This window comes from Pelodiscus sinensis, chromosome 6, assembly GCF_049634645.1.
Source record: "Pelodiscus sinensis isolate JC-2024 chromosome 6, ASM4963464v1, whole genome shotgun sequence".
NCBI lineage: Eukaryota > Metazoa > Chordata > Testudines > Trionychidae > Pelodiscus > Pelodiscus sinensis.
In genome coordinates this window covers 110,894,012-111,470,727 of record NC_134716.1, presented here as the reverse complement: position 1 = coordinate 111,470,727, position 576,716 = coordinate 110,894,012, and the positions used below count along the sequence as shown (strand labels likewise).

The 576,716-nt window shown below is 40.8% G+C and overlaps 2 protein-coding genes across 9 annotated transcripts; one reads left to right on the top strand and one right to left on the bottom strand.

Moving 5' to 3' along the window:
• Nucleotides 1–101,281: 101,281 nt before the first annotated feature.
• Nucleotides 101,282–135,307, bottom strand: TXNL1 (thioredoxin like 1). 4 transcript variants are annotated; one of them, XR_012904973.1, is made up of 9 exons: nucleotides 135,090–135,307; nucleotides 131,770–131,866; nucleotides 128,806–128,979; nucleotides 123,091–123,213; nucleotides 121,789–121,858; nucleotides 121,055–121,227; nucleotides 111,390–111,494; nucleotides 110,447–110,637; nucleotides 103,464–105,921 (listed from the first exon to the last, which is right to left on the bottom strand). XR_012904973.1 is itself a non-coding variant. In XM_006116575.4 (8 exons), the coding sequence occupies exons 1-8, from the start codon at nucleotides 135,278–135,280 to the stop codon at nucleotides 103,403–103,405; spliced, it is 963 nt and encodes a 320-aa protein (XP_006116637.1). In that variant the 5' UTR covers nucleotides 135,281–135,305; the 3' UTR covers nucleotides 101,282–103,402. The 4 variants fall into 4 exon arrangements, 3 of the variants coding, with proteins under 3 accessions (XP_006116637.1, XP_075788746.1, XP_014425701.2); XM_006116575.4 differs by lacking the exons at nucleotides 103,464–105,921; nucleotides 110,447–110,637 and adding an exon at nucleotides 101,282–103,432 and having other exon boundaries at nucleotides 135,090–135,305; XM_014570215.3 differs by lacking the exon at nucleotides 110,447–110,637 and having other exon boundaries at nucleotides 103,467–105,921; nucleotides 135,090–135,306.
• Nucleotides 135,308–159,484: 24,177 nt separating this feature from the next.
• WDR7 (WD repeat domain 7) lies at nucleotides 159,485–511,615 on the top strand. 5 transcript variants are annotated; one of them, XM_014570212.3, is made up of 29 exons: nucleotides 159,532–159,648; nucleotides 180,120–180,222; nucleotides 181,376–181,547; nucleotides 183,375–183,481; nucleotides 196,298–196,376; nucleotides 196,951–197,125; nucleotides 197,983–198,059; nucleotides 204,048–204,167; nucleotides 204,727–204,872; nucleotides 208,103–208,205; nucleotides 210,627–210,768; nucleotides 214,194–214,442; nucleotides 216,995–217,215; nucleotides 224,745–224,940; nucleotides 230,087–230,301; nucleotides 251,320–252,089; nucleotides 252,584–252,672; nucleotides 259,399–259,488; nucleotides 262,904–263,022; nucleotides 267,312–267,435; nucleotides 301,785–301,898; nucleotides 370,646–370,867; nucleotides 404,098–404,284; nucleotides 423,250–423,367; nucleotides 429,634–429,783; nucleotides 431,549–431,631; nucleotides 444,656–444,755; nucleotides 503,158–503,262; nucleotides 509,630–511,615. In XM_014570212.3, exons 3-29 carry the CDS (start codon nucleotides 181,389–181,391, stop codon nucleotides 509,831–509,833), a joined length of 4,464 nt encoding a protein of 1,487 aa, XP_014425698.2. In that variant the 5' UTR covers nucleotides 159,532–159,648; nucleotides 180,120–180,222; nucleotides 181,376–181,388; the 3' UTR covers nucleotides 509,834–511,615. The 5 variants fall into 5 exon arrangements, with proteins under 5 accessions (XP_006116633.2, XP_075788744.1, XP_075788745.1 ...); XM_006116571.3 differs by lacking the exon at nucleotides 180,120–180,222 and having other exon boundaries at nucleotides 159,485–159,648; XM_075932629.1 differs by lacking the exons at nucleotides 180,120–180,222; nucleotides 259,399–259,488 and having other exon boundaries at nucleotides 159,514–159,648.
• Nucleotides 511,616–576,716: the final 65,101 nt, after the last annotated feature.

The following is a 576,716-nucleotide window of genomic DNA, read 5'->3' as shown; positions in this document are numbered from 1 at the left end:
GTATATATTTGCATATCAAATATCCTGCAGAATTTGCATATCTTCTTCTGATCTCACTTTCAAAAGTGGAACTTTTGAAAGTGAAAGTAGTCTGGATGCGTTTTTTTCAGAAAAAAACCTGCTTTTTCTTTAAAAATTAGATTTACGAGGTATTTTTGAAAAAGGGGGCTTTTCCCAAAAAAACCATGTCCAGACTACTTTCATTTTTGAAAGCGGAATTTGCATATCCTCTTTCAAAAATAGAGCCTAGTTTAGACATACCCTTAGAGACTAGCAGTCCTTCAAAGCTGCCACTGTCTATCTTCCAGGGTTCAAATTAGCGGATCTAGTTAAGACACACTAATTTGAACTGAGAGGCACGCTGATCGATGCTGTTATTCCTGCTTCCACGAGGAGTAAGGGAAGTTGAAAGGAGAGTATGGACAACACCCAAAGTCAAGTTAAAGTTCTTCGACTTCAGCTACGCTGAAGTTGTTCATCTTAATTTGACCTTCTCTGGTAGTGTAGACATATCATAAGGTGCTACAGGACTACTTGTTTTTAAATTTACAGACTAACACAGCTACCCCTCTTAGACTTTTATGCCAAAGATATTTACCTCTGAAACAGTTACCCTCTATATTATTACTATCAGGTCCTTGTATGTCCCACATCACTGCAGTATGGAGTGCCAAAGAATGACCAAAGAAGTGGGAGAGGGCATTAAATCCCAAACACACCGTGAATGATGACTGGCAAGGTAACAGTGATACATGCCAGCCCAAACTCACACATCGTAGTCACCACTGAAGGTTAGTCCATTATGAAGAGCAGAAGACACCAGAACAATGCTCAGGCGAGCACTGTGTTTTTGTCTTTCTGTTTCTTAGTACATCCGGGGGCAGTTCCACCATTCAGCATCATAATAGGCAGAAGGAACAAGAAGTAGCTATGTGATGAGTAACCCACTGAGATTCAGAGACCGTAATTATTGACAGATGTCCATTAAGAGTCAGAATAACCCTTTCATCTGTCCAAGTGCCCAACTCGTCCCCCTCCTTTAAGTTTCTTTTAGTCTGCATTATTAATTCATTGGCTTTCTTAGATGTGAGCCTTGTCTTTTTGGTCGATGTTATGTTTTATTTGCATTTGGATTTTTAAAATAGAGGATGATAATTATTACTCTCAGCAGACACTGGCCTCTGCCATGTGACGGGACGTAACCTTTTGTATCTTTGTCTCAGATCATGTGACCGAAGCTGGGCAATAAAGATCAGACTCCTATGGGATGCACTGTAATTACACGTGGCAGATGTTTAGAACTATCTGATCTGATCCTGCAGGTCTCGAGGAAAAGAGTATGATGGTGGTTTACAAGATTGTGATGGGAAAAAAGCACAACATAATGCTCCAACTGTTTGGGTTAGCAGTACGCTAATATTAATATAAATCATAACATTTAAAAAGTGTAACAAAATAACCAAATGTTTTTTTCAAACCTTACCTCAGTCATGACATAAGTATTTCAAGATGTTCACCAAAGTATTACAAATCACAGTGCGGGCTATCAATCTGTCAGTGAACAGCACACGCTTTGGTATTTTCAAGTGATATTTGAAATCCTAACCCCATAAGAAAATTAACTCAGGCAAAAACATCCTGTTTTCCACAGAGAGCATTCAGCTTCCCTAGTAGTGGGAAAATGCTGTTAGAATCGACTGCTGTAATTGTACTCCTCATTCCTTAGCAAAGCATGTAATGCAAAGCTTCAAGAACTAAGCCCTTCTGTTTTACGCTGCACATTGATTTGGAAGCAAATATTTTTCCAACAACATCACCAGATTGAAAGCATTTTGAGACTCTGAACCCTTCTCACAACATTGTTTAGGAAAAAACACCTGACTGAATAATAGTAGATCTGTCAGTGACAAAAGCCATCACTGACCATTTAGTTTGGACACGTTAACACACTGTGTCAAATAGTTCTGAAAGCATATATCCTTACAGACATCAGCCAAGCGTAGCACCTATTCCTTCAACACTAAGCTGTTTCCTATGAAGCATTACCTGAACCAATAAAAGTACATAATGGGCGAGATTCTGCTCTCATTTACACCAGTGTAAAAACAAAATAATCACTGAACTCAATGGAATGGTTCTGGATAGATGGTTTTACAACTAAAACCAGAATTTAGCCTCAAATGCTCTTTGCGTATCACATTCTTCTCCACTCTATTACACCAGTTTCATGCCCATGTAATTACACAGAAGACAATGGAGTTAAGCCAGTGTGAAAGAGTGGCGAATCACACCCAAATTCCAATGGAAATAACTTCTTTAGCATTTACTGAACTTGGTTATTCTTTGCCTTCTCAGCTGAGAAATATGTTGTTCCTCAAACTGGAATCTATTTAGTGTTCCATAGTAGAACCTTCTTTGTTGGTATGTAAGCCTTTAATACCCTCCAAAGCTTCGTTACTCTGTACTTTCTTGCTACTCTGTTTTGGGATGAATGATGGAAAAATGTATTTGCCACAAGGTGGCATTGTTTTGTTTTTTCTCTCTAATAAAAAGCCTTCAGTTACTGAGCGTAGTATTAGACTAAAATATAACAAAATGTAATCATGTATCTTTCACCATTAAAAATGTCCCGAAATTAAAATCATTACTTATATTAGATTTCTTCTCATGTTATAATTTTATTATAATTTTTATTAAATGAACAGAGTATTAAAAATATATACATAAATTCAGATACAAAGCAGTTACACTATATAAAAATTAAAATATAGACATCAGATGCATAATTCCTATTCTAATTATGTTGTGCTGCCCTGTAGATGTGGAGCCTGCTTCAGATTCACATCTCTAAATAGCCCGTTCTTCTTCGTATATACACAACTTGGCTCAGGTAGCTCATGACCAGGATTCATAACCAAATTTGAGACTGGTTGGACCATTAGTTTCGCCAGCCCAAGCCAAGTACTGATGGGGAGTGCAACGTGAACAGAGAGCCATGTCCATATTGTACCACAACGTGAAATAAACTAGGAGCCCAACCTTGGGCCATTGTCTTCACTTTGCGAAAGACTGATGCTGCCGTGATGATCTTCCAGAGTTTGATTTAAGTCTACTTAAGACTTGTTAAATCAAACTCAAAGGTGCCCTACCAGCTGCCGGTACTCCTGCATGTACAAAGAGTAAAGGAAGCTGATGGGAGCATTTGCTCCCATTGGCCTCCCACCATGGGGATGTCAGGGAAACATGAAACAAGGTATGTCAACTAAGAATGTAAGCAACTAGTCGAATAGCTATAAGCAAATGCTTATTGGGTAGTCGAGTAGGAACTCGACTATCGCTTCTCCCCCATCCCTTGATGCCTCTACCAGAAAGAAGCAGCAAGGTGCGGGGCGAGCAGGAGCCGGTGCTGGGGGGAGCTGGCTTAAAAGCCAGTTCCCCCCAGCACCATCCCTGCAAGGGGCAGGGAAGGCAGATGGCAGCAGGGAATCAGAGCAAGAGGGGATCAAAACAGTCCCGATCACACCAGTCCTGAGTGCTGCTCCTCTCCCTTTGAAATGTACAAGAGCCGCGGGGAGCTCTTGTACATTTCAAAGGGAGAGGTGCAGTGTAATAGCAAGCGCCCCCCCCCCCCCACCTTATTGGCTAATTGAGCAGTCAATGGAAATTCCATTGACAACTTGATTAGCTGATTAATTTAAATTTAATAGCCGTACTGCCAACTCCAGCTACATAATTAATGGAGCTGTAATTGTGTATCTTGTTTCAACATCCCTTTTTAGTGTAGACCTGGCCTTGGAAATCCTACCCACTGAAATCAATGGGCTTATCTGTGTTTATGAATGTTAGAGAAGAAACGGGCCTTAATATGGCTCAGAGAAACTAAACTATCACTTTAATACATAAAAACTCTGTAAGCACAAAAATAATTGCATCTTACATTAGTTATAGTAATTTTTATGTAATATTTTAAAAATTAAATTCTAAAAGGAATGTGCATTTTTCCTGTTCGTAATGCCAGATGTTAGAGCAGATGGGATAAAAGGACCACTTTACTGTCGATGCACGTTTACCTCGGACCCCCAACACAATGTTCCAAGTGGCAATGATCTAGTACCAGTTACACTTCTTTATTTTAGTATGTTAATTTACATGCTTATTACTACTTTCCCTAAATTCTTATTTAGTAATGTTAACTTTTAAACAATGAATATTATCAGACAAGTGATGACTATTATTATACCTGCCCCGATTACTATTTACAGAATTTTTAATTAAATTAAGTTTTTTATACTACAAACTTTGAGTCAGCAAGTTACAAAGATTACGAAGAATGTGACCCTGAAAGTATTTTTTTACAGACCAAGTGCGAAGACAAAACAAAGAAAACATAGTTCAGTGCAACTATTTTCCTAGTCTGCCATGACAAAGGGGAAAAACATGCTCAAACAACAATGCCTTTTTTATAGTTTGTTGAAAGGATTTAAAAAGCAGACAAAATCATTCAATCACAATTTAATTTTGGGCTTATTAAAACTCATGCCACAGATTAGCAGGCAAAATTCCTCACTGATTTCAGTGGTGATTTCTACTTCAAAACTGATGGAATTATATTGCCCATTATTATTGTATTCCAACAAAAGGACAAGATCTTGAAAAGTTCAGAGCTTCTCCAGAGAAGGGCTGAAATTCCTCAGTTCACAATGAATTCAACTCTTGACAGTGTAACATACCATACGGCTGCTTTTTAATTCCTTTTCTCTGTAGTTTGGAGCCAGATCCTGCAGACCTTTTTTCATGTGCACAATCCTTAATCATGCAGGAAGATTCACTGAAGTTTCCTAAAGAAGATACTTTTCACAACAAACACAAGTCTATTCACAGGACTGCAGACTGGGAATTTGCTGCTTTATTTAACTGTATCTATCACCATGGGAGGGGGAATCTCCTACAAATTAAACAGGATTAAAAAAAACTTAAGTGGCATAAAAACTGGCTAACAGAGATCTCAAAATATCATTATAAAAGACGGTGTGAGTGGATGTGTTGCCAGTGGGCTCCCACAGGGATCAGTTGGCCCTGTGCTATTTAATGTTTTTATCAGGAATGTGGTAGAAAACATAAAATCCTCACTGAAGTTTGCAGATGACACAAGCATTGGGGGAGGGGTAAATAATGAAGAAGAGAGATCACTGATACAGAGTGATCTAGTTTGCATGCTAACCTAGGCACTAGCAAACAATATGCATTTTAATATGTTTAAATGTAAATGTGTATTCTAAGAGCAAAGAATGTAGATCAGACTTACACAGTGGGGAACTCTGTCCTGGAAAGCAGTGACTGTGAAAAGAGTTGGGGTTGTGGGGAATAATCATATAAACATTGTCTTCCTGTGGCAAAAAGGGCTAATGCAATCCTTGGATACATAAACAAAGGAATCTTGAGTAAGAGTAGAGAGGTTCTTTTGTATCAGTATTTGGTACTGGTAAAACAGGTGCCGTGTCCATTTCTAGTGTCTGCAGTTCAAGAAAGATGTTTGATAAACTGGAGAGAAGAGAAGAACAATAAGAATGATTATTGCCAAATAGTGATAGACACAGGGAGCTCGTTCTATTTAGCTTAAGAGAGAGAAAGTTAAGGAGTGGCTATAAGTAGCTTCCTGGGAACAATATTTGCTAGTTGGCACATTAGTCTAGCCAAAAAAGGTATAACAGGATCTAGTGGCTGGAGGTTGAAACTAGACAAAGTCAGACTGGAAATAAGACATACGTGTTTGACAGTGAGGGTAATTAATTTACCAAGGGTCATGGGGGATTTGCCATCACAGGCAATTTTTAAATTAAGATTGGATGTTTTACAGAAATATGTGTTCTAGGAATTATTTTGGCAGAGTTCTATGCCATGTCTTATAAAGGTCAGAGAGATGATCACAGTGGCCCTTTCTGGCCTTGGATTCTATGGGTCTATGAACAGGAAATAAGGGATGGGTGGAGCATAGCTTCAACCTATAATAGTCTGAGTAACTCAGTTAACCCATTGACAATCACTTTGCTATAAATGGCAAGATTGGGCCCAATATTTGACTTTACTAACTAGTTTTTTAACTGGCCCTTGTGTTCTGTGTTTCAAACTCTCTGTAGGTCCCAGGGACCCAGCCTGCAGGAGCAAATTAATAAAAATGGCTTTATTTATGGGTTGTTAGGAACATTTTTTGTTTGTGGGCCCAATGGAGTCCACAACCTTCGCAGACGGAAAAGGAATTACTGTTGGATTTATAAGCTTTGCTGGGATTCCTTAAAGGACTTAGAACTATTTCCTTAATTAGTGGACTCCATTTGGAGCTTGTAAATCCTGCATGAACTCTTGGGGAGCATTACAGTGCATTAATGCTACACAACTATAGCTCGGGATTTATCAGGGGAATAGGAATGTGTGGCATTGGAACAGGGAGTGATTATGCTTTTATTGCAGGCTTTGTCTCTTTGGGTAGTTGTAGCTTGTAAAGCATCTGCTGCTGATAAGATTTAAATCAGCTGATTGAGGATGTTTTACTCATGTCATATGTGTCCAGAGTAATAAATGAGCACATTTTAATAGATAGCAATTTTCATCAGGACATCTCAAAGTGCCTCATGATCTTTGAAGTATTTATCTTCACAACACCCTGTCAAGTAGGACAGTTCTATTAGCCCTATTTTACAGATAGGGAACTGAGACAAGAAAGGCTGAATGACTTGCCCTTGGTCACATAGGAAATCTGTGGAAGAGCAGGGAATAGAACATGGAGCACCTAAGGCCTCAGCTAATGTCCTACTCATCCTTCCATTTATTTTTTAAAAATTTAGAAGAAATAAATTGTGTCTTTCCAAATTAGTAATCTAATCAAAGTATTACAGAATAATTATTCTTTATTTTTTCAAAAATAAAGAAAACTCGAAGGAAACAGCTCAAGATATAGTGAGGTTGTAAATATATATCAGGAATTAAAGGGTGAGGAGAGATCCTGAAAGACTATTGAGGTTATTAAAAACATAGAAAATTTCCCAAGTGTCCAATTACAACAAAACTTTTAACAAATTAGAATATCTGGAAATGCACAGCAAGCTACAGTAACTTTGTCCCTACCATGTCTGGCCTACAGCCTGTCCTCTTGCCACACTTGAATTCTGCTCCAAAGAGCAGCAATGGGCTTGGGATACAGGGAAAGAGCATGCTTCATAATCCTTACCTACACTGAGATGTGAGGACTTAGGCTCCCTTCCACACATTGGCCCTTTGAGACTGGAATGAAACATATGACAGATGGGGTTTTTTTTAAAGCAATTATCAAAAGGGAAGATTTTGGAACATTTCCTTTGAAATAAAATTTTGTATAGCTTTTCAAGCAGCTGAAAGAATTTTCAGAACATCTGATGAGAGCTTTTAGAGCTTCATTTCCTCCTCTCACTAGCCAAGTCATCCATTTGCAGATTGTCTGTGGCACATCTAGTCCTCTTTGTTTTACTGCTATGGTATTTTCCATGGGGGAAGAGGAAAAGCAGATATCAGGAGAACAGAGATTTGAGCCACAGACTCCTTAGCCATTTGAATGGTATGTTTGTGAAATACTCAGGGTACGGCTACATGGATGCTTTTTTTTTTTTTTAATCTACGCAAAATGCGCTCCACATTTTGTGTAGTTTTTTTAATCCTTTTGTCGGAAGAGGCTTTTCCAACATTTGGCCTGTTTAGACTGGGCCAAATGTTGGTAAAAAAAAACTTTTTTGAAAGTCCCTTTATTCCTTGTAGAACGAGGAATACAGGGGCTTCCAAAAGAGTGTGTTTGCTCTTCTGGAAAAAAAACAGAAGAGCAAATGCGTCCCGGGACACAGAAGAGTTTTGTAAGCTAGCCGTACCCTCAGTGGCTTAAGGAAGATGGAAGAATTATATTCTGGACCTCTTCATGCCCAGGAGAATGAAGTCATATATTTCTGTCCCCTCTTCCCATCATTTCCTCTGCCTCTCTCATTGCTCCAAAACCAACAAAAGGATTAATCAATAAACTGCTTGGTCCATGAGTGCTCTGTGCATTACAAAGAGTAACAGATTCACAGATGTTAATACTAGAAGGCACCATTAAGATGGTCCAGTTTGACCTCCTGCGTATCACAGCCCAAAAGAACTTCACCCAGTAATTTCTGCATCAAGTCTATAACTTATTTTTGAACTATAATGTATCTTCTAGAAAGATATCCTGTCTTAATTTAAAGTCTTCAAGAGGAGTATCCCTACAGAAATTGTTTCAATGATTAATTCCCCTCACTGTTGCCCTCACATTTCTAGTATAAATTTGTCTGGCTTCAGCTTTCAGCCATTAGATCTTTTACAGTCCCTTTCCCCAAAGATTCTTGTTTGCATTATACTTCTGTAAAGCCCAATTCTGCCACCCTTCCATTGTCTAGCACTTCATCATGTGTGATTTCACACTGAGTTCAATAGGACTGCTTGTGTAAGTGCTATTAGATGTAAATAAAAGTGGCAGCTCAGTCCCTTAAGTGGCACAATGCTCAGAGCTTGATGATCCCTATGAGGACTGAAGAGTTTTTTAAATCACTATTTGAGAGATTTTAAGGACTAAGACATTGAGAGACTATGCAAATGTCGGTATCATCTGCTGCAACAATATAAACTCTCTTCATTTTCAGTATCTAATCAATCAAACAACCTGAAGTCTGGTGAGTGGCTGAAAATGTTCCAAGCTGCAGGAGGGATCTGGCCATTGTAATGATCTGTTCTAGAAGGATGTGTCAAATAGTATCTCCTATAATACATTTTTTCACTTGGTTCCACCACAATAAAACTTTCAACATTAAGATGCACCCTGCCCATCCACCCTGGTCTCAAATGAGATCCGTAGGTATCAATGCATCTTTTAGATATTGCTAGGTTCATAATATAAGGAATGTCAAGATAAAAAATAACCAGAATTCAATAGAAACAATTAACTAAATTCAATTATGAATCTATGTGAATCTAAACAACTATTTAGGGGGGGGAAACCTAGCAGGAGCCTAACTTGGTGTCATATTCATCTTCTTCCAACAGTTTGTGGCCGTTTTCTTACACTGCACCATCTCCCTCCCACTAGACTTTCTTCTGAAAGCCCTACATAATCCATAATGCCAGGAGCAGCTGGTGCAACCCATCTAGTCGGAGTATCTAAACTGGGATTAACACTTCAAGCACCAGCAAATAGCTGGAAAATGAATCCTGTGTATCAAGAAAGAGCAATACAGGCTCTTTGCATTTTTTAATTGTAGCCACTGAATCTCTCTGTTGAGTATCTAGTAGAAACTTTTGATATGACAATGTGTGACCTTTCCTTGTAAATACAATAAGTCTTGGAAAAAGGGATAACAAGGCCTTGAATGAGATTAAAGGAGTACACTTCGTCTGATGTGAATGTTGCTGGAAAGAAATATTTTAATCTTCCACCGAAGGGGAGATTCGAGGTCTTTAAATCTCTTAAGCCTTGTTAGTTAAGGTTGATTCTCAAACTTCCCTCCAGCCTTATAGTTCCATCCTACGGAAGAGAGGGAAAGGCCTGTCAGACAGGGTGATATTGGTGATGGCTCAACTCTAGAAAATGGCTGATCAGGTGCTTCCTAAAAAGTGTAAGATGCCTCGCAGTAGAAAGTAAGTGAAAAGATTTTGACTCTTTCATCTTCTACCAGTTCCTTTCTCTTGGGCTATGTTTAGACTAAATTCTTCTGTCGAAAGAGGAATGTAAATGAAGCAAATCGAAAGTGCAAATGAAGCACGGATTTAAATATCCTGCACTTCATTTGCATATTCACATCCGAGCGCTTTTTCAAAAAAAGGTTTTTTGAAAGTAAAAGTGCTGTCTATATGGGGTTCTTTCGAAAAAAAAACCCTTTTTCAAAAGAACCTGTACTCCTGAAAAAATGAGGAGTACGGGTTCTTTCGAAAAAGGGTTTTTTCCCCGAAAGAACCCTGTCCTGACTGTGCTTTCACTTTTTGAAAAAGCACTCGGATGGAAATATGCAAATGAAGCACGGGATATTTAAATTCATGCTTCATTTGCACTTTTGATTTGCTTCATTTACATTCCTCTTTCGACAGAGGAATATAGTTTAGACATGCCCTCGAATATCTATTTTCAGACTCTGAAAGATGAGGTTGTTTCAAGATACACTTAGCATAATTCTCTGCCATGTGAGAACACCTTTAATGTTAGACATATCAGAATACAGCAGCTCCCCAACTCATGAACAAGTTGTGTTCCAAAAGTTTGTTTGTAAGTCAGTTGTTTGGAGTTTGGAAAGCATTTTCACATAGAAACAATGCTATAAATAGTAGTTAGGTTCCCAAGCTAGCCCACAAAAGCCCCACGCATCATATAGCTGAAATTCTGTCTATTTGCAATGAAAACTATTAGACATAGGTTTTTATTAACCTTGAATGCTGGCGCTTGAGGAAAGGCAGGTATAATTAAAGGAGAATGAGGAGGTAGGTGGAGATTCTGCAGGGGACTTGTAGGCATCCCCAGGCACCACCCCCAGTTCCTCATGGGCTCTGTGCCAAATCCTGCAGCCAGGCCCATTCCTTCCTTGTCTCCCCCGTCCCCCGACATGGGCTGTACCCATTCCCCACTAAGAGGCAGTGAGCGTCGCAAGCATGGGCCAGAGGACTCTGTAGGAACAGGGGGTGGCAGCACAACCAGTGGCTGGAGAGAAGCAGCAGTTTTCCCTGTCCATCCACTAGTTGCACAACCATCCCCTGGTCCCCCATAGCCCTCGGCCAGCACTTGTGCAGCTCACCACCACCTGCGCCTCTTGCCTTCAGATAAGCTTTGTATGTGTGGGGATATTCATTGGTCAGATGTTTGAAACTCTGGGAGTGCCTGTACACATCAGTCTACATTAAAATAAACATGCTTCCTGCTGAAATAGCCATTCAGGCTGCAACAAGTTTCCATCACTATCTAGGTCCTGGTAATATTCAGCAAAAGAGGGTTTTTTCTCACTAGGGATCCAATCCAGCCACCACTGAAGGCTCTGGGAGGCCCTAGTTACAAAGACATAGTACCTGCCTGGAAGAGTTTACAGCGTAAAAAAAAAAACAATAAATAAGCTGAGCCTGGGGAAAATGGATACTTATATAGGCCAAGTCATTGTGGTGTTGACTGATCAGACTGTATTTGTTCCAAGGGTTTTTCTTTTTGTAGTAAGCCAAAGTCTAGCCAAGTTATAGTGGGACAGGCTTTATGTGGGCCAAAGCGAGCATGGAGATCATGGATTAATTGAATTTCCAGTTATTGTCTAAACAGTGGAAGGGCTTTTCCAGGTAACACAAAACTGTGAGGGGAAAAAAGATTTTAAAATACCAACTAATGGATTTAAAATGGTACAGAAATAATAGGTGAATCTGAGAATGCCATAAGTTCTCACATTTTTCCCCCAAAATAGCACATAAAAATCCATAAAGCTAGAGGAGGAAGAGGCTGATACGTAATAAAGACACTATACTCAGATACATGATGGAAGACCCTAACTAGCACCATCGGCCCAGATCTTCAGATTTGCCATGTTGCTCATGCTGATTCATAATTGAAAATAACAAGAGGATTTCTTTTCTTGCAGTCATAGCATGTGCAATTACAATGCATCTCCAATCAAGAGCAAAATAATCATGGTGAAATTCTGCCCAGTTACACCCATCCTACCTCATTCATTTAGCTCTCTAGCTAGTCCAGCTGAAGTGACTTAGAAAACATTCACATTGGGGAAGTGTATGAGATTATGGGAAGTAAGGGCACCCACAGGAGAATTCCCTCAGCCAATGATACAAACTACTGTGAGGATATTGGGGAAGCAGGTGAAAAAGAGCAAATATTTTCAAGGAATAACTGAGGAAATACAATGTAAAAGAAAGAAAGATTAAGAAGAACTTTGAAAACAGAGCTATTTTTTTTTCTTTCAAAGTCTCTTGCTTAACGAGAAAGATTTTAAAAGAAATCTTGGATCACTTTGCAGAAAATAGTATCCACTGACTTTTGTAGTTACCTCTACACCAGGTGCTTCAAATTTAGCAGTCAAATACTCGAGTGCCCAAAACAATTGGACACTTACAAAATTTGAGGAATTTAGGGCCTGTTCTGATTGCAAGCCAATGTAAACAAGTAGTAGTCCTCAGTTGAACTAAGAGAGATACATATGGCTGTAAACCTGGGCAGATTTTGGCTTTAATGTGATAATTTGGAGGTTTATCATTTGTGGGTGAGTGTATTTATAATTTTAAAGTAACAGGATATTGCAATGCAGAACAAAAAAACCTGCTAAAACATTATTGTGAACCACTACTCTGTATTTTGTGTTCTGTGTATTACATAAAAGTCTTAGCAAACTTAACTCTTGTACATGATGAAAGTCCTGGAACAATCAATCTTTCTTGAGAGAAAGCATGACCTCCATGTGCCTGTTCAAGTCTACAACTCCTTTTTCCATTATCACTGAAGTAGGCAAATCTGTGGTTTCCTAGAGCTGAGATGAGCTAAAATAAATATGATTTAATCAAGGACATTCAGTCATGAAAGATAAGTATGAGGGGGGTCCTGTTTGGAAATACAGTAAATCATTATTGAGTTCACTGTAGAACTACAGGGGACCAGATCACACAGAGAAGTGAATCACTCCGAAGGCATGAGGTTCTCATTCAAAGTTTTCATGCCTGTCATCTTTATTCTGTTTCTTGCTGCAGTGAAGACTTGAATCACTGTCTTCATCTATTTCAATCATGGATTAGCTGATTAGACCCCCAAGGAAAATGAAAAACATGTTGGGCTAGCTAAGTGTGAGTATTGCTTCCTTAATCAATGCACTTAAGATCTGTATGTTTAATAGGTCACTTTTTTTTTTTAAACAAAGGTAGGTAACATAGGAACAAGTTTCTGCCAACTTGCTCTAGTAGAGGTAAACTTTTTGCTCAAATGGAAAAAAAAAATCACAGTCCTGGTTCTAATTCCACTTTTGGCATCTCCCTACATATTCAAGTATAAACTGGCACATTATGAGGTGGGGAGTAGCCACGCTGGTCCATACTATACATAGAAAATATCTAGTCTGGCACCCAGACTCATTACATTGGTGCATTAGACCTCCTGGGATTTGAATCTTTTGTCACACCCATATCACGTCAGACACTTAATTGCTGGCGTTGCATTGCATGTTGACAGCTCTATATTTTGTTGCTGTTGTTACACATGCATATGAAAATGTGCATCACCTGCACCAACAGTGAAGCCTCTAACTCAGCAGGAATACTTTCCTTGGCAGTTTAAATGACTGTAGGGCATCCTTTCATTTCCTTCTCTGCATGCAGACTTCTGCTGCAAAACCTGCATGTACAAATTAGGAGTGCATCTGAGTGTACATTTTAGGTGTGCTATGGAAAACAGGTTTGGGGTGTTTTTTAGAAATTGTGCTTTTAAGGTCAACATTTTTTAATTTGGGTGCCTAGAGTTAGGCATGCAAATTCGTATTTAGGAATCTAAAAGAGAAGAACACCTACCCTTTCCACTGATGTCAGTGGGTCCTGTAAGCACTCAGAACCTCTTAATTCATTCAGGTGCCTAAATATGGATTTCAATGCTTGACTCTGGGCACCCCAATTTGAAAACTATGGCCCTGTACTTCCTACCACCTTCTAACAGTATAGGAAAAGATGAGTGTCAATGTTATTTTCACATCCTGGCCTCCAGGGTGAAGTTTAAAAGATGTGTGTGCACCATGAAAAAGCTGTCCTAGCACAGTCAAAAGTCTAAGGGGCAGATCCTCAGCTGCTGTAAATTAAAAGCTTTATTGAAGTATCCCACTGGCTTCAGCGGAACTATGACAATTTCCACGCCACTATGATAATTTACACCAGCTGAATATCTATCCCGGGCCAGGCTTTCAATAGGATTTTAATACATTACAAACTCTTAAGAGGCAGCAATTGTTATTCATCAAGAAATCTCACTCCAGTTCCCGTTTCTCACTCAGCCTAACGTCAGTGGGGGACGTGCTTGATTTTTATCTCTTCTTTTATAATGTTCATTGACTTCTTTATAATGTTCAATGACTTAACCACCTGCATTCTGCTACAAAGACCTTTTACATCTGCTCTTGAAAGGGAATCCTCTGAACTGTCATTCATGTTAAAATTCGACACTCTCCGAGAAGGAATGAACAAACACTCAAACTATCTTACCCATTACCAAGATAGCTTCCCCAATTATCACCTCTAATACCATTAGCTCACAAACATCCCACTCTCCCCATCTCTAATATCATCAATTCACAGACACTTACCTTCCTTCCTCCCCCCCCCCCCCCCACATCCCCCTCCTGTTCTGAAATGTGATTTGTCCTTTTCATATGTGTTCATTTTTTTAATTGTATCCTTTGGTATATATGGTTGTGACTATTTTCTTCCACTATTTGATCTGAGGAAGTGGGTCTGGCCCACGAAAGCTCATCATCTAATAAACCATCTTGTTAATCTTTAAAGTGCTACATTGTCCTGCATTTTGCATTGACTTCTTGGTATCTTTGCCATCCAGTCAAATATCACTGATTTGTTGACATCAGAGAGATTTCTGTTTTCTGGCAATTTGTACAAATATAGCCCAGTTGTCGTCTGTGTGCAGAATAGTCATAATCTCCCTAATGGCCACAGCATTATAAACAACAGTAACAAACAAGCCTGCCAACAGGGGGAAAAGGGGATAATAACCCCAGGGCCTGCTGATTCAAATGGACCCAGGGCTCCTGGCCATGGCTGCTGTTACCACGGTAGCAGCCAGAGCCTCAAGCCCTTTCAATCGTGTCTGGAGTGCTGCGCCGCATGCTCCGGGGAGTACTGAGATCTGAAGGAGGGCACCCTACACTCCAGGCAGCACTCAGGGCTGGCTGCTCAGGCCCTGCCTCTTTTGCCTGAGACCCTGCCCCTTCTGGGAGTGCAAAGCCAAGCCCCCACCACCTTGCTCAAGGGACCGTGGATGCTATTGGCACCCCGGCTATCAAGAAGTTTGAGTCTGTAAGCATTTCCTGGGAGTGTGGCATTTATTCCCATGCAGCACTTTTCATCAGTTGATCTCAAAATGCTTTTCAAAGAAGGTCTTCATTGTCATCATTACATCATCTGCTTTGCAACATCCAACATGACCACAGCTGATGGCATCACACCAAGCACCCTGTAATGCAGTTCCCAGAGCTAGCTGAATTGTGTGAATCCACAAATCTGTGAGGCAGTCCCACCAGGCAGGTTCAGGGACCTGGGTGCCTGCAATGGCACTTGGATAGGGAATTTGAGAGCACAGTGTGTAGGGTGTGGTTTTGGTCATTTACAGATGGGGAAACCAAGACAGAAAGAGACAAAGTGATTTTCCTGAGCTCACTCTGCCAGCCAATGGCAGAGCTATAAAGAGAATCCAGGTTTCCTAAATCTCTGCCTCCTATTCTTTTCCTCTCAGATTTTTTAGGATTTTAGTTATGTGCTATTTATATGGCAGACAAAATCTAACTGTTTTCTAAATAAGGTGTGTTTTAAAATACTGATCACTATATTCACAGGCTAGACTACAAGAACTCTGAAAAAGCTACTGGCCTTACCAGAAAAAAAAAATGCATCTTTGAAAAACTGAAGGTGAAACCCACTTGTGTGCAGAGATCCTGTGGAAAACCCTCTTCACCTCTTAAGATCCAGCTAAAGGATTTAATACTTCAGAAAACAGCATAATGTTCTGTGACTGATTAAAGTAGGTGAACAATAGGGCCAGATTGCATGGATTTGGCTTCTGACTTTAGCACAGCACAAGCACAACTGCTAGATGGAATGAAGGAGATGAGGTCGCTAACTTCTTACTATCCTGCTGTGTTCCTGTTAATATAGCTGCAGCTTGCACTTATTCATATACATGTTTTGAAACATAGTCCCACTAAAGTCGGTGAGAGTTTATCCATGGATGTCAGTAGGGCCAGGATTTCATCCATGGTATCTTCCAAGTTTTTCATATGATTTGTTATGCATATTTGCTTGTTTTTATGTTCATTTTTAATCCCACAGCTAGTAGTACCTTATGGGGCTCTTTCCAATGGTCTCATGTTTTTGCTTCTTAATATGCTACATGAGATGTAAAACTTCTTCCTTCTTAACCTGGTACTCTAAGGCTACGTCTGCACTGCAGGCTTTTTGTGCAAGAACAATTGTTCTTACACAAAAACTTGCAGAACGTCTACACTGCAGTGTGTTCTTGCGCAAGTAAATTTACAGTACAGTGTCGGAAAACAGGGCTTCTTCCAGAAGACTTATTCCTCTCCCCACGAGGAAGAAGACCTCTTGTGCAAGAGCTCTTCCACAAGAAGGCAGTACACACAGGTAACATGAATTTCTTGTGCAAGAAACCCCTATGGCTAAAATGGCCAGTAGAGCTTTCTTGCACAAGAGAGCATCCACACTGCCATTGACGCTCTTGCGCAAAAGCACATGGCAGTGTGGACACGCTCTTGTGGAAGACCTTTTGCACAAGAACTTGTCCACAAAACGGTTCTTACGCAAGAAGCCTGCAGTGTAAATGTAGCCTAAGGGTGCATCTACACAGCAGGGCTTAACTCGAAATAAGCTCTGCAAATTGAGTTGCATCAATTGTGTAGCTTATTTTAAAATAGCTTATTTCAAAATTAAGATCATCTACAAAGCACTTATTTCAAAGTAGAGAACTCTTCCTCCGACTTCCCTTATTCCTCATACAATGAGGGTTACAGGAGTCGGAGTAAGAAGTCCTCCAGCTTGACAGTATTTCAGCATTATTTCAAAATAACACTAATTATGTGTAGACGTACCCTAAGGAAACTTGGATTTACAGTGGCAGCTTTTGTCTCTTACATCTTCCTCATGGTACGATGGCAATATTTATACAGTCATGGTGTCACATCAAGAAGGCTGTGATGACACTGTTAAACAGGCTGTTCCAGCTCACTTATGAAGCTATGATTGTTAAATCAGTTTCCCCGCAGCCAAATCCAGATAAACAAACACTGGCAAAGAAATGACAAGAGAGGAGGGGAAAAGAATAAAAGACGCACCTGATGATTCAATGTGAGTGGATGGCTGTAATATTAAGTCAGGCTGAGGATGGTTCTCTCTCATGGTGAGACAAGATCACCCTTGTCCACAGCTGTCAGGTCAGGTTGAAGGCCAGAGAGCTAGAGACAGGGTCCATTTGACAAATGAAGTTCCTCTGCTATACCAGCAAAAGTACTAGTCCTGGTAGTATCAGACAAGCAGGCAATCACCACCAAGGCTGCTAGCTAGGCTGTCAAAGCCCAACAGATACCATAGGCTGAGGATCAATTGGCATGACACACATCAGACTTGCAACTTACGATGGAAAATAAGAAAAGTAAATGGAAAGATTTTGGGGGTTACATCTTTCCCCCATCCATAGTTTGCCACTAGTCACACAGTAACCATGGAAAGTTGCAGAAACTTCTTCCCCACAAACCCTCAGAAACATCAGGACTTGATTTGCAATGAAAATTGTTGTTTTTTAACAGACCTGAAAAACCTAATCTCTAATGTGTCTGTGTAACTTTTAGTGGCCAGGCCTACCCTAGGCAATAAATTTCAATTAAGAAATGCAACTCAAGCTACGTTACTTACATAGCTGGAGTCAAAATATCTTAAATTACATTTGGTGCCAATCGCACGGCGAGAGTTTGAGGGAAGCACACTCTCCCTTTGATTTCCCTTACTCCTCGTAGGCACAGGACAACCGGCATCAATGGGAGTACCCTCTCCGTTCGAAGTAGCGAGTCTTCACTAGACCCACTAATTCAAACCCTGGCAGAACGACTGTGGCTGCTTCAATCTTATCTGTAGTGTAGAGATAGTCAGTAGAAGTCCTGGGCTCCAAATCAAGTGTAAGGATATCACACACTTCAAGATAAATCTGAGAGCTCAGTGAATGAATTACTGGGTGAAATTTTATGGCCCATGGTAGGTCAGATTAGATGGTCAAAATCTCAGCATCCATGAGAAAAGATGATCAGGCTTACCCATGATTCCAAGGAAATTAGGAAATTATCCAGAAGGCCTAACATTAAGTTTCTCACCCAAAAATTATGTTGTTGGTAAGTAGGTTCCATTGTTATGACAGATTGCACTTCTCTGATATAGTCCAATCTTTTTATTAACCACTTTAGTACAGCAGAATTGCCATGCTCAATAATGACTAAATACACTGCAGTCTGTTCAGAGTATGATTCTGAAGAAGCGGATATACAGATTTTCTGAAATGCTGAACACACTAAGGTCCAAATTGAGCCTTTGTGTAAGCTGTAGCATTCTACCTTAATTTAATTTCTATGGGTGGGACCTCCCTGGTCTGACACCCTCAGGACCTGAGCAATCCCAAACCATGGAGTTTGCTAAACCAGGGAAGATCCAGGCTTCCCTCCCAGCCCTGCTCCCCACCACTGGCTCCACAACCCCGAGCCCTGCTGGGACTGCACTCCCACCCAGAACCAGGGCTGTGCTCCTCAAGGGGGCTTGCTTTTGTTCTCCCAGGTGCCAGCCCCACTGCCTCTGGCCTGGCCAGGGCTGCATTTCCTGCCCACCACCAGCAAGGGCTGCACTCCAGGGTGCTGGCCCTAGTGCCTTTGGCCCAGGTGGGGCTGCGCTCCTGTCTAGGGATGTGTTTCCCGCTGCCAGCCCCAGTCAGGGTTCTGCTCCCCACTTTGCTGGCCCCATAGCCAGCCCAGCCCCTGAACCTGGCAACTGGGGCTCTCTGGTCCAGCAACATCCATGATCTTACTGGTCCATGGATGTTGCCAGATCAGAGAGTTCTAGATTTTAGAGGTTTAACCTGTAGTAGAGAGTGATTACAGAGGGGCTGGTAGCACTGCCTATTATTACAGTTGCCTGGTATTTTCCACTATAAGACCTTGTTTAATGTGGTGAAATGGTTCATGTGGCCACAGACCTGGTGACACCTGGAGGGTGGGCCAACCCCAACACCCCAGCTGTGTTGTTTCTATGAAGGAAAGAAGCTCAGAATAGAAAGTGGCTGCAAGGCAAGAAGGGAAGCTCTCTGTAGTGTCTCTCTGGCTAGTAGAGAGCAAAGATGCTTCAGGAGGGAGTTTACACCCTGTCCTTAATGCAAGACATTCGCAGTGGTGAAGGAGATTCTTAAAGTGGGCCTGAAAGAAGGCAGGGTGAAGGTGGTGTGGGGTAAATGGGAGCTGAGATGAGGCAGGAGCACTCCTGCAGTGGGTAAACTTGAATACAGCCTGTTTTCAGTTGATTATAACTTTACCAAACATCAACCCTCTGAGCTGAAATCCTATTTGCCATGTGTATGAGACACTCTGATTTTTTTTTTCAGGAACTTTTCGGCAAAAACCAGTTCAGTTCTTTCCAAGAACAAGGATAGTGAAAAATGCAATGTTTTGCCTGTGTTAGAAAGTTCTGGCAGTTTTTTCTTTGAGAATCATTACAGTTCCCATGCTTCGATTCAGGGAATTGAACTTTGGCAAGGGGGTTTGCTCTTGTGCCAGGGATGTGTTTCTTCCATCCCAGTGAAAATCCACCCACATTTGGGCAAGTTATACATCTCTGAACAGCTGCAATTTGCACATGCTTAGTAGAGACCTGCTAGACCTTCATAGATAGCTAAATGCCACAGATTCCATCCACACTGAGCACAGGACACAGCTCACAGCTCCTGGGCAAAGCTGGACTTACCCTGCAGTGGTAGCTTTGGACTGCTGCAAATGAAGTGAGTACTGGGCACCCAAATTGAGAGCAGGGAGCTTGTCTTTCAGTGATCCACCTGTGGGGCCCCAGTGGAGGAGGAAGTGGCCAGATTTGAAGCAGGTACAAAAGCCGGACATGTGTGAGAGAGGTGTAGGGCAAATAGATTAAGCCAAGAAATCTGGTATTTGAGCCTGGCAAGGAAGAATGGGCCTGGCTGGGAGAGAGCACTGAGGGTATGTCTAGATTACATGCCTCTGCTGACATAGGCATGTAAAATAGGCTACCTGACGTAGTCAATGAAGCGGGGATTTAAATATCACCAGCTTCATTAAAATAAAAATGGCCGCCGCACTGTGCCGGCTCAGCTGATCGTCAGCACCGCGCACGAGACAAGATGTGGATCAGTCAACAAAGGAAGCCTTTGTCGACTGCTCCTGTAAACCTTGTTTCATGAGGCATAAGGGAGCGGTCGACAAAGGCTTCCCCTGTCGACCGATCAGCGTCTTGACTCGCACACTGTGCCGACAATCAGCACAGCGCGGCGGCCATTTTTATTTTAATGAAGCTGGGGATATTTAAATCCCCACTTTATTGACTATGTCGGGTAGCCTATTTTACATGACTCTGTTGGCAGAGGCATGTAATCTAGACGTACCCTGAGAGCCAGAGGTGCAGAGGGAAAGAAGGCAGATCTGATGAGGATCCAAGGCATATGGGAAGAAATATGTCTGGCTGGTCAAAGAGACAGGGACAAGAGTTGTGTGGGAAACACTTAGATTGGACATGGAGTGCTGAGGTAGGAGACTGGGAGTGGGAAGAAGTGGGGACGAGGAACATGGGGAGGGAGAAAGAAGAAAGAAGAGTATCTTTTAGAAAAGTTTGCAAGTACAATGAAGAGGCATATTTTCAGTGAAATCTGCCAAGAATCACTCTTCAACTCACTAAACTGCAGAACTAATGGATCGTACGATTCTGCATGAATCTTAGCACCAAAAGTGTTGGGAACATGTATTAAATATAATTCCATGTGCCCATTTGTCTCGTTAAATCATCCAAATTTCCAATAACACTGTTCTGGCCGCGAGTCCTCTTACCAGTGTAGACACGCCCTTTGAGTCCATTGTACAAAGAGAAGAGATGACAGTGAGGTGAGTTATTTCAAAATAACTCCCCTTATTTTGAAATAACAAGGCAAGCATCTACATGACCAAGCCTGCTATTTCGAAATAACAGGCTTGTTATTTTGAAATAATAACTCCTGCTTGTGAAGAAGAATATGCTTATTTTGAAATAGTTATTTTGGGAGTTATTATTTTGAAATAACTTATTTTGAAATAACCTAGTAGTGTAGACATAGCAAAAACTTTATAAACATGGCATTATTATCCTAAAGAAACCATCATGTTCTACTAACTGAGTTTTGTGAATTCATTGTTCGCATGTATATAAGCAGGCTCATGTAAACTTGAATGTTTTAATCACTGGAGATTTTTAGAAGGCCAGTTTTTGAAAGCATAATGAAGCAATAGAAATTGTCTTTCTTTTAATCTTTGAGCATGAAATCTCACCTTAAATACTGTGTTATGCAAGCCTCTTATTTGCAGGATGATCGGCTGTGCTAAAAAGTAAAACAGTCTTATAGAGAAATTTCATTGGGTTGAGCCAACAGCAATGATTCAGGATAAGTGAATCTAAGGAGATGAAGCATATTTAATGTAATTACACATCCACTTCTTGTGATGCACAACCATGTGAAGCATTACTAATCCCCAAACAGATACCTGCAGGGAGAACTATCAAGAACAGCTGTTTGGACAACAAGAAATGAACCACATGAACTCTCAGTTCTGCAGGCATTAGACTGAGTGACTCAGAGTCAGATTGTGTCCACTTAGTCCAAGATTTATAAGGAATTAAACAGTGTCCTGTAAGAAAGTACATTCGTTTCTTACATAAATCACATTGCAAAATCATTTATTACTGTAATAACCTTCAGCATTTCCATTACTGGATAGGACTTCTTCTAAAATGAATAATGACATCCCTAACTCACTACATGAAACTTTCAGTCAGACTCATTTTGGCTTCCTATTTCAAGTGGCAGGAAGGCAAAGGATAAGCCTTCATGTCTTAACACTAGTATCTATTGTGAACTAATGCATTTCATACATTTATTATGCATTTGTGAGTTAGTAAATGAAAGAAAGAGAATAATGGAAACAGTACCTTTCCACTTGGCGTGCTCAAGAAATCTACATTACTGTTTGCTGAAAACGGTTAAACTAGCAACAGAATTGTTTACATGCAACATCTTTAATTACAAGAGCTTATCAGCTCTTTACCATCATATTACAGTACTTTAATAACCTATATTTTATTTATACCTTGTTTCTAAGTTTATTATGCTTATTATAGGATGTGTTTTTAATTTTATGTTTTACAAAACAATTTGAATAATTGAAATTACTTTTGTGAATTTTTTAAAGCTTGCAATAAGATGAGTGAATTATAAGAAGCCATTTCTTAAGCATGCTAACAGGTGCAAAAAAGATTGACAGACCCGTTGGAGTAAATATTCTTGCCATAGATTTTTCTAAGGTTTTTTAATGGAATTTCTTGAACCTAAAGAAATGACATGAGTCATTTGGCCAAGGAATATGGTAATGTATACATCTGTACATAGCTCAGAAACACTATCTTGTTTCCAAAGGCTTAGAGCCACGGCTTTATGGATAGCCACTTTGCACTAGTCCACATGTGCAAAACATACGCAAAGCAGCTGTAAACCTAACAGAACCAGGCAGCAGAGGATTCACTATGGTGGGATTATAGTCAGATGCCATGCTGATGGGTGGTTGAATTTGTACACAATTCTCAGATAGGATTGTCATAGCTTTCTTATGTCTCCTTTGTGGTAACTAAGAGCATGCTTCTTTACTGTACTTGTTCAGCATTGGAGAAGGACACAACCAGAAAGGATTTTTAAATTGTTTCCATTCAAGGGAGAAGTAGGATGCAAGTGGAATTTGATAATCTGTTGGTTTTATGAGCATTCAGCAGTTTCTTGAAGGGAAAAATATGGCACATATGAAACCCACTACACAATTTAACATATTATGTTCCACTGATCATTAAATATATTTTTATCAGGTATATGTAGGTTATATATGACACTGAATATGTGAATTAGCTATTCAAGTTCTCTTCTTCCTGATGCTGAGGAAAAGATGGAATTTCTGTTTACTAACCTTAACTAATGTGAGAAAGTGCTCTCAACTCCTTAGTCCGCTGCAGTTCATTAGTTTTCTTGTGCTCAGATGCCAGTATAGTTTACTCCTGATCTCCAGGAGCTTAAGTTCCTGGGCTTCAGACTGAAGAGATGACTGCAGAGCAATCTGGAAGCAAATCTTCTGCCATCCAAGTAATGTCACTTGTCCTAAGCCATAGATACAAGGAGAAGCAATATAGATGGGTGGTTTCAGGCAGTCCACTATCTAATTCAATGATAGGCAACCAAAACTGGTTAAGTGGGCCAAATGAGTAATCCTCCTTTTTTTTAAGTGGGCCGCATGATTGAAATCCAGTGGTGGGCAACCTGCTGCCCACAGCCCATGCTTCCTACTCCTCCCCTCCTGCCCTGCCTCCCAGCACTTTTGAAGCACCAGAACAGCTGATTTGCAGCATTCAAGCTCTGGGAGGGGAGGGAAGGGAAAGGATGGGGACAGAGTGCGAATGAGCAGATTCATGGTGCTCGGAAAGTCCTGAAAGAAGATGGGATAGGAAGTGCAGGGCTCCAGTGCATGAGAAGTTTGTGGTGAAGGATACAGACATGGGGTACATGGGATTCAGGTTACCCACCACTGGCCTAATTACTCAAAGTTGTCTGTAGATAAGATTGTAAACTGATGTGTTCAACCTGTGTTCGGCTGCAATCAACTTGGTGAAGTTCAATTATGATAAATGCAAATTGACATACTTAAAAAGGAAAATCCAACGCAGAGCTACAAAATAGGAATTAATTGGTAGGGTGGCAGTACAGAAGAAAAGAATCTAAAGGTCTAAAGGATCAAAAACTGAACATGATTCAACAATGTGATGCAGCTGAGAAAAAGGCTATCATTCTGGGGTGTACTAACAGGAGTAAAACACGAGAGGCAATTGTCTCACTTTATACCTGGTGTTGGTGAGGCCTAAGCTGGAGTATTTTGTCCAATTCCAGGCACCACACCTTAAGAAAAATGTGGATAAATTGGAGAGAGTCCAGCAAAGAGCAATAAAAATGATAAAAGGTCTAGAAAACTTGACTTACAGGAAAAGGTTAAAAAAAAGTGGGGATATTTATTCTTGAGAAAAGAAGACTGAGGGGGGACTGGATAACAGCGCTCAAATAAATACGTGTGATGGGTATACCTGACTTTTGCATTCTCAACAGGAAGCCCCACAGTCCTACCACAATCCACCTCAGAAAAGGTTCCATGAAATTGATCCTTCAGGCCTGCCTAGAGATGTGTCATGGAAGCAGTAAACAGAGCCCAGCAAGCATAGATAAAAAGAGCTGCAAGATCCTAGTAGGTCAGTTCCTGGCTGGGACCAGAGTGATGAAAAATAGTGTCAAAGGAACTCAAGGGATAACCAGAGTTTGTTTCTGGCTTCATTTGCTTAACAGATTTGCAGGGAAAGAGGACCTACAAATCTTAACCCTGAGGTAAGGATAAAATTAAAAGGGGCTTGATAGGAAAAGGCCAAAGAAGAAGCAGCAATACACTGAAATGGAGCAAGGCATAACTACTGTTTACAGGGTCCTTGGGTCGGAACTCAGAAGAGTATGTGGAATCAGGTTCCTCTATCAAGCAAGGTCAGAAAGTGTAAATGCTAAGAAGGGGACAGCCTTATTTTGGAGCTCAAAGGACTGAAGTGAAAGGGCCCAGAGCTGAAGAGCCTCGTGAGGGCAAATAGACTATTATTGTGATCTTTAATACCTCAGAAGGGGTTCATTCAGACTTTGACACTCAGCTGGAGGGCTAAACCATGAAAGATGCAGGTGACAGCCTGAAGGGAGCATCAGGGGCAGTGTTCCCTGTAAGCTATGCACGTGTGCAGCTTCTCAGGAGAAATTTAAATGCCATCTAGAGGATTAGTAGAGCACCCATGGCTAGGTTGAGTGTTTCTATTGGTGGTGCACATCATACGTGCCTCAGTGCACATAAACATTTACTCCACACGGAGTAAATTTTCCATGTGGATGGAAAAGATTAGAAAGAACATTGACCGGGGTGAGAAGGATTGCAGTACCACACCCAGCCACCAGGAGATGTTCAAAAGATAAGTGTTCCCCATTATACAATGTTATAAAGAAAATAGTGATCAATTGTTCTCCAGGTCCACTGATGGCAAGACAGAAAGTAATGAGCTTCACCTGCCACAAGGGAGACATAGGTTAGATATTAAGAACACAAATGCTAATTCTAAAGGTAGCTAAACTCTGGCATAGTCTTCTAACAGAGGTTGTGAAATCGCTATCATTGGAGGGTTTTAAGAGAAGGTTGGAGAAACATCCCTGATTAGGGATAGTCAAAGTTTTACTTGGTCCTGCCTCAATGAATTTGATGGCTGGACTTGATCACTTCCTGAGTCCCCTTGTAATCCTACGTTTCTGTGATGCTAGGATCTTTGAGGCTGCAGAAGTCATTAGTTCTCAGTGATTTGTCTTTCCCTGATATCAGGTCTATATCATTTCTGGATTCAGAAGTCCATGTTTTCTGGATTTTTTGAAGCCCAACTGTGGTAACGGCCCTCATCTTTACCAGTTGCTTAAGGTGGTATCATGATGCTGTTAATAGCAGGCTTTATCAATGATACAAGAAACTGTCTTTTAGCATTGAGATGTTTGCTAGTAACTTCTAGTAGCAAACCACTTGTTTATTAAAGACCTCAGTGAAATGACAAAGAAGTTAACTGAGAAGGTAGATGCATTTTGGCTTCCATGAATATATTCCTGTCCGAGTTTCAAACTGGACTTAAGATTGCATACATTACATTTATGAATGGTTTCCTGCTGATTTTAGAATGTGGTCTGCTAGGCATTTTGGTTATGCCAGACTTTTCAGCAGCTTTAGATACATTCAACCACTTCTACCTATTCAACCACTTGTACCTATTCTGGTGACTAAGGGATATTGCTTGTGTGTTTGGAGCTATCCTTCTGTGGTGCAACAGAAGTTAGTGAATGGTGACTGATAAATTGTTTGTCAACAAAGGGAAGACTTGGAATGTGGAAACATCTCAAGGATCTTTTCTGTCTCCCAAATATACAAAAAGCCTCTTGGAGAGATCATTTCTAAACCAACAGTAGAGTATAATAGGGACACTGATAATACACAGCTGCTTATCTCTTGCCTCATGGGCCCTGTAATTTGAGCCTATGCCCTGGAAACCAAGGGATTTTTGATGATGTTTCTGGCTGGATACACTGGATGTACTTTTTATTTACAGCTGACAAAATAGAAGTCTTGCTGCTAAGGAGATGTTCTCAGTAAAAGTAGGTTTGCTCTTTCTTCACGTCCCTCGTTATTAAAGGTTTTTTTAATTGAGTTTATAAACTAAGCTAAAGTAAGTCTTACAACAATGTCCGTTCCATAGAAAACTATGTGTCAAATATGACACATATCTCATTTCTTCCGAGAAGCACACATCCTTGCAACCATGAGGATTCTCTCTTTGTAGCACTTTCGTCAGGATTTCTCCACTGCTTTCTCACACACCTTTTCACAATGAATGTCATCTTGCCTTTGTTGTGGTAAACCTTAAAAGGTTTAACTCATCTCCTGAAATCCTTGTCTGTCCATCTCTCCATTAAAAGTTCTTAAAACTTTTACTCCCATGTGTGTTTTTATTGGAATTAACTGTCTCTGTGCTCATGAATTCTCATTTCCTTCTGTTCCATTTTCCACTCTCACCATTATTCATCACATTTACTCTCTGCTTCAAATTCAGAAGATGGTTTTTAATTATGATTTCACTGTATTTTATTTGGTTTTCATTATGATCTTTGGGACCCAGTGAGTTCTATATTTGGTGCCCATCTTTAAGAAAGTCCTGCTCTCAAATATTTAACCGAAGGTCTTTCAGCTTTATCTTTTTGGTTGAGTGCAGTTCCCTTGGAGGGTTATAAATGTACAAGTAACTTCTATGGAAACCAGACATTACCCATTGCAGGTTTTAAAGAGCAGAGTAAGCCCTTTGACTATATCCAGTAATGAATAGGGATCTGGAGAGATGTATAGAGCCACGGTGTGATGAGCTCTTAGTAGCATGCCCAGCTCAAGAGGTGAGTATCTATTCAGCAAAAGCTACAGCTTTATGTGGGATTATGGTCTTTTCTAGGCAGATTGACTTACTGCAGGCCAGCTTGGAGTTGACAAAAGAATGAAGCACAGAAGTCAAGTCCAGATCTGTTCACTGGGAGAGACATGGGCACAAAGCCTTAGCTATCTGAATGTGGAAGAAGGCATTTGCCATTCTTATATTGATCTGGGATAGTATATAATATTTGACATAAAAGTGTAAGAGTTATTATCAAACTTCTGAGATCCACGGTGAGAATATTTGAGATGCATGCTGCCAGATGCATATTCATAGGATTTAGTTTAGTTCCAGGATTCAGTAAAAGCTAGAGATTTGGACCATGGAACCATTGTATTGGATAAAGACGGCCAAACTATTTCAGATAAATAAACCCCAAAACTAAATTTGACACTTCTTACATTAAAAATATCAATTTTCTAGTCCAGGCTAGTGTCAGATATGGAGACTTTCAGATGCAAAAGATACAATTATAACAAGGAGTCCGGTAGCACTTTAAACACAGCTATCTCTCTGAAACAGATTATGCATTTGTAAAGACTCTAATACTGCCCAGATGTCGGAGCAATTTTGCAGACTCTAGAGACAGATTTGCACAGCTTGTCCCTTAAAAGCTGAGGATCTATCCCCAGAAGTATGGATAAGGATCAGATCCTTTTAGTTGCTTATCTCAACTCAATCAGATCATTTATCCCTTTGAGGTTTACTGGTCAGTTCTCAACATTTTTATAAAGAAGAGTCTATGAAATGCTTTCTGTGAACATAGGTGTTTTCTTCTGCCAGGATGTCATTTGTTTTTCATATGCCATTGGCCCATCCTACATGCTCCCATATTTTCTCCTCTCCCCAAATATGGAATGCATGCCATTGTTAAACTACCTATTGTTGGCTGCTTTATGAATAAAATTTGCACTGATCATCCCCAATGAGGAAAGTAAGTGACAGCACAATTTGGTTTATTATCTTTCTTTCAAATGATACAGTCCGTCAAAAATTGACATGATAAAGCTACACTAGGTTATTAACAAATATAAAGAAAGATTGTTCATCGGTGCATAAAAAATCCCTGACTATAACCCTATTTTGATGAAGAAATGTATAAAATTCTGTTTATTCCAGTCTACTGTACCCACATTAAAAATCTATTACAGTACTTAAACATGACCCTCTGTAATGAGACCACAAAAAACAATTATTACACCGCATATATTGAAAAATGCTTGGTGCCCCTCACTTATATGTTAATCCTTTGCTTCCTGATAGACTGGGATGCTTTCAAAATGAGCAGAAAAGAATGAGTCTTCCTAAAAGAAAACATATTGACAAAAGCTAAACAGGTTGCTGCTATAGTAGATACTTTAAACACATTTCTTTAGTTAAGAACCATCTCCAGTCCCTTTGAGTTTGATAATGCTTAGTCCCTCCAGCTAATGTGATATACCAGGAATATGTTAAATTCTATTTGCAGGTTAGGTTTGTGGGTTTTTTTTTTTCAATATTCAAGTTTTTTACAAAATAGCACAAACTCTTTTTTTTAGATGTGCTGTAGTCAACACTTTAAAAATGTTGGTAAAATATACAAAAACGCTCCCACATCAATTACCCTCAAATTTATAGTTCTCTTCACATCAAGAGCCAAATTCTGCCTTCAATGGTAATTAGGTAATGCTTTCATACTCTGTCCCCTCTAATGAACAGAAGGTGTGATCCTCAGCTGATGTAAAGTGACATACAGGACAGCTGGGACAACTTCTATAGTGGTGGTGCTGAGAGCCATTGGACCAAATTGTAAACCTATATGTGGGGGAAACCACTTCATGACAGAAGCTGCAGCAGTACCTGCAGCACCCCTAGTTCCAGAACCTATGCTGATGTACCTATGTTGATATATATGATACTCAGAGCTAATTCATTATGTTTAGCATTATTTTTTAGCTAAAACTATTGTCTACTTGAGAATTTGTTTTTCAAAAATTTTAGTTGTGATACACTGGGAGGGAAAGGATGATTTCAAATATTGAACCAGCAAGTGGTCTGTGATTGAGATATGGAAGTGGAACTAAGGAGATCTAAGCACATATTAGATCTCTGCCACAGACTTCTTATGTGTCCTGGGGCAAATCACTTGACATTTTTGTGCATCACATCCTCATTTGTAAATTGTAATAAAATAATGCATCCTTGGTCTGTTTTATCAGGGTTGGGACCATTACTTACTACAGGTATGAAAAATGCCTAGCACAACAAAAGCCTTTGAGTCAATTGGGGCCATTCGGTGCTACAGTAATATGCATTTCCTTAGCAATGCATAAGAAAGAACATGTTCGCTGTGTGACAATCATCTGGGGTCTGAGTGCTGCACATAGATCCAGTTGTGCCTTCCTTTTATTTTTAATCGTGAGGAGTAGCATTATGAGTCTGGAGCTGATGAGGTAACTAAAAACCTTGCAGCAGCAAGAGGTAGCTGATGAATGACACCTACATGTTCACTTTACAAAATAAAAACAAACATAACTCAGACTAAACATTTCAGCTCAAATAATAATTCCCATTAAAATCTACACTTCTCCTTTATAATGTGCAGTGTATTAAAAAGGCATTTATAGTATGGAAAGTTAATTGGTTTAGGCATCAAATGAAAAAAGCAACACTTCCATAAAACAGAGGGAGTGCAAATGCTCCAGATTTAATGAACTTCCTCTCAAGGAGACTAATGTGTAATATTTTTCCATATGAGTTTGCATTAGAGATGTGCTGAGATGGGAATAGTCATTACCTGCTACCATTGGAGCCTTGCACAAAAATATTGGCTTCTCCTGAGTAACTTGACATGATTATCTACAATTTGGGGAAGGTACCGTGTGATCAGGGCCTATAACAAGAATTGTGACATGTTGGTGTACAGAATGAATATCAAACCAATCCTGGAAACTCCTTGTGCTGCTGCCTCCAACTAGCTTCTGCGTCTGTTTGGCTTCATATATCACTGAAAAGATGTTTCTGTGGTTATTTCTCTTTAATTCTCGATAATGTGTATTGACTTCATTGGAATCAAAAGTCTTTTTTCCCCCCTTCCTCTGATGCTTGTCAAATGTAGCTATAGCAGAGAGGTGAATGTTCATAATAAACTAACCAGTGGGCTGTGCTGTACATACAAGCCAAATTTTTGTAAGGAGACCACTCAGGGCAATAAAGTAAGTTTACTCACAGGATTAAAGGCTAGGAATTTGCTGCTTTATATAACTGCTGACCACAACAGAAAAGCATGGGAGGTGTGGGGCATGACTCCACCTCCTAATACTGGCAGTAACCCAGCTAACTCTATAATGACCACTTTACTACAAAAATTGTAACAAAAAATTTGTATTGTCTCGAAGATCATCAGCTGCAATAGAGGATCTGGCAGCTTGTGTAGGAAATAAGCTCAGAACTGGGGAAGAAGTGAGCAAATGCCTCCACTCATTTCACCTGGTTTTGTGTCAGTATCTCCAAAGTATACCCTATTTCTGTTCTCTTCATACATGTCCCTCCTAATATAAGTGCTCTGGACATGCCTGCTGAGTCTGTGGACACCTGGAATGAAGAGGACCCAGTCTACTTCCAGGGAGAAAAAACAAGGATGTGATGAAGTAGAGGAAGGGGAGATAATTGGTTTAGAGTGGTGGGTTTGGTCGGATACATGATGCCGGATGAATGGGTAGGAGTGTAGAAATTGTCTGAATCTGAATAGGCCAAAACTAGTTTGTTATTCTGGTAATACAGAATCAAAGGTGTCTGGTGTTTTGCAAACACAAATGGCCAGATCCTTATCTGATGTAAGCTGGTGTAGCTTCATTTCAGTACAGTTATGTCTGTTTACAACTGTTGAGTATCTGACTCAAGGTACAGTATTTAGTTTTGCCAGGTGGCAGAGTCTGGGCTCTAGGAAGTCTGTGGTTGAGGTGCCTCAGTATCTTTGTGAATCCACATTTCCTCCAGGCCTGCCTTCAATACCATGATCTAGAATGGGAACTGTTATATAGTTATGCCCACTCTATAATTCCCAAGGATGCCTTTATAAACTACAAAAGCACCAGCTAAGTAGACTACCTGACACCAGATAATGAGAATGGGAAGACAAAAGAGTCAAGACCAGCTCACCCTGGACCTCCAACAGTCCTCAATGCCAGAACAGCTCTGGGAAACATTTGGCCTAGTTTGGGAATTCCAGGGTTCCAAACTTCCTCAAGAGCCAGACCATTGCAGACCACATGATAAGAGGGAAGTTGAAAAGGACACAAATGACTCCTTTACCCGTCCCCTCTTAGGAGCTCCCATATACTCAGTGGGTGCATCTGGCCTTATGTTTCACTTTGAAGTGTGAGTCCTTGTTTGGGGTCCAGTTTATGTCAAAGGAAGCGTGGAATATAAATTTAGCACGCAGTTGTCAATATTATTAGGGACCATGTCTACAGATCATTTGTTTCTATCTTTCAGAAACAAAAGCTGTGGTAAGCCAGTTTACACGATGCTGTGGTGACCTTTGCACAGCATCACTGCAATGTCCAATAAATGATATGTTTACAGCTGTATTCTGTTATTAGGCAAAGTATTTGTTCAGAGGTGATGATATCTGTAAGTGTTGGCAGAATCTTGCAGCATTGTTCATCTTTTCATATCACAATCCAGAACGGCTTTTCACTTGTGTCACTGTCTCTCTCACTAGAGGCGTTGTCTAATAGATGATCACACTGCTCTCTGGGTAGCCATCTTAGATACTCTTCTTTTTCAATATGGCTGTGTCTAGACTGGCCAGTTTTTCCGGAAAATCAGCCACTTTTCCGGAAAAACTTGCCAGCTGTCTACACTGGCCGCTTGAATTTCCGCAAAAGCACTGACGATCTCATGTAAGATTGTCAGTGTTCTTGCGGAAATACTATGCTGCTCCCATTCAGGCAAAAGTCCTTTTGCACAAAACTTTTGTGCAAGAGGGCCAGTGTAGACAGCCTGGATTTGTTTTCCGCAAAAAAGCCCCAATCGCGAAAATGGCGATCAGGGCTTTTTTGCGGAAAAGCGCGTCTAGATTGGCACGGATGCTTTTCCTCAAAAAGTGCTTTTGCGGAAAAGTGTCTGTGCCAATCTAGACGCTCTGTTCAAAAATGCTTTTAACGGAAAACTTTTCCGTTAAAAGCATTTCTGGAAAATCATGCCAGTCTAGACGTAGCCAATATGTGTATGTGTGGGGTGGAGAGAGGGGGGGATTTATGGGTGTACCAGGCCATTGCAGTAGTTTAGATTGTCATTTCCAGGGGCCCTGCTGTGAGCTGATCAAATGATTTATATGCCTAACAGCTCTTTTCAAGTTGGTGAATTTTTTATTTTCATTTTTAGAGGCTCAAATTTCAACAAACAGAATTTGTTCACCCTTTGCATGCAAATGGAATAGTTTAAAAGTTAAAAGACAAATAGAGAGAATCCTGCTTTAGACATTCATTGCATACTAAAAACATTATAACAAAGCAAGTTTGCACATTTTTGTGAGCCATTTCAATTAATATTCATTTGCAGATGCATTTTGAAACAACAACCCTGAATGACATCTCTAGTGAGTTTCTCGCACTCTGGTGCAATAGAAAATATTTTCAAAAAGAAAAATCTCATTTATTTTCTTTGGCTATAGCCCACAAATGAAAGTCAACATGGCCTAGTGGTTAGAACCCAGGACATGAGGGTTCTAATCCTGAAATTGCCAGTGACTTGCTATATAATCTTTGCAATAGTCACTTAACTGCTCTGATCTTCTTTTTGCCTACATGTAAAAATAGAGGTTATATGTTGCCACTTCTGAGATACCATAAGGTTTTAATTGATTAATATGATCCCATTAACTGATCTTTAATCAGCTTAAAGAGGCATATACATAGTATTGTTGGCAATCAGTACGATCAGCAGTAATAATTTAAAATAGTAAAACCTGTCCTGAAGCTACCAGCAGAGCATGGGCCTTAGCAGCGAGATGTGTAATGGAATTCTGATGCCAAAAAGATGGCCATGTGATATGATTGTAGTGGGTTTGCTATTACTTTTGCTGTTAATGCTTCTGATAGCATGATCCTAGCAATTGTTGAGAGAAAGGCTCATCCTGGCCATAATTCAGCAAGGGGCACAAGCACATGCTTAGCCATATACACATGCTTAAATCCCCGACTTCAATGGGAATAAACACATTTTTATGTTCACTGCTAATTCAAAACATCTGTTCTTAGAAAACTAAGAAACAAGAGTAGATGTGATGGCCAACTTTCTGGTTGCAATAGAGCCATCATCCTAAGGTACTTCCTCTAAAGAACAGCCATACTGGGTCAGACCAAAGGTCTAGCTAGCCTTAAATCTTGTCTGCTGACAGTGGCCAATTCCATATGCCCCAAAGAGCACAAACAGAACATGAAATCAAGTGATCCCTCTCCTGTTGCCCATTCCCAGCTTCTGACAAACAGAGGCTAGGGACACCATTCCTGAACATTTGGCCAATACCCATTGAGGTACTTCTTCTCCATGAATTTATCTAACTTTTTTTTTTAAACCCGTTAAAGGGCCTTGCTACAGGATGTTGTGAAGGTCAGGAGTTCCACAGGTTGGCTGTGCATTGTGTGAAGAAATAATTTTTTGCTTGTTCTAAGCCAGCTACCACTTAATTTCATTTGATGACTCCTAGTTCTTGTGTTATGGGAACAAGTAACTTTTTCTTATTTATTTTCTCCACGCCTGTCATGATTTTAGAGACCTCTATTATATCTCCCCTTACTCTCCTCTTTTCTAAACTGAAAAGTCCAACTCTTCTTAATCTCTCCTCATATGGCAGCTGTTCCAAATCCCTAATCATGTTTGCCCCATTTTTCTGAACTCTCCTGCCCCCCACTCATGACAAGAGCCAGAAATAGAGCCACTCCAGCCTCACAACATCAGTACAGTCATAGCACTGACAGGCAGAACCAAACCACGAGAGCTTAGTGCATGAGCTACTACAGCTTGAGCTATAAAGCCAGCTAGCTCTTAATTAAGGCTGTAGAGCAAACTCTCTTCCTCCCTCCCATCCCCCCTACTATAGAGACTAGTGCACCACACTCAGTAGGTGTGTGGGCTACACAGTGAGTTTGCTCCCATGGGAGTTCCCACTAGGAATCCCACATCTTGTGAGCTAACATTGTCTCCACTTAATGCAATAAAGCCTCTTCCACCTTTCCTGGGCTCAGTCCTCCATGGACTTTCACTCATCTCCCAGACTCTGAAGAGCCCTTCTCATTATATCATACAGCACTGCTTCCCAGAGCTTTCTCCTTGCAGGTCTAGCCCCTCCTAAGCTATTGACCCTCAGGGATTCTTCCCTGGACTTTCTCATGTCCCAGGCCTGCTTTAGTAGTCCTCTTCCCTCCTGTTTCCCTCTCCCTACAGTCATGGTCCTAAGGTGCAAGTTTCTTCCTGAACCCTATGTAGGGTCTCTCTCAGAACAAAATCCCAATCACCTCTCATCTAGATTTCCTTTCTCTATTACCCTGCAGCCCTTCTTTTATAGGAATCATCTAGCCTGGCTCCCCCCAGCTGGGTCTAATCCTTACTTACCTGTCTCCTCTCCAGGTTTCAGTAATGGGCTAATTGGTCTTTCCAGCCCCTTTTTACATTGTCACTGCCAGTAAGAAGGATACTCCTCATAACAGCATTAGTAAATAGTCATTCATATAAAGGTTTCCTTTTCTTGCTCAACATTTTGGCTATCCATGTGCATTACATGTACAAGAAGAGTTTAGAAAGTTTATGTGATACTTACTAATCTCAGGATTAGACATACAAAGTATTCTGTGTTGCTATGTCTTCTCCTTGGTCAAACCCCCTTTTTGCAATTGAAATACATTAAAAGTGTATTGAACAGTTAAACTTTGGTTTTTGCAACATAAAGAATCTATTAATTAACAGAACTAGAGTGATTCTGTTCATAAAGAAAGTAAGTATGAAGGGACAGTATTTCAAAGATCAAGAACTAGCAAACATCATGTGAGCTATATTCATGCCACAAGTGGAATCCAAATATAGCAGCTAATCTTCAGATCTCCAACAGAGATGTAAGTGACTAGTATCAGAGGCATGAAGCAGCGGAGCTGGAGCCTGTCCTGGGGGGAGCCATCTTAAAAGCCAGTTTCCTCCACGGGGGGAAGGCAGGGACAGACACACGGGGGAAACCGCATGAGCAGGGACCAAAGCAGTCCCCGCTCTCCCTAGGTCCCAACTCTTGTGCCCCCCCCCCTTTGAAATGCACAAGAGCCACCCACGGCTCTTATACATTTCAGAGGAAGAGGCGCAGCAAGGAACCTGCATGAGTGGGAACCGAAGCAGTCCCTGTTCACCCAGGGTCCCAACTGCTGTGCCTCTCCCAAGAGTAAATTTCAAAGGCAGAGGCACAGCAGGATAGTGGACGCCCCTCTTATCAACTCATTGAGTAGTCGATGGAAATTCCATCAACTACTCGATTAGCTGATAAATTGAAATTTAATATCCCTAATCTCCAAGTAGTTACCATAGAACAACCTTTTCTAAAGAGAATTAGAGAAGACGATGACCACACTACGTAGCAATGGCTCATACATACCAGTGCTCCCTGTAAGGTATTCAGATGCTACCTAGCTGATTAGCAGAGTGCCTTCTACCCCCATAGCTGGCAGCATGTATCTCTACTATGGGTGGACATCTGCACATGCCTCGGTGCACATAATAAATTTATTCCTAATGTGGATGAAAAAATTAGAGGGAATATTGGAACTTACATTCATCTTTTCTAATTAAGATTCTCATCTATCTCGTGTGGGCCATTTTATGTTTCCTGAAGTAAATTTAAACATCTTTCCTCATCTCTAAAGTTGAAATTTTTTAATGTCAAGAGCCATCTGTACAACTTTTAACATGTATGTCACTGTGCTTATTACAGTTTGAATTTAGCTAACACAGATTTATGTAAAGATATTTTCTTGGAAGTAGTAACAGACTCCACTTGAATATGCATGTTTCAATAGGTAAATTCTTTTCTGTTTTTGCGCTTGCAGTTTGCTTTTTACATTTTGAAAAAATCAGGAAGTTCTGATTTTTTTAAAGGTACACTTTCAGACACACAGCACTTTCCTGAGAGGTGTACAATAATCCAGGTATGAATCTTTGCCATGAGAATTATTTCTAATTGTGTTTCATAACAAAACCAAAAAGGAAAGCACTTTTCTGAGGTCTTATGCTTTTTCCATTGTAGACATTTCTGTAGAGAACTTTCAGCCTGATTCTCTGTTCGCCTACACTTAGCCAGGATTGACTGCACTAAAATCAATGGACTAACCCCCAGTGTAAAAATTATGTATGGGAGGGGAGAATCAGGCCTAGCTATCTTGTGGACTATCAACCTTCTTGGTTGCAAACAAAGAGAACATTTCCTGTCATTCACTACAACAGAACATCCCTGAGGCTATCACCTCAGTTTTTTATCATATGTCTAACTCTGTAATTGGTGCAAGTAACTACAGCATTTGTAGACATTTCCAGGCAACTTTGAAGTTGGCTACAGTAAGTACCAAAATCAGTGAAACAGCATGAACTTCAGAATGGGCTAGATGCCTTTGTGATTACCCTGGCTCTCATGGGGTTTGTATGGGCTGAATTGACATCCATGCAGCTACAACGTCACTGCTCATGGTAGATTAGAGCTAGTTCAAGGGAATCTACATTGTCCGTTGTGGTGTAGCTATACCCTAAAATTGACAAATAATACTGGGTAACTATTTTAGCTGCCTTGTAATGACATGTATCAGCTGGAAACAAAGAGGGTCCAAACCCACATGACTAGCCAACTCTCCATGGACCACCACTATGTACTGTATAGACCATCAATAGTTCATAGGGCAATGTTTTAGTAACCTTTGTGTTACATGACAAGGCCCACTAAAGACAGTTTTGTAATCCCGGTGCTTTGAAAGATAATTGACTTACCATCCACTTTATCCTGTACTTTTTCTCTCTACCATTCAAGATCGTTGTGAAGTAACGGCTGAGGTGCAAACCACCAGAGTAAGGAAAAAAGAAGGGAGCTTTCATGGTCAAGTCAGACCTAGCTGAAGATGCAAAACTTAGAACCAGAGTCTGAAAGGTCAAGAACATACATCAAACTTGCCTTCTGGAAGTTTTAACATATGCCAGTGGATTTTTATGCAGATAGTAACCTAAGGCAAAAATGACCTTGGCAACTGAGACCCAGAGCATTACCCTTGACCCATCTTCTACTGATTTACAGCAGCAACACTAGCAGAAAATATGAGGGCATTGGTATTTTTCAAGCAGCAAAAATGCATCGAGATCTGGCCTGTACTTAAGCATATCTTCAATTCCATATCTTATAGTGTACAGAAGAGGGAATAAAGATGTAAGTGACGAGAGACACTCTCATTATGCCAATAAGCATATTTATAAATTATGCCAATTTACTAGTATAATAAACATTGAATATTTAGATCTGATAATTAACATATACTATCAAGATATAATGCCTATAAGAACCATCAGTCTACAAAGTCACAACTAATTATTTCTGATATCTAAGGCAAAAAAAGAGGTTCAGTTAAGTTGCCTTATGAATAGAGACGAGTCCCATCCACAAAAACCAGGCAATAATGTCTTGCATGTCTATAATCTGAAGACTCAATCTAGCTCCTTATAATAATTAAGGGCCAGATTCTATCTTCCTTAGGCTATAGCTACACTGCAGGCTTATTGCATAAGAAGCTTTTTGCGGAAGAGATCTTCTGCAAAAATGTATTGCGTAAGAGCACGTCCAGACTGTAAGACTGTGTCTAGACTGGCAAGTTTTTCCGCAAAATCATCTGATTTTGCAGAAAAACTTGCCAGCTGTCTACACTGGCCGTTTGAATTTCCAGAAAAGCACTAACGATCTCATGTCATTTTTTTTTCCCGAAAGACTTTTGCCCAAAAGGGCCAGTGTAAACAGCACAGTAGTGTTTTCCGCAAAAAAGCCCTGATCGCAAAAATGGCGATCGGGGTTTTTTTGCGGAAAACCGCATCTAGATTGGCCATGGACGCTTTTCCGCAAAAAGTGCTTTTGCGGAAAAGCATCCTGCCAATCTAGATGTGCTTTTCTGAAAATGCTTTTAATGGAAAACTTTTCCGTTAAAAGCATTTTCGGAAATTCATGCCAGTCTAGACGTAGCCTAAAAGTGCACTGAAAAAGCGGTGCTCTTTTGCGAAAGAGAGTGTCTGGACAGCATGGATGCTCTCTCACAAAAAAGACCACCTGGAACCACTTCAGGTAGGGCTTGAGGTTACCAGTTGCTTCCAAGGGCTGGTGCCAGAGCCCTGCAGAGACACGTGTTTAAAGGGACCCCACTGGACAGCTGTTTCTCTGCTGCTGCTGTGGGCTTGCCTACCTCTTTGAGGGACAGCAAAGCTAGAGCAGTGCCTGCTGTGGTTGCCCTGTGATTTTTTTGGATGCCACAGCTTTTCCACTAGTGCCATGGAGCTAGAGCTGCCCCTGGACATGCCATGGCCCCACATGGCCATGCTGCAGTTTGTGCATGCCATCCTGCTCCTGTAGGAGCTTGACCCCGAGCTCAATCTGGAGTCCCTCTCCTCGGGTGCAGCTGCTACACTCTGACAACCTCATCCCACTGTGAAGAGGCGGTTCTAGAGGCCAGCCACCAGTTCTGACTGGTGGGACTGGCTGGTCATGGAGCAGTGGGATGACCAGCAGTGGCTCCAAAACTTCTGCATGTGGAAGGCCACCTTTTGGAGCTATGCGCCTGGCTTGCCCCTGCCCTCCAGAGATGTGACACCCACCTGCAGCCCGCCATCCTCCTGGAGAAGCAAGTTGCCATTGCCTTCTGGAAGTTGGCCACCCCAGACAGTTACCGGTTGGTGGACAACTGGTTTGGCGTGGGGAAATCCACTGTCGGGGCCCTCCTCATGCAGATAAGGCCCTCTGGGGCTGCAATTCCTGCATGGGACGGGGGAGAATCCTAGCTGTGGGGGATGGAGTGGCAATGGGGGGAAGCCCTGTCCCCAGGAGGTTGTGCTGTTCCACCCTCACACAGCTCTGCTGCTGGGGAGGGCAGCCTCATAGGGGTGGCTTCTGGGGTGTTTGGGGGGACAGGGGTTTGGAGGGAGGCGAGCACCTCCCAAAGGCTCAAGCACCCCCTATCTCTTATTCTCTGTGTATTTTCGGTGTTTCTTTGTGTCCTTCTCCAGATGGTGAGGGCTGGATTTGCTGCCCTTTGGTTCCCCAACTCCGGGGGAGCCATAGACGGGACCCACATCCCAATCCAAGCCCCAGAATATCAAGTGGCCCACTTCATAAATTGAAAGGGCTACTATTCCATGGTGCTGCAAGCCCTGGTCACCCCCAAGGATACTTCATGGGCATTTTTGTGCCCACATCTTTAGAAACTACAGCCTGTACCGCAAGCTGGAAGCAGACACATTTTTCCCCCACCGGGACTTTGCGGTTGGGGATGTGCAGATGTGGGGATGTGGTATACTCCCCTCATGCCATGGCTGATAAAGCCGTACACCGGATACCTGGACCCCAGCAGGGAACAATTTAATGCCCGCCTGAACTGGGCCAAGATCCAGGTCGAGTGTGCCTTCAGCCGCCTCAAGGTGAGCTTCCGGTGCCTGCTGACTTTCCTCGATGTGGGGAAGCACAACATTCCTGAGGTGGTCGCAGCATGTTGTGTCCTCCACAACGTTGTGAAGAGGCGGATGGGGAATGGGCATAGCAGGGTGGGGACAGAAGGGAAGGAGGGAGCCAGGAGTAGCGGCATGAGGCAGGTGTGCCGCCATGCTGGCCATAATATTGCACATGCGGTCACACCACTGGAGGAACTAGCCCCAGGCATGTTCCCGCCACTCGAGATTGGCGTGGATCTTGTGCACCAATGTCCACTTCATCCTCTCCAGGACAGTGATGTGCTGCTGCATCAACTTCTCCTGGACCCTGGCGCACTTTAGTGTCCCCCGGGCTGTGGCAGGCAGCTGTGGTGAACTGGCTGGCCCTTCACTCCCGGCTGGTCCAGCTGTGGAGAACACACAAGAGGGAGAGGCAGCCAATCATCCCTAAAGATACTGTCCCTGAGGCCGTGCCCTCCTCTGTGAGCAGCGACCAACAGTCTGTGGCCCAGAGGACTGGGCTGCTCGCTCCCCCCGCTGCCCAGAGACAAGCAGCCAAGGGAAGTGTCTGGCCACAGTGGGATCTCCTCAGGGGTGGCAGAGGAGCTGGGAGCAGCCGGGGCCACCCTGGGAGACCGCACACACAGGGGCGGCTCACAGCGCTGTTGATGGGCATGGCTGCTGTCTTGCATGTGCAAACTCGTCTGCTTCCAGTCAGCACACCTTCTCTCCATGCCCCCGCCGTGGCAAGACACGTGTGGCCAGCAGGATCCCAGGCGTGCTCAGGGGCTGCCTTCTGCATCCATGTGCTGCACAGTAACAATGCATGAGGTGGCATGTGCACGGACAGAAGTACAATGTGCAGCCCAAGCAGCCAGAACGACACTCCAGTGCTCCCACGTCCCCCACCCTCTGTGTGAGTGACAAAGAGACCACTCACATGAGGATCCTTCCCAGGTGTCCGAAGAGGCCTGGGAGACGTCCAGGCTGACAGACACTGGCTCCAGGGACAGGGTCACGGTGCCTGTGTCCTCCTTCTTCTCCGCGGCCGGCTGGCCCTCACCCTCTTGCTCCGCCTCCAGGTGGGTGATGACAGGGTTCGGCAGCCCAGCGTCCATGAGGGTGGATGCGGGGGACATTTTACCATCTCCCAGGATGGCATGCAGCTGCCTGTAGTAGGGGCAGGTGTGGGGTCCTGCCCCTGAGTGCTCAGTGGCACGGACATATCCCTGACGGAGTTCTTTGATCTTACTCTGGACCTGTTCCAAGGCCCAGAGTGAGTGTCTGCGCTCCACCAGGGACTGCACCATTCGGTCATAAATGTCACTGTTCTGCCACTTGGCCCAGGAATCCTGGAGAGTCTCCTCCTGGCCCCACAGCTCCAGGAGGGACTATATCTCCAGGCCAGACCAGAAGGGTGCCTGCCTCTTGCTCCCCCTGGGTGGATCTTGGGACCCCTGGATCTGCTCCCTGTGTGGGCCAGAGGAGTCTTAGGGGGCTTGTGGCTGTGACATGGGTTAGCCGGCCTGAATCAGGGAGAGCTACGTGGTGAGGTGCTGCTCTCTGGGCTGGCTTCCTGCCGCATGGCTTGTCCAGGGGGCCTGTAGCAGTAAGAGGGGCCAGGAGACAGGAACTATAAAACTGTGATGAGTTTTATGGAGTGTCTTCCAGAGCACGTGTGCTTTTTCCTGGAAGCTATTTCTTGCACAAAAAATATTTCCTTCCTGTCCACACACGCCTTTTTGTGAAAGAGCTGTTTTGCGAAAAGGCTTCTTCCTCATAGAATGAGGAAGACCAATTGCGCAAAAACTCCTCTGTTCTTTCGATTTACTGTCAATTTACTGTCGAAAAAACGTGCTTGCAGTGTTCTTTTAAAGATACCATCTTGAGGGGACTATTATCAACTCTCAGAAGAACAGAGAAAGCAGGGAAATCATACAAGCTTTTCCTTAGACTGACTTAACGAAATGCAAACAATCAAAAACATACAGTAAGAATAGCAACATATATGTAAGTGATGGCAGAGACAGCTTTTTAAAAGAAAAAAATTTCATCTGACAATAAATAAGAGGTCCAGAATCTCCTTCTAGCTATTACTATGCAACTCCAGTGAATTCAGTGTGCTTGCAAGAGTAAAGGGAGAGTAGAATTTGGCCAGTGGCTTTAACAGATAAGCCACAAGTCTGCACAGTGCTATATGAGAAAAAAGTAATTACATTATATTTGTGATTGTAATAAACATAATGCAATATCACCAGAAAATTACAGCTTTTCCAATATTTATCAGTTTAATAAAATCTGTTGCACATAAATTGATTTTAAATTTAATTTCTTTCTTTCATATGTAAAATATGGTTAAATGATCAGCACAACAGTGGTCCGTTTTCATGCTATTTAAAATAGATGTCATAGCAATCTATTTGTAGCTATTTCTATAGCTGTAGGTTGTAGGCTTTTCTAGTTGTGAGGTTTTTATGTAGTACTCTATTTCCATTAAGGATTCCTGAGAGGCCCATAAACTGCTGAAGAAAAAGATCCCTGAGATGTTGAACATCCCCCGAAACCTGTCTTGTGCCCTCCCCTAGGGATTGTTCACACAATGCCCCAAATAAAGTCACAAATTCTCAATGGGTGTCATTGGGGAGATTTGCCTGACTAAGGATTGTAGTTAAAAATCTCAGGTGAGTAGTGGTGGTGGGACAGCTCCCATTACAGACCACTAGTAAAGAGGATAGGGTCATGGACACACACAGCAGTGCCACACACAGCACAGGCTCATACCCGCACTCTCAGGGCAGCATCTAGTCCTGGGGAAGCACAGTGAGGCGGAGGAGAACAATAGGGCAGGGATAGAAGCCCTCTCCCAGTGGCAGGCTGTTACTGCCAGACCCGGCGTGTGCATGGCATAGAGGGGAGGCAACGGGGTGGTTTGGCCTCCCCTCCCACCCATAGTCTCCTGGGTTGGCCAGCACCTTCTCATGCTTGCTTGTCACTGGGACATGGAGGTAGCAAGGCTCCCCTGGGACATCTGTGCCCTTGCAGGACAGTGCCTGCTGTCTAGGCCATGGATGCCCTTGATGAAAGCACATAGCCATCATCTGAATGGAGAGCTTTCCGTGTCAGCTCACACATGTGGGCTAGGCTTCAGGCACCGTCTCCTGGGATGACTGCTCTTCTCTCTAATCTTCACAGCTGGACCAGCTGCAAGTGAGGCACATCCACCGTCTCTTGAGCCAGCCTCACGACCCTGCGAGAGCCGCCGTGGCTGCAGACAACCCCAGGAACACCTGCAGTAGGAACTTGTTGCCTGCATGTCCTGCAGTGGTCTCTGGAGTGGCCATGGATGCCGACCTGGAGGAGTGCCGTGCTCACAGGGCACTGCACTGCAACATCTGGCTGGAACTGTCCCAGGAGACCTGGAGCATGTGTGAGGCATACACCACCGCCACCGACTGCCTGGTGGCTGCCATTGAGCCATCCAGTAGCCAACTGCCCCACTCCTGCTCCCACTCCTGCTCCTGCCCTTCTGGCCTCTCCCCTTCATTCTCCTCCCATGGCTGCTGAGGGCCCGGCACACAGGGCGGTGGGGCCCCCTGAAGCAGGAGCCAGTCCAAGCCTCATCCCAGACCCTCTCCTCCTCCCCTTCTACCTCCTTTCTCCTCCCTCCCAGGCATCATGTGCATTCCCTCACCACCTGATGTTGATGCTGGTGAATCAGCCTCAGTGGTTCACAAGGGCCTGCAGCATAACTGAAAAGTATCCCTTCTGGTTGATGTAATTGGAGGCTCGGTGTTTGGAGGTCTGGATGGGGTTGTGAGTGCTTTCAATGGCCCCCCTTCAGTTGGGCAAGTACATGGTGGCAAAGCTGCATGAGCACGGCTTCAACGGTCAGTCGCCCCACACTGAACTAGTTCCCAATGGAGCGGTATCTGTCTGGTACGGTGAGCTTCCCAAGTGCAATGGAGACCCATTTTTGAAGGGGGATGACACATGTGGGTGTCCCATCGCCTGAGGGCAGGGGCAAGCCATTCACAGGGATACAGGAAGGTGTCTTAAAGAGAAGCTAGATAATTTCATGGAGGTTAGGTCCATAAAAGGCTATTAGCCAGGGGATAAAATGGTGTCCTTGCCTCTGTTTGTCAGAGGCTGGGGAAGGATGGCAGGAGACAAATCGCTTGATCATTGTCTTCGGTCCACCCTCTCTGGGGCACCCAGTGCTGGCCACTGTCGGCAAACAGGATACTGGGCTAGATGGACCTTTGGTCTGACCCAGTACGGCCGTTCTTATGTTCTTATGTTCTTATGTTATGTATGTGAAAGTTCTGGAACTGCTGTTTGTCATCCCACCACTGCCTGATGATCCAATCCCACCAGTCAGGTCTGGTGCCCCATCGCCAGAAGCAGCGGTGCGCGGTATGCAGGGTTGTGCTGCATGAGCAGCACATAGAAAGAGCTGAAGAGATGCTCCGCAGTGAGCCTTGGGTCCTGTCCCTGCAGTGCCACATGGGCAGTGAGCAGTAACTGCAAAAAGAGATCTAAAAGCTAGTAAGTGCTTTGCAGCAGGTCTGGCTCCATGGCAGAAGTGCTGTGGTGTCTGCAAGGGCAACCAGAGCATGCAGTGAGATGAGTTTGCTGTCGATGAAGAGGTAAGCAAAGGTGAAGAGTCTGAGACACAGCCTTCGAGGGTAGTTCCTTTAAGCACGAACCTCAGATAGTCTCAGGCAGCAGCTCCAGGATGTGACTGCTGCCTGATGCCCAGCCTGACGTTCTTCCAAGGGGCTTTACATGCGATTCAGCCTCCAATCAGCTATAGTATAGATCTGCTCTATTTTGTGGGCATTTGTAGTGTGGACACGCTATTTCAGGGGTGGCCTACCCACGGCTCTTCAAAGAAAAAATTGCAGCTCCCGCACCCTGAAAGATGCAGCGTGTTTATGTCTGCACGGGATGCTAGTACAGACTTCAAAATGGCCTCCTTCAAAATGGCAGTGGCCAGGGCTTTTTTTTTTTTTTTTCTCAACAACTTTTCTTCTTCTGCTCTTTGCGTTGTATCCACCACTATTTTGGCTCTTCATCTCTCATGGGTTTTGCGCTATTTTGAAGTAGCTGTTTTGGGAGTTTTTATTCCAAAATTGCTTATTTCAAAATAAGCACATAGTGTAGACGTACTCTTAGAGAATACCCAAAATATATAGAATCATGAGCTTTCATGAGCAAATTTATATGATGATGCAGGCTTTGCCCACAAAAGCTCATGATTCTATTTATTTTGGGTAGTCTCTAAGGTGTCACAGGACTACTCGTCGTTTTTAAAGGCTGCAGTGTTGGACCTTTACATTGTAATGTTGATCCCTTGTGAAACTGTTCTCGTTAGAAACTGCACAAAATCAGTGGGGGTACATCTACACTGCATCCCTAGTTTGGACTAGGGATGCAAATGGAGACGACCGAAGTAGTTAATGAAGTGGGGATTTAAATATCCCGCGCTTCATTAACATGATCTCGCCGGTGCGCTAGTTCGAATCACAGCTGATTCGAACCAGGAAGTGCGTGCCGGGATGCGTTAGTTCCGACTAAAGCCCTTAGTCCGAACTAATGTTATTAATCAAAAAATATTTAAATCCCCGCTTCATTAACTACTTCGGTCGTCTCCATTTGCATCCCTAGTCCGAACTAGGGATGCAGTGTAGATGTACCCTGGGAGGGGATGGCACTTATAAAATATCTCTGAGTATTTTTATAGGTGTGATGTAGGGAAGATGCTTAATCTACCCTCTGAGTTGGCTTCACATCAGTAAAAATCTGGATACTTCCCCTACCTCACTAGGGCAATGAGAAGATAAAATCCATGGTTCTGAGGCACTTAGATACTATAATGTGAAGGAACACATAAGTATCTAGATACATTTTTGTATCACTTTAAAGACAGATAGTGTGTGTGCTCTACATGGGAGACTTTACTTTCATTCTTTCTTGTTTTGCTGAGTCTCTTAAACTAAAGTAATGCTCATTCATACTGAAAAAAGTATGATTGCTCTCTCTATTCAGAGACACACAATTTTTACTAATAGAAGATTCCTTCGGCTTAATATTTCTGTAACCTCCTCTGGCATCATACACTGGTAATCTTTCTCCTCCTACTTCACGCTTTTGATAAGCCTTCTGGTCCCACAGCAGATGCATTGAGAATCTTCTCCTTCTAAGTATCCTGCATATGTTTCATTAAAAGTGTTTGTTTCTTTGATCAGCTTGAAGTTCTAATGTGGAAAAAAAAATTTTTTTTTGGACTTCACTTGGCAGCACATGGTCCCGAAATGAATAGCAGCACTTCAGCACATGCAGACATGAAGGGTCCTAATGTCAATCATTTACTCATTGCCAAATTATGTGCCTGTCCTTCCAACGATGCCTTACAATTTGCACTGGCACCCAAAGATAGAAAACAGCCTTTTTATTTGTTACATTGTGGAACTGAACATGAAAGAACATGGTGGGAGGTGCCAAATGGGAACAGCAGAAAATGGAATATATTTCACTTCATGTTGCTTAGCAATAGGTAACACAGGAATGCTGACATTTTCCGGGGGGGAGGGGGGGCATGATCCATTCCACACTCACAGTAGCAAGTGGAAATATTTTGAGAGACAAAATGGAACCACAGAAATTATGGCATTAATGGCTACAAAGAAAGGCAGTAGCTTGGTGGGAATCACTGTGGCTACTAAGAACTGAAGCTATTTAAGTGTTCACTAGGGGAAAGAGATGAGACCATTTAGTAGAACTGGGTAAAAAATAGATGATTTGCCATGGAGATCTTAAAAACGATACCATGCAAAGAAGAACTGCCCAAAGCTGTTACATATTTTAGAGTTCTGGGGCATGTCTACACTGCAACACTATTTCGAAATAACTAGCGCTATTCCTAAATAACTTAGTCAGCATCTACACAGCAGGCAGTTATTTCAAAATAGTGTCAAAACACTGTCAAACTGGAGGATTTATTAGTCCAACTCCTGTAAATCTCGTTGTATGAGGAATAAGGGAAGTCGGAAGAAGAATGCTCTATTTCAAAATAAGTGCTGTATGGATGCTTCCTATTTCAATAAGATATGCAATTGACGTAGCTCAATTTGCGTAGCTTATTTTGAGTTAAGCCCTGCAGTGTAAATGATGAGCACTGTGGGTTTGTTGAGTACCTGTACTGCTGAGTTGCGGCACTATGTGAATTAGGGTACAGGCTAAAGATGATCATCACTCTGTTTTCTCCACATTTCACCTGTTGCCCTTTCACCAACTTTATAAAGAGAGAGGAAGTGGTCAATCACTCTTCTATGATGACTTCTAGCATCCCATTATTTTTCAGAGCCACATATGGCAAAGATGGTGTACATTACTGACAGATACTGATGCTGCTGCCAATGAAACTAAGACACGTCTGCACACTTGCCCATAGTGAGGTGGAATTTTCCACCTTTGAACCTGACCAAAGCTGTCTGCTTCTGCCTTTGCTCTTTCAAGAATCACCAGGATAGGCCTAGTCAGATGGGCAGAAAGGGTTTACATTTTGTTTAACCTTGGAATAAGCCCGATTGTCAACCACCAGGACAGCTCCCCCAGTGCAAACCTCTAGCATAGACATGGAAAGCCACATGCTGTACTGGTGGGGCTTTTGATGCTATGGAGCCTACTCCCTGAATCCCCAACATAGACAAAGCCATAATGTCTGCCTCCATGAAACTAAAAATTAGCTATTGAAGCAAAACGAAACAAGGTCCAGCAGCGGATTTGATGAAACCACCTCTGTCAGCCGATGGTCAGGGCAGTGTGTGTGTGTATGTTTTTGAGAAAAGGTTTAACGTCCGTGTCTTTACTGCTAGGACCGGGGTCCCGTCGCAGAGGGTGGCCAGCAGGCCAACAGACGCCCCGTTATATAGGAAGAGCTTATTACACCTTAGATTTTAGCTGCTAGAACACAAAGTTCCTTCGCAGCGGGCAGCCTAGGAAAGGCTGAAAAGGTGCCCCAACGGATCTTGTCACCTGGGAGTGACACAGATCCAAACGCCCAAGCTCTCCCTATGTCTGTCCCTTTATGACCGGCTGAAGTTCTTTTAAATTGTGCTTTGTTCTATTACAGCAACTGAAGGAGTCAGGTTAAAGCTTAAACAGTTACAGGTTTATTAAAGAAGCTTATAAATCATATGGTTACAATGGCTATTGCTCTATTTCTTAAATGCTAGCAAATATATATATATAGGTCTTAAAAATGATTACAGGAAAAAGGTAAAGATAGAAAATAGAAATAATGGTACCAAGTGACAGCTTAATCTTTAAAGAGCTTTAACACTATGTATATATATATATACTTAAGCAAAGGACCACATCCAAGTACAATTTTTACCCCTTTCTGTGCCTCTCGACTCCAGCGTGTCAGGCCAGGGCCGGTCTCTCAATTCCTAGGAAAGACGAATACGAGGTGGGCGTCCCCTCTGGAGATCCTCGGGAGATCAAACACCTAACCCGACCAGCAGATAGATGGTAGATTGACACTCAGAGAAAATGCGCTGCTGGACCCATCTGTATACCCCTGGGGGCCCGTATCCTCTTTCTTATCTAAGAGGCCAAATTCTACTGGTCTGTTTTGTGGCACCAGTTCAAGTTTTGTGGCACAAGCAAGTTTCAAGTTAATTTACACTTGCAAGAGAGATAACTAAATTGTGAGTACTAGACATTTTTTTACTGGGTGAGAGATTCCTCCCCCCGTGGACCGCTGTGTGTTCGTATCAATATGGGTTAAGTCAAGAACACTCCTTGGCAGCCTCTTGGTCAGCAATTGGCGTATCTCTGTTTACAGCCATTCATGGTCACAGCAGCCTGGGCCTTCTGCTCTATGTGCCCTGTATGCTCCAGGCAAGCAAAAATGGATGTTACAAGGGGGGTTCCTGTCTGGCTACAACCTCACAGTAAATATCCCCAGGTTTCAGGCTGGGCAGAAACTTAGTGTTAGGACTTCTAGAAGGGACAACTTATTATTTACTCTATGATTTATTTACTCTGCAGTTACTGCTCTGCCTTCTCATCTACAGTGGCACTTCCTCTGACACAGAACACTCAGTAGGGTTGGGGAGAAGGTATCCTCTGTGCAAACCCTTCTCTCCTCCCATGCCTTCATTTTTCCATCATCACAAATGTCGATACACTCTTGTGAGAGTCATGGCATGCAGCCATTTTCCAAGATAACTCTGGCAAACCCTCTGTTGATGGAGGAAATTCCCCATCAAAGGCATAATTGGAATACATCCCTATGAGTTCTGCCTTGGGTCTCTTACCATGGCGACATTGATGCTTTTTTACCTTGGGAGACCATAAAAGAAATAATGAAAAAAAGGACAAGTGGCCCATGATTAGAGTATAGGCATAGGATGCAAGATACTTTGGTGCACGTCCCTGCTCTGCCACTGACATCCTGTGTGTGTATGTTTTGGTCAGGCCTAGCTGTGTCTCATTTGCCCATCTTCAAAATGGCAATGATAATACTTCCATATGTCAGAAGAGTGCTATAAGAATAAACACATTAAGAATAGCAAGGTGCTCATATGCTGTAATAACGGAGGACATATGAATACCTAAGCTAGTAGAATCATCACCTTTCTGCCTGCTGTAATTGTTGTCAGTTTAATGACACTCCTTTCAGGTGGCCTGTGTACAAGTTAGTTCCCAGGTTGGTTAAGCTAATAATAAATTCTTAAGCTGTGAAATCCTTATTTTGATTATTAAAAAAGAGAGGGTAGGTGGTAAATACTTTTTTCTAACTTACTCACAAAGAATGACCTACTGCAGACTCTCACTCAGAGGAAAAGAGAGGAGCAAAATGGTTTTTGTTGACCTTCCTACACAGAGGAAGACAAGCTCATCCAATGAGGTAGCAGGAAAACACCATGTGTCAAATGCACTATGAAAAGTTGCTCCAGAATTTCTGAGGACCATGCAGAAAGTTCAGCTAAATTTTCACTCGTGCAGAAGGTTTCATGAAATCCAAACTTAGGCAGGAACAAATGCTAAGTATTTGACCTTCACTATGGAAACTTTGCACAACTCTAGTCAATATCCTGCCAGAATGAATGTTACAGAACACATATTTGTACTGACTCACCCTTAACACTGCTGACGTTCATAAAATACCTACACTTGTACAATTTTTCCTGTTGGAAAAAGTATAATGTTACAGTTCATACAAAGATGTGGTAGTAATACACTGTGGCTATGTCTACACTTGCAGCGTCTTGCACCACAAATATGAAAATGAGGCTAAGAGTGGAATATCGCCAAGCCTCATTTGCATACCTAATGAGCTGCCATATTTGCAGAAGAGGCTCTTGCACCAAAAAGAGCTGTCTACACTGCCCCTTCTTATGAAAAAAACCCTCTTGAGCAATGCTGTTATTCCTGAAAAAAATCGGCGTAACGGCATTGCGCATGAGGGTTTTTCTTGTGCAAGAAGGGGCGGTGCAGACAGCTCCTTCTGGCACAAGAGCCTCTTCTGCAAAAATGGCAGCTCATTAGGTATGCAAATGAGGCGTGGCAATATTCCACATTTTGCCTCATTTGCATATTTCTGGTGCAAGAAGCCGCGAGTGTAGACATAGCCTGTAAGTCCTAGCACATATGGTACTCTTAACTTTCACTAAGCAAAGTAAAAGTATCCTGAATGATCTAACTTTGCATCCTTTTTATAAAAAGAGATTTGTAGCTTATTTCCATTGACTTTCCCCTTTGCATGAACAACTTCAGGCTTTATTTTAAAAGCCTTGGCTATTGCAGTTGTAGTGCTTGGAGGTAATTGAAGATTCTGGCTTCCCACATGCCTTAAAAGTACTTTTCTTTTTTCTGCCTTGTATTTATTCTGAAACCAACTATGCAAACAAATTAATAATTTCTTACTGTACAGATTAATTTTGCATGGGGGACTCAATGTTGCTACGTATGGAAAAGGAGACAAAGTATTTTGCATATTTTTCCTTTTGTTGACCCCTTGAGTGCCATATCTCTCTGGCATTGAACAGCCTGCTTTTTTAAAGTGAGGTTAGCATTACAATGGCAAGTCTTTTGACTTGAGAAGATGGTGTGCAACTCACTGAAGAGCAAATGTAGATAGCTCAAGGCACCAGACACACAGACAAAAGATCAATGGCTGTGGTGAAGCAGGCAAGAACATCTTCACCATCCTACATCCACTTCTGCATGGATTGTATCAGAGTTACTGGTTGAGGGTGTGGGACTGTTTCATAGCACTCTCATGGTTAGTCCCCAAGCTGTGTGGCTCCTCCCAAGTAGAAGGGAGCTTCTGTACTTAGCTCCAGAGGTCCCAGATTTAAATCTACCTGGTGGTGGTTACAGTTGCTCAATTATGCAACCAAACTTTCCTTAACTGGGAGTAGGAGGGAGACAATGAAGAGTTTATTTCCTATGCTGCATCAGTTGCAAACACATGTTCTACTTGCTTACATGCTATGAGCAGTTTCAGCTGGATATGGCTTTCCTCTTCACTTTCTGTCCTAAATTGTTGAGTAAACTTCTGTTTCATTCTCTGTTCCTTCCCAAAAGTGGCTGCCTTTCTTTGGAGAGTGAGATGATCCTGTAAACATATAAGCCAAATCCTGAAGGCATCTGTGAAGCTCAGCTCTACACTTGAAAAGGTTTGCTAGTATCATAATCCTAGTGTAACTATACCAGGAACCCTTCCAAGTATAGCTATAGCTCACCTCCGCCCCCCCCCCCCCCAAAAAAAGAGTGCTTTGGCTGGTTGGTTTTATAGATCATCTCAAAGAGCTAAGAAAACCACACTGACAAATCAAGGTTTTTGCTGGTATAAATATATCTGCACTATCGCTTTTGCTGGTATGGGAATGTCATTTTAAAAAACCATACCCTAGCCAACATTACTATGTAGGCAAAAGTTTCTAGTATGAGTATGGCCTCTTTTAGCAAATATTAATCCCTATGTGAAAAAGTGTTTTACAATTACAAATTATTATTATTTGTTTTTATTACAATGGCACTTATTCAGGGATCAGGATTCCATTGTGCCAGGCACTGCACAAACATAGTAAGGAGACAGTTTGTAGTTGTGGTTAATGGTCAGATGCAACATTTGGCTGAAACAAACAAATGGGTTGTGGGGTAAAAGTGGAAAGAATAGAACGCAAGGTAATACAAGCATATTTATGGTAGCTTATCTTGTCAATTGCCTGTTTATTATCACAGGGCAATAGGTATCAAGGCCATAGTGAGTTTTAAGGTGGGATTTGGAGGTGAATAAGATAGTAACTTTAAAATTGTTTCAGCGAGGAAAAACAAATAAGTAGAAAAAGAATGTTAGGCAATCTCAGCACAACTGAGTATACTTAAATGCTGAGATTCAGCAACATGCTTTTAAAAATACCACTTTAAAAATGTTTGCTGTCCTGGGCCATTATACAACAAGTGATGAAGCAGCTGTTAATTTAGTTGTGGCATACCTAGCATCAGTGTGGACAAGGCTGCAGGATTTGTTTGAAGGTTTGACTGAATTACACTAGCCATAGCATTCAAAGGTATTTGTCTGAACTGACAGGGAGCAAGGCTCGTCTGTTGACAGAATAATTCTGTTGTGGTGCTGCTGTTTCATTATGGCAGGTGCAGCTTGTTAGACACTAGGGAGATAGGAATGGGAAGAAGGCGGCGGCAAAGGAAATTCCATATGGAAACTCTGGGAGGGAAAGTCAAGCTGAAGGAAGAAGGTTAGTCTGAGATTAAAATTGTTTTATTGTAGGGCTTTCATTTCAATGGGGAAAGGACTTCAACCCCTGTAGGCAGTTTTGTAAATCTCTGCTGAAATGCCTAATCTACTGCTCATTAAAATTAGTGAAAGGAGACTCCCTGTTGACTTCAAAGGCATTTCATGTGGTCTGGGTGCTCTGCTCTGCTGAGGATGGGATGGGAATTTAGCTCATTACTACTGAAGAGCTTCCCATGATGGCAAGGCTGTCTTTGCCATATTTAGAATCAATCAGATCTCACCTTCACTTCCAGATAGCTACAGAATGACTAAAAGGAGCCTCTGTCCTTAACAGTTCATCTTAATGGCTTTCTGACAGGAAAGAACAGATGCTACAAGGTGATCATGCTCTCATGGAAGTTGCTGATCAATTTGGGCTTGATGGAGGTAGCTACCGATTTCCATACAGTAAACTCAGGACATGCCATAAACGGTGATCTCCTATCTATCCACTCTTCACACTAGACTTTTTGTGATACTCAGCAGTCCAGCTGAATGCAAGACTGGTTTGTCAACAATGAAGTTCTGTTTAGACTGACCTTTCAAGCAGATATGTGATCAATACATAGTTGCCGCAGTGCTGTAAGTCCAGAGTAATGGCCCTCCATTTGGATATACTGAAGCACGTTAAGTCATGGCTCAGGCACTCAATGTGATTCTGTAACATGTGCTTTTTGCTTTGAATTGGCCTTCTCCCCTTACTGAGTCTATTTGGCTTCAGTCTCTGCTCAAGCTGCTCACTCACTTTCTTAATGGCTTACACAAAGACAATAAAACTCTCTGGCATATCCACAGGAAGCTAGACCTTTGTCACTTGATTTCCCCTGAAAAGCCCCCTGTCTTTCAAGTATTTAATGGATTTGATAATTATATTTATTATGCATTCAGCATCAATGTCTAGACTACATTGTAAAAAGAGCTTGGAATGATAACATTTGCCTTCAGTCATATTTTGTACTGACTGACAAGGAAGAGTCTGCACTTTGAGTCTCTTTGAGGCACAGAAGGAAATATTATATAGATTTGCATGGCTTTCTTACTATAATTATTAACTATGGTAGTGCCAGCTAGCCCTAACTGTGATGAGTGCTCATTGTACAAGGCTCTCTACTACGCTCCTGGCTCTCTCGCATGTGGGATTTGTCCCATAAGCACTATTGCAGTAGGAAATAGAACAGTGGAAATAATTAATGTTTTAGATCACTGACTTTATAAAAAATGTTGGGGGTTTCAAGGAACTGTTTCAATTCAGTCCAAAATTAATATTTTGTTTGTTTTTCAAGCTTTTTAAACCATTAAATAAAAGTGAAGTCAACTTGAAATACAAATTACAATGCTTCATTTTGAAAAATCCTGAAAGAAAACATTTGAGGATGTTTTAGAATTTTTCTTTTAGGAGTTGTTTATTTTTTCAACTGAAGCAATTCTGCATATTCAACATGAATCCATGAACAATTTCAGATGGCCCAAATCTATACTTTTTAGCCAACAAAATTTCAGACAAACATTTCATCCAGATCAAGAAACAATGAAGCCCATCCACCATAGGGTCTGTGGGGCTATCACAAATCTCACCACTTTCCTTTGTACGTGCAAGTCACACTTCTTCAACCTTGCCTTCAGAGCAGTGTGTATACTTACAAATAAATAAACCAAAAAAAGCCCCAGAAACAACTATCAAAATAAAATACACCACTGCACCCACAAATCTTCACTTGGGGAGAGGATGGGAAACGAAACAAACCATATATGAGAGATGTTGGTCATGAATTACTGTTATATTACTATTACAGAAGGGCTGTGTCCAGACTCCATGCCTCCGTCGACGGAGGCATGTAGATTAGCCAGCTCGGAAGAGGGAAATGAAGCCGCGATTAAAATAATCGCGGCTTCATTTAAATTTAAATGGCTGCCCCGATCTGCCGATCAGCTGTTTGTCGGCAGATCGGGAGAGTCTGGACGCGATGCCCCGACAAAGAAGCCTTTCTTCATCGACACAGGTAAACCTGGTTTCACGAGGCTTACCTGTGTCGATGAAGAAAGGCTTCTTTGTCGGGGCATCGCGTCCAGACTCTCCCGATCTGCCGACAAACAGCTGATCGGCAGATCGGGGCAGCCATTTAAATGTAAATGAAGCCGCGATTATTTTAATCGCGGCTTCATTTCCCTCTTCCGAGCTGGCTAATCTACATGCCTCCGTCGACGGAGGCATGGAGTCTGGACACAGCCAAGGTGATCAGATACCATTGTGATAAGATTGGTATAGGAACCAAAGAAATATAGACAAGAGCCACCCAGAATTGCTTCTCTAATCTATTTAGGTATTGAGATGACTCCTATTATTATAGCATAGGAGAGTCATCAGGCAGATTCAATTCTGGTTTTAACACTGGAGTTTCACTCGTCTGTATATAATGTAAAGGTTTTTAATATAAACTCTTACTTGGCTTTGTGTCTGAATTAGTAGGTTGGCCTGTGTGATATTTGTAGCAGACGAGGCTGACTTGGTAAAGAATGTATCCAATGTATTTATAGCTATGTTGGTCAAATGATAACAGGCAAGGTGGGTGAGGTAGTATCTTTTATTGGACTAACTTATATTTGTGAAACAAAACTTCTCTTCAGCATCAACAGAAGTTGGCCCAATAAAAGTTTTGGAAGTTGTCCTCATCTACCTTGTCTGGCAAAAAATGAGGTATTCAACACTTTCAGCACAGGGAGCAACAAACTCCTTACAGGCCCATTAGAAATCATAAAACAATGTCCAACATAAAACAAATTGTGTTAGTGTTTACCTGTGGGATAATAATCACATTGGGAATCAGTTGGGTGGCTTTCCCTCATTAGATATTCATGCCTAACATAAGAAAAAAGTTAAGAAACCACAAAATAAGAGCTATTGGCTAGGACGATAAAAGGTATCAAATATACTGTTTTCACTGCAAATTAAACCTGTTGATAAAAGAACTTGTAGATATAATGTCCCTTGATGGAATAATGTTACAATACAGTAATTCTTCATTTAACACGTGCCCGCTTAACATGTTTTCGTGATAGCACAATTTTTTGGGGGGAATGTTTTTTGAATTACATGATTTCCCCCAACTGGCCTGTTGCCGGTAGCTGCGTGGGGCTTCCCCTACCTCCCTGCAAAGCGGGGGAGAGTTCGCCGCTCGCCGCGCCGTTCCCCGGCGACCCCCCCCTCACCGGATGCAGTGCAGGTCCTGGCAGACCCGTCACAGGGGCATACTCCCAACCCAATCCCCCCTCAACTCTCCTCCTCTTCCCTTCCCCAGAACCAAACACCTCCCCTCCCTGCTGTAACCCAGTCCCCTTTCTCCCCCAACCTTATGTCCCGGTCCCGGTCCCAACAGACACTACCGCTTGAAACGCAATCCCCACCTTTTCCATTATTTTCAATGGGAAAATTGACCCTGCATAACACATTTTAACTTAACACGATCATTTTCTGAAACATATCTATAGTGTTAAATGAGGAATTACTGTAGTGAATAAATATATACCTCATGACCACAAAATCTTTAAGCTATAGATTCATTAAAATCTGTTCAAAAGCACATGTCCCTTTTAAGTTACCTTTAGGCAACCCAGAAATTATTCTCATGTAAATTAGCATGACAGCCAGTCAACATTTTTCAATAGAAAAATTGTTTTTAACAAAAATTGTCCCTTTTTTCGTAATTACCTTTTCCGGGAAAATATGTTTTCTTTCAAAATTGTCTTTCTTTTAATTAAAATAAATATTTGGAAGTTTGTTCAAAAACTAATAATATTTTTATTCTCACTGAAAACCCAGAACATTTCCATGAAAATGTTCTACAAGAAAAGAAAAATGTTATTTTTTTAATTTACAGAAAATTCCATTTTATGACTAATTCCAACAAATATATTTAAAAATAATGCATAAAACAGTCCTTTTAATTTACAGAAAATTCCATTTTATGACTAATTCCAACAAATATATTTCAAAATAATGCATAAAACAGTCCTTTTACTTTCACTACCATACTAAATACCAGTTCAATATATGCTTTACTTTAGGCATATGCATAATCCCATTTTGAAGACAATGGAAACACACACATGAAAGTGCTTTGCTGCACTGTGACCTTTCGTTATCTGCTATATATTTGAGAGATCTTGTCTGTCTATCTGTCTGTCCATTTGTTTGTTCAAAAACAGTAAGAGCTACGACCAACAAAGTTGGTACACAGCTTTCTTTTATCAGAGCTTAAAGCAAGGTAAGGGTTTGTTTATGCCAGGAAAATGGGATGTACCTGGAACGGGATTGTTTCTCATAAAACTATACAGTAAAGAGACAGAATCACCAGGCAGGTGAAAGGGGCTGGCTAGGGGTATGCCCCCTCCCTCATCAGGACTACCCCAGCCCTGAGCCTCCCACCCCCAGGCTCTCTTTGGAAAGGGTGTGGGGGGAAAGTTCCCCCTCCCCAATTCATACAGGGACACATAAAGCCATACAGCACAGAAACAGAATTGCCAGGCACGGTCCCTGTCCAGGGCTGTCTCATCCCTGAAACTCTCCCCTCCCTCTCCCGCCCCATCCGCGGCACCCTTTAGAGAAAGTGGGAAGCTGAAGCTTCCCCCTCCCAGATCCATATGAGAGCATTGCTGGCTGTTCTCTTTTTTCAGGGAGCAAAGGGATATTGCACAATTTGCTTCATTCCTCCCTCTGGCTGGGGAACACAGGGGGCACACAAGCTTGGACAAGTCCCAGCCAGTGGACATGCACTCCTGCCCCAGCTGTGCCCACTAGAGCGGGAGCTGCAGCAGCCATCAAGAGGTGCTTCTCACCTGTCCCAAACTACTGTGGTGAGTGAGAACTGGGGTTGTCCTCTCTCCCCAGGACAGCCTGCATATTGAACCCTCATCCCCAGCTCCCACCCCAGAGCAATAATTCAAATGAAGCAGGCACATTTTCATTTAATTTCCAAAAGACAAAATTAATTGAGTTAAGGACTCAGGCAATGCTGAGTAAATCTTCTAGCATATTAATACATTTTAAATTGACTCAGCTTTTTCTCTGTCTCCTGTGTGTACAACTTCTCTATCAGCAGTGACAAATGTCTCCATTCTTTGGCTAATACCATTTCTTCTCTAGGTAGTGTGTGTTAATGCTAAGCTGGTAACATATCAAAGATGCCCCACAATGGCAAAGAATAGTGAGTAGAAAAGCATACACTGAAGTATCACAATGTATTTTGTCACATGATCCCAGGCTCTGTTGTCATTAAAAGTCGCCTTGCCCCCCAACAGTTCAGTAGTTTCACATGAAATTTTTCTAATGTCTTTAATAAAAAATGATATTTTCCTAGCCATCGCAGAAGATGTTTTCTCCGGCAGGTACATTGTTGAACATGTTGCATTCACAACATGACATAAAGTCTAAAAATCGCAAAGACACTAATTACTGGAGGAAAATTACACCAAAAGACCAATTTCCTCATGATTAAAATGACAGCCTGATGTTGTGCTTCCTGGCCTGATTGGGCAGTCCACCTATGAAACATTATATTATGTACTATGGCATGGCAGGAAAAGGCACTTTGGTACAGTAAGCAACACTGAGAAAACAGGATGAGCTAACCGCTAAATCCGGTATAATTCTAAGTCTTATTTCTACTATTTATGAATGTGGTGTTGAGAGTGCATTGGCTTCCTTTCACGTGGATTAAGAAAAGCTAACAGTATCATGATCAACTAGAGCATTAGTGAACTACAGGTATATTATCACCAAAATGTGCATTTATATCACTGTATTGATACAGAGTTAGAGGGAAACAGATCAAACATGATACGGCTGAGCTCCATTTTGTAAACAGCAGAAAAGTTCTCCAGTTGCCGCCTCCCTTTTACCTTGTAGCATGAGTTTATGCTGCTGTATATTTCTATACTGTTTCTTGGCTGTTATTCCCTTTTGTCACAGTTTCTATTTATTTCAGTACTGGCCAACCAAATTGGACTTCTTCCTAATTCTCTTTTCCACTTCTTCCTTTTAAGCCTCATAATACCGAATTTCCTCCAAAACATTCTTGAAAATTTTCACCCTCCCTCCTGATATTCCCAGCCAGGAAACAACCATCTCTGTTTTCTCCCAGTTTTTCTCCAGCCCTCTCTGCTACTCCTCCACATTGTTCCTCTTGTCTTCTTTCCCTTCATCTCTTCTTCCATATTTTAAAATATTAAGATTTCTAATTATTATTATTATTCAGGAATGGTCAGCTCCAAAATGGTGATTCATCACATTCCCAGTGCTAGTGCAGTGAGCATGTCCCAGATATAACCTTAGTGTCAACCATAACTGCATATTTGGTATGCAGGAATCCCAATGGATCATACTGAAAATAGCTCTGTAAATAGTTTGTCTCACTGAGACCATGACTACACTACAGATAAGATCAAAGCAGCCACGGTCAATCTTCATGGGTTCTAATTAGTGGATCTAGTGAAGGCATATTAATTCGAACTGAGAGGGCACTCTGGTTGATGGTGGTAGTCTTGTTTCTATGAGGAGTAAGGGAAGTCAAAGGGTGAGTGTGTTCCCTTGGACTTCCCACAATATGGATGGCTCCAAAATTCGAGTTAAGATATTTTGACTTAAACTACGCAATTTACATAGCTGAAGTTGTGTATCTTAATTCAACCTTACCCTATGGTATAGACCAGGATGTGTTCTATATTCCCAAGGATAGAATAACCATGTAAGTAAAACTTCCACTACTAGAGTCTGTTCCATGATCAAGACAGCTATAGAGACACCATGTTGAAGAGCTGACAGGAGGAAATGAGAAAAGAAAAGAAAAGAAAAGAAAAGAAAAGAAAAGAAAAGAAAAGAAAAGAAAAGAAAAGAAAAGAAAAGAAAAGAAAAGAAAAGAAAAGAAAAGAGGTATATATAAAACAATACATGGTACAAAAATGTAATTTGAATACTTCTACTTATCCTTTCTCATAGTACTGTTAGGGGACATCCAATGGGCCTGATAGGCAATTAATTTAAAATTGACAAAAGGAAATACTTTTTCACACCACTCACAATTAACCTGTAGAACTCATCGCCTTCATTGCCACTGAATATCTCTTGAAACAACAAGCTCAATGTTATTTCAATGAGCACTATTACAAAAGGTAGTATAGAAATATACAGCAGTATAAACTTATGCTTCAAGATAAAAGCAAACCAATAATTACCTGGCTTTTCAATGGCATAATTCCACCGAGTCCATTTAATTTACTCCTAATTTAAAACAGTGTAAGAGAGACCAGATGGAGATCCAGTGCATATTCCTCTAAAACTAATAAATATACTACTACTTAATGCATTTGTTTCCGCTGTTTGAGGCCACATTGTGAAATGGCAAGTACAAAATGTAGATTTTTACTATTAAGCAGCTATCGTTCATAAATCATGTCTATAACTAGAAAATAATGCTACAAGGCTGTGGGTCTCAACATATATTTCATATTGATCCAAATCCCTTGTTAATATGGAAAAAGCTTTCAGGAACTCCTTCTAGTCCAGCCATAAAGGGAGGAATATCGGTCCCACAGGGGTTGTAGTCACCAACATGAGAATGCATGCAGTATTGTGTAAAACTACTGCTACAACTTTTATCTACTACAAATAAGATGATGTTTGCCACAGGTTTGCATTACAACAAAGACAAAATATATAGGACAGTATAAACAACGAGTATGACAGGTGACTAGAGCTGGGTGGATAATTCACAAAGAATAATTTACTTGACAAACTTTACATCTTATTTTCTGTTCATTAATTGTCCTTGAACGGCTTATGATTTTCTGAAATCATTATTCAAAATTATGCACCCAATAATTTTTGAAAATCATTCTTAGTACCTCATTTGTCAGCCGACCATTATAAGTAGTTGATATGCAAAGTAAGAGTTATATTGTTTAGTTTTGATTAGTAACATAAGGGATGTGGTGTATATCTGTTCCCTGACTGGAAAACCATAGTAAATCTTAGAGTGTATCTACACAGGGGTTTAATCTGAAGCTTTTTTATGAAAAGAAGGTAATGTGCAGTACATTGGTTGCACCAATTACATGCACATAGAATGCCTGTTTTATTTTCATTCTGCATCATGTGACCACATTGTGGCTGTTTGCTGCAAACTGGGGATATAGCATTTTCTGGGAGTGTCCCAGGATTCTTTGCTTTACTGCTGAGAAGCCCACATCCTGGGATTGCTTTCAGTGGGAAGTATGGGAAGCCAAGTAGGTTTTTTTTTAATCTTCTATTTCTATTGCCGCTGCCCTATACTTCCTTTCTGAGATGTCAGCCAACACAGACACAACAATGCCTCATGTCATTATGGTGATAAGTGTGAATATGCATATCCTGCTTGAGCTGTATTACAACACTCAGCACTGGATAAGTTTTGCATTGGACTCCACCTGCTGAACCATCAAGCAGATGATGTGAAAGCAGGAGAATATATTGCGGCAGGAGCAGCAGCTCCTCAAGCAGCAGAATGTTCTACACAGGTGGCAAAAGAACAAGGTAGAAATGCAGGAGTATGCCAAGGTATTCTCAGCATAAGAACATAGTCTTCAGTGCTTTTTCTGTGCCCAGCAAACAGGCTTCGATTGATAGGAAAGGATCATTCTGCAGTCCAGGAGTGACCAGCAGTAAGATGGAGAGGGGTCCTTTTTGTCAGATCTGTGCAGAACTGACCCCAACATAGCCCCACACTCACAGAGAAATGAGTCCCCACTACCATCTGGAAACATAGTGCCCCAGAATGTTATCAGTGAGTAGCCAACCAATTCAGCATGGAGAGCTCAAGTGTTGAGGCCATTGACCTGCAGGACTGCTAAGCCATTGATGAGGTCCTGGCTAACTAGGTCATGGTGCTAAGTAATGCTCAGGAGTTTACGGAAGGCTTTGCACATATGGGGAGACAATTGATAGAATCCATGTTCCTATCTTTTGTTGCCCCACACCCTCATCAGGGCACAGAATTTATAAACTCTCCAAGGACAGTTGAGCACCATGGCAAGTTTCAGAGGTAAATTATATAATCTTTCAATACCATTTAAATTAATGGAGCAAGGATTGTTTGCTCCTAGGAGCACCATGGACAACGATGGTGTGGAGACTGATGCAGTTATTCTGGGTGACCCAGTTTATCCCCCAGTGCCCTGCCTAATGAAGCCACACACATCCTGTTTGGACAGGAGAAAAACAATTTCAACTATTGCCTGCATAGTTGCAGAATGCACAGTTAGCTGTTTGAAAGGCAGATGGAGATGTTTATGGAATAGGTTAGAAGTAGCAGAAAATACATGTTCCAACCATTATTACTGCATGTTGGGTTTTGCCTTGAATTCATAAGAAGAAGGAGGAAAGCCTTCCCAGTGGGTGGGAGGCTGAGGTGCAGAGATGTGCTTTCAGGATTGAACAGCCAAAAAGATGTCCTCACTGAAAACACAAGTACCCATGGGAATATTATCAGGGATGCCTACTGTTCAAATGGGCTACGTCTACACTGGCATGATTTTCCGGAAATGCTTTTAATGGAAAAGTTTTCTGTTAAAAGCATTTTCGGAAAAGAGTGTCTAGATTGGCAGGACGCTTTTCCGCAAAAGCACTTTTTGCGGAAAAGCGTCCATGGCCAATCTAGACACGCTTTTCTGCAAAAAAGCCCCGATCGCCATTTTTGCGATCGGGGCTTTTTTGCGGAAAACAAATCTCTGCTGTCTACACTGGCCCTTTTGCGCAAAAGCCTTTCGGAAAAAGACTTTTGCCCGAACGGGAGCAGCATAGTATTTCTGCAAAAGCACTGACAATCTTACATGAGATTGTCAGTCCTTTTGCAGAAATTCAAGTGGCCAGTGTAGACAGCTGGCAAGTTTTTCTGCAAAAGCAGATGATTTTGCGGAAAAACTTGCCAGTCTAGACACAGCCATGTTGTGTCACATGCCTGCTCATGTAAGCGGTGGATGTCATATACCTAGACTTTAGTAAGGCATTTGATACGGTCTTGCATGATATTCTTATTGATAAACTAGGCAAATATAACTTAGATAGGGCCATGATAAGGTGGGTGCATAATTGGCTGGATAACCGTAGTCAGAGAGTTGTTGTTAACGGTGCTAAATCCTGCTGAAAAGGGTTAACAAGTGGAGTTCCGCAAGGGTCTGTTTTGGGACCCGTACTGTTCAATATCTTCATCAATGATGTAGATATTGGGATAGAGAGTACGCTTATTAAGTTTGCAGATGATACCAAACTGGGTGGGGTTGCAACTTCTTTGGAGGATAGGGACATAATTGAAAATGACCTTAGCAAGTTAGAGAAATGGTCACAGGTAAACAGGATGAAGTTTAATAAAGAGAAATGCAAAGTGCTCCACTTAGGAAGGAACAATCAGTTCCATACATACAAGATGGGAAGCAACTGTCTAGGAAGGAGCATGGCGGAAAGGGATCTAGGGGTCATAATAGACCACAAGTTAAATATGAGTCAACAGTGTGATGCTGTTGCAAAAAAAGCAAATATGATTCTAGGTTGTATCAACAGGTGTGTTGTAAGCAAAAGTCGTGAAGTCATTCTGCCGCTCTACTCTGCACTAGTTAGGCCTCAGCTGGAGTACTGTGTCCAGTTCTGGGTGCCACATTTCAAGAAAGATGTGGAGAAATTGGAAAGGGTACAGAGAAGAGCGACAAGAATGATTAAAGGTCTAGAGAACATGACTTATGAAGCCAGGCTTCATGAACTGGGTTTGTTTAGTTTGGAAAAAAGGGGGGACATGATAACGGTTTTCAAATATCTAAAAGGGTGTCACAAGGAAGAAGGAGAAAATTTGTTCCTCTTGGTTTCTGAGGACAGGACAAAGAGTAATGGGCTTAAAGTGCAGCAAGGGAGGTTTAGATTGGACATTAGGAAAAAATTCCTAACTGTCAGGGTGGTCAAATATTGGAATAAATTGCCAAGGGAGGTGGTGGAATCTCCCTCTCTGGAGATATTTAAGAACAGGTTAGATAGACATCTGTCAGGGAAGGTGTAGATGGAGCTTGGTCCTGCCTTGAGGGCGGGGGGCTGGACTCGATGACCTCTCGAGGTCCCTTCCAGTCCTATGATTCTATGATTCTATGTCTTCTATGTTAGCCCATGGTGAGGTGGGGGAGCGGTGTGTTGGGATGTAAATAGTGTGAGCATTGGGACATTGTGAGTGGGTGGTTGAAGCTTAATGTTCCCTCTGTGCTTTTGCCAAAACCCTATGAATTATTTCAGCTTTATTTAAAGAATTTTCTGTGTTAAATGCAATAATGACTCATATTAGATGTACTGTAAACTGTGTTATTATGAAACAATAATGAAAACAAATAATAAAGTTTTAATGAAACCAATGGAAAAATAATGTATTTCCATTTGGAAATACATTTCACAATCCAAGCCTCTTAAGGAACCAACTCTATACAATCCGTGTGTTACTGCAACAGTGGAGACAAAGCCCCAAGTGCATTGTGAAGAACATTTCAAATACAACCATTTGGAGAAGAATGGTGTAAAGTTAAAGACAAATATATGTCCTGCCACTGGCCCTTCTTGTCTGCATGATTTTTGGGAGTGAATGGTTTGGCTCAAAATTCTCTGGGGAACTGCAGACCTAAAGGAAGCTGGACTCCCAAATGCAAGTGTTCTCTGTGGAACTGAGAGATGAATGGCAGCCACTGGGAGCACTGCTGAAGGGATGCAGATGTTAAGAATTACTGCTGGTCCCAGTAATCAGCAATGTCCAGAGTCTGAAGGACATGGCTGGGTCCCAAATTACAGGACTGCAGGGCCTGCTGCCTAGCAGGAGGATGTTTTGCAGGAGACCATTCTGGCTCCTCTGCATCTCTGCATCTGTCTTTTTCCATGCTTGCTTTTGTAATGGTGATGCTGTTCTTGGCGACTGTAATGCTTTTGCTGGCCACTACGACACTGACCTTGCCTACTGCCAGAATCTCCTGGTAGAGCAGCATTTCTCTCCCCCTGGCTCCTCATGTGCACCTCTCAGCCAGCCTGGTTCTCCTCTGTGACTCTGACATGAACTCTACAAACATTCTGTCCAGAGGCTCTCTTCTCCTCCTCTTTGGGACGGTCAGCTTGTTAGCAGTACACAGAGGCCCATTGTTAGATGGATTGCCTGTTGCAGGGGCTGTGGTTATGGAAATAAGGCAGTGGGGCCTCTTCCAACTCTCCTCTTCTATGGTTCTATGTCTGCGAGGCTGGAGTGGCTGCTCAGGCACCTCGCTGCATGGGGAAGGAGAGGAACGAGGTGCCCCACCCCACTGGGGGGGGGGCGGCAGCACAGTGACGCTCTGTTGGGAGGCAATGGAAACAGTGGGAAGTGGTATTTGGGAGCAACAGGGGCATGAAGCCAGGTAAGCACCCCCCCTTCATGCCCAAACCCATGTACTCCAATCCCCCTCACTCACTTCCCTCCCCCCATGACACCCCACATGCTCAGCTTGCTTCTATCCCCTCCCTCGCTCCTGCACCCCCTTTCTGGCCTGTTCCTGCACCCCACCTCCTACCAGATCCTGCACTCCCATCCCTATCCCACTCACTGACAGACCTGTCCCATACACTGAAGCCCTCATTTTTCTCCCCACCTCAGAGCCTTAAGGGGTCCACAAAATCCACTAACTCCAGAACCCCAGAAAAGTAAATCTGGTCTACGGGAAGCCCTGAACCTCAGTCCTCCCTGTCACTTTCCCTCGCCCCAGGGGGCTAGAGTGCCAGAGGAGCGAGGTGTCTCAGATGGAGGCCACATCAGTGAGGGGTGGGGGTTTTGAGAGGAGTTTTTTTTTTTTTATTTTTGCTTCTCACTTGTGTTGTCCCCAGCTGATTTTTCTGTGGGTCAGTGGCCTCCGACCTAAAAAAGGTTTCCCACCCCCGCCATAAATACAGGAAATATTGAAACCTTCTAATTAATGTTTTAATTTCATTTTAAATAAAGTTAATAAACTAACATGAGAAAGTTAAAACACTAAATATGTTCAATAATTTAAATTAAACTGTTCTCCCCAGCTGCAGCACTAGCAAAATGGCTCAAGCATAATTATGTAATTTATGGTGAGTTGCCATTAGCAACTGGTGGTCTGAAGGCCAAAAAGCTTGAGAACCACTGGAATAAGGGGAGGAAAGCAGCATTGTTGCAGCAAAAGGCAACACAGAAACTGTGCAGTCAGTGAGGTTCTCCACTACCTGAACTGCAAGCTGACATCACAAAGAGCTGGGTAAGGTGATGGAACCTTAAAACATGACAAGCAGGGAGTGGTGGCAGAGACAGCGGCAGTGAAACAGCAGCGAAACAGCAGCATCAGTGAGACAGGGGCAAGCTGTTAGCCAGCTGAAGAGGTGGCAGGGAATCGCCAGGGAATCACCCCCCCCCCCCCCCCCCGAATGTATCTCTGCACTCTGGGGCTATGTCTACACTGAACAGTTGTTTTGGAATAAGTTATTCCGGAATAGTTATTCTGAAACAGCTTATTTTGAAATAGCCTCACAATTAATCCGAGGCAGGCTTTCCTAATGTAGACATGCTATCTCAATGTAGAGCCCCAGGAGGAAAACTTAGAATGGCCCAGGTGAGGGGCTATTTCGAAATAGCAGAAGTGGAGCATCTACACAGCCCCTATTTCGAAATAACTATTACAGAATAGGCATTATTCTTCATGAAATGAGGTTTACAGAAGTTGGAATAAGCCATCCATTATTTCAAAATTATTTTGAAATAACAGAATTACTGTGTAATGCTCGCATAGTTATTTTGGAATAACAGCTGTTATTCTGAAATAATTTTGCTGTGTAGACACACTCTGGATGTTCAGTAACCAAGGACCACCAACTGTGAGTGGGAGGGAGAGAAGAGTGATGGGTTACAGGAACATTTGTTCATTAGACTTCCCCACCTCAAGGTAGGAGATACTGCCCAACGCACTGTAAGGTCGGCTTTGTTTATGGTTGCGTGCTTTTGAAAGTGCTTGTGTTGTTTGCTCAAATTAATGAAGGGTTCCTTTTCCCTTTTAATAAAAGCTCAGCTATGGATTAAAACAATGTGACAGAGATGTATTTGGCCTACAATGGAACAATTTAAGGCAATGTGATTTAGACTTTGCTGATGACATCGCTCTTGTCAATGAAGATGTCAACAGACTGCAAAAATGCACAAACCAAGTCAAAGAAATAATGGAGAAGATAGGTCTGAATTTCAATGCAAAGGAATGTAAAGTCATGTTAGCAGGGACTACAGGGACAGAAATCAAAACTGAAGAAGAGAAACTGTTGCTCTTTACCTGACACTGGTCGGTGTCCTGTTTGTGACCCCTTGCAGATTTCTGCTTTGTAGTGTCCTCAAAAAGTTCCTTTTTGCTGTAGCTTGCCACAAGAGCTTCCAGAACTAATGCTTCTCTGCAAATGAAGATGAGATGCAGAACCTTGGAGCATGTGGGTTTATTCACTGAAGTCAATAAGACTGCTGTATTTTAGCTTCTATGATGAGGTAACTGGCTCTGTGGACGTGGGAAAGTCAGTGGATGTGATATACCTTGACTTTAGCAAGGCTTTTGATATGGTCTCCCACAATATTCTTGCCAGCAAGTTAAGGGAATGTGGATTGGATAAATGAACAGTAAGATGAATAGAAAGATGGCTAGAAGGCCAGGCCCAGCGGGTAGTGATCAATGGCTCGATGTCAGGATGGCAGTCGGTTTCTAGCGGAGTGCCCCAAGGTTCAGCTCTAGGACCGGTTTTGTTCAATATCTTTATTAATGACCTGGATGAGGGGACGGATTGCACCCTCAGCAAGTTTGCGGATGACACTAAGCTAGGGGAAGAGGTAGATATGCATGAGGGCAGAGATAGGTTTCAGAGTGACTTAGACAAATTGGAGGACTGGGCCATAAGAAATCTGATCAGGTTCAACAAGGACAAGTGCAGAGAACTGCACTTGGGACAGAAGAATCCCAAGCATTGTTACAGGCTGGAGACCAACCAGCTAAGTAGTAGTTCTGCAGAAAAGGACCTGGGGGTTACAGTGGATGAGAAGCTGGATATGAGTCAACAGTGTGCCCTTGTAGCCAAGAATGCTAATGGCATATTAGGTTGCATTAAGAGGAGCATTGCCAGGTATATTAGGTTGCATTAAGAGGAGCATTGTCATTATTCCCCTTTATTTGGCTCTGATGAGGCCACATCTGGAGTATGTGTCCAGTTCTGGGCCCCCCACTACAAAAAGGATGTGGACACATTGGAGAGAATCCAGCGGAGGGCAACCAAAATGATTAAGGAGTTGGAGCATATGACCTATGAGGAGAGGCTGAGGGAGTTGGGTCTGTTTAGCCTGCAGAAGCAAAGAGGGGGGGGGGGGGATTTGATAGCAGCCTTCAGCTTCCTGAAGGGAGGTTCCAAAGAGGATGGAGAGAGGCTGTTCTCAGTAGTGACAGATGGCAGAACAAAGAGCAATGGTCTCAAGTTGAGGTGGGAGAGGTCCAGGTTGGATATTAGGAAAAACTATTTCACTAGGAGGGTAGTGAAGCACTGGAATGGGTTACCTAGGGAAGTAGTGGAGTCTCCATCCCTAGAGGTGTTTAAGTCTCGGCTTGAAAAAGCCCTGGACAGGTTTATTTAGTTGGGACTGGTCCTGCCTAGAGCAGGGGGCTGGACTTGATGACCTTCTGAGGTTTCTTCCAGCTCTATGGTTCTATGATTCTATGATTCTAAGGTAAGTATATGCAGATATAAATCCATGGTCAGGATTCTAAAACAAAATTTAATATTCCTGGTCTTTCTAATGTAAGAAAAAAAATAGGTAGAACAAAACTGTTTTAGAAGCTTTTAGTCTAAGTGTTTGCAGGATTAGAACCTAAAATGATATAAGAAGCTAAGATTACTTCAACCTTCACAGAAATGCAGCCATGTCTGAGGTGAAATGCAGAAATGATTTAACAGTGCACAAGTTTCATAAAATCTTTAATGACCATAAAGTGATCTCTGTAATACAGTTATATTTATACAAAATAATTAACTGTTTAACCAGAATGAATAATACAAATGGAGATAGGAACAGCTCCTCAGTTGATATAAATTCATGTTGCTCCCAGTTAGTGCAGCTACATACATGTACACTTGATGAGGATCTGTCCAATAGATTTTGGTTTGAATCCTCATGGAGTCTCTCTGATTTGCCCTGTATATTCACTGTTCTTTAAAGACATTTTCACTACTCTATTTTATATATTAGTGAGTGTTTGATTTAGAAAAAAGATATTGAAAGGAACAGTGGACACGGAAAAAACATATGAAAAAGCTCAATTAGAAAGACCAGTTATAGATTTAATATACTTTTCCAAAGTATACTTCATAGGTTTTGTACTCATCATTCTGGCCATGTTAATTTTTTAAACCTCAGGTAGTGAACACACCTAAGGAATTTTAACAACAAACTTGGATTGTAAAGTATTACTGGTCTCTTTGTAATTGGGACTGACAAGCCCCAGAAATCTCTCTGCATTGGGACTCCCATGATAACTTTATTCTTTCCCTTTTGACTGCCAAATGAAGTGGAGTTCCTGGAGTTTTGACACCTTCTAAAGACATTCCAATGGATTCTAACACACCTAGGCAGATGGTGTGAAAGGGACACAGGGAAAGAAATTGCAGATCTCTGCCAGATTTTCATGTATTCTAGGTAACTGTGTTGTTTGAGGGAAGAAAAAGGAGCTGATATCATTGTTACAGCTTGCATGCTGTGCCAAACCCCCAGGATCCTGCCAAAGATAATAAGTCTTTAAGATGTCTATTAAAAACTCCACCTATTGTGTGATGCAAAAGAACTAGACCTATGTAGGATTATATAACAGTTATTTAATGTCAAATATTCTGTTTTGACTTTTTGGAACTATGCATAGTCTCATGAAATTGTGACTTCTTTCCATTGTGGAGTATGTTAGATGTCTCCACTCTTTATATCCCCTGAGGCTAGAGCTGGCCTCTTCCACTGCTGAAGATGAGAGCCAGGAGGACTGGCAAAGAAAATGAACATCCATAAAGTGATTAGCTACATTTTTTAAGACTGAAGTGAATTTGGGACACATGTGTGCAAAGTATCTCTAGTTGATCCAAAACATTTACATGCATTCTCACACACACATAAGACAAGTTAGGGAAAAAAACAGTTCAAACACATAAATAATGAGTGATATCTATTAAAGGAGCCACATTAATGAAAGCTTAGATGCTTAAGCTGGGCCAAATGCAGTAATGTTGCATTGTCCAGGGATTAGGTCTGTTGTATAGTATTCTAGCTATGCACAGATGTCAGTATAACTACTATTCTGTACTCAGAAGTGCAGTCTCATTCACCTATACAACTGCATATTTAGATATAGCAAGCCCTAGAAGTTGCAAGAGGTGCGGGATGCTGACAGTGGAAGTGGCTGCCTGCCGCTCCACGTGATCTAGGATCCACTACTCAGCTATTCACCTTTCTCTGCTGTCACCGGGGCAGGGCAAATTCATTGATAAGAATGGTGTATAACGCATTGCCTATGAATCAGGGAGACCAGCCTCTGAGTCATCCCTCATGTAGGTAGCCCTGAGATACTGCCAGTCCTGGGCAACCTTTATGACCAAGGGTGACAACTATCATGGCCTCAAGAAGTGTGGCATTGGACACATTGTGTTAGTTCACTGGAGGAATACTCTAGCACAACTTTGCATGCCCTGTATCTGTGGCTGATCTATGTACCCATAGTGCTTGCACTCTTTGTACATTGCTGTCATTTACAGAGTAGATTTGTGCCCTTTAGATGATGGAACAGTCAGACACCCTGCCATGCAACATTTGTGGACGAACTCTATGCTCCCAGTGGAAGGTGCACTTATGATGGGATGCCACATACAATGATCCTTCTTAACTCATGATTTAAGCCAAGCATTAGATCTGCATTCGGGCTAGTACTAATGATCAGTGCCTAGAATACCCCTTTTTCTGCACCTGTGCAGTCGGAGGATTTTTTTCAATAAAAGGAGCATGGACATAGTTCTGTACCCTTATGCTCAATGTAGAATAGCATTTACTCCACTCAGTTCCAGAGTTAATGCTAGATCCATAGCAGATCCCTAGCAGAAGAGGTACTTGGGACAGGCTGGGGTAACACACATAGTCCTCTGGCTGCTCCTACACATAAGAGCCAGATGGAGGGACATGCTACTGCTTTTGGGAAGCACATGGAGCAGGGCAAGCCCCAGACACCACATCCCAGCAGGAGCTCAAAGACTGAATTAAAGCAGCTGATGGGCCAGATGCAGCCCATGGGCCATAGTTTGCCCACCCTTGTCCTTCATTGTAACTGATAAGTCATGGTGCACTGTTCCTGTGAAAACAGAGGATCTGGAAATGAAGTTCCTATTTGGTCAGAAGCTGGGCACTCGAGAGAGACACCTGGAAATCTCGGCGGTTGAGCATACCAATTGCTTACCTACAGAGGGAGAGCATAGCCTGAGAGAGAGTGCTGTGTTTCTTGTGGCTGGTGGAGTCAATGACAGATGTGACTTCCTCATAGTAAAAACAGGTGATAGTGAGGTTCCTCACAATCCTGGGTATCCCAGGAAATGTAATAGGCATGTTTGGCCTTGTACTGATTGTAATATTAGTGTTTCTTTTCTGTCTTGGCATAGTGGTCATTTCCAGCACTCCAGAAATCAATAGAAGCCTTCTTATTGATTTCAATTGGCACTGGATTGGGCTCCAGGGCTACGTCTAGACTGGCATGATTTTCCGGAAATGCTTTTAACGGAAAAGTTTTCCGTTAAAAGCATTTTCGGAAAAGCACGTCTAGATTGGCATGATGCTTTTCCGCAAAAGCACTTTTTCTGGAAAAGCGTCCGTGGCCCATCTAGACGCGGTTTTCCACAAAAAAGCCCCGATCGCCATTTTCGCGTTCGGAGCTATTTTGCGGAAAACAGTACTGTGCTGTTTACACTGGCCCTTTTGCGCAAAAGTCTTTCAGAAAAAGACTTTTGCCCAAACGGGATCAGCATAGTATTTCCGGAAAAGCACTGACGATCTTACATGAGATCGTCAGTGCTTTTGCGGAAATTCAAGCGGCCAGTGTAGACAGCTGGCAAGTTTTTCTGCAAAAGCAGATGATTTTGCGGAAAAACTTGCCAGTCTAGACACAGCTCAGGTTATATATGAGCTAATAGTGCCTAGGGGAAGCTTATATAGGACAGTACATGTTCACACTTTCAAGTCCTTCAACAACATGAGAAGGATTGATTGTGTCTTAATATTGCCTGATATATAACAGGACAAGACCAGTGTTGTTATAAGTTAGAACTCACTGCTCAAATATATGGGATCTCTTTAGGGCATACATTCTCCCATGTATTTGTTGATATAATGATGTTGAATAATGCAGTTCAGCACAAGGCACCACTAAAGTGACAAAGACAAATAGATAATAAACTAAACCCACAATTTTTATCTGCTGGTGTTCAATGGTGCATTAGGAGTAATGACACAGTCTACTTACCGTTACAACCAGGCTCTACCCTAAGATAAAATGGTCTAAAAATTAGGAGCTTTAGAACTCAAAATAAATTTTTACTGGCATCTTGCAGAATTATTGTATCCCTCTCTCCTTATATGTTGCATGTCTTTGTAAACTGAATTCATCAGTGCAGCAATCATGTCTTTGAGCAGTACTTTGGGTATTGTAATTGCTACCAGAATAGCAAATAGATTGTTAGTACTATGCTATTTATTATTAATAATAATGTATTTGGACGCAACAGTAGTGGGTACATTTGGAATACCTGGATTATGTTAGGTCATATTAAATAACAGGGAAACTTTCATCTGTGGCACTAGTTCAAATCTGAAAACCAGAAAAATTCTGACAAAATAAAAACATTTTCTTTTTATATCTACATTTTTTGTGGGGAGAAAATAATTTTCCATCTAGCTCTTGTGGTGAAAAGTCAAGAAACCAAAAGATAGTAGACAAACAATTGACATTAAAAAGAAAATTTAGGGGGAAAATCCTTTTAAAATGAAAAAAAAATAACAAATCAATGAAGTGAAATAAAAAACTGAAAAAAACCCACCTGTACTGAAGACAGCTTTGCAAGCTTCCTGACTCAGTGCTTCACTAATAGGGTGATGAGTATGGTATACATACATACAGTCATGCAGGGAAACAAAACTCTTTTAAAATGAACTCCAGGATGAATCCATAGTATGATCTAACTCCACTTAGCACCTTTGTTCCCCTTTCAATTCTGGGATCAGCTGTTTGCCAGTTTATCCCAATGCAACACAGAGCAGCCTCAAGGTTGATCCAAATTATGCTTACTGGTAACAACTTCTGAAGGGCTGTTGTACCAAGCAGAAATTGCTGAAATTTAGCAGTGCTCTGTCCATGATTACTTAGGTCAGGAAAGAATGTAGCAAATATTCCCCCATGTCAAGGGCATCCCCAATTAGCCAGTTAAACCAGTTTCCTGGAGGGGCACAAATTAGATGGAATACAGAACAACATGAGGCATGTGGTCTATTTAACTACTCGCATTACAAAATATTTTAAAATAATAACTGAGCAAAAGTGATAGAGGCCACTTCTCCACTTACTGGATGATCAATGCTCCAGCAATCAATCTTACAGAGTTTGATTTTCTGGGTCTAGCAAATACCACTAAATTGAATGCTGAGGGTGCCCTGTCAACCATGATACTCCTCGCTATGGTGAGGAGTAAGAGAAATCTACGGGAAAGTTTCTCCCATTGACCTCCCGTTGTGGGGCCACCCCAGAAAATTGATGCCAGGTACGTCAACTCCAGCTACACAATTCACATAGCTGGATTTACGTTTCTTACATCAATTTTATCTGTCAGTGTAGACCTGGCCAAAGTCTTTCATAAGTGGAACTATAATCATTTCATTATTCTTAGATTAACAGCTATGAGATGCTTATTGGATTATCATCGCAACAAAAGTGCTCAGTGCATACAAAATACAGCTATTGCCTACAGAAACTTGTAGTCTAGAAGCTAAGCAGCAGGGAACATCTACATTGAACCTGGGAGAGAGCTTCCCATCTCAAGGAGAGAGACATGCACTAACTGTGCTGGAGCTAACACACTAAATATAGTAGTGCAGCCAGGGGCAGCTTGGGCTACAGTTCTGGCTAGCTGTCTGAATACAAATCCACCCAGATCCTTTTGGATACATCCTTGGTCAAGTAGCACAAGCTACTTCCCACGCTACTCCCTGGCTACTTGTATTTTCAGAGCATCTGCTCAGTCAGAGCAAGATTGGATATCTGTTTTCCCAAGCTAGGAAGCACGTTTCCAGGTGCAGTGCATATGAACCCACAGTGGGAGAGTCAGGGCAGGTCTACACTACAGGGACAAGTCAACCTAAGCTATGCAATATGTGTTATGTTAGTAATGCAACCCAGACCTTTGTAGCGTCAATCTACTTACTACGGGGGTCTACACTGCACTTGAACAACAGAAGAAACTCTCATGTTGATTCCCTCTACTCATCTCATTCTGGTGGAGTACCAGAGTCAATAGGAGAGTAATTGATAATCAATTTAGTCAGTCTTGACTAGACCAGCTAAATGGACCCCAGGGTGGATCTATTGCTATAAGCATTGATCTACCCCATAGTGAATAAATGATCATATAGCGGAGAACTACCATTTTGTTTTGTTTTAATTTTCTGTTTATACCTTATAGCTAGTAGTATCTCCCTTCCTGTGGAATCATCCATAGAAATTCACTTTTTTTTTTTTTGGAGTGAGGAAAAATTTTATCTATCTATTTTGGCTCCTATATCATGCCCCTCACCATGACTCCTACACACAGTAATGCACCCTGTTCCCTAGAACTTTTTGACTTATGGATCTTAAACTTCCCAAATGGCATGGGCTCTGAATAGTAGATGAATATTTACAGCATGAAATAGCAAGAATTTAAACATGTTGAGAAGGAACAAATTAATATTCCATTAAAGTTTGCTTTAGAAAAAAGTCATTTTTCCAGGGAATGGCACACTTATGATCTCTGTTTTCTCATCTGAGAATGCAGAGTGGAGAAACAGTGGGCTTGGTGAGTAAAATACATGTTACAAAGGTTAGAAGAAAATCACCAAGCAATTTTTATTGTCTGTTTTTCATCAAGATACTGAAAGTTGAAAATTTCACCCAGTGTTAATAATACAGTATTAGTTACACATGACTGCTTTATTGGCGATAAACCAACATGACTCCTGCTCATTCAGTCCTAAATTTCTCTAGCGGCCAGCTATTCAAGAAAACAAAAGCCTTCATAATTTGTAATATAGGTCAGCGCTTAGCTATGGGAGTTTTAACACACACCAAGTGTTATTTTGAACACTGAACATTTGAGAAGCATGCCACAGGAACATTGCCTATTATAATGAAAAACACTGGAAAATTCACATAATATGTACAAAAAAAATTCTTTTTTTTAAACTGCTTGAAAAATAGGCAACTTTCTAGTATTGGGATGATATCTCAACATGATTGTGGGGCAGATCCTCTGACAGTCTAAGCTGATATTACTCCATTGTATCTGGACAATACATTTTGTTACAACTCTGGGTTCCTAGGTTAAAATGTCATCCTTAAAAAATCTCCAGAAAATAAAAAAGACTCCTGCATAATAATGTACGTCTCCTGTGAAGCAGAATGGAAGTCGAAGGCAAGCAGAAATCTATCATTTTGCAGGATCAGCCATCTAGCTTTTCTTGTAAAATTTTCCAAGGCAACACCTTGGATTGCAAACCCAGTCTGTGAAAAAAGTTTTATTTCATTGTTATTACATCAATGCAAACTGAAAGCACTGAGCACCTTTCATTACTGGACTTTAGGTATTTCCCAGATTCTCCATTTGGCTACACTAGTTTTATGCCAGTGTAACAAAGCAAAAAACAGGCTCAAATTTAATTACAATGTGAATTAATAGCATTCCACTCCTTGCAGAAATGAGTATTAAATTAAAGGTCTACTCTCTTTAATATATACAGACATCTTATTTTTATTAGAACCAATGAATTGAGTGACTACTGTGCAATGGAGGGAAAAGAGACTCTAAAAGGGATTACAAAAATCTCCACATTAGCTTAATGCTGCAATAGCACTCAAAAGTCAGGAAATACCAACGTTTTTTCCTGTGACAGCAGTGGGAGTTGAAGTATTGTGTAATGTTCCCTAATCTTCTGACTTGAACTGAGTCTCATCCAGCACAGTTGGGTTCAGCTGTGAAAGCCAGGAGCTTCTACATGTTTGGATGTTCTTTCCTTGACTTACACTCTTGATGCATACAAATTTAAATACCTTTATTGATTTGATTTATTTATTGGGCATGTGTGTGTTATAGGTGTATATTCAATTAAACAATCTATAACAAACAACATATGAAGAACAAAGCATTTGAAAATTAAGCTTTCCCCAGTCATTCATGTCCAGACTATACTCTCCCAGTGTCAGTTTATTTTGAAGACATGGATTCATGGGCCATATGCTCTGTTAGTATAAATCAGCATGGTGCAATTGAAAGCAATAGAGCTGTGCGGGATTTACACAAGCTGAGATTCTGATACCATGTGTCTTTTTCTTTATTTATTTGTTTCCATGTCAGATTTCAAAGTAAAACAAATAAAGCTGAGAGGCAGAAAACTTGATAGTATCTACAATAAACTAAGGACACCAGTTTTATTATATCTTTGTCACAGAACACATGGCACAATAGAATGTTTGACCTAGATTAGAGACCCGTGCTTTCAGAAATGCCATTTCTAAAAATTATCTACTAAACTAGTGAATATGGATCCAACAAAGCAGCCCTTTTATGAGACATCCCACTGAAGTAAATGATCCTTTCTAAGGGAATGTCAACACAGCAAAGCTATTTCGGAATAATGGCCATTATTCCGAAATAACTATACGAGCGTCTACACAGCCATTCCATTATTTCAAAATAATTTTGAAATAACAGGCAGCTTATTATGAAATCTGTAAACCTCATTCTGTGAGGAATAACTCCTATTCTAAAATAGCTATTTCAAAATAAGGCGTGTGTAGATGCTCCACTGCTGCTATTTCAAAATAGCTCTTCACCAGGTCCATTCTAAGTTACTCCTTCACAGTTCCTCCTGGGGCTCTAAATCGAGATAACTTGTCTACATTAGGGAAACCTGCCACAGACTAATTTTGAGACTTCCCTGCAGTGTAGATGTGCTATTTCGAAATAAGCTATTTTGGAATAACTATTCCAGAATAGCTTAATTTGAAATTGATGTGCAGTGTAGACATAGCCTAAATGACCCCATATTGGAATGAGTAGGACATCTTTCAGAACTGTTAAAAAAAAAAAGGATAAAGTGATATGCCCCAGACTCGGCAATAGCTCAGAGGTTTGTGCATTCATCTGTGATAGGGGAGCCCCAGATTCAAGTCCCTACTTTGAATGAGGTAAAGCAGATACTTCACAGATTATAAAGCCATAAGGAACTGCTGTGATCATCTTGCCTGGCTGCCTGTTTAACACATGATATAGGACATCCTGTTTGAACTAGAGCATCTTTTAGAAAGATATCCAACCTTGATTTAAATGGAGACCTGGGTCTCCCACATCCCAGATGCGTGCCCTAACCAGGGGCCAACTGGCTACCAGAAAATCCATCTTGGAGCTGGAAAAACTTTCCCAACAAAAGTTGTGTCAAAACTATTAACATTGCTGCAAGAAGTTTCAGGATCAAATCATTGGTGTTTTGCACCAAAACTACTTTTTATCCAAAAAAAAAAAAAAAAATCCCTACCAGAGTTAATCATGTTCTTTCTTACTAGCTGTTAGTTTGACTTTTCTGGAAAACAATTACACATTTTTTTAGGATTGCTAGCTCTCTATTCTTTACAACAATTGTGCTGTTGGGTTGTATAGTTTTACCTTTTTTAAAACACTGCTTTCAAGATCTGTATGTTAGTTCTAAGGAAACTATCCATTTCCACATGCAACATATCAGTAAGTGACATGTTGGCAGAATTTCGATCTGTAGTAAACTCCAGTAAGAACACTGAGAAGTGACCCATAATGTCAACAGCTGGAATTGCGATAGATCCTTATTAAGTCCCCAGTCCAACAAAGCACTTAAGCAGGTGTGTAGTACTTTTGAAGTTAATGGGACTACTCACATGCTTAAAATTAAGCCCATGCTTAAGTGCTTTGTTGGATCATGGCCTAATGTAATAACAGTAATCACTGTCTATAATAATTAAAGTCCTTAGGACTTTTGGAAGGCTCTTTAATCCTCTTATGTTGGGATTTTACCCATCCACATAACTTTAAATACACGTTTTTAAAGTTTTGTTTTCTGATCTATATTTTTCAGAATATTTTCTCAATAAAATAAAAAACAGAGTTTGTCCATGACTCTTTGTAGCACACAGCTGAACCATCAAGTAAAGGTGGTGAAGTTATTTTGTCCAGCTATAACAAGACACACCACTTTCCAGCAGTTTTAGAGTGTGTCTACACTTCACCTATGCAAATTGCATATCTTATTTTGATTTTATTTTGAAATTTAACACCATCTCCATAGCACCAAAGTTTGAAATAACCTGCTATTCAGACATGTCCCTTACACTTCGTGGAATGAGGTTTATAGGGACATCGAAATAGTGAGCCTGCTATATTTTGAAACTAACTGACTTGCTATGAAGACTCAGGATAGCTATTTCGGAATACTCTGGTATCCCTAGAAATAGTGCTGCAGTGTAGACGTAACCAAGTACCTTCCAGCTGTTGCACTCCTCCCCTCTGTTTTTTTCGCCCTCTGCAGCAGCCAGTCTCAGCTCTCTATTCAGTTCACTGCATAGGTTCCCCTTCCAGGGGTTACCCAAACTCCTTATACATGAACAATCTTGGCCAGTGTTCTTAGACACAGCTATGAAGGTACCACTTCCTTAGCAGCTGGTAAGAGAACCTAGGCCTGCACACTACTCCAGGTTCCATTCCAAGGACCATCAATCTGGCAACTGTGTGTTGCTTCTTTCCTGGATTCTTTCCTACAGCTTATGAATCACTTTCCCCCACATGTACCAGCCCAAACCCCTTCCACGTAGCATGTTACTATAGATTATTGAACCTTGAAAACTCAAAAAAACCTCCCTACACCTAGGGAGTTATTACATACTACTTCCCTGCAGCCTCCTTCTTTTGCCAGCTTCCTGGCTTTATAAACCGAGCCAAGCTCCTCCCTCAGCTGGACTTCATCAACCAATTAAGCCTTAGCATGCCCTGACTTTCCTACAGGTGCAGACTGTAGGTTAATTGACCTAATTTACCTTGTGATGGAAAGGAGGAGTACTGGCCAGCACTCAGTGACTAAAGGGTTAAACTCAGGTAGCTAAGGGTATTGGCAGGGGGCCAGAAGAACCAATGGGTTACAGTGCTGAAATCTGAATTGTATATAGATACCTTGCCTGCTCTCTTGGGTTATGTCTATACAGTACCCGTTTTGCACAAGAAATATGCAAATGAGGCTAAGCGTGGAATATCAAAGAGCTTCATTTGCATAATTAATGAGCACCCGCTTTTTGCGCAAGAGGCTTTTGCACAAAAAGGAGCCTTATACACAGCTACTTTTTGCGCAAAGACCCCCTCTTGCACAAGAGCTGTTCTTCTGCATTTTTTCTGGAAGAATGGCTCTTGTGCAAGAGGGGGTTTTTGCACACAAAGGAGTGGTGTAGATGGCTCCTTTCTGCGCAAAAGTCTCTTGAGCAAAAAACAGGGGTGCTGCATGGGGAGCATGGGGCCCAAACGGCTGCTTGTGACGCTTGCTCCCCCGCAGCGGTCCAGCTGAGCAGCGCAGAAGTCAACTGAGCACCATGGTGGGAGGCGAGGAGGGGCAGGGTGGTGATGTGCGGTGTGACAGCGGCTCCAGGCCCTGCCCCCTGGCCGTGAATGTCACTGCCCCACCCCCCTTTGCCTCCCGCCGTGGCGCTTGGCTGACTTCTGCGCCACTCAGCTGGGCCACCATGTGGGAGCAAGTGATGCAAGCGAATCTTTGGGCTCCGCAGTCTCCGCAGTGAGAGGCAGGAGAGGGAAGAGAAGAGAAAGAGAGAGTGAGAGGAAGGAGCAGGAGGAGAAGAGAAAGAGAGACAGAGAGAGAGGCACGAAAGCGGAGGAGAGCTGGCAGGGGGGGGAGGCAGTAGGAGGAGGAGAGAGCAAGAGAGCGAGAGAGATGGAGCGAGAGACCGGAGGCTCAGGAGAGAAGACCGACATGGAGGAGAGACCTGAAAATCCCGTCTTATGATGGGCTAATTGGCTAGTTAGAAATAAAAGTCTAAATCATGAAATATTTTAGAGGAAAGAAATTCTCAATTATTTCAGTTTGGAAATATCCAGAGGACCTTATCAAAACATTTCTTATCTATAACTAAAAGTCTAAATGAAACAAGAAAGTCAAAGCAAAATTAAACAAGAGTTCATCAAATGAAAGAAAATGAGAAAGTCAAAATTCGATTTTAAATTGTTTCAAAACACTTAATTTGAAAGCTTTGTCAAAATCAAAAAATTCCTGTGAAGCATTAATAGGAGCTGTTGGGTGCTCAATACTTCAAAAAAAATCAAACCACTTAGGTTCCTGAATATGGATCGAGGAGCCCAATTTTAAGCTCTTTGTTTGAAAATGTTGGCTAATACGTTCAGGGTATTTCTTAAACAAATTGATCTTGTTCCAGCACCTACATCACATTGGAAGTAGAACCATTCTAAAATTTATCATAATACAATTTATTGTATATGATTGATACTGTGAGTACTGATTGTACATCAAAAGTAGGACATCTGAAATCACATCTTTATTTCATTCCAAAGAAATAAAGGATTGTTGCAGCCTGACATGTTTATAACATCATGTGGAGGACTCAATTATGTACCAAACAATTGCCTATTGTTCAATCTATAGCTGCTAGGACTTATAGAATAAGATAATGTCATATTAAATTAATGCAAGGATTGCTAATACAGCTGTTCTTTATATCAAAAGGACCACTAAGATGTTGCCTCATCAAAAGCCCACTAAAGACAATAGAAAAACTCCCATTGATTTCAGTAGGCTTTGACCTACAGGTCAAAAATGACTTAGTTTTTCTCAAATTCTAATTGTTATGGAGATTAGGGTTTTAGTTTGCTATTTGAGATTAAAGGATTAGCAGGAAGGGTAAGGAATGTTGTGTTATTTAATAACCAAGACATGTGGGAGAGGTGAGTTACAGTTTCAAAAACTCCCCCTGGGGCAAATGAAACTACCTTCCTCAGTGAACAAATGTGTATAGCCCATCAGAAGCTACTTTTCTCTGTAGACATGCTGGTCTCAGAAATGAAGTATCTGAGATGAAACAACAAAGAATCCTGTGGCACCTTAGAGACTAACAGATATATAACCAACTTCTTTCTTATATATACCCCTGCTTTCTGTAACTTCTGTTCCAAGTCATCTGATGAAGTAGTTTTTCCCACAAAAGTTTATGCCCTAATAAATCTGTTAGGATATGTCTACACATCAAAGTTACTTTGAAATAACAGCCGTTATTTCAAATTTACTTTAATAGTGTCTATACAGACAAACCATTATTTCAAAATAAAATCGAAATAGCGGAGCGCTTATTTCGAATTTGGTAAACCTCATTCTACGAGAAATAATGCCAAATTCGAAATAACTAATTTGAAATAAGTGCTGTGTAGATGCTTATTTTGAAATAGGGGGCCTCCAGCTTTTCCCAGTTTCCCCGGTGGCCACTCTGGGCCAAACCAGGAAATCTCCTCTCCTTTCCTCCAGCCCCGGAGCCCTTAAAGGGATAGACTCTGGCCACAGTGCATGTGCCAGAGTCAGGCCTGCCAGCAGTCACTGCCCCTGACCCAGTGGCTGCACAATGAGCCGGGCAGCCAGAGCCAGCCAACGGTCCCCTACCCAGTCCCCAAGCTCCCAAGAGCCAGCCAGGGGCCAGAGACAGCGGGCACCCTGCTGTACTAGTCCAGAGTTCATGAACCTCATTGAGGTTTGGGGGGAGGCCTCCAATGTCCATGATCTCCACACTAGATGGAGGAACGCCACTGTGTACGGCCGCATAGCTTCAACCATGGCCACCAAAGGCCACATGTGCACCCGAGAGCAGGTGCACATGAAAATTAAAGAGCTGCAACAGGCGTACACCAGGGCCACTTGGGGCAGCTCCTCAACAGGGGCAGACACCTGCCCCTATTTTGACAACCTGGACCGCACCATGGGGAAGGAGGAGCCACAGGAGCCGCCATGGAGGGTGCCATGCCGACAGAGCTGTCCCAGCAGCGGAGCAACCAGGGTCATCTGGGGAGGCCACACCAGGTGAGTGCCATCACTGTCCCCTGCCGTGCCACCCCTGGGCAAGTGGCTTCAGCTGCAAAAAACAACTGTTTTTCCAAAAAAATTCACTCATGTCCACACTGCAATCGCGTTCTTTCAAAAAAAATCGAAAGAACAGAGGGGTTTTTCCAACATTTGTAATCTCTTTCTATGAGGAAGAAGCCTTTTTCTGAAACAGCTCTTTCAGAATAAGGCGTGTGTAGATGGGGAAGAGGGAGTTCTTTCAAAAGAAGAGGAAAGAGGAAAAAGCACAAGTGCCCTGGGTGGCCACTCTGTCCATCGTAATCACAGCTTAAATGCGAGATAGCATCAATTCAGTGTGGATGCTATCTTTCAAAAAAGCAGATTGCTTTTTCGATGCACCTTGGCAGTATGGATGCTCTCTTTCAGAAGAAGTTTTTTCTGAAGATCTCTTCTGGAAAAGCATATTCCGAAAGAAGCCTGCTGTCTAGATATAGCCTGAGACTCTCTGAGATGGGTCATAAGGTTTTCAAAAGGCAGCTATTCAAAACCATTGTATCCTCAATCAGAGCCTTATTATCAAAAGCAGTAAGTCCACAATTTTATTGTATGACAGTAACACGGGAGGAGAAAATTAATTTGAAGAATGATGGGTTTGTCCCTAGATAAGGGAGTTGACCTAAAATGAGGGGTGGGGAAAAAGAGCTCTCTGATATGATGCTCTCTGGATGGTGTGGGATTAGAAGTACTGAAGCCTTGTCTACACTAGCACTTTTGTTGGCAAAACGTTTGTCAGTCATGGATGTGAAAAAAACCTCTAAGCAACATACGTTTAACTGACAAAAGCACCAGTGTGGACAAGGCTATGGTGGTGACAGATGCTCTTCCACTGACATAACTCCCAGCACTCATTGGGGGTCAGTTTAATTATGTCAGCCAAGAGCTCTCTCCCATTGACACAAAGTAGCTACGCAGTGGTGCATATGCAGTGATAGAGCTACACCGCTGTAAGGTCCATAGTGTAGATTGCCTGACACTGGCATCAGCACCACAGATTGCTTTTTTGGAGGAGATAAACATTGTGTCACCTTTTTGTAAAGAAAGTGGAGATTTCCTTACCTAGGTAACCAATGCAAAGTGTCTATGTAGGCATGCTGGGCATAAGAAATCTGCTGTTGTGTTGAGGAAAGGTCACCCAGTCTGCTGTCAAGGAGAAAACACTAGTGCTCAATTTGGAAAGAAAGAGGTGCTGGGGCTCAAGCAATTAGGTTCCAGGGCTCAAGCAATTTTTTTACATTTATAATTGACGTAGCAAGCTCTGAGGTGCTGTGGGCTATGAACTGCCAAACATCAAACTTAGACATGCCAGGGCTTAAACCTGGCAAGCCCTGGTAAAAATTAAGCCTTGAAAAAAAACCACTCTGAAATCTTGAAAGAGAGCAGGAAGCAAAGGAACATCAAATCTGGTTACTGTTAAATGGCCCTGTTGTTTATTTTTCTTTCGCTGCATTTTAGTTGCCTCACATCAAAATTCTGGATATTGGAAACAGGCTTGTAGCTCACAGCCTGAGAATATTAACTGACAACCTCATGTTTGTTCAGAGGACATGGGGCCTCTCCACTTGTTTTCTTCTAAACCAGTCTTAGACCAGAAGTAAACAGAGCGAAGAGTATACTGGGGAGATTTAGAAAAGGCATTTTGTGGTATTATGGGCTCAGTTTTCAAATGTGGATGTTTTGACTTAGTGCCCAAATGCTGCTAAAACAGGTTCTGAGATGCTCAATTAAGTAATCATTGCACAGATGTACTACCCAGTTCAGTGACCCAGGTTTGAAAACTGGACTCCCTGACTCAGTTTTTCCTCATTCTTTTCTCTTGTCACCTATCCCATCAATGCTTTGAAATCACCTAAAGCAGGGGTGGGAAATCTTTTTAGGGTCAGGGGGCGCTGACCCCCAGGCAAGTCAGTGTTGTGTGCTCCAGCTTCACGGTGGAATAGTGGGAGGTCTGAAGTACCAGCATAGGCTCCCCAATGCTGGGGGGAGATCCTTGAGCCTCAGGAGATAGATCCAGGAAAGTCGGGGGCCACAGGTTCCCCAGCCTTGACCTAAAGTGTGTGAGGGCTCAAACTGATTTTAAGAGATGGTCACAAAAATGACTAGTGTTGCTATTCTGGACGTTAGTTTCACTAATTTAACAAATCTTGAGGGAAATTAATGCATGCAGATGCTATCATTTATCATAATTATTTACAAAGCCCTAATCTTGTACTTAATAGAATTCTTCTTATTCATTTGCATGTCAAGCTCTGCACAATATGTTAGCACATGTAAATGTTTCAGGTAGGAAACAGTCAAATGAAAGAGCATCCCATTTAGTTACATTACATGAAAGCATACAACTAAATGATCATCAATGTTATAAGTGCTTGTACACAAATGGAAGAAGCCTAAACTCTAAGATGGTGAACTTGAATGCCTGGTATTAAATGCGAATACTGATATAATAGGCATCATTGGTTGAATGATGAAAATCAATAGGACTTGATAATACCAGAGTTCAGGCAGTCCCCGGGTTACGTATGTAGCGCCCCCTCTCCACCTGGTTACCTTCTTTTAAAGCAAATCTCCTTTCAGGTTTGGATGGATAGGTCTGGGTTCTTCTGGATCCCGCCACCCACTCAATTTTATTCTTTCTGATTGATGTACTTGGCGGTGCCTCCACCCCCCTCACTCCTTCCTAGCAGGGTCACCAGGGCAGCTTGGGAGGAAAATTCTAGCCCAGGATAATCCCCACGTATTTGTAAGATAGTTGGAGACTCCCAGAAAATAACACAAACACATACACTATAATAAACACAATTATATTAAACAGGAGACAATTATAACAGAACAGGGTAACACTATTTTTAGGGTCACCGGTGCCCAGCAACTGTGAGGTTAGTGTCCCGTTGGTACGCGTACTTTGTTGGGGCCCTTGATGACTGTTGACCACACAATCCTTCTCTGCAGTGGTTTAGCAGTGGGGCTGACTAGGTCCAGTACAGCCCAAAGGACTCACAAATGGGAGAAGATGGTAAATCCCTCCACAGTTTAATATGCTGCAGGTAATAAAATCCCCAAACAAATTCCCTGCCTGACTAACTAAAAATTGGTGCACTCACACACTCCATGAATGAGCCTCAGGTTGAGAGATGACTCAGTCTCTGCAAAGGGGCTGCTCTCTTCTCACAGGGGTCCTCTTCAAGCAGGAACCAGGCTGCTTCGGTCCCAGAATTTCCCCTCACCGCAAAGGGGTGCAGGGCTCAAGATGCAGACCACACAACTGCACCAAAATTCAAAACTATAGCCTCCCAGCCCAGCCTCCAGACCCACACAGCAGGCAGCAGCCCTGAACTTGCTGCTAGAGCCGAGCTGACCATGCAGTGACTCTCTCACCCAGGGAGCTGGAGAGCCAACTCAGCCTGGCTGGGGAAGCCTCCCAGCAAACTCCACAACAGGGAATCAACAGTGGAGACATACACCCCGCTGAAGGATCCTGCCTTCAGGTCCCTAGAGGCTAGTTCCCAGGGGGAACCCTGCATGCAGGCCTGGGGCTTACTAGCTCCCACACACTCAGTCCTCCCCTTTTCCTGGCTGGCTCCAGACTCCCCTCAACAATGGTCTCTCCTTCCCCCTGGGAGGGGCATCTCACTCCCCCTGAGTTGCCGGGCAGACTCTGGCCCTGGTAGGGAGGGGGAGCCAAGGCAAACAGAGTGCCTCTCCCTGAGCTGCCAGCGGACAAAGCCCCGGGAATCCAAGCAATCTCCTTGGGGGTTACACGTACAACATAGGGACTGTAGGTTTGTTCTTAAGTTGAATCTGTATGTAAGTCGGAACTGGCGTCAGCCATTGCTGAAACTGATCAGTTTCAACCGCGGCTGAATCTGGATGCCAGTTCTGACTTACATACAGATTCAACTTAAGAACCCCAGGCATCCCCAAGTCAGCTGCTGCTGAAACTGATCAGCGGCTTATTCCAGGAAGCCTGGGGCAGAGCAACTCTGCCTGGGGCTTCCTGTAGTCAGCCGCTGGTCAGTTTCAGCAGCGGCTGACTTGGGGACACCTGGGGCAGAGCAGCTGGGGTGCTGCTGGGTTGCTCCAGTAGCGCGGCTCCTTGGTGCTACTGGAGCAACCCAGCAGCACCCCAGCTGCTCTGCCCCAGGCGGTAGCTGCACTTCCCCCCCCCTCCCCACAGCAGACCAGGGGGACAGGAGCAAAGCCTTGGAGCATGCCCGCAGCGGGACAGCCCAGGCACGCCCGGGCTGTCCCACTACGGGCGTGCTCCAAGGCTTTGCTCCTGTCCCCCTGGTCTGTTGGGAGGGTCCAGCAAAGCCGCTGGACCCCCCCAGCAGACCAGGGACACCAGAGCAAAGCCGCCACCTGGACGGCTTTGCTCGTTTGCCCGGGAGCAAAGCCGCCCAGGCGGCGGCTTTGCTCGGGTGTCCCTGGTCTGCTGGGGGGGTCCAGTGGCTTTGCTGGACCCCCCCAGCAGACCAGGGGGACAGGAGCAAAGCCGCCCAGGCGGCGGGAGTCCCGCTGCCTGGGCGGCTTTGCTCCGGGGCAAACGAGCAAAGCTGCCCAGGCAGAGGGACTCCCGCCGCCTGGGCGGATTTGCTCGGGTGTCCCTGGTGTGCTGGGGGGGTCCAGCGGCTTTGCTGGACCCCCCCCCCCCCAGCAGACCAGGGAGACCGGGAGAAGCTTTTCTCACCCCGGAGGACACGGGTGGCGACCCGCCGCCCGTGAGCTCCGGGGCAAGAAAAGCCCCGTTCATAAGTGCGGATCCGACATAAGTCAGATTCGCGTAAGTCAGGGACTGCCTGTACAAAATCCATAAGAATGACAAAGTAGGTTTTGTTGGTAGGGGAGTGGCATTATATGTGAAAAGTCAAATATAGTAAAAATCTTAAATGAATCAAACTGTACCAAACAATGTCTATGGACAGAAATTCCATGCATGAATAATAAAAGTGTAGTAATAGGAATACAACTGAGCTGACTATGAAACATTTATGGAGATTAGAGAAGCAGTCGGGTTTGTGAAGTGTTTCTTTTTGTTTTAATGGGGAGTCCTTTGTATGAAGAAATTCCACACAGGGGGAAGAGGCACTGTAGAAATAAAATATAGTTTAGAGATAAATCATCTCAAAAGGGAGGCAAGACTTGTGAGAGAGAACTTTATTCTGTCTTATAAGTTTGGCGACTAAGGAGCTAGGGGGTGCTGCAGCACACCCAGGGTTCTGGCTGCCGTCCCACATGCTAAGGGAGTTCACACCTCTCAAAGCTATTTGTTTTAGGATCTTTCAAGATACAGGAAGATATGAATGCATCCTTTACATTTGTTTAACATTTGTATGATTTTCTCTGCAACTATAATGGCTAGAGATTTACTTTTCTTTCTCTCTCAATTTACACTCAGACCCTGGAGTACGTCTAGATAGCATAGCTATTTTGGGATATCAGAGGTATCCTGAAATGGTGACCTTGCATCTTTGAAATGTGCCCGTTATTTCAAAATATTTTTCAAAATAACAGGGGCACTATTCTGGCATCCCTGTGAATCTTGTTCCATGAGGGTTATGGGATGTCTCAAAATAGCATGTTATTTTGAAATTTGGCACTGTGTAGATGCGCCAAATTTCAAAATAAGCTATTCCAAAATATATAGTTGAAATAAGATATGCAATTTGCATGGCGCAAATTACATATCTTATTTTGAGTTCAGGGTGAGAGCAAATGGCAGTCTCCAAAAAGCAATAGAACACCAACTTAGTGTAAATCAGCCCAGCTCAAGACTTGTGAAGATTAGACTATGGCTAACCTTTATGTGTTCTGTACCATCACAGTGAGGCTGCCTCCAATTCTTCTCTGGCAGATGTCCAAATTGCCTGATTCTGAAGCCTTTCCATGTGTGAATAATCCCATTAAAATCAACAGATTTACATGGTAAGAAATGGAGTCAGTATTTGAACAATGGGGACCAATCCAACACTTTGTATAATCCTGCATTACTAATTTGGCTCATGATGCTACATGTTAATTCATTCATATTTTAGAGAGAAACAGAACACTTCTCCATTTGGTGCAAATGTTTGCTGACCCTAATAAGGATGGCTAAACCTCACTGTTTGTATGGTTTATTACTTATCCACATACTAGACATTGCAGAAGTGGCTAGTGTTGCCTCAAATTGGCTGCAATTTTCATTTGAACATCATCTAGACAGTGGTGGTGGGAATGTAATTCTTATCCTCAACAGCCTTCATCTGTGGAGTTTTGCAAATGCTGAATCCTGTACCTTCTCCTGTTCTAAATATGAGATCCAGAAGAAGATTAAGAAGTGCTATAGGTGCAAGTGTTACCAATATGAATCATAGAAGGTTATGGTTAGAAGAGACTTCAGGAGGTTATCCAATCCAATCCCAACCTTTCCACTCTCCCATCTCCTCTCTCTTTCCCCCATCCCCGCTTTCCCACTCAACGCAGGATCAACCCCAACTAAATCATTACAGCCAGGGCTTTGTCAAGCCTTGCCTTAAAAATCTCAAAGGATGGAGATTCCACAGCTCCCTAGGTAACCCATTCCAGTGCTTCACCACCCTCCTAATGAAATAGTTTTTCCTAATATCCAACCTAGAGCTCCCTCACTGCAACCTGAGACCATTGCTTCTTGTTCTGTCCTCTGCCTCCACTGAGAATAGTCTAGGTCAGTGCTTTGTTTGTGATGGTACACAATGGTACGGTGCACCATCACCTTTCTTTGGGAGCACTCGCCACTTTTCTCTAGCACAGCCCTCAGCTGACCCTGGGAGCAGCCGCACCATGCTGGACGGAAGCCTGCTCAAGACAAGCGGCAATTAAAGAGGCCAAGACCCTTTTTTTTTCCCAACAAGTTTTCCTCATCTCCCCCCCCCCCCTTTTTTTGCTCGAATTTTTGTTGTTGTTGCTTGACAAAACCATTGGTAACTCTAGTACCGGCACTTTTTTTTTTTTTTTAACAAAAAAAGCACTGGCCTACCTCTTTGGAACTTCCCACTTCAGGTAGATGAAGGCTGCTCTCAAATTCACCCTCATTCTTCTTTTTCAGACAAAATAAAACCAGTTCCCTCAGCCTCACCTCATAAATCATGTGTCTCAACCCCCTAATCATTTGCATTGCTTTTTGCTGGACTCTTTCCAATTTGTCCTCATCCTTTCTGTATGGAGGGCCCAAAACTGGGCACAATACTCCAGATGTGGCCTCACCAGTGCCAAATAGAGGAGAATAATCACTTCCCTTGATCTGCTGGCAATGCTCCAACTAATGTAGCCCAATATACCATTAGTCTTTTTGGCAACAAGGGCACACTCTTGGCTTAAATCCAGCTTCTTGTCCACTGTAATTGCCAGGTCCTTTTCTGCAGAACTGCTGCTTAGCTAGTTTGTCTCCAGCCTGTAGCATGGGATTCTTCTGTCCTAAGTACAAGACTCTGCAGTTGTCCTTACTGAAACTCACCAGATGAAGACAACACCTGAACACACACCTCCTTCACAGCTGGTGCAGAAAGCTGCAATAGATGTCAGTGTCTATGATAAACAAGAACCTAGAACATAAGATAGAGCTCAGTCCAGGGAATATGGAAACAAAGCTAGTAGCAATAGGATAACAAAGGAGTGAGGTAAGATTCTACAGAAGGTGGATGAGAGTATGTAGGATAGTAAAAGGTGAATGAGAGTATATAGAATTCTTTGGTTTTGTAGGACTGATAAAAGTTATCTCTGTCTTCATCTCTGTACCACTTTCCATGGAGATCTTCACACCCAGCAGCAATAAAAGATTCAGATGAAGAAGAATGGGAAGTGGAAAAGAGAGAGAGAGAGAGAGAGAGAGAGAGAGAGAGAGAGAGAAAGAGAGACTGATGTACATGAAACAAAACAAAAGACAAAATAGGTTGCCTGAACCACAAGAACATAGCCTATAGTCATGTTTATTATCATATGAAAACTAGACTTAGTACCCAGATATTATGGCAATTGCCACCCTTAGATTATATTGAGCCCTTACCAGGGAAGGTATTATGCTGAATGCTAAGATTATTTCACTTACCATCAAATTATAACTAGCTAACACTCCAATTGGTTACAAGCCCAAAAGGACATACAGCATATGCACTGCTCTTCTCTGAGTGGGCCTGACTTATGTTAAATTTTATATGTTTTTTAAAAGACATATAAATATAATTTTGATTCACGCTAAACTGTAAAGGATGCTGTTATCTCCTGAAATCCTTGATGATATTTATAGCATTGTTCTATTAAAAACCGTGTTTGGTTATATGGCTCATTTAAGTTTCAAAATGTAAGATGCCAAAGACAAAATATTATTTTTGGATCAATTATATCGCAGAGGTTGTCAGCTTCTGGGTTGGAACCCCAAAGTAGGGCTGGCTTAGATTTGCTTGGGCTCAGAACTGAAGGCCAAGCCCTATTAGTCAGAGCTAAAGCTAAAGCCCAAAGGCTTAAACTCTGGGCAGTAGGATTCACACAGTCTAGCCCTATTTGTAAAATGTGTCTGAATCGGTAGGTCAGATTTGAACATCCTGAACTTTGGGAAAATGTGCATAAGAATTCACAACTGAATCTGACCTTTGTGATTTATTATGCTTATCTCTACTCAGAATAGGTTATTTTGTTTATTTAAAGACGTTGTTAGTTAAACCTTAAAAAAACAGGATTCAGTTGAACAATGTGATGTGATTACTGAGACAGTGGGAAGAGACAGGACTTTATGGCCCCTCCAGTAAAGGAGGCATTAGGCCAAATTCTAACTGTTGAGAAGGATCCAATGCTACAGCCACTACAGTATGTCATGTAGGATAACTACATTGAATAGCGATCAATATGGCTCTCTTAGCTCAATGTTAAAAGTGGTCACAGAATATAATCACTGTTTTGATCTGTGATCTTGCTGGGGAAAAAAAACACAAAAGGCAATATTTTCTTTTTATACATAAAAACAGCCAAAGATCTTCCTCAAAACATCACAAAAAACAAAAGAAGGAAAAGGGGTTCTTCTCTGAGAAGAGACAGTACATGGAAATTTTAATAATTAATTATCATTTTTTCAAAAAGTCATGAACTAGTGAAAAAGTTATAAGAAGAATCATTCCAAGCCTTTAACCATAGTGTTTTCTACCAAATGAATATAGTAATCAAGTATGTCAGCAGCAATTTTAGTCTATGCACCATGGATAAAAATAATGTCAAGGTGCCAGGGGTTTTTAATATGCTCTCTAAAAGACAGTCTCATGATAGGAAAGTGGTAGAACTAATAAACCTGACATGTTTCACTCTGCACAGAGTTTGCAAAAATTATTTTGGTTTCAAGCCATGTGTATTTCAGCATTAGAATTTCACTTTGGGTTTATAGGTGGAACTGATACGTCCTGACTTCTCTTCAAACTCAAAACAAAACTCTGCCAACAATATGATTAGCCTACTTTTATGATGAAACCATTAAAGACTTCAAATGATACAGAATTATAATCCTTTTTTATGACCGATAGTGGATCATTGATATATTTCTTCCACAAAATATGTTAATCAATTAATTAAAGGATTAATTTTAATTGTAATTTTAAAATGTGATGGATCCAGTTTAAATTTTAAATAATTATTTTTATAATTTACAACTGGTTATGATTTTTGTGTGTCCAACAATGGTTTATTGTAACCATACAGCATGTTTGGTATCAACTATTGGTTCATTTCCTGTTTATGGTCTGAAGATTTTATAAATTGTCTATCCTTCATGGATCCTAACACCCACACAGAGTGCCATTAGTTGCAGTGAAATGCCATCTAGGCATAAGTTATCCCATAGCTTTATTTTACCATTGAGTCACAGCTTTTGTTGAGTCACAGCTACAACAATATTGAGCTCTTTTAGGCTATTTATTAAGCAAACTAATTTATAATGCAGTTTTGCAGGATATATTTTCATTGTTACTGATTCTGTCTTCTTTCCTGTGTTTTCTGCACTAGCCCATAAAATCCTTCCAAATGGAAAACAAGCAATAGCACACATCCTATGCTGTGAAAATGTGAAAGATTCAAAACAGATGATAACATTTTACAGGTATAAAAAGAAGACAATCCTATTGGCATGGCTTCTTGTATGCCATTCATTTCACTTGCAATAGCAGCTAGAACTCTATGTACACCTACAAGGATTTTGATTTTGTCTCTGTATTGTTTTCAATTAGAGGCTTTTTTGCATGTGATGCACCAAGGGAAAAACAACACTTACAGTTAGTACTAAGGTATTTCAGGAGACAAATATGATTAATGGGATAATCTTGTAGATTACAATAGTTAGAGGCATTTCCTGCCATTTCCCACTCTCCAAGGACTGGTTCTACTCACATCCAATACAAGCAGCTGCAGATTCCTCAATACCATTATTATCCAATGTAGGACTATGTTCTGCATGTTAAAATTCCTATAACATGCATCTTCTATAATTGTCTATTGTTTTGTCTCAGTTTTACAAGTTAAATCTTCAAATTCTGTGACTGTTTTGTTGAGAGAGGATTTTGTAAAATTGCAGTGGAGTTTAAAACAGTATATGTTTGTATTTATACAAAGAAATTGTATATAGATGTGTACATATACATGTGTTCTCACTGTTAATGTACATTGTGGAGCTAATATTTGTAAATTAGTCAGGTCCTACACAGAGATCCAACACGTCAAACTCTATTTAACAAGGTTGTCTTTAATTTAAAAATCAGCAAGAAGCTTTACCATATGGATAATATAAGGGTAATGTTCACTGAGATCTTGATGTGATTTCTACCAAAGCAGATGGGTTTAAACATTCGAAATAGGGAAGACTTTGTGTGCTCTGTAGCAAACTTGACCTAAATTCTATGGCAAGGTGCTGCAGAATTGAGAATTTGTGGCCAGTGTCCTCATATATTTTAAAAAATGATGAAATAAATATTAGTTGACTACTTTCAAACTGAATTATATTTGTTTTATACTTCCCCTTTAATGTTCAGTGTCTTGCAGAAGTTTGCATTTTCAATACATAACTGTAAGATGGATATTTGTAGAAGTTGGAGATTTTGGCAAATGAGTAGGCTCCTGGCACCTGGTGGGACATAGGAGGGAGTTTGCAGATTGTGATATAAATGTATTAGCTGGATGTTTCTGCTAAACTGATCTGCAGTGGAAATTGGCATGATAATTGTCATCATTCGTTTTCACAGTCAACACCCCGTTGAGATGACTGGGGCAATTCACTCCTCTTAGAGATTGTCTCAGGCACTCCTACAGACTCAACCAGATATCACTGTATCTCTTCAGTTCATATTTTAAAGGATTCCTATAAAGCCATTAGGTGGCTAGAGAGATTGTAATGAAAACTTGGATTCTAGAATACATTTCAACACAGAGGAGGACTTCTGTGGCAAATTCCACTACCATAGGACCCTGAGAATACATGTTTTAAATGAACAAAATTTACTTGTAGATGTCTTTTAGGCTTCACTTAACCTGTTACATTGATTTGGTTTGATGGCAGGAGCATTTTTTTAAAATGGAGGCCATAAGTTCATATGCAAAAATTGTTATACAAATGGCGATTTGGGTGCCAAACTAACCTCTTGTATAGTCACTCAGCTTGCATGTATTGTCAGCAGAGGTACTTTTCAGGATGCACTGTCTACACATAGACCTGAATATCTCCCATTTGAAATTTTGGGTCTGCAGTTCTCAACTCAGTTTCAGTAAATGCACTGAATCATATTTAGCACTTAATTTGTGTCTGACTTGCCAGAGCTGAGCCCTGGCACCTCTAGGCTTGGCAGTTCATAGCCTCGACACCTCTGCGCTTGCCGTGTCAGTTATGAAAGTAAAGAAAAAAAACTGTGAGAGCCTAGACACCTAATTATTTGAGGCCTGGCACCTCTTTCATTACAAATTAAGCACTGATCATATTAAATATGACTACTGCTCATTTGTAAGTGGTGTGATTTACATAAGGTTTGTGATTAATTCTACCAACATTTCCTTTACATACAATAGAAAAAACAAGCCATGCTTTGTCCACTGGATATCATCCATGATCTTATGATTTGTATTCTGAAATCCCTGCTTTTACTTTTCTCACCAGCTATCCTCTCATTGTCAGACTTTTCTTTCTAAGAAAAAGCTTGAATATTTTTTCCCCCTTCCCCACTTCCTGCATAGTTAAATCTAACCTGAAATGGCTCTTCAACTTTTAGTCTCTCTGCTTTATCATTGTTCACTTCTTTCTTTCCCTAGAACATGCTTCTCAAATAACTGCCCCAAATTACTGAAGTCTATGGTCTCTTTTTGTTTAGTTTCATTACTCGCCAATGAACCGTGAATGACAAACATCTTTATAATAAACACCTTTTCTTCATAATAAACACTCTCAGTCCTCCATCGTTACTCCCCTCCCTTAAGCCTCTTATTTTCTGCATTCAACTTTAGATATCCCACACATTAGAAACCCAAATCCATATCCCCTTCTCTCACTTTGTCAACAAACACATCCTCAGAAATACTGGGATTCCTGTCAAGTTGAATCCAGTTAACGTTTTCTGTCCCATCCTATCCATGGACTTGTTTAGATCTCCAGCTTCTATCAAATGAACTCCACCCTTTGTAAGATCCTCCCTTCTGTCAGGGACCCTTAAATCCCCATATCTTCAGTTTATGACTCCAAGACTCCCTCCCCTGACTCTACAAAAGCAATCAAACCATGCTCTACATAATCATAACCTACTATTTCCATATGCTCATTCTCCTGAAAATTTGGCCACAACGCCCCTGTCCAACGTTACTGTAATTTAAATACCTTATTTGTGTATAGTCTGTGGTGAAGCAATCAGATATTACTACTTGTATGGAAATGAGATTTAAAAAAAAATTGAAATAGAAAACTTGCTCAAACTATCACACAGAAAAATAAAGGGAAAATCACACAGAAAAATAAAGGGAAAATTTCCAAACAGCTAAAGAAAATTTTGACTATACAAAGTACCCATGTAGAATTGCAGTGAATGTATTTTAAATGTTCTGCTAGTGACATCTAGTGGAGAAAGTAGGCAACAATATTTATTATAAAACAACAAATAGTCTAGCAACACCTTAGACACTAGCAAAACACGTAGATGGTATCATGAGCTTTGGTGGGCACAACCCATTTCTTCAGATGAATGGTGTTATTAATGGTCAAATTTTTAAATAAATAGCAGATGGGGTGGAGAGAAGGAAAAAGAAGAGGGAAAAAATGGAAAAGAATAGTCAGTGTCCATGCTACAGCAAGGAGATAGAGAAGGTATTAAGTGTTCTTAAGCGCCCATTGTTTGTTTTTTTATGTCATTAGAATACGGAAGGTAGCAAGCCATCCACACAACAAAAGACATTGAATGGATGGCTCCCTACATTCCACATCCTAATGACATAAAAAACAAAACAATGGGTACTTAAGAACACTTAGTACCGTCTCTGTCAGCTTCATGTAGCCTGGCTATTAATAACTGACTATTCTTTTCCCTCCCCCTTTTTTTCCTTCTCCCCCCACATCTGCTATTTATTTAGAAACTGGACCTTTAATAACGCCATTCATCTGAAGTGGGTTGTGCCCATGAAAGCTCTCTCCATCTACATCTAAGGTGTTACGAGAATATTTGTTGTTTTATAATAAATATTGTCTTTAAGGTGTTGCTAGACTATTCGTTGTTTAAGTTTTTCCAGTTACAGACTAACAAATATTATTTATTATATTTCAGCACTGCATGGGAACTGCAAAACCAGGGCTTTATTTTGCTAGCTGCAGTAGGCCAAATAATAGGTCTTGCCTTGAAATTCTTATAATTTGGGTGCATTTTATAATTATTTATGTTAGTCACTAGAGCAATGGTTCTTAACCCCAATGCAGCCTGCACCCCTTTGGTTCTCAAAATATGTTCTCACACCCCTTATTAAAAATCGGTGAAGTAGGTCAGTTTTAAACCTAAGATATAATATAAAAATCTGGCATATCTCGCACCCCCAGAAAGGACATCTCACATCCCCAAGGGGTGCGTGCACCCCTGGTTAAGAACCACTGCACTAGGGCATGAGCTAAAATTCAGTGCCATATGGACTATTGCCAAATCAGGGTACAAATTATTTATCAAGGTCTCAAATATGAAATTGGATTAAAAATAATGTGATTACAAAACCAAACCATCTCTATTTTGAGCAAATCTGCAGATGGGGGAAGGAAGGAGGGGGCAGTTGCCCTAAGGCTCCACAATTCAAAAGGGCCTACGTTCACAGGAGCTGCAGTGGACACAGCCCTGGGTCCTTTAAATTGCACTTAGAGCACATACTCAGCCCAGCTCTCAGAGTTGGCTGCCCTCAGCCCCACCCTCTTTGCTGAGGCCTGCCTCTTCTTAGAGTACAGAGCCAGCCTCCCTCACCCCCATCTTGCCCAGGAGACCGGCAAGTCTGTCGGCAGTACCTGTTATTTACCTATGGGCTACATCTAGACTACATCCCTTTTTTGTAAAAGGGATGTAAATTAGACGTATCGCAATCCTTATCGGGATCTTTCAGAAAAGGCTTTATTTTCCACAAGATTTAAATCCCCGCTTCATTAGCAATTGCGATACATCTAATTTACATCCCTTTTACAAAAAAGGGATGTAGTCTAGACATAGCCTTGGAGTTTGACTTTTGGGTACACTTGAATCACATTTTCAAGATTTTCTCTGGAATCATAAGAGCCAAGAACAGTTTTTTAAATGAAAGCTGGAATTCTTGCATATTGACATAATTACATGGGCTTTAACACAAATTCACTGAGCATTTCAAGACTCATTATAATCAATGTTGGCAACATGATTTACCAGAAAAAGCTGATTTTCTAAAGCACCAAAAGGTGATTTAATTTGTCTCTATTTCTATTATTTTGATCCATTTCTAGTTTGTAATACATGTTTGTTTGTTCACTTTAAGATTACCCTTTTCTTTAATAGTAAAATATGCTGCAATGTTCACAGATTGGAAGTTCTGCTTTGAACCTAAATTTATGATCAAAGGATGGAGATATGGGAGTCTGCTTCAGTATGGAACCATCATTGCTCTTTGGTAATATTACTTTGGTAATATTAGCTTTGCCTTAATTCTCTTGAAACTATGTTGTGTTAAAAACAAACCCTGTATTTGCACACAAGGCAAATATTTAGGACTTGATCCAACAAAGAAATCTATAGCTAAGGGATTTTTATGGCTATGCAAACCTCATTAACTTCAAGGATCTGAACTCTTGAGTATTCTGATTATCATCTTAGCACCTAGAACAAGCCAGGAGAGATCTCTCTCTCAATCAAGCTGTGGTTCAAACGACAATCTTGGGGGCACTGTAGATTTCTAACATTAGTATTTTTATGTGGAAATTTATACACTTATTTAATTTTCCATTTATTTTCTTGGAAACTCCTCCCACCAAGGACCTACTCACATTCCATACCTACTCTGCCCGAGGCCCAAACTCATCCCTGTGATTTTCCCATTCCCCCAAAACCTCTCCACCCATGCCTCTTTGCCTCTCTCACCGAGATCCCCCTAACACATGCTTCTCCACTCCCACTGTTGGGGACAATTCTCAGGGAGAAGAGATGAAGCAAGGGCTGAACATCAGTGGGAAGAAGAGCAGAGCAGATGGGTAAAGAGCACAAGCAGGAAAGGGCTTTGGGGCAGAGCACAGGTGGGACTACAGTCTCGATACTCTTTCAGAGGCAGGGTTCCAAAGCCAGCAGGCTGGTTTGCATCCCATTTGGGGAGGCTTAGCCTCCCCTGGCCTTTCATAACCACCACCCATGTGAAGGAGACTTTGAACTAGGTTCAAAAGGAGCAGGTGACAAAAGTCCAGGGGTAAGCATTAAAAAAGGAGCCATTAATTAAGAGCTAGATAATGGGGCAAACATGGAAAATAAATAGGAGCTAAGAGGCAAATAAGTAGAAGGATCTTCTCAACATCTTCAGTGTCTACATACAAATAAAAGCAGTATGCAAACAGGAAGAAGTGGTAGTATTAGGACATAAGGTAAATTGGCATCAGACTTCATGGGGCAAATTTCATGATGAAACCCTATGCAGATACAATTGTCTATCCAGGGTACAGATATTCACAGACATCACTATCCACTGGTCTAAAGGGCTCCTGGCGACCAAGAGATGCTCTGGCCAAAGAGACGAGTGCAGTGCCATACCTCCCAGGAGCCAGTGCCATGTGCCAGCAGCTCCCTCACAGCCTTGTGGTTACATTGCTGCCAGTAAGATTGTTCCACACTGGACAGGAGAGGTGGTTCAAGGCAGGGCTAGCAGCAGTGCAGCCTGCATTCCCTGGAGATGCTGCAAGTAGCAGCACCAAACTCCTCCCCTTTGGCCAGTGTTTTGTGGGAGTAGAGCCCTGCTGATCAACAGATACTGATGTCTATCTACACAAATCTGCATCTAGGGGTAGACAATTGTACCCACACCAGGCTTTGCTCATGACTGGAATGTTAGGATATAGGACTTCAGCTTGTTCTGGAACAAGAAAGGTGGTGCTGCATTATAGATCCAGAGAATGGAGAACTGTTCTGAAGTCCAGAAAGTAGTGAGAAACAGGTCAGTTGAAAATTTCCGGGTGAAAATTTACAGAGGAAAAATATGGGTGACCAAGTCAGGCAGAAAAGGTGGTGAAGGCATTTCTAGAAGAGAGAAGAACAGCCAAAACAATACCTGCTAGTAACAGAGGATTTTAATCATGTGGACATCTGTAATTTTACTACAAAGTAATGTAGTAAAACTCAACATTTCTAAGCTCTTGGTATGTATTTGGGATAACTGTTTCAGAAAGCAGAAGATGGAACCAGGGGAACAGCCACTTTAGAGGCGATTCTGATCAACACGGAAGAATTGTCTGTGAATCTGAAGGCATATGGCAATTCCATTGAACATAATGAAAGGGCAGAATTTATTATTCTAAGCAAAAAAGGAATGAGAGTAGCAGAATAAAGATAATAAACTTCAAAAAAGATGTTAACAAAAAACTGGTAAATAAGGTCCCATTGGAAAAAAACATCTAAGAAAAGAATTCAGGAGAGCTGGCAGTTTTAAAGGAGACCGTATTAGAAGGCACAACAGCAAACTATCCCAATGTGAAGAACAGATAGGAAGAATGAGAGGCCAACATGGCTCCATCAGCAGATCTTTGACCTGAAAATCAAAAAGGAATACTATCAAAAGTAGAAACAGGTCAAAATAAGGAAGAATACAGAAGAATAGCACAAACGAAGGGACCAAAAAAAAATCAGAAAGGATATAGCTAAACTATATTCCTCTTCCGAAAGGAATGTAAATAAGCTGGATTGAAAATGCAAATGAAGCGCAGATTTACAAATCTTGTACTTCATTTGCATAATCGCCTGAGTGCGCTTTTTCGAAAAAGAAACCACAGTCTAGATGGGGTTCTTTTGAAAAAAAAAAAAGCCCCTGCTTTTCAAAAGAATCCACCTCATTTTTCAGGAGTACATACAACCCCACAGTCTAGATGGGGTTCTTTTGAGAAAGGTTTTCCCCCGTTTAGACTGGTTTCTTTTTTGAAAAACCCTTTTTCAAAAAAAGCACTCGTGATTATGCAAATGAAGCATTTGATTTGTAAATCCACACTTCATTTGTACTTTTGATTGGGCTCATTTATATTCCTCTTGGAAAAGGAATATCGTTTAGATGTGCCCAAAGACTAAGGCACAATAAGGGGCAAGGGACATAAAAGGCAGTAAAAGTTTCTTTAAATACAGTAGGAACAAGAAAAAAAAGCTTAAGTTCTTCTTCCAGGGAGAGTTGGCAACTGATGACAACAAGGCTAGTTAATATCTTTTATGCATCAGTCTTCATTTAAAAAGTTAATGGTGACCAGATACTTAACACAATTTTATTACCAAGGTGGAAGGGAACTCCCTGCCCAATTTTGGGTTGTGAACAGGTTAAAGAATATTTAGGTAATATTTCTACCACCCAAAGGGGTCGCAGAAGTTTATCACTGTGGACATTTTAAAAGGTTAGAGAAACACCTGTCAGGGATGGTCTCTAGATTATATGTTGCCCTGCCATGAGTGCAAGGGACTGGACTAGATGAAGTCCTATGATTCTATAAGGGTAGAGATGTTCAATTGAACAGGGCCTGATGAAATTCATCCTAAAATATTTAAACTATATAAAGTAATATAAAAAGGAATATTTGAACTATTAGCAATTAACTTAGTACTGAAGGACAAATGAAGTCCCAGAGGACTGGAAAAAAGCAAGCATTATACCTATCCTTAAATAAGGGAACAAAGAATGCTGGGAATTATAAATTGATTAGCCTGATTTAATATCTGAATTAATAATGGAACTAAGCAATTTTTAAGCACTTAGAGGATAATGATAGGAATACCATCATGGATTGGTCAAGAAAAAAAATCATGAACTCCCCTAATTTCTACCTTTGACAGCATTACTGGACTAGTGAAGTGCAAAGCAGAGAGAAAGCAGTAGGTATGCTGTAACTTGATTTGAGTAGTGCTTTTAATAGTCCTGTGCATCACTTTCATAAGCAAACTGGGGAAATCCACTCTGAAAATACTATAAGGTGGGGACACAGCTGTTTTAAAGACTGTACTTAAGGAATGGCTATCAATGGTTTGCTGTTGAATTGGGATGACATAGCTTGGGGGCGAGCACTTGAACTAATGTTTTCATTAATGATTTTAATGAAAGTGATTAGTCCTGTGGCACCTGAGAAACGAACAAAAATATATATAGTATTATGAGCTTGTGTGTGCAAAATCCACTACAGAAGAGAAGTGAGTTTTACCCACATTTGTGTCTAAGGTGTCACAAGACTACTCATTTTTGAAGGTACAGACTAACAGTTACCCATCAGACTTTTGAGCATGCACTGGAAAAGAGAATGAGGAGTATACTTATAAAAATTGCAAACACCTCCCATTATGGGATGTAAGCACTTGAACACAATTATAATTCAAAATAATTTTGACAAATTAGAGAACTGGTTTGAAGTCAGCAGCATGAAAAAAAATCAATGAAGGGCAATTTAATACAATTAAGAAAAGAATACAAATACACATTCAGGAATAATTGACTAGCTATAATACTAAAAGAAGCATGGGGCTGTACAGGATTACAAATTAAATGGTCAACAGTGTGATGCAGCTTAAAGACAGTGAATATTAGTGACTGTTGCTTAAGGTAGCCAACATTAGACTCCACTTAGTGGGCATGGCATTTGGATGATTCCAAAACACACATAACCACATGCTAGATGGAAAACTAATTCTAGTTTATTTAGAATAGTCAAACATGGATCAAATGTGAGGAAGCAGCTTTCCATATTAAGAAATCAATTACTCAAAGCAATAACCAAAATAAATGACTTTTCTACTATATAGCCTTATACGCATGTTTGTTTCAACAATTAGGTTTATTTTAGGACCTCTTTCTCTAGAAGGGAAATTATCAGAACTTCAGCTTTATATGTTTGATATGCATGATTTTAATAACTCTTTCCATCAACTGAACATATTACAATTACCTCTAAATATTTTAGATCTATTTACATTGTATATTATGGAAAGTACGCACCATGCAACCAATGAAGTCACAGAAGAGGCAAATATAAATTTGACCTTTTACAAAGATGAGAATAACTAGATTATCAAATTCTTTCAGGTTTCAATAGTATGAGGTAAGTAATAGTTAAGATGAGGCACTTTAACAATAACCCAAAAGGTAATTAGTGTACAAAAATTATAAACAGTTATTCATATTGCCCTTGCTTATATTGAAAAGTAATTTTAAATTCTATATACAGTATCTCAGATGCCTCATTCCATTTAAGCAAAACACTTAATTACAAAGAAATCAAGGCATTAATGCCTTTAAATACGTACAATACAGATGTCTGAGTAAAGACGGGTATGTAGCAATACAGTAAAAAAAGTGCCTCAAATGTGGTTTGTGCACAATCTCAAACTTCCAAATAAAATGTGTATGCAGAGAAAGTCAGCTTGGTAAAAATGTGTAAATCTGCCAAACCAAAAAGGAACAATCCCTATTGTGTTCAAGAAAAGAATGCCAATTAGGATAGGATTTAATTCTTATTGGGATTTATTTTAATTAGAAATGTAACAAATTTAATTTTACAAATAAACTAATTATGCCAATTAAAAACCACTTAGTAAAACTTTATAGGAATTTATTAAAATTATTTGGTGCACTTTTCCAGGGAATTTTTGCAAAAAAGGTTTTAAACAATCAATTGCAGATGCCCATACTTTAAGGAATTCAGATTAAGATGCAAGAATGGTATCTGTAACAAGCACTTCTATATCAAGATTCAGAGAAAAAAATATAATGCCAATTAAGTTCAGCAACAACAAAGGGATCCGGTAAACTTACATGTATCAATAGTGCCTGGCCATCTCCTATTCTGTATACCCAATGGGAGGCTGGCTGGCTAACAAGTTCACAATTTTCCAGTAAAACTGGAGATATTTTGAAAGACTAGCAAGAATTTTGATGCTTAATGTGCAGTGAAGTATCATATCCTACTTTTAGTTTCAAACTGATGCATAACTTGTGACAAAAAAAAGTTAATAAGCAATGAAATATGCTTCTTCATCCTATATTTTTGGAAGGGGAAAGGAATACTTTTAGAAAAAAAATATACCCTTTGAGAAGTATCCATATTGTGTCAATGTTGACCACCAATTAGCACCAACTTAAAACAAAGTAGCTCTCAATTTTATTTTTAAAATGAACTTTGAGAAAACCAAATATGTTTTACTTAAATTTGACATTTTAAACTAAACAAACAAATGGCTACATTAAGTCTGTTTTTAAAGATAAGCCAGTCCAGTTTTGAAATTTAAATGCAACTATAGAAGAGTCTTTGTTATTACAATGACAAAATTAAACTTGGCAAAAGTAATGGATTTTATTTACAAATACATGTACCAAGATTACAACAGAAACACTCGAGTGAAACTTCATCTCTCAACAAAAGCAATGATTTATTGGTAATGGCATTAAATGAAACAATTTGACAGTCTCTGGCTATAGTCAAGCAATTATCCAGGAGCTGTAGATAAAGTGAAGATTCCAACTGATTGCAATAAGGCGATCCAGTGTCTCTTCCATCTTAGTGGCTCTCTCCTTTCTTGCCTACCACCTGATAAAGAAAAATAGAAAATAATCACTAATGAAAGTTAAGTTGGAAAACAAACTCCACAAACATTTTTATAAGCTCTAAACAAAATGTGATATTCCTCCCATGGTATTCATGGATTTTTCAGCACACATTCTAGTGCTGTAAACTGATGGAGCTATAAATTCCTGCAACGATTAAACATTGTGTGAGGAAATCCCCAATTTTTAGTATTTTTAATCCAGATAGTAAAAATCTCATTTGTTTGAGCAAGTTAGGAAAAAGCAAACAATCTACATATTTTTATTATTCACAAAACCAAGTTAGATATCAAGAATCAGATCTGAACACAAAGTTTAGTGGTAAGACTACCCCAAACCCAACCTTCTAGGCAGGAGATCAACTAGGTTTACATTAAGGATAGGTCTTTGTCAAGAAATGTTGCTTTAGAATTCAATTCAACACTGAAAAGTAAACAGAAGTGGCATAGCAGCATTCTACATTTATTGTCAATGACTGATGTCAAGTGTGCACATGGTCAGTGAAAATAATTCCTAACTGCAAGCTCTGCAAACAGTATGGAATCAGATTCAAGTTTAGTTCTTCCCTTTCTATACATCACCAGCAGTAAAGATTTAGAGGGCAGATTTGCCTTCTACAGACATCTCAATAGCTTTGAGGCTGCACACACAAGTAAAAAGAACTGGAGTTTAAACCATTCTTTGCTACACAGAAAGAAAGAATCCAGTTCACTTAGCTAAGATAAGTACACACAAGATAGGCAGCAGATTGGTGTGTAGTCACCTTTCAGACTAGAACTATATATTTGAATTTGACAACCCAGAAGTAACTGGTTACAAACTAAACAAATGAAGGGGGGGAAAATCATCCTCTGCTTTTATCTGCTTACCCTTCTAAATTTAGCACAATAGTACTGATAATGCTGAAGTCTTATTAAAATAGAGATTTTTACTTTTCAAAGCTGCTTGCTGTGGGAAAATGTGTTTACGGGATAGTATGGTTACCTTTGCTGTACACCTTGTTTCCCAAAGACACAGCATTTTCTCACAAAGGTTTATAGAACTCTGTACTTTAGTACTGGCTGAAAGATGAAGGTTGGTGAACCTGGTTGGAACAGTGATTATGTTCTGCTGTGACATGGGAGATCTGGGTTACTTTCCCTGTATTTCCTCCTTCGCAGGGTCTCCAACAGCTGAAAGGAAATGCCTTCCACCATTCAGCTGCAATTGTTTTCACACCAAAAATACCCCAATGGTGATTGAATTCCCTTGTAAAGAGATTTGGAATCTACTGGTCATTTCCTTCAAAGAACTGATGGCCAGGAGGATGCTCATTGAGCTGAAGAGCCTAATGCATAGGGCCAAGAGAATTCTAGTTGGACAGAAATGTTGAAGTGTCCAGAAAAAAAAATCATTCACTTGTTAAAGTATGATTAATCAAGTTAAAAAATATTAAACTTAAGCAAAATATGTATTTTGTGCATCTCAAACCCCAAGCACAGTGCCCAGATTTGGATTAAACTTAAAAACACTAATATCAAAGATTAAGATGTTAGCAGATGTGTATCATTCGAGAAATAGATCTATACCATTCAGAGGTGGGAATTGTCAACTTGCCCATGTGTATTACCTGCAAAAATTAAGCACCAGAATGGATAGTGTGTCATCACCGGCCAAAAAGATTTCCCATCTGTACCCCAAATAAAGGATGATTGTAAGAACAATATCTTAGATTTCTTGTAAAAATTATCTCCCTCTTGTCATTTACAGGTCACTTGCTATGACAGCTGTTTGTTAGCTATTGTACCTTAACTATGATTAGGTACTGCAATTCTGACAATTTTACAAATCTTTCAAATTAGATTTTTTTATTATGTATATAACTGCTTGACCTGATTGGCCCAACAATGGCAAGGAAATGAATTTGTGATTTGCTGAACATATTACCACCAAAAAATTGGCCAACTAGATCGGAAGTTTGGAACTGTAACTATAGATGAAAAAAACCTGAAATTGTCTTCATAACAGATTACACCTTAAAAGCAAAGTAGACTGTTATTCACCATACATTTTATATAACAAATTAAAAAACTTGACCAAGTCCCAAATTGCATCTCAAATTGTTTTACAGAATTAAAGATGGACTATAAAAGTCTCAGAAAACAAGGTCTAAAGCATTATGTAACAAATCTATTATCTAGTTTTAATGTTAACAAGCATAAAAATTAAGAAAGCAAAGTTGTGAGAGAATCTCTTAAGATGGGATAAAAGAAGATGAGTCAATGAAGCAGAGAGGTACAGGAAAGCTGTTCCAGAGCACAGGATCTGCAGAGAAGGCTCTTGCCCCACTGGTGAGATTGTGGAAAGGGTGAGACAGATGGTAGATGAGCAGAGGGAACAGGGAAGGGTGTAGTGCGAGACTAGGTCAATCTTAATATTCATTTTTAAACATTTTCTTCTGCATTTTTAGTTCTTTGGGGCTGGGAAGTTAAGCTGAAAAAACAAAAACAAAATGTTAGAATAAAAAAACCACAACAACAGCCTGGTGTGCAGTTAAAGAAAAAATGAAAAGCTATGATTATTTTGGGACTTTGGAACCTATGTTTCACATGCACCTAAGTCCTCATTCCAAAAAGGAACAGTTACTTATAAGGGTTCCAGAAAGCGGATATTAATGGGTAATGAATATAAAGTGAAATCTATTTTAAAAGCCTTCTCGCATGAAAGAAAGTAAGATCCTCCTTCTCTTCACATAATTGGCCTGCAAGTTCACCACAACATTCAATAGCAAGATACCGACAACTTCTAAGTTAAATGGGAAATAAAATAAATCCATTTTGACCAATCTTACTTGGCTGGCCTGACTAGCAGGGTAACACCTAGAAAAGTCTCTGGAAGAAAACATTTTAAAAGTAATCTGCCACAATAATTGTCATTTGTATTACAGATATGGTAGTTTTAAGTAATAAATAGTTTAAGGGAAGATCTAGATGTTAACATATCTATGATGTCCTTCCCCCTCCATCTTATTAAATTCATAAAGATGGCAAATAACGCAAGGATTTCAAGATGTATTCTGACTATGCATTGACCTTCCAGGAAAATAGAAGATTAAATTATTTTATTTACACTCTGCTGCTGCTCATGATGTCACAAAGCAGGGCAATAGTCTCTTTTCTTCCCTGCCACTAGGGGTACGTCTAGACTACATGCCTCCGGCGACAGAGGCGTGTAGATTAGGGTACCGGACATAGTAAAATGAAGCGGCGATTTAAATAATCGCCGCTTCATTTACATTTACATGGCTGCCGCGCTGAGCCGACAAACAGCTGATCAGCTGTTTGTCGGCTCAGCGCGATAGTCTGGACGCTCCCCTGCCGACATCAAAGGTATTTGTCGACCACCCAGGTATGCCTGAGTGAGGCATACCTGGGTGGTCGACAAATACCTTTGATGTCGGCAGGGGAGCGTCCAGACTATCGCGCTGAGCCGACAAACAGCTGATCAGCTGTTTGTCGGCTCAGCGCGGCAGCCATGTAAATGTAAATGAAGCGGCGATTATTTAAATCGCCGCTTCATTTTACTATGTCCGGTACCCTAATCTACACGCCTCTGTCGCCGGAGGCATGTAGTCTAGACATACCTTAAGATTCAGTTTGCCACAATCTACTGAAGTTCTATAAACATTTAACAGTTCCTACTTCTCATCAGCTAAAGTCAAGTTTGAGGACAGGGAGGTTTATTCTACATCATATTATTAAAAGCTGTGTTTATTCTACATCATATTATTCATTGACCTAACATTAATAGCTGGATCCCTGTGTCACAGTTAGCTTCTGAGATTAAAAATGAAAGATCAATCAGCAGCTGCCCTGCCTGAGTCTGGCTATGCTGGAGCACACCAACAGTGCTCTGACAGGACCCCAAGCCTTGTGAGTGGCATGGTAGGGCTCTGGTTACCCCAGTAGCATTAGAGCACCCAGAGAGGGACCCTGGCTGCTACAACGCTGCTGGGCGGGCATCCTGGAACCTGACTCTGGCTGCCATTTGCCAGACTGATAACAGTATATTTTAATTGTTTAACTGGTTAATTATTTTAATGTTTATTAACATCCCTAGTACTTTAAATGCAAACAAGATGTTCCCTCCCTGATAAACTATAGTATAAACACAATAAGTTATACAAAGTGTTAAGACAGTACAAACTGGTAAAAAGTAAAGCATCTACTGTGAGCACTCATTTTACGAAGCTGTTATAATTATACATTAGAATTAAAAGAGCACAATGGAGCATAATATGAGCCCTAATTGAAATTAGCAAGAGAAATTAAAATAGTGCATTCTCAGTTCTACAGGTAACTGTGCATATGAAAAGAAAATGGATTTTGAAGTTTTCCAGATAAATTCTTAGCCGCCGCCGCCCCCCCCCCCCCCCACACTTTAATACAATGTCCAAAGATATGTTAAAGTAATACAGCTAGAACACAAGAATGGCCATACCGGGTCAAACTAAAGGTTCATCTTAGCCCAGTATCTGGTCTTCCAACAGTGGCCAATGCCAGATGCCCCAAAGGGAACAAACAGAACAGGAAATAATAAAGCTATAACTACTCCTCTCACATTCTCAGCCTCTGAGGCTAGGGACACCATTACTATCCATCTTGGCCAATAAGCATTGATGGACCTATGCTCCACAAATTTATCTAGTTCTTTTTGAACACTGTTAAAGTCCTGGTCTTCACAACATCCTTTGGATAAATTGCAAAAAACCTGGAAATGTAAAAATTAAAATTGTGGGAACTGTACCTTCTCCAGACTACACATCCCACATGTTACCATAAACTATTAAATTACATATTCAATGATTAAACACACAAAGAAGAAATATTACTGATGCATATACACATTTAATTTGATGAATAAATTTTGTCCTAGAAGTATTGGGCCAAATTCATATTTGGTTAAATCAGTCCTTAATTTATCCCTTCACATTTTGCATTTCCTGACTGGTTTTAACAGTGCAAACTTTAATGTTAAATACTTTATCTAGTTTTATATTGTCTAAACCAGTGATGCCCAACGCGGTGCCCGCGAGCGCCATGGCACCCGCCGGGGCATTTGTGTGCGCCCACCGACAACCTGGGCCGGCGCCGCCCGGGGCGCACGGGAAGCGCTGGCCCCAGGCGTGCGACATGCACGGGCACCGGGCGCGCGGCGCTCAGGCGGCCCCAGCCCCGGCCCTAGGGCACATGCCGGCGCCGGGTGCAAGGGCATCCCAGTCCCCTGGCATGCTCCCGGACCCGCTGCCCCGCCCCTACTCGCTCGGCGCGAGTGGCTCTGCCCCCGGGCACCTCTAAAGGTTGGGGACCACTGGTCTAAACGGAAGTCAGGGATGCACAAGTACATTCCCTCATACTTAGAAATATGTATTCTTTTACTGCAGCACTTATGTGTACACTTCAGGGAGCATGCATTCAGTTGGACTTCTGGGAAACTCTTGTGTTGCTCTGGTAAATAACAGCTGTCTACCAAGTAGCAGCTTTAGAATCTGCTTTCCACAGAGGCAAGGACTGACATTTGGAGTCACTCAACCAAACCAGAACACAAAGCAAGAGATGCCTGAAGAACTGTAGCAGTTCTACGTGCTTGCACAGCTTTATGAAGACGTAGTCAAAACTGAATATGAGAGAGCCAGTGAGTGGATTAAAAAAAAAAATGGAAAGGTGACAGATGGCCCTAGAGGAGAGTCCAGACAGAGGCAGCAATTTGGTACAACTTTTGCTGTATCACAAACCACACAGCTTAAAAATCAGTGGGTTTTTTCCCCCCCAAAACTTAGCAAACATACACCTCATTGAGCACTACTTATACAAGCCTGAAATCCAGTTCATTAGTGAATAAAAGTGTGCCTGCATTTTTAAAATGCAAAAACACACATTCTCATTTTCGACTCAAATTAAAATTTTCTTCAAATAGTGAGAAAGATCTCCTGGAATGGAGACCAAGAAATCAGTTTGAAAGTGAATTACAGATTATGAAACAGAAAAAAATTATAAAAGAAACTCTTATCAAATTATTCTAGAACTCTGTAAAACGAATTCAACACAAATAGTGAAAGTCATTTAAAAAAAACAGAACAGATGTCTTTTGGCCATTCATTGCAATTGGTTGGTAAGACTTGTCTACATTTTTCTTCTGGTTTTTGAGCCAAATGAAGACTCTGTATTAAATGGTTCTAAATCAGTAATCCAATCAATTTTTAACATTTAAGGCATGCTTTTCAATCACTCTAAAATTTAAGAACTGAACCAAATGTTAAACATGCCAGTTCTGAAGGATCACATTCAAACTCCTGGTCATAAATTTATCTGTAAATCCTTTGAATACTAAATGTTATCAATAGGGATGTGAAAAAGTAACTGAAACCATGGGCTCCTCAATTAACCTTCACAGTGCTGGCTTCTTGTGCTCACTGGCTCTTGGGGAGCCGCCTGTTCCCACCTCCCCTGCACTGCTGCCTCTGAAGGCTTAAAAAGCTGGCACCCCACGTGCACTGGCTCCCAGGGAGCCAACTACCGCCCTGCATGTAAGCGTGTAACAGCTGAAATTTTCAATCGTTACATGCATTTTAACATTTAGAACAAGCAGCAATGGGCTTAAACTGCAGCAAGGGAGGTTTAGGTTGGAGATTAGGAAAAAGTTCCTAACTGTCAGGGTAGTCAAACACTGGAATAAATTACCCAGGGAGGTTATGGAATCCCCATCTCTGAAGATATTTAAGAGTAGGTTAGATAAATGTTTATCAGGGATGGTCTAGACCGTATTTGGTCCTGCCATGAGGGCAGGGGACTGGACTCGATGACCTCTCGGGGTCCCTTCCAGTCCTAGTATTCTATGATTCTATCCCTAGTTATCAAGGCTTCCTGATAACTTCATGGCAATGGTAAACGTATGTTTCTTTACATCAATAGTATTTGCAAAAAGTCAGTTATTTAAATAGTGTGGTAATACTAGTTACCTGCACTAGTATAGGACAGATCAGATATTGAATTGATTGGCTTGCACATTTAAGTGGCCAGTTTCCGATGAAGTTAAGATTTTGAATAATAAAACCATTCCCAGAACAGGCAAAAGCTATGCTGACAGATGTTTTCCAGCTGAAATAGCATAGTCCACACCAGCACTTATGTCAATATAACTGATGTTACTCTGAGGAGAGAAGGGAGAATTCACATTCTTGAGCAACACAAGTTTTGCTGATAAAAGCAGACTGTAGACAGAGTTTGCTACTCAAATATTCCATTTCCTTTAGTTAAGACCATCTTAACTTAATACCCCATCTAGAATGGTCCAAAAAGCAGCTCTCAAGGAATAGCCAGATAAACCTTTATTAAGAATAAACCATTCTTAAATAATAATGGAACAATTAAAGTTAGATTATAATTATGTTATGAAATTGTATGAAGATAGACACTGTTATTGAAGCAGCACTCTTATAAATCATTTACAAATCTCTCTAATCCACTCAATATTGCCTCCTGAACAAAATCTTCAGGAACAGATTTATTATGGTTTATGTATGCTTTCTATTTTCCAATATATGTAACAACTTTTCTACAAATTGCCCACCTCTAGGGCATAGAAACGTTCGGACAAATAATGACCCCTTCAAGATTTCAGTTGCAGTGTTCATGATGTATCAACTTTAAACCCTTAGCTGTTATTTTACATATCCAAAATGCCTTTCACTTTGAAAGATCCTTAGGTAAATAACACGTTCCAGACAAAGTTGTAACAAAGCCAAGATCTCAAAGTTTCAAAGGCACATATGTTTCACTGAGAGGAAGAGGTATCAACTCAAAATGAACAATTATAGAAAGAATTCAGTTAGCTGAGATGCAACTACCAATGTTTAATAACGCAATTAAACATTCATGTGTGTGTTCAGGAATCCAACTTACTCGCTTGAAGTCATTCATGTTTGTTGCTTGGACTGGAGTTCCAATAAACGTAAAATAAGTAATTCTTGTTGTCTCTTCATCACCATGATTGGACTGGACAAATAACTAAAAAGTAAGATAGTTTGTATGTATTCATTCCGACTAATAAACATGGTATAGTTACACAATTCTTTCCTTAAGTATAGGTAGTACACATGTCATGTTTCCCAAAATATAAAGTGGAACCAGGCAATCCAACGACTTCAGAAATATGCATTTTTTGTGGAAGATACTAGAAAAATATGGCCAACCATTCTTTAATTTTATCTGCTCACCTCTAAAATGAGGACTGTGGTCTCTCTTAAAACCACCACCACTACCACTCAAGAAAGAAGTAACTAAATTTCCCCAACTTATTTTACTATGTTTTCAGCAGAATTCAACAGGAGCTCAATAGCGAGAACATATACAGCTCTGTAAATGCTGTCTTATATGGACTTCATACTTTTTTTTTTTTTTTAAGAGACTAGAGAATATCAATTTATAAAATCTGCACAGTCAAAATAGGTTTTCTACTTTGGTTTTAATCTGGCATTATCACAAATGCCAACATATACTATAAAATGGACACATGAAAGAAACAAAACAATTGCCACAAGAAAGGGAAATAGATAGGGAACGGAGCCAGCAGACAATGGTGGAACCCAGGGAAGATATTTTGTGGGTCTCCTGCACACTTAGATGAAAGTAGAAACAAGGTCCCTTTCTCTTTCCTTACCCAAGAGGCGGCACAAGAATAAAGATCAGAAGGATTCTGGGCTCTGTGCCTCATGCTGCCATTTAAAAAAAAAAATCTTCTAATCACAAGTTTCAAGGGGTAGCCATGTTTGTTGTTTAAGTTTATTCAGTTACAGACTAATAGTCTTTTAGCACCTTAGAGACGAACAAAAAATGTAGATGCTATCTTAACCTACCTTGGCACAACCATGAAAGTTCATGACACCATTTACATTTTTTATTAGCCTCAAAGGTGCTGCAAGACTATTTGTTTAACTTCTTCCAATCAGTGAGTTGAAATGTTTTCATATAAGGGCTGGATAGCATTAAGAGATGGAATGTACATAGCAGAAGCACCGGAGCAGGAGGGGGGTGGGAGGGAGGGGAGTTCTTTCCCAGGAGAAAGTGGGAAGAAGTTCTATTGTAACTTTTTAAAAATTGCTTGTCTTTTTTGCAAGCATCTTAGAGAATAGACTGTTCGGTAGTAGAGTACCTGGCTGAGGCCTTTAGGTCTTTCTACAATCAAATATTACACACAAAAAAAACTACTAATGGAGAAGATGACGTGGTCAACCTTAGCGCCCAATCTTTGAAATTCTTGGGTATATGCATACCATTATGAAAGCAAGTAGTTCCATAGAAGCCAACTGAACAGTTCACATACTTAAAGTGAAGCATGTGCAGGACAGAGGATTATATTTTCATTTATCATTTCAGCTACCTGAATCCAATTTTGATCAACATTTCTCTTATAAGTTTTCACGTAACCGTTGAAACCAACACTTGAGAGAACCATTGGATCAGGCACATTTTTGGTGCTAAGACCTCTATCACTAAGCACATCTTACCTGTAGCATGCCCCCCATTCTGAAGCCCACCAAAAGTTTGTAATTTAGTTATATGACATTGTTCAGTCAACAATTAAATGTATATTCCAGTTAACAGGATGTAGTTCATATTTAATAAGATAAGTTTAAAAATACACAAGATTCCCAATAGTCTCATGAGCTTCCGTAGGACAACTGGGAATTAACAAGCAGCAGATTGGTCAACTCCAAGATGTTCTACTGTAACTACCTGATATGATTCAGACTGGCTATTGTGGCTTTGTTGGTAGGTATTACATTCCAGCTAGTTGATAGAGAACATCAGAGACAAACTTCTGCAGAAATAAGTGGTGGTTTGAAGAGCAGACAACTCCACAATCACAAGAACAACTCTGGCTAAAAACTCAAACTTGGTCCATGGCTAAGTGAAGACGGCAATTTGAGGAGGGAAAATGCAATGCATAATAAATGGAAAAAAAGGGAAACAAAATACAACTTAGCAAAATTAAGTGCAGAAAATTGATAAGGAAAGGCAAAGCCATAAAAAGCACAAAAAAATTCATAGCCTGGCAAAAGTAAGGATAATAAAGAGCCATCTCCCCATACCTCCTGGATAAGGTGAATTTCCAGCTCCACTGATGCTAATTTTTTAAAAATTCTGAAATACCAGAGAAAACCCAGAAGACTGAAAAATTGCTAGCGTGTCAATCAAAAGGCAAGCAGAAGGACCTCGATAACTATAAGCAGTTACACAGCACCCCAAGGAAAAATAAAGGAACAGTTGCTATGGGCAGGGCTCGACAAATAATGCAATCTGGTGAGTAGACTGCAACCCGGAAGAGCCAAGTTCGAGCGATCTGCGCATGCGCAGATTGCTGGACAGCACGGCTGGCAAGCAGGGCTCGCCGCAGTTCGGCAAGCCCTGACTATGCGATTCATTAAATACAAAATAGCAATATAATTAATGCCACACAATTTTATGAAAAATATCAGTAATTCAAACAAAACTAATTTCATTTTTTTGTTTATATTTGGTTGAAAGGCAGCTGCATAGATAAGAACATAAGAACTGCCATACTGGGTCAGAGCAAAGGTCCATCTAGCCTAGTATCCCGTCTGCCAACAGTGGCCACAATACCAGATGCCCCAGAGGGAGGGAACACAACAGGTAATCCTCACACGATCCCTCCCATCACCCACCTCTAGAGAAACAGAGGCTGCGGACACCATTCCTACCCATCCTGGCTAATATCCATTTATGGACCTACCCTCCATGAATCTATCTAGCTCCTTTTTTAACCCTGTTAAAGTTCTAGCCTTCACTACATACTCTGGCAAGGAGTTCCAGAGACTGACTGTGCACTGAGTGAAGAAACACTTCCTTTTGTTGTTTTAAACCTGCTGCCTATTAATTTCAATTGGTGACTCCTAGTTCTTTTATTGTGGGAATAAGTAACTTTTCCTTATTCACTTTTTCCACACGTGTCACAACTTTATAGATCTCTATCATATTCCCCCCCCCCCCCCCTTAGTCTCCTCTTTTCTAAGCTGAAAAGTCCATGTCTTTTTAATCTCTCTTCATATGGGACCAATTCCAAATCCCTAATCATCACTTTCTGAACCTTTTCCAATGCCAATATATCCTTTTTGTAATGAGGCAACCGAACCTGTACACTGTTCAAGATGTGGGCATACCATGGTTTATATAGATTTTTTTCTTATTCTCTACCTCTTTTTTAATGATTCCTATTACAGATGTAATACACTTAGATTTTTATCAAGTAGCATCTGATTTAATCAGAATGTTGTGTGGTATTAGAAGACAAATCAGCACTATACAGTATAAAAGCCAGACTATATGGATTAAAAACTGACAAATGACATCAGTAGTTATTAATGAGGGTGTTTCTACTGGTTTTCCAGAAAGAGCTGTTTTAGGCCCAATTATATTCAACATTTTTATCAAAGATCTAGAAATAAATATGGTGTATTGGTGATAAAGCTTGGGAATGGCACAAAGTTCTGCAGAGTAGTCAAGACAAACAAGGCAGTCATACAGAGCCATCTGGTTTTGGCAAGCCAGGCCCATTTACAGTGAGGTTAGATATCTAGAAAATTGTATGGCTCTATCCTGGAAAATTATGAATGGTTAGGAGTCGAGTCACAAGTGGACAAGCACTCAACATTAGGGATGTAAAATCCTATTTAATTAGTTAAACATCAAGTTACCTGGTTAACTGCCGGGTTGAAGCAGCCCATCTGCAGTGGTCAATGATTTAGAGATTTCTCGATTAAAGTGTATAAGAATCTTCATGGGAATACAATGTTGGCTACTAACAGGCTGTTTAATTTAGCAGCCAACAGCATATCAAGAACTGATGGCTGGAAGTTGAAGCCAGACAGATTCATATAGAAGCCAAATCTACACTGGCAAGTTACTGTGCAGTAAAAAAGCCCCCAAGGCTGTAACTTTTACAGTGAGCATATGGGTAAGGGACTTAGTGCACACTAGCTTCGCAGTGAGCACGGTCTAGGTAAACAACCTCCACAACAAGTGCAGAGCTTGCTGCACTCTGGACTATGCACTAGGATGCCACTGTGTCCTGACTGGCCTTTGGCAGCCTTCCCACAATACCTGTTCTGGCCTCTCTGGTCATCTGTTTGAACTCTACTGCCTTGCTCATGTGACTAAGTCCCGCCCTTGTGTCTTTGAAATTTGAAAGTCCTCTTCCAGTTTTCTTGATGACACAGGCTGTAGTAGACCTCATCAGCATTTGGGGAGATGAGGCAGTTCAGTTTCAGCTGTAAGAAACACAGACACATCTCTGGGTGCATGACCAAAAGGGGCCATGACCGGGATGCACTGCAGTGTAGGGTCAGAATGAAGGAGCTGCAAGACATCTACCACAAGGTGCGGTAAGGAAACCATTGAGCTGGTGCTGTGCCCACAACTTGCAGGTACATGTTGGACCCTCCCCCCCGGTTGGGCACCTGTCTAGACCTGGATGAGGGATTTTTCTGGATCGGGGTGGTTATTTCAGTGCACCCCTTTCCCTACAGCCCAGCTGAGCCATGCACCAGCTCCCAAACTTCTATCTTGCTCCTCTGGGTCAAGCCAGATGGCTTTTTATAGGACAACTTTCCTCAGCCCTGCTGCACTTAGGGCATCTAAAGAAAACCCTTAGTGGTGAAGTCACCACTGTGAGTCTATATGTTGCATACGCTTGTTCTAGGACAGACAGTGGACAATTCAAGTGTTTCAAAGGGTTTGGAGTGGTTGTGAGACGTGTTGCAATTTTGCCCTTGATTGGTAATCTGAGGCCAGTTCTGTCTCTAGAAGTTTTAACTCCTGCAAGGTGTCTGAAAAGGGCATGGAAGCTCCCAAGACAGACTAGAGAGGAGTTTGTGATGAGTCCTGAGTCACACAAACACCAAACAAAAAAAATTGCAGGAATGGAGGGATAGCGATCTAGTAGCTCCTAAGCATTATGGAGTGGCAAAGCTAAGATGCTGGATGCCCTACTAATACTGCAGACTGAGAATCTGTGAGACCAGTCCCCCAATTTCCACCCCCCACGCCATTCCCAACAATACAGCTTGATGAGTCTGTCCCCAAGAGCCATCCGCCACACTCTACACCTGCCTGCCCAACCTCCTCCCCTTACAGACTCCTACAAGCTGCTGATGCAGTCAACTCCAATCCACATACAGGTTGGTCCTGATGAACTGCAGGCCCTATTGCACAGCACATCCTACGGTGGAGCTGCATATGAACCATAGGCATATACAAACCTGTGATATTTTCAGTGCATGCCTTATCTCATCCCACTCCAACTCTCCCTTTCTGCCTCCCACAATGCAGATGTTTCACACTCCACCGGTGTCCTGCATTTACTTTGTATGAAATAAATTAAATTCAGGTGTTTCAAAGAAATCTTTATTCCATTACATGAAAGCAAGCAAGCAAGCATATCCCAGCAAAGCTACAGTCACCATAGCACTAAGTTCAGCACACGAACCGGAGAGTAACCCCCTAGCAATGCAGCCACTGCACTCCCATGTATGGCATCAAACTGCTACCTCACATCATCCCTGACTCGACAACCCCAATCATGCTCCAGTAGCACTGGTCTCAGGCTGTTCAAACTCTGACTCCAGGCGCCGTGCCTAGCGGTCCAGCCCATGGAAAAGCTTTCACTCTTTTCTTCACAAATATTATGGAGGGTACAGCACGTGGCAATAACTGTAGGGATGTTATCTGCCAAGTTCAGCTTTCTGTACAACATCACCAGCGAGCCTTCAAATAGTTAAAAGCGCATTCCAGTCATTCTGTACCTGCTCTGTCTGTTATTGAACTGCTCCTTGTTGTGGTCAGGTTCCTTATGTAAGGTTTCATGAGTCATGGCATTAAGGCAGTGGTCACCAATCAGTAGATTGGGATCTACTGGTAGATTTTGGAGCTGACAGGTGATCCTGACTGGTTTAACCAAGAGGCTGCCCCTCCCTCCACTGCTGCACATCCTGCCCTTTGCCTTGGAGCTGTCCTCTCAGGAGCCTCCTGCTTGCACTTCAGCTGCCCCTCCCTCCACTGCTGCACATCCTGCCCTTTGCCTTGGAGCTGTCCTCTCAGGAGCCTCCTGCTTGCTGTGCAGAGGGGAGGAAGGAGGGGTGCTGATGTCAGGGTGCCCCCTTTTCCCCTCTGCATCCTATCCCCACAGAGCAGAGGGGGCACACCAAGACTTGGGATGGAGTCTGCTGGCTCCTTTTGGGAGTAGTGCAGGGTCAGGACAGGAGGAGTCTGCCTAGCTCCACTACACTACCACCCAGGAGCCACTTGAGATAAGCAGGGCCCAGCTGGAGACCACATCCTATAACTAGGGCTCGAAAATTAATGTAATCTACTCGCCATGGCGAGTAGATTACAAGCCGGCACAGCCGCGCAGCACGGTCAATGCGTGTGCAGTGCGGTCTGTGCATGCGCAGCGTGCCAAGCAGCGCGCCTGGTGAGCAGGGCTCATCGCGGTTTAGCGAGCCCTGCCTATAACCTTACCCTAGTCATGACCTCCCTCCCGCACTCCAAGCCCCATTACCCTTGCATCTAAACCTCCTTGCAGAGGCTGTACCTAGAACTCCCTACGATACCCCAACAGCCTGCCCCAAGATCAGCTCAGAGGCCCCTCACACTCCAAATCCCTTAATCAATGACCAGAGCCTGCACCCCAACCCTCTGCCCCAGCCTGGTCAAAGTGAGGGAGGACAGAGTGAGCAGGGGACAGGGCCTCAGAGAAGGGCAGATCTTGGCTTGCACTTAAATTCAAAAAGTCCTCTTGTGCTTAAAAAGGCCACTGCATTAAGGGATAGGCAGGGTGTCCAAGAATCACATTGGGCATTTCCACTTCCCCCATGGTGAACATCTGGCCTGGTAAAAAGTCTACACGTGCAGCTTCCTAAACATGCCAGTGTTCCGAAAGATGTGAAAGTCATCATCTTTCCGGACAAACCTGTATTAATCTCTGTGAAATGCTCACTGTGATCCGTAAGTGCCTGTAAAACCATGGAAAATACCCCGAGGTTAATGTATCCAGCGGATTGGTGGTCAGGTACCAGAATTGTAATGTGCATGCCATCTAATACCCCTTCACAGTTTGGAAAGACCATTCATGGAAAGCCATCCCATTTCATGCACTTTGCCCAAAGACATGGTCTTTCAGAGCAGGTTGAGACTGATGGCCCCGCACACTTCCATCAGCACAAGTCCAATAGTTGACTTTACCACTCCGAAATGAACAAAAATTGTCTGGAGTAGCCAGCTTCCACAGCGCAAATGCCACAAGCTTTTCTGCTGGCAGTGTAGCTCTTGTTTGTGTGCTCGAGCTCAGCACGCAGTCCAATTTAAGTGACTTTCCTCATCTAAAAGTTCTGCAACCACTGATCATCATCTCAGGCTTGCAAGATGATGTGATTACCGTGAATGTAATCACAGTAACTTGCTGGCGGCTGACTGCGTGGACAACCAACAGCGTTGCTGCTGCTGCACTCCAGGAACAGTGCTGCAACTGCCAGCGCTTTACCACAAACCCCCACCCAGCCAAAAGTGACCATTTCTAAACAGGGAATTAATGATTATCAGAACTACTAAGGCTGTGTCTAGACTGCAGGGTTTTTTAGAAAAAAGTAGCCTTTTTTTCGAAAAAACTTCACCTGCATCTAGACTACAGCCATGTTCTTTTGAAATTAAATCGAAAGAACGCAGCTTTTCCTTCGACGGCAGTACTCATCATTTCACAAGAAATAACGCCTTTTTTCGAAAGTGCTCTTTCAAAAAAAAAAGGCGCTATGTAATGCAAACTGTGCTTTTTCGAAAGAGCATCCAGACTGCCTGGGTGCTCTTTCAAAAAAAGAGCTTGCTTTTTTGAAAGTACTGATTGTAGTCTAGACGCTCTTTCAAAAGGGGCTTGCAGTCTAGGCATAGCCTAAGAGAAGTGCCTTGATGACTTTCTGGAAAATGTGCTTTAGTCAAACAAGTTACTGAGTTCAGTGCAGAGTAATCCAGAGACATGTAATGTCCTGTGACACACATGAAGTATTAAAGCTGTAGTGGATCACAAATGGAATGAGTCAACATGATGCAGCTGAAAAAAGGTTAATATAATCCAGCATATTAGCAGCAGTGTTGTACATTGACAAGGGACATAACTGTCCCACTCTAAAGTAGGCCTCACCACTGTTATGTAAAGTACTGTGTCCAACTCTAGGTGCCATACTTACATATATACTAAACTAAAAAGTCCAGAAAGGAGCAACTAAAGTTAAAAACAGAAACAAAAACAAAAAACAAGTAGAAAACCTGACCTGAAGAAAGGTTAAAAACATGAGCATATTTAGTCTTGAGAAAAGATAATTGAGGAGGGACCTGACAATAGTCTTCGAATATGTTAAGAGGATGTTATGAAGTGCACTAATCTCTAAATCTGCAACATGGTAGTCATACGTTACATATTAGAAAAAACACTTCTCTCAGTTTGGAAGCCCATTCTAGTGCTTAACTATCTAAGGTAGTTGAGGAATCCCCACCATTAGAGGTTTAAGAACAGGCTGGACGTGCAGAAAAGGTCTAGGTTTACAGGCAGTCCCCGGGTTACGTACAAGATAGGGACTGTAGGTTTGTTCTTAAGTTGAATCTGTATGTAAGTCGGAACTGGCGTCCAGATTCAGCCGCTGCTGAAACTGATCAGTTTCAACAGCGGCTGAATCTGGATGCCAGTTCTGCCTCGGGCTTCCTGTAGTCAGCCGCTGGTCAGTTTCAGCAGAGGCTGACTTGGGGACCCCTGGGGCAGAGTAGCTGGGGTGCTGCCGGGTTGGTCCAATAGCGCCGAGGAGCGGCACTACTGGAGCAACCCAGCAGCGCCCCAGCTGCTCTACCCCAGGCATCGTGGGCAGAAAAAAAGCCTGGTCTGCTGGGGGGGGAGGGGGCACTAGCTGCGCTCCCCCTCCCCCAGCAGACCAGGGAGACGCAGAGCAAAGCCGTGGAGGACGCCCGCAGCGGGACAGCCCAGAAGCGCCGCGGCTGTCCCACTGCGGGCGGCCTCCGAGGCTTTGCTCGCTGTCTCCCTGGTCTGACCAGCAGACCAGCGAGACGGGGAGCAGCTTTTCTCGCCCCAGAGGACGGGGGCGGCGGGACCGCAGCTCATCTGGGCGTCCTGCCGCTCCCGTCCTCCAGGGCGAGAAAAGCCCCGTTCGTAACTGCGGATCTGACATAAGTCGGATCCGCGTAACTCGGGGACTGCCTGTACTTGGTCCAGTAATGGATTTGACTTTAAGGTCCCATCCAGCTGCATATTTCTGTGATTCTGTAAGTTCTACTGGATGATCTCAGTCCTTTTCTGACCTTACATCCTATAAACGTATGCTGGCATAAGCATATAGTCACTCTGGAGTGATGGACTGTTATAACAAAAACCTGTCTAAACATTGGAACCTGTGTCACCTCATCAATTATTTTGTCCCAAGTATTTTAAATTAGACTTTCCAAGTTTCATGTAAATATACCTATATGAAATTTGAAGACAAAGCTTTACTTACAGTTACACTGTTAACATTCTGAAATTTTACATAGCGAAGCTGGACAATACCATCTTCTTTTATGTCATCTGGAGTTAGTTCCAAGGCTTGGGTTGGTTCACTTCTTTCTGCTTCTTCAAAGTCCATAGATCGTGGAAGGTTGATGAAGATTTTTATATACTTGGGACCTTGACCTGGGTTAACACACATTAGCAATTTAATTAACTAAACCACTTTTTAGATACAAAATTCGAACCTAGAAGCATCTTTACAATGTTTGTTATATGAACACACAGTGACAATTTTGTTTTTGCTACATTCATAAAATTAGTACAAGATATAAGTACAGAAACCACATTTGAAACTATAGTTCTACCTTGCTCTACTGTATGTCAATATAAATATCTATGCCATGTCAAAACTATAGCATATGGACAGCATGGAGATTACATTAAATATATTTTAAAGAACAAATCTACTGTATTGATTGTTTTCTCCAATTTCAACCAAGCTACTTCCAAAGAGCAGGATTTCTAGAAAGCAACAAGATCCATACTACTGTCTTTACATGAATCCATGGGACCTTGCTAATAGTTACAATTATACTGCTCAGAAAACAGGAACTGCAGCTATTATATTCAGGATTCTGAAATAATCCAATTAAACACTGAAGAACAATTAAACCTTTAAAAATAGTGTAAGCAGAAAACTAGGAACAATTTGATGGAATAAAGAAACAGACGTATTTTACTCACCATTATCTGGCCCTTGAAGCTTCATGGAATAAAGCTTGACAGGTTGATTAAAAGCCACAGTAATAAGGAGCTGTAGAGAAAAAGTTTATCTAAGTATTTCTCAATGCAAAATATTTTGAAATGCAGACAAAATATTTAAGAAAAAATAAAACAAAATGTTGTTTAGATCAGGGAAAGTAACTGATCACAAGGATATGATTAGTGTTCTCAGTCTTTATATGTAAATATTATTAGAATTTAGGAAATATCTTCTTATACAGCTTGAAAGAAGACTCCTGTTAATGAAAGCCTATCTACTAGAACCCTGAACAATTCTCAGATTTTGTTCTAGGCAAGGCTTTGGAAATGGGTACCTAAAGTTGAGTCTTAAACCAAACACCTTGGGCAAAATTTTCAAAATAGATGAGCAATTGTGTGCACCTTAGTTTTGAGGTGCCTTAAGGCCCAATTTTCAAGAGCAAGGATCATTCAACAGTTTCCATACACCAGAATATTAGGTCTAAGAGTCTAATTTTAAACACTCATTTTTTAAAAACTTGGCCTTAACCTGTACAGGATAGCACACAATCTCACCCAAGCCCTTGAAAGCCACCACGCAATTTAGAATTATGTTTAATACTAAACATTTTATGAAGCATCAAAAGCTGTGTTTTACCTACAAGAAAAACATGGTAAAGATATGTGAGATTATGGTTTTCAATTGTTTTAAAGTTTCCTTTCCCAAGTAATTTCTCCACTGCTGTAAGTGAACTGTTGAGCTCACTTACTATCTAGAGTTCACTGCATTCATCAAGTTTATTACTGTACACTTGTTGCTGCTTAATACTGAATTTGGCATTTATTAGCCAGAAACAGAATCTCCCACTTTTTAATCCCAAAATGATTGTAAACATAGGAGAATTAGACAATTATACTAGTCAATACTAGGGATGTAAAAGAGTAGTCAAATAGCTGACTACTCGATAAGCCTAGGCTTATCGGGTAGTCAAGTTGACCACTTGCATCTCCACCACCCCTTGCTATCTCCACATTAGAGGCAGTAATTGGAGAGAGGGGGGGAGGAGGAGGAGGAAGAGGAAAGAGGAGCCAGCACTGGAAGGAGGGGACAGCTGCATCTCTGTCTTTGAAGGTTCCCTGCTGCACCTCTGCCTTTGAACTGCAGCAAGAGTCGCCAGCACTCTTATCAACTTTGATTAAATGACTTCTTGATTAGCTGATCAATCAAAATTTAACATCCCTAGTCAATACGTGAAGAAAAAACTGCCCTTTAAAATTATATTCAACCACAAATTGAAATTATACCTGCTCATCACAGTCAGATTCCAGGTAGGTAGAGTCTTTACGTAAACAGTTATCAAATCCATGTTCGTCACTTTCATTAAGACATTCACAGCCAGCTTTATTAATAAATGGCATTAAATCCATCTGAAAAAAAAAAGCCAACAGTGCTGCTGGGTGCTTGAAAATATGCCACCTACTTGAAAAGAATTAGTAAATGTGTAGATGAGTAAAATTCATCACTGTATACAGGATGAGATTAAAATAAAAAAACTAGTTCAATAATTTCATCCTTAACAGAATATATTCAAGCATTCATATTACACAGGGGTGGACAATAATTTTTGACAGGGGGCCTCTTAGAATTTGTTAACTGGTCAAAGACTGCATTTCTATGATATTAATGGAGGAGGCACATCATGCATCTGGAATAGAGGCTGGATTCAGAAGAGAGGTCAGGTTAGCAGACTGGGGTGGAGGAGAGGGTGTAGGGTCTCGGAAGAAGTTGTGACCAGGGTCAAGGGTGCAGAGGATTTGGGTTGTGACTGATCAAAGACTTGGGGTGCAGAAGGTGGTGAGCTGCTAGTTCTGGCCATAAGGTGCTTACCCTAGGCGGCATGCTCAAAGCGGCTGATGCTGGGGTCTTGTGTCTCTGCGTGGCAAGCCAGTGAGGAAGGAGGCTCTTTAAGATGCAGACACCTCTCCCTCAGGAGCTATGGGACGATCCAAATATTTGATGGGCCAGATTTTGCCCACCCCACATCTTAAATTTTAGTTAACCTCCACCCCCCATTTGCAAAATTTTATCATGCATTCCCTGGAATCTACAAAGTGCACAGCAAGACAAAGTGAACTATTGCAGGCTGTAATTTGGCTTAAGCACCAAAACCATATCCTAAATTAAGGTCCTATCAAATTCACAGCCATGAAAAACAAGTCTCAGGCCATGAAATCTGGTCTTTTCCTATGAAATGAGTTAAGTTTGTATGCTTTTACTTTACTATCCTGATTTCATGAGGGAAACCAACGTCTTAAATTGAGGGTCCTGGACAAAAAGGGAGTTACAAGGAGGTCACAAGATTATTTAAGGGGAGAGCATGGTATTGTCACTCTTAATTGTTTGCTGCCTTCAGAGCTGGGCAGCCAGAGACCAGCAGCTGTTAGCCAGGCACCCAGCTCTGAAAGTGGTCTGCTGCCACAGCACACTGTTGCTGGTGATGGCTATGCCCTCATCTCCTGACCAGCAGCCACTGCTCTCCGGATGCCCAGCTCTAAAGGAAGAGAGTCATTGTCTGCAGCAGTGCAGAAGGGTAGAAGTATAAGAACTTTTTGCATCAGTACCCCTACTGTTATAACATGACATTTCAGATTTAACTAGCTGAAAGTCAAAACATTTACTCTTAAAAATCCTATGATCATGAAATTGCGCAAAACAGACCATGAATTTGGTAGGGCCTTATCCATAATGCATTTGCAAAACAGGTGTAAAAAGACTGATGTTTTAACACTAGAGAAGTCCAAAAGCAAGCCTACTTAAAAATAAATCATGTACAATTAACAAAACAACTTTAGAATAACAACATTTGCACTGATGACAGACCCCACCTTCAAAACTATTCATTGTTGAACTTTCTCATCAAGTATCCAACTAAGGGTTTTGACATCTTAAAAGAAACATGAAACTACCACCAACTATATATACACCAACAGAGTACAAAAATCTAGCTCATTGTATCAGATTTTTTTTCAAGATTACAAAAAGGTTCTCCTTGAGAAGACACTATACATTAAGTTCTGTAGCAAGGACAGTATTGATGTTATTGACTACTAGAAAGCTGTTACATCACAGTGTACTGTAGTTAAGTACAAAGCTAATTGCTAAATGGAAATCTTTACTAATTGTAGACAGAATTTTAGACTTTTTGGGATGGAACATTTTAAATAAGGCAAAAAACCCATCAAAAGGCAATTTATATGCTTATCTTTAATATCTGGTTATTTTTATTATGAAAAAGTAGATGGTGAGAATTCCATTCCTCCCCTCTCCAGTTCAAGCAGGAAACTGAGATTTCATGCCTTTCTTATTGAGAAGGTTCAAAAGATGTTATTTAAAAAACTTGCCAGATAATTATCACCTTTATGAAGAGGATGAATTAGAAACATTAACCCTGAATGTCAGTGTTTTAAAAGTTTATTATCAGGTCAACACATTAAATTGCAGTCTAATTTATAAAGGTGTGAATTTGTCTGTTATAGAATTATTAGAAAAAAATCTGTTCATCTTATGAAGTTAGTTTAGTTTTAAAAAAGCAAATGCATACCTACTTTAGTCTCTTGTTACTTAAATTACTTCTAATGTGTTTTGGGCTGCGAAGCTAAAAAATGCCTTTTTGCATAACACTGCCACACTGGCTGTTACATTAACTATTAGCATAAGTATTTACATTCACAAGTAGGTGCAACACTAGTGCTGATACCGTAGTGAGTAACTGAATGATTACAACTTCAAGTGGCCTATATTCTACCATTTACATAAGAACAATTCAACTGGAAAAAGTATGCTATTTGTATGGCAGATGTTGCTCTATAACTATGAGTTTGAAGTATTCAACATATAAAGATGTGTTTTTACATATAACGCTTCAGATATACTATTCACAAGTGAACGTATTAACTTTCCTAAAGCTAAATACAAAACTTTCATACTACTGTAGTAAAGCTATCATGTTACTGAACCAACTACTGGTTTTAGCATTTTTGAAATATAATATCAGGTATTCAACCATAAATGTTTTATATTGTTGCCAGAATAAGCTACCCCTTCTTAAAAGTAGAAACATTATACCAAATATTGCTTAGAGAACACCACCTAAGATGACAGCTCTAGCAGAGTGTTTTGTCACATTAAGTTTCTCATTTACATATGTTTGCTAGTACAGCTGTCAGACATGCTTAAGATATGCAGTACACAGTTGTCTTAAGGCAACATGAAAACAAGTAGAACAGTGCTTTCAAGAAATTCTTTTTCCTTAAGTATTTCAAACCATATTCCTTTTTAGTTTTGCAACAGTGAAACTCCCACTATCCTATTACAAGGCTTGGTCCGAAAATTAATGGAATTACTATTTCTAAATTTTGTATGGTGTTTCCCATTCAGTGTTTTCTTACTGTTTAGATACAAACAAATTTATTTTATTGTCAAAAAAGGATACCTGTTAAGTTATATAGGCCCAGCACAGCTATTGTAACAACACTACAGCTTTATTAGAAGGCAGCAAGGTTTCCACAAACTTTGAAAATTCCATTTCAGTGTGTTGAATTAGACATTCCCTTGCAGCTTTTGCCATTTAAGCATTTCAGTGAAGTGCTAACAAGGGAACCAGACAACTTATGTTTTTTACTGCCCAAGAAGAATCAGAAGAAAATCAGCATAAACTAAAGCTAAGACTTTTAAAGTTAACCAGTTTTTTTTTATTCTGTGCATTAACATGCAAGAAAGTCTCAAAAACGTGGCTTTCATATGGCCCACTTTTAAAATATGATGACTCCAAATCTTAGTACATGAAGTTAAAATGCGGTCTACCCCAGACCTCATTCATTGGCCTGTGACAAAGTGTTGGGAAGACAACCATTAGAAATAAAGCTTCAAGGGGGTAGCCGAGTTAAGTCTGCAACAGGAATAAAGAAATTCCAAGGATACAGTCATGATCTGAAGGAATGCTGATCAACAACTGGTGACTAAGAGGTTAACTCAGGTACCTAGCAAAGGTATCAGGCAGACAGCCAATAACAATGCAAGTAGGAATTTCAAACTGGAAAACAGGGTTTTTTTTCCCTCTCTCCTTTGTTTTGAGATCAGAGAAGTTTCTCCGGGGCAACGAGAAGATGGAAGACACTTTCTCTCTCCAAGAACAGACTTCTTGAAATGTGTAAGTAGGGAATAGTTTGTCAGGGTTTACTGTTTTCCTTGTTTGGGGGTATGAAAATCATGTCTGAGCTGGCTAATTGTTTTTCTCTTTTGTAACTAAGGATTATGGCCCAAGAACTTCCCCATAGTGTGTGTATGTGTATGTGTATGTGTATGTGTATGTGTATGTGTATGTGTATGTGTATGTGTATGTGTATGTGTATGTGTATGTGTATGTGTATGTGTATGTGTATGTGTATGTGTATGTGTATATATAATCTCAAATTGTGGCTCTTTCCACATAGCCAATTTACTATGTTTGCAACTGTAGTTTTGTTTTTGATAATAAAAGATTTTTTTATTCTAATTAACTGGTATTGGTCAATTGTTGTGTGCTTAGGACAAAGTGCCTAGTTACAGGGGCAGAGCCCATTGTTGTCTGTGGATTCCCTGTTTTTCCCGCAACTCCAAGCAAAACGGAGGTTGGGACAGGGGGAAGAGTTTCACGGTGGGGGGGGGGGGGGGGGGGGGCGGGAGAAGTCCCAAGTGATCTCTTCCCTGATTTTCTTGGAATCACTTGGATGGTGGCAGTGAAGAACCAGTCTTGGTTGTTCCCCCTTCTATTCAATCCCAGTCCCCTGAGATCCAAAGAGTTGGTCTCTGGGAATCAGACACACAGTTTTTGCAGAGATTATTCTGCTAGTCGACTCTCTAACTCCACATGCATAGTGTCAGGTGGGGGGATTAAACCATGACAGATATTTTAATGCAAGCACTAATAAAAAGTGAGACACTAAAAAAAAATTAAGCAGAACAGTTTCTAAATCAAGCTTTACTGAGTTTTCTGTAAAGCTTCAGAAGTTCTAACAAACCAAGGAAAAAACATTTCCTCTTTATTGTATTTATCCTTTCCAATTTAAGTTATGTTTACTGTACATAGTTCAACTAAGTTAATGTTCAAGGTATTCTCTCTTCCCTTCAAAAGAATGAATCTCTTAACTTCCCAACTCCAAGTGAACAATTGTGAAATCTGTGACTATGCTATGTCATTATTTACTGCAGACCAAACACTGTTTAATTCTGAATATATGATCTATATTTTTAAAAGTAAATAAATCATGTACTAATTATTCCATAGCAAAAGTGAGATAGCCTAGAATTAGACTTGCCCATTCCTATTCTGCTGTGTTAACTCAAAGTCCCAAGCCAGTTAAGACCTTTTGAGGAATCAGGTAAACCGTTTGGCAAATATTCTTAGATGCTATTAATGATCAAACTATAACTCACCACACCACCCCTTCCAAAAAGCAGCTTTCTAACAAGCTTTTAGGGTAGCTGCAACATTACAGAATGAGAATGTTACAAAAAGCTATTTGAGAAAAGATACTGAAAACATAGCAAAGAAGATTCACCTAAGGACAGTCCACAGAATCTTTAAAATTTTCGTAGTTATTCAAATAACTCATTTTGCAGGAAGCAGATCTGTTTTCCTATACGATTTTAAAACAGAGAAGTCTAGTAGAAGAAACAGCTACAGCAAAATTTTCAACATGAAATCCAAGCAATGTTCTAGACTCAGGGGCGTATTTTGGAGAAGACTTAATTACACCATTTTCAAATATTACTATAATGTATTGCTATGAACAAGTCATTCTTTAAAAGCTTGCTTGGAAAAGGAAAAGGCATATGATCTTTAAAAAAAATATTAAGACATCTAAGTTTCTACCTAAACTTATCCATTTAAGTTAGATCTTAGTACGTTTAGAAAGCAGGACAACATGGACATATTTTTTAAAATAAATTTACAAGTTCTTAAAATAAGGCATGCATACATATCCTTTCGGAATATCTGTGTCCTCATTATTTCCAGGATCATTCTCTAGATGCTGTTTAATTTTTTCTTCTAATCCTACAGCGTCCGCTCCTTGATATTGGTCAATTCGCACTTTGTTTCGGAAAAACATAAATGTTGGTGTTGCTGATATATTATTGGTTGCAGCTGTTCCCTAGAATTGACATATTGATTACTGTTGTGTGATAAAGTGTTATATATAACATTTCTAAACTTGAAAGCAGTGGCTACAAGTAGCAGCTTTATTAATATGCAACAGTATTAGCCATCGTGATCATCTACATCTTGGCACATCTAGAAAAGCAGTTTAGACTGTAATTAACTGTCACTGTGAAATAGCCCTAGAACTAAACAGGATTCATTCTGGGATAAGGCAAGCTCGTCATCCTCAATTGCCAACACATATCAGGGTTAAAAGCCATGCTTATAGACCAAGAGAAAGATAGTTGCTAATAAAACGAACAATGAACAAGAATCTCATTTGTTCCTTTTTCCGTGATTCCCCTTAATCCAGGGGTGGGCAATAATTTTTAATGAGGGGCCACGCCAAGATTCTGGCAAGTGGTCAAGGACCACACTTCTATGAAGGGGATGTGGGGTGTAAGACGGAGGTTAGGTGCAAAACGAAGTTTGGGGCAGAGGACTGGGGTGCAGCACGGGTGTAATGGTTTGAAGGGAGTTTGAATGAAGGAGAAGGTTGTGACTTGGGGCAGGATGCTTCAAGTGAAAAGTCCAACAGGATTTATGGATCAGGATTCTGGCCCAGGGAGGGTATAGGGGGAGTACAAGGACTGGGAGGAAGTTGCGACCTGGAAGAAAGGAGGAAAGGTACAGAGGGTTTGGGTTGTGGACTGCAGCAGGCAGCTGGGGGTTGGGGCGGGGGAGGGGTGCAAAGAGGGAATGAAGTGCAAGAGGCAGGCTCTGACTAAGAAGTGCTTACCTCGGTGGGCTTCAAGCCAGCAGCTCTGCAAGGAGCAGATTATCTGCTGCAGTTCCAGGCTTGTAGGGTGGCTGTACCACACTGTTCTGCCCACACATGCTATCCCTGCCCCCTAGAAAAATTTCTTAGCTTCTATTGGCTGGAAATTGGCCAATGAGCACTGACTTATTCTTCCAAAATTACCTCTTTAAAAATAAGTTATTTATTTTGAGTTTAGTAAGTGAAAGGTATATGATGAAGGTAAAGGAAGTTACCTTGGTTACTGATTTAGGAAGGACTTCAATGTTACATGATTTAAATTGTTCTTTTTTTTCTAAAGCACATTATTAATCTTAACTACACAACTGAAACTTTGCATCTTTATTTTGCTTTGATTTTTGTTAATGTTTTAACATTCCTAGAAGTATCCTGGAAAATCTGTTTACTGTAACATCTGAAGTCATTTTCCTTATACCTTTGGAATGCATTAAAGCATATAGAAACTCTTTTCTAGTGCAGACTCCATTGGTACAGCTTGTATAATAATCTACCATTTATCACATCTTTATAAAAAAGTCTACAGACCAACTTCTGAATAACAGCGCCCTTACAATAGATGAGCCTAAGTTGCAACTCCTAATTATTCAAGTTCTTATCCTGCATCCATCAGTCACTGGAATTATAAATTAGGACCCCTCAGGTCAGACAGCATTATAAAACTTTGTTACTGTATTCAGTCCAATTTTAAGCTCCCGTTTCTACCACATCCTTTGGAAAAATAATTCAAAGACTAATGAATGAGATAGTAAATGTTTGAGAATGTTGTCTACTCTGTATACTTGCTCCACCATACATAAAAATATTGTACCCTGTCATATGTTTGTAAGCTTCTCTCACCTTACTACACAAAAATAAAGCAGCTACTATTGTTGGGGATGCAAATATGTACACAAAAACCAATATAGTTTCTTGGTTCTACCTGGTTCACAATCATTTTTATTAGAATGTATTCTTCAAATAGCCTTTCCTCTGTTATTTTTATTTGTGCACACATTACAACAAAAAATGCATACTACTTCCTTGCTCTATCAAGTGATGCTTATTGTAAAGTAACAACTGCAGTTTCATTTTTCCTTTGCTGTCATACTTTACTCTAAACTGAGATTTTTCTGTTTTACAAGTTTCTCTCTGAAACTGAACACAAGCATCTTAGATATTTTTCTGCCACAGATAGAGCAGCCATCAGCATTACAAATGATTTTCATTTTGTTATCCACTTGTGTTTCTAACCTTTTCAAATGCCTTTGTATTAGTTATATATCCCAACTGGTTCTAATAATCCATCATAATTCAGTATCTTCAGCAAGTTCTGTCAATATTATCTATTCTCATGTTTACACTAATGAAAAGAAGACTCCTGGTCACTTCAAGTTACTTCCTAGCCTCTCAATGTTGCTGTTAATCATTTAACCATTTTGTTCACCCAGTGACCATGTTGCTCCACTCTCAACACCACTGGAAATAAACATTAGTAACATTTCAGAAGCCACTAATAAATACTTAACTAAAATCTGGCATTACATTTGCCGCGGTCCCTTCACCTACTTTTTTAAAATATGCACAGACGTGTTTGGCAAGATTTATTCTTCATAATTCATACTACTGCCCATGATTTCGTTGACATGTACATATTTAGCAATTCCTGCGGGATGCTCCTCTCAGGGACAGTAGTCAGGAATTTTAGGGCAGTAATTAGGATAATTTTTTTTTGGAAAAAACCCACAAAAACAAAAAAATCCCCAAAACAAACAGTAATTTCTCCAGTCTTTTAGTATCACCCAATCATCCAATAATTTTCTAATTTAGTAGTCAGTGGTTTGGGAACTTTTTTAGTTAATTTTTATAGTGTCCTAAGATATGAGCTGGATCTAGTTTTCAGATATTATGTTATTTACTCTTTTATAAAGGGCAGCTTATAAGATCTTACTTCCCAATGGTCAAAATGTATTTGTGCATACAACTCACCTGGCACTGATGTACATCTACTTCCAAAAAAGTTGCCTGGGGATATTTATTACTCAAAGCACTGAACGCTGGAGCTATCCTCAAACAAGGACCACATCTATTAAGGAAAAAAAAATAGATGTAAGTTTGTCTAGTTTTTGTAATAGCAATATTTTGCCCCATATATGATATCCAATGTCTGTTGAAGTCAGTGGGAGCTGTACGCGTGTATTTGGCCCTTAGTTGGATGCAAGACTTACAACACCTTTCATAGTTGGCAAACCTAGTCAGATATTGCTGAATGACAGGCAAAATAATGTGAGTCAATTCCCACTTCCTGCATAAACAGTTCTGATTACTTAGTAATAACCTTCATCAGTTTCAAACTCTATATTCTAGGTTTAGCTTGGTTAGCATCACCACATATCACTATCAATGCACATCATATCAGTTAAAAAGGAGGACATTTACTTTGGGGAAAGAGCTCTTTGCTGCTCTGAAAGAGCGGATTTAATCACCAGCTCACACTAACGCTACCTAGTATTTTCATGTTACCAACTGTAGTTACATAATTCATTAATTCCCTTTTCCTATAGTAGTTGGTGTCCACAATTTCATCTTTTCTGGCAAAGATTTATCAGAAGTGACATTTGCTTCTACGACAGTGAATGCTATGTAGTTTATCTTCCCTTTCCTCCTGCCTTCAGTATGAGAAGTCACTGATCCCCAGGACACAGTGTCTGTAGAAAGGCACATTTTCAGAAGTTTCATGAACTCACTCAGGGTCAGGGTCAGATCTTCGAAGAATTTAGGTTCCTAAATACTGGAAAAAAAAAATCAATGGAAGTTGGGAGACTAAACACCTTTGAGGATTCAGGCCTAAGCTACTGCTCCAACTAGAACTCTCTTTAATTTTAGCATCTTGACTAGTTGCTACCCCAACATTATGAATTATAGTGTGGAAGTAGTCTAATTCTTAACTATAGCTTCCCTCAAATCCCAATCACTACAATATCCAGGAAACAAAGCATAAAGAAACTAAGGAGTTTCCTCCACTCCCCTCAATTTTTAGTAAAGTAAATTTTCTGACACACAACTTAGAATCCTAGGGCTGGAAGAGACCTCAGGAGGGTCATCAAGTTCAGCCTCCTGCCCAAAGCAGGACCAGCCCTAACTAAATCATCCCAGCCAGGGCTTTGTCAACTCGAGACTTAAAAACCTCTACAGATGGAGATTCCACCACTCCCTAAGTAACCCATTTCAGTGCTTCACCACTGGCCTAGTGAAATAGTTTTCCCTAATATCCAACCTTGACCTCCCCCACTGTAATTTGAGATCATTGCTCCTTGTTATGCCATCCATCACTACTGAGAGCAGCCTCTCTCCATCTCTTTGGAACCTCTCTTCAGGAAGCTGAAGGCTGGTATCAACCCCTCCCCTCCACTCTTCTCTTCCACAGACTAAATAAACCCACATCCCTCAGCCTCTCCTCTAGGTCATGTGCTCCAGCCCCCTAATTATTTTGGCTGCCCTCGACTGGACCCTCTCCATTTCATCACATCCTTTCTATAGTGGAGGGCTCAGAAATGAACGTAATACTCCAGATGTGGCAGTAACTTATGCTGCCCCATTGTCACCTCTCACCACCCCTTGCAGAGCATTTCATTAATCCTTCTCCGTCACTCACCTTATAATTTCTTTTCAGCTGCTCCACATTGTGCTTTAATAGCAAAGTTATACTTTTTAATGGTTGCCTGTAACCGGCTCTTGATCCATGCTTTACTATAGCAGAAGTGCTTTGATATTTACAATGGGAGGGTAAGTCTACACTTGCACCCTCTTTCGAGAGAGGGATGCAAATGAAGACATTCGAAACTGCAAGTGAAGCCAGGATTTAAATATCCCGTGCTTCATTTGCGTATTTGCATTATGACGCTATTTTGAAATAACAGACACTGTTAAGACGCGATTATTTCGAGAGAAAACCCTTCTCTCAAAATAACTGGTAAACCTCATTGCATCTACATGTTTTGTTAGTCTTTAAAGTTCTGCTAAACAACTTGCTGTTTTTCAAGTTTATCCTGTATAAACTAACTTGGCTATACTCCTCTGAAGCTTTTGGATTTACAGTAGTAATTTTAGAATTACATGACTTCAGTACCAAACCCCCAGATACACAAATCTAAACTGCAAAATTGACTTGAGAAATTATGACAGCAGACTGATGGCAAGGAGTTTGGATTTGATAAAGCAGAAACAGGGCTGCTGTTTCCACCCAACTCCAGACCATATATAATTAATGTGCAATCCACCCTGCATGCAAGGTGGGCTTGCTTTTTGGTTCAAATGTTAAATATAGTCTTAAATTTAGAATACCGCAGTTTCACTAGGTAAATACACAGTTTAAAATGCCAAAAAATTAACGAATTTTATATTGACACTTCGTAACTAGAACTGCAAGTATTAATAAAACAAAGATTAATAGCCGTTTGCCTACCATTTTTCATAGTAGCAGAGTATGTTTGTCAACTGCAAAGTTAGAGTGCTGTTAGATAATTTTGGTGGTTTTTTTAAAGTTTTTAAATACTAGAAGATTTCCAAGGCCAAACTATTTAAATTAAGTTTAAAGAGACAGTAAGCATTTATTATCTCTGAATTACTGCTAATACTAGATCTGCCAGATCCACCTAGCATAGCCCAACCAAAATTAACAAAAAGCCCTTCCCACGTAATTATTTTCTAAACATTCAAGCTTTTAAAACAAACAGAGTAAGCCAAATGCACCTATTTGAGACTGGGACAGCCCCTGTGATGGCCTTAGCAGCAAATGATCACTTCATGTCACAGTAAACCCACACCACAAAATGCTTCCTTTACAACCAGGCAATCCCACAAACTCTGCCCTTACCCCGCTCCCCAATTAGGAAAGCTCGCTCCTTGTAAGGAAATGTGACACTAGCCACCCTCACAGGAGGAACAAAGTTTGGTGCAGGGCGGTGAGTCACACCAGAGTCCCCCCCAAACGCCACACGCTGCCCTGAGCCTCAGAGCTGCGAGTGACAGGCAGTGGGGGAGAAGCTCCTCGAGGCTACACCACCCAGCCAGGGCCACCACGCCTAAGAGGCAGAAGGGGAGAGCAGAGATGCAGCAGCGCAGGGTGGGGCGGGGGCAGAGGCAGATCAAGGTGCATGAGGCGGGGAGCCCAGAGCCTTGCGCGAGACCGATGGGAGGGGGGGGGGGTGACGTCCCAGGGCAGGAGCGGCGCGTCTCTTCCCTCCCCGAAGGCTGGCGGTGCTGGGGGGCAGCCGGGCTCCAACGGCACCGAGTCTCCTCTCACTCACCCCCGCATGGTGAACTTGGCCACGACGAGCCGGGAGCCGGCAGCGCTGAGCTCGGGCTGGAACTCGGTGTCGTTGGCGATTACCTTCATCCCGACCATCCTGGCCGGGGACCCCGCCACAAGCGGAGGCTCGCGCCGCAAACCCCTCCGCTTATCTGCACAGTCACCGCGGGAAAGAGGTGCGCCCAGCATGCACCGTAACCGCGCAGGCGCAAACCGGGACCCTGTCCTGCGCGGCTTGGTGCCTGGGAGAGGGAGGAGGGGTGGGCGGGGCCGACGGTGCATGACTCCGCTCCTCGCGCACGCACTCGGCGGCCATCTTGCTGTAGGGCGGATAACGCCGTGGGGGAGATTTAGCAGCCATTTTGAGTAAGGGACTGGGGCACCTCTCTAGTGGAGTCCTACCCGGAGAGACCAACAACGGCCATCTTGGTTTGGGGCGGAGAATAGGCCTGCGGGGGTGTTGACACGCAGCGTATCGCCGTGCAGAGATGGGACCCCTCCTGACGCCGAAAGGAGCTAACTTGGGGAGAGGTCTTGAGTTGCCAACTCTCCCGGACCGGCACCGTTACACCAAATGGCGTTTGGTCCGTCTGGTCTATGGAGTTGGCAACTCCATCCAGTGCAGTGCGACTCAGCGATGCAGGGGCGCAGCTGAGCCGCTGGAGCTAAGGGCAGAACCTGAGCTCTGCACGGAGACTATCCATGGGGAGCCTGCTTAAAGCCAGCTACTCTTGAGCACTGGTTCCCGCTTCCCCCACCCTTGCCCTTTGCTGCCTTTGATACAGAGGTAGCAAGATGAGGGTAGTCCATGTAGTTGACAGGATTAATTGATAATCATTTATCAGTTATAAACGATAATTGGCTTATCAGTTAATTGTTTACTCAACTATACACTAACATCCCAAATGGAGACAAGGACCTTGCAGAGATATTTGACTATGTTACCAGATGCTGGGATTTGTCTTGGATGCTGTATGTTTCCACAAAAAGCGGAGGGTAGGTTTAAACTGAATACAAAGGATTCCCACCTTTTGCAAACCCTATTTAAGGGTAGGAAGTGAGGTAATCCAGGTAGCCAATTGTCCCTGACTAACCTATGCCAGATGACTGTTGGAAACAACTAAGACTGAACTGGGGGAAGTAACTTGGCCCATGCTGGAAGAATGTCTAGTCTGTGAAGATTATTAGAACTTTTAGAGTGAGGTATTACATGTAGTTAGTTTCTTTAGTGTATCAAACTTATCTTGTGTGCTTTTATTTTGCTTAGAAACCTACTTAGTTCTGTGTGCTGTCTCTTAGGATCACTTACGGGGAGGGATAGCTCAGTGGTTTGAGCATTGGCCCGCTAAAGCTAGCATTGTCAGCTCTGACCTTGAGGGGGGGCCATTTAGAGATCTGGGGAAAATCTGTTAGGCATGGTACTGAGTCCTGCCATGAAGGCAGGGGACTGGACTTAATGACCTCACAATGTCCTTTCCAGCTCTATGAGATAGGTATAGCTCCATTTACTATTTAAATCCTGTTTTATACTTAATAAAACCATTTTTGTTTATTAATAAACCCAGCATATATAATTGTTACCTGAGTAGGGGGCAATAAGTCTGTGTGTATCTCTCTTTACATTGAGAAAGAGAGTGAATGTGACTAACCCCAGGGCTGTTGCTACACTTCGAAGGAGAGAACGCTGTGGGGAGCACAGAGCCAGCAGGGGACTCAAGCAATCCCCTGCTGGCCTGCTCCCCCCCAGTGTTTCAAAGCGAAAGTGCTGCATGGAGCCTGGGGTCAGCTGGGGACTCATTTGACACTTCCACTTTAGGCTTCAGGCTTCATGCAGTGTTTCAAAGCGGTAGTACTACATGGAGCCCAGGATCAGTGCAGGACTCCACAGCTGACCCCCAGCTTCATGTGGTTTTCAAAGTGGCAGACCCTGGGCTGCATGCAGTGCTGCCATTTTGAAGCACTCTCTCTTCATCTCCCCCCTACCTTGCTGCTTCTTTCTGATAGAGGCAGTGGGAGGGGGGGAGGTGGAGCAACTAATCAACTAGTGTGTTGACTAGTGGTTCACATCTCTAGTCCCAGGTGGGTCTTGACACATCACAACCACTCACTTTGCTCAAATACTACTTCTTTGGACAGGTGAGCAAGTTTCTCAGTCTTTCAGGACATATAATTTCTCACTGATCATTTCAGTATCAGTCTTTCACTAGCGTTGTTCTCTTGTTCCTTGACAATTTCTCTTTTGTGCATTGATGATAAATGATCAGTCAGATGGGAAAAGCCAGAGTCCACATCTACTGTCAATTTATTTCTATTAAGATTCCTAGTAAATCTCTTCAATTTTGTCAAAATGTTTTCCCCTTCACTGCCTGGACTATATAAGATCGTGTATGCATTTGCTCTTGAATGGTACTCGCTTAGCCCCATGTATTTGAAGTATGATTCCTCAGGCATGCTCTATCATCTAGGTTAAGAGACAGAGTGATCACAAGTCCTTTTGTCAAAATAATATTTATGTTTTTATTTCTTATTTTCTTTCATTTTCCCTATGGCTTAATTGTTATGGGATTTCAGCAAGCTGTCAGTAATTGGTAAATTAGACTTGATCTTTCTTGCCATTATGAGCTGAGCTGGAGAACAGCCATTCTTCTGGGGTGTACGACAGTAAAATAGTAATGCTCTACACATCCACTGACAATAGCCTTTTTCATAAGTTTGTTTTCTGTCCATATAGACTTTTCCACATTTGATTGGGGATAATTTGAACTTGATGTTTTCTGATGAAAATCACAAAATATTTCGAATTGTCTAAAATCTGTACTGAAAAATTGTGGTCCATTGTCATTAAAGATTTAATCTGGAATCCCATGTTTGCAAAAGATTCCCTTCATGCAGGTGATCACTGATGTAGGTCACCTCTACACTTCAGAGTTAGGTCAATTTAAGTTTCGTTGATGATCATGAGCTGCTTTAATTACATCAGTTGTGCATGTCCATATAATGCTTCTTCTGCTGTTGAAGTGCATCCACAGCTCCCCTGCGGAACCAGGTAAGCATCCGTTTTTCGTTTTCACTCTAGCTCTTCACTTCAGAAGATCTTTGCTATGAAAAAAGGGCCTAGAAGGAATGTTGACCCATCCTAACAAAGGATGTACTCCAGAGACTTTTAAAATAGCAGTTCACTTAATATCTGAAAAGAGCCTACACCAAGAACTTTGTGATTGGTGTATGTAATGTAATTTTTAACAATTCTACTTTCAACCTTTTATTTTTTTCTTTTATTAATAAACCTTTAGATTTTAGATTCTAAAGGATTGGCACAGGGTGCTTTTTGGGGTAAGATTTAAGGTATAAATTGACCTAGGAATGTAGTTGGTTCTTTGGGATTGAAAGAACCTGTTTGGATTTGGTGAGATTGATTTTCATAACCTCTCATCTGAGTAAGGTGCAATACTAGTTGTGGTACAGGGAAAGCTGGAATGTCTGAGGAAATTGTTTGTGTGACTTCTTCCTGTCCAATGTGGCATAACTGCTCCGTATGATTGATTTGGTGTGTCTTATAGTGAAGGACCCCCATTCTTGGGCTGTAAGTAGCCCTGTTTCTATGCAATTTGCCCTGATTTGACCCTCTCAGCGGTGCCCCCAAACCTGCTACGAAGGACTACAGATCTCAGTAAAGGGCAGGAAATACTTGATTACTTTGAGGCAATGTGATTCCCTGACTGCAGTGTGGCAATAGATGGAATACATATCCTAATTTTGGCCCCACGCCATCTTGTGACAGAGTACATCAAACTGGAAGGTCTAGTTCTCCAGGGTTTTGCAGACACTGAGGCTATTTCACTTGCATTAATGCAGTATGGTCAGGGAAGGAGCATGTGTGTGCATTTTTAAGAACATTGAACTGTATAGAAAGTTGCACATTGGGACTTTCTTTCTAGACCAGAAGTTTCAAACAGGAGAGGTGGAAATGCCCAAATATTCTAATCGTCATTGTAGCCTACTGTGCTTTGCATCCCATTTGCAAAGCTAAGGGGTAAAAGTAAACAGTGATGGAGTGCTTAGCTTTAGGTATATCAGCTGACTGCTGATTTTGAGCAACCAGATATCAGGGCACTTAGGTGGGTGTTAGGATGATATCTGATTTAGGGATTCTTTGAAGAAGCATTTTTACAATGATTCCTGGTAATGTGTCTTTATGTGATTCAGTCAGCCAAGAAATGCTTACTTGCCACCTTGAGCTACTCTTGTAGTGCTTGCTTCCTGAACATTAATTGTACAGACCAAATATTCATGGCTATAGCTACTGTGTTTGAATATTAGCACCAATTAACATGTGTATGACACAAAGACCCATTTGATATCAAAGACTGAAATTTGCAAACAGAATAAGACTTTTCTTTTTTGGTCAAATGGGGGACATGGCAATAACAAACAGTTTCTAAGTTACAGCTCTTAGGGTGTGTCTAGACTACAGGTTTTTTTTTGAAAAACGTGGCCTTTTTTCGAAAAACCTGCGTCTAAACTGCTGTCACATTCTTTTGAAATTAAATCGAAAGAATGCGGAATTTTTTTCAACAGCGGAAAACCTCATTTTATGAGGAATAACGCCTTTTTTCAAAAGTGCTCTTCGAAAAAAGGTGCTATTGAACGCAAACAGGGCTTTTTTGAAAGAGATCATCCAAATAGTGGCTCGCTTTTTCAAAATAAGTGGTTGCAGTCTAGACACTCTTTCAAAAGAGGCTTGTAGTCTAGACGTACCCTTATAGATGTGTGTTTCCAGCTTTCATTAAGAAGCTAGTCCCTAGGAATGGAGTGCACAGGGTTCTGAGAGGGACTTGGACTATGTGAAGTATGTGGTGGAGGAGTGTGTAGTGCATCTTCCCTTAGAGCATACTATCACTAGGTCAAGCCTACTTGTCCTCAGCACTTTTTGGGTGTGACCATGGAATGCAGGCTTGTACTCAGGAATTTCTGTGGGGAAGTGATTTTTTTGAAAATGTGGACCGCAAAGGTGTGAATGCACCCCCTGTGGTCCTCCAAGTAAGAGGGAAAATCAGCCTCAGCCTTCCTCTGGACAGCAAGCCGCTCCTGCCTTAACCTGGCTGGCCGTAGCATACTTGCTTGGGGCACAATGGGGGAGTGCTTTCACACCCTTTGTGCCACCCCCTTCATCGCCCCGCATACGGGCCTGGAATGTTCAGCGCCCCTGTTCACACTATGTGCTTCCACAGGGAGTTCACGTGAATGGGACACCTGGGGAAGCCTTACTTGCTCCTCCAGAGGACTAAACACCCCACTTCTAGTCTCAGCCAGCTTGGAAAATAAAAGGGTTTATTAGTAATTGGAAATACAGAATAGAAACGGCAGTTAACACAGAAATTAGGAACATTCAGCAAAGACCATCCTAGGGTGGAGGAAATTCAAAGCTCTGGACTCTGCCCTATTTGAGTTCCTAAACAGCAGATAGACCGGTTTCCAGAAGCCCACCCTCAATCACACTCAGCCTCCCTGCCTTCAACCTTTTGTCTTTCTCAGAAGCAAACAGGTCAACTAGCCTCTACTTCCCTTCACCAACTGGCTCTTGCAGAGAATGGGCCCTGCCTATCAGTTGCCAGGACACCCAGACTATGTCTAGACTGCATCCCTTTTTCGAAAGAGGGATATAAATTAGACATATCGAAATTGCAAATGAAGCCGAGATTTGAATTTCCTATGCTTCATTTGCATAATCACATCACAGCGTGTTTTCAAAAAGTGCTATTTCGAAAGAAACCACGGTCTAGATGTGGTTCTTTCAAAAAGTAAAGCCTTTTTTGAAAGATCCTGTACTCCTCAAAAAATGAGGTTTACAGAATCTTTCAAAAAAGGCTTTTCTTTTTGAAAGAACTGCGCCTAGACCGCGGTTTCACTTTTGAAATAGCATTTTTTGAAAAAACACTGTGATGCCATTATGCAAATGAAGTATGGGAAATTCAAATTCTGGCTTCCTTTGCAATTTCGATATGTCTGATTTATATCCCTCTTTTGGAAGAGGGATGGATATTGTTTAGATGTACCAATAATGTAAGCCAGTGTCTATGCCAAGACAGTCATGCCTGCCCTCTAGTAGCATCTGCAACAATCATATACTATTGTCCCACCACTTCGATAGTTGGGAAAACTGAGGTTCAAGTATTCAGGCAAAATATTAAGAACATTCCCAACAGGTGTCAGCAGTTTTTTACATGCATGTAAAAATTGATCTCTCTCAAAGGTTTTATACTTTTTTAGCAGACAGTGTTCCACAAATTTAGTCAGTTTTTTACTTAACTTCATGCTTTCACTTTTTTCAAACTTAAAGTTGTGATAAAATATCCACTGCTTCTTCATCGAGTATTGTCCCTGACGGTGCTCCACTCGAGGTGCTGGGCTCGTCCTGGCAGTTTGCGGCGCCGGGATGAGCCCAGCACCTCGAGTGGAGCACCCATGGGGGGACACATCTCGAAGAACAGACGTTACTGCACAGGGTGAATAACTCTCTTTTCCTCCTGAACATCATGCAAAAGTATTGATGATTTCATTTATCATTTTTCTCCTTTGCCCCTATAGCTGCTAAGTACAAATCAGATCTTTGATTTTTTTTCAATTCTCTGCCACATTGTCTGACAATTTCCTGCAGGTTGGAGGTTGTTGCAGCACGTTCAGTTTTGGCTTTTCTCCCTGCTTCTTAAAAAGAACATATTATGCATACGCCTAAAGTTGAGCAGCTCGGCAGTGTTTCACATGAATGGTATTCACTGAAATGATCAGAGGGTGTCCGTTTCGTGCCCAACTCTTGTTGGAAAATAATAGATTTTTTTAAATAAGCAAATACAATTAACTTTGTTTTAAACTTTATGACAGCATTAGAAAATTAGATGCATCTGATGAACAAAAATTGGCTGACAACAAGGCTGCTGCAAAACACTGTGATTTTTTTTTTAGAAATGTAATTGTTGAACATGACCAAAACCCTGAACAACTGTATAATGCTGATGAAACTGGCCTATTTTGGCAATGCTTGCCAATTTCTACCCTAGCAGGTGCAAGTAAATCTAGTGCTGCTGGTTTTAAGCAGAATAAAAATAGACTAACTATTCCTATATATGCTAATGCTGGAAGTTCACATAAAATAAAACATTTATAATTATCCTAGAGCTTTCAAGGGTGTTGCACATTTATCTATTGCTTGCAAAGTGCAAGGTAATTGATGCATGTATAAAGAATGTTTTTATGATTGGTTTCATTAAGTTTTTGTACCTTCAGTGCAAGAACATTTTAGAAAAATAGGCTAACCTGAAGATAGCAAAGCTATTTTATTGCTAGGCAATTGTGGAGCCTATTCTCATGAAACAAAATTAGTACTGGGAAATATTTTTACCATCTTCCCACCTCTCAGGGGTACTTTATTGATTCAATCTATGGACAAGGGCATTATCCAGAATATGAAATGTTATTACACATGTGATTTGTTGAGAAAGCTCATCAGTCAAGAAGGCACCATATAGGACTTTTAATTTCATTATAACTTAAAAGATGCAATCTTTAATATTGCTTGTACCTGGAACTCTGTTAAAAGTGAAACATTAAGGAGAGCTAGGAGAAAATTGTGACCTCATGTCATGTTTGCAGAAGTGTCTTCTAATGAAGATAAATTTGAAGACTTTAAAGTAACTATGAAAGTGAGATAGAAGAATGGGTTGAAACTGACAAAAAGAGATTAAAGTGATACATACCGTATTTTCCGGCGTATAAGACGACTTTTTATGCTAAAAAACATCTCCCAAAAATCAGGGGTCGTCTTATACGCCGGGTATACAGGCAGTCCCCGACTTGCAAGTAGGAACGGGGCTTTTCTCGCCCCGGAGGACACAGACTGCGGGACCTCGCGGTCCCGCCGCCCGTGTACTCCGGGGCGAGAAAAGCTGCTCCGCGTCTCCCTGGTCTGCAGACCAGGAAGACGCGGAGCAAAGCCGCGGAGGGGCTCCAGCAGCGGGGCAGCCCAGGCGCGCCTGCGATGCCCTGCTGCCGGCTTCCCCCGAGGCTTCGCAAAGCTTTGCGAAGCCTCAGGGGAAGCCGGCAGCGGGGCAGCCCAGACGAGCCGCGGCTGTCCCGCTGCCGGCGTCCTCAGAGGCTTTGCTCCCGGTGTCCCTGGTCTGCTGGAGACGGTCCCCAGCAGACCAGAAGCACCGGGAGCAAAGCCGAAGCGGCGGCGGGGTGCCGTGCTTCTGAGGCTTTGCTCTGGCAAAGCCTCAGAGGCGCGCAACCCTGCCGCTGCTGCGGCTTTGCTCCCGGTGCCTCTGGTCTGCTGGGGACGGTCTCCAGCAGACCAGGGACACCGGGAGCAAAGCCACAGCCGTGGCGGGGTCCCGCGCCTCTGAGGCTTTGCCAGAGCAAAGTCTCAGAAGCGCGGCACCCCACCGCCGCTTCGGCTTTGCTCCCGGTGCCCCTGGTCTTCTGGGGACCGTCTCCAGCAGACCAGGGACACCGGGAGCAAAGCCGGGGAGGTGGAGGGGTCCCGCGCCTCTGAGGCTTTGCTAGAGCAAAGCCTCAGAAGCACGGCACCCCGCCGCCGCTTCGGCTTTGCTCCCGGTGCCTCTGGTCTGCTGGGGACCGTCTCCAGCAGACCAGGGACACCGGGAGCAAAGCCAGGGAGGCAGAGGGGCGCTGGAGCGCTGCTGGTTGGCTTCCTAAGGGGGGGTAGTCTTATACGCCCAGTCGCCTTATACGCCGGAAAATACGGTACTGGTACTTAGGTATACAGCTTCAGCTTTTAATACAATTTAAATTTGCAGAGAGGTATACATGTTATACTGCCCAGGTTATGCAGTTGCACATTCTGCACTCTACTTTTTGCAAAAGAGGCAGACAACAATTGAGCAAGCTGATATCAAGGATTATTTAAAAAACAAAAACAAAGAACACACAGGAGCTTGTAGAGTATGTCATAGGGGCAGTACAAATTCAGCTCAGTCTCCCACACCTTCTACATCTACAATGATAATTAGTGATGATAATGATGGATTGTTGTACCAAATAAAAGCAAGCAGGATCTTATGAGGGGGATAAGGCAAAAAGCCACATTTATTGTAAAGATAATAAAGAAAAGATAGAAGCAAACAACGTTGTTTAACTACTTATTCCTAACACTACTTAACCCTTATACACTTGTGTATATATATATATATAACCATTCATTCATACATCCATTCATTTAAGTTCTGTGTATAGTTACCAGCCTGGAAGTTGCTTGTGACAGAATACTGGCCAGGTACTCTGTACACAAGTGATGGTAGTGGGGAGCGAAGTCCTGATCAGATGCGCATCTGAAGCTCCTGGTGGGCTGGCAGCAGAACCTTGGACTCTGATTCCATAGTTTTTTAGTCCAGTTCTTATAGGAATTTTTTCCTATGCCAGTCTATGGAAATTGCTGCATCATGCTGATGTCTCCAGGGTGGCTGCCAGGTGCTCGTTAGTGATCTCATTGGGTAGACCTCCAGTACTTGGTTTTCTCCACTTGACACCTTTTGGTTGCACTGGCACCTGACGCCTTCTTCAGCCCTTTGTTGCTGTATTCTCAGGCTGGCACCTCTCAGAACCATTCATTCCCAAGCACTCTCTCATACATTCATACAGTATTTTGTATAATAATAAAAGTTGTAGTTACAAAAGTTTCTGGGTGGTATTGCTTAAAACATTCTCTGACTGCTAAGTAAAGTTAACAATGCCCTTAGTCAATTACAGGGCTTGGCTCCCATAGCAGAGTTAGTGGCTTGACAATGCATTGTTACAATGTATCTCTGCAATGTCAATTTCAAGCAGCCCCTTGCACAAGCTTGAGCATGCCCTGGAGCACGGGGGGGGGGGGGGGGGGGGGGGGGGGGGGGCTGTTTCTGGCTACATAGGATTATATTTTTAACAGTTCTAAGTTACATGACCTAATACATTATATTCTAAAGGGACAATAATAATAATAAATCTAAACATTTAACAATCTTAACAAATAATAATAATAATAAGAAGAAGAATTAATAATAAATCTAAACACTTTAAGTTGGGGGAACAAATTATGGGGAGTCACTTCCATTTGGGGGAATCATTTTCAATACATTAATATGTTATCCCTACAGGATGACTCTGAGAAATTGCAAGATCCTGAAGTGCCTTCTGAATTATTAAAGATTAAATTATATTCTTTATAAATTATATTTTTTGTATTAAGAACATTTTAGTGATATAGGTGTATACCCATAGTGATATGTAGCATCATAAAATAATCTATTATCTAAGAAACTGTACCTGTATACACCTATGTACTTCAATAACCAACTACTCTTCAGTACAGTACTACTACTCCTGGATTGGTGAGTACCTGTATGCTATTTTATACTTTATTCATTTTAGTGTATTCTAGTTCTTTGAAACTTGGTATTCCATTGATTAGTATAACTCTTAGTTAAATGGAATTTTTGATCAACCGGCACCTCTCCACACACATTCTCCCAAAATACCAGATAAAGTTTTTACTGTACTATAATGATATATTAAAATGACTAAATAAAATTGGTTTAAAAAAACCTCTTAAGTTAATATTTAGTATTGTTTTATCACAACAATTAAATACATAGATTTTGGTATAACTTAAAACACAAGACTACTTCACTGTAGTCTTTAGAAATAATTAGCTTAAATTAAAACACTGAATTTAAAGAGACTTCATAACTATGAAGCCAAAGAAAACTGCTCAGTTATATTGCTATTATGTCAATGAACCTGACAAGAACTGTCTGTAGGCGTTCCTGTCCTGGGCTAACTGGAAATCCTTCACTTCTCAGCTGAAAGTAATTAGTTATTAATAGTTTGCGATCTTATTTGGGTTCTGGGAAGTGGGTGGGTATAATTAATAGTTTGCTGTCCCAGGCAAGCATCTGTTCTTAGATGACAGAGGCATATATGCTTACTTGCCAAGAGTCAGATTAGATGTATGTAATTTGCATCTCCCTCTCTCTGCATGAATTTTATAATAAAAAATAGATCCACAGTCACAGTACGTGTTTATACTTTTATCTTCCGTGATAGAAGAAAAAATTGCTTGTTAATTCAGCACAATAAAAAGTTCAAGTTGATCAGCTTCATCTTTACCCAACAGTTATATGGAGCTAGGGGTTGGGAAACACATTTTATACCTAATCCATATTTAGATAACATGTTGTATGCCAACGTATGTAGTTAAAAGAAGTCATGAACCAGTTTCTCTAGGGCTGTGGCTAGACTACACTTCTCTGTCGACAGAGAGATATAGATTAGGCATGTTGAAATTGCTAATGAAGCAGGGATTTAAATATCCCACGCTTCATTAGCATAAACATGTCCAATGCTTTTTTTCTAAATGGAGCTTTTCTGAAAAAAAAAAGTCAGTCTAGACGCGGATCTGTCGAAAATAAGCTCCATTAAAAAAAAAAAAAAAAAGTGGCTGCCATGTTTATGCTAATGCAGCATGGGATATTTAAATCCCTGCTTCATTAGCAATTTCAACATGCTTGATTTGCATCCCTCTGTCAGCAGAGGGATGCAGTCTAGATGTAGCATAGGTGCTGTGGTGCAACATAAAATGCCCCTTCTAATTTCAGTTGTAGAAGTTATTCATCTCTTTCTATTGTAAATATTGTGAAGTGCTGCTATGCATTTTGAAATAGTTAAACCATTTAAACTTAGCCAAAGGGAATTGAGAGATTGTTCTGGGGGGAGAGGCAGCATGTGAATCCTCCATCCCCATGCATATGGTGCAGGGGTGTGTCATGTATGCTTAGCAGCTCTTTAAAATTAATATATAGCAAAAGCACAGACAGCTATGTTTAAGAGGAAGTAGCCTAACCATAGACTACATGAATTGTCTTTTTGCTGTTAAGAAGGAATGTATTAGGAAATGTGTTAGGAAACATGATAATTTAGGATAAGCAGTAAAATTTGTAAGAGTAAAAATCCTCATCTGAGTCTCTAGCTCTTCAGCAACACACCAGATTTGGTGTAAGAGAAATTTTTTTTTGCATCTTCTTACAAGATATTTATCTAATTCACTAGCTCTTAAGTAACACACCAAATTTGGTGTAAGAGAAAAAAAATGTTTTGCATCTATTTACAAGATCCTCAGCTAATTCGCTAGCCCTTAAGAGGAAAAAAAAATGTTTGCATCTCAAATTAACCACAGAACTGAATAGACCATGAGAGATCAGGCCATAAATACTCTGCAGTAACGACTGCGGGTACCTCATTATCTACAACTCATTCTGGAAACTGAACTCAAGTGCTGTTCTCTAACGACAAGAGGCAGGAGGTCCATACCGAGGCAGGCATCGTAACAGCATTCGTTGTCTTCTACCTGGCCAGTAGAGAGATGTTGCTAAACCTGATCGGGTGAGTCAAAAAACTTAACAAAAGACTCTGAAAATCTTAACAAAAAGAGTCTAAAACCCTAACATAAAGATTCTAAAAAAATCAAGAAAAACAAAATAATCTTGATAAGCTATAAGATCAAGGATTCTCATAGTTGCATTTCTTTTAAAAATTAATCTAGAAGAAATTAAAAAACTAGATAATGAATTAGCTGATGTCACTAAGTATCCTTGTAATTATGCTAGCAGAAACAATTTGCTTTTTGTATTTTTCTTTTATTATTTTCTTTTTAATTCTCAGCTGTTATCTTTTGACTTTGTTATTCATTAAGTGGCAACATCAATAAAGTTATGCTTATCAATTAAGACACAAATTGGTATTTGGTCTAAATTTATTGATGACTTCCCAGGTAAGCAAGGGGGCAGACTAAAGTTCTGCACAGTCCTAGTGAACCCAAGGGAAGGGGACAGTTTGCTTAATCGTGACCACTCACGGCAGGGTGCACATGGAGCTGCCAGACACTTTGAGTGTCCTGGGACTGCAGCAGGCAAAGAGCCTGCATGAAGGTCCCGCTGGGGCTGCTGGCTGGGAACTGCCTAAGTAAGTGCCTCCCAGCCAAAGCCTACTGCTAGCACTCCATTCCCTTCCGCACCTCAACTCTTTGTCCCAGGTCACCACCCAAACCCTCTGCACTCCCACCCCAGTCCAGATTACAACTCAAATGCAAACCATGCACCCCCTCTTGCACTCTTCCTCCAGGCCAGAATCTACTCCTACACCCATACCTCCTCCTGGACCCTGCACCTGAATCCCCTGTCCCAGGTCACAACCCTCTCCTTCACCCAAACTCCATCCCAGACTCTGCATCTTCTTCATAGAAAAGTGTGACACTTGTCCACTTACCAAAACCTTGAAGCGGCCCTCCCATCAAAAATTATTGTTATAGACAGTCCTCAGGAAACAAATCATGTTGTTAATGAGTCTGTTTTGCATCAGTTGCTTTTCAAGGTTAGATGGTGTGGCTAGCCTGTGGGAGAAGATTCCTTACTCTTGTAGGAAAAATCTACTAATCTGGGTTCTATCCCTGGCTTTGCCAGGTATCCTAATTCTGCAATGCAAACCATTTGAACAATTTTCACACACACCCCCCTCCAGAAGCCACTAATTATGTATTTTGTATTTTTGGGTGTCTACTTTGACATATGTGAGGCCTCATTTGCAGAAGTGCTTAGCACTCATGACTACAACTAGAAATATTAGGTGTTATGAATGCTCAGTAGCTCCAGCAATAATACATAATCTGGAGTACTGAATGTAGAAGTTTTAGTTGCTGAGTTCTAATTCTGTGTTTGCTGCTGACTCCACAATATGTCACTGGTAATTTACTGCACTGCTGAAACCCCCCTACCCGTTTACATTAGGGCAGCACATACCTGTTATGGATATTGTTTGCATTTTTCTAAAGTAGCTAGGACTATAGTCAGTAGTAAATCTTATCCATGTCTAGTTTACGTATTTATTTTTATTTAATAAATGAAAAAGTATTGTATTGCAAACCATGTTTAATTAAGGAATACAGTGAGAATTGTTTTATTCTTTTATAAAAAAATACTATACTATATATACTATACTCATAATAATAAGAGTGCATTTTTAAACAAATGCTTCAGAATATAGCAAGAATAAAATTTGAAAACTGGGAAAAGCCCCCAATACTTTTGCTATTATAACATGAAATATGTATAAAAAGTACTTTATCATGCAATGTCATATGTATTCTAATAAATCTTGAGCAGTCTTGAAGGTACCATGTGACCAAATATACCCATATTTCTACACCCTATTGCAATAATCTTTGTGCAAAATATGCCCTGTGAGATGATTTGAAAACTATTAACTCACCTGTCAATAATATTATGTAACATTATCTGTAAGTTTATGAACATAAAAATGAAATTATGAGTACAATGTGTTTACCAGAGAAGTCTGGCGAATCGGTAAACCTTTTCCCTTAAAGACAAATGACAAGCTAATGCCTCTAGCCAATTTGTCAACGCTGTTTCCCATCCTGGCACTCTGAGTGCAGAGACCTTAAATATCTTGCCTCTATATGCTTCTGCTTACAAAAAACTCCCCCTGGTTATAGATTTCCTGCCCTAGGGAGGTAGCTGCCACCATTAAGTGTAAAAACAAAACCCCTCCTACTGAAACCCAGGAAGAAGCCCTTGAATTTCTTTCAGAAGGGTACCCCTCCAACTGGGACTCTCCCTAACATCCTCAGCCATGAAGACTGAAGCAAAGAATTCATTTAGTTTCTCTGCAATTACTTTATCATTTTTGAGTGCTCCTTTAGCATCTCGATCATCCAAGTGCCCCACTGGTTGTTTAGCAGGCTTCCTGTTTCTGACGTACGTTTTAAAAAAAGTTTTGCTATTACTTTTTTACTAGCTGTTGTTCAAATTCTTTTTTTGGCCTTCCTGATTATATTTTTACACTTCATTTTATAGAATTTATGCTCCTTTCTATTTTCCTCATTGGGATTTAATTTCCACTTTTTAAGTGATGCCTTTTTCTCTCTCACTGTTTCTTTTACTCGGTTGTTAAGACATAGTGGCATTTTTGATTCTCTTATTCTTTGAAAAGACACCATAATAGAGTGTCTTTGAAAAGATTCCAGGCAGCTTGCAGGGATTTTACTTTTGGCACCGTACCTTTTAATTTCTGTTCAACTAATCTGCTAATTTTTGTGTAGTTCCTTTTTCTAAAATTAAATGCTAGAGTGTTGAGTTGCTGTTGCAGTTTTCCCACCGGGGAATGTTAAATTTTATTATATTATGGTCACTATTTTCAAGTGGTCCAGCTATGTTCACTTTTTGGATCAGATCTTGTACTTCACTTAATACTAAATCAAGAACTGCCTGTTCTCTTGTGGGTTCCAGAACCAGTTGCCTCTGTAATCTCCCTTAGCATTTCATAGTCACTATCACTATCCTGATTAGATGGTTGGTAATATATCCCCACTGCAATATTCATATTAGTAGAGCATGGAATTATTATCCATAAAGATTCTATGAAACAGTTGGGTTAATTTAAGATTTTTACTTCATTCGATTCTATGTTTTCTTTCACGTATAGTGCCCCAACAGCACAACCTATTTTCTCCTTCTGCAATATTTTGTACCCTAGTGTGACGAGGTGTCGGGTCCCTACGAGGCTGAGCTCCCTGCACCAGCGAGCTGGGAGTGGAGGCACTCTGGGTCTGTGGAGCAGCTCCTGCACGGTGGTGTCAGGGCTGTTCCCTGGCCGCTGCTAACGCATGCGCGGGAGTGCTCAGGGCCAACTTGCTGGCCAGCGGGACAGCGCCTGCGTGGGCATCCCAGGACAATGGCGCTGGCTTTGAAAAGCTGGCGGCCATGGCGGAAAGGGCCCAGGCAGGCTGGAGGGAAGGTCCGCCGACTGACGACCCCTTCAGGACGGGCGAGGGCTTCTAGGACCCCGAGATGTGCCCAGCAGCAGGAGAGCTGTGGATGCTGGAATGGACCACTTGGCGAGAGGCGACGGGCGGCGCGAAGACAGACCAAATGGCACCAGAGAGTAGGAAGTAACCCAGGACGGGCTGAGATGGACGTCAGGCCCCTGGTAGGGCCTCGTTACGCCCCGCAGGTTGGTGTGTTGCTGGTCATATCCCCATCAACCAAGCAGTGGACATGCATTCCTGCTCTTAGGGTCCTGGGTTGGGGACTGGAGCAGAGGTGGGACCAGCCCCCCCCACCCTCCACGAGTGTGACCACTAAACATTTAGGACAAATGTCTTGAAGAGAGACTAGATACTTTATTGTGTGGGTGCAGGGCTTGTGGGGAGCACTTAGGGACAGTAACGACGGGAAAGAGGGAGGGAAGCTGGTTGCCGAAAAGGTCATACTTCTGCTCAGGATGATGAGGTCCACTAGTGCCTGAGTGAGCACTTACTGTGGTAGTAGCCCCCGCACGGGGACACCTAGTATTACTGTGTCCCACTGATTATCCTCATTCCACCAAGTTTCCGTGATGCCTATTATGTTAATATCCTCATTCAGTACATGATATTCTAATTCACCCATCTTATTACTTAGACTTCTAGTATTCGTATAGAAGCACTTTAAAAACTTGTCCCTATTTAGCCATCTGCCACTACCTGATGTGACTAAATAAGACACTTTTTCATTTGATTTTTTTCTCATCTGATTTTACCCATATTTTATTTCCATCCTTTCCTCTTTTCTAGGACATAAAGAATATCTATTTATAGACCCTCCCCTAACGGATGTCTCTGACCAATCCATGTGTTTCTCTGCAACTGTTGGCTCCCCTTTCCTTCCCCCTGTCCTTAGTTTAAAAACTACTCTACCTTTTTTATTTTAAGTACCAGTGACCTAGTTCCATTTTGGTTTAGATGAAGCTAATCCTACCAGTATAGGCTCCCCCTTTCCCAAAAGTTTCCCCAGTTCTTAATAAAACTAAACCCCACCGCCACACAATAATATCTCATTCATGTATTGTGATCCTGCAGTTCTGCCTGTCTGCCTGGCCTTGCAGGTGGAACTGGAAATATTTCAGAGAACACTATTGTTGAGGTTCTAGATTTCAATCTCTTTCCTAGCAGCCTAAATTTGGCTTTCAAAACCTCTCTCCTATCCTTTCCTATGTTATTCATACCTATATCATGACCACTGGCTCCTCCCCAGCACTATGCATAAGCCTATCTAGGTGTTGAGAGAGAGCTGCTATCTTTGCACCAGGCAGGCAAGTGACCATACGTTTCTCCCGGTCATCGCAAACCCAACTGTCTATGTTTCTAATGATCAAATCCCCCATTACTAACACCTGTGTTTACTTAATAACTGGAGTTCCCTCCCCTAGAGAGGTATCCTCATTGTGAGAGAATACCACAACATCATCTGGAAGGAGGGTCCTATGAGATCATTTCCATCTTCTGAAGTCAAATGTTCTCTTTCCCTGAGCCTTTCATCCTCCTCAACAGCACAGAGGCTATCTAACTAGAGGAGGGACTGTTCTACTGTCTCATCTTTGTCTTCTCATGTTTGAGCAAGAAAAATAATTGTGAAGTAGCTGTGATAAAAAAATAAATAGCAGAAATAGGCAGATCTTCCTTTAAAGTAGTACTGAGTGTTAGTGAATGCAACGAGTAATACTAAATGATCAGACTGGTAATAATAATTAAATAACTGCATTGACTTATTTTATTTAGGAGAATCTATCCTCAACATACAGGATTCTGAAGACTATCCACCTTCAAGATAACCATCATTGTCTATAGTTTCAGAGTTATTTGCCAATGACAGTGTTTCAGTCACATCATGTATATCACATAGTGACAATTATCACCTGTAGCAAAAAGGGGAAAAAAAATCTCATCATACAGAAATAAGAATAGGTAAGTTTGTGATAAGAACCAGATTACAAAAAGAGGTAACTAAGGAAAAATAGCTCAGTTTGTTTATGCAACAAACTTTCCTTTCCATATGGTTGAGAATCCACACTTCATTAACATGATTCAGTCATTAAGACCAGAATACAGTGTAGGGATGTAAACGACTAATTGACTAGTTGACTATCTGATAAGCAAAAGCATATTGGATAGTCGACATACTAGCTGACTAGTCTTTTCCCCAGCTTGCTGCCTGTCAGAAAAAGGCAGCAAAGGAGGGGGGAGAGGAGGGAGTTGCTGGTTGGAGCCAGCTTAAAAGCCCGTTCCTCCCAGCTCCAACTCCAGTTCTGTGGAAGGGGGCAGGAGCGCAGTGGCAGTGTTCCACCATTGAGATGTACAAGAGTCCCCACTGGGGCTCTCATACATTTCAAAGCAGTAGCGTTGCATGGAGCCCAGGGTCAGTGGGGGACTCCCTGCTGGTCCTGAGCTCCATGTCGCATTTCAATCTTTGAAATGCACAAGCGCACCTATTGGGGCTCTTGTACGTTTCAAAGGTAGAACGCCACGTGGCACCTCTCTTTTATATGTTGCAACAGCCGGGCGGGCTCTTGCTACATTTCAAAGTGGAAGCACCCTTATCGACTAATTGAATAGTTGATGGAAATTCCATTGACTATATGATTAGCTGATAAATCTAACTTGAACATCCCTAATACAGTGCACTCAACAGAGCAAGCAAAATTGAAGGCAAATTGCTGGATAAATTTTATGAAAAAGAAACTGAGCAGTGTGCAAAAAGTCTAGAGGGTAAAATTGTTATAACCTAGTCTTGATGGGTGGAGCAATGTCCATAGTGATCCTGTTGTATGTGCTTGTGTGACAAAAGGGGAATAACAGGAAAGTGCACACAGCAGAATACTTGCAAGAAATAGCAGTAAAAGCTATAACAAACTGTGGAAAAATTCAAATGTCTAGTATGCAGCTTGGTCACAGACAAGGCTTCAAATGTATCCAACATGATAAGAAATTTAGAAGAGAGTGCCAAGCTAACAACATATGATTGCAGTGCTCATTCAATGTACCTCCTAGTGAAAGACTTCAGTGTTCCAGAAATAAAGGCTAATGTTGTTGAAATTGCAAAATATTTCTGTAACAATCACTTTGCAGCAGCTGCTTTAAAAGAAGTGGGTGGAGCCAAGCTAACTTTCCTACAAGACATCCAATGGAACTCAGTAGTGGAATGGTTTGAGCACCATATGAAGAACTGGCCTAATCTGATGATAGTTTGTGAGCAAGATCGTGAAAAAAGGAAGACTTTCTTCACTCAGCAAACAGTCAGTCTCTGGAACTCCTTGCCAGAGGATGTGGTGAAGGCTAGGACTTTAACAGGGTTCAAAAAAGAGCTAGATAGCCATTGATGGACCTAACCTCCATGAATCTCTTAGCCAGGATGGGTAGGAATGGTATCCCTAACCTCTTTCTCTGGAGATGGGTGACAGGGGAGGGATCACATGAGGATTACCTGTTGTGTCCCCTCCCTCTGGGCATCTGGTATTGGCTACCGTCAGCAGACAGAATACTGGGCTGAATGGACTGCTGATCTGACCCAGTATGACCATTCTTATGTTCTTATATAAAAAATAGATGGCACTGTTACAGCCAAAGTTCATTGTGCTTCAGAGAAATGTTGAACACGTGCTGAGTACCATGAAGCCTGTTTCTGTAGCCTTGAACAAAATGCAGGGAAATAGCTGTTTTATAGCTAATTACGTTGAAATTTAGAAGAGACTGAGTGAGATCTTGAAAAGAGAAATATGTAATAACAGAGGTAAATTACAATCATAAAAAAAATGGGGCAGGCACTATCACTAGCTCATTTTCTTGCAAATATTCTCCATGTACCAGGGTCAAACCTTAACTGCTAAAGAAGAGGAGTTGGAATTGACATGGGCATCCAGCAATCATACCTCCATAATGTCAACTATAATAAACTTCAGAGCTAAGGGTGACCCATTCAAAAATATATGTTTGCTGATGATGTTTTAAAGAAAGTCACAGCAGTGAAATGGTAGGAGTCATTTAAGCACTTAGATTCAGAGACGGTTGAAGTGATAATCTCACTTTTAACAGCAGTAGTTTCTTCTGCAGGGTTAGAAAGAAAATTTAATTTCTTGGACTAATTCATTACAAATTGAGAAATTGTTTGGGATCTGAAAAAGCAGGAAAGCTTGTTTTTTCCTTTTCCAATTTATCAACAAACAGAAAAATGAAAGTGATGACTGAGCTGCAGAAACCAATGTTTTAGGTTTCTCATGTTGACCTGGTTGACATAATTGATTTAATTTTTGTTTTTTTAATCATTTAACTCTTTTAGTTAGAAATAATTTTAACAAAAACAAATTTTAAGAAATTTTAATGTTTAACTAAATTCAAAAGTTCATGTGCTTATTTTGTTAAAATATTATATCAGGGCTGTCAAGCAATTAAAAATTTTAATTGCGATTAATTGCTCAATTATTCGCATGGAACTCCCCAGTGGTGTTTCAATGGGGCAGCACTGCATGGATCCTGGGATCAGTTGGAATTCCCTGCAGCGTTGCCCTTTGGAAGTGCTGGGGAGGCATTTCCAAGGGGCATCGCAAGGCAGAGCCTGGGGTTAGCTGGAGTCCCCAGATGACCCCGGGATCCATGCAGTGCTGCCCCTTTAAGGTGCCGCAGCAGCACTTGAAAGGGGTAGCAAAAGCAGAGCTGGGGATCAGATGGAGCCCCCAGCTGATCCCTGGCTCCGCTTGTGTTGCCCCTTTGAAGTGCTGGAGAGACACTTTAAAGAGGCAGTGCGGTATTAATGCCTGCGATTAACACGTTAATTTTTTTAACGCGTTAATCCTGTCCTGCGTTAATCGCAGGCGTTAACGTAGGTCAATTGACAGCCTTATATTATATGTTTGCTGCTGAAAAAAAATCCAGAATACATAATGTTGTTGTTGTAGTTAAATAAAACAGTTTAAATGTCTGTTTGGTGATGTTCTCTAAATACAGCAAGGCAAGGTATTAATGATTAACCTGTTGAATTGGAGATGAATTGGAATTGCAGGTTCCAATGACTTCATAAATATCTGCTTCAATTACCTTTGGTAAATGAAATAACCAAACATTAATTTTCTGATATAGCTGTTAAACTAATCCAAAAAGTTTTCAAAATAAATCAGTTTAAAAATGTCTATCATGTACTTTCTAAAAATGACACCTACATCTATCTCTGAGTTGTTAAGAATATGTATTAAGAGTATTACAACCAACAAGAATGCACTTTTATGTAGAAAACCATGATTAAATAGAGTCTTCCTGACTAGTTATTTAAATCATGATTTAAATGATTTAAATCAAATTCACCACCCCTATAGGTGATAAAATAACTTTTAAGGTAGCTTTTACAATTTTTATAAATATTTATTCTCATAATATCTCTGTGAAGTAGCAAGTCTCCCCCAGAGAAAAACAGTACCAAGTAACTTCCTGAACTCTATCATCATACTGTACAGTATTTTCCCCTTTTGTTCCACTCATCAGAAGCGGGTTGTGCCTACAAAAGCTCATGATACTACAGGTGGCCCCTGACTTGCGACGCGATAGGTTCCTGGGGAAGCGTTGCAAGTCGGGGGCATTGTAACTCGAACCCTCATTGATGATAGGCACTATGCGCTGTCATAAATGCTGGCCAACGACGTAAGTCGGGAGTTTTCGGCCCCTTCTGCACTTACAAATATGGTCGTAAGTGCCGTCGTAACCTCCGCGTTACTTGCCGTCGTAACATGGAGATTTCCTGTATATACATTTTTGTTTGTCTTTAAGGACCACTCATTTTTATTTTTTTTATTTTTCCCAGAGATCCTTTAACAAACTTTAAGACATATTATTGAAAGATAAACACCACCACCCACAAAGTCATACAGTAAAACTCCAATAGTCCGGCACTCCTGATAGTCCGGCATCAAAATGGCAAGAGCCTAGTGAGTGAGTTTCAGCAAAAAATGAGCCACAAGGTAACAGCGGCAGCAGCTGAACTGAGCAAAAAGGGTAAAAAAGGGTTAAAAAACCGAAAACATTACAGTATACAGGCAGTCCCCGGGTTACGTACAAGATAGGGACTGTAGGTTTGTTCTTAAGTTGAATCTGTATGTAAGTCGGAACTGGCGTCCAGATTCAGCCACTGCTGAAACTGATCAGTTTCAACAGCGGCTGAATCTGGACGCCAGTTCTGACTTACATACAGATTCAACTTAAGAACCCCAGGCATCCCCAAGTCAGCTGCTGCTGAAACTGATCAGCGGCTGATTCCAGGAAGCCCGGGGCAGGGGCTTCCTGTAGTCAGCCACTGGTCAGTTTCAGCAGCGGCTGACCTGGGGACGCCTGGGGCAGAACAGCTGGGGTGCTGCCCGGTTGGTCCAGTAGCGCCCAGAGCGGCGCTACGGGACCAACTGGCAGCGCCCCAGCTGCTGTACCACAGGTGTCCGGAGCAAAGCCACGGAGCACGGGGGCAGCGGGACAGTCCAGATGCGCCGTGGTTTTCCTGCTGCCCGCGTGCTCCGCGGCTTGGCTCTGCTTTGCTCCCCGTCCCCCTGGTCTGCAGACGGGGGGGGGGGGGAGCAAAGCAGAGCCAAGCCGCGGAGCGCGTGGGCAGCGGACAGCCCTGTCCGCTGCCCACGTGTTCCGCCGCTTTGCTTCCTCTCCCTGGTCTGCTGGAGACCAGGGAGAGGAACGGCCCTGTTCGTAACATAAGTCGGATCCGCGTAACTCGGGGACTGCCTGTACTGTATACAGTATGTACAATAAAAAGGGTTAAGAACACTTTATATACAGCAGTGGTCCCCAACCTTTAGAGGCTGCCGGGCGCCAGGGGGCGTGGCCGTTCGCCTGCCGGGCGCCAGGGGGCGGGGACACATGCACGCCCGGGGGCGGATGGCCCCCCCAATAGCCGCGTGCTCGGGAGCGGCCCCCCCCCGCAAGCGCCGTGCTCCCGGGACCGGGCCCCCCCTTGCAAGCACCGGGGGCCAACGCCCCCTCCAAATGCCGCACGCCTGGGGCCGGCGCCCCCTCTTCCCCCAAGCACCGCACGCCCGGGCCGGCGCTCCTAAGCGCCGGGCGCCCAGGGCCAGCACCTCCCTCCCTCCAAGCGCTGCGCGCCCGGGCCGGCGCTCCCCCCAAGCGCCTGCACGCCCGGGCCGGCGCTCCTACTAAGCACCGCACACCCAGGGCGGGCGCCCCCCTCCCGCAAAGTGCTGCGCGCCCGGGGCACGAGCGGCCAATTCGCGGCGCTCCCGGGGCGGCGCTTACCATGCGCCCCGGGCTGGCTCCGGCACACAAATGGCTGGGCGGGCGCACACAAATGGTCCTGCGGGCGCCATGGCGCCCACGGGCACCGTGTTGGGGACCACTAATATACAGTATATACTGTATACAGTATATACATAACCAGCTTATAGTACCTCCTGATACTCCGGCATATCTGATAATCTGGCACCGCCTAGATCCCATAGGTTCCGGATTATCGGAAGTCTACTGTACTTCCCATATAGGTAGAGCCCTGGAAATCCACAGATATCTGCATTAGTGAATGTGGCTACTGTGGCTCTTTTTTGCAGATACAGACATGGATACAAGTTGTGTATCTAGAACTCTGCAAAATTATGGATATCCTCTTTATATCCATAGGTATCTGCATCCAAAGATGTGGTTTTCTGCAGATCATTTTTGCAGATGAAGATACCAATTTGTGTTCACCCTGTGCTCTATGTGTGGGCACTTTGTACTAATTCTCCAGTGTCCAGGGCTTGTCTCAATTTGAAAATATACTGACCCAGCTGTTGCACTTATCAATTATTATGAAATATTCATTAGTTCAGATTCCCAGCCTCAGAGGACCATTGCAATTGTCTACTCCAATCCCTTGCATGACACAGTCAATAGAAATCACTCACTCCAATTTCTTAGATGTTTCAGAAAAGCATTGAATCTTGGTTTAAAAATTGTCAGTGATAGTGACTCCACCTCCACCCTGGGTAAACTGTCCCAATACTTAATCACTCACCATTAAACATTTACACCTTACTGCCAGTCTGAATGTATCTAGCTACAACTTCCAGCCATCAGAGCGGGTCATACAATCCCTTCCCAAGACTGAAGAGCCTATTATCAAATACTTGTTTATTTATGACAGCCACAGGACCCCCCCCCCCTCCAGAGACTGTCAGTCCGGAATAGGCGAGCCTTTTCCTCCGTTAGCACAGCCCACGTGCAGGGCTGCTAGGCTCAATGCGAAAGCAATTGCCACACGGTAGTAAGCGCTCTCCAAAGACCCCGTCATGTGTCCCGCACAAGGCACCTCCCCGAACGGCTCCTTCAGCCACGCGCACCAACCGCCCCCACCGGCACAGCAGGTGCCACTCCCCGCTCTTCCCCTGTCCCGTCCACCCCTGCGGGAGGGGGCACGCTGCTGTGGTCTCCATAGTTACGGCCATTCCTCGCTCTGCCGTCAGTCAGTGCGCCGAGGCTTTGCGACACTTGCTGTAGGAGGCACGGCAGCTGGATGGAGCTTGTCAGCTGATTTACTGCACTCGAGAGTGGGGCAGCGGGGCAGACAGCCCTGGGCAGCCTTATCCCCGCTAGCGGGGGGCGAGGGACGGGCAGCGCGCCGCAGGATCGGGTCCTGCCGCTACAGGTAAGTGCCCTTACGGGGGGGGGGTATCTGGACATGTCCAACGGGGACCCACCCCCATTTCTAAGCAGGAGGCTTTGTCCCCTTCTCCGGGTCCGACCTCTTTCTCTGGGGGACGTGGGCCCCGACTTCGCCTGGCACCTTCTCCGTGCAGCGCGAGTCGCTGTGGGGCCTGGCTCTGCCTAGCACCCCCCTCCCCCGGTCGTCTCTGCCTTGCATTGCCCCTCTGCAGCGCCAGCTTCCTAGTGACTGGGCCATGCCTGGCATCCCTCGGAGAAGGGTGAGAGCCCTGGGGGCTGGGCTTTGCCTGGCAGCCCTGCAGTGCCAGCCTGGTTGGGCCCGGACTCTGCTAGGCTCGCCCCTCCTGCAGTGCGAGCCCGCTTTGGGCCAGGTGTTGCCTGACATCTTTCTTCCTGACCCATGCAGTATGAGCTTCTTTGGGGTCTGGCACTGCCTGGCATCTTTTCCCTCCCTCTTAGGGTTGGGTGCTACCTGGTCTTCCCCATGCAGTGTTGAGCATTTTTGCCTGGGCACTGCCTGACATCCGGGTGAGCCCCTGCAGTGTAAGCTCTGCTGGGGAGGGCATGGGGGCTGTCTGGCACCCCTCTGCAGCTTAGCTGGAGGTCAACTAGGTCATTTCTGGGTGTCTGAGTGGATGGCATACACTCAATTATGTTGGAATTACCCCATTCAGGGAAAGTACAGAGAGGTAGCCATGTTAGTCTGATTTTGATAAAACAAAAAAAGTAGTCATGTAGCACTTTAACAAGATGGTTTATTAGGTGATGAGCTTTTGTGGGGCATCACCTAATAAACCATCTTGTTAGTCTTTAAAGTGCTACATGACTGTTTTTTTTGTTTTGCCCAAAACAAAAAAGTTCAGGATTTAGCTGAGTGAGACACATTGCTGTTACCAGACCTTATTAATTCAGTTGTGTTACAGTAGCAACTTTCACTTCCCAAACAGTTATGTTCCTTTGCTCAATTGGTACTCTTAGAAAATGGGCTCACTAAGAGGTGAGTCTGATGGCATAACATCTGGTGACAATATTTTGGGGGATGGATGCTTTTTGCATATTGGATCATTATATCTGTGGAGCTGTAAGATATGTTAGTGTGGTATCAGGTTTTATTTGAGTTGTGGACATTCTCTGTCACCACAAATATTATAGATAAGGTCCTACCAATTCAGGGTCTATTTTGGTCAATTTCACAGCCAGGTGGTTTTTAAATGTCAATTTCAGGTTTTCAGATGCTGACATTTGAAATTTCAGGGTTTTGTAACTATGGGCGCTCCTGACTCAAAAGGCGGGTAGAGTGGTGGTGGTGATTTTTAAGGCTATTGTAGGTGCATTGTGGGATTGCCACCAGTGTTCCCTCTAAGATTTTTCCACCCATGAGCGGCATGAGTTTTATCTTGTGCACCAGTATTAAGTTCATGTGTGCTTGTTCAGATATGTGCCACTTTGGTATCCAAGTTAATAATAAATTTCTTATAAATCTCTCCCTTTTTCCTTCTGCTGCCATGGCTCCCACCCTCCCAATGCCCTATCTGCTCCCCTGGTGCTTGCAGCTGCCCCCTACTCCTCATCCTCCTCTGCTGTCCTGGCTCCTGCCCTTCTCACTCTCCTCAGCCCTTTGGGGAATCTCCCTCCCCATCCTTCTTGACACCTTGTCAGCCCAAATGGTCAGGGCAGTGTGTACGTGTGTATTACACCCAAGTCTTCAACTGCTGAGACGCAAAGTCTCGCTGCAGTGGGCAGCCTAGGAGGCTGGAGGGCGCCCCGAAAAATAGTTTAACGTCTGTGACTTTACTGCTAGGGCCGGGGTCCCATCGCAGAGGGCAGCCAACAGGCTCTCAGACGCCCCGGTGTGTGTGTGCGCTATACACCCGAGACTTCAACTGCTGGAGGAGGTTGACGGGCGCCCCAAACAGTTTACAGGGAGAGCTTATTACACCTCAGATTTTAGCTGCTAGGATACAGAAATCCCTTTGCAGTGGGCAGCCTGGGGAGGCTGAGAGGTGCCCCAACAGATCTGTCACCTGGGAGTGACACAATCCAAAACGCCCAAGCTCTTCCTATACCTGTCCCTTTTGACCGGCTGAAGTTCTTTTTGTTTTGTGTTCGGTTCGGGTACAGCAGCACGGGTTCAAGTCAGAAGCTTGACACGCACTGGCTTATTTATAGGAGAAAGGAAGAGAAAATAAAATAAACTTGGTTCAGTATATATATATTTATAAGTGAATGAGGGCACCCCACTTATTCCCAAAGTTTATAGCTAAATCACCTTACCAAAGGCAGCTTACAATAGAAATGAAGCAGTTTGCCTTAAGAAACTATAATAAAGTACCTAAACTTATAACAGAGTAACAATTAAAGTGTACACATAAAGAAACACATTGCAGGTACAATTCTCACCCCTGCGTTCCAGACTTGGCGTGGCCAGCGTCTTTCTCTCAATCCCTTGGGAAGAAGTAGAGTGAGATTGGGCATCCCACGGACCTCGGGAGACAATCAATACCTGCCAGCAGGTGTAGGTGATTGGAGCTCAAAGGGGGTGGGCTACTAAACCCCCCTTTATGCCCCGTGAGTCACGTAGGCTTCTTCCTGGTCTCAAGTGGCCAATTAGGAAAAATGGCTTTGAATGCCAAGTTTCCCACGAAGGGTGCAAAGCATAATTCACACCTGGGAAAATGCAGACAATGGGCACCTCTGGTATGTGATGGGCGAAGATTCCTCTCCTGAGACAGTGCAGGCATGTCAATTACTGGTACTAGCCATCAGGGCGACAGGAGGCCTCCCAGTCATCAGCTAGCCCATTTACTGTTTGGTTTTCTGTTTATGGTAGAGTCAGGGATAGGCACCACACCTGCGTTCCCAGGGCATCAAAAGCTGACTGCCTTTCTCTTGCTCTCTGGGGGGGAAAACAAGATGGGGTTCGTGTCTGGCTACACACCACCTGTACCCACCCTTCTCTTCCCCCTGTGCCCACTCCTCCTCTAGCCCCACTCTGATTATCTGTAGCTACCCCTTCCCATCCCATCTCCTAACATCTCCCTCTACCCACCTGCCCTGCCTCTCTCCTCTGTCCTCCAGTGCCCGTCTCTCCCCTCCACATGTCTGCCCTTCTGCTTCACCCCCACAATTCCCTGGCACCTGTACCTTCTCTTACCCCTGCATTTTTCTAGTGCCTCTCCCTTCACTCACTGCCCCCACCCTCTTTGCCCTCTTTCTCCCTGGTGCCCACCCCCTCACCACCCTTGGCCCCAGTTCTCATGCCCCCTGTGCTCTCACACATGACTTACTCCATCCTGACTTCCTCATGCCCACCCCTCCTTTCAACCTCTCTTATCTTGACACCTACTCCTCCCCTCTCTTCTTCCTTCCTATTGCCCCCATTGTCCCTCTTCCAGTTTCACCCTGTCCCCTCTCTTCACCCTCCCCTCCGTTCTCCCCTTGCTCGTTCCCTAACTTTCTACTTTCCTCATGGGAAGTAGTTTGTCGGGATTGGAGCCAGGGCCGCAGTGCTATTTTTAGTACTGTGGTCCAGGCTCCAGCTGCTCCTGAGGTGGGACTGCATGCTGGGACTGGAGCAGAGGCTGCCTGTGGTGCTATCTTTAGTACCACGATACTGGTCCCTGCAGGACTGTGGTACTAAAAATAACATCACGGGTGGCCCCGGCTCCAGCTGGAGTAAAGCAGCAGCCTCACGAGACCTGTTCTAGATGGGGCAGCCTTACCAGAACAGCCTCACCTCATGCACCCCGGCTCTAGGCGGAGTAAAAGGGCAGCTGCCTGCTACCAGAAACCTGCCACCATCACTTGCCTTCCATTCTAGCAGGAAGGTGAGCAGTGAGTGTTGCTGTGCGGCTCTTAAAATGACATGGGTGGACCTAAAATTTTTAGTGCTCAGCTGCGCAGGCATGCAGCTTAGAGGGGAACACTGATTGCCACCCTTCTGCTCTGCTGCTGGCAGGGGCACTGCTTTCAGAGCTGAACAAACAGAGAAGAAAGCTGCTGACCAGCATTGACCTCCAAAGCAGTGTCACTACCACAAGCAGCACAGAAAATGAGGATCACGGAGTATAGGAGGGATGGATTAATATATGTCTGGGTTTCTCCACAGTTTCCTGCCTGCATGGCAGTGCTACTGATGACAGATTTAAGCATACAGTTTCCTGTAGAGATGTCAATGTGTAGAGGATTACACGATAAACCAATGGGCCTAGGCTTATCAATTAATCCTGTCAACTACAATTAATCCTGTCGACACAACCTTCCCTCCCCCCTGATGCCTCCAAGCTCCCTGAGGACAGAGGCTGCTCTGGCATCCCACGGAGCAGCCTCTGTCTGCAGGGGATCTTGGACCCCCCAGAGTCAGGGGCTGCTGCTGCAGAGAAGCCTGTCTGTGGAGAGCTCAGACCCCTTATGGATGGGGCAGCAGGCAAAGCCACTCTGTGTGGGGAGCTCCCTCGTGGACCAGTTCTTGCCTGCCACCTCATGCTGCTGCCTCTGATAGAGAGGCAGCAGCACAGGGTGGCGGGGAGCTCCCTGAGAGTGGGGCTGGAGCTCGCTGGCTGCTGGCCCACCCTTGGGTACTATCAAATAGTTGTATAACTGCTAAAATTTGATATGGTTACACGACTATTTAATTACTGTCTAACATCCCTTATCTACTGGAGATGGGTCTGATCCAGCCCAGGACACCTCCTATAGGGGTGTTTCCATCCCAGGGTAGAACTAGTAGCTGGAGCCCTGTGCAGGGTAGGAGTCCCTGGCTGGATGGGAGATCAGAAGTCATGGCCCATGATGTGTTTTTTCACTGCTATGAATTTTGTAGGGCCCTAATTACAGAATCAGTTAATAGGAATATGGTGGCACCTTTTGCTCTTCTAAAGCAAATCCCCTGTTACAGGGAAGGTTTTAGGAATTAGTAACTTTTGATAGTGATTTGATGCCAGTCAAGAGCTCATTCCTTTTATCCAGATTTCAGGATTTCTTAGCCATTGTTTCCCTCTATTTACCATTGTTGTGAAAGCAGATACCTGCAACCACACAGTGCTTTGTGCACTTAAATGAGACCTCATGTAGGTACAGATGTCAGCCAACTTAGAACTCATTGAAGGATCGAGGTCTGTTGTATCTTTTAGAATTTTTTCTTCATAAGAGGAATTTTCTTGTGTGTTAGGACAGGACAGGAACATAAAAGAGAAGGTGACAGCAAACGATGGTGACTTATTTATAGATTAGGAACTAATCCTGTGAAGATTTATTCATATGCTTAATTTGTGCAGGTGAATAGCCCAACTGAAGAAAACAAGACTCCTGCAGTTTATTAAGTTGAGCACTTGTAGAAGTCTTTGCAAGATCAGAACCTTGGAGTATAGATCTTGCTATAGCAGCACTACCTCTGACCATGTTAAAGATTTAATGAAATCCTTAAAATGAGTTATAGTAGCACTTTTTGGTCAATGAACATTATGATCTTGCTTTAGAAATTGTTGATAGCTTTAAATGTTACTCCTGAATAGAGGGAGCCTCCACTTCTTCTTCCTACAAGTTTCAGGATGGAAAGCCAAATGGTGATGATTGTCATCTTTATGTTTTCGTAATATAGTCATGTATGTTTGGTGTTCTTGAAAGTTCACTATAAAATTAGTATCTTTAAAAATAACTTGGGATAAGGGAACCTTGTATGAGTTATACGAGAAAAGTCATCATAACATGATCCCTATTATTTAATGTAATATTTTTCATAATAGACAAGATAATCTTAGGAAATAGCAAATAATTTAAAATAGCTTGACTGCAGAAGGCTTTCTGAGAAAACATGCAAGTAAGGTTTTTAAAGTTATCAAGGAAAAACCCTTCATTACAGAAATGAGAAGCTTTTAAACATTGGCTAAAATTAATCCTATGGATATAATTTTATAAAATGAGAAACCAAAAGTAATTTATCATTTCATGTTAGCAGCAATCATAGAAGGTATTTTCAGCCTTAATCCATTGTTTGTGTTATTAAAAATGATAGTAGTCTGCATATATATAACTTTAATTCTAATCACTCTGCTGGGGTGAGTAATATAACCATTTTTAGCCTTTTCATTATCATTGGTATCATGATTAAAACTTAGGGTGTAGATCTTGTATCTGGACTGGTAATATTTTTATGAATATTTTACAGACCATTTGAAGTAATATTTTTAGAAAGTTTGATTATCATTGATTTTGTATGTGTTTGGCAATAGTGTTTAGAGAATTAATATCTTTATTTGTAGTACAGTATAGGTTGAACTTCTGTAAACTGGGATTCTGGTCTGGCAGAAGGACTGTGGGTGTTGCCGAACCAGAGAGTTCCAGTGGAGGGCTGGCAGTTGGGTGCGCTGCAGAGGGGTTGCCAGGCGTGCCAGAGCAGGGCTGCCTAATGGGACTGGGAGCCCAGAGAGTTGGGCTGCCGAGGTTAGCCGGGGATGGGAGGAGGCAGGAACCTAACCTGTAGGGCAGTGGGACTAGTGGTGGGGGAACCAGCCGGGAAGTCAGTGCCAGTCCAGGACTAGAAGGATCAATAGCAGGAGGACCAGATATAACTTCCCCTGGTCTGGCAAAATCCCACATCCAGGACCAGTCAGGTCCTGAGGGTACCAGACCAGGGAGTTCCAGCCTGTAGTTTCTAAGATCTAGTTAAGACCCATTGTACCAGAGCTGTATGAACGAGAAACAAGAAAACAGTTCCCGTCCTCGAGAACTCACGCCATATGTGATAAGATGCAACAGGTAGCTAAGACAGACAAATGATCCAAGCAGGGTGGCACTGGAGAAATGATAAAATGAAAGAAGAGTAAAGCAAGCACATGTTGCCCATAGAACAGTAATTTTAGCTCACTATTTGTCTAGCTGCTGTTGCTAGATAGGCTCAGCTGCAAAAAATCTAAATGATGTATATAGATAGCTAAGAGAACTTCAAACCTTGGCCCTCTGAACTACTTGCAAATGCATTTAGTTCCAAGATTAAGACAAAATTTATCATTGAAATGAGTAAAGTCAGTTAAATGTTCATGCATCTTGTATAGTTCATTTAAAAAAAATGAGGCTGGATCCTACAAAAACTTCTTAATTTGTGTGTTCAACAGGACTACTTGAACATAAAATAAATGTGTTTAAGTCTGATGAAGAGGATCTTTAAATTGATGACACTGGGAATAGAATAGTTTCCTCCCCAGTATGAGGGTAATTCACTTGCATTTTGCTATGATTTTATTAGTGTTCTACAAATATTGCAGGCTTTTTTGAAATCATTAGTGACTCAATGAATGTACATCACATTAAGAGTTTATACTTTCCCTTTGCTGTGTATTTGAGTGTGTAGTCTCAGGTATACTAAATTACCCCTAAAATTAATTTTCTAGGCCAATGTAATTTGGTCAGCCTGATGAGACTGACAGTTGTATTGCAATCATTGTATAAATAACTAGCAGATGTACCCAGTGTTGCTGGGGTCTGTTACTGGAGGAATTTCTTTATTAAAAAAAAAAAACCCACGAAAAATATACATGTGGTATTTCAATGATTGCATTTTTCGAAAATGAAGGCTGGAGTGAGTTTGGGGGTGAAGAGAGACAGAGGGTAGGATGGCTTAGGGCCAAGGGTAGGAAGGTGTGGGGGGACTCAGGGCAGGGGTCTCAAGATAGGGGGCTGGGAAGTGGTAGCAGGGATTACTGGGGCCATCCATGGCCACAAGGGTGGTGTTGCTCTGGTGGCAACTCCTCCCAAGGAGGCCGAGGTAGCGCTTCCCTGCAGGCGGCCTCCCTCCCCCCTCTCCAGTTTTGCTCTCCTGTGGCCTGCAGGCTGTTTGGAGCGGGATCAGGGTCCCAAGGCTGCAACCTTTTCCAGCTGTCTCCCTCCCCCTATGGCCTGCATGCTTGTGTGTGTGTGTGTGTGTGGGGGTGGGGGGTGATGCCCCCTCCAACTGTCCCCCTGCAGCCTGCAGGCTACGTATTGGAACAAGGCTCTTGGGGATACCCCTTCCAGCAGTGAACCCCCCTGTGGCTTGCAGACTGTCTGCAGGGGCAAGGTTCCGGAGGCTGCCCCCAGCCTCCAATGGTTCCTCTACCTGTGGGCTGTAGGCTGTTTTGAGAGGGACTATGCTCTGTGGTCTTACCCTTCTCCAGCTGCCCCCCCTCCTGGCCTGCAGGCTTTTGGGGGTGGGGCAAGGTTTTGGGGGCTGTCCTCTCCTCCATCCACCCCCCATGGCCTGCAGGCTCTCCATGGGTGCGGAGGATGGGGAAGGAGGAGCAGGTTCTAGGTTTGGGGCAGGGAGCCTACTTACCTGATCTGGAGATAGACAAGATGGCAGAGCTCCAGCTCTGCTGGCCACTCTTTTGGTGCTGCAGCTGCTCCCAGTGGCCACTCTCAGTATCACGTCCTTCCTATCTCTGCCCCCTCTCTTTCTATGTTATGGGAATTAGTCCCTTTCCCGGCACTTCTCGTTTTCAGGCACAACCACACACTGACCTTGATTCAAGTTAGGGTAAGAGGAAGCTACATACCAAATTTGGTGGTCCTAGCTTTTACGGTTTAGGAGAAATTCTAGAATAAATTGACAAAGAGATGCACAGTCAGACACACTCCTAAATAAATATATAGATCAGGCATGATTCCTGGATTCAAACTATTTACTCAGTTTATATGAGCCCCTACACAGCCTACCAACTTGATCCAAGTTCAAAATAGTGACTTGGACTCGATTCTGCAAGCATGTACTTAACCTTACTACCCCAACCAGTCCCATTGATGTCAGTAGACCTACTCATGGTTAAACATTTGTGCGAGTTAGCAGGTTTGGGATCCTGGAGATGCAAGTCCTAGTATTCTGTTGTTAGTCATCTTGATAGCTGCTTTAATTTTTTTTATCATCAGATGTCCAGAACTGAGCATCATAAAATTAATAAATGTACAGTTTAACTCACCAACTGCTAACTCTTCTATTAAGTTCCTCTCCTTTCTTTCTTTCTGAATGTGAGGATGGGTGGGGATGTAAGTTGCATTAAAACTTGTCATCCTGAATATCTTTTTGCTAGTTCTGCTTGCTGACTTCCAACATATAACTAATATCTTGCTGTGCCAGCACAAAAAGAAATTCACTTCTTGATTGTACTATAATGTTGTCAAGATATGGATTTTTAGTTGGAATTAATTGAATTCTTGGAATTGAGGATTCTTCCTTTTTTTTGTTCCTTAAATTTGCTGGAATTTGGGGAAAAAAAAACCACCTGCCTAAAAATTTGTATTCTTGCAATACTTTCTTCACTTTTTTTTGTCTGTGAATATGTACATCTTAAAACAGTATTAAAATCATATAACTGCTATTTGTGTTTCATACACGGAATGGATAAAGTACAAGAGAACAATTGTCATTTCCTATTCTGGTTCTACTTCTGTCAATCAAGATGATAGTAGTAGTCTCTGATACCTGTCAAACTAAAGATCTGTCTTCAACATTGTTTTATTGTACTTAATATAATACAATGCGTGCACTCTAAAATGGTATTTATTGCTGAGATTCAAAGATATTTCCAACATTGACACTATCTTAATTCAGTGAACTAATCTAAACCAAATTAATGCCACTTTAATTCTGAATTAAGCTAAACCAAAAATCCAATGAATAAGGCAAACTGAAGTTAAGCTACCTGAGTTCTGAATAAGCGTGTCCACTCAGGGGTTTTATTCTGTTTAAATAATGTACTTTAAAATCAAGTCCTTCGTTAATTTAGAATAATTTTCCTGAGCATCATGCAAACAAACCTTTAGGCTGGAATAGATACAGCTCACTTTTAGGCATTCAGCTTTAATGCCACATTACAAGTCCTCCAAAAATTGCTAGTCTTCCTGGGAAAAAGTACAGACAACTAAAACATGATATTGTATTATGTAATTATTCATTTCCCTTCTGCTTTTTGATCATGTGCTAGTAGATATGCTTGTCTACTACTGTAGCCTGCTGTCATTGATGTAAAAATATTGATTGCTTACTGACATTAAATTAGGGGTTTTTTTAAACGAGATATATTTGGTATTCAGTAATGATAGAGAAGCTGTGTTCATTGCAGTCCAGCTCAATCATCTGTTAATATGAGCCTGTGGTCTTTCCTGAAAATGAAGTTTTTAATGAAGGCATTGAGATCCCATAATAAAATACTAGAAGAGAACAGGTAGTTATTGTGAATAATCTGTTCCTTTTTTAAAGGACTTAATCTTAAATTATTTTGTGCAGGGTTTGCAGTATTGTGTTTAAGTACAAAATTGTGAAATGTTTATACTTTTCCAGTAAAAGCTTAAAAATATACAATTTTTATTTTACTGTTTATGCTTATATTTTTCAGTTTGTTTTCTACATTTTGTAGGCTATTTCCTTTGTAATTTGACTTGATTAGGTGGGGAGTTTGAATATGAGATTGTTAGTCTCAAGTTTCAGAAAAAATATTTACAAACTCAAAGTATTAGTACAATGTCCTTAGTTAATATGTAGCACAGCACAGTTATGTTTAATAAATTAGTTTGCTTAAATAATTTAACTTTGATTTATGTGGGAAAATTGACATGTAAAAGAAATATAGCTTGTGTTTCTATAGAGAAACATCTGCATTAACTTGACAATATTGGCATTTGCATCTGGAAAGTGATGTAAAATTGAGTTATTACAAATTAAGAATGTCTTACTGTTAGTTTCTTGGCGTGTGTACAAAGGATTTTCCATAGTGCTTGAGATTTTTACTAGCTTTGGAGATCATCATAATCTATGTATTTTTGTGATGGATTGCTATTTTGTCCTTTTTATTCAAAACTTTAAACTGCTAGATTACATTTCCAGTGAGGTATCACATATTGTGATTAACAAATAGGGATGCTGGGTAACTGTACATTAACAGTTTTATTGAGACTGTTTTTATTTATCATAGAGATGAAAAACATGGCACATTATGCTTGTATGTATGAAAGAGTGCAAAGGTAATATATTGGCTCCAGAATGAACTCTAGTTCATCTTTCCACACCCTTTATATAAGTACTGTGCCCATAGGAGTAAATTTTTGTTAGGCAGACAAGGAAGAGCACTGTGGGAAACTGATGTTCTAGTCATATTGTAGGACTGGAGTAAGTCCTAAGCTAACTTTTTCTCTTCTGTTAGTGATAAATTCTAATTCAAACACTAAGCCTTGAAAAAACCTTGCTATCTGCAATTCTTTTAAGTCCCATTAGTTTCCACTAGTTTACAAGTATTCTGTGATCAGGATTATGATTTATTCGGTATTGTAGCCATTTTGGTCCCAGGATATCAGCAAGACCGGGTGGGTGAGGTAATATTTTATTAGACTATGGCAGTTTTTATAAGATTGGTGTTGGTGCACAAATGTACCACATTTGCTTTAGATAAAGCTATGGTGATTTTTTTTGTACGTTGCTTTGAAAATCTATTTTATTAACAAAATAAGTTTTGCAAATGTTTTAACTAAAGTATTTATGAAATATCACAACTTTTTGACAATGTGTTTTGATTAGATGGTAACCATACATATTTTTTACATTTTTCTTACATGTGTTATAGTTCAAGGTATTGGGAACAGTCAGGAAAGGAACAATTGATCCTGGCATTGCATAATAGTCAACAATACGTTTTCAGGCATGTTGTTACAGAAATTCATTCTTAGTGTTGTTAACTGACCTGAAACTATTGAGAGATTTTTTTCCACAGAATGACATAATGCCATTTTCTTAAAATATCATATTAAAACCTGCAGGATTGCTTTCAATAGTCACCAGAAGATTGAAACTGATTCCTGAAGACTCCAGTCCAATCCTGGAGGGTGACAACCGTAATTCTGATGTAATTTGATCAGTATTGTAGACAGCACTATCTACCTAGATTCTGCACTACTCGTGTTTTCTAAATCACAGTCCTTTATAAATGTAGTCTAATAAAACACGCAGGCTGCCATAGATTGATCTTCCACAGTAAGTGACTGCTCATGTTACACTCTTGAATGGGGCTTTGTTGAAAAAAATTAGTATCGCTGGTGCTTTACAGATATTTGATGCTTGGTAGCTATGATGTGTTCTTCAGTAATTTTCCAGAACCATTGCTATTCTCACTAACTATTTTCTGTGTTTCTGTAAAAAAATTCTATACTTAGCATATTATTAAAAATATGCTACATTATGTTGGGCCCCTCTGGTGCATGCATTGTTATTTATGATGTTAAATAACAGTACACAGCACTTTGCAAAACACACATGAAGTTTCCTTCCTCACACACAGTAATTTCAATTTATGTGGAGTGGCATTGGTAAGTCAAGAGATGTTGCAGTGTTGTAAGTTTAATGTAGGAATGCTGAAGAAAACACGTGTTTTGACGAAGAAAGGTTTCTTAACACATTAAAGTTGCAAATTTTGGTTTAAAGGGAACAATTAAGAGAAACATTAAATCTCAAGTAATATGCTTGCAGATGGTATTAAGGATGAAGTCCTCTATGTACTAGTTTCTCTATTTAAGCAAATGGTGTTTTTTTTGTTTTAATTTTTTGTCCTTTTTAGACACCAAGTAGAAAATAGGTGTGTTTGTTTTTACCTTAATTTGCAGAATGCCTTTCAAGTTCTATTTTACAGTATTTGTGTTGGACTTGTTGGGAACAACAAGACTTTGTCCAAGAAGGGGACAGTTACATTGCTGAGAGCAGCGATGGCGGCCAAAGTCCCAGGCCCTTGAAATCTTCTCCAGAGCTCTGGGTGGCTTTTAGGAATGCCTAGAGAGGCAGAGGTGCCACGCCACATGCTCTGGGAGGCACTGAGGGCCTTGGGGAGAGGACATGTGGTGGTCCAGGTTGTTTGGAGGGCTGGCTGCCTCTGGCTCCACCCCTTCCACGGGGCGTGGAGCCTCCTCTCCTCATACTTTCTGCTCCCCCATGTCCACCGGTAGGAATAGTACAAGATTACCTTAGTTAGATTCTGTCTGAATTTGACTATACATCCACTTTACTCAGACTGCTTTTCTGGGGTTTAGCCTACACTTGCAACTTACAATCGTATAATTACGTTGCTCAAAGTGTCACCCCCAGTAATATTGACATAACTCCTGCTCTGCTTTTACACTTCTCTGAATAGTTTAGCAACTAAAAGGAGATTAAATGGATCTTTCTGTGGATTCTTTATGAACTGGACTGGCACTTTTTAAAATGGTGTAAGTTTCAACGTTTTTATCTCTCTCTCTCTCTCAAATTTTTTTCCTGTCACATGACAGAATGACATCATTAGGCCCTCTGGCCATGAAAGCAACCTGAAAGAGGGGGGTTGGCGAGCGTAGCAAGCAGTGGGCAGCACTGTGAAATACCTTAGTAATGGCTTTTATGATGTAATTTAAGATAAGCAAGTTAGTTGGACAGTGAAAGAAAATCTTGTGTATATAGTTTACTTTTACTCTGTCCAGATTTCCTCATGCGTGATTGGCATAAACATGTTCCATGCCAAAGGGGAGAGATGTAGTTTAGATAGCATAGAACTGATGTAAACAGAAGTTGTTGAAATCAAATTGACAAGCTCTGCATAAGCAGGCTTTGACTATGACTAATTCACATATTGTATACACAGTAGTTATAAAGTTGTTTTAAAAAGTTTATCCATCATTTAAGTAATGTGTTTGAGTAATAAGGAAAAAATATTTTTGTAAGCACAAAGGTAATCTTGTTGTTTTTAATTATTACAATTTGAATATCAGATTATTTTCCTACCTTCTAAAACTATGGGGGTATGTCTACACTACCTCGCTAGTTCAAACTAGCGGGGTAATGTAGGCATACCGCACTTGCAAATGAAGCCCGGGATTTGAATTTTCCGGGCTTCATTTGCATAAGTGGGGAGCCGCCATTTTTAAAACCCCGCTGGTTCGAACCCCGTGCAGCGCGGCTACACGGGGCACGAACTAGGTAGTTTGAATGAGGCTTCCTAGTTCGAACTACCGTTACTCCTCGTGAAATGAGGAGTAACGGTAGTTCGAACTAGGAAGCCTAATTCGAACTACCTAGTTCGTGCCCCGTGTAGCCGCGCTGCACGGGGTTCGAACCAGCGGGGTTTTAAAAATGGCGGCTCCCCGCTTATGCAAATGAAGCCCGGGAAATTCAAATCCCGGGCTTCATTTGCAAGTGCGGTATGCCTACATTACCCTCCTAGTTTGAACTAGGAGGGTAGTGTAGACATACCCTGGGAGTGTAGGAGAAAAGGAGAGAAGTGACAGTGCACTTCAATTGATCAGAAGTGATGAGACTGTCAGAAAAAAACTTCTCTGAAAAATGACTGAGTCATTTGAAAACTCAAAATGCAATTTTGCATGCAACATTGATTTGGTTGCAAAGTTGGCTGTTAAAAAATGCTTTTTTAACTTTTTAAAAATCAACCGGAGATCTTTGTTTAGGCTACCTGGTAATGGTTGCTAATAATTAATTGTCATGTTATTGGGTTTGTTTGTTTTTTGCTTATGTTTCAGTACCATTTATCAACAAAATTTTTATTAAATTCTACTCTCAGTTGCATGTGTGCAACATGTCTCTCTTCACTGAGAGCAGAGTTTGGGTCTGGAATCATAACTTGGTTAGCAATTGTGTTAAAGATGCGTAAGTCAAAATTCAGTCTTAATCGCCTTAGACTCCAATAGCGATGTTAGATCAGCATGGATGTCAGGAATAAAAAGCAAGAAAAAATTTGTGGGAAAAATAAGGTCTGCAATTCTGGCTCTGATTATAAAGAACAGCAGTTCTGTTGAATAAGAAAGTGCTGAGGTTTTTTTACCTACCTGTTTTCCAGAATACACACATTTTATTACAATTATTACATATTTGCTGCCTTTTTATATGAAAAAAATTTGTAATAGTGTTCCAAGTTAGTCCTAAAATTACTCCCTTTCTTTAAAAATACTGTCGTCTCAGAGGAGAGGTCATGAAGCTATATAGTATGTGTTATGGCAACATGTTAGAAAATTTAGAAAAGCACTGATTACATAATAAGTTGCTGCCTGTCCAGGCACAAGTACATCATATGCTGCTGTTGGTAGTTCTGAGATCCAGGGTGCATTTACATTATCAACATTCTTCAGAAATAGTGGAAGGTATAATGTAGACAGGCACACAGCTTTTGGGTGAGATGAAAGAGGGCTGATCTATGCTATAGTTAGGTCAACATAAGGCAGCTTACATTGACCCAATTCTTTCCCAATTCACTCCAGCTTTGTCCCACTGATGTAACTGCTCTACTATACCAACATAACTCTAATCTTCACGACATGTGTAGGGCTTATGACAGGTGTAGGGCTTATGTCGTTGTAGGTAAGGTGATTCAGTGTCTATGTAGAAAAGAACATAAGAACGGTCATACTGGGTCAGACCAAAGGTCTGTCTAGCCCAGTATCTTGTCTTGCAACAGTGGCCAGTGCCAGATGTCTCAGAGGGAGTGAAAAGAACAGGTAATCATCACATCATCCTTCTCCTGTCATCCATTTCCAGCCTCTGACAAGCTGAGGCTAGGGATACCATTTCTACCCATCCTGGCTAATATTAGCCATCGAAGGACCTAACCTCCATGAATTGATCTAGTTCTTTCTTGAACCCTGTTAAAGTCTATGTCTTCACAGCCTCATCTGTCAAGGAATTATACAGGTTGGCAGTGCACTGCATGAAGAAAAACTTCCTTTTGTTTGTTTTAAACCTGCTACCTATTAATTTCATATGGTGACCCCTAGTTATTTTTTTATGGAAACAAGTAAATAATTTTTCCTTATTCACTTTTTCTACAACAGTCATGATTTTATAGACCTCTATCGTATCCCCCTTAGTCTCCTCTTTTCCAAGCTGAAAAGTCCCAGTCTCTTTAATCTCTCTCCATGTGGCAGCTGTTCCAAACCCTAGTTATTTTTGTTGCCCTTTTCTGAACCTTTTCCAATGCCAATATCTTTTTTTTTTTTTTGAGGTGACGCTGCCACATCTGTACATAGTATTAAAGGTGTGGATGTACCAGGATTTTATATAGAGGCCATAAGATATTCTCTGTCTTATTCTCTATCTCATTTTTAATGATTCCTAACATTCTGTTTGCTTTTTTGACTGCCATTGCACATTGAGTCTATGTTTTCAGAGAACTATCCACAGTGACTCCAAGATCTCTCACTTGAGTAGTTATAGCTAAATTAGTCCCCATCATATTGTATGTATAGTTGGGATGATTTTTTTGCAATGGGCATTACTTTACATTTATCAAGATTAAATTTCATTTACCATTTTGCAAAAGCGACGAGGAGTCCTGTGGCACCTTATAGACTAACTGAAGTGTAGGAGCATAAGCTTTCGTGGGCAAAGACCCACTTCGTCAGATACTTCAGTTAGTCTATAAGGTGCCACAGGACTCCTCGTCGCTTTTGCAGATTCAGACTAACACGGCTACCCCTCTGATATTTACCATTTTGTTGCCCAGTCACTTAGTTTGGTGAGATCTTTTTGAAGCTCTTCACAATCTGCTTTGGTCTTAAATATCTTGAGCAGTTTAGTATCATCTGCAAATTTTGCCACCTCACTGTTTACCCCTTTCTTCAGATAATTTATTAGTAGGTTGATTGGAATTGGTTGACCCTTGAGGGACACCACCAGTTATTTCTCTCCATTCTGAAAACTGACCATTTATTTCCCTTTGTTTTCTGTCTTTTAACCAGTTATTAAGCCATGGAAGGACCTTCCCTCTTATCCCATGACAACTTTACTTAAGAGCCTTTGGTGAGGGAACTTGTCAAAGGCTTTGTGGAAATCTAAGTATACTATAGCCACTAGATCCCCCTTGTCCACATGTTTGTTGACCCCCCTCAAAAAACTCTAGTAGATTAGTAAGGCACGATTTCCCTTTACAGAAACCATGTTGATTTTTTTTCCTCCAACAAATTATGTTCATCTATGGGTCTGACAATTTTATTCTTTACTATAGTTTCAACTAATTTGCCTGTTACTGACATTAGGCTTACTGGTCTATAATTGCCAGGATCACCTCTAGAGCCCTCTTTAAAAATATTGGTGTCATATCATCTATCTTAAAGTCATTAGGTACAGAAGCTGATTCAAAGGATACGATACAAACCACAAATAATAGTTCTGCATGCTCACATTTGAGTTCTTTCAAAACTCTTGGGTGAATGCCATCTGGTCATAGTGACTTGTTACTTTCAGTTCATCAGTTTGCTCCAAAACCATCTCTAATGACTCCTCAGTCTGGGACAATTCCTCAGACCTGTCACCCAAAAAGAATGGTTCAGGTTTGGGAATCTTCCCTAACATCCTCAGTTGTGAAGACCAAAGAATTCATTTAGTTTCTTTACAATGACTTTATCATTGAGTGCTCCTTTAGCATTGTATATTACTTGTTTAGCAGGTTTCAAGCTTCTGATGTACTTAATAAACATTTTACTATTTTTTTTTGAGTTTTTGGCTCTTCAACTCCTTTTTGGCTTTTCTTATTTATATTTTTACACTTAATTTAACAGAGTTTATGCTCCTTTCTCTTTTCTTTACTAGGATTTAACTTCCACTTTTTAAACAATGCCTTTTTCTCTCTCACTGCTTCTTTTACTTGGTTGTTAAGACATGGTGGCACTTTTTCCCCCCATCTTACTGTGTTTTTTAAATTGGGGTATACATTTAAATTGGTGGCATGTACATCTATTATGGTGTCTTTGAAAAGTTTCCATGCAGCGTGCAGGGATTTTACTTTTGTTACTGTACCTTTTAATTTCTGTTTAACCTCCTTTTTATGTAGTTTCTCTTTCTGAAATTAAATGCCACAGTGTTGGGCTGCCGAGGTGTTTTTCCCATTACAGGGATGATACATTTCGTTACATTATGGTCACTATTTCAAAGCGGCCCAGTTATATTTACCTCGTGGACCAGATCTTGAGCTCCACTTAGGACTAAATTAAGAATTGCCTTTCCCTTTGTGGGTTCCAGAACCAGCTGCTTCAAGAAGCAGATATTTTATCTCTGCATCCCGTCCTGAGGTGACATGCACCCAGTCAGTATGAGGGCAGTTGAAATTCCCCACTATTATTGAGTCTCTAGTGGTCAGGTAGTCGATAATATACCCCTACTGATATATTCTTCTTCTTAGAGCATGGAATTACTATCCATAGAGATTCTATGGAACATTTTTACTTAATTTGATTCTACATTTTCTTTCAGGCATAGTGCCACTCACCCACCAGCACGACCTGTTCTGTCCTTCTGCTTACTTAGATTTGCTGTTCTGTGTCTTGCCAATTTCAGGGCAGAAACGGTGAACAAGAAAGCCAGGCAGCTAGAACACAGCTGCCCCTCTGCTCCTCTGTGGAGCTGGGTAGCCTGACCGCTCTGAGGTGGGAGGGAATGAACTCTGCTCCAGGCTGAGAGCTGGAGCAAGAAATCTGGGTGACTGAACCCCACTTCCAGTCTGGAGCCAAAGCAAGGGGTCTGGGTGGCTCACATCACCAACCCAAGGAGAGTAGCGTGTATACATGAACCACTGCATAATTGTGGTCACTGTAAGTTAACTTAACATAGCTGGCTTATGTTTTTAGTATAGACATACGTACCCATAGTAATAGATAGCCTGCTCTGTCTCCTTTGTAGCTTATGCAGTTGTTTAAACCAGCAGAGCTGCACAGGACTATTTCTGTTTCCATTTATTTAAAAACATCCTTTTCTGGGGAGGGCTATTCTGTTCTTTTAATTTGCTAGGCTCCCTTTTGTGTGTGCTAACCAGATATAAAATAAACCTAATCTGTTTAGGGCTAAATTGAAAACAATATTTTGGCTTTGAAAAGAAACTTTGAATTGCTTAAAAGGTTAGCTCTGTTGCACAGGGAATGATTTGTATCTGCTAGAAGGAAGGAAACCTCAGAAGGTTTTGTGTTTAAACCAAAAGTGAAGTTCACTGAACGTTCATTCCCAATCTGTTCAAAGTTTAAATACAAGAACGGGTAAAAAAGTAGATAAGACAATTTATTAATCCTGTTTTGAAGTCTACTGACTCTCTCCTACTCATCCCAGTGAAATACATAATACACTCATTGATCCCAGTGAAATACATAATACACTCATTGATCCCAGTGAAATAGTTATAGATGCACCTCTATAAACTGGAAACTCTGGTCCAGCAACATCCGGCATGTTCCAGGATAAGAGTCCCGGCATGCTGCAGGGACAGATTGGGGCCTGGAGTCTTGATGCGATACAGTGTGTGGGGGGCAGGCGGGAGGGCGACATGCAGCCCAGCTAGGCTATGGGGGTAGGGAAAGGGTGAGAGCTGGTAAGCTCAGATGAGCTACTGGGAGGGGATGGCTGGGAGCCACTGTGCGGCTTAGCTGGGCTCAGGGAGGTGGGGAGAGGAAGCTTGGTGCAGAGGGCTAGGGCAGGGGATGGGGTTGACAGAAGAGGGACCAGAAATTATATTCCCCGATCTGGCAAAATCTCTCATCCGGGACTAGTCAGGTCTCGAGAGTGCTGAACCAGGGAGGTCCAAGCTGTACTTTTAGACCTATTCAAACATCTGCATTTTGGCTGGAGATTCTCTTTCCCCTTCGCTTTCCAAACTCTGAATCTGGGGTTTCGCGCGCGCGCGTGTGTGTGTGTGTGTGTGTGTAACATCTGTTTTTCACTGAGCACACATCTCCCAGTTGCTGCAAGGCAACCATGTTGCTATTTTTTAAAATTGTGAATCTTGAGCTATTTGGTAATTGGGGGGGGGGGGGGGGGGGGAGGAGGCCTGAGATCTTAAGTGATTTGTTTGAGAATCTTAGTTTTCATTTAGTCTCCTTCCTCTCCCTCTGCAAAACCTACTAACCCTAATAGTTGCAGATAAAAGCTTGAAAACGTATACTCTAGAGGTTTAAATATCAAATAAAACCAAAAATATTTTTAAAAAATCTCATCATTTCTAAATGAACTTCATGTTTTTTGGAGATCTGACTCAGTCTCTTGAATAGTTGAAGTTGGCAGTTCTGAGACAGGGAGGAAGCAGAAAAAAGTACTCTAGGATTACCATTTTTTTTCTTCTCCTCTTGCAATTTTTGTCAAGTCTTTCAGTAGCTGGTGTTCTTAAAACACCAACTCGGCATTTTCTGGTGGCATGTACATCTGGCATTTGTTATGGGAAAAGATGCAACCTTTAAGTCTTTGTAATTGCAAAGACAAACTTGAAAATGTGTTGAGTGCATGCTAAAAGCTCAAAAACCAGAAGAGAAATAAAAAGAACTTGTGTGATAGATAGGAAGAGTGCTGGTCACCACTCGGTGGCTAAAGGGTTAAACTCCGGTAGCTAGCAGGGTGTTGGCAGGTGACCAAAAGAATCAATGGGCTATAGTGCTGAAATATGAATTGGATGTAAATACCTGGTGTGCTCTGCTCTTTGTGTGAATTCTTAGTTGGGGCCGGAGGAAGCAGATGCAATACTCAGAAAGACCATGCCTGTAAGAAATATTGGACATGGGAGTGAACTGGGCCTTGAAGTACAGATCAGCATGGATTGTGAGTAGAGGGAAAAAGTGTATTTAGTCTCGATCAGGGCATTTTTCTTTGTTTTGATTGTTTGGTTAAACTTCTCAGTCTGAATCTGTGCCTTCCCTCCCCAATTCGCTATCTAAAAGCTTACCCAGAGATGTTCTCAGTTTTGTTTTACTCAGTTACTCTGTAACACACAGAAACCAAGTATGCTTTATTAAGTATATATTTTTGTGGTGTTAATAAAATCACTTTCTCTGGCTTGAGGGTGCTCCTCTGGAAGAAGTCCAAATGCTTTCTTCTTAAGTTCAAGAAGAAAGGTGTTTCTTTTGTTTCACTTGGTGGTGGCAGCTACCCATCACGGTCAGTGAATCTGAGACACTAAGGAGGTTGAAATAACCTTTGAATTTTCTATGAATCCTATGTCTGGAAAATACAGCATACTTTATTATAAATGAGAAAATTAATTCCCACAATATCAGATCAGAATAATTCAAATTAAGTAATTCAAATTAAAAATACTTTTGGGATTTATGCAGCTAATCTACAGAATATTACAGTACCTTCTTTCAGCTGAGATTTTTAAAATATCAAAGTATTTTTCAAGTCAGTCTTTTTAAAATGCCAAATGAATGAGGAGGATAACAAACCATGCCAGATTTCTGTTGACTGGGTATTTAGTAAACATTTACTAGCATACCCCTCCTCTGACGTTTACTACTTAAGCACTTTGGGGAAGAGAAGAATAATACTTGGGGAAAAGTGGTGGAGAGTTCAGTGTTGAAGAATCACCTTAAGAAGTGTAAGGAACAATATATTATAACACAAATTCTTGCTTTCATCTTGAGATTCTTAATATCACAAACCACTGAGTTTTACAAATGATTCCTTAAAGTATCTATTACTCTGTCTGGATTGTATTTTAAAATGTTCAATGACTAGGGAAAAATCTTGAGTACATTTTCTATTTTACAGTAGGTATAAGTGATAATGCTGTAAATTTTGTCTTAAACTGGGTATGAGGATATATTACGTCAAACAGCTCTGATAAATACTGTAATCTTTCTGCAAAGTTTGTAGAATTTTGGTTTTAGATTTTTGCAATCCTTAAAGCTGCAAAAATGACAAAAGTTCTGAAATCTTACGTCTCTGATATTTGTGATCTTGATAAAATTTACAGGAGTGAAAGCAAAATGGCAGGAAACAGCCTTGTTCTACCAATCGTTCTTTGGGGTCGCAAAGCTCCCACACACTGCATATCAGCTATACTGTTAATGGATGATGTTTCAATGATTGTCACAGGATGTCATGATGGACAGATCGCTCTATGGGACCTTTCATTAGATCTAGAAGTAAGTCTAAATCTTGAATGTAATTCTTCTATATTTAAAGGTGGGTATCTTTGTCCTGACAGTGGTTTTTATTTTTTTGGGTAATTATTTCTGTTTCCAGAAAATATGTGATTGTTTCTACACTGCTCCTTTATCCCTCCCCTCTTTCTCTTTCACACAACCATCCCTTATTTTACATCAGAAACAACTCAGTGTTATACAAAGATCTTGTCTACAATGGATAATTTAACCAGCACAGCTAACTTAATTTACACTGCAGTTCTTATTGTAAAGATATTTTAAATTTTAAATCTTAGAGAATTAAAAAAAAAAGAGTTAATGTACTGGCTAAGCAATGTGAATAACACCTCCGTTATACACTTGTAGTATTCATCTCCAAATTAGATTAGTTATCCATGCAGGATTTCTGTTGGTCATAAATGTAAACACTAGTGCCCAATAATCATTATTAATTATTGATATTCATAGGCATACAGTGTTTTTTTTGCAGAAAAGTTTTGATTTTTTTTTTTTTAAATCAAAATATCACTGCAACATGGAAAAATCAATGAGTCCTGCTGAACATTGGTATCTCCTGTCACTTGTTTTTTGGGGCCTTTTAGAAGTTTGTCCCCCAAAACTAAATCAATTTGACATGAATGACAAAGGTAGGTATAGATGAGGGAGATGCATTTTCACTTCTAAACTTTTTAGTTTAGTTTTCAAACCAATAATTGCTCATCTCAGCTGACAGCCTGTAGCTGAAATGAGAGTTCTCACACATGCCTTTCCAATTTTGGTTCTGTGGAAGCTAATGTTAGCAAGGGTAATTAATTTTTTAAATCCAATATTTTCCTTCCCATGTCTGATGACCTTTTGTGACCCAGAAGCTGCTGCATTTCTTTCAGCTTTGACTGGTTGTTTTATGAAAACAGACATCTAATCTTGGAAATTAACATTTATTTTTTTAAATACTGTTTTAAAAGCGCATCTTTATTTTTCAGCCTTTATTTTTTTAGAAACTGGATCAGAAAGGGGACCAGTAGCTGAGATTGAGAGTGTTTGTTTATTTACAGCTTTCAGCTGAGTTAGCAGTTGAAATCTGTAAGTGTCTGTCTCAAATGCGCTCTGGTGCTCTGTACTGATTTGTTGAAAACAAATTGTTCTCAGTTAAAAAGCAATCCCTTTATAAAAGCAGTGATACAAACCAGGCAGTGGAATTATACTGGATAACTGGAGTTCTCAAACAGTGAAAGGCACCTGATTTTTTTTTTTTTTTTTTTTTTTTTTGAACCCATGCCTTATCAGCCATGCAAAACACTCAGGTGCCTAATACAACCAATTAATCTTAGGTGAGTATATCTTTTTAATGGAATATATGCTAGCTAGGGACATGAAGTAGACGTGGTCTTTTGTAAATTATAATTTTATTGTTTAAAATAAAACTTTAAATTAAAACTCTTAGTTTTGGGGAAGGATGTGATTTAATGAAAGCTATGAATTAATTAGTTTTGCAGCAATATAGCCTGAGTTATCCAAATTTAGCATATGATTTAAAAACCCCTGATAATCAGTTTGAATAAAGTTATGGGTCTTTCAAATACTTTCATTCCAGCACCTGTTGGCAGTTGATTCTCTTGCCCAGAAGATCAGCTTGTCATAGAACTAGCTCCTCGTAAAATATCTTTTTACTATACTTTTACGATAGCCTATTACCACAGCTGTTCTAACAATTCAAATGTATAGATACAAACCTCTGGAAATCTTTTCTTTCTGGTTTTGTGATTAATTGCTCAGTTAATAGTAGGTACAGTGTGTTTATTATATATTTTACTTTTGTAATTCTAGATTAACCCCAGAGCACTGCTGTTTGGTCACACAGCTTCAATTACATGTTTATCCAAAGCCTCTGCTTCCAGTGAAAAACAATATATAGTGAGTGCATCTGAAAGTGGGTGAGTTTTCTATAAATTAATTAATATGTAGATTTTGTTGATTTACAATAAAGGATATTAGTGATGGAAGAGAGAGAGCGATCAGGCATTCACAATAGAGAACCCGTTACCAGTGTCGATTTCCAGTGTAGAATTTTTGTCTGTCTAGTACTTAGACCACCCTACTTCCAGATAGTCAAAGTGATTGGACTTCTTTAATCTTAAGGACCTCATTCTTCTTGAAGTTGTCATTAGAAGTCTAAATCTTGTATTTAATCTTTCTGTATTTAAAGTGTGTATCCTTGTCCTTAAAGCAGTTTTTATACTTGGGTGTAATTATTTCTGTTCCAGAAAGCATATGATTTTCACACTGCTCCTTCATCATTTCCCTCTTTTTTTTTTTTTTTTTTACAACACATCCCCTGATTTTGCACCACAAACAACTCAATGTTATGTGAAGATCTTGGTTTACAACAGCTCTACTGGCTGTATTATCTAATTTAATTTATACTGCTATTCTTATAGTAAAGATACTAGGCCTGTCTTGCAATTACAAAAATTAACTTTTTTTTAATCATGCAATTAATCACAGTTAATCGCGCTATTAATCGCGTATGCTGCTCCTTTGAAACACTGCGATGGCAATTCAAAGGAGCAGCACTGCGGAAGTCTGGGATCAGCTGGAGTCGTCAGCTGACCCCGGGCTCCATGCAGCACTGCCCCTTTGAAGCATTGGAGAGGTACTTCAAAGGGAAAGTGGAATGTGGAGGTAGGGATTAGATGGAGTGCCCAGCTGAGCTCCGGCTCCGTGTTGTTGGCTTTTTGAAGTGCCGCTCTGGCGCTTCAAAGGGGAAGTTCTGCATAGAGCCCAGGGTCAGCTGGGAACTCCAGCTCATCCCAGGCTCCTAATGTGCTGACCCTTTGAAGTGCTGGAGCAGCACTTAAAAGGGGCAGCACAGCATTAATGCCTGCAATTAACGTGTTAACTTTTTTAACGCATTAATCCTGCCCAACTGTAATCACGGGCATTAACAGATAAAGTGACATGCTCTTTGAAATAGAGTATTTACACTTCCATCATGCAGTTATTGCATCTGAAAATCAGATTAGGTATCCATACAGGATTTCTGTTGAAACCGTGAGAAACCCAATTACCCACATCAGTGAAGAAGAAACAGCTGGCTGGTTTAACAGCCAAATACACTGTCCCATTTTTTCTGAGAGAGACAATTTAAAATTGGGACTGTGAACAGGCATGTGTTTTTACTCATCTCTTCTTTTCCAGTATGTGGTCGAGTGCTCAGTGACTTCCCTAGAGGCAGGATAGTCCTATCGGTGGGGAATAATTCCTAATATGTAAACTACATTTAATTTCTTTATTCCCTCATTTTATTCATATTTACCGTTTTGGTTCTCCTTTGTTCATTTTTGAAGCTTTTCTCATTAGTTGAAAGATAATTTTGGAAAACAAGTTTTTAAATAAGGCATATTATTGTGTAAATTGAGTAAACTTTAAATCTTTTACTTTGCACTGAAACAGACAACTCCAGTTTCTTTTTACTTCTTGTGGGTCTGAGATGGAACCATTTAGTGTCCTCAGCTTTTCTTAGTGTTCACAATTGGACCCACTTGTTTTTTTTTTATTTTCTTGTAAATATTTGTTCTTAGTTAATTAGTTAGTTTTGGGATTTGGACTCTCCCCAGCTTCACCATTCAAGGCTCCTCCAGTGAATATGATACTAAGTTTTAAGCCTTTCCTGACCTGCTCCCTGATCTTCCCATTAGTGACCATCACAAGAGCTGCCTGCTCTATCTCAGGAAACAGCACATTCCTTTTAAGTACAAAACTGCTGTTCTTTTCCCTCCCGAATAGGCAGTCTGAGGATTTTTATTTGTTTTTTGGCTCTGTAGCTACTTAATGGAGCTCTCTATGAGATACTTTTCTGATTCTCAACCTTCCTGTTGCCTGGGACTCTGACTGGAGCATCCAGGTAGTGCTGATGTTCTGTAACTTGAGATCTTGAGTAAGGTCGGGGCTTGTGTAAGAAGAGGCATGGAGTGGTTAAAGACCTACGGTAAAGGCTCAAGAAGAAGGATACATTTCCTCATAGACCCTCTAAGAAAAGGATTGCTTCTTCCCAACCATTGGCTCTAAGTCAGATTCTACACCCTAGTCAGGTGAGTCTGGAGCTCACAAGGAGTATAATGTTAATGTCAGCAGTGCCAAGTGCTAAGAGTACTCCAAAACCATCAGTGCCAGGAGAGAGACTGACCTCTCTGCCTATTTAGAGACCAGTTATCTTCTGCACTAGTGCAGCTGCACTGTAAGAAGGCCACCTTGCACAAAACATGCACTAGTAGAGCCACCTAGATTAAGGAGTCCTATTGTGACAATTGATCTATAAGTATTGCTTGCCCTGGAATTTAGCATAAACAGTAGGTTAAATTATTTTCAATAAAGAATAGTCCAGTGTAAGAATCATAGAATAGAATACTAGGACTGGAAGGGACCTTGAGAGGTCATCGAGTCCAGACCCTTGCCCCCATGGCAAGACCAAATACTGTCTAGACCATCCCTGATAGACATTTATCTAACCTACTCTTAAATAGCTCCAGAGATGAGGATTTCACAACCTCCCTGGGCAATTTATTCCAGTGTTTAACTACCCTGACAGTTAAGGAACTTTTTCCTAATGTCCAACCTAAACCTCCCTTGCTGCAGTTTAAGCCCATTGCTTCTTGTTCTATCCTCAAGCCAAGATGAACAAGTTTTCTCCCTCCTCCTTATGACACCCTTTTAGATCCCTGAAAACGGCTATCATGTCCCCCCTCAATCTTCTCTTTTCTAAACTAAACAAACCCAGTTCTTTCAACCTTCCTTCATAGGTCATGTTCTCTAGACCTTTAATCATTCTTGTTGCTCTTCTCTGGACCCTCTCCAATTTCTCCGCATTTTTCTTGAAATGCGGTGCCTAGAACTGGATAGAATACTCCAACTGAGGCCTAACCAGCGCAGAGTAGAGTGGAAGAATGACTTCTCGTGTCTTGCTCACAAAAGAGAACCAGACAGATTAAATTAGCCTAAACATAGTAGGCCACACTGATGTAATTCAAGGGCTATGTTGAAATCATGGTTGGTAAAAATAGGATGTGGAACTGGAAATTAATGAACCAAAACTGATGTGTTGGATAGTAGACTTATCTGGACAAAATAATGAGGGAATGGACTACTCCTCCCATCACTCACTTTTTGGTCCTTTAGGAATAGAGACTGTTGAGAGAGGAGAAGATGGATGCTACTGAAGTGAGTGTCACATCATGGTTGCCTCCGCCACTATCTCTTGGAACCCCAGACCTTCTTTGTCTTACTCCTGAGAGATGTCATAACCAGCTTAGGATCCAGATGACATTCCTGCAAGTTGTCAGATAAAAGGGATTTTGTTCTTAAAAATCTTTCCAGATAAAGGGAAAGGGAACAAAGAGTGTTGTTAAGCCTTATTTAATGGTTTACATTTCAAATGTTTTACTATTTTTTCTTATTTTCTATATCTTAAAAGGATGAAATAATTTTTAATGGTGTATTTGCTCTGATACTAAGTAGACTGAAATCTCAAATCCTGGATCTTTTATTTAATAGAATGGTGGGAACCTTTTTTTGGCCGGGGGCTGCTGACCCACAGAAAAATCAGTCGGGGGCAGCACACAAGTGACAAGAAGGAAAAAAACAACCAAAACCAACCCCCAAACCCTCACTGATGTGACCCCTGACTGAAAAGGAGAAAGACACTCCCTGCATTCTGTTTGAACACCTAGAGCCTAGGAGTGCCCAGTTTAGTAGATTTTGTGTGATCCAGCTGTGCATTGGGGTGGCGGAGGGGCTGGAGCATCAGTGCCAGTCCTGTGGGGGTGTCCTGAACCTTGGGGGCTGTATCCAGGCAAGCTGGAGGCTGTATCTGCCCCTGGGCCTTAGATTCCCCACTGTGATTTAACTGTTTAATGTTGGATGATGATGGGGATATGCGAACACCTTTTGGCCAATATATTCCATCTAATTTTACTTAACAGTCTCTCCATGCTTTTTCCTGATAGGGCTGCATATTCCCCAGGACCTTGTGGAGTACATTGTCTGGAGAGACTGATTTTTTTTTTTTTTTCCCAGATCATATACTACTCAGATCTATTACTACACTGTCACATCTGCTGGTTCTACGAATCAGCCCTGGCATAGAGGCTCAAATACCATCAGTGTGCTAATTGCAATTTCCATTCACCAGCCAGAGTATCAAAAGCAGTGACTACCAAAGCAATACAGTTGATTTTATCCATAGTCAGTCAACTCCTATTTTTCTGGTGAACAAAAATGGTACTTATACTTTTTTCTAATGATCTTGAGGCAAAAGATTAGCTCTGGCAGGGCTTCCAGAGCCTCCTGCGTACCTTCACATTCCCATGGAGTACATAACTTGCCTAGGATCACCTTTTAGAATCCTCCCCCGTATTCTTAGGATTCCACCCTTTGGCCAAACTGGATTTCTAGGGATCTTTACTTTAAAGCTGTGGACTATATAAGGGTGCGTCTACGTAGCACCCGAAATTTGAAATAAGGTGCACAATTTGCGCTACGGAAATTGCATAGCTTATTTCAAGTCTTTTTTGAAATAGCTTATTTAATCATTTGGTGCTATCTACACAGTGCCAAATTTCCAAAATACAGTGCTATTTTGAGCCATCCCTTACTCCTCGTACAATAAGTTTTACAGGGATGGCGAAATAGCGTGTTTGTTATATTTTAAAATAGAGGACGCATTCGAAAGACGTGGGGTAGCTATTTTGGAATACCTCTGGTCAGGGCTGGATTACCCAATAGGCAGACTAATCACGTGCTTAGGGCACCAGCAAAGCAGGGGCAACGCCCCCCCCCCAAAAAAAAGATTTTACGGTATAGTATTATTTTTATTTTGAATTACATATGGGGGGGGGGGGCACTATAATCTTCTCAGTGCTTAGGGCCTCTAAAGGTCTTTAATCCAGCCCTGCCTCTGGTATTCCACAATAACAGCTGTGTAGACATACCCTAAGGGGCCTAGGAAATGTTAAAGACAGAGGTTACCTCCCAAAGAGGAACTTTAATCCCTCCAGGATATTTTGAGGAAGAAAATGTCAAGTTATGTGGAGTAAATCCGAATCAAGAGTACCAACATCAGGGCTGACTATTAAGAAGCAGGTTACAAAGCCCAAACTGGTTGTGAGTTTGTATACCAAGCATCAAGTGTGAACTCTGATGCACTGTAACTGCCTAACATGGAGTCTCCAGCAGTACACTTGAGTACTCTGGTCTATTGTGCAACTCAAGCAAGCTTGCCTTTGTGAAAAATAGACCCTTCAACCAAAAAGCACAACAATATTCTGGTTACTCCCGCCCGATCTCAAAGGACCAGTCACTGACCCGGGTCAGCTGTACCTTCAATCCTATACCAACACTTGTAGCCAATCCTATAATGAATTAACTAAAGATTAATTAAGAAATGAAATAAGTTATTTACAGGTTAATGCAGGTAAATGTACACACAATTTAGGTCCCTAAAAGGTCCTAGACATCATCACTAATGATGACCCCAGAGAATGCCTTTCTCTTTCTCCTGTCGTTCTTTGACAAGATTACAGGCCAAGCGAGGCCGACTTATCCATTAGGCACAGTAGGCATAGTGCCTAGGGCCTACGATACTTTTAGGGGCCCACAAAAATGTTTTAATTTCTTTTAAAATCAGAAGAAAAAAAATGAACTTTTAGGGTCGAAGAAAAAGTTTTAATTTTTAGGGCCCACGAAAATCTATTAATTTTTGCCTAAAACAGAAAAAAAAAGAATTTTTAATATTGATATTTTTATGGTGGGAGGGGCCCATGAAGGCAAAAGTGCCTAGGGCCCACGAAAGTCATAATGCGGCCCTGGACCAAGCAGATGGGGATAAGCAGTAGAAGTGACTGTTAGCAGATGGTTAGGGCAGCGTGTGTGTGTATGTTACACCCAAGTTTAACTGTTGGGACACAAGGTTTTGTTGCAGCAGGCAGCCTAGAGAGGCTGTCGGGCGCCCCAAGAAGTTTAACATTCATGTTTTTTACCACTAGGACCAGGTTCCTTTGTGGTGGGCAGCCAACAGGCTGACAGACGCCCGAGAGTTTACAGGGAGACCTTATTACACCTTAGACTTTGACTGCTAGGATACATGATTCCTTTGCAGCGGACAGCCTAGGGAAGGCTGAGAGATGCCCCTATGGATCTGTCCTCTGGAAGCAACACGATCCAAATGCCCAGCTCTGCCTGTATTTGTTCTTTATGACCGGCTGGAGTTCTTTTAAATTATGCTTGGTTCTGTTACAGCAACTGAAGGAGGTAGGTTAAAACTTAAACAGTTACAGGTTTATTAAAGAAGCTTACAAATTATATGGTTACCATGGCTATTGCTCTATTTTTTATCTACTAGCAAATATAGATTTTAAAAATGGTTACAAAGAAAATAAAGATAGAAAATAGAAATAATGGTACCAGGTGACAGCTTAATCTTTAAAGAGCTTTAAGTCTATGTGTACACTTAAAACAAAGGACACATCCAGGTACAATTTTTACCCCCTTCTGTGCCTTTCGACTCCAGTGTATCAGGCCAGGGCCGGTTCCTTAATTCCTAGGAAAGACAAATACGAGGTGGGTGTTCCCTGTGGAACCTTGGGAGGCCAATCACCTAACCAGACCAGCAGATAGATGATAGATTGACACTCAGAGTAAGCGTGCTGCTGGACCCATCTTAATACCCATAGATGCCCGTATCCTTTTTTTAATTTAAGATGCCAAATTGTGTTGGTCCATTTTTGTGACGCCAGTCCTTACAAGGGAGTTTCAACTTAATTTACACTTGCAAGAGAGATAACTAAATTGTGAGTACTGGACTTTCTTTACTGGGTGAGAGATTTCTCCCTCCGGACGAATGTGTGTGATGGTATCAATATAGGTTTCAGTCAAGGGCACTCCTTGGCAGCCTCTTGGTCAGCGATTGGTGTATTTTTGTTCACAGCCATCCAGGGTCACAGCAGCCAGCATATCTGGGCCTCCTGTCAAGGCTTCAAAGACTATGCTGATTTTACTGCTCTGTGTGCCCTGTATGCTTCCAGGCAAGCAAAGATGGATGTTATAGGTGGGAGTTCCTGTCTGGCTCCAGTGACATAACTTGCTTTTAGGAAGGCTTTTGCCATATTCCTACATGATGTTCTCATAGGCAAACTAGGGAAATGTGATTTAGAGGAAATTACTATATCGTGGGTGTGATGGTTCACCCTCCCATACTTTATAAAATGGACTTATGATATAAATTTACATAACTCAAAGGTACTTTGAGCAAATTACTTCATATAAACTTTCAATCTTCATGTCTTAAGTTGCTGGATCTGTTTTATTTTATTTTGGTGTATGTATCATTCTTGTGTGTAAAATTAGACATATAGAGTAGGAAAGACTTTATGGGTTTTAAATGGGTGAATGGAAGTCATCAAGGGAGGCTTCAGTGTCTGGGAAAACATATGCAAATAGCCTTTTGTTAAGTCTTAGCAGTGATTGGTAGGGACAGGCTAGGTGACTCCCCATGCAATAAAGGAATCTTTAAAGACAATAGGAGTCTCTTGTCTTTGGCTGGCACTCCCAAGGGAAGGAACCAAAGACCCCAGGATGAGGAACAGCCTTGTTTTTGAAAGGCTTGGCCAGGGAAGAAACAGTTTTAGAGTGAGTTTGTAGTAAGTTTGTATTGGAGTTTTAGTATAAAAGTAGCTAAGCATTTTCTGTTATTTTGAGTTTGTAATCTACTTTGCATTGCCTGTTTTCACTTATTATCACTTAAATCCTACTGCTTGCACTGAAGAAAATTACTGTTATTTTCTATCAAGTCTTGTATAAATAATGATTACCTGGGGGAGTAATCAGTGTGTACATTACCTGGGGGAATAATCAGTAAGATTCCTCCTTTAAAGGGGGCTTACCTACATAATTCATTGGGGGGATTGATCCCATTTGAGGAGTGGTATCCCAGGAAGCTGGGCCCAAAACTGCATTTTCCTTGGATCTGAAGAGGTTCAGTGTCTGCATTGCTTCTCGGAAGTGGGGGAGGGGAAAAAGGGGAAGAGAGGGAACGTGGTGTGATTCTCAGCTCTGTGCCTTGGCTGCGGGAGACTAGGGAGCTGGCCGAGCAGGACAGAGCGGTGAGAAGCTACAGAGGGCATTTGGCCCATTTCAATGAGTAACAAGAGGAGGTGGTCTGCCCTAGAGAAATTGCTGGTTTTTATCAGGGAATTTGTCTGTTGACCCTCAGAAGACTCCCCAGAACAGACTAGTTATATTGATCCTTGAGAGGACCTGGATACAGCTCTCCACTCAAACGATTGACATTCAGGTAGAAATTCCTTTGAAAACAAAATAAACTTAATATTTCCATATACAATATATCTAAATAATAAAACTGTCAACAATACTGTAAATCTCAAAAGCAAGTGTTAAAAGAACATACACCATCAATTCAACAGAGGATATAATGGGTCATACATTGAATGAGTCAACAATGTGATGTAGTTGAGAAGAAGGCTAATATTATTCTGGAGGTGCATTAACAGGAGTTTTGTCTGAAAGACAAGGAAGGTAAACTGTCCAACTCTGTTGAGCATAGTAGGATAAATTGGAGAGTGACTAGAGGAGAACCTTAAAACAAAAATGATAAAACCTGACTTATGAGGAAAGGTTAAAATTAGCATGTTTAGTCTTGAGAAAAGAATACTCTGGAAGGAGGGGCTGGAGCTGTGTGTGTGGAGGGGGGGAGGAGGGCATAGGAAAAGTCTTCAGATATATTAAGGGATATAATAAAAAGGACTGTGATCAATTGTCCATGTCCACTAAGTTAAGGCAAAAATTAATGGGCTTACTCTACAGCAAGGATAATTAATTTAAATACTGGAATAGGTTACCAAGTTTATTTAAAAAATCCACGAGTCAGGGTTTTTGGAAAGAGATTGGACAAGCTCTGTGTAATGGACAGGAGGAGTGCTGACGACCACCCGGTGTCTAGGGGGTTAAACTCAGGTAGCTAACAAAGGTGTTGGCCGGGGGCTGAGAGAACCAATTGAGACAGAGGGCTGAAATTTGAATTAGATACAGATTCCTTTCCTGCTTTCTTTGTGTGGGAAAAGTTAAACCAGGAGTTGAGAAATGCAGAATGATTTAAACCCAGGCAGGACTACCATGCCTCCAAGGAATTTGAGGCATGGAAGTAGACGGAATAAAGAGAAGATTGGACCTAAGTAAAGGGAAAAAGTGAATCTAGTCACACTCAGGGTATTTTTTTCTTTATTTTGTAGTTTGGTTTGAACTGCTCTGTGTGAATCTATGCCTCCCCTCCCTGTTTGCCATCTAGCATTGTCTAGCCCAGAGACTTTCTCTGTGTTTTAGTTTGTTTTCCTTAGTCGCTCTGTAACATCTAACAACCAAGTATGCTTTATCAGTTACTTTTGTTTTGTAATAAAAATCACTTTTTTAAGGGGATGATTTAATTCTTGTGTCCTGGAAGGTACAGGAGGTCTGTCTGTGTGCCTCAGACTGAGGTGTCATATACTAGAGACTGCAGCTTTTTTTCTTTTTTTTTTAGGGCAGAAGAGCTTGAGGTACCCCTGTGGGGTGGGTTCAAGTGTTCACTTCTGGTTTTCAGGGATAAAAATCACTTGATAGCAGCAATCCCCCTGAAATCTGTCTATTGTAATTCTGGGGGGAAATTTTTTTGTAACCCATATCTATAGAGGCAAAAGTGGTGTTGTTGTTGTGTTGTGTTTTTCTTTTTGAGCTCTAGGTGGGACCCCATCATCTGCACTTGGAGTGTCAGAGTGATGAACAGCCCTGACACCTGTCAGGGTATGTCTACACTACCCCCCTAGTTCGAACTAGGGGGGGGTAATGTAGTCATACGGAGTTGCAAATGAAGGCCAGGATTTGAATTTCCCGGGCTTCATTTGCCTAAAGCCGGCCGGCTCCATTTTTAAATGCCGGCTAGTTCGGACTGCGTGCCGCGCGGCTACACGCGGCACGAGCTAGCTAGTTCAGATTAGGCTTCCTAATCCGAACTAGCTGTACACCTCAGAGATTATCTAGGTTTATTTGGTTTACTTGGTGTTGCCTCAGCACAGGGAGCCGGACTTGATGATTTCTCAAGGTCTTGTCTAGCTTTACTTTTTCATGATTCCCTAAACCCTCTCATGAGAGGTGTCTCAAACAGAAGGTAGAAGCCTTGATTTAACTGGCAATGATAGAGTTGTGGCCTCCTTAATACAGGAGTGAGGATTTTTACTAGTTTTTTTTTCTTGTCCATACAAACAAAAGGGTGTGGAGATAGCTGAGTGACTTTATAGGCCATTCAGGATTGCCATCTTTAGCCTCAGTAATCCCATCCTTAAATAAAGGTAATTGGTTTGTTGCCATTGATTTGAAGGATGCTTGTTTTTATACAGACATTTATCCAACACACAGGAGATTGCTGCACTTTACAGTGGGCTGAGATCATTTTCAATACAGAATTCTCTGTCAGCCCCTCAAAGATGCAGAGTTTTTATGAGGCTGCTCTTCGTGATAGTGACATATCTGCATCACCAAGGCAGCCTAGATGCTCACAGGACAATCTTGACAGGCGAGATGGATGGTAGTCTTCTTATCAAATTTGTAACATCCTTTGGGACTTCAGGTAAATCCAAATAAGTCCACTTTACCCACACAATTTACAGAATTTATTGGAGCAAATCTAAACTCAATTTTTTTCAAGTTATACTTACATACTAGGCAGACTCAACATAATAAGGGAATTGATCTGACTCAGTTCCCAGATGATAGTCCGTGACTGTTTGGTCCTTTTAAGCCCTATGGCTGCCTATACCTATGTAACAACCTTTGCAGGGCTCCTCTTCTGTTGTAGGCTGTGTATGAGGAAGCAAAAAAAAAAAAAAATCTGCATGAAGCTAAGTGTCTTCTCATCCCACAGCTGGTGGGAAACCAAAGAGGTTGTGGGCATAGGGGTTTTCTCTGTTGTCCCACCACCTACAAAGATACTTATTATCTACAGGGCTAGGGAGCATGCTCAGGTAGGTAACCATGTAGCTTAAGCCTTCTGGCCTCCACTGCAGTGCAAAATGCATATCAGTCTTCTCTCCCTTAAGGCAGTGCACAAAGCTTGCAAAAGGCTTTTATCTTTTGTCCATTTGAACATGTCCAATTTATGTCAGACCGCATACAAACAGAGGAGAAAGATCTTCCCTGCTCTTCATGGGAGCAGTCAAGGTTTGGAACTACCCTTGGCAGTGCACTTGGTAGGAGTAACGAACACCTTAGCAGACAGCCTGAACAGGCATCTTCCCAAGGAACATGAGTGAGAGCTCCATTCTTTAGTGGTGAAAGACATTTTCTGGCATTCAGATTTCCCATCCTAGGACATTTTCATTACCCAAGCAAACAAGAAGTGCCCAACTTACTGCTTACAAGCTGTCCAGCTGCCCATTTCTGAGGGGGATGTTTTTCTGGTATAGTTGTTGGATGCTAATATAGTTAATTGTAATTTAGATCAAATATATGGGCTAACGCTGTTGACATAACTCAGTCACTGTCCAATCTCAATAGAGTTTTAAACAGGGTCTGGTGTTTACATACAGAGAAAACAGTTTTCTTAATACAGTGGCAGACATATTATAAAGCTCAGACCAAATATTATAAATCTATTAGTTGAAACACACAAAAGGGAAAAAATCAAAATGAGCTCTACACAAGTATTCTACTGAACTTTTATTATTTGTGACAAGTCTTAGCTCCTCACTTCTTTCTATCATAACTAATACAGTAATGCCAGAGAAGCAAACCTTGTGTGAAAGGCTGTAGATTTAAAATAAGAGAGAGATGACTCCGAAAAAGGAAGGGAAGTTTAAGGAAAGCTGATTGCTACCTGACATACAGAATGTATTAGATCAGTAGCTTTCAACCAGAAAATCACTAGTGAAGTCACTCAAATTTCATACAGTCACTTGTTTATATTGGTCTATCTACTATACACTGAACTGTAAATAAACAATTTTTCAGTTGATTTATTTTTATAATTATATGGTTAAAAATGAGAAAGCAAGCCATTTTTTAGTAATAGTGTGCTGCACAGGTGCTGGCTTCCTCTGTGGTGCTCAGCTGCCGCTCTGCCCTGGGCCATGATTTCCCATCCCCTTCCTCAGGCCCTGCTTCTTTCTGCCCAGTTCCACTGCTTCCTCTGAGTATGCACCATCCCTGCTTCTCCCCCCTCTCTCCCAGTGCTTGCTGCATGCCAAGAACAGCTGATAGGAGAGGGTGTGAGGCTCTGTGAGGGAGAGGAAGGAATTGATTGATGGTGCCACTGGCAGACACACAGAAGGCACAGTAGGTAAGGTGGGGAGCTGGCTGTCTCTGGGTGTTAAGCACCCACTAATTTTTTTTAAGCACCCACTAATTTTTTTTTCAGTGAGTGCTCCAGCTGTGGAATACCCTTGAAGTTGGCGCTTATGGTGTGCTGTGACACTTGTGTTTTTAATATCTGATGTTATAAGCAAATAGTCTTAAGTGAGGTGAAACCTGGGGATGTTCAAGACAAATCAGACTGCTGAAAGGGCTACAGTAGTCTGGAAAAGTTGAGAGCCACTGGACTAGGTGACCCAATATAGCTTTCTTGAAAGCAAAATAATTCTCTAACTTGCAAAGCCATTGAAAAATGAAATGTATGGGCATGATCAGAGTTACTTACTGTATGTATTTTTTAGGGAGATGTGTCTGTGGGATGTGAATGATGGGAGATGTATAGAATTTACAAAGCTCGCCTGCACACATACTGGAATACAGGTTGGTATTTTATTCATGTAAATGCTATAAGGTACAGGCTCTCTCAAACTATATTTTGTACAGTCATGGCTTTATTCAGCTCCTTCACTTTTTTTTGCTACTCCTAGGCTGTTATCTTTACAAGTTGAATTATACCAGTTTATAAAATACATTGCTACATTGTCACAGACTCAAGAACTGGGAATGTGTTGCATTTCAGCTTTTGAGAAATTGTTAAGAATTAATTTACAATTATTATTTTTTATCGTCAAGCAAGTAGCACTGTTGCCCATAGAGACCAGCTGCAATGCAAAAAATAATTGAAGCCAAATACTTGGTCAGCCAGCACTAAATTTTTAAAAATATTTGGTCATGTAATGTGTGTTGGGGCAGAAGGGGTGATGGATTTTAAAAACAAATTGTAAATGCCTGTCTGGCCTCTGCTAGTTAATCAAATTATCACAACTATTTATAAAAAGAGGAATAATAATTGTAATATATACAAATAACAACATAGAGATAAAAAACCAATAGTTAGATTGTGACTTAAAAATATTTACTGATTTCTTATGGGATTGTGTTCTTTTTACAACAGTTCTACCAGTTCACAGTTGGGACTCAGCGTGAAGGCAGACTACTCTGTCATGGCCATTACCCAGAAATTCTCGTTGTGGATGCTACCAGTCTTGAGGTTCTTTATTCCTTAGTGTCAAAGATTTCTCCTGACTGGATCAGTTCCTTGAGTATTATTCGATCCCATAGAACACAAGGTAATGAGAAATTGTTGGGTTTATTGTACTTTTATTTTTTTAAAGCAAGAAAAACAGCTACTTTTTCTTCTAATATCTTGGGAAAGCCTAAACTGGCTTGCTGTTGCTTCATGTTGAAATCACACATGGTTTTAAGTCTTTCTTCCATTTGAAAGATGAAGGCTATATTTGCCAAAAATCATTGTCCTAACCTTTTAAAAATACAAGTGGATACTTTTGTCTTTTCTGAGGGGGTAAGATAATTTGGTTTGGTGCAAAGGTTACAGGCTTGATAGACTTTGAGATTACAGGTGTGTGGGTGTTTTTTTTTTTTTTTTTTTTTTTTAAATCCCACAAATTGCTGTTTGGACACTGTCTTTGTATACTGGCCTTAGGTGTAATTCAGAGCAGTTTCTTCTAGGGATGGTAGTGTATTTCAGTTTATTTCTGTACATACACAGTAAATCATTGCTACTCTGTATCGTGGCCTTGTGCATAGGTCTTTCCAGTCCCCCCAGAGGGAGACTCAACCTTAAAGAGCTCCTGTGATTAAAAGTCAAAATAATGCACCACATTAAATTGTGTCAAAGTAAAGTAGGCAGAGTTTTGCTTATTTGCAGAACTTGGGAGGGTGCCACTACATCATTGCTTTTTCTCTCCAACTTGAGCTTTATGTACATATGCAAAGAATTCCTCACTCCTTAATACATTGTTCTTTGTGTATGGCTTGCCAGTTTTAATTTAGCCACTTGAATTTGGAACAAGTACTGCATGAGTTTATTAAACACTTTTTGCATATTTTTGATATGTTGGTAATCTCTTGTACATATTCTCCTTCATTGTATTGTTACTTCTTTTCTACCTCTCTTACCCACCAGAGGATACTGTTGTAGCAGTTTCAGTGACTGGTATTCTGAAAGTGTGGATTGTAACTTCGGAAGTTAGTCGCATCCTGGTAAGCAGAGAAGTTACTGAACATGAATCCTTCTTTGACCATCAAAGAGTGCATGGGGCATGAACAAGGGTTTGAAGGTTTTACTGTGGGCAGCTCTTGGCATGGTCTCTGTGTTGAGTCCCGTAATTTTTTCCTTTGAGTATTGCTGAACTTTCTTTTGGTGAGCATCTTTTATGTGATCCTCCAGCTTCCCAGGAACCATGACTGATCTCCCCACTGCCTTCCAAAAAAAGGGCCTCCTTCTTTTCTGTAATTTCTCCATTAGATCAGCTGCAAGCTCCTCAGAAATGCCATTTTGATTTTATCCATGTATCATGCCACATTCTCAGAGGTCTGACTCTTAAAAGTTAGTCCAGAGAGAATCTAGTGATAAGTTGACCCCCTGTTTTCCCTACTTTCCATTGAATATTATGGTATTTGGTGATTTTAAAATTGTACTTCAGGGACATTAGAACCTTGCAGGCCCAAGATGGGGCTTTACATATTTAGAGGCACATATGCTTTTCATTTTAATTTTTCCCCAGCCCCCCCTTATTCCTTTTTTCCTCGTATATCTAGATAGGATTTCCAATGGGGATATGGAAAAGCACCATCAGAAGGAAAACTTTCAGGTTATTTTATTATATTAGCTCTTGCTAATCTTACACAATAGCACATAAGAGAAAATCCCTACCTTGAGGAGCTTGCATTCTAAATAGACATGACAGACAAAGGTGGGAGATAGCCAGGAAGTTTTATTTATCCCTATTATGAATACGGAGTAACTGAGGTACAGAGAGATTTAAGTGCCCTACCTAAGGAGTCACAGGAAACCTGTGACAGATCTGGGAAACCAACCCAGATTTCTTGGCTTCCAGAACTTTGCCTTGACTCTCAAGGATGGCACTGTGGTGAATTCCCCTACCCCACCCCATTCTGAACCTTTCATGATGTACTTTTTAAGGAATTAAAAAAAACCCTTTGGCTACGCCTACACTATGAGGTTTCTTGGCAAAATATGCTAATGAGGGATTCATTTGCATGAGTCACTACCTCATTTGTATATTTTCTGCTGATCTGTTTTTGCCTAGAGGTTTTTATGCAAAAACAAGCAGTGTGGACGTTTTCTTTTTGTGCAAAAACCCCTTTTCCTGCCAGATCAGTAAACCTCCTTTTTTGGGGCATGAGGATCTGGCAGGAAAAGGGGTTTTTGCGCAAACAGAAAATGTCCACACTACAAAAAAAAACCCAAAACCTTTTATGAATTATGCAAACGAGGCAGTGATATTCTAATTCACACCTCATTTGCATACTCACTGCCTGCAAAACCAGCAGTTTAGATGTAGCCTTTGAGAAGATGAGAGAAAGTGAGTGAGTGAGTTCCGGTAAGTGAAGATTTTGGTGTATCATGCATTGCTGCAGATAGAATTTTCATATATTTCCACTTTTACATAGACAGCTACAAAACCTTAGTATGATAGTCTGTAGTTCCTGACCTCCTATACTTGTCAGCGTCTGAATTGGTGCCAGGCAGTAAAGAATCGTTTTCTTTAAGAGGTGTAACACTTTTAGGTGACTACTAACATTATAGCTACCCACAGCAGATTTATATGTTGTATATAGCAAAGCTGAACATCTGCAAAATTTGCCCACATTGTAAGTCTTTTCAGCTAATTTAGATTTTGTTGCTTTAATTTAGAAGGCTGCACATGTTCTGGAATATTAAGGAGACACCTATTATCTTGACTATCTACAAAATCAAATATAGATGACTTTAAACAGCTGAGTTATTCACTTGAGCCAACAATTCTAAGACTTATTTTGGAAATGACAAAAAAGGATTGTGTCTATTGGTTTGGAAAAGAGAGTAGTTCCTTGATCCTAGTCTGTCCTGTGGTAAACAGGACTATGTAGCACTTTAAAGACTAACAAGATGGTTTATTAGGTGATGAGCTTTCATAATAAACCATCTTGTTAGTCTTTAAAGTGCTACGTAGACCTGTTTTTTGTTTCAGCTACACCAGACGAATACCGCTACATTTCTTTCACTGTCCTGTGGTGGATATTGGAAAAAAAGAACTGTTTTCCTACTGTTTTATTTACTGAAGTAGCCAGAGAATGCTCTGGAATAATTCAGCATGTTTGATACAACTAGAGTTTCTTCACTTAAAATGTCTCCCTTACAAACAATGTTAAACTGTTAAAAATTACCACTCAGGGATGCAACTAGGTACCTTGCTGGGTCATGCTTACCAGGTAATGGTTAACCGGCACCTTGGAGCAGCCCCTCTCTGGCAGCTACCCATGTGGGGTAGGCGGGGCTGGCTGCTCCCCTTGCATGGCAGGTTGGGACTGGGGGCTGGCTGCTCCAGCCGGGATTGAGCAGTCTTCACCTGGGAGCTTGCTTATTCGGCTAATTGGTTAAATCTAATGTTTAACAAGTTATCGGTAAAATCTCATTTAACATCCCTATTTCCAGTTTCAAGGACCTAAGCTGTTTTGGAAAGAGGTAATCAAACAACATAAAATACTTTGTCATCAATTTTTTTCTTACTAAGATGTTGAGCTCCTTGATAGAGTGCAGCTTTAATTTAAAACAATATCCATTCTATTCATTTAGGCTCAATTGAGAGACCTGCAGGCCAGCTCACTCACTTAACAGCGACAGTAATGAATAGGTAGCACTAATCTATCCTGTAGAGAAATCTGTTAGGCTTACACCATAAACTCTTGAAGATCTTTGTAGTCTGTTGTTCTCATAAGAACTCTGAAAAGTTTCTTTGGCTTTTCCTTGGGAAATGGTTATCTGTTTATTTTTTTATTAAACAGATTTTTCCCTTTCTTGTTACGTGCACATTGGCTATGTCTACACTGTGTTTTAAAACCCGCAGAATTAAGATTCCTAGCCCTCATCTACAAATTCGGGTTTGTATCAGTGTTCCTTCTAATTTTTGATGTCCACATGTGGAATTAATTTTGTTACGTGCACCAACATGGGAATAATGTGCAATACATCACCTTCATATTGGTGCAGAAATCAAAATTCATTCTGCACATGGATGATCTGTGAAGAGGTTGGGGCCAATGGGTTTGGGGTGTGGGAGGGGTCAGGGTAGGGGGCGGATGAGGATTCTGGCTGGAAGTGCAGTTTCTGGGGTGATGCTTGGGATGAGGCATTTGAGGTACAGAAGGGGGTTCCAGGCTGCAGCCAAGGGTTTTGAAGTGCAGGACTGGTTTCAGGGCAGGAGACTGGAGTGGAGGGGGGGTTGGTGTGGGTGGTAATGAGGGTGTAGGAAGGGGCTGATGGTTGGGGTATGGAGTTTAAGAGGGACCTAGGGTAATTGAACAGGTGCAGATTCTGGGAGGGAGTAGGATTTAGGATGCAGGAGGGAGCTCAGGGCTAGGGCAGCGGGGTTGAGGTGTGGGAAGTTTACTGGGGCAGCTCCCATTTTTCACATGGGGGAACAGATGGCTCTGCGTGGCCTGGCTTCTCCATGCTCACCTGCAGGAACCTCCCTCCCAGCTCCTATTAGCTGAGATTCCTAGCCAATGGGATCTGCAGGAGTGGAGTCTCCAGGTAAGGGCAGCATGGAGACTTTCCGGCGCTCACAACAGTGCAACTCCTGTCAGGTCAGGGAATGGCAGTATGCAGAGCTGCTTCCTCCCCCCAGGAAGGGCTGACCCAGAACAAAGGGGCTTTAGTGGCTGCAACCTGAGGACCCCCTTAACCTAAAGCAATTGGTTGCACCCCCTAAAAATCTTTTCTTAATTAGGCTCTGCTGCAGAAGCCTGAGGAGCTGCTGCTGACTGGAGGAGAGGCATGCTCTACCAGCTATGGCAGCTCTGTGCTCAGCAGCTCAGAATCCCTGCCTAGGGCTTATTAAGCGGCTGCATAGCTTAGAGGGAGCCTTGATTTATGTTATGGCACTTAAAACAGCTTTGTGTAAATATTGTGGCTCAGGTTCTAAAGTCCAATCCTTAACTGTGGCCAAACTCAAGCCCAAATGACTGCAGGTGTTTTTACTGCTGTGGTATGAGCCTGAATCTATTGGTGGTGCATTGCTGTAGGTTTTAAAACACAGTGAATATGTACCCATTGTTGTCTTTACTAAACTTTAGTACGAGTGATACATTTACATGTATGGAGATTTTTGTTAAGATTTCCGTATTTGTCTTCTGTAGAAAAAACGATGCGTTATGAGTACAAATATTAATATATTATCTTTTCTTACTCTCTGCTTTGTTTAGACACTTATGACTGACTCCCCTCCCCACATTATCTGAACACTTCATGATATTCTTTGTTTTTTTATACAACAGCCCTGTAGGCAGCAAAACATTATCATTATTTTAAAGATGGGGGAACAAGAGCACAGAGAGACTGTCAGCAGCTCACGGTCGCACAGAAACTGAGGTTCTTTGAGTCCCAGGCTAGAGCCCTAACTGTTGATCAGTCCTTCCTCTCTTGTTCCTTAAATTAGATCCAGTTTTTGTGAAAGTGAGGAGGCTGACTAAAGTTATTGGCTAGAATCAACGAATTGCACAAACAGTCATTCTATAAGCTTCCTATTTTTCTGCCAAACAATATTCCCCATGCATCTCTCCTGCTCTTTCTATTCAGGGTCTCTCCTAAGCACACTGCTAAGCAGGGGCGGATATAGGGCAGGGCGAGTGGGGCGGCCGCCCCGGGCCCCGCGCTTCAAGAAGCCCCGCGCATGTGCTGTGGTAAAGGGAGGCCCCGTGAATTTGTGCTGCCCTGGGCTCCACAAAATGGTCATCCGCTCCTGCTGTTAAGCTTAACTAAATATACCAAATTTTGTGCTTGGAACAATGGGAATAGATCACCAAACCGCTTTGGTGTTTTAAGGAGTAGAAACCCACAAATGCCTGAGGTAAAATCCTAGAAATTGAGGTAGTTGTGTTCTAGCTATCTTGCTTTTTTCTTCTTCTTTCTCCCCTCACCTTCTTTATTGCTTCATTTTTGAAAATTTTACCTAGATTTTCTTGGTAACTAACTAAACTCTGATTCTCAAATTTTATCAAATGGATCAACCTCTTACAAACATTTCTCTCAATCCTGAGCTTACCCTTTTACTTTGGTAGCTCTAATACCCATTAATGTGAAAGGGGTCAAATTTAAAATAATTACTTTGATATAAGTGTGGTTGCTTGAGTATATCCCATCCATTTTATCTCCACACTTTTTTTTCCCCCTTTCCCTCACACAGGACTTTCATTTTATTATGTCTGAGTCTGCACTTGTTGCCTGCCTCTCTCACTTGTCTAATTTCTACATGTTCTGCTATTGTATTTGCTTCCTACCCCTTTTAGTTTTGGCAGTCTACAAACTTGATACTGGTAGATATTTCTTTGATGAAAATTCAAACAGAGTAAAATGTCGCATCCATACAAAACAATTTATTATTGTATCTTGAGCTACATCACAGAAAATGTGCTTGCTTGATAAATGTTTTGCTATTGAGAAATTCTGTGAGACAACCCAAAATATTTCTTAGACCCACTCAGGGGTACAGAGAACATAATTTGAGAACCATGGAACAAAGCAGAACAATTTTAGGGATTAACACAAGAATTAGGGGTCACCAAATGAATAGGCAGCAGGTTTAAAACAAAAAGGAAGTATTGACACAGTTCACAGTCAACTTGTGGAACTCTTTGCTGAAGGATGTTGTGGTGACCAAGACTATATCAGGGTTCAAAAAAAGAATGAAATCAGTTAATGGAGGATAGGTCCATCAGTGGCCATTAGCCATGATGAGCAGGAATGGTATCACTACCCTCTGTTTGGCAGAAGCTATGAATGGGTGACAGGGAATGGATTGTTTGATGATTGCCTGTTCTGTTCACTCTTCTGGGGCACCTGGCATTGTCCAAGTGTCAGAAGATAGGATATTGGGCTAGATGAATCTTTGGTCTGATCCACTATGGCTGTTCTTATGTTCTTGTTTTAGTGTTGAATAAAGGTAAATTCCTTTCTTTCTTTTTTAGGATACAGAGCCACTATTTGAGGAGGAGTCTAAACCAATTTATTGTCAAAACTGCCAAAGCATTTCTTTCTGTGCATTTACCCAGCGATCACTTTTGGTAGTATGCTCCAAATACTGGAGGGTAAGGATTACCAGTTAAGTAAAAAAAGCCCTGACTTGGCAACAGAAGCTGATTTAATAAAACTGTCATTGAGACATATAGGGAAAGAAGCTTGGGAAAGTGTTTATAAATCAATTAGAACTCTGAGTTCATGGAGTATTTAGTCAATGTCAAGTAAGTTGGCTCACAGCACTTGGAGTATATTATGTTCATGCTTTGAACATTAGTTAAAAATAGATGAAAACCACTTTTTGAAGGTTAAATAGTTGATATAGTTCTGCAAAATCTAAGTAAATAGCATGCTGTGCCATCCCATATTTATCATTATGTATAAAAGTATTGGAAACATGACACAGACATTGTAGTTTCTGTAACAAATTTATTTTCTCGGTTGTTTTATGAAACTGAGTATATATTAAGTATTTTCTTATGTAAATGTCACCATAGGCTAATAGAATTTAATGTTCCTTAAAAATGAAATGTGTATTGTATTATCAGCTGCTTGAACATTTAAAATGACCATGTGATGACAAACAAATAGACTTGTTTTTTGTTTTTGTATAATTTTGCTTCCTTCTAGGTTTTTGATGCTGGAGATTATTCCTTGTTATGTTCAGTTCCCAGTGAGAATGGACAAACGTGGACTGGTGGTGCCTTTGTGTCAGCTGATAAAGTGATCATATGGACAGAAGATGGACAAAGTTTTATTTACAAACTCCCAGCCAGGTATTCAGAGTTTTAAATAATGGGGCACATATGCAGTATCACTTCTCATCCTTACTGTGTGATCATTTGTAATTGGTTATTGCTGACATTAGAGAAAATGTGGTGTTATGGGGTCTGCTTTTCCCTGGATGGTGTGCCATGAACAAGTTCAGACATGTATTTAAAATGTTTTGCTGAAGCAGGAACATATTAAGAGAAGAAATATTATTTGTGCTATGTTAATTAGGATCAACAAGATATTGTTACAGTAAGGTAAATACAATATTTCACACAAAGGTAAAAGATTAGACTTGGTAGTTTTAAAGTATGTTTCTACCAAAAATACTTTATTTAATGTTAATCAGATCCTTGTCTTCATTTCCTGGTGACTGGTTTCTGCTGACCTCATTATTATTAGAACCACCTTACCTGTGAATTTATAAATTGTATACCGCTGATCAACTGGAATGATGTGTTGTTTCCAATTAATGGTTGGTAAGGAACAGAACTAAACTGAATTCTTTAAGGTTGGAACCTCCAGGGCTATTACAGATAATTTAATTTACTGGAGGACTGTGAATTACACAATTAGTGATAGAATTAAAGACTTTATTTAAAATAAAATAATTAGCTCAAGCAAACTGGTATTGCAGTGTAACGATACACTGCACTTATACCACTTTCCTAGGTGAAATGGTGCATCCAGAGATGATCAGTCCCTGGTTGAGAAGAACGAGTTGGTAATCTTTTTTCTAATGGTACCTTGATGGTCAATGAGTGTTCAAACTTAAAATTAACGTGATACCCCTTAATTAATTAAGTATATTTTTTACCATAGCTATACTTCCACTACCATAATTAATATTTTCTACTTTTCATAGGCTGTTTAGCATGAAATATCTTAATTAACATCTGCATAAATATTGTTCCAGTAATTGTCAGTAGAGATTACAGTCTTTCAAACATACATGTTTTGTCTACATCATTTCTTAAAAACAAAATATGCTTACCTCATGACCTGACATCATTTCCTAACTTGACCTTCAACTGTCTACTTGACTCATATTTTGACCTTCTTATCTCCAAGGTCAAATTTTAGCCCAAAAACGTGTTTTCTACTTACATTTCAGCATGTTTGTACTTGATACATGCAAGCATCATCTTTACAGGCTACACTCTTTTTTTTACTCCAGTTGCTCATGAAATATGCTTGGTTCTTGCCAATTTTGTAGCCAGGGCAAAATTATTTTATAGTTCTGTGATTATGTGATGAGATCCTATTTAACCTTTACAAAGCCACAATTAGACCTAATTTCTGTACCTCATACATTAGCGGGTAGAATTTTGGAACGAGTTCTGTCCTGCACATAAGTCTTCTAACAGTATTCTAGTTCAAACTAATATTTGTTGGTAATGTGATGCTGGTCTGTGGGCCAGCTAATTGGTACAATAAATGAGAGTGTCCCCTGCTCCTGGGAATCAATTATCTGCTGATTTTAGAAAGTACTTTTTTGGGGGGAGGGATAGCTCAGTGGTTTGAGCATTGGCCTGCTAAACCCAGGGTTGTGAGTTCAGTCCTTATGGAGGCCATTTGGGGCAAAAATTCATCAGGGATGGTACTTGGTCCTGCTGTGAAGGCAGGGGACTAGACTCAATGACCTTTCAAGTTCCCTTCCAGTTCTAGGAGATAGGCAATCTCCATTCATTCTTATTCTAATCTTTCTTGCTAATGATTGTCATGAAAGAAAGACCTTTGGTTTTAGGCTATCCAATATAGTTTGTTTTTATGATGAAATGCTGTGGTAAATAAGTATTAGTTTACCCATGTTTCAGATTGTAATTATACACGACTCGTAAATTATAACATATTCTCAACTTGAGCTAGAAAATGACTGTCTTTAAATATGAAACAAAATACAGGACTATGTAGCACTTCAAAGACTAACAAGATGGTTTATTAGATGATGAGCTTTCGTGGGCCAGACCCACTTCCTCAGATCAAAAAGTGGGTCTGACCCACGAAAGCTCATCATCTAATAAACCATCTTGTTAGTCTTTAAAGTGCTACATAGTCCTGTATTTTGTTTAATATTTAAAGACAGTCATTTTCTAGCTCAAGCTGAGAATATGTTATAATTTACGAGTCGTGTATAATTACAATCTGAAACACGGGTAACTAATACTTAGTGCTACATAGTCTGGTGTAGGTGAAACAAAATACAGGACTAACACGGCTACATTTCTATCATGGTCTTTAAATATAGTATCTATAGCCACTGTAAATTTTAATTTAATTTTTTAATTGTTCTCAATTATGTACCGTCTTTTGTGTGTGCAGCATGTCTTATTGGTTTGTGATAAGGTTATCTGACAGAGCATCTCTCTCCACATTGTATACTGCCACAGTAGGGATGAGCAGAAGGACCTGAGCTAGTGCTAGAGTTCCCTCAATATAAGGAGGAAGTTGCTGGTGGTCTACACCCTTATTTTGAAATAACAAGCAGAACGTCTGCTCTGCCAAGCCCATTATTTCAAAATAACAAGCTGGTTATTTCAAAATAATAACTCCTGCTTTCCACAAGGAAAAATGCTTATTTTAAAATTGTAATTTTGAAATAACTGCAGGGTGGATGCTCCACTGCTGCTATTGCAAAATAACTGCTCCCCTGAGTCATTCATAGTAATTACTCCCCAGCGTTTCCTGGGGCTCTAAGTTGAGGTACCATGTCCACATTAAGAGAGCCTGCCTTGTAATAATTTTGAAGCTTCCTTGTAGTGTGGACACACTATTTCAAAATTATTATTTTGGGAGTTATTTCAAAATAAGTTATTTCTAAATAATTCCTAGTGTAGACATACATGCCTTCTGTTTGGAGTCCTTGGTTTTGGCACTCACTCCTCCCCTTCTTTGGGCCATCAGAGGCAAGACTGAACCTTTCAGTCCACTGCAAAGCTCATTGTCCTTTTCTAAGGCATTTGAGGTGGGAGGAGATCTGGATACATTTATGAATAGCCCACTGTCATATTGTAATTTTTAGTTTATGTGAAATAAACCTAGATGACTGGATTAGCATCTATATAGTTATATATTAAAACTGACAACATGAATAAATATAATGTAGTTAGAAGAATCAGTGTATTCAAGTATTTTTGTTAGCAAATTGTAGTGTATAAACAGTGATTCAGTAACAGATTCTGAAAAATGTAAGGGTTCTAAATTGGTTTCTTTTGTTGTTTTGTTTTAAACTCAGTTGTCTACCAGCTAGTGATACGTTTCGCAGTGATGTAGGAAAAGCTGTTGAAAATTTAATTCCTCCTTTATTATTCAGCGTATTGGACCGAGCAGATAAACAGGTAAGACACATTCCTTACGTTGCTGATTATGTTGCTGATTCCTTATGTTTGTGCACATTACAAATTGTTTATTTCTTCTCCTTAAAGTCAACTTTTTCAGAGAATGACTTTTTAAATATTAGTTACATATGTACTGCATTTGGTTTAGTTTCTTACTCCTTTAGTATTTTAAGAGTTTGTGGGGGTTTTTTTTTGTTTGTTTGTTTTTTTATTAAGATGAATATTGTAATTAGCACTGAACAGGTCAGATAATTTGTTTTAAGTTTTCCTGGCATCCTCACACCAGTGTATATCTGCCACATAATTTATATATAATTTTTCCTTTCTTTCCAGCAAATAGTTAGGTGGTATCCTCCAATAATAATTTTCTAGTTCACGCATCTCATATTGATTCTTAGCCTGAATTACCCATTTGGGGAGAGGACATGCCCTGTGAGGAGTTAAAATGCTAACTGGCAGGGAGACAGGTTTCACAGTCTTGCCCAACTACTAATGAAAAAGGAGTGTCAATTTTCAAGGCAGTGTTAAGTATTACACTTACATGAATCTAAGGGTTTTTTAAAGAAAGGGTAAATTCATTTATGAGCCTTCTTGTCTCTCTCCATTAACTTGGAATGCCATTTGTTTCCCTCTATAACCATCCTCACCCCAATCCTTTTTTCAAATTTCCCCCTCCCCTTTTTCCATCTCCTGCTCCTCTTCAGACATTTTCCTTTCCCTCATTCCCTGTTACATGACTTGGAAGACCTTTTGTTCTGTTCCACTGTCCCCTCCAAGCTCGTGGATGCCTCAGCTCCTGTGTTTTCTGCTCACCCTTTTGGGATTCTTCCCTCTCTCTCCCATGAATCCCCCCGCCCCCATGCCACCATTCAGTGGCAAAACAGCAGAGACGGCAACACTGATATTTCAATTTTTTAATAATAATAATAATAATAAGGGGGTTTTCTTTTTTTAAATATATAAATACACACACAATAAGATATCTAAGCAGTCTCTGATTACTATAGGTACATGCTACTAAAGCATAGAACCACATGCCCTTTGTATTTATTTTTTTTGTTAATTTTTAAACATTTTGTGGTGTTTGTCCCTTTTGTATTAGCTTAGTTCTGTAACATTTAAAATTAAACAGTCTTCTGGAAAATGTTTCCTTTTGAATGCTAAAGCCTAAGTATAAATGTAATGCAGTGAGGTGGAAAAAAGTCAATGAAAGTTTTGGGCTCCATATGTCAAAAGTTTTGCACGGATGTGCTATGATCCCTCCCACCCTATCTGCTGCTACTGAGAGTAAACTTGCAATACTGCATTATGTACTACTCATTACCAGGAAAATGTAGACAAACTGCAAGGAATGAAGAAAATAACCCAAATGATTGAAGAGCTGAAGGAATTAACATAGACTTTGAGAAAAGACTTGATGTGTGACACATATACTCTTTAGTTTAGCTAAATAACTGCTAAAGTGAGACATACTGACAAATATTTAAGGGGTATGTGGAAATATATAATACAGTTCAAGGGAAACTTAACAGAATTAAATTGAAATTAAGAAAAGGTAAACTTGGGTAAAACGAATTGAGTGATATTTATAAGACATAAAGGTGGTAATAGAACTCTTTTTTCTTATTTAAAATAATACTAGGCAAAATGCTAGATGTTATTGGAACAATATTGCACTGAAATAGATATGGACCAAGATAATGTAATGGCTCTTTCATCTCTCTCTTCTGTAATGGAATTTATCATAGATTTTGAACATCAGGCAACTGTACTTCAAAAGAGAGATTTTTCAGAAGTGCTCAGCACATGGCAGCTGTCACTAAGGTGCTAAAGTGGTAGTTGAGTACTTTTGAAAGACCAGACATTAAAATGTGTAACTTGACATTGATTATCTTTTTGACATTATAAATAATATTCATAAATATGTATGATTGAAGAGAATAACTTGGTCACAAGATAGATTTTTTTTTTTAAAGGAATACATTTTAAAAAATTTAACCATAATTTTCTCCTAACAGAAGAGATTTTAATCTTTCCTGAATATTTTATTATTTGACATTATTTAATTTATTCTATAATCTGTGTTTTAGCTTTTATAGCTGTTAACTTCAACCATTTTAAATTCCACCTTTCAGTCCTCTGTTGCAATGAAAATGTCTATTTTAAAATTTTGCCCCTCATATTTTATGCTTATAACAGTCTCAGTAACGAGTAATGGTTTGTTTTGTTATGCGTTACTTTGTTTTCCATTGGGGACTGGACTCGACCTCTCGAGGTCCCTTCCAGTCTTAGTATTCTATTATTCTTGTTTGTCTTTAAAAGGAATAGCAGGAATAGAGTAGGTTATGTGAAGGAAGTTACTTTCAAAATTAGGAATCGTCTATATGCATCTGAAATTGTTCTATGGCCATTATTTTACAGCTGCTAATCTGTCCCCCTGTTACTCGATTCTTCTATGGACGCAGGGAGTGTTTCCATAAACTTCTAATCCAGGGAGACTCTTCAGGGAGACTGTGTATTTGGAGTGTGCCAGATACCCTTGAACAGCAAGACAACACAGCAGGTAGCATTAACTAATACATGGTGACTCGCTGCCAAACTTTTAAAAAGTTGCTCCTTTTTTTTCTCATTTTGGTTATAAGTGTGACATTCTTTGGGTGAATGTACTTCCTCTTCTCCTATAAATCCATTAATTTCATGTTTATCAAACTTCTAAATCAATCGGCACTGGTGTGTGAGGGTGTGTGTACACTTGCAGCCTAATTCGAACTAGGACTGCAAATGTAGGCATTCGGAATTGCAAATCAAGCTAGGGATTTAAATATCCCATGCTTGATTTGCATCTTCCCGGCTGGGCGCCATTTTTTGAAATTTACAAGCCCGAATTAACTGCCCGCATCTACACGTGGTAGTGAAACGGGTGTTCGAAATAAAGCCGTAGTTCGAACTACCTGTTATTCCTCCTGCAGTGAGGTTTAACAGGTAGTTCGAACTAGGGCTTTATTTTGAATGCCCGTTTCACTGCCACGTGTAGACACGGGCAGTTACTTTGGGCTTACAAATTTCAAAAAATGGCACCCGGCTGGGAAGATGAAAATCAAGCGGGGGATATTTAAATCCCAGGCTTGATTTGCAATTCCGAATGCCTACATTTACAGCCCTAGTTTGAATTAGGCTGCAAGTGTAGACATACCCTGACATAAGAGCCTGATTAGAAACATTCCTTCCACTCCACCTCTTGTGCAAGAATCTTCAAGTGGTGGATTAGTAGGAGGAACCAATCTCTCTGGTTAGTGTAAGGAAGGAGTAGATACAGGAATAAGGTGTGGGGTGAGGAGGGTCTTCTTTCTTGCCTAGATTTCCTCCAGACTCTCTTCCTGTACTGGCTCTGGGCAAGCCCTTTAGGGGAGGGAGGCAGCATCTGTGGGACTTCAGCTCTGTGCTGCAATGGCTGAGCAGTATCTCTTCTTAAGGCAGATGGATCATTGCTGGAAAGCTAAGTGGTGTGATTCCTTGCACTGTTCACTAAGCATGACAGAAGAAGAATTTTAGCAGTAGCTGCTGTAGCTGTGGCAAAGCTAAGCACAGTACACTTGTGGTGTGGAAGCTACCTGAGGAAGAGCAGGTGCCAGTTTGCTCTCAGCCTTAGGATGCGATTGAAATTTTAACGTGTAAGGATTGGACCCAGCATTTTTGGGTATAGCTGAAATGTATTTATTTTTCTTAACTTATTTCTGTCCACTCTTGGATTTAGATATCACACCAAGTACAAAAGAACAGCCTAGGAATCTGGGGATGGTTAGAGGGATACTTCTTTGGGATATACTCTCAAATGTTCTCATTTTACATAAAATATATGGAGAGAGTGTTGTGGGGGAAGAAAGGGGAGGAAGAGAAGGGAAGAATATCACAGCCTCGTGCTCAAAAATGTAAAATCCAGTTGCTTGTTCTTTTTGATCCTAGTAACTAGTTAACTTATGTTTTTATGTATTTAAGGCTGCAATTCAGAAGATAAATTATTACAGTTGTCTTTTAAATGTAAATCTGAGATTTTGTTGTTGTTGTTGTTCAGAGACCACAGGGTGGCACAGTTACCTGGATATGCTCTCACACCACCTCTTGCACATCATTGGTAGTGTGCTTAGTGGAACACCTCTGTACCAGCATCCTATATTTTTATATCAAGTTCTTTAACTACATTTTAGTTTTGTTTACGAAACTGATCTTAACTTGCTTCTGATAGATCAGGGAATTAAGGAAAAATACAGATACAATTTTGTTAATTAGTTCAGTAATAGTATTTAACAAAATCTGTACAACTTTGTGCTATGGGCCACATTAGACCTCTCAAACCAAAGACCCAGTACTTAAAATACATATACATACACCACCACCTTCAGGCTTGTAACATGGCTTTGCTCTTTCTCTATACCCATATAGCCAAGCCACTTACATGTTTTGCTTCTTGTTCCTGTACAGCATCACCTAGCCCCAGACTCTCCTTACAGTTCTCACAATTAACATCTCACATCTTGACTACAGCAATCTCCTCTATTTCTGACAAATTTGGTCTTACCTCTCTTAAATCTATTAATAATGCTGCTTCAAAAATCATCTTCCTGTCTTACTCCTTTTGCATGGCTCTCTCCCTCCCCTTTTCACTGTATCAAGTAAAAAGTACTTTTTGGCCATGCATGGCTATGTCTGCTTTGTCTGTAATCTCAAAGGGTACGTCTAGACTACATGCCTCTGGCAACAGAGGCATGTAGATTAGGCTACCGGACATAGTAAAATGAAGCGGCGATTTAAATAATTGACGCTTCATTTAAATTTACATGGCTGCCGCGCTGAGCCGACAAACAGCTGACCAGCTGTCGTCAGAGGCATGTAGTCTAGACCTACCCAAAGATTCTATAGGTTCCCACCTCCTGTCCTGCAATGATGCTGTCACAGTTTCAGACCAACACCACTGTGCACCTTTCATGTTTCCTATATATGTACGGGGGGGTTCCTGTAAAAATTTGCAAGGTCACTCCCTATATTATTCTCTTTTAAATCTTTATTCTGTGATGACTACCAAAAATTGAGTATGTACTCTGGCCCCTGCTTATCAGTCTAATTTTAGGCTGTCTTGTTTTTCCCTTGTGCTTCCATTTTCCTGATCTATGCTGCCTGTTATTTTAACACTGCATGCAGCTCTTCTCCCCCAGAAATGCGGCTTGCAAAGCTGCTCGTCCGCGCTCCCCGCCCCCTTAACCCATGGTCCCTGCCCCCGGCTCCCTTGTGCTCACCAGGGCGGTGATTCAAGATGGTGTCCATCGATGGGAGCCTGATATGGTCAAAAAGCGTATGCTTGTTTCTTAAAGGGGTAGCTTCCTTTTTAATTTTTTTTTTCTTGACAATTCTGGTGTAGCTTTTTGCATTTTTTCTGATGCTGTTTCGGCTTTCTTTGTTAAATGGGTTGGCCACCCCTGCTGTAAGCGCTTCAGAACAGGAACTGTTTCTTTGCATTCCTACAGTGTCTGTCACAAAGCTGTCCTGTCTCCAAGTGCTACTGCCATACAAAACAATATGTACTTCATTCAAACAACTAACATTAAGCATGTGCACAAGTATATGTAGAATCAATAGACCTTCAGAGAACAACTAGATGGTAAGAAAGGAGCTGTGTTAGTCAGTAGATTATTCTGATCAGTTAGTAAATCAGTACTGCGCTGTGTACCTGCATCAGTCCTCTTTCAGATGAGATACAGAGTTTGTCTTAGTTTTGTTTTGTCTTTTAAAAAAAATCCAATAGAACTTTTCACAAGATTTAAAGGCGTTAGCTGGGATCTCTTACTAAATTCCATGTCTGGCAATTGCCATCTGTCTAAATAAATTCCTTGTACAGTTTAAGTTGGATACATTCTTTTTCAATTATTTTCTCAAACATGGCTACAATTATTTTAATAACTCTTTTTTTTTTTTTTTTTTTTTTTTTTTAATCAGGACTGCAAATGACAACCTCAACTTCTCTGCAAGAAGCCTTTTATAAACTTATTCCTCGTCCTGCTGGAATTATAGACCAATTAAGCTTAATACCAAATAGTGATGAACCACTTAGAGTTACGGCCAGCGTGTATATCCCAGCACATGGACGCCTAGTTTGTGGTCGTGATGATGGAAGCATTATTATTGTGCCAGCAACTCAGACTGCAATAGTTCAGCTTCTGCAAGGAGAGCACATGCTCAGGAGAGGTCTGTAAGCAAACATTAGACATGCATGGCTGAGTTACTAAAGGTGCTGTTAGTCTGCAAACAACATTGAAATTACAGGCAGTCCCCGAGTTACGCGGATCCGACTTATGTCGGATCCGCACTTACGAACGGGACTTTTTCGCCCCGGAGCTCGCAGGCAGCGGGACCGCCCAGAGCGCAGCGGTCCCGCCACCTCGACCTCCGGGGCGAGAAAAGCTGTTCTGGGTGCCCCTGGTCTGCTGGGGACCGTCTCCAGCAGACCAGGGACACCTGGAGCAAAGCCGGGAAGGCGGAGGGGTCCCGCGCCTCTGAGGCTTTGCTCTGGCAAAGCCAGGGAGGCGCGGGACTCTGCCGCCGCTGTGGCTTTGCTCCCGGTGTCCCTGGTCCCTGGTCCCTGGTCCCACGCCTCTGAAGCTTTGCTGTGGAAGTGACACTGTCAGCTTGTTGCCCATGAGAAGAAACTATAAAAGTATGGATTCAAGGAAATGTCCCCTAGTCTCAGAACGGTTTGGACTCTGACTACGAAATATATCAGATGCAAATCAGAGTTCCCCAGAGACCTGAAAAGACGAGGGAAATGGGCAGTTTGTTACATCACCGACACCATTTAGAATATAAACTGACTCACCTGTCTGTCACCTGCTTTAACCTCTCAGTAACTCTAATTTCCTTGTATTAGCTAAGAAACCTTTGGTTAGTTTACTACAGAACTGGCTATCAGCATTGTCTTTGGTATAAGATCTAGAATACCAAAACCTACATGGGGTTTTCCTTTGACAGAGTGTGAGGAATGCATTTTGAGTCTTTGGCCTCTGATCATCACTCACAATAACCCTTGCTTTGAAATTAGCACTTCTCTGTTAGAGTTCTTCATTTGCATGCTACAGGGTTTCTCTCTACTTTGATGGATTATTTAGTTATACAGGTGCACACAATATAAATGTTTGCTACTACATTATAATGGAGCAGAGGCAGGGGAAGCTTCTTAATAGTGTGTGTATGGGGGGAAGCAATGGCATCTGAACTGTGTCCCCACCAGGCCCTGCCTCCACACTGAATCTTCTACCAAAGACCCTGCCTCCTCCTCCCTCCCCCCATCATCCTTTTTGCTGATAAAAGTGGAGGGCCATGGTCCCCTGGCCCACCATGTTCTGACGCCTCTCTAACAGGATATAGATAAGTGAAAACAATGACAGTAGAATCTCATTAGTTTCCATTAACTTTAAACAAATACATTCTTACAATATTCCCTCAAATTTTTATATCCCTTCCATATTGGTGCACATAACTAGAGCCCTATACGGATACAAAAATGTGGATCTGCATCCGATTTGCATCCACCAGGCCCTATTCCTCATCTCATTCACAATCTGGACTTTATCTGTATCTGCACATGTCTGGAGTAGGGAGAGGATAGGAAGCACATATGAGCAAGGAGGGGACAGGATCTTGCAGGGAAGAAGCAGGCAGCATACCGGGGCTCTTGCGGGGAGATTTAGGGTGCAGCTTTTTGCGTCCTTTCCCTGCCCTGGCATGCACACACACCGGCCTAGTGGAGGAGAGAGGAGAGCCCTCAGATATGCAGGGCTCTACACATAACAAAGGTCATTCTGTACATGCATGGTGTGTGGCTGGGGCGAGGTCAAGGGGTTGGGTGCAGGATGGGGCTCAGGGCTGGGGCAGAGAGATGGAGTGCAGGATGGTGAGAGATCTCAGTGAAAGTACAGGCTCTGAGGTGGGCGGGGGATGAAAGGTTTAGGGTGCAGGAAGAGGGTTGGGGTATAGAATGAAAGATTTAGCTGCGGGTGCGGGTTCTGGAGTGGGGCAGGAGATGAAGGGTTTGGGGTGCAGGTTGCCCCAAAGAAAGAGGGTTCCCTCTAGCCTCCTCTCACTGCAGCAGCTTGAGGCCAGGTGAGGGGCACCTCTTTACAACTGTGGAAACTCCAGCAGACACGTCCGGGAGTGGGGCACCTTTAACTCTAGCTGGGGCAGGTCCAGGCTAGCCTAGGTGGGGGTGTGGGTGCCACGTAATCTCTGGGGCAGCTCCATGCAGGCCCTGACAGGGAGAGGTGCCTGTCACCCCTCTGTGGCAGCTCTGGGCTTGGGGTTCATGAGGAGAGGCATCACTTCCCTGCCTGCCGCAGCTTTTGCTGGGGCTGGCAGCAAGAGAACACCTCTGCCCTGGCTGCAACAGCTCTGGGGTTTGGAGAGAAGCATCTTTTCCTGCTACATAAGGCTTAATAGGCAGCTGCACAGCTGTTGAACTCAGAACTTCAGCTCCCTTGTACATTTCACAATCACTGTGATTAATAAACAAGTGAATAGGCTTGGAGCTTTGTCATGACTTGGATGACTTGGTGCTTGGTCTGCTGGTGTCATAACTACTGTATTTGATCAAGGGGTGAGAAAGGGAGAGTGAAGATTTGAGAATTCTCCATGACTTTTTTACCAACCTTGTTAACATTATTCTTAGTTTTAAAATATTGCTGAATATTGAATTAAAAAACAGTTTTTTGTCCTGTTAAACTTTTTTTTTTCCAACTATTTCCCAGGTTGGCCACCTCACAGAACTCTCCGGGGTCATCGGAACAAAGTTACATGTTTACTGTATCCTCATCAGGTTTCATCTCGTTATGACCAAAGATACTTAATCTCAGGTGGTGTGGATTTCTCAGTCATTATATGGGACATCTTTTCTGGAGAAATGAAACACATTTTCTGTGTCCATGGTGGAGAGATTACCCAGCTTCTAGTTCCACCAGAAAACTGTAGCGTAAGTTTTTATCACATTCACATTAGTATTCTGGCTTCACCACTTGCACATAATGCAGTCCTCCAAAACTTATATTGGCAGAGCCCTTATGTTGAGTATGAATATATACAGACTGTTTGGTTAAAACAAGCAAAATGTATGAAATTGAGAGATGTATGGCTACCAAACAGAACTCACACTGACATGTGCAGTAGCTAATTGTTATTTAGAAACACAGTGAAATTATTTCATGATTTTGCTTTTTGTTTAGTTGAGCAACTAGGACAGTTCATTAACTAAAAATAAAACCTCATCTAACAAATGGATAGTAGTACTCTTGGTATATTGCTACATTATGAATAGACAACTAGTAGAGTGAGGAGAAGCAGTGCTTATTTTGGTACTTAATGATTTGAATTTTTTTGTGTTGCCATCACATTTAGAGAAGGTGGGAGAGATTTGGGGGAGGGGATTGTGTTTCCTGGGAATACTGGGGACTATGTTGGGTGGGAAAGATGGCCTGAGCTCCTAGGGTCTAGAGGCTTCAGGAGAAATAATTAACTGTTCCTTTCAGGACTTGGGGCTGAGAGAGATGCTTGCAGAAAAGGTTGGGAGCTATGTGGAGTTAAAGGAGAGATGGGTAGGTTTCTAAGAGATGGAGGCAGTGAAAGTAAGTTTTGAAAAAGGTCATTTCTTCCCTCTCCAAGCCCATCTGGTACTCTCAATAAATGGGACAGCACTTTGGAATTTAATGTTTGTGGTTAGGGACTTGAGCTGAGAGCTGCTTTTAGGTACTTGGTTCAGTAATGAGAGAAGGAAGAATAAGATGGACATTGGCGGTTAATGCAAGGCAGCTTTAAATAGCCTCTCCCTTGACGGTAGCACCCATGACATTTTGAAACACGTTTTTGCCCAGGAGCTCCTAAGGCATCCCCACCACTCATGCCTCTTTGCTCCAGGGTACCTCTGCTGCAGCTGAGAGATTAGGGCCCCTACAATTCCCAGGCACCAGAGGGTGCAGAGGTTAGGGAACCTGCAGCTCCCATGCGCTGCTGGCTCAAGTCACGGAGGTCTTAAGTCACAGACATGGAATCCTTGACTTCCAATGTGAGAGAAACTTGCGTTCTAAACTAAAATATGTTGCTGAGAGTGAACTATTTATAGACAGACTTTAGAATATCTGCAAAAAAGGGGGAAAATTTCACAATAGAACTACTTAAAACCTTAATTAAAGCAGGACAAATGATTGCTGTTTTGTAATATTTTACAAAAATATAAGTTATTTTCCCCACCTAACGTTCCAGACTGACATCTTTTAAAAAAAAAAAAAATACATGCAGCATATTGACTTGAAGCAAAGGTGTAATACCTCTATGAGACTAATAGTAATTTCACAAGTGGAAGAATTACTGTTAACTTAATGACCTGTTCAGTTGTGCTGGTAGTTTAAAGCACATCAATAGATGTGCTTAAAGACCGAAAGGCCTAATGATACATTAAAAAGTGAAGGGGGAGGAGGTATTAGCATATTTGCTGAATGCCTAGCAAACATCCATTTATGCTGAGCATTTGAGAGCTAACCACATTATGTGCTGATCACTGAATCATAATATCGCTGCTTAGCTGGTTCAATAAAGCCTCACTTAACCTCTGACCAGAGCACTTCTATTTAATGTAGTGTGTATGCAGATTACATCTTATGGCATGTTAAATGAAAAGGAATTTTCTTTCTTTTTTTAAAACAAACTGCATGAGATCATGCAGTCAGACATGAAACGTTTCTTTAGGATGTTGTCAATGTGTGGATTTTTTTGTGTGTGGGGATTATTTTTCTCACATTCTTTTTAAAGTTACTATTTTATTTTTACACCAAAAGATAATAGATTAAGAATAAAGCATGGATTCTGATTTTTAAGTGAATGATTTTCAGTCTAGACTTTTTAGTTAAATGTAACCATTTTAAACCCTTTAAAATGTAGTTTAATGACAAACTTTCACCAATGTGCTTATTTTAGTTACCCTAAGGACCAAGCTGCCTTAACTCAATAGAAGATATTTCCCATGGGCTTAAAGGCAGAAAAATAGTGACGAGGGAGAGTGTCCTGGACATAGGATTTTGTTCCTTTGAATAACAACTTTCTGTTCAAATGTTTTAGAAGTTTATAATTGTACAGGAAGCCGGATGTGAAATGGAGAATCAGCATAAATGCATGAAGAGGAGTATTTTTTTCTTATCTATATAAAATGCCTTATTTCACAGAATCCAAAATATCATTACAAATTATACATATATCACTACAGAAATGCATTTTCATGAGTGGATGGCTTCTGCCACCTGATGCAAAAGATGTTTCACAATAGCATATGGAGGGAATTTTATCTAAGCTCATGGGGGAGAAGCCTTATAGAACTTTTGCTGGCCATGTTGAGCATAATTTAGGTACTTGCATATTGTAACTTTTTAAAAATTGTATTCTGTGTTATAAAGGAGAAGGATTGAAACAGTTCTGTTATCCTTTATCTTTCAAAGAGAATTGCATTAAAATCCTCTCTAACCTTTAATAACAAAAGAGCTAATGGCATATTAGGGTGCGTTAGGAAGAGCATTGCCAGCAGATCCAAATAAGTGATTATTGCCCTTTATTCGGCTCTGATGAGTATTGTGTCCACTTCTGGGTCCCCCACTATAGAAAGGATGTGGATGCATTGGAGAGGATCCAGCGGAGAGAGACCAAAATGATAAGGGGGCTGGAGCGCATGACCTATGCGGAGAGACTGAGGTATTTGGGGTTTTTTTAGTCTGCAGAAGAGAAGAGTGAGGGGGGATTTGATAGCAGCCTTCAACTTCCTGAAGGGAGGTTCCAAAGGATGGAGAAAGACTGTTCACAGTAGTGACGGATGGCAGAACGAGGAGCAGTGGTCTCAAGTTACAGTGGGAAATGTCTAGGTTGGATATTAGAAAAAACTATTTCCCTAGGAGAGTGGTGAAGCACTGGAATGGGTTACCTAGGGAGGTGGTGGAATCTCCATCCCTAGAGGTTTTTAAGTCTCCGCTTGACAGAGTCCTGGCTAGGTTGATTTAGTTGGGATTGGTCCTGCCTTGGGCAGGGAGCTGGACTTGATGACCTCCTGAGGTTTCTTCCAGCTTCATGATTCTATGATTCTAAGAGGCTCCTTGAGGAGCTGTTCTTCCATTCATTGTCTTTCTGTGCTGCTACGATAGGGGATGTCTGTAGGGAAAAGATCTTTCTTATGTTCTTCTTCTTTTCTGATTTCATTCCTTGAAGGTTATTTTTAACTGTTATTTCTTCAGATAATTGTAATATTTAATAAGTATTATTTGGTAGATAGTTATGTTGTGTGGCATCTACTTATTTAAAGTGATACTTTAGTGATATAATTGACTGCTTTGTTACTTATGATGTTTGTCTTATCACAAGGACTGGAAGTTAAATAGCAGAGTATTTGGAAACTAAATGATGTCACCATTGCATTTATACTGCATGGCCTGATTCATGTGACTTCACTTTATGTACCTGAGTCATTGCACTGACTTCTTGTGTGTGTAAACATTGATAGGATCAAGCTCTGAACTTGATGATAATTATAGATTGCTGTTTTCCAGTCTTTTGCAGCTATTTTGAAATAGCTCTCTACAAATAAGTACAATTATAGAGGGCACTCTGAAATACTTAAGTTAGCAAATGTGCCATTCTGAATAAAGAATATCCATTTTGGTGGGAGATATTTATTAAAACACATCTACACTTGACATAAATTATAACAGATATTTTAATGGAACCCTTTTTGAATGAATTAATAAATCTGATCAATTGTCAGTAGAGACTTCCATTTTTTAAGGAGATTTTGCTTTTCCTTTTAAAATCAGCTTGTAATGAATAGCATTTAGGTTCTAAAGAGAATTGTGATCAGAACAGTTCTCTTGCTATATAGCCCATTATTTCTCTTAATGAATATTTGAGTTATAAATTAATAAATATTTAGTTCCCATCATTTCCTGTATTGTCCCTTGCCTTGTCCTTCTGTATACTGCCAATAGAAATATTCAAGCTACCATTATTAATGGAGATACAAGAGCAAGTCAGATAAAGCAGGAGTGAAACTAACATTGTAAGTATGCCTTCAAACAAGAGAAGATCAGAAAGGATAATTCTCAAAAGCTTTCATGGCAGACCTCCTATAATTCTGATGGCTTATGGTCCTCTTTTGTTCAGCACTGGGCCTGATCCGTGCCCTATATGTGAATGTAATTCCCTTTGATATAAAAGGAGGGTTGTGATTTTTATAGATTTTGAGGTGTGCATTGTTCTTTACAGATATCAAAGCATTCATAGGGTAAGTTCTTGACTCCATTGATATCAAAAACTCACATACTTGGTGTGTAAGAATTTAGCTTATTCTGCATATCCTAAATTATATTTATTCAACAGTCAGCAGACTGTGTTGTATTTTACTGCCAGAATTAAGTATTTATTGGTAAACAGAAGATGTATTTTGTTAATGATTGGGTTTTTTGAGATAATGATTATTTTGGGATCTTGGTTTCCTTTAGCATTTACACACCACCCTAAACTTCAAATAAGATACTGTCAGCCGACGGTCAGGGCAGTGAGTCCCTTATGACCGGCTGAAGTTCTTTTAAATTGTGCTTGGTTCTGTTACAGCAACTGAAGGAGTCAGGTTAAAGCTTAAACAGTTACTATTTATTGTTACAGGGTAAACTTAGTTGTTAAATGCTACTGCTGTGTTACAGATAACACAGCCACTACAAAGGACAGGACAGAAATTACACTAATAAGTCACTTACAGGTACCATGAAACCTTTTTGGTTCTCTGAGCTCTTATTAAATGCATGCAAAATACACATAGCAGGTATATATTCTCACCCCTGCGTTCCAGACTTGGCGTGGCCAGCGTCTTTCTCTCAATCCCTTGGGAAGAAGTAGGGCGAGGTTGGGCGTCCCACAGACCTCGGGAGACAATCAATACCTGCCAGCAGGTATAGATGATTGGAGCTCAAATGGGGTGGGTGGCTGAACCTCTTTTATACCCCTTGGGTCATGTAGGCTTCTTCCTGGGCTCAAGTGGCCATTAAGGAAAAATGGCTTTGAATGCCAAGTTTCCCACGAAGGGTGCAAAGCATAATTTACACCTGGGAAAATGCAGACAATGGGCACCTCTGGTATGTGATGGGCGAAGATTCCTCTCTGGGACAGTGCAGGCGTGTCAATTACTGGTACTAGCCATCAGGGCGACGGGAGGCCCCGGGTCGTCAGCTAGCCCATTTACTGTCTGGTTTCTGTTTATGGTAGAGTCAGGGACAGGCAGCAAACCTGTGTTCCCAGGGCATCAAAGGCTGACTGCCTTTCTCTTGCTCTCTGGGGGGGGGGGGGGGGGGAACAAGATGGGGCTCGTGGAAAAACAAGATGGGGTTTTGTGTCTGGCTACAGATACGCCATTTTGAAATTGAATCAAAATAAGATACGCAATTTGCATAGCACAAATTGTTTATCTTATTTCAATTCAATTTCAAAATAGCGTAATTTGAAATTTGGCACATTTACACAGCACCAAATTTTGAAATAACATGCTGTTTCAAGACATCCCTTAACCCTGATGGAATGAGGGCTTCAGGGATGCCAGAATAGTGCGTGCACTATCTCAAAATAGGCGTGTTCAAAAGACACGGGGCAAGGGTAGACATACCCTTACTGTTTGTACTGATGATTTGACTACAGTAATTTCAGTTGCTATTGTAAAATTACATACAACAAATTAATTCTGAATTAGGTTGATCCCTGTTGTCATGCATTAGAACAGTACTTCCCGAATGGCAACCAATGGGTTGTAGGAAGGTTCTAGATGGGTTGTCACATGTAAGGCTGGGTTGTTACATGTGAGGCTGCATTATCTCATCTTGGGCCCTGGCAGAGACAAGCGTATACTTCACCTGACCCAATGTATAGGGGAACCCTGGGGTGCAGTTGGAGAGTGAGCCTACGCCACAGTCACCATTCAGTGGCCATTTCTGTGCCATGAGTGGGGCCCAACTACCTGCTCTGGGCATTGTGACCTCATGCACAGGGTCTGAGCCACTCAGGTTTGACCTGGCTGCTTCCAATGGGAAACCAGACCCAGTACTGCAGGCAGGAACTGCCACTGAGGGTGAATATGGGGTGTGCTTGCTCTCCAAACTCCTTCCCTGCGGGCCTCCTCTTTGTTGGGCTGAATTGGTGGAGTGGAATTTGCGTGTATATAATGGTGAGTTGCAAAAGGAGGAAAAATCTAGCCAATCTGGGAGATTTTTGGCCTCTAAAAGCCTGGTGGCATAAGCAAGGAAGGGCTAATTGAAGGTAGAACAATGGCTTTCAATTTTTTTACTAAAATGATCCATAAATTGCATTTTTCCTTTTTGGTTCAATTGCCAAAACAAACATTTACGAATGGAAAATTGAAAGCGTCTGGAATAATACGTGCTTGTTTGATAGGGATATTTCTATGTCAACTGTGTGTTTTGAACCTTAAAAAATAGGAAATCAGTTGGAGGTGTGAATACCTTTTTTCTAGCATCATTTCCTCTCCTACAGCAAAGTTGTTAATTAATAGATTTACTAAAATACCAAGTTAGACTCTGATTTTTACAAATGGCTATACTTACAGGCTCCTTAGGAAGTCAATGGGAAACTGCATGGCCACAGAGATTGATGCATGCAGAGCCCCATTCAGGATCAGGGCAATAGTGTTTTTCCTTCTATTATTGCCTGTTTCATGCTGTAATATAATAAAATGAAAACAAAGGGTCTTTTGAGAATAAGTAATCTGGATTTGCTTGGAACATGAACTGTTTCGTAAAGTGGCTAAATTGTTTTTAAAAGACTGCAAAGTATTCAAAGACATGCTTATTTCTTGTTTTCATTGCATTAATTCTGCAGCTTTTTGGAAAATATGACAATAAGTGCATGGATGAGATGTACTTTTTAAAAAAAAAAAGTATTTAAGCCATATATTCTAATAAAAAAGAATGTTAGAGAACTTCAGTGATCTCTTTTTAAGAACAAAGAAATGTTTAGTATATCAAGGTTTGAAAAGTTCAGAGCCTCTTACTTTGTTAGTTGAGTAACACCGTTAGTTTAGTGTAGTAGTTTTCTGACATTCCGTACTGAGACCCTCATAAAGTTAAGCAATATAAGACCGACAGGATGTTCATGGTCTCCTTATACTTGTTCACAACATGATTGGATAAGCAATTATGTTCAAGTAGTGAATAAGTAATTTTCTAAATTTTGTTCTCAGCTCTTCAGCGGATGCAATCTTAATCACTTCAGTTATCTGGGGTGAAATCCTGGGCCCATGAAAAGTCAAATAGGAATTTTTCTGTGGATTTGGATGGGATTAGAATCTGTATCTTACAGATGGATATGATAGTAATTACCAGACTCCGAAATTGTTGAATTTTGTAACTTACGTCTCTGAGAGTGAGCTATGAAATGAAAAGTAATCTTATGATCAAGATGCATCTTATTTTTCAGGCAAGAGTTCAACACTGCATCTGCTCAGTTGCCAGTGACCACTCAGTAGGACTTCTGAGTTTGCGAGAGAAAAAATGTATAATGTTGGCATCTCGTCACCTTTTTCCTATTCAAATAATAAAGTGGAGGCCTTCAGATGATTACCTGGTGGTGGGATGTTCAGATGGATCTGTGTATGTCTGGCAAATGGATACTGGTAAGGTCAAGTTCAAGAAACTGAACAAAATATCCCTTCACTTGGGCCTAAATTCTCCTATTCTGGGATATGTTCTAAAAGGTTTGTCTAATTTTCCATTTGAGACACAAATTGGCATGATACTAAACATACATTATGACACGTTATCTTTGGGAAATACAGCTCTCTAAATATGAAGTATATCTCAGATTCTTTGGTGCCACACACTCTTGCATACATGCATGCATGCATGCATTCTTATTTATCTTTAGGAAAGATAGCTAATGCACTTGGTCTGGCAACTACTGGACAAACTAATGGAGACTTCAGTAACTGTCTGTCTCTGTTTGTCCTTAAGCTTGACATAATTGCCTAAGGCCTTATCTGGTTGTCTGTCTAGTATACAAATGGCTTTTCCTGACAACTTCCACACACTTTTGTGATTGTGCTGGCATTTGTCTCCACCCTGGCATAGGAAATACAGCAACTTTTTGTTTTGCTTCAACCCTCGGTGAAATTTCAGTGCTTGGGCTCTCACACATAGTTTAAATCCTAGTGTAACAGAGGTTACGCAATAATTTAATAAGCTTCTCAAATGTCATTAACTGAACTGTTACATAGGGGTGAGCGAGTAGTCAAGTAAGCTATCTCTTCCCCAGCACCGACTTCGCAGTGCTGCCTGCCTTCCCCTTGTGCTTCTGCCTCTATCATAGGCTCCTACTACGTTTAAACTGCAGAGCCGCAGCAGGGGTAGCACCTGGACCTGGAGCGAGCTGGGACTGAGCATCATTCCATATCAATCAATCATGTAGTCCAGGGGTCAGGAACCTTTCCAAAGTGGCATGCCAAGATTTAACCCTCCTGGGCTGTGCTGCTCTCCCTGAGGAGGGAGAGGGGGCCTCTCCACCACACACCCTGTGGATTACCTTAGTCAATGCAAATTTTTCTGTGGACTACAAGTTGCTAATAAAAACTCACAGTTAATTACATAATTATGCCTGAGCCATTTTGCTAGTGCTGCAGCTGGGGAGAATGGTTTAATGTAAATTATTAAACAGATTAAGCATTTTAACTTTCTTATGTTAGTTTATCAAACTTCATTTTAAGTAAAGTAAAATAATATGTCCAACGCAAAAGGTTTCAATGTTTTCTTTCTTTATGGAAGGGGTGGGGAACCTTTTTTGGGTTGGGGCCACTCACCCACTTAAAAATCAGTTGGTGACCACACAAGTGAGAAGTGAAAAAACTCCTCCCAAAACCCCCAACCCTCACTGATGTGGCCCCCAATGGAGACACCTAACTCTTCTGGAACTCCAGCCCCACGGGGTGAGGGGACAAGACAGGGAGGACTGAGATTCCGGTCTTCCCATAGGCCAGATTTACTTTTCTGGGGTTCCAGAGTTAGTGGATTTGGTGGACTCCCTCAGGCTCTGGGGTAGGAACAAAACTGAAGGGTTCAATGTGCGGAACAAGGCTGCTAGTGAGTGGGATAGGGGTGGGAGGTGAGGTGCAGGATGGGGTGAGAAGGGCAGGGACTAGGAGGGAGCCCAGGGCTGGCTCAAGCTTGGCCAGGTGCAGTGAGGTGCTCAGGAAGGGGCTCCCTGCCCCCACACACAGCCTGGGGGGAGCAGCAGAGCAAATCCTGGGCCCTGGCATGCCACATGTGACCAGCTGCCCAGACCCGCCCCCTCCCAAAGAAAGAAGAAGTTGTTAACCCCTTAGCTCCCAGGAACTGCAAACCCAGGCTGGGCAGGGGCAACCCTAGGGATGTGCATATGCATGTCTTACCTGCCTACCTCAGCAGGCTAGTGCTCCAGTCTACAGCTGCGCATCTGAGGCTGGAGCTGTAGCACAAGGTTCCCGCCGTGCATGCCAGTGAAAACTTGTGGTATATATACTGGGGTTTGCCAGCCTCTGTTATATTAGATACAAATTGTATCAACTACACAATTTGCCAGTTACCCACCTTTTAATTTCCTTACTAATACAGGCAGTCCCCAGGTTATGTACAAGATAGGGACTGTAGGTTTGTTCTTAAGTTGAATTTGTATGTAAGTCGGAACTGGTACATATTGTAGGGGAAACTCTAGCCAAACATTTCTCCAGAGCTCAGTTTTATTCTCCCACACCTCACTTCCCTCAGTCCTTTATTCTCAAGCTGAGGTGTCTGCTGAGAGAAGCCGCTCCGCGTCTCCCTGGTCTGCTAGGGGGTCGCTAGCTTCGTGTCTCCCTGGTCTGCGGGGGGGAAGCAGCTAGTGCGGGGTTGCCTCACCCTGTTTGTAAGTAGGGAGCCGATGTAAGTCGAATCCATGTAACCCGGGGACTGCCTGTACATACAATATTCCTGTTACCAAAAGTGTTTCTAGAGTAGGATGTGGTTTTAATATTAAAAGCATTTATATTTCTGTTAATTGAGATTTAATGAACTAGGGAAAATAGGCTGGCTGTTTCTCTTGAGATGTTTTGGTAACATATTTTATCTAGAATTGGAATACGATTTTTTTAAATACCAAGCTGCAAGTAATTTTAAGTGTTGTTATTGTAGCTATGTAACTGCCTAAATTTGGAGTTTGTCAAGGATACTTAACATTTTTTTTCTTCTTTGAGGTCTTGCTCATATTCATTCCACATTAGGTGAGTGTACTTGCCACATGCACTTGTGCCAGAAGATTTTCTATAGCAGTGTCTGTGTAGAAGCAGCTCTGGTGACCCCCAAAATGTCTCTCATGGCATGTTATAAGGGACGCTGCACACTCCCCCCACTGTCAGTTTCTTCTTGCTGCTGGGGACGGTGCTGGGATTTTCTTCTGCCTTATGCTAGCATTGCAGAGTTGTTCTAACAGCCTGCTTTCCTGTAAAATAATTAATAGTTCTTAGTTGTACTTATCCATGTGACTAACTTACTTGGCAAGAGAACAAGGTTTTCCCACTAGGTGTCAGAGCACAGCATGTCTCCTTTGCACTCTTCAATGCAGGCTATTTTGGACTACTTACCGCAACTCAGGAAACAAGGTCTGGTGCCCTCTTCCGTCAGGGTGCATCTCACGGCCATCTCCACATTCCAACAGCTGATTCAAAGTCAGTCTTCTCTCATGATATGACAGTCAAGTTCCTGAAAGGCCTCTAGAGAGTAACCATACCTGCAAGTATGGTTCCCTGTCCCACGGTGAAACCTTAACTTTGTCCTCTTTAGGCTCTCTGGCCTTCCCTTTGAGCTGCTGGGTTCCTGCTCGCTTCCTACTTGTTCTGGAATGTTATTTTCTAGGTGGTGGTGACATCGGTGAAATGGTATAAAAAATGAAGGTTCTGACCTTGGAACTACCTTACACAGTTTTTTATAAGGAGAGGATCCAGCTATGGCTCCGTCCAGTATTCCTGCTTAACGTGGTGTCCTCCTTCCACGTGAATCAGGGCATATTCCTGCCTCTGTTTTGTCCCAAGACACACAAGATGCAGGAGACATGTGCATGCTCTGAATGTTTTGAGGGTCCTAGATTTCTGCTTGGAATGTACCAAATTAATACACCTCTTTGTCGCTGTAGATGGAAGGATGAAGGGCCTTCTGGTATCCTCATAGAGGATTTCCAAATGGATCGATCACCTCTTGTATATGGACTTGGTATGAGCTGTCCAAAGTCCGGCTGTCACTGATTGCCTGAGCGCATTTGACCAGAGATCAAGCATCATCAGTAGCTTCCTGGCACACACCCTGATTTAGGGCATCTGTAGAACTGTGTTGTAGTCCTCAGTCCACACGTTCACTTCTCATTACACAATAACTCAGCAATCTAGAGACAATGCTGGATCTGGCAGAATTGTGCTTCAGTTTACGTGGCTGGGAACTCTTGCCACCTCCATGGATATTGCTTGGAGTCACCTAATGTAGCATGGACTCCAAATACTTGAAGAAGAAAAAAGAGTTACCTGTTCTGTAACTTATGTTCTTCAAGAAGTGTTGTTCTATTCCATTTCATAACCTGTCTTTCTTCCCCACTGTTGGGCTATGTCTACACTCACGGCTTCTTGTGCAAGTATAGCTGTTCTTGCGCAAGAATCTGCAGAGTAGCCACACTGCCCGCCTGCTCTTGCGCAAGGAAATTTACAGTACGGTGTGGTAAGAGAGGGCTCTTTGCGCAAGAGCTACGTTCTTTTTTAACAGGTGTAAGCCCTCTTGTGCAAGAGCTCTTGCGCAAGAGGGAAGTGTGGACGCTCAGCAGGGATTTCTTGCGCAAGAAAGCCCTATGGCTAAAATGGCCACCAGAGCTTTCTTGCACAAGAAAGCATCCACACTGCCATGGGCGCTCTTGCGCAAAAGCACAGCTCGCACATGGCAGTGTGGACGTTTTCTTGCGCAAGAGTTCTTGCACAAGAACACTTGCGCAAGATGTTCTTGTGCAAGAAGCCGCGAGTGTAGACATAGCCCTGGAGTTTCTGGCAAGAAGGAACTGGATGTGAAGGGGAGAGGAAAGCTTGTTGTGCCCCTTATACTGTACCATCAAGGTGCCACTCTAGGAGCTGTCAGATCCACTCCCCTACAGATACTGCTGAGGGAAAAACGTATCAGCACTGGTGCATGTGGCAAGCACACACCCACCTAATATTTCTCAGAAATGGCTGAGATGTTTTTGCTGAAACATGGAACACGTAAACCATAACAAATAAAGTCTGACAAAGTTATAAGTAACTGGAAAAAGGCTGGTAATGAAAAGTGTTAGGCAGAATCATTAGCAACACTTATAGTTGCCTATCATAAAAATCAAGTGTAGTGGTTTTGATTTTTACATCCTATAATTGCTGGAAATGCAGGAAAATCCTACCTCATTAGGAAAATTGGTCACACAAATAGGTTACTGTTGGTGATGATGACTAATGGTCACATGGTTTCCTGTACTCCTTCATCTCAGTTGTTATTTCTTGTTCTGTGCTTAAATTGTAAGCTCTTTGGGACAGGGACCACGTTCTTGAATGGCGCCTAGCACAGTGGGGTCCTACTAAATAACTAGGAATTCTAGGCATGTTAATAATATAAATAATAACTAGTAGTCTTAGGCATTACAGAAAATACTACAGATTAGGTAACTGTTTAATATATGCTTTTGACGTTTTTAAACCTTTAGAATTGCCTGTACTGAAATAATGCATTTCATTATTCACGTTATGTTTCAAGGTGCACTGGATCGTTGTGTGATGGGTATAACAGCGGTCGAGATCCTGAATGCTTGTGATGAGGCAGTTCCAGCTGCAGTGGATTCTCTTAGTCACCCAGCCGTCAATTTAAAACAAGCTATGACTAGACGTAGCCTTGCGGCTCTAAAAAGTATGGCCCATCAGAAACTACAGACTCTTGCTACTAACCTTTTGGCTTCTGAAGCATCTGACAAAGTAAGGTTTTTGTTTGTTTTTAATGCAATAGCTGCAACATGTTTGTTTTGTTTGCCATAACTGAACTTACAAAGAAAATCTTAATCATTTTCATCTCAAAGGGCCTGATCCAACGCTCTTGAAAGTTTACGAAAAAATTTTGACTGAATTACATCAGGTTCAAAAAACAGATTTGCTTTGAGGATATTAAAATTAATTGAAGTTAGCTAGAACTTTCTGTAGGTTGTGATATAAAGGGTATTTATCCGAAGTTAAATATAACCCCAAAATACCTGTTGTTTTTAAATTTGAAGGAAATTAAATAAAATGACATCTGTTTATTGGAATCCAAACTCAAATCTTTTTATACTTCATTAGCAGTAGACGAATGCCTCCCATAGTACAGAGATTAATTTTAACATATGCATTGATTTACTGTCCTTGTAACTGCAGCTACTTAAGTGGCAGGTTAAAATTATGTTGTTTCTGTAAAACAAAAATGGATAAATTCCAGTACTTTTAAAGTGTGTTGAGTTATACTTTGTTAGGTTTGTTATATAAAAAGTATAAAGCAAATGCTTAGAGTTCTTGTTCTGTGGTTTAGGAACTGGTTTATTGTTCAGATTTTGTCTTTCAGAGGTTTAAAATAGTGCTGTCAGTGAAACATGTCAGTTGTATGTTTTAACTATCCTTTATAGTACTTGTATTTTATAATTAACTTAGAATTTTTCATTTTCACTTGAATATTGCAACTGAGAGGATTTTTATATGCTAATTTTTCCTCTACCTGCCGTATTAGCATTTTGAGATTTATAAAATTTCATCATAAGGTAACAAGTGTAGTTTATACTTACAACATATATTGAAACTTAGTATAATTCTTTTGTCCTTTGTATTAAATACTTTGCAGTAAACAATAAATGTCACTGTAATTCATTTGCAAATCTCAGAATGTCTGTTTAGATGCATTAACAATTGAGTAAACCAAGAATAAACTTGATTGAAATGCATTCCAGTTTTGTAAATTTATATAGAGTAGTACAGGTTGAACTTCTCTAATCCAGCATCCTCAGGACCTGCTGAACCAGCGAATTTGTTGAACCATGGGAGGCCAGTATTGTCTAGCAGCATTACCAACACATCCACTGCTTACTGGGCTCTTAAAGGGATAAATTAGAGCTAAATGATAGCACAGAGCACTGAGAGCCAGGACTCATGGCTGTAAATAAACATTATGGCAGTGCGGGAAACTTGATAACACCCATAAGTGGATATCCAGCTAACTAAAATCATTCTGGACTGTGGATGTTGCCAGACCAGAAAGTGTTGGGCTAGAGAGGTTCAACTTGTTTATATTTAAATTCGGAACTCTTTCCCTATCCCATCTGAAAAGAGAGCAGGGATGGAAAAGATATGACCAAAATTTTGAAAAATAAGGTTTATTGTGACATTTATGAAACTTTTTTCTTATAAGCGGTCATGGTCCATTATGTGACTTTTTTTTACAGTCTTGTTTATCTCAGTTTTAATAGCACATTTTATAGTGCAATTAGTGATAAAAGCCCCTGATATGAGACTAGTGTTTATGTATTGCTTGTGAACATATTCAGTCCTGCAGCAATGATAATTGTTGCCTAGTCTGCAAGGAAAACAATTATAGAAAGGGGTTGGGGGGAGAAGATAAAGGCTGCTCGGGTATAATGACTTTATGAAAAATGTATGCTGATAGACTCACTGGGGATTTCTCTTGCCACTCGCCACTCATTAGGGATTTCTTCTGTGTAGAAACTGCAGGTCTCTTTAGAGAAATCTTAGCAAAGAGACACCTACTTGATGACTTCAGCTTCTTGACTAAGGCAAGAGAGGTTCACAAAAATAATTGGAAGATTAAAGTGGAGGGTTGCACACTATATGTTTTTCTATTGGGAAATGTGCACTTAGTGTAGCAAATGAAACATGAATTCTTTTATATTCAATGTTTTGATAGGAAACCTAAATCCAAAATATTTAATGTCTAGGATATGGTAATTTATTACAATGACCTATTTGATGATGATGGTGATGGCAATGAATCTTTGAAAATTTAGAGCACCAGCATCCACTGTGCTTTTCGTTTATACATTTTGCTTTTTTTAACATGAGAATACAGTATTTGAACTATGGTGATTGTCTTAAGCTTGTGGTGCTCACATAGACTGTACTTTGAAAAATAAATATTTTCTTTGTATAGTACAGGAGAACATGTGCACTTCAGGCATGCTCTGGTTTCAACACAGACTTTATTGAATCTTTATGTGGGGGAGAGGTGGGGCAGGAAGGGGTGGAGAATTTTTGGTGGTACAGTGTTTAATTTCAAAACTGTCTTAACTCCCTTTAGAAATCTGAGTACACATTTTATGTGAAATGTAGAGTAAATGTATGGAGCTTTGAAAATGTGAAACTTCCTCTTTGATTTAATAAACAAAAGTAACCATTGTCAGACACATAGGGGAACATAATTTGTTGAGGGAAAGTCAACATAGTTTCTGTAAAGGGAAATCATGCTCTACTAATCTACTAGAGTATCAGAGAGGTAGTAGAGTTAGCCTGAATCTGCAAAAGCGGTGAGGAGTCCTGTGGTAACTTATAGACTAACCGAAATGTTGGAGCATAAGCTTTCGTGGGCAAAGACCCACTTTGGGCATCTGATGAAGTGGGTCTTTGCCCACAAAAGCCTATGCTCCAACACTTCGGTTAGTCTATAAGGTGAAACAGGACTCCTCGCCGCTAATCTACTAGAGTTGCTTGAGGGGGTCAACAAACATGTGGACAAGGGGGGATCCAGTGGATATAGTATATCTAGATTTCCAGAAAGACTTGGACGAGATCCCTCACCAAAGGCTCTTAAGTAAAGTAAGTTGTCACAGGATAAGAGGGAAGGTCTTTTCATGGATTGATAACTGGTTAAAAGACAGGAAACAAAGGGTAGGAATAAATGCTGTATTCAGAGTGGAGAGAGGTGGCTAGTGGGGTCCCCCAAGCATCTGTCCTAGGACCAATCTTGTTCAATTTATTTATAAATGATCTAGAGAAAGAGGTAAACAGTGAGGTGGCAAAATTTGATACCAAACTGCTCATGATAGTTAAGACTAAAGCAGACTGTGAAGAGCTTCAAAAAGACCTCACTAAACAAAATGATTCGGCAACAAAATGGTGAATGAAATTTAATATTGATAAATGTAAAGTAATGCACATTGGAAAAAATAATCCCAATTATACATACAATATGATGGGGACTAATTTAGCTACAACTACTCGAGAGAGATCTTGGCGTCATTGTGGATAGTTCTCTGAAAACATCCACTCAGAGGCAGTCAAAAAAGCAAACAATGGTAGAAATCACTAAAGGGATAGAGAATAAGACAGAAAGTATCTTAATGCCTCTATATAAAACCATGGAATGACCGCACCATGAATACTGCATATAGATGTGGTTGCCTCATTTCAAAAAAGATATATTGGCATTGGAAAAGGTTCAGAGAAAAGCAACAAAAATGATTAGGGGGTTTGGAACGGGTCCCATATTAAGAGAAATTAAAAAGACTGGTACTTTCAATCTTAGAAAAGAGGAGACTAAGGGCGCATCTACACTGCTGGGGTTAACTCGAAATAAGCTACTCAAATTGAGCTACATCAATTCTGCAGCTTATTTTGAAATAGCTTATTTCAAGTTTTGGTGCTGTCTACACAGCACTTATTTTGAAATAGAGCATTCTTCATCCAGCTTACTTTACTCCTCCAGTTTAACAGTATTTTGACATGTCAAAATAACTGCTAGCTGTGTAAACACGGACTACGTTATTTCCAAATAATGTTAGTTATTTAGAAATAATGTTGCTGTGTAGACATAGCCTAAGGGGGGGAGGATATGATCAAGGAGTATAAATCATGACTGGTATAGAAAAAGGGAATAAGGAAAAGCTATTTATTTATTCCCCCAATATAAGAAATAGGGGTCACCAAATGAAATTAATAGGCAGCCGGGTTAAAACAAACAAAAGGAAGTTTTTCTTCACTCAGTGTACATTCAACCTGTTGAATTCTTTGCCAGAGGATTATGTGAAGACTGGGACTTGGACAGGGTTCAAAAAGGAGCTAGATAGATTCATGGATTAGGTTTATCAATGGCTATTAGCCAGGATGGGTAGGAATAGTGTCCCTAGCCTCTTTTTGTCTGGAAATGGATGACAGGAGAGAAATGACGTGATGATTACCTGTTGTGTTCCCTCCCTCTGGGGCATCTGGTATTGGCCACTGTCAGCAGACAGGATACTGGGCTAGATGGACCTTTGATATGACCCAGTATGGCCATTCTTATGAATGATCTCTTTCTCTACTTGTGTTTAACCAGCTCAGCATATGGGCTGAGTGTATTATTTTAAAAAAAGCTCAGGGAGCTATAAATAATTAACTATTTAGTAGGTTTATGCAAAGTCAGGTGAGTTCTTATTTTGCTCTCTGGGCCTTCCACAGCCTGGCAGGGAAGAAAACAATGCGGAAGCTAGAGCAATCATCTCCAATCTCCTCTCTGATGCTGTGCAGAGGCTGTAGATGGGGGCAGTACTAAGCAACTGCAGCAGGGATGGGAAAGTTACTGGAGTGATGCTGGTTTGCATCAGACTTGTTTCTGCTTCTGTAGGGGAAGCGGTGAAAGACAACTGGGAAGGTGGAGCACCATATCATCAGCCTTTAGTGACAGGAATGTTTCAGAATCCTTAGTTCAAAAATTTTGGGTGGGAGAGGGGGCTAAGGTACTTCTTAGAATCATTTCATTAACTGTTAGTAAGGCATGTTGATCAATTACATGTATTTGCATATGTATTTAAATACACAGATTTTATAATTTATGCAAATATTAGCCAAATAATATACAATAGGTTACTTATCAATGTGTCCAAAAATAAAAAAGTCTTATACCCTCACAGTTAAGGAGCACACAGGAATTTAGTGTGCTCATATGATGATCAGATTTTCCTCTTAAGTTTTACATTAAAATGTATTGTACAAGCTGAAAGAATTTGTGTTGTGTAGACTCCTTGAGTCAGGAAGGATACTATCAATTTACTTTGATTCTTATCTGCTTCATTTTAACTACCCAATCTTCAGATACTTACTGATTCCCCCTAGCTCTCTGTCTCCTACAGACCTCTTCTTTTTTTCTGCCTCCCCTTCTCCTCTCCTATTTATTTTGGATCTGCACATCTTAAACTCATAACTCTGGTCATCTGAAGAAGTGGGCTCTGCCCACAAAAGCTCATGAGACTACCTACATGTTTTGTTAGTCTATAAAGTGCTACCAGACCTTTTGTTGTTAGTTTCTTGTCTGTGTAGTTAAATCCACTTCCTTCTAGTGATGTAAAATCCCATTTAAAAAGTGAATTGGTTAAATATTAAGTTTAGGATTCCACAGATAGGAGACTATTCCATCATGGCTGGGCTGGAGCAGCCCCCTGCCTGTGGTGTGGCAGGCCAGGCCAGGCTGAAGCATGTCTCACCCACCCCTCCTCACAGTGTGGTATGGGACTTGTCTGGTATGGAGCACCACCCCCACGACGTAGAGTGGTAGGCCTGGCTGGGTTGGAGCAGCCCCCTCCTGCATCAGGTAGGGAGCTGCTCTAGTCCGTCTGGGCCACCAGTAAGGGTGGTGATTACCAGGTAAGCGGTTAACCAGTTAAACCTTTACTTTATTACTTCCTCTGCCTGTCTTTGTGTTTATACTTTTTTCAGGTATATTTTGCTTTTTCTTATTTACATATTTTGAACTTCTGGAAGAATTACTAGTTTTATGTATCTATAGTGAGCTACTCGTAGCCCATGAGAACTGTTCCTGATTTGCTCTTGACGGGCTGAATCTGGCCGTTACAAAATACTTGCCAGCAATATCAGGCTGAAGTAAAAAGGAAGAAATCAAGCTTCAAAACTAGGCTCCCCCAATAATATTTTGGGTCTGAGTTTGATGAAGGTATCTAAGTAACTCCCAAGGAGGAGCTTTAGGAACAAAGCCTGAAGGAGAAGGCTTTGGCTGGACTTCGTTGTTTCATGTATGTTTATTAATGAAGTCAGACAAAGGAAGGGGATAAACTTTGACAAAGCACTTAGGAATTTGTCATCAAATGGATGGGAAAGTCACATGCTCAAGTTATTGTCTATATTGAAGGAAATTAAAATTTAATGCAGTCTAAAATCTAATGGGGGGGGGAATTGGAAAATCATTGAAATTGCATATTAGGGGAAAGAATATGCTTTTGGTTTTGCTTAGTATGTTCTTTAATGATTGCTGATAGCTCACATGTGAGAACTAGTAACAATTACATTCTTGTACATAACAGTAACCTGCCAAATTGGAGTATCAGGTAATTAAATTAGCATACTGTAGGTTTTAAAGTGAATACTCTGTATTTATTTGATTCTGCAGGTAATGCTTACTAGTGATTTAGCAGTGACAACAATAGGACAGCAGAGGGCATCAGAGATCCATTCCCATTTTAGAGCCATGGTTCTCTTTCCTTTTTTGTATTGTCTATATTCAAAATAATTTAATTAATGTTTATACAGTATATCTTTCAGCATACAATTGTGTGTGTGTGTGTGTGTGTGTGTGTGTGTGTGTGTGTGTGTGTGTGAGACAAATACTTAATCATGTGTTTAAATTTATGCATGGGATTTTTCCCAATTACCGTAAATGTGTCCGCATACTTATAGGATTGGATTCTTAAATATTACATTGCACAAGTATGATTTCAAAACTCTGTTCTAGAGGAGTCCATTTTTAATGAACAAATTTTCCAAATCCAACATAGATGTTGTTAACAGCTGCAAATCTATCTTTCAACCATAATGGGTAGCATGCATCAGAAAAGCATTGGTACCAACTGAGTGAAGATTTATTAATAGGTAAAATATTTATGCTGTTATCTCTAATTTTCACTGTTCCTCATCCAGCCATAAACAAAATGTCTTTGTATAAATAAATATAGTTCTGTACACTGTATTCTGATAAATTAGACTTTCTAGTACATCAGAGGAATAAAGTCAGATACCCCTTCTATTATTCCATTTATTAAAAAAAATGTTTAAAATGGCTTCTTCTCTCTCAGCTTTTTCTCATCGATATTGAGTAATTTCCTTCCACACACTCATTTCCTATGATCTGTCTTTCATGGCTAATTTATTAAATAAATGGAACTGCTTGATTCTCTGTTCTTGTAACACAGAACTTTGCTTTTTAGTGGTTTTATGCTGACTGTCTTACGCCATCTGGGTGTTTTGTTTGACAGTCAGAGCCAGTCAGCACTGCAGCTGATGGTTGAGCTATGTACTAAAGTATTACAGGGAAAAAGGGATACGGGAAAAGATGGTTTATAATTCTCTTCATGTCCAAAGTTAAGAGACTACTGGAAGGAAAGTCTAATTTTTATGAGGTAAAAGAAATGAGGATTTAAACTGGGATGCTTAACTATGAGAAGTTGGAAAAAATATTTAGCAGAGCAGCAGATGCTCTTAAAGATGAACTCCGTAGCCTTGAGTTTTTTGTTAGGTGGAGAGCCTCCATGCACATAATTTGTTGTAAGTAGGTGGTGTGTATTTAAAAATCAGTCCTTAGGAATGTTTTTTCAACTGGCCTTCTGCCTTGCCTTCAAAGATGCAAACACCTGCTAAAACTGATCCCTTCAATGGACCTCTTAAACAATCCAAACTCTGTGAGATCAAGTATTAGATTACTTCAATGTGTAATTGACTCGCCTTGTGGTCAGGTGGCATGTGTTTATCCTGATGTAAGCAGCTCATGCATCTCAAGGTCCAAGAACAATAGCTTGAGGTCAGAGTTGATGGAAGAGTAAAGAAAGACTATGCATACTTTTATTTACAGGGATGCTGGAACAGACCACATGCCTTTGTTATTGTATTCCAGATGAGGAAGTCTGTCTCATGATGAGTGAAGACCAAGGTTAATTGAAAGGACAGATGAGACCCATCTTCTAACAGAGGGAGAGGAAGTTGAATCATTCCTCATGCACTGAGAAGTTTTCTCCAGGAGGTTGTAGGCCATGTAGCATGTTAGGGGATTCAGTCATTAGAGATATTGACAGCTGCGCATGTGATAGCAGAGAGAACCATTCAGTGATATACCTACTGGTTGATCTTAGATGGCTTTTTATAAAAACATGCTAATGAGTACTAAAACATCCACGGCAGTTATGGTTAGGGCTAAGATTTTGTTATGGATATTTTTAGTAGAAGTCATGGTCAGGTTACTGGTGATAAAGAAACATTTACAGAAGCCCGTTACCTGTCCTGGATTTTACTAAAAATACCCCTAATAAAATGTAGAGCTCAGCTGTGGGGTGCCCACACTCTTTGCAGATGTTGGGCAGCTACAGAGGCCCACGCTGAGCTGTAGTGGCCCTCTCCCTGTGAGGAATCAGAGCTCCAGGGTCCCTCACCACCTGAAGGGGCTAGGAGGTATTCTCAATGCACTTGGTGTTTGGGAGATCTTGGGTATCCCTGTGGCCTGCAGTAGTCAGGAGCTCTTGGGTACTCCCTTCAGCATCTAAAAACTCCAGAGGGCCCGGTTGCCTGCATAGGCCAGGAACTTCAGGGGAGCTGCTGTGGAAATTGAGGACTCACTGCCCACAGCAGCCCAGAGCTCTGGGTGCCCCAACCACCTTCAGTGATTGGGAGCTCTGGAGGGCTTCCAGCATACACAGCAGCAGGACCCTGCGGCTCCCAGCCAACAGAGCTGAGTTCACAGAGGTCACTGGCAGTTACGGATTCTGCGATCTTTATGGAGAAAAATTGTTGCCCTAGTCATGGTACATACAGTAGAACCTCAGATGAACACCTCAGGAATGGAGGTTGTTTGTAATTCTGAAATGTTTGAATCTCTGAACAAAATGTTATGATTCTTTCAAAAGTTTACAACTGAACATTGAATAAAGCTTTGTAACTTCATTATGCAGAAAAAAGGCTGCTTTTAACCATCTTAATTTATTCATCTTTTAACCATCTTAGAAAAGCTCAGAAACAGTTTATCAGATTTTTGTAATTTTTTCCTTTATTTCTTTTAGTAGTTTAACACAGTACTGTACTTGTATTCTCCCTCTTGGGCTCTTTTATTCTATTCTACTTTTTATTTATTGTGTTTTTAAAATTTTGTAAGCCACCTCAAATATTTTAAATAGAGAGGTGGGGTAAAATATGTATTTTAAAATAAAATAAAATACATATTTGCTTTTTTGTTGTTGCTGCTGCTGCTATTGTTGGTTGCATACTTCTGGTTTCAAATGAAGTAGGTGGTTGACTGGTCACTTTGTAACTCTGATGTTCAGAACTCTGAGACCCTGCTATATTGGTACTGATATTAGGAAATAGGAGAGAGTTGTTGAATGATTAATTTAGATTGTTAGGGAAGACCAGATCTTCCATGGTGGCTTTCTTTGAATTGCTTTTAGTGCTTAGGTACAATCTGGGAGTGAAATTAGTGTCTTAATGCATGGTGCATGATGGAAAGTAGAGGAGTTTACATGTGTTAGGAATTGGTGGGGAACTTTATCCTGAAGCAATTGGCAGCATTTTATTTATAATGCTGGCACGCACAAAAATCTTTTTTTAAATATTTAAACTAGGACATGAGGGAAAACTAATAGATATGGAGGAGTTCTTTCAAAGCTATAGCTTCATATTAATGGATACTTCCCTTCCTCATTTTACTTCACAGATATCATGAGAAATGTAGTAAGCAGCTATAACCATATTTTTTTCACTGAGATCCAGTCTTGTGAGTTAAGAATGCCAGCACATCTTCATTATGACAAAAGCATACTCAATTGTCATTTTGCACTTACTGAACCAGTAGTTGAATCTCTCCTGTGTGTTATTACGGTGTCTGGTATATGATGTCATGGCCCAGGGCAGTGAAGCATAGGTGGAGTCACCCAGGACCATTATTGGCCTTTCAAGATCTCAAATAATAATCTGGCAAATTGGAAAGAGAGCCCCTGCTTGTAGCTTTCTGAACATTCCAGTGTCCTTAAAGATATGACCATCATGCATCTTCCTGGATCAGCCAACACTGATGTTGATTAAGTGTCCCTTGTGAACCCCTATACTTGCCTTACCATAGAAAAATAGCTCTTTCTGTTGAAGTACTCTGTGGCAAGATGGTCTGGTGACAAAATAGAGATATGTGTGCTATCAATCGCTCTACCACAGTTGCAAACCCCATTGCTTGCAAGTCATCCATTGTGTCCTGTGTTTCACTGAAAGTCACAGTCCTGTATAGAAAGAGAGGACTAATGGTTCTTCCCGTTTGAGTGACGACAACCCCACTGGTGGATTTTCTAAATGATTTTCCGCTGCTGGATAGTAATCTAGCACTGCAGTTTTTCACCGTGTGATTGCTACTGCCTTCCTCACTGTAAGTTCAGCTTTTATTCTGATTGAGGGTTAGGGTAAGCTTGGCACACCAATCCAGGAATGTGCCCTTAAGCAGCCAGTTCTACAGCCACTGCTCAGAATCCCAAGCATGTATTGTGATGTGATGTCACCATTCAGTGCTCATTTCTCAGGCCTGGAAGAGGAGTTCCACTGGATGGAGTGCTGTGAATACCATCCATGATCATTAATTGGGTCTAGGTATATCTGACAGTAATCTAACAGCTTTTCTTGCAGCTCTACAAACAACAGAGGATTGGGTATCCTGTCTTTGCAATGCTCATGACCATAGTGCAGAGCTATGCAGGTTCCATCTTTCTGTTAGAGATGGCAGATATTGACAAGTTTCTTGTGGGTTTGTGGGATTTCCAAAAATTATGGTATAGAGTTATGGGGTAGAGAAATTAGCATGAGCCTGACCCCTCTATCCCAATCACCCCTGTATGACTTGTTTCTTCCCCACCATGCATTGCCAAAATTTCCCATAAATCAGTGTTCTGGATGCTGGTGAGTTGCATACTGGATACCTACACATGGTGCATTGCACTGTGCACTGAAACAAGCATTCCTGGTGAGTACTTCAGGGCCAATGTAAAAAGCCAAGTAAGCATGCGCACAAACGTTATGCATACTGTGATGACTTTATTCTGATGTAACTTGCAGTGGTGGAAATTTGCAGTGTAGATCTCCCCTAAGGGCTGGTCTACTTTACAGAGTTAGGTAAATTTAATTAGATTACTCAGGGTTGTGAAAAAAGTTCTGCCTTTAACAATGGAATTACATGGGGCACAATTTGGCTTAGACAACACTAGGTTGTCAAGTGTTTTATCAACCTAGCTAACTACTTACAGAAAGGTGGATTTACTTCAGTAATACAAGCACTGCTTCTGTTACTATAGCAATTATCTTCACTGCAGTGGTGCCACTGCAGTGTGTCTAATATAGACATCTGTTAAGGGTTTCATTAATACAAAACCATATAGCCAAAGAACAGAAATTAAAACTGAAATGAAGGAGATCCAAATTGTTATCACAAGTATATTCCAGAGCAATAAACAAGTCCTCAAGCAGAGGAGTTAAGTAAAAGTGGTCAAGAATAAAAGCTATACATTTCTGAATATTGTTGCAGGAAGCTTAAAAGCAAACCAATAGATGATCTAGAATGCTTCACTAAAAAAACCTGTATGGTGATTGATGTAATTGATGCATCTGAAACATGGGGAATGTCAAACTAGGGTATTTTATTGCATATTATAAACTGTGCTGGAAGCACACATTAGGTTGTGGTGGGGCAGCAACACTGTATCTGAAAGAGTATGTAGAAATTTAATCACATTAGATTTCAAGTGGCAAGTACCATGTAGTAGAATCTGTATGCATACCAATTCCAAAACATCATAATAGAAATATAGTAGTAGCATTTTACTATCAGGCTCTGAATCAGGAAAAACACATTAAAATGTACACTGCGGAGAAAACTCAAAGAGGATAACTAAATTAAATTCAGATGCAGTGTTAGTGATTTTGACCCCTAAATCTTCACTAGCCACATATCCCGTCTAAGCAAGATTTATAAAAGCAGTTTCTTAATACTTTGCTTTTTGGCATTCGTTCTGGAACACACAAGAGGAGAGGATACTCTTGACTTGGTCCTAAATAACATTAAGTTGCTTAGGAAGTAACCATAGTTGAAACAGTAAGTAATTGTAACTGCAATACCAAAGTGAGAGATCAAAGTCTAACATAAACATTAAATTTTAGAAGATTAAAGTGGAAAGGAACAAAATATTTTTTCAGGTAAAATGTAAACTGAAAGGTTAAAGGAAAGGTTCTGGAGTAAAAACAGATTGAACCTCTCTGGTCTGCAACATCCGTGGTCTGGCATGATTTTAATTGGCTGGATGTACACTAATCATGGGTGTGGCCAACTTTCCCACAGTCCCATAACATTTATTTACAGCCACCATTCTTAGCTCTCAGTGTTCTGTGCTATTATTTAACTCTAATTTACACCTAACTGCCCAGTAAGCAGTGGAAATGTTGGTAATGCTGCTAAGCAATATTGACATCCCATGGTTTGGCAAATTCTCTGGTTCAGCACAAGTTAGGTCCTGCGGGTGCTGGACTGAAGAGGTTCTACCTGGAGATGAAGATCTCAAAAACAAGTAAGCGATATTGGGGCGTAAACAAAGCAATTTAGGAAGATAGGGTCAGTCTTCTCCTGAGCATCCTCTGGACTGGTAATTACCTAATTCTGGTAATAAATGAAACACCATTAAAGACAATTCAGAAGACGTTCTGAAAGAAACTGATAAGATAAGAAACTCCAAATAACTAGGACTTCATAATCTTTATTCAACATTTCTGAAGGAATTCAAATATGGTGTGACCTGAGTGTCTAAGATATATATGTGCACTCATTAAAACAATCTACTATACTAGTGGATGAGGGAATAGCACATGTAATTCTTTTAAAAAGGCTCTAGAGCAGTGTTTCCCAATTGGTGCTCCGGGGAACCCATGGGTTCCGCGAAGCAAAACTAGGGGTTCCGTGAGGAGCTGGCACTCCCTCGCCCCCTCTGACAGAGAGAGAGAGCTGGCTAGCCAGGAGAGGCATGGGCAGCGAGTTGTATGGGCTCGTGGTGCCCATGCTACACCAATATTTGGAGCTGGAGCAAGCCCCAGCCTCCCCCACACGTCCTCCCACCCTGGCCCCTGAGCGTCTCTCCCTCGACCCCATCCCTTTCTCATCCCTGCTGTGCGCAACCTTCACTGAGCTCCCCCTTGCTGGCTGCTGCTGCCTTGTGGGAGTGCTCAAACCGGTAGGCAGGGAGACGCCCAGGCGTGACGTAATGTCACAACCCGGGATTTTAAAACTGCTGGGTGCTGCATTGCTCCATGTGGCTGAGTTGCGGGTTCAGAGTCCGGGGACGGAGCGCAGACTCCAGCCCCGTAAAGGTAGGGGAAGGGCTGGGAGAGGAAGGGGCTTGTGCAGAGGGGGAGGAGAGGGGAAGGCACCAAAAGGACAGGGTAGAGGAGACACAAATGCCAGGGGGGCAAGTACAGACAATGAGGAAAAAGGCAGGAGGGGAGGTGTCAGTGGGAGAGGGGACAGAGTGATGCTGGGAGAGGAGAGAGTAAGGACATTGGAGGTTAGAGGAGGGTGGGGGAGGTGCTGGGAGAAGGCTTGAAAGAAGGGGTGGGCATGAGGAAGGTGGGAATGGAGCAAGTCATGTATGTAGGGAACGGGGGCAGAGGGTAGTGAGAGGGTGGGCATCAGGGAAAAAGAGGGCAAAGGGTGCAGGGGGCAGTGAGGGAAGAGGGAGGCACCAGGAGGGTGCAGGAGTAAGAGAAGGTGCAAGTGCCGGGGGATTCTGGGGGTGAAACAGAAGGGCAGACACCTGCAGGGGAGGGACCAGCCTCAGAGGAGAGAGGCAGGGCAGGTTTGTAGAGGGAGGTGTTAGGAGAGGGGATGAGGAGGGGTAGCTCACATGAGCAGAGTGGGGCTACTGGAGGAGTGGGCACAGGGAGGAGAGAAGGGCTGGTGGAGGGGGGCAGGTCTCAGGAAGACTGAGGGCAGTGAGAAGGGCAGGAGTCAGGACAGCAGAGGAGAGTGAGGAGTTGGGAGGAAGCAGGCACCAGGGGAGGAGACATGTCAGCAGGAAGAAAAGGTAGAGGTTTATAAGATATTTATTAATAACTCGGGTGCCACAGTGGCACATCCAAACGAGCCACATGAACTCAGTACTCGTACACAACACGAAATTCATTTTGCTCATGCGAGGAAAGTCTTACATCCACTAGCCCCTGGCTTGCTCGGCATTCCAACCTTCCACCTGAGCCCAACACTTCCAAGCCTGGAGCTCCCTCCCCGAGCCAACATCCCCTTCTCCTACATCCAAATTTCCTCCCAGAGCTTGTACTTCTCATCCCTTCCCCTACCCAAATCCCTCATTCCCACCCCACACCTCCTATCTTAACCTAGTGAGAGCATATAAGGCTGGGGATAGCAAGTGATGGAGAGGAGGGGAACAGAGCGGATGAGGCCTCAAGGAAGGCGGGGTGGGAAGGGTCTTGGGGAAGGAATGTGATTTTCATGCATTGGTGGGTCCCTCTTCCTCCCCCCCCCTTTTTTTTTTTTTTTTTGGCTTGACAAACCTAGGGGTTCCTTGAAATTCTGAAAAGCTGAAGAGGGCTCCTGGGCCAAATAAAATTGGGAAACACTGCTCTAGAGTGATCTCAGGAATTAGATCGGAGTCCTTATTTCAGTACCAATTAGAGTGGCTGAAACAATAATTAGAACAATTTATAAAACACTTGGATCAGGAGAAGATAATGGGTTCCAAACCAACATTTATTTTGTGAATGAAAATTATGCCTTTCCAATTGCCTACGATTTCTTGATCGTGTCAAAATTGTGGTATAAGAAAAAAAAAGTTGATGTCAGTTACCAGGGTTTTCAACAAGTCTCACAAAGTCTTGCACAAGAAGCTGGTAAGGAACTGAAGTAGCCATGGAGTTGCAGGACATGTAGTATCTTGGATTAGATGAAACTAGCGAAGAGACAAAGAAAAAGCATAGCAATAAATACTCAGTTTTCAAATTGCCAAAGGTTAAATAGCATACATATAGGATCCCGATGAAGACTCATAATTTAGAACACATTTGTTAAGGTTCTGGAAATGGAATGAACACCTAGTTTGCAAAATTTTACACTTTTAGTTATTTTAAGTTAGTCTAGATAAGATTTCGAGGGATGCAGATGGAGGGCCTAAAAACATATGCAAAAATAGTCACCATGCTGGAAAATGAAGCTCAGTGTTGAAAAATTCTAGGTACTGAATCCCGGAGGAGTAATACACTCATGCAGTTCAATGGATTCTAAATTTAATTGTAAATGCACAGAGAATGATGCAGCCTTCATTGTGGACAGCTCAAGAAAGACATCTGTTCAGTGCACAGAGGCGAGTCAAAAAGCAAACAAAATGTTAGGATGTATAAAGAATGGGATAGAAATAATATAAGTTGGTACTAAGCCTTCACCTTGAGTAATGTATTCACCTCACTTCAAAAGAACTTATGCAGAAACACTGAAAGACTTCTAGTTAGAGTAGTGGGAAAGAAGAATACTGTTTAGCTGACTGAGGGGAATAATAATAGTGGACTTAATTACTGTAATTGATTACATCGCCTTACTATTTCAGTCTTTCCCCTGGCTCCCCAATTTCCATCACATCATATGCAAACTGATAGTGTTCATTTTAAAGACTTTCTTTGTTCTTCTTTATCATACAATAGTACCTTATGTATCACTAAGCTGTCAATCCCCATCTCTACTCAGTGAATTCAGACTTTTCATATCAAATAGAACAATAATTTGTTTTAAAAGACACTCATCTTAAAGGTTTATGCCTCTCACTATCTACCTATGGTTAAGAAGGAATTTCCACTAATGGTAGGTTATTTCCAGATTAGATTAGGCAAAATAGAATACGAATTTGATCTATATAGCAATTTCTATGTTGTTTGCAGTGTTTTAGCTGAGTTGGTCTCAGGATGAGAGAGAAAGTAAGTCTTTTATTGGGCCAGCTTTTGTTGGTGAAAAAGAAGTTTTTGTATTATACAGCTTTCTTCAGTTCTGGAGAAAGTAACCAGAGTGTCTGAGCTAAATACAACGTGGAACAGAGTAGTTAAGCATAAAGTTTTCACACATACTGTAAGATACCATTTAAAATGAAGTGAGCAATAAAGAGTTAGCAGTTAAATTAATGTTACAAATTGTTGTGAATCATAAAACCAGTGTCTCATGGTTTGTAGAGTCCATCAAAGCTAGGAATTTAAGTTTCTGTGCTTATCTTTTGAAGTGTTGAACAGGTTTCCTTTGAGGATGAGGACTGAGAGGTTATATATAAGATGATTACTTTGTCAAAAGTGTTGGTCATTGTGCAATACACAGTTTTTTGTCTTTTTTTTTTTATCATTTTTCTATGTGAGTTCATTGGAGAGCATGTTGATTGTCTGGTTGCACTTATGTAGCTCTTGTTGGGGCATTTGATGCACTGGATTAGGTATGCTACATCTTGTGATAAGTAGAACCTATTTAACTTGAGAGGTATATTGAAGGCATTATTTATTATCATAACAGTGGAGATATGTTTGTATGTTTTGCATATATTTGGTGCTAGTTTAAGTTGGTGTATCCTGGTGGGTGGGGAGCTTGCTTCTGTTAATGAGTTTAGGTCCCCATCAAACATAGGTTGAAATTGTTGATATGGGTGCCAGTATAGGGTGGTATGTGACAACTAGAGAATGTGGTCAGTGGGAGACCTTTTTCAGTGGGTGAAATCAGAAAATCACTCTGCTCTCCCATGAACGCTTAAGGCATTCCGTCTTTCTAGCATTTTTCTGTATCTCCTGCGAGCAAACACTTTTCACAAAGTGATCACTCCATATCTGACCAGTTGTCCTCAGAGGAAACCAGCACAACACCTTCAAAAGACGAATCTGTGAGCAGTGTTCCCTCTAACATTTTCTATCTGTGGGCGGGTTGAATTTTCTTTTGAGCAGATTGAAATGTCTTATGTGCAACACCAATATTGAGGTGTTGTGTGGATGTGCACCACTGGTACAAACAAAAACGTGTGTGTGTGTGTGTGTGTGTGTGTGTGTATATATATATAAATATTATATATATAATATTTTAAACAGTCCACATGCGAGGAAGAATATATATTAAAACAAAGGATAGTTAGCACGGAGCAATGCTTACGATATTTAATATGAAATTAAATGAAAAAGAAAATTAACACTACCTGAGGAGTACATGTATCTTCATCCTTTCTAACAATTCAAGCTAGTAAACACACCACAATGCACGTTATCTAAACATAGCTGAGCTTTAAGATGCTAAACAAATCTGAGCCAATAGAAATAGTATTTTCAAGGAGAGCATAACTAATACAATATTTATTGATACTGGAAAGGAGAGTAAAAGGCATTCACTAAGGCTTATACAGTTTCTCTGGGGAATGTTTAGGATCCATGCTATGCAAGAACAAGTGAAAGATATCTGTAAAAATCAGATAAAACGTTCTCCTGATTTTAAACTTTTACCCTGTGTGTGACACCAACTAGAACAAATTAACACATGGCTTCAGGGTTTGTAGACAGATGCATGTTTCAAAGAGCTTGCAAATAAGTTTTCATCCTACAAAACAACTAGAATCACACCTAGTACTTGTTACTTCTGACTCTTAAGAGCTGGAACTCTACCACATAGCAATGTTCTGGCCTTAATGCAATACAATATACCATGTATTAATTAGTAACACAGGATTTAAAAAAAATCATTAAGATCAGAGTTTTAGATAACTGCAACACTCCAAAAAAAATCTGCTAAAAGAATCTTTACTTTCTTACCGTAAGTCATTAACGCCTATGTAAACTTTGTTTGAAATGTAATCATGCAATTGCACGCGCACCCCCCCCCCCCCTTGCAGCTTGCTTTCCCTCCAACCCAGACAGAGAGGGCAGCAGCAAGTGAGTCAGGACACCCCAAACAAGTTCTTCTCCCATCTCCATGCCACTGCACAAATGCCAGCACCCACCCACCCTCTTTTCCCCCATCTACCTTTGTGCAGTCTGCTCCCCCCCCAGCCCAGCTGAGATAAATTCCCTGCTTCTCAAACTTGCAGGCACAAACAGACTACCACAAACCAACTTGTCACCCCTCCTCCACCTCAGTCCAGGACACACAACACAACCCCCCCTCCCCAGCTCCACCTTACTTCAATGCCAACACATACCCCCTTTTTCTCCTACCTACTTCATGCAGTCAGCCCCTTACCTCCCTCTTCTCAGTCCAGGAGGCTTGAGGAGAGTGCTAAGTTTCTGCCCCTTCCTCTCTCTCTCTTTCCTGGCACAGATGGGAATCTTCACACTCCCTTCTCCTCTACCTCCCCCCCAGACAGTTATTCCCCTCCTCCTTTTCATCCTCTCCATCCCCTTCCCTCCAACCACTTTTCCCCCTCCTTATTTCCCCTCTTTATTTGCTCTGGGATTTCTTCTGTTTCAAGCACACAGCAGCTCTGTTTGAAGCTGTGGCTTAGTGACATGCCCATCCCCCTGCCGGTCAGCTGAGCTCCCTGCCTGTGTGGGAACTCTGAACCTCTGAGCAGGTCTCAGAAAGCAGCTGTGCATCTGAGCAGCTTACAGGGAACTTTGCCTGTGAGCTTAAATTTGTAATTCTGCTGGACACTAAAAACTATAGACAAGAAACACTAGTTTTGTGGCTCATGACAACAACTTGTAATCATACCCTACTGCCTGCTACCCTTAATTGCCCACTTCATTTTAAGTACTCTTCTACAGCATATATAAACCCTTTATGCTTAACAGTCAGTCCTGCCTTTATACTTATTTCAGACACTCTAATTATATTCGCCAAACATGAGGAGAAAGCTTATCCCTTCCAACTACAGAAATTGGTAAAATAAAAAGTATTACCTTACCTTCCTAACTTTGACAGTTTCTGTGTCAACCAGAGTAACTTCTGAGAACCAGGCCAGGAAAGAGGGCACATCTAAGCTCTTTGAGTGTTGGTAGAGGAGAAAATATTATACTAACCTGTCAGTAGAATGGTGTACTGAAGGAACAATATCATTGCTGAGTCCTTTGGAAACATTCCATTAACCATCTAGCAAAACAAGACATTCACTGATATTCTAACATTGGGTGGCTTTACAGATTTGTCTAGCTCTCACCAAACAGAAGTGCTTCAGTAAACCAATCGGGTATCAAAAGTACAAACAGTATCTTTATTACATGTTCTCAAGTCTTGTACAAGGTAATGTTGTTAGATTTTTATTTTAAATTATGGAAGAAACTGTTTCCAGTGGACAGTTACTTTCAACATGAAGGAAAAGGTACAAGTACTACTTCCTTCAAATTTTAGGATTATGTAAATTCTAACAAAACACTGCATTTCTGGAAGAAAAAGAAAAAAGTAGGTGACTGCAGCAAAGGACAAAAACAAAAAAGAGCCTAATTAAATTACCCAGAATTAGTCACTGCACTTCATCCATATTTTTTTTCCATATTTTGGGTTTCAGAAATAGTATACATAGACCACATATCAATCCTTTTATATTTTTCCTCCTCCAGCCCTTATATATTGTAGTCCATTACCTACATTGAACAGCAAAAATAATAGCTTAGCAATTACCCTTTGTATATCTGACATTTTTAAAGGAAACTAGCTTATTTCTTTTGTAGCAGGTATGCAAGTGCTATATAAATATATAAACATGTTTTCCTCGGGAATTACATGGTTTACTTTGGTTACAAGGAGAGAACACAATTCTAATGGTACTTTAGAAATCAGTGTTGGGTGGTGTTTATTCTTTTTTTTACAAATCTGTTGGTACTTAGGTTTTTTTGGGGAGAGAGAGGTAAGGATAAAGCAGTAGAAAAAATGCAGAGAATATATCCGAATATATGGGTTTGTGGCAGATGAAGTGATTATTAGTATTTCTTTGATGAATTTCAGTAACTAAAGTTTGCATGTTTTGGGTTTGAGCTAAAACCCACCCAATGATATTTCAAAGCTGTTATGTTTTCTCCTCTGCATATGGTGTAGTAAATAGAATCACATAACATTTCCCATAAGCATTTGCATTACAGGCAGTCCCCGACTTACGCGGATCTGACTTATGTTGGATCCGCATTTACAAACGGGGCTTTTCTCACCCTGGAGCCCAGCCGGCGGCTTTGCTCCCGGGCAAACGAGCAAAGCCGCCCAGGTGGCGGCTTTGCTCGTGTGTCCCTGGTCTGCTGGGGGGTCCAGCGGCTTTGCTGGACCCCCCCCCCAGCAGACCAGGAGGACAGGAGCAAAGCCGCGGAGCACGCCCGCAGCGGGACAGCCCGGGCGCGCTTGGGCTGTCCCGCTGCGGGCGTGCTCCGCGGCTTTGCTCCCCGTCTCCCTGGTCTGACCAGCAGACCAGGGAGATGGGGAGCAAAGCCTCGGAGCACGCCAGCAGTGGGACAGCCGTGGCGCGCCTGGACTGTCCCGCTGCCCGCGTGCTCTGCGGCTTTGCTCTACGTCTCCCAGGTCAGCAGACCAGGGAGACGGAGCAAAGCCGTGGAGGACTTGGGCGGTCCCGCCACCCCCGTCTCCCTGGTCTACCCCAGGCTTCCTGGAATCAGCCGCTGATCAGTTTCAGCAGCAGCTGACTTGGGGACGCCTGGGTTTCTTAAGTTGAATCTGTATGTAAGTCAGAACTGGCATCCAGATTCAGCTGCGGTTGAAACTGATCAGTTTCAGCAGCGGCTGACGCCAGTTCCGACTTGCATACAGATTCAACTTAAGAACAAACCTACAGTCCCTATCTTGTACGTAACCCGGGGACTGCCTGTACATATTTTAAAGCTCATGAGTTTTCGATCTTTTCTTACTCATGATGCTTATGTTCACAAACTAACTTTGTGGAAATTATTTGAAAATATTAGTAAAGTGAAGATGTTATTGTCATTTCATATCTGCATTTTTCTGTTTTTTCTTAATTGCAGGGTAATTTGCCTAAATATTCACACAATTCTCTGATGGTTCAAGCCATGAAGACTAACCTAACAGATCCAGATATACATGTGCTCTTCTTCGATGTAGAAGCTCTGATTATTCAGCTGCTGACTGAAGAAGCCTCTAGGCCTAATACTGCACTCATTTCCCCAGAGAATTTACAGAAAGCATCTGGCAGTTCTGATAAGGGGGGATCTTTTCTGGCTGGCAAACGAGCTGCAGTGCTCTTCCAGCAAGTCAAGGAGACGATCAAAGAGAACATAAAAGAACATCTTCTTGACGATGAAGATGAGGATGAAGAATCAGTGAGACAGAGAAAGGAAGACACTGACCCAGAATATCGCTCCAGTAAATCTAAACCATTAACCCTATTAGAATATAATCTAACCATGGACACAGCAAAGCTTTTTATGTCTTGCCTTCATGCCTGGGGTTTGAATGAAGTTCTAGATGATGTTTGTCTTGATCGCCTTGGGATGCTTAAACCACACTGTTCTGTGTCCTTTGGTCTGCTATCTAGAGGAGGTCACATGTCTCTGATGCTTCCAGGATATAACCAGTCTATAGGCAAACCATTATATAGTAGTGTGGAAGTAGGAAGGAAAATGTCTATTGCAGAAGGACTGGGAAGAGGAACATACGGAGTATCACGTGCAGTCACTACTCAGCATCTCCTGTCCATTATCTCTTTGGCAAATACTTTGATGAGTATGACTAATGCAACTTTTATTGGAGACCATATGAAGAAAGGTCCAGTGAGGTATGAAAAGGGATCAGTTTATTTACTTATCCTGTAATAACCTGTTTGACTTTTGAGTTTTTAATTGTAAAACAAATATTTTTATTTTAGTCAGTTCTGTTGCTCTTTATAACTTTGCACTCTTGAACATCTATTATAAGTACATTAGATGAACATTATATCCTTTGTTATACATTGTCATGGGAGTTTTTTATACCAGTGTGACTTAATTGGTGTTTACAGAAAATAAAATGCTCTCACATATTTTGTATTAATTGTTTCTCGATAAATTTTAAACGGTGTAATTTTCATATATTTAGAATTTGATAAACTATTTCAGTTATACTTGATGAGACATTAGAACTACCTGTGAATTGATAATGAGCTGCAATTTTAATATTAACTAAAGTGTTTTGATGGGACACTCTTTAATATGTCCCATTAAAAAGAATTTTACCCCGAATAAATATCTTTTGGAAAATAAGCTTTGATTTTTATTTTCATTTTATTTTCAGGCCTCCTAGGCCAGGTACCCCAGAGTTGTCTAAAGTGAAGGCTCCCCCTCCAGCTTCCAGTCATGCAGCTCAAGGACAAATTAAGCAAGGTAAAATTGAAGTGAGATAACTGACATGACATCTTGTCTAGTCTGAAATGGTAGCTATGCTGTAGTGTTGATAATATTGTATTGGTTTCTTCCAGCACCCTGTATTCAGTGCCACTAGTACTGTTTCCATTAGTGGTGCCAGTCCCTGCCTAGTTTTAGGCAACTGAATCAGACTGGTTACTTGCTCACTCAGGACTAGCTCCTTGTTTATCTCCAGAAACCCAAGTTTGCGATCTTTTTTCTCCTGTTATCCATCACCCAACCCACATTAGGGCCAGTTTATGGAGCACTGTACAATTATAAGAGATACATTAGATTCCAATTAGTTACCCAATAAGCTATCCTCCCTTCATTATCTCAGAATGACTGGTTTATTGCTCTGGGTCTTCAGGATGCTTATTTCTATGTGACAGTTCTCCCAAGCCCCAGAGCTTTTTTCAGCTGTCATGGTGTGCTACCATTTTCAGTACACAGTCCTCCCTTTGATCTATCTTCTGCATCCCTGTTTTTGCCAAAAGTATGGTTGGGGTGACAGAGTACCTCAGGAAAAATGGAAATACATGTCTTTCCATATATTTCAGGGACATGTCCAGGACAGAAGTCCTTTTTAGTTTACATTACACTTTGCTTACTCAACCCTCTGGGTCTCATCCTAAACACCAGAAAGTCAATGTTGGGTCCCACTCCAAAACTGAGATTCATTGAGACCCTAATAACTGACTTTGAAAGTGCTTCTGCTGTCCAACTGTTTCCAGTCTCGGTTTGCAGCCTTAACCTTCCATAACATAACAGTTTGCATGAGCCTGAGGCTCTTATGCCTCATGTCTACCTGTATGCCAAGGTTTCATTACACAAATTTAATTGAGTGCACCTTTGCCCTCTACATGTGGACAAAGGCCGTTGATCCAGGGGATGGGTTGCTTTACCCCTCTTTTTTCCCCCCTCTCCCCCATTGATCTGGACTCCCTGCCTTCTGCCCAAGAAGGAAATGTATTTGTTAGGGAACAGTCAACATTGTTTTGTAAAGGGAAATCATGCTGCATCAATCTACTACAATCAACTAGAATACTCTGAGGATGTCAGCAAGCATGTGGACAAAGGGGAATTGGTGATTCCAGTGCACTTTTAGAAAGACTTTGATAAGGTCCCTCATGAAAAGTTGTTAAGCTAAATAGGCTGTCATGGAATAAGAGGGAAGATCCTCTCCTGGATTGGTACCTGAAGGAAACAAAGGCTAGGAATATATGGTCAGTTTTCAAAAAAAGTGATAAATATTCTTGTACCAGTCCTATATTACATATTCATCAATGATCTGGAAAAAGAGGTGAACATAAGGTGATAAAATTTGCAGACAATACAAAACTACTCAAGATATATAAATCCAAAACAGACTGTGAAGAGTTACAAATGGTCTCACCAAACTGGGTGGCTGGGCAAGTATGTAGCAGATGAAATTCAGTGTTGATAAATGTACAGTATTGCACCTAGGAAAACATAATCCCAACTATACATGCAAAATGAAGGACTCTAAATTAGCTGTTACCTCTTCTGTGAGAGATCTTGGAGTCACTGTGGATAGTTCTCTTAAAACATCCACACTTAGTGTTCTGGAGCTTTCGACTGTGAACAATGCCTGTCTCACTTTCTATGTCAAGTATTCAGTAGTTCACATTCTTGCTGACCATACTACTGTGATGTGTATTGTGAACAGGCAAGAGGGAGCATTTCTGGAGCAGCCTCTGTCCGTGGGGAGCCCAGACAGCCCTCAGGGAGCCCAGGGCTGCACTGGCAAGGGGTGGAGCGGTTCCCAGCCCAGGCTTCCTGCTTTAGTCAATTATCTGGTTAAATGCTAGGCCAACCTAACATATTAACTGATTTACCGGGATTTAATGTCCCTACTCTAAGCAATCTTTACAATTGGGCTATACAATGATCACTCTGTTTGCCATAAGGAACAAGAAATGCTCTCTGTTCTGCTCTAGAACATCAGCTGTCAGTCAGCTCTCCAGTGTGCTTTTCCTCCAGCCCTAATAATTTCATAGGTCATCATCCATCTAAAAGCTCATCCTCATAGCCCCAGCCTGGTTGAGGCAGTGCTGATTTTCTGACCTTCTTGTACTCTTGATTCAGCCTCCCATATCCTTTCCTTTCCATCTCAACATGCTCGCACACAATCATGGTCACGTTTTGTATCCTGGGCTCAGCTCCCTGCACCTCATGGTGTGGCTGATTGATTTTCCTCCTCATCTATCCACCAGTGTTCAGTGGCTGTTCAGTTGGTCTTACACAGTAGTAGAAAACCTTCTACCCGAATAGCATATTTGGAGAAGTAGAAACATTTTCAGTGTGATCATTGGTCTGTGGAATTCAGCTAGTGCTGGCTGCTATCCCAAACATCTTGGAGTATTCGCTTCATCTTCAGTCATCAGACCTTTTGCTTTGCTTTTTGAGGAGCATGTAGCAGCAATTTCAGCCTCCAATCCACTTATTCCAATCCATAGTGGTCAGATTCTTAAAGGAATCCTGTGCCTCCATCTGCTAGTGCAGAAACCAGTTCCCTTGTGGGACCATAACACATTCTTAGCAACCCTAATAGGACTTCTCTTCAGGCTTCTGACATCCTGTTTCCTTTCTTATGTCAAGAGACTGCATTCTTCATGGCCATAACATCTTCAAGGAGAGGGTGTAAGGTGTAGACTTTGGGCAATAACATGTAAGGAGGCTGTGCCATCAAAGACAAAATGATGTTGAAGCTGCTTTGAAGTTTGTGTTTAAAGTGATCTTTTAGTTTTATTTAAACCAGCTTCTGCATTTGCCTGCATCTTTTCCTAAGCTTCACTCATCTCTGAGGGAACACTGTTTTCACATGTAGGGTGTCAGATAATGTCTGGCCTTTGTTGTTGTTAGTACTAAACCCTTTGGGCTTTGCCTTGTTTGTGTCATATGCAAACCTTATAACATGACAGGCAGTCTCCTTACAGATCTCTAAGTGGATAACTTCCTGCATTGAAACTGCTTACAAAACTGCTTCTGCTCTGTTCCCTTCATGAGTGCAGGCTCATTCTACAAAGGTTCAAGCTACATCAGTAGCACTCTTAAATGGTGTCTTGATACTGGACATTTGCAGGGCTACCACATGATTATCATTACATGAATTTACAAACCATTATGCCATTATCATGGCACAGGGGCAGATGCAAACATTGGAAAGTCAGTCTTGCAGGCCTTGTTTAAATAGAACCCTAGATCCACCTTTTGTGGGTACAGCTTGTGAGTAACCAAATGGAATAAATAGCTGCATCTATTCAAAGAAGAAGAATTACTAACTACAACATTGTTCTTCAAGATGTTTTGCAAACATCTTCCATGACTCACCATCTGTTCATCTGTTGCACATATGTGTCAAAGTCTAGTCTCTGGGTATTTGGGGCAAAGTAAATTGGGGGGTGGATGGGCAGTGCAGTCCTATAAGCCTGGGGAGGGGCTAAGGCTAAGAGGCATGAACACTGGCCCAGTATGGGTGTATTAGACAAAATTCTCCACCTCAGGTGCACTGGGTACACACAAACATAATTGCAATACATGTGTGCATCACATTTTGAACAACAGTTACAGTAAGTACAGTAAAACTCCAATAGTCCTGCCTCCAATTGTGCAGCACTCCCGATAGTCCGGGAACAAAATGGCAAGAGCCTAGTGAGTGAGCTTGGGCAAAAAACGAGTTACAAGGCAGCAGCAGCAGCTGAACCAAGAGAAACCGGACGGGACCGAGTCAGACTGCCACTGGCATTGTGTCACGCTGGACAGTGCTTGTGCTACAATAAAAAGGGTTAAAACACTTTATATAGTGGTTCCCAAACTTTTCAGCATCACACCCCCTTTTTGATTTTTGAGAAAACCTCATGTCTCCTCCTCCCCCCCAAAAAAGCAGCAAAACGTGGTGTGGGATTGATGAGTGTGTGTGGGGCTGGGTCACCTTGCAACCCCCCCTGGAATTTCTTCATGCCCCTCCAGGGGGCACGCCCTCCAGTTTGAGAACCCATGCTGTATATTGTGCGTGCGTGTGTGTGTGTGTGTGTGTGTGTGTGTTTTACAATTCAGCTAGATTGTAAAAAAAGTAGCACAATGACCGCGCGCGCGCGCACACACACACACACACACACACACACACACACACACACGGCTTGCCAAACTGCGGCGAGCCCTGCTCCGCAGATTGCCCGAACCCGGCTCTTCCAGGTTGTAATCTACTTGCCATGGGTGAGTAAATTGAATTATTTGTCAAGGGTGGTGTGTGTGTGTGTGTGTGTGTGTGTGTGACTTTTTTTACAATCTAGCTGAATCAAAAAAGCCATGGATTTGCTTTACGAATTGAAAACCTACTAGGCAGGAGAAAGTGCTGGTATTTTCATCTTGGACACAAAAAGTGAGGGGTTTTTATTTGAAGGGGAAATTTGCTAGATAGCAACATTTGTAAATTTTAATTCTTTTGTTAAGCGTTAATGTTTGGCATTATTTTCATTGGATAACAAGACCTCGACTCAACTTAACTTCACAACTTGGATGCATAAGTGTACTCAGAACTTGAACGTTGTAGGATCAGGGCCATAGTTAGTTGGAAAGAAAAAGTTAATGAACAAATAGAATTTAATGGCAAAATGATGGTAACAAAAAATCCAGATTAGTTGACTATTAATTAGTGTTATTGGGTCAAGACATCTCCCCTGTTTCATGCATTTACTTTCCTTCCAAATTTTTATTTATATATATATAAATTATCCAGTCATTTTTCATCCAAATGGCAGCCATAATTATGGTGGTATATAATATGTTTAATGAGATCAGTTGGGAAATGAATTGCATGAGAATATTATCTGCAAAAATGAAGTTCAAAGTGTCAAATCCTGTGTAGCATATCAGGTTCACTTCTTTCAGTGGTCATTTTCAACTTTCATTTTGTAGTGTGGGTTATAAGTATAATTAAGTTGACAGCTCTCTTTTCTGCAAATTAGATTTATATATTTCTTCATGGGAAGTTGAATTCTGATTTTCTCCATGTTTCTACTTAGTATCTTTCATTTTTGGGTGGTATGTATAGGCAGGAGGTTAAAGACAATATTTTTCTATCTAATTATCCAAATATGTGAGATGCATCGTGTCTTCTAGTTGATTTCTTTCATTATTTTTTCTGTTACTTTTTTTTTAAAAGATCAATTAGTATAAGTGCAATTAGTGTACATTGTGGCATGTTTGATCTCCATCACTTTGACCAGTATCTGTCCTGAGACCAGTGGAGCCTAATGTCATTGGGCTATTTAAGCTGGCTGTTGTAATGTCCAGTTACAGTGATTGATATAAATAGTGACATTTGGAGGGTGCTATCCTAAGAAAATGAACAGAAACTTTTCAAAGTCAATTACCAGATAATTGAGTTTTTAAAAAGTGTAGAGGTTTTTATATTCTGATAAATCAAATTCAGGGTTTGTTGTTTTACCGTATGTAGTGTATTTAATTTTTGTTTAGATAAAATAAAAGGTTGGTAATTTATACTAGTTACTCTTTCACTTTACACGTGCCATCATGATGTGTTCATGTGGAAATTATGGGAAAAAGTAGTTTTGATGCAGATGTCCTTACAGTGACAAAAGATGTTCATTGCATGAAAAGCAAACATACCATTTAGAAGACAATGCTTAATCTGTTCAGGGGCCTGAACCTATTGTTGTTTTGCAATGGAATAAAGGAGAGGGATTAATTTGAAGATGCTTGTGCATGACATATGGTAATGTCTCTATAGGAAGGAAGTGTCAAATAGTGACCTCTAAATCCTAACATTGACCTCTGCTTGTACAATATGTGTGCCATAAGGTTTGCCTATCTTTTCATATGATAATTTGAGTCATGGAACATTAGTGGGACTATACTGTTTATTACTAGTTTTGGACTGCCTTGGCACTAAGAAATTAAGTTTACAAAATGGTATTTCGGAAGACTGAGCTACTTAAACTTATCAATTACAGTTTTGTACAATGTTACATGAAAAGTGACATCTAAAGGAGTAGTACTAGTTAATTATAAAGTATACATTTAATACATTCACGTGGAGGTTTATGCTACATTTTATTTATATAGGGGTTTATTTAGCCAATTTTTAAAATGGCTTTAATAGTTTCAGACATTTAAAACTAGTCTAAGAACTAAAATTGTAGGAAGCATCTTTCAGTGGTAATCATTAGATAGAACACCATGTTATAGGAGTATTTATTTCTAGTTTTTGTAACTAGAACTTTAATAGGAAATATCAGATCCCTTAGTTTTGGGAATAAACTTCTTTTTAAAGTGGCATATGTGCTGTTTTTAATTTCATAGTTATGATTTGAGTTTTGGGTGCATTTAGTTGATGTGCTGTGTAAAACTTGATTAATGCTATATTTTAAAACAAATGTGAAATCCCTTAATTTACAATGACACCTGTCGATTCGAAATATGCAAGTTTTTGATAGTATCTTTGAATTTTCTGCAACTGCATGTCTTTCTGTCATTGATATTACACTTCTGATAAAATCTAGAATATTTTTATTTTATAGTTGATATAGTCACAGTTTATCTGTGTTTTCTTTTTTTCATTTTTCAATAATACTAATCAGTTTTTCAGAAATGTCTATCTTCATTTCCCCCTCTTTTTTTATTTATTTTTTTAAAAAAATTTCTTCTTTCCTTTGCAAGTTGCTCCTGCTGTTTCTTCTAGTACTGAAGCTGATCGCTCTGGTTCTGACCCTGCTCCTACTTTACATAGCTGTTTCTTAGTAAATGAAGGTATTCTCTCCATTTTCTATCTACTCGTCATTTTACCTACATCTAATGATATTAACATAGTTATGACATGACTCTTTAATCTGCATATTTATTTGTTTTGAGAGATACGAAGACAAGTTTCATTTTGCAATTTTGATAATTGATGCTGGGTAAAAATGTTGACAAGGATTAGTTTTAATTCATATTTCCTGAATTTTGTCAGTCATGTTTACTTGAAGTCCATAAAACTTGTTTAAAGACAATATTTCTATCTGAAACGTCTTTTAAGTAAAAACGAGACTCATTTCAGTGTTTCTCAGGGAAAACATATACATCTTTAAGGTCAAACAAATTGGGACTGTGTTGCACTAGGAAGGGAAGCAACTTCTAAAGTTAATTGGCCCTCAAAGGATAACTTCATGCTAACGCAACTGCTCCCACTACCTTATATAGGCTTGGAGGCACCTTGGATGGTCCCAACTAAAATCCCAGTTAATCAGTTAACATTTAATGTTTAATAGTTAATTGATTTAAGCAGGATCCAGGTTGGGGACTGCCTCAGTCCCCAGCTTGCAGGGATCCAACTCCCAGCACTGCACAGGGCAAGGAACTGCTCCAGCCTCCATTGGTTACTGATTAACAGGAACAGGTTAGCAACACTTCTTAGGGGTGATGTTAACCTTTCACATCCTAGACAACTTTGGTTATATATGGATTTTGCATTCTGAAGCCATGAAACCATTTAAAAATGTTTTTATACCCTTATTATAGGGGTTTTGCAATAGATTAGTTTCTCTGTAGATGTAATTTCTGTTTTACAGTTGGCAATGATATGAATTTCAAATTCATAGTGTAGATTCCTGAGAACAACCATTAGTGTGAGTATATTTAGAGCCCTGCATTGATACAAAATGTATATCTGCATCTGTATCTGCAGAAGTGAGCCCCAGATACCCACATCCATGGTTGAGATTACTTGCGGACATAAAGTGGATTTCTGCAGAATTACAGGGCTCTAAGGATGTTGCCATTTCCTAAACTTCAGTTTTACAGAAGTTCTTTATAATACCAGTGTTCCACGGTGTATATTATGAACAGAAGGCTGAAAAATATTATTTAAGAACAAAACAGAAATATAGGAAGTGATAGGAATACAACGATTTTCTACAATGATTTAACTTTTCTGGGTTTTTTGTTTTGTTTTTGTATTCATGTAATTTTAAAATAGCTGGACTTAAATTGTTTGACCTGAGGAAAAAACAGTTTTCAAAATGTTGCTTCTGCGTGAAGAACTTTTAAAGGAAGTGTCCACCGAAATGGAATTTTTATGATTAATTTATAAATTACATACAAGCATTTCCTAGGAATGGGGCTAAGTGCTGTTATGCTAGCCACAAAGTCCTTAAGGATGGAGTTTACTTCGGTGCTCCTGTTTTCAAGTGCTAATAACTATTACCTTTATCTGTTACCTTTTAAAGATGGAATTTCTTTTGATTTTTCTTTGTGGGAAAGCTTTAAATTGTTTTTGTACATTTTGATGGTATCTATAAAGGAAGAAAGATCATTAACCATTGTAAATGAAAAAAGTTAGATTCCTTTCCATACACAAACAACTCTTAGCGTTTACAACAAAAAAAAAAAATCAAACTTGGCATAGGTTGAGACCTTGATCAAAAATTCATTTTTCATGGTGGACTCCTGAACTGCTAGAGAGTCCCATTGTCTTTTTACCCACTTAATCAATTATGAGAGAGAGGATCTTTTTCTATAGTAAAGACTACAATTAAATAAATTGTACTTCAAATAAATTCTAAACATTCTAAAATGCCATATTGTGCAAGTTGGATATGCTTATTTTTACTTTCTTTAAAAAAATAGAAGGTATAATGCTTCAGAGTGTTATGGAATGCATATATGTCTGAAATGTTACATGTTGAAATAAGGATGTAAATGAACAAGTCAAGCTTTTATGCAATTACTGAATTGTATGTATATTCTACGTTCATTTGTTGGTAGGTCGCTTTTAACTGGCGCCTTTTCCGTTTGTTTGTTCTTTAAAAAACTAAAAATGGCATTCCAAAAACAACATATGCAGCATTACTGCTAAAACTTTACATTCTAATTGACTAAAGTAAAGTAAAACTAATTATAATATATACACACACAGACACACACACACACACAGTCCAGCTGACTTGCATTTCCTTTGAATTTTGTGGTGCTTCTTAAACTCTCTGCTTCAATGTTGAATAAATTCATGGATTTCATTTTTTTTTGGTTTTGCTTGGATTGTTTATATAATCCTTAATTCAGTAATACACTTAAACACTTACTTACTTATGTCTCAACATATTTTGAAAATTTTTGTGGAATAAAGACTATAATGTAGATTATGGCTGAGACCCTGGTTCTCAGTGTGCACTGGGACACATGCAGGTAGACCTCAACCTAAATCAGTGGGGATCTGAATGGGTGTAGGGATCTGACTTGTTAACTTTTTAACAACAAGATCTGAGCCTTAGAGAGCCAGATCACTTTGTGGGATTGGTAGTAGGGTGTAAAAGGTTAACTGGTGAGCCTCACCCTTAACAGGTGGGGTGTACCAGTTCCATTTAACTGATAGGGGCTGGAGCAGTGGGAACCCACTGGAGCAACCATTTCTGGTGGCCGTGGCTGGTTCCCCTTTACTTCCACCCAGGTTACATTTTTAATCACTGCCCAGGTTACGCTTTTAACCACATTTTTACATCCCTACTTGGTAGTGGAAGCTCAGTAAGTGCTGTGAAGGCTTGATCCAATGTCCACTGAAAAGTGTAGAAAGATGTCCATTAATTTCCATGCCTCTGGGTCAAGTTCTATGTCGGGTTTAACCTTAGATTCCCATGACAGAGGGGAAAAGAATTCTGTTCTGCTTCAGATGACAGTGACAAACAGATGGCATGGTTTTAGCTGACACAGCCCTCTTTTGATCTCAGCAAAGAGATTTGAATATACATGACATCTGTAGTAGTAAGTCTTCTGTGGGATTTTTGTTTTGTTTTGTCTTTTTTTTGTTTAAAGCTGGATTTTGTCATGGCTTCTTACTAGTATATAACAGTTTGTGTGTTGTTGCAATTGACAAACCTGGCTGAATTTGACTTAGATCAGAGATTTACTTGTGTATTTGGCAATAGCAATGTTATTCTTTATGTAAAAATATCTGCCTTGCAGGAAAAAAAGTATTGCATATTATTTACCAAGACACTGATGTCATCAGTGAGAGGTATGACTGGAGCCTGAATATGTTCCACACTATTATCTAATAAAAGTGCACATCCCAACTCAGTGGCCAGAGTAAATAAAAACATTTTGGAATGCATTTAAATAAAATTCTCATTTTTTGATCTTAAAATTGCCTATGTGTTTTTATACTTGTTTTTAACATTTTTTTTAACAGGCTGGAGTCAACTAGCTGCTATGCATTGTGTTATGCTCCCTGACCTGTTGGGACTGGAGAAATTTAGACCTCCTCTTCTTGAGATGCTAGCTCGCAGGTGGCAAGATCGATGTTTGGAGGTAATACTAAGTTGTAAATTGCAAAATAAAGGGATCTGCATGTGATACAGAATTTAAATTCTAAAAAAGTCATAAGCTTCATTATTGGATAACTAGCCAATTAGCCCATCATAAGACGGGATTTTCAGGTCTCTCCTCCACGTCGGTCTTCTCTCCTGAGCTTCCGGTCTCTCGGTCCATCTCTCTCTCTCCTCCTCCTACTGCCTCTCCCCGCCCCCCTTCAACTCTCCTCTGCCTCCTACCTCTCTGTCTGTCTTTCTCTTTCTTTTTCTCTTTTCCTCCCCCTTCTGCCTTTCACTGGGGTACAACAAAGCCCAAACTGCCGTTTGGGCTCTGCGCTCTCCGTGCTGCATGGGGAGCACAGAGCCCAAACGGTCGCTTCCGCCAGTTGCTCCCACGCAGCGGCCTGGCTGAGCGGCACAGAAGTCAGCCGAGTGCCACTGCAGGAGGCAAAGGGGGAGGAGTGGGGCGGTGACGTTCACGGCCAGAGGGCGGTGCCTGGAGCTGCTGTCATGCCACACATAACTGCCCCGCCCCCTTCACTTCCCGCCGTGGCGCTTGGCTGACTTCTGCGCCGCTCAGCTGGGCTGCCGTGGGGGAGCAAGTGGCCGTTTGGGCTCGCTCGCGGCGGCCTGGCTGAGCGGCACAGAAGTGAGCCAAGCGCCACAGCGGGAGGTGAAGGATGTGACTCAGGTAACAGCACCGCACAGAAGCAACAGCCAGCATTTCAGCATTACAGAGTCACAGACATTGGGCTACTATATATATGATGGTTAGTATATTTTGAAATAGCAGGTCAGCTTTTACACAAATACCTGGCCTCCCTATTTTAAACAGTATTTTGGATTCAAATCTGCTTAAAATCTCATTAAATTAAAATTTTCAACTTCATTTCTATTAAGAGGTTGCTGAGATGTTATAATTTCTGGAATGCATTTACAATAGTCAGAAAATGAGTTGGCCCCTACTATTTGAGAAATGACTAGCTGGCATTAACAACAACCTATGCAGTTGTAGAGTCGAGGGGAAGGGAATTGATGGTGCAGCTTTAAACTAAATGAAGACTAGATCTGGGACACATGTTGTAGAATATATGCAATCTCCTAGTTTAACTGGTGTATGGTTTGGGCCTGAAGTATACCTTGTGCACTGGCAGATTTCTGTATTTTTGAATAATTGCCCTATTATTAGATATTATTTATTGTGCTCATGTCCCCTGAAAACACAAACACTTCAAAAAATAACTGAAGTTTTCCCCATCTGCAAAGGTTGGGTAGCTAGAACACTTGAGTTGGCTGTCAGGAGGTCAAGGGTGTAGTCACAGTTGTGTCAATGATTTCTTGTTTAATCTTGGACAAGTCAGTTGGACAGATGGTGTTTGATACCAGCTGTAAATGTATATGGCAAGCCTTACTTTTAAATCCGTGGATATAACTTCTGAGATTTACATTTTAAGATATTATTTTGTATTCCTTGGTTTTATATTTTTTTTCTTTAACATTAAAATCTTCCAAAAATTTCCTCCACTCTTATTGCACAGCTGTCCAGATTACATACTAAATGAGCAAAAGCATCATTTTAACATAATGATGTTTTTTTAAAAGGCGTGGTTTTTTAATTTTTAAATTTTTAATTTATTTATTTTCAAGCTTGGTTGACATTGGAAAAGTATTTTGGGACAGCATAGAGGAGAATTCTAGAGCAATCTCTCTCCTCTCTCTATTTGTTATAGAAATGTAGCCGGGTTAGTTTGGTGTCGCTGAAACAAAAAAACAGGACTATGTAGCACTTTAAAGACGAACAAGATGGTTTATTAGGTGATGAGCTTTCGTGGGCCAGACCCACTTCCTCAGATCAAATAGTGGAAGAAAATTGTCACAACCATATATACCAAAGGATACAATTTAAAAAATGAACACACATGAAAAGAACAAATCAAATTTCAGAACAGAGGGGGATGGGGGGGGGGGGTGAAGGTAAATGTCTGTGAGCTAATGATATTAGAGGTGATAATTGGGGAAGCTATCTTTGTAATGGGTAAGGTAATTAGAGTCTTTGTTCAAACCTAAGCGTAAAGTGTCGAATTTGAGCATGAATGACAGTTCAAAGGATTCTCTTTCAAGAGTATTCTTGAAAGGCTTTTGAAGCAGGATGCAGATAATTAAGTCGTTGAGACAATGTCCTTTCTGGTTGAAATGGCAAGAAACTGTTTTTTCTTTGTGATCCTGTCTAATATCTGTTTTGTGGGCATTGATCCTTTAGAGAAGTGTCTGAGACGTTTGTCCAATGTACATAGCAGACGGACACTTTCGGCACATGATAGCATAAATTATATTTCTGGATGCGCAGGAATATGTGTTCTTGATCTTATAACTCACTTGGTTAGGTCCAATAATGGTATCAGCAGAGTGAATATGTGGACAAAGCTGGCAACGGGGTTTGTTGCAAGGGAAGGTACCAGGGTTGGTATTAGTGTGGTATGTCCTGTGGTTGTTGGTAAGAATCATCTTGAGATTAGGTGGTTGTCTATAGGAGACTATGGGTCTGTCTCCCAGAGCCTCTTGGAGTTTAGTATCCAGTAGGCTGTAGTTTATTGATAATGTGTTGGACAGGTTTAAATTGGGGGCTGTAGGTGATGACAAGTGGTGTTCTATTGTTGGTTTTCTTGGGTCTGTCTTGAAGTAGATGGTTTCTAGGTATTCATCTGGCTCTTTCAATTTGCTTTTTTATTTCTCCGGGTGGGTAGTTGAGGTTTATAAATGCTTGGTAGAGATCCTGAAGTTTCTGGTCTCTGTCAGTAGGATTAGAGCAGATGCGGTTGTATCAAAGGGCTTGGCTATAGATGATGGATCGTATGGTGTGTTCTGAATGGGAGCTGGAAGCACGTAGGTAACTGTATGTGTCAGTGGGTTTTCTGTAGAGAGTGGTGTCTAATTTTCCATTGCTGATTTGTACTGTGGTGTCCAGGAAACGGATCTCTCTTGTAGAATGGTCCAGGCTGAGATTGATGGTGGGGTGTAGGTTGTTAAAATCTCTGTGGAATGTCTCCAGTGTTTCTTGGCCATGCGTCCAGATCATAAAGATGTCATCGATGTAGCTAAGTAGAGAATGGGTTAAAGGGGACGGGAGTTGAGGAAATGTTGTTCTAGGTCAGTCATAAAGATATTAGCATACTGTGGGGCCATGCGTGTACCCATGGCTGTGCCGCTGATCTGGAGGTATAAGTTGTTCTCAAATTGGAAATAATTGTGGGTGAGAACAAAGTTACATAGGTCTGCTATCAGATTGGCACTGGTGTCCTCTGGGATAGTGTTTCTAATTGCTTGTAATCCGTCTTCATGTGGGATGTTGGTGTATAGAGCTTCTACATCCATGGTGGCAAGGATGGTGTTATCGGGGAGGTTATCGATGTTTTGTAGTTTCCTTAGGAAGTCAGTAGTATCTCGGAGATAGCTCTCAACGACTTAATTACCTGCATCCTGCTTCAAAAGCCTTTCAAGAATACTCTTGAAAGAGACTCCTCTGAACTGTCATTCATGCTCAAATTCAACACTTTACGCTTAGGTTTGAACAAAGACTCTAATTACCTTACCCATTACAAAGATAGCTTCCCCAATTATCACCGCTAATATCATTAGCTCACAGACATTTACCTCCCCCCCCCCCCACATCCCCTTCTGTTCTGAAATTTGATTTGTCCTTTTCATGTGTGTTCATTTTTTTAAATTGTATCCTTTGGTATATATGGTTGTGACAATTTTCTTCCACTATTTGATCTGAGGAAGTGGGTATGGCCCACGAAAGCTCATCACCTAATAAACGATCTTGTTAGTCTTAAAGTGCTACATAGTCCTGTTTTTTTGTTCTCTCTCTGTGTCTAAGTAGTTGTAACAAGTCCATAATTAATTTTCGTTTTAACATCTTTAAAAAAAAAAAAGTCTGATTTCTTAGATCAGTTGCTAAATATAATGCTCTTCAAACTCAGAACTTAGTTATAAGCTCCTTGAAGTTCATACTTCTGCTCGAGAAGGCAAGATGCAAATAGAGCAGCTATGTGACTTGTGTAGCATACCTTCCTGACATGAGCTTCAGCTAGGAGAAGCAGGGACTCAACTTTGACTTGGTGGCACAACTATGTGATACCCATGTTGGATTTCGTAAATTTTCTTTTTAACTTAGTTTGTATTGTAAGTATGTAATGGCTGGATGATTTTCCTGTTACATTTTTAAAATACTTGTAAATATTATTTCACAATTGAGTTTTTATGACATTCTGATTGACTTTGTAGGTAAGGGAAGCTGCCCAGGCCCTATTGTTAGCAGAACTGAGAAGAATTGAACAGGTAGGGCGGAAGGAAACAATTGATGCTTGGGCTCCATATTTACCGCAATACATTGACAGTGTTATGTCACGTGAGTACTCTCTGTTTATCTTGAAATTAATTTTGTTAAAATATATGTATTAAGGAAAGTGTATAAAAAATATGAATACAAGCACAAACGAGTCTTGTCATATCTGTTTAATGAAATCCCAAAATTTAGGTCATTAGCTGGCTTAGTAATCAAACTTTTCTCTTTATGAATGATCAGTTTCACATTCACAGATATGTGTTATTAATAATGTCCTTTTGAATGCTGTGATTTTTGTGTGTGTGTGTGTGCATGTTGCTTTATAAAGAAGGAGGAAAAAAAGATGGAGGTCCAACCTGTACAGTCTATTCCTAATCTAACATCTCTGTAAAACATCAATAATATTTCTGCAGCAATGTGTTACTGGGGGTAATGGAACCATCAAATTTGCATGCATCTGACGAAGTGGGTCTTTGCCCACGAACGCTTATGCTCCTACACTTCAGTTAGTCTATAAGGTGCCACAGGACTCCTCGTCGCTTTTGCAGGTTCAGACTAACACGGCTACCCCTCTGATACTTGATCAAATTTGATATTATTGTAAGTTTAGAGGAATTCCCTTTAACATCAGTGCTGTTTCATTACAGGCAGTCCCCGGGTTACGTACAAGATAGGGACTATAGGTTTGTTCTTAAGTTGAATTTGTATGTAAGTCGGAACTGGCTCCAGATTCAGCCGCTGCTGCTGAAACTGACCAGGGGCTGACTACTGGAAGCTGGAGGCAGAATTGCTCTGTCCCCAGCTCCTGGAATCAGCCACTGATCAGTTTCAACAGCGGCTGAATCTCGAGCCTGGGACAGAACAGCTGGGCTGCCAGGTAGGTCCCTGCAGGACCAACCCGGCAGCACCCCAGCTGCTCTACCCCAGGATCCACAACAAAAGCCTAGTCTGCTGAGGGTGGGGCGCACTAGCTGCGCTCCCCCCCCCCCCCCCCAGCAGACCAGGGACACGGGGAGCAAAGCCGCAGCGGCGGCGGGGTGCCGTGCCTCTGAGGCTTTGCTTAGAGGCGCGGCACCCCGCCGCCGCTGCGGCTTTGCTCCCCATGTCCCTGGTCTGCTGGAGACAGTCCCCAGCAGACCAGGGGCACCCGGAGCAGCTTTTCTCACCCCGGAGGTCGAGGTGGCGGGACCGCTGCGCTCTGGGTGGTCCCGCTGCCTGCGAGCTCCGGGGCGAGAGAGCCCCCGTTCGTAAGTGCGGATCCGACGTAAGTCGGATTTGCATAACTCGGGGACTGCCTGTGTAGTATTTTATTAAAGATAATATGAATTTGTGTTATGTCCACTACGGAAAAGGCATTATAATTTTGTGAAAACAGCAATAATTTCCTGTAATCAAATAGGTACACAGTTTATGGCACAGGTATAATTTAATTCACTGCTAAAATCTGTAGCAGTAGAGTACACCAGAATTTAGTCTGCATTAATCGTGGAGATGAAAAATATGAACTAAGAAGTCTTTTTCCATTAATAATTTCTGTATCAACATTTCATAAAAGATTAGAACAAGGAATGAAGGAGAGTCTCATTAGAAACTACAGGAAACATGTACATTGGCTATACATAATTTCCTGACTTACAGTTTGACTAGACTATTCCAGCATCATAATGTTTCCTAAAACCATGTTAAGGAACTGTTTAAACACTGAAAAAAATTGAATCACTAAAATTACTTCGCATGCTAACATCATATTAATACTGACAATTTTTTTTTTATTATTTTGCCCTACTTTTTTACTTAATGCCTCTTCAAAACCCCAACAATATTTTCGAGATTATAAAAGGTTTTTTAAATTTGAAATATTAAGTGCTGTTTTTGCTGACTACAGCTCTTCATATCTTTTTTTGAACATACTACTAATAAAAACTGTACTGACTTACTATTTTTTGTTCTTTTAATGTTTTCTAGTGTAATAAAATAGTGAAAATGCACACAGTTCTCTAAATAGATACAGGAACTCAACTAAAATAATGAACTAACTTATCCCTTATGAGTTACCTAGCACTTTTATTCATGCCTAGCTTCAGCAATTAGGCCCCATTCTTGCAAACTTTCTGTACCTGGTTAACAATTACAGCATAATCCCATTGAAATCAGTAATACTCATGATATTAAAGATAAGCACATTCTTAAGCATTTGCCAGATTCAGGCTTTGAAAGACTTCACTTTCTTGTATATCTTCTTGTTTAATAAACACCTTCCAAAGGAGCTACTCAGAACATGTCTCATTTACCCAGTTTTCAGAGATAGAAGATCTATTTGAATATAAGATAAATATTTCAATATTAATCGGCAGTAACTTCTCATGGTTTATAGTGTGCCATGTGCTCAACAAACAAATAATTGGCCAGTGCAGAAGTGTTTTCCAATGTTGAGCCTATGACAGTACGTTTTATACAGTAATGCCTATACATTGGTATTAAGGATAGGATCTACGTTGGCTGGTTGTTTATCTTCCTTCATTTTGAAATTATTCCTTGGCTTTTATCATTTTAAGTAAAAATCCTAAACAATAGTTATTTAATTTTTGTGTTAAACATATATTAAAACTCTCTTTAAATCTGGGGCGGGGAACCTTTTTTTGGGTTGGGGGTCAGACACACTGAAAAATCAGCCAGGGCCACACACATGTTAGAAGCAAAAGAAAAACAACCAAAAAACAACCCTCACTTGAGGCGGCTCCTGATTGAGACAGAGAAAGATCCTCCCTCACATTCCCCTCCCACATCAGTGCCGGGGGGGGGGGGGGGGAGGCAGCCAAATAGATGTGTGTTTCAGCCCCTGTGGTAGAGTAGCATGGGGGTGGGGTGAAACACCATCACAGGCTCCCCAATGCTTGGGGCACCCTAAGCCTTGGGGGCTGGCTACAGGCAAGCCAGGGGCCGCATCTGGCCCCAGGGCCTGAGGTTCTCCACCCCTGCTTTAAGGGGGATATCTTTGTTTCAGTTCTTTCCTCTGTATGGAAAGGTTACGGTCCCTTTTTAACTTCTGTTCTCTCTCTTCCCTCCCAAAATAATAATTCAAATGTAGTAATAGGTGCCAGGATGGATGCATTGGAAAATCAAGTTCTCTGTCTATAAAATGTACAGCAATAGCCATGGGAATCTCCTTGTGCTACCATGCTATTATGTCAAACATGACCAGAAGGACCTGCTTGTAGAGATGTGAGGATTATTTTACTTTGACCTCTCTGCTGAGTCTGTCTGGCAGCTCATGACATTGACAGTTTGTCTGGCTGAGACTAGATTTTGACCACCAATTCATTTCATGCAGGTTACTGAATAGATACTGTATAGCAGTGGTCACCAACCAGTAGATCAGGATCTACTGGTAGATCTTGGAGCTCCTGACAAGTGATCCTGACTGGTTTGGGCAAGAAGCTATCAAGTACTGCACTTCAGCTGCCTCTCCTCCCTCTGCTGTGCATCTCCTGCCCTTCTTAGAGCTTGCCTCCCCTCCCCTCTCCTGCAGTGCAGGGTAGGGAGAGGAGGGGGCATTGATGTCAGGATGCCCCCTCCCACTCTGTATTCTGTCTCTACAAAATGGAGCGGGGGGCACAATAACAGGGCTTGGGATGGAGGGAGTTTGCTGGCTGCTTTGGAGAGTGGTGCAGGGCCAGGGCAGGGGTGAGCCTGCCTTAGCCCCACTGCACCACCATCCAGGAGCCACCTGGGGTAAGCAGTACTGAGCTGGAGCCAGCTCCGAATCCCTGTCCCAGTCATGAGTCCCCTTTTGCATCCCAAGTCTCTGCCCTGGGCCCCCTGGCCCCAAACTCCCTTACAGATCATGTACCTTGAACCCCCTCCAGCACCCCAATCCCCTGCCCCAGGCTCAGCTCAGAGCCCCTCTCACCCTCCAAATCCCTTACCCCAAGACCAGAGGCTGTTCCCCCAACCCTTTGCCCCTGTCTGGTGAAAGGAACAGAAGATGGGGGGAGAGAGGGAAGGAAGATGGAGTGAGCAGGGGTGGGGGCACAAAGGAGGTGGGGCAAGGGTACTTGGCTTGAGGTAGATCCTGGATTGCACTTAAATTCAAAAAGTGATCTTGTGCTTAAAAAGGTTGGAGACCAATACTGTATAGTAACCAATTTTGGTCACTACCAACCTGGGCTGGATTTTAACCTGTGAACTGAAGGTGAAAGACACTATATCCTATTACCAATTTCCTTGAGCCATCTATTTCTTCTCATTACTTTGAAGCTCCCTCTCCCTTAGGGCACTTCGTGGGAAGGAGAGAAACATTGTATGTGCAATAATCCTTTAATAACTATTTCCTCTTAACTACTTTCTCTGAAGTTTTACTATATAGTTGACCAGATAGTTTCTTCTTTACATTTTTGAAATGTGGAAAAGCATGCACTGCAATGGTAATACTTTAAGTGGAATTATTAGATTTACAACATTTACCCCTCTGTTGTGCTGAAGTACCCTTATGTTATCTTGCTTTGCATTTGGAGATACAGCTATATAGGGTAATGAAGATTGCATTGGTGCAAAAGACAGAGGCGTTGTAGTCCTGGGCTAATAAAGGTTAAACTGAATTCAAAAGTGAGAGAAAATGTCTTTCTCATGATTAATCAACATTCATAAACTGGTATATTATGTAATATTATGTTTTTACTGTATTAAGTATTCCAGTAGAGTGTGTTTGTGTGTATATAAATAAATATTTCTTTTCCTCTGCAACCCTGTTAAATAGCTGGCAATTGACCTTACATAAAATAATTTATTTTCTTACCATTAATGTATACAGCACAATAGGTGGGATAACTGTACAACCTTCCTGAAATCTATTTTCTTAGACATTTGAAATGCTTTACGAGATCATCTATATGTCATAAAACACGATTTACCCAGAAACAGCCTTTTTTTCTTACTGCAAGTAGTTGCATAATAATATACAAACATTTCTATCTCCTATAGAGAATTCTTTGTTTGTTTCAGAATTGAAAATGTATTAGCTTTAAAAAAATAAAATGTACACTTTGTGAATATTTCAGTGTGTGTTGAATGGACAAATTGAATTTCTATTCAGTAGATGGCTGTCTAAGTTAAATGCCAATTAATTTATGTAAGACATAGATTACATGGAACACACAAATAAAAAATATTACTAACAGTTCTATGCCTTTCAGAAGATCAAGTTTAGATAACTGTAGCCTTTAGCCAGAGCTATGATATGTGTATTATTATTATTATTATTGGTGGTGGTTGTTGTTAAACACCTAAACACAAAATAAGGATTAAATAAAATACTGAGTTATGGCAAACCATCTATGGGTGGAAGGGTCTTCATTCATAGTTGTCGATATTAAGCAATTCTGTGTTTTTGGATTTAGTTTTGTAATTGACTTCGTTTGCAGAATACAGGTATAGTAACATTCATTAGGGAGTGGCTACTACTGATTATTACTAGTTTCTTTTCTCTAGAATGACTGAACAACCTTCTAGGATATAAGGTCATAGACATAATTATTTTTGTATTGTATGTGTTTTTATATATATAAATTCTATTTACACTACCCAGTTGACTAGGATACTTTTGCCTTAAAAAGGACCATTTCACCAAAAATGTTAGTTAAAACAAGTGGCAGTAATTATTTTGATTATTTTCCAGTTATATGCAAATATACTGCTCTACTCATCACTTAAATCCTTATGTCTGAAACACTTATAGAATAATGTGCAGCATCATGTTGATGTGTCAGTTGCAAGCATAGCCCTTTGTTCTTGTAGAAATTTTAATTTGTGTTTGTATTTCAGTTATGGAAGTAAGGATCTGTTTTAGTAGCAGCCAGTGATTTATTTGTTCAAAGAAAAATATTCTGTCAAGTGTTTAGTAAGAAAGCATGACATTTTTTAATCTGATATTTTAAAGTCTTTATAATGCGTATTGTTGAATCAGCAGATGAAAGCATTACATCTGTGTTGATACTAAAGTGGGACATTAGGACAAAATAATCATATAAAGGAACCTAAAAGTTACTAATAAATGCAGGAAATTATAAAATACAACGTGATTAAAAATACAATCTAGCATTTTGGGTAAAATAATTTGAAATGCAGATGTTAGTGGAATGGGCTAACTGTGAAAGCAGTAATACTTGAGGGAAAAAACATGAAAGTAATGATGACCAGCAAATTGGATTTAATCTTGCAATGAAATAAAACAATGACAACAGTGCAATTTTGGGCTGTATTAAGAGGCATCTCATTATTGCTTAGTAGGTTTGTGTTCCTTTTAAATGACCCTGGAGATATTGCAATTTAAAATAGCAGCCCATAGACTGCATTCAGAAATATGTTGACAAATGGAGAGGAAAAATAGAATGATTATGGGACTAGAATTACATTGTGCAGGAAGAGTAAGATAAAGGAGTATGCCAGGGATAAATTATGGCTAAAATAGTAAACATAAACATTTATTTTATGACAAATATAATAAGAAGGAAGAGGAATTGTTTAGATTGATTAAACTGAACATAACTAAGAATAAAGGCATGAATTTGTGCACAGGAAAATGTATGCTAAAATATAAGGGTGAGTACTCTGGCAGGTCTACATATAGAAGTTGGTATTGTTTTATTCAGGAAAGATGCTTGAGCAAAAAATGTTACCAGAAGACTTTTGCTTGACACAATATGTTACTTCACACTACAGGCAGTCCCCGACTTCCACGGATCCGACTTATGTCGGATCCGCAGTTACGAACAAGGCTTTTCTCGCCCCGGAGGACACGGACTGCGGGACCTCGCGGTCCCAACACCCGTGTACTCCGGGGCGAGAAAAGCTGTTCCGCGTCTCCCTGGTCTGCAGACCAGGAAGCCGCGGAGCAAAGCCGCGGAGGGGTTCGGGCAGCAGGGCAGCCCGAGCCCCTCCGCGGCTTTACAAAGCCTCGGTGGAAGCCGGCAGCGGGACAGGCCAGAAGCGCCTGGGCTGCCCCGCTTCCCGAGCCCCTCCGCAACTTTGCTCCTCGTCTTCCTGGAGACCCCCCAGCAGACCAGGGAGACACGGAGCAAAGCTGGGGAGGATGTGGGCGGGACCGCAGCGCATCTCCGCGGTCCCGCTGGCCAGGTTTTCCTGGTCTGCTGGGGGGCCCAGCTAGTGCGCCCCCCAGCAGACCAGGCTTTTCTCGCTTGGGGTAGAGCAGCTGGGGCTGCTGGGTTGGTCCTGCAGCGCCGCTCCTCGGCGCTACTGGACCAACCGGGCAACACCCCAGCTGCTCTTCCCCAGGTGTCCCCAAGTCAGCCGCTGCTGAAACTGATCAGCGGCTGACTACAGGAAGCCCGAGGCAGAGTTGTTCTGCCCCGGGCTTCCTGGAATCAGCCGCTGATCAGTTTCAGCAGCGGCTGACTTGGGGACACCTGGGACAGAGCAGCTGGGGTGCTGCCCGGTTGGTCCCCTCAGCGCCGCCCCTGCAGGGACCTACCTGGCAGTGCCTCAGCTGCTCTGTCCTAGGCGTCCAGATTCAGCTGCTGTTGAAAATGATCAGCGGCTGATTCCAGGCAGCCCTGGGCAGAGCAACTCTGCCTCGGGCTTCCTGTAGTCAGCCGCTGGTCAGTTTCAGCAGCGGCTGAATCTGGAAGCCAGTTCCGACTTACATACAAATTCAACTTAAGAACAAACCTACAGTCCCTATCTTGTACGTAACCCGGGGACTGCCTGTAATTATATATAAACTATTTATACAAAATGTTCATTCTTCCATTTGTATACAAGCTCCTGTTTAATTGCAACAAGTGACAAACACACAACAATCTGTTGCTAAAATAATATATTCTAGCCATATACATTTAAACAGGATAACTGATTTTTGAATCAATAAAGCTCTTGACATATAAAGCTGTCTTAACAAAACAAGCAGTAGTAGAGTGAAATTCCTTTTCCCCTGAAGCTAAGGGGAGATTTGGGCCAGGATTTCACATTTAAAGTTTAAACTAAATTGTAATTTGTCTGGCTATGCTGGAAGGAGGACAGGAGATACTGGATGCAATTTAATTGGGCCACAATTTTTATTAACTGCCAGGGCATACCCAGTTGATAGGAGTATACAGTGCAGGTAATTCCATGATTGTATCAGTGTATCCTGGGGAGTTTCTGTCAGCCCTTCACTTTCCCCAGCCCTTGTGTTCCTGGGAATTTACCATTCCCTCCTCGAATAAGGATTACGGTGGATTATAAAGTTTGGGGATACTGTGCCAGACATAGGAGAACTGAAAATTCCCTCCCCTCTGTTTTTGCTCCTTTAACAAATACCTCCTATCCATCCTTTACCAATCCATTTGTCTGACTGCTGTATTCCTTTGCTATGGAGTAACTGCACTGGACATCTGCCCCATATCAGTATAAGGACTTGCTACATTATAGCCTAATTTGTATTCTGTGAGTGTGCCCACACCTGAGGCCCCTCTTCTGCTGAACTCAATGTGGAGAAGGAAAAAAAACCGCTATGCCGATCTCAGTATGGTGGGTAGGGAAAAATTCCTCTTCAACACCCATAAAGGGAGTGACTGGGTTTGTGCCCATAACAGATCCTGGCCACACCTGACAGTTCTCCATTTATATGAGTGGGAGAGTGGGAGCTGTTCAGTTGGGTACAGATAAAAGAGGACTTCTCCTACTTAGCATGTACTTAAATAGCCCTATTCTATTCTGATCACCTGGGAGGAGGATGGGACAGCTTCCCTACAGCTTGCTGTGTGACTGCTGCAAAATAACTCTACAAAGTGCTTAATTTGTAATGAAAGAGGTGCTGAGACTCAAGCAATTAGAGGCTGGCACCTAAGCAATTTTTTCAATTTCGTAAGTGACCCGGTTAGACCAGAGGTGCTGGGGCCAAATTCTGCTAGACTCCGTGTCTCACTATCCCTTAAACAGGTACATACCTTCATCCAGCAAACCGAAGAATGTCCCCACTGCTTAATGTGCAGTGCAGTCAGTCTCCACTTACTGAAGTGGGCGGTGCCCATGAAAGCTCATGATACCATCTACATATTTTGTAAGTCTTTACAGTGCTGCCAGACTCTGTTGTTGTTTTTTTTTAATTTTTCCTGTTACAGACTAACTCAGGTACCCCTCTGAAGCTGGTGAAATACAGTTAGGAAACTTGAAATAAGATGTGGTGGCTCTTCTGAGAATCTATAGATAAGCAGATGTAGTGGTTGCCAGAGAAAGTTAGGTGAGCTGAAATAAACTTTGTTTTCTTTTCAAAAAACCCCTTTAGGTTAACTAAATGCTGTCACTTTGTGAAATGATAAAACCCATTTCCAGATTCATGTTTTGTCCCTGAATCCAGGATTTGTGTAGTTGTTTCTCTCAGCTGGGAGAGTTGTAAAAATAACATCTATCTTGATAAATAACATTTAGCATATGAGGAACCTTACTTGAAGTGGTTATTACATTATTATGCACAAACACTTAAATGTATTCTTGGTCTAAGCATCAGAGCTAGTAAAATATGAATTGGAGCTTAGGCTTAATGCTTCCCTCTTTTGATCAAACCATGTTCTATTTGAAGTATCTTGAAAAAAGACTTGGAAGATATGGAGATACATTATATGTGTATAATATATAGCTGTTGGAGAATGTGTTGTTGCAAATTTGCACAATTCATGACTTGGGCTGCTTTTACTCTTATATACCGATTATTTTTCTTTTTGATACAGTATAATATTTACATGTTTTGGGACAGAACATGGTATGTAACAAATTCCTTCTGCAACTTAATATTTCATATTAGCACAATGTAGTGGGAGGTTTAATGATTGGTTCTTTAATACTGTAAACATTTCAAGTTATAAAACATTAGAAAGAATTTTTCAGTAATTACTGAAGTAAATGGTATTGTGTGTGTTTGTGTGTCTGAGAGAGAAAATTATTTTTTTTGGCACTCAGGTTCACATATCACTTACTGTGGAGACTTCAGCCTCCTTGTGTTTTGGTGGCAGAATCAGACCGGTCAGTCACTGGCAAAGGGGCAATTCTCCCCTGAGGAGTCCTCCAATTTTTTTTCTGTCTCCCCAGTGCCAGGTTGCTCAGCTAAACTTAACTACAGAATTTTTCGTAGTCAAATTCTGATCTTTATCACATTTTTGGCTAATAGTTTGGCTCAACAGTACATTCATCTAATTCCCAGCAGTCTCCTAGGGCTGTCGAACATTCAGTCTCCCCAAAATGCAAATCTTTTCCATCTCCTGCATTGTAGTGGTGGGTGCTCCTGCAGCATTCACGGAAGAAACCAGGGAAAGCCAGAAGCAAAAGGAAGATTCTGTGTTGCAATGTTTTACCTTTCTTATCAAATGGGGGAGCTCAACTGTGTTTATGGAGAGAGTATAGTATATGTCCGTTGCCTTCCTGCAATTGTCATGCTATCTGCATGATTCTGAGCCAGCCCTCTCTGGAATTAGACTCCCAGTTAGTGCTAGTCTCTTTCAATTTGAGAGCCAGTGAGTACTGATTGCTATAGTCAAAATGAGATTACTGGATGTTGCCTAAAGGGGATATTCTCCGGAGCTAAGCAAGAAACATAGGAACAGATTTGTCCCAGTCCAGTTTCAAGCAACACATGGGAACATCATGGCATGAATGAAACCATACATCATCTGCTTCAGATCAGAGCAACCCAATTTGCTCTTCATTCTGTTTCTCATCTCAGAAAATCAGGAACATTCAGAGCAGGACTCCATCTCTTTCAGAATCATGGAAGTATTAATATTGGCTTTAAGGAAGAAGTTACATTAATTATTTCTCCCTAAACAGGGTTTTTTGGGGAGGAGGGGGTCAGGGCTGTGTTATAGGGACAAAGTGAGACAAATAGTGATATGGTTTTTGGAGAATTTGGGATTAATGATCAACAGCCTGGGTGGAAGGTAAATCTATCAAGTTCATCTCAGAAGAATGTTGATGAAATAGAAAGATGGCTATAAAGGAGAACAAGAATCAAAACTCGAGTTCTTATTGGAGCCAAATGGGAATAAGGATCTCATTCACAGAGGGTATGTTTACACTACGGTGTTATTTCGAAATAGCATTTTGCTATTTCGAAATAGCGCGTCCACACTGAGTGGACTCTGAATCGCATTTAAGGCTGGCTGGAACCATTTCCAGCAGAGCATCAGGTCAGTACTTACTGTGTGGGGCTGCTGCCTGAGGCTATCTGAGGTCTGTGCTTAAAGGGACCCCCGGACAGCCAGTTTTCAGGTTTCCTTGCTTGTTGGTCTACCTTGATGAAGGACAGCAAAGCATTTTGTCTCTGCGTACTCTGGTTGCCCACAGCAACATGGAGTCAGAGCTGCCTCTGGGCACTCTGGTGCTTCTCTTGGATGTGTTGCTGCGAGTTTGTCTGAACTTTCTGTAGGTGGCTATCCGGGAGGTCCATCGGGGTGCTATCAGTATCCAGGAGGCCTTGCGGGAGAACTTTCACCCTGAGGAGCACTAAGAGCCTCCCTGGTCTGCCCCACTGGGGGCTTGTGCCTCATTCCTCCCTCACGTCCTTCCGCTTACCCCTCTCTAACCCCCCTTCCTGATGTCAAATAAAATACACGTATTTTCATGAACACAAACTCTTTATTTAACAAAACTGGGCGGGAGGGAATAAAACTCTGGTGAGACTGGGGAAAGGAAGTGAGAGAGGGGATAGGGAAATCTGGGAGGAGGGAGCTGGAAGGGGAAAGCAAGCTCCTGGGTTCGCATGTGGCCTTTGGTGGCCAGGCTGGCAGCTATCCTGCCATAGACGGCCACGTTCCTCTGTCTAGTGCAGAGATCATGGATGTTGGGGGCACCCCCCCAACCTGAAAAAGGTCCACGATCTCCGCCCTGGACCAGGAAGGCGCCCGCCTTCTCCATGCCCTGGCAGGCTCCCGTGAGCTTGCAGACTTCTCCTGGGGAGTGGTGGAGGGCTGGCTGCCAGTGGCTTGCTAGCTCATGTTTTGGGACCACTGTGTCAGGGGCAGTGACTGCTGGTTCTTGGCTGGCAGGCTTTGAGCTGGCACAGGCACTGTGGCCAGAGTCTACCCCTTTTAAGGGCTCTGGGGGTGGGGAGGGAGAGGAGTGTTCTTGGTCGAGGCTGGAGTGGCCACCAGGGTACCCTGGGAAGGCTAGAGGCCCCCTATTTCAAAATTGGTGTTATTCCTCGTAGAATTAGGTTTACCAAATTTTGGAGTATTTGCTCCATCTACAGCAGCAGGGACTAGCACTCTTGTCTATTAATGTTCCTTTAGCACCCACCTCTACCTTCCATTCACCAGTGAATTCCAGATCAGTGCTCTCCCATGAAAGGAGTTGAAAAGACTCAAGGGGTTGGAAAGACTCTGTCTTCAGGTTCATGAACTGTTACCCTGGAACTTAAACTTGGTCCTGTCAAGGCTTGCAGCTCCCCTTCCCCACTCCTTTCCTGGAAGGTCACCTTCCTAGTGGCTACTGGCTCAGCCAGAAGGGTCTCAGAAATGCAGGCCATGTTACACAATGCTCTTGTTAGTGACAATCTCTGTGCTTGGGTTTTCATGAATGAACTAGTAGAAAGAACACAGTCAGAGTGAAAAATAAATTTCTCCTGGCCTGGGGTGGAGCATAGTTTCACTGCTCCTCTAAGAAAAGATGAACACTTAGGTTTATGTGAATTAGATGGTTGGATTAAGCAAAGTAGAATCTGTGACAAGAAATATTCTCACTTATAAATCAATTTGAGGACTGTTGACTGACTGCTTTTCATCTGGAAACAGCAATAAAACACCTTCTCGTGTCTCGTGTTTCAGGACGTAGGATGAGAGGTTATGAATGACCTCTCACAAAGCCAAACTGCGTGTCTGCTATGTACCTTCCCTGCTTTTCCACTCCTCTCGTGGACCATACAGAAGATAAGAAGGAGAGAGAGGCAGATATATCTTCTTTAGCCCAAAAGGCGTAAAGGGTATCTTGGACATGATTAGCTTAGCATTGTACATCTGATGCCCTTGTTTCACAGAGACCTTTTTGCACAAAAAAGATAAACAAAAATCCTCAATCCAAGACCAGACAGTTTTAGGGTAGAATTCCTGTTGAAGTGACTATTTCTTTAACAGACTGTAAAACTGGTCTGATTGATGCCAAGTCCATAATTTATTTAACATGTAACACAAGAGAAATACAACCTTGATTTTCTCCAGGAGGGCCTAACTTTGGATTTATATGATAAAAAATGAGGGGTACGGGTTCTTTTGAAACAGGGTTTTTTTCCGAAAGAACCCCATCTAGACTGCTCTTTGAATTTTGAAAAAGCGCTCGGATGTGAATATGCAAATGAAGTGCGGGATATTTAAATCCACACTTCATTTGCACTTTCAATTGGCTTCGTTTACATTCCTCTTTCGAAAGAGGAATGTAGTTTAGATGTGCCCAGCGTGTCCAAGAGAAGATGGAAGAAATAAAATATAACTCATTGTGGATGCCTATATTTAAAGGAGGTAGACTGCTTTGAAAATCCTTTTGTAACAGATTTGGGACCTTAGCACAATGAAGAATAGTAACATTTTATTTGTGCTTACCTGAATGTTTATTGTTTTTGTTATGAGATCCACAGATCTAGCTCATCTTGGAGTCAAGTGGCTCATCCCAAAAGTAGAGAGAAAAGCTGACGTAGATATTTGGGTTGACTTCCATCATGGGGAATTTCCAGTGCTATGGAGTAGGAAAAATTGTGCTTTTTCATCAAAATATATTAACCCAATCTGTAAGTTAGAAAAGTAAAATTGAATTATTGTGATGGTGAAGATTGTCTCAGCTGGAGGGAATGTCAGAAGAATGCCAGGGAGCGAGAGGTAGGGGTTTTTCCCCCAAAGCTACAACCAGACTGAATATGCATTGTAATGGATCTGTTGGACCTTATTACCTGAAGAAAGGAAGTTTTCAGATAAACATAGATAATGTTTCCTTGTATATTCATAGAATTAAAAAATAATCTGTATATTCAAGCAAGGAATTTCAGAGTGAGACTTCTTATGCTTTCCTTACTTCCCCAGCTTGTGTCTAATTATTGAAGAAGGTAAGATTGTGTAAAATCCATCTCTCCATTACTCCTTAAAGAAAACCACGTATTTTCTGAAACACCTGATACAAGGCTTTGTGAGTGGCAGGGATAACTGAGATGCAAGTGAGCAGCAGTGAGAGCACAGAGCACTGAGCCTGAGGAAAGGGCAGTGACTTTATCAGGCGGATCTGTCCTACTCAATAAAAGTGGTGGCTAAAAGCTCTAAAAAGAAATGATCATATGACATATGGCCACTTGGTAAACCTTTCAATACTCTCAGAGGATAGGTCTACACTACCACCCTAGTTCGAACTAGGGTGGTTAATGTAGGCATTCAAAGTTGCAAATGAAGCCCGGGATTTAAATATCCCGGGCTTCATTTGCATCTTGCTGGGAGCCGCCATTTTTAAATCCCCATTAGTGTGGACTCCGTGCCCATTGCACGGAGTAAGTAGTTCAAATTAGGCTTTCTAATTCGAACTACTGTTACTCCTCGTGGAATGAGGTATACCGGTAGTTTGAATTAGAAAGCCTAATTCGAACTACCTACTCTGTGCCGCATGTAGCCGCGGGAATGGAGTCTGCACTAACGAGGATTTAAAAATGGCGGTGCCCGGCAAGATGCCAATGAAGCACGGGATATTTAAATCCCGGGCTTCATTTGCAACTTCGACTGCCTACATTAATCACCCTAATTCGAACTAGGGTGGTAGTGTAGACATACCCAGAAACACTAATAATATGTATAAATTCTATTAAGACCACTTACTTACATCCACTAAATTATTTTCATTTAGTAAAAATAAAGGTTTGTAAGTACTTCTGAAGCTTACAAACAACTGAATTTAAATCAAGTTCAGAAAAAAATCATATACAGGCAGTCCCCGAGTTACGTGGATCCGACTTAAGTCGGATCCGCAGTTATGAACGGGGCTTTTCTCGACCCGGAGGATGGGAGCGGCGGTAGGGCCCACCTCACCCCCCCCCCCCCCTTCCCAGCAGACCAGGGAGACGGGGAGCAAAGCCGCGGAGGACGCCGGCAGCGGGATAGATGCGGCACGTCTGGGCTGTCCTGCTGCCCGCGTGCTCCGCGGCTTTGCTCCCCGTCTCCCTGCTCTGCTGAGGGGGGGGGGGGGCACAGCTAGTGCGCCCCCCCCCCCCCCAGCAGACCAGGCTTTTCTCCAGACGCCTGTGGTAGAGCAGCTGGGGCGCTGTCGGTTGGTCCTGCAGCGCTGCTCTGGGTACTACTGGACCAACTCGGCAGCACCCCAGCTGCTCTGCCCCAGGCGCCCTGATTCAGCCGCTGCTGGTCAGTTTCATCAGCGGCTGAATCAGGACGCCTGGGGCAGAGCAGCTTGGGTGCTGCTGGGTTGGTCCAGTAGCGCCGAGGAGCGACGCTACTGGAGCAACCCAGCAGCACCCCAGCTGCTCTGTCCCAGGCGTCCCCAAGTCAGCTGCTGCTGAAACTGACCAGCAGCTGACTACAGGAAGCCCGAGGCAGAGTTGCTCTGCCCCTGGCTTCCTGGAATCAGCCACTGATCAGTTTCAGCAGCAGCTGACTTGGGGACGTCTGGGGTTCTTAAGTTGAATCTGTATGTAAGTCAGAACTGGCGTCCAGATTCAGCCTGTTGAAACTGATCAGCGGCTGATTCCAGGAAGCCCTGGGCAGAGCAACTCTGCCTCGGGCTTCCTGTAGTCAGCTGCTGGTCAGTTTCAGCAGTGGCTGAATCTGGACGCCAGTTCCGACTTACATACAGATTCAACTTAAGAACAAACCTACAGTCCCTATCTTGTACGTAACCCGGGGACTGCCTGTAGTGCAAAATTGTCAAGCTTCAAGCCACAGCAAATTGGGGGTTCCCTAAAAAGGGGGCTTATTATATAATCACTGATGGACTTATAGCTGTTGTGGTGCTAGCAAGCACAGTATGTAATGAATGATCTAATATTAGTTGCTATGAAGAATCTGGTATTGATTTGTGCCATTAGTCTCTTGCTGATTTGCTGAAGACCTGAGTTTTTTAATGCTAATGGAAATAAAGTGCTTTACAAAACACTGCACACGAATACTGGAACATGTCTCTGAAATGGAAAAACTGTCTAGGCAGCTTTTTAAAAATAAATTTGTTTTCTTTGTTCTAATACAGATACAACATGCCTTCCATGTGTAGAGTGTAAGGTTATTTTGGCTAATGGCCCAGCATACTAATCTCAAATTGAGTATCTGTAAAAATATATGCTTATTTAAATGTTGGAAAATATAAGAAACTAGAAATTCTTAACCCCAACTAGGTGACTACTTGCAAATACTGTAAATGAACCACAGTGAGTAGCCCTGAACTTAGTAGGAAACAGAAATATACTAAAATAACTTGTATGGATAAATGGCAAAGTCCAAGACAACATTCAAGCAAAATGGGAATATATAAAATACAAAAAGGGAAATCTGCCCCATCTGAAGTCACAGGAACACAAACTAAGTCTGTTAAAGCATAAGATTAACACCAAAGGGACTTGGAAACTGATCCTGTTTGAGCAGAATAATTTTACCTGTACAGAGTGCCATTGACTTCATGGTTGTGTTTGCACAGAACTCGTTACGGGATTGGTTCCTAACTAGGAAGCTGAAGATTATATAGACAAAGCAGAAAAACATATGACACAAAATGTGATAAGAACATTATAACCAGGAAGCCTCAGGGAAAATCACTATGTCTACTGGACTTTCAGGAATAAGAGCAATTCAAGAGCATAAGGCCACTTAGTATGCTGAATTATTTGTGTTTCCTTCTTCACTGGGAATGTGAATGTTGAAGTGGTTAACTGATAAGCCTCACCCATTAAGGGGGAGTAAATTGATTGAAACTATAACTACCAGATGTTTATATAACACCTGGATAAACATGATATGAAGCTCTGAACCAGCATGGCTTCTGCAAAAGAAAACATGGAATGCCAGACTGCTATGAGTCTCTCCTCAAAATAGTGGATAAAGGAACACTAAGATATGATTAATTTTCACTATCAAAAATTATTGTAAGAGGCTTTTAAAAGATCTGGAAAGTTATAGGGACGAGGTAAAGTTTTTGGTTATGGATTAGGTTCTAGCTATGAGACCAAAAGTGATAAGTAGGAATAACTGTCCCAAGAATCTCTACAAAATTGATGTTTAATATATAAATGATCCAAGTGAGATGGAAGAACTTTGTAAATGAGACAGAATCATATAGTTTAATATAGGGTACAGAAGCCTGAAAGTCTTCAGTGTGCTCCAAAGATGCTAAATAGTCAAATGAAATGCAGTATCAAACACAAGATGATTTGAACTACTGCTACAACTCAGTGGAGTTGTAAATTAACTGAAGCCACTCAAAAATGTAAGCTTCTTTGTGGACAGCTCAACTAAGTTCTCATCTCTATTTAGTGTGCAGTAGTGATACAAAAAGGAAAAAAGTAGGATTTGTAAAAAATGGGATTATAAACAATATTGAAAAAATATAACAGCATTATTTAAGTGATAGTACTCTGACCTAATGAACACTGTCCAAAAATGAGAGATATCTGAAGTAGAATGGGTCCAGAGGCAGAGAAAATCTATGTATAAGGAATGAATTAAAGTTAGAAATAAAAGGCACATTTATAAAACAATAAATAGATTGCAATAAGTCAGTTTGTATTGGCAGAAAGGAGTGTACTTCAAGGTTTTTGTGATCTGTTGGTAGGGGTGTATTAAGTGTTCTTGCCATCTTCTGTAGTCATCCAGGCCTGTCTTCCATGGCTGTGAATGCAGGGGATTTGAGTAAAGTATTGGTTTTGGATCAAAGATTACTAGTTTTCAGACCTCACTGATAGGGTATGGGGATGTTCTTGATTGCTGCTAGAAAAAGCTTCATCATCAGTCCCCTGTCGTCTTTGCAGAACTGGATAGTCTTGGCATTTGAGAAGAATTACGCTCCAACCCCCTCCCCCCAAGCAAGCTAAAAACTATGCAACACTGGAGAGTGAGAGAGAACCTAGTCCTTACAAGGAACATCTCAAATAACAAGGAAGGGTGGGAGAGGTATGACACCAACATCCTTAACAGTGGAGGTCACAAGCAAGAGAATCCACTTTAGATAGGGTGGGCCCCACCATTTCACTCCTAGAGTACATCTGCACTGCAGTGCTATTTCGGGATACCAGAGTATCCTGAAAGAGCTATCCCCCGTCTTCACAGCAAGCCCATTATTTCGGGCTCGCTATTCCGATGTTCCTGTAAACCTCATTCTATGAGGAATAAGGTACATTTCAGAATAGCGCTTTATTTCAAAATTTGGCACTGTGTAGACAGTGCCAAATGACGCAATAAGCATTGAAATAAGATACGTAATTTGTGTAGTTCAAATTGCGTATCTTATTTCGAGTTACATAGCAGTGTAAACACACCCTTAGAAATCAGGTTTAAATCTTGCACTTCTTTCAAATTGTATGCAATATCAAAGGAAAATCTCACTAGATGTAATTTATTAATTGTGAGCTAAACTTTATTTCCATGAGCCAAAGTTGCAAGTAAATTACTGTTGCAATTAATACTTTTATGGCCATTGTGATTTGCTGATATGTCAGAACTGTAGTATTCTCAGTACATTTAAAGTGAATTTTAACCTACAAACAGTGCGGATCAATATGAATTATTCCTAGTGAAGGACTACAGAAATTGGTACTCAATGTTTCTATTTTAATTAATAACGGTTCGTTTGCAAAATCAGTTTCTACTATGCATTTTGAAAATAAAGTTTATTTTGCTTAATACATTTAAGAACCCAAACTGGTCTTAAAAAATTAGATGCATCTATTGCTTTTGCAGTCTTTGAAATGCCAACACATTCAACTTCAGCATTAGCAGGAAAACTCATACGTTCATAGAATCATAGAATAATAGGACTGGAAGGGACCTCAAGAGGTCATCGAGTCCAGCCCCCCGCCCTCAAGGCAGGACCAAGCTCCACCTACACCATCCCTGACAGATGTCTATCTAACCTGTTCTTAAATATCTCCAGAGAGGGAGATTCCACCACTTCCCTTGGCAATTTATTCCAATATTTGACCACCCTGACAGTTAGGAATTTTTTCCTAATGTCCAATCTAAACCTCCCCTGCTGCACTTTAAGCCCATTACTCCTTGTCCTGTCCTTCAGAAACAACGTTGCTGAAGTTGTTTTAAAATAAAACACTCTATTTTCCTTAGTGTACTTATATAATGCTTAAAATGGTCATTGCTGACAACCCCATTTATACTTGAGAGAGCATAGAATAAAAACAAAAAAAAACCTCTAAATGTAAGACCTATGACCACAGCTTTTATTAATAAAACAAAATCTACACACATTAAATAATGTTAACTGGTACCCACATCGTAATAAATGATTAGTACTTTTGCCATGTTCCTTTTTAGTTTATTCATATTTTTTTCTCTTTTTAATTCTAGATTTATTGAGACAGCATAGGTTGAAGTTTGTTGTCTTTCTGTTTGATATTTTTACTGACTCCAGTCTACAGTGTAAAAATACGTGCCCTTTGATTCTTATAGCTTCTGTATAGCAATTTGAATCACAATGTCCTGTAGTAATTTAACAGGCAGGTAAGGATTTTGGTACTGGATACACAAAACATTTATATTATCTGTATGCTCGTCTGTTTCCTCTTCTACAATTTTTCATCTGCACATGTTTTACTCTTGGAACATTTATCTTAGATAGCATTTCTCTTGGTTTCTGTCATACTGTTTCTTATTTTTCATTATTTTTGTTTAAGTTAACTCTTTAAAAAGCCCTGCTTTATATTGTGACCAGTGCTTCCTATGCTAATTCTACATTTTTCCCCTCTATAGCACTTGTTTGATATGAAGTCTTTAAAATGAATTGAGATTTAATCAGTGTAATGTATTGAAATAACATGCTTCTAAAGATGCATTGCAATCTTTTTTTATGTATTAACGTGTATTTCTTCTACAGTTTAATATCAGCTTTATCATTTTTACACTAAAAGCTAGTGTTACACTAAAATTTATGCAACAGGCTGTGTTGTCTCCCCCTGAAGACTGCATAATTTAAAGACAAGCTGATACATACAATACAGAGAGACAATTATATCCATGCAGCCTCAATGCTGTCCTTATACTTGTAATGTGGACAGCATTTTAGCAGTGGGATTGTAGGTTTTCTAAAGCCAGTGAGGATTCACTGGTATAATTGAAGGTAGCTGTTCCAGTGTATTTATGTACCTGATGTTGCTCAGATCCTTTACTCAATTTTTGTTCTTTGGAAAATGAAATGAAAATGCACCTGCTTCATTTACAATCATTGGTCTAGGGTGGGGATGGGATGAGAGATTCAGTATGCAGGCTGCCCCAGGGGGAGAGAACTATTCCTCACTCTCATCACAGCAGCTTGGGGCCAAATGTGAAGCACCTCTCCATGGCCACTGCAGATGCAGCAGGCACAGGTGGGGGAGGGGTTCATGTCTCCTGGCTGTGGCAGGTCCATGTTCATCTGCCTCCACTCCCCAGCCAAACTGAGGAATGTAGCAAATTGTGCACTTCACCCTTGCTTCCTGATGAAGGGGAACAATGTTTCCCTACAAATTGGTGTGGGAGAAAGAGCTTCAGCTCCCCCCTTACCTCCGTAAAGGGAGGCTGGGGAGTGGAGGCTCGGGGTGGGGGCAGTTCTGAATTGAGGGGGAAGATGCACCCTTATCCGGCCCCTTTAACCTGCCAGGCAATTCTATCTCTTTTCTATATGGTTTTACGAAAAACAGTTCCATGCTAGGCACCTCCCATTTTCCTGGCATTATCTTGCTTAGGGTATAAGAGGAAGCTGTATACTCAATTTCATGGTCCTGGCTCCAATCATTTAGGAGTTCTTGAACAGACAGAGATAGACACAGATGCATCCATCCAGTGCCCCACTGCAGGGTTGGAGCAGACAAAATCTTCTAACCTGGCCCCCTTAGGCTGTGGGAGGAGAATGTGGGGAGTGGGGAGCATCTTTCTCCCCAGTTGGGAGTTGCTTCTCACTTCTGTGAGATCCCACTCTTGCTTTTGGCAAAACAATTCTCTCTATTGGGCAGTGCAAAGATGGATTCAGAGGAAAGAAAAAAAGTGGCAATTAGACTTGGTTGGGAATCATTTGATTAAGCATTTTGTTAGAAAATGCTGATTTGTTCAAAGTGAAACTTTTTGCAGAAATATATTGGTTTTTACTAAATTTTTGTTCGTAAGGTTTTTTAGAGTCCATGAGTTTCAGATCAAAATGACAGAGGAAAAATTGACCCCAATTTAGTCAGCCTAATGATTGGAGAACTCACTTGGGATGTGGGAAACCCAGTGTGAAGTTCTTGCTCTGGCTGATTGAAAACAGCAACTTTACCCTGATTCTTCCATATGCACGGTAAGAGCCTTAGCCACTGGATTATTGGCTATTCTGGGAGTACTCTCTCTCCCACTCCCTGAAAAAGGTCTTGGCTTCATTGTACAATAGAATAGAAATCAGTATCAAAATTTCAGTCTCCCCTTCTCCCCCCTCCATATTGGTTTGCACACAAGTATTGAAAACTAAGGTGCATGCTTTGATCCTGCAGTCTGCTCCATGTGGAAAGACTGCTTCAGGGGTGCTCTGAAACAGGGGTTTGCTTTACATATATGGGGCCTCCCATTAGGCCTAGATTCAGGAAGGCACTTTAAGCATGCAAGCATGTTAAAATTGGGCATGTGGTTAAGTATCTTACTGAATCGGGGCCTTAAATAGGGAAATATTTTTTGACTTCTAAGAGGATGATGGGTGGCAGAGAACAATGGGAAAGATGTGTCCACTGTAACCTTTATGCAAGTGGATCTTTGTCCAGCAGGAAGAAAAGGGGCATTAGCCCTTTAAAGGGTGGGGAAACTTTTGACTCCGGAGGGGAGGGGGGGTTTACACACAAGTGAGAAGTGTTTAAAAAAAAAACCCCTCATTGGTGTGGCCTGCATCTGAAAAGGAGAAAGATGCTCCCCACATTCTTCTCTCATGCCAGAGCCTGGGGGGGCAGCCTAATAGATTTTTTTGTGCTCCAGCCCTGAGGTAAGGCAGTGTGGGTGGGGGAGGTGTGGAATGCAAGCACAGACTCCTGAGTGCTGGGGAGGCTTCTGAGCCTGGGGGGCTGGATCCGGCCCCTGGGCCTGAAGTTCTCCATCCCAGCTTTAAATGGCTGCCTTATAACAGCTGCAGAAAAGTGAAAGGTTTGCAGGAATGGACAGGAAAGGCAGGAAACGTTTGGGCACCATGTCAGGACAAAGTCACTGCACTGTACTTCCTGTTGACTTGGGGGGGAGGGTGTGTGTGGGAGTGTATGTGAGAGAGATTTATACACCCTAAAGCCATGAAGAGGCCCTCTTTACCAGAATTGGAGTGGCACCATCTATCCATGAACTTGTCAAAAGGACCAGGTTCCATTTTGACATGCTGTGGGTATTACATTATTTGCCATTTTTCCTACAGAGGCTAGGAATGAATTTCTCTCACTGCCAGATTTTTGCCTTCTCACAGATAGTTTGGAGGAGTAGGGAGTTATACTGTCACAGCTTAATACATAAAATTTGGGAAGATAAAGTGCAGGTTCTTTGTATCAAATAGCTATGGTTACCCAAGAAAAAGGATTTGAAGGAAAGCATCTCTTAATGGAGCTGAAGAGGATTTTTTTGAGGGGGTGAGGCTGATACTCCTCCTCCCTTCATTGTACAGTATGTTGCCAGGTACTCCCAGATAAGTGAACAATGTTTCAGCCTAATTAAACCATATCCATGCCCTCCTGTCTTTCTTCTATCTTGGACAGACAAAAGGTAGAGCAGGGGAGCATTGTTTTATAAAGGGTATGTCTACACTACCACCCTAGTTCGAACTAGGGTGGTAATGTAGGCAACCGGAGTTGCAAATGAAGCCCGGGATTTGAATTTCCCGGGCTTCATTTGCATAAAGCCGGGCGCCGCCATTTTAAAATGTCCGCTAGTGCGGACTCTGTGCCGCGCGGCTACATGCGGCACGGACTAGGTAGTTCGGACTAGGCTTCCTATTCCGAACTACCGTTACTCCTTGTGAAACGTGAAACTAGTTCGAACTAGGGTGGTAGTGTAGACATAACCAAAGAGAGCAGATCTTTAAAATTGTTTGCTTTTGTTTGTTTGCTGTAATGTTTTAACAAGTTTTTGTTAGGTGCTTTTGGAATGATTAGAGTAGGCATGGGAAATACTAAATCAGAGGTTGGTGGTAGAAAATTAAAAGAAAGGAGCTTAGAAAGCTGCCTTACATATAAGGTCCAAATTGTTAAATATAGGGCTGATTACTTCATTTACTTAGACATTGTTAATTAAAATAGATTATGAAATATTAGCTAATATAACTCTTTAATTTTCATGGATTAGAAATAAAACTTTTACGTAGCAAATCTATGTGAAGCCACTAAGTGGCTTGTACATGTTCAGGTGTAACAACTGAACGCTATCATTTATATTTATACTATACTGTGACTTGTGATTTATTATACCTTTTACATTCTGTTTTGATTATTATAATTTCTTTGGGTAAGGAATTGTCATGCAGTAACTATACTAATAAACCCTGTTATCTTTAGCATCTGGTGGTATTAGTATAGTTGGAAAGTAATTAACTGAAGATTTTATCAGTCTCTAGTGTGGTATAAATTGTGATTAAACTATTTGGACTGTGGATTAATCAGTGAGGAAGAAGCACCACCAAAAGCAAATTTGTTAGACACTGCTACATTGAGAGAAAAGAGATAAATAATACATGTAAATCCAAGCAGCTGAGTAATAGATTTGTACGGACAAATACCATAAACCCTTATAGTCATTAATGTGTAAGACCTGTGTACCCTACAATTTCAGAAACATAATGAGGTGCTAATAGTGTTTTTAAAATATGGTACATGGTTTTCACCACCATTCTCATCTAGAAAATAATAAATACATTAATAAACCCCTGCTAGCTTCTTGAGGTGGAGCATAAAGTTTTGCTAAATAACGATTGTTTCAGGGTTTTCTGGAAAAGAATGTTTTCTATTTTTCAGCAACACTAGTGCATTCTTTGTGGATGATCATGTACCACCTTATATTAATCAAGCCAGAAATGTAAATATTATCTCATACTGGATGCTTGATTATTTAACATGAGAACCTTAAAAATATGCAATTGTATGCCTACTCTGACAGCGATAAACCAATGTGTGGAATAAGTATTCAATGTTGAAGTGGAAGGGAAAAGGCATCTTTTGCAGACACTTAAAATGCATAACCAATTCATGGAATTTTATTTTAGTTACAATGAGTTTGGGTAAGAATATTGAACACATACTAATAAGGAATTGGTCAAAACTGTTTCATAAACTATAATTATTAGAAATTGTTTTCATAGACATTTTAAAGAATTGTTGGCGACCACAGGAATATTTCTGTATCATTCTATTTAGGAAAAATTAAGAGTTATTGTAATATATACTGAACTTTTTCTCTTTAATTTTTCAAATAACCAATAGTGATGTCACATAGGGATGTTTGACTTGGATAGCAGGAGCAGATGAGCAGTTTTAGAAACTAAGATCCTGTTTCATACAGATATTCTTGGTAATAAACCAAAAGGAAAACTTTGTCATTCGTGAGCCAAATTGTTTTAAATAAAATGCATTTTAATGGTGATCTGATTTCTCTCATCAATTAAGCTGTGGACTTTATGGAGCAATAAATTATTTAAATTTAATATATACTGTTCTAAAATATAGTTTTTTTTTAGTTACTGGTGGTACATTAAACTCGCTCAGGATTAGTAGAAGCCATTTTTTGTTTATGAATTTAAAATAATGATATTTAAAAGGAGCAATGGATTTCTCATTCATTAAGTCTCATTTGACAGATTCCAACTTAAGTCATAGTCATGCACTCAAAGCCATTTAAAACAGTAAGATCTGCAAGCAGGGCATTTATCCCTCTGTGTGTACCAATGTTCTCTGATGTTTTCCATGCAAGTGTGGATTTTTTTTATCCTTGTGCAGAACACATTTTTATGTGCATTGAGGCGCGTGCCAATGTGCACCACCAATGGAAACAAAGAATCTATCTGTGGGCACTCTGGTAATTAGCTGGGCAACTGCACAGCATACACTGAATACAGGAGTACAATGTATTTTTTCATTAAAGGTTCATTAATTTAAGTCGAAATAGGTATAAAAATCGCAAACATATTTTGAAATATTTACTTACATTAGTCAGGGTTTATGGTAGCCACCGTTCGTTGTTGTCAAAGGAGTCTGGTGTTGAGATAAAAAAATAAAACTTGTAATGAAGCCTGTGCCTTCATGGGAATATAAAGTAGCATGTCTTGTAGCAATATAAAGTTTGTCACTAGCAAGAGTAATATTCAATAGATTCAAAAAAGAGTGGAATGAACTTGAACTTTCTTGGCATCTTACATGTAGAATTGAATAATTGAGAAATCATGCTGGTTATTTTTAATATAAATTTAAAATATTGAAGTTGGATGTCTTATGTTTTTCTCCTAATAATCAAGTAACATTTTGCTGAATTTCCCTTACACCTTTAGAGAATACATTTACTGTGTTTCCTTCCCCCTACCAATAGAATTTTTTCATATAGCAGGTAATATGAGTAATAATGGAAACTTTTTAGGCATCTCTTTTTGCCTAGAAGGAAAAAGTTCCACATACTTTGGAAAGAGGCTGGCTGGGAGGGGATAAACAGGAAGACAAGAAATATAGTGGGGACACTTAGTGGAAGCAGCTAAAGGAGATGGGGAGCGGAGAGGCAGGAGGGATAGATGTGTAGAGAGACTGAGTGAATAAACTGTAAAGCAGAGCATAGGGAAGGGATTGGAACAAACTGTAAATGAGCAGAGGAGAAAGAATGTCTAGTTAACAGTAAGGGGGCAAAAATACATTAGACACATCAGGGTCCCTGCTTGAGCTAATACTGCTGATTTCAGGCTCTGGCTGGCCCTTCCCGGCTCTTCCCTGCAGGTTTTTCACAAGATGGAGAAAGAAGGAAGGATGATGGCAGGACTGCTTGCACAGTTTTATGGGATGAGGGTTAGAAGGGGTGCTGGGAAATGGGTAACACAGGCTGGCTCCCATTTTATCTCCTGCATCACCCAACTTGTGTATTGGCATCTGCTCACACTGCTTCTGCAGCTACTGAATTTTACAACACATTGTATACTATACAATTAATCTTTGGGGTTTTTGGGGTCTTCTGGACCTAAAATTGGCGTGGTCAGTTTGTTGACTGCAAATAAAAACGTAATCTGTAAGAGTACATGTCATAAGTTAAAAGTAGAGATGGTTTCAGCCAGTGATCTCCATATTGGGAAAATATTTGAACTTTACCGGTCTTCTTTCCCTGCCTCTCCCACTATCAGAAAGTGTATCTATAAAGCATTCAGTAACTTCATTTGCTATTCCTTATGTTCACTTCTTAAAATTACACTCGGATATTGTATTTGCTAGTGTCTATAATGTATGTTTTTCACAAAACCCCTTTCTGGACAAGTATAGATTTTTTTTTTAAGAGAATGCTGTTTTCCTTTGTTTAAAAATAAAGGTATGTTGAAGGTCAACTTTAGTCTTTAGTATGGTATGAGTTCTTAAAATTAAATTCTACTTTTGAGGGATTCTTTAGTTGTATGTTGTATGCATATCTTCTGTCCCATTTTTTCCATTTTCTCTTTGGCCAACATAACTTTTCTTAAAATATTTTAATGATAATTTCCTCGACTACACAGTGGCATACTGTCCAACTAGATTTGTTTACTTGGCAACAGAGAGGCTGGTATATTTTAAATCTCTGATGTTATTGTATCTAGAAAAATGGATACTGTGTCTTTAATGGAAACAAAAGGTTATCTTTCCATGGCCTTTGTGTGTATGTGCTGATGTGGATGTAGGCAGCCAGACAGGCAGTATGTGCAAAGAGACTAGGAAACCGGCTGTGGATCGATAGAAATAGTGTGAAGTGAATTAATGTGAGGCAAGCAGTCTGTCTGTCATAAGGATTGCAGGGAATGTGGGGCAGCGCTGGTCAGCCACTGCAGAAATCTGTTTCCAATAAATTTCAACCCTATGTCTGAAAATAAACTGCAGACATTCTCATGCTCCTATATTGTTAAAACCCAATTAGTTATAGTGTGTGTGTGTGTGTGTGTGTATACTGTATAGATATTAGATATATACAAATTAATTGCCCCATTGTTTTAATTAGACGTTTTGACTGATGCAATTTTATGAAACTGAAGAAATAAAACTGTAAAATTAATTTCTTCAAATATGAATTATCCATATTATCTATACAAAATAAAAGATCAGTGATTTAAAATGAATGTATTTCTAACCGATTATATGACTCTTATGAAGTTTAATTTAAAGCCTGATGCTTTGCATTGATTTCAGTCTGAGTTTTGATTCAGCTCACTCCCAACCTTGATAAAATGGGAAGGTTCTGTAGTTGGATTTGTAATCACTGAGTTACACGCTTCCTGGAACAAATTCATTTTAGTTAAATCAGATCTTAAGGATGACAGGTGCAGATAGAGCTCAAAATCCAAATGTGACTGATCTCAGTGAAAGCAGAAAGGAAGCAGAGATCTGGAGACACTGAACCCTGACTATCAACTCGGTAACAAGAAGTAGGAAAGTTGAATGAGTGTATGTATCGTACAGAAAAGCTGGCACAGGTTACATGAAAAGTGGAAAAATACCATCTGAGCATTCTTGGCATCAGGCAGATGAGATGGGAAGAGAGTGGCAGGATGACTGAGGTGTGGAACTTCACATTCCGTTTGGTGACCTGCAAATAGATGATCATGGCTGCCATAATACTTATTCAAATCAGTATTCACTAAGGGAATATTTACACTATAGAGATGTTCGACCCTCCTGAGGACGATCTTCTAGCATTTGATTTAGCAGGTCTAGTGTACGCCCCCAAATTGAACACTGAGAGCAGCTGCTCCTCCCCAATGACCTGTACTTCTCATTCTGCGAGGGGTAAGGGAAGCAGACGGGAACATGTGCTCCCGTTGGCCTCCCACAGCATAGACACTTCAGCGGCTTGGCTTAAGGTAAACTGAATCCAGGTATGCATTTTGTCTCAAGCCAACCTGCCTAGTCTAGTGTAGACCTAGGCTTAAGGGTGCTATCCAATACAAAGTTATCTTTTTGGGGCCGCTGTACTGTGAGCTTCTGATAACTTATCCAGGTGTATACCAATGGAGACTGTACCTTATTTGAGGAGGAGGAACTTCCATCTCAGAAGAGGCTTCCTAAAGAATTTTCAGGATTAAGCAGCCATTCTTATCTACCCTCTTTGTGGGATAGGGAGAATGGAAGAGTTTCAGATACTGCTTAGCCCTGGGGTCAAACCAGTCATGTTGGGGGACACATCATGTGTGTTCACCGACATTCTGATGTAGGGAAGTGGGCTTTTCATAGAGTATTTAGGTATAAGTGGGCTATATTGTAGGATGCTGCATGCATGAAAGATGGAATTTATGAAGCTTCTTGTTGCCTTTATGCAGAGGACCAATGTGTTCTCTGGCTCGTGTATTCATGCGTAATTCTTATTGTTTGTTGCATACTTTTTTAATGATAATTTATATCACCTTGTAGATGTGGGGTGGTGTTCTGTTACGGAGGATTTGATAGTTAAGGTTGCTTTCTTAAAAAGGCTTAATTTAGGACATGCATAATGGGGAGGGAAGTTTGTTTCCTGCATGTTAATCTTTCTGTTAACTTCTATTCAAAGTTTATTATGTTTGAGTTTTCTATTTGGTTTTTGTTTAGCTTTGTGTAATTGATTATTAACAGGTAATATAATCTTTGAGGCTCTATTTTTTTGTGGATGTGTATCATTAAAATAATATGTATCTACATCAAATGATCTTGAATAGATATTGCAAAATAGGTAAAAAGGAAAGTTTAGTCTTCATCAGAGACTAACATATGCAGTCACTGTCTTTGGAGATATTGATGAAGAATTGCTTGTGCTAAACAGTTGCTTCCTCACATTCACAAATGGAAGCCACATGCTGATGTTAGTTAATTTGGTTACAATTTCCCTTCAACCTGTTTGCAGAAGTGGTTTTAGAGTACAGGGAATAGGAGAGGCAAGAGGGAGAATGTTATAGGGTAAAATAGTGTGGGGGAAAAGGAAAGTTTGGAGGAGGCACATTATGGAAGAATACAAAGAGAATGCAAATGGAGTGGAAGACTGCCTAGACATCAGGGAAAATTTTGGAAGACACCAGATAGTGATGGGTAAGTGGAATGGTTGCCCATTCCCCACAAGGCTAAAGTAGAGTAATTTTCCACCAGCCAATGGAGAGGCTCAAATATTTGCATTTCAAATATGAAATGATCACTCACAAATTGGGCAGTCTCCCTTTAATGGCTCGAATTTTCAGGAAATTATTTCAGGAGTTTATTGCAGTAAACTCTCATGTTTAAGCCCATTTCATGATTTGAGGAAGCCAATTCCTGACTTTTGAATACATATTTTTGGCAATAAATTGCATAGGGAGGTTGTGGAATCTCCATCACTGGAGATATTTAAGAACAGTTTGTATAGACCTCTATCAGGGATTATCTAGATCAGTGTTTCTCAACCAGTGGTACGAATACCTTTGGGGGTACTTGACATACCCCCCAGACTTCTCTCAACAACTGAAAGTTGGAGAAAAGTGAATTTTTGTTTTAAGTTTTACAGCGCTGTATTATTTTTATACTTTTTACACTCAAAAATTTCATTGCTTGCCCTTCTGCGAGTAAGTTGTTTAAACAAATGTGTTGCAATGGTAGAAAAAATTGTGTCTGAAAACTGTAGGTACTAGGGGTACTTTTTTTTTTAAAAAAGGGGGATACTTTATATTTAAAAAAAAAAAGTTGAGAAACACTAATCTAGATGGTGTTTAGTCCTGCCATGAGGGCAGGCGACTGGACTTGATGATCTCTACAGGTCCCTTCCAGTTCTAGTATTATATGATTCTATGAATACAGCTTCCATTTTTCTCAGTGCAGTCATCACTTCTCTCTAGTACCAGCCTTCCTTCGTGTTCTAGCCATTTAAAAAATGTAGAGGTAGGCACAATCTGGTGGGCAGAGAGCACTTAAACGGTGCTCCAAATTTTGGTACAGCATAAGCATCTGTCTTACAAACTCCTAGTGGTTCCTCGCAGAGGGAATGTCTTGGTGGCTGTCCCAAGATCCCATCTTGTGACTGGGAGAGGAGTTGGAAGGGATCATTGGTGTAAAGAGAAAAAGGGAATGTGTAGATTTGCCTGGGGATGGAAAAAAAGGGGAGTTCACCAGCATTAGTGTTAAATGATTGAAAGTGCTTCACACAAACCCACAAAAGCACAAGTAACGTAAATTTGAGTTTTCTTGTGCCTTGTAATCTTCTACTCAGTTATACACCTTACCACTTCCCCAGTTACTATACATCCAAATAACATTAATTTTGTCCCATTAAAAATGCCTGCCTTCTAGCACTTCTTTACCAGACTAACCCCTTGTAACACACTAAACCATTACGTTAAACCTGCACAACTAATAATAGTCAGGAAGAAAGGGGATATTATGATGAAGAGCATGTGCCAGAGAGAAGGTTGAAGGACAGTCAGGTGAGCTTGGAGGTGGGTAGTCTGGAATGGTTGCAACAATGGATAGAAGTAGTCGTCTTTACTAAAGGTAGCCTGGTAAAGGGAATAGAGTTAAGGTTATAACTGTAGGTTATAACTGTTGTGTATGCTAGTTGTGATAATAGTAAGAAATGTATTAACTTTATTTTTTAATAAAGTACTGTATTCAAAAGTATTAAATTACATGATCTTAATACTAGCATGCTTAGTAAAGTAATACTAATGACTGTTAGGGTATGTCTACACTACAGCACTAATTCGAACTAACTTAATTCGAATTAGTTAATTCGAACTAAGCTAATTCAAACTAGTGCATCTAGACCTAAAAACTAATTTGAATTAGAGTTTTGCTAATTCGAACTAGCATGTCCACATTGAGTGGACCCTGGCCGGAACAGGTGCCGGCAGGGCATCAGGTTAGTACTTAGAGCATGGAGCTGCTGCCTCAGGCTAGCCAAGGGCTGTGCTTAAAGGGATCCGACCCCCACCCCGGACAGACATTTCTCAGGGTTCCCCGCTTGCTTGTCTACCTCGATGAAGGACAGCAAATCAGTCCTGTCTTGGAGTACCCTGAGTGCCCACACTCGGCACATCACAGCACTCAGCCATCAGCCCGGCTGCTCTTGCCGCAGGCTGCCATCTAGGGGGGGATCAATCAGGGGGCTGTCAGGATCCAGGAGACCCTGCAGGAGAGCTTCTACTCCGAGGAGCCCGCAGAGCCATCCCAGTCCTCCCCATTGGGGGCTCGTACCCCATTCCTCCTTCACCTCCTTCCACTTACCCCTCCCTGGCTCCCCTTCCTGATGTAAAAAAAATAAAGGACACGTGTGTTCAAAAATAGAAACTCTTTATTTAACAAAACTGGGGGTAGGGAGGTATTAACCTCTGGGGAGACTGGGAAAAGGAGGTGGGAGACAGGAAGAGAAAGGGTGGAAGAGGGGAGGAGGAAACCTGGGAGGAGGGAGCTGGAAGGGGGAAGCCAGGGGAAGAAGGAGATGGGGAAGTATAAAACTATGGTACGCCATATCTTCAGTACTGTGTCTCCTCACCTCAAAAGAGATGTTTTCGTTTTGGAAAGGGTTCAGAAAAGGGCAACTAAAATGATTAGGGGTTTGGAACAGGTCCCATATGAAGAGAGGCTAAAGAGACTGGGACTTCTCAGCTTAGAAAAGAGGAGACTGAGGGGGGTTATGATAGAGGTATATAAAAGCATGAGTGGTGTGGAGAGGGTGCATAAAGAAAAGTTCTTCATTAGTTCCCATAATAGAAGGACTAGAGGATACCAAATGAAATGAATGGGTAGCAGGCTTCAAACTAATAAAAGAAAGTTCTTCTTCACAAAGCAAATAGTCAACCTGTGGAACTCCTTGCTGCAGGAGGCTGTGACGGCTAGAACTATAACAGAGTTTAAAGAGAAGTTAGATAAAGTCATGGAGGTTGGGTCCATGGAGTGGTATTAGCCAGGGTGTAAAAATGGTGTCCCTGGCCTCTGTTTGTGGAAGGCTGGAGATAGATGGCACGAGACAAATGGCGTGGTCATTGTCTTCGGTCCATCCCCTCCGGGGTAGCTGGTGTTGGCCGCTGTCGGCAGACAGGCTATTGGGCTAAATGGAACTTTGGTCTGACCCAGTACGGCCATTCTTATGTTCTAAGCTCAGGGCTCAGGGTCGGGGGTCTCACTGGACCACGTTGATTTTCATGCAAACCTGCTCCTGGGTTCGTATGTGGCCTTTGGTGGCCAGGCTGGCAGCTATCCCTGCCCTAGACGGCCACTTTCCTGTACCTAGTGCGGAGGTCGTGGACGTTGGAGGCCTCCCCCCAAACCTGGATGAGGTCCACGATCTCCGCACTAGACCAGGTGGGCGCCCGCCTCTTGCGGCCCCGGGCAGGCTCCTGGGAGCCACCAGCCTGGTCCCGGGAAGAGACGGAGGGCTGGGTGGCAGCAGGTGGCTGGCTCGTGCCATGCCAGGTGCAGGGTCTGCTGGCTGGGTGCTGGCAGGCTTGAACCTGGCACAAGCACCGTAGCCAGACTGTGCCTCTTTAAGGACTCCGGGGCCGGGAGGGGGACAAGAGAGTTTCCCTGGTTTGGCCCAGAGTGGTCACCAGGGCAAGCTGGGAAGGGCTAGCCTCTAACTAGTTCGAATTAAGTGGTTACACAGCCCTTAATTCTAACTACTTAATTCGAACTAGGCGTTAGTCCTTGTAGAATGAGGTTTATCTAGTTCGAATTAAGCACTCCGCTAGTTCGAATTAAATTCTAACTAGTGGTTTGTATGTGTAGCACCTATGAAAGTTAATTCGAACTAACGGCTGTTAGTTCGAATTAACTTTGTAGTGTAGACATACCCTTTACTGATTTAGTTTAGCATTCTGTCTTGTCTTTTCATTGCCTTCTTTATTACTCTATTTCAATTTAAGGGCAACCTGTTAGGGCGCTTCTACACAGCAGGACTCAACTCGAAATAAGCTACACAAATTGATCTATATCAATTGCATAGCTTATTTAGAAATAACTTATTTCACGTTTTGGTGCTGTCTACACAGCACTTAACTTTGAAATAGAGCACTCTTCTAACTTCCCTTACTCCTTGTAAAATGAGAGTTCAGGAGTCGTAATAACAAGTCCTCCAGCTTGACAGTATTTCAACTTTATGTTGAAATAACTGCCGTCCTTATATGCAGACTGTTATTTTGAGATAACGCTAGTTATTTCGAAATAATGTTGCTGTGTAGACATAGCCTTAGAGAGAGTTCTTTTTCTTGTCTTTGGATTTAGAAATTCATTCTTTCGGTGCCTCCAATCTTATTATAAGGACAGAGGAGCTAGTCTTATAACTGAAGTTTTTGTTTTGATGGGTGCACGTGCACACACACAGTAGTTGTTAGTTGTATTTTAAATGGTTGCATAATACATTTTCATTATAAAATGTTTTTTATGCAAGAACCCATGGTGGGACTATCCTGTTTTGTTTTTCATTAGAGACATAAGAATTACTGTATAAGACCAGATCAGTGGTCGGTCTTGTCAGGTATCCTGCCTTTGGCAATGGCTTTAGATGCTAGTCCAAAAATTCCCCCTGCAACCTTCCAAGAAATCCTGAAGCTGACAATTACTAAATAATTTGTCCATAAGGGATGTTTCTTTGAAACTGTGTTAGCCGGAAGTTATTGTGGCTGAAGAATGAAATGTTCTACTTCTCAGTATTCTCATTATCCATATAAATGTCCAATCCTTTTCATAATCAAATTCCATCAGATGTAAAGAAATATATAAATGCTTTAGGAATCATTCCTATATTTATAATTACAGAAAATTATTTATATTTTTTCAATTTTGTCATACTTAGAAAAAAATTATACTAATTCATTTTACAGGAGAGTAACTGTGTGGCTATATTTTGCCTTCAAATATCAATATTGAATTCTGCTTCTATATGTTGATAGAAAAGGAAGAAAAATTTGAATGGAAAGAAACTTTCCAAAATAGTTGAACAGAAAAAAGTTACATTATTTTGAAGCATTGGCTGTTTCTAGTAGGAGAAAATTAAGATGGTTTGCTGTTATAAATTCGAAGTAAAGATCAGCTGAAAACAAAATAATAATTCATGTGATTGAATTTCTTTCAGCTGGAGTGACAGCAGAAGCCATTCAAACTGGTAGTGCAAGTCCAGATTCATCAGGGTCAGAAGTCAAAGTTCAGGAAGAAGAGCATGATCTTGTTGATGATGACATCACAGCAGGTGAGCATTAATATATGTAATGACACTACTACATTCCTATTGTTATTGCTTCTATTCCTTTTAAATCCTTCCAGTTAATAAGTCTATATTAGAACTGACCGGAGGGATTTGACACACACCAATATCTTGTGTGTCTATACCAAAAAAAAGCCAAAAAATGTTGTTTGCTTTCTGGCAAAAAAGCTGACTTTTTCCCCATCCTGCCCCAAATTGTTGGTCATACAGGCAACAGTGAAAAGAGCATTGGCTACACTATCAGAAATTTAAAATTCCTTCCCATAATTGCTTCTGTTTTCCACATCAATCTATATACTTAACTGTATTTTTCCTGAAACCCCATGATTCTTCTGAAGACAGGAGACTTCACTCCTTCAGTATCAGGCACGTCCTGGCACTCTACCTGCAAGGAACCAAACTCATTGGAAAATTTCCAAGGCTTTGTTGTCATAGCGTTAAGATTATATAGGTGGGCCTTATCTTCACAGAGGATTTGGGTTTCTGATACATCTAAGAATGCTACAGAAGAACTAAAACTACCTCCTCTTGAGATCCTCATAGTTCATGCCACATGATTGCAGGTGGCCTTATCAGACATTTCACTGTAGGATTTTTGCAGAGTGGCAACCTGGAGCTTACTCAACTTATTCACCGTACACTATACTCTAACTCAAGCTGTAACTGCTGGTATAGCTGTAGGAATGGTAAGTACTACAAACATCTCTGCTACTAGCTTCCTCACACCACCTACCCCTTTCATCTAAACATTGTCTGTGGAGTAGACATAGGGACCATCACTTGAAGAATAAATGGAGGTTATTTACTGTATCTGTAATCTACCTATATATTGCAGTCTTCCTGTCTGCTTTGGATCTGGTTGGATTGTGGTAAGAGGAGGAACTGGAGAGGCATTGGCCCACATTGCCTCTTATACCTTCAGTCGGGAGCATGAGGGAAACTACTGCTCGTGTATGGGTCTGTGGACACTGGTCTGAAAAATGTCCAGACTCAGACACATGGCACACGTTTACATATGTGTGGAATACAGATAAGGATGACACTTCACAAAGAACCTCCACTTGCACTAAGTAATCTCCATTTCTAATCTGACTGCTAAATATGAAGCAAGAAATGCCCTCTGTTAATATATGAAATCACTGATTGTAAAATTGCAACCTGTTGATATAATCAATCAGTGTTCCTTCTAAGATTTTCCATCCATGAGTGGAGTGAGTTTTATCTTGTGCACCAATATTTAAGTCATGTGTACTTGCTTGGATGTGTGCAACCATGGCTCTCAAGTTTTTACATATCTATCAATATCATCAGGGCTCGCCGAACCGTGGCGAGCCCCATTCGCCAGCCGCGCTGTCTGGCGATCTGCGCATGCGCAGATCATTCTGTGCATGCGCAGATCACCCGAACCCGGCTCTTCCGGGTTGCAGTCTACTCGCCATGGGCGAGTAGATTGTATTATTTGTCGAGCTCTGTATATCATTATATAAATAAATAAATGTTATGGAAGAAAGAATACCAAAACAAGGGTCGTGACTTTAAATGTTTATTTAATATGAAGTCAATTAAAAAGAAAATTAATAATGTAAAGTTTCAGTATGTTAGATTAGCCTCAAGGCTACCCTAAATCTGGACTGTCCATAGTTCCATAGAAGTCATAGGAGGCCAGAAAGAAGCGCACTGCTCATACTGTGGCAGCAGTGGCCAGAGCCACAGGCCCTTTAGAATCACTGAGTCCCAGAGAAACTGCCCTCTTTGCTCCCCATTCCCCGTTGATGGGTCTGGCGGGACACCAGCTCCTGGGATTGGTGGCAACACATGCATGCTGCTAAAAGTCAGGCAGGGTATCTGCTGTTTATCAGCTCTTTTCCTGCGGCATTCATATTGTCATCGGGAGAGCGCTCCTGCCCGCCACACACTGATCAAACTGGTACTTGCCCCTGCAAAACTTTTACCTTTGGAGGTGAGGGGAACACCGCTGAAGGACTTAAGCTTTGTTGTTCAGTGGTCAGTGTAGACCTAGCCAAGTCATCTGACAGACAACTGTGCTGTAGCAATATGAAAACTGCAGCTTTTCAGAACCTTGTGCGCGTACACTGACAAAGAGAATCACATGTACTTGAGCCATCATCGGGCCCATACATGCACAATATTTAGACATGTCTTCAGCGTACAGTTAAAGACACTACTATCGTATCCTAGCCAAATAAATCACCAGCCGAGGAGAGCTGTTTGTTATCAGTGTGCATCTACAGTTAATTCATTGGGTCTTCCAAAGAAACATGCAGACTCAAGATTACACTAATGTAATACAGGACTTTTTATTTACTATAGCTTTAGAAGAAAGTAGAATACAGGCAGTCCCCGAGTTACGCGGATCCGACTTATGTCGGATCCGCAGTTACGAACGGGGCTTTTCTCGCCCTGGAGGACGGGAGTGGCGGGATGCCCAGATGCACCGCGGTCCCGCCACCCGCGTCCTCCAGGGCGAGAAAAGGTGCTCCGTGTCTCCTTGGTCTGCTGGGGGGGGGGAGGAAGGGCGCTCCTCCCCCCCAGCAGACCAGGCTTTTCTCCGGACGCATGTGGTAGAGCAGCTGGGGCGCTGCTGGTTGGTCCCGCAGCGCCGCTCTGGGCGCTACTGGACCAAACCGGCAGCACCCCAGCTGCTCTGCCCCAGGCGTCCTGATTCAGCCGCTGCTGGTCAGTTTCAGCAGCGGCTGAATCAGGACGCCTGGGGCAGAGCAGCTGGGGTGCTGCTGGGTTGGTCCAGTAGCGCTGAGGAGCGGCGCTACTGGAGCAACCCAGCAGCACCCCAACTGCTCTGCCCCAGGCGTCCCCAAGTCAGCCGCTGCTGAAACTGACCAGCGGCTGACTACAGGAAGCCCAAGGCAGAGTTGCTCTGCCCCGGGCTTCCTGGAATCAGCCACTGATCAGTTTCAGCAGCAGCTGACTCGGGGACGCCTGGGGTTGAAACTGATCAGTGGCTGATTCCAGGAAGCCTGGGGCAGAGCAACTCTGCCTCGGGCTTCCTGTAGTCAGCCAGTGGTCAGTTTCAGCAGCGGCTGAATCTGGACGCCAGTTCCGACTTACGTACAGATTCAACTTAAGAACAAACCTACAGTCCCTATCTTGTACGTAACCTGGGGACTGCCTGTATGTCTTCTGGACTATACTGGGAAGAGTGACCGGAAATGGATACGATTAATTGCACTCATGTAATTCATGGCAAAGCAAAGAAGCTTATGATAAGCTAGTAAATAATGTTTGTACTAGTACTGGGAGGTGAAGAATGCATTTGGCACCAGCTTTAGTTACATTTAGTAGTAAAAATTTCACTGTCAATAGTTTCACAGAGAGCACCAAGCAAGTAGTAGTTTCAGATTAATGTTTTGAGGAAGAATACTAAGGAAAAGTTGCACAGCATTCCTCCTGCCTGCGCTGTTATTGTTACTATTAGAAACACAACCAGCAGCTTCTGATTCAAAAGCAGACAACCTTTACCCTCACCCCGGCACTCTTTTTAAAGCTAAGAGTAATACAGAGATGTATATTTTAAATGGACTGTGACTTTGCAATACTGAAGAATGTTTAGATTTTCCATATTCCACTGCTTGATTACTACAGAAAATCTTTCTTTCCATTTTTAAAGCTTCTTTATTTCAGTAAAAGTATAGAAGAATGAAGTTTAATATCAAGTATATTAAGCATACCACCACCAGCTGTAAAACCCCTACATTTTCAAGGACTATTCAAAACACAATTCTGTTTCTACTGCATCAGAATATTAATTGACAGAATAAGCTCCAAAACTAGTGCTGTAGTAAAACAGCTTCCAAAATGTTATTTCATGTTCATCTGTTCTTTAATTGTAAACATTTATTTGCATACATGTTTTATCACTATTGCTGATTTACAATTGTTTGAGAGCAGAATCAGTCCCACTCAACACTGAAGAAATGCTGATTTTGCTCTTCCTATATCTCATTCTGTCTTTCCCTCCTCTTCCCTGTCTCTTCTCCCCCCCCCCCCCGAGTGTTTGAGCCACCCAGCCCTGACCTCAGAGCAGCCAACTGTCCACCACGTAGCTGCTGCCTCAACCCCCGGACAGCAACCCTCTCGTGGCCCCAAATCCTGGCTGCCCATCCACCTGCAGACCCAAACCCTGGTGTCCCAAACCCTAGAGGCAGCCCACTGCCTGCGGTCCTAACCCTGGCAGCAGCCACCCGCCCACAGCCCAAAACCCAACAGCAGCCTTCTGCCCTGCATGTGGCTGCAAACCCCTGTGACAGTAACCTGCCTGCCATGTGGCTTCTGCCCCAGTGGCCCCCGGCCCAGCTGGCACCCATGCCCCTCACCTTCCAAATCCAGCAGGGATGGGGGTGGATGGAGAATTTTTTGTGCGTGGCTGCGCAGGTGCGCACCTTAAAGGGAACACTGCAGTCAGCCTCTGTTGCTGTAACAATGCATTATTTTAATTCTTCTCTTTTCCACCTAACTCCTCATTCTGTTGAAAGCATTTAAACCTTTCCACTGGGGGGAGGAAGGGGAGAAAGCTATAGATCTCTTTAGACAACTGTAGGACTGTCATTAGATGTGGAGTTGATCCATTGGTAGCAAACATAGTTAACTAACATGGAGTCTCCTATTTTGTTCCTATTTATTTCCTGTTATGTTAGAATATTTACGTGTTGAGAGAATGAGTTTTTTCTTATTAATAGGTTCTCTGACAAGAGGAGCTCTCCAACGTAGTCAGGGCTATATGAAGAAGTGTAGTTTGAAAAGTAATTAGAAATTGTTCAGAAATCTTTGCAGAACTGAAATCATGTCAGTGATGTGCAAGCAGAAAAATAGTACAATAGTAGTTGCACAAGGAAACGAAATAGCTGTGTCTGATGTAATTATTTTTGTTAGAAACGTCTTGTTACTAAATAAATGTTCTCTGTTTGTTTTATGTTATATATATTCTCACAGCTAATGTCTTAAATCTGGCAAGATGGTACGTTCTGCCCTTGACATGAAGTAGCTTATTTCTTAGCTATTATGGTTAATTAATGAATTGTCTTTTGTGATGTTTAGATCTTCCTGACTTGTAGATAAAGATTGAGCAAGTAAGCACTATTTGAATCAGTGTACAATACCATCGTAACTTGTTAAGTTTAATGTAGGCAAAGTTGATGAAGTCTAAAGAGCTCTGGTTTATTTAGTTAAATTTATTATAACTTTTGAAAATGTATGCTTCCTACTCCATAAAAATATGCTAAATATAGAGTATTTCTCTCCTGAATTTTTCTTTTCATGCCACCTGACATGCTATGTATTAAAAGGGAAGAGTATTCACTATGCTCAGAATTTAAATAGCTAAAAGATTTTCTTAAAGCACCATCAAAGCAACTAGCATACCGCAGTTTATAGATTGTGCAAGTTGCCTTTAGTTTGTGTGACTTGATTGAGTTGTGTATGGATTTTATGAGGGTTTAAAAGAAAACTATATTTATTTCCATTGACTAGAAGACTATATAAATTACATTATGAAAAATCTGGTAGGCATACTGACAGAAACCCATATCAAAAACACCACATTCATTTTGGGGGTATCCAATGGTTAGCGCATTTGTTTTTTATGGGCAATATAGCTAGTACATTTCTTGCTGGTCTGATTTTCACAGTAACTAAGGAATAAGCTTATTCATTTTTCTTCCTTTCTAAAAGAAATCATTACTGCATAATTAACTTTTTCCATGTTGTATGAATTATAAGTTGTAAATGTATTCTGTAATATGCAGACTTTCTACTCTATAGTCATTTGTTATTAGCATTGTTTAATGGCAGTATAATTAATTACCATCAAAATGCTGTCCTATGTTGAAGGCATATCTACATGTAATTGAATCCACATGTAATAGAAAGTTGACTACAGCTTCTACTTCCCTAAACCAGTACTCCCTGCTCCACTAACATGAGTGGTCTTGCAGGACCAAGGATGTTCCTGGGACTAGAGAGCTTTGGGCTGAGCCTATGAGCTGGGCATCAGCAGTAGCCCCAGTCAGGGTGCCAGGAGCTCACCTGTGGCAGCAGGGGTAGGGCTCCACAGTAGCCCTGGCTGGGGTGTTGGGAGCCAGTCCACAGCAGCAGACCCAGGTTTGTGTGGCAGCTCCGGTGGAGGCACTAGGGCTGTGTGTAGACTACATCCCTCTTTCGACAGAGGGATGTAAATTAGACACTTTGAAACTGCAAATGAAGCGGGGATTAAAATATCCCACACTTCATTTACATAATCGCATCATGGCACTTTTTCAAACAAGCAGTTTTACTTTCGAAATGGTGCTTGTTCAACAGAACTCCAGGATGTGATTATGCAAATGAAGCACAGGATATTTAAATCCCCACTTCATTTGCTGTTTCAAAGTGTCTAATTTACATCCTTCTGTCGAAAGAGGGATGTAGTCTAGACACAGCCTTGCAATCGACCCTCAGGAGCAGTCTGGATGTCTGCAACAGCCCTGGCCTGGGCTCTAGGAGACAGATGGCGGAAGCTAGGCCGGGCATCAGCAGTAGCCCCAGCAGAGGGTAGCAGTAGGGCACTTGAGCCTGGCCTGGCTGGCCACCTAGCTGTGCCAGAGACAGGAGTGCCTGGCCTGAGGCCCAGCTGGCACTGGGTAGGGGTAGCAGGCTTGGGGACTGGTGGCAGGGGACCTTCTTTGGTCTGGCAAATCCCCTTGTTCAGGACAGTTGAGGCGCCGGACCAGGGGAGGTACAAGCTGTATTATGAAAACAAAGTAATGCAAGTCAGAAGTATTAAAATAAGGATTCACAGGGAAATAGAGTTGACCTTTCTTCATGTCAGCATTTCCTTTGCCAGACTACTATTTTCCTACTCCTTGATTGTCCCATCCTTAGAGTTTCTCCTCTTCCTTTCTTCTCTGAATTTATTACCATGATGTCAGATAGCACAATTGTGAGCACCTACTGCTGCAGCTGGCAAAAGGTTTTGAAAGGACAAGATAGGAAGACCTATTTTCTGTCTCTATCAGAGAAATTCTAAGACATGAGCATGCTTTTTCTTTGAGTGGCACTCAGCATTTTGAAATCAGGAAGCCATAGTATGTTGTTGGAGTCTGCCTGCAGTGATGGGTCTTGGTTCAAGGTAGTGAACATTTCTTGTTAGTTCACTTCACAATTTTATGAAGTGTACTAGATAATTAGAATACTTGTAGCATAACTTTATAATTTACAGATAAAAATTGATTCTAAAAATCTTTTACATACTGAAAGTTGACTTATTAAAGTGGGAAAAGATAGGTAAAAGCTGTATAAATTAGGCTTATGATCACTTCAGTATAACTTTTTTTTCCAGAAGGATAGTTCTAACTGGAATGGAAGTAAGAAAAAAAAAATTGAGTCTTGAATGGAACAATTTAAATCTCACCTTGTCATCTTAAAAATATGATGCAGCTTCGTTTCCTGCTTATCTTTTTAAAGCTAATATTTATTGATCAGCTGCCCAAAGTAATGCTAGTATGCAGTGGTCAACAGGAATTTCTTCAGTCCAACTTGACATTCACCAAACACTTCCATTTATCCATCTAATTTTTTAAAAGGATCACTTTCCCATCAATCCTTTTAGAGATTAGGACATTCTAGTTTAGGCAGTTGAAAAAAATTGCTGAAGCCTATTTCAGGAAAAATACTTTTACTAATACACTAGACTGTGTGTTAAGCATTTTTTTAAAAAAAATCACTTACAGTAGTCCTCAGGGAAAATGGATCTGTTCTTAAATATACTGAACATATATATTTTAAGCAATTTTCTTTCAAAACAGTAGAATGTGTCCATTATCTTTCATGGCTGGAATATAAAATTCAGTAAAATGTTTTACTTGTGCATGAATTGAACACACATTTTAGTCAAATTATAAGCATTATCATTTTACAATTTACTACAATTCCTTCTTGGGCAAAAAGCCCACTGGCTTCAGTGGTCAGGACTTCAGGATGCAGAATAAAAGTCAAGTGACTTTTTGAAAACACTGTATTCTAAATATATTGTATATTTCAAGGTGTGGTGATTTGAAAGAAAACATATTACTTAACACTTCCCCATGTCCGACACCTGAGATCCTAATTCTGCAAAGCAAAATGAGTTTATCTAGAATGTTAGAAAGTTTGAAGGAATAACACTTTTACAGATAAACGATATAACCAGCTGTAATGGTTTTGGCTGTTTTGTGAAAGAGACAAGAGCTTTGTTGATAAATCAAATATCTATTTGTCAAAATATATTTGCCACTAACCGGAACGTTCTGTCAATATAATGTACTGTTTCTTCTATTTTATTGTAACAATTTTTAAAATATTAGTTGTCAGAAAACTCCAGCCATTCCCCACAGGTCCTGCACATCTAGGTAGTTATAGTATACCTCAGAGGCTTGCTGTGAGCCTCTAACCTGCTTCTTATCCTTTTCTGAGGCTAGGATCATAGCTTACTGAGCCACTCATACCATTGGCAAAGTTAAAGGATTGGGGTGAAACCCCTCCATAAGTCCTGCTTTCCAGGAGCAGACATTTTAGTGGTATGGGGAGTGTTGGGGGGAACCCAGGCTCACCCACTACTCTGGGTTCTGGCCCAGGGACCCTAAGAATCAGCAGTTTTCCTCTAGCCCAGTACAAAAGCCTTTTCCCCGGGGTCACTTCCCTAGTACCTTTTCTTTGGTACCTGAGTGAATCTTTCTTGCTTCAGTACCAACACACTTTCCTTTCTCAGACCTCTCAGCAACACACATCTTTGCTTCAGTCCCTCCATCTTCTCCTTCCCCCTCACTTTCCTGAAGGGAAACCTTTTAAAGTAACCCAGCAGGCCTTAATTACTGCAGGTGCCTGATTAGCCCGCTGCTTCAGGTAAGCTCTTAATTAGCTTCAGGTGCCTGTCTTCATTATGTGGCAGCAATCCCTGGCAGTTTACTCAGGAAACAGAAAAGCAATCACTCAGCTCCTGGTATGTCTATCCTCCACCAATCATTGTAGCTAGCTGCCCTGGGTCTGTCATATATGTATGTATTCCTGAGCTCTAAATGAGGAACATAATTTTAAAAAACACTTATATATCTTTTTCATTTAGAAATGTACATATATACTTGTAAGGAGTATTGATACAAGGAATGTGAAAGGATAACCAGTTAACTGGTAAACATCACCCTTAACGGATGATGCTTATGGGTTCCAGTTAACTGATAGAAGCTAGAGCAGCTCCCTGCCTGCCATGGGCTCCAGCCAGCAGGATCTGCCATGGACAGAGACTGCTCTGGATGCCTATTGCAGGCCTGAGCATGTCACAGGCAGGGCTGCTCCCGCTGGGCTGGAACAGCCTCTGCCTGCGGCAGGGGGTAGGAGGGAGAGGGAGAAGGTGAGCTGCAGCCCAACTGAGCATCTCTCCCATCCATTCCCCTTTTAATTGGTTAACTGGTTAAATGTGATGTTTAACTGGTTAACCAATTAAATGGGATTTTACTTTCCCAGTTGCTACTGAATTTTGAGGGTCAGTACTTACTTGTCTGCACCAAAGATTTTAGTCCACTCCTTGTTCAATATAGTAAGGAAATGGCTGGTCATATAATAAGAGTCAAGAGTCAAATATCACTGACATTGTCCAAAAACAGATAGATAGCATGATTCTACGTCAGTACCTCCGTTTACAAGAACAGTATAGAGAACTGTGGAATGTAGAGATAACTGTGACAACTTTCTTAAACTTACTGTAGTGAAAATTGTCTTGAAAAGAAATTCTCAAGAAGTAAAACTGCAATAAGAATTAAGAATCTTTGATGAAACATGTGCATCATAAACAGAAAATGATTAACATTGTTTTTTAATTGTGATCTGTGAGCTTCATTAATGAGTCTTTATTTTCTTTAGTAGATGTAAAAATTATACATGAAGAATCTATCATTAGAGCCACCTGCTGCTGTCCAATGTAATCTGATTAATATAAATCTATACAGAAGGTAGAGTTCACAGATAGGTAGATCTTCCTGGGCTTGAAAAATGTGCTTAACGTTCAATGGAGGATTGCATTCGCTTGCCAGGGGCTGATGTGACAGATGGTGGAGAGACCATTCTAAATGTCTAATGGCTTCAACCCTTCTGGAATTCCACCCTATATTTCAGTAGCTATTAAATGTCTTGATCCCTTTTGTGCCTGGAATTCCCACCACCAACACTGCTCATTTGGACACTAGTCATTTGGTGGATACAAGATGGGCTCTCTCTGTTGTTCTGTCCCTGCACTTAGTTCTTCCCTGCAGCAGGAAGTGATTGGTGGTGGGAGTTCTTGGTTCCCTTCTCCCTCCATTAGCATCTGTTTTTGGTCTCTCCTTGTGTCACACACTTCACTGGTCATACCTCTTGGGGAGAGAGAGAGCAAAGCAAAGGGCTTGATTGAGATAAGCACAATTCAGCTGCAGAGAGCTGCAAACCAAAAACTAGTCTGGAGAGATAAGTGATATGTGTCCTTGCTCAAAAAGAGGTGTTGGTTAAAGGTCTGAGACCTGAGAAGACATTTTTTGAGCACACCATGAAGAGAGTCAGAGGGGACACTCTTCCCCACTGAATAACTCCTGAGTCTGATTCTGCTGTTGGTCAGAGCTTTTCCCAGCAGCTATGTAGCTGTAGCTGGGCAAATCTATGATTATGAACAGACGCACAGTCTAGCTGCAGAGTCAGGAAAATAGCCGTGCATCTGTTCACCTTCTGTTCATATGTGATGTCTTTTTTTTTTTTTTTTTGTAACCAGAAAAGAGCTACACACATACATATGTATTGTGTGTGTGTATAATTGTAATTCAAGTTTAGCTTCTGAAAATGTGAAGGACTCCCATTTACCAAGGATATGTCTACACTGTACGCTTATTTTGAAATAAGCTATTCTGGAAGAAATACTCCAAAATATTTTGAAATAGCATGTCTGCATTATAGGGAAGCCTCAAAATTAGTCTAAGGCAGACTTTCCTAATGTGGAAGTGCTACCTCGATTTAGAGGCCCAGGAGGCACTGGGGAGTAATTACTTTGAATGGCTATTAGAAGGGAGGAGCAATTTGAAATAGCAGCAGTGGAGCTCACTACTTCTATTCCGAAATAGCTATTTTGGAATAGGCATTATTCCTCATGGAATGAGGTTTACAGAAGTCAGACTAAGATGTCCGTTATTTTGAATTTATTTTGAAATAACGGAATTGCTGTGTAGACGCTCACATTGTTATTTCAGAATATTGCTGTATAGATGCACCCCAAGGGAAGTTTCCTGTTTAGTAGGAGTATGTAAATGTGTGGATTTTTCAGCCATATGAGCTTATGTGTACTCAACTGATTCACAATAACTCTTCTAAGCTTTTATAGAAGTGTTTTAAAAGCATTTTTCGAAGAACTATAGTCCTGTAGTGAATAGATGTAGTTTGCAAAATTTGCTTTAATGCTATTTATATTCTGTCTCTTTTTTGCTCCAAGTAGTAGATACAGAGATGTGACAACCGTGTACAAATTAACCTAAAATAATTTCTCACTTCAGCCATATGCCCCATCTTTAAGCAATTAATGTCCATTCTCCAAAAATGTCCTGTTTTTATGAGAATCTCTATTACATTTGTAAATTGCCTGCTGGATTTTTGAAATACAAAGCTGTTAGACAACATCTAGAAATGTAAATAAATAAACGAATGAAGCAGTTTTTGCATGATTATGTATATTTAATATAGAAAATAACCATATCCAGTGTATTTCAGTGTAAAAGAAGGAAGACTGTTAGTCTGAGACTGAATATTGATTTTTGCACATCACTGCTTTTGAGGTCCGTACTTATAGAACATTGATATGTCCATTCGAGTTGAAAGATTATAGGAACTGGCACCATATTAAAGTGCAAATTGAATCTAGAATGCAAAAATTCAGTACTCTGTACATGCCCTACCATAAAATGCCTAATCTTTGGATCAGTCAATAATTCTTATCTCTTTTACATGGTACAGATATTATTTTCACTTATAAACTGTACATTTTCATCAGACTTTCCACTCATGAATTTGTAAAATATTTACATATTATTCTATTTTATCTTGTGTGTATTATTTTTATATACAGTTCTCTCTGATGATGTTGCCTTCAAAAATTCCAGTAACTGGAGTTTGTATATTGTTTCTTGACTCTAGCTAGCCGCTAGAGAGGCCCACATACCACGAAAGAATCATAGGACTGACAGGAACCTTGAGAAGTCATCTAGTCCAGTCCTCTATACTCATGGCAAAATTTAGTATTGTGTAGACCACACATGACCGGTGTTTACCTAACCTGCTCTTAAAAATCTCTTATGAGGGAGATTCCACAAATTTCCTGGACAATTTACTCCAGCTCTTACCCTCTCTGAAAGGTGAAAAGTTTTCCCTAAATCACTCTTGCTAGAATTTAAATGCCTTGTTTTGCTCCTATTCTCAGAGGTTTGGGAGAATACTTTTTCTTCCTCCTTTTAACAACCTTTTATATACTTGAAAACTGTGATTGTCATCTCTGTCTTTTTTTTCTCAGGATTAAACAAACCTAGGGGTTTTTTTCAGTCTTTCCTTATCAGTCTTATTTTCTAGATCTTTAATCATTATTGTAACATTTCTCTGGACTTTTTTCCGTTTGTCCAAATCTTTCCTGAAATGTGGTGCCCAAAACTGGACACAGTGCTCCAGTTGAGGCCTAAACAGTGTAGAGCAGAAGAATTACTTCTCTGTGCCTTGCTTACAGCACTCCTGCTAGTATGTTCCAAAATGCTGCTGCTGCTGGTTGTTGTTTTGTTTTTCAGAAGTCTTACACTATTGACTCGTACTTAGCTTGTGATCCACTATAACCCCAAAATCCTTTTCTGCTGTACTTGCTAGGCAGTTATTACTAGGGGCTCCGGGTGACTTGAAGACATCTAACTTGTTTAGATAATTTTTAACTTGTTCTTTCCCTATTTTAACCTCTGATCCTATCTCATTTTCACCAACATTTAGTATGCTTGTTGTCTAATTGCTACTTCTCTTTTCTGATGAAAACTGAAACAAAAAAGGTCATTTAGTATTTCTGCTATTTCCACTTGTTCTGTTATTGTCGTCCCCTCCTCCCCCACATTGAGTAATGGGCGTACCCAATCCTTAGCATATCCAGTCCTTGTTCTTCCTCTTCTTTCTAATATATTTGTAGACTGTTTTCTTGTCACACTAATGTCTCTAATCTTTTGTGTCTTAGCCTTTTTTTAAAATTTTTGTCCCTATATACTTCTGTTATTTGTTTTTCATCCTCTGTAATTTGGCCTGTTTTTCCTCCTTCCCATTTTCTGTAGGACTCTTTTTTGAAATTCAGATAATTGAAAATCTCCTAGTTAAGCCAGAGTGGTTTCTTGCTATATTTAATATTTTTTTCTTTGCTGTGGATTAGTTTGCTTTGGTGCCCTTAATAATGTCTCTTTGAAAACTGTCAACAGTCTTGAACTATTTTTCATCAAAGACTTGCTTTTTATGGGATTTTACTTACCCACTCTCTGAGTTGGCTAAAGTCTGCCTTCTTGAAATGCGTTACTTTTATTGTGCTGTTTTCTCTCCTGCCATTCCTTAGAATTGGGAACTCTACCATTTCATGATCACTTTCACCTAAGCTACCTTCCATTTTCAAATTCTCAACCAGGTCTCCCTTTTTGTCAAACTAAGATCTAGAACAGCCTCTCCCGTAGTAGGTATCTTTACCTTCTAAAATAAAAAAAATGTGTCCAATACAGTTTAAGAATTTATTGGATAATTGGTGCTCTGCTCTATTATTTTCCCAATAGATCTCTGTGGAGTTGATGTTCCCCATCACCACCAAAGTCATAAGCTCTGGATGATTTTGTTAGGTTTTTTTTTTTTGTTTTAAGCCTCATCCAACTCTCCTTCCTGGTTAGGTGGCTTATAGGCCCCTACCCATACATCACCACCTTTCTAAGTCTATTGTCCTTCCCAGAGGTTTTCAAGAAGTTTGTCTCTTGGAGTATGTCTAGACTGCATCCCTCTGTTGGCAGGGGAATGCAGATTAGGCAGGTCAACATTGCAAACGAGGCAGGGATTTAAATATCTCATGCCTAATTTGCATAAAAATGGCCACAGTTTTTGCCGACTTAGCACTTTGTCCGCAAAAAGCGGCAGTCTAGAGGGAGATCTGTCGATAAAGAAAGCCTTTTTCGACAGATCCTGTAAATCTTGCAGGAGGCATAAGGGATCTGTCAAGAAAGGCTTTCTTGAAATGTTTATGTAGGCAGGATGTGGAACTTGCCATAGTTGTAGATGTGAATTGTTTTAAGGCTCTTTCATACTGGAAAAGCTGCTTATAAATTATTGGCATGAATTCAAAGGACAGTGTTTGGCCAGACTCTAGGGATGCTGTAATTTTTCCAACATTTACAAGTTTTTACAAAATTTTCCCAAAATTACAAGTTTCTTAAAGTACAATAAGCAGTCCTGGATGGCTTCTAGAAAGATCTTATCAAAATCCCATCAAACCCATGTTTTTAGCCTGTCCCCAAATTTTCATAAATAAATTATCTTTTTGTTATGCTCCAAGACTCACTATATTTAGTCTGTTTCAGACTAAGGAGGGGAGCCATAGATCACACTGCACTAGACTGACCTAACCTGGATTGAAGTAGCTGCGTCTGAAACAAAAGGTGGCATTCTGTCTATTTTCAGATGAGTAGGGCATAGCCATCCCAGATATTTCTGTAGTCTTGTTTAAAAGCAACTGAGCAACCAAACATTATTTCCAAGTTGCTAACACAATTAATAAACTTCCTCAATCAAAGGAATAGGTAATTTCTCCTCCAGGTTCTTCCTTTACTATTACCATAATTTTTACTCAATGTCTTACAGGAAATAATTTTCCTGAGAGAGTAATTAAAAAAAAAAAGAAAAGAAAAAGGTAACTGCATCAGCAGCCTGGAATAGCCTTGTTGTTGGGAGCTCATCTGTAACACTACTTAAAAAGGAACTAGGGATTCTTGATGATTCCCTTTCAGGTTGGAATATAAATTATCACCTTTCTTAGCCAGGATTAACATCAAACAGAACTTTAGTAATGTGATGGTGGCCTGAGTCCAAGAATGTGACAATTACAGCTGTATCTTTAGTAAAGAATTGCAGGTAAGTAAATCTTACTAAATATTTTACAAACATGTATCTGTCTGTCCGTCCATCCACTTGTGAGTCGGTTTATTCAAGAACTTCTCCTAAATGGTAAGAGCTGGAACCACCAAATTTGGTATGCGGCTTTCTTTTATTATAACTTAAATCAAGGCCAGGGTTTGGTTGTGTGTGGAATTTGATTGTTTCTCATAAAATAGAAAGGGAAGCAACTGGCTGGGGAAAGTTGTACTACAGACTGACCACAGGGGTGCAGCAAGAGACCAGAGACGGTGATTGGGACAGTTATAACCCCATTGGGCCACCAGGGGTCAAAGTTGGAGAAAGGGAGAGCAATATGCTCTATTTCAGAGAATTTGTCTGTTTGTGTGTTTGTGTCTATTTGTCCCCCAGCCATGAGACATACACTCCTCCCCCAGCTATGCCTGGCCCCAAGCTGCTGTGGTGAATGAGGGCTGGAGTTGCCCTCTCTCCTCTGGGCAGCATGCATACTGAATACAGGCAGTCCCCGGGTTACGTATAAGATAGGGACTGTAGGTTTGTTCTTAAGTTGAATCTGTATGTAAGTCGGAACTGGCGTCCAGATTCAGCCGCTGCTGAAACTGATCAGTTTCAACAGCGGCTGAATCTGGACGCCAGTTCTGACTTACATACAGATTCAACTTAAGAACCCCAGGCATCCCCAAGTCAGCTGCTGCTGAAACTGATCAGTGGCTGATTCCAGGAAGCCTGGGGCAGGGGCTTCCTGTAGTTAGCCACTGGTTAGTTTCAGCAGCGGCTGACTTGGGGACGCCTGGGGCAGAGCAGCTGGGGTGCTGCTGGGTTGGTCCAGTAGCGCCGCCGCTCCTCGGCGCTACTGGACCAACCCAGCAGCACTCAAGCTGCTCTGCCCCAGGCGTCCTGATTCATCTGCTGCTGAAACTGACCAGCAGTGGCTGAATCAGGACGCCTGGGGCAGAGCAGCTGGGGTGCTGCCGAGCTGGTCCAGTAGTGCCCAGAGCGGCGCTACGGGACCAACCGGCAGCACCCCAGCTGCTGTACCACAGGCGTCCGGAGCAAAGCCGCGGACCACAGGGGCAGCGGGACAGCCAAGACGCGCCGTGGCTGTCCTGCTGCCCTCGGGCTCCGCGGCTTTGCTCTGCTTTGCTCCCCGTCTCCCTGGTCTGCAGACCAGGGGAACGGGGAGCAAAGCTGTGGAACACGCGGGCAGCAGACAGCCCAGACGCGGCCCACGTGTTCCGCCGCTTTGCTCCCCGTTCCCCTGGTCTGCAGACCAGGGAGACGGGGAGCAAAGCAGAGCAAAGCCGCGGAGCACACGGGCAGCGGACAGCCCAGACGCGTCTGGGCTGTCCGCTGCCGTCTGCTCCGCCGCTTTGCTTCCTCTCCCTGGTCTGCTGGAGACCAGGGAGACAGGCCCCGTTCGTAACTGCGGATCCGACATAAGTCGGATCCGCGTAACTCGGGGACTGCCTGTACCTCATCTCTGGCTCCTCAGCAATGATTTAAAAGAAGAAAAACAAAGTTTATTTGAGTTAAGGACCCAAACAATGCAAGGTAAATCTGAGTGCACCGATATTTTCCAACTGAGGAGTCTATAGATAAGTATCTGAAACCAAACTTTGGCTTTTTAATAAGAGATCCAATTTTCAGATCTGCTGAGTACTTGCACAGAATTTGTAAGTTCCTAATGCTTCTGAAAAGGAAGATGCTTTTTTAGTTTCCTAAATATGGCTTTAGGAGTGAAATAGTAGACAACTATTCTTGAAAACGTGATCCTTAACTACTCTCTAGCATGTGAACCTAGCTTTGTGATTTAATTCACAAATTTAAATTTGATAGTAAATATTATTAATACCTCAAAGTATTAGAATGAATTGTATTTAGTTTCAGAAAACTATAATGCTAATTTTAGAATACCAATACTTGCACTATACCAAGGTGAAGTACAGTAAGTATCATTTTTACTGCAATGCTGATAACTAATATCAAAATGCCATCTCTCTTGGTTTCTTCTATATTCCCACAGCTGTGTAACCCAGCATGCTGCAGCTACACAATGGTGTTATAGCCTTAAGGACTTTTCTGCAGTAACATCCCCATTACTTTATGGTCAGCATGTTTACAGCCTTTCAATCTAGCAGATACTCACTGTATCTCATTTTCCTTTTGTATTTCTCTCTTGTTTTGAGATTTGGAATGTTAATTAATCCACTTTAAGATGCTCTTTTGTTAATCCAGATATTTCTGTGATTTTTTTTTTAAAAAGTGCTTTCTGCTCTGGTCTCTATTAATTTGCTTTTCATGGTTTAATAAACTCTGCATATTTAGATTTTTTTAATACTATCCTAAGATTCTTTATAAAGATAATAGAATCCTAAAGATCTCCTTCTCAGTGTCCTTAACGACATGATACATGGAAAATAAATACATTCAAATGCTATAGTAACATTTTGGGTTTGCCCTACACATTTATCCCTCTTTTTTTATTTAAACTCAGAAGTGTACAGCAGTGATATACTGTACAGGCAGTCCCCGGGTTACGTGCAAGATAGAGACTGTAGGTTTGTTCTTAAGTTGAATTTGTATGTAAGTCGGAACTGGTACATATTGTAGGGGAAACTTTAGCCAAACATTTCTCCAGAGCTCACTTTTATTCTCCCACACCTCACTTCCCTCAGTCCTTTATTCTCATGCTGAGGTGTCTGCTGAGAAAAGCCGCTCCGCGTCTCCCTGGTCTGTTGGGGGGGGCGCTAGCTTCGCATCTCCCTGGTCTGCTGGGGGGAAGCAGCTAGTGCGGGGTTGCCTCACCCCGTTTGTAAGTAGGGATCCGATGTAAGTCGGATCTATGTAACCCGGGGACGGCCTGTATTAAACTTGGTAATCCTCTTTCTGAATTTAGTGGCAATAAATATGACATAAAATAAACCTTTATTAGTCTGAGCAAACCAGTATTCATGCAGCATCTCAGAAAGTACCTTTGTGTTCTTCCAGACACTAAAAAACCTAAGTTTTTTTTTATATAGAAAATGACCGTATAGTCCCCTCTTCTCCCCCTGCAATTTCCTAATATCTCACCATCCAGATGATGAAGTTAAAAATAACTCAAAATACACATTAGTAAAATGGAGAAAACTGTATATGTAGTAAATATTCCCAGCCCCGTCACCGGTATGGTATTGTAGAGCGTACTGGCTCATTTGCACCACTGAGTGTAGCTGTAACATTCTAATTAGACCAGCATAGTTCTACAGGTAAATTTCTCTGTGTATAAAAGTCATAAAATAGCAAAAGAAAAATGCCTAACTTTTAGATGAAAAAAGAGGCTCTTCACAACATGTTACAGACTGTGATCAGGAGTAGCAAACCTGGTAGTGCAGGCATAGCACAGCAAACTAAATTGCTTTTAAATTCATATACAGTAAAACTCCAATAGTCCGGCATCCAATAGTCCGGCACTCCTGATAGTCCGGCATCAAAATGGCAAGAGCCTAGTGAGTGAGCTTCAGCAAAAAATGAGTCACAAGGTAACAGCGGCAGCAGCTGAACTGAGCAAAGAGTGTAAAAAAAGCTTAAAAACACTGAAACATTACAGTATACTGTATACAGTATGTATAATAAAAAGGGTTAAGAACACTTTATATACAATATATAATGTATACAGTGTGTGTGTGTGTGTGTGTGTGTGTGTGTGTGTATATCTATGCCGATAGTCCGGCATATTTGATAATCCGGCACCAACTAGGTCCCAGAGGTTCCGGATTATCAGAAGTTTACTGTATATCTGATATAAAAATTAAGAGTGGATAACAAACATGATGTCAAAAATGTGTTAGCATGAATTTTAGATAGCTATATTATTAATTACTTCCAAAAATGATGTAATAATGGTAGATATATAATGAACATGTGGTGGACCTATTATACAGATTTCTTTTTAGAGACCCTATTTTCATGGAGTTTAAAAACATTATTGAGTCACACCCTTTTCCCCCTGTTATTCCTCCATCTCTGTTTAATTCTTATCAAGCCAATTGGACAGACCTTAGAAGGAAAAATATCAGTTAAGAATAAAAAAAGTACCATTTCCATACATAACTATGCATCTTAAAGGTCTCTTGTTTCCAACACTCCAGAAATTTGGGACCCACCTTTACTATTACTATAAATTTGTATACATCTTTTACTGTAGAAAATCTGACTATAGGACCTTAGACTTGTCACTGTGCCAAAGCTGCATATTGCCTATCTCGTACAATAAACCAGTGTAATTACAGATGAGGAAAGGATTCCAAATTAGGAAGAGAATGTTAGATGGTTTTTCTGCCCAAATAAATGTGTAAAATAGAAGACATGTTTCCAGTGTTAATAGAACTAGAAGACATGATAATGACTAGAAGAGTATACAGATTTTATTGAAGAAATAGGAAGTTTTACATTGACTTCATTGGGCTTTGAATAAGATTGAATTAGCTAAATTTAGGTGAGCTACACTAAATGGCATATTTGACTGTCACTACCCTTGATCATACTGCATTTGTGGAGCATATACATACACACACACACACACAGATATAAATATATAATGATATTATGGAGGTGTGTGTTACGGAGTTTTGTGTGAGATGGAAGGGAGATTTAGGTTTGAGCTTGAATTCAGACCTATGGATTCTGTGTGTACATTACAGTGTACATGTACTAAAATACATTGTGACTTGGAAACTGAGATTTCCTTGGTCCTGTTTCACATTGTGCTGGTCCCACTAACTCAATTTTTTAAATTCATTAATCAATTGTCAATTAAGAGCTAGATTAAGGGAAGAAATGTATAGTTAAAGCACATGAACAACCTTAACATTGGCCTATAGATTCCACAAGGGAGAAAATCTGACATATCTGGGTATGTCTAGACTACATGGCTCTGTCACCAGAGCCATGTAGATTAGTTTACTAGCCATACCCAAATGAAGTGGCGATTTAAATAATCGCCGCTTCACTTAAATTAAAATGGCTGCCTTGCTGAGCCGATCAGATTGCTCCACAGTCGACATTAAAAGCATTTGTCGACCGCCCCATTATGCGTCGTGGGATGAGGTTTATTGGGGCGGTCGACAAATGGCTTTGATGTCGACCGCGGAGCGTCCAGACTAGCGCGCTGAGCCGACAACAGCTGATCGGCTCAGCGCGGCAGCCATTTTAATTTAAATGAAGCAGCGATTATTTAAATCGCCACTTCATTTGGATATGTCTAGTAAACTAATCTACATGGCTCTGGCGCCGGAGCCATGTAGTCTGGACATACCCTCTCTGAAAAATCTGTAAAAATTAATACGGGGTCACAAATACTACAAAGTCTGAATCTTCATAATATAGTTATTCCATGGCATCACTTATGGGGAGAGTGAAAGTTGTGTGGGTGCCTAACCATAACTTTCTCTCAATTTTCTGGATTGTATAATGTTTGGTTTGGGGATAATTGGAGGGTCTAAGTAACATTTTTTTATCTCTGTTACTGGTACTTACTCTCAACTTTAATTTAATCTAAATGTAGTTTTTTGTCTGCAAATTCATTTTTTAGGTAAGTTGGAGCCTGAATTTTGTAAATGTTTGCCTTTTCATATTAACCCACAGAAAAGGTTCTGTCTTCAAATATTGATAAACGAGGACTCTAAATGAGCTGTCTAAAACAAATTTTAAAAGTGGCCTATTCCTGTGGATGTATAGGAATTTTAATTTGATCGCCTTTTTTCTTCTTTTCCATATTTTTCAAATATTTTATTTAGTTAAACAAAAGTGGTATCTTTTGAGGCATCTTCAAGTGTTATGAAAGGGTCATATAGATTCTGGTAAATTTTTGGTGCTGGCTATGAAAGGTCAGGCTGCTAGAGTCAAGGATGTCTGACTATGCATTTTGTGGTAGGAGTGAACTCTGGGACTAGCAGGTAATGACTACTGCAAGAACAACCTGAAGGGGCTTTCAAAAATATCTCTAATTTTTATTAAACTAAGCTTCCCCACAGCATCTCAGTTTAGTTGGGTGCATTTGATTTTGAGGACTCCATCTTGCATAGTTTGGCACACTCCATGGTTCATTGTATGTTAGCAGTAGCTTCTGCAAGCTGGAGAGGTGAGGCTACGGGGTGCATAGGGAAATTCATGAAGCAGGGTCACCAACCCCTTGTCTCAGAATTATTGTCTGTCTGTATTATGTTGTGGATTGAATTAGACTAATTTTCTTTGTAGGAAAGAATGGGGGAGGAATGTGTTTAAAACATATCTAATATTTTCAGGTGAATGTTCTCCTCTCTTTCCCCTCCCCCCAGGTTATTCCTTTGAGGTCTGTATACTAGGCAATATGCCCGTGCCTGAAGAGATGGATTAGTAGTTGTTGTAATCCCATTTATGATTAAATATAGGACCAGTTCTACAGATTGCAGTGGCTTTGTCTCCATACACTCCGTTCATTTTCAACTGTTCAGTGCAACTGTATGCTGAAAAATTGTTTGAATCCCACATAGAGAATTGTCTATCTACTGTCATGTAAACATTCTTGATAAAATCAAGGGAAACTATGGATTTACTTTTTTTATTGAGCCTAAAAGGTTTTTCATATAATTTCTATCGTTTTCACAGAGTGTTTTCTATCTCTGTAAACTTAAGCTAGGACACATATATTACCCAACTCGCTCATGTAAAATGGACCCAAGTTGGCTATTTTATGGTCCTTGGAGGTCAGAGTTCACTGCTGCTGTCAAAAAACACAGGCTTTTCCTTTCATCAGCATTTCCACTGCGCGGAACAGCTTGTGTTGCTGTAGAAAGGGAGATGCAAAGATGGAAAACTAAACAAGATCTTAAATAATTAAACATATTTACAGTATTAAATGGCTATTGCAGTTTATTCTTTTAAAATAAGTATGAATAAGAGGTAAAGAAACCAGAATCTGTTGTCTTCTATGTATGCTGACAACAACGGAAATATTGGTTAATGTTTTCATGCATGAAAGGGGCTGGAGACTGAGTTGCTTGTAGGTAAATTTTATTATGTGTTCAACATATTTTTCATGTTGTGTTTATAATAGAATTTATTATAAAACAGTGAAAATCTTTAGCCTCTCGTATACATTCAAATGTGTAGTAAAAATTATGGACTTGTACTCTCAGGCATTACTCATGTAGGTAATCCTTGCTTAAAGAAGTAGCTCTATTGAAGTGGATAGGGCTTGGAGTATTAGTCCCAATCTCAGTAGAATTGATTTCTTCTGGGAAGTACTAATAAAATGGCAACAGCTGAGACATCTCAGAATCATTTATTTATACAATTAGCCAAAAAACTGTGCGTGTGTGTGCCTATACTGCACCGTAGCTCAAAATAAGTTACGCAATTTAAGCTACACTTAGCGTACGTCTAAACTAAATCCCTCTTTCGAAAGAGGGATGTAAATTAGACATCGAAATTGCAAATTAAGCTGGGATTTGAATTTCCCATGCTTCAATTGCATAATCACGTCATGGCGTTTTTTTGAAAACACTATTTTGAAAGTAAAACCGCGGTCTAGACGCAGTTCTTTCAAAAAGAATTATGCAACAGAAGTGCAGGAAATTCAAATCCCGGCTTTATTTGCAATTTTGATATGTCTAATTTACATCCTTCTTTCGAAAGAGGGATTTAGTCTAGATACAGCTTAATTGTGTTTCTTATTTCAATCTTATCTTGAAATAGCCCTCTATTTCAAAACATCCCTTACTCCTCATGGAATGTAGTTTACAGGGATGTTGGAATAGCGAATCCCATTATATTTAGAAATAATGGACGTGCTCTGAAGATGCAGGGTAGCTATTCTGGGATACTCTGGTATCTCAAAATAGCATTGCAGTGTAGATGTAGTCTCAGACTACAGGTAAAAAAAAAGGTGGGTAAGGTAATACCTTTTATTGCACCAACTTCTGTTGGTAGTTGAATTTGTTTTTCTTCTGTTGGTTGATGAGAACCAGGTAGGGGGGTTCTCCGACATCTGGGAAGATTCATGTTTTTGATGTGCATCAGAAAGAAGAGCCAGGTAGTAAAGAACAGAGAAACTGGTTAGTGGGAGGGGTAGGATGATGTGAGGAGCCTCGTAACCCTCACAGTCCAGGAAAGGACCAGGACAACTCTGCTTTGCCTTTTCTCTGGCCCTGTTATACCCCTTCCTGCCCTTCCTCTGCCCCTGCTCCACCGTCTTCCCATCCTTACTGTGCCCCTGCTCTTCCTCGCCTTTGCTACACACCCACCCCAGCTGAGGCAGCCCACCGACAATGTCCTACCGCACTCACTTGCTCCATTTCTCTGCTTCCCCTTGTAGACTGTGGAGGCAGTTCTGCCCCCATCCCTCAGAGTGGTATGGTGGGGAAAGCAAAGTAACAAGGCTGTCTTGTTCTGCTTCCCACCGCTGCTGCTTGAGTGGGGGCAGACCAAGACTCTCCTGCAGGCACCAGGTCTCACCCTTGCTAATTCCCCAGCAGCTGCTGCCCAGCCCCTCCTTCCCACAGCATTTGAAGACATGTGACCCCCACATGCCCTCCCATGAGTCACCCCTCGTAAAGAATGCTTTTTTGTAAGTATTCATGTAGTTGTAGCTGTGTCGATCGCAATTCTCTCTCATAAGCACAGGGTGATTACCAGGGGTACATCGACTCTAGCTACAGAATTAATATAGCTGGAGTTGCATATCTTAATTTGACCATCCAGGTAAGTATTGACAAGGCTTGAGTGGGATGAAGGCATGTTAGAGCAGGCAGGAGAATTTCCCTTTCCCAAAAGGAGAGAGAACTCATAGGAGTGATTTTCTCTGTTCCTTAATAGCACTCAGTCATAGACAGGATGATGGACAATGGTGCTAGTTTTGGGAGGTGGAATCATTCATACCATGACAGAAGATGCTCTGGTCATTACCTTTAAAAGAGCTATGTAGAATAGAAAGTAAATGTGTTGTGACTGAATGATAACTTTTGCTAAACGTTAATTTTTTTGTTATAGTTGTATTAACCAAACCCCAGCAGAAAGTGAGTGTTTTATAGCATGAAATTTTTGATTTTTAAAAAGTCTACAAAGTATGTTTTTAGAAAAAAAAAATTGAAAAGAAAGGAGTGAATAAGAGAGGGCTCTGGGACAGCAGTCTTTTCTGCTTATTGGTCTATAAATGATTCTCATTTGTATATTAATGGAACTTACTGTTTGTACTATATATATATAATTGCATATAAAATTATTTTGTGAATTCAAGTACTCAAAATTAAGTTTTATAATTACTTGCACATTATTAATTCTGCATCCTTAAATATCCATCCTGTGCACTGAACGGGACTGGGTTTTTGTGGGTATGTCTAGACTACAGAGTTTTGTCGACAGATACTGTCGACAAAGAGCATCTAGACTACATCCAGGTCTGTCGACAAAGCAAGCCACTTTGTCGACATAACAGTATGGACGCAAAAGACAGTGTAGCTGCACTAATGCCTTCTATCGACAGAACTCTGTCGACAAAAGGCGTTATTACTCGTAGAATGAGGTTTACATACGTCGACAAAACTGCTGAGTTTTGTCGACGTTATGTTGACATAACTGGAAGTGTGGACGCAGGTATAGTTTTGTCGACAAAAGTCCACCCTGTGTGAAAAAGAATTAATGAATGGTAAAATATTAAGGTTTAACAGGAAATTATAAATTTGGAATTTCCTAATTTTTGCATGCTTGATTTTGCAAAATAACTTTTAAATATTTTTAACACTCCAGAGTGTCAGTATTGCATTAGGCAATACTGCTGGCTCAGGGCACCCAACCAATTCTTTACAGGGTGACCACTTGGAAAAACAGAAATGTATGAGATCTACAGATTCTGAGTTATACTTGCATATGGCACCAGATATACATTTTACTGAAGAGACCAGACGAAAAAGAGTGCCAAGTCAACATCAAACGCCTGAGGACACTGTGATGGGCTAGATCACAGAGATCCCTCTAAAGACTGTCACCTGATAGGCTAATCATACCACTGAGCCTGCCTCCCTGCTTTCCAGGGCATCCTACATCCATTCATCAACAAGAATCTCTTATCTTCCCCATCAGTGGCACAGTGTTGAGGTCACAGCCCCCAACAGAGTAACACAGAAACAGGGAAGAGCTCGGCTTGTGGAAGTCACAGGGATTTGACACAGCACCCTGATGCAAAGCACAAATGGGGCCAAACCCCCCAATAAATCCATCTCGTGCTGGATATAAAGTTTATACAGAGTGAGCTCATAAGATGTTTTCCCCCTTTGTCAATGAAAGAGAGAGATCGACAACTGTTTAGGCTTGCAGGAAAAATATTACTAATCACACATCATGGCCTTGAGCACTGCTAATGGCCCTCATTAAAACATCTACATATATATAAATAGGCATATACTTCATAATTCTAACTTTATATACAAGAATAATATATCCACACAAATAGAATATACATGTTCAGGGGCAGTGGATTACTAGCTCTCCGATGATGGGACATATGCCCCATTTTGTATAACGCATGTTTGAGTAATGTGTATTCATATTCAAAAACACTTTTCCATAAAAATATGGGTGTACAGTGTCACAGACACTTAAAAACATGAACACAGGATATGCTAGATTAAAAGTTCACATAGAGATTTGAATTTGTTTTCTAAACCAGACTTGGCTTTTAAATCATGTTCAGTGTTGCGCCTTACAGGCATAGTCTCCTGATTGCTTGGTTTTCATCTTTGAACAAGTTTCTTGCTGAGATTGTTAAAATTAAACAATGTAGAAAGAAAGTGTCATTATGTAGCAAATAGTTGAAGTTGGTAAAATGTGCAAGTTGAGCAGTGGTACAAAATAGACCTACATGAGGGAATAACCTTCAGAATGAACTTTCAAATTTGGTCTCTGGTGATCTGTGTGATATTACTTCAGTGATGGAAATAAATTACATTATACTGTGGCATACTATTATATATATTCTATATCTTACATGGATTGCCCTTATAATTGATCACAAGCCTGTTTGAAAAAAGTTGTAACTCACAAGAGTAATGACAGCAGTGTCTCATATTTCAGAAGTTTTTACATCACACTTTTGAATTATGTCTTTTGGCGTGCAAACCCTGTTAAAGGGGAAAAAAGGGATTTTAAAAACCAGGCTGTTGGCCAGCTGTGACTTTCTATAGGCCTTATACAATGTGCACCACCTTTAAAGATAAAGTAAGTGTGTGCGTGCGTGTGTGTGTTCGTTATGAAATATTGTGCATGCATTTGTGTGCATGTATAGACAAATGTTTATAAATGTATAAAAAAGCTAATTCTTTTGTACTCCTCATTTAGCCTCTTTAACAAGTCAGTAATAACTACCATAGCTAAGTGCTTTTAGGTAACCTAGTTGACTAATCTTAGGGGTTTTTGTTTGTCTTTGTAAGATTGTAAAGAAAAACAGCAGCATATACCCAAAAGTGAGGAGGGGAGAAGTCTTACAACATTCAGTTCCTCTTATTCAGAAGGTGTGTTCTGAAGTATGCATTCAAATTAGACATATTTATAGTTTGGTTTTATATAAGCTGAAAGCACTTTATAAGTCAATTAAGATCCAGCCCACCAGTTCTTACCACTTCCTTAACATGTTGTTCTGTATCTTTCCTTATCTCTTATTTTGGATTCCACATTCCAAGTACTAGGGACCATAAAGATACCCTTCAAGTTTGAAACATGACAGAACATTCAGGTGCCTTCTTTCTGACAAGTTCCATCTTTACACATGCCAAATGCCAAGCTGTGCTGTGTACGGTGTTGTGGGATCTATAACTTGACATGAATAAACAGAGCATTGTGGGACAAGCATAATATATTCAGTTAACATAAGCTCCTCCATTCTGGATAGTATAACATGGAGCGCCTTATACCTAATAGTCGCCAATGTACTGTGTTGGCATGTCTGTGATAGTACTGTACTATTTGGTGACAGTCACCAATGTACTGTATTGGCTAAGAGAAGGGATGGCACACAAGTAGATAGTGAGAACAGTTGTACTACATGTTTGATGTCATTTCCAAACATTTAACACTGGTACCTGACAGCACAAAACCCTGTAGTGGATCTAGGTTGAAAAAAGCCCCTTAATACACATATTAGTATTGTATTTTCAGAAGAGACTATTCAAGGTCTCTCCAGATGTGCAGTCAGATCAGCAGCAAATAAACTGTCCACTAGCAAATGAACCAAGAACACAAAAGCTGTGGCCACAGTTTTCAGAACTAGTTGCCTCCGTCTAGTTTTCCAAGTCTATATTTGGACTTATACAACTAATTTGCTATTCAAAAGTACTGAGAACCCACCATCTCATACTGGGCTACATTTTCAGGGCTAGCTTCTATAATAAACTAAAATCAACATCGCTTTTAGAATATATTACTGTAAATGTCTATTTGTTGTACATGTCCTCTGACTTAATTTGCATCTTGTTTTTTCTGTTTGCCACTAAATGTTAAAAGTGGTAATGTATGGGGGTTTTGAGGGGAGAAGGGGAGGAAGAGGAGAGAAGAATTCCAATACTGGGAGGTAAGAATTTTGGTTGATTTAGATATTTTACGTGTGCCTTTAAGAGAGATTTCAGTTTTACTGTGGTGCTAACCTTGTTGTGTATGCTAGAATTACAAGCAATCACTTTAAACTTGAAAGGGGTTTCCTGTTCCACTTGTGGGCTAGAGAGCTCTGTGTGGAAGTGCAGCATATTTTTTCAGGGTCTATCTACAAAAAAAAAAAAGCCATCCAAGAACAAAGTGGGCCTCAGAGAGCAGCCTGCTTTCTCTATTTTTGGTTCTTGTCTGTTGAGGTTCTGTATTCTAATAATAAATAAAGTACTGCTGCAGCTTTCTAATGCTTTAACCTCTGGATTCTCAGATTGTGATAAAATAAATATCTGAAAAAGAAAAAGCCTGTCTTTGGGATTTCTGTGTTCATTGAGAGAATATGCTATCATTGAACTATTTATATTCTGCCTATCACTGTGGCCTCTGAGCTCCTGTTGTTGCTGCCAACCACATTATAGAAATGTAATTAGCATCGATAAAGATCAGTCAAAGTGCCATGCTCTTGATGTCAACATCTATACTCCATTCATAGGCTTCTTATGATCACACTTCCAACTTTATAAAAATGAACTTTACTTTAGCTGGTTCTGCAGATTAATATGTCGAGACCTACAAAAATAATTTTGCTTGTGATATGGGTTCTCAATAAAGGGTACACAGAGATATTCCAGGGGATACATCATTATATCTAGATATTTGCCTACTTTTACAACAGACTACACAGAAAGCACTAGCCAAATCAGTACACCAAAAATTTCAAACTGAGAATGATTTGTTTATACTATTCTATATATTAAGTACTATATTTATAGCCCAATTGATTTATTTTTTAATTATTTGATGCAGTTAGGAAAATACGTAAATTTTTAGTAAGTGTGCTATAGCACACTACTATTTTTATAAAAACTTAAAAAACAACAAATAGTTTTGCAGACTCTTAAAGACTAACAAAACATGAGCATTCATGGGCACATCCCACTTCTTCAGATGAACAGAGTTATTAAAGGTCCAGTTTTGAAATAAATAAGGGATGGGGAGGGGGAAGAAGGAGGGGAAAAAAGGGAAAGTAATAGTCAGTTAGATTCTTCATGCTACATAAAGCTGATAGAGAAGTTGCAAATTGTTCTTAAATACCCATTGTTTTTTTTTTATGTCATTAGGATGTGGAATATAGCGGGCTATCCAGCCAATGTCTTTATTCATACCTTTGTGATAACTTCATTTACAGGTTTGATTTCTAAGATCCAGTGCTTCCCTGTGTATTTGGCCTGTGAACTGGCCTGAAACAATACAGTGACTTTGAGATCCATTAATGAGGTTTCTGTGTATTACCTTTTTGGATATCTGATTTTTGTCCATTAATTCTTTCCCGTAGAGCAGGTGTAGCCAACCTGCTGTCAGTGTCAGTAGTCAGCTGTCAGTGTCAGCTTTAGCAAAACTTTTGATACGGTCACCCACAATATTCTTGCCAGAAAGTTAAGGGAATATGGATTGCATAAGTGGACTGTAAGATGGATAGAAAGCTAGCTAGACCAGGGTTTCCCCAACTTTTTACTTTAGTTGGAACCCATTTTTTTTAGTACTGTTTTTTGCAGCCCAAAAATATAAATGCATATTAAGAAAAAGAATGAAAAATGAATACATTTTCACTGTGTATTATTTATTCACAATAATAACAGTACATAACATAAATCTTAATTACAATTTAACCAGTAGAATTTTAACAGTTGTAAAGTTTATTTATAATTCAATGAGTTGAATATAAGTCATTTGTGTGCACATTATAACTTTTAAATAACTAAAAAGAGAATTAATGGGAAGGGTGATGTTGTTTTGTATCACATAGAAACTTTGTCAGGAGCAAAAGAAGAAAGTTTTATCCTCAAATCTGGTTCTACATTCAGTCTATTTCTATATTTATTTTTTAAGAAAATCAAAGATGAGAAACTAGTTTCACACTTATATGTCGTGACGAAAGGCATTAAGAATTTGACTGCTTTCTCAGATAAATGTGAATATTCATTTCTACAGCTCAACCAAAAATCAATCAAGGAGAGTTTATCAAAGTTCTCTTTTAAGGCAGTCTCACAGAAAAGATCAATTAATGAATCCACTTCTGATGCACTCAATTGTAGTATTTCTTCATTTTCGGTGTCAACAGTAAACAGGTTCTTACTCCACATTTTACTGGCATCAGTTGGAAGAAAGTATTCATTTGAACTTGATGTTAGCCCCAAGAGGTGTTCTTGGATTGCTGCAGAAATCGCATCTGAGATATTAGTTTCAGCATATTTTTCTTGTAATTCAGTTAAAGTACAAAAAGACTTAAAGTTTCTCTTAACTCACTGTGCCCATAAATAAAGTTTTTAAATTGTTGCCTCAACTTTCTCATGAACTTTGAAAATATTAATTTTAGTGCTTTGTAAATTCAAACTTAAATCAAACTTAAATCATTCAAAAGACAAAATATGTCACATAAGTAAGCCACCTTTGTTAACCAATCAAATATATGAAACCTGTCTTTAAATGTAAATATAACATCTTTTGCCGATAGAGGGTGTCGCTCCAAGAACAATAAAACTTCATCCTTCATTTCAAAGAGTCGTTTCAAAATGTTTCTTTTCAACAGCCATTGAACCTCACAGTGTAGTAAGAGATGCTCATGTTGACTTCCTAATTTGTTGGACAAAGCAGTAAAGATTCTGAAATTCAAAGGATGAGATTTTATATAATTTATAAACTTCACACATTCTTGAAGAGTGGAACTCAAAAGTGATGGCATAGGCACAAAAGTGATGGCATAGGCCCTAGCTGTGAAAACTTTCTGTGAATACTGCAGGGCACCCATACACAGTCAGGTGCTACAGCTCGAGTCCACGGGAAAAGCCTAGTGCAAGAACCTGCCTTTCCTTGAGGCCCATCACAGCTCAGTCCAACACACTTTTTCTAGTCAATATCACTTTGCATAATACAATCATTGATTAGCTTAAAAATTTCGACAGCTGTTCTTGTTGGAAGTGGTTTACAAAATAAGAGATCTTTCTGAATGGAGCTTTCATAATCATATCTAACAAAACATTTCAAATTGGCAGTGTCAGCTATATCAGTGCTTTCATCCACTTGTAATGCAAAAAACTGACGATTCTGTAGTCGATGAATGAGCGTTTCTTCAATATTTTTCGCCATTTCTTCAGTTCTACATTTCACTGTATTGTTGGATAAAGACAGAGAACCCAACTGATTTCCCTTTTTTCCTCCATAAATACGGGATGTAATAATATTCAGTGCAGGAAGTATTAACCTTTCACCTGTCTCGGCTATTAGTTTTGAAGCTTCATATGAAGCCAACACAAAGTTTTCATTTGAAGAGCCCATTGAAAATGCAGTTTTCATGCTTTTTTTTAGAAAAAGCTAATTCATTTCTCTTATTTATGAAAAAATCTATGAGCTTACTCGCATATTCTGGATGTTTGCATTCCAAATAGCATTTCAGTTTTGATGGTTTCATACACTCATTGGATAGTTCTGTGTGACAGATTAGTCATAATGGCAAGTGATTATAACTACCAACACTTATAAAACCAAATTTCAAATACTCCTCAGAATAATTGCGAGTCCAAGGAGTTTTTATCTTCTTATTCTCACTTGTACTTGGCTGCACACTGGTACTAGGCTGCACATCATTCAAACATTTTTTAGTTGTATTTACAGTCACATTCTTCAGCCATTTATCCATATTGAAGATGAAAATGAGAGGGTATATTATTGAAAATAAATGAAGAAAGCTTAAGCAGTTAACCTAAGAGGATACGCACTGTGCAGAAACAAGCTGAGGCTGCTGTATCACATGACAGGAAAACCAATGAACAAGCTTGGCTACATGAAAATACATGTGCTTCTGAGGAGACGAAGCCCTTTCCCTGCCCTTGCCAGGTGGCCTGCGCTCCCCAGCACTGCCAAAGCACTGTGCTGCCCCTACAGAGAGCCCGCCCCCTCGAGGAGCCACTGAAATCCTGTAAGAAGTAATCCGCCATTCACCCGTGGAGACCACCACCGTCCAGCAATCCCGGCTGCATCCTTCATCCAGCCCAGGCCAGGGCTTGGGGATGCGGCGCCACATGGGCCAGCTGGGAGTTGGGAACTCCCAGCTGCATTCTCTGTCCAGCCCGGGGACGCGGCGCTGCATGGGCCAGGTGGGAGGCGGAAACTCCCAGCTGCATCCTCCGTCCAGCCCGGGCTAGGGCTCGTGGACGTGGCGCCGCACGGGTCAGCTAGGAGGCCGGAACTCACAGATGCATCCTCCATCCAGCCCGGGCCAGGGCTCGGGGACGCGGCACCGCACGGGCATACTTGGAGCCCAGAACACCCTGGCAGCCATGCTGAGGCCTGTTATATTTTTGCCGTGTCCATAGTTTGGGAAACGCTGCTCTATATAGATTCAGTAGATGTTTGTCTCTGTGGGATTGGAGCAAATCTGATTGTATTTTAGGGCTTAGCAGTAAACAGTAGATTGAGATGTGTCTTGGATGGAAACTAGAGGCATGAAAGGTAAGTGTAATGGTCAGTAGGTTTCCAGTGTAAGGTGCTGGAAATGTGTCTGTGAGGTAATTGTACTGTAGTTCAAGGAGGTGGATCTCTCATGTAGACTGGTCAAGGCTGAGGTTGATGGTGGAGTGGAAGTAGTTGAAATCCCTGTGAAATTCTTTAAGGGTCTCTTTCCCATGGGTCCTTATGATGAAGATGTCATCAATGTAGTGTAAGTAGAGTAAAGGTGCTAGGGGGCGAGAGCTGAGGAAACGTTGTTCAAGGTCAGCCATAAAGATGTTGGCATATGGAGGGGCTCCTTGCAGGAGGAGTAACAGTTAATCCGAACTAAGGATTAACTTCTGACTGCTGCGTGTAGCTACGGGCAGTCAGTTCGAACTAAGGGGATTTAAAAATGGCGTCCACCCGGGAACATGCAAATGAAGCCCGGGATATTTAAATCCCGGGCTTCATTTGCAAGTTCGAATGCCTACATTAGTCACCCTAGTTTGAATTAGGGGGGCTAGTGTAGACATACCCTAGGAGTGCTGGTAGCATAGGGTCTGAGGAGAGAATCAGTACAACCAGATAATCCTGTTGTAAGTATGCCAGTGCTGGATATGATGGTTCGTCCAGGATTTCCAGAGTTGCGTATCTTCAGTAGTAGATAGAAAACTTCTGGTTGAGGATTGGGGGAGTGTTTGTGCAAACCTGGAAATCTCAGATGACCCATCTTCCTGTGGGTTGTGCCCACGAAAGCTCATGATACCATCTACATGTTTTGTTGGGCTTTAAAATTCTGCAAGACTGTTTGTTGTTGTTTTCTTAAAAGTTGTTCCAGTTACAAACTAACTCAGCTACGCCTCTGAAGCTTCTATTTTTATGTTTGATTTTGCAAGCAAGTAGTTTTTATGTAAGGTGCAACTTGAGGGGAGATATAAGATATATCAGACTTCTGAAAGGGGTACAGTAGAAAGGTTGAGACCCTCTGTACCATGTTGATGGTGTAACCTGTGATTCAAGAAATATTAGGCTCAGTCATTAAGACTTACTACCCTTAATCAAATGTACTGCATTTTGTGATGTAACAAGGGTCACCGACGGGGGACCTGGCAATTCTCTCAGCAGCCCTGGACCTGAAGTTTTGTTTTTAATAAGTAATCAATACTAATGCTGTTATTCATCTATTACAGGCAGTCCCCGGGTTACGTACAAGATAGGGACTGTAGGTTTGTTCTTAAGTTGAATCTGTATGTAACTCGGAACTGGCGTCAGCCGCTGCTGAAACTGATCAGTTTCAACCGCGGCTGAATCTGGATGCCAGTTCTGACTTACATACAGATTCAACTTAAGAAACCCAGGCGTCCCCAAGTCAGCTGCTCCTGAAACTGATCAGCGGCTGATTCCAGGAAGCCTGGGGCAGAGCAACTCTGCCTCGGGCTTCCTGTAGTCAGCCGCTGGTCAGTTTCAGCAGCGGCTGACTTGGGGACGCCTGGGGCAGAGCAGCTGGGGTGCTGCTGGATTGCTCCAGTAGCGTGGCTCCTCGGCGCTACTGGAGCAACCCAGCAGCACCCCAGCTGCTCTGCCCCAGGTGTCCTGATTCAGCTGCTGCTGAAACTGACCAGCAGCGGCTGAATCAGGATGCCTGGGGCAGAGCAGCTGGGGTGCTGCCGGGTTGGTCCGGAGCGGCGCTGCGGGACCAACCCGGCAGCCCCCTGCTGCCTACCCCAGGGGTAGGCAAGAAAAGCCTGGTCTGCTGGGGGGGGGGGCACTAACTGCACCCCCCCCCCCAGCAGACCAGGGGGACAGGAGCAAAGCCGCCCAGGCGGGGGTAGTCCCGCTGCCTGGGTGGCTTTGCTCCGGGGCGAACGAGCACAGCCGCCCAGGCAGCAGGACTCCCCCCGCCTGGGCGGCTTTGCTTGGGTGTCCCTGGTCTGCTGGGAGGGGGGGGTCCAGCGGCTTTGCTAGACCCCCCCAGCAGACCAGGGAGACCGGGAGAAGCTTTTCTAGCCCCGGAGGACACGGGTGGCGATCCACCGCCCGTGAGCTCCAGGGCGAGAAAAGCCCCGTTCGTAAGTGCGGATCCGACGTAAGTCGGGGACTGCCTGTAGTCGTGTACCTTACAATTTTACTTGACAGTGTAAAACGTATCACAGAATACAATTAGACTGTTGTACTAATTCTCAGTATCCTTTCAATTGCTTTAAACTTATGCAGGCTTAGATTGCAAATGATCAAATTGTGAAAATGCTTTTCTTTTTAAAAAAAAAGAAAAACAATTTCAGCCCATTCAAAATAATTTTTAAAGGTTGCTTTTAGTCTTCTGAGGTCACTAGAGAATCTTAAAATATGCATGGTTTTATCTGTGAGAAGAAACTAGAACCGAGACCACATAAAATTTGGAAGTGGAACCTTCATAGAAGAGATTTATTTAAAAGTTGTCCTTCTTTTTCTTTTTAAAAATGTAGCTCTAACACTTTTTTTACCTGCCAATTCTGTTTATATTCATTTAAAAAATAATAGGGCAGGGAGCAGTAACATCATTGACATACGTGGCCAGGTTTCAGCTGCTTCTTCTAAAATGTCTGCTTTTACCAGTTCTGGATTTATGCCTTTCTGCAACAGGGATTTGCTCTTGAAAAATCAAGAATCTGGCGCCAAATTACCTGATGGGTGCATATAAATATACGTTTTAGGAGCAATTTTTAGAGGCTGGCTTGGTGGCAACTAGAAATTTGGATTTACCAAAATATTCAAGGTCTGAATGTATATATGAGATACATGGTGCAGAATATATTTCATTAGCAAGTGGAAGCTAAAAAGTTGGAAAAGAAAGTCATGATCATCCAGGCAGGATAACGAAAGTGAAAACATTTTTTGAAAATGAGTGATGCTGAGATAATATAAATTTGTTGAAAATGGTAACAAAATACTGACCCTAGAAAAAGCTTTTCATACCTAAATAAAATAATGTATACATTTGGGCAAAACAGACAAATACCAAAAACTAACCTGGTGATGGCAGCACTCATCTATTTACAATCTCCCGTTCTTAAGTGCATTTTGATCAGCTCTCTAAACTTCAGTCAAAAATAAAGAAATATATAATCATTAGATGTATTTGAAAACTACTTCAGGATCTAAAAACCGTCTCAAAAACCAACAAACAAAACCAAAAAAAGTGGGGAAAATAAGAAGTAAATTAGAATGGCTAAATGGCAAGTTTCAAGAGGTTATTTGAGTCAAACAGATATCCTCTGGAGAATGGAAAACTAATCTTCATAAATCCATTTAAAAATAGTATAAACTCCAGCTGACAACTTGTAAAAAGAAATTAGAAGAGCTGAGTTAGAGTTTGAAGAGACATTTAAAAATAAGTAAGAATTTTTGAAATGCATCAGAAGTAAAAAGCATGTAGAATATTGATGAGTTTGCTAGACCACCATGGGATAAAGGAGCAATTAAGGAGGATAAAAGTTCTTTAGAAAAGCTAAATATTTTATTTCTGTTGTTTTTCAATAAAGAGGAGGTATTCCTGGAATGAGGTGACATTGTTATTGGAATAAACTGATAAACTTGAAATTCAGCAAGGCACTTAAGATCACATGGTACACATCACAGTTGGGAGTAACTTTAAAATGATGTGGCTAAACTATTGTTAAACTTATGTAATTACTCTCTCTAATAAGCTACCATACCAGGGGATTTAAAAGGTAGAAAATTCTGTGCTATATTTTTAATAAAGGGGATCTGGGGAATTACAAACCAGTAAGTCTTGCTTCCATAACTGGTAAATTGCCCTAAACAGTATTTTTAAATTAACTTAAAAAACAACAAATAGTCTGGTAGCACTTTAAAGACTAACAAAACATGTAGATTGTATCATGAGTTTTCGTGGGCACAGCCCACTTCTTCAGATGTGGAGAAGTGGGCTGTGCCCACGAAAGCTCATGATATCACCTATATGTTTTGTTAGTCTGGTAGCACTTTAAAGACTATTTGCTGTTTTTTTATAGTTTATGCTGTACAGATTAACTTGGCTATCCCCTGAAGCTTCTGAATATTTTTAAAGTACACTTATAAAACATCTTATTGATCATTACATAAGAGCTAATCAACATATTTCCTCCAAAAGAATTTCTTTGAATTTCTTATTAAAATAGTGAACAAGCACTAATTAATAAAATTCATGAAGCAAATGAAGGGTACAGACAAGGCCAGTACTACACCTAAACAAAAGGAAGCCAAAAGACTAGACCTTTTCAGAAGATAACTGTATTCCATAGGTAGCCTTTACTTAACATATCTCCAACTGACAAGATCTGCTGAGGAGATATGATTTTAATCTGTGGGACTCCTTGACTAAATTTAAAGATGCTCTGCTCCAAGATTCAATGCAGGAGTTTGCTGCCCTCTTGGAGGAGGTGAAGAATGTGACCAGGACCTTTCTCTAGGCAGCTATGGCTGCTGCCAACTTGGCAGCCAGGATGTGGCCTTCACTGTCACCATGAGGCATTGTTCTTGGCTCCAGTCATCCGCTCTTCCTCATGAGGTCTAGCAATCTATGCAAGACCTCCCTTTTGAAGACTTGGAGCAGATGGATATGAGATGTTTATGGACTGGAGAATTTGAGGGCCACCCTATGATGTTTCTAGAAGGCACTTCAAGCCCCACCTGCCTACCCTACAAAAGGAAAAGGAGAGTCTCAAGAATATTTTGGCAGGCCTAAGCAAACCTTTTGAAGGTGTGCTTGAGGATATTGTACCACCGTTTCAGATTCACTGTCCCTTTTAGTTTTGGACCATCTGTCGATTTTCAGTTTACCATGGTCATACCTAAACATCAGACCACTCAGTCTGAATACAGTGATAGTCGGATATACTCTTCACAATCCATCCTAACTAGCAAGAAGGATCTGATAGGGTGTGTGGCCAGTGACACTCCTTATACAATGCATTTGCACAATACTACAGAGGAAATTAGAGTTAGCTCAACAGATACAAGTTAGAAATCTCCAGCAGTGGTACAGGTAGCTTGTACACATGTAACATGGAATGGACATGAGGAACTTATCTCAAAGAACAACAGTTACATAAGGGCTACGTCTAGACTGCAAGCCTCTTTCGAAAGAGGCTTTTTCGAAAGATACTTTCGAAAAAGCTTCTTTCGAAAAAGAGCATGTAGACTACAATCACTACTTTCAAAAAAGCAAGTTGCTTTTTTTGAAAGAGAGCACCTAGGCAGTCTGGATGCTCTCTTTTGGAAAAAGCACAGTTTGCATTACATAGCGCCTTTTTTCAAAAGAGCACTTTCAAAAAAAGGCATAATTCCTCGTGAAATGAGGAGTACCTCTGTCGAAAGAAAAGCCACGTTCTTTCGATTTAATTTTGAAAACACGTCTGTAGTCTAAACGCAGGTGAAGTTTTTCAAAAAAAAAGGCTACTTTTTAAAAAAAAAAACCTGCAGTCTAGGCACAGCCAAGGTTACTAACTATTTTATTTTAACTTTATATGGCAGGGGGACATGTGAGGACTAATCAGGTGATGATTTAATGTATGAATTGGTTCCTATAAAATTAATACTAGAGCCATGTGTAATGTAGTATCCAGACCAAGTGATTATCTTTAATTATAGATTGCAAATTGTACGGAAGTTGTGCTCTGTGATATGAATAAGCTCTCTGTTAATTACAACAGCATATACAATATATACCATAAAATATATACATATAAGTATATTATATTTATATGTGTAAACATGTCAAGAAAATATAGTCCAATGATAATATCTTTAAAGTATTGTAAATTAAAATAGAGGTTTAAATAAACACTTGTGATCTTTTCCTTCAGTTTCTTTATGTATTTGTATGAGTATGGGAATGATAAATGGTTATGTCTATCATAACTACATACCAAATGCTGCAAATCCTTAACCTCTTAACTCCATTACTGGGCATGCTTAGTCTTTATTCAGGGGAATTTTGTGTCATGAATAAAAGACCTCAGACTTGATCCATATTGCAGTTGTTTTCTTCTTTTGATACAGTGGAAAATGTTCTATGTCTACATTATTTTCAATATTACTTAGATTATAAGTGTAAGCATATAATGGTAGGAACTATATCTCATATGTTTTGTATCATGCCTTACACAATGAGGCTGCAATCAAGATTAAGGCTTTCAGACACTAACTCTGCATAAATATTATTAATAGTGCATTAACACTTATCATGAGGTTCAAATCAGATTCTATTCAGGTTAATTTTTTCATCTATTTTATTTATTTATTCATTTAATTTCCCCTTCTCCTCTAGCTACAGTTAAAAATTAACATTTAGTTTCTTATGACTCAATATCTCTCCCTAAAACATGACAAGTGTTTGTCTAATAATTGTATTTGAACCTTTTAATAAAAGAAAACATTAAAAAGAACAGAAAACTACTAATTTAATTCTGTATAGACTGTAAGGCAACCTACTTGTTCGATTTATTGAGCTTCTGAAGCCAGACTTAACGGTTTTTCTCTACTGTCTTTTACTATCGGAGCTGGACTCTTTTTGAAGTGAAAGCGACAGGTGCAACCAGGCATTACTTCTCTCCCATCACTGGCCAAGCTACTACCTAAAATTTGGTGATGAGTGGAAGTACACAACAAATGAAACCATCTGCCATCCCCAACAAACAAGCCAATGACCCACTGTTCAGGACAATAAGGGTGCCAAAAGAGTCAGCCTCTTGACAAAGTTCCTGCTGGGTTTCATTTAAGTAGGTTAGACCAAACCTGAGAACCTTCCGCAGACGCTGTCAACACACATTTTGGTATGTGGTCTCTCACAAGCCTGTCATACAGAGATCAAAGCAGCTTTTAATTTGTGTTTAATCACTCCTTGAAAAACTATCCACCATATCCTGCATTGGCTATTGTATAGAACACCAGATAAGCAAGGTTTTCTCATCTGAAGCAAATTTCAACTCTTTCAGATGCTAAATAAGAAAATGTATGTATATAGTTTTTGTATATAATTGTTATCTTTTAAGCATTGCAATTAAAAATAGTATGATAACTAAGATTTCAGTTTACTTAGAAATTAAATATTTGTTTTGGCTTATGTTGATTTCATTTGCAGTAGCGGGGTTTAAAAGGTGTTTTGACAAATGTTTGCTAAAGTTAATTTAGTCTAATTATCCATTTAATCTAAAATCCAGTATTTCACAATTTGTGTAGTTTGTCTGCACAGAACAGTCCTAGACTGGATTTTAAAAAAATAATAATGTCCCAAAATGACACATTCAGTTGCTTAATTTAACAATACATTAATGCACATATCTGAAAATATGGGCACCTTTCGTTCAAACAGATGTCACCTAATAAACTTGCTTTAACAAGTTTGAGGTTTATAGGCTGACATCTGTTTGAGTGACAGATGTCAGTGCAGTAATGGTGATGTATGTATTTATTTTGAAGTGCTAATATAAGAAAATATTATTTTTAAAAAAAATCATTTTAAAAGTGCACACTGTAGAACACTTTGGAAGAATTCCAAGTTTTTAAAATTCTCAGTTGTAATAAATTAGGCTAATGAAGAAACATTTTGGCAGTCTTGGCAATGTGAATATATAAAAGGATTATAAAATTGCCGCTGTGACCAGTTTGTGAGCCACCATGTCTAGTCATAACATATTCATATTGATTAGCAATGGCTGACATTTCAAAATGGTTGCAGAGAAAAATGATGTTTTTGTTTCTTTGCCAGCTTGGAATAGCTAGCAAATTTGGTAAAAATGTCAAAACAGAATCTGTTTTGTAATAGATGATGTATCTTTCATATCATACACCAATCACGATTACAGCCTTTAAAAAGGTTTTGTAAAATGCGTGTTATATTATCAATAAAAAGAAGTGCTTGCAGTTCTTCAGCAAGTAAACTAGGAAACTGAAAAGAGATGCACCAAAGATGAGGTACACCCTCAGACATGAATACATACCAATCTTATTTTATTCAGCAGCTGCCTGACTTGAAAGCAGAATTTGCTCCTCTGGCACCAGTGAACATGTATCCAACTTCACTCAAACAGCTAAAGTTATACATATGTTCAAGTGTTTGCAAGATTGGAGATTAGAAACTGGGCCTTTTTTACATTTGGAGCAGAACAGAAGAAACAGTAGCACTCCTGAGCTGTAAATCATGCTGTCACATGCCAAGGATAAAATCCATGTTTGTATCCAAGTAAAACATCTAGATTCTAGAATACAGAAAATATTATAATTTTCCAACTGCAGTAAGACCTTGTAAACATGTAATTTATCAATCACAAACTTCCATACAGTGTGTATATTCATCTCAAGGTTCTGAGAGAAGGTACAAAAGCAAGGAAATTAAAGTTTAGAACTATTGCTCCTTACTTTATTATGCAGTGCAAGCTTTGTTATCCGGCACTTTAGTATCTGGAAAACTTGGTTAACCAGCATCTGTCATAGATGGCAATACAATTCCTTCTTTAGTTAACCAGAAAAATTCCAATAGCCATCTGGCATAATTTTTAGACACTTTCCTATACTTGCAGAAGTCAAATTTGTAAACTTGCGGCAGTAAAGTTTGTTCGTGTCATGCTTTTGCATATAATGCCATTATCAGATATTACCTAACCCATCTGGCAACTATGGCTAGCATATGGAGAGAAATTCCTGAATTTATCTGTGTAAAGCTTGAAAACTTGGCACATGTGATTAACCGGCAACCCCCATTCCCCATGAATGCTGGATAACAAAGCTTGTACTGTATACCGTATTAATATTACACACACACATGCACAATGTTTTGTATTATTACTCTCATGCAGTACCTAACTGCATGTTTTATCTTTCTACGTGAGGTGACAAAACATCTCTGAACAATCTGGTTTTTAAGTAAAAATATAATGTTTATTGTATTGTTATAGCCATGATGGCACCAAGATATTAGAGACACAAGATGGGTGAGGTAATATCTTTTATTGGATCAACTTCTGTGGGCAAGAGAGAGAAGTTTTGATCCATATTGCAGCTCTGGAAAAAGTACTGCTTTACTGTCTTTCCCAGACCTGAAAAAAGAACTCTTAGATGGGAAGCTTGACTCTCACCACAGAAGTTGGTCCAGTAAAAGGTATTACTCATTTAACTTCTCTCTAAAAATTAATGGCTGTTTACTAACCCCAAATTTTTGTAATCCCAACTCTGTTTTTTATGGGTCTGACCTAAAACCCACTGAACAGAACTCTTTCCAAGGAATTTGAATCAGACTAAGACAATGTAATTTACACTATTCCAGTACCTCTAGAAATGAACTACAAAGAGAAAAGAAAAAAGATTTTGTGTTCTTTACTGCTTCTTTATAATGAATATAGATACCTCACAGTTTCATATAATTTAAATGCAATATTTAGGATCTGTATAATATCTAACAAATAATTACACAATTTTTTTCTGTTAGCTCAAATAAAAGTGTGGTTAGACTTAAACATCTATTTACCGCATTTCCATCCCAAACATACAGCACTGAATTGTTGAAAGAGAACCATGCAGTGAAATTACTAGAAACAAATATGAAAATTGTCAGCTTTCATCTTACTCCTGGTGCACAAGCCAAAAAGAAAAATCATACAGCAAAAATGAAGCAAAAGAAATTACATAAAAAAGGCTGTCAGTAAATCTTTTATGACATATCCTTGGATTTGCCTCTGCTATTCTAGCAGTAGAGTGAAAAAATTTTCTAGTGTTAAAACATTATTAGGAACTTTTGGACCATAGAGTCACCTTTGTGCATGAAATAGAAATCCCTTACTGATACTTGATCAGTGAAACAGTATTACAGGCAGTCCCCAGGTTACGTACAAGATAGGGACTGTAGGTTTGTTCTTAAGTTGAATTTGTACGAAAGTCGGAACTGACGTCCAGATTCAGCCGCTGCTGAAACTGACCAGCGGCTGACTACAGGAAGCCCGAGGCAGAGTTGCTCTGCCCCTGGCTTCCTGGAATCAGCCGCTGATCAGTTTCAACAGCCGCTGAATCTGGAAGCCTGGGACAGAGCAGCTGAGGCGCTGCCGGGTAGGTCCCCGCAGTGCCGCACCTCGGCGCTGCTGGACCAACCTGGCAGCACCCCAGCTGCTCTACCCCAGGTATCACCAAGTCAGCTGCTGCTGAAACTGATCAGCGGCTGATTCCAGGAAGCCCGGGGCAGAGCAACTCTGCCTCGGGCTTCCTGTAGTCAGCCGCTGGTCAGTTTCAGCAGCGGCTGACTTGGGGACGCCTGGGGCAGAGCAGCTGGGGCGCTGCTGGGTTGGTCCAGCAGCGCCGCTCCTCGGCACTACTGGACCAACCCGGCAGCACCCCAGCTGCTCTGCCCCAGGTGTCCTGATTCAGCCGCTGCTGAAACTGACCAGCAGCAGCTGAATCAGGATGCCTGGGGCAGAGCAGCTGGGGTGCTGCCGGGTTGGTCCAGTAGCGCCGAGGAGCGGCGCTGCGGGACCAACCGGCAGCGCCCCAGCTACTCTGCCCCAGGCGTCCGCGAGAAAAAGCTGGTCTGCTGGGAGGGGGCACTAGCTGTGCCCCCCGCCCCCCCAGCAGACCAGGGAGACGTGGAGCAGCTTTTCTCGCCTCTGAGGACGCGGGCAGCGGGACCGCAGCGCGTCTGGGCGGTCCTGCTGCCCGCGTCCTCTGGGGCAAGAAAAGCCCGTTCGTAAGTACGGATCCGACATAAGTCAGATCCGCGTAACCCGGGGACTTTCTGTATTTAGTGTATCTTGATCAGTTTAGTACTTTCTAAATAAGATGTAGAATTAGTGACTTAATTTGTAATCAAATTATTTTGTTTTCAATATAATCAGGTGATACTCAATAAGATGTGTTCTATTCTATATAGATTGTTAATCCCACCTTCCTAATATAGTGTTAGAATAAATTCCTGCAGTGAATTAAGCAATGTGATTAATATCTGTCACAATATATTTTATTTTGTCATCATTTCACTTGGGGGAGAAAGGTGTGTTCAGTGCAGAGTTTAGTTTTTGGTAAGATTTTTTTTGTTTGTTTATAAAGGTACATACGACTGCGGATTTGTATTAAAATGCCAAGGTCTAAATCACACCTTGCAGCTGAGCAGAAGGCGGTAAGGCTTGTGATATTTGTTTAGTTCCTTTTGGAGTTCATTCCACTGTCTTGGTCTGGTTTCTGAGGAGTCTGTCTCCTTGCCAAAATAAGATTTGCCTTTGTTGAAGCTGGTATAAAAAGCAGAAGATAGGTTTGATGTGCTCACAGTAGCTCATGTTGCTGAGGGGATATGCTGCAGCATTTTATACTCGTATTTCCCAAGGGTTCCTCTTGCCTAGCTATATTGTACTGGAGTATTTGAGACCGGAGGCAACAAATGCTTTCACCATTCCAAGTACTCTTTGTTTAGAATACACATAATTTTATTGCTCCTTAGAAATAAACACTGGTGTTAAATTGGTTTGTACATTAATGTCATTTTTGTCATTCTCTGCATCTGGCAAAACTCTTCTGACACCATGTTAGGAAACTGGATCTGGAAAATGATTTTCCAACACTGTTTTTAAAATTAATTGCTTGGCCCACAGGGAGACACAAACAGTGTTTAATTGGTATTCCCCAAAACTGTTTTTACATTAGTGTTTGGGTAAAACTTCAGATTGGACTGAGGTTATAAGTCTGCACTGCTGGCATACTTGATACAAAAATTGTGCTTGTGTACAGCATTTTCAGCAGTTGTGGTTTTGACACAATTTGGCCACTTGGTACTAACATCCACAGTTGTGATCTTTGATGTAGGACACTGGCCAGTTAATCAAAAGGATCTAAAATAACAAAGCTCTATTTTGTGCAGCTACTGCTCAGTTGGAGAAAGAAAAAATGTTTAGTAGGTTGAATAGATTTTGCCCAGGTAAGGCTTTTGGTACTTTGATTAACATTGTATTTCCTAAGGATGTTAAATTGCCGTTATCTGGCTAATCGTGTTGTCGATACAAATTGCCACTCTGCAGAGCCACAGCGGCTCATGCCAGCTTCAGGAGCCACCCATGCTATGGCTCTTCATTTTAATCTAGTAAGTATCTCTGGTCTCTTACTAAAATGTAGAGGCACATGTCCTGGACCTGTGCAAGCCAGGACTGCCTGGTCCCAGCTCACACTGAGTCCAGCAACCCCCTGTTCATGGCAGCCAGCCCTTTCCACTGTGAACAGGGGCTGCTTGGCAGTAGCAGCCCCTGTCTGCGGGGAGACACAGCTCCCCACTGGGTCCCCCACAGACGGGCTGCTGCCAGAGCAGCCATTGCTCATTGCGAGCCTCGGCCCACCGTGGACAGAGGCTGCTTTACAGTCTATCTCCCTACCCCCACTGCCTCTGATAGAGGAAGCGGCCGGAGGGAGGGGGGAGTAGGTGCACTTCAGAGACGGTGCTGGGGGGAGCCAAAACCGACTCATTTCCCCCCCCCCTTCTTGCTTCCTCTTAGAGAGGCAGTGAGGGGGGAGCTGAGGAAGCAAGTAGTCGATACTCTAGTCAACTACCTGATAAGTTTATGCATATCCGATAGCTGACTAGTTGACTATTCACTAAGGGTATGTCTACACTACCCCGCTAGTTCGAACTAGCGGGGGTAATGTAGTCATCCGCAGTTGCAAATGAAGCCCGGGATTTGAATTTCCCGGGCTTCATTTGCATGAAGCCGGCCAGCGCCATTTTTAAATGCCAGCTAGTTCGGACCCCGTGCCACGCGGCTACACGCAGCACGGACTAGCTAGTTCGGATTAGGCTTCTAATCCGTTCCACAAGGCATACAGCTAGGCTTCTAATCCGAACTAGCTAGTCCATGCCGCGTGTAGCACGGGGTCCGAACTAGCCGGCATTTAAAAATGGCGCCGGCCAGCTTCATGAAAATGAAGCCCGGGAAATTCAAATCCCGGGCTTCATTTGCAACTGCGGATGACTACATTACCCCCGCTAGTTCGAACTAGCGGGGTAGTGTAGCCATACCCTAACATCCTTAGTATTTTCTTCTGTTCCTTAAACTGAATTGGTTTGCTACAAAGTTGATTAGGTGCTTTTGCACAATAGATAGCATTCCTTAATCACATACTAAAATATTAAGTAGTTTCAGTAACACTTTTAAAAAATCAATTTTATATATCTATCCACACACGCACACCCTTCTCAACTGAATTAGTGCGAGGGAGCCATTTAAGAAACTTTGTTCATTTGAAACTAAATTTGACATTTACATACGCAAAATTTAATCACCCAGATTGGAATTTGGCAAGGAAACAAGGGTTAAATACCCTTACTAATGGGAAAAAATGTTGATTTTTACCATTCTAATTCCTGAGTGCTTTACATATTTGATAGACTTAAAGTTGTTTGTTTAATGTTGATTGATACTTTGATAGTTATCTCCTTTTTTCCTCTCAGATAGCAGAGGGAAGGTTGTAAAATACTTGTTCTTAACGTTACTATTCTGAGAGAGCTTCGAAGAGATTATTCTTGTGTTTTGTCCATAAGGCAGAGAGAGTTCCAAAGCTGTGAGTCAGCTGCAGGAAAAGCTGCTTTTTCTTGCAAGTCTTTATCCTTGTTGTTGATAAATCCATTGTTCCTGAGGAGTGCATCTGCCATGGAAGGTCATGGTTGCTGAGAGAAATAGTCCCTGAGGTAGCTTCATCCCCAGCCTGCTTAAAACCTTGAAAATCAGGATCAGGACTTAGAAGCTGATCTGGTGTTCATTCATTGGAAAGCCCTTGTAGCATCCAGAACGCTAGGGGGATGTGATCTTGTAGCCATGTGTTGGTTGGTGGGCAGGCAGATGCATTTTTCAACAGTTGGAGCTCTTTTGGGGCTGTTTTCATTCTCTGGGTATGCTACATTGCAACAGACTGACCTGAGCAGATTTTCATGACACACTTGAGTGTGCTCTGTACTACCACTTATACTGTTGCTGGTGCATATGTTCTGTTGCTAGAAAACCAGGTAAAGGTGCTTTTTACCATGGACAAGGTTTCTTGAGTCACCACTAAAGCAATACACTGGAATGGTATTTAGGGTGGTGTGCTGGTCAAGGTTTCCCTCTTACATGAAACACAAGACAGAGACGCTGGTTACTTTGGATTTTTAAAGATCCCATTTGGTGAGTCTTCACTAAGAAGAAAGTGTGGGTTTTTTTTGTTTGTTTACCACAGGTTAGCTAAGGCCTGGTAACTAACATGAGTTAAAATCCTAGTGAACATAAGGCAGTTGGTAGTTTTTATGAGTTATCAAGTTAAAGTAAATCCTGGTAAGAACAAACAATTTTTCTTAGTAAAGACAGGACCCCAGCTTGTTTTGCAAGAGAAATGTTCTCTTCTGCATTTTGGACAAATACCCATCTGAGCAATTACATGCTGTTTACCTGAGTCATACTTTCTCTGCAATTATCTCTATACAGTAAATACTTTTATTATACTTAGTTATCTTGTTCTGAGTGTTCAGTGTGTACACTTGTATGGTAGCGCGTGTGTGTGTGATGGACATTTTGTAATTTCATTTGGTTTGGGTATGGACTTTTAGAACAACTACATAGAGCACATAGTTTGGTTGGGAAGGCATTTTGAATATAAGCAAAGGTCACTGTTTTGATTCCTATTCTTAGATACATCTGATCACAAATTTATGGAGTGTCTCCTTTCAGCACAGCCGTATGCTACACACCAGTAGGTGGCATAACTAGAACTAGCCAGTACCAGCAGGGGCTTGTTCTTTGGGGTTACCCTAGTATTAGACATAAGGTTTAAAATTCTCCATGTGCAGTCATTGATCAGAATTGTAGATTGCTTTCGGTTTTTTGATTAGATACAATATATTAATCCAAGATTAGACAGGGCACTCAGAACTCCGTGTGAAGGGAGATGGTGACAGGGTGATATAAGTGAAGTGAGTTGAGTGGCTGCTGTTGCCTCCCCATCTTCTTTCAGCCAGTACGAGCACCCTGTTGCCATTAGGGGCTATACTTATCATGTTAAATTTCAATAAAATAAAATTCTGGCTTTGGCCCTATTTTAAATTAATGTTTGCCTGTTCTCATTGATTCCTGAATCACGAACTATTGTTATTTTAATCATAGTAACCTAGCTTTTCATTTTTAATTACAATTTTTGAGCAAAATCAGCAATTACTGATTTTAGGATTGGTTTATTAGGTAGTAAAGGGCAATAAAGTTGTTCACTTAATATATTAAAATATTTGAAAGCCTACATAGAGCTGCTTATTTATTTTCTGTGAGAATTTCAAGTGTGTGTGTATGCGCGCACCTCCATGTATGCATGCAGATGCACAAGTGATAGTTACCAGCCCTCTTGGATTGTCATTAAAGAGTCATCTTTAATTGAACACTGTCTTGTTGAAACCTCCAAGAAAATATCCAATCAAAATTCACAATCCTAGGAGGGTGTGTGCGTTTGAGAGTAAGTGACAGAGCGAGCATGGTACAGGTATAGCCTTTCCCTATACATTTAAAATAGTTAAAAAGAGCTGTATACTCTTACGAATATTACTATTAAATGATCATTGCATGTATATTTATCTACACTTATTTCTTAACACAACCAAACTGAAATGAGTAGTTGATTATATTTATTTTTGACATTTTACGCATTTAGATTTGAACATTAGAGCATCTTAAATTGGTAGATTTGTAGGGTTAGCTGTCTATGTTATTTTAAATTGTGCAAATTTATCTTTGACTTAAAAAAAAAAAAAGCATAATTGTCTCTTTCTATATTCACCAAGCTGTAATAGTAGCAGTGGGTTATTGAGAATGATAATAGAACAGAACATTTAATTTTTTAATTGATGTCCTTTCAACCAGAATATAATTTGTCACACTCCTTAATTAATACTGTTTTAAATACCTTATGCATTTTGAACTGTGAAGTAGAAATATATGTATACTTAATTTTGAACTAGCTTTTAAGAAACCAAAAGCTAAATCCAGCATGTTTTTTTGTTTGTTTAGTTTAGCAATGTCACTTATTGTAAATGTAGAATTGATATTTTCTTCTTTTTAGAGGGGAAAATAGCTTTTTATTCAGTGTATGGAAAATAATATTTTTAATAAATACACATTTAATACAATAATTTGTTTAGTGGCAGACCTGACCTAATCAATTCTAAAATCCATTTTGTGGGTGTGAAGACTTAGAGAGATGCTAGAGCTGACTTTCTGTTTAAAATGTTCAGTGAGATGTTAAATCCATTTATATGTATTTTTTATAAATCTTTATAGGAACTTTCACAAAAATTGTGGAACTTAATTTGGCTATTTTTAAATAAACACATTTATATACATGGTAGTATCTCAACTCCATGATGATTGATTAAATAGGATCAGAACTCCCTAATAGTCCCACTACATTGCAGGGCTTACCTTGAAATAAGCTATGCAAATTGAGCTATGTCAATTGCCTATCTTATTTTGAATTAGGGAACATGTACGCAGCACTTATTTTGAAATAGAGCACTCTTCCTCCTACTTCCCTTATTCCTTATACAATGAGGGTTACAGGAGTTGGAGTAAGAAGTCCTCCAGCTTGACAGTATTTTGATACTATTTTGAAATATCTGCCAGCTGTGTAGACGCGGACTAAGTTATTTAGGAATAACACTAGTTATTTCGGAATAGTATTGCAGTATAGATGTACCCTAAGTTTAAAGTAGAGATGGGGAACCTCAACCCCATGGGACGGATGCAGCTGCTGGCTTGCCTGGATCTAGCCCTTGAGGTTCAAGCACCCACCCTCCCCCAGCATTGGAGAGCCTGTACTGATGCTCCAAACCCCCCACAACCCCACTGTGGGGCTGGAGCACACAAAATGTACTAGGCTGCCCCCTAGGTTCTAGTGTGGAAAAGGAATATAGGGAGTGTATTTCTGTATTTCTGCTTCTCAGTTGGGGGCCATGTCATTGAGGGTTGTTTTATTTTTGGCTTCTCATTTGTGTGCGATCCCCAACTGATTTTTCTGTGGGTCAGCGGCCCCCTACCCAAAAAAGGTTCCTCAGTCCTGGTTTAAAATCTAGCAGGATAGCTCGGGTACTTCTCTTCTCTCCCCGTCCTTTTTTTGATATTATAGTTCATTTCTGTTAACAGGTGTCCAGGGCACAGTACAGGCAGTCCCTGGGTTACATGGATCCGACTTACATCGGATCCCTACTTACAAACGGAGTGAAGCAACCCCGCACTAGCTGCTTCCCCCCAGCAGACCAGGGAGATACGAAGCTAGCGCCCCACCCCAGCAGACCAGGGAGACACGGAGCGGCTTTTTTCAGCAGACACCTCAGCTTGAGAATAAAGGACTGAGGGAAGTGAGATGTGGGAGAATAAAACTGAGCTCTGGAGAAATGTTGGGCTAGAGTTTCCCCTACAATATGTACCATTTCTGACTTGCATACAAATTCAACTTAAGAACAAACCTACAGTCTCTATCTTGTACGTAACCCGGGGATTGCCTGTATAAGAAAGGAGGCTGTAGGGGAACAGGATGAGGGCAACAAGAGTCAGACTTTTACGCCTTACTAAGAACGTCTTTTTGATTTCTTAATTTTACAATTAGGAGTTTTTAAAAGTAAAGGGAGGAATTGTGTATCCCTCTGCCTGCAGCCACAGCTGAATCCTGCAAAAGTTTCAAGTCCTCCACTGAAGCGGCTGTTTCCATGGAAATGGATGTCAGAGCAGCAAAAATGGGGGAGGGGTGGGAAAGGAGGGTTTTTAAAATGACCATCTCCCAAAATGGTGACTTTAAAGATCCTTTCTCCAATATTTCTTCCTTTGCGTAGGTGCTGTGGATTTAGGGAGGGTAAAGTGGCTTGACAAATCTTCACTGTATATTAGATACCTGCACAATTAAGCCTTTGTCAGTTAATTAGGTTAATCTTTTTAATGCCATTTTTAATTTATAGGCATGCACATAGAAAATGCATAGCTGTGAAATTTCTGGTTATGCACACAGCAGGATATCTTGATGACATAGCTTGAAAATCAAAGCATATAAGTTATTTCCTATGCCATTAGAACATAGAAATATATTTATCAGTTTCCATATGCATTTGTATCACACCATTTCAGGAAAAAACAAATATTCTAAACAAAATGTTTGTCTGACCTTTTTAATGAATAAACATTTTAAAGTTAATTTTGTGCTTGAAATCTGAAGGCTTGTTTCCTTCCCCATGTTATATTTACCATACAGGCAACAATAATAGTATAATTTTACTCCCAAAGCTCTCAAAATAGTCTTTGAGGTTTATTTGGAGACAATCCACTTTAGGAAGCGATAGGCTAGTAAAATGTCTTTGCGCACTCCCTCCCTGGCCTCTCTGCTGAGACTGCCAAGGGCCAACTGTGATTGATGATTTTTGTGGTAGGAAATCTTGTCCATAAGAACTAGAATTGGACTTTCACATCACTTAAAAAGGTCAATGAACAGCTATCCGACAAGTTCTGACTTCTACTGTGGCAGGGGAGGAAGGAAGGAAGGTTTTTGTCTTTTTGGGGGGAAAGATGTTTTTAAAGCTAAGTGTGATTTCAAAAGCATCATGAGCAAATCATTGTTAGGAGGTAGATTAGGGATGTGATGATGTGTGTTACCAAAGTACAAATAAGTTAGGTAATTTACATACTGCAATACTATTGGTTAAAATATGGTTGAATTTGCTTGAGTTTTTTCTCACATTTTAAAGAGAAGTTATATTTCACAGCTGGAATGCCACTCTGTGAAATGCAACATTCGGACAACACAGCCATGAAATAAGAGTTTCGCTATTTGGCAATGAAAGTTCTGCTTTTTACTTTCTGCGTGGCAGTCCCATAGGTAGGTGTCATAGAATCTATTAACATGTACTATATAAATTGGCAGTGAAATGCAGAAGTATCCCATAAGTAGTTCTTATAACACAAAGTTAAAATCCGATTTATGTGCAGTAGATGTGGCATTAAGATTCTCCCCTTCTGATGTATAGCAGCCTTTTTTAGCTTTGAGCTACCTGGATTAAATCCCGTTCAAGTCAGTTTAAAGATTCACATTGACTTCCATGGAGCTTGGATCAGAGCCTGTATAAGCAGGTGACAAGTGAAGAGAATTATTGATTTGAAATATGGAGTATTTAATTCTCATAACCATTTTGCTGCTATTCTTGCTAATGAAACTAGAGAATTGTTACATGCAGGAGTTGCAGTGAAGCACATGTGATCTTCTGCCAGATTTTTCATCTATAGAAATCTCAAATTCTTGGGTCACAACAAGAGTAGGATGAATCATTTTCTCCTATCGCACATCCAGTGTAAATGGAGTGTATGAGTAGGGTTAAATCGGAGTCAGTGAGATCACCTGTGCTGGTTAGAATTAGAGCAATAGGACAGAAGCTCTTGGGACAAGTAAGTGTAATGGTAGGCCAAAGACTCTGAGAAGCTTCTTTCCCATCTGTGTGCATGTTATCCATTAATTTTAAAGGTGTTAATGTACATAAATTGCTTACATGTCCAAGACAAACACTTCACTAAACCTTTAAAAACTACATATTTGCATTTGGAAAAGCTTCCTGCCATGAGTGCTTCTAAAAGTTCTGAAGGAAATTTTGGATCATCAGTTGTTTCATTACATATCAAATCATTTACATGGACCTGATGCCCAATACTGACTGATTTGAGGATTTGATTTGTTTCACTGATGCCCAATACTCATTTGAGGAGTAACGTTAGTTCGAACCACAGGTTTTGGTTCGAACTAACACGTCCCGACACGCACTTCCTGGTTCGAATCAGCTGTTGAGCGGAGTAATGCGCCGGCGAGATCATGCTAATGAAGCGCGGGATATTTAAATCCCCACTTCATTAGCAATTTCGGTCGCCTACATTTGCATCCCTACCTCGAACTAGGGAGCAAGTGTAGATGTACCCTATGGCAGTAGCCACACTCAACCGGTTCTATAGCAACAAGGATAGCATGCTTCTGTGTAATACAGATAGAATTTGGTTCCATGCCCCACAGCATTTACAATCTAATGCCTCAGTCTTTGCCAAAGATATATGTTGTTGTAACTTCGCTTGGTTATGTGCTCATTTAAAATTAGTGTTCTAGGTTTTGAGACTTTATTTGGGTTCTCTGATGCCCGTACTCCAAATGAGCAACTTCAAAAACCCGTATATGTTCTAAAAGCTTATTTCTGACTCTTTTAGAACATACCAGGTATTCATGAAATACTGAGCTGCCCATTAATATAGTACCTAGTCAACTCCTGGCACCATCCTGCACTAGAAAAATCTGTTGTACGCATAGAGTGTTTTTTTTTTAAAAAAAACCGCTATGTTTATGGAAAAAATGTTCATTTTTTCTTTGTAAACTAGTTTAATTATGCCTGAATCTTCCAGTCCAAATACTTCAATGATATTTCTTCCTATTAAAAATAGTTTTCATAGATAGCTTAGTTCTCATGTAACTGTCAAATAGAGCATTATGCATGTATAATGCAAAAGGAGAAAATTAGGCCCTGATCCAGCAAAGCATTTAGGTATATACATACATTTAAGCGTATGATTAGTTCAGTGCAATCAAGGGGAGCACTTTAGTGCTTAAAGTTTAGCACATTCTGAACTGCTTTGAAATAATCTAGCAAACTTCAAAAAGCTACTATTAAAGAATGAAAAGAATGTATCAATTACAAAAAATGTTTATAATGCTGATTCCTTTGACTAGTTTAAATTTATGGCAATCTTTTTACTCTGACATGAAGAAAAATAATGATCTGATGCCAAGTTTGTAGCTGTAACTTGAGAAGTCTAATCTTCGATTTTTCATGATTCTACTTTTTGCTGTTTCGTTATTCTACAAAGTTAAATAAAATCTATTTCCAAAGCTGAGGTCATTGAAAGTGATCCTACAGAGGCCGTTTGACTCAAGTCAAGAAAAAGATATGAATTGTATTGGAATTATTGTATTTGTTTCATCATTTCAGATATCTGTACTTTCAATTGGCAGTACCTTCTTTTAAATAAGCAATGTCACTTAATGTAAGTTAAATAAAACATGTTGAATATAAAAAATCTAGTATTTTCATCTGTTCTATTGTACATACAATGGTGTAATATAACCTACTTATGCAAAACATTAAAAGCTTAACTCATAAATTTAATTTTTACTTTGCAATTTGATAAATAAATGGATCATCTAAGATTCAGTAAGCCAATAGCACCATAATAATAGCTATTCAGAAGCAATTAAACTGTCTTTTTTCATGCTGGCATGTGAGCGCGCCCTTTCACAACCTTCAACTTGATTCGCGGTGATTCAAAATTAACTTAAAAGTCTTGTTTGCTGACAGCTTAAAGCTTAATTGACTGAAAGCCAAATAGAGTGTGTTCTGTATTCAGCACTAGGACTATTGATAAAGCCATGTGTAAATTGTGAATGTTGAAAGACACCGATTGGGCCCCTGTTCTCGTATTAGCCCTCAACTTAGCATTGCTGCACAGTCAGAATTGCTTTGTCAAGCCTTTTATCACATCAGGTTAACTCTCTCTGGAGTTCCTTCAGCAGCTGCAGTCTAGTATTGAGCTTCTGCAGTACAGTAGGGCCTGTTATAATTTTGATGTAGATTTCTGTCTTGATGGCTTTCTTTTGCTTTTACTAAAAAAATGTATGGGTGACTCTAAAATATGTTCTTCTACATTTTTCCAAGTAAGGGTGTATTTACTAGTTTCTCATAATATGAAAATGCAGATTTAAACCAGGGGAAAAAAAGCATATCCTATTGATTGTACTGTTTGAAAGTGAAACTTAATTGGAGATTCAGGGCATTGTATTAATATGAAAATATACATGCATGTTAAAGAATATTGGATTAAAGAATCAAGAAAATGATAAAAAATATTCCTACTACTACTTCTGAATTTTAAAATATTTGTGCTGACATACTATGTAAAGTTTTTCTTTGTTTTTTTTTTTCTGAATCAGTCAGTATTTGCCCATAAAAGATTCCATGCTTTAATTTAACAGGTTAAATAATACAGAAATTATACATTATTATACAGAAATATGTATAGTCACATGCAACAGTGACATGTTTATACTATTTAAAATAAGTATGCCTAATAGACAACAATATTTGCTTGAGTATTTACATTAGATGTTTGCAGAGGATAAATAAATTCCAGGCTCTACCCTATATTTGTTACATATCTGCAGCTGCCATTGATATCACTGTGAATGTTGGGTATTCAAGGAATACAGAATAAGTTTTAAGTAAATGCAGAAAATCTATCACTAAATGTAACAGTTCTTTATTAGTTTGAATTTCCCTTTTTTATTTATTTACTAATTTACACTACTACATAATTGTAAATATATTTATGCTATTCTTCCTCATGGTGCTATTCACCTTTCCCTTTTTATACCCAATTTTAGCACCAGATTTTGCTTTATAATTTTACCTTTTAAGTTTTCATTTGTGTAGAGGTTAAAACTTTCTTCAAATTAACTTTCAGATACTTTGATGACAATCACCATAAAAATAAATGTGTGCTATTATTCAGGGGTAGTAATAATTGGATCATTTCACTGTCAAATGGATTTAATTAAGCGTTTACAGTTATTTAATTGGAAATACAGTAAAACAAGTCTCTGAGATATATTTTAATATTAAAACATATTAAAAATAAAATATTTTAGAAAGCATCTTGGGGAGTTCAATGTGTAAAATTATATAATGTTTACAATGTTGTTGTAGCTGTCGCTGTATTGACCCCAGGATGCTAGAGACACCTTATCGCTAAAGTCACCCACCTTGTCTTTCAAATTATATCATGACATTTGAAAGTATATGAACTTACATAACATTTCTGCTTGGAAGAAAATTTAATTTTAGTTTTTAAAAAACATAGGGCTTAGATTCTGATATTGCTGTATCTCTTATTGATTTCCTGGCAAATCATGACTATCTAATTTTACCTGCCACCTTATTGATTTCCAGTAAGAACTTGGTCTATTCATAAAGAATCAGGATAGGTTTCAACTCATTTTTCAAAATGACTATAATTTAAAATAGTTTTACTCTTACATTCCTTTTCAATAAAGTAATAATCAGATTTAAAAAAACCCATTATGAATATGAATTTTACATTTTGATGTTTTACCTATGTTCAGAGAATTTTTTTTAACCATTAATCTAAAATCTTTTAACAGAATTTGGGAAAACAAAATTATTTTTTATTGTCCAACTATTAACTAAATGCAATCTTACTACTATATTTGAAACACAGAACTTGTTGGCAGTGACCTTTAACTATTATTTTATAATGTTTTGTTTCCTTATTAGAATTACAGATATTGATATTTTGAGCTGGTTTTAAATCAGTGAGAACTGATGCACTGGCATGCAAAAAAGATTGTGAAATTCTAGTATCAATGTAGGATTCTTCATTATTAATTTGTCAATATTAATATCCATTTAAATACTGTGACATTATAAGAATTTAATTTTATTACTCTACTAATTTCAAAAGAAAACAAGACAAGGTAGTCAAGGTTTTGTTACTCAAATATTTAACTCTGCCATTTGTTGTTTAATATATGCTTAAATATACTATTAACTAAGACACAAGATACTGTTTATTTCTATTTATTAATCCTATAATATATAGAAAATACATTTATATATACATATACATATTTTATATACTGTATTTTATATAGTATTTTGCTAGTCATTAGACTATCATTCTGAATGGTAGATTTTTTTTTTTGACTGAATATTTCACTCAAATTTCAAGGAGCATAAAATGGATGAAGATGTTTCTTTCTCACACACAGCTGAGAGCAGTGAAAAATAGTCATAGACAAAATGGATTCTTTACAGCTTATATTGGGAAAGTAGGCCAGATTCTTTTTACTTTAATAGAAACAGAATAAAATTGTTATATTTACAGTAGTGCCTTATACTCAGACTATCCCAATATATTAGTAATTTAAAATATTATTTTTATTGTTATGGAATTCTGAGGGGCATATATTTTAGTCATACATTTTTTAGATTTTCAGTATGTTAATTTACATTTATGCAGATTATATTTATGAAATCTATAGATTTCTAATATTAGAGCACAATACCAAGAAATGTATGGAATTTTAAATTCTGAATACACATGCAAAATGTTATGTGGTAACTGAAATTAGAAGATCAACTTACAGTAAATATTTGTATAATTTATGAATTTGTATCACTTATAAATGTATGGTGAAATAAATACATGCACTTGAACATTAATTTAACTCTTTAAATAAATATTATATGGGTTTTAACAGAATTACATTAACTAATGTAATCATCAGTTAAAGTTACTGATCTCTCTCTCTCACTCCCACACACACACACACACACACTCCACGGCATAATAACTAATTTGTGATCTTGGATTTTAAAAGTGAGTAGATACTTTCCACATAGAAAACAATCAGCTGTTTTAGTACATACCAAAAAAACCATTCTTTATCCTTTTTTGATGAAGTTTGTTAGGGATAGCCAGTGTCTGACAGAAACAACCTAAGTTAGTTTATGATTAACATAGCACATCCTCATTATAATTTAACAGTTAAACTCCAAGTGCACCTTATCTGTAACAATCCAGGCACAGAATGAATCTCAGTAGAAATTCATGGACAGATTAATACAATTATTAAAATCTCATCTGTCACTAAATCTTAAGTTTAAAGCAAAGTCAGTTACAAAATACTAAGACACACTGACAATGTGCAATAAGATTTGACAGAGTTTCAACAAACCATAAATGAGTAAATACAAGATTACAAGTAATATTATAATTTGGCTAGACAGTATACAAATAATTTCAGCTTCACGGGTACCTGGAAGCTATGAATACACTGTGTAGACAGTGAAGCCACATTATTCCAAGGTATGTTGTAACAATGCTGTGTGTTGTTAAACAGAAAAAAAATCACTAAGTGCTAATTAGTACGTGGTAGTCTATACTAATACTTTAGTGAATGCTGAACAAGTTTAGATGTTAAGCTTTTTACGAAGAATGAATGATGGCTAATGATTATTTAATGACAGATCTCTGACTGAAAGGCACTTAGGACTCAAAGAGTACTGCAAAGCCTATTTCTCAAAGCTTCAGACAGGTTTATTTGGTCTCACCTTGAATAAAACACTGTTGTATTGGGTTCATTGGAGTAGATTTAAACACATTATCAGCTTAGAATAGTAGTAGCTACACAGCAGAAAATCAGTATCTTAATCCTTATGGTTGCTGTTAGCTATTCTTAAAATATTCTCGTTATGGACTCTTTAAATTGCTAACAGATTTCAACTTGAATATTTCAATATTAACGCATTAATAAATCAAAATTTTCAGTCACGTAGTTGAAGGTGACCATAATGAAGAAGACGAAATGAGCTCACTAGAATCCTAAGGATATATAGATGGATTCTAATCCCATACTAAGATTTCCGATCATACTTTTTATTAGTGGATGTCTGTGCTATTAGGGTATGTCTACATTACAAAGTTAATTCAAAATAGTTATTTCAAATTAACTATAATAGCATCTACACAGGCAAACTGCTATTAAATACATTCGAAATAGTGAAGCCCTTATTTTGAATTTGGTAAACCTCATTCTACAAGGAGTAATGCCAAATTCGAAATAGCTATTTCGAATTAAGTGCTGTGTAGACACTTAATTGGAAATAGGGGGCGCCTCCAACCCTTCCCAGGGAGCCCTGGTGGCCATTCTGGGCACAACCAGGAAAGCTTACTCTCCTCTCTCCCAGCCCAGAGACATTAAAGGGGTAGACCCTGGCCACAGTGTCTGTGCCAGCTCCAAGCCTTCCAGCAGTGGCCACTGGGGCCCTGACCCAGTGGCCCGAAAACATGAGTCAACAAGCCACTAGCAGCCAGCCCTCCACCGCTCTCCAGGAGCAGTCTGCCAGCTCCCAGGAGCCTGACGGGCTGGAGAAGACGGGCGCCTTCCTGGTCCAGGGTGCAGATCATGGTCCTTATTCAGGTTTGGCGGGGGGATGCCCCCAATGTCCATGATCTCTGTACTAGATGGAGGAATGTGGCCGTCTATGGCAGGATAGCTGCCAGCCTGGCCACCAAAGGCCACATACGAACCCAGGAGCAAGTTAGCATGAAAGTCAGGTTGGTCTGGCAAGACCCCTAACCCCGAGCCCTGAGCTTCCCCTCCCCCATCTTTCCCTTGCTTCCCTCTTCCAGCTCCCCCCTCCCAGGTTTCCCCCTCCCCTCTTCCACCCTCTCTCTTCCCCTCTCCCACCTTCTTTTCCCAGTCTCCCTAGAGGTTCATCTGCCCCCCCCCCCCCAGTTTTGTTCAATGAACCCAGTTTCTATTTTTGAACATATGTGTCTTTTCGACATCAGGAAGGGGGACTAGGGAGGGGTAAGTGGAAGGACTTGAGAGAGGAATGGGGCACGAGCCCCTGGTGGGGAGGACCAGAGTGGCTCTGAGGGCTTCTCGGGGTGGACGCTTTCCCTCAGCCTCCTGGATCCTGACAGTCTCCCGATGGACCCCCCCCCGGATGGCAGCCTGCAGCGATGACCACATGAGATGCACCGGCATGCCCAGGGGCAGCTTTGGCTTCAAGTGGCTGAGTGCTGTGGTGTCCCACGGGTGGGCAATCAGGGCACTCCTAGACAGGACTGCTTTGCTGTCCCTCATCGCGGTAAACAAGCAAGCGGGGAACCCTGAGAACTGTCTGTCTGGGGTGGGGGTAGGGTCCCTTTAAGCATGGAGCTCAGTTAGCCTCAGGCAGCAGCCCCACACACTAAGTCCTAACCTGATGCCCTGCTGGCACTGGTTCCGGCCAGCCTTAACTTGGGTTCAGGGTCCACTCAGTGTGGATGTTCTATTTCGAAATAGCAAAATGCTATTTCAAAATAGTTTTTGTCTAGATGCGTTATTTCAAATAAAGTTAATTCGAATTAAATTAATTCAAAATAGCACTGTAGTGTAGACATTCTCTCCGAGACAGAACCCTTGAAAGGAGAGACTTAAATTAAGGTGCCTTCTGTCCATTTCTCAGGTTCTCTTGCAGTATTTAAATGATGGCATGATTGTTTTTTAAAAGAATACACACTATTGTACTCGTCAGCATTTCATTTTACCTTAAGAGGTTTTAACATTCTGTGCTATATTTAAGATGCTTTATTATGCAGTCCTGTTTTACCACTGTCCAAATCATGGAACCTTCAAAAAAGCAAGTCATCTCGTTTTAAAAAATTATCTTGTAAATGATACCAAAATATTTTTAGTATAAATTGCTATTCTTGTTAACCATAGCGTGTTTCTTGTAAAATAAAGAGATTCAATTTTCAGTACATTTTATATTATGAATATAAAAGAATTCTACATGATTTGAAAGGAAAATGAAATAGAAAAAATATTGACATTTAAAATATATTATATTGTAATATAATAATATTGACACTCCATTACTCTTCTTTTTTGGGGGAAAAATACCACTGCCCTGATCTCATAACTAATATTTCATAAACCGTATTTTTAATTTTTTGAGTGCTCTTAAGATATCCAAATCTGCATATCTCCTGTCTGGAAACTGTACATTTTACCAAGAGAAAAAATAGAAATCTGCAGAAAATCTTGGTGAAATGTGCAATGAGAGCTTTTTCCTCTGAAAAACATGACTTTTTGCTTTTTCCCTTTTATTTCTACTCGGCCTAATATGTAGTATTGTAGTCACCTCTATATATTAAAGAGAATCATTAAAACCACTAGATATTTAAATTGAAGTGCCTGTATTTCTGCTGGGTAAGGTGTGATACAGGAGCCCAGCACATTATAATGACAACATAGTAAACTACTCTTTCACTTTAATAGTTCAGGTCAGTAGGTAGTATCTCAATTATATGAATAATTAAAAGACTGTTTAATAACTAGACTGGTAGCCTTGTAGTTAGTGCATTAAACTACCACATGAGACCAATGTTTAATTCATAGTCTCGATCTCCAGGCCAGCTTAATATGGGAGGGCTATGAAGGTATCAGATTAAGGTGTTTCTGAGGACATAGCACCTTAAATTGACCCAAATTTTAAAGGGCTGGCATTGAATTTCTCCAGGGAGAATCCAGTCTAGTCTCTTAATGTTGGGAAAGGGCATTGAGTGGCTGTAGAGGAGGAGAACTCTCCACTGACAATCACTGGAAGTGAAGGGATAGTTTACCTATTGAAACCTTTAACCTTTTTTCCCTTTTCCTAGAGCATGAGCTTTTGGATTTGCTTGGATGCGTTGTCAGGATATGAGAGATGTGTATACCCACATTAGATATGTTTACTATAGTTAGTCATGACATGCATAATAGTGATAGTATATATCATCATTGTTGGTCTTCAAATTAACAGTCAATGAGATGTTCTTCCCTCTTTTCTTGTGAATTGTCAAGCGTCCAGATTCAAGATAGTTTTTTATTGATTTGCATTCTAAAGGTTATGGTGGTACTCAATCTACAAATTATTTAATACAAAATTTGAAATTAAAAAAAAAAAGAAATCCTCATAAGTTGTATGGAAAACGAATTCTGCAGAGATCTCTGTGGACACACGAATGGTCTTATTTCTCTATTAATTGTACTGATATTTATATAAGTAAATCCAGGAATACCACATAATTTACCACAGGATAAAATAATTGTAGGGGAGAGAAAATTTCTAAATCATCAGTATGTGTTGGAATTTCTGTCTCCACAGAAGTTTTTGCCCTTTTTAAGAGGCATTTGCTCTGTGCTCAAAGTTGAAAGAAGAGAGAAATTGGTTGAAAGGTTCAAACCATTGAACTAGTTCCTTCTCTCTCTCCCTCCCTCTTCACCCTCCACCCCACTCCAAAAAAAGGGTGCATAAATTAAAATTGCACAAAGGCAGCTTAACTTTCATAACCAGCATTCAGTCAGCAGATCAGCACACTGAGTTTCACCGATCTTGGCAGCAGAGCAAGGATATTTTTGTCTGACTGTCAGTTCTTTTACAATTTTTCTAGTTTGACAGTGAGAGGTTTTGGATTATCATTAAGCATGTACATCTTTATGTTAGCATCTACATTATTTTTTCTTCCAAAAACCTTGTTCTTTTCTCATAATGCTGCAAGTAGTACATAAATATGGTAAAGGAATTTGAGAACTTCTTCCAGAGATGTATCTGGGGGTAAAATATATAATTGAGAAGAAATCACTGAATGTCCTTTACACATTTCCTTAGAATGACCTTTGGCACAATTTTGAGGTGACACTTTTCCAGCATTTAGAGAGACAGAATCTGAATTAATACGCATAGAACCTCATTTTCAATCTTAGCAGATTTTTGGTGTCAGAATTCCATCCAGCAGTGGAAGTTTACTGTAATTTTTATCTAAATCTATAGATATACCATACGTTGCATTCACAGGCCAATATATTATTAGCTTTATTTCCTCCCAGAAGCTGGTGCACAACATGAAAGATTCATTGAAATAGGCACCTTAAACAGATTTTATGGGATCAAATTTATCCCTGATGAAACTCCATTGAGGCGCTAAAACTAGGATCAATAGACAATTGTAATATAAATGTAAAGGACTTTAAAAAGTAGAAGTTTATCTGTATAATTACAACAGTGGTGGTGTAGAATCTATAACATCTCTTAGCAGTAAGTGACATCTAAAAAAATGTGACTGTATTATTCTGACATCCATATGTAAGCGACCCATATAACTTAGGACATATATAAGGCTATGTCTAGACTGCAGGCTTCTTTCGAAAGAGGCTCTTTCGAAAGATCGCGTCTAGACTGCAGGCGGATCTTTTGAAAGAGAAATCCGCTTTTTCGAAAGAGAGCACCCAGCGAGTCTGGATGCTCTCTTTCGAAGATGGCCTGTTTACATTGAAGAACGCCTTCTTTCGAAAGAGGAACTTTCGAAAGAAGGCGTTCTTCCTCGTGAAATGAGGTTTACCGCCATCGAAAGAAAAGCCGCGTTCTTTCGAAATAATTTCGAAAGAACGCGGCTTGAGTCTGGACGCAGGGGAAGTTTTTTCGGGAAAAGGCTACTTTTCCCGAAAAAACCCCTGAGTCTGGACACGGCCTAAGTGTTGACAAAGTGATGTAAAATCTTGTGACAGTGATTGTGTTAACTCTTTTAAAGCTTGAGCTAGTTTTGATTTATAATTGGGCAATCTGATATAATTAGTTTAGAAAAGAAATACACAGGATATTCAGATCTAGCATTAGAAAACTTGATCTTGTTAGTTGAACTGCTCACCTTTATTATATAAAATTATTATACATGGGCAGGACATTTATAGTCCAGCAGGGGTCATAATACACATCTGTAATCTTCTCTGGTTCAGAAATAAACAACATACTAAAATATTACAGGGTGAGTTTGTGGAGGAATTTTGGTTCACTCAGTAGAAGAAAACTAACAATATAATGAATACCTAAAATTTCAAGCCCTCAAAATATTTGTATATAGTTGTAAGGGTTTCTTTATTCATTTCAGTGAAATAAGGAATCATAACTCTTTGGAGGCTAAATGAAGTGAATTTCTAGTTTTATTTGATAGAAAGTACTTTATATGTATATTATACATACTCATGCTTGAAATGTCTCTTAGAAATGACAAGATATGCCATGGAAAACAGGCTGAAAGCTCAATGTTCGTTTTCTCGATTGAGGAATATTATGATACAGTTGTTCATGGATAATGATTAATTCTTCTTGATTACATTCACATGTGTAGAATTCAGTACAAATGGCTAAAATATGCAAGTTTATAGTCCATGGTGTCTTTATATAAAAGCTTTGTATAGTCATAGCACTTGATGGGGCCACAGCTGAAAAACATCCTGGGTAAATTCAAACCAAAAGAGGCATCCACTCTGTGATCGGAATCCACTACGTTAGCAACATATGTTTTCATGGTTTATCCTTATAGTAATACATTAGCCTGGCATCTAGTTCTGAGATTTTAATACTGAATGCAATAGCAGAATACCATCAACATGTTCCTGAGAGCAGATATAAAGTATCTGGTAGTAGTCCATCTCTCATAAAACTGCCTTTAGCCTTAATTCAAATCCATTGATTCCTATTCCAGTTAAATCTGAAGAACTTAATATGTCTTTTAATCCTTTTATTGTAAGCTAAAATAAAATTAATTTTACCCTAGCACTGTGCAAAGCCAATTAACATGATCTTTAGAGTTATTTAGTAAAGTGCTTCAAACTGTTAAATTTATCCTGACCTCATGGTTGCACTCTGACTGCTTTTTAAATGAAGTAATCAATATCTTACAGCCCTTTAAACAATTTTAACTTCTCAAATATTTTATACATAATTTTACTGAAACAGTTTAGAAAAATATTTGCTCATATTTACTTGCATTGGTAGAGACAATTGTTATTTATTCGTTTTGTTGCAATACTAGAGATTTTATGTTTTGAAATAAATTGTAATGTATGTGCTCATTTTGCTAAATCTGAGCAAATGAAGAAATCTATCACTTTCTATATTACACATAAATAGAAGTATGTTATCTTTATGGCTTAAAATGTAGAACATTTTCTCCTTTCACTAGGGTAGCTTCTTTTTTCCACATAGAGCTATTTGAGGTTATTAATTTTCTTACTCTGATAGGGTGATCAACCGTCCTGTCAAGAAAATGGATCTCTGTGTCACCCTTTAGCATGATTAAATGGAGGCATGTCATTGTGAGAAAATACCAAATTTTCATGAGACAAATGCAACTGTAGAAAGGACTACTTTTATAGACATTTCATTTTAAAATCTCCCATTTGGCTGTCAGTTTATTTGTAGGAAATCATTACAATTAATTGTGTGTTCCTACTAATAATTCAAAGAAAGTAAGGGCAAAAGCAAGTGCTCACTCAGAGTAGTTTTTTCCATTTGAAAGAGAAAAACAATACAGTGGTGACAGAGAAGACGCAATTTATTTTGGAACCATGAGTTGCTAATGAGATTGTCAGAACTATTTTACCTCCACCCTGTTTTGGTCTCAGCATTTACTGCTTTGTTAACAAAGAGTCATATGCTTACAGTCTAGAGACTTTTGAGAAGTGCAGTTGTAAGAGAGGCTGAGATTTAAACTCCTATATTCTTAATATAGTGGCAATGTCATTCCGTGAATTTTCATCTATAAAGGGTGAGATAAATGCATAATAGCCTATTTCTTAGAATATAGTGAAAATATATAGCATTAAGGTGATTCATAGTTTAACTTGAATTTCAGAATTCTGGCCTTATGGGAAAGGCACCTGTTGATGGATTACTTGTTAGTTTAGGGGTGAAATTTGACAGGTTTAATGGATTTGGCTTATGATTTTAAGTATATTGTTTTAAAATATATTATTCATGATGCAATCGAGGGTTAATTCAATATTTCTGTAATCAAACAGAAGGAAGAACAACAAGGTGGGGGCAAGAATTCACCAAGTGCCTGTTGTTTAATTTCCTACTGGAAGCAGCACATGTGTTTTCTTTTCTTTTCTTTTCTTTTCTTTTCTTTTCTTTTCTTTTCTTTTCTTTTCTTTTCTTTTCTTTTCTTTTCTTTTCTTTTCTTTTCTTTAAGCAGTGGCCATTGCAGAGGCTGTGCGGCTGGGGTCAATGCCTTGCCTATTGATCAGTATCCCTGCAGTCCCCTGCTCCAGCATCTGCTTCATTGGCTTCTTTCAGTGCCTGCTTCAGTACATTAGAATAGAAATCCATAACCAGAGCTGTGCTCATCCAAGCAGGGGAAGAAACTAAATTAAATGGTATAAAACAATCTTGGATCAGGAGTTTGTGCCAATTCATCTTGATCTAAGATGTCACACCGGGCTCTCTGTCTGAGCACCTGGGCTAGAGGCGGCCATAGTGAAAATAGATGGAGCTGCGATCATTCATTTGTCAGCTAAGGAGCTCGGCAGCGGTTAGCAATTCCCTTCTGCAGAGGTCAGCTGACAGAACAATCAGTGCAACTGCAGAATAGAGCTTTCCTTTGAACTATTGTTATGGAGCATGCTTCTTGCTGGGGCTGGGGGGAGGGGAGCATGATTTGCTTCCTCTTCCAAGTATGCTATATAAAACATATACAAGGATAATATGTTTAGATATAGAAAGCTCAGGTACCATTTGTATTTTGTATAGCATAGTTATAAATCAGTTATACACAATGACAATGTTTAAGTATATCTTTGTCTGTTTATAGTTGATTTTCATCATTCTTTCTGGGAAGGCAGTGACTATTGATTTCCCCCCTCCCCCCTTAGCAATGTTAAGGTTTTAGATTTTTTTCCCCCTCCCTTTGGCTGGCATATCATGATCATAGCTACAGCATCGTTACCTGTATTGGGAATATATTCTAATATGGGTTGTTATACTTGTTTAAATTTAAGTAATAATTTACTTTTGTCAGTTCAGTCGTTTGAAATTCACTGGAAAAGCTAAACATACAGTAGACTCTCACTGATTCACATTTCATTATTCATACCCGATAATTCCCATGGTAAACCAGGTGGTTACTTCTAACTTCTCAAAAATTTAACAGCCGAGTGCTGTGGAGAGCTAAGACTTCATTCCTTTTGCAAAATATATACCAGTCAATTTACTAGTCTAGTATGAGTTATTATTATAAGCGTCTCTGGACTTTAGTTGTCAAAATATATGAAGGAGGTACATTTTAGATGAATTATCTTTTGGGGTTTTTAATTGTGGTTACTCACTAAATCAAAAAATTTGGCAATCCTGTGGTACTTGAAGAAAATAAAGTTGTGAGATGTTATTAATAACTATATTCAGATTTTTTTCAGCGAAACTTTCCCACTTGTTTTAGGCAGTGTATGCAGTTGTGTATGCTGTAACTAGCATCATGACATTATTTGTACAGTGCCATGTACTGTTGCAATTGGTTAAAAATAATTATCAGCAAAGAACAGGATCACTTAAATAATTGGCAATTTTTAATGACATGAAAAAATATGTATTTTTAAAAGTCTGTTTCTTGGCTGTTTCTGTGATGATAATCTGTTTGTCTTCAATAAGATTAATACATATGTAAATAAGAATCAAATCCAGGATTCATCTTCCAGAAAATACCAATTTAATAACTGTAGAATCCCAGAAGTCTCTCATTCTTTTCCGATGAACAATCGTGGAAGAATTATGATATTAAAACAGCTTTTCTAAGTTCATGATATCATCTACATGTTTTGTAAGTCTATAAAGTGCTACCAGACCATTTGTTGTTTAAGTTTATCCTGTACACACTTAACTCAGCTACCCCCTGAGGCTACTTTTCTGTGAATAGCCCTAAGGATTGAGGAAGGTGCAAGTCATTCTTAAACTTTTAGCCTGGATTCGGGCTTTGAGAGGCAAAATGGAACCAAGAATAGTCACCAATGTTCTCTCTAATCTTTTCTATCAATGTGCGGATTTTTTTTTTTGCAACCACACATGGAATAAATTTTGTGTGTACTGAGGCATGTGCAAATGTGCACCACCAATAGAAACACAAAACCTATCTTTTGTGGGTGCTCTGCTAATCAGCTGAATGGCATTTTAATTTCTTCTGAGCAGCCGCAAAAGCGCACAGTTTATAGGGAACACTGCACAGCTTATAGGGGGTCACTAAAAATTGTCTGTCTCCGCATCTTCCTGTAGGGCAGGGTTGGGCAAAATATGGCCCAGGGACTGGATCTGGCCCATGCACCACCCTGCCGGCACCCTCAGGCACACAGCTGCTGCAGTTTAAATTGCAGTCTGTGCAGCTCTCTGCTCTTCAGGGAGGCGAAGGCTTCATGTGATCTCCACACCCCCAGCCCAATCCTCAGCTCCTATAGGTTGGAAACAACCAGCTAATACAGTGGTTCTCAACTCATTTCAGTTCGCGGACCACCAGGCCAATCAAAAAATTTTCGTGGACCACCTCCAGCACGTGTAGCACAGGATGAACGACACCGCAACCACTCGGCACGACGGCGGTAGCTACACTGACGCTCCGAGCCTCAGACGGAAGTCACTGGCAACACAACGTGGTTGCATCCTAGGTGATGCTATGGATAACACGCCATGTGCTTGTGAACACGGTGTAAAACAGCCTAACGGCGGCGCCTACTCATGCCATGTGACTTTGGACAATGTTCCTGTGGACCACCAAAAAATTTACCATCCAGTGGTCCATGGACCACCAGTTGAGAACCACAGGACTAATAGGAGCTAAGAGATTGGTCTGGGGGAATGGGAGCAGCATGAGCCTCTTTCCTTTCCCCGGAGCTGAGCGCCATGTGAAGGGAACAAGCCTGCAATTTGAAGTGATCTGGGGCCCAGCCTGCCTTGGGGGTGCTGCAGGGCTGCTGCCTTAGGTAAGCACTTCCCAAGCAGAACCTGCCTTTGGCACCCCTGCCTCTCCCGCATCCCAACTCCCTGCCCCAGGTCACCATCCCAAACCCTCTGCACCTTCCTGCCCCAGGTCTCAACTCCCTCCCAGAGCCTGTACCCCCACCTATACTCCTCCCCCAGGCCAGAATCCTCTCCTGCATCCAGTCACTCTCCCAGACCCTGTACCCCAGGTCAGCACCCAAACCCTCTGCAGTCTTCATCCCCGTTCCCCCTTCTCCCAGGTCACAATTCCCTCCCAGACTTTGCACCCCAGGCCAGAATCCTCTCCTGCACCCATTTCCTCCCTGACCCTACACCCCAATCTCCTGACCCAGTTCACAACCCCCTCCTTCACCGAAACTCCCTCTAGGACCTCCCACCATCTCCTGCACCCCAGTCTCTTACCCTGTGCGCCCTTCTGCCCCCCACTTTCACTCTAGACCCTGCATCTCCTCTTCAAAAAAGCGTGGCCCTTGACTAGGTTTGTCAGATGATTTCAACAAAAATACTGGACACACTTGACATTACATCACAATCTACATTACATCTTATTTAGAAAATACTGGACATTTATGTTTTCTCAATTTGTTTCCCAAACAGAAAGCTCAGATACCTGGTAAGCTTATGGTAAGCACCTGGCAACCCTATCCTTGACCACTTTCTAAAATCTTGGAGTAGCCCCTCCCCAAAAATTATTGCCCATCCCTGCTGTAGGGGGAAGTGAGCAGAGTAAACAAGTGCCTTGAGTTTGAAATAAGGCCAGTTTTGTCCACCTATTTGAAATATATTTGATGTTTTTTGACCACTCTCATTAGCATTTTCCTACTAATCTATGTTCAGTTACAGTTTTGTAATAAATATGAAAAATTCTCATAAATGTGTAAAGTTTGATTGGGATGGACTTCCTATTCTAATATTGCTGACCAGTCATTCTAATATTCTTTATTTTTCATTGCAGGTTGTCTGTCTGTTCTCCCACAAATGAAAAAAATATCTACATCGTATGAAGAGAGACGAAAGCAAGCCACTGCTATTGTCTTGTTAGGAGTGATTGGAGCAGAATTTGGAGCTGAAATTGAACCTCCAAAACTGTTGACAAGACCACGCAGTTCCAGTCAAATTCCTGAGGGGTTTGGTTTAACTAGTGGTGGATCAAACTATTCTTTGGCAAGACATACTTGTAAGTATTCTGTGTTGTGCCCTGTGTTGTTCTGTTTACCACATTGTAACTATTCAATGTTTTTTGTTTCAATGCCTTTTGTTCACTAGTAGGGATGTAAAATCCCATTTAATTGATTAACTGGTTAAATGTAGTCTTTAAGGGTATGTCTACGCTATCACCCTAGTTCGAACTAGGGTGGTTAATGTAGGCAACCGAAGTTGCAAATGAAGCCTGGGATTTAAATATCCCGGGCTTCATTTGCATCTTGCCGGGCGCCACCATTTTTAAAGCCCTGGTTGTTCGGACTCCGTGCCCGCGGCTACACGAGGCACGGAGTAGGTAGTTTGGATTAGGCTCTCTAATCCAAACTACCGGTACACCTCGTTCACCTCCGTAAGATGATGACTTAAATCATGGAAAATGAACAAACAAAAAGCATTCTAGTGCTTTGACTCAAACACAGTCCAGTAGAGAGATAAGAGGTGATGGTAGCAAAGGTGAAAACATTATACTGAAGTTGCTAGTGCTTTAACCACAGTGTTAGCTCAGGATGTCAAAGTGGTGCACAGCCTCAAGCTCATGCAAGATTTCCCATTCTTCTGGATGTCTGGCATAACTATAGTGCTGAGCAATGTTTTCTTTGGAGTTCAGCTATCCAGGAAACTGTCCTCAAAGTGGGATTCTAGTTGCAATGATCCATGCATTTGTGACCTTGAGGTTGTACTTCTGCTATGCTTTGCACCTAAAAATGAAAATGCTGACCCTGGACAAGCTCCAGTCAGTTCATAATGCAGCATCCTGCCTACTTAACAGCAGAGGTCGCCACGGCTTTGTCTACTGTAACATGTCTGAAGATGTGCTGTTTTTGCTTCATTTCTCTCACTCCTGGTTGTTCTCCTTTAGAGGCTAAAGTATCAGGTGCATACATGAGGTTAAACAGAGAAATCCTGTTTAAGAGAAAATGTGTATAAGAGTTTTCCTCCCCTCTAAAACCTAATTCTAATTTCTGCCTAGATAGTTTTGCAGCAAGCTTTTTTACCAAAAAATGTATAATTGAGCCATTTTCTTTATTGATACTATGAATTCTTCTAAGATCAGGAAAATTATTATCTTACTTTTAGTAACCAAAAGCCAGTTGTTCTAGGTTCTCTGCAAGTCAAAGGCATATAAGGAAAAGCCACCATGTTGGCTGTTGAAAAGGAAGAGAAATGCCTATTGAGAGAGCATATGCACTCAGCAAAGTATAAAACTCTGAAAAACTTATCTGGTAGTTATGTTGCGGTTCTAAATAAAGCTCTGTTTTTTAGAACTGTGAAAAAAAACTATCGATTTTCTTTGAAACTCTCATTTGTGGATTGCAACCTCTCTAGCACTGCTAGGCTACAGGAACCTTTTAGAAAAGCAGTAAGTAAGTGCCTTCTCACAGCCTCCAGTGTTCAAACCGAGGGTATGGCTAGACTGCAGGGGGGAGAGTGGTTGGGATACCTCCGATATCCCGAAAAAACTCTGCCGCATCCAGGGAACAAGTTTGCTCTTCTGCTTTTTTTGCAGAAGAGCAAATTCACTCTTTTGGAAGCCCCTGTATTTCTTGTTCTACGAGGAAGAAGGGGGCTTTCAAAAGAGGATGGGTTTGGTTTTTTTTACATTTGGCCTAATCTAGATGGGCCAAATGTTAGAAAAGCTTCTTCCAACAAAAGTATCAGAAAAAGCTGTAGTCTAGCCATACCTTTAGATTATAAGATCATGTGTTCCTCAGCTGTCTCATTCCTTTCTATGGTTACCTGCAGATGTGTGTACCTTTGTTCCATGATGAAAGATTTTATCCAAAAAATAATCTCCCTTTCCATTTAACTATTAGCTTAGATAAGTAATTTATGATAGTTTCTGCAGTTGCTGCATAGTTTATTATCCAGGGCTATTAGAATTGCCAGATGGTTTCAATAAAAATACCGGACACACTTGACATTACATCACAATCTACATTACATCTTATTTAGAAAATACCGGACATTTATATTTTCTCAATTTGTTTCCCGAACAGAAAGGTCAAATATTGGACTGTCTGGTTCAAAACTGGACACCTGGTAACCCTATGGGCTATCTCCATGTTGGTTCCGAAACATTATGTCTACTTGAAAAGACCTGGGGAAAAGGATTTAAATGGAATGATTCATAGTACTCAGTCTTCCTGGAAATGATGACATGATGATTGTTTGGCATACTGAGCTGTTACACATTGATGCCAAAAGTCATGCTCACGTGCAGCTCTAGACTTTGTTCAACATAAGACTGAGTCTGTGACTCTTGGATTCATCCCTTGCTTCATTTGTGTGCAGAGACCCCAAACGTGAGAAAAGACTCTTTCAGAACTGAAGCTGGCACCATTTATTAGGATTCAAGTAGGTAGAACACTTTATGGCCAGTTTGGGGACTAAACTGGTGCTTCACAGATGACCTCTATCTTTTGTGTTATCAGTATTTCAAACTAGTGCTGGTACTACTTTTACAGGAGCCTACTTGCACTGAGAAAACCTCTTTAAGTGAACTTGTTAATGCTGAACTTTCACCCTATTTAGTATTCCTGATTTGTTTATGGCAACTTCAGTTTTCTTCTCCTCTGCTTTCAAGTATAAGGGTAAAATGAGGTAGAGGATAGAGACAGTCTGCATAATGATCATTTGGTGACTTTCTCTATTGCAAAGAGAATTCTTAAAACACTATTAAGCTCCCCTTCCAAATTCCCTTTCTTTAAGGACAGTGCCTATTCCTGGGTGCAAGCACACTTCCATTTTCTACGGGGAGCTTACAATTATGAGGAAAGTTTTTTCAGAAGAGAAAAGTTTTGCAAAATTTCCTTAAGATGATGTGACTGGATTTGCTCAGTCTCCTTTGAAAATCTGTTCCATACATGAATCCCTTCAATTCAAATAAGAATGCTCTCACAAGTTGCCCTGAGTTTTATCTGCATTGTCCAGGAGGAAAGCAGCTGTCCTGCCAATTCCTAGACTGAATCCTGGCCTTTATTATACCTGAGGTTGTGCAATCAGACACTGTTATGCTGTAGCCAGAACCTGAGAATACTCTAACATTTTCATAGTAAAAAGACATGGAATAGGTTACACAGCTGCTTTGGTAGGGAGGCCTATAGACTCTCAATGTGCCAGCATCTTTAGAAGCTGCACTTCTTGTGAGTTCCTCTTTTAATATGACTGTCATATTTGTTATTTAATACCCATTTTGCAGTCTGGTTCATTACATTCAGCCTTTGCCTGTGATAGACCTGCAAAACGCACCTCCCCACACCTCCCCCACACGCACACGGTCTCAGCTTTGACTATGGTGGAGCAGCTACCTTCCCTTTCTACTAACCTCTCCCCCATCTTATCTACAAGGGATAGTTATTAGACTCAGCTGGTTAGTTATTAGACTTGGTTGGGAAGGGGTTTTTAGGATGCCTACAAAGGGCTCTGAGAGCTTAATTGGGAGAGGGGAGCTGCAGGAAGGTAGTTGGTTCCTTTAATAGGCCCTGGTGAAGGTTAACTTCCAAAGACAGCCTGGAGGCAGTGCCGAACCAAGCTATACTTGTGCTCCGGGCAGCGGGCACGCAGCACATGCGTGGCCCCGACCCCAGGCACGCGGCATCCTTTACCACTTCAATCAGGCGCTCCCCCATAAGTTGGCACCCCGGGCAGCTGCCCAGATGGCTCCCCCCTTAATCCAGCCCTGCCTGGAGGATGATTGAGGAGGGTTGCAAGAGCAAGGCTGGCTGCTGAGACTAACATTTGATAGTGTAGTCTATAGTAGAGTGGGATGGAACCATCCCCAGGACGGGTAGAAGATCCTCTTTTTCAGATTGCACTTAGGACTGTTTTCTAAGTTTGCACTAGTTGGTTCTCTCTTTCTCTTTGTCTCTCTCTCAATGGGTACATCTAGACTACAGGCTTTTGTCAACAGAAGTTTTGTCGACAGATACTGTCGACAAAACTTCTGTTGACAAAGAGTGTCTACACTACATTCAGTTCTGTCGACAAAGCAAGCTGCTTTGTCGACATGGTAGTGTAGATGCAAAGGACAGTTTACATGCAATAACACCTTCTGTCGAGAGAAACTCTGTCGACAGAAGGCGTTATGCCTCGTAAAATGAGGTTTACCAGCGTCGACAAAACTGCTGAGTTCTGTCGACGTTATGTCGACAGAACTCAGCGGTAGTGTAGACGCAGGTATAGTTTTGTCGACAAAAGTCCACTTTTGTCGACAAAACCCTGTAGTCTAGACACACCCAATATTACTGCCTAGGAGAGTTTCCTCTGGAGTGTTGGGGGGGGAGGGAAGGGAGAAGGGAGGATGAACTGAGGTAGGGGGGATAGTACCACAGAGGGCCAGATGGGGGAACCGCAGAGGCCAACCATATCATGGCCTGGCTAATCTGTATGTTTTATATCTCATGCTATATTTCTAGAGAAGTTGTATATTGTGAATTTTTCAGAGGTAAAGAAATGAGGAAAAACAATGTGTAGCCAAAAGATACAATATTTCTCCCCCATAAGGATTCAGAATTGTGAATTAAAAAGTAATTACTTTATTGTGGCAACCTGTTAACTTAATATTGTAGACTCCTTAAAATTATATGAAAATACATGTATCATCCTATACTGTATTTTAGAAAATACCCATTCATTGCAAATTTCTACTCTGTCCATATGGAATTATTTAGAAATTCACACAGTGACCTTGCCTGACATCTCACATTAATCTCTGTTGACCTTACAAATGGTTCATGAGATATTTAATTATAAAATGCCACCCAAAGAATTTCTCATTACAGATTCACCACATCACACCTAAACTGCAGCTAATGCTATGTTTATAAAGTTAATGGGCTGATAAATCTGGATGACTGTTCTGTCCTGAATATGAAAATACTCTGCTTCATTGTTAATATAGTATATTTTTCAAAGCACTGCCAGCAATATAGTTATTAATGATAAGCGTTTTGCACTTTGACTCAGTCAGAGTCATGAATGACAACATATTTGAGGTTTTAGAGATTTTTGTTTTGTGTTTACAGATTATCCACTATCTTTCATAGGATAACTTTGGGTTTCCCTTACTAACCTATGCAGTCTGACAGTCATTTCAACTAATGTTCTAGGCTGGCCCCAAACACTTCAACTAATCCTGAGTGCGGGGTCCTAATTTATAAACTTCTTGGAGCTTTCATTTTCCTTCTTACACTTCTCTGCCTGTTTTCTGGTGAGGAAACTAAGAAAGTGAATATTTTGGCAGAACATATGTGTATGTGTGAATTGTGTAGCTTAAGTTGCATAGCTTATTTTGGCATAGCCCTGCTGTGTAGACATGCCCTTAGAGAAAGAAGACTCTCACTTGTGCTCCCAGTGCTCTCTCTGCTGGCCCCCAGACAATATAGAGGAGGAGAAGGACTCCTCATGGACAAATCTTGAGTGAAAGAATGAAAGGAAGACTGATACTGGGTGATGGGGAAAAGAGGTAGAAGAATGAATTGAGAGTAAGTGTGGGGAATCTAGAGGGAAGAGATTGGGACTGGCTAAGCAGTGAGACTGGGTCTGGGATGAAGAGCCTCAGAGGAGAAACTGGCTCTGATTAAGTGAGGAGTCCATGGTGAGGAGCTAGGAGGAGGATGAGAGAGTTAAATGATGAGCTTTGGGTGGGGGAGAAATAGAATTAGCATAGAGACACACTGGAGGGTACAAGGTGGATTGAAGGGACAGGGCTTGTAGGGAACAGGGACAGAAAGGTCTGTGGCCACTAGTGCACACTCTAATCTACCACAAGTAGAAATAAGTCTTGGAGCACTGGGGTTCAGAACACTAGATGAAAGTTAAAGTGTCAATTTCTAAAAAAAGAGTAAACAGGCTAATCTGTGTAATTCTAGGCCTGTCGAAAAAATGGAGTTGATGATAGGGAATTTGATTGATAGAAAATGAAAAAGTAGTAATGTAATTAATGGAAATCAACATGGGTTTATAGAAAATAGAACCTGTCAAATAACTTGATGTGTTTTTTAATGAGATCAAGTTTGGTTAATGAAGGTAATAGGGATAATGTAATATACTTTAACTTCTGTAAGACATTTGATGTGGTACTATACAACACGATAAAAAACTAAGAACGTTTACACAGTACACATTAAATGGATTAAAACACGGGTAACTGATAGGTCTTAAAATGTAATTATGAACCAGGAATTGTAATTAAGTGGGTGTGTTTCTAGTGGTTTTCCTGAAGGATTGGTTATTAGCCATGCACTATATAGCACCATTATCAAAGACCAGAAAACATAAAATTGCCCCGATAAACTTTTCAGATGATAGAAAGTTTGGGAGAGTGGTAAATAAAAAAAAAAAAGGTTCTGAATTCAGAGCCCTCTAGCTTGCTTGGTAAACTGGGAATAAGCAAACAATGTGTTTTAATACAGTTAAATTTCAGTAATACAGTTAATTTCAGAGAACAAATAATGGAGGCCATATTTATGGTATGGAGAAATTTATCTTGAGAAGCAGGGATTCTGAAAAAAGATTTAGAGGTCAGAGTAGATAATTAGCTGAAAATAAGCTTCCTCTATGATTCTGTGTCTACAGGAGCTAATGAGATCCTGAGTTGCATAAACTGGGGACACTCAAGTAGAAGTAGAAAGGTTATTTAATCTCTGTGTTTGGCACTGGTGTGACTGCTGGAAGAATACGGTTTCCTGTTCTGATGCCCACAATTCAAGGAAAATGGTGATAACTTCGGGAGGGTTCAGAGAAGAGCATTGAGAATTATTAAAGGATTAGAAAACCTTCCTGCTAGTGATAGACTCAAGGAGCTCAATCTGTTTATCTTAACAAAGAGGAGTTTTAAAGAGTGACTTGATTACAATCTATAGGAACCTACAAGAGGAACAAATATTTAATAATGGTCTCTTCAGTCTAACATAGAAAGTTATTATATGATTCAGTGGCTGGAAGTTGAAGCTAGACAAATTCATATTGCACATAATGCTTAATTTTTTAACCGTGAGAGTAATTAACCACTGGGAACAGTTTATCAAAAGTCATGTTAGAGTCTCTATCATTGACAATTTTATATCAAACCTGGATTTTTTTTATTTTTTTATTTTTGGTAAAAGATGCACTTTAGGGATTATTATGGGGAAGTTTTATGGCCTGTACTATTCAGGAGGTCAGACTAGATCATCACAATGGTCCCTTTTGGGCTTATACTCTGTGAATCTATGAATATATATTATAGATGTCTTTAATTGCATGATCATGGGATTCCTGCCTTATTCTGTGCACAGGTTGCTCATTGAATGCAGCTGTTCAATATTTAGTTTTCTCCTCATTTCTGTGTGTGGCCTCAGGCCTTATTTACTGCACACTCTTCAAACCTTGCTCTGAATACAGAATTATTAATTTCCTCATGGGTTTTTTTTATTACACTTATTACTAGATTGAGTAGCTGCATGCTTCACAAATATCCTTGAATTATTTTCATATCTCTGATATGGCATTTTTAATGGTAATATTTGTATATATGTTTATATATAAATAAAAATAATGCTTTTATTGCTGTGTACTATGGTTCTCATACAATAGAGGACTTAAGGGTTTAACTTCATCCCATCCCTATCCAGCAAAGCACTTATATGCACAGTTAACTTGAAAAGTGAGTAGTCCCATTGGAGTAAATAGACCTGTGATTACTTGTGCTTTAAAAAGTCTTGCATGTACTTGTTGAACTGGGGTCTAAACATTATATATTTTTACACTATATCCAATTTTTTTTTAATGTAGTCTCATATGGTTGCGACTTCTTTGGAGGATGGGGACATAATTCAAAATGACCTTAGCAAATTAGAGAAATGGTCAGAGGTAAACAGGATGAGGTTTAATAAAGAGAAATGCAAAGTGCTCCACTTAGGAAGGAACAATCAGTTCCATACATACAAGATGGGAAGCGACTGTCTAGGAAGGAGCATGGCAGAAAGGGATCTAGGGGTCATAGTGGACCACAAGTTGAATATGAGTCAACAGTGTGATGCTGTTGCAAAAAAAGCAAATATGATTCTAGGTTGTATCAACAGGTGTGTTGTAAGCAAAACTTGTGAAGTCACTCTGCCGCTCTACTCTGCACTAGTTAGGCCTCAGCTGGAGTACTGTGTCCAGTTCTGGGCGCCACATTTCAAGAAAGATGTGGAGAAATTGGAAAGGGTACAGAGAAGAGCGACAAGAATGATTAAAGGTCTAGAGAACATGACCTATGAAGCCAGGCTTCATGAACTGGGCTTGTTTAGTTTGGAAAAAAGAAGATTAAGGGGGGACATGATAGCGGTTTTCAAATATCCAAAAGGGTGTCACAAGGAGGAAGGAGAAAATTTGTTCCTCTTGGTTTCTGAGGACAGGACAAGGAGTAATGGGCTTAAAGTGCAGCAGGGGAGGTTTAGATTGGACATTAGGAAAAAATTTCTAACTGTCAGGTGGTCAAATATTGGAATAAATTGCCAAGGGAGGTGGTGGAATCTCCCTCTCTGGAGATATTTAAGAACAGGTTAGATAGACATCTGTCAGGGATGGTGTAGGTGGAGCTTGGTCCTGCCTTGAGGGCGGGGGGCTGGACTCGATGACCTCTTGAGGTCCCTTCCAGTCCTATTATTCTATGATTCTATGATAAGGCCAAACTTGAGACCCATAGAGAGCATAAGCACTATTTGCTACATTTGTTAGCAAGCGGAAGCCGTTCTTAATGTGTTTTGATTCATTAGCTCAGCTGTGCGGTGCCAGTATTTTAATCACCATTAAAAACAATTAATATCTAGAAAAAGAGTCTTTCTAAGAAGAATGTATGTCCCCACTAACGGTCTGCAGCTATTACATATAAAGATATCTGCTAGCCAATATTCTGAACTACACCAAAGCAATTAATACAAAGGACGCAGTTCAAGATCACGAGTTACAAAGGCAATAAATCAGTTGTTGAACACCTGAACAGCAGCCTTTCAGAGCAAATTTAGCGAACTGGCTGAATAACTTAATTCAAAAACTTGGCATATTTATCACAAGCAGTTGATTTTTATTATTTGGGCATATATAAGAGATTGCTAGTGTCATCATTATTTATACTTTTATTGGCTTTTGGATATCAGCTTTGCAAGGAGTTTTGCTAACGTTTAAGGAATCTAGGCCTACCTATTATTGTACTGATTCTTTTGGATCAGTGGATTTTACTCTCCACCTTGCTCTTACATTTTTCATACCAGTACATCAGCAACATTTTTTTATCCCAGTTGCTATGATTAGATCAGTGACTCAAAGCAGAATTTTGTCACTGAAAAAGAAAGCCATGTGCTTTATATAAAAAAAAATACCCCATATCTTTGTCGTAGAGACAATATTTAGAAAAAAAAGCGAATATGTGGTAGAAATCAGTCAGTCATTACAGAAGATACACACTGTCATTTAAGTCTGTGTATCTACTCAATGATGTCAGCAACAAAATCTGAGAATGAAATCTACCTTCTTCCCCCAGACTCATGAGAGAGAAAAATTTGTGGCATGTATTTGTTGTCTTCAGGGATTTCTTTTTAGCTATCTCAATATCTGAATATTGTAGTGGCTTGTTAAAAATAGTAAACTAAATGTATTGTTTTCTGAATATGGAACAACTCCATACGTTATTTTAGATTGATACATCAAGTTTATGATCTATAAACTTAATAAATAACGCTAAAACCTCATATTGCCAATGGCACTCTGTCAGGGATAATATCAAGGCAGTTTTTCAGTAAACTTTTCCAGACCTTAAAAGGGATGTGAACCGGTTAATCAATTGCCCATGAACAGCCCCCCTGCTCGGGCACTGTCACAGGTGGAGGGCTGCTCCAGCCCTGCTGGGCCCACACACAGCAGGGGCAAGGAGGTGACAGCCAACCCTGTGTGGGGCTAGAGCTGGAGCTCCAGCCAGTCTGGAGCTGTCCTCTGCCCTACACTAGGAAATTATTTTGAAATAACTAAATTCAACTTGTTGAAGCAAACGCCTTACTTAGTTTACGCGGCTAAACAGACAGTTTTATTGGCCAATAAAAGCAAAGTGAGCCAAACGTGGTTTTAGCAAAGTTGGGCCTAGTAAGGCTGCTAATACAATTAGTTTTAGTATTTTATACTTTTAACTAAACAAGTTTGACGTTAGGGCAAGAAATTAAAGCGAACTTTAAAGAGGAATTATTATTAGCAGAGAAAGAAACAGGTTTAGAGGGAGTTTGAGTTTTAGCTTAAAAATAGTTTATTAACACATTTTAACAGCGCATTTTTTGGGGTTTTTTTTACCTTGGTGAAGGCTAGTTTACTTTCTTGTGCAGACACAAGAAACTGAAATGGCTTTTGTTATACAGAATGGCTTTTAGCTAAATATGAAATGGTATTTACAAACTTAATGACTCCTGATTTTACAAAATCAAAATAACATGTCCCCACAACAGAGGAGCCTCAAAATTAGTCCAAAGCAGGCTCTGTTAATGTGGATGCACTATCTTGACTTAGAGCCCCAGGAACTACTGGGGAATAATTAGTGTGAATTACTCTGGAGAGCAGTTATTTTGAAATAGTGTCAATGCGCTGGTGTCACTAATGCTATTTTGAAATAACTATTTTGAAATTAGCATTATTCATCAAGGAAAGCAGGAGTATAGATTTCTAAATAAGCAGCCCGTTATTTCAAAATAACGGGCTTGGTAGTGTGGACACTGTACTTATAAATTCAACCTAAGGGGGGTTATTTCAAAATAACCCCCCTTGTGTGGACCAGGACCTTGTTCAAAAGCTTCTCTAGTTTGGGATCTCTCATAAAACACCTGATAGGATATCAAGACTTCTATTGCAATGGATTCTTACCAACACATTTATGACATGAAATCTCAGACCAAATATTTTTTATTTCTACATGACTATGCTGCTATAGCTATATCTTTTACTGACTCCTCTTGTGCAAACCTGGGAAAAGGCAAAACTAATTAAAGCCAAGTAAGCCTTATAACATGTTCCAGAGAAAAATGAACAGGGTTTTAATCCTGGACAGGCGATCAGTATAACCCTGTGCATATAAGCAAGGACTGACACAGGCTTTCAAAACCACAGAATATATCTAATTACAGTTTTGAAAGAAAAACTGTTTAAAAGAGCACTGTTAGGTTACAAGGTTCAGGAACTTGAAAGTTAGGAAATGTGAGAATTTAAGGTTGCCAGTGCAGCCTTAATTCAGTCTCTTTGAGCATATGGTACATGTTCACATTATGATTTTTCATGGGACCTTTGCCTCATTCAGTGAACAGGATGGACCATTGCCTCATTTTCTGCAGAAGTTGAAGAATGTGTAATGAACGAGACAAAAAAAGAAGGATGGTTTCCTGGTTAAGGCAGTCAAATGCTGGATTCTACCCATGCTTCTGTCAAAGACTTCTTACATACTTTTCATAAGTAGTCATTAGTTGTGTATTCCTCATTTTCTGTATGTCTGACTAAAGACCCTGGGAATGAGAGCTGTATTTGAGATGTATAAAATAGTATCTAAAATATAATGCTAATTACTGCTGCCCCAAGTATCTGAAGTTGGCAACCAGAATTAGTGGAGACTTGTGACCTTAATTTCAGTGCTTTGGTTTGTCATCTGTAAAATGGGAATAATACTGCCCCTTTACTTATAGAGTTGTGAAAAAAAATTGTTTATGAAGCATTTGAATACTATAGCGAGGAACACAACAGTAAAGCTCATGAGGAAATTAGTAATCCTGTCTTCAGAGCAGGGTTTAAATAGTGCAAAGTAAATAATGAATGGGGTAATCATCTGCAGGTTCTTTGTCTGAACTCGTTTTAGATTCAAGAGGTCTCCGGGGACTCTGCTTTTCCCAGCATTGCCTTTTATATTGGATCCATCAGAGTCGTGGTTCACTATGGAACCCAGAAAGGAATGACTGAATCCCAGCAGTTCTCTCTCTGGGGATCATTTTGTAGTGTGACTGCCCAGCATAGGGATTTCGTTTTCCATACCAGTCTCCTTTCTTTGAACTGTCTATGGTGTTTTGGCTTATTGCCACCCAACCTCTTATTATTTAGAGAAACAAGAAGCCTGGCTCCCTTTAACAGTCAGCTTTTTACCTTGGTCTTGTCTAGACTAGAAAATGTTTGCCTGTATAGCTAAGCCTTCTTAGTGTAGTTGTAGCTTATGCCAGCAAATGAATGTTTTTGCTTTATAAGAATATGATAAAAATCACAACAAGCCACATTTAATATACCAGCAAAAGTTGCTAGTGGGGAGTAGCCTTAGGCTCTTGGCTGTCAGCAGCATCTTAAAGCTTCCCATTTGGAAGGAATATGTACTCTTTATGTCCCTTATTTTAAGGAATCTTGATCACAGGCATCATGAGGTTGCTGTTTTCTCTAGAATAAAATATCTATTAGATTGGAAATTTGGAACATATCTCAGATGGTAAACAGAGTTTCTTGACACTATCTGGAAAAAATCAGGAGGTTGTAACTCCTGGTGGAGATGGTACAATAGTGCATTTGATTTTGTTGAGACTTCTCTGACCAAATCCATTGTTGTCCACTTGTACTGCTGTCTATGGTGTTCTATGATCAGATTAAAAGTTGCGTCCCTGAAGTGGTAGACCATCTTTTGTATAAGGAAACATAGAAATCAATCCTTTATACTCTTTTTTAAGAAGCTTCCAGATTCAGCACAGATCTTGAACTTGTCAGTCACGAAAATTTCTGATGTAAAAAAAAAAAAAAAAAAAAAAAAAAAAGTAGATTGTCTTGTTGTTTATCCATCTTGGGTTCATTGGTCTAGCAAAACTGTAGTTTACTTTGATGACCTAGGTAAAATTTAATTTAATTGCCCAATTATTTAAACATTTTCAGGCAAAGCAAGGTATCTGGTATTTAATAAAGGGGAATAACACGTCCTTCAGTTTGAAGTCATGTAAAACTTGACCGAACTTCACTTTTCATTCTTCTTCAGAATTCGTCATTAGGCATCTAAGGGGTGATGTACATTGTCTTCAGGAAACGGAAGGTATAAAATTGGTCTTAAAGCCTTACCGTTTCTCTGGGAAGCATAATCCCTAGCTCAAATTGTCATGGTTGGCCAGGATATGTACTTTCCTATCTTAAAAAGAAACATAAGACAAGAAGCACCTGTGAATCAGTGGAAAGACTACCTCAGTAAATAAAGGCAACTTTGGACAACTAGCAGCTATCACGTTTTCTTGTTTATTGAATGTGTGTCAGTATAGGGATCCCAATCTTCATTTCTTGGGCCTACATGTATATACAGGCAGTCCCCGGGTTACGTACAAGATAGGGACTGTAGGTTTGTTCTTAAGTTGAATCTGTATGTAAGTCGGAACTGGCGTCCAGATTCAGACACTGCTGAAACTGACCGCCAGTTCTGACTTACATACAGAATCAACTTAAGAACCCCAAGCGTCCCCAAGTCAGCTGCTGCTGAAACTGATCAGCAGCTGATTCCAGGAAGCCCGAGGCAGAGCAACTCTGCCTCGGGCTTCCTGCAGTCAGCGCTGGTCAGTTTCAGCAGCGGCTAAATCAGGACGCCTGGGGCAGAGCAGCTGGGGTGCTGCTGGGTTGGTCCAATAGCGCCGCTACTCGGCGCTACTGGACCAACCCAGCAGCACCCCAGCTGCTCTGCCCCAGGCATCCTGATTCAGCCGCTGCTGAAACTGACCAGCAGCGGCTGAATCAGGACCAGAGCAGCTGGGGTGCTGCTGGGTTGGTCCAGTAGCGCCCAGAGCGGCGCTGCGGGACCAACCGGCAGCGCCCCAGCTGCTCTGCCACAGGCGTCCAGAGAAAAGCCTAGTCTGCTGGGGGGGGGCGTACTAGCTGCGCCCCCACCCCCCACCCCAGCAGACCAGGAAGACGCGGGCTGTGGACCGAGACGCACCGCGGTCCCGCTGCCTGGGTCCTCCGCGGCTTTGCTCCCAGTCTCCCTGGTCTGCTGGAGACCAGCAGACCAGGGAGACAGGGAGCAAAGCCTCTGAGGACGCCGGCAGCGGGACAGCCGCGGGGCGTCTGGGCTGTCCCGCTGCTGGCTTTCCCTGCGGCTTTGCAAAGCCTCGGGGAAGCAGGCAGCGGAGCAGCCCAGGCGGCCTGGGCTGCCTCACTGCCCGAGCCCCCCCCCCCCCCCCGCGGCTTTGCAAAGCCTCGGGGAAGCCGGCAGCGGAGCAGCCCAGGTGCGCCTGGGCTGCCTCGCTGCCCGAGCCCCCCCGCAGCTTTGCAAAGCCTCGGGGAAGCCGGCAGCGAGGCTGGGCTGCCGGCTTCCCCGAGGCTTTGCAAAGCCGCGGGGGGGGGGGGGGGGGCGGGCCTTGGGCAGCGGCTTTGCAGACCAGGGAGACGCGGAGCAGCTTTTCTCGCCCGGAGTACATGGGCGGCGGGACCACGAGGTCCCGCAGTCCGTGTACTCCGGGGCAGCCCCGTTCGTAACTGCGGATCCGACATAAGTCGGATCCGCGTAAGTCGGGGACTGCCTGTACATACTTTGATTTCTTCTATACAAAATTTATTAGGGTGCCACCAGCCTAGCCCAGTCCTAAGAATTGCTCAATATAGGGTATGGGGCATGGTAACCCATGTATTAAGGAGCCAGTTGTATATTTAAAAATCTTGGTTTTGTTTGGTGCCATAAGACAGCCATATGGGGATGCTTTAAGATATCTTCTTGTTTTAAATGCTGTAATTATGGAACAGCAGGAATATATAAACAAAAGGAAGCTTTTCTTCACGCAACCCACAGTCAACCTGGGGAATTCCATGCCAGAGGATGTTGTGAAGACTAGACTTTAACAGGTTTCAAAAAAGAGCTAGATAAATTCATGGAAGTTAGGTCCATCAATGGCTGTTAGCTAGGATGGTATGCCTAGCCTCTGTTTGTCTGGAAATGGATGACAGGAAAGGGATCATGGTGATGATTACCTGTTGTGTTTACTCCCACTAGGGCATCTGGTATTGGTCACTCTTGGCAGACAGGATACTGATCTAGATGGACCTTTGGTCTGACGCAATGTGGCCGTTCTTATGTTCTTAACTGATATTCATATTCCGGAACTTAAAATTTTGAAATACATTTCATAATATAATTTTTCCCATTCTTTTGTTCTGGTGATTCAGAAACCAAATATCTATAGTTCATTCAGTTCTTTACTTATTGCTTCTTCTTACGCAAATAAAATTCCTATTATTATTTAAATGTTTCAGTAGTGTTGAGAGGATTCAACACATAATCAGGACAAGCTAATAATATGCGTATCTATATGAAAATGGAAATATTTGAGAATTAATTAGTGATTTCTTCTAACCATTGGTATGTATGGATTGAAAATTTTAGCCAATTATAAATTTGATGAAATAAACTGAAAGTTTGTTGCCATAATCAACAGCCACAATTGCTGAAAAAGGCAGACTATATGTGTAGGAACAAAAAGTTGTAGGAAAAAATTGCGTGGATCTTTAAAATAACAGATTTTTCAAGCATTAATTTGCACTTCTGGATTATAATCTCATTCACATTTTAAAAAAAAGATAATCTTTGAATGTTGTATTAAGCTAAGAAAATCAGTAAACAAAAAGTTACATGGAGTCTTATTTACATTATTTATATATGTCTGCTCATGTAACAAATTTAGCAATCATAGGGGAAAGTAAACACTTCTTTTTAATACTGCTCAGTGCCTATGTCTAATGATTAGGTTTGTGCATCTATTTTATGCATATTTATGCAACCAATAGCTTGCATATTTTTAAAATAAAGTTTTAAAGGAATTTTAATTCTTTAATGAAGGTCACTGCTTAACATGCAGCAAAAGTTTAAAAAAAAATCAAACAATGCTAGGTTGCATAAAGAATGAATGGCAGAAAATACAGGCACTATTAAAATGCATTTATATAAATCAATGTTATACCTTCACCAAGAATGTGGTGTTCAGCACAGGTCATTCTATCTCAGAAGTGAATTGGAGAGACTTCAAAATGGTGGGCTGTAGAGAGCTGAATGATAAAACTGATTAAGTACGTGAGAAAACATTCAAATGAAAATACTTATATCATCTTAAAGCGAAAACAAATAAGGGCATGATAAAAACAATAGTATATTAGAGAGAGTTAATAGTGACCTTTTTATTTGAATTAATATTTTCCATTATAAAAGATGTTTGTGACTTTTTTTTCTGAGAAACTTCAACATCTGCAATCTTTGCAGCATGCCTTTAAAATCCAGCAATAAGCAAAAGCATATTGCATTGGGAATCCTAACAGTAGTCATCCTCTCCATCAGGAGACAAAGCTAGGTTGGGCCAGGATTCCCCTGACCAACCCTTTTCCCCCAGATTCAGCATGTGGCCCCAAGAAGTTATTTGGCTTTTGGGTTGATTGCTACAATATATCATTTTAGGCAAGATTCAGAAAGGGATTAGATATATACAAAATACAAAAAGTGAATAACAAAAATACAAAAACTTTCAATAGAAAATGTTAAGCCAAAAAACCTTGGAAGAGTGAGAAACTTTCTTTCTTCATGGTGTGAGACAGCATCTAAATATTGAGGGTTTGAAGGACATTTTCTTGGAGATAGATTATCCCACCACTGCCTACAGCAGTTTCTTGTAGCTTCCATTGTAGCCTCTAGTACAGATTGCTGTCAGTGAGAATAGATGGGCTATCAATCTGACTCAGAATGGGCATTTCTTCATGGGCATCAGTCATTACTATCATCTTGTACTGCAAAAATACTGTTTTACACACACACACACACACACACACACACACACACACACACACACACACACACACACACACAGAGTCTCTTTGCTTGCATTTAACTGTATGCATTATGAACATCCCATTGACCTCATCAAACATATCAGATACATGAAATTCCCATGTCACTCTTTATCGATTGTCCTACGTACGTTGTCTCAGAATGACTGGCTTCTTGCTCTGCACTTTCAGAACACCTTCGTTCATGTGGCAATTTTGCCAAGTCACAGAAAATTCGTTCAGTTCATCATAGCACTGCATCACTTTCAGTGTGTGTGGTGCTTCCCTTCTGCCTCTCTTCTGCCCCTCAGGTGTTTTCCCAAATGCAAGGTCAGGCTGATGGCACACTTCTGGAAGAAAAGTTCCACATCTGACCATGCTTAGACAACTGGTTATTGAGAGTCTTGTCCAAAGAGGAGGAAGTATTTTTCCACGTCAACATACACTCTGCTTTCTCAGCTGTGTGAGTGTCATCCTAAACATTGAAAGGTCAACTTCGGTTCCAACTCAGAAAATTGAGTTCATTGGGATTGTAATAGACTCTATGAATTTGATTTTTTTTTTGTCAACTGACATTTGCAGGAGATTTGCCACTTTCCTTCAGTCTGCAGTGTCAACCTTCCACAACAATTCAGAGTGCAAAGCTCTTGGACCACATGTCTGCTTGGACGGAGATGGTCACATTTGCACATTTATGTCTTTAAACTGTTCTGAATCTCATTTGTGGGGAGTACTGTCCAGCTCCTCACTTTGTGGATAGATTGGTTCATCTCCCTCCAGTGGTCCTGGACTCCTTGCAGTGATCAAATCTTCCAGAGAATTTTTGTGAAGACATTCCCTTCATCCAGCCCTTCCTAGAACAGGAAGTCACCGATGGCTTCCTGATGGGTTAGGGAGCATATTTGGGATGTTGAATTTTCAGGGTCTGTGGTCTGAAAAGGAGTCCCCACTGCATATCAATGTGGGTAGCTTTGAATCATCAACAATGCATATCACATTTTCCAGACAATATCAGGGCTCAGTAGTTCATATAATTACCAACATTATCACCACAATGCATTATGTGAACAGTCAGTGTTCCTTCTGATTGTTCTACCAAGAAGCAATCAAGTTGTGGCTATTCTGCATCAAGGAGGCTACCTTTCTGAGGTTTCAAACCATCTTCCTGAGGTTTCAAATCAGGATTTTTTCCCTTGTATCAAAAGTGATCACAGAAAAGGAATTTCCTCAGAGTTTGCTACAAAGGATATCTGTTCTGCTCTTGAGTCTAGATACCTGCCCAGTGCTTTCCATCTCATTTGGCATTTGGATCTCCTGTACACTTTTCCCTCAGTCCCAATTGTCCCTCAGGCAGATTGGGTCAAACTCATTCTCATTGCCCTGGTGTGGCTGAGGCAGTGCTTGTTCTCCAACCTACTCTCACTGTCAATTGAGCCTTTCATATCCTTCATCTCCATCCTGACCTACTCGCACAGAATCACAGCTGCACTTTACATCCCATGCATAGCTCCTTGTATCTCACAAGCAACTACTTTATGGTTGAATAAGGAGGAAGAATGATGTTCAGTGACTGTTCAGCATGTCCCACTCAACATTAGAAAGCACTCTATGAAAATGGCCTATTCAGTGAAATGGAAGTTTTCACTGTGGTTGTTGGACCACAGAATTCAACGAATTCTGACTTCTACTCAGGACATCTTGGATTGCTTTCTGCATGTTCATTCATTGGGCCATGCACTTAGTACATTTGGTGGTGATACTGGTATTTCATCCCCTGGCGCCCACTCAAGGAAAATCAGTCTTCTACAAGGCCAGAATAGCAAGATTCTTAAAAAGGCTTCTTTTTTCCTTCCTTTGGTCTGAGCGCCAGTTTCTCTTTGGGATCTTAACATAATACTTCCATTTAAGCCCCTGGCATCTTTCTCCATTTCTGATTTTATGTTAGAAGATTGCCTCTCTGATAGGAATAATACCCACAAGGAGAGCTTGTCTGTTGTAAGTACTGATGACAGCGCTTCCTCATAGACAATTCTCTAAGGAGAAAGTAACTTAACGACCACATCCAGAATTTGATTTTTCGGTTTCATTCAAAGCAGATGGTATATTTACTTGTCTTCTTTTAGAAGCTGTATTTATCTCCTGAGGAGCAGCATCTCCATATATAAGATGTTAGGCAATGTCTAATTGCCTATCTGGGCAGGACTAAATGAATCTGTGTTTCACCTCACCTGTTTTTGTCATTCGCAGATCATATGAAGGCACAGGCAAATGATCTCTTTGCAGATTATATCTAAATAGATAATATGCTATATCAAGACTTCATATGAAATTGCTTTAGCTATGCTTCCTTAGCAGATGCAAACTTGTTCTATGAGAACACAAGCAACATCAATATCCTCAGTGATGTCTCAATATTGGACATTTACAGGACAGCTATTTGGTTGTTCATACAGACATTTTTGAACCATTATGCCATTACTGCTTCTTCCAGGGCAGATGCAGCATTGGTAGGGCCATCCTTCAGTCCTTGTTTAGGTATTCTATACATTCCACCTCCTACAGCAATGGTGGGCAACCTGCAGGCCATATGCAGACCTTTGGGGTTCTAATATAGTCTGCAAAATATTTTGTTTACCATTGCCCACATGCAGGCTTGCCAAATTCCACTAATTTCCATCCACATAGGGTTTTTTTTCCTACCAGTATTAAAAAAGTGGCATACATGTAAAGCCAGGGCATGTGAAGTGAGGAGCATGCTGATTGCACAACATTGACTGTGAGAGCTGTGCACTCCCCCTTTCATTCAGTCAATGTTGATACTGTTCATTTGGCACACCCTGCAAATTTTAGGCACTCAGCTCAGTTAGCTATCCATGGAGACGACCTCAGTTACAGCAATCTTGTGACCCACTGCGATGGAGGGCCACTCACTAGCTTCAGTTGCCCATCACTGTTCTGTGGGGTATTGCTTGTCAGTCAGCAAAATAGAATACGTGGAAGCATTGCCTTGAGAAAGCAGAAATGGTTACTAACTATAAATGTGGTTCTTCAAGAGGTGATGCAGATGTGTATTCCATCCCCTCTGTATCCTAGTCTAGTTTTTGGGCATTCAGTCCAAAGGACAAAAGCTGTATTGCGGAGGTGCTGCTTTATATAGCCAGGAGGAGGGGCTATGGCCACAAAGTATAATTGCTGCCCTTCCAAGGGTACTGCTAAGCAAAATTCTCCAGCTCACATGTAAGTGGAATGCACATCTGTATCACATCTCAAAAAACACAGTTACAATACATTCTTACTCTGACTATGGAACTATATTACTTGATTTTTATGCAAATAGAGTTACTACCATTGTTCAGGAATTATTTCAGATTTCCCTGTTCAGTAATGCTGCTTTTAAATGTCAGACATGCATATGCTGTAGAACATTCCAAGCTGTAAACCAGTTATTCGCATTCCTTTTAACGATGCTACTCATGTGAGTAACTCCCAGTGATATGAAGAAGGGGTTCCCAGTCTGGTTCTAAGAGTTTTAAAACCTTTTTAGCAGATGATATTTTTAATGTTTGAGAGACTGACCCATTAAAGCAGCTTGATCAAATATTTAATTTAAAGAACAGCCAACTTCCATTGAATAAACTTTATATATGATGCTTATTGTTACAAAAACTAACAAGTTTTAAAGTAATACCATTTAAGTAGCACTTTAAAAATTAAAGTAAATGATATAGTTGAATAGTGTTCTAAATTTATTTTTCACAATTGTGAGTGAAAGAGTAAAATTTGAGGCATGATTGAGAACAGACATACTGATTTTTTTCTCCTTGCTGGATTATAAACAAATTTGAGAAGAAAAAAACTATTGTTTTACTGTTTCCATAGCATTATAATATAGTTTCATAATCAGAGTAAGAATGCACTTAAGATGGTATATTTGGGTTCTTTCCATAAATTGAAACCAGTCTGATCTAAAGCTCATTTACTGTCTTGGAATGGAATTGATCTTGCTTTCACATTTGATTCACCCACTGCAGATTCTGAGAGGAAGAAAAATAGCATTGTTAGGTCATTTTAACTAGGCCAGAGTTAGACAGAGGAGACTGGTAAAACAGCTTTCTTTCTTTCCCTCTTTCTTTCTCATCTTACCTGATTTTCATATAATTTGTGGAGTCATACATATAGAACCTCACCACATATAGATTTAATTTACAAAGCAGTACATCAGTTTACTTCATAGAAAATACTGTAAATGTTACCCCTAAGATTTGCTGCTTTGTACTGAGATGCTGTTGTTTAACATGCAGGGTTTGATATAACGATTTATGAGGGGGGAGATCTTTGCTGAGATCAAACAGTATTTCTCTGCTTTCTTAACTCTTCAGAATGGATTGTCATACTTTCTATGCAAATACGTATGTTCTGCTAAGACATGTTTAAAACATAGATGTGGATTTTGTCAACAGATAAACTAAAGATTAAATTTTCAGCTTTACACATTCAAATAGTTACAACTTTTAGCAATCCTGCAATGAAAGATCAAATTGTATATTTGATAGGGGAAAGTATTTCTTAAATAAACTTTTTAATTTTCAAGCTCATGAAAGATTGCTATTACCTTGAAGGCAAATTCTGTGTTCACTTGCACCCAGGAAAGCCAGCTGAAACAGGTAATTTTGTATAGGCTATGAAGGCAGAATAAATGTAATAGGATGTTATCAATATATTTTTCATAATAGTTAATCTTCATTGCTCCCAAACTATCAGAGTCTTAAGATTTTGACAGTTTTAAAAACAACCTTAGTCCTTAAAATTGCACAGAAATTAAAAATAAAGAATTATGAAAGCCTTCTTTAAAATACACATTTCTGCTCATTTTAATCTTTTGCAGCTAGACCTGATACACTGAATACTTTTAAATCAATCTTTAATCACATAATACAATGTAAAACAAATCAAATATACAGAAAATAAGAGTCTACATTTTTATCAGTTTTGTTATATGAGCATTTTCCTTCAATTCACTATTATATTTATATGTAAACTATTAGATGATAATGACAAACTAAGCAAAGTGTTTTATGTACATAGTTTTCTAAAGATGCATTAAACCTTCTGTGCCATCTGAGGTAAAGGACTATATTTGAGTATTCATAAGTGAAAGAAAAGCAGAAGTCAAAAATATTACAACTGTGGTCTGACCAATAAGACATGAGACTGCTAATTGTTTCCTGTCCTTTTTGAAATTACTCAGACTGAGCTAGATAGTAGTTATTGATTTACTGTACAGTAAATGTCCTATTGTTCCCCACACATCAGTGTGGCAGGTAGGTGCAGATCTGGCCCTTACTGAGACCAAATTTCATTTATCTGAAACATTAAGAGGAATGAATTTTGAATCACCCTATAGTGAATGAAACATGGCACAAAATGATCCAGCAAAGATGTGACAATGCAGTACAATTCTTTACACACCTGGCCTGTTCATTGTGCATATGATTTTGTTAAATGCTTTCTGTCTATAGACCAACCTTGATGATGTGTTTTATCATGTGAGATGGAGTTCAAATATAGCAGGAGTGAGGAAACTTTTTTCTATTGAGAGCCACTGACCCACAGAAAAAACAGTCACAGGCTACACATAACCCTGCAGGAGGGCGCAAAGGCTTGGGGCTTCCCCAGCGTGCTGGGGTGGGGCCAGAAATGAGCAATTCAGAGTGTGGGTCAGGGCTCTGGAGTGGGGTTTGGAGTGTAAGCACAGGATCAGGGTAGGGATGTGGGTGCGGGCTCTGGGAGGAAGTTTGGCTCAGGAGAAGGCTCATAGTTGGGTCAAGTGGTTGAGGGTGGGTGTGGACATCCATTTGGTTTAGCGGGACATAGGGAGTGAATTTTGCACACAGAGATTAGGTCATGTGTTCTAATTGCTGCTTATCATTCTCCCAGAAAACTATAAAATATATACAGAAACATAGAAGTAAATGGGGAATGGGCAGGTCATTTAATGTGTTTTCCCTATCTGCACAATGGAAATAACAGTAGTTACCTTTCAAAGTTGTGTGTAAAGCACACTGAGGTCCTCAGAATGAAAGACATTAGTGAAATTCCAAGTATTATAATCATACTACTGAAATATTTGTGTATATTTCAGTGATGTAAGTTACAGTTTCCCTGTCACAAAATGTACTTAAATTGACTGTCTATCCCATGTATTTTAAAACACTCTTAAATGTTAAGTTCAGCCATCTTCTCTCCCTCTTTCCCTCCCCTCACAGTTCCCCCTTTACCCTACTAAACCTTTCAATAGGAAGGGGAACAAATCCGAATTGAAGATGGAGAAACATAATTAATGAAACATTTTCTCCTAAACTAAAGATTTAGTTACCTACTTCTAGTCACAAAATTACTGATACCTAGTTAATGGATTAGTTTCTATATCACCTATATTTGCAGCTTCTAAATATCAAGCACAAAATCAAATTTTTTTGTAAATTGTATAGAAGTAATTTACTGAATCACATTCTAAATTACTACTGAAATACTTTATTCAATAGAAGTACCTTCAGTATTTTTATTGATAGCTTTGTTCATGAAATGTATTTCTTAATGACTTTTTGTAATCACTAACATATGTTGGTCATTATTATTCCCATCTTGCCATGACAGATTTTTTTTTAAGAGTGTGTTAATTACCAGGAAAAGAGGAGAGAACCGCATGATACATTACAGCATCAATTTATAGTTAAGTATATTATCTTTTCTAGAATGAAGAGCCAAAACACTAGTCAAATCCAAATCTTAATTGCAACCTGTCAAAATTTTATAACACCCTCAAGTTAATGTGATTACATTTAAATATGTTATAATACTTTTTAGATTGCATATTTGTTCCTCCAGCTAGGTTTGTATAATTTTTGGAGTTAGCATATTTGTTAATAGACGTTTTATAAATAGCAAGACACTAGCATCAGCATAGACTTGCTAATGCAGTCTTTGGCTACTGTAGCAAGGCTGATGTGTATTGGCGAATTCACATTAGCATAGCCACTACTTGTCCTGCACTAGATAATGGACTCAAAGGTTAAGAGCAAAGGATCTCAACAGATCCAATCAGCGGAGCTTTTCCAGGGCTAATTACCTCTTTACTGCGCTGACTCTAATGTGACATGTTTATTGCCTTAACTAACAACTCATTAGCTTAGTTGATGTTTTTGTCAATATTAATTCGTTCATTTAAGCCAAGTCAAACCTTAAACAAAGATGTCCAGACTGAGAAACTGGCAACAGAGTGACTTTTGTTTAGTTCTTCTTTTTTTCAGTAGCTCAAATTAAACAAGGTAAATGTGGACAAGAGAAGTATTTACAGTATTTTTCTAAAAGAAGCATGTATTTATCAATATACGAATGTTTGTTGTACGCAATGTCTTTTTATAGAACTCAGTGTTTAGGAAATAAAATTAAAGTAAACTAAAGCACATTCTTCATAGCTTATTGTGTGTATGATGAAGCAACAGTTACTGCTCTTTCTTTGATTGCATATTTACGGAGTAATATGAATTTTTTGGGAAGGCATGCCAGTTGTTAGCTGCTCTAAACTGCTAAATACAGTGAGCAGTTTGTTCAATAAATAAAAATAAACAACTCGAAGAAGTCTAGTTGGAGAACTGCCTAGAGAAAAACCCCCCATAAAAATCAATACTTTATATCTACCACTGTAAGTATCTAAATTAATGTTATTAAAAGAGGTAATATATAATTGCACAGCAATAATGATAAATTACATTTCTCCAGGTATTTTACTTTTTTTAGCTGTCATTCACCTTTCATAAACAGTTACTTATTAATTATTGTTTTAATAGAGACTTTACAAATAAATTCATAATTACAATTACCGAACATGTAGAATCTGGACTTAGCTGGGATCTTCGCTGCAGTATCATCTCTTCTAGTTATTGTCATATAAAAAAAGTCAGAAAAAAGAGGTGAAAAGTTACTTTTCATTAAAAAGAGTAGAAGTATTATTCTTTGCTCAGAAGAATTTATAGTTGGGCAGTCACTACTAATAGGTTCATTTAGCTGTTATCTCCAATGCAGCAAATCTCAAAGAAAATTGTGTTATCTGTAGTGTTTTAAATGTACTTGGTACTTTACAAAACATAAAATTGCAAGGGTTTGGCTGCAAATAAATGCAGTACATTGGTGTCTAAAGTCACACTCCCATCTCTGCATCCCTTCTTTTTTTGCTTTTGTTTGTTTGTTTTCAGCATCTGAGGAAGTGAGTTGAAAGCTTATGCCCTAATGCCCTCATAAATTTGCAAGTCTTTAAAGTGCCACTGGACTCCTTGTTATTTTTGTGAGGACATTGCCAAGATGGGTTCACAAAAGTGGGGTTAAGTAAAACTGCACAATTTTCTTCTTTTATACTGATTCTCAATTTAAAATGTCTTTCATTATTTAAATTTAATTTTTTCATTAATGTGCCATAAACATTCAGTTACTGAGAGTTGCTAGTGGGGGTGTGAAATTTTTTAGCAACACCTTTAAGCATATAGCTTGCTTTTGGGCTGTGCAGTGAAGAGTATCTTAGGTCAAAGAATGTTCTTCCTAAGGTATAGATAAGCTCAGGCTAAAAGGTAGATATTTGTGCTTGGGCTAGTGCCCTTGTCTGTTGTGGTGTCTCTGAGCCCAGGTTCCAGTCTCAACCTGAACTTCTACAATGCAATGAAACAGCCCCTAGCCTGAGTCCCATAAGTCCATGTCAGCTGGTATGTTTAACTGCAGTGTAGATATACTCTCTGCACTTGCTGCTAAGGTTCTGTGGCTATGCTGTCTCCAATCACTCTAACATCCATGTTTTCTAGGAGCAATGACCTCTACCCCAAAGCTCTGCTCTTTCTTTTCCACCTTCCTGTTCCTGTTCTTGTTCTTCTCCAGATTTTCCCTGTGCAGTCACATATTAGAGTCCAACATGGTTGAATTCCTTAACCTGCCAGGGCATTTATCCCCTTTGGGCAAACTCCTCAGGATAGTTATATATGTCTTTGTTGAGTGACAGATGCACTGAAATGAGACCCCTTCTAGGCCCTACTTTTGCACTGCCTTCTGACTGCTGCTGTCATATAGAATCCTGGGAATGCTGTGTTGGTTGATTTTATGGTGACATGGAATTGGGTTGGAAAATGTTTACCCAATTCTTTTTTTATCACAGTCTTTTCTTACATGCACCTGTGTTCTTATGGCAGCCAGAATTTGGCCCTTGATGTAACTTTTTGCTTCTTCATTCTTTAACAAAATGTAACCTAACGTACAAATTTAAAAACAAAAACCCCTCCAAAATACATGTGCAGATTTGTATTAACAGCCAGTGACAGCCTGTGCAAATAGTTATTTTTCTTTGCCTTTCATATGGGATATTTTGTTATACTTGAATTCCTTTTTATTAAAGTATCAGAGGGGTAGCCATGTTAGTCTGGATCTGCAAAAGCGACAAGGAGTCCTGTGGCACCTTATAGACTAACAGATGTTTTGGAGCATAAGCTTTCGTGGGCAAAGACCAACTTCATCAGGTGCATCTGACGAAGTGGGTCTTTGCCCACAAAAGCTTATGTTCCAATATATGTCTATAAGATGCCACAGGACTCCTTGAACTTTAATAAAAAGCGACATCACTTGAAGCAGAGAGAGAAGAATACAATATGGCACTATGCCACCTGTGTTCTGTGACCTGCATGGCTGGGGGAAGGGCTTCATTCACTTGCTAACACATTATTAATTCATTTGGCATTCATTGTAATAACATAAATCATCAGAAATTCATTTGGTTTTAAAGTGCATATAATATGTAATCTCAAAGGGTTGTCACTGTAATTGAGCTATTAATTAATGTAGCATTATTTTAATGTGGGTTTCTTTTCCTCTGTCTGCTGTTCAATCTCTGATATTGATAGGTAATTGGTAGATGTTTCTTTATTTGAATTGAGGACATTCTTGTTTTGTGAAATATTACAAATATTTGAAGATAAGACAACATTAACATTATACCTAAATGTTCCTCAGTCTATAGTTGGAGCTTTCATTTAGTACATTAGACTGATTCAGCATTTTGGAAGTGAGTGTTACCCACTGCCAGATTGCAAGTGCAGAAAAAGAATGCTATGGATGGATCATAAGTAATTTTCCTTTATTGGCTATTCAGTGTGTTGGTTGTTTTCATGTGCATTGCACTGGGGAAATTTCAGTATGAGAAGTTTGCACAGGGTGTCTGTCCATTCCTGAGATCTACTTTGTGTGTAAAGTTATTTGTTACGTACATGGTTCCTAAATCACTTGCTAACAGCGGCAGCAGCCACTATGTATGCAGCTCAGTGCAAGCAAAGAATTTTCATTTGACTATTACTGGTTTTTCCTTTTCTGTCATTTCTCTTTCTAACACACTTCTGTGACATGTTTAGGGGCGCATTTCCTGAGCTCACTGCCTCCGTTTATCAGGCTGTCTAGAAATTTCCCACTTGCATGTTTCTCTTTTTTTGCTTTATGTGAGGAAGCTGCCTATGGAAGTCTCTCAGTGTGGAGAGAGAGTCAGTGTGGCTCTCTGACATCACCTGAGGAGCTGACAGCAGCAGCTTTTAATCAAAGTAAATCAAGCGCTGCTTGTGAGTAATAGTCATGATGGGATTAAGTTTAAGGGAAATGCTGGTGAAATACACCATTACACTTAGGAAACTACTCCACTTTTTCAATGTTACTCTGTAAAGTTACATCCCCAGACAGCACAGTTCACTTAAATTGAAAGCCTCCCTCTACTGAGTCTTCAGATGATGTCATAAGGGATTTTTTAAGTAAAGGATAGAACTTAAATCCTGATGAGACAGACACAATTAAAGCTGGTTGGAAAATGTTGACTTTTTTTTTTTTTTTTTTTTGCCCAGAAATGCTTCAGCCAGCTCTGTCAGCTGGTTGAAAAATAGTAAAAATAAGTGTAAAAAAATCATAAAAAATGCTATCAATTCTAGCCACAATTCTGACCAAAATCAGTATGCAGTTTTGACTTACAGTTGGTTGTAGTTAGGCTGCAAAAGTGTTCCACTGGAATATTAACAGCTACAACCTCTACTTGACTAGAGCATAATGTGCTTTCCTTAGTGTTTTGATCATTTTAAAAAGATGCTGTCAGCTTTAATGTTTTTAAATGTCTAATTAAAATTTTGTTTCTAATAAAGCACCCTTCCAAAATTATTTACAGGCTTTTTCTCTTTCCTGTTGAAGTCTATAAGACCTTTTAAGTTATCTTTCCCTTGCTTACTGACTACACAGGAAAATGGAATAATTGACTATGAAAAAAGTGCTGTGAAACCCAGCTTCTTAAAAAAAATTCTGTAATCACGTTTAGTCCTAGTAATTGTAAGTGCTTTTTTAAAAAAACAATACTTACAAATTTGTCACACAGAAATATGCTTTTTAATCGATGATCTTGTGGCCCAGTAAAATCATATTTTCAGGACTATTTGGTTTGAAAATTAACAGTATTCGCTATTGAAAATGTTATATTCAGAATGCAAAATGAACATAGAAATTGCCCAGTGATTCAGATCAATGGATCATCTAGTTCAGAATACGCATATTCTTCACACAAACAAGTCATTACTGTCATTCAGGCTATTTCAACAATCAACGGATAGAGATGGGATGGATTATGGTATTGTTAATGGAATATAAAACCTTTTAGCCTCTTGTCACATTGTTTCAAATTCGTTCAGGTTTTGTGGTACCTTAAGGCCATTACCATCTGAGAGCTGTTCAGTGTCTGTTTTAACATGCAGTATTAGTGTCAGTCCAGTTATTAGTGGACAGACATCCACACTAGGAATGTTAAAATGCATGTAATTGTGTAACCATGTAAAGGCTGGGAGCTGGCTATATCAGAAGCTGCAGTGCAGGGCATCAGCCTGCTTCCTGAGCGCTGGTCAATGCTGGAAGTCTGCTTTTAAGCCAGCTCTGATACAGAGATAGCAGCGCAGGGTGGCAGCTGGCTCCACAGGAGCCAGACTGGGAGTTGCACATAACCTTTTTGATAACTTACACTTATTGGTTACCCATTTAAATGGGTACATTCTTACATTCCTAATCCACACAAAAATATATTCACAGCTAGTATCCTTTTTAGTAGACTTGCAGAGAGGTTGAAGTATAAATGGGAACAGAGAGGTATTTTATCCCAGCACAAGATTAAGGGACTTTCGTAATGTGAGGTGATGTGGGAAAGCTTGTGCCTCCAGCGATGCTGTTTTTACTGTGAGGACAGAGAGCTATTCCATTGCCATTTGTGAGTACTAAATATATCCAAACATTCTTAAGAAGAATTGGAGGGGGACAGGGGGAAGAGTGATGTGCACAGGAGGTGAGAAAAAATATATATTGATGTGCCTGCTTTTATTGATTTTGATGTGCCTGCTTTTTATTAACCATATATTGATGGTTGCATCTGTTTTTTTTAATTGAGCCACAATTAGGGATGTAAGCAACTAGTCAACTATCCGATAAGCAGAAGATTATCAGATAGTCGACTAGAGACGTGACCAGTCGCTTTCCCTGCTGCCCCACTGAACACCCTGCGTGGCTTCCTTTTGAAATGTACAAGAGCCCCACTGGGGGTCTTGTACATTTCAAAGCCTCAGGTGCCCAATGGCCCCACACTCCCTGCCCAACAGGGCTCTTGCTACAGTTCAAAGGCAGAGGCGCCCTTATAGACTAATCGAATAGTTGATGGAAATCCTATCAAATATTCAATTTGTTAATTAATCTAAATTTAACATCTCTAGCCACAGTACTGTTGGGATACATTTTGTAAAATATCATTCTTTAGGCCAAATAAACTTGGTGATGTCCCTGTTAAAGTCATTTGGCTATCTTCGGGCCAGGTTGTGCACTTTAGTGCATATAAAGTATAAAGAAAGAAGAGAAATATTTTTAACTGATAACTAGATTAGCCCTATAAATTTATCAAAGTGTGTCAACAGTGCCATGACATTATTATGATTTAACTTATTTCCCATCAATGAGTAATAATAGTAGCTTTTGATAAACCTAATTAACCTCATTACTGCCAACCTTCTATGTTGTATAAATCCAAATCCTTACTTTCTTTGAAGGGAGGAATACTTGCAGTCCATGCTATACATTTGAACCTTACTTACAGTATATTTTAGATGAGTGCCACCTATATCTAAATACTCCTAATACATTATTTCATTTTATTTCAGTGCAATAATAGTGCTTACAGACTTCTAGCTGGAAAATAAAATTGTTCTGTAAATTAGTTTCTGTAAATGTTAAACCTCTTTCCATAAAATGACTGCAGTTTCTTGAGATAGATACATACATATTCCCCTAAGTTTAGAAGGATAATAAGTAACTGCAAAGACCTTGAAAAACAATAATGGTCTTGTAGCACCTTAAAGGCTAACAAAAATTATACATAGTATTATGAGCTTTCGTAGACACAAACCACTTTTTCAGATGACAAATATGGAACAAAAGAGATAGAGGTTGAATTATAAAGCAGAAAAAGAGGGGAGAGGCAGAGGAGAAAGAAAGGAAAAAATACTGTCAATTAAAATGTCCAGGCTAATAGAGTAGGCCAATAGCCTCATTTAGCATGGACACTTTAATTGACAGGGTTTCCCCCCCACACACACATCTTTTTTCTCCTTCCCCTCTTCCCTCTTTTTCTGCTTTATAATTCATCTTGTGTGCATATTTATCATCTCAAGAAGTGGGTTGTACCCATAAAAGCTCATGATACTAACACAGCTACCCCTCTGAGGTTTGCAAAGACCTTGACATGGTTAAATTGCCAGTGGTTTGCTGTCAGGTTTGCATGAAATCAAATTAATGGAAATTTAATACACTATCTTCCTACTTTCTACCACCACCGACATCATCCTACGGATGTGAAAAGTTAACTGGTTAAATGCTAGGCAAACCTATTGATTTACTGGTTAACTGATTAACTGGAATTTACCATTCCTACACCATCCGCCCCTCAAGAAACAACAAAACTAAAACTAAAAACTTGCCCAAACAGTAGCTGAAATCTTTCTCTTGTTTAGTTATATTACATCTGTGGCATTAGCACATTTATTGTAAAGGTTTCTGTTCTAAAACACTTCTTTTCAGGTTTTTTCTTTTGGGCAGACACTTAGGCAGACTCTAGACCTGGATGAGAGGAAAGGAATATTTACCTTTCTGCCTCATAGAGGTTCTGGGGAAGGAGGGCGTTCATTTGTATAAAGTATTTTGAAAATGTAAAGGACTCATTCAATAATATTTTCAAGTTTAATTTGTTTTGTGTTTCAAAAAATATATTTGGACTTACCACTGTCTCAGAAATTTCTCCCTTTATGGAATAATGTTACAGGGCACCATTGGCCCTTTAGGATGGAACAGAGCCAGTGCACACATTTCTCTCTGCTGTCTTCCAATTAGGCTTAGAACAGGGCATCTAGGCCAGGGGTGCGCAATAATTTTTTGCTGGGGGCCACTTCGGAAATTTTTGAAGTGCCCCTGGGCTGCACAGGAAGGGGCAGGGCATTGAGCAGAAGGGGCGTGGCCAAGCTATTTTCAGGTTCCCCACTCCCAGACAATGATTGGGGGTGATGGAGTGCCTTTGCCCCCACCCCACGTTCCCCCAAGGTGCCCATACCCCTGGCATGGGAGCAGACTTCCCTTGTTCACCTGTCCCCTGGCCAATTAGGTCCTGGGGCGGGGGAGTGCACAAAGCCTCCTCCACTGTCCCCCATCCCTTGTGAGCAGCACACAGCGCTTCAAAGTGCCACATGCTCCTGGCAGGGTGGGAGGAAGCTTTGCGCACTCCCCCTTCCCCAGGCCAATTAGATCGAGTAAGTCAGTGCTGCTTGAAAGGAAGATACAAGAAGTGAAAGCTTCCAGAGACTGTATGTGATTCTGGGGAGAAGGCTTGAAGGCAGGAGAACAGCAAGAGGGGTTTTCTGGCTAGTGCCCAAGCTGGAGAGGTAGGGCCGGAGGGCTGAAAGCCAAGTAGCTGCAGAGGAATTACTTGCTGACTCCAAGCCAGAGCAAATGTCTAGACACCACTGAAAGCATGAGAGCAGCAGAGGAACTTACCCACTAACATCTCTATGGCTGGAGAGCTGGACTCAGAGGAATAGCAAGAGGCCAGGAGTGAAAGATTCTCACAGCAGAGAAGCTTTGTAAGAGCAGGGTTGCACTCCAGCTAGGGGCAGCTGTTTAGAAACAAAGGAATCGAAGAGATTTGCCAGAGGGTTCCAAAGTAGTCAGAGGCATTGGTGTGAGGCATATGTGCAGAATCAAGGGACAATATATAGGGCAATATTAATAGCTATTTACACTGCGATTGCTAAATGGTTTTTAGGTTAGAATTTTCTGTGTGCTATTTTTGCACTAGGTTTTAATCATAAACCATCTCCAAAGAGACGTGTTCTTGAGAGCATGCTTGCATGAAGTTATTTGGTTACCAGAGAGGTGAAACTGAGGCACGGTGCTGCAGCATGACCCAGGCCACAAGGGGACATGTAGGAGGCAGCTGGACTGACTACTAATAATCCAACAGAAAAAAATTGATTCAATAGTCAATACACATAGTTTCTAATAGAGAATTCTTGCCTTTCTATACTTTTATGCATCCTAAAGCATTTTTATTAGACACATAATCTTTATTAAATTCTACAGGATGATACAAAAATCCTGTAGAAGTGTTATCACTTTTTCTTTGGGACTTTTTGGTCTTCTATGAGCTCCTACTCACAGAAGTGCTGGTGGAAAAGCCTTTACCACTGCCATTCTTTTTAGCTAGAAACATTTTCCTGAATCTTTGTCTCATTTAGAGCACATTTTTCCTTTGGTATCATTTTTTTCTCTCATTTTCTCGCCTGCTATTTATTTAAATAGAATCATAAGATTTGAAGAGCCCTCAGGATGTCATCAAGTCCAGTTCCCTGCCCAAAGCAGGACCAATCCCAACTAAATCAGTGATCACAATTTTAATTTACTAGATGGTTGACATAACATTTACTGGAAAGGTAGTATATTAAATAAGGCCCTGATGCTGCTTAAGATTTGATATGATATTTAGTATTTGTAATATTTTTATATCATAGTCAGGGTCTGATTGTGTTAGGCTCTGTATAAATACAGTGGCCACCACACCAAAGAAACAACAGTCATTTAATATAGTTGATATATGCAGCACTATGCTGTTCAGGTCCCACTGGACACTTTTACAGCATATGTGTAAGGTTGTTTTGGACTCTGAGTAGATTTCCATGCTATACTCTTATTAGTGACAGCTTTTTAAAAATAGCAAGCTATTCAATACTTTTCTTTTATTATACTAATTTTATAACCTGTTTTGTATGGCAGGTAAAGCTTTGACATTCCTTCTGCTGCAACCACCAAGCACCAAACTTCCTCCACATAGTACTATCCGCAGAACTGCCATTGACCTGATTGGGCGAGGTTTTACAGTATGGGAGCCTTATATGGATGTCTCCGCTGTATTAATGGGCCTTTTGGAGCTCTGTGCTGATGCTGAGAAGCAACTTGCAAAGTATGTATTTAATCCAATACTTTTTTGGAGGGGGAAGAAACTTTTATGTTCTGCTTTGTTGAACCTGTTAACATACATGAAAATACAAATATGACCACTATATTTAACTAGGAAGAAGGAGCGAGCCCCTTCCCAGCAACACTAAAATTATAATTACTGATATACAAGAGTTGTCTTATTTTGGTAGTCTGCTGGCTCTGGTGTGCAGTCTCAACCCTAGACTACATTTAAAATGTAGGTTGACGTAGTTACAACATTCATGAGTGTAAAAAAGGACATTCCTGGGCACTATAGATATACCTGCTGTAGATGTAGCTAGGTCGACATAAAAATGCTTCTGTTGCTATGGCTGCCTTTGCTTGAGAGAATTCCTACGGCAACGGATAATCCCCTTCCATCACCATAACTTCTCAACACTATGGTTTTATAAGAGGAGAATTTACTATCATGTCTGCAATGTATAATGGATGACTTCAAAATGGGAACATCTTAGTCTTATGGGGTATGTCTACACCACAGTTAGATACCTGCTGACTCGTATTCATGGGGCTGAGGCTGGATGGATGATTAACTGCTGTGTAGACTTCCTGACTTGGGTTGAAGCCTGGGCTCTAGGTTCCTGCAAGGTGGGAAGAACCTATTGCCCAGGCTGCAGACAGAGCTTGGCAGACTATACCACAATTAAATAGTGCCTTAGCCAAAGCTGGATTCAGCTGACAGACTGACCACAGTTGTCTAATTGTACTGTAGACACACCATAGACTAGAAGGATCTCATTAGTGACAATGTTTATGGTTTTATAGTCAGTAGTTTGTTACCATTTTGGGCATAAAACCTGTCCAGAAGTCTGTAGTTGTCAACACTTTTCAGGATATGCTTAGGGGTACAAAGTTTTTAAACCAGAGACATTCTCATCAAAATTGAAGGGGAGGGGGGGAATCAGTTATACGTTATTTGTTACAAAAACAGATATTTTTCTAAACTCCTTTTATTTTCTTGTACTGCAAATGCTAGTATTTTTCAGAAGCTTTTTCATTTTGCTCTTTTTTTCAAATATGTTTTTGTTATTAAGCATTACATTTATAATGAGCGCTAATAACTTTTGGTTGTTTTGGATAAAAATATTTTACAAAAAGCTGTTTATTTAATTTAGAAGTCCTGCTTATTATACACAAGCACAATTATTTTCTGTAACAATCTAGATTTTTATGCTTTTCTCAATTAAATTTGGTGTGCATGGGTGGCATATCGATAAATCGTCGATATAAACCTCCCTCTGAAATCATGAACTCATTATACTACAAATTGCTTCTGGGGGTCAAAAACCATCTTTTTAAACTATCCTAAATAAGGATTTATACCATAGACTGTCTTTTATAGTATAAATCTTTTGGTCTTAAAAAGTCCATTTTTAAGTATGTTCATGCAATCAAATTGTAACCAATCAAAATGAGATTTCTCTTGTAAAACTGCCAGTTTGAAGTAAAATTCAAAATAAATATCAGAAAAACCATTAAAAAATAATTATGTAAAAAAATTGCTAAGTTTACATCTATACAGCAACCCAAGTTTAAAACATTCTCAAAATGTCTTCAAAACTGATTTTTAAAATACTGTAAGAATTGCTTTTAAAACTTTATTAGTTTTTCTTTATTATAAGTAAATCCCACTGAAAATACAGTCCAGTCATTGGAACTTTATTTTGGAACTTTATTTTACACTCACAAAAATAATGAAACGGAGGCTCCTCTATCCTTCTTTAATTGTCTGGTGTTTATTTATTGCAGGTACTGTGATGTATGGTGAACTAAATTACTAAATGTTGTTTCCATAGTTTGAAATCCTGTTGATATCTGATAAAATTATTTTTAAAAATCTATAGGTATTATAGGGATTGAGCTATAACTGATATAGGAGTGGCAATTAGTTATCCGATTCCTTTAACTCTGGTCTGTCCTGGTCAGGACACTTCTCAAGATCCGACTGATGAAGGCTTGGGGTCCCAGTAAATGGTCAGGGTAACAGCCATGACAGAGAAGTTTACTCTAATAGCCTCTGTCTAGTGTGTGTGTGTGGTTTTGGTTTTTTTTTTTTTTTTGGTCCTGTTCCTTTTGTTGTTGCTGCTATTTTTCTTTTGTACTTTCCCATAAAATATTTCTGGTGGGTGGAATAGTCTATCCCCTCATTATTTTGTCCACTAATTAGGCATAATATCCAGTATGACAGTTTTGGGTAATTAACTTCTGACTCCACATCTCCTGTTGTTTAACAAGTGTAACCCCCCAAGGAGATTACTTAGATTCCCAGGGCTCTGTCTGCTGGCAGCTCAGGGAGAGGCACACCGAGTTTGCCTTGGCTCCTCCTTCCCCTCCTGAACTCCCTGGGAGGGGCATCTCACTCCCTATGGCTTGCCGGGCAGACTCTGCCTCTGGTAGGGAGGGGGAGCCAAGGCAAACTCGGTGTGCCTGTCGCTGAGCTGCCAGCAGACAGAGCCTCGGGAATCTAAGTAATCTCCTTGGGGGTTACACAAGGATAATTTTGATGCAGTCTTTGAATCATATCAAATTTGCTTTTTTGTTTAGCCTAATCAATTTCCCATTTGTACCTTTCCCACCTACATTAGTTATAGTAGGTTACTGTATCAACTTTTTACCTATTTTTACAGTTGGGCTAATGAGTCAGATAAATGTAGAGGCTCAATTGTCATGATAGGTCCCCCAGTGGAGAACTGAATGACCACTGTGATCAGAAGCCGGAGAGGTATAAGAGTGGTGTGAGAAGCAGATCAATCCTTTGTATTTGAGATCCCAACTGCTGTTTTTTCTCATGCATGCCTGGAGCCTACAGAGAGAAGGTTTTGGCTGGGCAGATTATGGGCGAAGGGGAACCTGAACTCATTGGGTAGGATGTGGCAGCTGCCAATACATTAAAGTGACCCAAAGTATTCCTATCATTGACTATTCAAAGAATAAAGGGCAGCATCGTGTCATACTCTACTGTAATATTTCTAACAACTCAGACAGAAACAGCCTGTTTTCTTCCATGATGTATATGCTAGATGAATGAAAGGCTAGTGGAAGAGTGTGTGAAACGACAACGTCAATGTGGTAAGCTAAGGCAAGCCCCAGGAGAGTGTTTATAAACAGGAAGGCCATTTTGAACTGAATCTTGAATGAATGATAAGCCAGTTGAGCTGTTTGAAGATGGAGGTATGTAGCAGGGCATGGCTGCATGGGAGAATGCAGGCAGTGCATTGTGTATATGTTAGATTTAAGATATAGTGGGACAGATTTTAGGGAAGCTATATAAAAAAGTAATTGAGAGAAGCCATCAAGAAGCCATCGTAAAAGGCAGCTGAAAAAAGAGATGAGGATGTCAGTGGAGGTAGTTGTGATGCTTCCCGGGGTACTCAAGACTGTGACTCACATCCTTAATCCTCTACCTCCAGAGTGAGGAAATCTTGCTTATGGTAACTGGGTGCTAGTTCCCTAACACCAGCAGCTTTCAGCTACTCAGTCTCTCCCCTGAAGACTGAGCCAGCCATGTGTTTGCTTCAAAATTTAGCAAGAACTGCACCTCGGTTCCCGAGTTCTCTTGAACCATTCACTGTGACATCTAACCTCTGGCCGTAGCTATTCACAGAAATCCCAGATCCTCCTATCAGCTTTACCTTAAACCAATGGATTGTAAATGCACTTGTAATGAAACAATGGAAAGTTTATTTAAGGAAAAATAGAGATTACACTAGACGCAAGGGAAAAAATGGTTACAGAATAAAATAAAATACCAGCTTGGCCTACACTTTATCTTCTTATCTTATAAAAGTAAGTTTTCCCTCTGACATTCAGTCTGTTGCAGAGATGGCTGGCTTCACAGGAACCAAGATCTAATTGTTCATGAAAAACACTTCTGCTCAATAAGATGTCTTTGTGAATGGATTTAGAGTGCTCCCCTCTCGCCCCACCCCCTCCACACACACACACACACACACACACACACACAAGTTATATTGAAATAGTCTTTTGTCTTTATTGATATATAGGGCAATCCCTGTCTGTTATGATGTTCCTTTTGTATCTCTAAGTGGTTTAGATTGTTTGAACTTGTCTTTCATAGTTTTCCATTGACTGTTCTGTTATGGGGCTATAGTAGACTGTTGAGCCTTACATTACATCACTGGCTAACCAAGGATAGGTAGCTACTTCTTCCTGTAGGATTAGGCGGTCACCGAGTAATATCACTCCCTGGTGATTCCTTATAACTAAAAAACCATACATATATAAACTTCAGCATAATTACATTATTCCTTTAATATCACCCGAACACACATCATGCCATGATTATAAGCACTGGGAACTTACAGCTTCCAATAGAGATGTTATATGTTAACCTTAATTGACAAGTACCCTGTAAGCAATTTATTTGATCTACTGAGTTGTTTGCAAAGTATTGTTTGCTAAGGGGCCTATGTGTCACACTAGCAATAAATGAATGCAGCAATGTGGGGAATGTGTGAGGAGGCGTAAAATTCTGAATCAAAGATAAAAACAAAGTTATGGAAGGTGAAGGCAAATCGAAAGTCTGTATCAAGAAGAAAATTTTGGGATGGAGCTATTAATAATTTGTTTGCAGTCGTACTCACAATACATTGGATGCTAGAAAAAGATAAAATAATGGATGCTGAAAAGTAAAAGCAGTGAACATGAGTAGAGGAAAGAGTTACAACCAACAAAGAAGATAGTATTTGCTTAGATCCCGATATTAAGTTTTAATAACACAGTGTGTGTGTTACAAAAAAATGAAAAGATTTTCCCAAATTATGCTACAGCCTTTCATCATCATCCAGCTAACCTTCTGTAGCAATCAGTTTAAATCCCTTTGGATGACTCATTTCTAAAGAAGGGAGAGGATCACCTAAGGAAGATGGACTAAAATATAGGGACGCTACAGTAGCGATCATGGAGATGTTTATAGGAGAAGTGAGCATCATGTGTAGCAAGGCTAGAGTAACTGGCAGAATAGAGAGGACATAATTGTTGTGAAAAGAGAAAAGGGCAAAAACTGGGTAGGGGAAGATATATCCAGGGACTTAAAGTCAAGGACAAAAATATTCATGCAATGGGGAAAGTGAAGAGTACAGAGGCTTTCAGAGAGGAAGTGGGATCTTGGTCTTGATGACTGGCAAGCAAGATGAGTTTGATGACATTTTATGAGCAGATGGGGTACTGGTTCATACAATTCTATGTCTTCTCCAGTAAAACTAAAATTTCAGTTCCTTGAAATAGACATAAAGACATGAAAGTACTGTTATGGTAAAAGATTCAAATATTTCACCTCTCAAACTATAATTTATTGAATTTATCTGTGACCTGAAACTGCTGCTTATTATCCATTAAGTGCATCTCTAGACCTTATTATTAGCATGTAGATATTTAAATGCTACAAAATTTGTTAATTTGATATGCTACCTTTACCCTATTTCTTGTTGGGGTAACTTTAATTAACTAGAATTGGATTTCCTGACTTCCTCAGATTAACACATAGGATTCTTTCCAGCCACATGTTTTTAAGTAACATCACTCACATGGCTTACAGCATTCACCCGTAAAAAGCTTGTTGCATCTGCCCACACATAATGTCTCTTCTATCTCCACCCTCCTCTCCCATATATTATTTTTAGTTTCAAAGACTAAGGGACTATTCAGTGTATCTTCCAGTTGAAATAATCATAATCAAATATATAACTGAAATGAATGATGTTACTCTGATATTAGGGTGGCCAAACCTGAACCTCTATACTTGGGGGATGAGAAATTAGGTCTTGTAATTTGATGTGCCTTTTTAATATTTATTGTTATGGCATGGTTGCAATAATATTTTGTTACCCAGAGGCCTTCCTTTCTCATATCACAAATATCAATTCTCATATGAGTAATCGTTCTTCTGTCTAGTAATCTGATACCAGTGTGACTATTTGCACAATTAAGGTTTTGCAGAACTGGTCTCCTGTTTTTTTTTTAATTACTGTTTGTGTTTATTGTTATAAAATTAATTATTTTGCCTGAGATTTATCCTTTAATCTCTTTCCAAATAGATTTTTATATAAAATGTTTGTATATCTCCTATATTTTTCTTTATTTAGTTAAGTTTTATCTAATAATGCAAACTGCTACACAAAACAAACATGGAAATAGAGAAACACTATTATATATTTATAATTAATTAAATATAATTAAATAAATTATAGTTGATGCAATTGGCAGCCAAAGTGGTTTGTTTGTGTATTAGATAAAACAAAATTGTTGCATTTCATATGTCTGTGCTCTTTCCTATTTAAAAACAAAATAATACCTAATAATGCTGGACAATATTTGTGGCTATACATCATGTGTCTGTTGAGATAAGATTAGTTTCCATTCATAGCTACATGAATCCTGTGAAATAAATAAACCCCTAACTGTAGCACACAAAACATTAGCTTCCTGCTATGGGAGAACTATGTAAATATTTATTTTATTATCCTCTAAATGGAATCTAGAACATTTTAAAAGCTGTGTGTATTATGGTTCTTGTGCAACTACAAATTAAGTTTTTTGGTATTTATTTGATACAAAAATCAATTTTAAAGGAAATATAACTGCTAGTTACAGTTAAATATAATTGACACAGAAATGAGATATAATTTCGTACCTTTTTATCGCATAGAATAAAAACATGGAAACTATTTTTTTATCTTTTATATTTTCAAATATATTGAAAGTTTAAACTTGCACAGTTCAGTACTTTACATTTCTACTTATTAAGTGCATTGCAGTCAATTGTGTGGACCATCTACAACGGGTATATACTATATAGCTCCATTTACTTCAATGATGCTTTATATATTTGCACCAAATGAGGCTCTGCTCCTTCAGACCTATTATAGGATACACGTTATAAATACTAACTTGTATTTTTAATATACATTTTATATTGAATGTAATAATTTTTCCACATAAAAATATAGTTTTTTAGCCATGCAAATACTTGTAACATTCAGCCTGAAGTGCTAAATGGCAAACTAGACTAACGGCTAGAGGGGAAAAAATCACTACTAAAAGAAAAATGTACGGTATTTTGAGCTTTGCACTTTGACTAGGTAAGAATTTAAACTGAAAGGAATACAGTATTCAGAAATTAAAAATAGAAAAGTCATACACGAGTCAGCATGGTGTTAACATGGTGATTTAAAAATTAATATGACCATATTGTTGCTCATAAGAAATGCAAGTACAGGTCTTCTCTTCAGTAATTATTGTTTTTTTATCAGTATATGGCTGATATTCATAGTATTCTGCTTGCCATGCAGCTGCATGCCTTGTCTTCGATAATTGTCTTTCAATCATATTGGGGATTTCATGAAGATTTCTGGACATGTTTTAAAGCATGTGAGAGATGAGTACTGAAAAAACATTAATAAATGATTTAATGCATGCATCATGTATGCAGTGCCTTGAAATTGGGGTGTACTGTTGAACTTATGAATTGGTATTTATATATTTATTCTGAGATTATAAATATTTGAGCATCATGAATAATAGTGTAGTAATATCTCCAGATAACTCTACTAAGTGTTAACAGAAAATAAAACTATAAACAGATCTGTCACTATTTAAAAATGATTAGTTGGTTTCATATTTGATTCTAGTGAGTCCGTTATTTGCAAAAACCTTAATGTCAGCTGATCTCTAGCTGTATAGTCCATTACATCTAGTAAACTTGTAGTTTACCCCCAAAAAATTATTAAAAAAAGATCTTGATGATTTTTTAAGTTTTTTGGTATTTATACATCCTATAAAATTAAAAATGTGTAATATTTCAGTGTAGACATTTTAAAGGTGCTCTGAATCTGTTTTTGTTAAATAATTGATTGTTTAACTGGTAGATACAACATTCCTAGAATATTAAACACTACCATATACTTTTACAAGCCATGCTTTTAGAGCTAAAGTTTAATTCATTCTTGTGTTACATTTGATATTTCACTTGCATTTCTGCAAGATTGCTGCAGTATCAATGGCTTATAATGATTGTGAACCTTTTAAGAACACATGGACAATAATTAACTCTGCAGGTTGCCTTGCTTCTGTAAATGCAACTAATCACCATTCTCTATCAGTCTTCAGATGACTAATTCCATTTTACATTGTTTATAGATAAATATTGATAGCTTACCGTATAGCATATTTTTAGACATTGTCAAAATAAAATTTCAAGATGACTCAGTTTGTGCTATTTAATGTGGAAAAATGTAAGTAGAGGAATAATTTTTGTCTGAATTTAGTTTGATTTTTAAAAAGTAAAGCTAAAATATTTTATGTCCTTTGGTCTGGGCTCAAAAAATATTAATCAACAATATACTGTATTTAAATGTAGGCTTTATATAAACTGTGCAAGTACAGTTATTCAGAAAGTAATTTTAAGTCTTGCTATTACATCCTTAGCTGTCATAAAGATTAGTATGGCTCTCTATACACAGAGCACAGAATAAATGAATGTATCAGCATGTAGCCTTGAGGAGCCCAATACAATTTTCATCATGATAAATTGCATAATAAGCGAGAAAGTGTTTGCTTATTAATCCATAACAAGATTTAGATTGAAAATGGCCTGTTACATCCATGACAGGTACAGTAGTGTCTTGAGAAGGACTAAGATGGAAAGAAATGGAGCAACAATGTGTGCAGGGGGTTAAGTATGCATCTTACCCTCCCGGTGCCCTGCTGAGCTGCCCCTTTTTGTGCCTGATTTACCGTGTACACAATAACAGCGCACAGCTGCCTTGCTTCTGTCTGTGATGTTAAGCACGCTTTTTGAAGGAGCTTTTATGTCAAGCTTGTGCTTTTTAAAAAATTTCACTTCACATTTATTGACAAAGAAAAAACACATGCCGTGTTTATCTTCTTTTCTTCACTGAATAAAATACATTTCTGAGCTGAGATGTGCTGCAGAGCTTTGGATAACTCTTCCACCCTTCTAGTCCAACCCCTCCCCTCTCCCGCACACACATGCACACTAAAGATTGCACTATCCTAGCCATGCTGACTGGAACTGTTCACTCATGAGGATTAAGAGTATTTTTCTAGCATTAATTAGGCTTTGATTTCTAGGCATAGAGGACTATGGGGATCATTGTTGTCTATAATTTTTCTTCTTTGAATTAAAAACTAGTTTGGTTTGGATTACTTTATAATGTGTTATCAACATTTAAGAACAAATTGTATTCTCTTCAATGTGTGTATATAAATGGAACAAATAATTAAGTAGTACCCTTTTCATTTTAGTTGTACATGAGTAAAGGAGTTTTTTGTTCTATGGTAAAACTGCAGCATAAATTAAAGGGCTTGAATAGTTTGCAGATATAGGGCAATGGTTTTAGAGTGTAACCTTTGTAGCTGATAGTTGGGGATTAAAAAAAGGAAAAACATGAGCTGGAGAATAGAAAAAGCTTTTAAGGATGATTGGGTGACTTTCCATATATTTGGGCTACAAAAATACCTAAATCTGGAAGTGGCAAGGGATCTGTCACCATTTCAATTATAAGCTTAATTTTTTTTATACCTTTAGATTCACGTTAAGCTGAAATTCAGTCTAAAGTTAGAGACCTAGAATTACTAAATAGGCAGTACTGAGTAAGGATGTTAGATAGTGGGTATAGAACAGTCGACTAATCTCATGAATTCTTAGTGGTTAGTCGACTATTATGTAGTTCCCAGGAAGGCAAAACAGTCCTAAGTTCTATGCTGTTATATCCTGTGGGAATGCTCATTCCTGATCCTTTATTTTGCCATCAATTCAAACTTGTTCATGTCAGCGAGAGAATGCTTTTAAAAAGCAAATTAGACTTTGTTTATAATGTTGCACAAATATAGTGTCCTCCTTTCTCCATTTTCTCCCACTGTCTTGTTTCGTGTTGTCGGTCTAATTGTGTAAACTACAATGAGAGAAAATTGCTGGGTTTTGGCTTTTCGCTCAATTCCTTTTGTACAGCAGCATTTCATCATCTGGAAAGTATCTGTCTGACCTAACAGCCACAGGAAGAAAGGGACACAAAAGAAGCCACGTTTCATCCTTAGAACAGAAAGATCCAGAACAAAACCTCATCCTTGTAATTTCTCTTGCAGAAGGTTACTAGACTGGTCATGGTTGCATGGCTGATAAAAAATTGGTGGCGAACATGGCTTAAGTTGGGGATGGGGAATCTTTTTTGAGTCAGGGGCTGCTGATCCCAGGCAAATAGATTTTGTGTGCTCCAGCACTATGCTGGGATAGCGGGAGGGCTGGAGTACCAGTGCAGGTTCCCCAGTGCTCGGGGGGGAGGGGGGCGCTGAGTCTTGGGGGCCGGGTCCAGGTAAGTCAGGGGATGCATGTTCCCCGCCCATGGCTTAAGTATTCCACTGCATGACTGGAATCCATAAGTTTGGTTTCTGTCTTGAGTACTCTTTATAAAACACAAATACGGAATAAAACACACACTCTTTTTGTATTCAAATTTCATGTTTTTAATCCTGTGCCATTTACTAGGCTGCTTTAGAATTAACAGTGGTAAGTGACTGTTCTGTTGATGTTTGATTGCTGGCTATTAGATAGGGTAATCTTCCGTGGGCGTGCATCAGTCTTAAAGAACTCAAGCAAATGGAGCAAAATAGGACTTAGCAGTGGTCTCTGACAAAATAAGCATGTGAAGGTTTTAGAGGGATGCACAAAATCCTTTCCGTTCCACACACAAAAGCCATCATAGAGTCGCATCATCTGACATCATAGATACTGACATCCCATGCCCTTAGTGTTGCTGACTCTGTGCATCAGGGTTTGGCCTTATGTTAGATGCGTAGCCATAAGTGAGAGTTGCGACAATATCATTGTCAGCAGCAGCAGCAATGGACTACCAACATTAGATAGCGGCCAAACTATTTATGCTGACATAAAAATGCAGTAATCAAACTTTGCACCTGACTTCACCTTACAAAATCCAAGAAATTCAGAGTTCTGGTTCTCATCTACTAATTCCCTTTCCCCTAACCTATCTGCTTCCTCTGTGTTAGCCTAAATTGTTTTTCTCCCTCTCATTCTCTCTCTCTCTCTCTCTCTCTCTCTCTCTCTTTCTGTTGCCTCCAAGTGCACGGTAGTCCTGAACATCTGTATTATGACACAGCAGATAGTTCTTTGCTTCTTTTGTTTTGGAAAGCTTAGCTCCCCAGAGCTGCAAACAGTTGACTTGAGTTTAAAGTAAATTATAGCTCCCAATAGCTGTATAATTGTTCATTTTTTTTTAAATGTAAATCTCATCATTTCAGATAGAGGAAATTCACTTTCAGAATCCTCCCCTTTTACCTCTCTCTGCCACCCTCTGAGCTGGGGATTGTTACCATTTACGACTGGGGCCCCAGGCCTGGTAGCCAGGACCCCGGACATGGAGGGGCCAGCAGCCAGGATCCAGCTAAAACCTGAGGGGGCTGTAGCACCCCTACACCTCTAATCCCATGCTTATGGTGTCTCTGGTTGATAGCAGCACACTCATATGATTGGCACTCTTTCATGTTTAAGACAAAGCAAAGTGCTGACCTATAGCACTGGATAGTGCCTCACCAGGAAAAAAGTGCCACCCTTATAACCTCACAGAAACCTGACAGCAACAACTTCAAGGTTGCAACCCACAGGTTAAGATCCACTCTTTCCCAGTAACCCAACAGAGGGGTGGTATTTTCCCCCCAGCAATGCTACTTAATTATTACAACTATCTAAAGACTTGTGTTCTTGTACTTTCTCTCAGAAAGTTGTTTCCTAGACAAATAATACCATCACAGCAATATTTATTAATTTAAAATCTGAATATTTAAATTGGAGATCCCTCTGATTACATAGTAATATTTTTATTAAGAGAAAAATGCCACACTTCTACTAGAAACAGGAAAGTAAAGGTTTTTCTCTGATGAGAGGATGTGAAGGTTTTATTAATTGAAAGAATATTAGATGGAAGCCCCTTTTAGGTGCAATAAGCTGAAAGAGAACCTTTATTCTTATTGAGAAGATTATTCAAACTGTATGGCATTCTGGAAGGGGGAATTACATGGTAGGGATTTGGAGCATTTGGGCATGTAAGGACAACAGTGGCACGTTAATCTCTTACACAGGGGATGGAATGCTTACTGCAGCTGTTTGGTAACATTTAGCCACAAAAATCAGTTATCTAAGATAGGACTAATTGGTTTTATGTATCTAACCATGGAAATATGAATATTGTGTGTGGCGACGAGTCATGCAGGCAGATGTGGGATACTATTTCTATGGGTCTTTTCATCTGAAAATCCCCAAAGCCCTTAAAATATAGGTATTATTATACCCATTTTATAGATAGAGAAACTGAAGCACAGTTGCAGTTTGTGGCCTTTTTCAACACCACACAGCAAGCCTGTGCTATAGCTGTGCATAGAAATGAGTTCTGATTCCAAAGCCTATGGTCTATCTTTAGATTCATATGCTTCCACATCAAAGTAGGATTGTCAGACTAGGAGAAGAGTGTACCTACAATCACAATACTGAAACAGACAGTTGATTGGTAAGAGCATGCATTTGTGTCCTAAAGCCCTACTGAAATAAATTTTGGACTGATTTTTTGAAAATATGTTTTTTATTCGTGTATATCTGTGTATGAGTAGGCGGAGTCTTAATCTGAATTCAGGATAGTAACCCATAGACTCTGACACAGCTCTGATACCAAGTGTCAGAGGGGTAGCCGTGTTAGTCTGAATCTGCAAAAGCAGCGAGGAGTCCTGTGGCACTTTATAGACTAACTGAAGTGTTGGAGCATAAGCTTTTGTGGGCAAAGACCCACTTCGTCAGATGCATGTAGTCTGACGAAGTGGGTCTTTGCCCACGAAAGCTTATGCTCCAACACTTCAGTTAGTCTATAAGGTGCCACAGGACTCCTCACAGCTCTGATACCGGCTTCCTTTGTGGCCTTGACAGAATCACTTAACTGCTCTGCCTCTGTTTCCATATCTATGAAATAAGAACAATAATGAAGTCCCCTGGTTACAGGAGTGTGTGAAGAATACATTATGTTAATAAAGACCTTAGAAAATGCAGTGCCTGTGACAGGGTCAGGCTAGTGGGCTAGATTAGAAGGGCGGAGGGGAGAGAGGCAGCTCTAAAAAGCAGAAAACCCTCCTCTAGTTAGCCAGAGCCTACTTCAGGGCAGCCAGCAACAGCTCCAGTGGTGGAGTAAGAGTGTCCCAGACAGGCTGCTATAAATTAATTAAGGGCCAACCGATTTCACTTGAGGCTGCCATGGGGCCTTGTTTTAAAAAGCCTTCCGTGCTGGGGAAGGGAGGAGAGTGGATGAGGAATCTGGAGGAGGCAGAGGGGAAGTGAGAGCTGATGAGGATAGAGACAGAGAAGGTGATAAACAGAATGTGGCACTGCCAGAGAACTCGGTGAAGGTTCCAACAGGAAGTATTTGGGCTCCCTTCCCCAAGTGGCCTGAGAGCCTAGCCAGTGGCTGAGGAGGACTGGTTACCCACCCCAGGCTGACTGGGGCGTCTGCCCCAGTACCCATTTAGCCAAGGGACAGAAGCCCAAAACACTGGAAAGGGCAAGTGTGACCTCTGCTGCAGTACATAGACTGCTGGGTTATAAACAAAGCAGGGGTCTGGGACACAGGAGTGAGTCTGATCTTGCCACAGCACTTATGTATTTTCACTCAGTCACTTTGCACATTTGCATTGCTAACATAAACAGGAGAAACAGCCATGCCCAATCTACCTTCTCCAGAATCCTGAGGGTCGGTGACCCGCTTAAGCAGTATCAGCTAGTATCAGCTTTGCCTAGCTTCTCCTACCACCACCACTGTGTCAGCATTGGCCCAGGATTGTCCCAGGCAAATCTCTGCTTGGCTTCTTTTGTTAAGCATTATGGTATCACAGTAAGTTCAATAAAAATACTTAGTGATCCACCTTTTAAATGTAAACTGCACCCCCACAATGCTGTCCTGATGCAGCTTGCTGTAGCAATGGTTATTCTGGGGGCAGGGTGCTAGTCCCTTACATTCCCTAATGCTTGCAGAAAAATTCTAGCAGTTCCCTGCTTGGGAACATGAAGCCAAGGGAATCTGTAATTTCTCCCTCCCCACTAGCATACCCACAGTGAGCAATCTGAACTCCAGCCCACATACAGTGATTATTTTTATTTGGGTTATGGTGTAATTTTTTCCCCAAGCTTTGGTTTGATTAGGTCCCACCATATTTAATGGTTATATCCATAGACCCAGTTTTCCCAGAGTTGGGAAGCCTCCCTTATGTGAAAACAGCTTTAAATTCCAACCAGAACTACACTAGTCCCGTCAGTGGCAGCTGTAAAAAGAGATGTGCTTCCCACCCATTTGTGGGCTATATCAGCCAGCGTCTGGCCACCAGGGGTATGTCTAGACTGCATACCTCTGTCAGCAGAGGGATGCAGATTAGGCAGGTCGACATTGCAAATGAGGCAGGGATTTAAATATCCTGTCCCTAATTTGCGTAAAAATGGCCACCACGTTTTGCCGACTCAACACTTTGTCAGCAAAAAGTGGCAGTCTAGAGAGGGATCTGTCGAGAAAGAAAGCCTTTTTTGACAGATCCTTTATGCCTCCTGCAAGAAGGCTTTCTTTCTTGACAGATCCCCCTCTAGACTGCCACTTTTTGCCAACAAAGTGTTGTCGGCAAAACGCGGCGGCCATTTTATGCAAATTAGGCACGGGATATTTAAATCCCTGCCTCGTTTGCAATGTCGACCTGCTTAATCTGCATCCCTCTGCCTACAGAGGGATGCAGTCTAGACATACCCTAGCTTAGAATGTGATGTTTGCAGCTAAACCTCATCGCCAGGTTGACTTTTTGCCGGTGGAGCCCAGCCAATGAATCTTGACCCACTATATTAATGTATACATTGGGGCTGTCAAGTGATTAAAAAATTAATCACAATTAATTGTGAGGTTAAATAATAACAGACTACTATTTATTTAAATAATTGTGGGTGTTTTCTACATTTTCATACATATTTTCTGTTTGGCTAGATGTTTCCCATTGGGGTGCAGCTATTGGATTTATTCCTGCTTGTACAAATTTGACTGAATTTTTAACATATGCCCAAAACAAGTGGCTTTTTAATTCATTGTATACATTTAAATAAATTAAATAATTACTATTCTGAATCAAATTTCCTGAAAGGGTTAAAATAGAGTATTTTGGGCTTCTGTAATGCCACTGGCAGTAATTGGGCGGGGGGACGGGGACGGGACAGATGTTATACATTATGCAAATGACTTTAAAGTGTGATAGGAATTTGTATCTGATTGGGACAATACATATGTTATGCCAATCTTTTAAGGATGTGGAAAGAATGAAATTCCCCTGTAAAGGAATATATTTGGCTTTAAGAGACCTGTGCTTCCCTGCAAATACTAGCTTTGCATCTTCCTTTGTTTTGGTTTGTGTTCTGGGGGCAATGTGGTTGTTCCATCACACACAGCTTTAGCTCTGAAAGAAGACATACAGACCAGCTGCTAGAGGGGGTTAATCTCCGGCCACATACTTACTACCACTGAGTGTTGTAAATGAATGAACGAGAAACCTGTTGCTTTTCAGAAAAATGCATGTCTTACAAAATACTGGGAGGAAATATACTCTTTACAGAAATATATGAATTCTGGCTTATGGGTAGAAATACTGGCTGACATGTGCTTCTGAATTTTTCAATGAATACACACGGGAATCAAAGCAGTGCTTCTAGATAACATTAGGATAAGATTGTTAATCTAGTTTTTCATATGCTTTCATCACTCCAGAGTCTGCAGAAATGCCTAAATGATTTTTTTTTTATTCAAAGAACTGTAACAAATAAAAGATAACAGGAACATCTATATAGTGCTATTCTGAGAAATACATTCATTGTTATATTCTTTATATTGCAAATATTGATGAGGATATGAGATGAATAAAAATAAGCAAGCTCTTATGTATTTTTGTTGAATCTAGTATTTATCCCTTATCCATGTATTGCTGCTACATAGTTTGACAGTGGCTCAAATAGCTCGCTTGCCAGAGAAAGCTTTAACCAGTTCTTGGCTGGGCTTGGCATAATTTTTCATATGTAAGCTACAAGAGTGTGCAGTCCTGTTATGTTGCAGACTTTCAACACAAACAAAAATCTACAATGAAAAAACTTCATTATGTCACAAGCAAAGTTGCTAAGTAAAGTTCAAGAGGAGCTTTGTACTACTGGGACACATTTCCCCCCCCCCCCCCTCAAAAATAATAAAAAAAAGAACTAAAACAATAATATGCAACAATTTTGACAGGAGTTTGGGCACCCACTTCCTACTCAAAACATGAGAGAGAACTCTCAGTAAGTAACTAAAGCACCTACTTTTACAGAGGGAAAAATAGTTCCAATAATTTTTTAAACCCACTAAAATAGTTAGGGCATATACAGTATACTTAGTGGTCTGGAATAAAGGCACTCACAAGGATTTGTGGCTTTGTCACTTACAGTATAAGTAATTGGCTATCCCAGAATCATGCCAATAGCCTTTATACCAGACTTCATTAATATATATTCCATATAAAACATGAGCAGAGAATTAAACAGGATAGATTTTTTTCAAAAAAGCTTATTTTTATTGGAAATATTTGACCTGAACATAGTTCAAAAAGAAATATAATCTCTTTATGGAGAAAATAGCATTTCACATTTTTGTATCCGTTTTTTCCCCTTGTGCTCACACCTCCTCTTGTTAGGCTGTTGAGAGGTATACTTCATCTCTTTCCTCCCTGTTTCTGAAAATGTGCATTTGCTCCAATCCACCTTCCCAATTATACTGATTTAAATAATGCAATTGAGAAACATCTCATCTGACCTAAGGACATTTTTAACTACCCCAATGGAGAATTAGAAATAGTTCCATCTTTTTGCCTGGCATATTCGACAATATCAAACATTTACATTGTGACTCAGACATTATTGGTATGGGGCCTTACAAGTTGATGGAGTGTTATATATTTTTTTAGAGCTTGAACAAAGGTATTGATGCTTGCTTTCTTGTCATTTTGAGGATTTTGAAGTTGAACTCTGCCTCAGCTTTGTAGTAGAACAATACAAAACATGGTATACTACAGGTTTTGTTTGTTTGTTTTTTAAAGCAAGTCTTAAAATTCTTAACTTCTCTAAATGTGTGTGTTTTATAAGATGTGCCATGAACAAAATACAAGATTATGTGAGAGTTAATGGAATTGTTTGGGATAATCTTCAGCATTCTCTCATTTGCCATCAGAGCAAATAGTAATAATAAGCCAATAAAGCAGCTTTGTGCACTCCGGCAGCATATAGGATAAAAGGGGCATGGCTGAGATGTAACTTTGCTGAAAGATTCTCTGCTATGAAACAGCTCCACAGAGAACAGTTGTGGCTCCATATAGTTTAGAGTAGTCTTGAGGCTGCTCTAACTTACCCTGGAGACTGAATTGGCCCCCAAGCAACCGCAGAGATCAGAGAAGTGCAAAGGTGGATGTCGGTTACCTTTACCACCTTGCCATTCGACTGCACTGAGCAGAGTTCTGGCAGATACAATCCAACCCAGAGTGAATGTGTGAGTGTTGTGCCTAGGGATTTAGAAAGGAGGTTGACTTGGTTTTTTGTTTTGTTTTTTGTTAATCAATTACAACATTAGTTGTGTAAAATGTTTGCAATCATTACTCACCTGCAGACTTTATTAATGGGAGTAATCTGATTGAAAACAGTGTGACTACTCACATGAGTAAGAGCTGCAGGCTTAGGCCTCTGGTTGTATTTCCAAAGAGATACTGTGATCATTTTGTATTGCTTTGTAATAAGTTAATTAAATATTTTAATGAGACATAACTTACAGATTGGGAATGGCCTCAGTGCTGACAGTTTAGAATTAAATTGTGTACAATTTAAATTAAAGATGAAGTTTGATAAATTTACGTAATTGGGCCTGGACAGTTTTAAATGAAGATATTTTTATCTCTTGTGTATCTTTTAAAGTCCTAATGCATCTGAAATCACATTAGTAGAGGAAAAAGCTGCAGATTTTACTACTTATGTAACAAAAATAATCTATTCTCAATGTGCACTTAAATGATGTAGTTACTTTCATAAAAAATCATAGTTTTATGAACGTTAGCATTCCTGTATGTATAAATGTAAACTGGGAAAACAGCTAAGACAGTGAAGTTATGCTAAAAATCAGGGCCTCATCACCAGCCAATCAGTGTTGCTTATTTGCACATGCTCTGAAAAAGCGATCTTCCCTTAATGTGTATGAACTTCTGCCACACCCTATGTTCATGAACAGGGATTGCTGATAGATGAGTCTACCTTGGTTTTAGTAGCACTTGGATTATTTTAAAACAAAGTAATTCTTTCAACAGAGGAAACCAAATTGAATGAATTTGATATTTTCAATGTCTCAAGAAACTCTTCCTTCTCTTCTCCCCCCTCCGGTTAAAAGTGCTTGGCTATATTGAATAGTAATACCACAAAAGCTGTGTTTGCAAACTGCTTCTAAACTTTTCCTAAAGAATAAAATATAAAAAATACTTTCTATGACATTCTGTATTTGCTTTGTCCAAGGTTTTGTGATATGTATTCAGTACTACAGCTAGATAATTTGTTAACAAGGCCTTTTTAACACTTTGGACAGATGCACATACTGTTTTCAATCTTCATGGTTAATTATTCGATTTTGTATTTGATGCCAGAACACCCTGACTCCTAATCACTGCTCATTGTTGGAAGTCCATTATATTCTAACTGTTTGAGTGCTCCCGTTGACCTTGAACTGACATTATAAGCTGTGTCTAATCTTTTCACTCTATATTTCTAATGCCTCTTTTCTTTTTTCTCCTCTTTGTCTGATCCCTGTTTAGCATCACAATGGGGCTGCCTCTGAGTCCAGCAGCTGACTCCGCCCGCTCTGCACGACATGCTCTCTCACTCATTGCCACTGCCAGACCACCCGCCTTCATAACAACTATTGCCAAGGAGGTGAGAGAAACTTCATTTTACATTTCTAAAAGAATAATGGTCTCAGTGTGTAACAAATTTTTTGATTGTTTTTATATTAATACTTTTCAGCTCCAGTATTATCAGACAGAAACAAAAAATAGTGAAATCTCCATAATACCAACTCCAAAATTCAGCTTTTTGGGGGAAATAAAATGGGCCATCATTTTTAAATATTTGAATGAATGCAAATACACACATTATGCAACAATATCTTGATAACTGATACACCAGGTCACCTGATGAGTTGAAATTGACTTAACCTCATGTGTTCTGGTTGTAGAACCTTCCAATTCACATATAGAGCAAAGGGGAAAACCCCAGGGGACTTACTAGGGTTTTTTTCTTAGCCTTTACCTAGGCAGTGCAAATACTGCATAATTAGAGACTGAATGGAAATTGAACATTGCCTTTGGGATTTGATCCAGCAGACATACATGAATGGATGAAAGATTTAACTGGTTAAGGACCGATATCTGCTCTCAGTTTTCTCTTTCTATACTCAGGCAATCCAGGTACAGAGATTATTTTTTTTCATTTCACTGTTGGGGAAGGGAGTCTCACAAGTGTTCCTTCTTGGGAAGTAGGAGAGTGTCTTGGGAGGAGCATCACAGATTTCCTCCCCAGATTATCATCCTACCCATTTTTCAGAATGGGTGTTTCTTCCAGGTCCTCTCCAATCCAGTCCTAGATTCTTTGGGCATACCATGAAAGCTAGGATTCCTTTCTACCCACATCATCTTCCCACCTCCTTAATGCATTAGATTTTAGAAGCAGCTGTAGCCTCTGCAGGTCTTGCCCCATGCTGGTTTTGTGAGTGTATCTAAATATGAGATTAGCGAAACACAGCGGTAAAGGAAGTGGTTAGTGTAGAGCCCCTAAATAGGCAAAATAAAATTTGGCATTATACATCATTTTCTGTGTCAAAGACTGGCCATTTACTCCGCATGATCTCCCTTGTTATGAAAGTGATCAGTAAAGAAAGTAGATCAACATTTTAAAGACTGTATGAAGAAGAATAATTAAAACACATTCAGAGGCCACAGTCAAGTTGGAAGGGCATAGCAGGTGGGATCCCACAAGGATTAGTTTTGGATCTGGTTCTGTTCAATAGCTTCATCAATGAGTTAGATAAGGGTATACCAAGTATGCTCCCAGTAATAAAGCAATGAGTTCTGCAAAATACAAATGTTCTTAAGGTAATATTGTAATCCAAATGTTGAACATTTGTCCTTTAAATCTCAAACAAAAACAATTGCTATTCAGTATCTTTCATAAATTATATTTCTGGATTGGTCATCAGCTGTCTAGAGGTGATCCTGGCAATTGCAAACCAATAAGTCTAACGTCAACACCGGGCAAATTAATTGAAACTATAGTTAAGAATAGAATGATCAGACACATAGATGAACATAATTTGCTGGGGAAAAGTCAACATGGATTCTGTAAAGAGAAATCATGCCTTACTAATCTATTAGAGTTCTTTGGGGAGGTCAACAAACGTGGACAAGAAGGATCCAGTGGATATAGTGAATTTCCAGAAAGCCTTTGACAATGGCCCTCACAAAAGGCTGTAAAGTAAAGTTAATTGTCATGAGACAAGCAGGAAAGTCTTCTCATGGATTGATAACTGATTAGAAGATGGGAAACAAAACGTTAGAATAAATGGTCAGTTTTCAGATGGAGAGAGGTAACTAGTGGTGTCCCCCAAGGGCCCATACTGGGACTAATTCTGTTTAACCGGTATATAAATGATCTGGAGAAACAGTAAGGTGGCAAAATTTGCAGATAATATTAAACTGCTCAAGATAGTTAAAAACAAAGCAGACTGTGAAAAGCTTCAAAAGGATCTCACAAAATGAGGTGATTGGGCAACAAAATGGCAAATTAATTTTAATGTTGATAAATGCAAAATAATGCACACTGGAAAAAATAATCTCAACTACATGTATAAAATGATGGGAACTAAATTAGCTATTTCCATTCAAGAGAGAGATATTGGAGTTCTTGGAGATGGTTCTCTGAAAATATCCACTCAATGGGCAGTAGCAGTTAAAAAAGCAAACAGAATGTTAAAAATCATTAAAAAAGAGATAGAGAATAAGACAGAGAATATCTTATTGTGGCTGTATAATCCATGGTACACCCACATCTTGCATACTGCGTACAGATGTGGTCACCTCATCTCAAAAAAGATACGTTAGCATTGGAAAAGGTTCAGAAAAGGGCAACAAAAATGATTAGGGGTTTGGAACAGCTGCCATATGAAGAGAGATTAAAAAGACTGGGTCTTTTCATCTTAGAAAAGCGGAGACTAATGAGGGATATAATAGAGGTCTGTAAAATCATGACAGGTTTGGAGAAAGTGGATAAGGAAAAATTATTTACTATTTCCCACAACATAAGTATTAGGGGGGGTCACCAAATGAAATTTAATAGGTAACACAATTAAAAAAACATCAGGAGCAATTTTTTTTCCATGCAGCTCAGAGTCAGCCTGTGGAACTCCTTGCCAGATGCTGTTGTAAAGACCAGGACTTTAGCAGGGTTCAAAAAAGAACTAGATAAATTCATGGAGGTTAGGTGCATCAATACTTATTATCAGGGCTCGCCGAACCGTGGCGAGCCCCGATCTCCAGCCGCGCTGTCCGGCGATCTGCGCATACACAGATTGTTCTGCGCAGGCGCAGATCGCCCGAACCCCGCTCTTCCGGGTTACAATCTACTCGCCACGGGCGAGTAGATTGTATTATTTGTCAAGCCCTGCTTTTTATCCAGAATGGGTAGGAATGGTTTCCCTAGCCTCTGTTTGTCAGGGGCTGGAATTGGATGACAGGAGAGAGATCACTTGATGATTACCTGCTTCTGTTCATTCCCTTTAATCACCCTGACATCTGTTGGGAAACCAATATGGCAGTACACAGGCAATCCTGGAAGTTTTTGGAGAATGTTGGGGATAACTTCTTGGTACAAGTGCTGAAGGATCCGACCAGGGGCCGTGCACAGCTTGACCTTCTCCTCACAAACAGGGAGGAACTAATAGGGGACGTAGAGGTGGGTGACAACCTGGGAAGCAGTGATCATGAGATGGTAGATTTCAGGATCCTGACCAAAGGAAGGAAAGAGAGTAGTAAAATACACACCTTGGACTTCAAAAAAGCAGATTTTGACTCCCTCAGAGATCTGATGGAAAGAATCCCCTGGGATGTTAACATGAAGGGGAAAGGAGTCAAGGACAGCTGGCAGTATTTTAAAGAAGCCTTATTGAAGGCACAGAAAGAAACCATCCCGACGCGTAGCAAGAGAGGCAAACCTGGTAGGAGACCGGATTGGCTTACAGGGGAAATCCTTGGTGTACTTAAGCACAAAAAGGAAGCTTACAGAAAGTGGAAACTTGGACAAATGACTAGGGAGGAGTTTAAATGTATAGTTCGAGAATGCCGGGGGGTTATCAGGAAGGCGAAAGCGCAAATGGAGTTGCGACTAGCTAAGGGTGTAAAGGATAACAAGAAAGGTTTCTACAGGCATGTCAACAAGAAGGTGATCAGAGAGGGTGTGCAGTCCCTAATGGATGAAGGAGGTAACCTAGTGACAGAGGATGTGGGGAAAGCTGAAGTACTCAATGCTTTCTTTGCCTCTGTATTCACGGACAAGGTCGGCTCCTGGACTTCTGTGCTAAGCGACGCAAGATTGGAAGAAGATGGACAGCCCTTGGTGGGTAAAGAACAGGTTAGGAAATATTTAGAAAAACTAAACGTACACAAATCCATGGGTCCGGACTTAATGCACCCGAGGGTACTGAAGGAGTTGGCAAATGTCATTGAGGAGCCTTTGGCCATTATCTTTGAAAAGTCGTGGAGATCGGGCGAAATCCCGGATGATTGGAAAAAGGCAAATGTAGTGCCCATCTTCAAAAAAGGGAAGAAGGACGATCCAGGGAACTATAGGCCAGTCAGTCTTACCTCGGTTCCTGGAAAAATCATGGAAGGGATCCTAAAGGAATCCATTTTGAGACACTTGAATGAGAGGAAAGTGATCAGGAATAGTCAGCATGGATTCACAAAGGGCAAGTCGTGCTTGACCAATCTGATTAGCTTCTATGATGAGGTAACTGGCTCAGTGGACATGGGAAAGTCAGTGGATGTTATATACCTTGACTTTAGCAAGGCTTTTGATACGGTCTCCCACAATATTCTTGCCAGCAAGTTAAGGGAATGCGGATTGGATAAATGGACGGTAAGATGGATAGAAAGATGGCTAGAAGGCCGGGCCCAGCGGGTAGTGATCAATGGCTCGATGTCAGGATGGCGGTCGGTTTCTAGTGGAGTACCCCAAGGTTCGGTTCTAGGACCAGTTTTGTTCAATATCTTTATTAATGACCTGGATGAGGGGATAGATTGCACCCTCAGCAAGTTTGCAGATGACACTAAGCTAGGGGGAGAGGTAGATACGCTTAAGGGCAGAGATAGGGTCCAGAGTGACTTAGACAAATTGGAGGATTGGGCCACTAGAAATCTCATGAGATTCAACAAAGACAAGTGTAGAGTCCTGCACTTGGGACGGAAGAATCCCAAGCATAGTTACAGGCTGGGGACCAACCAGTTAAGTAGTAGTTCTGCAGAAAAGGACCTGGGGGTTACAGTGGATGAGAAGCTAGATATGAGTCAACAGTGTGCCCTTGTAGCCAAGAAGGCTAATGGCATATTAGGATGCATTAAGAGGAGCATTGCCAGCAGATCCAGAGATGTCATTATTCCCCTTTATTCGGCTTTGGTGAGGCCACATCTGGAGTACTGTGTCCAGTTCTGGGCCCCCCACTACAAAAAGGATGCGGACGCATTGGAGAGGGTCCAGCGGAGGGCAACCAAAATGATTAGGGGTCTGGAGCATATGACCTACGAGGAGAGGCTGAGGGACTTGGGTCTGTTTAGTCTGCAGAAGCGAAGAGTAAGGGGGGACTTGATAGCAGCCTTCAACTTCCTGAAGGGAGGTTCCAAAGAGGATGGAGAGAGGCTGTTCTCAGTAGTGACAGATGGCAGAACAAGGAGCAATGGTCTCAAGTTGTGGTTGGAGAGGTCCAGATTGGATATTAGGAAAAACTATTTTACTAGGAGGGTAGTGAAGCATTGGAATGGGTTACCTAGGGAAGTAGTGGAGTCTCCATCCCTAGAGGTGTTTAAGTCTCGGCTTGACAAAACCCTGGCCGGGTTGATTTAGATGGGATTGGTCCTGCCTAGAGCGGAGGGCTGGACTTGACGACCTTCTGAGGTCTCTTCCAGTTCTATGATTGTATGATAAGGGGATGGTTGGATGAAATAACATGATCTTGGTAACTAATTGACCATTCATTATAGGGAACTTTCTGGGTGTCTGGCTGGTGAGTCTTACCCACATGCTCAGGGCTTAGCTGATCGCCATATTTGGGGTCAGGAAGGAATTTTCCTCCAGGGTAGATTGGCAGAGGCCCTGGAGGTTTTTCGCCTTCCTCTGTAGCATTGGGCACAGATCACAGCTGAAGGACTCTCTACATGTTGGGGCCTTCAAAGTATTTGAAGGCTTCAATATCTGAGACATAGGTGAGAGGATTATTCTAAGAGGGGTGGGCGAGATTCTGTGGCCTGCGCTGTGCAGGGGGTCAGACTAGATGATCATAATGGTCTCTTCTGACCTTAAAGTCTATGAGTCTATGAGTCTTTGGGGCATCCATCCTGGCATTGGCCAATGTCGGAAGACAAGACATTGAGCTAGATGGACCTTTGGTCTCAACCAGTATGGCCATTCTAATGTTCTTAAGTCTTAATTCTAGTGAATGACGTGGGGAAAATGTAATTTTGAATAATTAATGTGCACTTTGTAATTCCTCTGATTCCTTCTGTCAATCCACTAACGGTACCTCAGTCTTCATCCATGCTTCAGTTTTAGACAGTGGGCTAATCGTTCCACTGTGCCAGCTATGTTAAAGGTGCAGTCTCACAGTTAGGTGTGATTGGCAAACACGAATAATCACCACCAATGCCCCTTCTTTTAATCTCCTTATTTGCTTTATATACATACTGATAAAAAGTTGTGACAAGGTAGAACTGCTGTAACCCACATGAACTCTTAGACTTCTCTCATTGCTGCTATGTACTGTCATCATGTTGGAATCTGACCTGGTATTAAAATGCTAACATAGAAAGCTCATGGTAAGTATAGTGGAAATATGTGGATAGCAGTAGGTAAATATATAATCCTACTCCTTTTTTTAGGTGCATAGACACACTGCGCTGGCAGCGAACACTCAGTCGCAACAGAATATTCACACCTCAACCCTTGCTCGGGCTAAAGGAGAGATCCTAAGAGTCATCGAAATATTAATAGATAAAATGCCCACAGATGTTGTAGATCTTCTTGTAGAGGTAAGAATGCATTGTCCTATCTGTATATTGTAGTTTTTAATTAATCATCGAGTAATACATTGCATGTAAACTCATTTGTAAAGTGCTGTGTACCTTTTCGGCACCGTGGAACATATGTTATTTTTTTAAATAACACATCTGAAGCCATAAGGCTCTGTCCCTGTCCCAAAGGGCTTAAAAACTGAGCAGAAAACAGGTTTGGTTGTGATACAGCAAAAGCAAGATCAGTGAGCAATTTTGTTTAGCATACCTTGTTCTAATTTTTTCCTTTATCTGATTACTTAAAACCTCCTTTTTAAGAGGAGGACTTGGGCTGGAAAGTAATGTATTTTCAGGAGGCCTGTGAAAAGAGTCAAGTGGGTACGTGGAAGAATGTGTTGCAGAGAATGTTCCAGGCATTGGGCCTACATAAATGATACATGGAGATGGAGTAGGATGAAGTACTTAATTCTTGATCTTGGGCAGGTGAAGGATCCAAGGGTTGAAGAGACCAGAGCAGAGAGTTGGGTAGCACTTAATTGGTAAGGCCAAGCTAGTAAAAGAAGTTGGCAATTTGGACATGGTTGTACCAGCTGCATTTTGAATGGACTGAACGAGGGAATGTTGAAAATTTTATCTTGAAGATGCATATTCGTTAAGGTTCAAGAATCCACCGTACCATATGATTTGGTTAACTTTTGTGTTCACACTCTCTCTTAATATAACTAGCACAAATTGTGGTGTTCCCTCTAAGACTTTCAGTAGCAGACGTTGGCCTATAGTTGCTAGCTTTATAAAAACAGTGTTACTGTGAAAGAGGGTTTGCAGCAATTGGTAGTACCGTTTCCATTGTAAATTCCAATATGCTGCAGTGCAGTCAGATTTTTTTTAATGCAGGAACACATTCAGGGCCAAAACTAACTCTTCTGGGGACCCAGGACTATTAGATTTTGTGTGGCCCGTAGGCTCCAGTGTGGGGACAAAAATAAAGGCCTTAGAATACAGGAAGGGGCTCCAGACAGGGGCAGAAGTTTGGGATGCAAGAGAAGGTGAGGGCTCAGCTGTGGGGTGCAGGCTCTGGAGTGGGACTAGGGATGAGGACTTTGGGGTAAAGGAGGGGACTCCATGCTGGGGTTCAGGGGTTTGGAGTGTAGGAGGGGGCTCAGGGCAGGAGCTGAAGGTTCAGGATCTCGGCAGGAGTTAGGGTGTGGGAAGGAGCTCAGGGGTGCGGCAGTGATGCAAGGCGTTTACCTGGAGCAGCTTCCGTTTGGCAGCACACACGCTGCCCTGCAGGGCAAATGGCTCTGCACACTGCCCTGCGCTCTCCTGCAGGCACCATTCCCTGCAGCTCCTGTTAGCCTCCATTCCCTGCCAGTGGGAGCTGCTGGGATGCAGCTGCAGGAGAGGGAATCATGTCGACAAAGTTCCAGCTGTTGCAGCTCCAGTCCAGTTTGGGTGGGAGAGTGGCAGCAAATGCAGCCGTGTCTTTCCTCCCATCAGGCTGTGCTCGACACAGAAGCTTTAATGGCTTCCAGCCCCAGACTAAGGGAGTCCTGCAAAAAAATCCTCACTTTTGGTGGCCTGGAGATCTTTTTATGGGGCTCCCCTTAACCCAGGGCTCTGGACTCCAGACCCAAAGCCTCTGTCTTTATCCATCCCAGAATATGTTATACTTAGGTACCAAAAATATATTTGGGCACAAGATCTAGAAAATACTGTAACTGTAACTTTTCTTATGAATAATGCAATCAGATATTGTTAAACAATCGCAACTTTTGTTTCCAAGGTTATGGACATCCTTATGTACTGCCTTGAAGGATCCTTAGTCAAAAAAAAGGGACTCCAGGAATGCTTCCCAGCCATTTGCAGGTAAACGCCTTTTTAGGAAGAAAATGATTTGTGATATATATATATTCTCTTGCTATATTTTACTATCTAGCCATAATATTTACATCTTAAAACTTCACATTTACAGATTATTTTTAGTACAGTAAAATCTAAAAATTACAAACATCTGGTTTATAAACTGACCAGTTAACCACATACCTCATCTGGCATCTGAGATGCTTATTCAATCAGCAGCAGAGACAAAATGAAAACCAAATACAGTACAATACTGTGTTTAAACATAAACTACAAAAATAAAAAATGGAAAGCAGCATTTTTTCTTCTGCATAGTAAAATTTCAAAGCTGTACGATGTCAATATTCAGTTGTGAACTTTTGAAAGCATAATTATAATGTTTTGTTCAGAGTTCTGTAGTGTATGGTTTTTCTAATCCCTAGTACGTCTGGAAAAGTGGAGGTAGGTCAGAAAATAGCAATGTTATTATCAACTATTGAAAGTGCTTCAAAATAAAAGTCCATACATGGTAAAATATCATTAATTTTTTATGTTGGCAGTATCTCTTAAAATGTTATCCTATGACCCCACTTTTGCCTTATTTTCTCCATCATAAACCACAAAAAATGAACATTATAACTATAGTTGTAACTGCCACAGTGCATTTCTTTTGTTTGGTAATAAAAATTGTGTACTTCTATAGAATCTTACACACCTCAATTTTAAAGAGTTTTGTATAGTTAAGTTAATTACTTATTATCTTAATTGTACACATGGGTAAACTGAGGCAAAGTGAAGTGATTTGTGAAAGGAAATCTGGCAATGATTTGACTAGAAAACAGATCCCAGAGGTTTAATTCAAGTCCTGTGATTTAATCTGTTGTTATTTGTCTTATCATAATACCTAAGAACCCAGTTATAGACCCAGAATCCCATTTTGCTAGGTGCTGTACAAACACAGAACAAAAATAGTTCCTGCCCAAAATATTGGTCAGCATGTCAGAGCACCGGTAACATAACTGTTGTCAGTATTTGTGTGGACATACATGGCCCTGGGGGGTTTTACATTCTTCCTTTCCAGTTTAATACTGCACAAAAGATGTGATTTATCAGCACTTCTATTTACTCTCTCCAGAATGGGAAAATATCTTTAATGCTTTTCCCTCAAAGTACTGGTGGATATTTGTACCCCCATATTTAAAAATAAAGGATATATTTTAATATTATAGTGCTTCTGCACAAACTTAATTGGTGTGTTTACAATTAAAAAATAATGCGTGTTGCCTCCTGCACACCAGCAAAACAGACATTTTTGGTATAAAATAAACTATTCAAAATAAACAATAAAAATAACATGGTAAATATGGAAGCTTCAGGGGGTAGCTGAGTTAGTCTGTACAGGATAAACTTAAACAACTAATGGCCTGGTAGTACTTTATAGACTAACAAAACATGTAGGTGGTAGCTCATGATGCCATCTAAATGTTTTGTTAGTCTATAAAGTGCTACCAGGCCATTTGTTGTTTTTTAAGTTTATGGTAAATATGGGCAGGTGGTCTATATTGGGCCAACCTGAGAAAATTTAGTTAGTCTGTTGAAATTCTGAGGTCATACAACAGGCAGCATTGTCACAGTTGAGGTTTTTGTCTTATAACCGGAATCATCACTTATCAGTGCACCTGCTTACCTATGTCCCTTTCGTGATATAATCATAGTCAGCACCATAGCGCAGTCCATAGCAAAGTATTTCTCGTGACAGAATTTGACCATATCTTAGGTGTTCTCCTTTTTAAGGAAGTTTGAGCTTTACTCTTTGAGTGCTGAAAAAAACTTAAACAACACCACCACTACTTTCGAGACTAACAAAAAATGTAGATGATATCATGGGCTTTCGTGGACACAAGACACTTCTTCAGCTTTGTTCCCCAACAAATCAGCATCAAGTACATGATTTTGAAAACAAATGTCCTTTCTTTTTTCTCGACAAGAACTAGCTACTTTGATAAATCTAATAGCTAAAAATAAAGCATCATTGCAAAGAGCCCAGCGTGGAAATGCATCAATTTTATAAATGCATGTGGTGTCCATAGACCAAGCTGTAGAGATCATAAAACAGTGTTCTACAGAATATGCCTTTTAAAGCCTTCCATCCTAGTCCTAGGGGTATGTCTACACTGCACGCTTATTTCAAAATAAGTTATTCCAGAATAGTTATTCTGAAATAGCTTATTTTGAAATCATAGAATCATAGGACTGGAAGGGACCTCGAGAGGTCATCGAGTCCAGCCCCCCGCCCTCAAGGCAGGACCAAGATCCGTCTACACCATCCCTGATAGATGTCTATCTAACCTGTTCTTAAATATCTCCAGAGAGGGAGATTCCACCACCTCCCTTGGCAATTTATTCCAATATTTGACCACCCTGACAGTTAGGAATTTTTTCCTAATGTCCAATCTAAACCTCCCCTGCTGCACTTTAAGCCCATTACTCCTTGTCCTGTGCTCAGAAACCAAGAGGAACAAATTTTCTCCTTCCTCCTTGTGACACCCTTTTAGATATTTGAAAACCGCTATCATGTCCCCCCTTAATCTTCTTTTTTCCAGACTAAACAAGCCCAGTTCATGAAGCCTGGCTTCATAGGTCATGTTCTCTAGACCTTTAATCATTCTTGTCGCTCTTCTCTGTACCCTTTCCAATTTCTCCACATCTTTCTTGAAATGTGGCGCCCAGAACTGGACACAGTACTCCAGCTGAGGCCTAACTAGTGCAGAGTAGAGCGGCAGAATGACTTCACGAGTTTTGCTTACAACACACCTGTTGATACAACCTAGAATCATATTTGCTTTTTTTGCAACAGCATCACACTGTTGACTCATATTCAACTTGTGGTCCACTATAACCCCTAGATCCCTTTCTGCCATGCTCCTTCCTAGACAGTCGCTTCCCATCTTGTATGTATGGAACTGATTGTTCCTTCCTAAGTGGAGTACTTTGCATTTCTCTTTATTAAACCTCATCCTGTTTACCTCTGACCATTTCTCTAACTTGCTAAGGTCATTTTGAATTATGTCCCTATCCTCCAAAGAAGTTGCAACCCCACCCAGTTTGGTATCATCTGCAAACTTAATAAGCGGACTCTATCCCAATATCTGCATCATTGATGAAGATATTGAACAGTACGGGTCCCAAAACAGACCCCTGCGGAGCTCCACTTGTTATCCCTTTCCAGCAGGATTTAGCACCGTTAACAACAACTCTCTGACTACAGTTATCCAGCCAATTATGCACCCACCTTATCGTGGCCCTATCTAAGTTATATTTGCCTAGTTTATCAATAAGAATATCATGTGAGACCATATCAAATGCCTTACTAAAGTCTAGGTATATGACATCCACCGCTTCTCCCTTATCCACATGGCTCGTTATCCTATCAAAGAAAGCTATCAGATTAGTTTGGCATGACTTGTTCTTCACAAACCCATGCTGGCTATTCCCTATCACTTTATTACCTTCCAAGTGTTTGCATATGATTTCCTTAATTACCTGCTCCATTATCTTCCCTGGGACAGACGTTAAACTGACCGGTCTGTAGTTTCCTGGGTTGTTCTTATTCCCCTTTTTATAGATGGGCACAATATTTGCCCTTTTCCAGTCTTCTGGAATCTCCTCTGTCTGCCATGATTTTTCAAAAATCATAGCTAAAGGCTCAGATACCTCCTCTATCAGCTCCTTGAGTATCCTGGGATGCATTTCATCAGGACCTGGTGACTTGCTGACATCTAACTTTCCTAAGTGATTTTTAACTTGTTCTTTGTGTATCCTATCTTCTAAACTTACCCTCTCTCTGCTTGTATTCACTACGTTAGGCACACCTCCAGACTTCTCGGTGAAGACCGAAACAAAGAAGTCATTGAGCATCTCTGCCATTTCCAAGTTTCCTGTTACTGCTTCTCCCTCGTCACTAAGCAGTGTGCCTACCCTGTCCTTGGTCTTCCTCTTGCTTTTAATGTATTTATAAAAGGTCTTCTTGTTTCCCTTTATGCCTGTATGTCTACACTGCATGTGCCCTGGTGGCCACTCTGGGCGCCACCAGGGAAACTTCTGCCCCCCTCCCGGCCCCAGAGCCCTTAAAGGGGCAAGGTCTGGCTACGGTGCCCGTGCCAGGTGCAAGCCTGCCAGCACCCAGCCAGCAGAACCTGCACCTGGCACGGCATGAGCCAGCCACCCGCTGCCACCCAGCCTTCCGCCTCTTCCCGGGACCAGGCTGGTGGCTCCCAGGAGCCTGCCCGGGGCTGCGAGAGGTGGGCGCCCGCCTGGTCTAGTGCGGAGATCTTGGACCTCATCCACAACGTCCGCACTAGGCACAGGAAAGTGGCCGTCTAGGGCAGGATAGCTGCCAGCCTGGCCACCCAGGAGCAGGTTTGCATGAAAATCAGGGTGGTCCAGTGAGACCCCCGACCCTGAGCCCTGAGCTTAGAACATAAGAATGTCTGTACTGGGTCAGACCAAAGGTCCATCTAGCCCAGTAGCCTGTCTGCCGACAGCAACCAACACTAGGTACCCTGGAGGGGATGGACCGAAGACAATGACCAAGCCATTTGTCTCATGCCATCCATCTCCAGCCTTCCACAAACAGAGGACAGGGACACCATTTCTACCCCCTGGCTAATACCACTCCATGGACCCAACCTCCATGACTTTATCTAACTTCTTTTTAAACTCTGTTATAGTTCTAGCCTTCACAGCCTCCTGTGGCAAGGAGTTTCACAGGTTGACTATTTGCTTTGTGAACAAGAACTTTCTTTTATTAGTTTGAAGCTTGCTATCCATTCATTTTATTTGGTGTCCTCTAGTCCTTCTATTATGGGAACTAATGAAGAACTAGTTTTTAGGTCTAGATGCACTAGTTCGAATTAACTAATTCGAATTAAGTTAGTTCGAATTAGTACTGTAGTGTAGACATACCCTAAGTGAGTGAAAAGGGATCTCTTTCTACTGAGTAGGTAACGTATGTATTTTTGCCAGGTGAGTAGACTCTGTTCCTCACTTTTGATCTGCCAAATTGCTACCATCTTCATGATAGTATTATTGCTAAAGAAGAAGCAATCACCTGGCTCCAAATGCCCATCCTCTCCTGTTCTGTCTATGGGTATGTCTAGACTACATCCTTTTTTCGATAAAGGCATGTAAATTAGAGATATCGAAATTGTAAATGAAGCTGTAAATGAGGTTTACAGGATCTTTCAAAATGGGGCATTTCTGTCGAAAGATCCCCGTCTTGACCGTGGTTTTTTTTCGGAAAAACGATTTTTTCGAAAAGATGTTGGGGCTGCCATTATGTAAGTGAAGCATGAGAAATTCAAATCCCATCTTCATTTACAATTTTGATATGTCTAATTTACATCCCTTTATCAAAAAACGGGTGTAGTTTAGACATACCATATGTGACTAGTCCCACCAACCCCACCATATGCTTAGAAATTGTGCTGTAAAGTGCCAGTTTTATCCTTTTTCTCAGTCGTTTTTAGCAACTGCTCCCTGACTGGCATCTTTGGAAGAGGAACTGAATTTGGAAGCACAGACCAAAAGCTGACATCAGAGGATGCTTACTATGTGACAGGCCTGCACTTGTCTTGTTGCTAATTCATGTGTCAAGTAATAGAAAAACCAAAAGGTTTTATCTGATTGGGGTTTTTTAAAACATTTTTAAGACTCTGCTCACAATAGGCCTATGGGATTCAGTTAAAATCAAATACAAAAATCGACAGAGCTGCGTTGCTGGTTGTAAAGCTGTCTTGCAGTCTGTGGTGTGTAAGCTGCAGAGAGACTATTAAAATATTTCTGCCATCAGAGATTATTTTTCTGTTCCTTTGGTTTTATAGAATTATCATGTTGTTTTAACAAGTCAAGAACATAGTGGGTTTCTTTTTCTGTTCATGTTCATATTGATGGTGGTTTGGCATTCTCAGAGTACTGAAAAGAAACAAATGGCAGGTAGGTACCCAATTCCCACTAACTTTCAGTTGAAAATAAGTGCCTGCCATTTGTGTTTCTGAAAAGCTCCCCTTTTGTCCTTAGAGTTTAATACTCACGTATAATAAAATGGGATTTATAATGTGTATTTATAATATCTTAGATTGGTATAAATATTCATATTATAATACATTAACCATGTAAATTAAAATATTTAATATGTCAGGAGGTTGTATTTTAATGTAACAAGCTATGAAAAAGAACAACACTTGTAAGAAAGGAACTATTATATCCTTGACAGGTATGTCTTTAATAAAGATAATCTTCTTTCCCTCAGATCTTTTAAAAACTTTAGCTTGAAATATAAATGCAAAGACAAGTGGGAATTAATGCAAGATATTCCCCCATCCTTTTTGCATTTTTATAGTGTCACATTGTCTTTACATTTGGCTAAATTGCTAGCAATATCTCCTACTGTACATAGTTATGGCTATTGTAAAAATGATACAGCACACTGCTGAAGTCATCTTGTAACAGACCAGTGGAAATTTTCATATGATTTTAGCAAATCATTGAATCTCTGGAGAGAATCCAAGTGGTAGCACTTTGGCTTAATCCTATTACTAATTCTTTTAATCTCCTAATGATCTCCCTCCTATACTGTATTAAATGTGCACACCTGTTGTGACTGAGTCTGTTACTTCAGCAGACAAAACAATATTATTAGGCATTTTTTGGCTTTCCCTTCTTATATTGTAGTCTTTAAATACCATAGAGGTCTGTAAAAACCAACCTCTGCTTGAAGGTGTGGGGTGTTGTTTTCAAGTAAAGTCCTAGCTTGAGTAATTTTATAAAATCCATGGCTTTGAACAATAGTGTGCTGGTTCAAATACTGGGTTATTATCTTTCTTCCATTTTTCTTCTGTCTTAGTGGCATATAGATTTAGCAGTCATCTTAGTAATTACTGTATTCTGTATCCATCCAAGCTGGCTGTGATGAGGTGAATCTCTTACTGAAAATGTATTTTACAATATTTGATTAAGGTTTAAATCTGTTTTTCCCCTTGCTTCTAGTATGTTTTATATAGACTGATTTTTATCAGTTCTCAGAATAAGAGACAGAAATGGTAGAAATCCATATAAAATACAGAAGTGCAGTTTGATGGCTGTAACCTATTTTTGAAATTTTGAAAATGCTGAAGATAAAGTTGAAGTGAGAAACATTTGGTATGGCTCCAAAGATTTTCTGATTCAGGAGCCTGATGCCTGGGAGTAGTCCTATTAAGGTCAGTGGGACTGGGCACCTTGCTGAATCGAGCCCTTAGGATGGGATTAACTACATTCAAATGCTGCTGTGTATTTGCAGATAGGTCTGAATTTGAAACAACAAATATATTTTATTTTGCTTTTTACAGTGGGAAAAATGTCAGCGGAAGCAAATGTGTTAGAACAAGAAATTTATTTTAAAGACTTAGCAAATCAAGGACTTGACACACAATTTTAAAACAAATAGTTTCTGAGTTTATTGTAGAATGTCAAGGAGGGGGTTTAATAGGTGAAGGTGCTGTCAGCCATGTTAATTCTTGGTCATCAGATCTCATCGGAACTGATTCTGTAGAAGAAGCAAAATTTTAAAATGTGACTGAAGAATAGCTGAAGTATGGCCAGACCTCTTGTGGCTAATTGCAAGACATTAAAATTCTAAATTAAGATCACTCAGATATCCAGTGAACATATGATAATAAAAGGGAAATATATTACTTACGCAGTGAATATTTTTATGAATACTTAAGCTTCTATATTTTGCACTATTTGTTACCTACTGAGTCCAAAGAAAGATCTTAAAGTAAAAGCATTGCATTAGCCAAATAGTGCCTTCAGCTCCGTAAGATGCAGACAATATTTTATTCTAAATGGGTTCTGAAGAAGGTGGGGAGCTTTTATAGACACACATGCACATGCACGTGCACAGGCACACACACACTCCCACTGACAGCTGTTCCGGGCCCCAAGCACATGAGTTAATGGTCCCCAACAGAGACACAATCTGCCCATGCTGATGCAGTCAACTTGATATTTGGGCAGTGCTGTACCTATACTGGCTGGTGCCCAAACAGCTGCTAGCTGTGCTGCTGGGCGCGCTCTTCTGACAGTCAGGATTTCCACATCCCCTCCTGGTAGAACTGCCAGTTGTCTAATCACTCAGACTCAGACCCATGTCCTACCCCTTCCCTGAAGCCCTATCCCTTCCCTACACCTTCTCTGGTTGCCCACCCCCGCTGAGAGATACTGTATCCTATGACCTCCGAAATAAAGGGCCACCCTGCTTCCCCCATATTATCTAGTTCTTTTCAGAAAACCCCAGCTTCTGGAGTCACTTAAAATCATGTCATGTACTTGCCAAAGCCACATTAAGCCCTGGCATAAATAGGCTTCAGAGATACTGTATCCCACCCCCGCTCACTCCATGCACCCTTCCTCTATGTCTTGCTTTCCTCTGCGCTCACTCACTTTCACCAGGCTATTGCAGATGGTTGAGGTATGGGATACAGTATCATGTCATTATGTAAAAATCATGTCATTTAAAAAAATTAAAAGCAAGTTTCTAGCCTTCCTGGGTGTGGAGCAGTTTCACAACCCGAGGGCAAATAAAAAATCCCAACTTTTTAAAAATCTCAAGGTTTTAAAAACAATCTTGGGGGGTAGCAGTGTGGGGGGCTTAACTCATAATTTTTGCATGCTTCAGTTTGACAATACTAGGGTTGGATTGAAAGGAGCGGAGGTGGCTCAAGGATGTTCTGAGCTGGGCAGGAAAGAGTTTGAGTTGGCAGGGTTAAATGGAGTCAGTTGGTGAATTAAGATATCAGTGAACTAATAGTGTGAGTAAATTGGAATGGGTGGGGGTTAAACTGAAAACAAGGATGGAGGAGGAGGACACTAAGTAGAGCTACAAACCCTCCAGGACTGGCCTGGAGTCTCCAGGAATTAAAGGTTGTGTAATATCAAGAAAGCTACAGGAATACATACATCCAAAATTGGCATCCCTGAAAAGGGGTCACGCTGCCCAATAACATTTGATATTTTCATTCTGAAAGGGGGAGGGAGTTGGGAAGGGAGGGAAAGTGTGTGCAGATCGCTACCTGCAGCCCCACCTCTAAATTTGGGGCGTGTCTGTCACTGCAACTATAATCGCATTAATTTAGTCAGTTTGACCAAAACTCCTGAGGTTATAAAATGAAGGGGATGCTAAGATGGAACTTGTCGTTTTGCTCACCACAGCTTTTTTATATACAATAATATCCCAGCACTAAGAGCATAGATTCCACTAAGCTGCCAAGTGTGTGCATGGATACATCAGCTGGATTTGCAGGAGTGGAATTGCTGTAGAATCTAAATTTAGATGTAGATTGGCTGCTTTGAAATCATTATCTGTCAGCTGAACTGTGCTATTTGGAAACTTAGAAAGTGTGATAGAATTAAAATATATAACTAGATATTTTTATAGAAAATATTACTCATTTACAAACTTTCTAAATGGAGTTGGAGCATGTTAAACAAATAGTCAAGAACTGAATGCAAACAAACTAGAATTGTTGTGGGGAACTTTAAACAAATGAAAACAAAAATATTTATTCTTCTTCGAATGATTGCTGGCCTCCAACAGAAGTCCAATGCACCATCCTTTGATGGCACCATCCGGGACTGGTCTCTTTGCAGAGAAAACAGACTCGTGTTTCCACAATTTGAAGGACTCCAGGGTCATCCTTAAATCCCTGGGGAGCCATGTGCGTGCCCTGCAGTGCATATGCTTTAGGCCACAGCAGCCTGCCTGCATTTTCCCTTTCTTTTTCAAGAAGGTTTTATATTAACAAAATAACAAAAGCAAAATTTTGTTATGTAGTCTGATTCTTCTTTTCAAATAATAAGCTAACTTTGCTCTCTCTATCTAAATGGGCACTTAAATCCAGCAACGATATTTATATTGTCTGCTTTAGTCCGGTAATTTGTGATGCTCTCATTTCTTACATCTGCTGCAAACATGTGGATTTCATCCAGGCGGTGATGTAGCAGAACTAATGAGGGATAAAGCAATACTGTATGTACAAAAGTTACAAATTCCACTTAATCCTCACCTGAGACAAATACTCTATTAAATCAGGCAAGTAAAATTTGACATGGCAAGACCTTGAGGACATCTATTTGCCCATAGTATTACAAGTTACCTCACCCCAAATACTCGTTCCCACTGCATACCCCCTGGATTGCAGTCTTTACACATGGCTATGCCAGTGCTTCTAATGTCTTTTTTTTTTTTTTTTTTTTTTTACCCTTAATGCGAAGTGATAAGACAGAATAATTTCAATCCTGACTTTAACTGATGAATCTAGAAGCGCAGAAATCAAACAGATTGACCAAGCTGATGCCAGGGGAGGAAAATAAGAAGCTTGTTATTGAGGCTGAAAACATTTCCATTTCTCAGGGCAGCCAAGCAGTCAGAGATCTTCCCACCCACATGGATCTGGGATTTGGGGTGTTCTGTATTGACAGAGCACAGAACATAAGTTAAAGTATTGGATAACAGTCTTAGCAGCTTTTTATGCTCTAATGTGCAGGTCCTTGTAATTGCAGTAGTACATGGATAGAGGAGCTGCTGTAGATAGAAGTTGTGGGACGATAGGGCCTGAGAATTTTATATAAGCCTCAAGGTAGTGTGCCAAAATTTGTTTCCAAGTGGATAATAAGGTAGGGCGGTAGCAGATGTCAGTGATACCACTGGTGGGAGTAGATATGACGAACCTTCTCTGTGGGGTCACGCTTCCTGCCACAGGGATTGACCCTGTGAAGCCATTTGCCTTTGGGGAATTGGGTTCCTGGGACAATTAGATAGCTATATGTGGAGGCAGTTGGAGCCTTGTGGTTTGCATTGGCAGAGCAGAAACCTAGGATGCCAGATAATGTTTTATTTGTCAAGTACATTAGTTAATGCAAGCACATGCTTTTAAATTACTGGCTTTAAGTGAGGTTTTCTGGGCTGACAAATAGGATGAGCAACTGTGTTGATTGTTCAGGCAGACAAGGCAAGATTCTGGCCTTCTCTTTCCTGACTCACAACAGATGCTGGGGCCAATTCTGTGAATCTGTCCTTACATTTATATACTTACTCCTTCAAAACACTGACCTAAAGGTATAATCCAGACTCTTTATTCCCTTCAAGCCCTTTATCCTATTTTCCTATATCAAAACTAAACATCAGTGTTTTAACAGCATGTTACGTTCTTTCTTTCATTCTTTCTTTCTTTCGTTCTTTCTTTCTTTCTTTCTTTCGTTCTTTCTTTCTTTCGTTCTTTCTAATATTCTGCATCATAGAAACAAATGTATGATTGGTACGTTGTACAGATGATGCAGCAGTGTACATCCTTCAGAAAGAAAGGTGATATATCCAGTGGTGGTGTATTAAGCCAGATATGTGGTCAGCACCATATTTTTACAGAATAACTCTAGAAGTCTCACATAAAACCTGGTACTGTGAGATTTAACTCTCAAGAATATAATGTCAGTTCTGTGTTTCATAAGAGAGGTATTCTGAAGTTCCAAAGGACTTGACTTTGGAATTAGGGCTTGACATTGTGGTTCATGTTAGAGGTGTAATAGTTGTCTGGGCTTTGAAAGTGACTTTGTATTTTAAATTAATGGTGTGTGCATGTGCTGCGTAAAGTATCTGGTGACATTAAGAAATACAACATACTTCTCAATTCTTCCTCAGCTGGAAGAATATTATTGCCCTTAATACCTGTTATTGTTTTACTGCATTCTGTGTAAAGATACTGTCATGAGTTCAGAGGTTTTTTCCTTATCTTTTTTTTAATGATTCTGTGTAACCAAGTGGCTCCCTCCTGGGCACCCCCTGGTGATCTCTTGCCTCAGTTTCCCTTTTGAGTTGATAGAAACTCTGTGAAAGTGTGTTTTCAAGTCCATCAATGTAACTTATGAACTAAAAATAGTTCAAAAATCCCAGAGCATAATCTGTATTATACTAGTGCAAGGAGTCCTTAGAAGCACACATCTCGTGGCCATTAACATAATACACACTTGGTTCAAATGTTTTCTGCCACGCCCAGAGTCTTCTGCCTCCTTGCAAGTCCTCCTTCATCCCTCTAGTAATATAGCCACACTAACCCTTCCTTCTAGGATGCAACCTCACTCCTCCCAATAGGAATTCCCACAGCCTCTCAACTGGGAACCTCTTTTAGGCCCCAGCTCTGCAGCAAATGCCAGTGAGTAAAGCCATCCACTGTTCCCCCTTCCTTCAGACCACAATGACCCTTGGCTCCAACTCTCCAGCTTAGAGCCAGCAGGTATCCCCTTTGCTGCTCTTCTTGCCATCAACCCTCTTCAGCCCTTGGGATGGGGATGGGGACACCAACAAGCAAACCCCTTGCTGCATACCTGCTTCAGCTGTCTCCCAGTGACCTCTCTTTGGCAGCTCTCATCTCCCCCTGTTTTGTCTCCTGACTGACTCAGTCTGCTCTGACACACCATCTCTTATAACTCCCTATAGGTGCTACCCTGGTTACTCATTGGCCTATTTTGGAGTACCTGTGCTGGAATAGGAAAGCTGAGCCCAGTTTCATTTAATGGGCAGCAGTGCCCCCTTCCCTCCTGTTACATCCTGTCTTTTCTTTCTGATGTTCAAGCAGAAATATTTTGGTATTGTTCAGTGCAGAAAGGCTCGTATTTAACTATTCGGTATCTGAGTGGTCAGTCTTTGTTTTATTATAGCAAAATTCATGTTTATTCAAATATCTTACAATGCCTGTGCACGCTGTTATAACTGGAGAAAGAAAATTCATAAGTCCTAGGAATAAAATGTCTGGTTAGGGTGCTGCATTATTTTATTAGGAATCCATTGTTTTTATTTGCTAAATTAAAAGTGTATTGGAGATTAGTAATCAAAAGATAGCTTCATAAAATATCTCCAAGCACAAATATTAATGATCAAAATGTATTACCAATTAACTTTTAACAGCATGAAAGCAGGTCTGATCTCACTTGTTTCTTGTTATAACGTTCATTGCAGGTTCTACATGGTCAGCTATTATGAGCGGAGTCACAGAATAGCAGTTGGAGCTCGCCATGGTTCAGTGGCCCTCTACGACATCCGGACTGGAAAATGTCAGGTAAATAAATCATTGTGACTTTCTCCCCATAGTGTGTGGAAGTTATTGAAAGGAAAGAAGGACTAGCTCTGCACCAGTTGACATGCTGAGCTGCTGGAACATTATGGATAATGCTAAGGGGATCAATAGTTTAATGAAGGACTCAAAGTACATAAAGCCCTACTGTCTTCATTCACTGTGACTGAATGGCTGCCATAGATGAGTTAATAACAGAAACTCCAAATAAGGCGTTACTTGTGACAAACTCTTATGAAATAAATCTCTTGTATGTGAATTCTGATTTATATTTGTCTGATTTTCAGTATCAAGAAAATGTAATGATTATTTTTTCTACAGTTTTATTTTTATCAATAAAGGGGTTATTTTTCCCTTTATAAAATATGCTTGTATTATCTTTTCTGGCATTTAACAAAATATATAGTTAGATTGGCATTATAATATGTAAATTCAGAATAATATGTTGCCCAGGGTAATTTTTCAGCTATAATTTTGGAATGAGGAGAGCTTGGTTGCATGGTAGCTTATAGCTGATATCTTTTCAGAAAATTGAATTATTACTGATTACTGATAGTTATACTGATAAGTTAAAGCCCTGGTAGAATTCCAAAAGCTTTTAGATTAAATATAAACTAATCATGGTTAACACAAGCGATTAATGTGAAATAAATTAACTAGATTAAAAATATTCATTATTAATCATGTTAAACAATAATAGAATACCAATTTGAATGTATATAAATATTTTGATTTTTTTTTTTTACATTTTCAGGTACACTGATTTCAATTACAACACAGAATACAGAGTGCATAGTGGTCATTTTATACTATTACTTTTATTACAAATATTTGCACTGTAAAATAGATAAAAATAATAGTATTTTCAGTTCACCTCATACAGATACTACAGTGCAATTTCTACAATGAAAGTGAAATGTACACCCATAGATTTTTTTTTTGTTACGTAACTGCTCTCAAAAACAAAACAGTATAAAATTTAGCTCTTAGAAGTCCACTCAGTCCTATTTCTTGTTTGACCAATCACTAAGACAAATAAGCTAGGTTTCATTTATGGGAGATACTGCTGCCTGACAGTGAGAACAGATGTTCACATGATACTATTGCAACTGGCATTGCAGGGTATTTACATGCCAGATATGCTAAACATTTGTATGCTCCTTTATTCTTTGAATTGTCAATTTCTTTATCTTTTTTATACTGCAAATGTGTGTCATAAAAATCAATAATTAAAGCTGTCAGTCTGAGTTAACACATTAATTCAAAACAAATTAACACATTTTAATTGAGCATTAATCACATGCCTGGGTGCCATGCTTATAGAAGTTTTACTGTATGCCTCTGGGGTAGAGGTACCACTCTTCCCACTGGTTTGCTCCCTTGATGCTGTCACTTCCTCTCCCTCCTCAACCCATGGAGGCATCTGTTGGCATGCTGCTCCATACTAGCAGCTTACCTCCTGTCTACTGTGCATAGTGGGGGGTCAAGGCGCTGATATAGGGCTGTGCCCCTCTTCCCATGAATGTACCCAGTTGCCGCTGAGCTGAGGTTGGGGAACAGAGGGAGGCTGTCTGCTTCTGCTAGCTCCAGAGTAAATGCTGCCAAAAGCAGTTACCGACTGAAAAAGCATTCAGGCTCCCCCAAACACAAACACAAAACAATCTCCCAAAATGCACGTTCCCCCACTGCACCAAAAATATTTAAGTGAATGGTATTCTATTATTGCTTAGTAGTGCAATTAAAACTATGATTAATCACGATAGTTTATCTCATGATTAATCATGTTAAATTATTTAATCATTTGACAGCCCTAATTTTGACCACATTTTGTTTTGTGGGTTTTATTTGTTCTTTCTAATTTTGTGTATAAGTATAATGCTGCTTGTAGGTTTCCACATTGATAGCCATGGAGACTGAAATCCTCTGTTTGTTTATAGAACAGGAAAACAGAAAGACAATGGTACATTTCTTCATGCTTCCTCACCTCTTACCTGAAAAGACCACATGTAAGAGTAAGAGGGTAGTTCAGTCTCCATTCCCAGCATCTAATCCTTGACTTCTCAGCTGAAATGACTAGCAGGGCTGTCATTTGTGGTGGTATTTATTATGTGAACATCTGTCCATTGGGAATTGGTTTGAGAGCACCAGATTTATTTTGCAAACAGCCATATGATGGTAACAAACTTTACCGGCAGACAAGCAAGATGTGAAAGTCTCCATTTCCTATTTCTGATCCCCTGAGACATCAACCTGCTTACATATCCTGTTTGACTTAAATATTGAATCCGTTCAGTCAAACTTACAAAGCTTTTAGTAACATACAAATCAGAGCGACAGTTGACATTTTTAAAGTGTTTTTTGTTTGTAATATCACCTGAAAGCTGAAATCACTAGCTCTTATTATGTAAATCTTGTGGCCTTTATGGAAGGATAGTCTGGATTTTTATAATTGAATGTGTCCTATCACTGTGAACTGTTATCACATGAACAGCCTTGACGTATCAAAGCAGGGGACACTGTTTGCTCTGGATAATATTATTTCTTGCCCATAGAGGCTATTCTACCCTGCAGTCTTCAGACCATGGCTACAGCCTGACCTTCTTGCTGCAAAGACAGAGTCAGTGCCTTACTCTTGTCTCAAAATATGGTTTTGACCCTCTTTGCCAAACATGCTGCGAACACTGCATCAGTTTCCACTACAGCCACTGAGAGTTCAGGTTCATAGTAGCACTTTGTGCTGAGTATCTCTGTCCAGTCAGAAACTTGTCAGGATATCTTTGTTGTGGTTTGGTCTCCCTGGAATTTGGGAATTAAAATCCAAGATAACCCCTAAATCTGGATCTCTCTTGGCTATGGCTAGTCAGTATACTTTTTATGCTTATTTTTATGTATTTAACCATCTACTTCACTGTCGCTCTGCTGTGCCTGAATATTTCCATTTAAGAAGAATGACAACATAACCAATTCTTAGCTACTATGTTTATCCTACACTTTGCATTTTAAATTTTTAACTTTAGATTCATTTATTGAAATTACTTCTGGATATACAGATGAGTATTTTTATTTCTAAAGAAACTCTCTTTCTAGGAAGTATGTCCCCACAATAGAATTTCCAAAATGTGCCATAAAATGTCTCAAATTATCTACTGGTCTAAAATAGTTAAAAGGCATTCGAGGTGTTGATAGACAGGCTAGTTAAGTGCTTACAGCTAGCTACATGTATGCTTGTGGTTGAATCTGCAGTTAAAATCTTCCCTCTGGCTTGGTTTGCCCTTGGTTTGGCAGACATGCTAAAGTGTCTTATCTTGCTGATTCTCCCCCTTCTACAACCCCCCTCCTTTTAAAGTGCATTCTATATAATAACAATTGGCTATGTTAAAAGACATTGTCTCTGGCTAATGTTTGCAAGGCATTTCTCCATAAATGCCCTATTTTTATTTTTAGTTGACATTTTATTGTATTAGATTACTGGAAATCTCGATTTGTTTCAATAAATGGTTTGAAGAATACTTTAGTTAAATGGACATTTTAATGGAATAGTTAAGACCACCTGTTTCCTTACTGTCCCTCAGACTATTTAAAAAAATCATGTGAAGAGGCAGATAATCCAGGTTGACTGGGAAGGACATCCAGGATAATTAAATATTACCATTTTCAGTTTTGATTTTCTTAAATAATACCATGGTTGTAATGTCAGAAACATTTGGGGTGTCACAAATAAGAGAAATTATTAGGGGGAGGAACAAATCCCATCAGTTGTTGTTAGGCTTCATATTCAGAATCTGATCTCTCGAGATCCTCACCCACAACCCCTGTGGGATGGTGCTTAGCATTCATGGAATCAAAATCGTCCATGTCTTAATATGGATAACTGTACTACAACTAGGAAGAGCTTTCTGTGATACAGGAGAAGAGGGCAAAATAAATGGGACTATAGGAGAAGAGATGTTGGCTTTCAAAGAAGCAGAGGTAGTATCTATAGGCTTTGACTGGCTTTACATCTGAATCCTGTAACATTTTTAAAAGAAAAAATATCTGCCATCAGTATAGTGGAAAGGGAGGATGGGAAAATTGACAGTAATAAGTAGTCCCCTTTAATTAGGCCAGTCAGTGGGGGGTAGGGCAAAATTGCCTAGGGGCCCCAGGCGCCGCTATTAGGCTAGGTCTACACTACAAGGAAGGGTCGGAAAAAGATACGCAAATTGCGAACCACAATTTGTGTATCTTTTTCTGCCTTTCTTTTGAAAGAAGCTTTTCCAAAATTTGTCCCAGCAACACGGAGCCAAATTTTGGAAAAACCTCCTCTTTCAATATCCCTTCTTCCTCATACAATGAGGATTACAGGGATGGTGAAAGAATGCGTCCGTTTTTTTGGAAGTCGTTCCGAAAAAGTGGATGCGTTCCTTAGAATCATAGAATACTAGGACTGGAAGGGACCTTGAGAGGTCATCGAGTCCAGTCCCCTGCCCTCATGGCAGGACCAAATACTGTCTAGACCATCCCCGATAGACATTTATCTAACCTACTCTTAAATATCTCCAGAGATGGGGATTCTACAACCTCCCTGGGCAATTTATTCCAGTGTTTGACTACCCTGACAGTTAGGAACTTTTTCCTAATGTCCAACCTAAACCTCCCTTGTAGTTAAAGTCCATTGCTTCTTGTTCTATCCTCAGAGGCCAAGATGAACAAGTTTTCTCCCTCCTCCTTATGACACCCTTTTAGATATCTGAAAACTGCAGTCCCCCCTCAATCTTCTCTTTTTTAAACTAAACAAACCCAGTTCCTTCAGCCTTCCCTCATAGATCATGTTTTCTAGACCTTTAATCATTCTCGTTGCTCTTCTCTGGACCCTCTCCAATTTTTCCACATCTTTCTTGAAATGCGGTGCCCAGAAATGGACACAATACTCCAATTGAGGCCTAACCAGCACAGAGTAGAGCGGAAGAATGACTTCTCGTGTCTTGCTCACAACACACCTGTTAATACATCCCAGAATCATGTTTGCTTTCTTTGCAACAGCATCACACTCTTGACTCATATTTAATTTGTGGTCCACTATAACCCCTAGATCCCTTTCTGCCGTACTCCTTCCCAGACCGTTGCTTCCCATTCTGTATGTGTGAAACTGATTGTTCCTTCCTAAGTGGAGCACTTTGTATTTGTCTTTATTAAACTTCATCCTATTTATCTCATACCGTTTCTCCAATTTGTCCAGGTCATTTTGAATTATGACCCTATCCTCCAGATTAGTCGCAATCCCTCCCAGCTTGGTATCATCTGCAAACTTAATAAGCGTACTTTCTATACCAATATCTAAATCGTTAAGAAGTTGCATAACTTTTCCAGGATACCCCTCCCCCCCCCCAGTATCCCAGAAAAGCTCTCCAGTCTAGACGTAGCCCTGTGGTGGTGTGGCAGGGCTAAGTCAAGCTCCCTGCCTGCTCTCACTCTGTGCCATTCCCGGAAGCAGCCAGTACATCAGTAGCAACATGGGGGGGGGGGGGGGACTTGTCTCCACATTCTGCTCCCACCCTGAACACTGACTCTGCAGCTTCCATTGGCCAGGAGCTACAGGGATGGAGCCTGTAAGCAATGGATTGTAGAGAATCCCTGGCCATCCCACCTAGGAACTGTTGCCAGAGAGGTGTGTAGGTCTTCTGGAGATGCCCAAGGTAAGTGCTGCATCCCTCAACCCTTCCTGCACCCAACCTCTTGTCCCCACTTAGAGATTGTACCCAAACTCTCTCCCAGACCTTGTACCTCCTCTGTCCCAGACTAGAGCCCACTCCCAAACTCTCTCCCAGAGCCTGTACCTTTGCACTCTCTCTTGTATCCGAAGTCCCAGCCTAGAGCCCACACCAAAACTTCCTCCCAGATCCCAGACTCCGTCCCAGAGCCTGCAACTTGTTCCCCTGCCCTACCCTGGTGAAAATGACTGAGTGAAGGTGGGGAAGAGCAATCAAAGGAGGGAGGGGAGATGGAGTGGGTAGTGGGAGAGCCTCAAAAAAGGGGTGGGAAAAGGGCATGGCTTCAGGGCAGGGAATGGGACCAGGTTCTTTGGCTTTTATGTGATTAGACAATTGGCAACTCTACCAGGTGGCATATGAAAGCCTGGATGTGCCAAAAGAGCACACCCAGCAGCACAGCTGGCAGCTCATTGGGCACCAGCCAGTGCAGACTCAGTACCACCCAACCATCAGACAGACTATGTCCGCAAGGGTGTGGCTTATGTTCATGGGGTCCCACTGATTGTTCCTCCCTGGGGCCTGGAATTGCTGTCAGCAGGCCTGCCTCTAATTTTCTATTTAACATATTCTAGTGACCGCAAGGGTATTTTGATCCTGAGAGAGAATTTAAAATGGTGTCTGACTTTCAAACGAGGATGATCAGAATAGTCTTTCGAGAGATGAAAATAGGGGAGCAGACTGATGACAATCTTATATTAGTTCAATTTATAGATTTATCTGATAAATATTTCAAGAATCCAGCAGACAAAATAAGTTTAAGAACGAATTGTATAACTGCAGATACAATTTTGAGTGCAGAAAGCATAAAAGTACTTCTAGAGCCAGGTGACTTGTCTGGTTACTTTAATAGTTGCCGGGAAAACTGACTACTTCAATGGACAGTAACATTTTAGCTATTGTTCCTGTAATCTTTACAACGCTAGATCATACTGCAGATGTTACTTATGACATTCCATGAAGAGTCATCAGAAATTTGGTATTAAAATGCCTTTAACAATAGCCAGCTGTCATTGTGTTGAAAAAATTAACAACGATGTACCACTCAATGGTGAAAACCTTCATAGCTACATTTTCTCTAAAACCAGAGTCTGCAAGGACGAGACATTTGCCTTTGCTGTCTGTGTCAATGTTATTGAAAATGTAAGGCCTTTTCAACGCAAGAAAGTTTTACCAGTTACAGCAGTACATATGTGTCAGTATAACACTCCTTCCAATATGGTCACTCTTCTTTTGGTATTAAAGTATCTGTTTTTTCAATTCAGCGTAAGCCCCTTCCCAAGCAACATAGACTAATCTGAAAAGGCATTCTTTAACAGCCGATTTTAAAAGTATATATGGGAGTAGACTATAGCAGATAGCTAGATTTATTTAAATTTACACCTTAGATTATATTTTTTTAAAAACCTTTATTATATGGAAAAGGACATAGTCAACTTCCTTTATATCAATTTAGATGCTGGGTGAAACCCTGGCCCAACTGAAGTCAGTGAATATTGTACTATTGACTTATCCATTTGTGATTTCATCTCCATTTTATTCTATAGAAGCCCATGTAGAATAACCAGATCGTTGTATCTACTTTTGATATATAAATATAGAAAGCAAAAGAAAGAGGCAATTAGCTAGAACAACTTCAGCCGGCTTCAGAGTAGGCTATTAAAGGACAGTTGCTATATCATAGGCAAAGCATCCAGAGACCAGTGTTGATACGATATAGAAAGGTCCTGTTTGTGAAATTACAGAGCAGAGATGTATTTCAAAAGAGACACTTCCCCTTTGCATGCAATGTAGTTGTAGCCTTGTTGACACCTGAATATTAGAAAGACAAGACGGCCAAGGAAATATCTTTTATTGGACTGACTTCAATGAAGCGAGATAAGAGAGAGGTCTTGTGTGGGTTGAAAGCTTGTTTGACTCTCCAACAGAAGTTGGGTTAATAAAAGGTATTACCTCATCTAACTTTTCTTTTGTTCAATTACACAAAGAGCTGAAGTTGCAGCTAGATAATACTTCAGCAGAACTCACACCTCTCTTTAGTGATCTGGATACAAATGACAGTTTTTCAAACTTCGGTGCTTAAAATCTGGCTCTTAAATCCATATCTAGACATTTAAATAAGTAACACAGTTTCCCCATTAAATGTAGTAGGAGATTTGGGCGCTCAGTTATTCCTGTTAATTAGGCCTTGTAACCAAGACATTGAGTTTGAAAATGTTAGTGTTGTTTATACAGCTTCCTGGATTGCCATATGTGAAACTGCACAGAAAGGATGCTATGTTCTTCCTGCAAATGTTAGTTTATTTGATTATATGTGTCTGAATACAGGCTCTTTCTACAGTTCTGAGTTTCAAAAAAGAGCTTTAGATTATTCAGTTTAAAAAACAATGTCTTTTCTCTTCATTATTTATTAACTTAGCACATAGAGTAGCTTGTTAGCTGCTATTCTTAAGGAAAACACAAACAAATGATGTGGTGCTCCATCTGTTCTTAAGGTTCCCATGGAAAAGCTCAACCTCCTGTTGGTGGGAGATGGATTAGCAGACTGTCTGGTTTAGCATACATATGACCAACAGAATTCACATGTATAGGAAAGAAGAAATGTTAATGTTTTTCAAAATTGTTTTTAGAAAAAAAGCCCTCCATTACAGTCCAAAATGAATTTATAAACAGAGCATGTTTATGCGTTGACTCAAACACAAGTATGTGTTTTTGAACTATAATATGATCATTCAGAGAATGGGTCTTCTGGTTGATTAATCCAATTGTATGCTATGTTTTCCAGCAGACCACAGTACATTTCAACTAACAACACTGGGCCAGATTTGCAAAAAATGGCAGTTAGGCTCCCAACTCCCATTGAAAGTCAGTGGTAGTTAGGCACCTGCCATTTGAAAATCTCTTCAGTTTTGTATAAATGCATATGTTGGTTAATATTCAGAATAGCATATCTGGTCCAAGGAATAAGATACAAATATGAATACCAGATCTATAATATTAATATTTATGTATCATAGCACATGCTATAAAACTTCAAAGGGCAGTTTTATGATTGCTGTGAATGCCTATACAATTATGTGAAAATATTCTTATTACCCTGAAGCCATTGAAAAATTCACATTTTTGCTAGTTTTGCAAACATCAATCTATTCCCCATCAAATTTCCATCTTTTTTACAGAATAAATTCCCTGAGGGTATGTCTACACTACCACCCTAGTTCGAACTAGGGTGGTAATGTAGGCAACCGGAGTTGCAAATGAAGCCCGGGATTTGAATTTCACGAGGAGTAACGGTAGTTCGGACTAGGAAGCCTAGTCCGAACTACCTAGTCCGTGCCGCGTGTAGCCGCGCGGCACGGAGTCCGCACTAGCGGACATTTAAAAATGGCGGCGCCCAGCTTTATGCAAATGAAACCCAGGAAATTCAAATCCCGGGCTTCATTTGCAACTCCGGTTGCCTACATTACCACCCTAGTTCGAACTAAGGTGGTAGTGTAGACATACCCTGACTGAATACAAATCTAAATCTGGCTATGGTCAGCATTGTAGGTCCAAACTCAAAGAATATTTTGGGGAGAAAACTGCCATTTTGTGACCAACTGATTAAAACAAAATACAGTTAAATTATGATTGCTGCTGGGAGCTGTTTGCACAATAGATATTTAATGTACATCTACAACTACTAAATGGAGACCTCACCTTCTTCTATGGAGATGTTGGCAGAAGGAGGCCAGAAAGCTCCATGAGGCTCATGACGTCACCTGTTGCTGGCAGGGCCACCAATGGGAGGTGGGGTGACAAAGGAGGGAGCTGACCTGGGGATTTTAAAAGGGCCAGGGCTCTCGGCTGCTGATGCTACAGTTAAAGCCCTAAGCCCTTTTAATAGTTTCACGAGCCCCCAATGATGTTGAAGGGCTGGCTGGGGAATGCTATCTGCCATATTCAACCCTTCTGGCCTGTCTGGCTCTGGCCCTTCTGGGGGCCCAGAGCTGGCTCCACCCAGGGCCCAGTGAAGATTCTTATCAGCCCTGCTAGAGTGGGAAAGGGGAGCTATAGAGAGGATAAAAGGAAAGGTTTCCTAATCCCACAGAAGCAGTGAAGAGTAATTTATGATCTGTTGAGGCAATAGTCAACTTGTATATACCCCTTCATTTGGCTTTCACTGGCTCCTGTTGCCTTGACAGTCTGGTTGCTGTAGGAGCCGTACCATCCTCGTCTTATGTAGGAGTTGCTGTGGAGAGGACTCTGCATGAGTTGTTATTGCTTCTCATTCCAAGATTTCTCTAGAGTAGATACCAATCGTTTGATTCACCCATTCCTGCCAGCTCCTAAAGTCCTGTGGAGGAAGACTTACCATGGAGTGCTCTTACCCATGCAATGGTGTCCATGGGGAGATCTAGAAGGGGTACTGTTGCAGAGGCCACTCCTCCCTTTCCCAATTGTCAGAGGGAATTTCACTCACATTAGATTCACTGTCCCTATGTTAGCAGCAGGAGCAAGTCAGTCTAAGTGATTTTATTAGGCATTATAATCGACAGATATGAAAAACTGCCTTTAATGATGCCGTAATAAGGGGGTTCCAAAGAATACCGTTCCAACTTTCAAATTTTGTTATACCAGAGCTCCAAGTACAAGTTTAATCAATTGGTGTATTTATTGTTGGTTTCCTGTAGTTAATTAAAAGAACCTTAGAGTGGAGACACTAGCTTTACAGTGCCTCTCTTTCTCTCTCAGCAGCTGCTTGCTAGGATATGGTATGTCAGAGCAGAATTAATTTAGGAATTCTGGATCTTTATAAGAGAAAAATATCAGAAATGCATCAGAAAATATCAGAAAAATATCTATGCATGCATTTTCGTTTTTTATTTTCGTGGTGTTAGCAATGAATGAGACTTAAAGAAAATGGTAGCACTTTATTCTGCACTTTAAAATATGTATAACCGATTAAAATAAGTCTGTAAATACTGTTATCCTTCATATGCAGTTATACTAGAGCAAGCATCTTTCTGAAGCCATGTATGTGATAACATATGCATAGTGTGGCGTTTTAATGTAGTTGAATGTATTTAAGATTTAGCACAAAAGTGTGGTATTTTTTTCATGAACTTTCTAATAGAGTTAATGATCATGCTCAGCAGCAAAACAAGGTTCTGTCATTTGTATATATTCTGCTAGATGCAGTTGTTAGATTTCTATGAAAAAGGGTGTTGTTAATGGTCAGGATTTTATTGTCAGGTTGAAGGAAACAGGGAGGCATTTTAATTTTGAATTACCATAAACAATTATTGTATAGGTAGTCATTTTTCCTTCCAGCATATTTTAATTCAGCTTATGAGAAAGATGGTTCTACGCAGAATTGAGAAATTACATCTAATGATTAATACAGTGATGGATGTGGAGAATCACCTTTTCCTTAAGAAATAATAAATCAACATTTATTTTATGTTGCATTTATTTTGTGTTGGGCTTTTTACTTAAAAGTTTGCAATGTCAGTATCATACATTTAATAAAGTGTAATTTATTTAAAATATCTGTAAATATTTTCTCATAATATCAATAATCTGCATTACAATATGCTTTTTCTTTCTAATATTTATTTTGTATCATATAAACCTATTAATCTGTTTCCTATGAATTAATTTTGAAAATATTCAAATTATTGCACTTAAAATATAAATTTGGGATCTACAATTTAATAAAACTTAATGCATTTCACCCATATATTTAGAATTTAGAACTGTTATTCATTTCAAGTGTCTATCTAAAAAGCACTTATTCCTTTTAGACTGCAGTCAACAGCCCTTATTGTATTACATAAGTATTCTGAATACATGCCACTTTCTTCTAGTAATTGTTTATAATTCGGTATATAGAGGATGTTTAATCATGTTTCTCTTTAGCTACATAGATTTTAAACATATTTTAGAGAAAAAATATAGGGTTTTTTTACTGTTATTTTACTGTCTTTTGCTTAATGTTAGCTGTATATGTATGTTGAATTACTTTCTTTTTAGGGTGCTTTCCTGCAGTGGTAATAGTGTATTGTGGGAAGTGGAACAGGGTAGTGTCCTTCCCATGGCTGTATTGATTTGCCCTTCAGCTGTTTGCAGTGCATAGAGAACCTAAGGCCTTGTTGTTGATTATCTACACAATGTCTCTGTGAACATTATTGACCCACTGCTGCTTACTGCCTGTGGCTCTTGATTTTTCACACCGTCTCCATGACACTCATAATAAAACATACTATCTTATTGCTACTCAGCTCTGGAAACCAACTGATCTAGCCTTAGAACAACTGCTACATTTCTGGAGAACATTTATTGTATGTGGAGTAAAATGTTGTAGCAATTTTAAGATTGTGTCTTGTGCTTTGTTTTAGCAGATCCTATATACCAAGGTTCAACACCGCACTATAAAATTTTATTTTGTTTAAAGGAAAGAGGATCTTACAAGTCTTATATTGTATTTTTGAAAATGAGAATGAAATTGTACATGTGGTTGTAGCAGAACTTCTTTTGAAACATTTTCCTAATGAAGGGCACTTCAAAAGAGTAAATGATAAATATACGTGGTGAAGATGTTAATCTGAGATAATTTTCAGAATCTTAGAAACTTGAGTGATGGATACTAAAATAACTATGATAGATAGAAATCTCATTAGGTACACTTTGCCTTTCTCTTAATTAGCTGTCAGCTTTTTAAAAAAAATTATCCATATATTCTTTGTAACATGATTTTGTAATAATTTATTATAATCCACCAGTGTATTAACACTATTATAAAATGTACTTTGGGCCAGTTCTGTAGGATACAATAGTATATTTTTTTCCATAAAAGTGATTATTTATTATTTACCTGTAATTAATTCTGTTATGTTTAAAATTTGTGTAGTGTTTAAAGTATTCTGAACCTAGTTCTGTTTAAACTGGAGTAAATTAACAGTACTATATTCTTTTAAAATAGATACATTTTGAAAAACATTTTGAAAAATGATTGCATTTATTCAAGTTTTGGTGTTGTCTTAACTTAAAATTTTTTGCTTTGGTAGGAAAATAGTTTTGTCAGGAAAAAAATGAAAAAATTCTTTTAAAAGAAATATTATGCTGAAGCAATCAGTAAATTTTAAAAGATGGCTTCTCTCTCAGTTCATAAGGATGTGCCCAGTTTCACCAGGTGATGAGCAAGCTTTCTGTGAAGTACAGAGCACTATGTCCCAGGAAGGACCATAAAGTACATCTATACTATGCACTTATTTTGAAATAAGCTATTTGGAATTATAAGCCCCAAAATAACTATTTTGAAATAGACGTTATTTCTTGTGAAATGTGGGTTACTGATTTTGGAATAAGCCTGTTATTTCGAAATAACAGGCTTGCATGTAGATGCAGTGTAGATGTGCCCATAGTGTCTTGTAAGATTAAGTTCTCCTTCGAGAGCTACCCCTGTGGGTGCTCCACTCAGGTCAAGAGGTGTCTCAGCACCTTTGATTGGAGATTTTCTCAGCAATAACCCTCCTCCCACTAGACTGTGTGTGTGCTCTATTTGGATGAGCTGTCAGTGTATAAATAGTGTATGCAAAATCAGGACTCCTCAGGTCCTTCTCTACTGTTCCTGGCCAGACAGAAAACAGCAGTCATGATGCCCACCTCAGCAACACTGTTTCTTAGAAAAACTTAAAAAACAACAATGGTCCTGTAGTACCTTACAGACTAACAAAAATATATAAATAGTGTCATGAGCTTCCAGGACCTCTTTTAAGAGACTGGCAGACAACTTCAATATTATTTTAGAAGTCTCAGAATAACCAGCATGAGCTCACAGACATATCACTAGCCACTTCCTCCTCTAAAATAGCGCTCTTCATTAATGCAGCCATCCTGCACTTGCGCGATTGATATGGGAGACATCTGCCTCTATCACACCCATGAGCAAGTAGTTAGATCAGAAATACTTTGTTCCCTCTAAGGACACCGAATTCCTATTTACACACCATGCTCACAACTTGCTAATAGTGAAAGCAGTTAACCAGAATAACAAACAACAGCAACAATTCAAGACTACCCCACCTGACAGAGATAAGAAAAGGGTGGAAGCATTTGGGCATAAAGTATACTTCTCCTTCACTTTGCAGTTCGGGGTGGCTATTATATGGGGCTATTAATGAAATGCAACCAAAATACAAACTTTCATTGAGGATATCTCAAGACAAGAAACTGCAATTTCAGGCACTGGTCTCTGAAGAAAAACTAATATCTCACATAGCACTCCAAGCCACACTAAATGTCACCAACACAGCTTCCAGGTGCACAGCTATAGCTGTAGTCATGCATCATGCACTGTGGCGCTCATCTTCCTCATTCTGACGGGAAATCCAGACCACAATAGAGGATCTTCCATTTGATGGTCTCAAACTCTTCACAGCCAACACCAGTGAGGTCCTCCACTCCATGAAGGCACAAGGACTTATCCACCTCGGAGCCATAGAACTAGTAGCTACTCACCACAGGGGGAAAGGATTTATTCCTGTTACTCTTTACAGAAAGGAAAAATGGAGGATGGTGACCCATTCTAGATTTCCGGGGTCTGAACAAATATATATAAAAACAAAAATTCAGGATGGTCACTCCACAATAATTCCAGCACTGGTGCATGGAGATTGATTTTTCAGCTCTCAACATCCAAGATGCATCCATATTTGCACTTTACTATCCAACTGGCACACAGTCACTCAGATTTATGCTTGAGAATGACCATTATCTATACACTGTCCTTCCCAGTGGTCTCTCCACAGCGCCACAGTGTTTTCAAAGATAATGGCAGTGGTTACAGCATATTTAAAGAAGCAGGATCTCATAATTTTCCCATGCCTGGACTATTGTCTGCTGAAGTCTCCAACCCATTTTCGCACCCTCCATGCAACATCAATGACAGTGCAGTGATTCCAAAACTTGGGCCTACAAAATAAACTGAGACAAGTCAACATTAACACCTGCTCAACAAATCCAATTCATAGGTACCTTTCTTGACTCCACCACTGGTTGAGCCTCACTGTCACCAGATTCAGAGTATTCTGCAATCTCATATACACTATTCACATCAACCTGCAGGTCATGGCTCGCAACTGCCTCTAGCTACTGAGACACATTGCAACCTCCACCGTTGTCATGTCCAATGCCCGCCTGCACATGAGATGCCTTCAAAGCTAGCTAGTTTCATTATACAACCCGAAATGGCACAAATTCCTCAAGTACTTCGTAATGACCACTACACTCAAGGACTCACATTGTGGTGGATGTCCCCACTACACATATGTGAAGCGGTTTCTTTCCAACAAGACCCTTCAACAATTGCCATCACAATGGATGCATCCCTCACAGGATGGAGAGCATACATAGGACAAACCCCAACACAAGGACTATGGTCCATTTCTGAAGTTATCCTCCATATCAGTCTCCTTGAGCTCAGAGCTGTACGCTGTGCCTGCTTACACTTTCCTCCCTTGTCATCAAAGGCTACACTATAAGGATCATGACAGACAGAACATGTATGCTACACTAAGTGAACAAACAGGGTGGAGCTCATTCCCACTCCCTCTGCACGGAGGCCATCAAACTCTGGAATTGGGGTCTCAAATACATCACCATATCCCCTACACACCTACCTAGTATCCAAAACACCTACCTAGTATCCGGACAATCTCAATCAGTGCTTTCCCATATAACACAAGTGGGAGTTGGACAGTACTGTCCTACACACCATTTCCCAATGCTGGGAATTTCTCCAGCCCAACCTATTCACAACAGTCCAGAACAAAAAATGCCCAGAATTCTGTTCCAGTGCAGGCCTAGGATCACACTCCAGAGGGGTTCTGCCTTGTTCCCATGGACTGACATGTGAGGATTGAGGATTTGCAAATTGAAAACACACACACACACACACACACACACACACACCCCTACCTGTAGTTCAGATCCTGAGCATACCTTGTACATTCAGTGGCTTTAGGCCACCCCTGCATTTGCCTGATGCTTGGGCAATTTGGGTGATTGGTCCCCCAGGACATACTGGAATAGCCTAAAAGTTTACTTAATCTATACCATTTACCAGCAGTTCCCAGGATTCATTCCAGCAGCATAGGGATGTCCTGGCCATGGCCCAATGCCAGAAGCCTTAGAAAGTAGAGGTGTAGGAGTTGTCATAGGTGAGGGTGGCCAAACGTACTGATCCTCCAAGCTGTATATGACTGTCTTCAGAAGTTCAAGAGCTGGGGCATGCCTGCCAGGGCTTGAGGCTTCAGCTCTGCTGAGCTCAAGCACCAGTAGCTAACTCCTGCTCTACAGGGCTGAAATCTCAAGACCCACCTCCCTGCTGAGCAGAAGCCAGAGGTAATGTATTAGAGACACATGGTGTCACATGCCGCACTCTTCCTCTTCCCAATTTTTCCCAGATTTTGCTGGCCCACTCAATCAGACAGTACTGCCAGGCCCCCTCCTTCCATGGCACCTCGTGGAGTTGGCAAGCAGGGAGCTGCTGGGTAGAAATATTGGCAAACAGTTGAGAGAGCTGCTGCTTTTGCTGCTGCTTTTTCCCAAGGAGGTGAAGCAGTGGCTCCTCTCTGCAGCTCCCAACTGTCTCCTGCTGCCTTATGTCAGGGAGCTATCACCTGGGAGCTAAAGGAAGGGGCCAATGAATAGGGGAGGGGCCAACGAGGGGGTTGTAACTCAACCTATTAGGAGGGGAAATCTTTAAATTTTGCCCCTTCCCCACTGTTAGCAGGCTCCAGCCATCTCTGGAAGAAGCCCCTCGCCCCATCATTCCATCACAGGACAGAAATTCTGAGGTCCCGAACCCCTCTCCCAATCTGGTAGGTGGAGAATGGCGGGCTCTGGGAACCACATTTTACTGTAAAGGAGCTATATGTGGCTCATGAGCCACAGTTTTGCATCTCTCATCATAGCTTTAAGCCATCAGAGGAATCTTGGGACAAAATTCTCTGGTGTTAGAGCTGTATTTTTAATTAGCCACAATATACTTGAGGATTTAGATAGAAAAATAGGGCAGAGCAAATGTGATATCCATGTTAACTTTAAAATGCTTCTTTTTAGACATATATGTGTTACTTCTACATAAATCATCAAGGAAAGATCTTAAATTAGATAAACACATTTTTTTGTTTAATTTTGTTAATAAAAATCCATGAAAACAGCAGTTAAATAGAGTTTTTCATTAATTTTTATGGTTTTAGAAAGATATTAACAACTCTTCTAGAACTGTGTGGTGATTTACAATGGCTTTCTAGTTTATTTACTTAGCAAATGCGTAATGCAGTCTTAATTGCTTTTATGATCTGAGCAAATAACTCACAACACATTTTTTATTTTAACAATTTCCCCAAATACACTCATAAATTGAAATTATTTTTCTTATGTCTTTTGCATCTATTGATGGTAATTATTTAAGATTTGGAATTCAGATATTGGTACAGGTTGGGCTTCCCTGGTCTGGCACCCTCAGGACCTGCGTGGTCCTGGATCGGGGATTTTGCTGAACCAGGGGAGGTCATTTCTGCCTCCCCCGACACCAGCCCCCTCCAGTCCCCTGGCCTGCTCCCCCCATTGCCCTGTCAGCTCCCATTGCAGTGCCCAGAAGCCCCGCTGCCTCAGCACACACTGGGCTCCTGCTGCAGCGCCCCCCCATCGGACTCCCACTGCCCTACTGGGCAGCCCCATTATTGCAAGGGTCTCCCGCTGCCCTGTCAGGAAGCCCCGCTGCTGCATGTCTATCTCCCACTGCCCTGCCAGCCTGTAGGGCTCCCATGCACTAACTCTCCACTGGGACTCTCTGGTCCTGGAATCTCCATGGAGCGTTTCAACCTGTAGTATTTGTGGAACATTCCCTTTTCTCAAATATTTTTTCCAGTGAAAGTAAATCGAAAAGGGACAAAAACGTGGCTGAAATTAATTCATTTAAACATTTCAGTGTAATATTTAGCATTATTTTCCCAGTTCTGTTCATTGTTCTACTTGCATTTTCCTTTCTGAGTTGACCTTTAGGTTACAGCTGTACTCAAGTGTGATTTCCCTGCCTGCATACTGATACTCGCTCTAGCTCCCATTGAGAGAGTATAGCTGTAAATAGCAGTGCAGACATGGTAACAGAACCAGTGGCAGCAGACACACAGCTTAGTGAGTATACACTTGTCTGAAATCATGTGTACCTATTTGGCATGCTCAGGCTTTGCCTCCCTACCTGTGCTGCCGAGCCACACTGCTACATTCTCCAGTAAACAGGAAGGGGGTGGGAAACAGAGCATCTTTCTCTACTCCCCCCCCCTTCACTTCTCCTATTTATTTCGAGTTTTCATATCCCCTACTCATAACTCCTGTCATCTGAAGAAGTGGGCTGTGCCCACGAAAGCTCATGATACCATCTACATGTTGTGTTAGTCTATAAAGTGCTACCAGACCATTTGTTGTCTAGTTCATACTGTAGAAGTAGCCTTCATAGATGTGAGGCTTTGAACTCTTGGAATTCAGTAGGTATGTTTACAACATACCATAAAATATGTAGTTCTTTGTCCTTCTAGTTGTTCAGTAAAGAAAAGCTGGGGTTTGAGGGTATGAACTTGATATTCCACTTAAACCAGAATTTCAGTGGTTTGCTTGCTTGCTTGTTTTAACTTTGAAACCTCTTAAGTGTATACAGGGCTTCCTCTAACTGAGTTATCAGGTATTGCAAAGGTTAAGCCTTATCATCTGCACAAAAAAGGTTGAGGTTTCATCAAAAACTTCCATCCTCACAACCTGTCGACCACAATTTGATGATTATTATTGATTATTTCACAGCCTTTCACTCACTCTCTGCCACTGTGGGCCAGTCTTGATATACAGATAGAGCTGCAGTCCAGCTAAAATAAAACTCCATCTTGATAATGGACTGAGATGAGATACTGTTATTTGATAAAGATAATTGATGTTTCATAGAGAATTGTAAAGCTGTTCTGAGTGTACCACACCTGTGACTGTGTTTCATCGGCAAATATGGTAGCTATTTACAAAACAGAACAAAAGAACTATAGACAAACGTTCTGTTATAGCCTTCATAGAGTTTAGATGTCTTTATTTTAGAGCTCTTTTTAAAAACATTTGTCCATTTCTAAACCATAACTGAAAATTAAATAAAGTAACACAGTGTTGCTACCTTTGAGGGCCAAGAGTAGTTTATTAAAATCATGGGTGCTATTAATAAGGTAACTTGCATATTACATTCTTAAATTCTGTATTGAGGTTATCATGGTTCCTGTAAGCCTTGTATCTTAAGGTCAAAGCCAAATTCCATATTGACTTTCATTTTTTTAACATTTTATATATGCTGTGATTTAGTCTAAAAGCTCCATTTGTATTACCATCAGAAAATATTATAAAACTTGGCAAATGAATGTCAGACATTAAATGTGTCTAGATTTCTCAGATTTCTCTATCAGTTTTCACCCCATTTCTCTCAAATACAGTGCATGTTGACTGTAACCAATTACATGCATTTGTTGACTGTATGTCTTTCAGCAGCTAGATTTAAGTTGATTAAGGTATCATTCATCTTAGGTGTTGTTCATCCAATTTCTTTTAGTCTTGTTATCACCTTTGTAACCCCCTAATTAAGCAATAAGACTTGACAGGGAGTAGGGTTATCATGAGATAATGACACCCCAAGTGTGTTATGAGACACAAGGTTCAGCTGAGTGCCTTTAATCCTCTAGGGGTGTGATTATCTAATGATAAACATACCACATCACAGCTTGTTGGTATTATTGTTGTGTGTTCATGCTGCTTGTGGTTGTGGTTGAATTGCAATTTCTATTCCAAATATAATTTTTTATTGGTTTTATAAATGACAGTTTGATATGTTCTGGACTAAGCAAAGTTTCACCCTGGTAGGACTTTTATGTATTAATTTCTTAATTCATTTTGTTATTAAAAGATATAAATAAGCAAAAAAAGTGGTATGTTATGACAAGTAGAGGTTGTTTCAGATGCAACTAAACAAAAAGGGGATTTTAAACTCAAAAAGAACATGGAAACTAAAATTAGCAACTGTGTTTCTTGCCACAAAGATGTCTTCAGTCAGTAATCTGAAATAGAAAATGTAACTTTTCTTACCTTTATATTAGGCACATTTTATTTAAAAAAGAAAATCCTAAACGTTTTCACATTACAAACAGTGTTGGTCCTCTTTGTTAACTTGATCTTATGTTTTTTCCAAAAGAAATTTAGAAGTAAATCTTTTTTGAGATTTTTTTGTTATGGGGACATAGAGTTATTTAAAGCAAATAGCCTACAACATATGCGATCTTTATTGCATTCAGATTATGAAACACTGTTTAAAGGACTAAAATTTGAAAGTTAATATATTTATTGTTCATTAGGCTCTTTCTTATGTGTTTAAGGCACACGCTAAGGGCATTACAAACACATATCTATTGCATAGCCTGGGACTGCTTTAAAACATACCCAGATTTTGTTAAATTATCATATTTTGAAAATGGACAATGCATACATTGAAGAGATTTCATTCAATTAAATAATGTATATTGGTACATGAACGATTTTTTTAAAGGAAACTGAATTCTCCCAGAACTGTCTTCAGAGTTGGGATTATGATACAGCCCAAGTCAGTTGTGCTTAGGCTGAGGCTTTTTCCCCGCTCTGTTGTTCAAGTAAATTACAGATTTTGACTTTGTGGTAGTTTAACTTTATATTCTCTTACTTTTTTTAGTTTTGCATTCTCTGTAGATATATACAATAGGTTTGACACGTGTTTACCATATCAGACTCTGAGTTCTCTGATTAAATTGTGAAATAGAAAACATCTGGCATTTGATGTGTATAATACAGGTTGTCCCTTCATGGTCTGGCACCTTTGGGACCTGGCTGGTCCCAAACAAGGGAATTTGCCAGACCAGGGGAGATCCCCTGTCACTGGCCTCCCAGGAACCTGCTGACTCTGCTTCTGGCCCCAACCAGCCCCCATTGCCTTTAGCCAGCTGTGCTGCCAACTCTGGCTGGTCCCGCATCCCTGGGACTCCCAGATATGCCATCTGAGCCCCCAGCACAGGTCTCCTAGCCACGCTGTGGGGCTCCTAAGCCCCTGTCACACTCCTGGCTGTACCATCGAAGCTGCCCATACTGCCTGTGCCCCTGCTACAGGGCTCCTAGCTGTATTGCGGGGCTCTCTGCACCACCTGAGCCCCTGCCACAGGACTCCCTAAGTTGGCCAAGCCCCTGCCACAGGGCTACTCATGCCTTCAGAGCTCCCTCCTGCAGGACTCTCGGCTGCATTTCAGGATTCTTGTGCTGCCTGAGCCCCTACCGCTGTTCCCTGTAGCGATGTGCTACCAGTAGAACCCTAAGTTCTCCCTAAGTAGCACATTGCTACAGGGGGCAGCTGTGTACAAGCCACAGGAGCTTCCCATGTGACCTGAGTCCCCTCTGCTGCGGGATTCCCTGCACTGCCTGAGCCCCTCCCACAGGACTCCTGGCAGCACCACTGGAGCTCCTTGCCTTAGCAGACCCCTTGCCACAGAGCTTCTTATGCTGCCAGAACCCACTGCTGCAGGGCTCCCAGCCACATCACGATTCCCCACGCCACATGAGTCCTCCTGTGCTGTGTTTCTCACTCTGCCTGAGCCCACTGCCCACAAGTGGCCTCCCTGATCCTGGGTTCTCTTGTCCAGAAACATCCGTGGTCTTGCCGGACCATGGATGTTGCCAGACCAGAGAGTCCCAGTTTACGGAGGTATAACCTGTACCAATATTTGGTCGCCAGAAACCACTCTGAGATCACCAAAAGCAGTCACCAACCACTGAATTGTCCTATCCCTGAATGGGTAACAGGTTTGTATAGGCAGCTGCTGAGGAGCTGGATTTTACAGATTGACTGATCGTAAGAGCCTCGCTGAAAAAGAAGATTAGAATCACCAGAACTCTTATAATTTTGTCCATAATAACTTGAGTGCCAAAAGGTGGTAGATATGGGAAAAGACCCTCTTTTATGTTCTTGTGCCTTTGTAGGAATTCTGGCTTATGTCTTCCCATGAACTCACTTCAAAAAGAGTAAATTTCCTTGTCCAAGTGCATCTACACCTCACCCTTACATTGAAATAAGCTACATAATTTGTGCTATGCAAATTGCGTAGCTTATTTCAATCTTATTTCAAAATAAGGTGCTATTCTGAAATGTCCCTTAACTCTCGTGCAATGAGGTTTACAGGGATGTTGGAATAGCGAGTCCATTATATTTCAATATAACAGTTTTGCTCTTAAGATGCAGAATAGCTATTTTGGGATACCGGAGGTATCCTGAAATAGTTCCGCTGTGTAGACATAGCCTTAGTGTTTCACTAGTATTCTTGCGGCTCTCCTGCACAGTTGTGAGTCTGGAAGTGAGGTAGAGTAGACCATGACTTGGTCCCACTTAACTCTTTTTACCCTCATTGCAGCAATACTTACTTGAACTGCTTTCTGAAGCTGCTGTCAGATTCTTTATAAGCCTCATTTTGACCTCTCCCTCCCCCTCTCATTTACGTCTTATCCTGGAAAAAACACCCTTTACCCTGAAGGAACATTTAAAGTTAATTGGAGACTTTTTTTTAAAGACTGATGTTTTTCCAAAATAAATTCTCAAAACTTCTGCTTTGTTATGTACATTCTTTCTCAATCATTCTTCATACGCTGGCAGGGTTGAATAGGAAAACTTTGACTTATTAGATGTAAAAACTTTGAAGCTGTGGGAGCTACATGAAGTGATCTATGATAATAAACACTAGGATAGGTCTTGAGGAATTCTAAGCACCATTAAAGTGTCTATAGAATTTTGGGTAGAAAATATGTTCTTGCGGTATGAAATTAAGGCAAATGATATTTGATTACATGCTGAGAAACTACACGCTTAGATAATTTTACACATAAAACATATGACCACACATTGTTGCATAATATTGTATAATATTTCTCAACAGAACAGACTATAAAGTATGTTGGATCATACCAAGAGTGAAGGGAGCATTGATCAATTTTTGCCAGAAAATGTCACAGTAAAGGTCCTGCATTGCAAATATACCAGCATAAGAGAGGTTATTAGGTTTTCCTGGACAAGTATTTGAAGATGGCAAAAAAGTCTTTTGCAAAATATTCAGTTTTGTTCTGGATCATCAAAGGAATTTGGCAGTTGTATACTACCTCACGAAATCATAGAAGCATTTAAAGAGAGAGGGTATATTATGGATAGAATTGCAAAAAATGCAGTGTGCTCTTTCAGCATGTTTCAACAAAGTCACGGTAGCACAAAGTTTGTTTGGATGTTGTCCATGTCTGATTCTTAACTTGTGCCCCTGCTAACATACTGCTATCTAAAATGAACAGTCTGTGCACCCATTTCTAAACATTTCAGTTTAAAATGATGGCATAATTTCAAGAGGTTACCAGTTTCTAGAGGCATATCTCAGAGATGTCTACAACACTGAGAAATAAACATAAGGACAAACTGAAGGATAAATACGTGCTAATTATATTTGATTAAATGGCTGATGATGAGGGCTGCTGTATATTTAATATTTTACTCATATTACTAGTGAAAGGTAGTACTGGGAAGGCATCTCCCTATCTTGCTGACACACAAATCACAGCACCATATCTCAGTTAATACCATGTACATGGAAAAAGTTTACAAAACTGTACTATCTGGCTTGTTTTCCAATGGCATTCACATAACGTGCTATGCTCACAGAATCAATCTGATGGGGAAAAGTTTTCATAAGCTATTCAAGGATGTCAGTGTACTGGTAAAACCTTTCCCATACATTTTCTATATGGAAGGGGGCAAGCTAAAGGTTCCCAGTGCAACAGTGGTACCCGAGCCAGTAGTAACAAGATGAAACAGCACTTTCAATATGGCTGCTTTGCTGAATAAGAAATGAAGGGGGTGACAATTTGGCACTGTGTTTATTTTAGTAACTTGGAAAAGTGCTGTCAGATAGAAACCCAGTGTTTAATGGGAAAGATCACATTACATTTTATCAATGAATTGCTCAAACCAGTCATTAACATAATGGCCACATTTGAAAGCCAAAGACCATGCACTCTCATTGTGAGAAAATGGAAGAACTGCTGGTTTTCCTTTATGAACATACTGGCTGTGTCTAGACTGCATCCCTTTTTCGTAAAAGGGATGCAAATTAGACATATTGCAAAAGACTTTATTTTCCGAAAGATCCGCGTCTAGACTGGTGCTTTTTTTCCGGCAAAGCTCCGATCCGGAAAAAAGCGGCAGCCATGTTTATGCTAATGAAGCAGGGGGGATTTAAATCCCCGCTTCATTTGCAATTGCAATATGTCTAATTTGCATCCCTTTTACGAAAAAGAGATGCAGTCTAGACACAGCCTCTCAGTTTTTGGTGGAAACCACTCAAAGATTTTGCAGGTCTGAAGATGTCAACAAGATAACAACTGAAAGCAACAACTTAATCAAAGTAGCAAGTTGGGTGCACCCGTCCCATTCAGCTGTTGATAAGTCAGCTGAAGTACATCAGTGACATTGAGCATGGACAGCCCAAAGTTAAGTTCCTGAAATGTGTAAGAATTTTCAAACCCAGAAAAGTTCTTATAATGTCTCATGTCAGGGAAGATTATGCTTCAATTCCTGGCTTCAGTGACATTTCAGCAGTTTGCTTTGTATACTGGGAAAGTGACATGTGACGTGATCAAGAGTGCTTCTGAAGTCAGGGGTTATTGACATCGACATGTTTTGATAATCAGGAGCCAACCATCTTCCGAATTTGAAAACGTTAGCTTTCAGAGACGTAAATGCTGCAACAAATTCAGCTGACGCTGAGCACAGCAATTCACTATATAATTGTCCTCTTCTGCTTGGAGGCATTCTTTTTCTGAAGACCAACTTAAAGAACTTTGCTTCAGTCTTGAAATTTAAAAAGACACCGTGTTAACAAAAACATCCATTGAGTTAGTCTTACTGATGCTTTATTTTATTTTTTTATTTTTATTTACTTTCTGTGCTGGTGTTTTGATAGGCAATGTGAAAGAAGAACCCAAATATAAGTGTGCAATAATATTGCACACAAGGACTCAAAGTATTTTTTCGTGTAATTGTTTTTTGCTTTGCATTTGGTCTTTGAAAATATGTGAGCATATAACAGGGCTGGGCAAAATATGTCTTGGGGGGCCAGATCAGGCCCGCCAAGCTACCGGATCTGGCCTGCAGACCACCCTGCCGCGACCCTGAGGCACACAGCTCCTGTGATTTAAACCACAGTCTGTGCGGCTCGCTGCTCTGCAGGCAAGGAGAGGCTTTCTGTGATCTCTCCACCCCCAGCCCAATCCTCAACTCTTATTGGCTGGAAACAATCATCCAATAGGAGCTGAGAGCTGGGATGGGGGCAATGCAAGCTCCTGACGGAAGAATCCCAAGTGTTGTTACAGGCTGGGCACCAACTGGCTAAGTAGCAGTTCTGTAGAAAAGGACCTGGGGATTACAGTGGGTGAGAAGCTGGATATGAGTCAACAATGTGCCCTTGTAGCCAAGAAGGCTAATGGCATATTAGGTTGCATTAGGAGGAGCATTGCCAGCAGATCTAGAGAAGTGATTATTCCCCTTTATTCGGTTCTGGTGAGGCCACATCTGGAGTATTGTGTCCAGTTCTGGGTCCCCCACTATAGAAAGGATGTGGACGCATTGGAGAGGGTCCAGCAGAGGACAACCAAAATAATTAGGGGGCTGGAGCACATGACCTATGAGGAGAGACTGAGGGATTTAGGTTTGTTTAGTCTGCAGAAGAGAAGAGTGAGGGGGGATTTGATAGCAGCCTTCAACTTCCTGAAGGGAGGTTCCAAAGAGGATGGAGAGAGGCTGTTCACAGTAGTGACGGATGGCAGAACAAGGAGCAATGGTCTCAAGTTACAGTGGGGGAGGTCTAGGTTGGATATTAGGAAAAACTATTTCACTAGAAGAGTGGTAAAGTGCTGGAATGGGTTACCTAGGGAGGTGGTGGAATTTCCATCCCTAGAGGTTTTTAAGTCTTGGCTTGACAAAACCCTGGCTGGGTTGATTTAGTTGGGATTGGTCCTGCCTTGGGCAGGGGGCTGGACTTGATGATCTCCTGAGGTCTCTTCCGGCTCTATGATTCAAGCCTCTTCCCTCTCCCAGAGCTGAGAGCCACGTGGAGGGAGCAGTCTACAGATTCAAGGATTCTGGGGCTGCAGTAGGCAGGAAGTCTAGCCTGCCTTTGGGATGCTGCAGGGCTGCTGGCCAGGAGACACTTAGGTAAGTGCCTTCCAGAAAGAGCCTGCTTCTAGCACCCCTGACCTCCTGCATCCCAACTCCCTCTCCAAGATAACCATCCAAACCCTCTGTACCCCCTTGTCCCAGGTACAACCCCCTCCTTCACCAATCCCTCCCTCAGTCCTCACACCATCTCCTGTATCCCAGTCTCTTACCCCGTGCACCCTTCTGCACCCAACCTCCACCCTAGACCCCTCATCTCCTTCACAGAAAAGTGTGGCCCTTGACCACTTTCCAAAATCTTGCAGTGGCCCTCTACCAAAAATTACTGCCCACTGCTGGCATATAATTTACTACAGAAAAGGGGTCAGTTTTCTGAAAGTTACAAAAACTTACTTTTAACAGTGTTATTTAGTTTTAAAAATCACATCTGCTGGGTGACTTTTTCCCAGAGTAACAATGAAATATACCAAATAATTATCATTAAATAGCTACAAAAGTGATTATCCACATGAAGGACAAATTGCTCTATTATGCCATTTTCATGTATTGGGAAACCCTATTGCCCTGTTGTGCTACTGAAAGGCTACGTCTACACTGGCCCCTTTTCCGAAAGGGGCATGCTAATTTTAAACTTCGTAATAGGGAAATCCGCGGGGGATTTAAATATCCCCCGCGGGATTTAAATAAAGATGTCCGCCGCTTTTTTCCAGCTTGTAGAAAAGCGTCTAGACTGGCCTGATCCTCCGGAATAAAGCCCTATTCCTTCGAAGTAGGAATAAGAGATCCTCCGGAATAGGGCTTTATTCCGGAGGATCAGGCCAGTCTAGACGCTCTTTTCCGGCTTTTCTACAAGCCGGAAAAAAGCGGCGGACATCTTTATTTAAATCCCACGGGGGAAATTTAAATCCCCCGCGGATTTCCCTATTACGAAGTTTAAAATTAGCATGCCCCTTTCGGACAAGGGGCCAGTCTAGACGTAGCCAAAATGTGAAAGCGTTCAATACTTCACAGCAAAATTCTGCATTTACTTTTACTGATTTTGAATCACAAAATCTTGACCTTTCTTATAAATATGAAGGGGGGGGTGAGTCTTTCATTTTCCCCACTAACTTGTGTGAATGGGATCAGACACCTTGTATATCTGTGAACATATTGTCATTGTTTAGCTAGTTATGGCTTGGAAATAGTGCTGTCATGGCATTTTAAAAAATTAACTAATTTCACATGATTATTCATGCTGTTAATAATAGAATACCATTTATTTAAATATTTGGGTGTTTGCTACATTTTAAAAAATATTGATTTCTATTGCTACACAGAATATAAAATGTATGATGCTTTATATTTATTTTTTATTACAAATGCTTACACTGTGAAAAATAAAAGAAATAGTATTTTTCAATTCACCTAATACAAATAGTAGTGTAGTCTCTTTAACATGAAAGTTGAACTTACAAATGTAGACTTATATACAGAAGTAAGAACATCCAGAACAAAGCAATATAAAACTTCAGAGCTTACAAATTCACTCAGTCCTATTTTTTGTTCAGCCAATCACTCATATAAATGAATTTGTTTACATTTGCAGGAGATTACACTGGCTGCTTCTTGTTTATATTGTCACCTAAAAGTGAGCACAGATATTTACATGGCACTGTTGTAGCCAGCATATCGAGATATTTACCTACCAGATGTGCTGAAGATTCATGTGTCCCATCGTGTTCCATTCCACAAGACTTAGGGTATGTCTACATTACCCCGCTAGTTTGAACTAGCGGGGTAATGTATGCATACTGCACTTGCTAATGAAGCCCGGGATTTGAATTTCCCGGGCTTCATTAGCATAAGCGGGGAGCCGCCATTTTTAAATCCCCGCTGCTTCGAACCCCGTGCAGCGCGGCAACACGGGGCTCGAACTAGGTAGTTCGGACTAGGTTCCTATTCCGAACTACCGTTACTCCTCGTGAAACGAGGTGTACTGGTAGTTCGGAATAGGCACCCTAGTCCGAACTACCTATTTCGAGCCCCGTGTAGCCGCGCTGCACGGGGTTCGAAGCAGCGGGGATTTAAAAATGGCGGCTCCCCGCTTATGCTAATGAAGCCCAGGAAATTCAAATCCCGGGCTTCATTAGCAAGTGCGGTATGCATACATTACGCCGCTAGTTCGAACTAGCGGGGTAGTGTAGACATACCCATAGAATCATAGAATACTAGAACTAGAAGGACCTTGAAAGGTCATCAAATCCAGTCCCCTGCCCTCAAAGCAGGACCAAGCACTGTCTAGATCATCCCGGACAAATATTTGTCTAACCTCTTAAAAATCTGTAATGATGGAGATTCCACAATTTCCCTAGGCAATTTATTCCAGCGCTTAACCACCCTGACAGGAAGTTTTTCTTAGTGTCCAACCTAAACTTCCCTTGCTGCAGTTAAAGCTCATTGTTTCTTGTCCTATCATTAGAGATTAAGGAAAATAATTGTTCTCCCTCTTTATTGTAACACCTTTTAGGTTTTCAAAAGCTGTTACTATGTCCCCTGTGAGTTTCCTCTTTTCCCAATTCTTTCAATCTTCCTTCATAAGTCGTATTTTCTAGACTTTTAATAATTTTTGTTGCTCTTCTCTGGAGCGTCTACAGTTTCTCCACCTTTCCTGACAAGTGGTACCTAGAATTGGACACAATACTCCGGGTGAGACCTAATCAGCACATACTAGAGTGGAAGAATGACTTCTCATGTCTTGCTTACAAAACTCCTGTTAACGTATCCTAGAGTGGTTGCTTTTTTCCAGTAGTGTTACACTATTCACTCCTATTTAGCTTATTGTCCACTATGACCCCTAGATACTTTTCTGCAATACTTTTTCCTAGACAGTCACTTCCCATTTTGTACGTGTGAAACTGGTTGTTTCTTCTGACGTGAAGTACTTTTCATTTGTCCTTATTTAATTTTATCCAGGATGATGATGGTTTCTTCAATAACAATCCAAAGCAGTGCAGACCCAACACATGTTTATTTTCATCATCTGAGTCAGATGCCATCAGCAGAAGGTTGATTTCCTCTTTTGGTGGTTCAGATTCTGTAGTTTCCACATCAGCGTGTTGCTCTTTTAAGATTTCTGAAAGCATGCTCCACACCGGACTGGCCAATAATTTTTGAGCAGGGGCACTTCAAAAAAATTTTGACATTGTCGTGGGCTGTCCCGGATGGGAAGCCTCTGATGGAAGGGATGGAGCCTTTACATAGCAGGAGCTGAAAGGATTCACACCTCCCCTGTGGCTCCCAGGCATCACGTTAGCTGGAGATGGGAACTGCAAGCCCTTTTAATTCCTTCTATTGAAAGGGCTCACTGTTCCTGACACTGCTAGCACATTGCCTGAGAACTGGGGACATGCAAGCCTTTTCAACTGCTTGTCGAAAGGGCTCGTGCCTTCCATGGGGCTGTTGCCTGCCAGTCATGGGGAAGGCGGCGAACCCTTTAAATAGAAGCAGTTGAAAGGGCTCCCACAGCTCTGGCTCCCAAACAGTGCGCTAGCGGGTGGGGCCTGGAACAGCCACACGGGCCGGGTCAAAGCCCTAGGTGGGCTAGATCCAGCCTGCTGAGTGACTTTTGCCCACCTCTGCTCTATACCTTGTCCCTCACAGATTTTGGAAGGCACTTCAGATTCTTAAACCTTTGGTTGAGTGCTGTAGCTGTCTTTAAAAAAATCTCACATTGGTACCCTTTTTGTGTTTGTCAAATCTTCCGTGAATGTTCTTAAAACAAACAGCATGTGCTTGGTCATCATTCAAGACTGCTGCAACAATAAATATATGGCAGAATGTGGGTAAAATAGAGCAGAAGACAAACACTTCTCTCCCAAGGAGTGAGTTAATGCATCATCAGCATAGAAGAACATCCTTTGGAATGATGGGTGAAACGTGAAGGGGAATAGGAACATTTAGAATACCTGGCATATAAATATCTTGCAATGCCATCAACAAAAGTGTCTTGTGAACATTTGTTCTCACTTTCTGGTGATATTATAAATGTAGACAAACTTGTTTGTCTTAGCAATTGGCTAAAGAGCCAAGGGGACTGAGTGGACTTGTGAGATTTAAAGTTTTGAACTGTTGAGTTTGGGGGGAGGGGTTGAGTGCAGTTATGTAATAACAAAAACTTCTATTCTTGGAAGTTGCACTTTCACAATAGATATTGTACTACAGTACTTGTACGAGGTGAATTGAAAAATACTGCTTCTTTTTTTTTGAATATTTACACTCAAATAATATGAATTGAGCACTGTACACTTTTTTCAGTATTGTAATTTAAATCAATATATTTGAAAATGTAGAAAAACATCCAAAATATTTCATCAATTTCAATTGGTATTCTGTTGTTCAATAGCACAATTAAAACTCCAATTAATCACGATTAATTTTATTAAGTTAATCGTGTGAATTAATTTTCATTAATTGTTAGTCCTACCTGAAAAGCATATAAAGAGTAACTATTATAGTTCAAAGTTAACAGAGATATTCAGCCTGTGTTTTTGAAACTGTACACGCCTAGGTTCTACTATGAGCTTTGCAGATATTTGTGCTGTTCATAATGGAAAGACGATATCCTCTATCTAGTTATTAGACTGATTTTAATCCTTCTGCATACCACCAAATCTGATGAAAGTTCTCATTATGAGTCCAATTCTGCATTCCCTACAGAGCAGAACCTCTCACTACATTCAGTGTGATATTTGCCTGCAGTAGAATCAAGCCCTAAATAGATACTACATATAAATGCACAGATAGCAGGTTTATCTACATGGAGACTCCAGGAATGTTAATTGGAATCAATTAAATTTGTGAATGTGAAGTGGCTTAATTAAACCACATTAAACTCCTGTATGAACATTATTAAAGTGGCCTTAATTTGGTTTTCCTTGATTTACTTCCAAAGATTTGTTTGATCTCAGTTCACTTTGAAAGTGAATTAAGATCAAATGAGTTAAGGCCACTTTAATTTCTATTTCACTTATTTCTCTATTAAGTAACTGTCTAATTTGTAGGGAAGTAGTAAAAGAATCTTAAAGGCATAAAAATAGTGGAATTGAAGCTCAAAATCTTTCAGAGATGAAAGGCTGATTTATAGACAAAGTATGAAAAGGGGAATTAGATGTCTCACTGGGGGTAGGCATAGGAATGATACAACCTGATGAGACATCCGTATACCATCACTTCAGCTTCTTTCTGTATCCTTCTGCTCCCCCCAATATTTGTCACTATTTTATTAAAGCTATAATCTCTTTGTGGCAAAGATTATCTTCCGATATGTTTGAAAAACACCCTAGCCAGCATATTAGTTGCCTAAATACTGTCACAAATCTTTCCCGTTGTGTGATGTGGGCATTACTACAATATAGATGTAATTAAAATAATTGTTTCAATGGCTTACTATTGGAAAACTAATTTATGAACAGCACCAACATGATGTAGGGTTAAGTGGTTTGCTGAAGTCAGTGGCACTACTCTCGAATAAATTTGCATGCATACGAAATGTTTGCAGGATCAGGCCAGCATAAGGTGATATTTGTGATATACAAATGGTTTCCTTTCTATGAAGAGTTGATTTTGGGAGGTTGAAGGGCATAAGTAAGCCTAAATACTAAATATAATTTTTCTAGAGTGCTTTTTCTGATTAAATCTAACAGCTTAATTTTCTTCCTTTCTATTCAGAATAGCTGTTCATAGTGATTAATCAGTTTAATCAATTAAAATTGAAGTCAAAATTAAAACTGGCCTGTGTAAAGCAATCTTAAAACTGTAGTATCTGAATCTATAAAGAGCTCATAATAGAAACAAATAATTCATCTCACTGAGTAACCGCTCATTCTTAGTGTATCTGTTAAGCCAGTAAGTCCTCTGTAATCATTTTTTAACCTACCAGTTGCTCTTAGATATGTCAATAGTGAAGAGCATCCTAGTGAATGATGGATAGCTCTAGGAGAGTAGGGTGGGCTATTTTTATGGGAATAGCTGCAGTGCGCATTACTTTTGAATTGGAAGATTCTACAGATGATCTAGATGAGTCTTTGCACATAAAAATCTTACTGTGCCATACGAAAACAGAAGACTAAAAAGAAGTCTGAGTTTGGTTCCGTGTATTTTAAAGTAAAAAATATTGTTGAGCACGTACTACGCTAAATTCAGTGTGTAATTCTGAATAATTTTCTTGCTCACTACAGAAATAAACTCAGTGTTTCATGGTCAAGGAACTCATTGAATAGTTTGTCTACTAATTTCAGGGCTTAGATAGTAGCTTTAGGTCTTAAAAGTTATTCTTCTATAAGATCAAAAATTGATAAAACCATTAAAGTTGGCATGAATAACTTGCTCATATCAAATGGCTTTTTAAATTATGAAGTATGATCACTAAATGGAGTGAAAAATCACTATTAACAAATGCAATGTTTACAGACAGGAACAAAAAGAGCTGAATAGACTGCAACCTGTAGCTATCAATATGTTTGCAGACACTGTTACAATGACTAGTTCAGATGAGATGAACTAGTCATTAGCAGAAACACACAATCATGCATTGAAGATAAGATAATTGTTGAACCTAGCTCTTTAATTTACAGACCAAAAGCCTGCCTTTTCTTACCTGAGACATGCTGGGGAGGGAGTAAAAGCTGTAAGCCAAACAATAGATTCCATTATGCTATTGTCTGAGCAAGAGGGTACATTTGGGAGAATTCTTGGTACATTGCACTTCCACTCTCAAACAGTGCTTCTCTACCCGTGGCCTGCTTGCAGCCCAATCAGCACACAGCTGCAGCCCATACCTGAAGGTCATACAAGTAGTATATGTCGGCTACATCCACACAATATATAACATACAGGGAGCTGAATAGGTGGCCCACGGTGGTAAATAGATTAAGAACCATTGCTCTAAAATATGCCAGTTTGTAGCCCCTCTGACATGTACTGCCAGGCATACTAATATGCTTGAAAGACTAGGACCACCTGGAGCTTGTAATTTAGCTCACTTAAGTAGTGGACAGGCTCCCAAGAGCAACTCAAACAGTAGGTATAAATGTAGTCAACAAAAGAGTAGGAGAATGGAAAAAGGTGTTGTGGGGGAAACGTGCACCTCCTCCCACAGCCTTAGTATTTTCACATCCCCCACAATACAGCTATGCATTTTCCTACAGCAATACATCTAGGATCCCGTTGCTTAGCTTTTCCTATGTGAGATTGCTCTTCTAATGCTAGGTTATGCTGTGCAAGAAAGAAGGCTCTTCACCACCTGCCACACCCACAGATACTTTTCTCCCCTAGGATGCAGTAGTGTTACACCTGAACTTTCTTGATTCTACAATTAAGGAAGGTTTGCTCATTTTTATTTAAACATGCATAGTCCAGCAGCAAACCCCAATCATGTAAAACAAGTCAACAAGAAAAGTGTTGCAGAACAAACCACCTCCATTTTCTCAGCACTCCCGTAATAACGTTTAGAAAAGAGTGGGTTCAGTAACACCCACTTGACTGACCAAGTGGTTCTTCTGCAGTGAGGTGTGCTACCATAAACAGCTCTGTAAAAGATTAAGCTTCAAGTACAACATTATAGCACCTGTTTCAGATAATGGTATCAGCAGTGATGGTTCTCTAATGGATAGGTGCTGGACTTTTCCATAAGCATGCTTTTTACTTGCTGGTGTTTGATGAGTTTGTTTAAAGGAGGCTGCATATTCTCCTTTCACAGCCGGTGACATCTCTCTGTGAGGAAAAGTGAGCAAGAATGGATATTGAGAGTATATCAATGACTAAGTGATCAGAAATGCTCTGAAACAAAAAGGAAAAGACATTTTTACAGGGTACCACCCTAGTTTAATTTGTATGCTTTGACTATTGGCTAGCTAGATGGGAAGGTTAACAGTACATTCGATTTTGCTAAAAGATTTTTCATTTTTGGAACAGTGCAACTCAGTATATTAAGGGTCAGGTTTCCTGAAAAAATATTAGACTTACTGACCAACCTCTGAAGCCCCATCATACACCACTGGGACTTCACTTTTTTATTATAGCACTGAGTTAGATGTAGTGACTATAACTCAGAAGAAAAGGAGGTCAGAAAGCTGGCTGTAGAGATTTTTCTAGTGAGGTTTGGTTAGAAATCTGAATTTGCATCAAAAAACATTTAGGAATACATCTAATTTACCTGATTTTTCCCAGGATAAGTCTTTTCAGCTTTTTCTTTGTGAAATGATCCAATTTTTAAATGTTGCTAAAGTGCTATTGTTAGAGCTGTCAAAAGAGGTATCCAAAGGGAGAGGCAGAGAGGCATTTTTTCTTGTTTATCCTTCATTTATAGGAAGCAATTTCTCAAGAAAGGTACTTTCCAATAAAGAGATCAGATAGCTTCCAGGATAATCTATAGATTACTGTACACAGATTTGACTGGGATGAGACAGATATTCTTGTCAGTCTCTTACATGCACAAGAGCTGTAGTTTTCTGCTTCGTCTCCAGGACATCACTGGGATATATATATTTTTTATCTGTGTACAGCTCAATCTCATCCAGGCCTTCCTCATCTTCTGTCTGGAATATTGCATCCACCTCCTCTCTGGCCTTCCTGACCTCTCTCCTTTCCCCATTTCATCTCCCTGCCACGGTATCAATTCAAAATGTCATTTATAATATTGCCATTGTCTGTTGTCCTCCTTGTGTCACCCCACTCTGAAATCCTCCACTTGATCTCTTTCATCCCCCTCTTCAGTCTTGCCCCAACTTTTACAGCCTATCACAATCTTTCCCTTCCCATTTACCTGTTTCTTGCCAAGTCCTTCACTATGTCCCACAAAAGATTACAGCACTGAGGCTACATCTAGACTGCATCCTCATTTTTTGAGGAGTACAGGAGCTGCCGAAAAAGCTCCCCGCTGTCAGCAGAGCCGCGGCTACACTTTGCTTTCATTTTCGACACTGAGCCTGATCGGCACAGCGTCGGAACATGACTATGCAAATGAAGCCCAGGATATTTAAATCCCAGGCTCATTTGCACTTCTGAAGTGCTTGATTTGCATCTCTCTCTTGGCAGAGGGATACAGTCTAGATGTAGCCTGACTGCCTATTTATCCCCTCAGTCTTCCTTAGTGTGCAGGATACAAAATAAACTTCATCTTATTAACAAGGATGCTTAAATGCAACCAAGACACAATTACAGTGAACAAGTTTTCAGTATGGGGTTTCATGTGATTCTCTCTCTGGAAAAAGTTTATTTAGGGAGGGGCAGGAAAGGAGCTTAGGAAGGTTAATTTGAATGCAGAAACTTTGCAGGCTATTCAAAAAGTGCATCCACAATAACAAAATTCACATTCATGCTTCAGACCTGCCAAATGTCATGTATGTGATATGACAGCCATATATTTGGCAGTTCTGTCCCACCTGCCAACGTATCAGACAAAATGTCAGTGAGAGAGAACAAATGAAAGAATAAGAAAGAAGAGATTCCCCTTTGTCCTAGGGAAAGGAACACTTGACCAGAAGCCAGGATGTGATGTGTTTGGTCACCTCTGTTGATGTCTGTGCATGACACTTATTACCCTAGGAAATAGACATGTATCATTCACCCACCCTGTTAGACTCTCTGTCTTCCATATTGGTTTGAGCATCTCTCTGGCCAAATAGAATCATAGAATCCTAGGGCTAGAAGAGACCTCAGGAGATCATAGAGTCCAGCCCCCTGTCCAAAACAAGACCAACCACAACTAAATCTTCCCAGCCAGGGCTTTGTCGAGCCGGGACTTAAAAACCTCTAGGGATGGAGATTCCATCACCTCCCCAGGTAAACCAATTCCAGTGCTTCACCACCCTCCTAGTGAAATAGTTTTTTCTAATATCCAACCTAGACCTTCCCCGTTGTAACTTGAGACCCATTGCTCCTTGTTCTGCCATCCGTCACTGCTGAAAAGAGCCTCTCTCCATCCTCTTTGGAACCTCCCTTCAGGAAGTTGAAGGCTGCTATCAAACCCTCCCTCACTCTTCTCTTCTGCAGACTAAATAAGCCCAAATCCCTCAGCCTCTTCTCATATGTCATGTACTCCAGCCCCCTAATCATTTTGGTTGCCCTCTGCTGGACCCTCTCCAATGCATCCACATTTTTAGCCACATCCAAGCTAGAAAAAAATAGGTAGTATTGTTTCAAATGTTTTAACACATTTTAACAAACTCAATTTTAAACAGAACTTTGCAGTTAGTATAGACCAGGTCAGATATGTTTAAAACTGCATTAGCTTGTCATAGTCAACTTGGGTTCCATCCCCAAAGGCTAACAATCACTAGCTAATGCACATTTAAACATGACTTGCTCCATTCATTGTAGGTGCAAAGACCTGGGTAAAATCATGTTACTAATAAATTTTTAAAAACATTACTCTGATTTAGATGTGGCCTTTGCGAATGCATTTTTGAATGCATGATTTCAGTCTCTGCCGGGAAAAAGGATGTCATACATTCTTGTGACTGTTTTTGCTTTTCTGCACCTGTATCTCCCCAAGTTCTGGACATCTGACCTGATCACTTTTCTCTGCAGCTTCATTGAAACAGATCAGTGTTTTGAAATGAAAATGTTTAATTTACAAGTTTGACACCTTGAATAGAGGTTTAAACAAAGACCTGTCCTGGATGCGCCGCTACATTCCACATCCTAATAACATAAAATCCAAGCACCGGGTACTGGAATACTTAGATCCCACTCTATTAGCCTCATTTAGCATGGACACTAACTGACAATATTTTTTTCTCCATTTTCCCCTCTTCTCTTTCCCTTCCCATCCCCTCCCTTTCTCTGCTATTTATTTGGACCCTGGACTCCTTAACTCCATTCATCTGAAGAAGTGGGTTATGCCCACGAAAGCTCATTATACCATCTATATTTTTTGTTCTAAAGTGCTGCAGGACTATTTGCTGTTTTTAAAGTTTTCTCTTCCAGCAGATAGTGGTGCCTTTTCTGTTGGTCCCACCCTTATTTTACTCTGTTTGAGGCAGGCTTCCTGAGTTTGTGCCCAGCCTGCATCCAACCTTCTGATAGTAACTCTGTTGGGTTCTGGGGCTGTGAGTCAGGCAAGTAAGCGGGATCCCTTTCCCAGCAAGGCAGTGAAGACTCCAAGAGGGGAAGAGTGGACTGGGAGGAGCCTCTAAAAGTGAGGCAAACCCTGACCACTTAACTGAGATGGTAAGTCCTGAGAGGACCTCTGCAGAATAAACATACTGATGGGACCACAAATCAGGTACACAAATCTTAAAGTGATCCTGATCACAAGGGGGAAAGAAGCAGCATTTCTAATAAGCTGCCTTCCCCCTCAAGCCCACCAGGAGGGCTTGGACAATACGTTTTTCCTTTGCAGGAGGAATTTAGTGGAGAGAATTGTGAGACATGCCTCTCAAGAGGGCACCAAGCCACAAAAAGCCACCCTACAGCTGTAGCAGAGCTTCGGAATTTCCAGAGCATGCAAAAAAGTTTTTAAAAAATCAAAAAAAGACTGAAAAGGAGGTATGCATCTTCTGTGTCCTCTTCATCCTTCCCTTCCTCTTCTGAGGAAGGTGAATTGTACGTTTCTGAATCCAAACAGAAAACTAAAAGAATGGAGCAAAGTTTGGGTTTTTTCACCCTGAGAAATGTTAAGCTATGTTCAACAACATTTCCACTATTCAAATCCAATCTGAGAAGGCTCCTGAGAATAATCTTGAGTGATTTTTCTCCCCTCAAAATCCTCTCCTAGGGGTGCAGTACCCTTCACTTCTCCTTTGAGGAAGTGATAGGGATGAATAGAACATGAAAAGGATGAGACCATTCATAAGCTTGATCTCCGGGTCTACCACATTCAGGAACCAAAGGGCTCTATTACGGAATTACTGAACACTGATGTCACTTTAACATCCTTGTCCATGGATATTGTTGTTTCTTCAGAGGAGTTCTGCCCTAAGAATCCCAAAGGATAGAAATATGAAGGCTGCTCTCAAAACACCTTCTAAGCATCCCTGTCAACTACCTTGGATTAGATGATCTCAGAGCCCCTAAGGACAGAGATCATCCTTACTCTGAAAAAAGGTGTATGGGGTTTTTCGAAAAAAGGGTTTATTCCGAAAGAACCCCGTCTAGACTGCAGTTTTTTTCAAAAAAAAAGTGTTTACGCGATCATGCAAATGAAGCATGAGATTTGTAAATCCACGCTTCATTTGCATTTTCGATCAGGCTCGTTTACATTCCTTATTCAACACAGGAATGTAGTTTAGATATGCCTTTGGTGTTCATGCCTCCACATCATCTGCTAGAAGTGGGCCTCATCCTTCCTGACTGAATTGACCTCGTTATATCAAGCCTTACTTTTGATTGCTACTCTTTTCATATGCCTCTATGTATCTTCCTCTGGAATTTCCACTCCATGCATCTGACGAAGTGGGTCTTTGCCCACAAAAGCTTATGTGCCAATAAATCTATTAGTCTATAAGGTGCCACAGGACTTCTTGTTGTTTATACAACTGGTGGCTAGAACACAAGGAAAATCCCAGATATCCTGGAAGTCCAGCTGTTTTGGATTTTCTCCAAAAAGGTATAGTTGGAGCCCTTCAGCCCAGTATTGTGTATCAGATGCCTGGTCTTAATATCTTGCTATTCACAGGATCCATGGGCTCCCAGGCAGACTGTCTACATCCAACTAACATTGCTTATGCTACTCTTAACAAATGGGACCTTCCACTATTTTTGTGGGCCTTGACAAGTCCTCATTTCAAGCCTTCAATGTCAGTGTTGGCTTCTTATTTATCCATTAAGACATGTCTCCTAGTAGTTGCCATGTCTGTCAGTCATGTGTTGGAGCAGACAGCCTTATCTACAGAAGAATCTTACAACGTGGTCCAGGAGGACAATGTGATGCTCTAAATACCCAGAATCCTTCCTTCTTAATGTGAATTCCTCCTTTCCCAAGAAGCGATGCTTCCCTTATATTACTCAAAACCTCAACACCCAATTCAAAAGGTGTAGCATACCTTAAATGACAGAAAAGTGTTGAAAATCCCTCTCATGCATACAGAATCCACAGAAAGACAGGCCTTTCTATTCATGACCCTCCACCCAAAGTGCCAAGAACTCAGAGCTTCCAAATCCTGTATTGCTAGGTAGAGTAGTCGATATATCGTGGAAGCCTGGAAATTATCAGAAGTTCCTCTGCCAGAAGGAATCAAGGAATTACTCCAGAAGATTTTTAGTAGCCTTGTGGGTAGAACAATCAAGTGTGGCCACTTGGTTCACAGCTAATGCCTGTTATAAGTACTAAATAGTGGCTTTTCTTCTACAGAGACCTCCTTTGGCACGATGGTGCTGTAGATCACAACCCAAAAATAGCGTAGACCTATGAGCAAGCGAAAAGGCTCTTATCCACTGAACTCTTATTTTCATAACCCTCCTTCATCTCCGAGAGGTAGCTGTGTGTAATGGGCTATGCCCTTCTTGTGAGTGCGGGGAGTATTGTAGTCTCTCTACCCAGCTGTCTGGCTAGCTGCTGGAGGTTTTGGGGGACCCAGGCCCGCCCACTCCTCTGGGTCCCAGCCCAGGGACCCGGTAAGTAGCAGTTACCTTCTGAGTCTCAAAGAGGTTGGTTGCTGTCACATTTCCTGAACCACTTCCCCGGGAAGCTGCTCTGTACAGCCCCTTTCTCTTGGGCCTTGTAGTCAAGTCCTCCCTGTCCAGAGTCCTGCAAAGTGTTGCTGTTCTCTTACTGGCTAGTCTTCAGCTGCTGGACCTGGTTCTGACCAGGTCTGAAGTCCAACTCCCACTTGGAGCTCTCTGGAGTGCTGCTGTTCCCCCAGTTAGCCCTTAGGTTTGCCTGGGTCAAGCTCCAGCAAGGAACTGGCAGGCTTTCGCCCAGCAGCTTCTTTTATATCAGCCTGCTGCACCCTGATTGGCTGCAGCAGAGGCTGCCACTCTATTCTGCTTGGAGGACCTCTCTTGTGCTCCTGTTGCTGGGCAGGGTGTGGAAAGGCCTCTGGCCTCCAGCAGGGATATCGGGGCCTTGACCACCTACATGTTTTGTTAGTCTTTAAGGTGCTACTAAACTATTCATTGTTTTTCATCACACTCTGTTGTCTGTAACTTAAAAATCAACCAGTAGTTCTGTGGCTCTTTAGAGATTAACAAAAACCCACTTCATCTGATCACTTACTACTTCCTAAATGTCCAGAATTGTGGGAGACACTGTGGTTCAAAACAGAATTTATTACCAATAATTTTCTTTCTGCAAGCAGCATCTTCTATAATTCTATCCACCCTAAATGGTTCATAAGGCAAAAGTCAGTGTTAAAGGAATCATACCCAAGGACCATTTTTCCTTGGTCTAATGTGCAAAGTCATTCTTTTGTATCTGGAATACTTTGTTAATAATGATGTTGTGCAACTTTTATAACCTATGAAGAACACATCTGGGAGTAAGTGGGACTGGGTAGTCAAAACATGCAGAACTGAAATGCTGACCCACCTTCATGAAGCTTCAGAAAGAGGAGAGCAGCTCAGATATCCAGAATTGTGGGAGAGACTGCTACCAAACGATTGGCAAGAGATACTTGTAAGTAGTAACTTGAGTGCAAGCAAGGATTAGAATCTTGATGACATATATCCTTTTATGACATTGATATGCATTGATATGAAAAAGGAAAAATTTCCCCTGTGTGCTTCCCAAGTGGCATTGGGAGATCTGTTTGTGATTCACTGAGGGTATTGCTATAAGAAGTTTAAAAAATGGTATGTCAGCAAGGGATAAATCAGCCACAATGAAACTAAACCATTTAATCTGGAAATCAAGGTTCATTTCAAAGATAATTGATGAAACAATAATTAGCAACAAGAAAAAAATGTGTAGCCGAAGTGTGATTACTAAAAACGCTTAAAATCTGAAAAAGGTGTTTTGAATAATTATTTATCAGTTAATATTTGTTGATTGCTCTGAAAATGTAATACCCTATATATAACATGCCAAATATTATTTATCATTAATTAGATTTCCTTTTGAATTGCACAACAGTTGAATTAATAATTGGTGCTGTTTTTGCTAGGGAAGAATAAGTTTCTGAATGCTCAGATGCATTTTTAAGGCTAATCTCAAAATTCTTTCTCCCTCCTTATCCCCCTCTCCCCCACACACACACTCTCACACATCACACCCCTCATGGCTTATCTTGTTCATTTGAGGTTTTGCATTTTCGGTTATTTTTTTATAGATTGTACAATGCCTTGGGACATGTTACTGTACGTGAACTGTGCAATGAGAGAGCAGATTGTATGGTATTGACTGTGAATGCAAGAACGTGTGTGTGCCTTATGACACAGCTGTTAGCGGATCTATCTCTATAAACAGCTTGCAGTTGTGATGTGTGGTTACATCAAAGTGATAGTTATAGAGTTTTCATTGATTTTGAAAAGTAGGAGCAACCAAATGTTTTTTAAAAATCCAAAAATAAAATTTGCATCCAATTTGCTTTAATATTTAAGTAGTATATTTAAGGGTTAGCAAGAGTTGCCAGGTGGAGTGGTTCTTTTTAGATATATCTGTGTAGATCATTTCATGTTTCTAATGTGACTATGCACTGTACTTACTACTGCTGCAAGTACTTTCACCTGTGTACCCCTTTAACTGCAGAATCACTATATTATAGCAAATAGGCATACACTTGCCTGAATCATTCATTCTTGGTGGTGGTCAATAGTGACAAACACTGGAGACAAAAGAGAAATAAAGGAATATAAAACCTGAATAGCAAAAGTGGGAATAAGAAAATGGGAGGCTTCCAGACTACAATTCCAATGTAATGATTAAATACCCCCTTCTGCGACTGCATGGTAGCATACTATCCCAGGAGGGGTCATTAGATTCTGAGTAGCTCTTCTTACATTCGATCCTAAACACCCTATCAGCTTTTCAGAATTTTTGCTGGTAGTGCTCCGAATCGGGCATTCCAGTAGAAATTCCAGGCCAAATCCTGCAAATTAATTAGATATTTACATATGCTTATTCCCACACACAGTCCCCTGGTATTGCTGTTTCTAGTTAGTTACAAATGTCTGTGCCAGATTTAAAGCTTAGAATTTATAAAGCAACATGAATATCTGCAAAAAGGTCTAAAAATCTGATTTACAGTTTTCTACATGAAACACCAGTGAGATTATAAATAAAAATATGAAAAAGTGGGAGTAACTCGTTGCAGGATTGACCTCCTTGGTTGAAAAGTTTCAGAGGGGTAGCTGTGTTAGTCTGTAACTGGAAAAACTTAAAAAACACGAATAGTCTTGCAGCACCTCAGAGACTAACAAAAAATATAGATGGTGATATGAGACATTGGGCTTCAATGTCTAATACTGTAGCCTCTTGGAAGAGAATGATGAAAGTGGAAAGAAGACTGTTAAAGGATTAGAATTTGTGTACAAGCTTAGTAAAGGCCTGGGAATCAAGCCAAAGGTTTAAGAGTGAGAGCTGGGAGCAAAGTGTGATTCAGAAGGCATAATTTTACATCTTATGACCTAGCATTTTTTTTAAAAGGCCATGGGCAAAATTCACAGGGCACAAAATGCTCTGAGAGTTTAATTAAGTCCCAGAACCCCGATATGCTGGTAGGAAAGGGTATATGAGCTGTGGATATATGCATATTCCCTGTGTGCTGGCATTCATGAAGTCAAAGGTTAAATGCCCTCCAGTGTTCAAAATACACAGATGATGCTATTTTAACGATGTACCCTACATATTTTCTTTAAAGATTTTTATGATTAAAGTTGGAGGAAAGTTTAATTTCAACAACAATAAAATGAGATTTAGAGCCAATTTCTACCTGTCCCATTCAAGAGACTAGTACCATTGGCCCCCTGGTGGGATTTTAGGAACAAACTTCAGTCAGTAAGACTGCTCCCTGAGTGCAAATGGTGTCATAAACAAATGCACTTTAATTAAAGAAATAGCCAAGTCACTGGAATATTGTTAGGAAACTGATTTCCCCTTCATAACTGATTGCACATTGCAATGATTGCTGCTTGAATAGGAGAACCTTAGCAAAAATTTGGCTTTATTCGAAGGTTTGGTCAGTACCAAAGGGCTTATTGTTCTTTAATGTATAGGGCCCAATACTTTTTGTTTTCTCCAAGTGAGGAATTCTGTTGTTAAATAGGTATGAAATTGTAAAGTCTGGTCTTTGGTTACAAAAGATTACGACATAAAAAGAAATAAGACAGGTGAAATGCAGGAGATTCTTACACATTGTCATAATTATTTGAAAATAATTTTAAGAGAAAAAAGGGATGAATGTGAACATTTATATACAATGAGTCTGTATTTATAATGTGTGTGTTTTATTTCTTATTAAATATGATCAGATCTTATTTTGTAGTAGAGGGATAGCTCAGTGGTTTCATCATTTACCTGCTAACCCCAGGGTTGTGAGTTCAATCCTTGTGGAGGTGATTTGTGGCAAAAATTTGTCAGGGATGGTACTTGGTCCTGCTGTGAAGGCAGGGGACTGGACTTGATGACCTTCAAGGCCCTTCCAGTTCTAGTAGATAGGCAATCTCCATTAATTTTTAGGGGGGAGGGATAGCTCAGTGGTTTGAGCATTGGCCTCCTAAACCCAGGGTTGTGAGTTCAATCCTTGTGGAGGCCATTTAGGGATTTGGGGCAAAAATTCATCAGGGTGGTATTTGGTCCTGCTGTGTAGGCAGGGGATTGGACTCAATGATCTTTCAAGGTCCCTTCCAGTTCTAGGAGATAGGCAATCTATATTATATATGTAGTAGCTTTTTTTCTCTTAATCTGCACAGCTGCTTCTTTGGGATGTAAACTTTTCACAAGAGTGTCCCCATTAAGGAGATTCTACAGTAATTTTGTGATAGTCAGTCTGTCTTTTGAAGTTGTAAGCCATATAATGTTACTTCAATATAGAATTGTTTCCTTGTATCACTGCTGCTCATTCTAAAAAAAAAAATCATATCCTGAAAACTGGAAAAAGTTCTTGGATAAAATTATATAACTCATGCTATGTAACAACAAAAATCTAAATCTCTCAATTTAATAACAAAAGTTTTCTTCAATTTTATTTTAACTATTTTATTGAGTCTTTTAGTCACAATCCATTGTTCGGATCAGATTAGATCAGAGGCTTAGAGCTTTTTAATATGAGTGAGTTATGAGTTCATTTTGCTGTTCTTGCTTGCAATTTTTTTCTTGGAGGGGGAGGAGTTTTTTGTGGTGCTGTTATTGACAAAATGTGTTTATTGTAAGTGTATATGATTATACCTTTTTATTTTTGTTATTGGAAAAGGTTATCCTCCTGCATTAGGAATCACTAATGTAATACTGTGTCAATCAGTGCTATAGCAAATGTTATACCAAAATGAGGATAAAATTCAGTAGCTCCCACAGGCAAAATACGGGCATTGCTTTTACGAACTTTATCAAAGCTATTTTAAACAAAGGAATGGAATATGTTTGGGAGAATTTTACTCTCTTGTAAATTTCTTAATTAATTAGGTATATTGCTATTCAAATTAGAGTTAAATTAGATCTATTTCCCATTCAACTGTTAGTACTCTAGTTTGATAGCGTACTGTTGCTACTTATTTGTTTTCTATGTTCCTTTGTAATATAATCTTTTAATGAATCTAGTTTCATACTATTTGAGTGGATTAATATTATGTAATGTTTCCTAATTTTATGTATTTCTGGCAGTTATTAAGCTATTCCCATTAAGAATATGATTTGCATGTTTAAAGTTGGTTACATAAAGCCTTCCTAATAAATGGTGATTCTGTTCCACATTGTGTTTTTTGGAAAATGTTTTTTTTTTCTTTGTGTACAGTGCTCTCTAGAGCTAGGATATCAACACAATCATTATCCCACCTATTGAATATCAATCTTATGGGATTTGTAGTTCAAGAACCAGTATTTTACAATGATTTACAGCAGTTATAATTTGACCTATGATGTGAATTTATGCATTTTTCTGAATTAATTTTCATTGTTTGTATGTATATGTAGTGTACCTCTTTTATTACTTTATAACAATGTGTATGTAAGTTAAATATATTTTACTTGGCAAATTTCAAAGGAAGAATATTTTAAAAATTAATATAATATATAAGTATTATTTTTGTTTTTCTGGACCATATGTATGACACATACTGCATATTTTAAATTATTTTCTGCCAGGTAAACTATAAACTATTGCATACCATTTAAAGAATCAGCTTTTAGAAATATAATTGCAATATAAACCAGACTAGAATTAACTTTATGCATACAAAGACTGATATTGTCATTTGGGTGTAATTGTTAATTGCTAAATAAATTTCTATGGTGTCATCTGAAGTGTCTTAAACTGAAAAAATGGTATGTTTCTTAAAGTGGAATGTAAATCAAATGTTTGTAAACATCTGGTTTGTTTGAAAAATAAGTGGGATTGATTTTTGCAGACTCTCTGGATAACTTAATAAAATGTGATGGCTTTAGAGACAATGAGGCTAGTTCATTGGCTACCCTATTTAATATTTTGTAGCATTAAAGATATATAGCAGTACATTTTAGAAACATTTTGTAAAACACCTTGTAACACTTGGTTGGCTGCAGCTGTCATCTAATTTTTTCTGGATTAAGTTTGGTCAAGATAGAAGCTTGCCTCATTTTCTGGTTGTCATTTGCCCAGGAAGTAAAAGCAAATTGTAATGAAGGAATCACAGCAGGAGAACCTCCTAACAAATGAGAGGCATATATTGACTGACAGCCAGCATGCCATTTCAGTGATAAATGTATTTTTATACACTGCTGTTCAAGGTCACTTTGTGCTCTCATTGTATGCTGGCTGTCAAATCATACAATTCACATTTTAATACTAAGTAATTGTAATGTTTGATGCAAAATTATATTACCAGAAGATTAAAAATTGTTATGTTTTAGTGTTGTATTAAGTTAAAAATTTTAAGTAGATGTGCTTTGACTTTACCGTCCTATTATTGAAAAGCTATTTGAAGGACAGGCAAAAAATAAATTAAATAAAATGCAAATGTGCTTTTCCCCCCCTTTCTTTGCTAGTATGGGCCTACTGAATTTTTGTTGCGAGTGCTAGCATTATTTGAATGAACATTCCAGTTTAATAACTAAAAATGTCTATAGATTTTGATTTTTTTAGTGAAAATATGCTACAATAGCTTCATTTAAATATTTATAGGATAAGGATTTTGAATTATTTTTAAATTCACATTAAGACATTTTTGAGAAAAAAATAATTTTTGGTATGGCAAAAATTGAGAAAAATGTTTTAACATCTGTCTTTATACATAAGACTGTTGAACTTTAGTATGCACTTTTGATCGTTTCATATTATAAAATGTGTATCTAAGCATATAACACACTGTAAGTGTTGGTGTATGTTTTGAAAGGCAAGTGAGAGGCTGAGGGGCAGAATTTCCTAGACACAAGTAAAGACGACAAACAGAATATCTCTAGAAAGTGAGCTCTCTTAAAACAAAAGAATCAGATTTAATTATATCAGATTATTGTTATTATTATTTATATACTGTAATAGTACATGAATGGAGAGTGTTTTACAGATTCATTATTTTAAAAACCTTAACTCAAAAACCCCCTTTTAAGGAGATGATGGGACTGAAGGGGTTAGGTAATGATTGTGAAGTGACAAAATTCTAGATTGCTTAAGGGAAAAAGAGAAACTCTTTTAAGTTTCTTCTCTGGGAACTTTACTGAACATTCAAATTATGTTGTATTGTCTTTGTTCCCCCCCACCCCCCGTAATACAGTCATGATCATGTGCAGAAGTGGCAATGTGACTGACACCTGTGGTGACAGTGGAATACTACCCAAAATAAATGAATTTTGAGGAAGTATTTGAAGGTAGAGAATGAATTTATACGTCAGGGCTGATCCTTCAGAAGACTCTAGGCACAGTTGAAGATAGGGCTTTTAGGGTGCCTCTACACTGCATTGTAACTCAAAATAAGATAAGCAATTTAAGCTACACAAATTGTGTATCTTAGTTCAATGTTATTTCAAAATAACTTATTTTGTCATTTGGCGCTGCCTACACAGTGCCAAATTTTGAAAGAAAATGCTATTTGAAATATCCCTTACTCCTCATAGAAAGAGGTTTACAGGGGCATCGGAACAGCGAGCCCGAAATAACAGGCTTTCTTTATAGATGTGGGATAGTGTTGAAATAGTGTTGCAGTGTAGACATAGCATATTGTGTTGCATATTGTGTTTCAGTGGCATGAAAAAAAAATAAAGATGAACAGATCTACTCTAGGCTGGTGGAAGCTAGAACCCAAAATTCTTACTTTTTGCATTACTCAAAACCCACCATCTTCAAGGGGTTGTGGAGTTTGGTTTTGTGTTTGTTTTCTGGTGTTTTACATGTACAAATATTTGTTGAAAATAACTGTACCATACCTATGAGGTAGTAGAGCAGTTGAATTTAGAAAGCTGAGCAAAAGTTTGTTTTGGGGTGTGCAATAATATTAGTGATCTATAAAGATCTTTTGAATCACTGGACTCTTTAGAAAGGGCTAATCTTAGTCAAACACAGCTAAAGCAATCTTCTATTTGAAATCAAAGATCAATTATATAATGGAATATCAATTACTTCCTGAACCTTGTTTTGTAGATCCAGATATGTCAGTCATTTGTAGGCATATATCAGTGAGTAGAAGGGTATATGTTATTAGTGGGTTAAATTATGCATTTGGAAATTATAGACAATTTCGCAAAAATTCGTAGAAATACAAGGAGTTAAGTAATAAAACTTACCACGAGTGTTATTGCAAAGAAGTGTGCTACTTCTACAGAAGATCCAGTGAGAAGAGAAAAATATGTAGTGGGACTAGAGTTTACACTATTGCTGAGCCATAAGACTTCTAGGCAATGATCTAGAATAAGAATTAACATATCTTGCATGACTTTCTTTCTCTTACACCATGCCAATTTAAATGACTGAAAATAATCTTAAATTACAGGATTTGTTTGCCAGACTAATTCCAATAAATATCACCAGATAACAATAAAGGGAATTATTAGATCCACTTTTAATGATACATGTGAATAGCAATGTGAGGGAGAGGCTTCTGAGGGATAGTGAAGTCATTTAGGGTATGTCTACACGACAGAGTTTTGTCAGAAAAATGGCCATTTTTCCAACAAACTTGAGGAACGTCCACATTGCAATTGTGTTCTTCCACAAGAAAATTGAAAGAACAGAGGGGTTTTTCTGGCATTAGTAATCCTCATTCTATGAGGAAGAAGCCTTTTTGTGAAAGAGCTCTTTCACAAAAAGGCATGAGTGGACAGGGAAGAGGGAGTTCTTTTAGGGGAAGAAGAAAAAGGAAAAAGCACAGGTGCTCTGGTGACCACTCCGGTCAGAGCAATCACAGCTTAAAAGCGAGAGAACGTCCATTCAGTCTGGACACACTCTTTCGAAAAAGCAGGTCACTTTTTCGATGCATTTTTGCAGTGTGTACGCTCTCTTTTGGAAGAAGTTTTTCCAGAAGATCTCTTCTGAAAAAAGTTTCTTCCGAAAGAAGCCTGTAGTCTAAACGTAGCCTTAGACTGTAGTATTCTGTTGACGCTTACCTACACATCTTTGTTTTCATCATCTAGGAATCTTGTTGAATTGTTTCAGAAGGTCTGAAAAACAGTTTTAGCCAAAAATTGTGTTTCATTGCTAATTGGGCTAGAAGTTGTGACCTTTGCTACCCTATTCAGACTTCATTATCATTGCGTAAGCCTTCGTCACCTCCAGATTGCAGTAATACAATGAAATTTGTATAAGGCTACAACTAGTAACTCATAAATTTTAGCTAGTTCAGAATGCATCCATTTGTTCATTTAACAGTGCTTCATACAAAAAGTATACTGTGTGTTTGTGTGTTTTCTAGTTTTTCAATGGCATTTTTAGTGATATCCCAAGGAGTGGTTTTGACTTTCAAAGCTCTTCATAGTGTGGTTTCTGTTCTCAGTGCTTTATGTTCATGATCAAATTCAGTGGGACATAATGGAGATTTCTGGTTGAAGTGTCAAATAAGATGATTTACTATGGCTTGTGTGATATGGCAGTATTTCATGCATGGGCTCTCCAAAAGAATGGCAAAACCCCCAGAGGGGTTTACAAACTGATTGTTCCTTCCTAAGTGGAGCCCTTTGCATTTCTCTTTTTTAAACTTCATCCTGTTTATCTCAGACCATTTCTCCAATTTGTCCAGATCATTTTGAATTATGACCCTATCCTTCAGATTAGTCGCAACCCCTCCCAGCTTGGTATCATCTGCAAACTTAATAAGCATACTTTCAATGCCAATATCTAAATCGTTGATGAAGATATTGAACAGAGCCAGTCCCAAAACAGACCCCTGCGGAACGCCACTTGTTATGTCTTTCCAGCAGAATTGAGAACCATTAATAACTACTCTCTGAGTACGGTTCTCCAGCTAGTTATGCACCCACCTTATAGTAGCCCCATCTAAGTTGTATTTGCCTAGTTTATTAATAAGAATATCATGCGAGACCATATCAAATGCCTTACTAAAGTCTAGGTATACCACATCCACCGCTTCTCCCTTATCCACAAGACTCGTTATCCTATCAAAGAAAGCTATCAAATTAGTTTGACATGATTTGTTCTTTACAAATCCATGCTGGCTGTTCCCTATCACCTTACCATCTTCCAAGTGTTTGCAGATGATTTCCTTAATTACTTGCTCCATTATCTTCCCTGTCACAGAAGTTAAACTAACTGATCTGTAGTTTCCTGGATTGTTCTTATTTCCCTTTTTGTAGATGGGCACTATATTTGCCCTTTTCCAGTCTTTTGGAATCTCTCCTATCTCCCTTGATTTTCCAAAGATGATAGCTAGAGGCTCAGATAACTCCTCTATCAGCTCCTTGAGTATTCTAGGATGCATTTCATCAGACCTTGATGACTTGCAGGCATCTACAGTGTAGAGACTGTATGGTTTGGCCAGTGTGCATGACAGAAGGGTATTGCTGGCATTTAATGGCATATATCACATTAGTGAATGTGCAGGTGGATGAACCCATGATTGTGTGGCATATGTGATTACATCCTTTGATGGTGTCACTTGTATAGATATGTGGACAGAGTTGGCAACGGGATTTATTGCAGAAGTACATTTCTGTGGTGTGGTGGGTAGCTCCTGGTGAGTATTTGCTTCAGGCTGTGGGGTTATCTGTAGTTGAGAACTGGCCTGTCTCCCAAGGCCTGTGAGAGTGAGGGATTGTAGAGTTTGCCCACAAAATCAGCATCATTGGCTAGTCATTAATGAGAAAGCTTCAAAGTCTTCTAATTTTTAATGTGCAAATAAGCACTCCATACCAGGATTGATTTGCTCTATATTCTGTGGTGGAAGTAGGGACCTAGAACTGCTTAACTACCCAAACTACAAGCAGTGGTCAGTGTGTTCCTAGGGAAAGGAGTACTGTCTAATCTCTTGCTGCTTATTGTGCTACATAGATGGCACATGGCTAGGTTTCCAAACTTTATTATGTGTATGTTGGAATTATAAATGATGCATCTGGGTACATTGCTTTCCTTGATATGCAATATTGTCATTTCCTTTTTGTTCATTTACCCACAGAATTTTGGGAACAGATACCCATTAGGGATGCGAATGACTAGTCAACTATCCGATAAGCAAAAGCTTATCGGATAGTCGACAGACTAGTCAACTAGTCGCTGCCCCGCCTTGCTGCCTCCATAAAAAAGAGGGGCTGTTGCTACACTTCAAAGGTGTCAGCACCCTTATCAACTAATCAAATAGTTGTTGCAAATTGAATCAACTATTTGATTAGCCCATTAATCTAAATTTAACTTCCCTAATACCCATAAAGTTGGTGGTATTAGTAATGAATGTATATTTCTACAGTAAACCAATGGTTACATTAATATCTAGTTCTGTATTTCAGTTGTTATAATAAAACACTTCACAATATTGCTATAGTAGTATACAACATTTAGCACAGGTGTTTACTTTTGACAGAACAATTTAATTCAATGTAGAGTTTGGGAAATATTAGACCTTCAAATAGGTTGTTCATAACTCCAATCAATAGATGGTGTGCCTCAATACAGCAATACAGGCAGGTGCAGAAGTCAAATAGTCTCCCAGAAGCATTCCCCCCCACACACCCGCCCCATTTAAAAAAAAAAAAGCAAAGCAATTGGTTGGGCAGAGGGATGCTGTAAACATCTGCACTTTGTCCCACCATATTTCTTGTTCAAAATAAACCCTATCCTTGAACCAATGCCATTGTTATATGCCCATATATTCGATTTTTTCCATAAATCCAATAACCAATAACCTACCATTTTGAGTGTAATTCAAAAGGCAAAAATAAACCTAAATAAATATTTTATCATGCTATTCCTTTAGAAACAGCAGAGAGACACATCCTTCCAGGTAGCCTTAAGCATAGCAATAAAATTGCATCCGCCAGTTAGGTGAGCCTCAAAAAGCAAGAACATTGGTTCAAATAAAATGCTTCTGATTGAGCTGCATAGATTTTGTGATATGCTTATTTAGCTGACAAGTAAATAAAAGGCTAAGCATTGCCAAATGCACATTGAATAACACATGCAAAAGGTAAATCTGTATTTTAAAGGATTAATGTCAGCTAGGAAAGTACATAAATTAAAACATCAAAGTGATGTGGCTCCCTTAAGGACTGTAGTTATTTGGATAAATTGTCAGTGGTAAAGAGTGCAACAAGTATGCTAGTGCTATTGATTTTCACCTTTGTATTACCAAAACATTTTTCATTGACACTTATTAATTGCTTGTTAAGTGCTAAAGAGTTTGATGGTCTAAATATTGAATCCTATAATTAATTGGCCTTTTAGTTTTCCTTATCATTAAGCAATAGTGATTACATTAAAGACACAAGGGTTTGCTTAAGTTGACATATCTTGTACATGATGTACAGCAAGAAAGTATTACAATAGATTCTTAATACATGACCTCTTGTAAGTGCAGTATATCTTACTTTGTATTTTAAATATAAACTACTGTACTTTCCCACCTTCAGTTATAGGATGCATCTTCATACTATAATTCAAGTTATAATGCTACAAACTCAGTTCTCAATAGGGATATTATAATGTTGCTATTTAATGCCTAGTTTTAGCCTGATACAGAACAGAGGCTGTCAGTGCAGAAACAATAATTATACTGTGCATATTTTGAGGAAAATAATTTAAATGGTTTTGCATTTCTAATTCTAATATTTTATTGCATAATAATAGCAAAATATATTTTCTCAAAATCAAGTTTTATAGGTACTTATGCTAAATTTTTTTAAACTGGTTTCTCTAAACTCAGGAAATAAATCTGGTTTTAACCACCTAATGGCTTGAACTTGAGTTTGTTGAAGTCAGTGGCAAACTCTCCTTTTCTTACATGGTACAGGGTCAGGTTTTAAGTGAGCTGACATTCAGAAGTACAGATCATCTACAGTTCCCACTGAAGTCATTAATATTTGTGAGTACTCAGGTACAGCACTTCTGAATATTGGCTTAGTTGCATCAGTCTAGCCATCGAGGCTTGAAGATTGGGGCTGCAACTTAGAAGTCACATCCACGCTATCTTCTCGTGCCCTGTGTATTCAGGCTGTAGCTAAATCTTTTCACTTCTTCCATCAAATTTCTAAAATATGTCCTTTTTTCTGTTCAGATGGGCAAAGGTTAATCCAGAATCTCTCACCTTACATATTGTAACTTCATCTCCAGGATCCCTGAACCATCACTCCATTCTGCCCCATACAAAAACAACTGCTAAGATCATCTTCCTGACAGGTTGCTTGATCATACAGTAGCACCTCAGAGTTATGGGCATCTTGGGAATGGAGTTTGTCCATAACTCTCAAATGTGTTCATAACTGTGAACAAAGTGCAGTTTGGTCTTCAGTTCCAGCAACTGGAACTCTAAGCAAGGTTCCAACAACTGCTGAACTCCTTCTTCAGTGAAAAAGCTTCCTTGCAGATGCTTCTTTCCCTGGGTTGGACTGGAAACTTGCCCCCTGGCTCCTGGCCAGAGGAAGGGAAGTGAAAACACCTTGTTCCCCTGCTTCCAGCAAGGGAGGAGAGGTGGACAGAAAGGGGAGAAAGCAGCACAGACCCCACGCTGATCCTGCTCTGCTGGCTGTCTTGTGCTGTCAGCCCCAGCATCTTCACTCCTAGATGTAAGTGGATGCCCTGTGGGGGTACGTCGACGGAGCCATGTAGATTTGTTGTTTTGGCAAAGGCAAATGAAGCCGCGATTTAAATGATCGCAGCTTCATTTAAATTTACATGGCTGCCGCGCTGAGCCGATAAACAGCTGATCAGCTGTTTGTCCGCTGAGTGCGCTAGTCTGGACGCTCCCCTGCCAACATCAAAGCCCTTTGTCGGCAGCCCCGGTAAACCTCATCCCACGAGGAATAACGGGGTTGCCGACAAAGGGCTTTGATGTCGGCACGGGAGCATCCAGACTAGCGCGCTGAGCAGACAAACAGCTCATCAGCTGTTTGTCGGCTCAGTGCGGCAGCCTTGTAAATTTAAATGAAGCTGCGATCATTTAAATCGCGGCTTCATTTGCCTTTGCCTATGTGTCTAATCTACATGCCTCTGCCGACAGAGGCATGTAGTCTAGACACAGCCTGGGTGTGGGAGGAGTGAGGGTGGAGTTGGTACAGACAGTTCAGGTGCTTTTAAGATACAATACAGGAAAAGTACAATACAGTATTTGTTTGGTCTCTGCCTCTGCCTGATTGGTTAATTCCCGTTTCACCTGGTGTCTGGTATTTGTATCTTTGAGGTTGTACTGTATTAACTTTCTCCCTCTTTGGCTGCCCTTGTTTCACCACACTGAGGGTACGTCCATACTACAAGCCTCTTTTGAAAGAGGCTTTTTCTAAAGATACTTTCGAAAAAGCCTCTTTCGAAAAAGAGCATCTAGACTACAAGCAGATTTTTCAAAAAAGTGAGCCGCTTTTTCGAAAGAGTCTAGATGCTCTCTTTCAAAAAAGCACGGTTTGCATTCAATAGCACCTTTTTTAGAAAAAACTGCTGCGTTCTTTCGATTTACTTTTGAAAGAACTCGGCTGCAGTCTAGATGCAGGTGAAGTTTTTTTCAAAAAAAGGCTACTTTTTTTAAAAAAAATCCTGTAGCCTAGACACACCCTGAGTTCAGACTTCTTGTCCTACCTTTCAAGGCCCTTCACGATTCTGCTCCCCCTTTATTTGACTACTCTTGTCTGTTATTGTGCCAGTTTTATCTCCTACAACCTACCAATGCCAGTCTTGTCTGTAGGGTTGCCAGGTGTCCGGTATTCTCTCTGACAGTCCAGTATTTTCGCCTCCTGTCTGGTAAAAATTTTTTAGAGAATACCGGACACCTAAAATGTCCGATATTTTCTGATTTTCTTTTTCCCCAGACAGGAGGCGAAAATGCTGGGCACCTGGCAACCCTACAAACACTGAGCACCCGGCCTCCCCCCCCCCCAAAATCCCCTTAGTTCCCAACACCCCCAGCCCCCCCGACCCCAGCCCCCATGTTTACCTGGTTCCACAAGGCTGCCGGCATAAAATGGCTGCCAACCAAGGTCTTAGTGCTCAACTGCTCCCCTGCTCCTATCCCTACACTCGCTCTTAAAGGGGACATGCTGTTTTAATGCGGGGGGGGGGGGGGGGGTGTTCTCAACAACTTTGGTCTCCCTTCCCCCTCCTTTTTTTTGTCCTTCAACAGAATTTTTTCCCCGTGTTTTTTTTGGGGGGGAGAGGGGAGAAAGGTGTTGGGTATTTTTGTTTCAACCATCTGGCAACCCTACTTGTCTGATCCTTTGTCAGCTTTCATGCAAACATTTTCATGACTTCTTCCATCCTGCTTTTGTGCGTGGAATGTCCTCCCCAACTAATCCACAATGCTACTATTCTATACTACAGTTTTCTGCTTAAAAATAACTTTGCAATGAGGCCTATAAGAAATCAGTCAATTAATAATGATATAAGTATTCACCATTATCCAGGAAAAATTGCAGTTGTGTATTAAAAACTGTGTCCATCTTGCCAAGTATTTTTATGTAACTTTTCTTCTTAGATTGTAAGATCGTCAGGTAGGGTGCAAAATCAAGCGCAAAGGAGCCCCAGGTCTGCTTAAAAATCCAGAGACTGACATGATGTAAATATGAAGTATACACCAGCTGTGAATTTGACCCAAGTAAAGCTACACAAAAAGTATTTAGCTTTTAATTCAGTTGAAAGATAGTGCTGCTATTCAAAATTTAAAATAATCATTGTGAATAGATTTCGAAGTGCTTCACAAAGATGAATAAGCATCATGACCCCAAATGTACAGATGGAATCTGAGGTACAGAAAGCTGACACTTTCTGAAAGTCACGCAGCAAGTCAGTGCCAGGGACAGGAGTAAAATCTAAGGTTCCTAATTCTGGGTCTATGCCTATAAACATTGCATGTAGGGTTTTGGTTTTGGTAGAAGATGATGGATATGATTGTAATATATATTGAAGACATTGGAGTTTTGGCCAATTTCGGACTCCAGACTAGGCCTTGAAAAGATTTTTGGTTGTATGGTTTACAAAAAAATATTTTATTGCAGCGGTTTGTGAATTGCATATCTACCCCTGTGCAATATACAGGTTATAGTGTAAAGTACAATAAAAGCTTAGTTATCCAGCATGTAAGGAGAATAGGGGGGTGCCAGTTAATCAAATATTCCAGTTAACTAAAAGTTACACTTACCAATGGCATGTCAATTTTCAAAGCGTTAGAATACAATACAATGAATAAAATGTAAAATAGTTTACATACACACCAATCCAGTAGTAGTACTGCACTGCAGAGTGATTGGTTTCCTGATGTACGTAAGTGTATACAAGTGAAGTTTTCTATATAGTGGGTTATCTTATGACACTACCTATCATTACGGGCAGTGTATGGTGTACAGTCAGATCACTAAAAATTCACTTTCCACTAAAACTAGAACATAATTTAAGCTTTCTTTGATGATTTGGAAGGCACTTCAGGATCTTGCAGTGCCTCAGGGTCAACATCAGTTATCATTTGAGGAGTAGAAGATGTAAGAGATTGGGCTGAATCTGTATTGACCCTAAGGCACATCCTGGAAGCTGCTTTTTTTAATCAATCCCTGATACCAGTTTTCTTCCTTGTCTTCTGTCTCTTTTGTATAAAAGTAGAGAGCAGCATGTGCAATTGCATAACCTTATGGGCAGTAGTCCCGGTTATTAGATTGAAGAATTATATTGGGAGATATTAGAAATGCTCTTTAATAGAACTCTCCGGTTGGGAAAGTGCTGGAGAACACAGCTTTTACTGTGTATGTGAGAAAATGTTATGTGCTACTAGGAGTTGAGGATTATGTCTTTTAAATAATTCCTTTATACTTCATCTTCTATAAAAGATTTGAACTTTTAATTAACATTTTTATGGCTGTGATCCAAAAGTTTTTAATTACACGCTGCTGATTTAATCAAGATTGGTCATAAATGATTATGTCGACCAGTGGGAAAGGAACAGTGCAAGTCTGTGCATCCCAAGACCTTTCCCATTTTCAGAAGGGCAAGTGATACTAAAACATACCAAATATGTGCTTTGCTGGAGACGTGTATTGTAGTTGTTGGCAGTCAAAAGTCTTTGTACTTAAATACTTTATTAAATATCAGAAACTTAAAATTCTAATATAAAATCCTATGTATTTTAAGACGTGATTGACTATGCATTTCCATTATTTGTAGACTTAACAGTATGAACAATAAATTCACTACAAATATAAAAGGTATGAAAAATATCAAATTTGTTATTATACGGTAGCGAGGTAGAAAAAAGTTCAGGCAATGGAAGCATTTCCATAGTAAAAACAACAGAGCTTGACAGATCAGTTTGCCCGTAGAAGAACTATTACTCCCACGTAACAATAAACTCTCAGGTAAATATTTTAGACCTGAAATTTAAACATGCAGGAGTCAGGACACGGGGTTTGAGGAGTGTGGGGGACTCAGTGCAGGGGTTGGGAGGTGCAGGAGTCAAGGTAGGCAGGCTCATGGTAGGGGTTAGGGTGGGAGTGTAGCCAAATCCCTGGAGCTGGTAGGGTAGTGGGGACTATACTGTCCAAGCACAGGGCTGGATCATGTGTGTGCTGTGACCGGACAGCTCAGGATGCCAGTAGCACCCAAAGCCCAGCCTCCTGCCGGACAGTCTCTTTCTGGTGTGCTGCACCAGGGTGCACCAGCTTGGTTCCACGTTTTGGTTACACAAAAATAGATTTCTTGTTGGCACTCTGGTATTGCTTTGCTGAATTTAGTCAAAATGTAGGAGATTTAACACTTTGGGATGCCATGCTTAGATATAATTATTAATGCCTAGCTCTTTTATCATTCTTTTCTTACAGAACCTTTAGCTTTCTCCCAAAGATATACAAGCTATGGATGAAAAATTCACCGAGATTATTTGTAATTATCATTCTGTACTCTTGGTTTAAAATGTCAGGCATGAGATCAGTAGATGGCTATCCAGAAACCTTTGGTGGAACAATTATCATTGAAAAATTCACTGAGGTTTCACAGATAAGGCATGAGATTTGGAGGCTAAGTAATAAAAACTGGTCACTAGTAATATGACTATAAAGCAGTAGATGTCATTCCCTATCTGCCAGTTCCATTTTTACCACAAAACATAATATGAAAGTTGGCAAGCAAATGCCTGCAATTGCTACAATAACTACAAATAACCAAGGGAAGAATAATTGACGTAGTTAAGGTTGTAATTTTGAACTTTTTATTGCAACCTGTCAGAATCCCTGAAAATGGACAAATGTTCACATTCCTACATGCAAAGCTACAACAGATAGCATCATTGTTAACAGTCTGAGCAGAGAAGGCAAGGATGGCTTGGAGACTCTATTACTTTGTATCTAGTTTTGGACTGATGTGCAGCAATGGAATAGCATGGGAAAACTTCAGTTGCTGCTGCACATGCTGTAGTTTTTCTGCCCTCAAAGCTGTGCCACCTTATACTAGCACTCAATCCACTTTCATTTAAGAAATAATAAAATATCATTTTGCCCTACTATGATCTCTTTACTATACTTAGTTTTAACTGACAATTATGACCTGTATCTGTCATTTCTGTACGTACACACACACACACACACACACACACACACACAGTTAGCTTTGTGTCCTGTGAGTGTGTGTGTGATTGTAATTGTGTTGAGTAATTTTCTAAATTATGTTTTTTTCCTTGTTAGACTATCCATGGTCATAAAGGGCCAATAACTGCTGTGGCTTTTGCTCCTGACGGACGGTACCTTGCCACTTATTCCAACACAGACAGTCATATCTCTTTTTGGCAGGTAAGTGTATATACACAAAAGATGAGAATACATAAATGATGGTAGTATTGCAAATGGGGTAGAGCAGGGGTGGGGAATCTTTTTGAGGTCGGGGACCACTGACCCACAAAAAAATCAGTTGGGTTCACACAAGTAAGAAAAAAACCACCCCTCACCAACCTGGGCTTCCCAGATTCAAGCAAGTCGGGGTCTGCATCCAGCTTCCGGGCCTTAGGTTCCCCACCCCAGCAGTAGAGTTTTAGCATTTAGGGGGCAGGGATAGTTCAGCAGTTTGAGTAGTGGCTTGCTAAGCCTATGGTGGAGAGTGCAATCCTTGAGGGGCCATTTAGGGATCTGGGGCAAATCTGCCAGGGATGGTACTTGGTCCTGCCATGAGGGTAGGAGACTGGACTCCATGACTTCTCAAGGTCTCTTCCAGCTCTATGAGATGGATAGGTATATCTCCATTTGTATATACAATTTGGTTTGGTTTTTTTTTAAATGTAGTTCAGTTCTAGTGTAACCCCTGACAGAGATAAAAAATAATGTATCATTATGGTTGAAATAACCAGCATTTTAAAAAAATCAGGAAAATCCAAAAGTTAAAGCTGAAACCAGAATATAAATGTTATGTTGGACAATCTATATACAAATCTGTAACTCGCCACTGATTTTTCATTTGCTTCCCCTTATTTTATTACCCTACTAGTTCTTTTTCACATACTGTTGGTGATGCTGTCACACAAGCATGTTGATAAAGGGTAAAATTTTCAAAAGTGACATAGGCTCTTGGGTGCTTAAGTACCATTGTAAATCAATAGGATTTAGGCTTCTGAGTGCCTAAATTGCTTAGATGTTGAACTTTGGTTTCTTAATTAGTTAAGATAACATGTTGACTAATTTATTCATTCATGTTGTCTGTATAGATAGATTATAAATATAACTGTTGAATAAATATAAATGTATAAACAGATAAGCTCCTTGCAATAAGGACCTCTATCTATCTTAGGTTCTGATATATTGCCCATTATCATAATATTATCTGGGCCTCTGCCCCTCTCTCTCTCTCACTCTCCCCCCCCCATCTCCCCCCCCACACACTCATATCCTCACAACATACTTGTGAAATAGAGAATTACTATTATTCCCATTTGCAAAAGGAGAACTGAGGCACAGAGAGGTAATGCTACTTTATCAAGAAATAGGGTGTGCGCGCTGTGGCATTGAATTGAACCTTGGTCCCTGAGTTCCAAAAAGCTATCACCCAATCCACTGCACCATATCCTCTGTTTTCATGTTATGTCTGTGATTATCAATGCCCATAAATAAATAATAATAAATACTTTTGTATTGTTATTTTTAAATGTAAGGTTGTAGGTATTCCTTTTTTTGTTCATGTCTACACTAAAATGTATAACTCAAGAACATTAATGATTTTGGAACATCACAGACTAGTACTATATTCTTAATAAAATATCCATACTTTTATAATTTGTATTGATGCCTTGCAGATGTAAGGGTACGTTAATGATAGGCCAAAGAAGGGCCTGCAAGTAGTAAGTAGGCTCTCTAAGCAGGCATTTGGGATTTTATTTTTTTATTTCCTTTAAATTAATTTTTATGCTACGGCTTGAGAATTTGATCTAAGGTTATGTCTATACTGCGCTCTCTTGCACAAGAAAATATGCAAATGAGGCAAAGCAGTGAATATTGCTGCACCTCATTTGCATACTTAATGAGCCGCCATTTTGCACAAGGGGATTTTGTGAAAAAAAAACCCTCTTGCGTAAGAGCCATTCTGCTTGAAAAAAAGTGAAAGAATGGCCCTTGCACAAGAGGGGATTTTTGCGCAAAAAGGAGCTGTGTAGATTTTTGCTCACCCATGCGCAAAAATGGTGGCTCATTAAGTATGCAAGTGAGGCACAGTGATATTCACTGCTTCGCATCATTTGCATATTTTCGTGCACAAGAGAGCGCAGTATAGACGTAGCCTAAGTGTTTTAATCAAAATTCTTATTGGTGTTAATATATATTTATATTATATAGCGCCAAAAGTTAACTGTGCACACTATAAAAAGCAGGATAACAACATACCTACACTTTTGAGTTTAAATTCATAGTTTGAACAATCTTTTTCTTTCTTATGTTGTTTTTGTTTTAATCCTGCAAAGAGCATTATTTCTTTAGGTTTTTTTTCCCCCCTTAGCAAACTGTGCAATTGGGCTAAGTGATACAATTGGTTTGTGAAGCCCTATTCTTTTTTCCCGTCTGGAGCTAAGAGTTTAAATTCTATTTCAGATCACCAGAATACAGTGTTTTAATAGTTGCAGTTTTGTTCCCCTTTGACCATAACAAAACATCAGCAGTCAGTTTAACATGATTGCCAGAACCCAAGACATAACAGGAAAGAAATAGCAAGTAAGGGTAAAGATTTGCTGGTAAACTTGGATGGGAAAATATGTACAGGACTACCCTCAATTATGCATAACCTGTTCCTTGCTTTCATGTGCAATCAATTCATATGTAATTCTAGAAGAAAAATATATTGGCATTAATATCATCAGGTTATTATTTCTTTACATTTAGTTTCCATTCCTTTTTTTAAAAATGATCATTCACCTTTACCTTACATATCATTAAGAGTTTTAAAACACATGCATTTAAATCAGAAAATGAACTCAAATGGCCAAAGGATATAAAAATGTTTTTAAAATAATAAATTTAAATAATAGTTGTCTGAAAACAGTAGGCCTGCAGGAAAAATACCCATCAAAGATGGTGAGTTTTGCCAGTAGTAAGACTGCAAGACTGGACCCAGTATGCCTGCAAATGTTAGTTAATGGTTTTCTTAATATTCCACAATTTTCTGTATGCCACTCAGCAAAATTGTACACACCATAAAACATACTGAGTTATTGTCTATAATATGTTGTGCTTTCTGAAAGAGTGAATTAAGAACAGTAAAAATGTTCAGCTATCAGTATATATACTTAGTTCAACTACCTGGGAAGATCTGGAAATCAGTCAGGCTTATTGATTTTGATCTTTTACGTAGAATAATAGAAAAGGGACCTTCGTTTTAAAAAATGTTATATTCAGGGAGAGGTTTAAAAAGATGACTCACCAGATTTTACTGTGTATAAATCCATCCCTGTTAAGCTGGTTTATACATAAAGAGTTAAAAGTACGTATGTGTTTAGTTTTAAAATGTGACCTCGTGCACTAGTGATTTTTTCCCCCTCTGTGTTCTATTCAGTACTATTATTAATGCAGGAAAATCAGTAACATTAGTCATCTTAAAAGGGTTATTACTCAAGATGATTTAAATTGTGAAAATGTCAGTGGTGCTTGCATGCTCCCTGCTAGAGATGCCATGATTTACACTCTCTGACACCATTCTGCTGCTGAGAAGGGCTAGAAAAAGTAATGGCTTATATTTCGTACTGATCAGAATTCAGAACATGGTGTCAGCAATAACACATCTTAAATGTCCTAAGATTTGCCCAGTTTCATGTGCCCAGTTTTAGTATCCATCTGGACCATCACCTACCTATTGTACAGAAAATTAGCATCTTGATAAATTTTTATATAGGGAGTATTTCAAAAGTATTGGAGCATTTAAGAGAATAGAAATGTTTGAGGGAGTTTTTTTCCCATTTTTAAAATACGTAACAAAATATAACTCAAAAATATTTCCATTTTTTCAAAGAATAGAGATCAACAGATATGTTGAAATGTTTTGTCTCTTAATATTTTGTTTGTGTAAATCCCAGAAAGGAGGTGAAGCTTTGGTTGTTATTTTTTAAAAAGGATTATCACAGAATCTCAAATATTTAGGGCTGGAAGACACCTAGAGTCATCGGGTCCAGCCCCCCTCCACTGAGGTAGAACCAATTAAACCTAAGAAGTGTGTGTCCAATCTGTTTTTAAAGACCTCCAGATGTGGGGCTTCCACAGCCTCCCTAGAAGCCTGTTTCAGAGCTCAACTATTGTTTTAGAAAGTTTTTCCTAATATTTACCCTGCTGCAGATAAAGCCCATTACTGCTTGTCCTACCTTGAGTGGACATGGGAAACAACTGATCACTGTCCTCATTATAATGGCTTTTAATATATCTGAAGATGGTCAGCCCCCGCCCCCCACAGTCTTACATAAGAACATAACATAAGAATGGCTGTACTGGGTCAGACCAAAGGTCTATTTAGCCTAGTAGCCTGTCTGCCAACAGTGGCCAGCACCAGGTGCCCCAGAGGGGGTGGACCGAAGACAATGATCAAGTGATTTGTCTCCTGCCGTCCGTCTCCAGCCTCCGACAAACAGAGGCCAGGGACACCATTTCTATCCCCTGGCTAATAGCCTTTTATGGACCTAACCTCCATGAAATTATCTAGCCTCTCTTCTTTTCTCAAGTCTCACAAACCCAGGATGCTGGAGGCTGTTTTGTTTTAAACTTTTCTCATAGGTCAGGTTTTTTAATCCTTTTATCATTTTTTATTGCTCTCCATTTTATTCATCTGTTCCCTAACATGTGATGCTCAGGATGGGACACAGCTCTCCAGCTCAGGTTTCACCAGTGCCAAATACAGGAGAGGACAGTTACATCCCATGTCTTATATATAATACACCTCAGAATAATATTAGCCTTTTTTGCAACTGCATCATATTATTGACTCAGCTTCAATTTCTCATCCACTATATCCATGGATCCTTTTCATCAATACTACCACCTAGCCAGCTAGTCCCCATTTTGTAGTTGTGCTTTTTGGGTTTTTTTCTTCCTGAGTGAAGTACTTTGTACTTGTCTTTACTGAATTTCCCTTTTTTTATTATTATTTTTTATTTCAAACAACTCTGTAATTCTCTATGCCCCTACCTTATTAATTTTATCTAGACCACATTTCCCTAGTTTGCTTGTGAGAATGTCATATAGGACTGTGTCAAAAGCCTTACTAAAGTCAAAATCAGTAGGGACGACAGCCCACAATGGCAAAAGCTGTGGGGGTCAGCTCCACATCCCTAGAAGGGTCAGGGCTTCAGATGGAAGGGGCAGGACTGGAGCAGCTGACCCTTATTGCTGCCCAGAGCATGACTCCCCCCAGCCCAAGCGACACATGGACCACTTGGTGTGGCACTCCTGCAGCAATTCAAAAGGGCTCAGGACTCTGGCTGCCATATTAGAAATGGCAGTGACCAAGAGCCTGGGCCCCTTTGAATTTTAGAGCCCCAGGGCAGCTGCCCTCCTTTCCCTCACCCCCTACCCATTGGTGGCCCTCCTCTTTGGTGTCAAAACATATCACATCTACGGTTTCCTCCCCCTGTACCCCTCCCCCCATTCACTAAGCCACTATTTTCTATAACCTATTACAAAGGGATTGTTTATCAATTGTTTCAGTATTTTTCCAGGTATCTAAGTTAGTTTTACTGGTATGTAATTCACTGGGCCTTCTTTGTTCCCCCTTTTCAAAGATGGGATTATTATGTTTGCCCTTCTCCAGTCCTCTGGGACTTCATCTGTCCTTCATGAGTTCTCTGTTATGCCATTGGGATCATTCCTGTTTGATCATGGAGCTATACTCCAGCATCCAAAAGGTCTTTTCCATCTGTAAATTTTTATTATTTTAACTTGTTCTAGGTGTGTGCATGTACAATATTCCCGCAGAAATATAATGGTCATAAATTATAATTTTATTACTTCCATTCTGAACTTCTGTTGTATTAAAAGAATATAAAAAAGTTGCAGGTGATACTTTTAATACAGTGAAGTCTGTCACTTAATACAGGTTTAAACTAATATGTTGGTTGAGATCTTACTATTTAATTTGAAGTAAACAGAATCAAAGGAAAACAAAATTTTAAAAAGGCAAATTCTGAGACTGGAATTAATTTCTTGCCACTAATTTTGTTTCTAAACTTCACTGAGTTTCAAGCATTGCAGAAGAATGTCACTTACAAAAGCCAGAAACTTAACTGCACTTTATTTTTCCATTTAGTCCATTTTTTAAAAAAATCACTTTTATCATGTCTTGCTGAGAAGAATGGAGGAAAACGTTTTAAAATATGGTTGTAAAAGTGTCATTGTAGATAATGTAATGTCTAGAGGGAAAAGGAAAGCAGTAAAATATGCACTACTGAATTTAGCACACCTAGTTTCATTTTGCAGAGTTGGATGTAGTTAATGGAGCATTTGCAAGCATATTGTTTAGATTCTCAGCACTTCTTTAATTTAAGAAACTGTTTTTGTATGAACTAAATAAAATTTTAATTGAAGGTCATGCAGCGCGTACTAGGCAGGTCTTATTAAAAGGGAAAACACTTTGTTTCAAATTAAATTATTCTTCAGAGGAAATCCTTTGGTTTCAATGTTGACTTTCTTTTTTCTATTACTGCAGATGAACACCTCTCTTTTGGGAAGTATTGGAATGCTGAACTCTGCACCTCAGCTCCGCTGTATTAAAACATACCAGGTGCCTCCTGTCCAGCCTGCCTCACCAGGTTCACACAATGCACTCAAACTGGCACGGCTGATCTGGACTTCCAACCGTAATGTTATCCTTATGGCTCATGATGGCAAAGAACATCGATTTATGGTCTAGAATCAAGTTCTCTATTGCTAGAAATACATTTTTGTTGTAAAATTCCCTGTAATTCCTTCTTTGTTCTTTTGTAACACTGGATTACCCACACCAGTGCCTGTATAAATCATCCAGTGGGACCAGCCAAACTGCAGCATTTCTGCATGGTTCCCTAGAGCAGAATCTTGCTTTTGCCAGCTATTGATTCAGAGGCATGCACAGCAGCTCAAGAGAGTGTGGTTATTCTATCACCATGTAGTTTTTCCTTGCCGTTGATAGGAGGGACAAAGATAGCTACTGGGAATGCTCTTGTTGCTTGGTGCAACAGAAGCTGAAAAAATCAATAACATTGAATTTGAACTCCTTGACTAGATCAGCATTTTCAAGAATCATACCGCAATCTCTGAAGTTGGGCTGAATCTAGTCACTTTTACCTTTTAGATTGAAGCAATGCAGAGCAGTCCCAATTATAAATATTATTTTTCTTTAGAGATTCTTAAAGAATCTTACTGTTTACCAAAAAGGTTCTATGTTTACATGTACTTTCTTCTAGTCACTATGGGGTGATCATTGGGAGAGGTGTTCTAGGATTTAGCTGCTAGCTTCTTGGGAATAACTGGCATGGGATTAATGAGGAAGTATATGAGGAATTACATTTTCAGGACAAAAGCAGCCTTTGCTCTCATTTTGAAGAAGTATATTTCCCTCATATAAAGCTTGAGTTGTTGATTGAATTAAAGTTATGGCATACTAGGCCATTGTTGTTGTGATCTGGAAGAAATAATGAGGAGTCCACATGTAAATACCAAGAGTCTCTTAAAGAGGAAAAAAGAAACTTGAAAAGAAGAATACTTATGCACAAAAGGTGTGTGGGAGGGTGTTCCGTATGCCCTTTGCCTCTACTGCAGATATTTGTATTTCAAAAAGAGCTTTCTCTTTCCCACTTATGCTGGAATTTTCAGGGATATGAGAATTCTGCATTTAAGCCATTACATCCTATTTCTGTATAAATTATTGCAGTGTCACAAACTCACAGTATGGCTTCACTGAAGAACTGAGGGGTAAGAATGCAATTGCACTTGCTTGGAACACAGGTATCACTGATATTTAGCAACCGTGGCAAAAAAAATTATGGAAAATATGTAAAAGGTGAGTTAGTTGTTATTTGAATCCAATGTATTTAAACATCTCTCCCAATAAGAGAATTCTTCTGTAATGTAAGCTGTAATTGTTCACATTTTCCCTCTTTCTTACATATCTAATAATGTGAAAAATATGCTGGTTTATGCTCAAAGTAAAAACATCCATAAAATATTATTTTATTTAAACATATTGATATAAGTGTTTGTATAGCTTGTATTTTCTTTGCCATTTTTGTCTGGAAAGCTCACAGAAGAGAGAAGGTTCTCATTAAATAACATATAAAGTTAAAGGTGGTGCTTGCCAGAATGGGAATGAATGAACAAAAGAAAATAATGGCTTCTAAATTTAAAATCCATTTTTTCTAGAGGCAGTCTGTATAGTACGTTATCTATGAAAGTAGGCTCTACAGTCCAGAATCAACATACTTGTTTACTATAGTTTTTACAAAGTAAGAAATTAAGACCATTAGGAATGTTTATCTCATATTGCTGTAAATTTTATTCTTTCTAACTATGACAAGGCTGTAATAGACAGTGGTGATAACATTCTGTAGTGGAATTTTTGATGCTTTTGTTTAAAGTAAACTTATACAACATGCATGTACTTCGTGTTTATAAAGATATATATGTAGGTCTCCATGACAAGAAGAAAAGAATTATACAGCATATACGCTATTTGTAGAATCAAATGCTATTGTGCTATAGGCATATGAGGAAAATTAAAAGGTACATTTTATTCATTCTTCCATAGGCATTCCAAAGTCATATTTACTTACAATAGTTTTCAGATACATACATGTTTACTTTTAACATCTAAATGCAAACATAGCAGCAGTGGGTATGCTAAACAAAATTTTCTTTAGTATAAAGCGAAAACATATCTTACATTATATGGGTGAGAAATGTTTGCTTTAACCTAAACATATAATGTAAAAGAAAGGGGGCAGTCTGCTTCCAGTACTGAAAAAATAAATGTAGCAAAAGCTACATTAGCAGAATTATCCAAGATTGACAACTTCTGCAAATGCCCTATTCAGTATATCTAGAGCAACAGTCAAGATTGCAATCTAATGTGGAGTTGGTGTTACTTGGCTGGAAAATGCAGTAAAATGTAGTGGGTGGAAATAGATTATCTAACTACTTAACTAATATTTGCACATTAGTTAAACACAAATCTCCATTTCAGTGACTTTGTCAACCTTACCCCCAAATTTCATCACAGATTAGATTTCTCAGCACTGCAGTAAAATTTGTGTTGTCATTCTAGTGTAAGCTTTTAGTATTTTATTGATTTGTTAGTACTGTATTTGGACTTGTCCTTGTAAATGTGGAGACATATGTGGCTTCATTGGCAGTTTACAAGCTAAAGATGACATGATGAGATAACTATGAAAATGTTGTAATGACTGAAGTCACTGTGTATGGTACACGATGAAAATGTTTGCCTCTCAAGAAACTTCTTGATTCCACTGAAATGCTACTGTGTGTACTATTAACGCTATGTACATATGTTTGTGAAATAAAACTGAATAGTCTTGAAGAATATTTATTCTATGTTATCATCCTACTTGTGATTTCACACACAATTTTTAAATTTTTCTTATCATGCTCATAAACAAATTCTTACGTTTATTTGAATAAGGTTACATTTGTTGGATGAAGATTCATGTGCAAGAGACTTAAAACCTTGTTAGCAAAAAAGAAGTTGGAATGTACAGAGGTAAAATGATTATTATCTCTTCTGTCTATGAGAGCAAGGTAAGTCAACCAGACGAAGACAGTGCTGATTTTCCAGAACTGCAGAAACACCCTCTGTAGTATGTGTAAAGCTATCCTCTCTTCTAGTTATCCCAGTCTTAGATCCCTCTTAAGAGGAAGAGAAATTGAACCAAATTATGTATCGAGATTTTCTGACATGGACTACTGTCCATTGGGAACTGAGCTGAGATTATTGAATCTGTTTAATGTCATACTTTGGTTTTGAATTTGTATCCCCCCTAGTAAAAAGCATTGTTTCATTTGAGCAAGAATAACAAAATTGATAATTATTGCTTTAAAAGATTTATCGCATAAGCTGTAAATGGACTCCTTGTTCTTTCTCCTAGTGTTCAGATAAGATAGTACAGTTTGAATTGAGTCAATCATTTACATAACAAGACTTTTTAAAAAAATAGATAAACACAAAAGGAGTTGGTTGCAACATATTCAAGTCCTCAATTTTCGAGGTGTGTGTGTATGTGTTAAAATCATTTGTGACACACATATTTTCTCATAGGTAAAATATGCTCAATAACAGTTGTGTTGGTGCTCACATAAGCTGATCAAATGTAGAAAGGGCATGACATTAATAGGAAGGTAAAGCCAGGCAGTACTGGATGAACTTTCACCTTTCACCTCTTCAGCTGACAGACAGAGTTGAGTGTTGAAAAAATCAATACTTAGGAGCCAGGAGGGAAATATTTTCAACCTCTAACTAGAGAATGTATTTTGACAAGGCCAAGATAATCCAAGCTGCACAGGAGAAAGAGAAAAGAAGACTCATTTTTAAAGCTTGACACTTCAAGGTGTTTTTGTACAATGGTTTAGAGAAAGCATCGATACATACAAATACCAAAGGTCAAAAAGAAAAGCCAGAAGAATTTCAAAAATTAGATGCACTGTTTCTGTGCTGTTTACTTGACCAGAATAAAGACTACAGTTAGGTTTAGCTTGTAAATATACTTTTCAATTAAGTGATCTCAGAATTTATCAGCTCACCCTGATTTACTAGAAATTAGACAATACCAGAAGTCTTTGTTTTGCCTTAAGCATTTTAATTATGTGGTAAATCTAGTTAGTGCCTGCTATATACCTACAGTCAAGAACTTTTATTATTTATGATTTGGCATGATTTCATTTTGACATGAAATGTTCAATATTTGTCATTTATGTGGCAATGTAAATTTTTTGGGGGGTAATTTAATATCTGGTTTTATATATGTTGCATACTATATAGAATGATTAAAATATCCATCATACCTTTTTTTACACCAAACCTACCTTACAAATCAATGAATTACTTGCTGGTGGTACGGAGACAAATTAAGCAAATGGAGCAACCCTTTTGTCTTTAGCAATAGCTCTTACCTTTAAAATCAATGGTATTGAAAAATGGATGTAATTTCCCTTATACCTTTTGAAAAGTATTCAAGCATCCTTAGCATGGACAACCACAAGAAAAAGACACAGTATAAAAGGTCCAAAGGATTATACCCCTATTATAGTGTTAGTGCTGCATATAAATCCAAAACCTAGTATTGAACACAAGTCCAGACTTTTAACTCAGACATGACTATATGAAGACTAGATTTACATGGAAAAAATGCATTTCAGAATAGCGTAAATGAAAAAATGGGCATGGGAACATTTAATGCAAAGCTTAATAGGACTTGAAATGTTGTCTAAAGCACAGCAGAGTTTTGTGCAGTCTGGAGAGAAAAGAGAATATATGATATACCGAGATCTAAATGCAAGTTGAAGTGAGGCAAGCCATAGATACAGATTTTTATGATAGAGGGAAGAATTGTAAGTCTTGGCCTATGAACATGTAAAGGGAAAAAAAGGTACTGAAGGGAGAGAACAAGATTAGGAAGTCCCAGGACAAAACAAGTTGAGAATGGGAGGAATGACCATCACAAACCACAGATGGAGGAGGATATAATGCTGGAAGGTGGTCAGGAAGAGACCAATAGAGTTAGTAAGGGCAGTTACAATGAGACTACCAAGTTTTGTTGACAAAACTTATGTCAATGACCAAGATTAACAAAACAAACAAAAAAATTGCCAGAGGGTGTTCACACTTGCTTCTTCTGTCATGCACTGTAGGTATGTACCCCCTTTTCCTCTCCTGTGCAGTGTTATGGGAAAGCAGAGCTGACACCTCTGCATCTTGGGATTTCCTCGGAGTTCACCCACAGCCTCCTCAGCTGCTGGGAGCAGCACAGTGAGTAGGTCTGTGAACTCTCTGTGCTGAGAAATGTCAAAGCAGTACAGCAACCAGTTCCCCACCTCCTGCGGTAGCAGTCTGCATGCTGCTGTATTCCTAGTACAGGGCAGAACAGGAGCATTCTAATGATTTTCTCTTTGTTCTCCAAAGGGAGCAACACACTCAGCTATCAGATACTTCCCAGAGCTTTGAAAAGGGAGAGGCTCATGTTTGAAAAGCAGCAAAGGTCAAAACACTGAGCAAAGCAATCAGGGCAAGCTTTGTGGGATATTGGCAGAAGCCAGTTCTATCGACAAAACAAGGGAGAGGAAAAGAAATATGTCTCTCATAGGAATGAAAGATTTTTATCTCTGAATCGGACATTTTTTCCCAACAAAAGTTCCCATTGTGTGTGTGCTCTCACTGTTTTGGTGACAAAACTTGGTAGAGTATATGTAGCCTGAGTGACAGAAGCTGGATTAGAAATTTTTGAAGATGGAAAGAAGGCCATCAAGGCACTGGCATGAGGGGCAAACTCTAGAACAGTGTTGCTCAAGGTGTTCCATGGGTCTGCTTTGGGAAAGCTGCTAGTGAGCCTGCACCACTTTGTTTACCTAAAGGGTCCATAGCCACAGGGCCTCGCAGTGCCAATTGGCTCCAGTTTGCCGTTTCCAGATAAGGGGAGCCATGAGACTCCATGGCAACAGTCAGACCTGCTAGCAGCTTTTCCAAAGTTGGCCTGCAGAACACTTTGAGAAACAGTGCTCGAGAACCTTGGAGGTAAAAGGGTAGAGGCAACTGAAGAGACAGAAGATCAAGGGAGTGATTTTTGTGGCATATAGAATACAAGAATGTGAATGAATGTTGAGAGGGAAAAAAGCCAAATGGGGAGACTGAGATAAGGGATGTGTTAATTACATAAGCATGTTATCTCCAAATTCCCAAATGACACTCTATGTGAATTGGTGCAAATTACTTAATGGCCAGGTTCTACTGATAAGTAATAACATCACAATAAGCATTACTGTATACCCCTGGAGTCCTACACCTGTGATAGAAAGAAAATTGTATTAAAAAATTAAACTTTTAAGGCTTGCTGCACTTAATTACATCAAACAGAAAGGAAGGCATACTTTGCCTGCTTTTACACGTAATTGTGCTTCTGCTTCTTTTTGTCAGGGACACAACTTCCATTTACTTCATTTGGGCAGGATTTCCCTCGTATTTAGTGTTAAACGTTGTGAAGAATGGAAGGGGTACTATCCTTTTTTGGACATCCCAGCCATTCAATTAACTGAATTGTCTGTAAGGGTTAAACCCAGAGACAGTGTTAGCAGGAAGCCAGAAGAGCCAATGAAAAGAAATTGTGAGTTTTTGAAAAAGCAGGATCTGCCTGCAGTAATTTTTTATGTGAGTTCAGAGCAAGAGCTAGGAGAGATGGACTGAGCCAGGAATTTCCAGCAATATCCATGCCTTAGGAGGACTAAACCCTGGAACAACAGATACGAGTAGAACAAGGAATGTTTAGTTAGATGTGATCAAGTTATTTTCTTTAATCTATGATTTGGTTGAACTCCTCTGTAGAGAGCCCAAGTCCCCCCGCACACACTGTAACTTTTAAACTGAATCCCAGGGAAGCAATTCTCTGCGTTTTAATCTGTTTTTTTTTTCAGTTACTCAATAACACCTAGCAACCAAGTATGCTTTACCAAGTATGGCTTCTTTGTTTTGTTCATAAAGGGATCTAGGGGTCATAGTGGACCACAAGTTGAATATGAGTCAACAGTGTGATGCTGTTGCAAAAAAAGCAAATATGATTCTAGGTTGTATCAACAGGTGTGTTGTCAGCAAAACTTGTGAAGTCATTCTGCCGCTCTACTCTGCACTACTTAGGCCTCAGCTGGAGCACTGTGTCCAGTTCTGGGCGCCACATTTCAAGAAAGATGTGGAGAAATTGGAAAGGGTACAGAGAAGAGTGACAAGAATGATTAAAGGTCTAGAGAACATGACCTATGAAGCCAGGCTTCATGAACTGGGCTTGTTTAGTTTGGAAAAAAGAAGATTGAAAGGGGACATGATAGCGGTTTTCAAATATCTAAAAGGGTGTCACAAGGAGGAAGGAGAAAATTTGTTCCTCTTGGTTTCTGAGGATAGGACAAGGAGTAATGGGCTTAAAGTGCAGCAGGGGAGGTTTAGATTGGACATTAGGAAAAAATTCCTAACTGTCAGGGTGGTCAAATATTGGAATAAATTGCCAAGGGAGGTGGTGGAATCTCCCTCTCTGGAGATATTTAAGAACAGGTTAGATAGACATCTGTCAGGGATGGTGTAGACAGAGCTTGGTCCTGCCTTGAGGGTGGGGGGCTGGACTCGATGACCTCTCGAGGTCCCTTCCAGTCCTATGATTCTATGATTCTATGTGTGCACATGCCTGAAACTGAAAGGTCAGCTATTAGGAATTACAGTTTGTTTTTAAGCTCTCTCCTGAGGGAGGGTTAAAGAGCTTGGGAGTACTACACAAGAAGAAATTCTATCTAAAGTGCATCATCCTGGGTTTTCAAAGGGATTTTTGCAATTTGGTGGTGGCAGCATACCACCCAAGGTCAGGGAATTTGTGACCTTGGGGAGTTTTTAAGGAGCAGCCTTTAGTGACAAGTATTTTACAATCTCTTGCAGGACCCACCTTTAGCATTTGAAAAGCCAGAGTGGGGAATGGCTTTGGCAAATGTCTTTTTTTAAAATCTTTCAATCAAGCTTAAGAACACAGCTAGAGTGAACTTTTCTAGTCTGGCACTCTCTGGTCTGGCATGATTTTAGTTATCTGGATGTCTGGTTATCATGTGTGTGTCCAAGTTTCCCATGGCCCTATAAAGCTGTCCTGGCTCTCAGTGCTCTGTGCTGGTATTAGCTTTAATTTACCTCTAAATGACTTCCAAGAGCCCAGCAAGCAGTGGAAGTGCTGATAGCCCACTAAGCATTAGCATGGTTTTTATGCTTTATCTGCTTATTTCCTAGTGCCAATACAATAAAATTGTCACAACACTAACACTTTGTTATGAAGAGAGCTGATAGTCCTTGGCTAGGCATAGGCCTATATAGGACATATCAGTAGTCAAACATTATTAAGCAGCATTGTTCTATTTATTTGCATTAGCAAAATAAAAAAAAAAGAACCACTTGCTACAATATTGATCTCCTATGGTTGGGCAAATTCTCTGGTTCGCCACCCTTCAGGTCCCAACGGTGCCAGCAGGGCTGGATTAAGGGAGAGGCTAGCCGGGCAGCCAACCTATGGGGGCGCCTGATTAAAGTGGTAAGGGGTGCCACACACCTGGGGGCGGGGCCACGCATGAGCTATGCACCCAGGGCCAGGCTGCACATGCGCTGCACACCCGCTGCCTGGGGTGTAACTATGGCTCAGTCTGGCACTGGGTGCCAGACTAGAGAAATTCAACCTGTATTTCAAAATGCAAGCTATAGAGGTTGGTTTAAGCTAAATTGTATCAACTGTATTGATCAAAGATGTTCCCAAATAGCATGATACTATGTATTTCATATTGTGTTTATTTCTTGAAGACAATGGGCATCCCTCTCAGCTGACTCAGAGATGCCTGTAAACACATCTTACTCAGTTCTTGAATGTTTAACTAAAACAATGTTCTCATCTGGATGGTGGCTTAATTCCCAAAACTTTAAGATAAGATTACACCTATTAAGGTACAATCAAACTCTCAAGCAAATATCATATCATTTCAGTCTATTCTTCACACAAGTGTGAAGTAAAGGGCATTTTAAAGCCCTTTGAAATGAATTTACAAGGCACATTAATGAGATAATACAGAAAACTGCAGTGCACACTTCACAGGGCAAACCCAAAGCCTGAAAACCATTTTAGAAACATTTGGTCTTATATAGTGCCTGTTTTAATAAAAACAAACCCTGTACAAATTGGCTAATATCTGCAAGTAGATGGAGGAACTTTTATATGCTTAGCAATAGCTCACACATTTAGAACGTATATTGTTAACGGAATATTGGAGAGGAACCAAAGTTATTTCCAGTCTTCTGTGGTAAATGCTATAAGAGCTTTAATTATCAACAGAGACCAACAGAAGAACCCCAAGTTGAATATTTCATCTGATGAACAGCTCCTTTCACAGCATAGCATTCCCTAAATACTTCATTGCAGCAGGAGCACTGCCGTAAGCCCAAATCCTACTAGCAACTTGACCTTCTGTCCCAGGTGTAGCTACCAACCCAGCTATGCTGACTCCTTTGAGTTTAGATTTCCTTCTTGTTTATGTCTTGTTATTTGTCTGAGGTAGTTCTTTAGACCACAATCTGGTATATTCATGCTTAAATTTGACACTTTACACCTAACAAAGTCAACAAAGACGCTAATTATCTTACTTATTACAAAGATAGCTTCCCCAATTATCACCTCTAATATCATTAGCTCACAGACATTTACCGCAACCTCTCATCCCCCCTCTGTTCTGAAATTTGATTTGTCCTTTTCATATGTATTCTTTTTTTTATTATTGTATCTTTTGGTATATATGGTCATGCCAATTTTCTTCCACTATTTTGATCTGAGCAAGTGGGTCTGCCCACGAAAGCTCATCACCTAGTAAACCATCTTGTTAGTCTTTACATAGTCCTGTTTTTTGGTACATCCTGAGCTTGTGAACATCTAATTTCAATTTTGACAGATTACATTTCAGGTGCTTTCCAGAACTAAAACAACTGTTGTTTCTCATAATGCTACAAGGCTGGTTTCAAATATTTTCAGCTGTGGACAATGTCTTGGTTTTGCCGAAGAGCACCTAGGATTATTACAATTATCAAAAATCTGTATTCCCTTCCTGTTTAGAGGATAGAATTCATGAAGATTTAGACAGAGCTCTATCTTCTCCACCCTTCTACCCCACTCAAATCAGGATGCTTTTTCCTAGAAAACCACAAACAATACAACTTTGAAAAACTGTCCTCATCCCTCTTTTCTTCCTATACTTGATTAGAAAGCATGAGTACCTTTTCAACCGTCTCCCTTTGGAATACAGGATAGCACACTGGAACTCAGTGAACTGGAGAACACCCTGAACTGGAGAACAATGTGAGGAAAATATATAGCAACAACAAAAACAAATGACAAATTTCAAAATTGTTCCTTCAAAGTTATAAAAGTTAATTTCAGGAAAGCTTCAATTCAAAGGTTTGCAAAGCAGTCAGCAGCCAATGTGAACAGAAGACACAGCTGGGGCCTATACATCAACTATATAAAAAATTTAAGTTGATCTTACTGTGCAAATGAAGTTTTTCAGCAGCCATGCAGGTCTTTCCTGTGTTTGAATTTCTGGCATTAGAAGGTAGCTCCAAAGGGTACACAATCTTGTCCTATTTTTATCACACAACTTCAATATTTAATATGTTTAATGATGGTAAGTTAAACTAAAATAAGACAACACTGGACAGAATTAGGAGAAATTGATGGGGCTACAGTGAAATCTGTGCTTAGCAGACAAAACTAAGTAGAAAACAATTACTAAGGGGATCTTCCTGTGAATTCAAGTAAGCTGTTCTGGCAATACCCAGCTGTTAGCAAAGAGCCAAGACTTTAAAAATAACAATAATAAATGCATCAGAAAAAAAGCAGCAGTAAAAATATGCATTGTGCAGGCTGGGTCTTCAGTGTAAGGAATTAGCACTTTATGGCAGCAGTAGCCCAAAGAGAGTTCTTTGAACTGCAAGCCTCATGAGGGAATTCCCCTGATTTCTGATGTCTGCACATTAAAAATTAATCTTGTATGAAAAATTAAAAGGTGAAACTTTCCTGTGGGGCAACATCACTTTTTTGTTGATTTTATCTTTTTAAATGAAGGTTGAGTGGCATCTGTGAGGAAATATGTGTTATTTTGCAACACTTCTTAATTTGAATTTATTTTGCACACTGGAAAATGATGTGAAAAAGAAACTCTGCCTTAAAAATAAGCAATAAGCTTTGATTTTTTTTTCCGACCATTTTTCCAACATTTTTAGCTATGTTGATATCCGTGACATGATTTGCTATGCAGGTAAATTCCTTTCCTTTCATTTCTCACTATCATTTAAGAGCCTCATTATTCTATTGTGAGATGGACATACATAGGAAAGGCATTGCAAAGCCATGGGTCCATTCTGTACATCAGTGGTTCTTAATCAAGGGTTCATGTACCCCTGGGGTACTGTAGGGTTGCCAGATGGTTTCAACAAAAATACCGGACACACTTAACATTACATCACAATCTACATTACATCTTCTCTAGAAAATACCAGATGTATATTTTCTAATTTGTTTCCTGAACAGAAAGCTTAAATATTGGACTGTTCAGTTCAAAACCGGATACCTGGCAACCCTACTGAGAAGTCTGCCAGAGGGCTCATCAACTCATCTATATATTTGCCTAGTTTTAGAACAGGCTACATAAAAAGCACAGGTAAAGTCAGTACAAACCAAAAGTCATACAGACAATGACTTGTATATAGAGCAGTATAAACAAGACATGAAAATGAAAGTGCAATATTTATATTCCAACTGATTTATTTGATAATTATATGGCAAAATCAGAATGTGAGCAGTTTTACAGTAATAGTGTGTGATTGGCTTTTGTATTTTTGTCTGATTTTGTAAACAAGCATTTTTTAAATGAAGTGAAACATGGAAGTAAGCAAGACAATTCAGACTTCTACAAGGCATACAGTAGTCTGGGAAGATTGAGAACCACTGAAGAAGGTGTTTTAGATTCATGGTTGTTCTGAGAGGAATGCTACAGCTACATGCATCGTTCAAATATTAAAGGCCACCGCAAAAAAAAAGCTGTTCTTTGCTTTTATAAGTCTCACTTTTGTTGTTGACAGGTTCTATTGTTTATGATTACACAGTTGTATTACAGTAGACTATGAGCCATGGGGCACACTCATCAGCACTTTGAGAATCAAACCCAAAAGATTATGAATGTAATCTAGAAGTTGGGGGGAGGTAATGTAGTATCCAGCGCACTCAGGTGAAGTGCTTACACTAACTTAATTATTTAGCAAGCAGGAGCAATTAATTGAGACCACTGCAATCATTTCCTGGCACAATATACTTGAAAATACAAGGTTGGAGTTTAAAAAAAAATCTATCAGTGAAACGAGGTATGCATCCAGTAAGAGGCTAGCTTTATAAAAATATTTTGATTAGCTGTTGCTAGCTAGGTGACTAGGAGCACTGAAGAGTCTAGAGCAGTGGTTCCCAACCTTTTCCAGATGGGGACCCATTTTGACAATTCAGGAAGACTTGGTGACCCAAGGCAATTCAAAAACTGTTGCAGGGGGTACAGAGCCACCTGGGGCGACACTTGGCGACCCTTTTAAAATGTAATGGCGACACATATTTGGGTCCCAACCCATAGGTTGGGAAACCCGGGTCTAGAGGGACTGTGAGATTCTACCAACTCAACAATTGAAGGGCAAACTCTCTTGTGTTTTTCATTGTGAGTGAGGTTATGGTGTGGCTCATCATGAGGAGTTGCATTTATTCCATTTAAATTCTGTTCTGCCACTCTGACAAAAGCAAACAGCTCCGTTCAGATCTGAGGGAGGAAGGACCAGAAGAACCTGTGCAAGGCAGATCCTCCAACATAGCTACTGCGCCTCTGAGAGCTACAAGCAGACTTCCATGCTACCAGCCAGGAAGCCTCCACTGCATGGGGCTTTCCACCCAAGGTCCACACATTCCCAGCTCCTTAGCCCAGCCAGGCCTGCTGGGGGATCAGCAAAGAGATTCAAAGGGGCCTGAGGCTCCTGTCTGCAGCTGCTGCTACTGTGGCAATGGGGGCAGCCCAAGCCCCAGCCCTTTAAATCACCCCAGGAGTGCCACATGCTCTGTGCATCTCTTAGGTGTCATGGAGGGTCGGCTGCCTCTAGCCCCACCCATTCTGGGAATGATCCCCCCATACCTGGCCCAGACACCCGTGCAGGCTGTCAGCTCCCCTGTGCCCGGAAGATCTTCATTGGCTCTGTTGCCATGGAGCCTTAACAGTAAACTAGGCTTTGTCTATACTATATGGCTTTTAGTAACACAGGTGTGTCAACACAGCCATGTTGCTAAAAGTCAAGCAGCGTAAACACGTTTGCCACTTTTGCTGACAACATCTTCTACCCCATAAGAATGGCATTTGCTTTGTCTGCCGGAGAGCGCTCATAACAACAAAGCACTGTTTACACTGGTACTCACCAAGGTGAAGCTTTTGTTGTTCAGGGTTTTTTTATAAGCATTTGGGAATGATAAAAGCTTTGTTGCTCACTTGCCAGTGTAGACAAAGCAAACTATTCGTTTTCATCTCTCACTTCTTTCCCTCCCTCCATCTATTTTTGCATTTCTGCTATGTGAAGAATGCATCGTTCAAATATTAAAGTTTCCCAGGGACATGGAATGTCTCAAGTCTCCCTCTTCTTGTTCAGTGGGCTTGAGGAGTGCATCCTATGATGACTCTACTTCCCCTCTTGGATAACCTTTCTCTCCATATCTAAAGTATGGATCTAAAGCACTGACTCTTAAATCAATGCAATTAATGTTAATTTTAATTTATACTGGTCCCTAAAGGGAGACATAATTTTTGTCCAAGTTGTACACTTCCTGCCTGATGTGAGTATCACGGTTAAAAAGGATCAAAAGATACCATCCTGTAGCTCTCCTTTTTGCTAGACTGCTCTTCTCCTGTGCACGCTGAAATATTTAATAGTGGCACTTTTAAAATCATTTAAACCTATAGGACCAAATCCATCTCTGGTGTCATTCCACTGATGGCAAAGGAGTGACACCACTGATAAATTTAGCCTGGATAATAATATGAGTGATGTATTTTTTTTCATTTAGTTTCCATTAAAAGTTATGTTCCCTGGCAACCCATATGATCCCAATGAGGACTGAAATTAATAGTCAGCCATGAGGTCCAATTTCATGGTAATCTCAATTCATAAATACATCTAACTAGTCAGCCTGTTGGCACATCAGCATTGCTAGTTAAACCTGAAATCGAGTCACCTTGAGACATCTTGCTGTGCAGGGTAAGTAAGCGAATGCATGTCACTAAGTTGACCTTTGAAGCTGGGGACAACTTCATTGTTGGATGGGCGGCCTTACACCCCGTGGGTCATCTATCAATTTGGATAGCCTTAGAAGAGGCTGCTTTCTATCTTCTTCAGGGTAAGCGATAATGGTCATGAAGCTACATTTTTAATAACCCCTTTCATGCAGAAGGATTTCTAAGCACTTTGAAGGCTGATTCTCTAATGTTACCAGCTGCAGGAATGAATTTACCCACCACTGAAATGCAATGAACTATGGGGTGAACCTGCTGTTTAACAGTGTGCAGTACCACTATGCACTGGCCTGAAAGTGGGGGAAGGGATATCTCTCCCAACTGGAATGACAAGGAGAATTAAGATAGGTGGAGTCTCATCACCCAAACTGGAATTTAGCAATAAAGAGGATTAGAATCCCTGTTGTAACAATTGTAATTGTCACAGCCTCATTTTAGCAGAGAAAGAGCCTGCAATAACTTTTGAGGCGGTCACAAACAATAAGGTTATCAAAATATGCTTGCAGGACACCATTTATTAGGATTTTCAATCATTAAAATCAAGACATCAGAACAGGCTTCTGCTAGGAGTATGGTTTTTAGATGTAAAATATCTATTACAAATGGGTGGGAGGGGAGAACTAGATTCTCTAGCAACTTCCTCAATGTACTGGTGATTATCCTTAAAACACCAGTAAGATGATTAGTGAGAACTGCACACAAAGAGCAACTGTGTTTATTAATGGCAAAGGAGAAATGCACACTGGGAATGGGAATAACCTTTGTAGAGAAATGGGCTTTGAGATTTTACACTTCTTGGGTGCGTCTAGACTGGCAAGATTCTGCGCAAAAGCAGCTGCTTTTGCGCTAAAACTTGCCAGCTGTCTACACTGGCCACTTGAATTTGCGCAAGAGCACTGACGTTCCAATGTAAGAATTCAGTGCTTCTTGCGCAAATACTTTGACACTCCTGCTCAGGGCTAAGCCCTCTTGCGCAAGAATACTTGCACAAGAGGGCCAATGTAGACAGACACCTTAATTTTTTGCGCAAGAAAGCCCGATGGCTAAAATGGCCATCGGAGCTTTCTTGCACAAAAGCATGTCTATACTGGGCATGGATGCTTTTGTGCAAAAGCATCCGTGCCATTCTAGATGCTCTTTTGCGGAAATACTTTTAACGGAAAAACTTTTCCATTAAAAGTATTTCCTCAAAATCATGCCAGTCTAGATGCAGCCCTTGTGTTTCCCATGCAAAGATGATGTCAACATGGAATTAAAAGGAAGCTAGTGCTCAGTGGTTCCATACATCCATTATTTATTTTTTATAACGTAGAACACCTATGAGCCCACTCCATTGTGCTAGGTGCTGTACAAAAAAAGAAGAAAAAATGGTCCCTGCCCAATATAAATGTCTTGTGGTGTTTGTATTCTCACAAACTGGTTCACTGTGGGCTGGTTTCAAGACTTGGCCCGGCTTAACCAGGTTTGGCTAATTTTGAATCCAGTCGCACTTAATGGATTTGAAACTTCAGTTTTTCATGCTGCTGTTGTGGATTTGCTTAGGAGAAATATGTGTTTAAAAGGACCAGAGAGGAGTGGCAGAAGCATCTGATGGAAAAATAGTGTAAAATGTAACCAAAATATAAAATGGAGCCAAATGAAAAGCAAAAGTAGAGTGGGTATAACCAAAAAAGGCGTGAAAGAAAAGGAATTGAAAACATACATAATAGTGCATGTCACCCAGCTATGTCAGAATAGCCTTTGAGGACAATAGAGGCTTAGCAAGAGGAAAATTTCACCCCAAAAGGAGTCAATTTCATAAGAGACAAAGAGTCAATTGTGGAATAACACTGGGTTATTACTTCACACTAGTTTTGCCAACCTGTAATTGCATTGAGAGCCTGAGCTTGCCCCCTTCAACTGCAGACAGCATGGAGATTTCTGATTGTCAGAGGGCGGATTTGCCACCACAGTGCTTCCTTCCGGAAGCCCTGGGAATTAGCTTTTGTTTGCTCACTGGACACCTCCCTCTAGCTGGTGTCTCCCTGTGTCCTCACTTTCACTCTCCAGTCTGGACCTACATCACTCTTTGATCACAGTGTCCACATCAGGATACCGCCCTCCAGCAGTTCCCACTCCAGTGTCTCACGACCCCCTTCTGGGGGAGGGTGTTTATCAGTCTCTGCACTCCAGGGTCCTCCCCTCCCAGAGAACACCCATTTCCCCTGTAGGGAACACACAGTTATTCTTTGAGTGATTGCTCATGTCCATTCGAACAAGGTGCATGCATGCCACGTGCATGGTTCCCGGAGCATTTTTTCCCCAGCTCCCTGGAGTGGTGCTGCTATAGCAGAGCATAAGTACCCCTGCCGGCCCTTCCCCTTCTCAGTTCCTTCTTACCACCTGTGAGGGTCCTTGGAGCTTGCTGTCTTGTGCAGATCCCAGCTTGTTATCTTTGCCCATTGGCAGTTCTTTGTTCTTGAGTAGCTATAGTTAAGTAGTTGTTAAATACTAAGAGAGAGTTCTCCTTTGAACCTCCCAACCCCACCCCTGGGGGACGGTGATGCCAGGCCCACAGGGCTTTAAACCTTGTGCGGCATGCACGAAGCCTATGCCCAAGGGAGACTCCCATGAACAAAATACAGGACTATGTAGCACTTTAAAGACTAACAAGATGGTTTATTAGATGATGAGCTTTCGTGGGCCAGACCCACTTCCTCAGATCAAATAGTGGAAGAAAATAGTCACAACCATATATACCAAAGGATACAATTAAAAAAAATGAACACACATGAAAAGGACAAATCACATTTCAGAACAGAGAGGAGTTGTGGGGGGGGGGGGGGAGGGGGAAGGGAAGGTAAATGCCTGTGACTTAATGATATTAGAGGTGGGGAAGGGGAGATGTCTGTGAGTTAATGGTATTAGAGGTGATGATTGGGGAAGCTATCTTTGTAACGGGTAAGGTAGTTGGGGTCTTTGTTCAGCCCCCTGCGGAGAGTGTCAAATTTTAGCATGAATGCCAGTTCAGAGGATTCCCTTTCAAGTGCAGATTTGAATGTCTTCTGAATGCATGTGATTAGGTCATTGAGACAGTGTCCTTTCTGGTTGAAATGGCAAGAAACTGTTTTTTCTTTGTGATCCTGTCTAATGTCTGTTTTGTGGGACATGCCTTAAGTGTTTGGGGGAAGCTCACCTTGCGGATGCCTGCAAGATCTGCTGGGGATTCAAGCCACATACCAAGAGGGAAAGGAATTCCTGTCTGAAGTTGCTCCTGATGGAGTCAGCACTGCAGCCGGTGTCCTCCGGAGAAGCCTCGGTGCGTAGTGCACCAACATCGGTGTGGGAATCGCGTTCCGACCTCTCCCGCACCGTGGTACAGAAGAAGTTGGCGCCGCAGCACTGGTCTCAGTCTCCAGCACCGAAACGGGTGAAGGACTCCAGGGGGAGATCACCCAGCACAAGGCTCACCGGCACCGGCGGAGGCACTCTCCGGCACTGAGCTCGCCTATCCAGCCCCACAAGGGGGTACAGAAGAGGTGGGAAACCGCACACAGGGCTGGGAGCCCAGATCCTATCCTGGCCCACTGCCCCTCCACGCCAGAGGCATTGAAGGCAGCTCAGGAACTGATAGAGCTAACGGCCTCGCCTGCATCACCCCCCTCCTTAGAGGGGTCTTTGACTTCGTTACCAGAAGCCTTGGGGGCACCGGTGGTCTTTCCATCCCTAAGACCCTGGCTGGCACCAGTAGAGTCGAGGGACCAATCGTCGTTACTGGCTGCAGCAATACGGGGCAGACTGTGCTGGCACAGTGGAGATAGAATTGGCAGCACTGTATCCCGTCCGGTAGATCCCTGGAGCATCATTGACGGCACCCATGAGCCCTGCGGCCCCGTCGGCCGTAAGGGCACCGGCACCATGGCTGTCGTCGCGGGCACCGGCACCGTCTGCAGGCGCCGAGTACGGAAGGGACACCGCACGGCCCGGTGCAGCAGCTTCCGCACCTGCAGCCCCATCCCCACGCTGGGAAGCCGTAGTTCATGACATGGTCCTGGGTCGATACAGGGTCAACCCTCGACGGTGCCGCTGTGGTTGGCATCTGAACAGTTGTCGGAATCCAAGGAAGAGTCTCTGTGTCCCCGGTGTGTCAGGAGGCTGCTCTCCTTTGGGAGTTCTGCATAGCCCACTGCATCCAGTTACAGGTGGCATACTTGCTGGGATACGTAAATACATTAGCAGACTCACTCAGCAGGTCCTTCAGAGTCTATGAGTGCCTGAAGGAGGAGGTTTTAGCACAGCTTTTCTGGATGTGGGGTCATCCCCTGGTGGACCTATTTGCTACCGAGGGGTACAGGAAATGTCCGCGGTACTTCTCCTTCCTGGGTCTGGGAGTGGGTTCTAAAGGGGACGCCCTGACCTCACTGTGGCCTCGAGGGGTGCTTTATGCATTTCCCCCATTCCCACTGGTTCCCAAGGTGCTTACCAGGATCAGGCTGTTCAAGTCCTGGGTAATTGTGATAGCCCCGGACTGGCCCAGGCAGTTTTAATACCCCATCCTGTGGGAGATGGTAGTGGCCAGACCTTGTCATCTGCCACTGACCCTGGACCTAGTCACTCAGAACAGGGGCGGGGGCATTCTGTACCACCCGGATGTTAAGTCCCTCCACCTGACGGTGTGGCTTATCCATGGCTGAACCCCCCCGAGAGGGCTTGTTCGAAGGGGGTACAAGAGGTTCTCCTGGGAAATACAGTCATACGCCACCAAGTGGAAACGGTTTTTGGTCTGGGCTCAGAGTAAGGGACTATGCCCCTCCCTGGTCCCTGTTCCAGTGGTCCTGGACTACTTGTTTGAGCTGCCGCAAGCAGACCTGTCCGCACCATCGGTACGGGTGCACCTAGCATCCCTGACGGTGTTTCACGAGGGGTCGGGGGGTAGGTCCCTGTTCATTGACCCCCTTTTGAAGAGGTTCCTAAAGGGTCTTGATAAATTATTTCCCCATGTGAGGGCCCCGGTGCTGCAGTGGGACCTCAACTTGGTGCTAAACAAGTTCTTGGGTCCCCCTCTTCGAGCCCCTAGCGTCCTGCCCACTCAAATTCCTGTCGCTCAAGGTGACATTTATAGTAGCCATTACTTCAGCATGTCGGGTATCGGAATTGCATGCCCTGACGGTGGAGCCCCCGTACCTAGTGTTTTCGGCAGACAGGGTTTGTCTGCGTCCCCACCCCGCGTTCCTTCCCAAGGTTGTGTCGACCTTCCACGTGTCGCAAGACATATATCTCCTGGTTTTCTTTCCCAAGCCCCACTGCTCCCCTAAGGAGCGGGCGTTGCATGCCTTTGACGCAAAAAGGGCACTGGCGTTTTATATAGACAGAACGAGGCCATTTCGCAAGTCATCTCAGTTGTTTATTGCCTATGCTGAGCAGGTGAAAGGAATGCCGGTTTCGGCCCAATGGCTGTAGGAGTGGATATCCTCCTGTATTAGGGAGTGCTACACTCTGGTGCACAGGGAGCCACCTCGCATGTCAGCGCATTCCACTAGGGCGCAAGCTTCTTCCATGGCCTTTGGGGCCCAAGTCCCAATTCTTGAGATATGTAGGGCAGCTACGTGGTCCTCTGTCCATATGTTTACAGATCATTATGCCCTCACTCAACAGGCGTGGGAGGATTCCACCGTGGGTGCGGCCGTGTTGGGTTCTCTTCTGTAAAACAACAAAAAAGGGGGAGGGATGAGTGCCACATTGTAGTGTTATGAGCCTGCTGTACCTACCTGTTATGCGTTCTGTGTTATGTTCTATGGTTGCATTTCTTGATTAAAGTTCTCGTTGTCGTTGAATACCGGTGTGATTGTTCTATTAGCTAAAAAGGTGGCTCTGACCCCGCCTCTGGTAGAGTTAGCTTGGAAGTCACCTCGTTCGAATGGACATGAGCAATCACTTGAAGAAGAAAACAGGGTTAGTTACCTGTAACTGTTGTTCTTCGAGATGTGTTGCTCATGTCCAATTGCTTCCCCCCCGCCTCCCCTGCGTTGGAGTTTTCTGGCAAGAAGGAACTGAGGAGGGGGAGGGCCGGCAGGGGTACTTATGCTCCTCTATAGCATAAGTACCCCTATAGTACGCTTCTGGGGGCGACCTGCCAGCCCGACAGGTACCGCTGGGGAAAAAATGCTCCTGGAACCGTGCACCCGGCAGGCATGCACCTCATTCGAATGGACACGAGCAACACATCTCGAAGAACAACAGTTACAGGTAAGTAACCTTTTTTCCGCTATACTCTCCTTGCCTCAATGACCCACTGACAGCCTTCATCTAGCCCCTGCCTCGGGGGCAAACTGCAGTCTGTAATGGCCACTCATCATTGGCAATGGGGTGTAGACGTGCTGCCCCTACCTACCATGGCTGCCTCTCTGCAGCCCTAGAAGCTTCAGGCCTTGCTTCACTCCCTGCGACCTGGGAGCTTGCCTGGCAAGAGCCTCCCCAGCACTGCTCTACCTTCAGGAAGCCTCCTACTTCCCAGGCAGCCAGGTCCCACCTGCTCTCCAGCCAGAGCAAGAGTAAATCTTCCCCTCTTCCTCCAGGAGCCCTTCTTTTCAACTGGGCCCTAATTAGCAATAACCGCCTGAGCTGGGCTTCACTCTGACCCCTGGCTTAGGGATGGGTTTTGCCCTTAAAGGGCCAGTACAGGGCAGATGCCCTGTCACACTGATTCTCAGGATATTAGCTGTAGAATAATGCAGGCAAGAGTCTATCCTGGGGAGAGGAAGTCCCCTTCCCCTCCCCCATTTCCCTACTACTGTCAGAGGTGAAAGGGGTTTACTATTGAAGTCCACATTTGTCACCTATTCCCAACACACTGAGCCTCATATGGTTTATTGAAATTCCCCTCTCTCCCTTCCTCATACTTGTAGAGAGAGAATGAAACATACAGTAAATACGTTCCTTTGCATGTATAAGGAAGAGGTAAGATAAAGCACCAAATTCTCTAGCCTGCCAAGACCAAACTGAACCTCCCTAGTGATTCGAAGTTGAGGTAAACTGAACAGAACTGGCCAGCAGAAAATACTCCCCGTGCAAGGGAACTCTCCACTGACAGAAGTGACGTGGCTGTCCCCTACACTGGCTCCCCCCTCGCTCCAGTGGGGGCCATGCTGAGAGGCACAGCAGAGCTCTGCTGTGTGCAATCTGGCACTTGTTTAAGGTCAATGAGAAGTGGTTAAGTTAGAGCTGTTCCTGTGTGTCTCACTAACTTTGGGTGGTGTGGAGTCAGGAGCTGCAACAGGCCGGGAGAGAAAGCAAATGAGCTAATGTGACTTGACCATCTCTGATTTCATTGATTCAGCAAGTTCAGATCTGAAGTGCTGGGGACGGCTGGGAAGGAACAAGCTGCAATAGTAAAGGGTAAAAGGTGCGGATGGTGCATAAGAGGACGTTAGCAGAGGTGGTGTGAAGGCAGTGGGTGTGCACAGGTGTGTTTTAGAGGTGGTGAAAGGAGAGACTTGCAAGCTCCTTTATACTGGTCCAATATATCAGACCAGTATAAATGAGACTTAAAGGTGACATTAAACAATGCCAGCAATGGGGCTGTCAGGTGATTAATTTTGTAGCACAAGCTATATAAACATATCTCCCTGACAATCCGATTGGGAAGAGAAGGTGGGGCTTGGGGACAAATCGAGGAGGATCAGAAGTGGAATAAATGAAGGGCACAGTGGAAGGAGGAAGGATGGTGTGGAAAGCACTGGTAAACAATGTCACGGATATAAAAGAAGAGCTGAGAAAAAGATGTATTGTGACAGGAATGTGTTTGGGTTTTGGATATGAGTGCTGGACACTTAGGTTACATCTACACAGCTACGCTATTTCAGGATACCAGAGTATTCCGAAATAGCTATCTCATGTCTTCACAGCAAGCCCCTTTTTTGGGGCTCACTATTCCAACATCCCTGTAAACCTCAGGGATGTTTCGGTATAGCTCTTTATTTTGAAATGTGGTGCTGTGTAGACAGCACCAAATGACAAAATAAGCTATTTTGAAATGGCATTGAAATAAGCTTTGCAATTTGCGTAGCTCAAATTGTGTGTCTTATTTCGAGTTACAGTGCAGCGAAGACGCACCCTTGGGGGCTAACATCTCAACAGGATACATGTAATGTGCCAGCAGAGTCAGGCAGGAGTACTGCAGAAAGGGATTTAGGAGTCATAGTAGACAACAAGCTAAATAAGAGTCAGCAGTGTGACATTGTGGCAAAAAAAGCAAACGATTCTGGGATGCATTAACAGGAATGTTGTGAGCAAGACACAAGAAGTCATTCTTGTGCTCTATTTTGCACTGATTAGGCTTTAACTGGAGTATTGTGTCCAGTTCTGGGCGTCAGGAAAGACGTGGAGAAATTGGAGAAGGTCCAGAGGAGAGCGACAAAAATGATTAACGGTCTAGAAAAGATGACCTATGAGGGAAGATTGAAATAATTGGATTTGTTTAGTTTGGAAAAGAGAAGACTGAGAGGAGACATAACAGCGTTCAAGTACCTACAAGGCTGTTACTAAGGGAGGGAGAAAAATTGTTCTCCTTAACCTCTGATGATGGAACAAGAGTCAGTGGGTTTAAATTGCAGCAAGCGAGGTTTAGGTTGGACCTTAGGAAAAATGTCCAAACTGTCAGGATGGTTAAGCACTTGAATAAGTTGCCTAGGGACGTTGTGGAATCTCCATCTCTAGAGATATTAAGAGCAGGTTAGACAAACACCTGTCAGAGTTTATCTAGTTGGTGCTTGGTCCTGCCACGAGTACAGGGGACTGGACTTGATAACCTCTTGAGATCCCTTCGAGTTCTAGTATTCTGTGATTCTATGTGCTTGCTGTAGAGTGGTTCTGAGCCCAAAGAATATATTTCCTGTAGCTTTCAGACCCTGGGGGTATGTCTACACTACAAAGTTAGTTCGAACTAACGGACGTTAGTTCGAACTAACTTTAATAGGTGCTACACTAGCGCTCCGCTAGTTCGAATTTGAATCGAACTAGCGGAGCGCTTAGTTCGAACTAGGTAAACCTCATTTTACGAGGACTAACGCCTAGTTCGAACTAGCTAGTTCGAACTAAGGGCTGTGTAGCCCTTTAGTTCGAACTAGTGGGAGGCTAGCCCTCCCCAGGTTTCCCTGGTGGCCACTCTGGCCAACACCAGGGAAACTCTATGCCCCCCTCCCGGCCCCGGACCCCTTAAAGGGGCACGGGCTGGCTACGGTGCCCGTGCCAGGTGCAAGCCTGCCAGCACCCAGCTAGCAGACCCTGCACCTGGCACGGCACAGAGCCACCCACCCGATGCCCCCCAGCCCACCCCCTCTTCCCGGGACCAGGCTGGCGGCTCCCGGGAGCTTGCCCTGGACCGCAAGAGGCGGGCACCTTCCTGGGCTAGTGCAGACATCGTGGACCTCGTCCACGATCTCCGCACTAGGCACAGGAAAGTGGCCGTCTAGGGCAGGAGAGCTGCCAGCCTGGCCACCCAGGACCAGGTGTGCATGAAAATCAAGGGGGTCCACTGAGACCCCCGACACTGAGCCCTGAGCTTACAATGGCCGTACTGGGTCAGACCAAAGGTCCATCTAGCCCAGTAGCCTGTCTGCCAACAGCGGCCAACCCTAGGGACCCTGGAGGGGATGGACCGAAGACAATGACCAAGCCATTTGTCTCGTGCCATCCCTCTCCAGCCTTCCACAAACTTTGGGCAGGGACACCACTCCTACCCTCAGCTAATAGGACTCCATGGACCCAACCTCCATCACTTTATCTCACTTCCCTTTAAACTCTGTTCTAGTTGTAGCCTTCACAGCCTCCTGCAGCAAGGAGTTCCACAGGTTAACTATTTGCTTTCTGAAAAACAACTTTCTCTTACTAGTTTCAAGCCTGATACCCATTCCTTTCCTTTGGTGTCCTCTAGTCCTTCTTTATGGGAACTCAGGAAGAACTTTTCTGAATGCACCCTCTCCACCCAACCCCTGCTTTTAGAGACCTCTATCCTGTCCCCCCTCCGTCTCCTCTTTTCTAAGCTGAACAGTCCCAGTCTCTGTAGCCTTTCTTCATCTGGGACCTGTTCCCAACCCCTGATCATGTTAGTTGCCCTCCCCTCTCCCAGCCTTTCTCTTCCCCTCTCCCACCTCCTTTTCCCAGTCTCCCCCAGTTTTTTTCAATAAAGACAGAGTCAATGTTGGAAGAAACGTTATCTTTATTTTGTACATCAATAAGAAGGGGGGCTAGGGAAGGGTAAGTGGAAGGAGGTGAGGGAGGAATGGGGTACGAGCCCCCGATGGGGAGGACTGGGCTGGCTCTGCGGGCTTCTGGGGGTGGAAGCTCTCCTGCAGCCCCCCAATTACTCCCTCTCCCTAGATGGCAGCCTGCGGCAAGTGCAGCCGGGCTGATGGCCGAGTGGTGTGATGTGCCCAGTGTGGGCACTCAGGGCACTCCAAGCCAGAACTTCTTTGCAAGCGGGGCACCCCTTAGAACTGTGTGTCCGGGGTGGGGGTCGGGACCCTTTAAGCGCAGCCCTCGGCTAGCCTGAGACAGCATCTCCATGCTCTAAGTCCTCCTTTTATGCCCTGCCGGCACTGCTTCCGGCCATCCTTAAGCCCTGTTCAGAGTCCACTCAATGTGGACTTACTAGTTCGAACTAGCAAAACGCTAGTTCGAACTAGTTTTTAGTTCTAGATGCGTTAGTTCGAACTAGCTTAGTTCGAATTAACTAATTCGAACTAAGTTAGTTCGAACTAGCGCTGTAGTGTAGACGTACCCTGGGAGACAAATGCAAAGTGCATTGTTAGGCCTCCTGTTAGCTGTACCTGGCTAGTGCTCCCACTGCTCTGCAGCAAGACCCAAGGCCATTGGAATCCTAGGACCTCTCTCATGCGTCAGTTATGAGGAAAAAAAGTGAAAACCCTTCTGAGTAGTACCTTCTCAGGGGGTGGGGTGGAGTGGAGAATGGATGTCTCCCCACTCCATCTATGAGGTTAGGAGTAGACAAAAAGGACCCAGTGTCTCTAGCCTGGATCTAAGCCTTCGGATTTTTGGAACAGAAGCGCCATGCCAGTCCTTACACTGGTGGCTATGAGGGAGAAGGTTACAAATCGAGTACAAGGGCATACCACAAACTGGATCTTGTAGGAAATGATCAGGAATTCGGGAAGGCAGCTGTGAATAAGCAATGTGGGTGGCTTGGGATGGGAAAGGTAATTGGAAGACAATCAACAGAAAAGACAAGGAGGGTAGGGTAACCCAGGCAGAGAATATGCACTGTTCTGATTCTGATTACATTCTGGTGTCTTAGATGTGAAGAATCCCACATCATGGAAAGGCGTAATGAATGTGTAAGTCTAATACAATTATGAATCGGTGTGTGTGACCATTTATATAGTCATTGCATTAGCAGGGAAGAGCAGATCATGATTCCCTAAGGTTATACCAGAAGCTGCTTTTATGACCACAGCCAGTGTCCAGTGTCGAGAGAACCAGCTGTAGATTAGATTTCAAGGTGATCGTCACCTTTGACCTTTCTGAAGTCCTGTGCCACTGGTCATCCATCTTATGGCCACTCACCAGCAACCTTTTAACCATTTTTACAGCCAGCAAACATTAGCCATTGATTTAATTGATTCAAATCTGCATCTGCCCTGAAGTAAAGGAAACTATCACCATGCCCTGGAATTTTAGGCTTGGATTTTTCTGCCCCAGCATACTATTATTATACTCATTATTTTCAAAGAATGTGAGTCTCAAATGAATTTAGCTGGGTATTGCAAAGAGGTTATAAATTCAGAGAGATTTTCTGCAAGGAGATATGTATAAATTAATACATATGCTCATAGGAGAAAAACTTAAAAAACAACAAATAGTCTAGCAGCACCTTAAAGACTAACAAAATATATAGATGGTATCATGAGCTTTCGTGGGTACAACCCACATATGACAGAATCCCTTCACAGAGAGAAAGCGTGGATCTGAATTTCCTGACTCCAGCCCATGTCTAGAAAGGAATCAAACCAAAATCTCACATCCAAAGATTTGGGAAGTTTTAGGTCTGGATATCATGCACCATTAAAGCCCGGGGCACCATTTCACTAATCTCAAGCGGTGGTGTATAGTGTGCAACACTGCAGAATATTTCCAGTATGTAGAACACCAACCATTGTTCAGCTCAGTGTGTGATCATGCCAATTTCCTAGCATTGCTGAACCGATGGCGAGGTCTGTGACTTTGCATCCCTTCTGGAGCAAAGGAACGGATAGGGAAAGTTGGAGGAATACGCAAGCCCCCGTGTCTTGGTCCCCGCCCTGCCCAGCTGCACCACAGTGAGGCTGTAGAATCAAGAAGATGAACTCTAGGCCTTGTCTACACATGTGGTGGCATACATAGACCTAGGTATAGCTACACACCATGATGAAAGGCAGGCGATGTCCTCACTGAGGGTTGTAGCTATATGCAGCAAGTTAGGACTCTCACATCAGGGAGGAATGGGGCCACTCCTGGAAATAGCTGCATAGACGTAGAAGACGCTATTTGGGCATGTAAAAAGCCATGAAGGATGTACACCCTTAAAGCATGTCTGTGCTCTCTGTGGCTAAGCACAGCATCCGCTATCTTCACTATTATTCACACCCATACTAGTGGGGCATGCAATGGCTGTAGTTTACATGCTGCTGTATGTATAAACATACACCCCACCATTTACACCATGGAAGGGTAGAAATAGCAGTCTCACTAACCCAGAGTCAGGCTATAACAGTGTGCCTGTGTTCTGTATTTTATACAATCAATGGCTTTTGAGTGAATACCTGGTTAAATACATTCTCAGCTTTCACTGCCACCTGTAAACCACTCAAGCTAGGCTCCAATAGTTTATGATAGGAGAGGCACTCAGCACACCAATTGAAGCCATATACTTAATGATTTCTATTTTCTTACAGAAGTGTACATGATTGCATCATCATGTGTAACAGCAATTGTCATAGCATCTACAATATAATGTGTACCCCTGTGTATATAGTTCTAAAACCCCTAAATGGTGTATCTAGTATTTAGAAAATAAAACACCATGGACATTTCTCTTATTCTTTCTCTCTCTCTTCATGTTTCCTTAACAAGCTGGGAACAGCAGAAATGACCTAGGTTTCATGCTCTTAATTCAGATTGCAACAATTAACAGAAACCCGCCACACAGCTTAGGTACACTGGAACTTGGAATCTTTCTAAGAAAACATGTTTTCTGAAAGGCCAACATTGTTTTATCATGTGTATTGTTTTTCTACATACGCTCAAGATTTTTGCCTGTTGACATTTAAAAATTCCAATGCTAGGTGAGTGTCTAAAAGCTGTGCAAGGAAAAGAATCAGTTGTGATACTTGTTCAGTAAAAGGAAGCCATCCCGTTTGGGACATTAAACTGGCTTCTATCTGAATGAGAAAGCAAATGAAATAACCCTTTCTTCTGCTTCACTGTAGAAATTTGAAAACTCAGCTATATTCCTGTATCTGTATGTATTGGAACTGAAGAAAGCATGTACGTATTCATGAATCTTCTGTGTTAATATTAGCACGGGGGGGGGGGGGGCAGGGGTTTTGTACTGGGATACATTTTTTTCCAAATCCAACCTGTATAACAAGTTGTCAACTGTCATTGCCAACTTGTGTGAAATGAGCCAGTCCAGTCTCTTGGGTGCAGATGTTGTTATCACAAAAAACACAATCTCTGTTGATGTCCATTCTTAGTAGTTTTTGTAGCTACATTGAAGGCTGAATAAATATGTAATACGTTTCCTTTGGACCCAGATATATGGGATGCTGCATTGGATCCCACTGACTGTTCTGCCTTGGGGCCTGGAATTGCTATCAGCAGGCCCTACCCTGTATATTAGAGGCAGAAGAAGATTGCCCAGAGGTTATGGGGTTGGCCAGGCATTTGGAAGACCTGGGGTTAAGTGCCTTTTCCAGCACAAATTTCCTGAGTGACCTTGGGCAAGTCACTTAGTCCCTCTGTATAATGGGGATAATACCTCCTCTTCACCTCACAGGGATGTTGTGAAGGTAAATAATTACTGAATGTGAGATGGTAAGATCCTGCAGCATCAAGAGGGAATGCCTAACCCCCTTTGAAAATGAGATTTAGGCTCCTAAATCAGTTAGGTGTTGCAATGCTGAGGCCTGAGGGCAGCAGTGTCCAAATACCTTTAACATTTTTAGTGTTAGTCTTTAGGAAGCCAGACAATTCACAAGCCAAGGAAGGAGTCAGGGTTTTCCACTCTGAAGGTTCCAGTTAATGTGGGTTATAAATGTTTGGCCTGGTACTAATTCAGATTCACTAAGAGTATGTCTATTCTTCCACCCTAGTTGGAACTAGGTTCATGCTTCATTAGCAGGAGGAGTTCTTGGAGGTTTGGATTTATATATAACCTGAATCTCTAAGGGTATGTCTACACTTGCACCCTAGTTCAAACTAGGGATGCAAATATAGGCATTTGAAATAGTCAATGAAGTGGGGATTTAAATATCCCATGCTTCATTAGCACGCTCTCGCCGGCGCGTTACTCCGATCAACAGCTGTTTCGAAAGTGAAAGTGCGCGCTGGGACCCGTTAGTTTGAACCAAACCCCAAGGTTCGAACTAACGTTACTCCTCAAAAAATGAGGAGTGATGTTAGTTCGCATCAAGGGGTTTGGTTTGAACTAACACATCCCAGCGCGCACTTTCACAACAGCTGTTGATCGGAGTAACGCGCCGGCGAGAACGTGCTAATGAAGCACGGGATATTTAAATCCCCACTTTATTGACTATTTCAAATGCTTACATTTGCATCCCTAGTTTGAACTAGGGTGCAAGTGTAGACATACCCTTAGAGATTCAGGTTATATATCAATCCAGACCTCCAAGAACTGCTCAGGCCATATTAGACCTCTAGACATCTTGCCCTTCCATTCCTCCTACCCTGTCTCTGTGGGGCCTGGAACCTGCCCCCTTCCTACAACATATTCCTAGAAGTAACACCTCTCCATCCCTCATGGATTTAACAGAGATATCTAGTGGCCTCTCCCACAAAGCAGGCCCAGCGGTGAGGGATGGAGTGAATGGACTGGTTTTGTAACTCACACTCACTCAGCGTGGGGTTCTTTCTCTCTCTGGTGGGGATAGACCATGTAGAGAGCCTTCTGTATTATTAGCTAACAGTCTTTTAACTCAGGCAGTAGAGAGACTTGTGCTTCGATCCAGAGGTCCCATGGATATGGTTTAACACTTTTCTAAAGAGTCCATTTTGGTTGTCAACATTTGCCAGTTCTGCCGAAAAGGGCAACAGCAGAATTCTTTGGCTTCCAAATACACAATATCCCCATGCCCTTCCCATAATCTACAGTGCAATGATTAGCCTTCCCTCAGGATTCTCTCACCACCTGCAAGAACACTGTTCAATAGCTTGCTTCTGCAGGAGTCACACTGCCCTTGGGACTCAGAGGCAGTGCAGAGACACATGATGGCCACACAGATGTGAGGTTAGGGAGTCAATGTGTGATCTATTGCAGAGAAAATAAGGGCAGATGCCACCTTCTCCACTGAACAATTCTGAAGAAAGCCCGCAAGTGGGAGCTCACAGCATGTGCTTTCCCCTGTGTTGTTTGCTTTTGGGTTCCCCCTTCCCAAACTGGGGATTACCTGGACTCTTAATAATAATGATCTTTATCTGACACATTTGTGCTTAGAAACCAGAGCCTCAGTTTTTCCAACAACCGCTGAAAACAGCTGGTGGGATGGAGCATAACAGCAGCTCTCTTCTCTATAGTATTTCAGAAATTAAGTGAATAATAATAATAATTCATAATAATGTCTCCCATGGACACTGCAAGGGGATATTTTTGGCAAACTGAATGCAATTACTCTGAAAATTGACCTGCTTCATAACATGAGTATCACTGAAGCAAGGTTTTTTCCACTGCTGATGAAAATACTGTATGGGTATTTATGACTCCTTGAGGTTCATTCAGTACTTTCTGTGCCCTACTCGCTTCATGGGCTGTCACAAATTCACATAAAATTCCGGAGTGCTACATCTTGCGTTTGGATCTCTGCTCTAGCTTACAGGGTAAACAAACAAACAAAAAAAATAGGTTCCCAGATGGCCACCTAGTGAATATGCAGATGTTGAGATTGAGAAGCCCAGTTATTTTGGCTAAAGTAGTCAGAGTTGTCATCTAATGGGCTTATTCTCAAAAAATACAGAATTAACTGGACTTGTATTTCTTTTAAATGTCTTTGTAATGAACTCAATAGCAGAGATTGCTCATTACAGAGTTTGCCATTTTTCCTACTACTGTAAATGAATTGAGTGAGAGAAATAAGGACTAGAAGATACTTGCTTTGCATTGGATAACAAGGAAAGCACTGTGGATTGATCCCTAGCATCTCGTAAGAAATACAGTAGTGATAGTAACAAATGTTTAAGGTACTGTGATTTTATTTTTGTACCTTGAATCCCTCTATTATTACAGATGACATCCAGCAATTTCATCACAAATAGCTTTCTGCGTCCTGACCCACAGCCCTGCTTCTGCAACCCAGGACTCTCCTTCCAAATATCCATTTTCCAGTCCTGCAGCCTGACCTCAGCAAGAGATGGCACCCACCTGGGGGGGAGGGGAGGGATAGAGGGGAATGGTTCCTTCTGTCAGTACTGAGTTGAGGAAACAAGAGAATTTGCACAGAAGTTGAAAGTGTTCCATTTCTCAGGAAGGGTTTTATCTAATTTAGGGAGAAGCATCAAAGCTTCCATGAAATCCACTAAGGACCTGTCCAGTGCTATCAATGTTACATGGAAAGTTCCTTTGATACTATGGTGATGGGCAGCAGTATAAAACTCCGAGAACAAGAGAGAGGGATTGATTTCATTGAAATACCTAGACATCTTAAATAATTGGTACGTTAAAACACAACTACATAACTTTAAAAAAAAATCTAATGTAGGGTTCTAAGTGCTGGATTTCCCTGTTTATTTCTATACTTCATTTTGTCCCAATTCATTTTATTTTCTGCTTCTTAGCTGGGAAATAGCAGTGTCCATGGAAAAAGTTCAGAGACGTTATAGAAACTGAAATTTCCAGGGATAATTCTCAAAACACATTTGCTCTTCTGACTATGCTAGATAAGAAAACATTGGAGTTTTCTTCATTGTACTCTCTGAATCTCTTTCTTCCAGAAAGTACCAGAGCGTATGAGAGAGTTCCAAATACTAATTGGCCACACTGACTCTCAGTGGCAACTAATGAACATTTTAGAATTCTGTAATTCAGATCACCTGGACTCCTCTGGATCTCAGCATAGCACTACTGAGAGCATTTCTATTGGCAAACTGGGAGTTTTAAAAAATTACATGTTCACTACATGAAATCAGAATAGTTCAGCTGTGTGTCATAGGCCCCAGAGCCGATACTCTTCCCTATCTTCTCCCTGACAAATCAACACAATTTGTAGATTCCAAACTCCTCCCCTTTTCAGGGGTCTGGCTTCATTAACAGAGAAAGTAATCATAATATAACAAAGTTCATTTTGCTGGGCTTGTCTCCTCCTGGGGTTCCCTCTTTCACGGCTGCTCCAACCGCACCCTAAATCATTTGTCTAGAGAGCCATTCATACTTCTATCTGAAAGAGATAATGAGCCACCTGCCTCAGTGATCCATCCAGATTTCAAAACCAACAGACATGGAAGGTTCTTTCAGGCAAACGCTGTCAGCCTGTTAGAATGCGCTGTAGTTCTAGCAGTTAACGGAGATTCTCCATTAGCTCAAATGTACCTCTGGAGCACAGAGATCCAAATTCTATCTGCAATATTGCTGTGAAGTTCAGAGATGTTATATGCAGCTTGGTAATAACCGTCAAGTTCCTTGATTGCAACAAATTTCTTACAATATACATGATGTGTGACATTCTGAATGTTTACACGCACATACACTTCCTGTATTTTCTACATACAGTGTGCATACAGCACCTGGTCATAGGACAGAGATATCACTCATATTTTATGAAACTGTTGTAGTCATCATTTGAATAGGTATTGTGCATGGAAGTTAAGTTGTTGTGCTCTTCTTTGATGCTAAACTCTTTATATTTCATTACCTAATACTTATTCTCCACTGGGCACAGCATGATACACTGTAAAAAAAGGCTTTGCCAGACCAAGGGATTAAGGGTTGAGAACTAGGGCGGCAGATGGTAGTGCTTATAGCTAAATGGTGCACCGATGCTTTGTACATCTTGAAAAGATTTCTTTGGAAGTTAAACTTGGCTTGGGAGTGACAATAAGGTTCAGTCTGTGGTTTTGAAAAGAAAAGAAAATCTCAGTTTTATGTTTCTTCCTGCATTTGAGGGTTTTTTTTTTCGTTCAAAAGAAAAGAAAATTACTTTCTTAACAAAACTTAAAACAGGCACCAAACTTAATGCCCACTCAGTCTTAGTCACATCCCATGGTTAATATAAGCTCACTGTATATCCACAGATAAAGTAAATTAAACCTTTGTTCAATATTCTCATTTTTTATTCAAATTTTGTTACTGTATTTCCTTATGAAGACATATTTTGATTAGATACAGTAAATCATACAGGTTCTAATTATAGTTAAAATGACAGCCCAAGCTGTCAAAGATCCTGTCCACAAGGTGCAAATTTAAAAATGTATATGCAGAACATATTGGTACCTTGAGAATAGTAACAGCAGCAAGAAGTTAGAACGTACAGCAGAACTTCATGTTTTTCCACTATGAGACCATTCAATATTTTGCTTTGTTTTAGTGAAGAATACACTCAACTATTCATTTTGATATGAAATCTTTGAGATTAGTTATTAGTTTAAGCTGTAGCAAATTGCATGCTTATGTTTAATTATATCAATGAATGAAATGCAATGTGGTATTTAATTCAAGTCCCTAATCTTTAAGAACTCAAGAAAAGTGTCTTTGTGATCGCCATATGTAAGCATGTGCAAGTGTATTCCATTTACTAGCCTTTATTTATCAGGATTGTTTTTAATGTGTGTTCTCCCCAAAGATGATCCAGGCTGCTTTCATACGTGAAAATAATAATCCGTAAGGAGCAAAGACTCCAAATCAACAGAACACAAAACTGAAACATTGTGGTTTTGGTTGGACTTGGTTACTTCAGCACCCTGCTTTCTTGAGAGTCCCAACGTATGCTCCGTTGATCATTCATAGAATGTCAGGTGGCTTACAGATGGGAACACAAGTCTATTGATTTTTACCAGCGTGCAAAAATTGAAAGTGGGGGAGGGATCTTAAAATCTTCCACCTTAAAATCTTGCATTTAAGCTTAAGTCCCCGAATTACAATTCCATAACACTCCACCTTAGTCAAAAGGAAATGCAATATATTTGTCTCTGTTTTGTGAGCCTAAAGTATCACACATAAAATCAGGAGCCTTGCTACACAGTCTGAGTTCTTTGACTGGCAGTAAGGAAAAAAATATTTGGAAAGCTTCTTAAGTGAGATCAATTCAAGCAACCCTAAATTGGCAACAGATCCACAACTAAAGAGCGGCAGTGTATGTAACCAAAGAGAGCAGCAAGATGAGTTCCCGTCAAGTGCATTGACTTGAAAAATGGGAAAGTTTAGGGTCACGCATATGAGTTCTCAGGGGGATGTTTACTATGGAAAATTGGAAGTCAAAGAGAGCTTCAGATGTCCCCACTATGATTACTTATTTCAGTGTCAATTTTCTGTGCTTTTCAGTTTACTGAAAATATCCCCGTGCTCATGTAGCAGTGTAGACCCATAGCAGTGGTAAGTGGATGTGTCATGAACTAAGCATTAATTATTAATGCCAGCACACTATTAGCCATACAAAGTATTCCATCTCATGGTTAATATAGGCACACAGCAATATCCATGGATAAATTGAATTAAACCCTCGTTCAATATTCTCATTTTTGTTACTTGTAGCTTGGTATTGTATTTCCTGCTGAAGAGATACTTTGACTACATAAGGTAATTCATCTTCAGATATAAGCCCGCAGGTAAGGCTAATATCAACTCCCTCATGATCTGCTGTCTTGCTGATGATATAAGATATTTGGAGAGAGCATAAATGGGAATCATAAACTTGGAGCCAGAAACCAGTATTGGGATAGCTTATTTATTTGATTCACAACAACTAGTAATTATTCTATTTAGGTGGAAAGCTTGTTCAGTCTATGACACCTGCCTTTCATACACCTTGCAAACACATTCAGTATCAAGAGTTAGACAGGTTCAAGTTTCTTTCATAGCCTCTGAGATTAAATCTGCTTTTTAGTGGCTGGAAATAATCGTTCCAGCATCAAAACTACCCAAAGAAAGTCTGATGTGGGAAATGAAATACACCTTGCTATCTTTCATTCTTTTAGAAATGATTCAATAAAGATACAAATGCCAACTCAAGATTCATGCTGTATTTTTTTCAGGGCTTCCATTATGTATGATCATCTATCAAAGAATATTTTCATATGAAAAAATGACACCATCTATTTGATTCAATATGCAGAAAGCAGGCTAGGGTTGGCTATAGAATATTCAATAACTTTCACTGAACAGTAACCAGTTTCCATTTTGTACAAGATAGTATCAACTTTGAAATATGTAGGAGAGAAAGAATACTAGAAATGAGAATAGATTTCAATTACTGTATATAGTTGGTAGCATGCAGCAAGCAAAGTCTATGCAGCACCTTGTAATCACTTTCCAAATTCTATTGTTGCCGAATAGAGTGAGATTCAACTTTAAAGACTGAAGAGCAAAAAAACAAAACAAAACAAAAACAAAATAAATGGGGGAGGGAGGGAGAATCTTCTCTGTTTGGATAGGTTCTTGCCTTCTGTGTAATGCAAATTTTAGGTCATTCTTTTTCAGTTACCATGGCAGCATTTACAGTGTGTTTGTGGTTTTTGCACAAACCAGAATGCTAAAATCTACTTTTTTCAACTGTCTATTTTAAAAAGAAGCAACCTTGTAAGAAGACTGACAACAAAGCTATCCTATATAACACTTAAAAAGATTTATGAAAGTATTGTTTACAAAACAATGGTCCTATATTTAGTCATGTCCTGAGGGAGGCAAGGTATGAAGCCAAAGGTCATGACTTAGAGGTGAAAGGTCTGAGTCACAAGGGATTAGGGGAGATTAAATATCTTCCTTCTCATATCTGGAGGTTTTGATAATTAATTGGTCCCTAAACATGAGGCTGTGAAAATTTTGCTCTCTATACATGCCACATTTCCTTCCTTCCTTTCCAATTAAACACAAGTGAATGTTAAAATATTTGATTTCATGTTAAACATTAATAGTGTATTTCAGAACAGAAATCTATTCCAAAAGAACTTAAAAAACAATGTATGGTCCTACAGTACCTTAGAGACTAACAAAAAATGTGGAGGGTATCGTGAGCTTTCGTGGGCAAAACACACTTCTTCAGAACTCCAAAGGAGTTTGTTTTGCTACTTATTTGCTACTTGCATGGGCAAAAAAACCTCACATGTAAAATTAAACATTTAAAATATTTTATTTCAATTCAAAAGCATCCACTGGCTACGTCTGGACTGCAGGCTTATTTCTGAAGAAGCTTTTCCGGAAGAGATCTTCTGAAAAAACTTTTTTTGAAAGAGAGCGTCTACACTGCAAAAGCGCATCGAAAAAGCAATCTGCTTTTGCGAAGGATAGTGTCCACACTGATTGGATGCTATCTCGCATATAAGGCTACCTGGAATCACGTCAGCTAGGGTATTTGGTCAGCAGTTGCTTCCTGGTGCTGTTGCCTAAGGCTATCTGAGACGAGTGCTTAAAGGGACTCCCCTGGACAGCCATTTCTCAGGTTCTGCTGCATGCTTGTCTACCTCTCCGCGGGACAGCAAAGCTCTTGCAGTGCCTGCTTTGGTTGCCCTGCTTTTGGACACCTCAGCATTCTTTTTGCTATGCAGCTGAAGCTACCTCTGAGCATGCGATGATCCCATGCTGTCATGCTGCAGGTTCTGCAGCAGTTTGTGCAGACCATCTTGATGGTCCTGCCCCAGCTCAACTCCGAGCTCATCTGTGATTCCTTCTGCCTGGATGTGGGAGCAAGGCACTTGCACCTGCACCCCACAGACGAAGGTCAATTCTGGAGGCTGGACACCAGTTCCCACTGGTGGGACCGGCTGGTGATGGAGAGGTGGGATGACCAGCAGTGGCTCAACAACTTCTGCATGCAGAAGGCCACCTTTATGGAGCTGTGTGCCTGGCTCGCCTGCCCTCCACCATTCGACACCCACCTACAGCCTGCCATACCCCGGAGAAGCGGCCAACCAGTTCTGCATGGGGAAGTCCACCGTTGGGGTCCTCCTCATGGAGGTAGGGCACTCTGGGGCTGCAGTCCCTGCAGGGAGGAGGAAGTACCGGAAAGGGGGACCCTAGGGAAAGGGAAGGGTGGGGGTGTGTGGGGCTGGGCTGGGAGTGGTGTGGGGAAGCCCCATCCTTGGGGGATTGTGCCATCCCACCCTCACACATCTCTGCTGGGGATGGGGGAGGGCAGCCTCATTGAGGGGTGGCTCCTGGGATGTTTAGGGGGGAGAGGAGAGAGGCAGGCACCTCCTAAGGACTCATGTACTCCCTCTCATTCTCTGTTTTGTGTGTTTGTTTCCTTCTGCAGGTTGTGAGGGCCATCAACTCCATCCTGCTGTGCAGGGTCATCCGCCTCGGAGACCTGGACCCCATCGTCACAGGATTTGCTGCCCTGGGGTTCCCCAACCGCAGGGGAGCCACTGATGGAACCCACATCCCGATAACCAAACCACATCATCGAGCAGCCCAATGCATCAACAGGAAGGGCTATTTCTCCATGGTGCTGCAGGCCCTGGTCAACCACTGTGGACAGTTTTTGGACATTTTTGTCAGGTGCTTGGGCACCTGAGAAACTCCAGATTCTACCACAAGCTGGAGGCTGGCATATTCTTCCCCCAGCAGGAGTTTCACGTGGGGGATGTGCAGATGCCACTGTGCATTGTTGGGGACGCGGCCTACCCACTTATGCTGTGGCTCATGAAGCCCTACACTGGCCATCTGGACCCCAGCAGAGAACAATTCAATGCCCACCTCAACCGGGCCCACATGCAGGTGGAATGTGCCTTTGGGTGCCTGAAGATGCAGTTCAGGTGCCTCATGTCCTGCCTCAATATGGGGGAGCACAACATCCCAGAGGTGGTGGCGGTGTGTTGTGTTCTCCACAACATTGTGGAGAGCAAGGGGGGAGGCCTCCTCCTGGGGTGTGGGGCAGAGGCCAGCCGCAAAGGGAGGGCCTTTGGGCAGCCGTGGACAGCTGCCATCTGTCAGGCACATCAGGCCGGGGTGCACATCCGGGAGAACTCTCCCCAGAGTCTCCCCAATAGGGACCTGTGCTTTGCCCCCCTATACCGTTCCCACCACAACCCCTCCGTTCCCTCCTTCTCTATACTCCCAATAAAGACAGCTGTTTTGAGTGGCACAACAAAAACTTTGTATTTTTTTTTCAAATAAAAATAATGGTGGAAGAGGGGGGCTGAGAACCTGGAGGGGGGAAGTGAGGAGGGGGGCTGAGAACCTGGAGGAGGGAGACTCAGGGTTGGGAGTGGTGTGTGGGGTGGCTGGTGGAGCCACCTCTGGTTTGGGCACCTCGGCGCACTCGGAGGTAGCTGGGGCCTGGGACCACAGGTGGGTGGGCAGGATGGGGGGCTGGAGCGGGGTCAGGGATGGCAGGGGGCCAGGGCAGGAGGCATAGGCGTGGCAAGGAGAGCTGGACTGGGGACAGGAGTTGGAGTGGGAACAAGAGATGGAGTGGGGAGGGCTACAATGGGAACAGGAGCCGGGTGTGCTGTCACTTCCCGGATGGTGGCACACAGTTTTCACTCTGCCGCACAAGCTGGTCCCACATGCGGTTGCACCACTCTGCATCATCCTGGACCTTCTGGTGTCCACAAACACCTTTTTCTGAAAGCGCTCTTTCGGAAAAGGCATTCTTGTAGAAAGAGGTTTACAGCTGTCGGAAAAGCCCTTCTATTCTTTTGATTTTCTTTTGAAAGAATGCGATTGCAGTGAAGTTTTTTTTTTGGAAAAATGGCGGTTTTGCCCAAATAACTCTGCAGTGTAGACATAGCCTCTCAGTATGAAAACATTTCACCCTAATATGACCATATTAATTTTGGGTGTGAAAAGCAGCTCAACCAGATATCTTTGTCAAATTAAATGAGTTTGTCCTGTTCTCCTTTTCCAAAAGCAGAGGCCTTGGGGGTAGGGGAGAGGGACACAGGGAGAAGTTAAAAAGAGTCTTTTAAAGAGGAGTAGGAATCCCTGGAAAAGATTAGAGAGAAATGTAGCCAGAGGTACTTAGAAGAGCGGAGATCGAAAAAACATGAAGTAATTTTGTGTTGCCAGAAAACATAAATTGCAGAGCAGTATCTGAGAATCCAGTTCCCGAGTCAGGAATGTATCCCCATTCAGGGCAACACTTGAAAACATGCTTAACTTTCACTAATTCAGTGGGATTTAAGCAAGCGCTTCAATAGTTTTCCGAACTGTGCCCCCAATAGCGGAGAGTGTTAGGAAATATGTGACACAGCTGCACGAAAGCCAATAGATCCAAGATGAAAGAATGTCAAATGATGGGGACTAAATTAGCTATTACCTTGCACAAGAGAGAGCTTGGAGTCATTGAGGATAGGTCTGAAAACATCCACTCAATGTGCAATGGCAGTCAAAAAAGAAAACAAAATGTTAGGAATAATTTTAAAAAAAGATAGACAATAAGATATTCTCTATCTTATTCTATCTCTATAAATCCATGGTATGCTCACATCTTGAATACTGCATACAGATGTGGTCACCTAATATAAAAAAAGTTCAGAAAAGGGCAACAAAATTATTAGGAGTTTGGAATGGCTGCCATATGAAGAGAGATTAAAAAGATTGGGACATTTCATTTTAGAAAAGAGGAGACTAAAGGGGGGATATGATAGAGATCTATAAAATCTCTGGTATGTAGAAAGTGAATAAGGAAAAATTATTTGCTTGTTCCCATAATATAAGAATTAGGGGAGTCAGGAAATGAAATTAATAGGTAGCAGGTTTAAAACAAACAAAAGGAAGTATTTCTTTCCACTGCACACAGTCAACCTGTGGAACTCCTTGCCAGAGGATGTTGTGAAGGCCAGGACTTTACCAGGGTTTAAAAAAGAGCTAGATAAATTCATGTAGGATACGTCTATCAAAGGCTATTAGCCAGAATGGGTAGGAATGGTGCCCCTAGCCTCTGTTTGTCAGAGGGTATGTCTACACTACAAAGTTAATTTGAACTAGCGGAGCGCTTAGTTCGAACTAGGTAAACCTCATTCTACGAGGACTAAGCCTAGTTCGAACTTACTAGTTCGAATTAAGGGGTGTGTAGCCCCTTAATTTGAACTAGTGGGAGGCTAGCCCCCCCCAGCTTTCCCTGGTGGCCACTCTGGCCAACACCAGGGAAACTCATATGCCCCCCTCCCGGCCCCGGACCCCTTAAAGGGGCACGGGCTGGCTACAGTGCCCGTGCCAAGTACAAGCCTGCCAGCACCCAGCCAGCAGACCCTGCACCTGGCACGGCTCGAGCCAGCCACCCGATGCCCCCCAGACCTCCCCCTCTTCCCAGGACCAGGCTGGCGGCTCCCGGGAGCTTACCCGGGACCGCAAGAGGCGGGCACCCGCCTGGTCTAGTGTCGACATCGTGGACCTCGTCCATGACCTCCGCACTAGGCACAGGAAAGTGGCCGTCTAGGGCAAGAGAGCTGCCAGCCTGGCCACCCAGGAGCAGGTTTGCATGAAAAACAAGGTGGTCCACTGAGACCCCCGACCCTGAGCCCTGAGCTTACAATGGCCGTCCTGGGTCAGACCAAAGGTCCATCTAGCCCAGTAGCCTGTCTGCCGACAGCGGCCAGCACTAGGGACCCTGGAGGGGATGGACTGAAGACAGTGACCAAGCCATTTGTCTCGTGCCATCCCTCTCCAGCCTTCCACAAACTTTGGGCAGGGACACCACTCCTACCCCCTGGCTAATAGCACTCCATGGACCCAACCTCCATCACTTTATCTCACTTCTCTTTAAACTCTGTTCTAGTTCTAGCCTTCACAGCCACCTGCAGCAAGGAGTTCCACAGGTTGACTATTTGCTTTGTGAAGAACACCTTTCTGTTACTAGTTTGAAGCCTGCTACCCATTCCTTTCCTTTGGTGTCCTCTAGTCCTTCTATTATGGGAACTAATGAAGAACTTTTCTGTATCCACCCTCTCCACCCCACTCATGCTTTTATAGACTTTTATCATATCCCCCCTCCGTCTCCTCTTTTCTAAGCTGAAAAGTCCCAGTCTCTTTAGCCTCTCTTCATATGGGACCTGTTCCAAACCCCTCATCAATGTAGTTGCCCTCCCCTCTCCCACCCTCTCTCTTCCCCTCTCCCACCTCCTTTTCCCCCAGTTTTGTTCAATAAAGAGAGGTTCTATTTTTGAACACACATGTCCTTTATTTTGTACATCAGGAAGGGGGGCTAGGGAGGGGTAAGTGGAAGGAGGTGAGGGAGAAATGGGGTACGAGCTCCCGTTGGGGAGGACTGGGCTGGCTCTGCTGGCTTCTGGGGGTGGAAGCTCCTCTCCTGCAGCCCCCCAATTGCCCCCTCTCCCCAGATGGCAGCCTGCGGCAAGTGCAGCCGGTCTGATGGCCAAGTGCTGTGATGTGCCCAGTGTGGGTACTCTGGGCAATCCAAGCCAGGACTGCTATGCAAGCGGGGCACCCCTGAGAACTGTCTGTCCGGGGTGGGGGTCGGGTGCCTTTAAGCACAGCCCTCGGCTAGCCTGAGGCAGCAGCTCCACGCTCTAAGTCCTCATCTGATGCCCTGCCGGCTCTGCTTCCAGCCATCCTTAACCCCGGTTCAGGGTCCACTCTGTGTGGACATGCTAGTTCGAATTAGCAAAACACTAATTCAAACTAGTTTTTTAGTCTGGATGCGTTAGTTCGAATTAGCTTAGTGCGAATTAACTACGTTAATTTTGAATTAGCGCTGTCGTGTAGACATACCCAGAGACTGGGAATGGGTGATGGGATAGATCACTTGATGATTATCTGTTCTGTTCATTCCCTCTGGGGGGCAACTAGTATTGGCCACTGTAGGAACACAGGATACTAAGCTAGATGGACTTTTGGTCTGACCCAGTATGGCCATTTGTATGTTCTCATGTAAATCTCATTGGCCAGTAAAAAGAGAGTGGAAGCTGCCTCTCCATGTCTTAAGGCAAAGTAGTCCTAAAGTATATTGCTGAGTAGTACCTAGACAATTAGACCATAAAAAAATCTCTACTCTATATCTAAACCAGTCACTTTGGTAACTATGGACCAAAGACAACTAAAATCACACCCGCTTTGGTTCAGACTGTTCAAGTACATTTAATCCTACTTACATGACTGATACACTACTGCTGAAGTTAATGGAAAGACTCTCATTGACTTCAATGGGAGGTGGATCAGGCTGTAAATAATTACCAGAGTTGCAGGGCAATATCTCTGTAAAAATCAGCTGTTTATAATGCCCTCTAGAGGGGCATGCATAAGTAGATGTCTGCATCCTCACTTACAAGAAGGGACCCCAGCTATATTCTGTCCTTACTAGAGGTTTCCCCACTCCAGCAATGGAGTCCTGGACTTTTGTGACATGCCTGTCATTCAGTACTTTGTCAGTAGAGTTGCAGTAGTGTATCTAGGAGGGGAAATTATTATTTTTTTGGGTCAAATTAATCCCTGGGTGTGACTTCACTGAATAGAATGGAGTTATTCCAGGGATGAATATGGTACATTGTGTTATAATACTTATCACTGGCAGAACTTTTGGGCACGTCTCATTTTTTAGTTCACGGTAATGTTCCTTTGGCAGGTTTTTTTTTAAATAATTTCTGTGGCAAAGGTTGTGCACAGAAGTCTGTCAAATGGCAAGCAATGCCCATGCTGGCAGCAGAAGCCTGGAAGCCCACACTCCATCATAGTATGATGCATGGACCGGAAGAATGCCAATCAGATTTCAAAAGGGAGCTAGCCTGATGAAACACCCAATGGCAGTGACAGCATGTTGACAGAGTCCAGAGATGATGCATTGTGGTCTCTTACATGTATCTGCCTGAATGCCAGAATGCTTTTTCCCCCCATCAGAAGTGCTGAAAGGGTTAAAAGTATTGCATGCTACATGGAGCAAGCTTTTTAACAAAAGGCACTTGTCAACCTCCTTTCAGAGTAGAAGTTAATGCTGCTGTTATGAGGGGATCAAATACTCGCCTTTTGTCAAGTGGTCACATCTGAGTCACGCTGAAAATTATGCTCTTCGGGTTCTGAATTTGAAATGTGTTTGCAGCAATTTTTTCAGCTGAGAAAAAGATTCTCTGGGGTGAGGTGCTTGGGAGACAATTGCATTTTTAGAGATTAGTCACACTTTGGGTTGGAATTTTCCATTGATAATTGCTCTCCATGTTGTGTTACTGCAACACAGTGTAAGACTTAGCTCTTTGTAACCATTGTGATATTGGTCTAAGTTGCAGTTGGGGTGGTGTAGATTGGATATTAGGAAAAACTACTTCAATAGGAGAGTGGTAAAGCATTGGAAGCCTATGGGAGCAGTGGAATCTCCATCCTTATAGGTTTTTAAGGTCAAGCTTGACAAAGCCCTGGCTGGAATGATTTAGTTGGGGTTGGTCCTGCTTTGAGCAGGGGCTTGGACCTCCTGACATATCTTCTATGATTCTGTATTGAAGTTTAGATGTATGAGAGTTGTCAGGTACTACAAGCTAGGGGTTATGGTATGAGAAAGAGCACTGGGGTCATAATTTGGTTCAACTATTAGATCCCCAATCAACTCTTTTTAAAAGTGAATGTAAGAGAATTACAAGTGTGTGGATTCTATTGGCAAACATACAATGTTCATGGACAGGACTGATTTAATGGATAGACATGATGCATCCATTTTAGGGTCCTATATTTTGCTGTCATGTAATTACAAGGGAATCTCATCATTTTAAAAAATATTTTAAGGTAGGTTTCTAGCTCTTGGAGTTGCAAATAAAAGCTTTGAGATAAATTGATCTCACTCAAAGAGATGTAATAGTTTGAAGATGCATGATTTTTCCTTGGAGAAGCTGTATCAACTAGTCTCTGTCATCGCATTATCTTAATCAGTGTGTTTTAGAATTCTAACCAAATGTCAAGATCCAAATAATTTGTCATTACACTTTGCACTCCTGTTGTGTGTGACAATTTTTGTGCAAGCCCTGATGCCACTTTCAGCAAACTCACATAAAGGGGCACAAATGCAGCCAAAGTGTATAGCTTTGAAAAATTTAAGCTATCTTTGTTGAAATGCTTTTGAAATATTTGCCCACTTCCACTAATTAGGAAGAATATTAAACACATTTTAAATATTAATCTACTGGATAATATCTTTTATAGTCTCTCATTAATTTACTATCCTTCTCACATTTCCTTGTGGTAAAATAGATTTCAAGCATATCAGATGTGGTTGGTGGGATTAATTTTGTGCCTTCTCTTGGTTCATTCTGACATTCCAACAGTAAGAAGGAAGTGTGTGCTTGTGTGTGAGAGAGACACACAATTTACCAGCATTTTAAAATGTAGGGTACTCATTACAACCCTTTATCTCCTATACCCTGAATGTCATATTTTGGATCTGCTAAGAAATCAAACTTGTTGAGAAATATTGCTGATCTTCCACCAATCTTTTGAGTATCAGTCCAATACTTGTAGCAATAGATGATTTTATATCCTAGCAGCTTCTATCTCAGCCTACAGCAGTAGGAGAGGCTGCAGTTGTGAAGGAAAACACATTATTCCCTGACATAAGGTAACAAGGTTAAAAAAATATTGCTTGCTAATCTAGGTTTAGATATCTGGATGTTACATTCTCTCAGTCCAGGTAATGATTGACCCAACTGAAAATTTTGCTCTCAGTGAAACATAAAGCCAACAACTAAGAAAACCTTCAAAAACCCAAACCCAAATTAATCAAACCACAACAAAAAGCAAGAAAAAAACCAGCAAAAGAAGTATTGGGTGATTACTATCTGTCTGCTAACTATTAATTACATCTACATTTATTAATTACAGCTACATTTTCTATTGCACACCATGTTCTTCACTTCCTGTCCTAAATTTTTGTAGTGCACTTGTCTATTGTTGAGTAAAAGTAAAGCTATTACTTTGAATCCTGGAGTAGCTGTACCTTGTGTGTCAATGGAGTGATACCTGTGCATACCTGTGCTACTTCTAACCTAATGCTTTAAGGTCCTTAGCAATGAAAGGCGCTGTTTAAATATAAGATAATTATTCTAATTAGTAAAGCTGATAAATAAATTCATAGATACAATTAGTCAGGCTCATGCCAGTATTCTCTGACAGTGTTAAAATAAAGGCTGTGAATAACTATCCCGGAAAAATGTTGGAGGGGGAGGGCTGGAGCATGAGCAAACTATAGCTGAAGTTGCAAACGTGAATTTCCTAGCTGGATTGTTGTTCCACATGATTCCATGCCCACATTACCACGTGGAAGATACTGCTAGATTCAAAACTCAGCAGATGAATTTCTGTGGGTTCAAAATCTGAGTGTTGTCAGCTCTGGAAATGTTAATAATGATAAAATCACTGTCCATTCTCCATTTTGGGTTAAATAATTGACACATTAGACACAGAGCTGAGAGACATGGAGAAAAGCTAGTCTGCCAAGTATGAGACAACTTTTTCTTGTAGTCATAGAATTATAGAATCCTAGGGCTGGAAGAGACCTCTAGAGGTCATCAAGTCCAGCCCCCTAACTAAATCATTCCAGCTAGGGCTTTGTCTAGCCGGGACTTAAAAACCTCTAGGGATGGAAATTCCGCCACCGCCCTAGGTAACCCATTCCAGTGCTTCTCCGCCCTCCTAGTGAAATAGTTTTTTCTAATATCCAACCCAGACCTCCCCCACTGTAACTTTAGACTATTGCTCCTTGTTCTGCTGTCCGTCGCTACTGTGTACAGCGTTTCTCCATCCTCTTTGAAACCTCCCTTCAGGAAGTTGAAGGCTGCTATCAAATCCTCCCTCACTCTTCTCTCTGAAGACTAAATAAGCCTAAATCCCTCAGCCTCTCCTCATGGGTCATGTGCTCCAGACCCCTAATCATTTTGGTTGCCCTCTGCCAGACCCTCTCCAATGTGTCCACATCCTTTCTGTAGTGGGGGGCCCAAAACTGGATGCAGTACTCCAGATGTGGCCTCTTCAGTGCTGAATAAAGGGGAATAGTCCAATATCTTAATTAATGTTCAGTCTGAGAGATTATAATTTATAGCTACCATCCCAATGTCCTGGTCTTAATTCTTCTCCTCCTTGTCCTGTGCTTATGTAGGTCCTAAATCACTTGTACAACTTTGAGCTCTTGCATGAAAAACACTAGATAAGAACTAGGTATTATTATAGTCTAAGGGCCAAATGTTGCTCTGAGTTGCATGGCTGCAGCCTTCATTGGGGCTGAAGCTATATATGGGTATGTCTACACTACCCTCCTAGTTCGAACTAGCGGGGTAATGTATGCATACCGCACTTGCTAATGAAGCCCGGGATTTGAATTTCCCGGGCTTCATTAGCATAAGCGGGGAGCCGCCATTTTTAAATCCCCGCTGCTTCGAACCCCGTGTAGCACGGCTACACGGGGCTCGAACTAGGTAGTTCGTTTCACGAGGTGTACCGGTAGTTCGGAATAGGCACCCTAGTCCGAACTACCTAGTTCAAGCCCCGTGTAGCCGCGCTACACGGGGTTCGAAGCAGCGGGGATTTAAAAATGGCGGCTCCCCGCTTATGCTAATGAAGCCCGGGAAATTCAAATCCCGGGCTTCATTAGCAAGTGCGGTATGCATACATTACCCCGCTAGTTCGAACTAGCGGGGTAGTGTAGACATACCCTAACTGAGTAGAACTTGCCTCACAGCACCAAAGTCAGGGGTGAGATGCCAGGTGGTTGAGTTACATGTCAGCATGGGGGTGTCATGAAGTCTAAGATGAAGACATAGGAGGGGTGTGGCAGGTCAGGCAGCTAGAAGGAGGATACAAGGAGAATACAAGATGCTACATTATAAAGTCTCGTATTCCCAGGCAACCCCAGTTTTAATTCATAACTTCTTCCCGTACCTCAGCATATAAATTACACCAGTCAGACTCCGTTACACTGAGAAGCCCTCATCAACCTATAATCAAGGTTGTGTCTTGCACTAGTTTAAATAAGGGGTTGATTTAAACTCTTATTTTGATTTAAAATCTTTGTTATTGTTGTATTGTTTAAATCAGCATTTCCCAAACTAGCGGGCTGTGGGAAAAAAATACCGGGCCTCAGCATGGCTGCCGGTAGTGGAGCAGAGTGGGGCGGGCTGGGAGGAGGTGGCAGTGGGGGGAAGGAAGAACTAGCCACTGGGAAGAAGGGTTGGAGGCAGCAGGACTGTCCCGCAAAGTTCAGGGCAGGCAGGTGGGCGGCCGGTAGAAGCAGGGTTAGGGGTAGCAGGGCTGTCCCGTGGAGATCCAGGTGGGTGGGTGGCGGGCAGTGGAAGCAGGGTTAGAGGCAGCGGCGCTGTCCTGCGGAGATCCAGGCGGGTGGGTGGCAGAAGCAGGGTTGGGGGCAGTGGGGCTGTCCAGCAGAAATCGGGGAAGGCAGGCTGCAGAACCAGGGCTGGCCAGGGGGTGGGGAGGCTGGCCAGGGGAGAACCAGCTGCGGTAAGCAGGGCTGGACGGGGGCAGCTGGGCTGGGGGGCAGGTTGTTGGGGGAGCAGGGCTGACCAGGGGAGATTGGTGGGAGGTGGGGGGAACTGGCCACCGGAAGCAGGGCTGGACGGGGACAGCAGTGCTTGACTGGGAGATCAGGAGGACAGGGGATGGTGGGAGCGGGACTGACCTGGGCACATGCAGACCCTACAGACCCTGGCAGAGGAGTGAGTCTGCCTGGGGATTCCATTTTGCCTCTCCCTCTCTCTCCCCCTTCCCTCATACCCTCCCTGGAATAGCTGTGAACTGCCTGGCAGGTAGACACACTCAGGCAGCGTGAGCACATCTACTATGCAGGCAGTTCACAGCTAAGGACTGATACGCCTAATTATAATAAAACTTACCTAATTAGAAAAATACTGGACATTTTATATGTCTGGTAATTTCTCAATTTGTTTCTCAGACAAAACCCTCAAATACCAGATTGTCTGGTACAAAACCGGACACCTGGCAACCCTACTCTTCCTTGCACCCTCCCTCCTAGACAGATACCCTACTCCCAGTCTGCTCCTGCTCCTACCTCCTGGAGTGTCCATGCAGCACCAGGTGCTCCAAGCCCTGGCCCAGGCTGGGTGGAGGATGCAGCCAGGTGAAAACTGAAAATTTATTCATTTTTCATTCTTTTTTTTTATATGGGTTTATATTTTCGGACTGCAAAAAACAGTACTAAAAAAACTGGGTTCCAACTAAAGTAAAAAGTTTGGGAAACTCTGGCCTAGCCAGCTTTCTATCCTTTGCTAACGCTGGCACTGGGGGCTTTGGGAGGACCAGAAACAACTTATTTGAATGTTCATAATTTGCTTAATGAATATGCAAATATGCAAATGAATGTTACTGGTCGTCCAAAAGCACGTGAATGGATTTACTGGTCCCTGTGTCAAAAAGCTTGGAACCCCTGGTTTAAATTAATTAGGAACAGGTTTAAGTTAAACCAAAATAAATCACTCCAAAGCCAAAATCAGAGTGCCCACACCAGTGTTTGCACTGGTTGAACTACATTAGTACCAAGCGTGTGTAGAATTCCCTCACACACCTTCACTCAATTTGTTTCTTTCATTTTCCCTCACACTGACTTCATAAAACAGTGAGGGGCAGCCAAATACTGCCAAGTGCAGCCAGGGAAAAGTCAGTCGTGGGAGTGCTCAGCATGCCCCATTATCTGGATGGTGAGAACCTCAGGGAGCTGTTGAAGAAAGAACCTTTCTTGACCAGGCTTGACTTACTGGCAGCTGGGCCGAAAGGAGCCAAGATGGCAGACATTTGCACATATATCTCCTTCTTGTTGGTCAAGTGATAGGAACCAATGGGCAAAAATACCATAGTATGTGAAAATGAATCCCTTGAGGTCTACTTAGGAAAGGTTAGATGGTGGGGTTGAAGGACACCAACGTGAGTGCAAGCCTAGATTCTAATGCCTGACATTGTGCACAGCAAAATTCACCCAGTTGGTGCCCGATCCTGCAAAGATTATTCAGGTGAGTACTCTCTAAAGGTGAGCCAAACTGACTCCTTATGGGATTGGCCCATGTGATGAGAATGGGAGTTTTCACATGCATGAAGATTTGTGTAGAACAATCCAAGGAAAAGGGGGATTAAAAAAATCCATATATATGAGATAAAATGGGGCCGAGAATAGATGAGAGAGGCTGGAAGATGAAAGTATTTTCTCAGCTTGGCTGTGGGAGGTGGTACAAATGGTGATGAACAGCACATGAATTAAGGGGAGGAGGAACTAAGTGATCAGGGCGGAGGAGCGGAGGGTGGGGAATGGGCAAAAGGTGTGTCCTTTCCAGAAAGCTCTACAAAGCATAGGGCTGTTGCCTTGTACCCAGCAGAGACTTTCGGATCCTGCATCTTTTTTGAATCCTGTGGCAGATGAGCTGATTCACCCAATTTTTAATTAAAGGAACCACTTGGTTTTTAGAAAATGATCATGTTTTATGGTGCTCTTCAGTTATGCAACAGACAAGAAAAGATCCCCCTGTAGCGTAACTTTGAGGGCAGTGATCACAAGCAACCACTACCACTGTGCTTGCCCCAGTCTTGGCTTTAAAATCAAAGCCTCAAACAGCTTTTAAAGCACAATGGCTTCTTTTGCTTTCTGTAAATTCTGTGACTGATGACTCTGATGCACACACGCTTCCCATGGAAAATAAACTGTTTTGGAGTTACTGACAGTGCTTCTCAAGGAGGGGGTGGATAGAGATAGTTAGGGCAAAATCCTGGTCTCTTTGTATTCAGTGAGACACTAACCATTGGATTCAGTGGAGCTACACTTTCACTCAGAGTCTGGGGTGGTTTAGTGTTAGCATAATATATTAAAAATAAACATAGGGGCTTTTTCCCCTTGCATGTCCAAAATGTCTGGGGGGGGGGGGGGAATGTTAAAAAATGATGAGTGGTCCTTGGAGAGGCTAACTCTCTCTCTCTCTTTCTCTCTCTATATATAGTATCATCAGCTTTTGTGGGGCACAAACCACTTCTTCAGATGAGTGGAGCAAAAGGGACAGAACCCGCAAATTTAAAGCAGAAAAAGAAGGGAGAGGAGGAGGAAAAAAACCCTGTCAATTATAGTGCTCGTGCTAAATGAGGCTAATAGAGAGGGCTGTATGTATCCCATACTTAGCTTTTGATGTCATTTGGGTGTTGAATATAAGGGCTGATCCAGTTCATGTCTTTGTTCAGTCCCTGGGAGATGGTGTCAAATCTCTGGGTTTTTTCTCATGAATGTTTTACTGCTGAGCTGTAAATACAGGGGGAAAATATCTCACTGTGAATCATTTTTAATTATCCAATAACCCCAGCTCCCTGTTAAGTTGCAGATGTAGAACGTACAACTCCTCTTAAAAGCAAGAGAGACAGTGTCAATTTTTACATGAAGGAGTCTTCATTCAGGAACTTCAGAGCTTTTGGGGTGAGAACCTGTGGCGGGGTAGCCCCGCCCCTCCCGGAAACCGCCGGGACGCCGCAACCACGGGGGAAGGACTCACCCCCCGGAGGGGAGCGGATCACCGCCCGCCGTCCCCGAACGGGGGGGCCGGCACACCGGCCGGGTAACGAGCCGGGGCCGGCAGGCAGTGTAAGGACGGGGGCGCCGGCACACCGGCCGGGTGACGAGCCGGGGCCGGCCGGCAGCGCAGAGAGGGGGCGGGCCCGAGCGAACCTAGAGAAGGCGCAAGAAGGGCAGAAGGCCTACTATGATAGAAAGGCGCAGGTGAGGGAGTTCGAACCAGGCGAGCAGGTTCTACTATTGCTGCCTAGCGGGGAGTCCAAGCTCCTGGCCCACTGGCAGGGACCCTTCCGGGTAATCAGGAAACTTGGCCCGGTCGACTATGAGGTTCGGGTAGACGGGAACCGCCGGGCAACCCAAATTTACCATGTCAACCTCTTAAAGAAGTGGCATCCACGGGAGGCCCTCCTGATTGACCCTCGGGACACTGACATTGAGCTGGGTCCGTGGGGGGAGCCGGAGGTGAGGATCGAGGGCATACGGGTCGGAGAAGAGCTCCCGGGCCCAAAGCGAGAACAGTTGCACCACCTTCTCGACCAGTTCAGGACGGTACTAACCAGCCGACCCGGACAGACCTCGTTAGTACAACACAAGATCGAGACTGAACCCGGCAGAGTGGTAAGAGATAATATGCGCCCCCTTCCCCGAAAGTTATGGGGCACGGTGAAGGAAGAACTCCAAGCCATGTTGGAGTGGGGGGTCATACAGGAATCTCGTAGCGAATGGCGAAGCCCCATTGTTTTGGTGCCCAAAACAGATGGATCAACGAGGTTCTGCATTGACTTCCGTAAAGTCAACGCGATCTCGCGATTTGATGCATACCCCATGCCGCGGATAGATGAGTTACTGGGACGCCTGGGGAGGGCCGCCTATTTGTCGACCCTCGATTTAACGAAAGGGTATTGGCAGATCCCCCTCTCCCCCGAAGCCCAGGCGAAAACGGCGTTCGCCACCCCCTTTGGGTTGTACCAATTCAAAAACATGCCGTTCGGACTGCACGGGGCCGCTGCGACCTTTCAGAGACTCATGAACCAGGTCTTAAGGGACCATCAGGACTACGCAGCGGCTTACATTGATGATATCGTGATATTCAGTGAGTCCTGGGAGAAGCACTTAGAGCACATTACGAGTGTATTACGGGCACTGAGGGAAGCGGGACTCATGGCCAACCCAAAGAAATGTCAATTTGGGAGGGCCGAAGTTTCGTATCTGGGGTACACGGTAGGGAGAGGGAAGCTGAAGCCCCTAGTAGATAAGGTCCAGGCGGTACGGGAACACCCCACCCCAACGACAAAGAGGAAAGTACGGCAGTTCCTGGGATTGGCGGGCTATTATAGACGGTTTATCCCGAATTTTTCCTCCGTGGCCGCGCCACTGACAGACCTCACAAGGAAAGGACAACCCGAGAGGGTGAGGTGGACCGCGGCGTGCGACGACGCGTTTCAGGAGCTGAAAGACCGGTTGGTCCGGGCCCCGGTGCTGGCCCAGCCCGACTTTGACAAACCTTTTACCTTGCAGACCGACGCGTCAGAAGTGGGGTTAGGGGCGGTACTGACGCAAGAGGAGGAGGGACAGGAGCACCCCATCCTCTATCTGAGTCGTAAACTGTTCCCTCGGGAGAAGGGATATGCGACAATTGAAAAGGAGGCATTGGCCCTCAAGTGGGCTGTCGATTCACTAAGATACTTTCTTTTAGGCGATGAATTTTCCGTGGTGACGGACCACGCCCCGCTGCAATGGATGCAGCAGATGAAGGACACTAACCCACGGATCTTGAGATGGTACCTCAGCTTACAGCCATACAAATTCCGAGTCGTGCACCGCCCGGGGTCCGCCAACGGGAACGCGGACTGGCTATCCCGGTCAGCGGAAAACACAGAGACCAGAACTGCGAGTATGGTACCAGGCTTAAGGGGGAAGGTGTGTGGCGGGGTAGCCCCGCCCCTCCCGGAAACCGCCGGGACGCCGCAACCACGGGGGAAGGACTCACCCCCCGGAGGGGAGCGGATCACCGCCCGCCGTCCCCGAACGGGGGGGCCGGCACACCGGCCAGGTAACGAGCCGGGGCCGGCAGGCAGTGTAAGGACGGGGGTGCCGGCACACCGGCTGGGTAACGAGCCGGGGCCGGCCGGCAGCGCAGAGAGGGGGCGGGGCCGAGCGGACGTGGCAGAGACGTCACGGGGAGGACGGCCCTGGGAGGGGCCGGAGGCCGACGAGGGGGGTGACGTGATCTGCCTGCGACCGGCGGGCAGCTCAAAAGGTTGCAGTGGACCAGCCATGGGGGGGAACGCCGAGGAGGCGCATCCCCCCCGCGAGCCGGCGAGTGGTCGGCATTATTGGAGGCCCTGGGCAGGCTCAGAGGAAGGGCCCAGGTGAGCCTATGGGACCTGGGGGGAAGAAGCAGCCCAGGGCGGGGACGCGGACCCTGAGGGCAGGGGAGTTTAGGGGTCTCGACCCCCCCTGCTAGGTGGGGGAGCCTTTTCCCTGACCTTAGGGCCCTGGGCTGGGGTCCGGAGAGAGGGCGGGCCCGGACCCCCTTCCCCCAACCGCCTAACCAAACCAATCGGAATCGGTCGCGTCAAGGCGTCGATAATCAGAGAACCGAGGGGGGCGGACGTAAGCCCCTCCGCACAGGGGGAGAACCCCTACAGAACCCCTTTGAAGACAGTTCCTCTAAGGGGCTCAGGCACTTGCTGCTGCTGCTGCTGCCAGGATGTTTGTGCTCATGTTTTTTGTTAAGCTGACAACCAAAGTTGAAAGCTCTTTGCACTGTGTATAGTCTACATCAGATAAAAGGGATGCAAAGGAAGGTACAGCACCTAGGTTTTCTCTACACTGCCAGCTTTTGCCAGCAGAAAGTATGCAAATGAAGCACTGATTAGCATTTTGTCATGCTTTGTTTGCATAATCAATTCAAGCTGTTTTCGTGGAAAGGGTTTTTGCACAAAAACAAGCAGTGTGAACGTTTCCTTTTTGCGCAAAAACCCTTTTTGTACAAGATCCTTATGCCTCTCCAGGCAAACCCCTTGTGCAAAACCAGCTTGTCTGTGTCCAGAGTCTGGTAGCCATTTTGTTCTCAGAGTGGCTGAAGCCTGTAGCTCTCTCTCTCTTTCTCTCATGCGCTTTTTCTCTTATTCTTCTTGTTGTTTTGTTCTAACCTCAAAAGTATGCGGAAAGCATTTGGTTTCTCCTGGCACAGGAACATACAAAAGGTCAATGCCCTTTATTTGTTGCCTAGTCTAAAAGATGGCACTATCAGTGAGTGACACCAGGGGAATCACTAGAACAGCAGCCTTGGGTTTTCCTTGCAGTCTATCACCCAACTACTAGCCACACGCAAGGCCTCTTGCCTTGTGAAAAGTGTCTGAATTCACATCCCCAAGCTTCCTACGTTTCCCTGCTGTAATCACAGCTGAACCTCCACCTTCCTGCTTCTGTAACATCCTTGCCCCTTTCTTCAAATTCTGTTTACCTGTCACAGTTCTGTTAGATGTTCCGCTCTTTTCCCTTGAAGTGATAATTGCAATATCTCTTTAGCCACACTGAGGCAGAACCCACTGTCAGAGCTGACAAATCAATAGTCATTGTGAGATTCTTTACCCAGCATACATGTTGCAGTTCTTAGGAGATCCATACATCAGACCTAATCCAGTGATCAAAGAAATGCTGCAGACTTTCTGTCTGATTCTAGCAGGTATTTTTTTTAATAGAAGGGAGGGAATTGTGCTCAAACACATCCCTTTCCTCATAGCCTCTCCACTTCCGGGAAAGTCTAGTAATTTTCTGCATACGCTGCAGGGAACAAACTACTTCTCACATATACATTTCTGCTTTGCCTTCTCCCCTACCCTCTTTTAACTCATGGGGAGTGTTTCAACAATGGAGAGCTGCACTAAAAGAAAAGGCTGCATTTCTTAGCTGCCCATGGCACATATGTTGCCAAGTCCTCTTTTGAATTGCTTGGTTTCCCACTCTGCCCACATGTTCAGTGGTGTGTGTAGCACTTGAAGGACCCAGGCAAAGGAGACCTCTTCACGTAACCTGCAACTAGGTTGAATTGAACTAGAGGGTGAATTCAGGGCACCTTTATTTGTTATTTTCTCATAAGTATTTAAAGGGGCTCAAATGACACTGTATCAGCCTGCCAAAGAGGTTTAGTACTGGATGATTTGGATCCAGGACTTTTTCCTACTAAGTGACAAGGTAGTAGGCTCAATCTGCTGTCCTGAGTTCATATCCTCCTGCTCTTTCGCTGTATGCCTCCTGTCTAAAATTTCTCTGCAATTCTCCACAGCTGAGGGTTTGCTCTTTCATTGCACTGCTCCAACTTCCTGGAATTCTTTGCCCTGCATATTCTCCTTTCTCCATGGCAGATCCCCCCATGTTCTGAGGGAGATAAAATAGGAATGAGTGTGAAGTTGACTTTTTTTTCCCCTCTCCCCATTTCTGATCTCACTGTCAGAGTTGGATGGGAAATAGTTCTCAAAATTTCAATTTTTCCCCCATTCTGCATTGTAATACAACCAAGACCTCTCAAAAATTCATGAAAGATGAGAGCGAGAGTGTCGCTCCAAAATAGCCAACAGTCTCAGGACTAGGACCTTCATTTGGTATGTGAGATACATCTACGCTGCACAGCTATTTCAGGATAACAGAGGTATCCTGAAATAGCCACCTCGCATCTACACAAGCCGACCGTTATTTCAAAATATTGTTTGAAATAACGGGCATGCTATTTCGACATCCCAGTAAACCTTATTGTACAAAGGATAAGTGATGGTTCGAAATAGTGTGTTATTTTAAAATTTGGTGCCCTGTAGACACGCCTGATTTCAAAATAAGCTATTTCAAAATAGAGTCGAGATAAGAAATGCAATTTATGTAGCTCAAATTGCGAATCTTATTTCACGTTTAGGGTGTTGTGTAGATGCACCCCAAGAGCCCTAACCACTGAGCTGTTGGCTATTGTGGGATGGATCTCTCTCTGTTTTTGACCAAAACTCCATCTTGGACTTGAGCAAGCTTCGCAACAAAAATTTAATCATTTCTGCAAAATGTAGTTTCAGCAAATTCTTGACCAGCTCTATTTGCAATACCCGTGTATTCAAACAATACCAAAAGATAGCAGTACTTGGACAAGCCCAAACAGTCTGCTATCCTTCTATCTGTATTTGTGTTCACACCCTTCGTAGACTTTTTAATGCATCAGTGAACCATTTATGGGGCTGAAACCCCATGAAATCTGAGATCCTCATAGTAATTTTATGAATCAAGAATTTAAATGCTGTGAGGAAACCAGATCCCTGCAGCATTAAAAATACCATAGAAACATAAACACAAATACAAATAAGCCCAAATATTAAGACCAATACAACAGAAGATCCCCAGGGATGGGCAAGCCATCTGTAACTTCTTCTGAGTCACTCCTCACTCGACATCTCCCCTTAAGAGCTTTCCTTTTCAGTTTGTGACAGGCTCTTTCTCTTTGATGCCATATAAAAAGGTGCTACATTAAAAGTATACTGTATGGGGGAAAAACAACTTTCACAAAGCACAAATTACTGCTGTGGTGGATTTGACTCATCTGTATGACTAATAGAATAGACTGCAATTACTGTCACAGTTTCAGTGGGACATCTCCTAATGTTTTAACATCTGTTTGAGAGAGAGAGCATTAAAAATAACATCCTGCATGTGAACCAAAATGAAGCTAAACGTTGATAATGAGGAAACTGGAACTGGCAAAATAAAACACAGCTGCTGTAGTTGCAATCAGCTGTGTGCATGTGGATATATAATCCAGTACTCTTCAGCGGAGGAAAAAATAGATTAATCCTTTTCTGGTTATAATACCCAAGAAAAGAGAAAATGCTATTGCCCTTCATAGTTTTAATGGTTGTTCTCCCTTGACCCTGTTATTACTGTTTGCTGAGTTTTCAGTGTCTTTTTCAAGTACAGGCAGTCCCCGGGTTACGTACAAGATAGGGACTGTAGGTTTGTTCTTAAGTTGAATCTTGTAAGTCGGAACTGGCGTCCAGATTCAGCCGCTGCTGAAACTGACCAGCGGCTGACTACAGGAAGCCCGAGGCAGAGTTGCTCTGCCCCGGGCTTCCTGGAATCAGCCTCTGATCAGTTTCAACAGGCTGAATCTGGACGCAAGTTCTTACATACAGATTCAACTTAAGAACCCCAGGCGTCCCCAAGTCAGCTGCTGCTGAAACTGATCAGCGGCTGATTCCAGGAAGCCCGGGACAGAGTAACTCTGTCTCAGGCTTCCTATAGTCAGCGCTGGTCAGTTTCAGCAGCAGCTGAATCAGGACGCCTGGGGCAGAGCAGCTGGGGTGCTGCCGAGTTGGTCCAGTAGCGCCCAGAGCGGCGCTGTGGGACTAACCGGCAGTGCCCCAGCTGCTCTACCACAGGCGTCCAGAGAAAAGCCTGGTCTGCTGGGAGGGGGGCGTACTAGCTGCTCCCCTCCTCCCCAGCAGACCAGGGAGACGTGGGCGGCAGACCGAGACGCACCGCGGTCCCGCCGCCCGGGTCCTCTGTGGCTTTGCTCCGCGTCTCCCTGGTCTGCTGGAGACCAGCAGACCAGGGAGACGGGGAGCAAAGCCTCTGAGGACGCCGGCAGCGGGACAGCGCGTCTGGGCTGTCCGCTGCCTGCTTGCTCTGCGGCTTTGCTCCCCGTCTCCCTAGTCTCCAGCAGACCAGGGAGACGTGGAGCAAAGCCGCAGAGCACGCGGGCAGCGTACAGCCCAGACGCGCCGCGGCTGTCCCGCTGCTGGTGTCCTCAGAGGCTTTGCTCCCCATTCCCAGCAGACCTGAGAGAAGCGGAGCAAACCCCGTTCGTAACTGCGGATCCGACATAAGTCGGATCCGCGTAACTCGGGGACTGCCTGTACCTATAAGCTCTTTACACCACACGCAGAAATCATTTCACTTTTCCTGTCACTGAAATTCCACCATCTCTTTGGTAGTAGAGCACGTAGCCATTATAAGTTCAGAAGCAACATTACACAGGAGGTGAAGGATTTTTTTATCCATTCAAAGAAAGTAATGGGGGATTTCTAAGTAGAGATGTTGTAATTATTACAATTAGAGTTTGGCAAGAACACTGAGGGAGATATACCTAACCTTAGGAAAAGTCTCAGATGGGCAACAGTGTTAGTCCGTTACTTTAAAAACAACAAGAAGTCATGTGGTACCTTAGACACTAAAAATATATATAGTCTCATGAGTTGTTGTGGGCAAAACCCACTTCCTCAGATGATTAGCTCCTTTCCAGACCCTTCTGCCCCCTCCCCTCAAGTGTGACTTTGCTGCTTCATCCCTCTCCTTGGAAAAAGTGTCAGTGGATACTTGAGTGATTGAAAGTTCTTGAAAAGGTGAAATTCAAGATTTACCATTAATGTAAAGGTGTAGTTGCCAACTAGTAACATATTTATGTTGCTTTTGTGGTGCTTTGCTATTATGCCATCTCCACTCATTAAAGGGTGTGTATTGAAAATCCCAGTCAAAATGTTATGGAGCACTCTGTACAGGCAGCCCCCAGCTTGCGATGCGATCAGTTCCCGGGGAAGCATCACAAGTCGGGGGAATCATAACTCGAACCCGTATTTACAATAGGCACTGTGCACCATCGTAAATGAGGGCCAAGGACAGATTGATTGGGGCCTGATTCTCCAGCCTTTTATGTCAGCTGTACTCCACTGATTTTAATAAAGCTACTCTGGATTCACAGCCTGGATTCACAGCAGTGTAAGGGAGGAAAATCAGGTTCTCTGAAGATGGGAAAAAAAAACCAAACTGCATTATGGGCCATGGTACAAGACAGAATGTCCATTCCACTCCAGAGATGTGCTCAGACATTTCAGTGAAAATGAGAAATCTGGGATGCACTGTTTGTTTTTTTCTTGTGGCCTACAACAGCTTTTCCAGTAATAGGATTTACTGTTTTATGGAAAGGAGACATACCCTGGAGAAAATGTTCAAAAAACAAAACAACCTACCTGGGTATCATTTTCATTCTGAGTATTGGAAGATGAGGGCCACATCCTAACTCCTTTTTAAGGGGAACATAAAATGGCTGCATATAGCCAGAGAGGCTATACAGCTGGGGAGACAGCTCACATCATTGAGTTCTTTGCTTCCTGCCCTAGACAGCTTTGTGTGGTTGCTGACCTTCCCTTCGCACAAGGTCCTAGGCAGAGCCATCCTTAGGATTTAAGGGACCCTACGCAGTACTATTAAACCGGGGCCCCTCTGGCCAACAGCAGCCCAGGGAAGGGAGGTTTTTTTAGAGATGTGATTTTATGATCTTCAGCAATACATTAATGAAATATTTGTAAAGCAAAGCTTTAAACTAAGGTCCTGTAGACTTAGGCTATATCTACACTACAGAGTTTTTTTCAGAAAAATGGCTGTTTCTCCAAAAAAACTTGTTACATCCACACTGCAATCTCATTCTTTAAAAAAAAAAAAATCAATAGAACAGAGGGGTTTTCCCGACATTGATAAACCTCTTTCTAAGAGGAAGAAGCCTTTTTCCAAAAGAGCTCTTTCAGAAAAAGGCATGTCTGGATGGGGAAGAGGAGAATTCTTTCGAAAGAAGAGGAAAGAGGAGAAAGCACAGGTGCCCTGGTGGCCACTCTGTCCAGTGTAATCACAGCATAAATGCAAGATAGTGTCCAGTCATTGTGGACACTATCTTTCAAAAAAGCAGATTGCTTTTTCGATGCACTTTGGTAGTGTGGACGCTCTCTTTTGGAAGAAGTTTTTTCAGAAGATCTCTCTGGAAAAGTTTCTTCCGAAAGAAGCCTGCAGTCTAGACGTTGCCTTACATAGTAAATTCAGAAACTCATCACATATACCTGGAGTTGGCAAATGCCTGTTAAGTGGCTTCATTAGCACTTGAATGGGTTTTTCACAGGCAGGTTCCATGTACTGCTAATAGGTCTGGTGAGCTTTTTCACTTGCAAGTTAACTAGATCCTCTCCTGAGGAAGCAGAACCACAGAACAGGGGTAGGAAGAAGGAGTTGGGTGGACCATCTTCTCTTCTGAGCATTGCCTTGATGCAGTGCCCCTACGCTCTGGGGTCCTCCCCTTCAGGGATCCCCTTACCCTCTATGCCCATCTTGCCTCGGTGACCCGCTGCCAGTCATCATCTAGCCCCTGCCTCAGGGGCAAACTGCCATCTCAAATGGCCTCTCATCATAAGCAATGGGGTGTGGACCAGCTGCCTTCTGCTGCCCTGGAAGACTCCCTGCAGCCCTGGTACTCCCAGGCCTTGCTCCAGGCCCTGCAGACTGGGAGTTTGCCTGGCAAGAGCTTCCCCAGCTATGCCTGCCTTTCCCCAGCCCTACTCCATATCAGGAAGCTTCTAGCTTCCCTGGCAGCTATGTCCCCCCTGCTCCACAGCTGGGCTGCATCTAGACTGGCAAGTTTTTCCGCAAAAGCAGCTGCTTTTACGGAAAAACTTGCCAGCTGTCTACACTGGCCACTTGAATTTCCGCAAGAACACTGACGATTTCATGTAAGATTGTCAGTGTTCTTGCGGAAATGCTATGCTGCTCCTGTTCAGGCAAAAGCCTCTTGCGCAAATGCTTTTGCACAAGAGGGCCAGTGTAGACAACACGGTATTGTTTTGTGCAAAATAGCCCCGATCGCGAAAATGGCGATCAGGGCTTTCTTGTGCAAAACCGTGTCTAGATTGGCACGGATGCTTTTCCGCAAAAAGTGATTTTGCGGAAAAGCGTCCGTGCCAATCTAGACGCTCTTTTCCGCAAATGCTTTTAACGGAAAAAATTTTCCATTAAAAGCATTTGCGGAAAATCATGCCAGTCTAGACGTAGCCCTGGAGTAAAAGTGAATGACTCTGTCCTCAGTAACTGTTTATTTATACTGCCCTCAGCTGGGCACTAATTGGCTAACGGCTGCCACAGCTGCTTGTTCCACAGCCCCAGCCCTCTCCCAAGGCTGAATTTAACCCTTGTAGGGCCAGTACAGGGCAGACACCCCGTCACATGCTGGAGATGTTTGGGTGCCGTGCTCAGCTGTCTATTCTGTGTATGGGTAAGAATCGCCCTGGTTCTAGGACTACATTGCTGAGGAGTCCTGGCATGAACTGTCTGGGTGGGTCAGGCAACAACATCTACATCTGAATTGTCATGGGTTTGGAGAGTAGTAGCTTTAGTCAAATGGCCATTCTGGATATCAGCTGCATTATAGAGCTGTTGACTATGGCCAGTGTCACATTGGGACTCAATTCAGTCTTCCTAGCTGCTAATCACCTGGGAAGTAACTCAGCTGTTGACTTTTTGGGATCTCATCCCAGAGGATTCTAAATGAGAGGAGACATGGACTTCTTGGGAATGGGAGGGATTTGGCAGTTAGATAGGATGAGAACCTCCCTATCAGACCCTTGGGCCGTGTCCAGACTCAGGGGTTTTTTCAGGAAAAGTAGCCTTTTCCCGAAAAAACTTCCCCTGTGTCCAGACTCAAGCCGCGTTCTTTCGAAATTATTTCGAAAGAACGCGGCTTTTCTTTCGATGGCGGTAAACCTCGTTTCACGAGGAAGAACGCCTTCTTTCGAAAGTTCCTCTTTCGAAAGAAGGCGTTCTTCAATATAAAGAGGCCGTCTTCGAAAGAGAGCATCCAGACTCGCTGGGTGCTCTCTTTTGAAAAAGCGGATTTCTCTTTCGAAAGATCCGCCTGCAGTCTAGACGCGATCTTTTGAAAGAGGCTCTTTCGAAAGATGCTTTCGAAAGAGCCTCTTTCGAAAGAAGCCTGCAGTCTAGACATAGCCTTGGAGATGACCGTAAGGGTATGATTTACCTCCTTGGCTGCTGCCACCAGATAGGCTTCAGAAGTCCTAAGGCAGGCATATTTAGAGCCTGTACTGGAACCTACAGTGGATCACCGTAGTGAGAGACAAAGCCTGTTAGCTCTTTGATGTCTCTGTATTCTTCCAGGATGCTGTCCAAGGGGCAACTCCAGCCACACTTGTAATGGCACGTGAACAAGGAATTGTTTGAGACGTTGCAAAGCTGCCAGTTTTCAACAAAAAGCAATTTATAAAAAAATTACCTAACCCAGGCCTGATGGAATCCTTTGAGCTTAGCCATTTGCTAATCAGAAACCTATTTTGTGCATCTCGGAGTCAAAATAATATTGAACAGCTTGAATTGTGAGGGACGGTGGAAGCTGAGGAGCAGGACAGGAAGCGGAAGATCAAAAATGGGCCCTGCAGCTCTGCTGGGCTGGAACCATTAAGAGAGATGGGCGCTTCTCCCTTGCTGCTGGAGCAGGACATTGAGGTGGAGCTCATAGGGCTGCCACCTGAGAGCTGGTCAGAGCTTCTGAGCTGCCACCTGACAGAAGCACTGATGTGTGGCTGGGGCTACTAGTGACCACTAATCCCAAGGAGATGGATGATCCCTACAGCTCTGAGGTACCAAACCCTAGGGTGGCTAGAAGTAGCCAAGGGGAACAAGACAAGAATTTGGTTGGGCCTCGGCCTGATGCTAAGTCAGCATGTTGTGGGTGGATTCCTGACCCATTAGCAGACCAATCCACCACTGTTAGGGCCATGGGCTGGGGCCTAGTGGAGTAGGATAGGCCCAGATTCCATTACCCGCTATGGCCCTACTCCTGTGGTGGCAGCCTCCCCGGATTAGGCCAGGGGAACTGTGTTTGGGGCTCATCCCTGCCTGAGTCCTAGACTGCTGGTTGCGCCCCCCAGGCAGAGTCCCTAACTGTTTCCCTGGCTGAGGCCTGGGCTTACAGACAGTGTTACTCTGTCCTGATTGCTGGCCAGGACCCTTAACCGCTCATTGCCCCACCCTGACAAAGGGCTGGGGTTCGTAGACTCGTTGTTGCCCAGCAGGGATCCAGTGAATTGAGCTCTAACTGCGAACTAATTGCTGGGTTAAGGGGCCAATGGTGAGGAGGCGAGGTATTCCTTAGAAACAGAACAGCAGGGACAGCCATGCAGACTTACACAGCCCATCACGAATACCTTGTTTGTGCAAGTCATTGCAGGAAGTAGTATGTGTGTGCATGAGAAAAAGGGAATATCTGACCCTATTATGCCACCCTTACTGATTTTGCATAGTACCTGACTCTCTCAATGGCTGTTAAGAGAAGAAGGTACTATTCACTTTGCCCCAGGAGAGTTTGCCCCTCTTATTATTTGTTTCTATTATCATAGTACCTGCAAGTCCCAGTCAAAGACCAGGACCTCCCTGTGCTAGGCACAAGCATGAAATGGCCAGTGCACCAAGAAGCTTACAGTCTAGCTCTGTGGGCTGCACCTTTTAAGAGATGCACCACAGAATCTAGCATGCACCATGTCTGGAAATTTCTTTCCCACTACCTGTTTTTAGTTAGTATTTTAATTTTGAGCTGCACAGAGAAAATCTGTACTTAGTGTTGGTTTAACCTTGGAAGGGTCAGTTTGGGTCAGGGACATAATACATGTATAATTTAAAACTATACTACAGATCACTAGGCTGTGCTGCCCTTCAACTTCTCTGTTTACAGACATACTCTGTTGGAGGACAACGGGATGGAAACTGGAGTCCAGAGAATTCTCTTGTGTTATTAAGCACTAAAGAGATGTCAGACTTCAGTGAGAGACGAAATATGAGATGCAGATAGCCTGCAGAGAGTAAAAGGCAAAAGAAAAAAATATTGAGGCTAAGGAGTCAAACAGTGAAAAGATAGAGGCAAGTGAGCACAGATAAGGAGTAGGGTAAAGACAAACTGTTTATAAAGCAGCAGAAGAAATGGATTTGGTTGGAAATCTCAACCCAAGAGTGGAGATGTACATTCCTTTCCCAGGATTGCTAACATCTGGAAACGTGCCTCCTTTATGACCAATGCAGCTCAGATGTAATCATAAGGGTTTGAAGGAACTCCTACCCCAAGCCATTTGTGAGTAATGATGTTTAAATTAACCTCTTTATTTTTAAGTACTATATTAAGAAAACCCTGCCCCCCCGAATCAATGAATTAACCAATTGTTGATTAATTGGTTAAGGTCTGTAGAGGCCTTTGGAGCTGTAAAGCATGGTAAAGCTAAGGGTTGTTTTTATGTATTAGTTTCATTAAGATGTAGCATGTAACTATTCATATGGCTCATGAAAATCCCACATGTGGCAAGTGATAATGCAAAGTGCAGCAAGCTGAGGGAAGGGCTGGGCATGAAGAAATAAATTCCAAAGTTAAGAAAAGCATTTCTGAAACTATTACAGAGCTCTCCCCAGAGTCTGGGATCAGCTAATCCAATATTTTACAGCTAACAGGCCAGATGCTCTGCATTACTTTGGTGTAGCCCTGTTGACTTCATCGAAAGACAAGGAAGAGTTTGGCTCAGTTAGAGCTTCTGATATTGAACCTATCCAGTTTTCTCAGCCTTCCCCATGTATTCTTTTGTTTGAAGAGGCAGCTAGTATGCACTGAACATTCTGGCACATCTGGCACATGATGGTAGCACATAGAGACCACATCAAGAATGAGGGTCCCATTTGCTTAATACGAAACATGCCCAGCCCCTGAAGAGCATACAGTCTAAGCAAGGATTTTTCAAAGCCCTCACCAATCTGAGACCCCGTTAATAGAGAGACTAGCTACTGCCCTGGGAGGCTGCATTGGCTGAGATTCTATTTAGATCAGTTCCATAGGGTGGGCTTTTCTAATGATGTCCTCTGTCGAGGTCCCCACTCCCATCCCCACACTTGAAATCCACTCCCCTTGGCGTTCCTCCTAAACCCAGGTTTGGAGTAAGGCCTGGTGTCAGTTTTTGGTTGGTTGATTGTTTGCTTTGGAAATGTTTATTTTTTTCTGTAATGGCTACTGAGGCAAGTAAGGGCTAGTAGGCCTAACTCTTACTTTTGTTCTGTTGAGATTAATTTTTGCTCTGTTGAGGCATGTGGACAGCACAGCAGTGACTATTAGAAAGCTGTCATTAGAGTAGATTTTACCATGTGTGTTCAAACCTTCTTTTGTATACCTTGCACCTAACCTGTGTTGGTCAATACATACTTTAAAATAATGGAGGGGAGAAAATGTCAATAGTAGAACCCCCTATGGTTTATATTCATTTTGAGTTATTCTACAAGATGGAATCTTAGTCTGTGATCTATTGTAACTTTAATATAATTCTTTAGTGTCCCAATTAATGTCACCAGATTGTTAACTTTTTTGAACAATTAATGTGGGAGTGATTAGCAGTCATTAAATGAGCAGTGTACGTTCTCTGGGTGCTGAATTGTTAGATGGAAACAAAGTGTGTTTTGGTTTTATGTAGGGATGGCTTGAAAGACTGGCATTCTCTGTCACCTGCTAGGACCTAATTAGAAACAGTCTTTATCTATAAAAGCTTCAGAGGGGTAGCCAAGTTAGTCTGTAACGGGAAAAACTTAAAAAACAACAACTAGCCCAGTAGCACCTTAAAGACTAACAAAACATGAAGATGGTATCTGTCAGAGAAAAGAAACTGCCCCCCCCCCCCCCCCCCCAGTAAAAAAGTTTGGCCAGGCCGCTCTTATTCTGCAGTACTCCTTGAGAGAAACCGGCCGCACCCTTCCTGCATACCATTGCCTTTAGAAAAAGGAAAGGTGTGAAAAGGGGAAAATAGCCCCAGACTCTCCCACCCGTCACCTTGGCATGAGAACTGCGGGGCTTACCTCGTCGCATGAAACCTGCACAGTTTCGGCCCAACCCCTGGGACACAGACCCCCCACTTGGTGACCATTGGGCCATATATGGTAATATGCAAGCGCGGGAAAGCGATGTGCAGATTTGGGGATAAATACCCATGGCACAGTTTGCTCTAGGAGGTCTTCGCAACACACGTACCACCGTGCGTGTGCCTTCTCGTATACTTCAAAGCGCTGCCGGCCTGATCAACCGACCAGCCACCTCCCCCGACTCTCGGGCGTAACCAAGGCCTTCGCAACCGAACCGATATCTGTGAAATGTTCCGTGTGCTGTGTAAGTTGGTATGTATGATTTGATTGTTTCTTGTTGTATAAGCTTAGTGTTGTAGTTGTTTGTGGGTAGTACATAAGAGTTTGTAGTTATCACTGTTATTTTATTACTGTAGCTGGATATTTTAAGATTAGAGACTATTCCCCTTGCCATTCCCATCCCTATATTTCTGACACGTTTTACTAGAAACCATGGAATAAATATAATAAATACTGTAAATTCATTATTAACACGGTCTATTAAAATCTTAGAATAAATACTATAAATTCACCACTGTCATAAATAAATATTTTCTATTTGATAAAACTGTCCACCTGGTTCTGTCCTTCCCCCCTTGGGTATTCATTATCGGACCTGTGATTCTCGCGACAGTATCACGGAGCTTTCGTGGGCACAACCCATTTCTTCAGATGACCGGAGTTGTGCCCACGAAAGCTCGTGATACCATCTACATGTTTTATTAGTCTTTAAGGGTATGTCTACACTACCACCCTAGTTCGAACTAGGGTGGTAATGTAGGCAACATGAGTTGCAAATGAAGCCCGGGATTTGAATTTCCCGGGCTTCATTTGCATAAAGCCGGGCGCCGCCATTTTTAAATGTCCGCTAGTGCGGACTCCGTGCCGCGCGGCTACACGCGGCACGGACTAGGTAGTTCAGACTAGGCTTCCTAGTCCGAACTACCATTACTCCTGAAATTTCATTGGAAAGCCTAGTCTGAACTACCTAGTCCGTGCCGCGTGTAGCCGCGCGGCACGGAGTCCGCACTAGCAGACATTTAAAAATGGCGGCGCCCGGCTTTATGCAAATGAAGCCCGGGAAATTCAAATCCCGGGCTTCATTTGCAACTCCGGTTGCCTACATTACCACTCTAGTTCGAACTAGGGTGGTGGTGTAGACATACCCTAAGATTCTACTAGGCTATTTGTGGTTTTTTAAGTTTTTCTCGTTTATAAAGTTGAGATTGGTGTATCAGCAGACAAACAGAGTTATTCAGTGCCCAAATTCAGCCTGGATGTTTACAGTTGCATCAGTGTAGCTTATGGGTCCAAATATGGGATATGAAAGCGGGCTCCATGGAGCCACCACTCCTTAGACTTTAAGATTCTCCTCCAAGCAGATAAGAGAGAAGTGAATAGGAATGAATTGGGAGTGGTCTGGCTCTGATTCTGGTCTTTCTCCCCACCCTATATGTGCAAGCAAAAACAGCTAGGTCTGTGTGTGTGCGTGTTGGGTGCGGGCGTAGTTTGCTACTGTAATGGGCAGCAGCAGGCTACTTCCATTTGGGGAAAGGTAGAGCAGGGAAGAAATGGTAGCTTAGAGAATCCTGCACAGAGGGTCATTGCACAGGGCTGAGCCTAATGGCACAATCTAAACCTCACTGAATATTAGCCTAGAGGGAAAATCACCTGTCCCAATGTGTTTTAAGAATTTATGATAAAAGTGTGGCGATATGCTGACTGTGATTTTAAAGAGATGCCTCCTGATGCAAAGAATGGCAAACGAGTCTGAATTAAACCCAGAAGTTTTCATTTAGGAGCAGATTCTGAGGCAGCAGGAATAACTGAGGGAGACTGTCAGAATCTTTTTGCTTTCATTGATTTAGTAGCTTATTTCAGCAACACAATTCAAACACCACGGGATGTGCAAACACTGTAGCTGAATAAATTCCAATGGCAAAAATGATGGGACACTCTGTAGACAGGGGAGAACTCCAAATTCATAAGAGAAATCCGCGATTATGAATTATTCACTTGGCTTTGTTAAACATGCTGGTGAACCCTAAGGTTGTGGACTGTGACTGGGTAAGAAAATTACAGCCAGTAGGC

Excerpts from the sequence above, each read along its gene's own strand:
- TXNL1 (XM_006116575.4), bottom strand. The coding sequence starts at position 135,280 with ATGCTGGGCGCACCTCTTTCCCGCGGTGACTGTGCAGATAAGCGGAGG. Across the intron at positions 131,867-135,089 it reads GCCAAGTTCACCATGCGGGG|ATGTGGTCCTTGTTTGAGGA; the intron begins GTGAGTGAGAGG and ends TTTCCTTAATAG. Across the intron at positions 123,214-128,805 it reads CAGATATTCCGAAAGGATAT|ATGGATTTAATGCCATTTAT; the intron begins GTATGCATGCCT and ends TTTTTTTTTCAG.
- WDR7 (XM_006116571.3), top strand. The coding sequence starts at position 181,389 with ATGGCAGGAAACAGCCTTGTTCTACCAATCGTTCTTTGGGGTCGCAAA. Across the intron at positions 252,673-259,398 it reads TCAAGGACAAATTAAGCAAG|TTGCTCCTGCTGTTTCTTCT; the intron begins GTAAAATTGAAG and ends TTCCTTTGCAAG. Across the intron at positions 404,285-423,249 it reads GCTGAGAAGCAACTTGCAAA|CATCACAATGGGGCTGCCTC; the intron begins GTATGTATTTAA and ends ATCCCTGTTTAG.